Raw genomic sequence first — 571156 nt, 5'->3', positions numbered from 1 at the left:
TGTGCCTTCTGTTGTAGTCAATCTGAAAGACCCTGTGTCATGGTAATTATTGTCTTGCATCTATAACACAATATCACAAAAATAAAACAGAGAAACTCTGGATGGAGCGTAACCATGCAGATGGCAAACATGTAGGGAAACAACCTTTTCAGCCTCCAAGTAAGATTACAGAGTCTTAAGAGCACTTTCACACCTGCCCTGTGTTCTGCAGTTGAATTGAAACCAGGAGCATTTCCTACCCGTAGTTAGCTTTAATTTGGGGTGGTGAGAGAGCCACAAACAAACAAACAAAATCACCACAAACACTAAAAATCTGCTTCCCGGAGTGTCTCTCCACATCTTACCATGGAGGAGAACAAGCCGCAGTTTTAATGAAGCTTAGTAAACACTCAACTTCATGGTAAAGTTTGAACATCATCAGGCTGAAGTCTCAGAAATGCACATTACAGACATAGTCAATCACAGACAGAAAATCAAATTACAACTGCTGTATAATAACAGAATTCTATATTAGCCCCCCCATCAACAATCAGGTGAACTCCAGAACTGTCGAAAGGGTTTGAGTCTCTCACCAATCCTGCCTAGGTATTTCTCAGGTTTTTTCAGGTTTATATGACCAGAGTGGAAATGATAATACTCAATTAAATCACTCATCTGTTTAGGATTTTAAGCTTTATCCAATAACCGGCCTCCCTGCTTGGCCACATGACTTAGCTTATAAAGTATGGTTTGTTGGTTAATTGGTAATTGGAAACATAGCCTAACCAATAAAACCTGCAACAAAGTACTAATTTTACTCCTAATTCAGAGCAATTCAAATGAACCATGAGCGAGAAAATGACCTGAGGCAAATACCAATCGTCCTCTTTAGAAACTCACAGAGAGGAGCTCTGTTCATTTAATAACCCTCAAATTAAAGGAAAATGTATGATTCAATCATCTGGCCACAGAGTTAGATCATGCTCTATGACATCATTCTGGACTGCTTAATGCTGTTGACCTAATCCAGCTATGGCGGAAGTCAAATCAGTGTGTTAAACATCCCGGGAGTATCTCTGCATGCTGTAGTGATGCACTGACTGTAGCTAGTAAATGCAGTTTTTTGTAGTAGTAGTTGATATTACAACAGTAAAGACTTCAGAAAGGCTGAGTAGGCCTAGTACCTTCGGTTTTTTTTTCTAGGAAAATGCCACAATAACACCATGACTGTGCTCTACAGCAACACTGCTTAAGCTCACTTTGGGCCTCTGAAACTGAAATGCTTGAAGTGGAAACTATGGACCAACCTCAGGAGGACATCCATTAAAGTATAAAATATAAGCGGGCGGAAATAATGCTGCAGAATTTTACAAAACTATAACAGTACTTGTTTTTCACGTCAACATCAACAAACCTTTCTTTCCCTTTCCTTTCATTTATTGGTTTATTTTGCATGGAGTTGGTTTTACTGTTCATAATAACAGCCCACTTAGGACTTTTATGGGCCATGGTAAAGAAAAAGGTTAACCAAATGAGCCATTTCTAAGTAGAGGCTGTGTTTTTCTCTGCCACAAAGCATTTCAAAGCTCTTCCATCATTGGGCCTGCCCAAGAATACCAAACAACAGTTGGTTTTAGCAGTTGTTGTTGACTTGCAGAGCTATGCTGCAGTTGGTCAACTCCTGTTCTCTATGTCAAGGCATAACAACAGACAGACACCACATGTGCTGGCTATAAAGTTTGTAAAACACACCACTAAGCAAATGTGTCAAAATGTGGCTCAGCAGGGTCAGATGGGTGACGCAATCTGTGCAAATGCTGACAGGTGGGATGGCAAGCCGAATGGACTGGGAGTAACTGCAAAGAGATTTCAGAGACTTTCACCGCGCTGGGCTGGATTCTATGTCGTGTGTGACTCTCACTTTTTACCACTACGTATGCATATCACTTCTCTAAAGAGACATGAGGCAAGAGAACAATCTCGAAATGTTTATACGATATCAACTACTGGAATAACTAAATGTATTATAGACTAAGGCCAGGCTCAAGGTCTCATAGAGATATGTGTATGTAGGCCTCAGTATAATGTTATAATGTGTAGTATATCCCATATCATTATACAATATGCGGGTTGCATGGTATAGCTCAAAAACAAAACAATTACCTCAAATAACATCCTGTGTCCCAGACATAGGATCATTTAAATAAATGTATCCAAGCCACTTCCAGAAATTCCTTGGTCCACTTCCAGACAATAACATCATCTAGCTGCAATTGTGTAACAGAGTACAAGAAAGGACTGCTGAGTAGACGACTACAGTTCAGACGGTCAGAAGGAATTCAAGATTTTCATGTGCATCAAACAGGTCGAGTTAAGAACACAAGACTTTTGAAAACTGCATTTTTATTGAACAACATTACATTTAAAAGCAACAAACTAAAAAGCTCTGCATTATTTCACTTTTTGAGTGATGGTCCACCGTACCTACAATGAGCCACAACCTGTTTTTCAATGTGTGTCCTGTCTGTGGTCTGTAATCACCTATCGGAGCCCCGAGGAGCAGCCACGGGCAGCTGTCGTTTGGCCAGCCCCAGGCACAATCTCACCATTGTGCATGACGTGCAGCTGGCATGGTGTTGGAATGCCTACACACAATGAATCAATCAAAGCCCCTCCTAAGTGGACCAGACCTGGACAGTGATACTGGCAGATCCATGGCAACTAAAACATGCCCCCTCAGTGCCATAATCTCTTTACAAGGCTTTACTTTCACTAAAGCCCGAACCAAGCTGATCACACTAAACCCACCCCTTTGTAATTTAATGCTTTTAAAAATTCAAGCACAATCAAGCTGCATGATGTCATATTTACTGTCTAGACGTGTGAAACAGGGTGTTTAAGGGGTTCCAGTGACATTGACTATATGGGACAGGCTTCACATTCTACAAAATAGCTCGTTCCACCAGAGCTGTTAGCATTATCCTTTGTCCCATCACCCGGACCTTCATTACAGTCAGATTAGCTTGGTCATGCCAATATGAACCTCAGATGACGTCTATTTTGTTCTCCAAGCCAGGAAAGTTGCCCAAGAACACATTCTTATTTATTGACAGCATTGAGCTGGAAGTAGCACTTGCAAGATGGAGGACTTTTAATTATATTAAATACACATTCATATCTCAAAACCTCCCAATTTGACCACAGTCTTTCATTGGAATATGATGAGGTTATAAGGCTTAGTTAGTGGTTAAATACGTGGGCCTTACACCAGACAAACTGGGCTCCAGCCTGTAGCAGTGTGCTACTACCATGCTAAAGTGTTTTTTTTTTTTTTTACAATCTGACACTAACACACTAAGATCTCCAGGGATGCTGCTTGGAAACTGACTGGGCTCTACAACTCCTCATGAATGGCTGTCACACAAGCAGCCATAGGGGAGTATCCGTGAACAAGTGCACCTCAACCAGACCTAATGGATCATCTGGTCACATGTCTGACCAATAATGGTATGGCAGGGATCGTATTCTTGAAAGCATTTGAGCAGGAATTCATGTGTTGGGGTCTGTGATTGCATGCTGACCTCATCAGCGGTTCAAAGCGTGTGTGACAGCGCCATCTACTGCTACAACTGTGTTATTGTGAGTGTGACAGAAATAGTCATGTGGGTTGCTGCAACTGATAAAAGAGGAGACAGAGGTTTCATCATCTTTCTTCATCACCATAATGTGTTTAAACAGTGGTTCCCAACCTTTTAAAACCATGACCCCTGGATCAATATCGACTTGTGAATCCTCATCACAGATTAAGGCCCGATTATGAATGCGAGTTATAGCATTTTAACCAAACATTCATTTTTCTCAGATTTCTCAGATTATTTCATTTGAAGGATTTTTAGAGGCCTAGAAAGTACCAAGTATTTCACAAGAAATGACAGGAACAAGTCATCAAAAAACAAGTACAATGTGCAGGTGAAGTTTCTTCTTCTTTCTTCTTTTCCCTTTATATTGGGGGTTCATGGGGAGGTCCTGACCCAAAGGCTGGAAACCACTGTGGTAATTAACCTCCATATTTATATCTCACTGACGAACAGGTCCTGCCCCAAGGTTCACTTTGCATTCACTGTTTTTTTGCTGGAGGCAGCAGGTATGACTTCACATACAATGCACAGAAAAGTGGGAGGTGGGTATCAATAACCAACAAAGACCATTTCCCCAGCGCCCCCTTTCGAAAACACGAAAATTAATTGGAAAATAATCTCTCGCTGGAAAATTAGTCAAAACATGAATATCTCAGCTAACATACTGCGGGTAAAGTGTAGTTTTGGTAACAATTCGTTGTTAACATGAGTCCAGGATGAAAACAGCCGACAGGGGGTGCTGGCGGACACTTCTCCTCCCTACACGTCACGGGGAATCGGTAGGGTCCCCCGGTAGATACCGCTGCCTGTCCAAACAAACACCAGTTAACCACAACCGACTCGACCTGAAGGTAGCTACATTTTATTCCTCTCTTGGTATCACCGTATGTTCGCTCACCAGTTCGTAACTTTGTCAGGGTTGGAGGGAAACAGCTCTGTGTTGACTCTTGCCGGTCTGTTTTATTCAGTTCACGTTAGCTAGCTAACAGCTAGGTTAAGTGAGGTAGCTAGCTTCTACAGATTAGCTTTAGCCTTGGTTTCAACAGCTTCTCTTCCTGGTTATCAAACAGGTGGATACAGGGACGCTGTTACCGTTGCATGATTTTACTTTGAGTTGTGGTAGTGAGACAAGCGAGCCTAGTAGTTCGTCGCTGTTCCTCACGTGTCCTATTCCTGTCTGACAGCTATCATCTGCTAGCTAGTTAATGAGGCGTTGACTGCACTGTAGTAATGGTATGAAGAGCTCAATGTCACAGGGTCTAAATTATCTTTATCAATCAACGATATGTGCTTCCACAATATACATTTCCAACAGACCTGTGCGGTAAGTTAGTCTTCAGCGATTTTCTATATGTTTAACGAGTCACTTTAAGTTGTCAGTGCCGTGGCTAGTTATCTGATATCAAGAATATCCTGATCATGAGGGTGTAGAAACTGCGCTTTCACCCGGCTCGGCTCTCACAAATATGTCCCTGTTCACAAAATTTACGTGACAAAGACTCTGGATTAGAACTAAGTAAAGAGCTGTTTAGTGTAAACCGCTGGAAACCAACCGGTTTCCAGTAGTTGTAACTATATTTGCATTTTGTGGAGTCACTTTTCACCAGGTGTGAGTTTGCATGGCAGCTCTTAGAGCATGTCCCCAAACAATGACTACAATGGTAATGAGTCTAAGAAAGTTAAGACTCACGTTTGCCTGTTGCCTTAATCTGGCCTGTGTTACTCCTTGGAGATGTGTGGTCTTGAAATAGAAAGGTCCATGCAAAATGGTCTTCTGGGGGGTTATTTTTAAGAGCAAACAAAGGTTGGAGGTCAATGAGAAAGTGAGTCATTGAGACAGAATAAGAAGGGGCACACAGGGTTTACGGGGCAGATTCACTGATTCACAGACTTTTTTCTGCAAGACATACTGGAAGTGAGTGAACATTTACCTTGAATTTGGACTTTTGCAATTTGGAATTTTGTTTTTTAGAACTGGAAACTGTTTAGAAGTATTGTTGTTTGTATTGCTTGTTTGATATTTAATGTCTTTTTTTTTTTTTACTGATGCCCTCTATTTTTGCTCTCCACTTGCTGCTGTAATATCTGAAATTTCTCCACTGTGGGACTAATAAAGGTATATCTTATCTTATCTCTTGAATTACGAGCTGCCATTTACAGACTAGTTTTCATCAGACATTTTTGTTTTTCATGACTGTCCCATCATGCAAAGCCCAACTGTCACTGTATAACACCTCAGTCACTTCATAGGAGTCCATTATTGTTAAATGATTACTGAAGCGGTTTGTAATAATATGTAATATTGATGTAGAATTTTTGTTGATTTACTATTGCCTTTAAGGGGTGCATATTTATTTATATGATTCTATATTTACTATACTGTTATTGTGCAGTGGCAGGTTACAGGGATGAGACTGAACAGAAAGAAAGAGCAGTAGGTGTGGGTCTAATCACTTCTTAAAATACCCTCCCAGCTCAGATAATACAGGGGCTTGTGAGCCTGTCAGCAACAGCAAAGCTGAGCAACTCTTAGCCCAAGAGGTCAAACCGTTCCCCTTTGTGTTCTCCTCAATTGCCACTCCTGGTTTGCCTCACTGTGCTCATAAGCAGAGTGCTTCTCCTCTTGTTTTTGTGATCGCAGGTTTCAATGGTGTTGGCTTGATGGCACCCAGGCGGGCAGCAAAGTGATGGTCTAAGGACTCGCAGACAGTCACAGAGGTGCTTGCGCGTGGAATGTTGCGCTGGTCGGTGCACCTAGAAGGAGGGCCGCGGAGAGTCAACCATGCTGCTGTGGCAGTGGGGCACAAGGTGTACTCCTTTGGAGGCTACTGCTCTGGGGAGGACTACGAGACACTCCGTCAGATTGATGTGCATGTTTTCAACACAGGTGGGTGGTGAATATACATCTATATCGAGGGATCCCATTGGTTGAAGATTTTGTGGAAAGTGTTAGATTTTAGGCATGTCGATTTGATCTTATGATCAGAGAAACATCAGCAAATTGATGCCATGATATATAATTTTCTAAAATGGTTTAAGCTTATTCTTATCTATTGTGGGTTTCTGTTTGTACTCAAATTATTTCTGTTGTAGTAGTTGAAACGGCACTGCCCATATGTTTTATGTGTAACGAAGCAGGGAAATATTTGTTTTTCAAATGTCGGGTAAGGATAAGAGAGTGCCTCGGAGTTTGTTGAACCTTCACCATTTTAATGGTGCATCATTACAGCTGGTAATTTAAAACCCAAGCTTTCCACTGCGGTTTGTGAAATGTTTTTTTCCGTTGTTATCTCACAAACACAGGTGTTTTCATTAAATGTGCTGCTCTAGCAGCTCCCTTTTCTCCCTCATAACCCATTTTATATATGTTTTTGCTCTGTGTGGTCTGCCACCTGCTTTATGGTTTAACAACTTCTGAAAGTAGCTTGAACCTACCTGCTGTTGCTTTACCATGAAAGATCTGTGGAAGCAAACCTTGAGAAAGAGGCATTTGGCTGATTGAAATGGAAACGGGACCACCTTAGCCATTGTTTCAGTATTTCATCTTGTCACCTGTTTTGTGCTCCTTCTCTTTGATGTCTATTTTACAGCAGAGCCTGCTGCCTTTTTGAAGTCTTTTGACACGTCTCCCCTTTTGTTGTGAACCTCTCAAAGTGACCTTCCAAATAAGCGCTTTGGATTTCATCCAGATGTTTCACATCTTGTCATTGTGTAGCAGGAATGTCAGGCAGATGTAAGATCTTGGTGAAATGTTACTGCTGACCTTTATTTGGAGTTTGAAATTGGAATCTCTTTCATATGTATCTCATAAGTGTTTCACTGATTGTTGTTGCCGCTTTTTTTTTCATAACTTTTTTTAAACTTGATTTTCTGACTATTAGGGTGCCATTGTCTGTAGTACATCATGTAGTTTGATTTACTTTGGCATTGAGGCTTATCATAAGTACATATTGTCAGTAAATTTTCTTATAATTTCTTCTAACAATAACGAATTCCTGTGTTGGTAATGCCGTTAGTTATAAAACATATACAAACATAACAGAAGATGTAACAAACAAGTTACTTTTCAATGACGTACTGAATAAATTTACTGCTCTCGGCTGTTTTGTGCTTTAGTGTCTTTACGCTGGATGAAGTTGCCTCCAGTGAGGACGAGAGGAAATGAACGTGCCCGTGAAGTGCCATATATGCGTTATGGCCACACAGCTGTGCTGCTGGATGATGTTATCTACCTCTGGGGTGGGCGCAACGACACAGAGGGGGCCTGCAATGTGCTTTATGCCTTTGATATCAGTAAGTAGACAGTTTTTCCTTTGAGATGCACCTGTTGATGTCGATGTCGTGATAGCAAAATGGAGATGGTTTTCCACTGCATATGACTCGAGTGTTAAAGTGTTGTACAAGGAGAGGAGAGTCTCCCACAAGACAGTTAATATAAACTGTTACTGTTTCACAGACACCCACAGATGGTTCACACCCAAGATTTCAGGGACCGTCCCAGGGGCAAGGGATGGCCACTCGGCCTGCGTCCTGGTGAAGGCGATGTATATATTTGGAGGATATGAGCAGCTGGTGAGTCTTCATCACTCTTCACTGTGGGACTTCATCTCTAAACATTAAAATGTGATTTAATTAATCTCCTCTGCTGCTTTTTAGGCGGACTGCTTCTCTAATGACATCCACAAGCTGGACACCACCACCATGGTTTGGTCATTAATTAATGCCAGAGTGAGTTAAAACTACCAGTTGTTAATTGTTCAAAAATTACACATTTTCATTCTTCTTTTCTTTCAGTTCATCCTGTAGAGAGAATGTTTTGTGTTCAGTGTTCAAGTCCAAATAAAAGTGGACACAAAGCAGTCAACAAAACACAAAGATAGAATGGACTGGCAACATGCTCAGCTGCATTCAAAGCGCTCTTGGAAATCCACAAACCGTTGGTCATTACTGGGGTTGGCAGTGTTGCTGCACAAGTGCTCAGTGGTCAGATTGGCTGCATACAAAGGCACTGCAATGTAATGCAGCTCCCTGGTAGGTGGCCAAGTACAAAAAGCCTCACAGAGGATTATATACGCTCCCCTTTTGGGAAATGCCATTTGTGTTTGTATGCAGCCGACCTGCTCATGTGATAACCTCTTGTAAAGTATATTTTAGACATAGACACCAGTCCTGAGGGTCATGTAGGGACTGGTGGAGTAAGTTGCTTCACCACCAGTTCCTAGTTTTAGTTCCAAACTGATAACATTTTATCATCAAGGAGATTATAGTGTAGTGCTTACAGATTTAGTTTTGCATGTGACCAAATGTTCTCAGACTTGCATTCCTGTGCCTTTACTGCAGACCTGTTTTCTGTAAGGTTGACCTTATTTTAAATTGGGTTTGGTGTTGCACCTGTTTTGTTTTTCAGAAAGTCTCATATTCACACTTGTTTTTCCTTGATTCAGCACTAGAAAACAATGGTAGCACATTCTGGAAAGGAGGACATGTGTTTCCATGTCTATAGGCCAGCGAAATGCAACGAGGGCTGGGGCCTGTCTTTGGCAGAGTTTCATTCAGTGGAAACAAATCACATTGTAACTATTGTTTTTTATTTATGGGTCTCAGCGAACCTCAGACAATATTAGCTGCATTATTATTCAAAGACTGGTTTCCATGTAATGTCCATATTACAGTGTAATGGTTTGGATTCAGTCTGTCCTTGTTGCTTGGTAGCTTGGTCCACTAGATGGCAATGTTTACCTGAAGTTGCTGGTTCAGAACCCTCGTCTTTGCCAGTGTAAAGATGAAGTTGCACAGCCAGAGTTATGATGAGCACAGTAAGTTTTGGGAATGCAGGAGAGTTTTCGACTAAAGTTAGTAAATAACTAACTAAAGGTTGATTTCTGTCCTGAGTAGACAGCTTGAGTCTGCTGGTCTTGTCTTCACAGGGCACCCCAGCACGCTGGAGGGACTTCCACTCAGCCACCATCATTGGGACAAAGATGTTTGTGTTTGGAGGGCGAGCAGACCGCTTTGGTCCTTTCCACTCCACCAACGAGATCTACTGCAACAAGATCAGAGTGTTCGACACAGAGACCAACTGCTGGCTGAGCACCCCTTCAACACAGCCATCGCCAGAGGGACGCAGGAGTCATTCAGCCTGTAAGACACAGACACACACATAGGATCAATATGATGAGCATCTTTACTTTTAAATGCTTATGTTGTGTTTTAGTAGACCAGATCTCCTAGTATTCTCAAATATTAAATATTTAAACCATAATTAATTTAAAAATGAGAATTATGAGCTTAATATGAGAAGTCTGACACAGTAAGACTATACAGAGAAAAGGAAGTAAGTGACTATATTGTTCGTAGAGGGACAGCAGATGTTCACATTTTTCAATGAACTCTGGTGGTTGGGAAATTTCTTTGTTTGGCTAATTGTTATATGGTTATAACACATGCTTCTCATAGCTTGAGTAGTCTTAAATAATGTGTTTTTAAGAGGAAGAACTTGATTTTGTGGAATCATTTTCCACTTTTCATGCTGTGATGATTCATTAGTCGACAAACTGCAGTTGTTTTCCAGTGTGACTTTTCTCCGTTTCATTTTCAAGGATGGTTTATTTTTTATTGTTTGTGTAGCCGGAGTATAAACAATGTTTTACTTTCTGCATTTATAATCGCGTCTCTTTGCCCACACTGTCTGATTTTCTGCGCTTAGTTTCCTACAATGGGGAGCTCTATATATTTGGAGGATACAATGCCCACCTGGACCGACACTTCAACGACCTCTGGAAATTCAATCCAGGTGATTCATTACTTACATATCTCAGATTGGGAAAGCCTGTTATGTTGGTGTAAAGCAACTGCTGCTAATTATGTCTTTGTTGGGAGAATTTCTTTGCTTAGTGCATAGTAATTGTGTTTTCAATCTACCTGCATTGTTTACCTCTGTAGAGAGAATGCGGCACTGGCAGTGCTGGCTCGCGTTGACCCACTTTCCTCCCCATTCTTCTGTATGCAGCCATGTAGACGATCCTCTCCTCCCTTATTGCATCATTGTCAGTCTTGTGATAGTGGCTGCTCCCTGTTCACTATGCTGAGTGTGAAATGCCAGAAACGCACAGATGAAAAACAGACAATAATTCAGTCTCTGGAGGCTTTGTCTGCTCTTACAAATGGTGCCAGATTGATTCTCAAGTCAGTTTGTGTTTATTCATGTTTTCCAGAAGAGACTTTTGTGCTCTTGTTCCAAACAAAGCATTGTTGTCATAGGAGAAGCAACACACCAAGAGAATATATATTGTCAATACAGCGTCGTGTACGGTGTTGAAATAGCTTCATAACCTTCGTAGAATGACTACCTATGATTATGGAAGAAATGAAAGTTTTGAATGCAGCACCTGACAATAGTCCAGTGCATTAAATATTAAACGTAATCATAGTCTGTTTTCTCCAGCTTGTGCTTGTTCTTATGGTAGTGAGTTGGTTGCATCAGTATGAAAAATTGATGATAAATGTCAGAAAATATCACGGTATACAGTAGTACACTATTATTATTATTATTATGAGTAGTATTAATATTATTATCAGTAATAATGACCCTTAAAGGAATGACAGTAGAAGGGTATCTTTGGTTGAACAAACACTTTATTATAATTTCCTGAAACGCCATGTCCTGAATTTGTTTTTTTTTTATATACTAATACATTAGAATTCAATATTGTAGAAAAGAAAAGGTAAGGAAAGGCTTTCTGGTAGTGCTGGGCTGTATACCGGTTCACACTAAATACCGGTGTAAATTTTTGTCATGATGTGACTTTTTAATGTACTGCCACACTGGTGTATTTGATTACACATTGTTGGGAACGCTGCGTTGCGCGACACTGTTTCAGAGGGGACCCTTTTCAATGTTGCGCCTCTAAACACGCATGGTGCGAGGCGTGGTAATGGTAAACTGCAGTGCTCTGGTGTTACGTTACGGTGAAGATGGATGGGAGAGACATTAAAAGTTCTGAACCTGAAGCTGCAGAATTAGAAGAACATGATGACACAGAAAGAGGAGCCATGTCTGTTGTTTAGAGGTTTTTTGGTTTAAAAAAAAAAAAAAAAAAAAAAATAATAATAAGCAAGTGTTGTCGGGCTGAAGTTGTTGCCGGAGACGGCAGCACAAGCAATTTGCTCCACCATCTTAGCCGCAAGCTGTCCGTCTGCCTCCTCACTGTGTGACAAAAACTCGGTGAGCTAGTAGCCAAAGAGTAGCAGAAAAAAACTTTGCCAAATCATACAGTATGTCTTACCTTTGCTGTTTTGTGGTCAAAAATTATATTCCAGCTCAAAAAAATGCTGCTAATGTCTCCTCTTATGACTCTGTGTTAGTTTGAGACCAATCACGAAGGTCCTGGTTGTTTTCATAAAGAGGAGGGGGTTTCTAGAGTGGGGGGAGCGCTCTTCATGCGATAACCTATCTCTGGGGTTACTTCCCTCTGGATTGTCATTTGTGTTCCTATGGTGTGCTGTTCCTCGATTCTCTTGACTCTGACTGGTTGATAGAGGTGTCGAACATCAAAATTGACCAGTGGGTTGCTGAGATATTGACCGGTCTAACTGCGCTGTTAGTTTGAGCGCTCCGTCTCATCCGTCGAGGTGTTGACTGTTTTAACTGCATGACGTCACTTCATGAGAGATAAGAACAATAGCATGCAGAAAGAAGGCTGAAAAAGTGTTTTCAACAGAGGAGGTTCTCCGTGTGCTTGGACAAGATAACGGTACTCTGCCCAGATGCACCCAAGTGAGCGCCTGGACACACCTGTGTTAAAACATCTGTAAAACTGCTCAGGTTCATTTTTTAAGCATGCACTTTTGCAGTAACTCATCAGATATTACTTTACTAATACCTAGATGAATTTGGCTACTATCACATGATTCAAAGGTGGTTTTCACTCTAAATAATGTTTTTAAATTTTCTTCCAGATGAAGTTACTGTGACACAGTAACACATATCTTGATTCTGACACTTCTGTAATAATCTCGCAGGTCTTCACTTTCTTTTGAGACCGATTATTCATACAGCCCTTGTAGTTTCAGAGCATTGTAGCGTTCTGATTCCTCACTTCATAACAATCATGAGTGGCTCTTCTTTGTAAACAGCATCATTTTCTGTGGCCATGCAAACCTGTATTAATACTAGTGTGGAATTATTCTACAATATTCACTCATCATGACAGGAAAATAGAATCAGAGTCAGAATATCCCAAGTCAATCAACTGCAGCAATTCCTCTCTCAACCAGTAGAAAATGTTGTGAATACCCGATTATGCATGAAAAAGAATACTGTCATATACAGTGAAACTGTTATAATTTTGAAAAATACAGTGATATACATTTTTGGTCATACCGCCCAGCTCTACTTTCTGGTTTATCGCTCATCACCAGGTGTACTGTAGAAGTACTAGTTACAGCTGTGCTCAGCTGGAGAGGCTCATACTGAGTGAACCCACCATCTGCTGTGAATCATTGAAACTTGTGCTTTGCAGTCCACTAGGTGGCAGCACCTGATCTACAGTCCTAATTATCCAACAAAAGTCTGAATGGCCTGTTGCTATGGCGATGCCGTGACGCTGCTGGCTCCAAGAGTGTCAGACTACACAGTTCATCCATATATGGAACAGCTGAGAGTGCGTCAGCGTCATCACTCATGTTTCACCTCAGCTGAGCACAAGAGAGTGTTTGTGTCTATTTCTGAAATGTAAAAATTTGTGTTGAAATGAAGGTTAAACTTTTGTCTACTCCCTTTCATCACTTGTTTTAATTTCTTTTTCCCTGGGCCTTGTGTTTGCGGTTAAATATAGCATGAAGCTGAATGAACTGCAGGCATAATGTTTGTGTAGGTGCTGTGATGTAGTCCACTCAGATACAAATGTGCTGTGCTAAAGATCCCTCTGGTGAGCCATTTAAGGCAAGAATGTAATTATCTATGCAGAGTGTATAATGTAAGATTGACTGAGAGTCCTCCATGGTGATACAACTCAGCCGGTTGTATATGCACCCATTGTTTTCTCCTTTTTCCATCAATGTGTCTAAATGTTGCTGTCTGAGCTTAATTGTTGCCTTGTGTGTACACTGCAGAAGCCTTTTCGTGGAATAAGGTAGAGCCGAAGGGGAAAGGCCCGTGTCCGCGGAGACGTCAGTGCTGTTGTATGGTTGGAGATCGAATCATCCTCTTTGGGGGCACCAGGTGAGGCACAGCATATTAGTACTTGAACTGTAATGTTTCTCTGCACTGTGAATATACACATTTTATGCATACTTTATGTATCTGAATAATTTATTTGTTCATTTTTATTAATGATGCTCCCAATTATCCTTTCTGTTAGGTTTCCCCTTTGAGTACTCTGGTGGTAAATTTCTTCTTTTGAGATTAGTTCTTCAGTTTCCCATGAATTCATTAATTAGCTCTTTGTAAATATTACTGAGCCTTTGTTTTCATATAAGAAAATCGGTGCCACACAGCTAAATGATGAATGTGGCTGACACCATCCATTATGTATTTTCTGCTTTCAGCTTCTTAGTTTTTGTGGAGAGAATATTCAGATATTTTTGAAAGTCAAAAGTTTGGGTTGACTGAAAGATGACTCATGGTGTTTGTTATGTAAAACATGGTGAAAACAAGTGTTTAGACAGAGAGTGTGTTTGTTATGCTCTCCAGACACCACCAGTTTCCATCAATTTCAGTAGGATATGAAAAATACTTGCTAAAACTTGAAACTTGCTTTTGTCAGCTAACCTATCACACTTGACAGCAGGCTTTTTTTTTGTCAGAGGCATTATTACTTGGTATTACAGTTGAACACAGTATTGTATAATATGGTAGTGCACTGAAAACCTTTGCTTGTTGTTGTTCCCAAAGAATGTGACAGGTGGGAGTTGGTTTTTAGATCTCTTCAGGAGTGTGACAATAACATCCTGAATTAAATCACTGACACAATTGAATCGACACCAGGAACAAAAGTGAACTAAATATTGAAATATTAATTAACGTTATTGTTAAATATACTTAAATGTGTGACCCTTGGATGAATTGTTGGTTTGCAATAGATGGGAAATTTTACCAACTCTTTTCTTTACAAACATTTAAATTCTTAAACTCTTTTCATTGTTTGTTGTCATAAACTTGCTGAAGCAGAGGATCTCGACACAAACTGTGTTTTTGAACAGTTTGTTTGCGAAAATCTGTCCTCTTCTCAATATGCCAAATGGAGGGTCTGGCTCCTGTAGACAGCAGTCTGTGATGAGTCCCTTGTTGGCCGTTAGACAGTAGTGATTGCCGGGGCTTCGTAGCTGGAGAGGTGCCACTGGGCTGGTGACGGGTTTGTGATAGACTTGTAGCCAGCGAAGTAATGAGGTAGTTAACAGCGTTAGCATGGTCCAGAGTAGTCTGGGACCTGGCCTGCCCTTATCAGCAAGGCTGTGCTATCAGACAAACCCCACTGGGAAAACCTGATAGTGTGGATCAGGAGGCTGTGGATAAGAGTCCTCTCAGCCCCACTACGTCTACAGGCCCTCAAGTCCTGAGGTCCTCTGGCTGCTGCTGGATTTGTTTCCTGCTGCTCCAGTGGCCACCACATCATGGAGCAACACTCCCTAATACGCAAGTGTTGTCTTGATTCATCCATTGTGCTGCAGCACATTTAATTAATTATTCATCACTTAATTTTCCCAGCATGGGATGAGTAAAGTTTTATCTTATTAAAACAATTTCCATGTATTAACATATATGCACTGATATGTAGGCAAGAATGTAATGAAACAAAACATTTTAAGGGATCTCCTAAAGTGCAACATGTAGTTCATAAACACCAACCTGCACTCCAACACATATGTAGACAGTAGCAGTCAGAAGACAGGAAAGTCAGTTATTGGTATGAGAACTGAGGAAGAAGAATATAGTTGTTGAGATGATGTGCTTTAGGCAATGTATATTTTTGGAGATAGTTGTGCATTGTTTGGTTTCTCGCCAGGATTAGTCCAGGATGGGTTTTAAGGAGTCATGATTTCCTGTTGTGAGTAGGAAGGGTTGGGGCTAGAAAGGGAGTGTCAGTGGGGGCACTGGAATGATGGAGGGCGCTGGCTGAGCAGAGGAAGAAATCAAACACCACATAATATCTCCAGCATCCTGTTTAAAAGGTTCAGGGCAGGTTTTTTTCTTTTCTTTTTTGTAGGAAACTGGTAACAATTCAACTTTTCTTTCATGAGTGCACACCAAGTGTCTTTGTAAGGGGGGGTCTCTGCTGTTCTAAGTCTGCCAAGATGTCACTTCCCGTTACTGTACAAATTAGAGCATGATCCTTGCTGGCGTTAAGTAAGTTGGCCTCACAGGTTCTCTTGACCAGCGTTGAACATTGGTTGTTTACATGAGCACGCTTAAGCCTCTTACACACAGGAACTCCCATAAGCACGTGCACACACATACTAAGACACACAAACGAGCTCCAAGCGGCTTTTTTTCCACACAGTTGTTTGTTTTCTCTTCTTCACTAAGAGAATTTCCTTATTAAGGTTCACTCGGTGTTTTAATTTCTGTCATGATTTGCACTGATTAAGGTTAGACTGAGCGAGTTCTTCTCATTCTGCACCTCTAAATTTTGTGTTTATATTTAATTTAGCTCATTGCTGTTTCTCCTGTGTTTATTTTTGCACGACCTCACAACATGAGGGCAGTTAACAGGGGCAAAAAAGTTATTGGAGCCTGTCTTGATGCAGTTGACGAATGCTTGCGCAGACAGTCATGAATTATTTGCCAGACACCTTGCTTGTGTTTTTTTTCCAGGGCTCCTCGTTTTTGTTGGCTTGCCAAGGAAATTGTGTTCAAATTTATGGTCTTCATCTTGTTTTCCTCGGTTAGTTGTGCTTTCATATTGATCCAAAACAGAACCCTTCTCTTGATGCTTTTTCCCAGTTTCTAATTATTTTCCCTGCAGGAATTTGTTTGGGAATAATTTATTACTTTAGTGAAGGACAATAAAACTATTAAGTTCACGAGCCCTTTGCTTTCAAAGGGGTTACACTTTGGACTGGATATAACACTGAGGTGTTTTGACACAAAACACAGTTAGAAAACAACCATCAACAGCGTGACATAGACTCCATTGAATAAAAAGAGACCAGTGCAGAATATGATTGGATTTAGATTGAGTGAGTCTTGATATTTGCACTATTTTGATGTTGCCATTAAAAAGGGTTTAGAGCATGATATTGTTTGTTTTGTGAGTGGTTTTTTTTAGGTATATCCTTGCACTTCTTTTAGGGTAAATAAGCAGAGCGTGCTTGCGCGTGTGTGTGAATGACAGTCTATTGAGTGCCACTTACGTCAGTGTAAACAGGCGTGCTGAGCTGTGGAGAGGCGCGAAATTCTGCCCCATCCCTGATTTATGACCTTAGGGAGCATTCTTTCTCACGGAGTGCAATTTGATATACCCTCAGCGTCTCTGCTACAGTCATTTACTGAGACCTGCTCACTGCCCCACGAAGGACGACCCGTGCATGACTAACTCCACCTGCACTGACCTTCACCTACGCACACAAGCAACAAGCAGCGTAGCCTTTGCTACACCCTGCGCGTTTGTAACTTCACTCTCACCTTCTGAGGAATTGAACACTGCTGAAGTTGAGCTGCGCATGAAGTCAGTGCCACAAAGATTATGGATCTCCTGCTGAGATTATGTTGTCATTGTTGGCATTCATTGCACTCTGTGTATAATTGCTTACGACAAGCCCAGGTTGGGCTATATCGGGTAGCATTTTAAGCTTGGGAACAGGGCTTCCCATGAGGGGCAGGATGTGAACAAGGACATGACAGATTGGCATGCTGGGAGCAGACGGCTTGGAATCTGCGAAAGGGAATCTAGCACCGGCCCTTGCAACATGACGATGTTTATTTATTCCATCATTGCATTCAGGCAATGTATTTTTACCATGACAAGTATTTATACCTCCCTGATGACCATATGACTGATTCGAATCATCTCTTTGTGTTCAGTTTTTACTCTACGATGGAAGGCTTCCTTTTTAATTTGCTAAATGCAAAGATTGTAAACATCCCAGCCCCATGTAGAATTGAAATTTTGTGCTTTTTTAGCCCCTCAGCAGCTTTATGTGGACTGCTGATGTGGAGTGTTCTTCAAAAGGGGTTTTAATTGCCTTTCACTGTGAGAAGCAGGGACCAGTGGCTGCCAGTTTAGGTCTAACTGCCAAAGTGGCCTTAAGGGATGGATGAGTCTCTTTGATGTGATTGCTGTGCTGAGGCAGGCTCAGGTAAGGTCTGTGAGCCTTGTGTTATCATCTACATCCATATAAGCTCAGACAAAGAATGATAAGGGTAGTGGAAGCACAACCCAGATTCCAAAAAAGTTCGGACGCTGTGGTGTGTGTGTGTGTTGATGACAGCAACTCGTTTCACTGGGGGATGGGGGGGGCACTGGTGATTGGGCAGCACCTGAGGAGCTTATTATGCGTCTGCAGATGGTCGAGATGATGATGCTTTAGTTTACTTTTCATGCCCTGAGAGCACCAAGTGGCTGAAGGAGTTTTCGCACTCAGCGGCATATTGAGAAGTCACAGCAGGCTTTTGTTCTTGCAGAGTAGAAACATGCACATTGTTTCCTCTTTTCAGTTGCACTTGCCACAGCTTTAATTTCACTTCAGACATTTTCCCATTTGAAAGCAGTGAGCTAAGAAGCTGCTGGAGCTTGAGGTTCAGCCCTGAGAGGTTCTTGGTATTGTCCACCATGAGGGTCAAATCACACAGACAGTCGTTTTTCCTCATCTCCTTGAATTATTCCAGACAAACTGACATTTGGGAATAAATTTGCTTTTTCCCAGCTAACAGCTCCACAGCAGCAACAAGGCTTTCCCTCACAAATGCTCCTTCTGAATGAGGTTTGAGCTTCTTAGCTTATTATCCTGCTGCAGTGATCGTTATAGCTGCAATATTTTCTAAAATGAGAGGCAAGCCAGTCGAGTCGGTACCATGCAGTGGAAATACGGCGTTAATGTACCACTTGTTAGCTAAGTTGAGAAATAAAAGCTGAAAGTATTGTGTCATGCTAACATGAACTTGATGTTAAATGCTGTACAGTGGAGCTTGTGGCACCAAATATTATTTTGTCCTGATTTTGTAAATTGATCTGATTTTTAATAGCCTTTTTTAACATCTGTAACACAGGAAAAGCAGAAACTTGCAAACCCAGTTTTGACGTTGCTGGCGCTGTGGCTCCACAGTTGATGATGTTGACTGGCCTAGTTTTGGGTGCTTTTTATTAATGGTGCTTAATGTCCTTGTTTCATTTGATTTGAGTCACAGCTGCAGTCAACATCTAAATGACTGCTTTCCCTAATGTGTTTCCCAGTGCATTGCGTTTTGGGCACCTTTTCAAAAGAACAAACTATGTTAAATTTTTTAAAGCCTTAAAAGATCCCAGTGCCCGTAATTCCTTGTTCCAAGTTTCAGTGAAAGTAAAGAAGTCGCTGTAGGTCACTGCTGAGATTTCCTAGGCCAGAAGGATACTCATTCCTTCATTCTCTCTTTTCCGGTGCACTGTGCCATTTGTGTGTGTGTTTGTATGTGTCTGGTTGTGTTGTCATGACTTAATGACTCACAGCATCTCTTGTTGAGCTGACGTCAGAGTGGTGCACATGCTTGCTTCACTCTGCCAGCCTTAACGCATGTGTTCCATTTGGCAATGTGCACAGTTGCTTGGTACACTTAGTCGAGATGGAAAGCATGCTGACGCCAGTCCTCACATTAGATGGAGAAACATTATTGCTCCAATTATTGTGTCTTTTTTATGTTTCTGTCTGTCTGACTGATGAATACCCTGGTCGTATAGGAGGAAAATGCTAAATATAACAGGAGATAGACTGAAGTGATCCTGCCACCATTGAATTTTCAGGTAGGGGGGGTATGTGGCTGCCATATACTCTGAGCAAGAGGGAGACTACACAGCAGTTAATCTCACTGGTAGTCTAAACATCGCAGCCCAACCCTTCTTGTTTAATCCACCAGAATCTCACCATGATATTTAATCTGTGTGGAATTTCAGTGGTCAGAGCCGCAGAACTTCTGCAGGGTCCTGTGATTTTGTTTAATAGATCAGAGAGGTCAAAAGCCTGGTGCGTCAATATCACCTACAGGGACATTTTGCACCTTATCAATGGCTGAAAGGGCTGCTGTTACGATAATCCAGCTGGTTAGAGTGTGGCTTGTTATCACGGCCAACGTTAGACTAAACATAACATGCTACTGAGGCAGAACTAGTTTTAAAACACTTAGTTTTCTTGTCAGGTATTTTACTTTCTGTTTTGATTCATGTTAACTCTTGAATTTAAGTATCAATGTGGCTGCACTTCCTGCACCATATAATAAAGTCTGCCACAGTAGAACTTGGCTTCATGGAAACACGTCCATCAACATGCCATCGATTTTGATGCCACACACGTTATTGTTTGGCCTTCAGTGTCAGAGGGTAAGCTGCAGAAGTTTCCTTTATTAATTGTCTGTGTGCATGTGTGTGTACGCTTAGTATGCCTGAGATAAAACCTGTCAAACAGTGGAGGTGACCCCGACAGGATATAGGGCATCCTGCACGTGGCGGGACAGGACCTTGGGGCAGCACAGCAACACTGTGATTTACTCTTCAAAGACAAGCTCCTGATAGTATTTCATCTGCATGTTAACCCTCTTTATCCCACTAACAGACTGTATACATTAAGGTGTCATCGTGTTGAGTGTTACACAGCAGCTCAAATAAACAGCCTGTACAGACAACGCTTTGTGATGCCGTTGTCCACATAAATTCACATGTCTAAATAGTAGTAGTTTCACTTGTGATTTACTACTAGCAAAACACCTCTTGGTGGTTTTAGGTCCCATTTGTAGGACAATGCCATGCAATGTAGACTAAGTGGGGAAAAAAAGACAAGCTTAGCACACCAGCCTACAGAACATGATGCAATTTGTTCTCAGTCAACCAGTCGTATTTAAACGAACCTGCTTGGCAGTGAAATAGACTCTTTTGAAACAAGGCTTTTGTTCATGAAAGCCAGCTAACATGAGGGGAAATGCTTGTAGCAATATTTAAAGAGCAGAATATGAAGTGATAATCACTTTAAAAAGCAGCTACTTTACAAATAAGATATTCTGGTAAAGGCATGTGCCAAACCATACATGCACTGAAGCTTTGGTCTGTGGCCCTTTGTCACTGTTTTCTACTGTGAGTGTCTCCTGTTTGGTTGCTGACCTTGATGCCTTGATGCTCTTCAGACTGGAGCTATAGAGGAAGCAACTTGTTTTCTTAAAATGAATCCGCACATTTGACAAGCCTTTTAGATATCCCCCTGTATGTTAAGCAGCTGTGTTCAAGGTTCATTGCATGTCCTATTCCTCATTTTTATAGGCAAGCTAGGCTGATAACAACCTGTCCTGATAAAAGGGACGATATTTTGTATTTGGTAGAGATTTGTAAGGCCAGTTTTTCTTTCCAGTAACACCACCAAGTCCAACTACGTCGTCCACAGGGGTTGCAATTCTAGATGCATGCTTCACTAGTGGCTGGCATCTCCTCTGTCTAATCTGAAGCCAGGCGTCTCTCTCTGGGAGCCAGCTGCAGTCTGTGTATCGCCCTCTGCATGGGGCTTAGGTCTGGACAACTACAGGTCTTAATCCACTGTCCAGCCACTGCCCAGGAGGGGGCACAGATAGTTTGGTAAGACGAGGTGAGACAGTTGAGATTAAGGCAAATTAAAGGGATAGGAATCTATGCATCTGTGATAACCATGTCTGTTGGATTTGTTTAAGAAAGTTTAGCTGCCATGCTGGAGGCTTTGTCATTCAAGAAAGAAGATTTTTGCTTTAAAGTGGCAGTAAAAATAGAGGGCAAAAGAATTATTGTTATTACCAAATAACTGTGGCTACTTGCAGTAAACTACTCAATATTCTTTAACATCGTGTTTTCATGTACAGCTAAAACTCAGAGAGGAAGACAAGACCACGAGCACAGTCTTACTAGTCACAGTCATTCTTCAAATGCTTATTTGAATTGTAGTTTTTAAAACCATGTTGCTTTCTGTGTCTAATAAGCTTCTATCCATCTCATCATACAGTACTTGATGTGTTGCTTATTAATGTCTGTTTTTCTGTTTGTTGTGCTGTTACCACATGCACCCAGCATTGTCATGTTTTCACTCAAAAGTGGTGTGTAAATCGTTTGATGCATGTCTGGCCGTCCTGATAAGGTTCTTGGCAGGAAGTTATAGTGCGCGATGAGTTCCTGTGAGCTGGATGGTTCTGAAGGACCAAAGTTCAATAGGAAGTGGAGAAAGGAAAAGGATGCAGATCATATCACTCCAAGAATGAGGATAGGGCCAATGAAGCTTCTGAAAACATGCCTACGACTGGTTGGGTTCCAGCTGTATTGTTAACACCAGTGTTTAGAAAGCAGATGTGTTACTGATGGAGTTTGCTCCAGTACCCTTTCTTGTGTCTTGATTTGCATCGTTCCTGTCTGAAAGTCATTTGCAAATTCCTGGAAGCTTGAGACAAGTTAGAGTGTTCCCAGGCTCTGTGTTGTTCCCTCATTAGTTTTAGGACTGTAGTTCAGCTCTTTCTTCTACCGTTTTGAGACCTCAGTTTGGAAGATAATGAGGTGGATCAGGCAGTGCATTGCTAGAGAGGACTGGCAATTGGGTGATTAGACACCCTCGGTGAGTGTTGTTTGAAATAGCAACCAGTGTTTTTCTAGTGGGGGAGCGGCATCACTCAGGCCTCCTTCAGACTGGGAACTGCTGCTGCTGCTGCTGCTGCAGGGGGAGGAGCACTTTCACACATAGTGATACTTTGCTGATCGAGTAACAAAGTGAGCCATCAAACACCAGGATGCCACATAAAGTCGCGCACTGTGACTTTCCCGCTTCCCACCACTGCCAGTGTACCTTACCGCTGCTCTTACTACCTCTTTTCCCTTCCCCTGCCTCTACGATCCCCTTCAGCCTCTTTCTTTTTGCGATGACCAATAAAGCATTACCATTCCTTAATGTTCTGCTAAATTTCACACCCAGACTGATATTGTCCATGAATATGCGAGAAAGCTTTGTTCCAGGGGACGCAATCTTAATCTCTGTTGTTGATCCTGTTAAATTATCTTCTTATCTGCACCCTTTCACGCGTCATCATCCAAGGCCTGTACCTTCCCTCCATGTGAGTTTGCACAGTAGTTGACAGCTACTGCAATGTGCTTTAGACAGGGATGCTACTTTTTCATTACTTCTCTCATGGAGACAGACTGTTGATGTTAGCATCATTATCTAGTGCAACCGATAAACATTTAAAATTTTCCTTTTCGTTGTTGTTGTGTTCGTTGTTATAGTATTTTAGAATTTAAATGCTTGTTATAAAGTCCCTGTTAGTGCTCAGTCAGAATTGAAAACCACCATTTTAATCACCACACTGATGTCACAACCAGCAATGAACGGCAGGCCTTGAAGTAGATAGTCTAATGGTGGTTGAGGGTATTCTGATAAAGGCCCGCGATCACCTCCTGGGGGGGCAGGGTGCGTAATGACTTCTCCAGCTGCCCCCCTGGGACGACTGTGCTCGTGCTCTCCACCTCTCCTGGCCGCTTTAAGTCACTACTGTGTTTGTTTAGGGAAGATTAGCAACGTAAAACCCTAACAACATCCTGAACATGCAGCAAAGAGAGACACGATGGAAAGGACAGCAGGAAAGAGAAATAGAGACTGATGGGTGGAGAGACACTAGAGGAGAGAGTATATGAGCCAAAGACTGAAAAACCGAAAGACTGAAGGAAAAGGGAAATTTAATCAGTGTAATTCCAAGCAATGCAAAACAACATATTTCTGCAAGACTGCTTCAGCAGTACTGTGGTGGGGTCTAATGGTGTCTTTGGTTGGACACGTGCCAGTCACTGGCCAGTCCATGTGTAACAGAATGCATTTTGCAGAGCTTTGCTTAAGGACCAAACCTTGCTACCAAGTCCCTCAGCTCTCCTCCATGATAGATATTTATAGACTCTAAACTGCTTGGTAAATGCACCTGTTTGGCTGAAGCTGTCCTCTGGGTGGTGTAAAACTGGAAAGAGCATTTTTATCCACTAATCTGGACAGGTCTCTTGGTGCACGGTTGTTATTGATGTACAGCAATGATGTGCATCAAGTACATTTACAGGAATATACTTCCTGCCTTGTGGGAATAAATCTTCCTTTAAATGTTAGTTCCACTTCCACAGACTGTAGCTCTTACTTTCGGGTGGGTTTTTATACAGTATCCCTCCAAGGAGACATGCTTTACAGTTTTACTTATTGATTAATTGATGTGAAGATGGTGACTGAAGAGAGATGTGATACAGCTTTATAAGCCTCAGTGCACCAGGTGTGTCACAGGTGTGTGTGCTGAGCTGTGGCAGGAAACAGATGTGCAGTGATATCAATGGTTGCACAGGCCTGGAGGACTATCAGCATGGGCCAGCTTGCAGTCTCTCTGCAGCACTATACTTCCTGTGGGCTTAAATCATGCTAGCCTGTGATAAGGAGAGCAGAGCGCTGTGTTACCAGCCCTGCTCTTTTTAAAAATAATCTGTGACTCCCTGATTATGGACCTTAATGATTAAATAAGGTTGATGAAAGAGTGGATGAGAAGGCAAATAATTGGGAGCAAAGTACAGCAAATGCAACCTTCGCATCAGACCGAAGGTTATTGTTGTCCTCTGACAGGTTTGAAGCTTTTACCGCCTGTAAATTGTCAGTTTCAGCATATTTTTGTTGACAGCTCTAATCTATTGCTGTTTTCTTTGCAGCCCCTGTCCAGAGCAAGGGATGGGTGACGAATTTAACCTCATGGATCATTCAGACCTGTATATCTTAGACTTCAGTAAGTATCTTTTACATTATCATTATTGTGTGTACATTATTGTGTCTTTTGTCATCATAAGAAAGTGCGTAATGTTGCCGATGCGGGTATTCAGTCAGATGCATAAATCTCCATATGCCAGCCCGTGGTGCCACTGTAAATAAGAGTATTGAGTATTTTATATCCGGTAGTCTCCTCAATCCATTTTATAGAACCAGTTCCCACAGTGAGCAAGCAGCATCCATTCAAGTTGAATAATGACTCCATAAATTTTTTAGGCATATTTTTTCGGTCTTAAATTAAATTAGTTCAGGTCTTATGAAGGTTTTAAAAAGCAGAACTCGGCTTTAAAATTGTTTAAGAACCCTGTTACACCCCTGCTTCATTTCTCACCTGGCCTAGCATGGCTGGCCTTGGCCTGCTTTGTAGTATCACATGGGGCACTTCCGTCTCACCGACTACCAAATATAGCCATTTCCTGCCTGCACTGGGGTAGCCTGTAATGCGGTCAGGTCACAGTTTGGGTTTGTGTAGGTGGGCTTACACAGGGACACAGGGACCGTATGGGACTGGCAGTACCCAGTGGCATCCCCTGTGGCACACGCCTCCACGTGCCAGTCGCGTGTGCCTTCACACTGTTTATCAGCGAACATATGGTGGAACAACCATGACGGTGATAGTAATTGAGCGGAAGTTTGTAATTGGTATTAGTGAGGATGTTCTTAAAAAGCCGATTTAACACGAGCATCATAATGTTGTGCATGTCCTCATAGGTGAACAGAACAGTGATTTTCACACCGTGGAGAGGAAATCTAACCCCTTTCATCCACAGATTCTTCGAACCAATCTGCCTGGCTCAGTTTTGAATTCCCACAGCTGAAATAGATCTTCTTGGCCGATTATGATTAACGTCTATGACTCATTGACTTTTTCTCTTCTTTTCAGGCCCAAATTTGAAGACATTATGCAAAATAGCTGTTATTCAGTACAGTCTGGAGCAGTCAGGACTCCCACATGATATCAGGTCAGACAAGGATCCTCTTCTCAAACATTAGTGCTAATTGATCATAGAATTGACATATTGTTGTTCATGTTCTTTGTGTTATGCTCGTCATTGTTGCCACCACTCTCTCTCCCTCAATAATAAGGCTGTTTTTCAAAGAGGCAAATTATGACTCATTTTCCTTCATTTAGCTAGTGGCAAGTTTTACTCAGGCTTTTGTCTGACTTTACTTTGACTTGTTGTGATGTTGTAATCAGAGGGTAGGGGAAGCTATAATAACTGTATTAAAGGTAGAGGTTAAAACATGTAAAGGCAAACAAAAAAAAGCAGTTAGTGCCAACCTGCTTTAATTAGCTGCATATTAAAGTGAGCGTAACTGGTATTTTTTCATTGGTTAAGATATTTTTCTCAGTAATGTAAAACATAATATCTAGCTTCTTATAGAATAGCATTCACACAATCAATCCATCCATTTCAGGCATGTAATCATTTCTCCGATAACCGTAATGAGCAGACTTTGTCCAGCTCATGTAGCGCATTAGACAAGTGCATCTGAAATGGAGGAGTTGCACTTAAGTGACTTTTTTTTTTTTTTTTTTTTTGCATGGACCACATGTAACTTGATACTAATTACTCCTCTTAGCCTCGCATTTCTCTCACACTGTCACTGCCACCTTGCACACTCCCCACTCCGGTGTTTGCAGTTGTGTCTTTAACCCTTTGAGGGTTTTTCGGTGGGGTCACAAGACGCTGGTTAACTCCCTTAGCCCCTCACTGGCATCTCCAGCTCCAATGCCAATCTCTCCTCTTAAACACACACGCGCGCAACGAAAAAACGAACAAAGCAATTGAGAGGGGAGTGAGTGTGAAACCAGAGCCAGTGATAACAATCTGGAGCTCAACCTCTGACCTGTCAGCGGGTCAGACCCTGTTCCTGGTTCTCGTGTTACAGCGGGGCCTTCCCTCATCCTTGTCCATATCGTAAGCCCTTCACTTGGACAAGAGGGGGGCAGAGGGCGAGAGCAAATGTCACACAATTGCTCGATTGAGTGTCATTGCAGTAAATGTTCGCATCTTGGGTATTTTGAATGTTTCTGTATCAGAAAAAGTGGGTAAAAGGGTTAGGATTGTGAACGCTTCTGAATAATCTGAATAAGTGATGTATCGCCTCTATTTATGGAAGATTATTGAACCATGGAGTAACCATGATAACTCCTGCCCTGTCTATTTAAGTAGTTCTTATTACGACAGAATACAGACATTTCCTTTGTTTCTATCTGTTGACCATTATTTATATAATATGTTTATTAATTTCATTTATGAGGATTAATAATTGTTACAATCATTGGTAATGATGTATCATCTCTGGGACACCAGAGATGCACACAACACACGAGGCTCTCCAACGTGCTGCATGACTTACTGCCAGTCTCTGCCTCTTGATTTCTCCTCGTGTGTCCCGATGATGATGCAAGATGACAGTTGCTAAAACTAAATTTAACCTCATGCTTACAGCTCTTGGTTTGTCTTTAAAAGGCCAGTGTGAGCACAAACCAGACCAGAGCTAAAAGGCAACAATGCACCGTTTGTGAATGTGAAAGGTACCCTAAGATCCCGGCCTCTGACTCTTCCTGTTGTTCACTCCAGGTGGGAACTGGCCGCCATGACCACCAACAGCAACATCAGCAGGCCCATCTTCTCCTCCCATGGCTGACACGGCTGAATGTGAAGCAGAACCAGACCTCCATGCGCTGTTTCAGGACACAAGGCTTTTACCTTTCTAATCACCTGAGCCCCGGCGGACTGTTTTTGTAGAGTCTGGATCTGTATCAGATTTATTTTCCACATTCTTCAAGTGAAAACTTACTGACCAAAAGATCCTGCGTGTGACTTCCCGGGACACTGCGATCATTCTGTCTCGAAACGCTGGTTATGTGAGACAGAAACTGTTGACACCTATCCGTCTTCTTCTCTTTTCTAGCCTCTCTAGAAATCCAATCAGCCTATGATAATCATAGACTTCTAATCTTAAGCACAGGAGGAGACAAGAACTTGAGTCAAAGGTCTTGAGCGCGAACCTCTTTGTTGAGGACGTCATCGTGAAGTGACACTCAACACATCTCCCCTAAGAGACAAATGTGAACCCTCTGTTCCACATTCAAAGAGACTGACATGGTCATGAGTTTGTCTATCTTGCAGCGCTAGCTTGGTCATAAAACCTTGTAAAACCATTATGGCAAACTAAGTTGTGTACACAGTATACAGAGTGGAAGCTAACTTATCACTTTGGTGTTACATGCAAGGAGATGGTTTAATGGGTACAAGATTTTTAGGGGTGTTATGCTCGTGGAAGGTTCTGGTCGACTGGCTCTCAATGCTCACCTTTTTCCCTCACGTCATCATAACTTGGCACTCCATCGCTCTGAAGTGTCTCAGAGGTGATTTGCAAGGCGACTGATCCAAGCTGCCTGTCTGCCTTGTAAAATAATTCATCTACCTCCCTCAATAGCGTGTCTCATTGAGTTTTTAATAAGACTTCCCATATATTAGACAACTACTTTCCCCCCCAGAAAAAAAGCCTTTTCACAGGGAAGTTTGTATTTGTGGTCGTCTGTTGTATTCTTCCATGAAACGTCGTAGTGTCACTGGAAGAGTGTGACTCACCTGCCACCCCTGCAGTCTGTTTTTCAGTGCCAAATGTAGAGGGGAATCATGATGCAAATATATACCGTGTATGTGTGTAAACACATGGTCCCGTCTACACGTAATCCAAGCCCACCTGCTTCAGTTCTCCTGTTGTTGTTGTGGGGGAGATCAGCACTAATATGCATAATGTACTTGTTCCTCTTATAGACAATCCTACATGGTTCAGAGGCTCTTCCTCATGACAGTGCGGTGAGAAACCAGGAGAGTATGGATGCGTGTTTGCGTACGAGCAAAGCTACACCTGAGCAGATATTCTGAATGCATAAGGGCTGTTATTAGACTACACACTCACCACACAGCTTGAGGACTACTGGGAATAGCTCAAATTGTTTATTCAAGTTTATTCACGTTGTGCGTTTTAATTCTTGCTAATGACAAATTTTAGAACAAAACTTTGAAAACACACTAGTGGTGGTGGTCTGTTTTTAACCTTTTATCTCCATCTACTTCAGTTAAAGGATAAGGGCGGTGGTATTCTTTATTTTTGATGTTGTCAGCAAATCCCACAAAAAGATTACAACCTACAGAGTGTCAGTCCATCTCTCAGCACGTCCCTGCTCTGTCTGCAAGTCTCTGTCACTGTGTAACAGTTGCCACTCTGACAGGAGCAAATAGCGCGTTAGCTGTGGACGACTAAGTTGTGGATTTGGTGCATGTGTGAGCCCAGATGGCAGCAGGACAGTATATTTGGACTGAAAATGAACTAAAGTGGCCATGCAGTTTACTGATCATTTAATTATTACTTTCTCTTTTTATGGGATGTATTTACATAGTTAAAATAGAGAATATCACCAGACTCATCCTCTGAATCTTATGAATAGGAATAATAAGTAATACGGTATGACATTGAAATTAATTACTTGGTGAGGATGAATATACAGGCGGAGGAGTTTTATTTCTACTGCCTCTTTATTTTGATGTGAATAGGAACCAGACACTTGTGAGCTGCATCGATGCTTTTCAGTCCTGGTCTGTGGGACAAAGTGCGCTGTTGTTTTCTGTCCTGCCAGATAGTGAAACTTCATCTGTATCAGTCCCTGATTAGCTGGTTAGAACGACACCCTGCAGGGCTCCGGGTGCCCGACGTCAGGGCTGGATAATGCTTACCTACATCCTCAATGTTTACAAATCTGTGTATTTCACGTGAAGCAGTGTAAAACAATCTTAAATGCAGGACGACGTCATCAGGTATCTGCACTGAAGCCAAATGTGGCATGTCAGGCCTTACAGCGGGGAGACATGCTGATGCTGCTTTTTGCCTAAGCAGAGCTCCAGAGTTTGAGACGTCTGCCTGCCCAAACCTAGTGTGGGTTTTATTTACAGACCGGTGGTGCCAATGTGACGCAGTCTTATTCCCTCTGCTCTGCACACACACCCACATATCACACACTTGATTTTCCTCACTACCCCAGTTACTTGGACTGTGTAACAGCTCATCCAGTGAAACCCCAGGGAGGCTAATTGTATGTTCACACACACACACACACACACACACACACACACACACACACACACACACACACAAACCTACTGGTGATCAAATCGAACTGTTTATGTGACACCAAATGGCCGTCAGCTAAAATGATATTTGTTTATTTCTTATTTATAATGTGCGGTGTGGAAGTCATTTTTATTTCAGGATTTGGTCCTTTTGTCGTTGCGTGTGAAGATTATGGGTGATGGTATTTTCAGTCAAGGACTTTTCAGGATATGAAGTAAATATTGAGTAAATGACAATGTAGACACTATGGTGATATACTAAATAAAATGCCTGCACAACAAATTTCCTCAGTGATGGTCACTCTCTTACCTCCAGCTAATGACAAGTGTTAGTGATTCAGCCCAAACACACTGGCATCACACTCTCAATGGCAGTGATGTAAAACCACAGTTTCTGAGGCTCCGCTCTTATTTCTCATTTAACTTTGTGAGGTGTGAGCAAATAGTTGATCAGATTTCACACGGTGACTCTTGCTTTCCCAAAACAGCATTTGCCAACCTAGGAAAAAAAAAAACTGCTTCTGACAAGGAAAGTGCATCATTAGATTGTAGCGATGAAGAAGTTATTCAGTGAGCAGTTATTACTTGCCAAGCAGAAGTACGTGACCGAGCTGACTTCACACAGTGTATTCTGTCTCTAGGGCTTACAGTAGATGGTGGAGTAATTCATAAACAACAAACAATGCTGGAGAAAAAAAAACAAAAAACAACAAAAAAAAAACAGAACAAAGTATGGAGTGTATTTGGAATCATTCTACGACTGTGCGGGCTCCATGTGCTCACTGTTTTTATTTTATTTTGTATTTTACACGTTTTTCAGAGGGGACTCTGTATCTGTTGAGCTTGGTCAGGACTTCCTGTGCAATATACTTTATAACTGTATCAATAATAAATCTGATTTGAGTTGTTAACATTTTTATCCATTTTAACTGTGTCATACATTCATACATGCGTTCAGCTGATTCTAAGGCTGTATGGATCTGAGCTGACTGTCAGTCAGAGCTGCTGTCATGTGCCCCCTGATGTGCCACAGCTAAGGTTTCAAAGGCTAAAACATGCATGTTCTGCAAATAGACTGTCTGCGCCATGGGGTGGCAATCCACCAGCCCAGGGGCCAGATTTGGCCCCACAGATGATTAAATAAGGTCCACCTACGTTTTAAGAATTTGTGAATAACTTGGACTAGTTTAGTTTGAGTCAATTTTAGAGTAAGGCTTTGAAATCAGGGTGCTAGAATTGCTTATTATTAACACTTTAGTGAGAACCAACAGTGCTCTGATGTACTACAGCACACCTGAGACACAAATGTTCCTGCGTAAACCCAAATGGTTGGACTTGGTGTTCATTTGTTAATCTTTTGTGTAGTTCTCTGTGTTTGCACACTAAACATGCAAAGCAGTGTGAATGAGAGGAGACTGAAAGATGAGCTGCTCTGCCTGTTGGAGTGAATAAAGGAGAAATTTATTGTTGCAAACGAAATCTAAAAACCTAATCTAAAGTTTGACACCCCTGCTCTCCTCTGTGCACCATGTGTCTGCTGTAAAAGGAAAGCCCCTCTAAATAATAAGCCTTTGAGTAAATAAGAATAAGTAAGCATTGAGCATCACAAGGACTTGTGGAAGTCAAAATAAAATGGCACTAAAAACACGAAACTAAACTAAAACAAAAAAACTTGTCGTCCTTTCTCTGTGAGACTGTACAACTGTAGTTATTTCAGACCTCATTGAATTTGTTTATGTCTTATTTCTACCTCTTTATCTATGAAGTGTGGTCTCCTCTTGTAGCTACTGTACGATGCCTTCAATGGTTAGCAGGTCTTTGAACCCTGCAGTCCCCCAGTTTCTGCTTCCTGCTGACGTCCAGATAGCTGAATCTACCCCAGCCAGCCTGTCTGACAGCCCTCACCGTCTCCTTCAGTGGGTACTCTGAGGCCATGGTGCCACCCAAACCCCCCAACTGACTATCAGACTAGTTAATGGCACGTGTGCGGCTGCTTTGGGACGAGGGGGGTCCCATCATTAGGAAGTGTCTCACCCTGAACCCCAGCTCCAACCTTCGCCTCTGCTACCAGTAGCGGCCTGGCAGTTTGTTCCTGTCTGTCACCAGCCCCGTGCTATAAAGCCAGTGTTATCTGCAGTGTTAAGTGCAGGCCACAGACGGAGGGTCAGCTTAAAGTGAGGCAGCAGAGACACCCTGTCCCGCCTGGCCCCACTGCACACAGGAAGCAGGGCCGCACTGGGTCCCTCTGTCTGGCCCCGGAGCCTGCCTCGGCCAGCAAACGCAGGCGCTAATGCGAGGAGACACTCAGCCGAACGACTCTCTAATTTCCCTTCAGGACTCAGACGATCCCACTGGCCCTTGAGAATCAGACTGAGGATTTGTTCAGAGTGATTTGTTTTGTCTTGTCCCCCCTATCCCTGTGCAATTCCCTCACTCAAGTTCTAGGTCTCAGCTCCCAGCGTTGTTGAGGCCACTGAAGTGGGGATTTGAGAAAAGAGGCATTAAAGGAGCACGAGCCCGCAGAGGATAGAAGCTGTGTAACTTCAACTCAAAGTCACCATTTCATAGCAGTGAGAAACTTTACGCACAGGCTTCATGCTCAGCAGCAACTCCTCTGAGATGAGTGGCAGCTTTTTCGAAAATGCAGGGTTTAATATGCGCTGCGTATGTTTTGTGGTGCCCGTAATCTATTCATCTGCCGAAGGAAGTGATTTTGTGCGAGTGGCCGAGCCTCCCAGCCTCAGTGCGTCATGTTTGCAGACCTGTAGCTTAATTCCCTTCCAACTGGGGTTTAATTGAGTGACTAATACATGCGCCGTTAAAGCCCTGTGAAGATAAACTGCCATAGCTGACTGCCTCAGAAGTCTGTTCAGAAATTAAACAATGATGCATCAAGCTGGTTTCCTGCTGAAACTTGAATGATAATGACGCTGCAGTTTGAACTCCGAAGCTGTGCTCAGGATGCCGTGTTTAACTTTTAAGTTCCTCCTGAAAAACAACTGTTATATTCTTTCTGTTAAATATTCAAAAATAGAAGCTTTTATTTATTTATAAAGATTTTATTCGAATGTATTTTGTCACGTCACTTTTTCAGCTAAGCTGCAGTGGAATAAGTGAGATAACACTTTAATTACACCAAATCTGTAGAACTGCACAGTAAAATGCAGAGACAGGAATGATATTCGGCTGCTGTGATAATTGAATTTCCCAAGCATGGGATGAATAAAGTTTTATCTTAATCTAATCTAATCTAATCTAATCTAATCTAATCTAATCTAATCTAATCTAATCATACAGATGGTGAGTTCAAATGTTCTGTTTGGTGTCCTGACACTTCGTGACTTTTCTTTATTTTAGGGAGAATTGCTTAAAAGTGTGAGTTTGAGCTGTTTCAGACATGTTTCAGAAGTCTGCTGAAGAAAAGGACACATTACCTCTATTTGGGCTCTCACAGACCCCCGCTGTAAAACATGGTTATACCCAGTGGGTTTTCATTATGCTTTATCACTGTTAGTTATTTTGTTCATAACAGATCTAACTGACTCTTAATTCACTATTTAAACAACAAACCGTATTCTTTGCCTGTGAATGACTGTATGGCCAGCAAATGTAATACACATTTGTGCATAGCCTATACAGGATATAAAACATAACATAAATATCTCCTTATAATAGTAAAGCGTTGTGATAATTTCTGTGTTATGTCACATTCACCAAATATGCAAGCTCACTTTGTGGCAAAGCGAAGGGTTAACACTGCAGTACTTTTTTATATATTTGGCATTAATTTCCCAAATCGGGATCAATAAAGAAGCAGTCTAAAGTTTAACAGAAGAACATGTGCACATATACAGCAGCAGTGTTGGGTGCAACTCTCATGTGTCTGCAGTGTTATATTTAAGAACAATTTAAGGTATTTACCTGCAAAATTCAGTTTTATGTTACTTATACTTCTTCTCCACTACATTTCAGAGCATAACATACTTTTCACATCATTACATTTTTACATCTTTTGTTACTTTTCAGATTGAGGTGTTACATACAAACACAGGATGAGTGGATAAAATATAACATGTTAAAGATCCCTAACAAAGTGTGTGTATGGCCTCTTAAACCACGGCAAGTTTCAGGTGGCTCTTAGCACGTCCACCAAAGATAGATTTCCCCTCTAAACTTGTCACGTGGTGTCATTTAAATAACTGTTCAGATTATCAAATGAAGAAACAATTAAAGATTAAAGAAAACTCCCAAAAAATAAAAGCAGGTTTGTGAATCAGATTTAGTTTTTTCTTCTTTTCTCTCTCATCAATCATCTCATGACCCTTCTTTTTTTTTTTTTTTTATCTTGTGACCCTTAGAAGGGGCCCGACCCCAAGGTTGGGAGCCACTCATCTAAACAATCTAACTGTATAAAGTAGTTAATCTATCTCCACCTCACACAGCTACAAAATGCTGTGAACACACTGATGCATCAGTATTAATAATGTTATTTACTGCATTGGTCACAGGTGCCATTTTTATGCAAAACAAGTGCTATTACTCTACTTTTGATATTTAGCTGATAATGCGTCTGCATGAGCGGTAGAAGTTTTTCTTGTAGCAGAGTGTATTTACAATGTAGTATTTCAGGAAAGGATCTGTTCTCATCCTTCCTTCCTGTATCTGTGAGACCCGCAAAGCCAAAGTCAACAAAACACAAGGGCTTAAATGGCTTTGGGCTCTTCACCACTGCAAATCAAAAGAGTTTAGGGATGCTTTCAGTGTAAAAAAAAAAAATCCATTTTTATAGATGGGCTGAACTGGCCCCTCAGCTGTGTCAAGGTGTGTTTGTTGGCCAGTAACGTTAACGGGGGATTAATGAACATTAGTCCCAAAAATCTTGAAGCTTTCTCTTAATATGAATCTTAATATGAGTGCTTAGAAGAGCGTCTTTTTATAAACAACACCGTCTGATCACCACTGCAAGGTACTGCTGATTAGCCATAAAATCAATTCTTCTTGTCACGTGATTAACAATATTTGTACACATCACAGCCTATCTACGCACGTGAAACATCACATTTCTTCCACATTAATATCCTCTCACATTTAGCAACGAATCGGATCCCGCGTGCGATCTGACGGATTATTTTTAGGCTTGACTTCTCTAAATATAACCCTCCTCGATCATTTGTCATCGCGTCACAACAAGAAGTAACATTATGCCATTTTTTTTATTTTTTTTTTCTTCTTCCCCACCGGCGGAGTTGGATGAGCGGTGTCGGGTTTGGGGCTATAAAAGGAGGGACGCACACGGGGGCTTGACACTCATCACGCAGGCTGGAGCCAGCAAAGGTAGGAGATGAAAGGAGGGAGTTTCTCCTCACAGGGGAACTACTTTCACTTTTCTACCTCAGAATTATTTGATCAATTTGTACTCAGATTTTTTTTTTTTAAAGGAAAAATTAAACGTCAGGTTTTTTTTTGTTTGTTTGTTTGTTTGTTTTGTTTGTTTTTTACTCATTGCATTCCTGCTGAGTCACGTCTCCTGTTTTACCTTAGGTGGCTACATGAGCGTCAAAATGACTATTTGGTGCAACTCCTGCAAATGTCATGTCCGGGCTCCGTGCGCCTTTCACCATCTGCCTGAGGATCAGCGCAGCTCCTTGCTCAGGAGGTTCAGGTCAGTGACACCCCTCGTCCTCTCTGCTCCACGTCCTCTAGTGGCTGAATCGATACATTGCTGCTCAGAGGATTTTGACCCAACTCTGCCGCCTGCGGTGACCGCACCACAGGGAGCACTTAATCCCGTTTTCTCCAGGCTCCAGCCAAGTGCTGTATGTGATACATACTAATCTAACTGCAATGATGCTGTTACTGCATTAAAATGAAAGACGTCAAGCTGGGACAGACGAGCATCTATCGGGCTGCTTTGTTGCAGAATCAGCCTGGAAGAACATCACTGGCCAAGATAAATGACTTAATGAAATAACACCGCTGGGAATTTATAATGTGTCTGTGAATTTAAATTGGTATCATATTCCTGTCTTATTCACAGACACACTTAAAATCAGGATAGAGTATCTTTACAAAAATCTGACACACAGGCTATCACTCATAGAATTTAATGGATCTTTATTGTTGAGGCGCTGGCATACAGATTGATATCGTTCTCCATTTGAGGCACTTTGTGTGTCCTTGTGACGTGGGGCGCCCCGCTCCGAGGACACCCACTTTATAAGGCAATGAAGGGAGCAGCAGAAGCCCAGCCTCCCCTTTGTGTGCGACGCCCACGCTGAAGCCCTGGCAGCTATAAAAACTCCAGGCTCTCTGTGGATGGGCCAAGACAGATACTGATCACACAGACAAAGTCTACTGAGAGCCCTCATTTCTGCTGCAGAGACAACAGCCTCTCATATCAGCTGTTTCCATAGGAACCCTTGATATTCAAAGTCCGGGGAAGAGACTCCAGTCTGAATTGTGAAAAAGAGGCCAGATCAGTTCAGGCCAGTCACAGTTTTTGCCTTTATTTGATTTTTTCCCCCCACTTTTTCAACTTGGGAGAGGATGACTTCAGACAGATTTTTTGCAGTGTGGCAGTAGACAAAACTTCAGCTCCTCGGCTGTAGATTCTCCGATTTTCTTCCAACCTCTGACCACAGTGACCATGGTCTCTCACAGATCCACCAAAGGAGCATCCAAAGCCCGACGGGACCACATCAATCACGAGATCAGGAATATGCGCGCCCTGTTACCCATCACCCAGGAGGACCAGGAGCGGCTCTCCTACCTGCACTCGATGGCTGCCATCTGCACCTACATCAGGAAGTCTGTTCTCTTCCAGGGTAAGTCTCCACACTTCAGTTGCTGTCATTCTTTAATACCTTTGAACATCTACTCTACATTCAGCCCGCATCATCGTCAAACTAAATGGGACTAAGTTTGCTGTACCGCAGGGACTAAATCAAAGCTAAAGCTGAGGCAACCTGCTGAGATGCACGCAGTGTAACCAAAGCTGAACTCACTCTTTCCTCTCTAAGGACTCCCGGCTGGAGAGAGATCCCACTGCTCTCTGCCGTACGAGGCCTTTCTTCAAGCGCTGCACGGCTTCATCCTGGTCACCACCGCCCAGGGGAAGCTGGTCTATGTGTCGGAAAATGTGGCTGAATACCTTGGTCTCTCCATGGTGAGACAGTTGATTTGATACATCGTCTTTGATGCTTTCATATTTTGTTTACTGCACAGTGTAATCTGTTGTATCTAATAGTAAAAGCTCTGATTTTTCCAGATAGATGTGCTTCAAGGGGACACTTTCTATGACATGGTGGAGAGCTCTGACGTTCCTATCGTTAAATCAAACCTGGACATTGAAAACAAGTCCACGTCAGGTAACTTTAAAGACTTTCCCCTTTAAGATTGCTGTTGTGAAGCATTTTAAACTGTGTTCTGTTTAATTATCACCTCTTTCTACCCCCCCCCCCCAAAGTCTGACCAGTGATTCACAATTCAAAATGTGATGAAGAAGCTGTCTCACGACTGAAAGACTAAACTGACATGTTATCTTTCTTCAGAGAGGAGCTTTATATGTTGCATGCAGACCTCCAAGGCCTTCAAGCTGCAACACGGCAGCTGCTGTTCCATGATGGTCAGAGGGAGCTTCCAGTCTTTCCCACAGCCTCGCCTGTTCCCCTCCTCATCAGTCTGTCCCAACGACCAGCCTCTGTTTGTGGCCCTCTGCACCCCCACAGTCAACCGCCTGTGCAGCTCTGACTCTCGCCCCTGCAGCAGCTTCAACAGTGTCCACAGACTGGATATGACCTTTACTCAGCTGTCAGACAGGTGAATTCATCGACCCACCTTCTTTAAACAGAGCTAGTCAAAATGTTCTTGTCCTGGTTAATGACAAACATTTTTATGTGCTTCTTTTTCAGTGTTTTATATTTTTTGGGGTATTCAGCTGAAGAATTGACTGGCAGATCGTGGTACAGTCTTGTCCACCCTGAGGATCTTTCTTTGAGTGCAGATTCTCATAGAAGTTTAAGTAAGTGTACCATCCATTGCAGGGAAACTTGTTTTATACTGGTTGAATGCTTAGATAACAGTCTATGACAATGATAAACAAGTTGAAGTTCCAAACACAAAACCAAAAAAAATTCAATTTCATTGTGTGCATGTCATTGAGTTTGCACATGTGCATGATAATATAATATAATGACCATGAAAATGTCTTCCTGTCCCATCCAGTACAGGCAGATGAGGGCTTCCAGGTGGAGATGGTGCTAAGACTCCAGTGCAAGGATCTGACATGTGCCTGGATCTACATTCAAGCTAACAAGGACTCCAAGTGCCAGGGCATAAGCTGCACAAACTTCATCATCAGGTATGATGAACTCCTCCAGGAGACCCGAGCAGACAGTATGAGAAATGTTTCAATGTTTTTGAAGTTACAAACACAGACTTAACACACTGTGTCGTTCTTGTAGTGAAACAGAGGCCAGGTTTCTGCAGAAGAAAATCAACACCGATGCCTCCAGACTATCATCTCTGGAAAATTGCTGCAATTTTGCAGCTCAACAGGCGCCCCACACTCAGAGCTACAGCAGCACTAAATGTTTTAAAAGGCAGAGGACGTCTAACAGCCAAAGCGAGGAGCCGCCATGCGCCAGAGCAAGGAGGGAGTCCGAGCAAGACATATACTATGTGGCATGCGTCTCCTCCCAGGGTGATAGCTCACCTGTTCCCTTGGGTGACAGCCCTGCTCTCTTCACCGCTCCCTACAGCCCAGCCTCCTCCAGCTCCCCTCTGCAGAATGAGGAGCTCAGCCATGACCTCCTGATGGATGTGCATGGATACACAGATCAGCTGCTGTCCTCTCCTGAGGCCTCTCCCTCCTATTACTCCTACCCAGAGACTGGACTCACCTGTCACCAATCACCCTCCGACTCCCTCCCTGCAGCCGCTGAACAAACCTTCGACCAGGCAGCCTTCAGCGCGCTCAGTTCTCAGTCTCCACTCTCCTCCTCATCACCGACCTATGATTTCCAAGCTTGTACAGCTGATGCTCGATTAGTTCCAGACTGCCTGTCTGTGTCCGACATGTGTGAGAGCCCAGTGGACTGTGCTCTGCATCAAGACGACTTCAGCCTTCTCGAGCAGCCACAAGGGGGCAGTCTTGTCCAAGCACGTCATGTTCCCCACCATGTGTTGCCTGAACAATCCAGTCTTCTTACCTCCAACCAATCTAACCATTACGACGAGAGGGAGCAGGCAGAGATCAGTATTCTGGCTCAGCAGATCTCCTTCCTGGCCAGCAGCTTTGCCATGTATGACACCCTTAACCCGCTTCAAAATGTGCTCCAGCCTGCGACCTCTGACGCCCTGAACTCAGCCTGCGACTGGCCCCATCACCTCCCTCTCCACTCAGGCCTTCCTCCTAAGCGTGAGCTGGTCCTCGAGGATGGCGTGTTGGACAGCATCCTGAAAGACCTGGATATGGTCCCAAGGAAAAGCAGCTTGTCTGGCCTTGCTGTTGTACCATACAGCGAGCAGCAGGGCTTGTTGCACAGCCGGAGTGGGTCCCATCAGTTGGCGCAGGGGCCCCTTGGTCTCTCCCCGACCATCCCAGAGGACCTGCTGCCTGCAGAGCAGTTCACCGTCATGGATGCCTTCAGTTTGCAGTTTGGACGCCATGACCAAAACACTGGGTTGCATCAACTCAACCACTATGTGCAGAGTGGCCTTTAGTAAGGTAATATCTACCAAGCAACACAACCACTGATGGAATGATTTCCATTTGATATATCCACTGGAGATAGCAGACACTGGAGTTACATTTCATTGATATTATTGTCTGTCACCTCTCAGATGCTGAAGAAAACCTGAAATAAGTCTGTGACTTACTCTACTACCACTTGTATGACATATTGTCAGGACAATCTTCCACGGCTGGATTCAAAGAAGAATGTGAGCAAAGACATTGAAAGGACGTTTTTGCTCAAACACTGTTTCTGCAAATGACTTATTTCTGAATGTGGAAAAATAATCCAAAGTGGTTTAAGACCGCAGCTTTGTCTTCATTTCTCAACACTGCTGCCAACTGTTTTATGTTTTGCTGATGTCTCATATTTTATGAAAAGGGTACTTTTTGAAAATGCGTCTGACTGACAATGGAAGTCTATTTTTCTTGTAATGCTGAGTGACCATAGTTTACAATTGAGCACTTTATCAATGTCATTGTGTCAAGGGTTTTATGAATGAGAAAGCATGCTGATTTAAAGGAATGCTACCTACATTTCAGAGATCCCTGGATGAGCTTTAACACAAAAATCATTCCTTACAACAAAGAGCCATTTGTAAATATTTAATTTGAGGTGCCTTGAAAATGTGTAGGAAAGACTTACAGTCAGTTATTTGCTGTCAGTTTGCTAAAAAAAAAAAAAAAATAATAATAATATTTCCATTCCTTATTTGTTCCTAGTGTCTCTTTTTTCTCAGTGTGCCATTTTCATGCTGTCATGAATAAAGAAAACAAGACCAGTGAGTGAGAAGTTGATGAATGCTACTGAAACACCTACCTCAGTGGTGCATCTAAACACATTCCATGTCTCATCAATGAATTAAATTTATTTGAAATGTAGCCACTTCTTACTCTCACTTAATTATGTTAAAATGTCTTACTTCATTCCACATTTGTTTTTTTGCTTTTGCTTTCATGGTACTGGTACTGTACATTGTTCAATGTTATTCCTGCAATTTGCTTCAAATGTTGTAAATGTAAATAAAACTAATGAAAAATGCATTGGGTCTTGTTGATATAATGACAAAAGCATCAAAGACTCCAGCAGGATAATATAATTATATAATAATAATAATATAATCGTATAATATACTGTATTCCTCTGTTTCTTACTGCAGTAAACGCAGTGACCATGTTATTAGACCCAATAATACATTAAAACACAGTCAACCTGCATCTTAGGCATTATGTTAAATTAGGGTTGAGCAACATTTTCTACCAAAATTACTGTAAATGAATGAAATTGGAACTTGGGTTAATTGATTTTTTTGGTCACATTGGGGCAGTGCAACAAGTTGCAGACACACCACTAACATATAATAAGGTCATAATGGCAAACATGTTAGCAAACAGTAGCCTCTTCTGAGTCATATCTCTGTCCATCTGATGAATGTAAGCCCAATATTCACTGTCCTTTTAACTCTATTTTGGTCTCCACTAACTGTGTTGGCTATTTGGTGCTGAGCAGGTATTGCACGGTGGGTTTATGAGAGCTTCTTCGCTGGAAACAAGGCTGATGAGAGTGGTAATAGAGGACCAAAGCACTGTTAGTTCTTGCAGTAAAACCAATACAATGAGCTAAAAGATGCCAAGAACCTCCACAGAGGTGAGGAGAACTGTTGAGTTGGGTGATAATTGGGTGATACCTGTCACATTAAATTTGATAACTTCAGAAAGCTTTAATCTAAAAATACTGATTAATGCAGCTTTAAAGTACACCTTTTTATAGGAAGAGTTATTTATAACAAATGAGTCCACTGTGTATTTTTTATGTATTTTTTTATGTGCGGTCTCTCTGTATCTGATGGGACCATGGCCAGATAAACAGCCCCTCTACAACATCCACTGAGCTCTTCAGTGCTCCATTGATTTTTACATATTGTGGCTGGTTGGACCAATGAGAGCACATAAACTGTATACAGAGGAATCGATGACATGTTTGGGCAGATGCGCAGACTTAATGCATGAATGAATAGTTAGACGAAGAAGAGAATTGACTGGTCGCTGAGGTGACTGATGGATCACCGTGGTTAAACAGAGATGTAGCTCCAAAGAAGCACTCAGGCCATGTGTGAATGTGGAACAAAAAGCTCACAGGGGGCACTACAGTCACGCTGTTGGTGCAGTGTGTGCATTGCAGAGCCCCCATGTTTTTCTCATGCGAGTTAAAACAGCCACTAGATGGAGTGATAGCTCCAACAGCCTTCCAGTAACACAGATATCTGCATGCCATTAGTGTAATATAACTTAAACAAGCTTGAAATAAAGAGGAGGAGGAGGGCATGCATGTGCATGTGGCCATGAGGACACAAGAGGACATCATTCAGTCCGCTCATGAGCAGGCACTCCAGATGCCACGTCTTATCCATGGAGACCTAATTAAGAGTGATGTCTGTTGAAGGGTACAATGGCAAATAAAGTTCCTAACAACTCCCCACATCTGCTGCTCTCCAGTCTTCCTGCATCACTCAGCGTTACCTGGAACAATATGATTTCCCGGCGGTACGGTGACACCAGGCCCGTGGCATCCATGTGTTTGTCCACACCAAGGAGCCAGCAAGAATCCACCTCTTCACTGCGTCGACAGACACATGCTGCAGCTTATTTAACAACAAGGGAGGATACAAACATGTATATATAGAGATATATAAAAGCAGAAACACACACACACAAACACACTAATTTGTCTCTATAATGTGGGTTAATGTATCACTTAATTACACAGGCAGCTCTCGTGTCTGTCTGATATTAAATTAAGATGATGTGAGATTAAATTAACAAAATCCCTGCCTCACAGGAGCGGTGAGATGCTGTAGGAGTCTGCCAGAGGAAGTGAATGATGAAACACATTCAGGTGATGCTATGATTCATATCTGAGATCTGAGAGCGGCATTAGGGCTGAAGATGATACCACACGGTAGAACTGACAAAAGAGAAACACAGGTAAAACTGTCATCTGCCCTACTTCAGTAGCTTCTAAAGTGCTTTCTCAGGTGGATGGCTGGAGGGCGGATGCTGAGGGAAAAGCGCATCAGTTCAGTTAAACAGAGCAGCTCATGGATGGGATTCTTTTCAAAGCCGTGCCTCCCACAAGCAGCCAGGTTTTCATATCCCGCCTCTCAGGTGGCTTCTCACAAATGATTACCTCATTTACTCGCAAAGAAAAACTCCAAATTGAAACTCTCACTGATTTCAGACAACAGGGCCTCAGGTGGCGCTGCCGTGTCTTCGTTTATTTACCGGCTTTATGCTTTTATTGTCACTGCAACCAGGCTTGGGGGCTCCATTGAAAACTTATCTTAGGGCATACATTTTATTTAGAGATAGATGAAGATGTGGAAAGCCATCCAGCTAAGAATGTGATTTATCTATTTTGCTTCAGGAGCGTTTGGCAGATGGAAGCTGTGACACAGGCAATAGCCACCAAGGTCACAGAGAGGTGTCGAATGCTGTCATGAGGGAGAACTGAGCTGTTATTGCATGTTAACCTGAACCTCGCTTTTCATTCTCCACACTCCATGAGGAGATCCTGCTCACTGTGTAATTCACTTTCTCCTTGTTTCAACATATAAAACAGGCCGCCATTGTTTTGGCTGCATCACATTTCCATGTCTTCAACACTGTTGTCCCACTTTTCAAAGGAGGCACGTGACTGGTGCTGGTTCAGTCAGCATACACCGACACCGTAATTGGGTTAAACAGAAAGCCCCAAAATAGACTGCAGCCTGCTCCTTCAGGACCCCTCCTGTTCCTCCCGTGTTGCCATGCCTGAAACCACAGCTCTGATTCAACGCTGAATCCCAGTCATGCAGAGTCAACATTTCCTGTTCAGATTCGAGAGAGAGAGCCCAGCCAACCAGGGAGAGGAATACAAACGGCTGCTTACTTGCATATGAATGTTTGATTGATTTACTCTCTTTACTCTCTCAGGGAGGAGTTTTGCTGCTTAAGGCACAGCGTCCATCCACAGAAGAGACATAAGCACCCTGCTGTGGCGAGATTTGATAGCACAAAATTCTCATGTAAGAATTTTCGTCAGGGACTTTAGTATATGTGCCTGGATATAGTATTGTGCTTCACAGCAATCCCAAACATATTTTTATGGGTTTACACTAAGTTCTTTTTTCTGCAGAAGCATACAACTAGTTTTAGAAAGGTCTGTCAATATGTGGTGTATTTACCCTCCATAAGCTCAGCTGCATTCAGAAAGTCAATGTTCTGCCCTGGATTTCCACAGCAGCACATAGGTGGATTTCTGAAGACACAGTTTTTTTTCAAACGCTGCTGTTGTTCGTGTAGTAATGTGGGCACTTTAAAGTAATTGATGAAACTGGCAGTGATCGCTAGTGATTACCTGTATATGATTGGACAGCCAGAAGTGCATCATATGGAGTGCACATGTTAGGGGTATGCATCATAAACATCATAAACAGTTTTTTCTCTATTTCTGCACTTCCGCAGAGTCCCAGCGGACAGCACAAACATGAAGGACTGCATCTTATCGGAGGGCTAAGAGAAGCAGAGATGATTAGAAAGCAATTAATTAAGAGAGATTCAATTATGACTGCAAAATAAGTAAATGGATTCATCAAATAGAGTCACAATAAAAGCATTTAGAAATGGCAAAATAATTGATGCATAGCTAAATCAGAAATTAACATTAATGCCTCATTAAATGGTGGAATGTGTAAATCAATTTGATGACCCGCTTTTTAATGGCAAAAGAAACAGCTGAATTTACAGTACGTATGCATTTTACACAACATGACATTTCATGCATTCCTTTCAACAATTCGCCAAGCTGTGCTTCCCTTACTGCTGTCAGATTTCTGTTCTCACACATATGCAGCTTACAATAATAAGATTTATCACACAAAATGTTGAGTCATTTTTGAAACATTGGATCCATGATTTCAGACATGAAAGATAGAAAAAAAAAAGCAGCTCCTCATTTCAAGACGGCGACCGCCAATTTTTGATGGCTGAAATGACGATGATCCGCTGCAGCTAGCTAGCTAATCTAACTTAATCTGTCTGGCTGACTCTAATGTTTCCTGCTGAGTTAAACAAGAATCCTGTCAAAGTGGTCTTACTGGAATGCACTTGGCTGCAGACATGAGCTAAAAGACTGAGGCAAACCTACAGAGCATTTGAAGTTGAATCAGCTGCTCCCCCCAGTTACATGGAGCTTCATGTCAGGCTTCAGTACATCGGCTTGCTGGCTGGCATGCAACTTCAGTGTGTTGGTTCACTCCCACTTCTCTCAGTGTTGTTTTGCTGCTGCTGTTTTCAGTGAAACAGCTCTAAAAATCCACTGTAAGCTACCTGCTCAACAGCACAGCTAGCGACTAGCTGGTGAACATAGTGTACCATTTAGCGGCTGACGAGCCACATTTTTCCTCAGGAGTTGGTAGAGACCAAAAACAGAGCTAAAAGAGCACAAGTATTGGGCTTTAACTCATCAGGTGGCCAGACTCCATGTTAATGCAAATGTTTGCTTTGTAACTGGAGGTGTTTGCCATATTAATTTACAGACTGATGGTATGTGTTGTGTTCAACTCGTTTCTGCTACAGACCCATCCACATCCCTTTAGCATGCAGAGAATTCAAAAATTATGACAGGCAGGTGATCACTGGTTGGGGGAGGGGCTCAGGAAGCAGTTAATTAGTAACAATTTTGACATTTTATTATGGCAAAAGTGATACTCATTTTGCCAGTTTTGGCATCAATTTTGCCCACTTTGGGGTGCAGTGGATCATATGTCTCCACTGTGGAATATGACTCTTGTTTTTGTCCCTCATATTTGGCATTATTATATAGTCATTGTTACTGGACTTCATCCGACTTGATTGACAGGGATGTAAAGTTATCTTGCCTATTTTTCTTCTTCTGTGGGTCTGTGTCTCTCTGTGTGTGCGGGCGAGTGGATGTTCTTTAAAATTCATCTCAAATCATCAGACCCTTTCAACGCTCAGTTAGCTTGGGTTTAGCCCTCATTGATTATTCTGATGGTGCAACTCACTCAAAGGGCACAAGGCCTCAGCTCATGCATAACATAGACAATATTCAAGTCAAATGTTTCACTCCATTCTTCTTATTTTAAAAGGAAACTTTCAGCATCATTGTTGAAACACTCATTACCAAAGACTCGTCTCAGTCCTCTCTCTGGACTCACAGGAAAACATTTGATCTACATATTCAGATTTCCTGTGCTGCTGTATCGTCGTGCCTCACGACCATTCGCTGTAGAGTTTTGTTATTGCGGAAGTCGCAAGTAAAGAAGATTGCATTTCTGAATAATAAGTTCTCCACAGGATACTTGGACGTTCTTGGGATTAACATATGTGTTGTGTAGATATTAATATTTCTGAATAATATCATACTGTGCTGACGGAGTGGAATGACAGTTAACACAGCAGGGGCAGAAGTCTTTCCACTACAGAGGAAACTTCTCCCTGTGAGGTACTTCAAACCAGCCATGAGGAAAACTTTGGGGAACACTGGGGACAAGACAAAACTCTCGTGGTTTCACAGCTCTGTAAAATATACTGAGCCTGGCGGGGGTCAGTGCGTGGGTGATCTGAGACACTGTTTGAAGGATCAAGAAATAAAACGAACAACGTGGAGAGGATAAGCAGCAAGTGAGCGTCACTGCACACTTCAATGTCTTTCTTTTTTTGCACACGACTTTTGCATTCAAACAGCCGAGGAACATGTTGTAACTACTCTCCGCCAATACATTCATACATTCATACATTCATTTGTTTTCTTGAGGGATTTTAACTCTTGTTCGTTTGCAGAAAATGCATGCTGGGTAGTGGTGGATGACAGCCTCTAAGTGCCCTTGTAAATGTAAGTGTTCTGGATAAAAAGATCATTGTACTACAAGATTTACTCATGATGAGGTATTTCATCTTCATATTGCAGTCACCAGTGTTCCTGCATTTAAGCACAAAGACTATTGAAGAATATTACCATGGAAACGGTGCACAGACCAATATAGGTAATGGTAAATAGCCTGAACCTCAGCATCCTGGATTACATTATCATGCACTAGATAATTTGTGGTGTCATAGACAGAATGTGTTTATAGGAAACAAATGACCTAATACTTCATATAAACAACAGAAATAGAGATGTGCATGTGGGCATGCTCATTATGTGGAAATTGGCACACTACCTTGTTAAGAATAAAAGAAAGAAAAACCTCCCTGATTTTTTCGCTTCTGCACGATCAAGGTCATCTCTTGACTTTTTTAGTTAGTATGGAATTGTATGACTTATAGGGCACAGTGGTAAGAGGTTCTGCCACAGTAAAGTATCCTGGAGGCTGGGATATTTCTTTTGGATCTGTGAACCCTGCCTTGCTTTCAGTTTATTGGCACCTTGCATCCATCTTCTATCTTATACCATTACTCAATCATGTAACATGTAGAGCCCATTTTAAAAGAGGAGACAAGATCTATCCATTTTGCTGATCACTATTTAGCTCATTCCAGCACCCGCTAATGATGATAATTGAAGACAGTGCCGCCTGGGTGACAGTTTGGCATTACCCGCTCATTAATCTATTCATCTTACACTCAGATTAATGGGCTGACTGTGATCCTGATGACCTCTGGTCTGCAGGGACCTCCATCACGTGCTTGGGTCATGCACACCTCCTCCTCCCGCAGACACACTGCTGGAAGAACAAGTGTACAAGAATCTAGGCTATGTGGGGAAAAAAAACAGAATGACTGATAATGTAGCTCGGGCTGCCTGCCAAAAGGAAAATAAAGATGTAATTAGAAAGTAAAATGAACACAGATTTGCTACTGTACACATATTTTATCGTGCATTCCCAGAGCACACGCAGCCTCTCATACAGTACTCACACACACAAATGGCTTTGTGCTCCAACAAACAAAAATCAATAATGATTTCACACAGCTAATCAAACAGCATCTTTTTGGATTTTGGACAGAAAAGCAGTTGATTCGAGTTGAATAAACCCTATTCAGCGTTAAAGCAGTCGCTTTGCCCTCTCAGCAAGCCCAGTTTTATTGACTAGATCTGAGCTCCACAAGGGTACTTCAAAATACTCAGAGCCAGAGAAGCAGCGCCTATAACACGTTTTCTTTCTATGACACTTGCTTTTGGACTTCTCTATGAGTCTGCGAGTCCGTGTGTATTGTTGTTACATGACACTGTCCTGTGTCTTTTCCTAATCTGAGGTTTATGACTCAGTTTATGGGCTGTACAGGTTCGGGTGTCTAATGGAAGTTATGATAAAGAATGCTGAGGCACTGACACAAGGATGATTTATTGTACAGTAGTCACTGGAGGTGTGCACGGGCTGTGCCACCCAGGGAGATGCCTTCCATCACATCTCATTTGCATTCACTCGATTTTCTGCCAACGATGACTCACACCACTAATGAGGCACCCACAGGACAGGAGAGCGTTCAGCTCACAGCTACACTGGTGTTTTATCTTTCACTGCAAACATGTGTGCGGCTCCTCACCAAGGCCTGCACATGCATGGAAGCTGTGTTTGATCTGTCAGGGTACATAATGATTATTGCATGTTTGTTGTTACACAGGGTCACCTGGTTGTGACTGTGCACAGGTGTGTAAAAACTCTTCACCGTCACTTTGACTCAGATCATTTGAGGTATTATGACTGTGACATTACTTTCATATGAACTGACGCTTGACATAAATGCCTCAAAATGCCCAAATGTCATATTTTGATGTTCAATTTCACCACCTGTATACTACATGACACCACATACTGTTCCTTTACACATGTTTGTTTTCCTCAAAGGCACAATAACTTTCAATGTGCAGTGTATTACAATTCAACCCTGACACCTTTCAATTAATATGCATTAAAGTCCAGACTCCTGGTGGCTGGAAAAAGAGTCAGAGTTAGTTAAATTCATTACATGCACGAAACCCACAAAGGTCTGTTCCAATAAAAAACTGAAAACTGAATATGAATATTTACATTGCATTTATTGCACATGTGCATATGTTGGGTAGTGTGTAGATTGAGCAATCAGCGCACAAAGTACATGCACATTTTTCCAAATCAGCAAGTGTGATTTATGCCTCCAAAGCACTCCCTTCAAAGTTTATGTGAGATTAAGTAATTATAAAAAAGTACGTTTTCATCCCCTGTGAATGAACTTTAAGTCAGATCTGCATGTCTGAATCACCTGACGTGAATGGATTTGGTCGTACTTTAACGACCTAATAGGTCGATTGCCAGTGACTGCCAAAACAAGATACATCACTGCTGGGCCGGCTGGTACGATGAAGGTGACAGATCTTTGTCTTCACATTGTTAATTTTGTGAAATGGTTCCAGTATGCTTAGGTTTACGTGCCAAAACTACTTGATTAGGTTTGGGAAAAGGTCATGGGTTCAAATAAGTCTGTCACTGTTACACACATGATGCAGCTTAAAGTAGGTCATCATCATAACTATGGCCATTAGAGGTTACCAAGGTTACCAATGGCAATAAACCTGGATATGAGTCTTAATTACCTGCTTACACAGTCGACCGATACAGTGGTTTTTCTTCTGAGGACAGAAGTTTTTTCTAATGTCCTCTGGTGCATTAAGGTATGTTACACTCCTGTGCTGTGCAGTCAAGCACTTGGTTCATCTGGATTGTTTTATATCAGAAAAGCTGCCCATTCAATACTTGGAGTAGATTATGAAAACACTGTACTATCTGAGAGCTGGCAGTGCGCTGTGGGCATGACAGACAGAGAGATAAGCTAAAGACATGAAATGTAATATTGTCTCCACACCAGTAGTGGAGAAATCTCTATGCTGGCACCTTTTATTATGTTTTGACGCATGTGCAGTGTACTATGACACAAACTACTGTTGCAATGATTTAACAAAATACAGCAGAATAGAAAGATATACTGTAAATGGATGAGTTTCAGTCTATAAAAAGCAATTTTATGACATTAATGTAATAACATTTTAATTAAAAATCCTCTGCATTCATTTGTAAATCTTGTTTTCAGTTGTGTACTGCTGTGAAACACACCTTGGCCAGCACTCACAGACAGAGAAGCAGCTTGGGGTTTAATCATTCAAACCTACACTGTGGACCTTTTTCCCCTTTCAATCTTTCTCTCTGTCTAATAAATCCTGCCCTGATAATAAAGCAGCTCTGCAATGAAAAAACCTTTGCAAAGTCAAAATGAGCATGTAAATTGAAATTTACGAGTCTAATAACAATGCACAGTGTCATTTGAATAATTTCCTTCTCATATCCTCTTAAGTCATTCTTCACAGGGGGAATAATTGTTCTGTGGGTTTTCTCTTCGAACAATAAACACCAAAGGCAGGAACATACCCGGAAACTTTCTTGCTGAAGTGAAATATTGACCTTACTTAATCATATGTGTTAGGTCATAAAGTAATAAATCAATAAGTGTTAAGAAGTATTTAACTTTGAAAATACATGCCCATGTGAACTCCTAATTGAAATATAAAATGTCTTCCTCGAGGATGGTGAGTCAAAAGCGGCATTATTTTCAGTTTGTTCAATCAGATCATGTCGACATTCTGTGAAGGCAGCTCTTTGTACTGTACATGTAATTTTAGGCCGACTGTGATCCTAATTTAGACATCAAGTACTGTATCTAAACTGCGGTATGTGGCCTTTCAGTCTCAGTGCCATTACTGGAGGAGAGCAGGCAGTGACTGACAGGTTTAGTGGGTGGTAAAGATGTGTGTGTTCCCTGGAGCAGGAAGTGCAGCAGTCCTCACCACTCTGTGTCTTTTTCCCTCCTATTGATCAGAGGCAGTTAGACCATGTCTGTCCATATGAAAGGTCACAGGCTCTTTTTATATCTGCAGTGTCACCGTGGGGCGACACTAGTAGCCACTTATATACATTAAAGCCTGTGGGGAGCTCTGCATGTTCAACTACAGAACTTTATAAGCCACCTTACTGACTGGAAGGACTTTGAATGGCCTCCTATATTCCCACCAACAGTGACTTATAAAAAGCAAGTGGCTCTATTGAGGAAAGAAATACAGAGTTCATTTTATCCCTGCCTTATACAGAAGTTGATGAAATTACTCTGTCCCCTTCACTTGGCAGCAAGAATCAAGTATTAATTACAGTTAATCAAACTTTGCAGATTATAGAGGAATGTGAAAAGGGTCAGACATTGGACGAGTGCACTCTGAGTGCTTGCTGGCTTCATTCAAGGCATGTTGGTGCGTTTAAAGTGCTGAGCGGCCTTTTGCTGAGGTTGAATTTTCAGAGTATTAGCAAGTTATTAACTTCCCCTAATAGGAAAATCCTGCTCTAGGAATGCAAACGAGGTGAGAGAGCAGTTAGGTGACAATGAGAGCATCGCTCAGCCGCTCATGGGATAATAATGATGTGTTCATTCATGCACAGGGTGAAACGGCCTCTGTGTCCTCAAGTGCTGGTCTAACACGTGCATGTCAAAAGTCCATCCAGAGTTTTCTTTAAGTGTCCAGTCATGAAATTGAATGCCATGGATCATAAAGAATTGTTATTTATTGGAAAACCACCGGGGATTCCCGGTCATGCCTCTAATGCGAGGTTCTCTTGATGAAAATGGCCCTTTAATGATCATTGCTGGCTCATCAGGGTTGGGTCATCTTTATTCATGTATTTATTGATTTTGCAGGGATGATTTTGTAATTATGAAAACATGCAGCGTCAGGCACATGCATCACTTTCCTTAACACAGACAATGGCAACTTAACTATTATGGCTATATTAGCTTCTTGGAAAAGTCCTGTTCTTTTCATGGTTCTCAATATTTTATACAAAAATAAAAAGCAATTCATAACAAGAGGATTTTTTATTCTCTACAAGCAAATGACGGGGCTGAGTGAAGCGTTCATTTGAGCTTTTTGTGTCATTATGTCGTTATTTCATGTCAAAGTTTTGCTTTTTAGCCATCCAAGCAGCAAAATTGTAATTTGATTGAAAACAATATCTTCAAAACAAAAGTGCAAACAAGCTTCACACACTGTCTAACTTGCAATAATACATTTATTTGCAGTGTTTATGAGCTAGACCTTCATCAGGCAAATGGTTTGTGCCAATGACCAGCAATCTTAATGAGGAAGTGGCTGTAACTCTGCAGCCAGTCACATTCTCGATAGGAATCATAAATAAATCCCTAAATGAATAAATATCAATCAGCAAGTTACTAAATGACAGTCACCAATATTGTACATGGAGCTAGAAAAGCAAAACACTCCGTACAGTAACAATCAGAAATGTACCCACAAAATGCTCACATTAATGATGCTTTACTATCAAATAAATGCTTAAAGCCCCAAAAGCTGAACTGCATTCTCATTAAGATACATTCCCAAATATAGCAGGTTACATAAACCTGTAGAGATGCGTTTACATGGCAAGTGAACAATCAGCATCAACAAAGAAACACAACACTTCATAACAAATAAAACTCATGTACCAGCATATGTATCTGTTGCAAGTGGGGGATGTGATTAGCTGCAGACTTACAGCCAGTCCCTGTTTAAGATGGCTTCTCATCGTCACAAACCCGTTGCCTGATGATGGTCGAGTTCTGAAAAGTCATGCCCATCATTAGGCTATACTTGCTCAGCATGTTACCAGTGTCACTGTGGGCATGTTAGCATGGTGATGTTGGCATTTACAGATCCACCAGCATACATATAGATATGAACATTTAATGTGAATGACTTGACAAACACAGTACTTCAGTCTGGATAGGTCTAAAATGTTAAGTGTATTTATTCAGCCTTGCTGTCTACTACATGTCTGGTGTCCATGACAGAAAGAGATGTGAGTATGTGAACAGCATGTACAGAAATAAAGTCATGTAAGAGCTGATGACAAATGTGGAAGCACTGGATTAAAGTCCACTATCCAAAACAATGACCTTGTTATATTGAAACCAATCAAAAGATCCACGACGCTAAACTAAATCAATTAAGCAATTAAAACTGCAACTGCAATCTCACCAGATTTGGCTGCACAGCAGAGAACAGCAGAGACAGTAATTAACTGGAGTAAAACACATTGTTCAGACCTGATGATGTGTCAATAAGTGTCTCTTTTACATTCTGCGTCAAATGTTTGGGAAATGAGGTGTGTGACAAGAACAAAGTGAGAGAGGCGCAGAAAACACACACACACACACACACACACACACACACACACACACACACACACACACACACACACACACACACACACATACAGAAGGAGAGGGGGCCGACATCAATTAGCAGCCATGTTCCACTCTGCGTGTTGCCGTGTTTTTGCCGTGTGTGGTGGAGTGCTCTCCATGCATCGGTTGTCCCCATTACAGAACCTCTTAGAAATGTCATTAGAATCAGTGACCTTTCAAACAACAAGCAGCATGCAACACTTTAAATTCCATTCATATTACTTATATATTGTGAGCACGTTTTTCACGTCTTTTTTGTCGTAGCCACTGGGACCCTTTCTCTTGGGCAATGAGGAAGGAGTGGAGTGCGGAGGATGATATTTCTGATATATTGGAGGCTGTGTCAGAGGGTGGATGATCTTTTGACCCTTCATAGTGCCATTTTCCCATCTTAAAAGACATTTAATATCACACACTGTATGTTCTGTATACATTGTGGCACTGTGGTAAAACACCCAATGTTTAACCTGGAACATCACATCCTTGTGCCAACGGTTGTTAATCATTTCATTCACATTTTTCTCTGTTTCAGCCTAAAATTATGTGACATCTTCAAACATTTTAGATCTGCAATTGAATTTGAAATAACATTCTGTAGTTAGAGAATGGGGGACATATCTGTGGTTAATATTTTAAATGCAAGGTCAACTTACTGAGCTGTTTTTAGAGATTTTGACTGTATCCCACAGCCTTCAGCAAATTAAACTTACTCAGGCATCCTATGATAACAAGTGGTCATATACAGTATGGGGGGTGCAGGTTATAGCCCTGTCTCTGTTCAAGGATGGTCTTTGGCCATGTGATGAGACCTGACCTCAAAATGTCAATTTGTCCAGTTTTGGCTAAACACTTGAAAAAACTACTGATATTCCCAATAGCCTCTGCTGTACTTTGTGTCAGTGCTAATTAAGGAATATTAGCATGCTAACATTGCTAAACAAAGATGAGGACATGGCAAACATTATATACCTGTAAACATCAGCATGTTTGCATTGTTATTGTGAGCATGTTTGCATGACTGCTGACTTGAGCACTCAACTCAAAGCACTGCTGTGCATTAGTACAGCCTCACAGAGCTGCTAGCATGGCTGTAGTCTTGCTCCACCATTATCCACTCTTCCAGCACAACTGAAGCATGTGCCCACTTTGCACTCCCACCATGCACCTAGCTACCTCTTTGTGGTACAAAAAAAACAGATCTTTCTTCCCCAAAGAGCCTTTACCACTGAACATACTCCGACTGCAATGATGTTTTCCTCAACACTAACTTGGCAAATCAAACTTGTAGCCTATAACAATGGATTCTAGGAGACAGCGTTGCTCTATTATGTGGGTTTAAACTCCTCAGATGGATTGCACTTGCCAGTTTTAAATTAGCATGAGCAAGACACCGCTTCTCTACCAGCTCCAGGGATGCTGTTGTGTGAGTGACCTTGGCCTCTGACCACCATGTGGTAAAGATGCAAACAAAGAACAATTCATCTTCAAGGCACAGTGGTGTCCAAAGATTATTTCACATCTACAAGCCTTGGAATGAAATGAGAGGGTACACATGAAAAATTGTTATTCTACCCTGCTGGTAATTTTATTCCAGGTAATCCCACCTTGTGTTAATGCCAGCGTGAAGAATGAGAGCCAGCAGTCTGTGGGTGAGCACAGGGGACACTCCCAGACTTCCCACGTCCATATCAGTCATCTCTTTCCAAAGTTTCTCAGGTGGCACTAATCTCTTCAGGGGTTCCATCCACAGCAAACACGACTCCCTACTTAGCACCACTAGACATCCAGAATTACTTTCACTCGAGTAGCCCACAGCTGCTCAGCAAAGGCAGCTGGCAGTGTGTGTAGCTCCATGTTTGATTCTCCATCTTTGATATGACATTGTTACTTATTATTTGCCAAAAGTAGATAAAGAGATAATGATGATCTGTCCTGGTGTAATCAGCACTTTCCACCCATTGATCAGTTGATAGACTGACTCTTAATTTCCACTCTTTGCATGGGAAAGAAAGAGTGAAACAGAGGAAGGAGAGCATTCTAATTTGCTCCGACTGGCTCCCTCCGGTGGCTCAGACAGCACTGATGTGTCCCTAATTGATTTCCATGGCTTCCTCAGATGAGCTGCGAGAGAAGAGCAGGAAAAGCATGCAGTGGGTTTCACATTTCCAGGTTCCCACCAATAAAGGATATGACGATTAGGGACTGTACTTAAGCTGTCCTCTATTCTCCTTCACGTCTAATCAATCATACCAACCTAATGTAAAAGTCAGTACAAATGTTAATTAATGATAGCATTTATAAATGTTACCATTCTTCACATCAGCTTTGGCACAAGAGTGTGAAAATTGAGCTTCGATGGATTCTGAACTGAATAATGAGAGAGAATATAACCTTGTAATTTGCATGTCTTCAGGTTTTAAAACACGTTGAGGCTGACTGATTGCACTCAGCGTCCAAATCATCTTGCTTTCCTCTTCACCAATAACAGATAATAAGAGAAAAAGCCAGTCATAACTGATTAACCAGAGAGTTTATTTAAGATTAGGTTGACATATGCTTCCTGTATTAAAGTGTCAGGATCAAACTGTGTAGCATTTTTCAGTCTTGTTTGACAGACCACTTAACCACCCAACTCTTTTCTCCAGCCAGGGGACTAAAAAGCGAACCCCTGGGTGGATCTGAGTTGTCTTTTCCCCTTTAACTCTCAACAGTGTCATGCACACAGCATTTATCTTCATGTAGTGAACTGGACAGTAAAGGATTTAGGAGGGTTACTCTCAATCCGTCATAGTGCCAGGAGCTCTTTTTGAATATTAAAAAGGCTATCTCCTTGATCAAATAGCTTCGGCTTTGAAGCTTTGCCAATATGGAAGCACAGGATAGATATTGTGATGTACAATCATATTTCAGGTTGAGGGAAATGGGTGGACATATTATAAATATAGAGATATGGTTATGTGTAAGCTTGCAACATGTTTGGAGGTTTGTAAGTGGAGGAAAAAGAAGTGCCACCTTGTTTGTAATCAAAAGGAAGCAGGGATTAATTACTGACAGCTATTTTATCATCCGGTTATATCTAATCTTTATACCTGCTCTGGCGCATCAATAAACACATTAGTATGTTGTTGCCAATCGATGAGCGCAGACAGACAAACCCTTTGGCCACGGTTGTCGAATCAACAGGAGCCCGGAGAGTCTCGCTGCAAATTAAGCCTCTGAACTCCTCACCTGCATTCACCACTGACCCAACATTTATCAAACATTCATAGCTGCACAGCTATTTGCATCAGCACAACACTTACAATCAATTCTGGGCTGTGATAGAGGTTTACCAACTGGAGGGCTGTCAATAACTATTTAAGATTCACTGTAGATTTCCCATGCGTGAATCGACCTCCTGCAACCCAAGTCGGCTGCAGGATATGGTGGTAGTGATAGCTGATGATGTATTCCTCTGCTGTGGGTTCGCTTTGACTCGGAGTGTCTGTGGTCGCAGGCTTGTCTCAGTCTCACCCACAGCTGCTCATTTATTTACTGAATATTTTCCACCTATTCCACACCCACACTCCTCCTAGATGATAACAAAAGTCTCTTAATCTTAAGCCATTCAGTGCTGTCCCAATTCAGTATGTGTAATTAAGTGTAATTGTGGTGCCTTTGGGTGCAGCAGATTTATATTCTTAGTGTTTTCACAGCCCCTGTGCCATATTTATTATGATCACTGATTGATATATAAAACCACCTGCTGAGGTTGTATCAGTAGCTCTCAGTGGCTATTACAGATTAATGCAACCATTTTGCATTTAGGATTTTAGGATTTTGTTACTGCCTAAAAGTCACATTCCTGATGATGCACATTCCTCTGAGTGGTGCGCTTGATGGCAACAAAAAGCAGAGACAGAAGAGCGGGTGTGGTTTCATCTGCAAAACCATAGGAATCACTGAAGCAGTTGATATGAAAATGTTTGATACTGACTTAATATACGAAGCTATGCTGTACAATCATTCCAATGTGTCCATGCAGACAAGACAACGAGATCCTGGTGACTTCCGAGGAACACACCGTCGTCGAGCTAGCACACCAGACAGCATAAAGGGGAAAGATGAAATCAAACATGTTATTCAAACCAATCTCATAAATGGATCAAGAGTTCGCTTAACCTTCGGACACACTTGGGGAAAATCATCCCATACCCCCTCACCATGACCTAAAAGGACAAGTTCGGGAACTCAGATGTGTTATTAAAGGGTTCTCCGAGGGTTAAAGTTGTCCAACACCAGCCGTTAATGAAGTCAGAGACAATTATATTTCCCTCACGCTTATTGGTCATGCCGTGTAACCAGTACATGTACTGGAAGTGCTAGCTATAGTTGACAATTCAAATTAAGTCAGTTCATTAGAGATGGACCACTTTCAGCAAAATGACATTTCCAGTTTCATTGCTTGGAGGAAGAAGCCACAATTATTAGGACTAAAAGTCTGCAGCCAAGCTAACGGCTCTGTGAGGCTGTGCTTCGACACAATGATGGTGCCCTTAAGATAAATGTAAATACTAGTACAGCAAAAAGTACACATCTACAATGTTTACCATGTTCACGTCTTAGTTTGGCATGTTTGCATGCTACAACAGCTGAGGCTGATATGGGTGTTGTAAATTTTGTAGTTTTATAGATATTTGGTCAGAAATCAAGTTTAGTGGCCGGGATGGTGCAAGGGGTGGTGGAGATGCTGAGCCCTGAGATCTCTGAATGGGTCTGGGGTCAAGGGTGGATCAATAAATATTGTAATATAAGTAAGCTCTCTGCCACTTTTTGAGACAGTTCTATAATTTAATGCAATCTGAAGAGATTATTTCCCCTCATGTTTGGAAATGTGTTCAGTTCAGGCAAACTGTGAAGGACAGCATAGCATTATACTGAAGTGGTAAACTCCTCAGACATCCTTTCCACTGTCATGGGAAATAACCATGAGACTTTATGATCCTCACATTGAACAGTTATACACAGAGAGATCTACAGAACATATATAGGAGCAGCTGAAAGAATTATGCACACTCTTGGTAAGGTCAGGGTCAAGAAGAAGCTACAGTCTGATTTTCCCTCGGCTCATCATGTTAAATTCACGTCATCCATGTTAGATGTTGCCATCCAGCTCTAATGGAGGTCTTTCTGCACAGAGGAAAGGATAGAATCAACTCTTTTCAGTTTTGAACGTGCTGTGATGACAAATACTCTGCCTATTGACTGGTTGGAAGGTTTTTCTTGCGGGCTGATTTACTGTGATCTCAGTGAAAGATTTATTGCCAGTTAAATGCACCGTAAAATATCTTTTTGTTCTTGCAGAGCAGGTCACAGTTCTACACAGAAAATCTCTCAAGGATTGTTTCCCTTCTTTCCTTAGAGATCACGAGCCTAAATCAAAATTAACAAGGCCCATTCTTTTGAGCCCAACTTTTAATTAGCAGAGAGGGTCAGCCTGGCTGTCAAGAGTAACTCTCCCTATGATAAGCCCTCAACCAAGGTTGTATCATTATCCCGTGTGAAGTTCCTCCCTTCCTCTGCTGGAGAGCTGCCAACAGAAATGGAGCTGCTGCAGGTTTTGAGGGTTTCAGAGTTGTTCTGTTTATGGCTAGAGCAAATCTCTGGAGGCATGTGGCGTGTGTCTTCATGCAGATTCCATTTATTACATTTTCAGGGGGTCTGTTTGTGCGGCGCCTTTAAAATGGACACACCGTGAGTGAGTTTATGTATGAATGTGTTAAAGGTAGGTGGCTGAGGCTGGGACAGCAGAGAGGGATTTAGATGATATTTCCAGCCCGTGCTCTCTATTAATTTTATGCTACCTGTATTTGAGAAGCTCTATAAATATGCAGAACAGACAGATGATAAAATTCCCATCTCAGGAATTGCAAGGTAAGATGAACTATTGAGTCCACCTGAGATGAAGACAAACCCTGATGGCTTGCCTAATTGACCACAGGAGAATGGCTGGGAATCACCTCTGGTGTTTTAGCTCCAGCCAGAGGGAGCGAATGGGGGCTCTTAGCTTAACTGTGTTAGTGTTATACCAGATGACATGGACTGCCTTAATACCAGCATGACATTCTCATCCATCCCATTAGGTTGTCTGCAGTGTTTAAGATAGACAGGCCATGTTTCATACAAATGTTCCCTCTTTCAATAATCAGTGTGTGACACCCTCTGTAATGTCCCTTTGCTGTCGGAGAAGTCTGCAGAACAGCACTTAGATAAATATGCAGCATTCACTTCAGGTATAGTATCCTGTTCCATAAGGAGCAATAAACCATTACATGACATATTTTTCCTCTGAGAAGAGAAGAATATTTCTTGTAATATTGCAGCTCCACATCACCTTCTGTCAAATGACTTGCGTGAAAATCCTCATCCTCTGTGCAGACTATGACCAAAATTCTTGTATAACTGAACTCACTGAACTATAATTTAACCTCTTTTTCCCCAGAAAAATGTTTCATTCATGAGCTTTTCCGGAATAAAGAGGCATGCCACCTTTTGTTGTGGGAGATTATTCTTAGGGCTGTGTATTAAGTTTCTTTGGTCGTTTATGCATAAATTAATTAACACCAATGCTAATTTCAGCAGCATTGCAGTGAATCGTCCTAAGGCGGGCACCTCTCTTTCCATCTAGTCAGCGGAAAGCACATCAGAGTTGCTTCCCAGACTCAACTTCACAGCAATTTATGCAACAATGACTTCAGGAAATAAAGCCTACATATTCAAATCAAGCGGGACTCGCGTGAAAATGAGTCTTTCATTTTCTCTGAATGTCTCAAACCCTCAACAGTCATGAGGCTTCTCATGTCATCCACGCTCGTTTTTTCAGCACCCCCTGAGGACCACCCCTCTGTGGGCCGCTCAGCATTTCCTGCAGGGATTAATATAGAACCTAATATGATGATTGCAGCAGGGAATTGATACAAAGATGGCTCCATAAGCTTTCTAATACAAAGTGCAGGTATACTAATCTCTGGCATATGCTGTGCCATGAAGCCTGGTGATTTTTGAATTGGACTGTGTGAGTCACCCACAATTTCATGAACACTACACTTATGAAATTGTGGATTACACTCAAGAGGGTTGTGTAACATCTCTGCAGTCACTGTGTGAAGACATACATGGTTTAGTGTTCGTGCCTGAGCGCATATAGATGCTTATTATGGAGCTGTTGATTTTCATAAGAAGTTGCTTTTATGTGATGCTCTGTGAGTAATTAACTATCACTTCTAATTTAAATCCAATTTACCAGTACATTTGACTTGAACTTTACAGACTCATTGATGAGTTCTACAGCAATCTTTTGTTGCCGTAACAAAGTGCATGCACCCTTTTGAAGCATTAATTATTCTCACAATCCTCTGCGCAGTCTTTCCGTTGCAACATTTTTAATGAAACAGCATAATGCAGGAATTTCCAGTTAATAAAGCATAATGCAAGCTTCAGAAGTCCCTGTTTCAGTTGGCTGAAAACACAGAGGGCACAATGGTACCCAGAAAACTGCCTCATCGGTTCCTGCCTATTAGGAATGTGTTGCACTTCTGTTTCTGAATTTTATGTGGTTTCATAGAGAGGATGTGCATAAGAGCAAGGAAAGAAAGCATCTATTAAAAAAGGAATTCATAAGTCTATAATTTGCTGTTTCCTTCAAATGCAAATCAAATAGCACAGATATTAAACATAACACCATGGAGGCTTTTTAAGTGCACTCGTTTTTAGATATCTACAAGATGTGCGCTACTCACAATACATCACTACCATCACTCCACCTTCTGAGGTCAGAAACCCCTGCAGCAATGAGGAAATTTCCTTGTAAAGAAAAGTGGTGCTTATGAAGTATACTAGCACTCTCACAGTAAACCGGGGCAAATCTTACTTCTCTGAGCATTTTACTGTAGTTGAAGGTCTTCCTTCACTGCTGATGAATAATGCTCATTTGCAAATGGAGATCTCCTTATTGTACTGTATTCAGCTTACCATGTCTGACTCTGCTCTAATTGCTCATCACTGCATGCTCGGTCAAGGTCATCTGCTACAAGGAGAGGCAAGCCTGGGAATTCAGCTACACCCACCCTCTCTGATGGAAAAAAAGAAGAAAAAAAAAAAAAAAAAAGTCTATTGCCATGCAGAGCCTAAAGTGACAGCTTCATGGATTTTAATAGTATTGGCATATTAGGCCAATACAGTGAACATTGAGATTGCATATCAATTGAATTATTGCCAGCAATTTTTGCTGTCATTTTGCATTCCCTCAGTTACAGCACAGATGATAAAGATGAGACAGACTGTGTGCGTGCGTGCATGTGTGCGTGTGTGTGTGTGTGTGCGTGTGTGTGTGTGTGGGGGGGACACCACCGTTTCACAGTCATCTCATGTTTTAGCATGAGATGTGTGCATTTGCTTGATTTGACAGGCCTTTCATTATAAAATATCATTCTGCACACTGCCACTCTTCTGGATTTAAGAATGAAAGGACATTCAAGTCTTAAAGTGGCTAAAAAAAACCTTTATCACTATGCTTTGTTCATCGTTGACAAAAGCAAACAGATTTCACACTTAAAGATGATTTGAGAAGGCGGAGAGTCTATCTTGTCATCATGTTCAGCCTGCTAGATATTCTCCTTTTCTCTTACAGAAAATTCAGCTCTACACCAGCACTGTAAAAGTTAGGAGCAGGACACAGGACAAATTATGGGATGATTAGACAAAAATCCTGAATCGTTGACACCAAATGCCATTTAAATGAGAGTAAATGAAGAATTTAGGAAGTTAATTTCATGATTACCTCTATTTTTGTTGATTGCCTTTTGGACAAACTAATCAGCCCATGACCAGAAAAAATAAATAAATATTATTGATCATGTTATTATTGGTTCCCAAACCGGTCAGATAGCTGATTACCAGTATTTACTGTTGAGCAGCACTGTCCTACAATATGAGAACATAAGTGATATACATTAGGCACAATGGGATGTGGGCAAATCGATTCCACCAAGCTGGGATAGTCAGGCTGAGAGAATCAGACTGTATGTTTTTCTGTGTCTGTGAAGCGGTAATTGTATAAACCAAGTTATTTTAAAATAATCATGTGAAATCCTGACATTAATCTTGAAAATCGGTTACTGTAAAACATGCGAAAAAGTGTAAATAATTGCATGTGTATGGTAACTCATCAGATTCAGACTAAGTGCTGTCTACATGCTGCAAAGAACACCACCAAACCAATTACTTTTACACTGGAAGTTACACAGCAGACATCACAATACAACTAATAAGACTGGGCAGAGAGAGAGAGAGAGAGAGAGAGAGAGAGAGAGAGAGAGAGAGAGAGAGAGAGAGAGAATTCTTCTTCTTAATTACATTATTTCCATGTTGATCATAACGAAACGCTGCATCCTCCCTACAGTCCCCACATGTTAAATACACACGGGAATTCGCATTTACTCTTCAAACACGACGACCGTGCACACCAGTTTAAATCTGACATGGTTTTTCTCTTTATACCAAATATGCATGAAGACAGACTAATCCTTATCCTCTCAGAGGGTAATGAAGGAGAGACAAGAGACACAGACTGGAAACCATTAACCAGTGCAATCTAGTAGTTTAAGCTCCAGCAGCGGCCCTCGTGTACCCTAAGACATTTTGTTTTGACAAGTCACACATGGCCAAACAAGCAAATCCTGTGAACCTGCGAAGTTGCTGCTGCACGATACAGCAGCTAATTGGGAAAGTTTGGACCGTTAGAAACTGGGAGTTCAGAGTTATACGGTTGAAGTTTACCATGATCATTACTGTTGAAAAACACAGAAATGAGAAATTCCAATCATTTAACAGATTGCCACGAGAGCTAATTTGTGCAAACACGCTCTGTTTTCAGTTTTGATGCTTCTTTGCAGGCTGCATTCAGTGCACAGTCACAGAAAGATGAAACAGGTTTGTATATGCAAGGACACATTTTCCAAACAGATAAATATGACAGCTGCAATGAACTGTGCCTTACTCTTTTGCTGCCAGCTTTCTGCGATTTATGCTTGTAAGCTCTGAAAACCATTAATATTATTACAACTGATACCACAAGTGGAGACACACCTTAGAAAACGTGATGTGTTTAGTGATCAGACGAGTGAGGGAGCAGATGTTTCATCAATACTCAAGGGGCATCAACTCAGATTACTCTCAACAGATGAGATGTAATTAATTCTCCAGAGAAGAGGATCAATTAGTATCTTCAGTGCCCTCTGCCACTTAATGGCAGAGGGCACTGAAGGGCACTTTTTTTTTCTTTGAAGCGCATAACTAAGAGGATCAAAATAGATTTAAGTGCAGCCTCTCATACATGTAGCAAGAACTGTAGAAACAATACAATCGCACTCAGTGGCTGAAAGTTAGAAGATGTTATGTAATGTGTCTTTCATTTTCAGCACAGATTCAGGTGAGGTAACGGCTATACGTGCTGCAGATAGAGCTGAAACGGTGAATAACAACACCAGATCAGAGAGAAAATAATCCAGTCTGCTTCATTGATGTTATGATTGTGAGCGACGATGAATGAAGTCGTACAGCAGAAAAGTCTGCGTAGGAGCAGGTAGGATTGGTAAATTCTTGGTGAGGCTGGAGGTGGATTTCAGAAGACGACTCGTTCTGTCTTTCTGCCTTTTGCTCAACAAAAAGCCATTGTCTCTTGATTCACAGATAAAATTGGGTCTGTTGACTGTAACCAGGCAGCAGAGCAGTTATATCTGCAGCCTGTCTAGGGTTGGCTCATTAACAGAAGACACAAGCTGCTTTCTTGCCTGAGCAGAAATCTTTATCTTGGCTCGCTGGTTTCTTTGTTTGTTTGTTTGTTTACTTGTATTCATTGATTTAATCCTGAGAGTAGATAGCAGAGAGCCCGCGTGAATGTTCATGGCCTGGATTATTTTCCTGATTTGAACTCTCTAACATATTCATTGTTAGCATTTTGAACACTGCACAGAAAAGCAAACTCCTCAGAGGAAAGGCTGGGAATGAAAGACTCTCACTCTTCTTATCAGATGAATGGCAGTTTTAATCTCGTATGTGTTGCGGTGTCTATTAAGCAATCCCATAAAATCTTTATGAATTCTGCATACATGCTTTCATTGTTGCAGAGAGGGGCCTGATGCTGAACTATCACATCTCATTTAGAACAGCACCTTCATCCTGACAAACTGAACTGGTTTATTTCCTGTACGCCCACAGGTAGTGCTGTTATTACAGATTGCATCCAGATCAAAAACTATAGCTGCAACAAAAACATATCTGGAAATATGATGATAATAGCTTGAAAAGTTAGAGTATTGAATATTTTCTTATTTTTGTCATGTCCCAACCTTCAGATGATAAAAAAGAAAAGAACATTTTGATGTTCTCAAAATCTTTGCTCTTATTGCAGGCATCTACAGCCCTCATGACCTTTTCCACAAGCATCTGCTGAGCGCTGCTTTAAAGGGAAAGTTTGACATTTTGGGGAATGCACATTCCTGCCGAGAGTTAGATGAGAAGATTAATAGCTCCCGTTCTTATATGTGTGTGCCAGATATGAAACCAGCAGGTGGTCATCTCAGCTCAGCATGACATGTCATTTTGTTTATGTTTTACAGCTGATAAGACCAATTAGATATCATTCAATATGTTGCAGTAATTAGTAGAAGTGATGCTTGTAGGTAAACTTTTTTTAAAAAACCTGGCTGTCAGAGTCCCATGAGTGGATTGAAACCAGTCTAATATTTGTATGACAGCAGAAGCAAGTAGCCTGGCTGCCCAAAGTTAAAAAAAGACTACCAGCATCCAGTAAATCCTCCCAAAAAAGCTGTAATACATCCCTTATTCATGCCCTCTAAATGACCCGGAGAAGAGCTTTCTGACTTAACACCCTGGTGAGAAGGATGACATCATTTGTCTGGCCCTCCCAAAACTGTTGAACAATAAATCTGTTTAATGATGTGACAGCAAAATCCCCTCATGCCTCACATTGGCTTAGATGTAGCTCTACACCTTTGCCTTCATGTGCAGATCTAAGCTGTCCCCGCCTCTCTCTCCGTCCACCCCTCCTGCTGCTTCGACTCCAGTCACATTTAAGAACACCATATGGACAGTAAGGTTTGACACTTGATTTTCATTGGAGGGGGTCTTCAAGGTTAGTGGACCTTCATCATCATGGTTACGATAATAAACACATGGTTGAGGTTAAGTAACAATCGTGGTCATGCTTTAAAAAAAGAAATTCGACCATGAGTTGGAAATGATAAATGAACAGCTGTCTCCTGTTTTTCACCTCGCTATGATGTCCCCTGACTTTGTCACGTTTTGGGACACGCTCAGATGACTGATCGTTCTGCTCTGGAGGACTCAACTGTCAGAAAAAGACAGCGAATACACACATTTCTCAGAATATCAGAGTATGCCTTTACAACCTAAACCTCTACAGATCAGGAGCCCAATTTGTTCCCATGCTTCATCTTCAACCTTTTATTGAGATGTGACACGTCTTTTTACTCACTTCGTTTGGATTCATGCATGAATGCAAGAATTTTCCATGAATCCAGATTATGCTGTTGACTCTATACCTCATGATCAACAAGGACATGACACGTGTGCAGTCTGACATGTAGTGTTATTTGAAAATAAATACCGTGCTGGGCATCTGGTGGAAATAATATATGTAACTGTCAAGGTAAGAATTTAGTGGTGAATCTGAAGGGAGCTGATTCATGGTTACTCAAGGACAGAGTGGAGAACTGACATGAGAAACAACAGTGAGTAAATGGGGAAATGTCAGGTTGGTAATTTTAGTTTCAATTTTTAATAGCATCCTCTGTCTCTGTACAAATGAGAAGTGACAGGATGCCAGGCTTTTATTGACCAGTTGACATTTAAACCATTAGAGGATCCCCTGCCTTATCCAATCATCCTCTCTACAAACAAATGTTGCAGTGCAATTCTCAAAACAGACCGCTCCCACCCTCCCCTCGCTGTGTCAGCCCTACCAAATATAAAGCGTTACTGTTGGCGACATGCATGCACAGTCTATCAAGAGCAAGGACAAAAATTTGAATAAGGACACTTATTCAAACCCTGCACCCCAAATGCCGCAGGGCCTCAGGGGCATGCGACCCTGGGACACGATGCTTTGAAATACTGCGTGTAAAAACTTGTTTTTTGACAAGAGAGATGGATTGTTAGTTAAGTCGAAGAGCATACTGAATTTGCTGGTGATGAAACTGAACTTGGCCAGTTCAGACAGAGAAGGAAACGCAAGCCAAGTCTGTAATCAGTCCTTCTCCTGTTCTCCCAGTGATATATGCAGTATACATATAAGTTCTTTGATCTAACAACGTACAAAATGGTAATTACAAAAGGCTTCTGTGTGTTTACTTTCCTCCCTCATTAAATCCTAAACGGAGATCTCTTTAATTTCCAATCTGATCCTAACATCATGACAACAGAGAGACTAAATTATACAAGCAATTCACTGTCAAATTGACTGACAGACCTTTTCATACGAGGACTGTGTGCATCTGACAGCTAATCATACACTCTAAATATATGAACAGCTGTAAAGCCTTTCTGTCTGTTTAAATTTCTCCTCTGGACAAAAACATTTCTGCTGTATTAAATATCACTTAATAGGGGGAAAAAGCATTTTTGTCCCTCTAAACCAAAATGGCAAGAAAGAAAATAAAACTGGGGCTTTTAAGGTCATACAGAATATCGATTTCGAGGCTCCATCCATCCCAAATTGGCCCCCCTCTGGCAGCATTTTTGGGCAAACTGAAATGAACCCAGCAAACAGCCTGAACAGCCACCACTTTGTGGTTTGTTATATTATCCCCCCTCCCCCCAAAATATCCCTCTGAAAAGTACAGGCACCATCAGAGCAAAGTGCTGCGAAAGACCACATTCTCCAAATGAATGAATGAATAAATAAATGAAAATGTGATTCATAAATGAACCACATGAACTGTACACAGAGTGTGGAGAAATTAGATGTTGCATATGAATGCGCTAATAGCAATAAGAAGGCCAATAAATAATTCAACACTGAAATATGGGAGCCAACATTTATGCAAAATAAAGGTCAATCACTGAAAAAGATAATTAAACAAGATTTTATCAGTATAGAACGCACATATTTCATTAGTCATTTAACATCATGTCTCTGATTCAGGCCTGATGCAGTATGCATGGAACAACAATGAATATGATGAACGTTTATAAGCGCATGCACATACTGTAATGCTTAAACAACACCAGGCTTCGGGGTTTATGAATACACTTTAGAAAAGACCTAAAGTATTAATTTATATGTGTGGCTCCTTGCCATATAAACTCTAGCTGTCACATACTGTAAGCTTGGTGCATGTGAGATGCTGTTTTATACAGCTGCCAAAGCTCCCTTATTAGGCACTGTTGCCTCTTCTCTTCCCTCCAACTGCTTCCCAGAAAACTCTACCACATATGACTGAGGTATTTTGCCATATTCAATGGAGCACTTGGCAAAAGTGAAATTGCTGTGATGGTGTGTGCGTTAGGTTTGTGTGGAGCTGTTAAATGACTGGAGGAAGACAATGATAAATTTCAGTGGAAATTGACTGGTTAATTTTCTGGTTCTTGACAAAGCCCACGACTGAAAACACCTTTTTGTTGCTGCGGCTGCTTCTTATTAAGTGAGATAACTCCTTTTAAGTGAATACTAACCCACACAATGGCCTCTTGTTCTTGATGCAGAAAAAGCAATCTCACCTAGAATGATAAACTTCACAGTTGGTAAAGCTGCAGTTGTTCAGGCTTGTTAATGTTCTTTATTTAATGCCTTTATCATTTTAAAGAGGTGAACGCATATTTAAAGTTTCAATTCGGCAAATACTGTCCATTGTGCATCATTATTGGAGGTTTATTGTCGGATGTTTGTGAATTTTATCTTATAACATCACAAATTCAACAGACAATGATGCAGCAAACTTAATATTAAACCCAACAGCTTCACTACATCTGCGTCATACATTAGTTTGTATCTCTAGGCTATGTCCTGACAACCTGAAGGTGTTAGTTTGAGGTGCTGTTGTGAAGAAAACACACGCGCACATACAAAAACATGCAGGACTAAAGCTGTCAGTGGTGAAGCTAATTAGCCAAGAAACAATGTCTCTTGGACGTCTTTAACTCACCATGTTTTTTTTTTTTCTTTTATTCTTGCACAAATCATGCTCACCCATGCCAGAAGATGATGCTACAGTATGCCTCAGAACAATACCATACAGTGCTAACAGTTGAATGTTAAACCTGCATTAAAACGAGCGTAGATGAGAAGCATTTTTTGTTATATTTGATGAAATTCTCTTAACATCCTGACATCAATCAATGAATCAAATGCTCTGAGTTAAGATGATGAAAGAAGCCATAGCTAAGGGGAACTGCAGAGTCGGGTGATAATTCTGTGTGAGTTCATCACAAGTAATCCCTTTCACATACAAGCAGTCATTCAATCCACTGTTCATATAAAAATGTTGATTATAGCAGCTTTAAGTTAAATCTCCCATCCTTGCTACTGCTTTAGCTGTACCCTGAGAACAACCCATGCAATTGCTTATATTTTTCTTCACCAGCCAACTCATATATTTTATGGAAAAATACAGGGGAGTTTCCACCTCTCTTGTTCCCACTGGTTACAATAAGAAATGCCACTCTCAGGAACAGTGAAACGCAAATTAGGATCCTTTTCCTCAATTTGACGAATGTCTCTAGTGAGAGGAGAGCCAGTTAAAGCTGAAAATGCAACAGCATTCCTTCAGCCATTTAAACTGCACTCAAACTTCAGCAGAGCAGCTAATGATCCAGTGGCAATACTGAAATAAAATTGGGCCACTGTCTGTTGACATGTTCTGGCAGCTCCATTATGAAGCAGATGATCTGACTTTGTTGAGGGATTATACTGAATGTATCCTGCAGCAGCAAACACTGCGCAGTGAAGATATCAATAAAATGCAGCAGGCATCAAGTTGGACTTCATACACAGAAAAGTCTCTCTTATGCTCTTTAGAAAGTCATGAGTGCCTACTTCAGATCCAGTTGTTGCAGCGCAGCTGTCCTCTGAGTCACAGATAAAATCCTGCACTGATAAGAAATAGATGTATTTCATTAGATCAAACAGCTGTGTTGAATCTGGGCTCTGACATTTTCTGACCTGACGCTGCAATTGAGAAATAACCAGTCAGTGGGGCGCGTATCGGGGTCAGGCGGGGTGCCGACCGTTTCATTTTATTTATGATAATCCATCTCTCTAAAGTTGTTCTTCATCAATAACTCCATAGGCAAGTACTGCTTATTCTAGCTTTGAAGCTTCCGCAGGAAAGGCTGACAGGCTGTGTGAAATATCACGTCACAAGCCGTATAAAATATTGCCCTCTGATGAAATGTTGTCACCCTTTGAATCATTGTTTCTCCATGCATTCGTGATGTGACCTCTGCGCACAAGTTCGCCATGATTCACAGACTGAGGAGGGCAGAGTCTGCTGTCTGCAGCGAGGTCCTGGTGGCTTACTGTTCTGTATGTGACAGAATGGAGTATTGGACGTGCCTCAGCCTTCAAAAAACATTAGCAAGCAAGACCTTGCTTAGCTTGCGAAGTCTGTTGTTTTTGTCTGATCATTAATAATAAATTGATTAAAATGAGCTGCATTATACGGCTAAATGGCTGGTGAACAATTTGAGTGTAAACAGTGGTTCCTGCTCCATTTATCCATTTATGAGTCAAGCAATAAAACGCAAACATTACCCGCGAACACTCAGCTTAAAGAGTGCTGCTCTACAGTAATGTAAGCAAAAGCCAGTCCTGCTAGAAAGCAGCTTCCAAGGCCAACATATTACAAAAGACTTCTTCTTCTTTAGATGAGGATTTCATCTTGTTTTAATGTTCTTAAACACTAAAAACCCTGAGATGCAGCTCAGGCAGTATCACAATTAAGCTACAGTACATGCAGTGAATCATTCAGTAACTCAGCATTCTCCAGGAAAGTACACCAGAGTTTTGTCTCATTGTTTTGCACATGGAGATATTTTCACTGAAGGATCCACAGGTGTCTGTTTGTAATGTGCGTGTGGGTGGATGAGTGATGCTCAGGTCACAGCAGCACTTAAACTCTCTGATGTATGAAGCATCAGCAACATGAGTCAATTATTTGCAGCTCCATTTGAGAAGTGCAGGTGTTGACAGGAGCTTCGCCGACTTCACTGTGCTCCCAGACATATTCTGTGCGTCACTGTAAGATAAATATACAGAGTTTATTCTATTGGCACTGCAGAGTTTAGTGGCAACTGTTAGGTCTGCAAGGTGCTATTTAATCTCATCACTGCAGGATACGCTTGGAAAAGTAATCATTGTTTTTGTATTCTGTGCTTTTTTCCTAAGCAATTTGAAGTAATGATTTCAAGACAGCTCTCATGTCTGTGCAGTAAATATGTAGCTGTAACCAACAAATAGCTAGCTTATCTGAGCAAAAAGACTGGAGACAGTGGGGAAACAGAAAGCCTGGTCCAGACCAGAGGTGACAAGAAAATACAGTTACTTCCTGGGTGCCTGCCAGATTATGTTTCCAGTCTTTGTGCTAAGCTAAGCTAGGTGATTGCTGCAGGAGCTTCATCTGTAGGGTACAGACATGAGAGTGGTGTCACACTATTCCTTTTATGTATTTTCTTTATGAATTCGTTCATTCAGAACAATCAAGAATCTATGATTTTAGATAACAAGCTGCACAGTATGGGTAGCCCATAGCTATTGTAAAGCCTTTAGTGTGAGCTATAACTGCATGTAGTGCAGCTGTGTGTGGGTTTTCACATTAACATGATTTCAAAGGCTGTTTAATGGTCTCACAGCTCAACTTGTGTGTGGATGACTCATCAAACCTGTGCTGAGTCACAGGTTTGGACTCTGAACAGACAGGTGGTGATTCCGACCCACATTAAAAAAAAGTATTTGAATTGTTTTGGGGAAAGAAAAAGTGTTTGAGACAACCCTTGAGCTGGGTCATGTGACTCATTAAAACTCAGTGAACTACATTTTTTTGTCAGCCATTCCTGGCAACATGTCCCACTCCACTTCTGCTACCAGAAACACACTGATCCTCTCTGATAATTATGCCGCATAGATAATATGTAATTAGCAAACAGATGAATTGAATGTTCCGGCATCACCCAAGGCTTCACCCCACCTCCCGAGGATTTGCTGCAGCTCTTAGATATTCAGCGCCACATCACAAACTCACGCCTGAGTCTGTCAGACCATAAGCTGATGGAATGTGTGATTGAGTCCTAGAGGTAGTTTCTGCAGGAGCCAGCTCAGTGTGCGCATAAAGGTCACTGATAAATCTACCACAGAAACACAGTTCCTAATGGGTGACTGTGGATCCAGCTCTGTTGTCTGCTGGCTTTCAGTTCCAGCAGCAGTGCTGACAAGTATGGCAATCTCAGAACTAAACAACTCAAGACAGGCGAGGAGCTGCACTCTGAAACACCCCAGGCCTTGTGTTGAACATCCTCCCTCATCCTAACTGTCTTTGGTGCTGCAGGCTGTGAATAACAAGCCGAAAAGCTGAAGCTGAGTGCGCTGCTATAGCTTGGCCAGGCAGTTTGCCTCATGATGTATCACAAGATGTACTTCCTGCAGTTTTAAAGTTCCCAGTGTCCCCAGCATAATCCCAAAGCTGGTGCAGACAAGAATAATTTATCCAGGACTGTCAGAGAGCATTTAGACCTTTCAGGCAGCTGCAGCCTCCACTGTAAAGCAACAACTTCATTATTTTATGCTGCAGATCGGCAACTAGGAGTGAAAATGAAAACCTTTGCAGCGTTTGGGAGTCCATTATAAACTCTGCTGAAAAACTGTAAGTCACCATGAACAATATGATAAATAATTTCTACGGTGAAGCTGGTTGTTTACTTACTCATTTGATTTATATTGCTGGAATGTGTGAGATGTCACAGAAAGCGCAGCAGCAGCACAGAATGAAGGGCAGGACCACCCTGGTGTTCCAACAGTAAATGGATGGAGCACATGGACATACTGCCGATGTCTCAATTACATTTAAGATGAATTTTAGCCACCCAGCAGAGATGTGTCAGGTTAAACGTGTTTGTAGCAAGAGCTTTCCTCAGTATTTATCTCTCATCCTTATAAGAAATGCAGAGTTCAGATCCTTTCTGTTTCCCTTGTTATATTATATTGATATGTTTGACTGTTCATGATCATAGTCCAGAAATATGTATTGGGCCTCATATGCACTGAAAAAATGTAGGTAAAGGTAGTGTAAGCAGCAGATATTTTGACCAGCACAAAGCACAGGTGTTACCAATAACGAGCGAGCATGGGGAGAGAGAAGTCAGCACTGATGTCACACATGTGGGGGGTGGGTGACTCTGGTAATTAGCCACTGATGCAACACACCAGGGAGACATGTGGGACAATGATGGCAGAAGTCGAAGTGTGGTGTTGTGCCACACTGAGATGATCCTGCAGAGGTGAACTGTTTGATTTGCTATTTTGGACAGTGTAACAATTTGGGGCTTTCTCCATCCCTCCCTTACACATAAAATAAAACCTGAGCTGTCTACATCAAGACAAGAGTGGGCTGACCAAAGCCAGACGAGGCCTGCCAGCCAGCCAAACGGTTACTCTCTCCACCAGCCTCGTAGGAGGACATGTGCCTTCCCCATGGGAGATATTCTGAGAAGGAAAAGCACAGGTGTAAATAATACTTTTAAATATGGCTCAATTCCACTTAGCTGCACCAGTTTCAGGGTTCTGGTTGTGCATGCTGAATCACTGTACTCACAGCTTACAGGGACACTTGAATAGGATCGGGGTTTGGGTTAGATGTGGCCAAGAGAGCTCATCACACTGCAACTTAAGAAAACACATGCAAACAGAAAAAACACGAGGAAAAACACATGTGCTGCAATACCTGACAATACAACCATGTAGATAAACAAACACACTGCAAGTACACACAACACAACCAAATAGATAAATAAACTACAAATACACACAATACAACCAAACACAATACAAATACGCACAATACAACCAACAAACACAATACAAATACGCACAATACAACCAACAAACACAATACAAATACGCACAATACAACCAACAAACACAATACAAATTCGCACAATACAACCAACAAACACAATACAAATACACACAATACAACCAACAAACACAATACAAATACACACAATACAACCAACAAACACAATACAAATATGCACAATGCAACCAGACATGGTTTGTGTTTTTTTTAACTTGTTGGTTCTAAGTTATTGAAAAAATCGTATTTTAGTTACCACATTTCACAATGATGTTAAGACATATACATTTTAGCTCAATTTCCAGTGACAAGTAGCCAACTTCAGCAGCTTCGAAAGCCACAAACCATGGCAACAAGTGAGGTTCATCACATTTTGTGTCCTTTGTTACCATCATCCATTGTGCTCTGTATTCTGTGTTTTTCTGTCGTATTTGCAGCACGTGTTCTCAACTTAATTATATTTTCTTTATTTGCTTGTGATCTGTCTATCTGCATGTGTTTTCTTAATTTGCAGTACGTGGAGCTCTCTCCACCACCATCTAAATGTCATCAGTAACACCTGAGATTTTCCTGTTATGACTAGCTCAAATGTCAGGATTTGTTTACACTTTAAACACATGTATTCATCTCTGTTGGAAAGATCACAGGTCTGACTGCAATGCACTCCTGTGTTCCTCTACTGTCTGCACTTCAGCAGTTTCATTTACGAAAATGAACAGTTAGTAATGAGAGCTATATAGCGAACAACTGTCCATGAACTAATACAGACATATGGATGACTTGCATTTAAGGACTATGAGAGAGACAAAGGTCTTTGATGTAGAGTATACAGATCAATGCTCTCTTACCCGCACATATCACTCAGTCAAACTCAGTGTGCTCTCTGCATGATCGTGCATGTTGTATGTCTTCAGTTTCTCTGTATTTCAGTGTAAATTTAGCTGCTGTTACCACAGACAATGTAGGGCCAGACCCTGTCAACAGACTGCTTACTAAGAAAGTTACACTTTGGAGCAAAGAGTCAATATGCGGCCTGGAGAGACAGATGTATTTACACCTTTTCAACACCTTGTTCACGACTCACCACTAGCTTCTTTGTCACTGAATAGCTATCCAATCCAAAGACTCATGAAGTGATGTAAAAGTGAAATAAATGGGGTGAAACCTGTTCCTGACAGGCCAGGGGAACAAAATGCAATCGGAGGTGAGCAAACAGGACTGTCCTCTGGTCAAATTTACAACACAGCTCATAGGTTGTAGGCATATCAGGTGGAATGTAATAATCGCAATAGCCTAATGTTTTAGCATATACAGTATTCAAATTATTAGTTTATATGGAACACCACTTACTGTAGAGTCAGAAAATAGTACATATTTGGTAAGCAGTACTTGATATAAAGTGGCCCAGTAGTGATGGCATATGAGGTAAAGAGCATGTGGACTACGGTCCTAAAAGCAATCATAAAAAGATAAACAATACACATTGTGCAAACTGGCTAAATTACAGTGTTTTCAGAGCTGAACTGCTCTCTTCTGCACTATAAATGGTTTGTGTCATTACTGGATCATCACTGGAATTACTGCATCACATTACTTCACCAGATTAGTCGTATCTATGATTGAAAAAAAAACTGTGTTGGCTTATGTAAGACTTAATGGTCAATTTCTTCCCAAATATAATTGGAAAAGGCCTATAAATGACCACAGGCAGATTAACATAAAAGATAATTAAGACAAAAGCAATAATAACAGACCATTCAAGCCATTACTTTTCATACTGCGTGTGTGTGTGTCTGAGACTGAACTGACTGAACTGATGTGGTCCATAGGGTGGTCAGTTCAGCTCTTTATATAGCCAGACCTTGCAGTAAAAGTCTACAATAAAACAGCCGAGTGGAAACAATAGATTACATTATATAATTCATTCCTTTGATCTTAGCCTGCTCGGTGAAGATTTATGTTATTCAGAGCAGCCATGTTGAAACAAAAGCCCCATGACTCTGACCTTTCATGTTATTAACTATACCGCTGTGGAACCTTTCCTCACTATGATTTTCTGTATTGTGAGAAAGTTATTTCACATAAATGACGTGTGATACCTGTTTTAATGTGGATTTCTGTCACTGTAGCTCAAATCTGATACCGGTAACCACAATTGACATTTGTTTTCACATGATTTTAAGATGTTACATGAAAGACGAGTCAATATGAATCCAGATCTGAGCAGCTGTATCATATTGGTCTTGACTGGTTTGATTTTTTTCCTTCCTAGAGGCTTTGCTCTCTTGCTTTTATCCCTGATTTAGCAAACATGATGCAGAGCCCTTAACCTCAACAGGAAATAGAAAGCACAAGTACATGTATATAGAATCTGCCATAGAAACAGGAAGGCTACAAGGAAACAAGCGAATAATGGCTTGTTTCAGTGTTCATGCTAAATGGCTCAGGATGTACAGGACTAGGTGAACTTGAGGTTTTGTTTTTGCTTTTGTTGAACATTCAAAGAAAGCAGTAAAAAGGCATTTGAGTCTCCAGAAATTTAGTGAAATGAGCAGTGTCTTGAAATGCAAATGCATCGAGCACAAAAAGTAGACATTTTCCCAACACATGAAGGATTCACAAGTTAAAAAAGTTTGTTGTCTGACGCTGAAGTAATTTGGATGAAAGCAAAAACCAGTGCTGACGTCTTGCTGCACCCAAACACAAGCTCGCTATTTTAAAATAACGTCTGCATCAAAAAAGAGACGGTGAACACGATTAAGGCTGTAATGATGAATATGCAGCACATATTACAGGTATAATGTTTCAACTTTAAAGGGGCAGATCACTTTATTTTATTTGAATTCTCATCATTGAAAGTACTAAAGCAGAGTCTGAAAAAACTAAACCCTGGAGATGTCATCGTGGTTGGTCTCTTAAATACCCCTGGATAATCAGATTTTTCGGGGGCTCCATTTATCTCATTTGGTGCTTACAGATTTACCTGAAAAGGCGAGCAAACACAGATGCAAGTGTTATGATGAGCATTTTTCCATCTCTTCTATTCCCCCCATATGACATGAATATGGCATTAGAATAACAATAAAAAGCACCAACTAGAAGTAGAACAAAGCTAGCTAAATATCAAGTACACATGTGGAGTTAATGTCGGGCTTTCTGCATGTAGCCTTTCATCTCTGTGCAGATTACACTGTCAGACTCTGTTGTAATGAGATGCAGAGCCAGGAAGCTGTCAGATTTGAGGCAAAAATGCTGGATTCTTGTGGACTGGATGCGCACCTTTACCCCATGCACCAACCAGCCATATCCAGATTCACAAAATTAAATTTGACAGTAGTCAATACTTGCAGCCTCAGGTGCAAAGACGCAACAGTGTTAAGGAAGAGAAAGAGTGCAGTTTGTATTCATTGTCTGTCTCCAGGTGTTTCTTTGGTCTCCCTCTTGTAAAGTTAAATAAACTGGCTTCAGTGACTGAAGCTGTCTTCAGCCACGTCCTTTTTGTGCTTCTTAAGGATATACAATATTCATAGTGTTCTTTGGGACCGGAGACGTCTCGGCAGATGTGTTCAGATAGCAGAAGCATACAGGATGGACATTATCATGTAATGTGAAGCTCCGGCCTCGATTAAATGATTCATCCTCATCCACCTATCAGCTGTTGGCTGCTGTCACTCACTAAAATTGTCTACATGTACTGCTATTGATTTTTAGGTTGTCATGCCCTGTGGGGAGGAGATAACCCAATCAAATTCAGTCTTTGCCTCGAACACGAAAAACACAATTTTCTCTCTGCAGAATTTTCACACTGTGTTTGAAGCCCTCAGGTCAGTCTCTTTGAATTCCTTCAATTGTCTTCAGCTATTTTCCATTTGCATTTATAAGACGGCATCTCCCATTAACAGAGGAATTGATTGTCCTCAAATTTAGTGTTTACTTGCGGTGTCCTGAAAGACCTATGTCATGCCATTTCAGCCTCAGAAATTTTAAGCCTCTCTCTCTTGATGTTAAAATACCTCTGAGAGCTTTGTTTCTCCTCCCTGATATAATTCACTCTTACCAAATCGGATACTTGTGTTTACCACGTTAAAAAGGGAGGTGCACAGGGAAAAGTTAAAAAGCATCCCGATGCATTTAACCCATGTCATTCACATTCGTGCTCCACACATGATGAATCATAATGACTTTGGTGCACCCCTGACTTTTCATCTAGAGTGATGAGGCTGACTTGTGGTTTTTCCGTTACCCCTAAAGAACTGAGCAGCTAGAAAACCTTCTTTCATTTGCCAGACTTAAATGCTTCCATCAACACAGCAGTCATGTAATGTCCACTTACTAGTAGATTCTATGGCTCAGTTCAGCCTCCAGGATACAAACTGCATCAAAACACAGCTTCTCTGTACTCTAAGAAATCCGTGAATGTACAGATAGCTGCTGTCTCTGACCTTCAGTTACAATGACAGTAAAGTCAATAACAGGCATTTGCTGCTCCTCATTGTCCCTCACCCACCTACTTCAACATTTTTCTCATATTATAAAATCCATGTGTCTACACAGTTATTTCAAGCTGAAAAGCAGAACACAGAGGTAAATGTTGTTTTTTCAGCGTGACAGTAAAAATGATTGTTAGTTAATCTTTCAAGTACCACTGCTGTCATTTGCTATCTTTCATTGGTGACCATTATTGTATCAAAATTTAAAGAGGTGGTTTCTATACTACAATACACAAACATTTTTGTGAACTTTTTACTTGTAGCTCGATGGCAACAACATCTAACAGTTGGACTCCTCTTTTTTTGCCCTCTCTCCACTGGACAGTGTGACCTCCTCTGCATCTGTCTCACCGAGTGCTTGTTGTTTAGGGCTTTGTTGTTTGATGCTGCTGGTTCAAGCTGACCCTTTTCCTGGATGTGGAGATGCTCTGGTCTTTCCCTCTCACTCTCTTCCTGTTAGATTTTGCACAGATGAATGATGATGGGCAGGACAGAGAGACAGGAATGGAGGTTCAGCAGAGCTCATCTGCCCAGCTGCCTCCAGCTCGAGGATTTTATAGATGAGTGCCGACTTCCTCCTCCTCCCAGCTGTCCATCGGGTGTTTCTTTCTTAAAGCTAGTGTAGGTACTGTAGTGTATTTTAGAAGATTTATTTTTTTTTTGCTATATTTGTTGAAATTGTCTTTGCAACCCAAGAGCAATCAATAACTCAAATGCTCTGACAAAAGGAAAAGAAGAAATCTGGAGTCTGTGGTCGGTGCAGGCCTGTAATAATGGCCTACCTGCCTACCATACATGTGAATGAGATGTGAGGTAGTTGGACACGGTTAGCAATGACCATGATGCACTGCGCTCCAGAAGACATCCCCTGAGCTGACAGCCTCTCATTCAGCAGCTGGCACAGTAGCACTCCATATTGGAGTGGTTGAGTGGCATAAATTCAGCAAGAGTTTAAGCATTGTACACAGGCAATAAACCAAAGACTGCAACACAGCGCAACCCATCATGATGGCTGTTCATGAAATCCTCATGAAATTTAATGTACAGGATTCATGTGCGTGGGCACAAATCTTCCTTTTTTTCATGACACAGCACAATTTTCAAACGGAAAACTTGCTGTGCTCATCCACACAAATCCTAAAGATTAAATATGGTGCCTAGTTAAAGAAAATGTTTTTTTTATTAATATTTAACGTAGGTGCTCTTGTTGCCTAAACCTAACCACAGGCAGGACTTGGGATGGGAATTGAAAGGATGTTCAGTTTTAGTCAAGCTGGCCATAGCCTGAGAGCTACCTGTAGCAACAGCCTGTCTGTCATCATCTAAAATGTATGAAATGAGAGAATATTTGTACAGCTTTTGTTTCATTTAGATTTTAGAAAAATCTGCCGAGTTGTTATCTTTCTTCCTGAAACGAAGCCGTGCTTTGGAAAGTTTCTTCCTCTCCGTCATGACTTGTTGCCAGAAGTGTAGATGCATGAGTTAACTGTTGTGCAATGCACAGCTTCCCTCCCTGGACAGGACGTGAATCCCGGCTTCTGGTTACCTTGGCCCGCACTTTGCATGCATGCCATCCATCCTGATCGCCTCCCTGCAAGTCCAGTTCATAAATGTATTGTTTCAGTCATTCAAAGAAACATGATGCAGGCAGTTTTAAGACTATTTCATGAACTGCAGTGAAATGGTGCTGCACAGTAAAATTGGAGGCTGCATTTTCTATCAAAAGTTTGAATTTTGACGGGTTACATATTTAGTATTACACAACATCACAAGGTCGGCAACAAAATCCACAGTTAAAATGCAAACAAAACAAACATTAGAATGTAAGACAAGTAATCTAAACAGCAGTAATAAAATCCCAGCCTAGAAATGGCGTGGAAAACTAAAATACTGTGCAACAGAAAGGATGAGCATAGGCTGTCACATCCTGCCAAAATATGATCCAGTATGGGACGTTCTGTATTTTCAGCATTTCCTCTGTCACAATTTAAATCACTTTTTATAAACTTTCCGAAATCTGAAATGTTTTCTGCTCTGGCTCTCTGATTAACTCCTTTGCTTAATGTCCTCTCCATGATCTCTAAGAAAAGGACAGTTTATTTGACCCACAAAATATTCACCTTTTAACGTTGTTTTGATCAGTTTGTCCATTTCGTTTTGTGTGTGTGTGTGTGTGTGTGTGTGTGTGTGTGTGTGTGTGTGTGTGTGTGTGTGTGTGTGTGTGTGTATTTATGAATAAACTCTATTTTCATTTTTCATGAAAATCCAATTTCCTTTTTTTCACTGTGAATAAATGAAGTCCCTCAGCTGTCTATTATTCTGCGTTTGTGGTCCTGGCTGTAAACTAGTTAACATTTTTTCTGTGGCATTCCAAAAGGTCACTATAAACTCACAACAACAATGTGTTTTCAATGGAAATATGGAAAAGAATTAAGGAAAGGTCACATTCAGCAACACCACTGATTAATTTTTCTGATTAGCATGTGAAAAAGTTGTTTTTTTTGTTTTTTTTAATGTATCAAATTAAACTAAACAAGTGTGATTGAATAACTTGTCCACTACAATGTAGTTGTAGCAGAGGTCTAAACTCCACCTTGGGCAACACCTCCCTTCTTCCAGACAGCGGGCTGCTGCAGAGTCGCAGTTCCTTCACTTCTTGGCTCGCTCCTGAGGACTTCAGATGGTCACTCGTGTCAGATGCCATGTGGCTGCACACTGCTTCCTGCCACATCGGCCAGCGTCACAGTCAGACAGGAAGCAGCTGCTCAGTATGTGCACTGCTCCAGCCAGATGTGCACATCTGCCCTGCTGGAGCAACCACATATGTGCTGATTCATAATACCTTTACACATCTCTGTATAATCCACATGTATGAGCCAGTGGATATGATGAATTTCTCTGTGTATGCAACATGTCATCTGCATCTGTTTCTCCATGTTTGCATCTCCCAAGCACTGATGTTAACGTTAGATGTTAACATGATATCACACTAGAAATATCTTGCTTGACACTAACCCATGCTGTACATTTTGCCATTAAAGGAATTCATCTAGAATTCAAAAAAGCTCAGAACTGGCTTGAGGGAGATGAATTAAAGTGACGATCATCACTTTCAAATAAATCAAAACATTTCTAAATGATCTCAGATATCAATTATACATTACCGGCTTTAATCGGATGTGTGGTCATGTATTTTGAATCATAGATGATGTGCGCAGAGGGCATCGCCTGCAGATCCAGCTGCTGCTTCACACTACCGACTCTTGCAAACTATTACAATTTCCTTCATTAGAAATGAATTTGACCTATCTCACTCACCTAGAGGACAAGTCTGCTTAAATTATAATACGTTACGATCAGATCTGCATCGATCTTTTGGTTTTCCAGGAGGATCTGTTGCAAACAAAAACCAGGGGGATGGTGTGAATGTTCAACACAGCCGGCCCACCTACTAAATTTCCTTTGACAGCTCCCCTTGATTGGGTTTTTATCTAGAGTGTGAAATATGTACTTTCCAAATAGATTTTTCCAGCCTGGTTTGCGGAGAAATATGTAAAGAAAACTTGCCTGCTACAGAAGTTATTGGACTGTTGCGGCTCCTGATAATGTCAACATTATCTGAAACCGAGGATATTGTTGTTGAGTAAGCCCGAGGCCACAAATAGACAAAGGTAAAAAGAAAATACAAATGCGAAATGAAGCGAAACAGGGAGGCATGTGGAAGTATTTACATCAAACTGCAGCCCCCATGCCTCCAAAAAGCTAAATTTAATAATTTCATTTTAAAGACAAATTTTCATTTTCAAAGCCAAAATTAGGTGATTCTGTGCCTGAGGAAACAACTGTCCAGGAGTCTGAATGTGTTATCGAAACAGAAAACCTGAGGAGACAAACACAACAAATTAACCACCATTTTCATGCCACGGTGAGTCTGTTTAAACTGTCTCCTTACATGTTTGGAACACATGGTGAAAAAAAGTTTGCCCTGGTGTTGCAGAAAAAACAGTTAATGGCGCTGGTCTGCTTGGCGCATCTGGGCTCTCACCCTTCACCTGTAAACATCTAACCTCTCCCTAGAATACTCTAACAATGTTATGCATAATCAATTTATAATATTAAATGCGTCGCGGGAGTTATTTTGTGATAAGGTGTTGTAATTATTTCTTTTGATGAACCCCCTTTCTCTCAGCCTGCCTCGTTCATTTCAACTCAATCAGTATTTTTCTTTCCCAGCATGCCTCTGGAAAAACCACAGGGAATTGAAGCAAGCTAAACCATTTACATTTACAGTTACAGTGAACGTTGGTGGATTGTTAATGATTATGAAACAGAAATGTTAAACGTGCTGGCTACATCTGAACATTTGGCAGCTTTGTAACATAAAGATGATGGTGCATTCAAGGTCGAAGATGAATTATTTTTAATGTCAAACGTAAAAGAATCATTCAGTTTTCACTTGATAGTGAAGTTATGTCACCCACATAAATGGGAATCATAATTCCTTGTGATCTCTAACAAAATAAAATAATATAATAATAAAAAAAAGAATAAGGATCAAATCTAAAAAGACCTCAAATAATGACAAGAACAATTTCTGTGTCCACCTGTTCACATAACCTGCAGCTGCACACAGCGAGCTCCAGCTGTTCTCAGAGCAGTGAGAAATCCCTAATGAGTGGAAGCCAGGTTGAGATTTACCGAGTATATCTGCAAATTAAAGAACAAAAAAAAACTTAAGAATAAATGAAGTCCTTGAAACACTCCCTGATTAGGTGCAGCATGTGTACAGAGCTGGCCAAGTGTCCGAGTCTCACAGGACAGAATACAGCAGGACTCCTCACGCCACCTGCTGCAGTCCTCCCTGTTCTCTGCTGTCTTTCTCACAGCCGACATTCACTGTCCATGATGGCTTTTTTCCTCCAGCTGTCATTTCTGGAAGATTTTCCTGCTTTATTTCTGAAAGTTTAACTCAACTTGAGTCAACTTTTTCAGGCTCTGACCATCATTTCCATCAGTATTAATTGCCTGGCACTTACTAAGTGAGGAGTAAGTGCCAGGCAAGTGAGACCTGATAAGAGTGCATTACTCCTTACATTATTTCTGTTACTCAATACTCGTCAAACATCTTCTACAGTATATGTTATGAGACAATTTAACAAGCAGTCAGCCTATACAGAAAGTATTTACTGACCAACAATAGCTATCTTAGCCGTGAAGATCACACACACTCCAACTCTGAACAAAACCAGGTGGTTCCTGAATGTGCAGGCTTACAAGCAGCCAAACTAAATCTCCCACCAGTCTATCCACCTTATGCAGAGAGAGAAACAATTTGTCACCCTATCAAACTCCCAGTTAGATGGTAAACAAGCTGATCTCCCAAGTGTTCAAGTCATGGTGAGATACTTGAATTAGTCACTATCATGCGATTACTTTGAGGTTGTGTTAACGTCCAAAACGGGTCATCATACCCAAAAGTCAAATTGTGATAAACCAAACATGATCTATCAGCAGTGACGTGGTCTAACATCATGAGCTTCTACCTACAATAAACTTTGGCTGCAGAAAAAGAGCAGAATAATCGAGTATTCAATGGCTGAAATGGACAAGAACAAGAACAAATGGACTTTGGAAATTGGGGAGATTATCACCTGAGGCTTCCACACTCGCAGCATTGTTCACAGTTGAGTGATGAAATTGAAGTGAATGATTGTTTTGGAGTCGGAGCGTGTGAAAGCTTTCGTGAGGCCAACAAAGAGCTTCATATAACAGGGAGAGTGCGGTGGCTGAAGGTTTTATTTGCACTCCAGCAGGTCTTCTTCTGATATTGCAGAGCTGCAGACTAAAAGCAGAGACCATAACAGGGGATTTCAGTCAAATGAGGATTGAACAGAAGGTGATTCCGGTCCTCGGGCCCCACTGCCCTGCATGTTTTAGATGTTTCCTGCTCCAACACACCTGATTCAAATGAGCGGCTTGTTATCAGGCCACTGCAGAGCTTGATGACGAGCTGATAATTTGAATCAGGTGTGGTGGAGGAGGGAAACATCTAAAACATGCAGGGCAGTGGGGCCCGAGGACCGGAATTGAGAAACACTGCTTTAGACATATTTTCTAGTAGTGGTATTGGTTAAAATTGAATTTTAAATTAGGTGCTGAGCAGCTTTCATCCACTGTGATTAACCGCAAGGAATAACCCTCTGTACATGAGACTATGACTGATGGAATGAAAATATTAAAGACGATCTTATAATCCTTTACATTTATTAGCATAAGGTAGCTGAGAAAAAAGCCAGTTGGTTTAACATACGGACTGGAGACTAGCCTGCATTTGACCAAAGGAGCCTACCAGCTCCTCTGAAGCTCAATAATTAACACAAGTGTCTCATTTGTTTAATTTATACACAGACAACAATCTGAATTACATGCTGGAAGCATTTCTTAACGCAGTTTATCCATGACGAGACAAAAGGCTGTTCATCAAGAAACAGTTACAGTAGGCCTCCAGCACATAACTTCATCTAAAGTTATTGTTTTTACATTACTGTTTGTCTATGGGTTCAACAAATGAGATGCACTGCGTTAATAAGTGGGCTTTGTTTCTCCTGCTTCCAGCTCTAATGCTAAGATAACTGTTAATCTCGCTTCTCTAGCCCTATTTCACACACACTAAATGGTATCAATCTTCTTGTCTAACTCTCACAAGTGAGTACCAGAAAGCGTATCTCCCAGAATGCTGCACGATTTGTAGAAATAGCTATAAACTCCTGCTATAATTGCCTAAATGTTTATAGATTGTATTCTCAAGGTTGATTCTGCAGTTTAAAAGGTGATTACACGTCTTCTCGTCTACATCTCTGCTTGTGGTGCAGAAGTCGAATGAAAAAAAAAACTCTCAGGAAAAAAAAAGCATTTCATTTACAATAATAAATAGCAATTTAGAAGACCAGTGAACTCAACGCCATACAATGTGCTTTTGATTCGCTGTGTCTAACTCGTTTTGCACGGGCCGGACTCAATTTCTCAGAACCTCTTACGTCTTATCTTTCTCATTGGAGAAAGCTCGGATACTCTCCTTTTCGCTCTCTCTGTATCTCTTTTTCTTCCTTCGTGTCTCTGTCTCAGTGTGATTTTACATCCCTCTCCAAAGCCCCCTCCATGTCCCTCTCTCCATGCTCCACACATTGGCAAAATGGCTTCATTTTCTGGACCTCAGAAGCCAAAGGAAATCGATTGTGTGACTCAGAATCTCTTTCAGCTGCAACTCTCACGCACGACTTAAGGTCTTTAATTTAATCAAAAACGGACAGCGTGACTGCATTATGCGTGAAATGCTGTGGGTTATCTGCTCTGAGATATCTTACAGTGTGTGCTCTACTCATTGTGCTCTGAGCAGGGGTCATAAATAACCCATTTTCCTTTGTGTCTATATTCCTGAATGTTGCTATTTAGTGCATTCCCCAAGGAATTTCAGCTGTGACCTAAAGCCATATCTTGTCACTTTCTGAGTTGTTTCGGACAGGTTTCATCCGCTGTGAGGGCAGGGATACATTGTGAAAATGAGCTCAGGTGAGACCTACTCAAGGCCGTGCATAAATTATTTCCCCCCGCACTGTAAGATGTTGTTTAGTGTGTGTGGTGTCAATGGCTGAATGCAATTAAATGTGAAATATTGTCTGCTATACGGTCCAATTATCAATCACATTAGTCGTGGAGCTGCATCATTTAAGCACAAATAATTTAATTTGAGTTTGTCAGTCATGGATTTCATTCCAAAGTTAATCAGGGTCTGAGCTGTCACCTAGTGTCTCTGCAACTTGCCAGCATCCTCTGTGTTTAATCGGTTTAATGGACCTTGCAGTGCATGCTGATTTAAATATCAGTATGACTGTATGAAAGGAAATAAAATGAATTGTTAAGCTTTCCTCATCATCTTGAATTAGAGTTGCATCGCTCCATGTACTGACTGTGTTGAGGACTGTTTAGGAAAATAAATAAATTAGCTGATTACATCAACATCCCAAGGTGCTAATTTACCAGCATGCAAAATTTAAAAAATCAAATGATATGATCAGCACAGACTGAATAATTAAAACAAAACAAAATTAATTCTTAAAAATCCCTCCACATTGTGATACAGGTAAAGCGCAAAAGTGGAGCAGTAATGACCGTATATTAAGTTGTATGTCTGGCTGTGATGGGAATGTTATAAATGGTGCGCTGTTTAATTGAATGTTGCCTGCCAGCTCGGCTTTACGGTTCGATTAATAAATACCAATTTTGTAACCTTAATTTCTGATGTCTAAATAGCTACTGCATATTCTTGTCAGGTACGAGAACTTCAAATTGTCAAATGGGTTTCAGAAAAACAGTGTAATTACTAAGAGTTCAAAACTGGCATTTAAACCTCACAACACTTCAGAGAAGAGAGAAGCTTCCTCATGAAAAGATTAGATTCCAGAAATCTGCTGAAGGTCTGTGAAGGTGTATCTCACTGATGCAGTTTACCTGAATTGGTTTATCTGAAGCTTGTTGACTTTTCTTCCTTGGAGTTCTTTGTAAAGAACAGCCCTTATTTTATTAAAGGCTCAATATGTTATTGCTCTAGCTTTCCAGTGCCTCCAATAATAATGTTTTGCATCTAGGTGACAGTTTCTTGATTTTATTAAATGACTGTTTTCATCTCCAGGTGCAGATGTTAACTTGATTTTTGTGTGCGTTTTGCACAAACAGTCGCTGTCATGCTGTCATCGATCGCTGTCTGCGCTCGATGCGAGCAGCTTGAAAAATGTGCAGAGATGGCGTCCCTTTAAAAATCTACCTGTGTGTGTATTCCTGGGGAAACTGGACAACACATCCTCAGGGATAAGGGGCCGAAATGGCTCCACTTTTTTATGGAGAGCACAACATGCATGAGAAACATGCAGAGGGATAAACTATTCTTTTCCAGGAGAGCCGAGATTACGAAAAGGCGACCAATGCCGAAAATTGACTTTGAGCGATTGGTGCCATTGTAACTCAGCTGGGCCTCCAAATGGACCTCATAATGTCATACATCCCAGCAGGATACAATCATCTGGCAACACGTTGATTGATATCAGCAGGAGGCACTCCAGCGCATCAGCTGAAGCAGATTTATCCATCATTGGAATTTGGATTTGATAAACTGGTTGATATGAAAAAATACCATTAGAGTGGCAGGGGATGCAGCTGGGTGGGCCGCCAGGGGGAAGGCTCCAATGAGAGACAATGAGAAATCCAGAACGGGTTTATTAAGAATGGCTGATGTGGATGAATATCTAGTGGGAAATGGACAAATCCATAAGAGTACAGTGAAATGGACATGACGTCTGTAGAGGCTGATGATGCGTCGTCTGCATGGTGCAGTCCATTCTCTAGATTTTGCTTTTGTTGTACGTCTATAATATCTCAATCATATTCACCAGCTTCATTGCATAAGAAGAAGAAGAGGAGTGCTCACCGTGCAGAAATCTGCTGAGGTTTGTCTGCCTCCGAGGCTGTTTGCTGTGGAGGGTGACAACTTAAATGGCTGATATAAAACCTGACACAACTAATCTATCACAGATCCCCTGCCTGTCTGCTTGAAATTCCTCTTTTTAAAGGATGGTTTATCGTGCAGCCATAAGTCATGGTGTACAACATTGCTGGCTGCGGCCTTGTGTGTTTACAAGATTGCATATGTCGTCTGGATTTCAAATATCTGTAACATGGACATATCTGATCCTGTTTTGACATGCAATCTCAATGTTAAAGATTACCCTGCAGAAGAGGAAGTAGCATTGGTAGGTTTATTCATTTATGTGTCTCTCAATATGTGGAGCACATGAGCAGATTGAGAAGTAAAACATTAATGAAAATTTGAAAATCTACAAAGCAGAAAAAAATCATTTTCTCAGGTGGGTCAGTATGTCACTATCATGAAGCCTGATTGATTTTAAACACTATTTATTGTAAAAAGCATCTCTTAATTAGCTGTAAAGGCAATAGCGATCCGTTAACATCAATTAAGAAAAAAAGGGCAGCCACGTTCTGCTTAACAGCTAATTGGCAGGCTGAGCAAAGCAAGTGAAGCTTTGGAGAAAATCAGTGCAACAATATCAAAGGCAGCAGCACTTTATCTGTGAAAAAGCCCCAAAATTACTCTTTATTTAATGGGAGCACTAAAGTAAGTCACTCCCCACAACCCCAACGATACTTTAGTCTGGCTGTTTTCTTTGTTTTCCCCACAGCCTTCAAAAAACCTATTAAAACAGGTTAATCATCCGTTTTCATTACACAAAACATCAATTAATCATGTCCATCTCTACTGTTAACTCCTTTCGAGTCCCATTAAACTATATGTATATGAGTGTCTGTCATTAGAGCGCTTTCAGAGCAGCCGGCAGACTTCAGTAACAAACAGAAAAAGAGAGATGCTCATTTAAAATGAGTCTGGGTCATGATCCAGCTTGATAAATTAAGAGCAGCTAACTGCTCGGGTTACATAACTGTGCCAAATCCTCCAAACTGAACCACAACGCTTTCTTTATTGTGCTGCTGCTCTACTCCAATTTGAAATTATTGACTCAATTTGTGTTTAGCTCACTGATGCAGTGTTATACTTTATCACCCCCCCGATGAAACTCAGCGCTGCTGATCCGCTGGAACCACATAGAGCGCAGTACATACGCAGCATCGAATCATTACAGTAAATTGATAAATTCTAATCACACATCTGTTTTTCACTTTATGTGCCGTAGCATTTGCACTTCACAACATAAAATCTGTACTCCTGCTCAGTGTGCACGACACACACCCTTCCCTTCTAAAGATGTCAGGGTAGCCACCACCCGTCACCGTCACTGCCCTCAACACGACAGTCAGCAGAACATTGAAACCTCTCGTCTGCATAATGCAGCACCTCCTGCCCTGTCAAACACGACTAACCTTGGCAGGTAATGCGCATTACCATGGTTACAGTGGTTTAACACTGCCAATGTGCGTCTGGTCCATGAATGCAGTAGAGGGAGCCTTTGTTGTAACATCAATTAACATTTAAGACCTTCTATTCTCGACCTCTAATGAGTTCCTCTTGCCCAGTCTGTTTTGAAATCATACTTGTAGAAGTCAAACTTTCTCTAACATTGTAATAACAAACTGTTTTAGAATTCCTTCTCTTCTTGTCCGTGTAGGAAATGATACTTTTTTCAAGAGAAACACGTCATCACTGCAGCAATTGAATCCAACTCTACCATTGAAGTCAAACAGAAATTTGACTTCTCTTCACCTTTTGGGAAAGGAAATACTATCTTACTAATACTACTACTACTGTAACACTAATACCTACTGTATAACTTTTGTAAAGACATTGTGCTTTTTTTCATTTCCCAATACTTACTTACAGCATGCCTGTGGATGAGGGTGGGTGGGTGGGTGGGGGTTGCACCTCCCATGGCAGTGGCTGACTGACAGTTGAGAGCAGGTGGTGCACCCTCGCTGGTGTGTTTGTCCTACATTATACAAAGGATGGGATGTACCTAGTGTTACCCGTCTCTCTTTCCTGACTCCCCCAGACTGTCAAGTCACTGCAACAGGTGGTCCTGTGATTGCCATCGCCACACAGATTAACTATTGAACAGAGAAATGAGAGGAGTGCTCATAAGTCAGCTCACTAAAGCCCAATTCACATGCGACTAGTGTTACCAGGGGACCTCATGTTATTTAGAAAATTACACCACAACAACTGTGTTTCGTGCAGTGCAGGAAACACAGTCAGATGCAGGATTTACTGACGTCATCCCCCAGATATGCTATTAATATGTGTTATTGCCAACACAGCCTCCATAATTTTTGACCAGAAAAACTCTTGGCAGAAAGAAGAAGAAAAAAAAAACAACCCAAAATGATCAAGATGCAGATGTGCACAGGACTAACGCTCTGACACCTCCTCTGTGTTACTTATCAAAGTACAGACTTGGCAGATTTGCACAGGATTAAGATCACAGACGACATAATTATTAGAGGTCCGCAGGTAATATTAGTCCTGTGCAAAGAGGGCTGAAGTCAGCCCACCAGCTTTATAACTGCGGCCACTGGAATTGAACTGATATTAAAAAGTATTTTAGTACGAACCCGCACAGACAACCCACACTTCAATCAAATTCAGCTGGAAAAAATACATAAAATTCATCCTCTTTTAAAGTGTTCTACCTAATCTGTACACAAATCAAAACAAACACAGACAGGACCCAGATTGTGATCTCTGAGAAACGCATGATTTTCAGTTTGGGTTTGACTGAGAACTGCTTGGAGCAAATGATATCTGAAGAGTTCTGGATGAAATGTGTCGGGACAGCATCAATGTCTGCTGCAGCCGGGGCATGGCAGAGCATTTGATGAATCTCTGTAGCTCACAACAGACCCAAAGTAGAATTGCCAGCATGTGATCTTCTTCAATCTTTCACTACTCGGGTCAAATACGTCTCAGTTTCTCTCCGCTATCACTGTCCTGCGTTTCTCTCTGAATCTCGTATTTGTTCCATTTCCTATGGTGCCTGTTTTCTGTGTTTCTCAGGAGTGAAGCCATTACCTTTTCTCATCCTCACATGCCTTTTGTGCTGAAAGGAAATTTCATGCACACCTGAGAAACAGCGTCCGGACACCGAGTTATAATTAAAGATGTGATCTGTCTATTCAATGTATTGACACAGTGTCGTCATTTATTAAAGATTCATAACTACAACAGATCAGTATCCAGCTTGACTCGGATCTGCTCACTCCCGCAAAATCTGCCAGAAACTTGGGTGTCTTGATCGATGACCAGCTAACTTTTAAAGAGCATGTGACCTCTATTGCTCGGTCATGCCGATTTGCCCTGTGCAACATGAGGAAGATCAGACCCTCCCTGTCTGAGCATGCAACACAACTCCTAGTATAAGCGCTGGTACTCTCACGCCTCGACTATTGTAATTCCTTAATTCCTTAATTCCTTAATATATATATATATAAAAAGTATAAAAATATATATATATATAAAAACCTCTCGGTCGAGTCTATTCACTTTTTGCACTACTTCGTAGCATTGTCTCGTAGCACCTATGTCCAGTTGGACCAGAAAGTTGCATTAGGGCACTTATTCTTGTTGTTCTCTCCCGCCTAGAACCTGCTTTTGTTGCATGAAAATCTCATATGTACATCGCTTTGGATTTGCCAAATGAAAAATTGTAATTGTAATTGTAATTTGTTTTTTAGCAGCGTAACAAGAATAACATGAGTAAAAACAGATTTTTTACATCTATTACACGAATGAAAAAGTAATTTCTTTAAAGGAGCAAGATTAAGCACGGTGGTGCAGCAGGTAGTGCGCGTGCCTCACAGCAAGAAGGTCGCCGGTTCAATTCCTGGGTCGGGCCTTTCTGTGTGAAGTTTGCATGTTCTTCCCGTGCATGCGTGGGTTCTCTCCGGGTACTCCGGCTTCCTCCCACAGACCAAAAACAAGCTCATTAGGTTGATTGGTGACTCTAAAATTGCCCCTAGGTGTGAGTGTGAGTGTGAATGGTTGTCTGTCTTGTGTGTTTGTGCCCTGCGATCGACTGGTGACCGGTCCAGGGTGTACCCCGCCTCCTGCCCGCTGACAGCCGAGATAGGCTCCAGCCCCCCCCCGCGACCCCAAAAGGGATAAGCGGCATAGAAAATGGATGGATGGATGGATGGATGGATGGATGGATGGATGGATGGATGGATGGATGGATGGATGGATGGATGGATGGATGGAACAAGATTAAACCTGTATGAAATGCTGCCTTTTAATTAGGTCTTTAGGTGCAGTAAATAAGTAACTTTTACACTGAAGTTTATGTTTTGTAGTTTTTTGGCTTTACTTGAATTCACACTAAGAACCAGAATAAAACCAGGGCCTGGAAGCAAAATTCACATTTATCTTGGTTGGTTGACTTTTGGTAACCTGTCGTCCTGCCAGGTTAGAGGTCCTGGCACTGCGGAGGATTTAAACAAAATGTGTTGTGTGTGTCAGAAAGCCCACAGACAAAAATCAATATGAGCTTTGTTCTCGTTCATGGTTTTGGCCTTCATTCGTTAAGTTATGCTGTTGGCTTTCAAACAAGGCCTGAGGTAGAAATTGACCCACGGCATCTGAACTTTTAGAAAACACATAAGAGTTTTAGTATTAGCGAATCCTTTCACCATATAGGTCGTATTTGTAGAGTATCATTACCCACAGATCCGACCATCTTCCCGTCTCTGCAGAGGATCAGAGGGAAGACAGTTTCGACTAGTTGGACTCAGGCAGCTGAGGACTGGCTTTGTTTTCCCGAGCTGTGAGCTCCTGTTGGTATTTTTGCAGCTCTTCACAGTTCACAGCATCCTGCAGTAAATGCAGTTTGAGTCACATTCAGGGGGAATAGATTCAGCTCGCAAATCTGACACTTAAACCATAGAGATGGCATAAAACATGAAAAACAAAACGTCACCGTAATATGCAACATTTTTATAACCTGTGTCATTTCAGATATTTTTTCTGTTGATAGTGCTTTAGGCCTTTTGCTTCATGTATTATTAGCCAGCCTAATGTGTCTGAGTGTAATGTCTCCCGCAACGGCGGTCTGAATTTTACAGTATTTTTGCATAATGTCTGAATCCATTATGAAATGTATTTGTATCCATGTAAAGTTAGTTACTGTTAATAATTTAAATAAGCCTAAGTACTGCACAAAGTCACGACAGGCAGCACAAACACGAAAGCAGCCCAGAAGAAATGCATTAAGCACCAACGAACCCAGAAATAAAACAGAATCTCTCTCACTTTGACACACACACAGAATATTTACTGTCTGTTTGTCTTATAATTCTGTGCGCCCAACTCAAACAAATTGCCTCACTATTCCAAAGTATATTTGTGTCAGACGTACACATCTTAGGTCACCATTCACCTTTCACTGTCTTCTTTTGTAAGATATCTAGAAACTTTCTGACGTAAACCCCCTCATTAAACCCAGTGTCGGCCCATGCACTGCTTTAGTTCATGACTCTTTTTACAGAACATTACCTCAACATTATCATTACTAAGTTATTCTTACAACACTTTGGAGGCCTCCTAGCAAACTCTGAGAACTCGGAGTATAGAGATTGCTTAACCACAGTGTGAGTCATGGCCTCAGTTTGGCCAACAGCACTGATTCAAAACTTGGCACGAGACCTGTGCACAAACTTATCAATAATAGGCTGCAGATTGCCAGCTTGGAACTTTCTACCCCAGCTGAGTTTTTGTATCAATTATTCAGGTAAGACTTGCGATTTCCCTGAAACTCTGGCTGCTGAATTTAAGGAAAGGCCAAGCAGGGTAATGAGTAAGAAGCTACTTTGTTGTAGCTAACAACACAAGTTATTACTTATTCTGCCTTGACCGTGAGCTGCGAAGCTTCATTTTCTTTCCGAACTGACCGTGTTTTGTGAAATTGAAAAAGTTTGCCCACTTGGATGTTCATAGAAATGTGGGAGGATTAGTAATCCCATGCCTTCATACCAACACACACTTTAGCATTTTCTTTGTGCACCCCCTCCCCCTTTTAAGTGCAGTGTCTCTCAGGGACATGTAGCCCTGACAGACACAGAGGGGCAGACAGAAACCTCAGAGGACATGCCCTTTTATGTCGGAGAGAGCAGGAGCTGGAGCAGGAGGGAAGACATGGAGGGAAGTGCGGGGCGGGTTGCAGGGAGGTGGGGAGCCACGCTACGGCAAGCCAAGCTAAATCTCCACCCTGCTTTGTATGCATGCCTACGCTCGCCGGCTATGCATAGTGCAGGAGGAAGGCAGAATTTGTCACCCAGCTCAGGAAATTATTCAGAATTAGTCAGACATGTTTGATATCCTGGGATGCACCTGTCATTTATGCGATGTATTTACATAGTGGATTCAAAGAGAGAAAAATAGAAAAACACTCTTCATGCATTACAAAAATATGTGTCATCACTGTAATTCTATCAAATCTTTAAGACATGAAACATGCAGCTCTTTCTCCTCCCTTTGTGGCTGATTAGTGAACAGAAGTGTTTACAACTAACAAGTGAGATTAAAAAAGAGCAACAAAATAAAATATCATTCCTCAAAATGGTTGTGGTGATGAAGTGTTTTGCAACACTTGTTGCTTGTAATTCCAAATGTTATTGAGGCACCATAATTTATTTATAATGCCTGTAAATGATCCAAATTATTTGATGGGTATTCATGATACAGGAGCAATTTTTATGATTGCAATGTCAACATCCAGCCACCAGTTATGAATATTAATGAGGGTGTCAACAAATGCATAATTGTCAGGGTAACCTCATGGTCCAGGCTCGCATATGGACTGCGAGGAGCATCTTTGAATGCCAGACCTGGCTTCCTTTCAGAGGCTCAGTTCAAAGGTAACTGAAGGAGAGTTGCAGCGTATGTGGCTATAAATACCTGAAATGGGGGGTTAAGGTGCAGCTGGGGACCATTTTCATTTATTTATTGGTCAAAAACATCATATAATGAAAAAAGCACTTGTTATCAAAAAAGAGCAGAACATTAACCCCTGCAACCCCGCCGGCTGGATGAGACATGAGGGTAAAATGTGGGAAGAAGGGACCAATGCAGCCTATTAACCAGGTGCATAAGCGGTCTTTTCAGACCCTTTGTGAGAATACAGAGTTGTTTTTTTGCCTAATTCTCTCTCTCTTTTTTTTTTTTGAAGTGAAAATGCATCCCTCAGAACTCACATGATAGACCAATCCTCTTGGACAATAGAGCCCAGACCCGACAGTCCACAACGCCATCAAAGAGGACTTTCTGCCGCTCCTCAACAGATAATGGGGGGCCCAGGGCAGCACCCCGGGTGAATTTATGGTGATAACCACACATTTTCTGCTTCAGAGCTGTTATCGTTTCGAAGTTGAATACATTTGAATGGAAAAAACACATTTAATTCATAAAGTCAGGCTCCTTTCTCTGTCTTATTGGAGCTGCTGCATCTGTCACTTGATTACTGTACAAGACAGATTAGTGTTGTGTCCCTTAGATAAAGCAGAGAATCTGTTCATATTGTAATGGTTTGTATGGCAAAGCATTTGTTTGAAGTCTGTGTTGAAGTTTGTATTGTTAGCCACACTATTGGTATGCCTGTATGACTTTTCATTTAGCAGATGAGAATTTCTTCTACACAGTTTTATGAGCAAATCCATCCATTTAACAATAACTAAACCATTCCCACTCAACTGTACTTTAGCTCAATGCACAGCTGGGCCCAAAGCTTTGATCATACTTCAATACGGACATGGATATGCACTTGAAAACAAGATGGCAACCTCACATGCAAGGAGAAGAGCTCTTTTGTTGTATTCAGCTGAACAACAAGAAACAATCAAGAAAAACGTGTGTGACAGCTTGACAAGTGTAGGTCTAAGGATGACAAAAGCAGAACAGAGCAGACAAAACAAGAGTTTAGTTTGGGTGCTTGTAGTGAGTACAGTTCAAATTTTGGGCTGCACATCATGTTTTTACATGTTTAATGACAGCGTAGGTGACAAAAACAGGTTGCAGTTGTGGTCACAGCCAATTAATTTACTGAGGACACAAATTGAGACAACAGTGCAAACAGACACTTGTCCAAATCTTATCTCCTAAGAGACGACAGAGAAACAGACTTTTTGCAAACACAGCAACAGCCTAAATCCCTCTGCTCTACCTCTAAATCAATGAAACTAGCCAGAGTTTGCACTGAATAAATATCAGCCTGTAGCCTTGAATATGTGTTACTACAAATGAGCAAAAACCAACTTGGAAACCATTTTATTGAAAACTCCTCATAATTTTCTAAACATGCAAATGAAAAGTTACTTTTGAATTTACACTGGAGTTTATGCATCCAGTCCTGTTTTTTTAATGTCAGTTGGATTTTATAAACTACAAACATTAATGACCTACTGCAGCCGCAGCTCATGGCAACAGGCCTCTGAAGACTTATCTACACACCAAAGCCTCTGAAACCATGTTCATGTTAACCCCCTGAAACCCATCAAATTGTCATCTTAGTTTGTTTACCACACAAAAACAGAGAAAATCCAACTAATCCTTAGCAGGAGCAGTAACTGAGCTGACAACCACTGCCTTTTAAAGACCACTGTAAATCTATTAATGAGAGCTAGCGACTGATAAATATGCAAAAGATGCAGATGCTCTGGCCTTTTGCACAGTATACTTTCCATCAAATATGACAGTAAGTAAACGTGATTTAGTACATCGTAGTTACCTGATTTGCTCTCCTCTCTCTGCAGCTGATTATGGTCAAGACCAATAATTTGACTTGAAAGGTGACCTTGGAGCAAATCCATCTCAACTCAGTGTGGTGAAATAGTGCGCTCATGTGCTAATGCAAGTTTCTTGGCTGACATAAAAATCCACTGAGCAATAGAGTGATTATTTTTATACTGCACAGGTTTCCTGTGGTGAAATTGCCTCTCCTTACAGAACGTGCTGGAGACAGGTTTTTTTTTTTCAGCCAGTAGTGCAGACGTATCATCAGGATGATGTATTCCAGCACAGCAACTTACTTAAAATTGAATTTGTCACAGAGTTGATAAACATTATTACAAAACAGAGATATTTTTCTTGTAAAACTGTTGATTTATTAATTTCCCTCGGGAAACAACAGATAAGACTTTTTTTCCCTCTTAGTGCTTAAAGCCATGCTAGTTTTTCTTTTTCAATTAATCATTCCGGTCTGATGTTTCAGTGTCATTCCTGCTGTAGAGCTTTATGTTGCTAAATGAAGTTTCGTTACAAGCTGGGCTTTGCTTGATGCTTTTTAAACTGGCAACACAGGAGACATTTAGCTCTTGAACATGTGCTTATTACTGCTATTTTTCACACTTTAGGATCACCATTGCTGCTGTAGGTTATGATACATTACATATCTGTATCATATCAAGTCGAATCTGATTTTAAAACTATTTCCCCTCAATTACACTTTTATTGTGAGATACTGTTTTCATCCTCTCTATGGACAAGCAGACAAAGCAGGGGAAGCTAAATAAACACTTGTATACTCCTTTTTCATGTTTGGCACACAAACACACACGCACACACATGAATCTGCCCTCCCCTCTGCTTCCCCTTACCAAAAACTAACCCAGCATCGCCTCATGCATTTTCTTAATGCTCAATTTGGCTGCAAAGCTTCAACTATAATTACACAGGAAGCACTGACAATGTGTGACTGTGCCCTGTTGAATTGACCAGTGTTTACTTTGGTCTGACTCCTAAAATATTTACAGCCTATGAATATGAAAGCAGGCGATGTGTCCATCCGTCTTTCCCTGTGTTGTGGAGACATGCAGTAATGTAAAAGCGTATCACTGAGGGGAGAAAACATAGCAAGGCTTTGGTCAAATGTAAAGTGGTGCAGGGCGCTTAATGTCGGGACATTAGTCTCTGTCAGAGCTTGGTTAGAGGGAGTTGTGTGCAAGGCTGTGCTATCTGGAGAGGATCCAGCCATGTCAGCAGGGTGAGAACAGGCTCATTTACCTCCAGTCAGCTGCTGTCTTACATCACAGAGCTTCACTTAAAGCTCCGGAGGGCTGAGACTCTGTTGACTCTTCTTACGTCTGACCAATTAGCGGATTTTGACTGCAGACACAGTGGATTAGGCACACGCCGATACATAAACTTTTTTAACAATGTTATATTTCCATACAGAGCCAAGAAACAGTGGACAGTGAAGGGCAGCCATGGCAGAAGTTGTTTGTCTTTCACAGTATTGCTGGAGGATCTGGGAATGAAAGATTAGGACACCACCAAGAATTCCTTCATGTTGCATCACACGCTCAAGACAGATAATATGTCCTTTCAGATTTCTCAGAATTTATTTCTATCCACACATGGTGTTTTATTCATGATGTGGCTGTCACTTGTCAGCCAGAGTTCACCTCCTTCAGACAGATTTGTGTGCAACAGTGCTGGCATGTTGCTTGAAGGGATTCTACTATTCTCACCCAAAAATATGTTCTGGTGTCATGCAAATTTTCTGATTTACATCAACTGGAGGCCATAAAGTGATATACTCCTTAGTGTCAGGCTTGGTACCACAGGTGACGCTACAGCATTAATCACAATCAATTGTGCTGCGATTTATTTATTTATTTACAGTAATCTTAATTAAACCATGTGAACATCAAGTCAATATTAATATGTCTTGTTGAAGGAATACTTGGCCGAGAAGATGGCATCAGGACTAAAAAAGCAACATGGTGTGTTTAAACTGGGGGACATTAGTTTCATAATTAGTTACGTAATTAGTTATGCAATGAACAGTAATGTGTTTATCTCCCCAAACACTTGAAAAGCTTCAATATAGGACATGTCCCCTCCACGACATCTTCAAATTGAGTGTTTGTGTATGAAAGTTTAACTGCTCGCTCAAGGTAATTTTGCTTTCAGTTGTCGCTTCTTCTGTCCCCAATAACAGCATCACAACATGATAATTTGTCAGACGTATTCTGTAAAATGGAGATGACAGAGCCACTCAGAGTTGGTATGTTTATGCAGGACTCCGCCACACTATTATTCCAGCTTTAGCTTTGCAAAAATACCAGAGAACAATCTGTGAATGTCAACTCGCAGACTGATTGTGCAGTGGGTGAGCTTGTGCTTTAGAAAGTGCTTGAGAAGAGGGAAGCAAGTTAGCAAATTATTACAATTGCTGTGTGATAATGGTGGCTTTGTTCTTAAGTGGTCACAATCATATTCCCCTTGTGGCTGGCGGATTTGGCCTCGCCACCTCTTTGCTGTCTGTTTAGTATGTATGCAAATGAATAAAACATTATATTATAGCATTTCGCTGAAAATGGTGCTTGAACGTTTTTCTGCCAAACAGTACTGTTGCACTCTATTAATTAATGCTGTTGTTTTGGTGTTTGGTGAATAAATTAATTATGACAGAGCTCCTGGGAAACTGAGATTCCCTGTTTCCACTGGAACCATTCGGATGTAATGTTGGCTTTTTCCTGAGAAGAGCAGAGTCAAGTGCTGTGAAATCTGCATTTTAATAGCACATTATTACCCTTCACTGCACTTGGGGTTTTGTGAAGAGCACACTTATGTCACATAAGTCTCACACATTCAAAAGCAAAACAAGCTAAACTTCTCACTCAGGAGTGGGCATGTCAGCGTTGACACTAACGTTTTCAGGTGATGGTTGATTGTCTGAAGAAGTCATTGCATAAAGCGCATTTTTAAAATGAATAAACCAACACCAGCTTGATTGAAATTCCTCTGACTGACCAATTAAAAAAAACACAATTTAGAAAAAGTTAGAAAAAAATGTAGATATCCCATCAGTTCTTTTAACTCCGGTTTTTCCAGATTTAACTGTTTTGATCAAGTCTCACTGCTCTCCTGTTTCCAGCCACAGCCGGAAGCTGTTGTCACCAAGAAAGCTCTGGAAACGCAGTATATGCTAACAAGCCAGATATCTCCCTCAGGAGTTTCTTGAGACATAGCTAAGAGGTCCACATTGCTAAAATACGACAAATAGATGGTAACGCTGTTCTGAGTCTGCCTCATTTGTAAATAAGCAACTCATTTTTACAATATTTGGAGGGTTCATTCCATCACGTCCAGAAGAGGAACCCTACAGAAAATAGTCTTTACATCAGGGGTCCTCAACTACATTTGTCCAAGGGTCAGAAAGTAGACAGTGTGAGGGCCAGGCTTTCGAATAAAAAATGTAGTTTATTTAGGCTTAAATGGCCTATCATTGTTTGATATTTTCATACAAAATTCCTGTTATTTTAATTAGCCTATATCAGTGTGTGCAGACTACAAAAAAAAAAAGGAATATCCACAATGACAACTAGATATGTAACCAGAAGATGCTCTCAGACCTCCACCAAAGAGCCAGTCAGTGCTCAATACAAAACCCACAGTTCAGCTACTCAACAGAAAACTCTTCGGGATCTCAGGAAGCAATACAGTACATCAATACTTCAGTTGGCCAATGGAAATAACCCATGTGACTGCGTCTGATAGACAAGCTTAGTGATTCTCAATTGACTCTGCAGATACTGTACAGCCCATGCGCTGCTGCCAGCTCCAGGGAAAGGCCAGGTATGGGATCTGGAGAATAATCCTATTCTTTAGAACAGGTGAAGTATGAATTATGGACTTTTTGGCTCGTTGCCAGGGGTTTGCGAGCTAATCTACAATCACTGTCAGTACAGACTGAGCCTCTTTCACTCGTGAGTAACATTAGAAGCGACCATTTTCTGAATTCATTCATACTGAGCAGACTGAATGGCCCAGATGTCGCCCACAGAGCATGATGACTGCCTTATAGTATACATTATTTTGTTGAGCATGACAGATGACAGGTGTACGGTCATTCCTGAGTCTATAGCTGTGTTTTGTTAAAGCAGAAGGTGTGGCCTCTGTGGATCCAGCATAAGTTCAGCATATTTTCATCCAGAACCACGACAATATTGGGGAAATAACTGAACAATATAATTTCACAATTCTTTCATACTTACTGCCAGAAGTTGGCTACATAATCTCACTAAGTGATAATGAACTATTTCTTGCAATTCAATTTAATTTGCAAGAAAGCTGATGTGTTGACACTGTGTCATAGTGTGTCAGTGTCATAGTTGCTGACGTCTGACTGTTTGACATATGATCAGGTTGTTACACAGGAGCAGCAACTCAGCAGTTTTCTCAAAGGTCATTATACTGTCCTCGTCATTGGCACAGACCTTGCTAATGTATACTGCACTTAGGTTTGGCCATGTATGGGCATGTATGAGTGCCACTGAATGAAGAATGGCCTTGGATTGCTTCCAGGTGGCTGTGGTTTTGAATTTCTTTGCAGGGTCTAAAAGGACTCAGCTTACAGTTCTTATTAAAACTGAATCTACAGATGCATTGTTAATTCAATTTGTAATTGATTCTTTGACATGCCTGCGTGGATAATGACTGCTCTGCGTGGTGTTAATAGCTGTCTTGTTGCACAAGTCCTTTGTCAAAGCTTTTTTCAGATTGGGGTCATTACTTAACAAGGTTGCCTTGTTCAAATTCAGACTGTATTGTTAAAGAGGTGTACTGCTTCCATACACTCGATAACTCTGTTTTATTTTCAACATCCATTTAATTGCTTTATGTACTTGTTCCCCTGAAGTGCCTGTGATACCACAGATGGACATGATACTGTGATCTTACAGGAGTAAGAACCATCAGATCAGGCGCAGCTTAAGTGCCCCCCAAAACAATTTGGAAGACAAGCACAGAGCAATCCTAGCATCTCAGTGCAGATGATTTGCAGTGGCGTTGTAACTCCATCTCAGTCCCATCTGAATAAATCTATAACAGACCATTCATGAAAATGGGAAGCCCTCTATTAAAGCCATTTGACAAAGTGGATGCTTGCCTGAATTCATTAATGCCAGGGGCTGTTCCTTAAGAATACTGATGAACTCTGACTTGATGTTTGGACTTCGCTAGCAGCCACAGAAAACCACAGTTGTATGTTATGTTAGAATTATTAGAATTTATCACCAACAGGCTGCTGAAAATGTGTTTATTCATATGTACCTTTCCGCATTATTTGAATTATGTGTTTATTTTGTTTGTTGATAAACTGCAGTGAAACAGCTTTCAGAGTTGTGGAGGTTTATAACCAGTGGTGTGAGACAGAAGGGACATGAGGAGCTTTTAAAATACTACTAGTATTATTTTTTGAACCTGACACTGTTGGTATTGACCACAAACACTGCATGGCGGCTGTAGTGGAATTAATTGTTTCCAAGCATCTTTTATACCTCTGTGAGAGCTGTCAGAAGTGTGTGTGTGTGTGTGTGTGTGTGTGCGTGTGCGTGCGTGCGTGCGTGCGTGCGTGCGTGCGTGCGTGTGTGTGACTCCCTCGCTAGACCAGTGAATTAATGTGTTGGTGGTGAATCATCATGTTGTCGCTCACTGGCATTGGTTCACTCTAATATCTGGATCAACGTAGGTTGGCTTACAGCAAATGATATGTTAATTTTGTTCTTTTTTTAATTTTAGTATCAGTAACAATCCTTGACAGAGGGCTTCAAGCTTGCTTTTTTCCCTCAAATACATCTGTCCACATTCAGCATTCAGACACTCAGCAAAACATAATCTTCAATTTACAGTTTTGCTGAGTTTATGTTGCCAAAATGGCTTTCGTCCAATTTATAGTTAGCATTTTTCAAGCAATCAGCAAAAGTATTTAAGTAGTATTGAACTTCGGTCATTGCCCTTTACATTTTGGGGTGGCTCTCCAAGTAAAAACACAGCATCCACTAGGTTGGCAATTTTCCTTATTATTTTTTTTCAGTCTTCCCTTTTATATGTTTCCCAAATCCCTGCAATACTGGACAGACCCAGAAAATATGTGAATGGTGTAAGTCATCCCATATTTCCTCAAACATAAAGATAACAAGGAACCTTTATCAAGCATTGAAACTTTTAATGGAGCCCTGAAAAATCTCATCTATCTTAAAATTCTTTCCTCAGATGACCGTTGATACCTTTGTGGCGACTCATACAGATATCCTCCCCAGGCCTGTCCCCCAGTAATAATATTTCATTCGTACTCCCATTTCTCTTTCATCTGGAGGGATTTTTCTGCCATGTCAGCTGTTAGGCAATCTGTAGATGTGGGAAATATGGCTGTTAGTTGGTAAGTGTTTTTTCTATTATCATAATACAATGCAGTTCAACACTTGTTGGCTCTCTTTAAACCTTTTCCCACTGAGTGTGGCTTTTAATGTTGTGCCTTATTTGTAAGTATTGGAGTACTTTGTGGTAACGTAAACTGACTTTGGCGTTGAGCTAAAGATTTTACTTCACTTTCCTCGAATAGTTGATTTACTGTAATCAGGTCTGTCACTGCCCAACGTCTGAATCCACAATCCCACTCTGATGGAAGGAAATCTATATTTCTGACATGGCTCCTGACACAGAGAGTGCTCCTCCGAGTCCCTCTCTAACCATTGCCCATATCCCCAAAGTGTGCCTAATCCAATCATTCTTGGCCTTAAGTTTATTCCAGAACTTTTTAGTCAAGAAAGTCAAGACTGACAAACTAACTTGTATTTACTAACTTTGTATCCTGAGATTCGGCCATATATGGAGGGACCCACAATTTGGGCTATCTGATGCTGAATCCCTCCTTCATCCATTATACCATGTATCTGTAGATTCTGCCTGATGTCTTCTGCAAGGGCTCAAATCCGACTGCAAACAGAACAAGGAACACTGCGTCTCCCGGTCTTGTCCATCTTTTGAGCTTGAAAAATACTGAGTAATAGCCATTAACTTTGACTCTGGACTAAAATGGTTCAGTCCATCTAACAAATCTGTCTCCAAGGCCCATACTTATCAGTGTTTGCTGTAGATACACCCAGTCCACTCTATCAAATGCTTTTTCTGCTTCTAAGCTAAGAGGAAATATGCTAATTCAATACCCTTTTTCACACATCATAAATAACAGTCTCTTCCAAGCCTGGATTTGTGGAAACTTCTGTTTCTGTGAGATCGTTTCTTAGATTTTGTTAACATCTACCTCAAATACTGCTCCGCCATTTCTGCGATGGATGTGAAGGACAGTGTGACACCCTGCAAACACAACACCACAGATGACTAACCAAGCCCAACCTTAATGTTATCTGGCTAGACCAAACCATATTTTCAGTGTCTTTTATGATGGATGTCAGATTTATGCTCATCTACTTAATAAATGAAAGCATAAGAAAGAGAGTTGCGGAGGATGATTATTTTGGGGCGCCTTTATAGCTCTCCCCCTTCGCACTGCCTGCGTGGTGTGATTTGTAGAGAGATTGAAATGAGGCTGGCTGGTCGAGCAGAGACTCGCTCTTGATTTACACACACTGTTAAATCACACAGACAGCTGGCTGCTGGCGCTGCCCACCAACCCACCTCAGACACAGATCTATCTCCATGCAGGAGCTCTTCCAGATTCAGAACCTTACGGCAGCTATAACACACAGCTCGGCGCAGAGTCCCAACCCCGGCCTGCTGTTGACAATGTTGGATGTTGTGGAACAACTGCCAGTAAATGATTTGCAGCCCAGGACTGCTCGAGAGAATATTGGGCCAAACCTCAGAAAGAGGTTCAGAGAGAGGTTCAGAAGGACCTGCTGCTGAGGTTGCCATTGTTTGTGGTGGGGTGGATAAATATCCATGACTGAAAGCACAAAGACTGTCTGCAGTCCCGTCTCCCTGAGGAATATGGATGCTTTTCTTTCAAAACAGTTATTCGTTTGAATGAACCTGTTCTTTGTGTCTGTGTGTGCATGTGTGCGTTTGGATGGAGAATGCAGCCCGATCCCCATAGAAAACCTCAAAATGGCAGATTTTCATCTAAAATTATGAAGACAATCCCCTAACTAAATTCTCAGAGGTAAACTCACAGGTATCTGGCAGTGGTACCACACTGTGTGGGCACTGTTGAATCCACACAGATAGCTGTAACACAGACAGACATTTATTTATTCTGATGCAGATGGATGCAGATGAAGCACTGAAGACACCAACAAGAGACTTCAGTCACACTTTAAACAATCATGGCACTGCATGAGACAGTACTGTAGTAGTTAACAAGCACATCAATGTCAGTGATAATGACTTGTATACACAAAACACTCAGGGTGACTCAACTCATTAAATTGCAATTTGGCATAGAGTACACGACCCATTAATTCCACAGTGCACACCGCGAATGAACACAGGGTTAGCTTTTAAATTATTATTTTTAGTGCCAAAAAACTTTCTTGAGTCAAGAAACAGCATAAAATTAAGAAAGATTTCATTTCCCCTTTCCCTCATGAGATCAATAAAGTCTGTCTGTCTGTCTGTCTGTCTGTCTGTCTGTCTGATTTTCAGATCACGACCCTGGTCCTCTAAAATTTTCAAAAGTGTAGTTTAGCAGTTGCACTGAATGAAGACCCTTTTGGGCACATTAAATGGACCATTACAGTCACAATCATCACCAAGTCTTCGCTACAAAATTAAGTTGCATTAGCAAAATTTGCACAACATATAATCTAATTGCTTTACGATTTAGCCTTAATTATAGCAGCGTAATTATGGTCCTTAATCACCGTGCTCTCACTGTGAGTCTTGCATAGTTTTTAATGAGACACAAAGTGCTTGAATCTAAAATGGTATTGATAATCACATATTACAGTGTTCATCTTTCCCAGTTGTTGAATAATATTTAATACATTTCTTCTGTAATCACTATGCTGTAATTATTTTTCAACACAATTTGGCTTATTTGCGTCTGTATTATGCGATCATTTTGTTTTATGTAACGCAGTGAAATACAATGATTTTAAGCAAGTCCAACCATTTTGTCAGCCTTTAACATTTAATGCTGATTTCAGTATTAAAGTATGTTGTATGATCAGGTATTGCAGCGCAGGGAGAAGTAGGTCATCCATAGGGTAGCATTATACGCAGGAAAAGAGCACAACCTCCTATTGAAATTCTCAACACTAAACACATTTGTTTTCATGCCAGCATCGCTTACTGAGGCTGACATCACTGTAACAACAAAGCCTCCTTTCCACATTATACAGTCGTGAAAAAGCCCTTATTTACCAGATACTATACCAAGATCACTCAGAGCTCACTTTACAAACGTAATCAAGGACTGAGCACAGTACACTAAGCTGGAAATAACTTCCCACTCTAGATCCAGCCTTCACATCCAAACATAGCATTGCATTTCTTCTGCCAACATAATCATTCAGTACTTTATCCAAATTATTCTGGCCTTTGACATGCACTGAAACGTTATAATTGACATGAGTCTCAATCTGGACAATGATCTGTCACATCAAGGCCTATTTCTCATATCTGAAAGGGCTGCAGCCAAGCCTTTTTTAACACAGGCTTAGTGTCATGGTGGCTTATTACCTTATGTGCTGCATGGCTGGCATGAAGTACCTGCTGGCAGCTGAACTGAGGCTGCTGCTGGAGACTTTCCTGTGTTTAATCTTATTAGTGAAAAAGAACCCTTTTCTTGAGGCTACTATATGTTTCCTAAATAATTCCGTGTCATCCTTGAGTGACAGTGTGAGGCTTAATAGATTTTTCTTACAATGTGAGGAAGCTGCATATGTACAGCAAATGTCACACATACGATATTAATGTGTAAATCTTCATTAGGGTTACAGTAGGGGAAAATTTCTTTCAATACACCTTTCCCTTCTCGATTGGAGACTTCAAGGAATAGTTCAACATTCTGGGAAATGTGCTCGTTTCATATCGAGCAAAGGATCAGATTGATGCTACTCATGTTTATATGTCAAACCTGAAGTTGCTACCAGCAAGAAATACATATTTCGCAAAATGTTTAACTATTCCTTGAAACAGCTGCATGTATAACGACCTACATGCTGAGGGTGAGCATGTAAGTGCTGGCTTTCACATCATAAATCCATAATTAACCAACACCCCTCTGCCAGAATGACACACTTACACTGAGGAAGATCATTAACGGAAAATTCAGAAATCATCTGCCTAAAATCTCATCATTTATTTACAGTGCTCGTGTGTCTCTTCCTATTTACATGTCTGACCTTATCTCACGTCACATTATGTTCATCCCCCACCCTTCATCCACCCCTCTTCATCTTGATTTCCTGCTTGCTTTCCTGTCACTAATTAGGTTACATAAGTGTGGGTTCCTGAAGGAATTGTCAAAAGTAATGATTAAATCCAACAAGGTCATGTAGGTATCAGAGTTGGAGGTGAATGGTTTGTGGAGAAAAGTTAACGTTATACTGTATGCTAAGACCACCTACACAACCTGCTGCGATCTGGAATATATACATTGCTCATCAAAGCATGAGGTGCATGATTGTCTCCTTTCATCTACTCTGTTTTATCAGCATGGCAACTTGGCAGCTTAACATATGCCTCCAACTCATTGTCCAACACTGTTTCAGAATTTACGGTTTAATACGCTTATAAATAATCCCCCTTGTGTCCACAGATACAAAGAAGGTTAGAGAATGTCAGTACACGGCCATCGATACTGAGGCAGCTTTGGTGACGGCGGGCAAATGGCTCCTGCCCCCTCGCTATCTTGGCTAAACAATTTCCCTGGAGACCTTTCTGCGAGAGGGGTCATTCCTGTTCGGTGAGCTTGTGAGTCATCCTCCTTCTGTTGCTGCCATCCCGGTGGCCACAGTAAAGCTCAGCTCACTGCTTCCAACTATATAAGTTCTTTGGTCTGCCTTCTGTGAACACCAGCAACCCCCCGCTCCGCCCCCCCACATCCCTCACTGAGCTGCAAGCTGCTCCATCTTCCTCTATCTCTCCCCAAGCTTTCCCAGCTCTCTCCAGAGGGCACTTTATCTATACCACCCTGGCAGTCTGGCAGTATATATTATAGCCATTTACAACCGGCTGATACACCTTTGACCTTTCTCTTCACATTAATAAAGTTGCTCTAATGATCAGCAGCCAAACATCTCTTTAACGAGGGTCAAAAACGGTCTTCATCATCAAAAGGCCTTGTCCTCCGAGTCTGCTTAATGTTTACAGATGTTTGCACTACCATAAACAACTTTGCTGTCGACTCTGAGTGTGTGTATCTCTCTCTCTCTCTCTCTCTCTCTCTCTCTCTCTCTCTCGATAGATAGATAGATAGATTGTTGGTTTCTTTGTAGATAAAAGAGTTGGTCTGTACCAGCTCTATATGGAAAGTGTCCTGAGACAACTTCTGTTGTGATTTGGCGCTATACAAATAAAATTGAATTGAATTGAATTGAATTGAATTGAATTGAATAGATAGATAGATAGATAGATAGATAGATAGATAGATAGATAGATAGATAGATAGATAGATAGATAGATAGATAGATAGATAGATAGATAGATAGATAGATAGATTTAGTTGTATGAAATCAGCTTCAAGGGCTACTTGAGAGATATCAGCGTGTCTGGCTCTATAAGTCATTCTTACTCCTGTTGTGAAGTGTTTTTATTCTGTTGTGGTTTTTTTTCCCGTATTTTTATTTCTATTCCAAAAAACTCAAGAAAATTCTCTGTAACAAAACATCAGGAAAATGCTATTGTTAAGAATTTCATTGCTTATCATTTATCTTCCTGTACTCTGCAAGAAAAGAAAAGAATAGAGAGAAAATTCTGTCAGTCATATTCTGATTTTTCATGCATTGTCTTTTAAAATTCAGAAACAAATGAAATGATGTATGAATTAATGGGCAAATTAATGTGTATTGGGATTCACTTGTTATTTCTTACTGTTTGGATGACTGAATGGCTTTTCTCTTGCTGCTTATACTTATTGTTTGTCTTTTTTTATTTATTTTTTTTTAAATAACATAGCAATGGGGCACCGATGCAGTGCGATGCCTCTGCTGCAACATCCCCACATCTGTTATAATCAGCTGAAGCTGCTATACTGAGTACAAGTACCTGAGCCTGCATCGTGTTGCACATCTCTATCCTCTATCTCTATCTCTATCCTGCAAAAGTTAAAAACTACATATAAGTGTGTAAAAAAACAAGTACAATCACACCTCATTAAAATCAAATCAATGTGTATCCTGTAGCTGGTTAAAACTATCTATGTAATTAATTCAGAACCAGTATAGCCTGCACTTGCAAACCCAGCATAGCTAACTGCCTTATCACAGCAGGAGAGATGAAAATTTGTTGGAATGGAAGGTCGTCAGCCATGATTTTCAGGTCGGTGTCACTTTAAATCTCCTCAGAAAACACGACTGGCTCACAACCTATGCTGCAAAGACGTCTGTGTGGCATGTGCAAAACCCCACTCTGTGCCACCTACGTGATGCTTCATGTCCAAGTCCCATGTATTTCTGCCATAAGCCTATCCCGAAGCCCCTTGTGTCTCTGTCACAGGCTAGGGAAAAGGTGAAGAGAAAAGGTGTGAGACTGCAGTAATAAAAGTTGAATAATGGAACATGAATATTTTTTTCACATGACAAGAGTCATCAGAAGCTAGTTCGGTCAGATCATTCGTCAAACTGAGATTTCATTGCACGCAGGGTGAGTGATGCACTGCACCCCAAGCTTTGCAACTGCAGCGGCTAATATTTCATGAAGGAAACGTATCGGTAAACGTTTGAGTTACGAGACCGAGCTAAGATGCTGTTTCATTAAGTTTGCTATCGGCTAAAGTCCCAGCTGAAATCCGATCACAATTAGTTTTACTTTTTTGCTGTCAAAAATAATATTCATTATTTATGTAATTGGGCTTGTATCAGATGTGCATTTTTTCTCTCAAGCCTCTGAGTGGGCATATTGAGGCACAGAGACAAGAAAACAAACTTGTGCTTTAATTGTCTCTTAAAAGCCAAGGACTGAAGTGTTGTCTGCAGTGCTATTGAAGAATAAGGACCACCCGACTCAAATCTCTCTCTCAAATAAGAGCACATTGATTTACAGCAAATATTATGTATGCTGTAGCAGGAAAAAAAAACATGCTTATTAATTTCAAATGAACCATGTTTTTATAATGCTCATGAAACCTTTTGGCTAGCAGGTAGGATACTGAAAAACAGTTAACCTACTACTGATGCCGACATAGCGGCAAAGCAGATTGGACCCATTCACTTCTGGACAACAGTGAAGTGATGTGGTTATCCTGACTGTGGAGCAGCATCTGGACCTGCATATATGAACACAGTGAGTGAGTCAGTTCTTTCTGCTTTGGAAGAGGCTCTCTGTATTTGGGCTTTAAGTGAGTCTTAAATCTTTTCACACCAAATTCTACACTGAGACAAAAGGAATAAACACACTGAGTGCACAAGCAGCAAACTAATTCTCGCGGCGACTGCCTTGTTATAGGACCATTATGCTATACAAATTAATTTGAGAATGAAATATTTAAACACACACACACACAGGGGTTTTAACAACATTCGAAAATATAACCCTTTTCATTTGCTCTATGATTCCGAAAATCCCCTCCACAAATCACTGGCTCCTGGGTGGAAGAGCAATCACTGTATAATTGTGGATTAATTGGTGGGGAGGACTAGACCGGCGAGAGTTGGAAACCAGTTTTTAACAATTACTGGTTGAGAGGACGCACCAGGCTCAAACAGTCGGAATTACTGTTCCTCTATTGATCCTAGACTCATTTTCATCCTCTCTAATTCTTTCATTTTATATGGTTCACCAACCGTTTGGAAAAAAAAAGTCAAAATAAATAAATATAATCCTGCAGACTTTAAAAATGAGAAATGGTCTTTTCATACTTCCTATAGTGCAGTGGAAATTAAGGGCAAGGAGGTTGAGGTGAAGTCCAATATTCACTGACCTTTTAGATCTCTTTGGTCTTCACCGTGAGAAAAATATCTGGGTGTTTAGATGATGAACTTTTTCACCAGCCACCAGTTTGCTTCAGCTGTTTTTCAGAGGATGGTGAAGTAGTCTGTACCCGCCTTGTCTGAATGGTTTTCTGGAAACAGCTTCTACAATGTGATGAGAGCCTTGAGACTCAATCATAAAGTGCGGGATGTCAAATGACAAGAACAGTCTGTTATTGTCTCAAAGCTGCGTAGTGCTGCACAGTGGGTGGTTTCACAGCCAATGTGTAATCACACTGCTTTTGGCAGGAACTAGAAATGTACCTAATTACTTATTTTAATTAAATAATGCAATTACTGAAACTTACTTTGGCTTAAATTGGACAACTGCACAAGGTAGCAGACAAATGCATCCTACTCTCCGTTTTGTTCTGTTTATGATCTAATGTCACCCGATTCATGGTGGAGTAAGACAGTTCAGCCAAAAGTTAGCTTGCTTTTCATCATAATTTCCGATACAAGCTGAAGAAACTTTCATCAAATCTAATTATTTATTACCAAATCCTACTGTCAAACCAAGACAATATAAGACAGGTAGACCAACTCTAACTAACAGCGTGTCTGACCAGAGAGCGTTCCGGTCGCATTCTCACACACGTCTGACAAAACAGATCCGCTTGTGTTTTAATCAATCCAGCTGTCTACAAAGGTCACATAGTCTACATTTTACTTATGCTACAGGCCTACACGTGGAAACGCAACCCAAAGGTGCTGTTTTGTTTTTATGCTTTTTTTTTTTTTTACTTTACTTTTCAACTAGACTGATTACACTCAGTTTTGCACACTGAAGCTGCTGACGCTGCTCTGCTACCATGCTGCTCACATTACACCATTATGAAGATGTGTAAGCCATACCCCACTCATGGTGTTTAGCTTGTGAAGCTTTCCATTCTAGCGTGACACACATACAAGTTAAAATAACAACGGGACAGATTTACCTTGCAAAACACCTGACTTTAAAAAAAAAAAAAATGCTATTTGATTTCAGACAGAGGCAGATTAAAGCAGTCTTCTTGCCAATGGCTACAGAGTTTGCCTGCTGAAATGTCTTTGCTGAAAGTTAGGGAATGGCTGCTGAAATGATTTTATCAGCTCTTGCTTGTTAGCTAATAACGTTAGCTCCATGAGTTGGAAACACAGTGGCCACATTTAATCTATCATACTTGTATTTTAGTTAGAAAATGACAACAGTAAACATTTTAGAGACACGATCAATAGAAATGTTCTGTGTGATATTACATAGATGACATAGGCTTTTTTTTATTTCAGATGATTTGACTTGTGGTACAAAAAGCATGTGTTACTATGCACATTAAAAATGTCTCTGTTCTAAGTGTCCCAGTATGCTATGACAGTAAGCCATCATGCACGATAGCAGGACCCTGAAACTGAAGCAGCTACATGGAACTCAACCATTCTTCATTTTGTTATTCACCCCTGTGCTTTTCCTGCTGCAACATGTCAAAATCAGTAGGACATGAGATTGAGGAATGTGTTGCTGTTTATTATTAGACAAATTTTTAATGAAGTCAGTGATGTTTGTCTGAAGAAATGTTTACATCAGTAAAATTCCAATTCACAGCATGCTCATATTGAGACACAGCGATGGACTGTGCATTTGGAACGGCAAACATATCTGTCAGCAAAATATATGCTGACGTTTTTAAATGACAGCATGTTTATTAGATGGAGATCCATTCAGTGTGTTAACACATATAATTAGGTTTCTCTTCTGTCTTAAAGGAATAGTTCAGATGTTTGACATAAGGCTCTTTCTCACCACTAATATTCATGCATGAACATTAGCTCAGTCTACAGATCATGTGGAGGTTTGTTTCAGCAAGCTGACAGGCTGTCAAATGCAAGTAAACAACACTTTAAACCCAACATTTCTAAAACATTTACTTGGTTTTCAATGTACTGTATTTAATCTAGCTCCTTCCAAACAGGCATGCTGACTGAAATATCCAGCATCATAAGAAACTGACACCTTGAAGTTACTAAAACACCTTTCTTGGCTCAATGCTCAATGACTAACATTCCTAAAAATACCGCACAGCTTAACAGTAAAAGTTTAACTTTAACTGAGCACATTAACAGATATTTTAAACCAAATAATAACTATTGCACAACACTGTGTCACTTCTTTTACGCAGGATGCTCCAGCATTCATTGCAACGGATATCCCACCTCCTCTGTGAGGCTCCCTTTAATCTTCAGGACCCAGCTGAGAACCGCCCCCAACCAACAATGGATGTTTAGTTATAATTTTCTGGTTGTAACCACTGTCATGCCAACGGCATGCTGTGGAAAAATTATAATGCCAGATTTGTCTCATTAGAAAGAAAAATAGCACAGTCACTCCAACACCGGCCCCCACCTATACAAAAATAGTATTACAAACATGCTTTTCAATAAAATTCAGGACAATTTGGCTGTAAATCCATTTGCCGTGGGCTGGTTTGTGGGCATGTAGCAGAGGGAGGTCATAGCAACAATGGTGGACAGAGGTATGAAATCACTGCTGTTTCTCTTAAACTCTGCCTGTGCCCACCATCTGTTTCAGTAATGCCTGTGGTGACTTTTTTGATGGCAGTTCTCTCAGCCTTGAACTAGATGCTGTTTCATGGTGGACACCTCATCAAAATGAGTGACAGGTGTTGCGGAGTGGACCTGACCAGCTGCAGGGGGTAAAACTGACAATAAGCGTTCTGCCACAAGGTGAAATGTTTCATTGTGCAGCTTTAACAAAGAACCAAGTTAAAGATGGAAAGAAAAACTCTTCCCGTTAATCATCTTTTTATGCTGTACATTATTGCCTTTTAAGTGCAAGTGAATATCAAGTACTCTAGAAAACAAATGAAATCACAGTCACAGGCGTGCAGTGATCAATGTTTCCTTTAACAACAGGTGTTACAATGCAGAGCAAATGTTCTGTTAGGGTATTAGTCAAGTCCCTGAAGACCTAACATATAAAAGGGTGCTTGAGAAAAAGCCCTGTAAGCAACAGAGAGAATCATAAACCATCTGAATCTTTTATAGGTCAACAACGCCTGATAGAAAACTTGCAGAACTGCTTGTATTTAAATGCTACATCTCAAGAAACTGCCAGCAATTTTAAATATTAAAACACCTCTCCATAATTCACATTTACATTCAACACTTCACAGCGCTCAGAGCGACTGGCTCTCATCTCAGACACCTGGGTTCCCTGTTGGGTCGACAGAAAGTTGCTGGCAGTCCAACAGAGTGACCTGATTATTAGAAAGATCGTACTGTAGCTGCAAGTCACAGGCTTGATCCTCCGTCGAGTTCACACTTCACAGCTGTTGTTAATCCTTGCCAAACTGTGCATGAGCAAGATAGTGAGCCCTTCCCTGTTACGGGGGCACAGCGAATAGTAACTCTGCACACAGATCTCCTCTCATAAAATGCATACGTGCATGTCTAAGGGGTATATGTGAGGAAACAGTTTTGTAGTAACACCGGCTGTAATGTGGTGATTGAGTGCGCTTTTAAAAAAAAGATAAGTTGCACAACTGTTTTGACTCAGGAATAGATAATTGCGACTGTTCAGCAAAATTGTTCAAGGGTGTGAAATGTTGCCCAGAGCAAGTGTGCACGTCCTTGGAAAATGTGTGTACGTATAGTATGTTTAGCAGGAACTAGATGAGTCTCAGACTCTGCAGAATAACTTTCTGACCTTTCTATGCTCATGTGCACAGCATATAAATTTTAGATTAAAGCGTTCATTAGCATGTCAACTGACCGCTGCACTGTTTGAAATATGCACAGAGCTTTAAGTTGCAGCATTACAAAGAGGCTCTAAATACACTCAGTACAACAGCATCACAGGCTTTTCTGTGCGTCATCTAAAAAACAACGACGAAAAAAAAGCCTGTGTTTGTTTTCAGAGTGTAGCCTTTCTACATCTAAAATCAATTACCCTCCAGACAAAAGAATCAATACTTGATGAGCATTAATTTTCTGTACTGGTTTGTTCTCTTCGTGCTCTAACATGCCTTCCATGAAAAATACATTTGTTTGCCGGCTCTGTTGCCATCCAAGACTGCCGAAGGTCGAGCTGTGAATTTACTGCAGCCGTTTGTCTTGCTTGCTTGGCACAGGCTGCTTTGTCAGTGTTAATGTGGTTAAGTGTGGAGGTGCATCCAACAGCCTCCCCAGTTTATTAACATTCGAGAGTGCAAAGCAAAAAAACATGGTCATCTGGATGAATGCAACATTCATTCAGGATCTGGCAGTGTGGTAAGGGTGAGGCGCAGTGGGGTGGGAGGGTGCGTGGTAGATTGGGTTGGGTGACTGCCTAAAGGCATACTTGTAGCTTCCAGAGGAGTGGATCAACTTTTTGTTCTTCAAACCATTTGTACACGATGGACACACACTGATATGAATGCTAAGTGTACGCTCAAGCGAAGTGCTTTGTTGATACTGAAAGCAGATGTTGATTAAACAATGTTGATGAACAGTGATGACCTCTTATACAATTTGCCAGATATGTAAACATCAGATATAGTAATAGACGCAGAGCACTGCCTGATATTCTGCTTCTGTTTGATTTAACAGACTAAAGAATCTACATGCTGTACGCTGAAGAAAGGCTTTCAGATTCAGCCAAAATTAGTTCATTATGTCTTCTACAGTCAAATACAAATGAACCGTTTTGATTAGGCCTGTTTTATCAATGCAATTATGTAAAGTGCGTTACACGTCCAACATTCAAGGTGCACATTAGACTTGGAGCGAATGAGAATGTCATTTGTAGGGTGTCACAGAGGAAGAGGGAAGTGGGTTTTTTAGTCTCCATAATATGTTGCTCTTTCCCCATAGATGCTCTGTTTTCCTCAGAAAGATGCAGATCACATAGAGGCTGTTTGTTGGCTCTGCGGTGGACTGGTGACCTACCCAGGGTGTTCCTCTGCCCTCAATACAGTGCATGCTGGGGTAGATGTGAGCCCTTGAAAGGGAGTCTTTGCTTATGAATGTATTTTGAAATTAAGCAGCGACAGTCATGTTCCTCATATGCTGCTGTGGAAGTGAAATCATTACCTATCATTTCACTTGGGTCGATGTATTCTCTCATTCTATTCTCAGCGTCACAATGACTTGAATGAGGCAAGATGAAAAACACAAGTTCTGTGAAGGATGAATTCAGGATGAGAGGCCTAAGTCCTGTCTTTGTGCATGAGGGAATATGTGACTACATGATCATTGATTTAATTCATGTGTTCAGATCATGACTGTGGCAACTGGACAGATTTTAGGGTTATTAATATCAATAAGTCAATGAAGGTCAGTGCATGTACAGTACATGCATACCTCATGGCTCTTTGCCAACTGGTCAAATGTTAGTTAAGAAAAGAATAAAGTATTTTGTATAGAAAAAGACTATAAAATATTTCTTTTGGGATATTTGTTTATTTTGGGACAGCTGTCTGTGAAAGGATTTTCCCCATCTTATTTTTGTGTCTCCTTATTGTAGCTACAATAATAATAATAATAATCACATCTGTTTGACTTTCAAACATCAGTGCATTATCCATAGTGTATTTGAGTAGTGACGACAGTGCTGGTTGAATGGCATTTTGTTATCCACGTGTTCTGCTTTTATCAACAGCTCCAGTAAATAAACTCCACCGATATGGACATTATACTGTACAGTGCTGTGCTTGTCTCTGCTCTTTAAAGTGGAGCACATTTTCTTAACTTAAGAGAGAATAGCCTTGTGGGATGCCTGAAAGCCTCCACACAATTAATCTGTTATTATTCAATAATAATCTGTGTTATTTGTATTCACAGCATGTTTTAAGATGTGAAGACACATGAAGGGTTAAGATTGATCGATCTGTAGTTAAAGCTGTGACATGTTTTTCTTTGGATTTTTACCTTCAAGCTGCTCCTCAGCCTTTCCAGGTGAAACTTTTCCTCATTGTTTATTCTGTATAACTCTAAAGGATGGATTTTTTTTTTTCTTTCGCTGCTGTTAATGCTGTAAAAACAATACAATAGTATATTATAGTGTCTGAATTGCTGACATAGCAACTTTACAAGCCATCTGCACTGGCAAATAATGCTGGCCAAAGCAATCTTAATGTGAGAGCCTGGTTTGTGCCACAGAAAGTTGCCACCTTTGTGTAGTTGTGCCGCGCTCAGATAAAAATGTTGGAGCAGCTTCTGCACTCTCAGGCTTTTAACAAACATGGACGGCCAGTGTGCTTTAAATTATGTAAGGAGTCCCTGGTGATTTAGAGATTATGTAAAGAAAAGTAACCTGAGTACAAGAGAAGGAACCTGTTGTAAAAACGTAGCTCTTCTTTTGTCTGTGGCACGCATGCCAGGATTATTACTTCCTTTTTTGCACTGTCATGTCGTACTCATGTGACCTCATTGTTCAATTAGCCTTTGCATCTGCTTTGTTTGCAATACCCAGTATATTCCTCAGCTGCCTTTCTTCTGCTTTTGACATTTATTCTCTGTTTTTTAAGAGAAGATACTAAAATTTCTGTTACTGAAAAGCAAAAAAAGGTCCAGCTCCGACTCAACTGGTGGTGATGGAGTGAAAAAAGATTGCTCGAGACAGAAAGAGATTTGTCATATTAGAAGACGTGATGTTTTCTTGGCTGTTGTTTGGATTCACATCACTAGACCAAAGTATCCATTTTGTCCTTTTGTGTAAGGAACAAAATGACAGTGCTTACAAAGATCTGCCACTAAGCACAAGCACAGATAGTCGCCGGGCGCCTGAGGAGGATATTAAACAAGTTTGCTTATTTGGGAATCATTTGTCCATCTGCAGTGTTGCCCTTAGGCTGTGCATTCTGCCCTATGACTACAGCACCACGGTCACCTTTTTCAGTGATCTAGCTGCTCATAACCGCACAGAGAATTTATTTCAAATGTTCCTCTCCACATTCGAAATAAGCAGCCTCAAATGAAACGATCACACTCAAGATGAATGACATTGCAAAGGCACCACTTCAGCGATTAAGTAGTCTCTAATTGTAGATTGAACCAGAGCGGGGGTGGGGGGGTGGGGTGGGGGGGGATCATTGTCTAGTTTCTTTTGCAACCCAGGTTAATTAAATGACATTTGCTGAATTTTAATTAAAATGTGAAATATACTCAATTGGTCCAATAACTTTATGAAAGACCCGTTTACAGCCAGTGAAAGAGCAAGAAAGCCTTTATCTTGTACACAATACTTTATCAAAGAATCACATATAAAAACACACTTCTTCATGAGAAAGCTTTAACTGTTATTTTCATTCTCATTAAGTCAACTCGCTCATTGGTTGCTCCCTCTGATTCTGACGTGTTAAAGCCCTCGACGACTAAGAACATTCGAGCAACAGAAATACACACCACGGCACACAGACCCTTAAATTTAAGATTAGAATGCAACACACACAGTTCAAAAATATATCCTCTAATCTTGCAGTGATAGCCTTTTTTTCTGTTTTACAATTAGAAAAAATACACAGTTGACTGAATTCATTGGGGGAAATGCTTTACCAAAGTCACAAGTGAGACTGTATTTTGCACCATGACAGCTTTGGATACAGCACTGCTCTATCCTCGCTAAGCGTCTGCAGCGTCCTGTGTGCCATTAAGCATCAGTGGAGATCATGATCTCCTCTGTGTTCACGTCAGTATTCACATGCCCAAAAAGGTGTGGAACATTGTGCCCTGCCAGCGTCCTGAGGGTCATATCTATTCATATTGACTTTCCCAGGATTCACCTCACCGTTCTGTCATGTGTGTTCACACGTCGTCACTTCAGGGAGGGGCGTCTGGTCCTGCATGACCACTTGAGGCGGGGTGGGGGCAGGGCGAGCGTGGGCCACCGAGTTTTTTTGCAGCTCCACCCCAAAGCCAGGAGAAGCGTTCTGCAACTGTCTCCTGTACTGCACGAAGCTGCAGGTCTTTAGGATGATGGCCAGGATGTTCTTTCCTATCAGGATCCCGGATACCCTGGCGTCCCTGTAGAGAATCATATTCCCCCCACGGATGAAGAGGGTGATGATGTTGATGGTGACCAGGCTGAGGATGGGGTACAGGAGCATCTTGTGGGGAACGATGTTGATGCCCTGCATGCTGATCTCGCTCAAGGAAACGCAGGGCAGCACGAGCAGAAGGATGTAGCAGTAGAAGAACATGAGGCCCTCCGCCCACAAAGGAAGCCCCTTCTTTTGAGGCTCCCATAGGTTGGCCTGGATGTCTAGTATGTCCAGCAAGTCCACCACCACCCAGAAGAGACGATTACGGATCTCCTCGCGCTTCTTGAAGGCGCGAACGTACTCCATATGGTCAATTGCAACCAGCACCACAAACAGCACTGGGATGCAAATGGACAGCAGCAACGTCAATGCCTTCCTTGCGAGAGCATCCAGGCTCTTCCTATCCGCCTTGTAGTTTTGATACACAAAGTAGACCTTGATCTCCAACACAAAGATGTAAAGGAACCAGAGTATCATGGCGTAGCCTCGCTTAGCTGTGCGTACTTCAGCACCCACCCACACTGCCACGTAACGCAAGACGATTAGGAAGCAGATGTCTCCAACCATCACCATGATGCAGATGCCAATCTTGCGTGGTCCGTGGTTCTGCTCCACCAGGTAGGCATCAATCAGTGCCATGCTGCTCATGATCAGGATGGTGGAAAGGCACACGTGGGGCTTGTTGGTGGGAGGTGGAGGTACCATCCTTGCCTGGGCGGGAGGAGGAGGAGTGTTGTTGAAGAGGGAGTGCAGAGGGTGCTCAGTTTGTCCAGTGAGGAGGCAGATCAGATAGTGCTGCTAGACATCGGTGTTCCCCTCCAGTGCTTCTGCCTTGGCCAGGATCCAGGGTGCATTAATAGGATTCACACAGATCACTTCAATCAATCTCCGCTCGTGCCCAAGCCACCTGCCGGGTAGACAGTACCCCTCATTTAGTAAATTATGTTCATTGGCAAATGGTCTGCAAACATACAGCTTCACTATTGTAAAAATTAATAAATCTCAGGATGTGTCTCCTGTTTATACCCTGATAATCATTCATTAAACACAACACAGCAATTAAATCAGTGAGTTACATTTTCTGCTGAAAAAAAAATCTGCCGCGATGTGTCCTCATTTCAGACTCACTTCCGACACCCTTGTTTTCATACAAGCTTAAGCCTTCAGAGATAAAAATCCAGCTGAATACTCACTTGTGTCCCTCTTTGTACTTTATCCTAATGACTGGCAGTGAGCGATCATCCATGAGACTGCACTGGGAGATCACAAAGCCCATCTGTAATCCACAGGAGAAGAGAGGAGAAAACGCACGGGATCCTCTCCTTCTCTGACAGACGTAAATCCACCAGTCATAGATAAATTTCTCTCTCGTTTTTTTTTTTTTTTTAAGCGAAAGAGAAATCCCAAAATATTGCCGTCATAATCCACTTAGTGCTCAGACTGAATCAGGAGGAGGCATCTTAATGGTCCCAAAGACCGCTCTCAATTTCTGCAACTAAGAATAGAGGTTATTTTGTGTTGTGCTTGGATTGAGGCTTTAAACCTCAAACTCCCCCAAAAATATAAAGTTATTCTTAGAGGGGAAAAAATCTCTGCGGTAAGTCCTGCTTAAAAGAGAATTTCCTCCCCAGAAGTTTTCCTCTCCATCATCCACCATCCACGGACAAACATTCAGTATTTGTTTTCCTGCGTAAGTTTGTGTGTTTCACAAGACAAAGAAGGGTTGTATTTAATATTTTAAATGCAGCGAATGACTAAATGTCCTTCCCCACTCAGCTGTGCGCATGTGTGTGTGTCTACGTGTGTGTGTGTGCGCGCGTGCAAGCTTCAGCTGTCTCCACGCTTCGTTGTCGCTGTAAAATGCTGCCCCCCTGGCGAGATCCTGGCTGCTGCGCCGTTTTCTCTCTCCTGCTCCAGCAGCTTTTGCCAGGGACACCAGGATCAGCAGCACCAGTGGATTCCCCAGCCTCCACTCAGCACGCTCTGCCAGCACCACCAGCGCTGTGATACTCCAATGCCGCCTGCCTTCTGCCCGTCTGTCTCTGTGCACTTCTCAGCCCCCTCTGCGAAGTCAGAGAGATGCTCCTCTGCTGCGTTCACACTCACTCCTGGGATTTTTTTTTTCTTTCTCTCTCTCGCAGCTACCCTCCTCTTCCTTCTCCCTCTTCTGCTCAAGTAAAGGCACTTGCTGTGTGGAGGTGACGCTCAGCAGACCACAGCTGCAGAGCCAGGGAGAGAGAAAAGAGGTAGGGAGAGAGAGAGAGAGAGAGAGAGAGAGAGAGAACACTTTTCCAGGGGGTGGAGAAAGGCGGGGAGGTGAGGGGGGGAGGGAAGGCGAGCCAGCCTTTTGCAGCTTAGCTGAATGCACAACTTCTCTCTCTCACCCTGTTTTTTTCCCCTCACATCCCTCTCTTTCTTTCACATTGTGTCTTGTGCTGATATCCTATTTTCTCGGGCTGTTTCTTTTTCAGCTCCCAGAAAAAGCCCTGGTTTCCTTCTTCTTTGAGAAGCCCATTACCGGGCCATGCTTTTTTTTTTTTTTTTCTTTCCCTCTCCATCAGGTTCGAGGTGCAGAGATGAAAAGTGATCCAGAGAGGAGATGCTCTCCAGTGTGGGATGTAGAGAGCCAGCTTCCCAGCAGGCTGTGTGTCTGCAGTCAAGGGAGACGTGGAGGGGAGGTGGGAGAGGGGGGTGAGACAGTGGCTCCTCCTGACAGAGAGCCTTTCTATTGATCTAGTGACAGAGCGGTGAATCAGGAGCCTGAGATGGGGCCAGCGACCGAAAGAGATGAGGGGTAAGGGGAACTGGGGGGGTACAGATGTGGGGATAGCGAATGAGAAAGGTGAAAAAAAAGAAAAGGCAGTTGAGCGACATAATGAGAAGGAGATGTGTGGGGTGGGATTGAATGTCAGGGGAACATTTTCATCCTCTGAGATGTAATAATGCCTGGGCTAATAATACTTATGCAAAAATTTATAAAGGTAGGAAAAGGTTGGTGTGTTTGCTCTGCCATCAGTATGCTAACACCACTAGCTCTGTTTATCCAGCTGGGCCAATTATCACTAATCCTTCCTCTGAGGAACCAAACTGCTTTCATTACTACAGTATGAAGCCATTTAGTGCTCATGTCATGAATTGGCGTTATTGACGAGTCAAAAGTATTGGTTTTCTATGCAGTGTGGCTGCACTTTTCATTCAACTGCGTAACGACAAATAAGGATAATTGCAATCAATCATGCAAGTTTTTTGCAAGCGTGAATGCATATGGTTACAGATTCAGCAGCTGTGGATCGGCCGAGTGCGGTCATCATGGCTGTTTAGAACTTCTATCATGGAAGCATGTCTGAAAAAATTAAGCCAAGTCAAATAGCCGTTTGCTTTTCACCAAGCTGCTTTCTCATTGACTATTGCCTCTGGATTATCGACCGTAACTGAGTCATTACAAGTGGAGTGATGAATTATACCATCCTTTGCAAATTGTAAAGTTTTTGGTCCTTCCGCAACATTTTTAAAAAAATATCTAGATGCATATACATTTTGACAGTCGCAACAAAATACATGATAAGCTTCAATTTTATATACAACTGGTTCTCAAAAGCTACAGCAACACATTTAACAGGCTGTTAAAAATCACTGTGTAATGAAAGGTCACAGGTCTGATCCCCATGACAGACAGCGTGGGCATTAACCGCCACACGTCCTTGAGCCAAACACTAAAACTTCTACCTGCTCTCTCGTTTGCTCAAAGTCACGGTGGGTACCAGTGTCAGCTAAATGGCTGAATTGTAATTGTAAATGAGTGGATGGCTTGTCTGGTCCTCAAGGGAACAGCCCTGCCATCTTAATAGTTTAACTCCCCCTAAAATAAGTATGGGAGATTGATACAGCACCTTTATCATCCACTCTGACATTCCTCCCACATCTCATCCAGTGATCTATAATTTATATCTTCATTTACATGCCTTTTGTGATATACAATGATGTCCAAGACTATGTTAACCTCTCCGTTAAAAAGAACAGTTAGCCCGGGCTTTGAATCACATCTGCTGATAATCTTCATTTATACATGCTCAGCATTTCCGCTTTTGTCTTCCTTCACAGACCGTTTATAATTCATGAGTGTCAGGAAATAACATCACCGTCTCTTAAGGGTATTGTCTCTTTTAGCTGAAGCTGATTTACGCACATGTTTAGGGTTTTTTTTTTACATTTAGCTTGTGTCAAAATTCTTAGTCCTGATTAATGTAATTATAGTGATATGCCAACACAAGGCTATAGTCTATGATTTATGAGATTTCAGCTAACTGAAGAACATCCAGGAGGATCCATCCTTGTCTGTCCTCTTCTGCCCTCTCCCCTTCGTCCGTCAGGCTCTGCTCTGCCTCCTACAGAGGACTGTCCTTGGCTCCCGGACAGGGACACTGCTTCATCACCGTTCAGCTCCGGGCAGGCTAACACACAGCAGATAGCGGATGATAAAGAACACCAGCAGCATCCTCTATAAAATAAAGCATCGACAGAAAACAATCAGAAGACGAGAAGTGAGGAAGCCATGCAGCGGCTCCGCTCTCGCTCTCTCAATCCCGGCGTTTAGAGTTGGAATGAAACTGGTTCTGTGTCGAAAAATCAAAGGTTCAATTCAATCTCTTCGCCTTTAAATGTGGTATTTGCCTTTATGCAAATATTTGAGCATGCTTTCTCAGAGCACACTCCATTTTTCAGAAACGTTCCCTTGACAACCAAGTGCAGCAGCTTGAGAAACATGTTTTCTCATCTTGTCAGAAAGGATATCATGGGAGAAATTCAACAGAGCAAGCTGCACCTTGAACTCAGCTTAAATAAAGCAGAAAAATATGCTTTATAAACATGGCAGTGGGAGGAAAAACAGAGTACTTTATCATCACAGCAAGTGAATTTGGCTCTCAGTTTATCCTTCTGGCTGATTGCAATCACTGGTTCAATCAGTCGCTTATTCATATTCTTATTCTTTCCTCCTTTGTGCTTAGTGTTTATAGCACCTCTCTGACTGTCCATTTGTTCTTCTTTACAGTCAACAATCTTTTCTATTATCATCATATATTTGCAAGAACTCAAACATCTACGAGGCTTTTACCAGATGAATGTTACTAATACGGCATTGTAAACATATTCAATGACATTTTTCTTGTGCAACTTCATGCAAACAGTGGCTGATTGTGGCATCGATGTTCCTCTAAAGCGAAGCTGAGAGGAGATATTAATGTACACCTAAGTGCTGCAGGTAGTGGCATAATTACAAGGGTATGCATCACTGAGTGAATAGGCTGATTTGATTTCCTTTGTGTTTAGACTGCAGATGATTTACTTAATCGTCAAGAGTCAAGCATGATTAATCTCACTGTGCTGCGCCACGTGTAACCCAACTGGAAATACCTGCCAATTAGAATGATCCTGATATGTGTCACCATGCTTCGACAAGGAATGTAGGTGAAATGTTTCTATCTTTGTCTCTGCGTTTGTCGTCATTATACAGAGAGAGATGAGCGTGAAGCAAAGAGTCAAGTTTTGGTGCAACAATATTCAACATGTCATGATTTGCGGGGGTTGTTAGTGGGGGAAAAAAAAAAGAAGAAGAAGGCAGCGGACACAAACATGGATTAATTGCTCGGGTTTGGCAGCCGGGATTCAGTGTCAGCAAGTTGTGAAAAGATTGGGGAATTTACATCACCAAAGACAATTTGTACATGAAGCATAACAGTGGAAATAGGACACATAAATCACATTAGCTGTAACCCGGAGTCTGCCATCGATTACCTACAGGAAAACAAATGGGGGCGTTAAGGCTTCCCATCCTTAAACATCCCCATCAGGCTTCTAACCACCAAATGGGAAACATGAAGTGGATGGGCTAAGCTGCTCCCCATGGGCCTATTAGATTGGGGACGGAGGAGGGGGCTGCCCTCAGACTCCTCTGCATCCCCTCACCGCCCAGCAAACACCCAAGCTGGAAGAGGTGAAGGTCATCTCAGCCCCTGTAGCTATGATATTTAACTGTCAGTAACAAGGAGGGTAAAAAGGTGAATGCCGGTATAAGTTTGCTATATTTGACATGACATCAGGCCAAATGTGAGAAAGACTCGTCAACAGCTTTTACAGAGGATTGATGACTACAAAGCAGACCTGGATCTGAAAGTATTTGCATTTGATTGATCTTGTTCAGAGTCCCATGTGGGTGGGCTGTGCAACAAAGAGGAAGAGAATGATTGCCACATTATTACCACAGTCAGGAAACAGAGAGACATTTTAGTATACATTTATGCATTCAAAAACCTTATGACTTAGGAAAGACATCCACTTTACTGCCCCACACACACCAAAACAAGCCCCTTAAAAGCATCACACCCAACTTCAAGTGATGTTGTTGTATAATATAACGAGGTGGTTCTTAGGTCTCTCCAAATGCTACCTTACACTGAAAACACGGTGAGTGAGTGACAGAGCTTATGATCACTGCTCATGAGCCCAGATTTGGTTTTTTATAAGCCACCCCCAGTGTGAGAACAAGTGTGTGTGTGTGTGTGTGTGGGGGGGGGGGGGGGGGGGGGGGGGGGGGGCATCATCATTCAAGGCTCATAATACCTTTCAGTCTGACACACAGGTTTGAACACGTATAGATAATATTTCCCGCTGCAGCCTGTCCAGCACAAAGACCCTCAGACAAAGAATAGAGACATTCATTTGACATCATTGATGAATTAGACATTAAAGGATTTATGTCAGGTTCGCTTGATGAGTTTATTCCTGTCACAGTTTCTATCAGCAATCAGAGCACTTTTGATTAAAAGAGAAAATAATGAAAATCTTCCCGGGACTTTTGTGTAGGAAGAGTGTGGGTGCTTTATCTGGGCCAGTACTTAAGTATTTAGTAAAAACAAAATCTGCTGACAGTTACGACAGTAGCATTAAGTTTTATGCATCCCTGTTAATGACAAAGCTTATGGTGGCCTGTAAGTGGCACAATAATCAGTCACTCCTTCATAATATCGAAGACAATACAAGTGTGCTCATTTGAGGCGAGGCACAACGAAATTCTCAATGGAAAGGCTGATATGTTGTGATGCAAAACAATATTATTATAATGATTTTTGTGTTGAGAACAAACTGTTGTGTTGCCATAGCAGCATGATCAACTGCCGAGGTGCTGAAAATGGAAAAGGCAAATCAGGGGGATGAGAGAGTTTGGAAATCCTGACGGAGCGATGAGATTTGGTATGAAACCATGCTAGAAAATGGGTTTGAAAAGCCAGAATCCGTAGACGTCAGACCCAGAATATAACGTCGGCAGTGTGCATTTTAGCAAACCAAGGATACGTTAAGTTTGTAGGGTTCATATGCTAGGCGACACAACCGTCAAGCCGCAGACCACTGTTTGAGCTGAAATGATTGGTAGGGCTTATTACTTATTACCTGCAGCAGCCACAGATACCAGATTTATTAATTACTGTCAGGATGTAAAGAGATTGTCAACAAATATGACAAAAAAAATGCTGCTGAAATACATTAAAATACATTACCTGCAATACGTTTATTCACACGCCAAAACTTATTCTGCCACTCGAGTTAGAGTCCTGATGAACAACCCTTGACACGTACTGCAAATTCTGGTAAATATACATATTTTTATTGCATCTTTAATGTTGACACAACCTTCGTTAAAGCATGAATTACTATGGATATTTCTGGTGCTTCTTTTAAACCGAGGGCTCTCACTCTTCTCCCAGTGGCAATTTCCTTTATTTACAGAAAATACTCAGGTGATGGTGGCAGTGGAGTTAGTGTCACTCTGGGATGCTGTGTTTTGATGAACTAATTGAGCAGCCGAGTCGCCTAAAAGGCTTTTTGTTAACCTGTCTACTCTCCACCCATACATGGAATACATTTTGATTGACTCAGCCACACACAGAATGATGCAGAGAGACTAAAACAAAATAGATTGCAAGAACCAGAAAAACTGTGGCGGTTCTCGGTCAATATTAATGTCTGTGCCTCTTGATAAAATGAATGAAATGAAGGTTTCCTTTCAGAATTTTTATGTACTCATGGATCTTCTTTTTGAATGCAACATGGAGCTGAAACAAACATTTACTGTGTTATCAGAAATGTAAAGATAAACAACATACTGTAATCTAAAGGAGCTGTACTCTAATAGGCTCGCTGTAGGACAGTGATTTGTCTGCTGCTTTATTAGACTTGAAATTATTGATGAATTTTCTGTTTGCGCAGGCCTCTCTGTGGCTTACTCACTCGGATTAATTGAATACAGCGATGTGTGATGAGGCCATTTTCCCATAAAGAATGTTTGCATGCTCCCTTGAGGTTGCTTGTGTACACAAACGTATGGCATATTTTAAATTGCACAATCATAACTAAAGGAAATAAAAAAACTTCCATGTGCGTTGCTTCTTTGTCAAGGTCATTTCAAATTAAAGCCGTCCAGCTGTGCACGCAGCACAATTACTTATTGTTTTCATGTTGCTGCATCATGTCGGGGAAATTCTATTTTTAATGTGTGAGTTCTGAGATGGGGCTGCAAGGTGGCGCAGCAGGTAGTGCGCGTGCCTCACAGCAAGAAGATTGCAGGTTCGATTCCCGCCTTTCTGTGTGAAGTTTCTTCCCGTGCATGCGTGGGTTCTCTCCGGGTACTCCGGCTTCCTCCCACAGACCAAAAACATGCTCATTAGGTTGATTGGTGACTCTAAATTGCCCCTAGGTGTGAGTGTGAGTGTGAATGGTTGTGTGTATGTGTATGTAAGTGATCGGCTGGCGACCGGTCCAGGGTGTACCCGGCCTCCCGCCCATTGACAGCCGAGATAGGCTCCGGCCCCCTGCGACCCCGAAAGGGATAAGCGGCATAGAAAATGGATGGATGGATGGAGTTCTGAGATGACTGCTACCATTAGATACAGCATGAGCCATGTAGCTAAAAAAAAAGGGGGGGGGTACAAAGGATCAAGAACTTTAAGAATCGAGTATCACAAAACTAAACCCGCGACATCAGCTTCGTGCAAGCAAATAATGAGCACCATCTTGCATCATTATGCTCTAAGGGCGACTGTGGACAAGATGCTATTATAAAGTTACTGTCACTTAAAACAACACCACAGAACACTCAAGTTAGTTGCTTCTTACTTTTCAAGGCACTGAGCTGGGTTGCTTCTGGATCCACATGAACATTTTCTGTGGCATGTTTCCCAACTCTCCTCACAGGGGACCTGGCTAATTTGGGGAAGTAGTTTATAAATGGCAGAAAATGTACAGCCCCAGCTCACCTTTCTTCCCGAGGACGAGTGCTTAGCTAGCTTAATGAGGCAGCATTGTGTGTGTGTGCCAGCGCATGTGTTTGTTTCTTTGCTTGCTGAGAATAGAGGGGTTAAACTTGACGAGATAAACTTTGCTGAGTGCACTGGGGGAGCTTTATCTTGCATGTTTCAATTGTTGTGGGAGTATTATCAGCTGTCGTGGTATATTCTCCACGTCTGTGTAGTGTGTATACAATAACCATTTAAACAATTTCTGATATGGATGTTCTTGATAATAATTCACCTCATCTGGTGGCAAAACACGTTAGCAGTGCCATCCTGTCTCCAGAGCTCTTACCAGACGCAGCTCTTGGTAAATGGCTACACTAATGTTGCACCATGACTGACAGTGCCCATTAATCACTCAGTGTGTGGAGGATGGTTTTGTTTTATAATCATTACAGCTTTTACCATTGTACATGTATTTTAAAATCTATGCATAGTAGCAATGAGCTGAGGAACATTAGTGAGGTCGTAAATCAAGTCAGACTGACTGGAGCTACAGAAATCTTTATGGAGTTTAATTCTTTGTTGGGAACAGCCAAAAGAGGATCGCAAGAGGATTCAGCCATTTACTGTGCACTATATTGTGATCATGATTTAACTCTGCTGTAACCTACCAGTTTTTACCAGGAAGAGCAACTGACCGCATTGAGCCCTGCCGCATCATCGTTTTTCCAACCCCGTTTAGGTGAAACTGCATCCACCTCTGTATGACGAAAGCCACGACGGCTGCATTCCCATGGAAACTGCACTCACCTGGGTCACTCCTCTTCCAGAGCGATGATGGTAAATGTGTAATAGCAAGAATAATAATAATAATCTTTCTTTTTTATGTTTCCATATATACATACACATTATGTGTAGCTCTGGTTGTGGCTGTTTCTCCTGGAGTTGGTTTGTGTCTCAGCATTGATAGCGAGTTGTTGTTCCCTGCTAAACACACAGACCCCTTCGGCAGTCTCAGGCCCTCCTGCCCGGCCTGCTGCTGCTCTTCTCTGGGTCACACCTCCTCCGGAGTCACTCTCCGCTGCCAGACTGTCTCTGGGTTAGGCAGAGCGGCCAGGCTGGGTGTTCACAGGACCGGATGCCACCGGGCTGCCCTTCCACAAACACATCTCTGCCTCATTCTCCGGTGCTTTTTAGGATGCATACTATTAAGTATCCTGTTATTGCAACGTTATCAGGTCATCATGACCTTGTAAGAATTAGCAGGGCATGTTGTATTAACAAATTGTACCACAGTACCCACCAGCAGAGGCACCGGCTGGTCTGCTAGGCCGCTCAACAGACCCGCAGTCTCCATCTTCCTTGGTCTGCCACCAAAACCGAGTAACATCAGTCCTGCAGACACCTGGCCTGTCCGCTCTGCCTTGCCTGGAGACACAACTGGTATAGCTGAAGAGGTTAGTGTGTTTACTGCGGAAACTACAGCTCACAGTCCACACTGCTGCCAGCTGTTTGTTTTACAAAACAACTACAAGAAAACACAGACACAAACAGCATTCATCTTCCGCTGATGGTCCTATTTCTGGAGTTCAGAAGCAGTTGAACACAGTGCCCATTTCTCTTGTGGTTTTTGAAGGCTAAGGCCTTTACCATCTGTACGCAGATATTTTGTATTTTGTTTGGACCTCTCCTTCACATGCAAATGCTGTTCTAGGTCACTAAAAATGAGATTTTTTAACACCTAAAATGTAGATTTTTGAAAAGTCTGGCTTCTGTGAATTTGTGTTTACATATAAACTGGAGCATCTGTGAAATGATGGTTTCATCACATCAATTCGTGCATTGTTGCTTGCTGTAATGAGCATACATCTCAAACAACAACAATGGTGGACTACTGGTTTTGGCCGTCCCACCACCATTACAACTGTCCACATAGTCCTTACATTTAGACAAGGGTACACATAAAATCACCACCAGGCAACCACTTGCTTTAAAATATCAGAGCAACAAGGATTGGATTAACTAGTTTCTATAGTTAGATGGTCAGAATCAGATACCTGGTTGAAAGTGAACTGCTGTGAAAAGGGCGTATAAATTCAGCACTTATGTATGACTTGAAGGGTATGTACACATCTCTGACACATTATGACTCTGTTGTGATGGGAGAGATAGTGTAAACGCAGTCACGGGTGGAGCAGGTCTCTGTCTCTTGGGTGTGCTTATACTTGGCAGATTTGTTGCTTTTCCCTCCATGTGATCCATGTGGCATGCTTCACATGAAGGAGGGCTTTGACTGACAATGCTCTTCGTGAAGTACGGGGAAGCTTCCTCCCATTTGGTGAGATACTTAAACATTGTTGGCAGGTGTTCCATCCCTCTCATGCTCCTTCTCTTTGCTCTTGCTCTTGTTGTGGATCTTCATCTCTTCTTTTATCAGTAGGTGCTGATGTTTTACACACTGCACCTGCTTTACCAGAAGAGGATGTTGGAAACACATGAAAATTCCCAGATAATAGATAGATAATAACAGTTAGACCTCCCATCAACAGAACAGCATTAAAAAATATGGGAGATTTACAGGAAAGTACAGTGCTTTAGGCTTTTGAGTTAGAACCGCCAATAGAAAAGAAGCATACTTCACATGCTCAGAATGTTCTTCTCTGGTCACAAGAAGCATTTTTTCTTAAACAGAGGTGGAACATTACTTAACATACATACACCAAAGACACACTGTTTTGTGTGTACGTGTGGTCAACGGCAAAGCAGAAGAGACACCACCCTGCAAACCATTTCATGTAAGGAATATTGGTCTTACACAACGCTGAAACGTTCAGAGAAATCCAAAGGTTGACAGACCTGCCGTGCTCAGTAAGCTGCTAAGCTACATTAGGATAATCACTGTACAAGGAGTTCAGCAGTTTATTCAAACAGACTTCTGAATCACTTCTGAATCTTTTATGATCTACTGTATCTAATATTAAATGAGAACTACCAACCTTATTAGCAAACGTACATTGTCTCATACATTGTCTCTGAAGCTGAGATCAATGCACATCACCTGCTGGGATTCAGATATGAGAGGGTTCGCTGTTTGGAGATGAACCTCCATCATCCATCCTGACACTCAAATGTTCAATCCTGCTCCACCCCCACCCTCAACTCGATGCAACAAGAGTGCTTCACCCAAATTTAATTTAAAGGGGCAATAGGTCATCTTTGACTGTTATCAATATTGACTGGACCCTTAAAAACAGTGAAGTCATATTTTTCCAGTATAAAGTTAGCTAACCAGGGCAGGAAAGCGACAGAAATACAGCGAGGAGATAATGTATCACCATGCAAACTACTTAGAAATAGAAATAGAAATATTTCTCTTTCATGTCCTTTTTTGGCTCGAGAATGAAATGTGCTTGCTGGCTCCTACTGTAGCACCACCCTCCCATCGTTAAGCAGGAGAAGATGCAAGATGGTGGGGGCAGAGAGATTGGGAGTGCTTTGAAATTCCAATGGGCAGGGAGATTTGGTTCCAAAACAGAGTAGTCAGTGAGTTTTCAGAAAGCCAGAAATTTGTGTTGTGTAATTCCAGCGAGGGAGGAGGGAGAGAGGGAATAGGGGAGAAGGGGCTTGTTCCAAAATGGAGAACAGGCTGGGGAGTTAGATTTGAAAGCCTCTGCAGCTACAATCAGCAGGTCTCAGCAGCTGGACAGGTTAACACAGATACAGTGATTTTAATCAGCAATCTGTGCGCTGTAAAAGGTATGAAAATTGCATCTTCAAATGACAGCAAAATTCAAAATGAATCACTTTGAATTTGCTCCATCCAGCAGAACAGGATCACAATAAGATACAGCAAGCATGAGTACTGTCCCACTTGAGATTCACAAGAAAAACGTTTAATTTGGCAATGGGTTGCTCATGGTGCATGAATCACTTTCTCAGAGAAAATGTGCCACCGCGACTCAAAACAATGTATTTGGGTCAGTCAGTACTCGCAGTCCTGTGAGAGGCAGAGGGACGCCACCCAAAGGCACGAGCACTCTGAGGCATCTATAAACATAACCAGCGTGTTTTTTGGCTACGATGCAGCAGCAGCGAATATTTAAACAAATTGCAAATTAGATGGAAGCTGGGCCAATGCAGTGATTTCGACCACCCATCCCAATCTCCATTGTCTCCTGCCAGAGGCATTTGGTGCTGGCTAGATAAGGGAAAATGAGATAGATACCCATGTAACAAAAGAGAAGGACCAATTGGATTGTATGCTAGTCTGTAAGTAGAAACCTGCTTTGAGGAGGTGCATTTAAACTATACGTTGTGACTGACAAGAGAATTAGGAGAATTGTTCACCAATGCAATTTCAGCTTAAGCTGTTTGTTGCAAGAGAAGGGTGCTATTGTTTCAGCTTTGTTTGTGCGTGTGAGAGTTTTGCAAGAGGCATTTAACCCTGTCTCATATGGAGGCAGAGGAGACGCACAGGGGAAGCCAGTCATCAGAGCAGTGTTTAAGCAGCTCGTTTTAGCCCAAAAGATGCAGAAGGGAGGGAGGGTGGAATTGTAAAGGAGGTCTGCTCTGTATTTTTGAGTTTTCTAATGCTCGAAATGATGCCGAAGGGGAGCACAGGCTGGTCTGCCCTGCAGTTAATACAGAAACCATTTCCGTTTTTTCATGATGCCTCCAGCTCCAAAAAAAAAAATCTAATTTCAGTCTCATTTCATTGAGAAAAAAAAAAAAACACTTCAGGAGATAACTTGAGTTTGATTCACATATGATATATCATCAGTCCAAGTCTCCTCTGGACACTGTTACCCTCTCTGACACTTTGTAGTTTTTTTGTTTGTTTTTTTTGGCTGGAAGGAAAAGATCCTCCCTGTGTACGCTGCAGACGGCGGCTATTTGTCTGGCTGGGCTCCCCAGCTCTCAGATATTGTTTTCAATGACTGAGTTGTTGGAGAAAAGTCAGCAGCCCTCTCCTCTGCCACCACCCTGGCTCCGAGAAAGAGAGCATAGAGAGGTGTGTGTTTACCGCTCAGGCAGACAGGGAGAGCACTGAATTTATTCAGAGGTTTTGTTTCTCCATACAGAGAAGGAGTCAGAAATAGCTTTGAGACACTATATACTTTAGATTAAAGCGAGTGTTTCACTTATACATTTCACCTTCTAATCGAGAGGAATACATTTCCAGGTGTGCAGTTTGACATCCACTTTAGCACTTGTTTTATGAATTATGGAGAGAACTCCTTCTACCAATTACTCTGGCACTCGTGTCATATGAAGACCAACATCCTCGCGGTCCCTCGAGGGAGGAAGAGTGATAAAGTGCCTGAAATTTTGGAGTCAAAAACTCGAGAGGGGCCTTCTTGTTATGCATGTTCTATAATGGGCCCACCTCTGCTCTGAAGAACTCCTCTTGCCAAGTGTAAATGTGCATTAAGCGTATCTAAATCACACAACTTCAAAGTGGCTTTTAGCACTACCTCACCATCTGCTAATTCTCTAAGTGTTGGATGAGGGAACCAGCGCCATTAAAACAGGGCTTATTTAAAGTAATAACATTTTATTTCACACAATTTAACACCAAACTTATGACTCTAGATGTCCACTCATATCTTTTGATACTCTTGGGTTTTGTTTTGTGAATTGTTAAAAAGTGAGATGAGTTTTAAAAAGCTGAAAGTGTTGCTTCCTCGTCTGCCTCCAGCTGCCGTCTCAGTGTCATACATCTTCTCCTCAGTTCATTAAAACCTGCACAGGTGGAGTTCAACAAGCTCAGATTCTTTCTCTTCTTCAAATTAACATCCAAAGTTCTCTCCACAGCTCTTTGACCACCATGAGAGGAAATTATATGCTACCTGCATCGGGTTAAGAGCCATGGCCTGCAATCAGGATATCACAGAACTGACAAAATGGGGTCCTGCTGCTGTTTCGGTGGAGTGCAGCCAAAGATTAAAATAAGACATATTAAGATTTTAAAGACTAAAATCTTTTCTGAAACAACTTCTCTGTGACACGGTGTACCCACAGATACAGAAATATGATTTGGAGGGGCATTTTCTCACTCAGCAGATTACACCGACAATGATTTTATGTCAAACACTTCAGGACGCTGTTGCTCGCAAACGAACAGTGTTACATCGCTCTTAAAAATGAATGAGGTGTTCACATTTTATTAGCAGGTGTAGATGATGGGGGGGGGGGGGGGGGGGGGGCTTACAATATGGATGGAATAACCCTGAATAAGATTTTAGCTTTTCATAAAGTTTGGCAAAAGGAGCCTTCTATTCAAAAATGCATAGCAATGCAAGTTAACTGTGAAGTGGGGCCTGCAGCAAGCATAGCTTTGGACGTTGCAAGGCAATGACTTCTTGCTCTCGGTTCTAAAACTTTCCATCTAAAGACTTGTGTATTGTATGAACAGAAGAGGTCATCGTGACTTTCTGCTGTGATTGAAGCCAATCAATCAGCTGCTGAACAGATCTGGCTGTATAATCTTTTCAGGTACTAGATGACAGTCTTACTCATTAGATATGTGGCCTTTCCTGTCTGATGTAGCAGCTCTGTTATGTTTTATGAAAGTGTAATCATTTCTTCTAGCGCTGGCAGAGGAGCTGTCACACCACTACGGAAAAGCCCTGCATATTGAGCCCCTGTATCATGTATCATCAAAAATGCTTTCCTACTACTAATATTAATATTAATACTAATGCTAATGCTAATACTCATCGCTCTCATCACCCTTGATTCATTAAAATGTCTCCTTCAGTGTTTGGGAGATCTGACAGTGTGGTTAAGCCTGTGGTTCCCCCTCAGAGGTAAGACATGAAGCGTTTCAATGACAATAATTATGCAGCATTTATGTGAGTGACCTGCCAAAATTAATCCTCGCTCTTACAAGACTATAAATGCAGAGTCAGATTAAGGCCAGACAAATCTCTGCAGATGGGGGTGAAAATTGACTCTGTTCACTGACAATAAATGTAAGGAGGTAAGTAGTTCATGGGAGTTCATCCAATTTGGCGTTACTTGTGGGATACTGCAGCGTGCACATCTGAGGCGGCCCTTCTCCGCACACTGGCAACAAATAACGGAAAATTACTTCTCTTGATTAACACCACATAGATTACTGTTCAATGTGTCTCATTGAGTAGATTTTGCATTTAAGAAATATGGAAACAGTTTACTGCACATGTCTGATGCATGCATAAATTATTTCAAATTAGTTGAAAACATAAACATCAGCCATGCGTTTCAGTAAAGGGTAATTAATCAGGCAGTCATTCACATCAGCATGAGCCACATGCATATTGATAATTCTTTTTGAATATAAAAAATGGCACCTTTTAATACAGAGCTGTGAAGCGAGGTAAGACAATGAATAAAAATTCCACCTTAGATCACTGGGGTATAGCGGGAAGTGGAGATCAAATAAAGAGTACTCAGTCATTCCGTAATCCAAAGAGCACCCAGCGACTGCGCAGCGGGGTCCTGGAGGGCAGAGCGGGCGTCCCCCCAGTCTCAGCCTCCTTTACTCCATCTCTGTTTTTAGCATGGAGATGTCAGCCACTGTGGAATCAATTTCTCCACTGGCGGTTCAGGTCCATCTACATTTTTCAATTCATTTATACTCATTACCAGGAAATAGCCAGAGGCAGAAGCAATTTAGGCCCCTGTAATATAAAGCCCTCAAAATCATTTCTTGTCACACTATTTTGATTTTGAATTGATGTCATCAGCATTCAGGGGAAATGGAACATTTAAGATTGTTGTGGTCTCAAGCAAACATGGAATAGCGGCGAGTCATGAATTATAATACCATGTAATCCTTACTGTTATTCAGCAAATCCATGGACTTTCATTTTGAAAGGTGCAGTAATTAGAAATGTGTTCTTTACTTTTGAACATGATGGATATGAATATGAATAAATGATCAGGATTAGGATTGATATTGCAAGTACTGTGTGAAGGGGTAGCAGGAATCAGATTGCATGCAGTTTTATGAAAAGAAGGAATTGCTCTTCTCTGGAAAATCACTGGGAAAATAGTTGTAGACACCACTCGATATAGACTTAAATAAAGGTTCATTGTGATGCAGGTCATGATAATAGTGCAGTTAAAATTCCAGTTTGGGAATGTAAGTGTCTGTTGAGTCTGACAAAAGACTGAAGGATCTTAAAAGCAGAAAACAAGTCGACATTTGCAAAACAAACAGCAAATGTGCAGCTTGTTTTTCTCTGAGGATGGAAAGAAAAGACAGTTTGCGCATTGTGCTTGAATTCCTGTAGAGTTGCTGTCAGAAGTCCTTTACGGAGATGAAAGCGGTTGATAAAGTGGTCTTATCTTTGATCCAGGTCCAACACCCTCTAAGACTGCCTAATAGAAAGTTGCTGGAGTTAGCCTCAAGTAAGATGCAAGTGCAGCACAATAACTTGCTCACTGTCTTGTTCCTATAAGCTGTTGCTCAAAGACTTGTTGTTTTCAGGTTGAATGAATGAATGATGATGAAAAAATGTGACATGTTATTTTGAGAACAGTTCACAGTGAAAAAGTAGGCTAAAGCCTTAAAGCAAGTCTATGTAACTTTTGAAATTACATGTTTGCTTGTTTGTTTGTTCTTTAACAAAAAGATAAACTCATGAGAAATAGGATGCATTGTTCTCAGTTTATTACCCTCAGAGCTGTAGCTGCAGCAGCTTTGGTCTTGTATGACCAGTATCTTATGGTGGCTAATGTTAGCTAACGCTAGCAAACCTTAGATGGATAATTCTGTGTAACACTGAGCCAGTTGTCAAACTATGTTATATGATTTGCATTTATCCCATAATTGTCAATCGTGGCTACACTCTCTGTTAGCAAAGGTTACATAGTCTCAAATCATATTTTTATCTTCATGCTCAACAAAAATTGCAAAATTGAATGCCACCTAAACATTTAGATCCTTTATTTTCTCCTTTCTACTGATGAGAGGCAGCAGCCTTCACTGGAAAACTTCAAATGGGCTTGAGAGTTTTTTAAACGGCCCATTTTTAAGCTATTTCCAGGTAAAGACAGGTAAATCTTTAAGTACTCTGCATAAAATGAGACTAACTGCATGCCTCATGTAGCATTGACTGCAACAATTTCTCCCTTGGCTACAGATCTATTGAAAGTGTAAAACCGAGTGTGCCTTTCTGTTGTCTGAAATTCCTTTTTCCTTCCAGCCAAAAGCCAACTACTCCACCAGATAATAACCTGGACCTGGCTATTCAGACAGTGCTTGGGGAGAAGATAATGGCCACTGTCACGGTCTGTCAGCAAGAGCAGGTAATGCTGGTGTGTCACCTCATTGTCATACTGGTCAGCTGGGGCTGAAGCCATGCCAGGGCACGGCAGATGGGCTGCAAGAACGCCGAAACTGAAATGACCAACCTTTTTGTTCATACTGACAATGGCAATTACCAAGCAGTTCATCTGTTTAAAACATCTTGACCACATTGGCAAATATTTGTACTTGTCCTGTGAGTGCTACACTACTTCAGTTTTCTAAATAATATCGATGCTTTTTGATTAAAAAAAAAAGACTACAAGAACTCAAGGAATGACCCAGAAGAGCGAGTGACAGATGTCTTCTTCAGATGTCTTGTGTTGGTTTATCATTCTTGCATTTTCTGACACATACTGTAACACACCCTTATGCAAAAAAAAAAAAAGTGCTTTTCTTGCTCATCCTCCATTGCATTTTGTCCTGTTTATGTGCAACTTCATTTTAGGCTCTTTCTTCGTGATTTTTTTGAACCCACACACCAGAGACAAACTCCTCTATATCAAAAGATTTTTCTCTAGAGCGCGGATATCTCTCTCAGCTTGCACTCAGACTCTACAACGCACACAACTTCTACATTTCAATCCAACTCATTAAAGCTACTGTACCTCTGAGAAGGACTGCTGTGCACTGCTGTGCACTGTGTGATGCCTGCTGGCTGCTGCCTATAGTCATTGAATGTTGAGTGGAGAGAAATGTCAAGTCCTCTGTCCATCCAGTGTGCCCTTGCACTTCCTGTATCAGTGCCATGAGGATAAATCTCTGGTTCCTCGCTAATTCTGATTTTAAAATGAGAAATACCAATGCTTTTGTAGCCTATAAACCCCTCAATAACACGCACACACACAGTGTTATTTAGTCCTATATCTGTACATATTATGTGATGATAGCAGCTCTTAAGACTAAAATGTGTGAGATATACTGGATGCCTGGCTGCCAAATCAATATGAGTTTATATGATGTCCAGGCATCTCTTGCTCCATTCCTAACCCTTTAATTCAACTCATATGCTTCCCCAGCAACAAACCCTGTGGATCACTTAGGACTAAACATACTGTAAAATGAAAAGAAATTGGCCTTCAGGGACAGATTGGACAAGGTCACATTCTCAGAAAACGTACGGAAAAAGCTAATAAAGAAACTAAGCAAGTGTGGAGATATACAGTCGAGATGAGATGAGCACACTCACACAGAACAATACGAAGACGTGACAGATTGCACACTGGTCCAAATCCATGAGAATATGCTGCCTGAAAATGGTCTGTTGAACACATTTTGAACTACCAACTCTGCTTAAAATGCTTTAAATGGGCAGAGAGGGAGTGAACTGAATCTGGAACATAACTCTGTACCATCATGTACACACATCTTGGATACACAGTTTGTGTGTTAGGCGTGAGATAGATTTGCATATTTTGAAGCAGTTTTATTCTCTTGAGAGAGATTCACTAGCTGAGCCCGTAATCCCTGAGCCTGAATCCTTAACTTCCTGAGTAAACTCAGCATGTGGCTACACATTTATGACACCCAGCTTCCCATCAGCAAACCCTGGATCCTCTGCTTCTTGCTGCAGTTCATTTGAGGGACTGTGTCCAACTGGGCCACAGTTTAAAAGAAGAAGGCCACGTTTGTAAAATGTGTAAAAATGTGTGACTCATACTTAAAACCCTGCTTCTTGGCAACAATAACATTATTAATACTTAATTGGCTACTTAGTATTGTGTACCCAAAAACAACTGTGTATATTCTAATATGAAACTATTTCAATAAATAGCTGCTATCTGTAATTCAAAGGAGCCTGGAGCCACAGACAGATTATGAGACAATGGGCTCCTGGACACAGACATGTGTTTCTCCTCCACCATGATTAACTGGTATTGTAATCTCTACCAGAAGTCAACCCACTTTTACTTTGTATTATACAACAAAAGAGGGTAAATGTGTGTCTGGTATCATCCCATTAACATCCATCCATCCCTCCATTGTCTATTCCCGACCATCCCTTTCGGGGTTGCAGGGGGGCTGGAGCCTATCCCAGCTGTCATTGGGCGGAGGACAGGGTACACCCTGAACCGGTCGCCAGCCGATTGCAGGGCAACTGTATGTTGTATGTCTGTATGTCTCAAGACACACAACCATTCACGCTCACACTCACACCTAAGGACAATTGAGAGTCACCAATTAACCTAATGAGCATGTTTTTGGTCTGTGGGAGGAAGCCAGAGTGCCCGGAGAGAACCCACGCATGCACAGGAAGAACATGCAAACTTCACACAGAAAGGCCCGACCTGGGGATCGAACCGGTGACCTTCTTGCTGTGAGGCACGCGCACTACCTGCTGCACCACCGTGCCACCCATCCCATTAACATATAAGAGTAAAACAGGGGCACATGTTAAGGTTCAGCATCACTGCTCACCCTGTAAGTTTCATACAGCCTCTTTCATTCGCGTGTCTTCCAGCCACAGCGCAAAGCAAACAGGACACTCTCACTAACTGACCTGCTGTGCTGGTGTGTTTGCTGTTCGCTCTCAGCCCTGTCATTTTCTGACCTGTGTGAGTGAATCTGCCACCCAGCTTCCATAAGCTGTTCATAATTGATAATAGTTATTTCCTGCCATATTCACCCTCACATACAAAGACAATTTGTTCCAGGTTAGCAATTCATTTACGCTTGTTGACTCTCAGCTGCCGCAGCCGAGCTCTTAAACGACGAGGTGCGCTGCAGAACGCGTCCACCTCGGGACAGAAAGACTAACTTTGTATCCTGACAGGACATGTCTCCTTCCCGCAGTGGCTAAACGCGGGTGACAACTGAGCCACCGGCAGAGATTTATGGTGAAGTTAGCACATCATATTCTGCTCAAATAATCATAGATGCCCCCACACTTCAAACTTTTTCCCAATTGAGCCCAAGGCTTTCTGCTTTGGCACAATGTGCACTTTGCAACTTTCTCTTAGTGATGGATTTTTTTTCTCTCTCCAATCGATTTTCACTCTCCATGGCTGTTATTTTGTTCCTTTGAGGTTTGCCTCTGCCAAGAGCAAGGCCTGCATGACCCTGTTGTTCTTGCCCTACAACATCCTTCTATCTATTATCAGTTGTGCTCGCTGCGCTTTAAGAGCTCCATTCACTTCAAGAGTAGATCCACTACAGTCCTGACTTCTTGTTAGATTCAGTTAACATCCACTCTTGTCTTAGCCTGAAGTGTTTCATCACCTGTGTTCGGCTAGAAAACTCTGACTTCCCTCTTGCAGAGTGCTACACTGCAAAGACTGTAACACCTTGACACTCTTAAAGGCAAAAGCTGATCATTCCTGTGGGTGTCTCACATTATCTGTGGCAGCAACAACATCAGCCAATCTTAAGCTTGCTTTGTAACACAAGCCTCTTTATGCACTCTAAAGCTCTTATCACACCCAATCTTAAACCTCAAATCTGCTCTTCCTCTGTGCAGTTCATGTTCCACCTTTTTATTTTTTTGTCATTTTGTTTTTTTGTTTCTCTTTTGCAAAGAAAGAACATTTTCTTACTGTTTTAATTGGACATTTTCCCATGTTTTCAGCAGCTGGAAGTGGCTGGTGAAAAAAAATACACCTACCAGCACCTATGAAGCTCACTAATTAGCACATCGTAACTTGTTTGTTTAATCCGTACAGAAACTGGAGTGTAAAACCTACAGTTTTTTCATCACCTCAAGGTTGCCAGGCAAACAGTCACTGCACAGCGAAGAAATAGTCCAGCACATGCTCACTGGTACACTGTTTTGGGGTTTTTTTTTTACACTTTTTTTGTCTGGATTAAACAGATGAAACGTGCTAATTCATGAGCTTTAAAGCAGCTGTCACCTTTGGACAGAACTAGACGAGCTGTTTCCCCCTGCTTTCAGTCTTTGTGCTAAGCTAAGCTAACCAGCCTGTAGCTGTAACAGACAGCGTCTCTCTGACAGCAAATGAATGTTGAACTACAGTATTCTTTTAAAAAATGAACTAAAAAAGTACTAACATGAGCTAATAAAGTAAATAACCATTTTACAAGGTTTTTCTAAGCAGGGCACAGTCTTTGGTGACTCGCCTGTAGCCAGTTCTACTTTGCACATCACTGAAAATTCTCATGATTGCGTAACATTTTGCAGAAAGTGGGTGTTGAAGTAAGAGCTGATCACTCCATCACTTCAGTTTCAAATGATTTGCAAATCAATTTTAATCTATCTATGGGTGGATGTAGTCTGCACATAGAAGTTACATCATAACATGATGGATAGAAAACACTTTTCACTGGCTTTTTTAAGAGAACAGAACTGGAGCAGAGCTGACAGAGTGATCCCAAAAAGAAGTGTAACTTTAAAGATCACTGAGAAAATAGGTCTGAATGAAGAATGATCCCCTGTTTCTCTCTGACTGTCTCGTCCTCCCTCTGTGTGCTTCCAAACTCTTCTCGGGTTTGATACTTTATGCTGTTACACTCACCAGCTTCACACGGCAAACGGCCGGCGAACCTGAAACGAGCACTAAGCTTGTTTTTGTTTGTTTATAAATGCAGGCAAAAATGGAAATATGCGAAAAGACGTGCGATGAATATTGAGTAGTTTTAGGCTTTGAGCAACGTATGCCTCGTCTTGTGTTTAAATGCATAAATTAGTATGTAAATGCAGAGCACTTGTGCTTTATCTACTTATGTGTCAGTTATCTGGTTCATTACTGGTTGGTCAATAGCTTCATTATCACACTAAAGACATGACTTTCCTCCAAATTAAGGAAGCATCTTTCAGGTTGGACGGAGCATTGCTCATACCATGATCTATGAGGTATTATTCAAATTATTCTGAGCAACTCTCTGAAGCGTCTAGAAACTACATAGTATATACAAACAATGAAGGAGTGAATATTAAATGAAGGAACTCTGCACTAAGACAACAGACCGGCTTTGAAGCTTGATGTTGTCCTGGATATGGAAAAATAAGTTGACTGAAAAGAGTGTCCTTATTTATTGTCTTATTTTATTACTATTTATCATCTACACACTGTCTAAAGATGGCTTTGGATCTATGTATGCGGTGGATTAGGCCACTTTATTATGACACTTGCTTGTGGTAAGATTCCTTCATTTTCAGTGTTTCTGGATGTCACACCGAGTTATAAAAAGAGGAGGTGACCCAATTAGCGAGGTCTACATGGCTACCTGTCGGAGGAACACAGGTTGTGATGTTGGTTCAGGTGGGTGCAGTGAGGTGGGTGCACACCTCACTCCATGCTGCAGGAGCAACTGGCGAGCCTAAGGCTGTTTTATGTGTGTAAGTTTCTATGCTGTCAGGGTTGAATGTGTGTGGAATTTATTGTTTTCATGTATTTCAGACCTGTTTCCCTGCTTGGTTAAAGGTGGCTGGCAGTCAGTAGGAAAGTAAATCGATGTATCAGGTATTTTTAAGTTTTGTCAGGCAGTTTTTAAGATTTTATCAGTATATGTTTTAATGTTTTTGTAATAAAGTGTTCTTAAGAGTGTTGATATTTGTTTCCCTGCAGAGCATCTGTGATGCACTAGCTGCTCTTGCTGTGGGACTATTTTCGTTGTTTGCTTTGTTGTTTTTTGGGGCATTTTTTTCTGTCTAGTCCACACTGGCAAGCGAGCCGGTAGCAGGCAAAAAGATATGGGCATATGGGGTAGACTAGCTTTATTTATTTTTGTCTGTTTGTTTTCTGTCCCTGTTAACAATAGGTAGCGCCCTGAGTTCATTCACTACATTCCCTAGTTTGCTTCTGTTTACCCTTATTACTGTTTTTACGGTGTAATTACCAACAACTGTCAATTAAGTGTCTTACCTTATTTTGGTGTGTCACTACTTTGACTATTTTTACACCTAACAAAACACACAACAACTACGTCCTCAGCAATTAAGAAAATAACAATAATATCAGGAAATAAGGTTAGGTTCAACCCAAAATAAATTACAGCAAACCAAGAAAATGACTATCTACTGACCTTTCTGGGAAATAACCAAATTCACATCAACACAAATGAATTGTATTTAGGCTGCTTTAACCCATCTGTATTACCACGTTACTGACGTGAACATATTAATATCAACAAATACTTTTACTCTGAGGAAAACATGAATTTTGAGCTAAATGAATAGAAAACTAGTGTTAGTAAATAAACCTAGCAGTAATGATATATAAAGCAGATTAAATTGCCTGAGGGCGACATTGTCAATCTGCTTGCTTCCCACATCAATTATTAACTTTACTCAGGTCGAATCCCAGCGAGGGCAGGCTTCAGATATGTTGTGGTTGTAATTGTCTGCAGTGACAATAATCACATGTGTGAACTTTGGAATGTGTGAACTCATTTAATGTGCAAGGCGTATTAATTACACTGTGCACTGGTGTGCTCACGAGCCCGTGCCCTGGTAGTGATAGCTGGGAAATCAACTGTGAGAAGATCAAGGTGGGAGAGTCATTGTAGAGCTGGATTTCTGTGATTAAAAAAGCCATTCCTTATGCCAGTGACCTGCACATAAAGGTTTACAGTAGATGTTTTCACCACATCACTGCACAGGTGAATGTCAATGTGGAAGTCTGCATACAACCTTTATATTCAAACTCTGAAGACAAATTTACAGTAAACTGAATGAAATCAAAATTATTCATTTTTATTAATATGAAGCAGCTTGAATGTTGATTCAGGTTTTTCTTTGTCACTTGATATCATCCAGTCAATGACGTCTTACAATGCGTTTACAGCTAAAGGTCAGGTGTGTATTTCTTCTGAATGAGACATGGACAGATCTGCCTTTGTGCTGCACTCGTTTGTTCTGCCTTTCATCTGGTGTGAATCAATAATTTCAGTGAGTTTGGTCGCTTTAACTCCTGACAGGGAGATTCTGGGGACTTGTTAACTATTATCTAGTTCTATGTGACCTTGAAATAAGTTTGACAGATAATTACAGTTTCACATTAATGCTGTCAGTGGAGGAACTGTCATTGTTACCGACAGTCTGCACAGATGCATGAGTCAATAGATAAATGTTAAAAAAGGGCTTGTCTTTCTAACAGCAGCTCAATATCTACAGGCCTCAAATAGTCATCATCATATTCCAAACCAATAAAAACCTAATCCTCCCTAGTCGATGCCACAAAGAACCTAAATTAATTTACTGCCACGCTTCTCACCACAGATACTGATCAATATGCCCCAGGTTGTGCCACATAGCCGAGTACAGGATTTTCAGTGTATTGACTCTGGTGTAATGACAGCACTTAGAGCAGTTGAGAAGCTGGCTGTGCTGTGGAAAGGGAGGGAGATGAGGTCGACACACTTAGGTTTGAGAATGGCCGGGAATCCAGCAGCTTCAATTTGACAGGCTTGATTTGATTTGGTGTGTGCGAGGTAGTGGTCTCCACAAAACTGCTCTCAGATGCAATTCACAGAGACAACGCGGCCCAGCCCGTCTCCTTTATGTCAAAGTTCTGGGGAGAATATAGAAGTGCAAAAGCCTTTGTAAAGTCTCCTCTGATTCACAAGACATCCTTGGAAATTTTAGACTTTTAAAACTTTTCCTGTATCATCACTTGTGCCTGACAAACTTGGTAAGACATGAGTAATGATTGATCTGATGTATCTTAAAAGGCACCGTTTCTGCTTTGTTCTTTTTAAAAGGAGCATTATAAAGGCTTGAGCGCACACAACAACAGTTCTGGTCTCATTTCCTCGAGAAGGTGAAAAATGGCCTCTGACACAGCACTGCCAATCATAAATAGTCTGACGCTGTCCTGCTGAAAGCTTGAGAGAAGATTGCAGATAGTAGAGAGAAGAGATTGGAGGCCAGGGTGTGAACAACAGCATGTTTAGCTGCAAGAAGGGCCTGTGGGGTGTGTTTTATTTCTCTGCTAAGCTCTCACTTGCCACAACACTTGATGGTGAGCCAAGACACAAAGTTTTCTCCTGCCACAGTCCCTTCATGTACATTTGCAGCAGAGTCAGTTTCCAGGTGCCGCCTGGATGTGTTTGCATCTAAGAAGCAATAACACAGGGAACAAAACGTAAATGTGGATCCTGGACGAAAAGCTGCGTTTAAAAACCCCATTGATTGTACGTTTATTTGGTGTATGATTAGAAATATCCCTGCACCATGCTTCTGATGATATCGGCAGGCATTTCAGTCAAAGGTAAGCATGCGTGTGTGTACACAAGAGGACGCATACACGTCTACGTGCAATCCATTTCCACCTTTGCCTCTGCACTTTGTATTTGCTCAAGTAAATTACATTGAAGATTGCTCTCACTGAAATGCAATTTTTTGTTGCCAGTCAACAGTAAAGTATCAGTGATGGTGCAGAGAGAGCGAGATTTTTTCCTTTGTAGAAAATAACATTCAAATACCTGCCGTTTGTTTCATCCATTCTCTGTACGGTACTTATTTTCAAAAGTCTTCGCGCTTGTCTCACAGTTCAGCTTTACAGTTCTAATCTTAACTGAGTTTACTCTGATTAAAATTGTAGATTATGCAGCAAAAAAGTCCCTTCAGATATAATTGAAAGTATCCATCCAGGCAGCTTTTTGATTAAGAGCAAAACATGGAAAAGCTACTTTCAGACTAAAAGTGTCAGTGGGAGTGATTGGTGTTACTCCATTATATACCAATGAAAACACAAAATGATCCTCTTTGGGGCACAGTTGAAAAAAAGTCAGAGGTTTCCTGTCCATCACAATTAAAATGTCTCACCAGGCTGCAGATGGAGCAGCAGGCCAACACAAATTGATGCTGGGAGGTGTAGCTCTCATATTGTACATTTCATTCCAGGCCAACTGTCAATAAAAACTCAGGATTATTTAATGCAGAACAGTTAATGATAACTGAAAGAAAGGTCCTCCTGAATGCAGGAGTAGTTGCATCACAAGCTCAGAATGAATAGTGATGGTCTTTTAAACTGTAAGTGGAAGCCACTTGGGAGTCTTAACAACCGTAAAGCCTAGTGCTAATCAATGTCTGAGCGACATCCCATGGGTTTCCATCAAGATGCACGCGAAATAATGAACGCTAACACAGAGGCAAAATTGGATGAAATGTTTTTCTGTGGCACAGAGTAAATTATGTTTGCTACTCATTATACCCTGCTGATACACAGCAACACAATAATGTGACGTAAACCTGAGGCCATTTCCTGTCAGCTTTTATATTGTCTGCTCCAGTCTCACAGAGGTGTTTCCTGGAAAAATCCCTCAAGCACACAGGAAGTGATGCAACATTTCCAGCTTTATGGAAAGCCTGAAGCAAGGTCTTTGATTCCCCCAATAAAGTCTTGCCAACTTTATTTATTTAGCACCCATATTTCCTGTAACAGCACCATGTTAGAAGAGCCTCTCCTTTATTAACCTTATTATTGCCTGTGTGAAGAGACGTGGAAATGCCTTAACACCAGCTGAAATTTAATTCAGAGAGAGAGAGAAAGTAGTGCAGCGCAGAAGTCAAACTCAATTTCACATTCAAACTGCCAGTCATCATAGTATCATAGTGCTGAGCAGGCCGGCTGATTGAGGAGGATCCAACTCAGCACAAGAACACCACATCAAAGATTATTTTTCATTACTAGATTACTTTTGACCACTGATATCTACATACTGATTTCATGATGTAATTTCAAGTCTGTTCAAAAAGTTGTAGTTGCCTAAACTTCCTGTGACCTTCATCATGATGGGCATCAGATGAGACACTTGTTTTGTCTTGTAGGTATGAGGAAATCTTTCTGATGCTCTTACCAGTGGTAACATCATCATAGAAACTTTGGCAAGGCGGCCATGAACTGAGCCGCAGTCGACGTGAACTTACATCTCCTGAACCCTTAAAGCCAATCGAGGCAAAGTCATGTGAAAGTGTAGCTAAATAAGCCAAAATCCATCTGGAGTTGGCCTTAGTGGGAGCGAACATGCATCATGTTAAAGGGGAGACTATTCAAAAGTCTGGGGTTGTTTTTATAATCCACCAAGGTACGGATTCAACAGCTTGGAGGAAGTGTTTCTAAAAACAACTTTGAAAAACGAATGTGTGTGAAGTCAATTTAATCCAAGCATTGGAGGAACTTGTAAATTTCCGCGGTATCCCCAGCATGCAATCAATTTCCCCCGCAACTCTTCTTCATCCTTGATTCTTTATTATTCTTATCCCATACATGGCTCATCTGGCTTCCTCTTTGATGTCACTTTGCTGCTTTGTGGCTTTCATGCAATCAATCCCGAATCGAATCCGCTCAGATGTGTTTGCTGGTTGCTGTGAGAGAGAGTCCAGAGAAAGGACTGCCACCACTTCAGAGGAGACTTCAAATACGCTTCATTCCTCCCCACAACCAATATAGAAATAAATATTTAGATAGGAGAGCGTAACGTCTGACTTAAACTCATAACTTGTCGAAAAGCATGCAGCGAGGATGAGGATGAATGTGGCATGAGCTATAAAAGTAACCATAGGAGTGTGGCCTGCAAACACACTCAAACACAAACACTTCAGTGTGAATCTCCGGAGATATATTTCAGCAAATTGGTCTGTTTCATGAAATGCCAGCTCCTTTCTTCAGCCATTGTTTATCAATTTTTATGGCTCATTTTGGTGCTCTCTGGGCTTCTTTTATGCCGAAACAACCTCAATCAATTCTGTTTGTCAGCCCGACACCCTGCGAATGTAACCTTACAGCAGCAAATCCCCCCTTCCAGCAACACAAAACCACCTGACAGCTTGTATTACAGCGAAATTGTGCCAGCCACTTCTTGGACATGGCATTTGAAGGAATAAGCAGTTGATTATCACTTGTGAAAATGCTTTTCTTTCAGCTTTCTTATCAGTGTGAGGATGACCTTCAGAGCTGCGCGGAGGGAGGGGGAGCCATCAGAATAAATTACCGGCTGCTGCCCTTGTCAAAGAAGTCCTGCTGGTGCTTGTGACAGGGGTGTGTGTTATTCTCTTTTGATTTCTCTCACACTTAAACACACACTGCTTCTACTTCTCACGCTGAAGGCTACACTTATTACTGTATGCCAGGTCGGCACGTACTGGATGTAAATGAGGCAGAATAAAAAATTATAGGTATAGATTAACTCATAAAACAGCTGAATATATTACTCAGGAAAAGAGACCTGAATCTATGTTGTGATTTATCACCATAGAGGTGGAACAAAGGCAGAGTAAACAGGGGGAAAGAAAGTCGAAGTGATTACCCTGTCTGCTCCAACCCCCTGATATGCTGGGTCACAGTCATCATTGAATGAGTAGAGGAGTCAAGGCTCCCACAGTGCCCATCCTCTAAATCCCAAACCTTTCTGTCATAACTCACCCACATCTCACTCACTGTCTGTCACATCCACATCTCACAGTCGCATCGATTCTCTTTTTTTCTGTCCGCCTGTCTCAGGCTGCTCCTGATCCCTGGAGTAGATGACCACATTTTAAAGAGCAATAACTAAGATTTTTATTGTCCCCAGAGCACTAAATGACCACCATCCATCTGCGAGGGGGCTGACAGTGTTGTTGATCAATATCAATGACTAGGGGATCAGATCGCCAGGTGCTGACATTTCTCACTTTCTAAACGTTCTGCTTCATTTTGGAATCTAATCGCATTTTTCAGCTGCTCTGCGAGGTGAGCACGTTGCTGCAAGGGAGGAAATGGCAGGATGAAATGTTTGAGTTACCGAGGCTGAAAAGTGAAAGAAGCCCAGGGCTTTGACATTGACATCATGATTTATATCATTAGATATTTCTGTTGGATTTCGAAGAGGGAGCCTAAAAATCCAAGTCTGGGCTGTCGCTGGCATACAGCAGTCAAGCCCATGCAAAAAAGAGCTGATGGAGCAACACCTCAATCACACCTAGAACTGACAGCCTGACCACCTAGCCGTAGACTGTAGAAAGAAAATCCAAATTCGGGCAACAGGATGGAGCAATCTTTCCCTAACATAAGGCAAAATGCTTCTGTTGCTTAAACATGACCACACACTGGACTCAGGGTGAGGACCCTCTTTGCAACCTGAGTCTCTGGTGTCAAAGTCCTCCCTCCAGAAACGGAACACTTTCTTCGCTCGTGAAAATGTTTCCAGTCAACATAATTCAGGCTGCAATTACATTTCCCAGCACAACATAATTGCAAAACAAATTAGAAGTACATAAAAGTCATTTCTGCTAGACAGGGATGCAATATCTTTGACAGTACAACGTGTCGTCTGACCACGTCTGGAGGCAAAAGTGTTCATACCTCATCTGAATGGCTACACTTAAAGCTTGGGCAAAAAGCCTGCTGTTGTAAAAGGGGGTGAGATGCAATAATTGTTAAAGGTAAGGGCACGTTCTGGTGGTGTCTCCTCAAAGTCATCCGTGGTGTTGCAAAAAGTGACACAAGCTGACGCGTGATGGATGAAAACAGAAGGGCTCAAACTTTTTGAGGGTTATAAAACTTATGGGAAACATCAATTATCAGGTTGTTCCTCATTTCTTCCTTAACAACTACTCATAAATGTGTGTATACGGTATTGTAAAGTGTTACCCCAGTGTTAATATTACAGGCCAACCAAGTGATAAAAGAACCATCATCCAAACTCTCGGAAAGACTACAGCTTCTCTGGCAGTGCCAGAGAGCTGTCAGTGATGTAAAAACTCCAAAAAGTCTCAGTACCCCTTTTCAGTATGTGCAGCGGTAAAGTTACATATTCTTTATTGGAGACAATACAAGAAGTAATCTAAAAGTCTGAGCCAAAGTGCTGTGGAGATAGAGAGAGGAATAGAGAAACAGCACTTCTGATGTTTAATATTTTGCAATAAATGGCATCCACGCTCTTAACATATTCTGCAAACACGCAGCGAAGGAAAAACATCACTGAAATATAGACTATTTGTTATATCTCCATTCACAGAGACGGCACAAACCTTCTTGTATGACTACATCCAGGAAATTGAACAACCCTGCAGTGAAAGAAGTGGAGATGTCCCTGTGTGTCCTTATATGCTTGCAAAGGCAGACTACAATGACTGATTTATTGATTCTTGTCTTCTCCAACAAAGTTTTGATTAATTCCTGTCGAGGTAACTCGACCCCTGATCCACATTAATTCAAAACAGAGACGCTTGTCGACTGAGAAAGGAAAAGTGAGTGTTTTATCTCCATTTTAATCTGTGTTAATTAGTAATAAGGTAAGCCACAGCATTTTCATCCAGTCAGAAACAGATACATCATTAAAATAATGTAAGCAGTGTCAGTCTTTTCAATAACTTAATGTTCGTGGATATTTCCTGAGAACAACAACATCCAATAAACCTGGAGTGGTAGCCAATGGTCTTGACAGTAATTCAGCTTAGAACCAGGAAATCTACTGTAGTTTGTGAATCATTTATATATTTTTTCCAACTGAATCACAATGGTTGGATTTCCTCCAAACAGGGGATATAAGGCTAAGAATTCATTATTTTTTTATCAACAGTCAGTCATGTAATGTGAAATGGGCCGCTGAGCAGCTAGTGAAAACAGTGGAGCATTTAGCAGCTAAAAAAGCTGATATTTCTGTCAAGAGTTGGTGGAGACCAAAACAGAGCTGAAAGCAGAGTAAATATTGGACTGACATTCATCAAACATGGCTCCAAATGAATGGTAATGTTGCTCAGAGTCTGCTGGATGTGTGAAAAAGCAACTGTTTGCGAAAATGTTCGCGCTGCCAACTTAAGCTGATACTACGTCCATGTTGTGCTTTCAGTTTGGTCCGCTACCCTCAGGTGTCCAGAAAATCAGATAATACTGCTTTAAGATTTATTTAGTGTTGTTTCTTCAGTGTGATATTTTTTCCACAGCAGTCATCTGAAAAAGCGATGATTGACTGCTGGCTTGCCAACACATTGGAAAAAAGTAGGTTGTAGTGTTGGTGCGCTGGTGTGATCACAGGACAGAGATCCAGACTGTGCTTTTATTCCTAAGAGAGCATTATAGGGTTCTTTGCTTCATGTCAGTGGGTTTTCTACTGTTTCATGTGCTTTTTGAGCTGATGCACATGTCAAGTATGTCAAAATCTATATATGTGCCTATAATTCAGAGCTTCTATGAGGCTGTAAGCTCTTCCCTGCTGACAGCCATCCAGCAGTTTGAGTGATTTCCCTCCTTGTTTTTAAAGTTGAGTAGCATGAGAACTAATTACATAATTACTGTTTTAACAATTTAACATCAAGGGCCTCACTGCCATTTTCCCATGTTAAGTGATTTGTCTTTCCCAAGGAGGATCCACATCAACCAAGTCACAGTCTATTTCTTTAAGCTTAAATTAAAGGTATGGCTTTTTGCAGGAATAGGCTTTTTGAGGGAAAAACTGCGACATTGACTTTGACATAATGAGCCACTGTTAATTGGCTATAAATGCAGTTATGATTGATAGTCTTAAGGAGATGGAGACAAGCTCTTAAGCTTGTACTAACAGGCCTCCTGCTGCTTTATTGCAGCACATCAATAACCCTGCAGTATCTCCAGCGATCTGCACTCACACTGTTGCTCTGTCCCCTTTCTTTCAATAATCAGATAGGGGCCTCCCAGGGCTCCCTCCTTGAACAAGTTAACGCGTCTGTTTTGGGCTCCATCCTTTATGAACAGTTATCAATCTAGGCTGGCTTTTTCCAGCATACTTGTGATGAATGGACACAAAGAAAGTTTCAGAGAACACAGATTGCCTAATACAATATATCAAAGCTTTACAGGGGAAGAGACAGTCATGAATGGCTGCCGTAATTATTTGTCATTCCGAACATTTTCCCTTTGGAGCAGCCCAGTGCCGACTGTTGATCTTACGTGCCTCTTTCTGACAAAGAAATTCCATTCATTCTGCACACCAATAAAGCACAAATAAGCAATTTTGACAAACATGTGTTCCATGTTGTAGACACCTTTCCCAAGCAAACCACTGCAAACTCTGTGTATTCATGAATTTTAAATAATAAATGCTGAGCTGTTTATGTATGCTTGCCAGAGGGGCAAGAATCCAGTTCTTCGTTGGTCGCTAAAAGTTGTTTTCAAGGGTTTTTGTTGATCTGCGCATGTCTGACTTGCACTTTTGAATAATGAATAGAGATCTATTCTTGGATAGTTGCACCTTCTTTTCCGAGTGACAACTGACAACTCTGTGACCAAAACAATGAGAAACCAATGAGAAACATACAGTATGATGTGAAAAGGCAAACTTTTAACAATCTGCTGGGAAACTTTCTGCATTTTATGAGTGAAAATAATTCTGTATTCCAAGTGCCAAAGAGGTCAATTTGCGAACACATTCGCAAATCTCACAGCTTTCCAAGCATCAACAGATACAATTGACTGCAGACTTTCTGTAAGCACAGGTGCTTTCATAACCCTAAACCTCCTTCTGAGGGTGATCCACTGAGAAAACAATGCAACCTCCATCTTTATCTTTTCTGTATTCACCTGGAGCATGACAAGCATCTCAACACCTGAATTCAAGCCTTAAAGAATATTACGTTATGTGTCGGTGTGTATGTGGCAAAGGTAACTCAATGTGTGTGTGGGCCTACTAGAGTGAACGCTTGTTGTTTGTGTGTGTTTCCTTAAGCGTGAAAAAGTGCCTTAAAAATATCTAAGAAGATCTGAAAACAAATAGCTGCAAAGGTAGCAGGCAGGCCTAGCATGACAAGTATAGATAAGCGATTATGTGTTGGTTTCAGTGGAGCAGGTGATTCCTCAGCCCCGCAGGCAGGGGGTGAGACGTTTCAGCAGCGTGAAGAGACGGCACAAACATCAAAAACTCAGTGAGCTGGGAGCTCTGGCTACGCCTTGCAAGATCAATGATAGGGGTTACATCTACAGCTGTTCTCACAGGAGGTTTTGTTGCTAGAAGTGTGAAAAATGAATCACTCCACTGATCTGGTGTGTTCATTATGTCCACTTTTGATATGAAAAAAAATTGGTAAACATTGGTAAACATGAGACAAGAGCCTGGAGGAGATTAGAAGAGGTCATTGAAAAAGCAGGTAAACAAAAGTTTTGAAATGGAACAGCATATTAATTTCACTATGTCCCTTTTCATGGTTTGTGAATGGGAATGGTAATGTCAAAAATAATTAGAAAATCCATTCATTACCATGTGTCAGACAGCGTTTTTCTCCTTGCAGCAGTACCTTACCATGTCCTGTTGATGAAGATACAAACCTGCTGTCAGCATGACCCAACATCCTCCGTCCTCCCACTGCGACAAAACTTAAGGCTCACATGAATAATTTGTCCATCTGGGAGCTGTCTATTTAGCATAACTGACTCATCTATCTGAGCATGAGGCATGGGGATGGATTAAGATTGCCACCAACACACAATTCAACCTCTTGCAAATTTTCTGGGTGATTTTACACCAAATAGATTTACTGAGAGGTTATGTTTTCTCCAAGTTCACAATGACATCAAATTGTCTGTGAGGATGCCACCCCCTGATATATGAATAACTGATCCATCTCAGGATGAAAATAAGATGTATGGCACTCAGTTGGTTTCCATATGGCAGCATTGCTGGATAATTACTCCGTAATTACCTTGAATGTTTGCACTCTGGACCATTTGCCTCGCCAGCTGTCATTGCTGAGGCATCTGCTGGATTTCGCAGCGTGCAGTGGCTCACACCTTAGTCCCCCTTTGACCACCCAGAGCCACATGCTCATTAACTAACACATAAAAAGTACAGGCAGAAGTGCCTCTACCTCCCCTTCAAGCTTATTCGTTCCTTTACCCACCGGTCCTCTCAATAAATGCCATATCTTCATGACTTAATGGGATCTTCAGCCGCATCGCATCTCTGTGAGTTCATCCTTAATAAACAGAGGCGTCTGCTTCTTCGGCAGCAGGTTGAACTGAGGTCCCCCTGCCAATCAGCCAGGAATAGGAATGCCATAGTTGAACACTAATGGGTAAATTATTGAACAGTGATACACTGTCTCACCTTGTCTCACAAGGACGCTTACAGGAGATTTAAAGAAATGAAGAGAAATACACCATCCACACAAACCCTAATGTCACACATCTCGCCTTACATCCCAGACCAAAAAAAAAGATACAGTGAGGAAATAGAGAGCTAGCTAGCTAATTCTTCATCCTATTCACAGGACCCGTGAGTGTAGTTTTCATGGGAATACAGCCGATGAGGTTTTCATCATACAGAAGTGAATCTAGTGGCTAGCAGGATGATTCCAAGGGCCCTGGACTGACAGGGGGTCTGAAAATATTAATTATTGTCAGTTGCGAGCAAGCTACATTACAGTAATATCACTCTGGTGGTTTGATTTCATTCAACATAGGTCACCATTATTGCCCTTGTCATGCAGATGCACCTCCAGCAAACCCACCATCCATCTTCTCTAATCCTACCCAGCTCTCAGCTGAAGGAGAAGAAGGTGAGCTGTGTTGGTGGATGATGGAAAATACCCGTCTTCAGGGTAAAGTTAATCCCTCCTCTTCTTCCTCCTCTACCCAGAGCAGATATCACTCAAATAACTGATTATTATCATGAAATAATAATAATAATTATAATGATGATGATGATGATGTTTTGTGTAAGGTAGTGCTTTTAATTCTAACCCTAATCGGATAATCACATTTCTCTCTGATGCTATATTATCGTACACCTCACCAAAATCATAGTATTAGTATTCAAATGGCATGTGCAGACCTGTTCAGTGCTCTTAGTCAGCCATTAGAAAATGTTGAAATAATGATGTCGATACTATTATATGATACACTATATAATATACACATGTGTTCTACTAACCTACGTGGGTGACTAAGGGGATCCATATTCTTTAATGGGATCCAGAGTCTCTGGCGGTACCCCTGTCAAGGTCCCGCCTTAACGATTGTCGCTCATTTTGATGAGCTGTCTCATATGAATGCATCTAGCCTGAGGCTGAGGTAAGTGCCATCAATAAAGACACCACAAGCACTGTCGCTGAACACTGATGATCTGTGGTACGTGAAGCAATGCTGATATTCACGCTGGTATTGAGTTCAGATTCCCCAAAAGAAAACACCCCAAAAATGTCCCCAAACACCAAAGAAAATTAGATTCATGTTGCAACATACTCTATGTGCAATGTATCCATTGTTAGGTTTAAATTTGACATTTTAAAAGTTGCACATTGCGCCTGTAACATGTCCTTTTGAAAGAATGAATGTTTAGCTGTGTCAGAAGAGCATAAACTGCTTTCAGTGCTTTTGACTGTGTCGTGTGCTGCTGGATGATCTCAGAGGCATCGCCGGCTCATATCTGACAAGCATATCTGCTTCGCATTTTTAAGACAGTGCACTGGTCCAGGGACAGGTGTAATCTGTTTGGATTTCTTTGCTGTCAAGACTGTAGCTGCAGTTTCACCTAAGTCAGTTTTGCAGCTGTCAGATAAGCCATGCATTAATTTCTCTGAGCAATGCTGCTTCTGCTGTTTGTAATTTGCGAGTGAGGGATTGCCAATCTGACGGTTTTATCTTTGAAAAATCACATCAACCACTATAATCACTCACAAAGATGTGAGATGTGTCCTCCTTCTTTTCAAGCAATTATTTTGAGAAAAGCTAGTTAGCTAAATAATTTACTTGCTAGAGCGTTTTAGGAAAACACAAATGTATTTCATATAAAACATGCACAGCGAAATATCTTTAGTTTTATATTTCTGTTTTTCCTCTGATCAATAATTCATCCAAAGACAAAATTTTTACATGTTCAGAAACTTATGCCAGAGAAATGTAACGTTGTGCATCATCCCAGAAAATGATGCTAAATCATCTTCTGTTTCTGAATAATATTTCAGTCAATAGCTGCTTGAACCCCAGCTGTGCAGAAATGCTTGTCAATCTAGAGGTAACGTGCTTTTGGGCTGGAATCTTATCAAAGAATCAGTGGGAATCAAATGACACCCAGCCTTTTTGTGATGTTTGAGAGAGCTGACACACTGCAAACAACTTTAAGCAGAGGAAGGGTTTCTCATTTGTTCTATTGATTCTCAATTTGTGAGGCTTTACATATTTATACAGTCTGTGACTGCACACGGCTAATCGCTCAGGCTGGGAATCAGATTGCCAATCACATCACTTGTTATTATACCCTACACGTTGTTGCAGGAAATAGTCAATGTGTCACAGCATGGGCAGAGCGCTGCTGAAGAAATGCAGACAATCTCCTCACTGTGCTCCCGTTGAAGCAGAGGAGATGTGCAAAACAATATCGTTTGATTTCCCCACAGTGCAGCTCGCAGGCATGCCAGCCTGATTCTCCACAGTCTCTGAGGATCAACACTCCAGGGCTCCTCCAACCATCGGACTCCTTCTGAAGTTGCTATGCACCATTTTAAAACTTAAAAAGTTTAGAAAAAATCTTGGTACTTTCCAGTGTTATAGGTTGACTGAAACAGCTCAGCTTAAGGAGTTAATCAAATTCTTAGGAGTTAGATGAGACTGACACTACTCTCACGTCTGTATGCTAAATGTGAAGCCGGAATTAACAGCTGGTTAGCTTAGCATAAACTAAAAGCTGCCTCCGTCCAGAGTTCAAAGCTGCACCAAACCAGCATCTCTAATTTTTTACTAACTAACATGTTGTATCTCCTTTGTTCAAGCCGTGTGCTGAGAAGAAGATGCCAGGAAGTCAATGTAACAGATGAAGGAATTGTCCCAGCAGGAAAGTCCTCATAAAAGCATGGCTTGTTTTAAGATTTCTGTTGGTGCAGGCTAGCTGTTTCCCCTTTGCTCCCAGTCTTTATCCCAGGCAAGAGTTAGAGGTATCACTCTTCTCATCTAACTCTTAGCAATAGTGCAAATAATGATGGAAAAAGACCATTTCAAAATTGGACATTCTACAAAATGATCTGCAGAGGTAAGTCTATGCTGCACTGACTTTATCTGCTCATCTTATAACAGTTGGTTATGTGAGACAACCTCAAACTATTCTGAAGTATTTTTAGTTCTATATTATATTCGGAACATACCAGAACAATCGAGGTAGCTTCGTGCTCAAAGAGAATGCAAAAAAGGAATGAGTCAAGGTCACTGGTGCTGAAAGAAATCCTTTTGAAATGTTAGCATAAGGCTTCAGACGCTGATGTGTAAAAAAAAAAAAGAAAACTGGAAAAAAAAAATGAAAAGAAATGCTCTGAAAGACTATGTTTATCCAGTGACTGCAGTAAACATAGAAATGTATATGGTCTTAAAGAAAAAGTGTTGGATATTCATTTCACCAGCACTGTCTTTACTGTTCTGGGCTTCATACGTGGCCACACGCATGCTATCTGGCATCTTGGAGGATTAATGGTCGCGTGTATGAAACTGAAGGTTATGCTACAGAGCAGAGGTCAAAGTAAATTACAAATAGCATGCTGAAAGAAAGTGTGAGGGTTTAATGAAAGAAATTGTAAGCCATACCTGAACTGAGGCGATGAAAGTGGATGAAAGGTAATTACGGTTCATTAGAAAAAGTGCTTTTGGAGCAGAACTCTGATATTCCCTTTCAGGGAAATTAGATTTCAGGAGATCAGTGTGACCTGGTCTTCTTCTTTTCATGAGAAGCCACTGCCTCTTACCGTTCGTTTGATTCCCTCGTAAGTCTTGATTGGTTCTCAAACCCCTTCAGTTCTGCAGCAAGTAATGCTCCACTGAAACATTTTAGATGTTTGCCTCTCAACGGGAATTCATGTCCTGCTAAACACTGGAGCAATAATTTGAGAGAGAAACTGCACATCCTGCACTCTCTCTGAAAAGCATCAATACATATATAACTTTGGACCTAACAGGCAACAAAATAACCACTTCCCAGCAACTTAACCACGGGCGTGTAATTTAAATGCCCCATTCTGACTCCATTTAACCAGTGAAATTATCACAGGCAAATGCTGGAGTCAGACTACCACTCTCCCGCTGGCTGCTGAGGGTTCACTTATTCATTTGAATGCATTAAAACAAGATGTGTCACCTGACTATAAAACAGCACACACTGTTTTTCAGGCTGTGAGCTCTCATCCTTACCAAGATACATCCTACAGAGACATCCCTCAAAGGAAGAGATTTGTTTGGGATGTGACAAAAAATCAACCCATTTTAAAGAGTAACATTGAGCATATGGGAGATTCTTGGATAGCAGTCGAAACATAAACTAGTCTTTTATTTCTCCTCTTTGGAAGGCCTTTCTTGGAAGCTGCAGTATCAGCAAGAAACGGCACACTAAAAAAGGGACATAAAACAAATCCAAGTCTATTAAGTCAACCAGGAGCCTGCTGAAATAGAAAAAAATATCAAGTTGATGCAGTATTTAAATATTGGAAATCGTGCTGTAGAATCAGTAGGGACAACTTGTTTTTTAAGTATCAAACTCTTTAAAAACATGATGAAAGAAACATGATCAGAGAAAACAAGCAAACAAACAAGCTGACATCCTGGCGTCACGCCTGTCTGTAAACTCCTTGGACAATTATCATAACCTGATTTGCACTGTGCACATTGTGTTGCTTGGTGAGCATTACTCTCAGTGTACATCTCTGCATCGTTTTATATTCCACCTGCGTGCTTCGTACAAAACGCACCTCAAACAGAGCTTGTCAGTGACAACAACCCTCCACCATCAGCATCATTTTTGAGCACATAGTCGGTCCGTGCAGGGAATTATCTCTCCTATAGGTGCCATTTTCATGCACCGGGATCAAATCATTCAGCACTTACTGTATAAGGCTAATTCTTTAAAATCTATACAATGACAGACTTATAAGGCTGTTATAGAATAAGCTTCTCACATCCCATTTTCTGATGTGATTTTACTAGGAGCATTAATACTCATGATCCAGATTCTAAGCATGCTTTGCCCCGAGGACATGCACACAACCGCTGCTACTGTACAGGGTAATTACTAGTACTACTAATTACTAAGTACTACTACTAAGTTATCCTTTATTGAGCCACATTGGGAAATTCATTCTCTGCATCATCAAGTATTAGGAGCAGTGGGCGGCCACTGAGGTGCCAGCTCCAGTTCGAGGCCAGTGCCTTGGTCAATCCTCACTTAGCAACAGCGCTAACCACTGAGCCACCATGCAGCCCAGTGGAAGAAACATTCAGATCTTTTCCTTACAGCTGCGCTGATGAATAATTTTATATTAACAAGGCAGCAGTGTGTCTCACTGTCACTCTTCTGCGAATACTCGTTGCATATAGGACACACTATACAGTGTTAAATTGAGTATGTGTAGTACAGAGTTTAGAGAATTTTTCAGATCCAAGATGAAACTGACAGAAGGACTTAGAGTAAAAGGGTGCAGTTACAAACCCATCTGCTCCTTCAGTACCATGGACAGCTCCATGGATTTATCAATAGACAGGGCGGTTGGGCTGCTGGTATTTCAGAGCCATGGTCAGGGCCATAGATTGTAACTTGCACAAACCAGCTGACAGATAAAGAATCAATGAGTCAGGCAGACTAGATTCACATATTCAACTAAACAACCCCTCTGTGGGGAGGGAGAGGGTAGACTTTGGTCAATTTGCCTGTTTCAGAGTATATTATTATTAGACATGATAGATAGATAGATAGATAGATAGATAGATAGATAGATAGATAGATAGATAGATAGATAGATAGATAGATAGATAGATAGATAGATAGATAGATAGATAGTACACACACACACACACACACACACACACACACACACACACACACACACACACACACGCTGGAGTCTGTCATTGGTTCATTGCAGTTCCAAGAGATCTGCAGACATCTGAGCAAGTTTAAGAACTTGATTTTTAATGGAGGCGATCTTTAATCTGGTATTATATTGTATAAGCTTGTCAGATGTAATACTGTATAATCTCAAACTGCAAAGTAATTAATTGTCAATAAATGCAGCACAATGTGTCCCTCTGAATTGTCGTGGAGGAGAAGTACAAAGACACATAGGCATGTAAAGTACAAGTACATCAAAACCCTACTTGAGTACAGTCATTGAAAAATGTACTTTGTGAAGTCCCATCTGAAACATACAGGAGAATTGTGCTGCAGTTGCTGTGGAATAAGATTTTATATGCAATTTTTTTTTTTTTAAGCTTTTATATGCAATTTTTTTTAATCGTTATTTTACCAGGAGCATTTTTCATAGCCATAGTTCAAATTTCAGGCACGCTGTCTGGTCTCTGAGGCGCTCTTTTACCCCAAGGCCCTGCACACATCCCTTGCTAATTTCCTGAAGTGTTAATCAAGGTGAGAAACTCAGATGAAAAACCAACCAGCCACCAGGCAGAAAGATCCCAAACACCTTACAGTCATGGCGCTGCTTCTTTCTTTCCTTCCCCTCCACGCATTCGCTCTCCTCTCCGGCTTGTACCCCCTCCTCCAGTCCCTCCTTCATGTGAGAGGCTTGTTCCTCTGATCTCCTGCCTGCGATGCGAGGCCCTGGGCACACTTGGCCATATCAGTCCCATGAGGCCCCCATACTGTCAAGCTCTCGCGGGGCTGTCCTGCCTCTTATCCTCCTTCAAACCATCGCCACTCAACAATGCTCATTCGAAGGAAGTTCATTCCTTATGTAGGCTGGTTCTTAATTATTTATCCTCCGCTGAGCTTCCAATAACATGCAGGGAGCTCATCCGTTTCCACCGTGTTTGACAATGGTGATCCGTGTTTTTGCCACCTTAAATGCTAATAGTTGTCACTCTGTATGTAATGCAGCTCCCTGCAGACCAGATACAAGACTTACAATTCATGCCAAGCATTAAAGTTTTTCCCTTTCTTCTATACTCGCTGAGAAATTAGTGTATGAGTGCCAGTGTGTGTGTTTAAATGGGTTGAAGTGTGCGAACTTTAAGGGTATGGGCAGCTTGAATGAAGTTGGGAGCTGTGAGCCTTTGTGTAATAATCATTAACCCGTGTGTATTAATTACTTGTGTATTTGAAAAGCCTCAGTAGACTCCTAAACTGGCCACCCAGTTACAGTTGTTATCTGTCCAAGTCTGACTTCAAGGATTCAGCTCAGCAAGCCAATACACTGTTTATAGGACATGACCTTAGCTTTCTGTTTAGACTGCTGCCTGCTCTCATATTTTTTTGTGTCAGAGCGACTTGAGCCAGGAGATGTGGATGAGTGTTGGATTCCCTCCAAAAAGTGTCCTATTATTGATTTGAGTCTTTTATTGCACCATCAGTCGCCATTACGGTTTTTATATTTTTATTATACTTCTTCATTAAATGGCTGCATGCAAAGATGATGCAGTTAACCAGGATTGCTCAGCAGGCTTTAACGTTGAATCGAACTGATATTGTTTTCACATATCAGTGAGAATATCTTAATGGAGCATGTGTAATGTGGAGGATTGAGAAAGGTTCAGGAGGGGAGGGGGTTGTTTAGTGTATCGCAAAAATGTTGAAAAATGGGGAATTTTATAAATACCAGAGGGCTAAACTATAAAGTGTAGAGCAGACAGTTTGATGTTGCAGATTAAAGAAATGGTTGTAGTTGACTAAGAGAGAACTTTCGAGTAGTTGCCAAGTTTGTGCTTGTTTGTTTTCAGCTTCGGCTGAATGTGAATCTCGGGATAATGCCAATGTTTATTTCATCATTTTTCTGGCATTTTAATAAAGCGTTTTAATAAAGCACCATTTCTCTTGATTGACATGAGTTGTTAGTCTGCTGTTGCCTTTGTATAAACACCATTTTCTTACTTTTTCTGCACCTTTTTGTCACAAAGCAAACTGTTTTTCATTCATCGGTTGGCCTTTATTGTGATTTCTTTCTTTCATCACAAGGAGATCTCTCTTAGTCGCCTCTCATTCTGAGCCTTTGAACCCACGCGCCGGAGACGTTCGCATCTGAGAAATATGCAGCACCATCTTAACCCCAACACGTTTAAAAGTTACTGTGGTATGTGGGAAACTGCGACATTTACTTTGCATTTTAATCACAAGTCTTTTCTGTGACAGGAGAGAGGAAATGCTGCTCAGATCTATCAACAGGTACTCTTTGGAGAGATCAGGCTCAATGTCATTTAAACAAAGAGGCTGAACTGATTGAAGATGTACCTGTACGTGTGAGGCAATTAAGTACCGATAAAAAAGATTTTTTAAAAGCATTTATGCAGGAGCTTGAAGCTGCCAGCTTGGTTAATATCAGTGTTATGATTTATATGATGGGCATATCTTTATTGACAACCAGTGAGTCTTTTTGAGGTTACAAACGTATTTTGTGCTCATGATAATGGTTCGTTATTATATAAAACACAAGTTTCCAAGGATGCTGTAAATATATATATTTATTATTGCTTCAAAGATAGGCGTGATTCAGAGTCATGTTTCTTTTATTATTCTGTTTCGTGATGAAAAATCTTTGGGATTTCTGTCGTCGAGGAAATCTGCGAGCCCGTGCAGGGAGCTCGTCATCCCTGGTGTTTAAGCACAAAGGACAAAAGAGTCAGATGAAAAGCTATGAATGTGACTTGTGTCTCTTTGAAGTTCATAATGGAAAAGTTACGCTCTTCTGTGTAAAGAGATCAGGTCAATGGTACAGTACCTGAGCCAGAATGAATGCTACAGTGTCACGGGAGATCAAGCCCTTCTCTGTCAAGGCCTCTGGCCCAGAATACCACAGAGTGGGCCTGTCACAGGGTTACACGGCGTAGGCAGGAGGTGCTTTCGAATGCATACCCAGGGACCAGCACAGGTCAACACTTTGAGCTTCCAGCTCTACACTTTTAGGGGGGATCCAAAGAACCTTGAAGTGCTAAAAGCGAACACCAGCGTTTGCTTCCATGTCCTTGGCCAGGAGAAGCATCGGGATGACATATAGAGTCTGACGGCAGCTTTAAACTGTCTGTTGTTGCGGGACATCCTGCAGAGCACCAGAAACCACCTGGGGCCAAGGCAAAGACTTTGACATGTTGCTGCCCCTGCTGCAAAATTGATGCCCATTGCAATGTGTGAAAAGCCGCCCTGACCTGCCCACTCTAGTGAGTATAAGCAGGGCTGTCCTGCATCTTTTGTGGTGCCCTCACTGAGATATATTTTATGGGGCCCCTCTACATCATAACCAACTTAGAAAGGCCAGCTGGATCACCTGCAGTACCACTTTTATTGCATTGTATTGTAAACACATTTATGTGGACTCCATGAAGGGTAGTAGTTGTGTTTACAGTAAATAATTGTCATCTAAATTTACAATAAAGCCAGATGGCATCAGCTCAAACGGGAAGTGTTTTATTGACATTTTGCTGGCCCTGTGCACATGTGTGGGAGGCCACTGCTCCCAAAGGCTCGGAGCCATGCAAGGCTCAACAGTGAAGTTAGAAATGAGTTCTTTAACTGTCATGATGGGAAAATAGTTTTAGATCCCAAGAATAAAGACATAGCCATTTGTTTTAACAAAAGCACAATAGCGACATGAGTGTATAAATAAAATAATAGCAAAGACCTCTAGAGGCCCTAGGAATTATAAACCTAGTCCAGTATAAGAGTAAGTAGTGTGATGATGTTATAGAGCCACAAAACCTCTGTCTTAGGCCAGTGTTTGCTTCCTGTTTACTCCCAATACTCAAGGATGGTTTATTTTAAACATGACCGCAAGGTCTCCCGAACCTTAACCGAGTAGTTATTCGCACATAAACCGTGACTTTTCCCTCAGCTTTGTTAAATTTTTGGAAGGAAGTGGCAAATGATGTCCCACCGGTAGCGCTCCGAGATCGGAAAACAGTAATGAGAATATTGGACTGATGGATAAATGTGTCAGGAATGAAAGGAGCATGTCACTCCAGAGTAACAGACTTATTCATAGCCCTGGTAAAATATTTATGTACACGTTTAGCTTAGTAGTTATTGATCATACCATTTGAAAATATTTTAAAATGCACAACTTCATTTCTTCAGGGGAAAAGCACAAATCTTTTTTTTTTACCTGAATAATGTTCACTAAGAAGCAACTGATAGTGGCTGACAAAGGCAACAAAAATCAATATCCATTTCTTTTTAACTGGAGGTAATATGGAAAATAGAGAGCCTTGAGGAAGTTGTTAGTGCTATCAAAGCATCGAGTTAGCATCACCACAGACTCTTCAGGGGGTCAATGGGCCCCACTGCAACTGTTACACTGTCTGCCAGGGGTACTGGTTTCATCAAACAATCATCTGTGCGCCCTTTGTGCTGAGTTTCTGCGTGCAGCTGTGTATATGGGGCAGCGGCTAAAAGAAGGGACAACCTTGCACGGAAAACAGATGTCCTCAAAGCTGCCTCCATCATGTGAGGAAGACTTCTAAAAGCGTTGATTCCCCCAGTCGGCTCAGGCACTTAACCGCCGAGGTCACACCTTCATATCAGAACAAAGATGTCTGACAGACGGTGCCAAAGCTAAAATGGACCGTGAGGCCGAGCTTTGACTCAGCTTTGTCTATTATCACCCATGAGTGCCTTGAAGCCATGGGCCATCATCACAGGGGGAATGCAAACTTTCAGATGACAAGGATGGATTTGATATATAAGGGGAAGCACTGAATGTTAAATTTGAGGACCTGTCCCATCGATCAATTTAAGATAGGCATATGCGCTTTAATGATAGCACGTTGTTCCTTTCCTCCTTTATGAAATACACCTCCATTTTTTGATGTGTGTGAAATATATCTGGAGGTGACTTTTTGGTGCAGTGAATAGAAGGGGGAGGCTTTTTTTTTCTTTCTGAGAAAATTGGGCAGCAGTTAAGAAACTCTATGCCTTTGATATAAGCCCAAGATAGACAGCTCTGAAGTAAAGGAAGCTGCAAAGTATGGTAACTCTCACAAGCAGTCACAGAGAGCCAGAGAAAGAGAGGATTTTGTTGAGGTCATTGTTAAACCCTGTAGTATAGGCTTCACAACAATAGATTTAGCGGAGGGGAAAAAAAACACTTTATAGGTCCAACACTTACAAAATCTGAGCACACGGGGGAGAACTCTTGCTGTGCTTTAAAGTGCTAAAGAATTTGCAGAGCTGCATTTTCTGCCCTCATCACTGTGAACATTGTTGGGGCAGAATGTTGTAATAGTGTTGTAGTTTAAGGATATATGCAAAAAGAAAGTCTCCTGCATGTTATCTGTTCGTGTTTGAAAGGTGAAGTCTTAATCTACAGAGCCACACTGTTGCAGAGCGAGCCGCACGTTTGTTGGCAGCGACTTGGTGTCAGTCAGTGTGAAATCTGCTGACTTTGTTCTCCTGGTGGGCATCAGAGGAAGCAGGAGAGCAAGAAGATAGAGACCTGGTACGAGCAGCCAGCTGTACAAAATCTGAAAAGCATCCTGCAGGACCTTGAGGGAAGGCCCTGATAAGAATTTTGTCTTATCGTAAATCCCACAACTGAATTATTCATAGGCGGCAATTATATTCTATCTCTTTTTTGATTCACAGTAGAATGTGGGCGTGAAAGCAGTTCTTTGAAGTTTGGAAATGTTGGCCGTTGGCTCAGGAAACAAGTTAACAAAAACATTTTTGCATTAGCAGTGGATGCTAGTGTAGCCTGCTTTGATTACAAATGACAGCTCACTCTCATTGTCTCATAATCATTCAGGACAGAAGTGTTTTTCTTCTGAAACAAGCAGATAATACACAGTGACAGCCAGTTAGACAGAGATGTGATTTATCATTTATTTTACACTAAAGATCTTCTGCTATGCAAACGTTTTTAGACCATGTGATCACATTGAAAAGGTGCTCTGAAGTAAGCATAGCACAAATATCAGTGAGACTTATAGGATCGTGGTTAATGTTTGTATTGTGTGTAAATGCTCAGATTAAGAAAAATAAATAATAATCAGGATTCTTACAAACCTAAAGAGCATTTTTACCTCACAGAATAAATAAATATAAATAAATAATAATTTTTATTAAAATGATTTATTTATTCATTCTTTCCTAGAAACATCTGGTGGGGAAAATCACACCTAAAGGCGGGCCAACTTTGGTCCGCGGACCCCATTTTGGGGAGCTCTGCATGAGATAAAGAAGCAGCTCAGTCACACTGTTGTGTATTGGGTTTGAGCTTGTTGTTGTTCAGTATTGTAATCTTGTGTATTAGAAAGGATTATGTAGTCGGTGCCCCTGCAGTGTTTACGTACTTGATATCTGCCTTGTGGGGTTTCACAGTTCAGGCCTGTTAACACTGTCATTTGCATCCCATAGCATTCAGCTATTATTATCATTTGAAAGGTACAGTAAGATCCTGCCGTTATGAAACTGTCATACAGCACGAACACGCCAGGCTGAGCTGCTTCATCGTTCTTTCTCACCTCAAAGGTCTCCTTTATGAGCTTGACGGCATTCAAGATCAAGAAGATGACATAAGAAGAATTTCAGGTGAACTTTAGCAAAAGCCACAGTTGACATTAGACACGCTTTATTGTTCGGTAAAAATTGCCTTTCGTTACAGAAGTACGCCAAATTCAATTGATCAAGGAAGTGTGAGTCAATAATGTGATGGGAGAAATGAATTCCAGAGAGCCAAGCTCAGCCTTCTCTCTTCACTCGTCAAACTGCGTTTTCCATCTAGAAAAAAATGGAAGTGATGGTTTTAATACTGGCTATGCTTGTGACTTGAAAAAGGATGTCTTAATTGACAACATTACTACACAAAGTGTTCCACATTTACCACATTGCCACAACAATACTTCCTGAGTCTGCTGACAGGGGAGTGCGTTCCCCTTTCAATAACCCTCTTCTCTTTCCTTTGCAAAGCAGAATGTGTGCTGTGACACATAATACTCATAGCACCTATTATAATATGAGCTTTTATAGTCTGAGCCAGCATCTGTCCTAGTGACAGTCAGGCTATGAGTGTGTGCAGAGCCTACAATTGGACTCCTTAATATGCAGCACCAGTGCATTGAATTCCTGCGGGTGAGAAAACAAATGGAAACCCAAAGCACCTGCTTCACTGGGACAAGCAAAGATTCACAGAACAAATGCAAGATAACATCACATCTAGACGGCTGGATGCCAAATGCATCAAATCCGTATTTCCGTATCACAGGATCACATGTGCGCATTCAGCAGTGCTGAAGCGGTGGAAACAAAGCAGATTTTGTTTGTCTCTGAGCGGGAAGTTTCTATCTACAGCCTGAAGGTAGGAGCTCTGACTCTGCAGGAGGTCGTCACAGCAGTCCAATATGGCATCATGGACTGGAATGAGAAAAAGGTGGTGATTTCAGATCGATTACTGTGTTGTGTAGGGGGAGTTATCCAATTGCTGAAAACTCCCCAAACAACCTCCTCAAATCACATCTAATAACAGTCCATTTGTATCGATCCTGCTGTATATGGAGGTTTTGCCAGTGCTTTTGAAATTTGTGCACATCTGACTCCATGCTGACAACAAACATCCCCCAGAGAAAAAGGGGCTAGATAGCACGTGGCAAATTACACACTCTGTTATACATGCTAGGCCGCGTAAGAGGAAAAGATGAGCACGAGACCAAGCGAAGAGGGACAAGGATGAGATTGCTTTGGTAAGCCTGTTACTACGTCTCTGTGTGTGAGCGTGTGTGTGTGTGCTTGTGCATTCAGCAAGCCAATGCGCTGCACTGTCTGCTTATCTATTAGTTTTGCTCGGCTGAAACATTTAGAATTTTTAGCAACTTAGCACTGCCACCCAGCTTTTTTTTAAACACATGCAAATGGAGTCTCAGAAATATCAGAAGTATTAAAAAATACTGTCAGTGTGTACTAAAAATTACCAGGCACGTAAAAGGTTTGTCTGACCTGCGCTGTGAGGTCTTCATGTTTGTGGAGTGGAAAGACATTCTGAAAGTGAAGACAGCAGATTTTAGGTGAATCGATGTAAATATGGATTTCCAAAGGTCAGATGAAGCTGTCTACTCATGAATTTATGTATGTTTTACACAGCGCTGCAACTTTTTTGGATTTGGGGTTGTAAAGGCACAGTAAAAACTGATAGGTTCAACCAAACTTCAATGTGTTTTTAAGAACCAGACAAACCCTGTCATGGTTTTGGGTTTTAGTTTAGCAATTTCCTGTTTTATGTTGAAAAACATTCTCCTCATGTGTCAGTTTTGGTTTACTTCCTGCCTGTGCAGATGAGTTTCACTTGTCCCTTGTTCGTCCGTATGTTTTCCCTCTTTCAGTTGTCAGGTCATCTGCATCTGTCCCCTTGTCTTGTGTCTGTCCACTGTCTGTGTTTCTCGCTGTGTCCCAGCTTTGCTCCTATTGAACCTTGCTCATCCTTTGGATTTCTTTCACTGGGATTATTCATTGTTGGACTCCTGTTTTTATTTGGACTCTGCAGCTACCTTTTCGTTATTTTGTGTTGCCCTGCTTGCTTCTGTCACCACCTGCTTCTGCACTTTTTGTTTCTTCTTGTTTTGTGTTTCTGGAGTCAGCTTTTGTGCTATTAAGTGCTTGCTTTTAGTTTTGTCAACCTGCTGTCTGAGTGTCCTGCTGAACTACCTAAACTAAAAGCCCCTTACTCTCTTTCTGAGCATGGTGCTAACTTGATGAAAGGAGCACTCCAGGAGTTTAGTCTTGCACTTCCATAAAGTTGGGGGATTCACAAAAGACAGATAAAAAAAAAAAAAAGTGGTCAAATTGTGAGGAGCACAGGGTAAGATACCCTGACTTTTTGCCCCTGTTTGTTTCATTGAGACTTTAGAAAGCTCTAATGAATAAACTGGCCTTTATGTGAAAATCAGTGCGGTGCCCCTTTAAGCACAAGCTTAATTAGAAATATGCACCAAGTGAGCACAATATAAACTGAAATAATAATGGCTGTACCGCTACAAGTAAGAGCTTTGTGACATCAAACTACAAAACATGGCTACTAATGGCCTGGTGAATGGAGCCTTGAGGGGCCCCAGGATAGTTTCCCACTTTGCTTGGTTGGTAATCCAGTCTTGACTGCAGAGTTGTGAATGAATAATAATTCCTGCGGCTGATTCACCCATGCACACGTTTAACAAGTGCATCAAACATGGTGAAACTCTTTTGGAAATTCTTCCTGCTAAGTTTTTCTCAATGTGAGAACAAACTCAATGCACATTTTTTGCTGAAACTGAAACTTTTCAAGTTTTTAATGAGTAAAGTTTGAGATCAAATAGATACAAATGTAAACTCAGTGTCAGATATTTGGCCTCAAGCTCACACAACAGAGTTAAATGAGTCAGCAGCTGTTCTTCAGGTGTTAAGGTTGAGGTTTTCTCTTCAATAATAGATGACAGGAAGGCTTTGCTGGACGGAGTGTTGGGCAGTGGGATGGGCGGATGGGTGTGTACAGTGTGAGGATCAATAGGTGATGGTGCATCTGTCAGATCTTATGAACAGGACATGCTGTGTATTAGATCTCATCCGCTCACCTTCACAGGGGTCTCCAATGCAACACGGGTTTGCTGTATTGTTTTTTTTGTTTGTTTTGTTTTGTTTTGTTTTTTCAGAAAAGTTAGATAAAGTTGAGGTTTTCCGATAAATTTTTCCATCACTTGTACAGGTGCCAACTTTATATTATTTTGAACAGCAGATACACAGTGTGGAATAACTAAGTGTGATGTAAGGCTCCGACAAGCATCACACTGCACTATCTGTAAGCTGTAGTTAGTAAAAATCAATCTGCTGGGGTTTTTTCATCAGCAGGGCTCTTTTGTGTTTCTATATTTGGTTGGAACAAAAGGGCAGATTCTATCTGCAGCACTTCTGACATCTCTATTGCACAGCCATTGTATTGACAGAAGTGACACAGCTAACAGCTCCAAATGCAAGTCAAGCATGCAGTGACAAGCCATTGGCTTGACCGGATTTCTTTTCCATCCATTTGTTGGTTTCCTGCAATTTTTCTGGGACAGCTGAAGGAATGACACTGTCAGTCAGCCCATTGTTCCCGGACCGTTCTCACTTCCAAGGCGTCAATACTGTACCAATGCTTTATCGCACCCCTCACCGTCTCATACAGGCACTACTTTAAGGGTACCTGGGAATAGGAATGGGTCATCGTTCCTCGGCTTTGGTCCAGACTGAGATTGATATGAAATTTTCTTGACATTCGTGGCCCCCAGAGAATTAATCCAACTGACTTTGGTGTTCCCCTGACTTTTCCTCAAGCATCATCATCATCATGTCAGAATTTCAGTCTCTCCAATACTTTGCCTGTAGCTGAAAGGACAGCTCTGCCTCAGTAAAGCCTCATAGAGCTGCTGGCATGGCTGTAGACTCTCAGTCTTGTTTAAATCACAGTACCCATGTTGGCTGCAATCTTAGGGATATCCAGGACTTAATGTCTGCCGCATACAGGACTCACTTTTTCAGAAAGCTGCATGCTTTGGACTTTGCTGTGAGGTGATTATGTAACTAGAAATATGCTCTTTTGACATGATCCCACTTACATTTGTGCATGATAATGTGACAGCTCACATGGGCCCAGAGAATATATTTTAATCCTGGTTTATTGCCCTGCCGTTTGCTTGGTAGCCAGAGTAAGGACGGGCAAAGAAAGTCAACTTTTAGTTAGTTTAGTAATTAAACCGGTGGCTGTGATGAAGCTCATATTGATTAAGTGGATAATTTAATGTGATAATGGTTATGAATAGGCATAAAAATTCACTCATTTGTCACTATCTTGTTCAGCCTCCCTTAGATTTGCTTGTGTGGTGTGTCAGTGTGGTTAAATGCCCATTTGGGTGGATGTCCTGCCTCTTGGTTGATTGTCTTTGCAGATTTTTTGTTACATTTTGACATCTGATTGTATCCATTCTGTTGTTTGATGAAGTGCATCTGTCGAGCCATTCATAGTCTCCTTCAAAGTAGCTCAAGCCAAACAACCATTAACCATTTCTAATCCTCAAACTATGGCCAAATAAATTCCCCGTCTTCCCATCAGCTTTAGCACTGCAGTATGAAAGTTAATAAGCGGAAAGTCATAGCTGGAATTCAATGATATGTTTATGGTGATAAGGAGCTATTAAGATTGGTGTGAGAGGGTAAATGAGGTGACGGGAACTAAGCTGCTTTGTGACTATGCATCGGGATGAGGAGAAGGAGCGGAGTCATTGAGGTGACAGTGTGTGGACAAGATAATGAAAGCTTCAGTAATATCTAAGAGAGGAAGAAAATGACAATAAATCTGTAATCTGTGCCCCAAGATGTGATAACCCATTACCCATATAAAGATAACATCTGGTCCCCACACTCCTCCCTGGCATGAGATAACAGACCATTTTACATTTCAGTTTCTTATGCTTTTCTAATCCCTTGGCCCAGGCAGTGAGAGCCATCCTAGTAATCATTCGCACAGCCACATATAAACAAACTCTTAATCTTCTGGAACTCCAAACTTCAGAAAATTAACAAGGCTCATTTTGTGTGCGCGTTCACAGCTGTTTCCCATACAGGCTTGAAATGACCTGAATTTGCCGGTGAGCCAAGACTGTGTTCTAAATTGTCTTAGATTATTCACGTTTGTTTTTTTCCATATATTGCCAGCCATTAGATATAATGACCTCATGCCATATGCAATTGCTGCAACTATCTTGCGGCTGATCTTGAAAGTGAAATTCCACCTTAACATTGTGGCAGTTCTAGTTGTTTGATGGGGTGAAAGAAATTGTTTCATCTGGGTGTTTTGAAACAAATCTATCCTGTCATTTCTCTCTCCTTCCAAAAATCAAACAATGACAGTTCGACTAAATAATTTGAGAAGTCCATTTGGTGTTTTGTCAGACACTAAAATACCCCCCAAAATTCTTTCTTTCATAGATCACACCTCTCCATGCGCCTGTCTGTTTTATTTATACATTGCCATCAGCAAAAACTGCTGCTGAGGAAACATTTTAAGCAGCATTCTAGGAATGCAGTGGAAAAATACTGGCAAGGACAGAGAACAAACTAAAAAGACAAGCATTCATGAAGGTGAGTATCCAGAACGTTTTGTTTCCAAGAGCAAGCCTCAGTTTGTCAAAGCTAACCAAGTCCACATAAAATAAATCAGAAAAATGATTGTTACCCTCGATGGAAAGTGAATCCAGCCTCCAGCTGAAGAGGCAACAACCTTGCAGCTTCATTGTGCCATGTGATGGATTGTGTGGGTGCCTTGATGTAGAAATCTGTAACCTTGCAACATCGTTCTGATAAAGAGTTACTTCAGTTCAGCTATGGAGAATTAGTAGAATATGATTTAATAAATGTATGCTTTGGATCCATGCTTTGCACTGCCTGCAGCTTCGGATATTCTGTTCACATATCTGGGTCAAATATCCCACTGAGAAGCTACCTAAATTGTGTTTTCTAGAAGAAAAAGCGCTTTGATTTGTGTACTCGGATCCTTACCTTTCAGTTTTCTGTGATTGTCAACTATGTGTCATATTGAGTTACTGCATATGATTTTTGACCAGTTTACAACAAATCACAAAACACTCCAAAAGCCCTTGCATCGCACTAGCAGCCACACTGTGCCTATAATATACCTATAATGTAATCCCAATGGTGGTCTGTGCCTGAAGACTGGGGCCAGATTAATGTTCTGAAATAGCCTGAGATCTGCTGGAGTCCAACATGCCTTTAGTTCATGATGTGTGACTTTGTTTTTCCTTCACTTTATCACAGATTCCTTTAACTAAATGAATGTGAGAATGAAACAAATGAGAGATAATGTGCTTTTTTAGTGATTTTAAGAGATATCATTGGCAGATTTCAAAGGCAGAGTCAGATTACTGGCTGATGGCTGGAGCTTCATATTTAACAGTGAGATGTAAGAATGGTATCAATCTTTTCAACTAACTCTCAGCAAGAAAGCAAATAAGCATATTTTCCATCTGTTGACGTATTCCTTTAAAGGCCAAATTATATTATATTGCTTGAGTAGTGCATATCGAAATCAGTCGTAATCCAGCCTTCATGAAAAGTGAATGTTTCTCTTAAACAGTTCCCTCCCAGTACCACTGAAGCTACATTGCTTAAATTTTGATATTAACACTGATAATTACTGCATGTATGTGGGACATGCTGACTTGTGTGCAATGACATAACATGCCATCAGCTTCCTGTCATCTCCCGCTCACGCCTCTCACCCTCTGATGTCACACAGACAAACTGATTTTAAGCCTGTGGTGATTTTAATGAGCCAATAGACATGTGGGTGGCATACACTTCAAGAAATGCTATTGTAGTTAGTTTTGTGAAATAAAAGACATCTAGACAACAGTGATTATGAGTTGAATGTGTCTATTTAGCAGATCCAAAGTGTTAATCAAATGTTTTCTGTAATAATGGCCACCAATCAGGATGCAGCAACACATTTCAGACCTTCATTTAAGACCGTTTAAAGACATATATTGTGTCTTTAAAGCAATGCCGTGGTTGAATTGGCTGTTTCACTGTATCTGCTTTGACAGCCACAATAAATATTTGCAGTTTACTTCAAGCTTTATACACCATTAGCCCCAAAACATAAATCTTAGGTAAATATGTGCTGCTTGTATTTCTTGTCTAATGTCGAGGGTATACAGGTCACACACCGAAGCACATCCTCACTTTGACAGCGTTTAGTTTTGACAGGGGTCACGAAAGAAGCTCCTGACATTTAAAACTCACCGACAAGATAAAGTCAGTGCTGTTTTTCTGTTTTGGCCCTCAGGGCAGTGTTTGCAAAGTGATCCTTTCCCTGTCCCTGTTCTGCTCCGTCGGTAAAGTCAGATATGTCAGGTTCCCGCGCTGTCGTGCCGTGTCCATAGGCAGAGCAGTGAGAGACATCAGTGACAAGTTACAGTCAAAGGTGAGGTTAAAGCACGGCCTGTTGACTTTAAGGACGTGCTGCATGCCTCCTGTCACAGCTCAGTGCATGCTGAAGGGCGGTTTAAAGCAAGGACAGGCAGCAATATGATGAGCACTTTATCTGGCAACACGTTCCAGCATCTTCCGTTGGCTCTCAGGAAACAGCGATACAACTTTCGCTTTATTACTGGCAGCTTGGATAAATGAATCCTATCAACAGCACAGTGTGGGTGGTATTAGAAAACCAACAAGATCCTGTCAGACTTCATCACAGCTATGCTGTGTCCTTGAAATGCCCATCCATCCTTTTACCACAGTTTACTAAGTATGGACAGATGAGCTGGAGGGCCTGAAGCAAGTACACCCATTCACATATCACAGCAAATTAGTTCAGTACTTCATGGTCCAGTCATGCAGCTTTTCTGTTCAGGGTTTTTACAGCATAATAGTGAGTCACTGTTACCATGTTGAATTATTAATATTAGTTTTGTTAAAGCAGCTTCACCATCCTCATCATCCAAATAGCCAAAGCTACAGTCTTGGAGTGAGGAGGATGTGATCCCTAACCGGCTTCCCATCTACAGCCAAGGCAGAGGTATCACTGCAGGGACTGAAACAAGTCTCTGTGGTGTTAGGTGAGAATTGTGGTCCCATCCACCTGGCTGAGAAAACTTTGTGCAGACATGAAAAAATTAAAAGCTCCAGAAATCATCGAGCAATTGACTTTTCTCTAAAGCCAGAAAATGTCATATGATTTCAGGCCAGATGGAAATGCAAAGTTGTGGTGGTGCCTTTGCAGACACAGAGCTCGCTGTAGCCTACAACTATAATGCTTTAGTGATTATTCTTTTCAGAAGTATCAGATGTGGCATGGAACTAATTTGTAAGACATATCTTAAATAATTGCAGTTGAGATGCTGTCAGTGGAAACAAAAATGAAAACCCTGCTAGAAAAACAAATATTCTACTCTTCTGAGTTAGTGGCAATTCAAATATAATGATAATAATCTGTCTGTCATCACAGAAAATATGTCAGCTCGACAGAAGACTGCAAAGGATCTCGGAGTGGCCTTAATAGCTCTTGTCTTGTATTGCAGCGTACCTTGGCCTTGGATTGGTATGGTAAGCAGTTAACAGTGAGAAAGGACACATGCAGACTGCATGAACATGGCTGCATCATTTGCATGCCTGGCAGAGGGACCTGCAGATGTTGTTGCAGGCATATATGGCACCACAGCTCAAGGATGGCATTTGAGGACAAAGACGTGTGTCTCGTTAGGTGACTTCAGGGAATGCTGTGATAGACAGATACCTTTTCAATTTCATGGCGAAAACTAGCTGAAGTTTGGGTTGTCTGATTGCTGCGGAGTTCAAAGGATTGGGGAAGAGCAATCAAACATACCCCGGGGCTGCCATTTTGGATATCTGGGTTAATAGTGGAGAAAACATGTAACAGCAATCCAGCTACAACTCCAAAGCAGAAAATAATCAGCTAAGCTTAAAAGGACTCATTAGGAAGAGCTTTCTGTGCGAGAAACATGTCGCCAAGCTGGGAGTTTCCCCCGTGCCTCTTTTTATTCTGGGAAATCTAAATGCAAAATGATTCCTTTCAACAAAGGTTCCCATCTGAGCGCATTAAAGAGAGGGGCGGAAAGAGAGCGAGCTGGCAGGTGCATGTCCTGCTTCTACTTAAATGGGAATTTTAATGGCAGCAGAACATTTGCCCTGATGTTGGCTCTAGTCCAGAGGTGGCTTTTGTAAGGCTACCTGGCTGTGCAGTGAGACCTGGTCGGCCCTCACAGGAGATGCTGTAGCTCTTTAGGACTCCTGCAGGGCTTTTTTGTCTTGCCTGCTTGTCTCTGTTCTCTGCGGCTGACATTCTTGCTAATGGCAGCTCCATCGCTTTCGTCTTTCTAGACCGCATTGTCCAGAGTGGAAACACAATGAGTGTCAGGGGAATCTGCTCGTGCATTCTTCAGAGATCAGTGAAGCTGCACTGGCACCACGGACTGGATGAGAATTATGAATGTGCTTTATGCAGAGTTCATGTACTGTGAGATCAAGATGAGATTCGAAGCTTGCACGTGATGTCTCTCCTGATATGCATACTACATGTTCTAATAGGATTTCATCAACTTATTCCATCCCTTTTTCATTTCCCCTGGCTGTCTCTCTTCTTTTATCCTCTCTTCCTATTCTCCACTATCCGTCTTTCTTCAGTACACTGCTATTAGCACAAATCTGTAGATGTCTGAGAAAAGGAAAACAGAGGAGTGGTTTTATTCGACTCAAAATGTTAATGTGCTCTGCGTCAGGAGAGTTTCCATAAACAAGTGGCAAAAAAAAAACATGTTGGCTAGACTGAATGAGAATATCAATGTCATTCATGTGCAAATGTACATTAAATGAAGTAAGTTCTTGGAAACCAGGCGTATTCTTGCCATGCTTTCTTTGTAACATGATAAAGGGCTTGTGTTGGAGAATCTCTTCATAGCCTCCAAATGGGATTTTCACATCATTTCAGTGTTAGATGGTGAAATGGAATGAAATTTTGAATCCATCCATTTATGCTGTGTCTCAGCTTAGCCACAACTGAAATTAAAATGCAGATTTGGTTTTATAACATCATAAAGATCTGTTTAGTAAGTTAAATGACATAGCTATGTCCTCTTCTGAGGGAGGAAAAGACCAAACAAAGACTCTTATATTTCATATATTTGTCCCACCCACACTATCCATATACCAGTACTTGTGTCGCTGGATATCCATCTACATTGATAAATAACATATTTGCAACACAATTTAAACTGTTGTTGGATAAAGGGGTAGCTGCTGTGTGGGAGCAAAGAAGAGCCATAAGGGTTTAAATCATAGAAGCACTTGAACACCGTGTCATGAAATTAGACTGGCGAGACTCGGACATGAGGATTCAAGATGAAAAATTCAAAGTTGCGCATCCAGGCTGCAAAGCATAATCAGCCAATCAGATCCCTGTCCTATCAGCCACGTGGTCTAAGAAAGAGAGGCTTAAATGAGCAAGTGGAAAACATGAAAATTTAAATTTTATATCTGAGTTTGTGATCCCCACACTGGAAATGACCTTCTGCAGGAATTCAAAGCACATAAAGTCAGACAGATGGATGAACATCTCAGTGCTGTGAGCAAAGAGCAGACATTCGACCGCTGAATGAAACCTTGTGTCTACATTGTATCCGCTTAGACTACACTGGTCAAGATTGGTCATTTAGGTGCAGAACGGTGTGGTCCTGTTTCCTTCCAGTCAAATGGGACATTACCGTATTGTTCAATGTAATGAGCTTTGTAACTTGGGTTGAAACTTGCCATTTACACAACACACAGTGGGCGTCAGATTTCACCTTCCTTACATGATGTTGCTCTCCTTTGTATTAACAGTATTTAATCAGTATCCGAAGCCAAACCACACAAAGAAATGATGATAATACCTGAGATGAATCAAAATGCAGGAAATTGTGCATCGATTCTGCCGTAACCAAGGATATAATCCATGAAACATAATATCCTTAATTTGCTAGGCTTGCAAAAGCTTAATGACATCAGCAGCTTATCTGCAGCCCTTAGTGTTTTGAAGTGTGATTAGTAGTGAGAGGTGTATGGAGAGCTTATGAAGGAGAAAGAGATGTGCCTTGGATTGATCTGCTCTACTGTATCAGGCCATGTGGCAATCTTTCTCGCAGATTACAAACAGACAGGACCTTTAAATTGTGTCTGACTGCTCACCAGAGACCAATCCCTCTGAGCTGAGACTGAAGCCAGCTGTAATATGTGTGTGAAATGAGAAACATAATAGTAACGCTGTGCACAGTTTCCCTGATGAATGAGACCCCCCTTAAACTCATGTTATGTGGGTTGGCCTTGATAGACCGGAAAGTTAACCCTTTTTTCACCACAACTTGAGAGATCACGCCACCAGCGTCTCCTTGCAAACACTAACCACCTCAGTGAAACTGACGGTAGAATGTGCATTTTGATATGATTTTAATTAAAGTCAAAACTGAACAAAACTCCCCTAAAAATATGCATGAATGCAATTCAAATTGAAAAATAAAAAAGTCTTCATCTGTCTCTTTCAATCTTGTCCAGTCAACGTCCTTTTTGTTTCAAAGTAGGAAGTGAGTAGGAAGGCAGATGTTGACTGTGGCTCCAGAGGCACCAAGTCAGATAAACAGTGTCTGTGCTGCAGGTATCATACGACTCCCACGCACCGTATTCATACTTGTCTGCTGCACAACGCCACTAAGCTCCTCTGGGGTCAGCATATGGCTGCACATAATTTCTTCTGTGCCTCTCAACTGGCCCAAAACACTTCTTATTAATGTGCCAATTTAGTCCAGATTGTGCTGCATATAGGGACCGACTACATTTTAACAGTGAACACATTGACAATACTAATATGCTCTCTCTGCTAGAACAATAAGCACATTATCAGATTCAATTCATCAGTGCTGTGTTGCCAAATTGCAGTAAAAAAAATCCAGCAGAACCCCAACTCATTTCCTACTATGTCCCCATTCAGTGGTGGAAGCTGAAATATCTGGTGGCACTGACGATTCCTGGAGAGCGTTTCAAAGCAGGCCCTTTTGGTGGTGTTGCGCTGGTGTCCACTGGCATTCAGTGGATTCAGGCTGTCTGAAGGGCAGGGGTGACAATATGAATAAAAGAGGAAGCCAGCTGCATGCTGTGGAGCTCCAGCATTCAGAAAGTCGTGACGCATTAATGGTGAAACAGCTTCAAACCCTTTTCTGGCAAGCAAGGTACCCCACATATACGGCACTGCATCGTGTTTTCTCCACTTTATCATGTTTTCTCCACTGGAGGGCTACCCTTAGATGGCACTTCACCACATTTTCAACATAATGGGCCACCAAAGAGTGCACCTTTTTTTTTAATCATTTTTTATCGACCACAGGAGCATCCAAGAGCACCAGGGGAGGGAAAACCCATGCCCTCCCTTCCCCCAACTCCACCAGGGCTGTATATCACCCTCACTTTGCCAAGTGTTCACAAACATTAGAAAGCCCTGCTGCCCTTGAAGTTCTAAATTTAAACCAGAACATGCGTGACTGCAATCTTGAAGCCCTGTGCAGTGATTCAGAAAAGTGCTGTTTTTAGCTTGTAATCACAGGCTTGCTCATTAAAAATATCTGACTTTGATGGTGTGGAGGTGGCATGCAAAACAAGGCGAAAACAAAAACTCACACATTAAAAAGAAAGATCTGCTTGCAAATTTCCTTTGCTTCTCATCACTCTCGCATTAAGAAATAACAGTCAAAAGAATGAGACGTTACCAAATCAGATGACATGAGTAATTATTGTTTGGTGCCTATATGTTGAGGTAGGAGAGATGCATTGCAGTGCTCACTCTCCTGTCTTTGTCTGTCAGACAGACTCTCAGCTGCCTTTAATAACAGGAAATGCCCTGCAACCTTTCCAAAACATCAGCACTAGCAGTCTCCTCTTCACTCCAGACCTTTCTTCACTTGATATTAGGATGCGAGCAATTTCTTTGATTTTGTGGGAGGATGTCTGCCACTGAGCAGGTGTTCTGTGGCAAAGTGATGCTTGGGTATTTTATTCTCTTCTGCAGAATTCAATAAAGGTGAAAGGCTGACTTATGAAGTGTCAGACTGTTGTGTTGTGGAAACATCAATGGTGACACAGTGTCACAATATATGCACCACCCACTCACACTTATACGAAGGGGTTCAATCAGGAGGGTGGAGTGAGGAGGGGAGGCAAGGGGGGGAGAAGGAGAGAGGAAAGAGAGAGAGAGAGAGAGAGAGAGAGAGAGAGAGAGAGAGAGAGAGAGAGAGAGAGAGAGAGAGAGAGAGAGAGAGAGATCTTGTAATATCCTGTCAAATATGCAGACAGTCTGCCATCTATTGGATGAATCACAACATGCGCTCCATGTCCTACATTTTGTTGTAGTGCTGTTTTTAAACACTAGGTGGCGACGCACTCCAAGCTTCTTTGTTTAATCATTTTATCCATTGTCCAGCCATCCATTATCCATTTATTCATCCAATTTTGTGATGAAAATTACTGAGGTGAAAATGGTGATAAAATGATGAATAAAAGAAGGAGGCCAACATACACTGCAGATTTATGCTAAAAAAAAAAAAAAAAAAAACTCTCTGGTCTTCATATCCAGACACCTTAGTATAAAAAAAGAATTAAGAATACTTTAATTAATACAAATACATTATCTGATATCTAGCTGTCTTTCTCTCTTTTCAATTTAATGTAATTGAGTTTCCTTTATTTGTAAGAAGTGCTTTGTTTATTGAAATTACCTTACCTTACCTCACCTCGCTATAAATATACTACTGAATTCTACATGAGCCTAATATTGTTAAATGTATTGTTAGAGAAGGGAACAGTGAGCTAAGGGATGACAAATATTTACATTTTATTAGGATTGTCAGCATCATTACTAGCAACCACAGGGGATGTTGCCAGTGTTTCGGTCTGGAAGATTAAGTGCTGTCAGGTGCATGGAGTTGCCTAAGGATGACAGATTAGATTTCTTACATTCACAGCATGCTTTGCATTGCCAACAATATATTCCATGAGACTGTAACAAACTGCTTAGCTTATTTTTTAATAGCAGATTTCACACCCTGTGTGACTGTGTGAGCTGTGGTGTATGCCAATGGTTTACTTCTCTGTTGAAACAGTTGAAAAAGTCTATGACGCAATGGTGAACCTGCCAACTATGATGACTTGATATATAGGTCAGACGACTGATTGTGCAAAACACACATTTAATAAAATCAGGAGGTATTTTGTTCCAGTCAGTTTAAACAGGCTGTCACACACATTACCCAACCCTACTGAGCATGTCAAGTCAAGTCAGTTTTGTTTGAGGCCTTAGTCACAGTTACAGTCAATGGGTTTCACAACACGGGAACAATGCCTGAATCAAGGTGTCATTATGTGATCACAGACTGATGACAAATCATGAATAACATGGAGTTATTACCAAAGCCTGCCAACCTGAAGGATTACTGTGAAACCATTTTTACATTAACAGATTTTGTTAGGAATTATAATTGAATGGTTGCTAGGGCCACAACTATACACAAAACATGTGTTTATTGTGTACATGCATTATACCAATCATCCAATAAAAAAGTTTTGACTGAAACACAACTGTGGCAAACTTGTCCCTGATCACAATGACAAGTCTGAAGAGCCTCTACAGTTTATTTCCATTACAGTGTATGTAGGCTTATCTCTCCACAGCAGCTTACACCAGCCAGCAGTGAGCATTTAAGACTAGATACTAAAATAATGAGCAATGAAGAACAAAAGCAACTATAAAGCGCATCTGACCACAAATCCTCTCCATGTTGAATTGGTGCATTTTTATTTGTGTGCAAACTTTTTGTATGAAATCAGGGCATGATTTACTTAATATACGAAGCTGTGTACAAAATTATTTACGTGAGCAAGTCTGATGCCAAGCCAATTCCCCAGCTGATCATTTCCTGTAAAGTCACTGTCTATAATAGCTACTCAAAAATACCTTTCCTGTCATATGTGCATCCAGTATTTTTACAGGAACACATGTAAAACGAGTAGAGCGGTGCGCTGTGAGGCTTGGCTAGGAATCGGCTCACATAACCAGACCTGTTTCCACACTTACTGTTAGCGCTGAGGTGGTTAACAGCCAGGCTGAGGATGTCCCACCCTGGAAGCGGGGGCGTACTGCCCCCTATCAGCAGTGACATGCCCCGCCCCGCTTATCAGCATCTCCAGTCAGTGTAGAGGAGCAGCGAGTCTGGAGGAGCCGGAGCAGGCAGCACAGTTCAGCGGCTCCCGCGTTTGTCCGACACATAGCAAGAGCTGCTCCCCAGGCAGTGGAGGTGATGATGGCGGCGGCTGTAGAAAGAGGAGGCGTCCGGGCCGCTTTCCTGAACCCGAGCAGCGGTGGCGGCGGTGGACCTGCACCGACATCCCTCCCGACCGGAGCGTTAGCCGGGGCTGTGGTCCTGGGCTCCGGCAGCATGCCTGTACCCATGAACCTCTTTGCGACCTGGGAGATAGACCGATCATCCCCAAGCTGCGTTCCGAGGTAACGTTAACATTGTTGTGTTAGCGTCAAAATACCACAAACCACAATGTTGACAGATCACCGTGTGGCTTGATAAGCAGTAGACGAGCGTCGGACTAACAACGCCCTCGTTGACTGTAACGTTAAGCGGGAGAGACGAGCTGCCACACATTTCCAAAACAGTGTTGGGTCGCTTACTAGCAAGCTAACTAGCAAGGTGGCTAATGCTAAAGCTACCTAGCAAATAGCACTGATGGTCGAGTTCCTCTCATGTTTCGTGCTAAAAGCATTTTACCCAAAGTACATTTTTTTCCGAATAAACCTGCAGTTGGCTAAAATGGCCAATGCTTAATTGTATACTTTACACCAATATCTTAGACGTGGTCTGAAAGTGTGCAATTGTGCCGACCGTTATGATAACTAGCTAGCGTTAACAAAAGTTCAGCTAACTAGTTTAACGGTCAGAAGGGTTGCTGCTGCTCATCTTCTGCTTTGTGGTGAGGTTGTCAGAGCTTTTCAGATTTGCTTTTCCTTTGTCCATGCAGGCCTGTACTTGAACTGGTTTACAGAATGCATGCCTCCTAATAAAAACACAACTGTCTATAAATACAGTGACACGGATGCCTTTCGTCCTGTGGCTGCACTGTCACATTAGTTGTTCAGGCAAATGGGCAGTTCAGCAGCCGGCTGGCCATTTGAAGACCACATCATTTTCGTGATCATGTGTTGCAAGCTGTTCTCTATGCTCTATGATCAGATCTCGATGGTTAGCTGGTCTCACACAGCCACAAGACCAGCACAAACACAACCACTCGTGGTGTTGACACAGCAGCTGGCGCAAGGAGAGAGTCAACTGTTTTGATTGTCACTCTCTGTGTTTGCAAATTTACTCGCCGCCATCCGCACTGTCTTGGTGTTATTCTGATGATTCCGTTTAATGTCGAATATGGCAGCAATAGTCGGTAACACTCTGCATTAGTATTCATCGTCAGTGAGCAGGCATTGCTGCCACCTGACCAGAAACCTCCCGGGAGCTGTGGGCACATTAATCAGCTTTGACCTAGATCTGTTCCACTCATTGGGAGAGAAGTGGGCTTGCAAGGGGAGGGTTTCCTCCACAGTCGGTGTGTGTGTGTGTGTGTGTGTGTGTGTGTGTGTGTGTGTGTGTGTGTGTGTGTGTGTGTGTGTGTGTGTGTGTGTGTGTGTGTGTGTGTGTGTTTGTTTGCCTGCTGCCTCTTTGGTGCATGCATGAGGGTATGCAAGTGTCAATGGAGTCACAGCATGTGGAAAACATTGATAATTTACAGCAGTGGTGATCATTCCGATTCTGTTTTGTCTGAGGCAGCTGGGCTGATTTGAAGCCAACTAGTGTGAGAGTTCGAATGGCAGCATCGCTCCCTTATTCGACACCTCACTACCCATTTTATTCTAGTCCTGTTTACGACTGCCATTCCATTATTTTCATTTTAGCTCTTGAAAGGACGGTTACTTTCCGTGACCTTAAGCTCACACATTCCACGACCAAAACTACAGGACCGCTGATGTCTGTCTGCAGTGAAGTGTCTTAGGTCTACACGCTATAGAGCAAGTGTTGTTTTCTGACATAAGACTAAAGTGAGCATGTCTGATAACTGGATCTGTTAAGTTTTAAGAGCACTGGCTAGCAGTAAAAGCAAGAGTGTGCCATACATGGCACATTGGTTTCCCACATCTCTGCCTCCACACTATGTGCTTGCTCACTGTAGTGGATGACATACAAGGTTCTGTATTAAAGATGGATAAGGACGAGGATGATAATGGATTATTGATGAGGCATAGAGTAAAGGTTTACCAGTCGTTGTCTTTGTTGATGACTGGGAGCATTGCTTAGATGTGAAGTAGTAAAAGTCATGTAGATAATGATGTGCGACACAGTTGTTTATTTAGGCTAAGCATTCTTGTTGTGATTCTTGTTTGACGTGGTGCCTCGGAGTTGCAGTTCTCACAGCATTTTGCAGAGTAATTTGCCAAGCCCGTTCTCTGCCTCATGTCTGAAGTCCATCTCAGACTGGTGTGAAAGGGCTTGCATAGAGCCCAACCCGAGGACTGTTTTGGGGATTCTGCCTTGGCATTCTTTCAGGGGTTGGGCCATTCTTTGTGCAGCTGTTTGCTCCTCCACTAGCCTTTAGCAAATGTGGGTGTCCAGCTAAGTGGCACAGTTTCACATGAGGGCACGGGGCTGTTGGCTTTTTTATTGTTCTATTCAAAAACACCACACAGCTGTTGTTCATTAATAAGACCTGTATTTGAACAAATTGATCCTCCTAAGCCCTGCAGCCCTACTGAACGCCATGCTCAGGGCAAAATATTTAATTCACAATGGAAAATATGGTGTCAGCTCTTGTGCTGCCTCTCATCATGGGATTGTGGGTCCCTAACAACTCTTAAAAAACTAGAACATGCCTTTCTTTTTTAAGTACTCATTGATTGTTTCACAGGGTCTTTTATTTGGACAAGGAGCCCTTTGCTCTTCTCACTTATTGTCATCCATTGCTTATTATATCTAATTACAACCATAGGATAGCATGTTGCAAAATGCTGCTGTATGTGACACAGTATTTTTTACCTGTCAGACGAGTGCTGTGGCAGCCCCAGTTGGACTAGCATTGTATTTTTCCCAGCACTGCCTGCCATTCTGCCACCTTGTCAGTGTTTCTAATACCATGTGGTATTGGTGTCGCAGTTTATTTCTAATAAGCTGAGATTTTTGTTCTTGTGTTAACCACCTTCTAAAGTAATGAGAGTACAAAGGGCTTACCCCACCTTTTTCTCAATTTTACCATCAACAAATTACTGGCCAATGCTTGTGGTAATGTTGCTGAGTAACCTAAGACAGCTAAGATGCATGAGGTGGCTCCTGAAATACTTATTACGGGATTAATTCAATGATTTCTTTAAAAAAAAAAATAATAATAATAAGGCTTGTATGCATGTTGGTGTTTGGTTATCAACTGAAACTCTGCAGTCTGAGATTCTTCAGGCCTGAGAGATTTGAGGGGGATTAGTTTAGCTTTTGAGAATTACAAATGGCTGTTGGTCCAACAATAGCACAACATACTTATCAGCAGCAGTGTACTAGAGCATCTTGTTTAATGCTTAGTGATGTTGAAATGGGAGTTGTCACCAACCTCTCAAAAAATTCTTCATAGAGGTTGTCATGTCGACCATTCAAGTGCTTTGTTCCATTTGGTTTGTGATCACTTTTCGTTAGCACTGCTCTGCAGGATCATTGCTTGTATCCTCAGCCTCTCCTTGTTCATTTGCCTCAAATGCAAAGTATTTCCAAACTGCACTTCTGTTGTATTCTTTGTCAATCAAAACCAGTCACGGAGGCTCTGCTTCCATTCTTTAATCATCTGACACCCTAACAAAATCTGCAATATACCAAGGCCTGCTGTGAGCTATTGCTTAAAATTATTAGGCTATATTCAACTGCAGCGAATGAGACGAGAAGTGAGTGAGAGGAGGCGGAGCTGTGTGGGCAACTTGCTGTTAGAGACAGGAGAAAGATTCATATTTTTGACAGCATTGATTTGGTGGCTTTTATGACTTCTGTAGACTGTTTGCCTGATGCCTCCCTTCATCTATGACAAGGCAGGCGTTTGAGCAGGGAGCGATGTGGTATTTGCAGGAATGACACTAATGCAGAGGTCAACATGGTGCGATGTTTATCTACTAGCAATAAAGAATATGTAGCAGCATGAGAGGGTTGGCTTCTTACCAAGTTCAAAAATCTTTTACAACTTGGGGTCAAAAGTTATGACCTTTCCCCTCTTTGCTAATATGATTGGAGCAACTAAGCAATTTGGTCATGTTTGCCATAGAAGCCCTCCAGGGTCTGTTGTTACTAAAATGGTAGGGGGCTTGTTAGACACCTGTTACCAATTTACAGGTTTTATTTTGGCCACTGAAGGAAGAGCTGGAAATATTTTTACGTGACATTTTCAGTCCATAAATATTTTTACTTCAAATATGCATCTGTCTTTTAAAGTCACACTAGCAGGGTTCAGAGAGGTGAAGGTATCTGAAAGGTTTTCCCAAAAGCTGCAAAACAACATCTTTCCTCTTTTCCTGTGACGTTTATTTTGGTTGAGCAGAGCATCCCTTTCTCTGGCTGTTTGATTCATGTGCGTCCCAAGATGACCTCACTCTCTGGCGAGCAGCAGAGCCATGTCTCGGTAACTGAGTGCACTTTTAGGCTCTGGTCAGTTGTTTGTTTCTTCTGCCCCACCTCTGCATGGTGTATTGAATAGATGTGTGCCGCAAGAAGATAAACAGAAACAAACTCAGGCCTGGACTGCAGCAACATTATTGTTTCTTCTTTGTTCTAGGTCAGTGGAGATGAAGCTGTCAGCCCCAAGTCTTTATGTATCCCTTATGCTATGATTCACACAGCCATTTATTAAATCCTGAAGTTGGAATTGTTAGCATGCAATCTCTGGTATCCTCCCTGGCCTTAATCCCTTTGTTTAACATCTAATTCTCTGTCTACATTTTTAAACCTAAGATGAAACCCGGGGTTTTCCCCTTAAATTAAAGTTTAAGGAAGTCCACGGTTAAAGACGAGAGGCCTAAAGTTCAAGTAATGTGCCTTTCCAAAGTCAGTGAGTAATCATGTTAAATAATCGTGATCTTAATATATACTAAAATAATCGTGACTATTATCTTTGCTGTAATCAAGCGCCTGTAGCGTGGAGCAGGGGCCCTGGCCAATTACTGGCCTTTTTCCTGCTCCAAACTATTATTTCTTTAAAAATCCTCTGTCAGCCGACCTCTAGTGGAAACCCCGAAACCATTAAATGAGGACACAAATAAGGAGGGCCTGTTTGTCAGATAATATGAGCTTACTTTCCCCTTTCACCTCTTCGATAAACCCGCCATCTCAAGGCTTGGATATTGTTTCTCCTAGCAGGGGAGCTGCAGTAATCTGATTTCATAACAGGAAAAATAGAGCTGGTAATCTGATGCTGCACACAGACACTGTCTGCTTAATCCTCTGCTTCCTTTTGCAATCATAAACAAGGCTCACCAGCCATCTCCAGCATCCTTCAGGACTGTGACACAGCACTCCTTGTCCGGCTGCGTCATGTTTACAATCTCTGCTCAGCGACACTAACAGACATCTGATGCACACAAATGGCACTGTCACTGTGGTGTCAAAGTCAAACAGCTGCTCAGTCTCTGGGAGCATGGCACGTTTTCATTGTTCTGCTCTCTGTGGTCTTACTTGATGAACATTTTTAATGCTGAATTGCATATGTGAAAGAATAAATCATTCACTGTTCCTTAGTTCTTAGATCTTTTCATCTCTACTACCATTATAGAGGATTAAAATGTATGTTTTGGGGCTGTTTATTCATGTTGGTGGGTCCTTCTTAAAATACATTCATCGGTTTTGGAAACATTACTTGACGGCATGCTCCACCATGCTGTTCACACACTTGCTAGCAGTCGACCAATCAGCACCTTCACTCCCCTCTTTTTCATGCTCACTCCCACTGCCTGAAATGTGTCAAAATTCTCTTGGTTTCCTTCCATGTCTTCCTGGAGGAGGAGGAATTTCCTTGGGAAACGTTCCACATTCCTGGCAACTGGAGAGCTGCTGGTGCAGCTGAAGCCAGGCTGCTTTGCTCTGTCCTCAGCCCCCCTTTTGTATTCTGTTGTAGACCAACAACCTGTGCTCTTGGAGGGGAGGGGGTCAGGATTGGAGCCGTGGATAGCTCACCCCATTGAAAAGTTTTGCTGAACTGGCCCCGGAGCTTCACAGTAAACGGGCATGTGCTGAATGCTCATGTTGAATTCCTCACAAGGGGAAGATATGTTTGTTTCCCCCTGCCTGGACCTCAGAATGTGAGAAAGGCCAGATACTTGTGTGGGTGGATACTGGGGTCTCTGCTCATGAAGAGATCCAACTTCCCGATCCAACAAGTGAGACAAGGAAACTGTTCCCTGACACAGGGAGGATCCTGTCAAAATAAGCACATCGAGGACAATGTCTCTCAACTCATATTTCTCTTTTGTTTTTTCTCGACTTATTTCCCACCTCTCCCATTCAGGCATTTCCTGCCTTGTATGTGCCAGCAGCAGCACAGAGACCGTTAGTTCAGATTCAAAACACGGTGGCGTGGATGAATGAGCGCACATGACAGACCATTTGAAAACACGGAGCATTGTCATGATGGCAGCGAGAGGTCCTGTGCTGCGTTCTAGTGCAGTCTACTCTTGTAAACAAACACAAGCTATGTGTAGTTCTGTTTGTTCCACTGAGAATAGTTTTTAGTGACAAAATCTCATAATTACTTCCAGCCTCACTCATAGACCATTTCTTTAATGTTGTTGCTGTGCTCATGAACCTGATGGAAATGTCCTTCTCTGGGCTAAATCATATCCTGAGAGCAGAATCAACTTGCTGTCTAGTTGAAGACATAATAGTCCCTTGAGTGTCAACTCTCAAATAGCATTGAGCTGGATGCCCTGCCCACTTGTCTAATCACAGATTAAGGAGGCTGAACTGTCTGGAGTCATCTTTCTCTCCATGTGCATTTGCTCAATTAGCCCACACTGCATTTGTGCCACTCTTGTGGTCTTCTGTGCAAGAACTCTTAAGGGTTCATGGGCAGAATTTAGACTCAGTTCAAGGCTAAATTTAGACCCATAGAGTGTGTAAATAGTGGACCCAGGTGGTCTGAAAAGTGAAGCTAATGCAGGCTCGAGGCTTGATGTTCATTTTGTAAATTATGCTCCCATTTAGAGTAAAACGCACGATAAAGCTGGGTATGCTTTAGAGCGTGGCTGCCTTGTGATTGACAAGTCGCAACAATAAGATCCAATCAGGATAAAGATGTAGCAATGTGTGTCCTACCCAGCTCCACCCTTTTATCCAAATATGGTCAATTTTGGTTCCAAAAAGCTAAGATGGCGACGGTCATAATGCCAGACTCAAGCTCACCTGGTAGAACCTGTACGGCGTATCAAGGTTGAGGCCTTGCCGCAGTGACCCTGCTTACAAAAGAGTTACAGAAATGGTTGGACACAGACGGGGATCTAATCCAGAGTCGTGAATTTGTCAGGGGAGGGAGTTTCAGAAGCTGTCCACCATCCGACAAGTACTTTGGACAGAGCATAGTGGCCTCTTAATGCTTATCCAGAATTCCAGCCTCTAAAACTTTTGGGAAGACTGGAGTTCATTTTACCCCTTCATGTGTGTTTCAGTCTGCTATGCTACAAGAAAGCTGTCAATCTTTACAGCTCGTTCACTTTGTATTTTTCAAAGCGTGTTTGTTATGTGTCAATTATCAACTACTATTGCACAAATACTGAGAAAAGCAAGGTCTGCCCATATGTAGAAGCTCTAGAGGAACTGGAGGTTGGATACGTCAGCTACATTAGTCATTTGGACATGTTAAGCCAGGGGAGCGGACGTCAGGGGAGGAGCAGCAGTTAGGAAGCACTTTTGGGCTGCCATTGTTCATTTCAAGTAATACTGCCAAAACTATATAAATACACGCACCAGTTGTTTAATCAGCAGCATTGGTGGATATTACAACAGTACGTACATGCATTGCTTGTTTATTAAATTTCCCTCTTTCTGGTCAGCGTGAGCACTTTGCTGATGCAGGCGACTGTACATGTATTGATTGCACAATTCCCAGTTCATAGTGGCCCTTCATTTTTCTTTTTGGAAGTGTTGTCGACATTGCAGAAAATAGTTTTTTAGTCAAGAGTACAGTTGGGAAGGGCCTGTGTGTCAGCTGCAGTGCAGTTAGCATCATTAGCACTGAAAAGACACAACCATGCTCCATATTGCTTCTTAAAGCAATGCTTTCTAATCTGTATCCTCATTTAGGATACAGAAGTAACACAGCCAGTCTTTGTCTGTGTGCAGATGAGGCTGAGGGTGTCAGGTCTATTTTTTGTGGAATCTATCATCAATGATGAGAGCAGAAAAAGAGATATGATCACGGTGGTTACAAGAGTCAAACAACAGACTCGATCCTGTCTGATGCTAATCTGAGGCACCATATGGCAGTATGAAATATGTATAGAAAAACTCAATAGATCCTTTCGATGAAATGTCAGCACAGTGGGAGTTTAACGCAAAGGCGGCACCTTGTGTTAGGATCACACCATCTAACAAGCTGAATGGAATTAGTTATGGGCAATAAATACGTTTAAGTCTTTTCAACTACCTTTTAGCTGAGAGACGATTCTAAAATGGAAAAGCTCCCAGAGATCATGCATGTATTTTCATCCTGGTCCATCCAGCCCATTCATCAGGGCTAACATGAAATATCTTCAGTGATTTTTTTTTTTTTTTTTTTGAAAAGTCTTACATAAGCTCTGTCAGCTATAAATACCGGACTCTGATATGGTCCACTCATTTTAATTTATTCATGCTGTTTTGGAATTCCAAATATTTCCAAGTAAGCCGGCTGCACAACAACGGCTTGAATGATAATCAGTTACTCTGCTCGCTATTATTCATCCATCTGTGGCAGCAAAGCACATTTTAAATTGACAAGACAGTGCCTTCACGGTGTGTCTAGACTTTATAACCCAATAAATAAATAGCCATGTTATTTTTAAATACTTTTTCCGCAGCCATTGCTTTCTTGTTTCAGGTGAGTTTTCCTGATGGGTAGGCTAGACGGAGAGATTGTTTTAAACGAGCCTTTGCTCTTGAGCTTTTGATCCTACTAGTAGACTCCAGTCAAAGGAACGTTCCAGATCATCCACCTTAATAGGATTTTAAAGCTCAGTCGTAACCTTGTTAGAGGCCGTGACCCTCACAGGATTCACCTGTATCTGTTGAACTAGTTACTGTAGTTTGACTCACTTTGAAGTAATTGGATGCAGAAGGCATGAACTCGAACTTCCTTTATTAAGAGGATGTACTGCATAATGAACAATGTAATGTCATCATTATGGATGCTAGGGAGATATCGTCTTGCATATTACCTCTGTTATGACGCACTGTAGCTGATCTGGTTGGGATGTCTTACTTTGGCTCTGATTTTGGCTGTAAACATGTCATGTCTGGTCTGATCTTGTCTTATGTGGCCACTACAAACAAGGGTCTGCTGACCTCATCAGTTTGTGTTCAGGGCTGAACAATAGAGATGTTTAGCACAGCAAAAAACTGCAACAAAGGATGGCAGTCATGTACTGAGTCCCTGACAATGATTGTCAGTTCAGTGGGGTATGAATGCAGCACGGGGTTGTGTATTTGATTGGTATCAAAGAGGTTGAAGGGTTGAGAAAGAAGCAAAGGGTAGTCTGATGAAGCTCAGTGGGTGTTTGTAGGTCTAGAAGCATTTGTTTAATGTGATTGCTGACTCTATTCTGTCACAGGGTTGTGTTATCATGTGTGTCTTACATTTGAGAGAGCTTTGTCTGTTCATTTGGTTTGGTGGCAGTAAATCTGGGAGAAGCTATTTTACACAGCATGTGCTTGACTTGATGATAAAATATGGAGACAGGTTCACCACATTCTTGCGTTTCCTGGTGTTACCGAACAGCAAGCTTTGCAGTTTTCTGCATTACCTCAAACAAGGCTTTTTCGTCTGCCCCACATTTCTCAATAGAAAACATCCACAACTTGCTAGCATACCCTTCATTATCTGAGAAAATTCTTTGAAGGATTCTACCAAACCACCCACACAACAAGAGCACGCTGGTCAAACCGCTGATTCACACTTCACAGATAGAAATCTTTTTTCAAATGGGCATTCGGTGGAGAGCACTAGCTCAAATCACCAAACGGAAACAAAATCTGGCACTGAGCTCTAATGCCCCGGCCCTGTCTAGTATTACATAAAAAGTGCTGGTAATCCCGACAACAGTCAGATTCTACCACAGCTCTGGGAGCCTCATGACCACAGAGTTCACTAAGACCATATTACAGAGTATTATGACAGATATGAGTGCAGCTATTACGTCCTCCTCTCTCACATTCTTGGAAATAACCGGTTCATTTGCTCTCCATTCTATGTCTCTTTTCATAACATGTCCCTCAGGCTTTGTTTCATACCTGAGTGGTGACACCTGTCCTGCCTTCCTGCTGCACCAAATCGCTCCATTGCAGCTCACGTCTCCGCACCTGCTGATGCAACACAGCTAAAATCCGTCCTAGCAATGACTTAACACAAACTATATGTTGAATTAGGGATTAAAAAGATGGGCTGTTGTCAGGCCTCCACCATTCATTAAAAGAGTTTGCTTTTTCTTCCTGTGTCTGTGTGTTTTCAGGAAGGAAGTTGTGCATGTAGCCATTGCTTGCATAAAATATGGCTGTTGGAACACAGTGAGCATACAGATGGAGAGCGGAGGCTTTTCTAGTGCATGTAAGAACTTCCAATAAGAAATACCTCCCACCCTGTGGATTATGCTACAGGACAACATTGAGTCTCTTGCTTCGATATTTGGTAATTTCTAGCACCATTAAAAACTAAGCATCATCACAAACCATAGTAAGTAATATGACATGTGTTGACATGAGTAAGAAGTCAGAATAGATACACAACTTGTCCTTCAAGACCATGACCGTGGCTTTACAAACCTCTGTGGCACATCACAAGCAATCTTACAAAGTTAGCTTTCTCATCCAAAGGTTTGTCTGATTTCAGTCTCACTTTGTTGCTTCCAGCCTTCCAGTTCTGTTGCTATCGTAACCATTAGATTCTGTCTCAAGCATAAACAGTCCCAGAAATCAGTCTTTGCCAAATTAATGGCTTCCTCTTGTTCTCTTTGTGTACCCAGTCACAGCCTCTTCCTCCTCTTTTACTGTGGCCTTGAGAAGATTTCATTCAGGGAATTAAAGCCCGGCCAGCATATGGCCATCTGGCACACATAACCAGATATTTGGGGGCTAAAATAGCTTTTGCATGCAAGCCTAAGTGCAGGCTAAGCTGCTATGGCACATCTTACTGTGCAAACTTGTTAAAACTGATCAATCAGTCTTCTGGACTAGTCTTCATCACTTGTGATGTAGATTGGATTCAAAAGTTAATTTAGCTGCTTACAAATTATCCACCATTATTCTCCTTACTTCTTCTCTCTTCCCTCTCTCACCACAGTGCTTTGCAATTTCCATTGCTTCCCAGCCTTTGTCTAAAACCTGTCAATTTGAAACCAAATGTGTTAAAAAGGATTAATTTATTAAAGAACATTTACGTGGGCGGTGTGGGTATGGATTCGAGAATGTAGCTTTGTTTTCTGCCTTTGCTCTTTGTTTGCAATTTGACTGAATGTCTATAAATAAAATATAAAAGATAAAGAAAAGAACCCAGAGGGTATTGCTGTCTGAGCAAATCTCGCCAGTTCCATAGGCTAACCCTCACCCTGAATAGAGCAGATTTGCCGCTGTTTTTCTTGTAGGAGGATAAAATATTCAGAAGAAGTTGCTTTTAGACTGGTGTACCCTTTATTTGGACGAAATTGACATGAACAAATAATAGTGTTATGAACTAACAAAGTGCCTTGGCTTTCCTCAGGTAGTGCTTTGACTGGAGAGAAAGAGCTTTTCTGTCAGACCCTCACATTAAGCCAGCACCATACACCGCTTCCTTAAGTATTCCATGTGGAGCATTATGTTCAAGCATGCCTTATTAAAAGAATGCGACCGCATTCACATCTCAAACAGAGAATATGAGAAATAGTACAGTGAAAGCACTAAAAGCCTGACTTGAAATCTTTTTTTTCCTAGCTTGGAAGCCCCCCAGCACATACCAAACATAGACAGTCTCTTTTTCATTCAGCCTTCTGTTACATCACTCATCCTCCATCCTCCACTTCCCCCTGCTTTGTGCCTCTGACAATTGCTGTGCAGTGATCCGAGGGCATGGACCTGGCAAAACATCAACCAGAACGCTGACCAGGGGAAAAGAATTACAAAAGTGTGTTTTTGTTTAGGCAGCATATCGTTCAATTCAGAGGGTTCGTCGGCCTATCTCGCAACGCCTTGCACGTCCATTTGTGGGCTGTGACGACTGTTTTTGCCATGTCTGTATTCGCATGTTAAACTTTTTACAGCCCTGGAAATGTTGAGATGCTTTTGGGAATAGGAAGATATGAATAGTTTAATTTCAACTAATGCTTCAATCTTTCCAGCTGATACAAATGAGAACATAAGCAGTGAGAAAACATGACAGTTTGTGTAAGAAGCCATTTCTCAACAAAGGCCTTTTTTCATTCTCAGATCTATTGCCACGAGATATACTGTAGCTGCTGTCTCTTTGTAGGCTCTTAAACTTGAGGGTGTTTGAATCGCGTGTTATTTGAGATGCTGCTGTCACTAAAGTGGTCCAGAAATAGCGTAGCGATAGTAGCCACACGTACTCTTACACAACAGCACATCTTGGACTAATGGCTTTGAAAGATGTCGGTGTAGACAGGATTTGTGTTGTCTGCTGACACTGGTTCAGATGAGAAGCACTCTTCATTGATGTTGTGATACCCATGCCACGAGTGAAGCAGTATTTTTACCGTAGGAAGCAAGACACTTCGAAACAAGTCTTGCCCAAAGTATCATTGTCAACTGAATTGTAGTTCCACGACAAACATTAAAAATTTGTGGCTCTAAAAGATTTCCTTCTTAGAATTTTCTTTGTCATGGCTTTTCAAAAGCAAGGAATCAACAGAGGGAAAGCTCTGTTTTCTCAGCGTTCTCACCTTCAGCTTAAATGATTATTCCCTCATATGCTTCCAGTCACATCTTCTCAAATCTGATGCCCAAGACCAAGCGTCTGGGGGATTGGTTTCAGATTTAGAGTTTGCGTTTATTAATAGCTTTTGATGTGGATGTAATATAAACTATGTCTGCTGTCACATAGGCAGTCTCCAGACAAGGCATATCGCTTTCCCAAAGAGCCAAACTCAAAGCAGAGAGTGGCCGGAGTTCTTTTTGAGGCCTGACTCCAGAGTGTTAAAGAAAGCCAGCCTGACTCAAGGGAGGGTAAGGTCAGAGAGGGGCTAACAGAAAGGATTATTCACTGTGCAGAATGTGTGTGTCCTTGGACCTGCCTTCCTGACTTCCACCCTGCTGTCCACCTTTAATCCATCTCCCACAATTGATTTGGCTTCCTCTGATGTTCCAGCATCGCTTCAATACAGAGGGGTCAAGTTACTCTGCGCTGGAAGCGAGAGAGGCTTGGTCGAGACACGGCAACACGACTGATCCAGTTTGACACATACGGGGCCTCATAGGTTTCTGATGTGCGTGTGAGATATGTCGGTGATTTGGAGAAGTTGCACACTTGTGTCACACTTTTTCACATCCTTTCTTTGTCATTTGTGCTTCAGTCGGTCTAAAAAGCTTTATGTTTAATTAATGAAGTGTTAAACTTGTATGTCACTCAAACTGTGAAAGCTTGTAATGTCTGTTACTTTTTACGCCTGAATTCTTCACTGCTGTATAGAAAGCGGATGAAGCGGCTGAGATAAGATAATGCACCGTGCCATATAGCCCACAATCACAGGCCTTTTATCTAAAACCAAATATTTGACCACGGCTGTTTGACTTTACTGCCTGATAAGTTGTTTTGTTTGTCCAGCACAGATAAACGTGAAATGATTCGAGTGAAGCCACAGACAGACCATCGTTCATTACAGTGATTTCAACAGTAGCACTCAGTTCCTTTCCCATCAAATAACACCGAATAATGATGATTTGTGTGTGGTTTAAACCAGTGTGTCACATTAAAGCACAGCTTTTTATGCTGCCGCACATCTGCTGAATTAAAAGTCCTGGTGATTTTATTTTTGATTTGTAGGTGAAAAAAAAATGTTGTCATGGCTTTTTGCTTTTTGCTGCCAGTTGAGGAGATGTTCTTGTTTGCCAGTTCGACAAAACAGCTTTCAGTGTAGATTTATAGTCTGTTCTCTATAAATAAGGTTGCTTGTCGAAGCCTTTTTCTTCACACTTCACACTGAAAGAAGCATTTGTCACTTCCAGTGTTGATTTCCTGAGTAGTATGTGACTTGGAGCAGTCTGTGCTCATTTGGGGAGGTGGCAGCAAATGTATGTTGCATCTAAGGACAACTCCACAGAACATGTTAGTCTACTATTTAATGTTTTATCGCTGGAAAAAGTAAGTTTTTGTATTTATGAATTGCATTACAGCTTGGATCCAGTGGTGTTGAGGGCTATACGTGCCCCCCCCTACCCCTGCTGTATAATCTAAGAGAGGGAAATGGCCTCATAATCTAATGGCCTTCTTTACTTTAGAGGCTTGCAAAGGTCAACAGTTAGTGACGGCACAGTGAGTGACTTGGATGCACTAATGGGTTTAGATGGAGCAGCACCACTCATGCTGCTGTGAGGGACGCCATATAGGCTAAACCTATTGGCTGTAAAGTGCTCAGGCACCTACTGGTCACCGTTCATCAGAGCAGTCAATAACTGTTCATTTTGACAGTGCATTACACTGCTGTCAGTTATATGTTGATATCAGTAATGGAAGATGTCATCTAGAAAAAGATTTGCGCATTTACTGTCATTGACCTGCAGAAGGACATGATTCTGATTCCTGCATTGCCGCAGGGTTGGTTTGGCCTCTACCTGTGACGCAATGTGAACTTAACATTATCATTCCCTCACTGCGTTGAAGGTTGAAAGTGGGCTGAGTGAAGGACGGTTGAAAAACCATAGCTTGGTTCCAAATGTAAACAACAGTCAGTAGCTGAAATGATGGTAGATTGGTCGATCGACAGAAAATTAATGCAGAACAGTTGTGATAATGGATTGTTTGGTCAAGTCGTTTATCATCAAGCAGTCTCAATTGCGAGGATTTGCTGCCTCTATCTGGTTAATATCATTGTTATTGGAAAACGTTTTCTGTTCACTTCTGCACAAGTATCCTGTGTTTGTGGATGAAAACATATCAGAAAGACTTACCAATCAAACTTTAATAATGTTCTAATCATGAAAACAGGGATGCGATGTTTATTCTACATTCAAGTGCCAATTCATTGGATATATCTACTGTAGCTAAAATGAATGCTGACTGATGCAACAGCATTGCAATAAACTGTGCCCTCAAGACAGTTTAAATGTAAATTTTTTTATTGGAACAGTTTTAAAGAATTATTTTGGTAGTAGTTTCTCTACCCTCATCGACATGTCCAGACCTCTGAGTGTGATCAAAACCAGCAAAAGACTCCATAACCAGGATAGCAGTGTGCATGTGAGGATCAATAAACTCAGTCTACAGCGATGATGACCCAATCAGAAGAGCTTGGCAGGCGATTTGTTGACTTAACCAGCGCAAGCAGAGAAACTGAAAGAGGGATTTCCCCCATGGGCTCTTATCATCTGGGAAACAGACAGAAAATGTATCACTTATCATCGCTTTCCACCGCCAGTTCGCAGAAATGTTGAACTGGAGACTGCTATATAGATCCTCCACCCACCCGGTCTTCTCCGTGGATTGATAACACTGTTGTGCTTCAGTCCTGTTTGGCACAGTGAAACGTGCTGTGATCCCACCCCAGGCACTCTCAGGGAATGTGGGACCGACATGCCAAAAACGGAGGATTAATGCATCTTTTGAGGGGCTTCTGTAAGCCCTTATTTTGATCTTGAGTGTGTGCTAGCGTCTGCTGAGTGGAGGGGGAGACCATACCACAAATAACAGCCCCCACCCTCCCGTATTCCTGTTATCAAAGACGCACAGTATATCCAGTCCTCTCTGAAAGTTGTTGATCCCAGACCCAGGGTATGCATCTGCCACCTATTCTAGCACAATGATTAGTGCTGCTGTGCGACACCTGGTCTGTCGCTGTAGTCACTGATTGGGTGGCAAAGTGGACTGGCGCTGAGTAGGTACACAGGGACAGACTGGCACCAGGCCAGAACAGATGGCCACAAGTTTCACTTGCAACACAACACAGTGGCAGACAGGAGTGGAGATAACACCTCCGTCTAATAATAAAAAATCCCTGGTTCCCTAGGTGACCCCTTCAGCGCCTGCAGCCTTTTTAATTACATGTGAATCCCAGTCCACAGAGAGGCAGAGAGAGCTGTGACAGGATAGAGATGTTGTTAGACCATCAGCGCTGCTTTCTGTCGTCGTCGTCGCCCCCCCCCCCCCCCTCCCCCCTTGACAGGAAGCTGTGGCTGACTAGTGACTCATCCTCACCATAAGGCAAGCTGGGTCTATGGGCTCCCTATGAGGTTTAACATTTAATTACTCCAGCCTCAAATAGATCTACATTTGTTATTCTAACACACATGAAGAAACTTAGGTAATTGCGCAGCCAAGTGGATTGGCAATTTGCGCCCAAATGATTCCAGAAAATTGTCGTAGAATTATGTCTTCACCTATTTGGGCCAAAGGGAGATTCTGCACAGGAACACCAAGTTCCTGGCCCCTTCCTGTTGTTGAAAATTTTATATTGACATCATTAAAGATATATTCTGTTGGCTGCTTGGATAAACCTGGGATCTAATGACCTTTGGATAGCTTCCTTCCTTTTATGCTGTAAATTTTGTTAACGTTAACAATGAATACACATATTCATCACACTCATAGAAAATTTTCCTATACTGTACCTGCTCTTCCTCATTCCCCCTCGCCATTGCTGTCTTGAAAGTGAACATCATTCTGCACTCATTTACAATGATGTCTCACATTACGCTGTCAGATTGGTTATATTTGGTTGGAACAAGTGACTGATTGATCGTTTGTTAGTTAGGTCCTTCCCTGGCTGGGCCCTGTGAGCGGCTCATTTGTTCACCTCTCTGCCGTTAAATCAGCGTCACAAATCCCAGCATGCAGAGCTGCAAGATTTGAATATCTGAGGGAATGATTATGTTGAATGAAGCATACTGAATTTCTGAAAGATGTGTTCAAAAGCTGCCTTCCAAATCTTTTAATTTTTTGAAGACTTATCAAAATTCAGATTGCAAAGACCTTATCATCAACAGCGGAAAGACAGTCTGCCATACGACATCTGCACAGACCCTTTTGTCTTCTTTACGCCTGCAAGATTCATTTCCAAACAGACCACCACATTGATGTTGTCTCTAACACTACAGTTTCCTTTGTGCTTGAATGTGATGCATCTCTGTGAATCATGCTTGCCTAACAGGGAGTGTCTGAATGAAGTCAGTGAGAGTTGCTGAGTGGCTCCCAAGGAAAATGGGTGACTGGATAGCTATTTGTTTGCTTTGTCTTTCTTCCTCCCCTTTGACTCTGGCTCAGACTGATCACAATTTAATGCAGCAGGGCTTGGGAAAAGTGGGTCAGGAGGACGTTTTAGCAAACTTGGCTTGGGAGTTGACGACTTTTTGTGTTTTGCTGCAGAGGCATGGTTTGTGGGGTAGAAAGGGAAGGGGATTTTTAAAGGTTGTTGTGTATCCATGAAAGAGTTTGTGTCTGGTTTTAGCCTTCTTGCATTGCTTAGTTTTGTCTTTTAATGTGCCTCTGTGTGACCTGAGAGCTGCCCACATGAGGACCCTCTAACATAGATAGCCAGTGTTCCATTTGAAAACGTATTTACCTTCATTTAAAGGCATGTGTAGGTATATGCTTCTCTCTTGTTTTATTTGATAATGAGCAGATGGCAGTAAGTCACGTACGCCTCTGTGTTCAACATTTCAGTGTGCAGCAGCATGCTGAAACAGGGCTGACGGAAGGCATTTTACTGCACTGTAGCTTGTTAGAGCATCTGTGCTATGTCACCTTCCATCAAGAATTTGCCCATAAAGCTGACAATAGGAACCTGATTTACTCATACTTTGGTGCATCATCTATTCTCAAAAAGTCATAGGTTTTCCTTGATGAAGAGGAACACCAGGTTGAGTAGAATAGGGTTTGATTACCGAGTTGGCATCTCGATTGTTCACTCACTGTCTTGGCACTAAGTGATGTTTCCTGGATGTTGCCTGTAATTATTATCATACCTGCAGACTAAAGAAAGAACAAAGACACACAGAAATATAATATGGCAGCAGTGAGTGCTGTTTGTCGTCCATGCTTTTCATCCAGTGACGGCCGTACGTCATGAAGGTGTGCTCCCTTTCTCTTAGTCATGCCACTAATCTGTTTTTTTTTCTCTCTCTCTCTCTCCCTCTCTTGTTCTTTCTCTTCTTCACAGACTCTGCACCCTCACACTGAAGAAGCTGGTCGTCCTCAAAGAACTGGATAAAGAGCTGAATTCCCTGTCTATAGCTGTCAAAATACAGGTGGGTTAATCTCCCATGTGCGATGGGAGTATCGGGCTCAGTTGCAAAACATTTGATAGCAGCATGTCGCAGTCTGGTGTCTGTGGCTCACTGTTTCTTAATTCTTTGTCCTGGACTGTGCACTGTTGAACACAATCACAAAGCCTAGACGATGATAAGAAATGCTACTAATCCAGCTGATGGATAAAAAGCTCCTGAGCTGCACAGGAAGCTTTGGTGAGTTACATCCAGCCAGGTGCTTTAAATGGCAGACTAGCATCACCACTCAAAGCAGGAGCATTAGCACCGTAAGACGGATTGCACATCTTACATTGATTGCTAATGCATTTCTGTGATTAGGGGTGTGCAGTAACATGTGTTGCTTATTCTCAGGGTTGTTATTCAAAATGCATCTTGCACATTTCGTATGGCGGTCACACTGTGCGTGGTTTAAATGCCAAATTCAAAAGCACGCCCTACTTTGATGCAACCCATCGAATAAATAGAGCATTTATTTATTATTTTTAAGCTATTGCATTTTGAAATATCTTAACTCTGACATTTTAAGTCTTAACAACATTGCTATATGACTATGTGGAGATCATAGACTTGACTCATGTGGAGTGGCAGAATGCTGGAAACCTGCCTTTATACTGCAGACAGACCCCAGCTTTAATACCCAGTAAGCAGTGAGCCCAGTAGCAGTTGTAAAGGTGATGGTCCACTTCTTCTGAAACAGTTGATTCTGATGGAGAACCAAGACCATGAGAATACACCTTAAGTGTACACAGACACACATAGGAACACACTGCCCCGAGGTGACCATGTGGAAATAATTCTTAGAGGAAAAAGTCTTTTGGATTTTCTTGACTGCAGTTCCCCAGAAAATCCACACAGAGCAGATTCAGAGAATTAGAGTCACCTAAAAGCAAGAAGAGAGGAGGGAGCTGACTTTGTCTATAAGTTGTACTTAAAAGGAAACCTCAATGCCACATGAATAGAAATCTGAGCAATAGCTTGTATATTACCCGCACATCACAGAGAATCTAATATGAAGCCTCTGCTGTGTTTTGGAGATGCTTTAATAATATGCATCGCACCGCTCCTTCTGTGCTGCACAAATCCCAGGCTTATCTACCATGAAGTATGAACTATGTGCCCGGCATGTCTGATTTATCGACACGAGGAAGAGGAAATGTTTATACCGACAGTGGATATTATGAGTGTTTTTAAGGAATAAAACATGAAATCGGAAGAACAATGATGAGCATTTTTCTCCATACTGCCGTATATGATCTAAACTTTAGGTAAGGCCAGAATTTTAAATCTAATCATAATGGAGGAAAACACCAAATGAACAGGTATAGCTAAAAACCAAGTAGCCTAGCTTAACAGAGTAGCAGCTACTGCCATCTCTGCATACTCTAGTGGAACTCCTGTGATTGCATGTGGTTAGACTAGCTTTAAATCACATATTTCAATGTATTTAATTAAAGATGACTTTAATCATTCATTCAAATGGACCAAAGAGCTGAAGAGCAAACACATTTGGTTTGTAGTATCTTAAGTATCTACGGTAAATGTTCTTCATGTATGGTCTGTGTCAGTGATTGCTACTCAGCATAAAAAGGCATGAAATTAAGGTTTTACAACTTATATAGCTGTCATACAGTTTGGCTAAGAACCTTCAAACTTAACATACTTTTTTTTTTATCAGCTTCCCTGTTTCTGTAGTTACTGCTCTCTGCTTTCACGCCTCAGTAATTGACCATTTTTCTGTCCCACTCACAATATTGTCCCCCTCATTATGAAATGTAATTGAAATTTTATGCAATACTGGGGGATTCTATTTAAAGAGAAACAAATCATCGCCCCTTTACTGTCATCCTGAAGGAGAAAGTAACCAACCAAGTGTGGCTTTATCCATGAGCTACGTGGTCTCCAGAGCGTGAAATCTCTCCATTTCTGCTGAGCTGCCCTTAGGACAGCCGAGCAAAGCTCTGTTCACCGCAGCTCCGGAACTGGAGCATTAAATGCAATTTCCAGCAGGTTTGGTTAGGGAGAAAAGAGGCGCTGAGGGGATAAAGAGACAGTTGGAGAAGATGACAGAGGAATAAGAGGGTTTTGTTTTCAGACAGTGAATGACAAAGCCTCATTACTGCATGTCATCGGTTCTCTGTTCAGCATACAGTGGCCGTCTCATCAGGTTGAGTGGCCTGCACACACACACAGCCCTTGTAATGGCTAACCATTTGGATGGCCTCCCAAAGCCGCAGCAGTAGGAGCGATGAGATTGCCGTGTAGTCTCTAGGACGCTCTGTGTTCCCTTGGAGATGGTTGTCTGTCTCTCACCCCGGAGACTGCTGGGTCACTTCAAGAAGCTTAGACCTCCTCAGACAAACCTCTGCCACATTTTCTGCACATTGGCTTGCAATGTGGTGTGCTACTGCACGTGCGTTACATGATTCTGCATTCTGTGTCCTGTCTTTTCGGTGTGCGGTTGCCTGGGGTTGTAGCCAAACATTGATGTCAGCTGGATTATGATAGGAAAGGCGTGCAATCCTCATTTTAGCGCAAGCCGCTGTCCAAAGCACTTCCATTTGCAGTACGCTCAGATATGATCCAATTATGTGTGTGTGTGTGTGTGTGTGTGTGTGTGTGTGTGTGTGTGTGTGTGTGTGTGTGTGTGTGTGTGTGTGTGTGTGTGTGTGTGTGTGTGTGTGTGTGTGTGTGTGTGTGTATGAGGTGTGTGTTGGGTGAAAGCAGAAGCCTCAAAACACCTTTAAAACCTCTCTAATACAATTGCACATTGAGCTCTTGTCCTCAATCAAATCCTGTCGTTGCTGCAAAGGGAGAATTTAATATTTTTTTTAAAAAGTGACCTTTAGAAGATGTGTGAAGTCGAACTTATTTTCCCACAGGCTTGTGGAGCTTAGTGGAGCAGAGGGGCTGTAACGTCCCCCCATATGGCCCCAGAAAGACAGTGGAGAGGCTTGTAGCAGGGGAGAGAGGGCAAAAGAAGGGGGGGGGGGCAAAGGACATTCAGTACAAGCTTTCCTTGCCAAGGCTCTGTATTGTTAATGCATGTCAGGCAGTTTGAGAGTGCTCAACTTTTGTGCCTTGATTCATTGTACCCACCACTGAGCATGAGAAAAGAGTGCATACAAGGCCTCTTTGTGGAGCTCAAGTTAGTGACAAGGTCAGACTCAGACAGAGATTTGCTCTATTTTTTTCTTTATACGCAAAACAAGGGCTGCAGCTACTGTCAAGGTACTGTCAGCATGTCCTTCTCTGGAGTATATTGAGCCATTAGACTGGATAAAAAAAATGCTCATTGCGACAGAACACTTTGCAAGTGTCAGCAGAGCTAAATATTCTTTATTCCAGTGTTGTCTTTACTTCTTCAAAGCTTTGTTCCTGTTAGTATGAGTTTCATTTCGTGCATTTTAAACTGTTGACACTAAATGTTCTTTTAAAGTGTTCTTTTGCTTTGTGAGCTTAGTTAAAAGACAGCGTTGTGTGTAATCTTACATGCTTGTATAGACTGATTTCTGCAATTTTTCAACAAACAACAAACATTACCTGTTGAATATTTTTGACATAATACTCCTATAGGGATGAGAAAATGCCCAATATGACTGTGTATCTTAAATAAATGGTTATCACACACAGCCATTATGCTGGTTTATTGTGTAACACCAGCATTGCAAATCCCAACATCTATGTCCACGATCTAGAGCGCCTTTTACTTTCATTTGCTCACTCAGCACCAGTGCTGTCGGAAAAGAGGAAGTAGAGGTTGTACATTGGGACATCAGATGCAACACCGCTTGACTTTTTACAGAAACCGCATGATGCTGTAGCACAAAAACCTTTTTTTGACCTCATTTTATTTTGAAGAAGGAATTATTGTAGTCAAAACATTATGTACCAGAAGTACTGCATATTACAATTAGATAATTATTCATGTTACACTGGCTTATGCAAATATACTATTTTTACTTAATCTTAGGATAAATCTGTTCATGATCCTGGAAAGGCTGGTAGACTGTTCCAAATTGGAAATTGATCAGCCTGAGCCTTCAATTTTGACAGCACATTTTAACAGTAGCCTGCAGCTGCATTTTTGAGTCAGACGTGTCAAATTTTTGATCCATGCTATCCGCCATTGCTACGATTATTAAGCAGTTAGCTCAGTGTTTCCATTGGTAACATTTATCTGCAGTAAGTAACGTTTCACACAGTTGGTGGGGTTGATTCGGTCTAGGCAGGAGGAGGTTAAGTTTAGACATGGGAAGTGATAATTGGTTGGGATTAGGGTAAGAATACCAGGGTAAGCCGAGTTGGACGGGTCATCCCTTCACCATAGTAGGATTCGTACATTCACCTCCCGCAACCAGCCTTCACATTTGCGTCACATGTTGGGGTTCAGGTTACCCACAAGAGCACCTTCCTTAATGGGGGGCTGGTGGCTTTTCACAGACGAGAAAAATCAAGCTGATGGTGTAAAGAAGACTTCTGCCATCTAGCAAGTTGTCTTTTGGTTTTTACCAGTTTACTCCCAATTAACTGCTAAAATAAGTTGCTGTTACATTCTTTTCAATTTGACTGTGTGACCTTGATCTGTTGATCTTTACAGGTCAAGACTTAGCTGGGCCTTTGTTAGGCTATCATCAGTGCCGAAGAAGGAAAGCTCAGATTGAATCGAATCGTAGGTTTGGAGAATTGTGACAGCCCTAATCATAAGGATGACATATAGACGGACAAGTGACTTCATACGTAGAACATGCTTTAGAGTTGGCCCTGGTGGAGGAATCTGGAGCACCAAGAGGAAACCCTCAGCAGAGCTGAGTAGAGTGAACATGTAAATTCAGAATAAGAGGGACCAAGGATGAAACTCCCAGCCAGGGCCCCCTCTCTCTCTTTGAGACAGCAGTGCTAATGAGCTACTGAGCCTCCTGAAACTTTATCAGTTCTCTCAAACATTCTGAGGCTGTTTGCCAAAGATAAAATTGGAAGTTGGGAGAAAACCTTCACACCAGCTTAGTTGTCCAAGTGCTTTCATTTTCATTGCAGAGGAAAATGGATTTGCGTGCTGTCAGGTCTGTTTTACCATACTTATCAAGCTGAGTGCAACCTTCTGTTTGGTTTTCTTCTGTTCAGCTGTTAACACTGCTTGGTTGATTGGAGGGAGTTGATTACTTCAAGTGTGGGTATGTACTGTATGCCGTTTCTGTCGGCTGTGACAGACCCTCGTAATCCTCTTGCCTGCTGTGGCTCTCAAGGCGTTTGGGCTGGCCTTGGTTTCCTGACTGTGACTGTTTGTGTTTTTCCTGACCTGCCCTCTCTATCATCCTTCAGCTCTGAGTTGATACGACCAAAAACTATGTTTGGAAAAGAGTTGATGTTATGTTTATTTATTGTTTGCAACATGCATAGTCATTTTGGTGCAGTAAGTTATTTTAAATCACTCTTGCATGTGTTGAACCTACAGAGGCATTATTGCATTCTTGAATAAGGCTAAGACCTTCTGATAGCCTGTGATGATTCATCAGCACACACCCAAGCATTTCATTTGATATCTGTTGCATGATTTAGCAGCTCTGATGACATTAGGATCCAATGTCGGACTCGCTTCATTGGACTATTAAAGAGTTTCTCACCAGGGTATTAGGCCAGATACAGGATATCCTCACCTCTCCATGCTGCTCACCAGGTCTTAATTCTATTGTGGCAGGTTTAGCAGATACCTGAACTAAGCTTTGAGGACCTATGAAATTTTTACAGCAGCTGATGACTTGCCAAGTATATGACACAACAGATGCCTGTCTTCAGCACTCACAGCTTGAAGTAAAATCATGAACCAGAGGCTTGACAAGCTGTTTCTGTTCCCACGTTCACACTTTGATTCCCTGTTTCGAGATTGTAAGAGGTGGAAAAAGAAGCTTGGTTGGAGAATCGTAACTCGATGAGGAACATGATAGGCTTTAATCGGAGGCTCGTAAGACAAACACGCTAAAGCCTGAGTCAGGTCCTCTGAGGACACGCTGTGTGTCTGTGTCCTCAGTTTTGGAAGAGACTTTGACAACCCATGGCATTTAAATCCCTGTGCTGTTTGGACACACCAACTTTGTGCCAGGTCCCAGAATTAGCTTAGGCAATGAGGCTCTCTCAACCAGAATAGCAAGCATTAGATAATATAGTTGGTCGCTGTTCATTCTAATAGAGGTCCTTGGCAGCAACATAATAGCATCTATATAAACGTCTCTAACATAGAAACCTTTTCTTGTTGCAGCCATGGTTCCATCTGAACCGGGCATCCCTCTTAAGGTGTGAATCACAGCCAGTAACCCAGAGGCTGAAGCTTGTGGTTAGATTTTTGCTTCTGTTGAATCCTTATGTCATCCAGGAAATCTTTCTCAACTCCAGCTCCTTATATGTCCAAGGAGGGTGTCTGACCCCTACTTTAAATGTTCTAGTAGCACTGCTCTCTAGAAAGCAGTGAAGGAGTGGAGGACTGTTTGTACTGGGCTGCTTCAAGGTGTGATACTGCATAAAAGTGTGAATGTGAATCAGGCTGGTACAAGAATAAGGCTTGCACACTCCACCACTTTTGTCTAGATAGATCGAGTCTTAGGAAGCAACACAAGATGAGGGATTTTGGGGGATTTCCTTTTCTTCCAAAGAGAGCATATTGAATTTTGTAGTTTGCACCCTTGAAAACAATGTTTTCACTCTCATTCCAGAATAGATTTGTGGCAGTTTCCAGCTAACCACCAAAACAAACCTGAAAGTTTCTGAAATATAATTGTTTATATGTCATGTGCTTACAATGAAACTTTGCTTTGCTTTGTCTTCCAGGGTTCTAAGCGCCTTCTGAGATCAAATGAGTATGTCCTCCCACCCAGTGGACTAATGGAGACAGATCTGGAGCTTACATTCTCACTACAGGCAAGCGCTCTTCACATTATACTGTGACTTCTCACACTGATATGACAGTTTCTTGACAGACAAGACTGTTGCAGCCTTTCTCTACACTTTAACCCCCAGTTAAAGCGTTAAGCTGAAAATATCTGCAGGTGTTTAAATGTGTGTTTACAGTATTTGGTCTGGATTAAATCAGACTCCCCTAGTTAATATAAGCCTGTACCATCTTTCATGTTATTTTGTGGTCAGAGGAGGTGTTGTTGTATGGGGGCAGGGACTGCTGTTGTTTGTGCTGTTGAATACAGCAGTTTTCAAAGTGCAATCTTGTAGAAATTAATCATCACTGAAGTGACTGAAGCAGAAACATTTTACAGCCCTCCATGCATACTGACTGTTTGTGGAATGGAATAGATGGCTATAGAGGTGAACTATTCTGGGACAAGTGCGCAGACAACAGACATGAGCTGTGTAGATTAGATTTTACAGAAAAGTGCAAATTCTTTGCAGGGATCTGAAACAAAAAGGCCCAAATCACACTGCCTCTGAGTAAAGCTTGGAAAAAGTCAGGGCAGTCTTGGACGTGGATATTGCAGCAGTGAAACATCTTGTGAAACTTGGTCTTACAAGCTAATATTGTATGAATACTATAGACCAAGAAGGCAAGAAAAGTCAATGTGAAGATCAAGTTCTGGCATTTAGAGACAATTTGACTCCAGAGGAGGATAAAAAGAGCAAATGTAAGGATGACACCCAAAGTGAGTCTTGAATTTAGCCACAGTCCAGCAGACAGAATGCAGAATCTAACACCCACCATGTCTCTTCATTGCTGGCATCTGAGTATAGTGAGACTGACTGTACCTTTATACAGGCTTGTACCAGGTGTGTGTGGTTCTCTCTGCATCATCCATTCACACACCTCTTTCCATGTGATGAAGGAAGGAGCTGAATACCAAGATGAACAGATAGAAAATACATACAATCTTGTTTTATTATTTCAGTGGTATGATTGCAAAAAAAAACGTCATTTGCAAGAAATACAGACACTCTGTTCTTCTGCTGTTGCACATGACAGGTCAGCACTGAAGACATTGTTTTGTTATGGTTGAAATAAATCTGCATGTAGGTTTTCATTGTAAATACTGTGATCTGCATTATTTATCACGCTTTATTTTTTTCTGTTTTCAGTACCCCCATTTTCTGAAGAGGGATGCTAACAGACTGCAGATTATGCTGCAGAGGAGGAAGCGCTACAAGAATCGAACCATCCTGGGCTACAAAACCTTGGCTGTGGGAGTTATCAATATGGCCGAGGTACTGTGTAGTTCCTCAACTGGGGCATTGCTTTCGGTCGTTTCTTTTCACGTTTCACCATCAGCCGTTTAATTTCTCATGAGAAACATGTCATTTTTCTTGGAGTTTGTGATTGCGTGCTGTTCTTCTCTGACAGTGATTGACATGGCTATTACTGTCTGTGTACCGTGTCTTGATTGCCAGAGAGAGGGCCCTCCTGTGTTACACATCATTTCAGATGATTCATGCTCATCACACATACTGCTGTGTGAGATTATGGGCCATCTGGAGCTGGCTTCGTATGCACTTTTCAGAAGCGCGTTCAGCCATGCTATGCAGAAATCATGGACGAGGAGCTGATGAAGTCCCTTGTGTATGTTTGTTTCATGTAGATACATCCATGCAGCGGCAACTTTGCAGTTACGTCAGGCTGTATGTATGTTTGGCCACTGATATTTGTTTTGTTTTGTTTTTTGCCTCGTTTACTGATACCTCTTGTCAGTGTGGATGTCACACATTGATACTGGCTGCTGTTAATTTTGTCACTCTCTGGGTCATTGACTTCCAACACTGTGTAGAACCAGCGTGGACCGGTGTTTTAGCAGAGGACAGGGCTATTTCTGATAGCAGTAATGGAATGGATTACAGTAGACAAAGGGTTGGAAATTGGGCCTCATATAGCAGATACAGTTCGATTAAAATGCCTTGCTGAGGACATAATTAGACAAAGATTTGTGCGATGTTAAGCATCACACTTATTTGGAATAGAGAAACACAGGTAACATTTGCCCAATTCTGATTACAGCAGCTGATACACCCATTAATACTCAGCACAAGTGACTCTCCACCAACAGCCCCAGGACAGGAATGGAGTGGCATCTGAAAACAAGACTAATGCATTATTGCATTTTAAAACACCACTCAACTGCTGTGCTGTTTTGGTGCTTGCTGCAGTGAAACAACCCACAGACCTCCATGAATAAAGCTAGATTGGCCATTATTGGATCCTGTTGGTAATTATGTTGTCATCTGCTGTAGAGTAAACTCTCTCGTGCCCTAATTCTGAATCTACTGGGGCGTTATGTGGGAGGAAGTCACTTATTGGACTTTGCATGCAACGTTGAAGTGCACCCCTGCCAGTGTTTGTGCAAAATGAGCCTACTCCCTGCACAGCCATTCATCAAGTGAAATGCTGGAAGTACCCCCTGGATAGGGCTTAGAATGAAAGCTCATCCTTTCTCATCTGATTCAAAGCAGTTTATGCAAACTGTTACACTGTTTGATTGGATGATATGAGCAAACTGGCTGAGCTCGTTTCGACATTCAGAGTGGCAAAGCAGCATTGTGCTAATGAAGGATTTATTTAAAGATGGCATAGCTGTCAGCTTGTAATCAGTCTGTAAATCTCTGCGAGCATAAAGCAGCGTAACAGAAGCCAACTCAGTGTCTGTTGGATCAGTATTGGCTCAGTAAAGAGAGAGATGAAATTCCTCTATCCTGTCTGTCTGCTGAGGAAATATTATTTGTTCCATGCTGCTTCGACAGGGCTCTACAAAGTGATTGATAGACACAGGGATTGTGCAAGACATGAAGGCATCTCAGCTAAAGATAACTTGATGTTATGGTAGATGGAATCCATATATCAAGTCCTGTGTTACATTTAATCAAGACAAGGTTATATTATCAAGAACATTGCAGGGGAGGAATAAGATTAAACCAAAATGTCACGTATACATATTTTATTCGAGTGGATTCTTCCAATCAGTGTCCGGTCTCTTATGCTAATCTTCCTATGTCCAGGTGATGCAACACCCGACAGACGGGGGACAGATTCTGGGTCTCCATAGCAACGTGAAGGAGGCGCCAGTGCGTGTGGCGGAGATCAGCGTGTACTCTCTCTCCAGCCAGCCCATCGACCACGAGGATGGTAGCGGCCAGGCTGGCCGCAAGACCAAAACCTCAGGTGGGCACAGCCGTCTCCCGTCCCCCTACGTGGGTCTGTTAGACAGCGCTGTACCGATGCTGCCCGACCAAACCCTGTCTGTAATTTCAGCCTTCACGCAGCAGCCAGCCCTCCCTGCCCAGGCCTCTCTCCTCCCTCCGTCCACATGGCTCCTGTTTCCCAACCTGAGGACAGAATAAGCTCTATTAATCCCAAGTCAACCTATGGCCAAGGATATGTTATTCTCCCCAGCTATGGTTGTAATGTTGATTTGAGAGTTGAACAGATTTAGGGCCTATTACCTTACAGCATTCTAATTCTGGATGGGGAGAGATATTGGGCCCTGCCCGGACTCCACGCCTTCATCCTGCTATGCTGATCCCTTGCTGTTCTGGATGTTATTAAGGGGGCCGCTCAAACATAACAGATGAGCTCATGCACAAAGTATTAAACTAGTGTCACTCTGAGGGAAAGAAAGATGTTTATCATTCTCCTCTCTGCAGCCATCCTTAATAACATCCATCCCATCTAAGAACATAGAACAGGATGTTTCAAAGTCTGAATTAGCTGTTAAATAGAAAATCCTTCATTACCAGATCTGTCCTCAGCTGTCAAACACACAGTAAAATCTGCCTCCGGAGTGTGGCTGTTCAAACCACTAAAACATGCCATTAAACAAAAGAACGATAGTAAAATGTTCCACCCACGAACATGTCATTAAAACTTCAATCAGAATGTGAGACATGGATCACAGAACAGCTCGACAATCGAATTTGCATGTAATACGAGTTTCATTACATTTCAGCGAGCAAATTTAACATTTCATTGTGTGCATAGAAATGTTTTAGCATTACCATGTATTTTGTTCATTATTCTTGCCAAGTAGTCAAAACAGTTCATTACCGATGAAGTGTGCAGAAGAGGACAGTAAATTAAGCAATGTGATATTTCTGTGATGTTTTTGAAAAATCCACAATATATTATATGACTGATTTCATGCTGAACAGATTTCCTGCTATAGGAAATCTTTATTCAAAAAAAGCCAAATTGCTTTTTTGCTGATCTCCACGTCAGGGTCACCACATAAACACCATTTCTCTTAGTCCAGATGTGTCTGTGACAGCGGCAGCAGTCCCACAGTTAGTCCCCCGTGGTGCTCGTTAGATCATCTTGCTTTTTCAGACGAGAAACCAGTGTTTCATGTCACAGTGCCAGACGAATCTGTCCACTCAGTGGAGTGGGTGGATTCAAAGGCCTGGACCCAGGGAAGTAATGCTGCCAAATAGAATGGCAGACACGTTTCCCTCTGTTTTGATGTTTTTCTTTCTGTGTGTTTCTGTGCTTGCCTATCCTAGACCGCTCCCCAGACATGGATAACTATTCTGAGGAGGACGATGACAGCTACTCGTCAGAGCAAGAAGCCAGTGATGACGCAGTCCATGGCCAGGTCAGTGCCAGAAAATGCTGTGCTGCAGATAACGAGTGAAGTTTAACATATATAAAAAATTCAATTAATAAAAAACTCATATAGCTTAACAAAATTAAAGAGTCTAATTGTCATATTCAACATTACATATGCAGTTGCATGACAATGTTTGGGCACCCCTTGTCAAATTGGACTGATTTCCAAAAGTCATTAAGTTAAAGATGAAATATTCTCCTCAATTATAATTTTAGAGTGAAATTGTCAAGTGTGGGGTGGATTGATCATGCTTTGGGCATGTGTTGCAGCCAGCAGCACAAGGGAACATTTCACTGATAGAGGGAAGAGTGGATTCCATTAAATACCAGCAAAATCTGGAAACAAACATCACACCGTCTGCAAAAAAAAGCTGAAGATGAAAAGAGGAAGGCTTCTACAACAGGATAATGATCCTAAACACACCTCAAAAACCACAATGGACTTCTTCAAAAGGGCACGCTGAAGGTTTTGCCATGGCTGACCTAAACATTATCAGAAATCTTTGGATAGTCCTCAAAAGAGCAGTGCATGCGAGACAAGCCAAGAATCTCACAACTAGAGGCCTTTTGCAGGAAGAGTGGGCGAAAATCCCCCAAACAAGAACTGGGAAACCCTTAGCTGGCTACAAAAAGCCTTTACAAGCTGTGATACTTGTCAGAGGTAGTGTTACTAAACCCTTACTGCTCTGCCCAAACTTGTGCATCGCACCATTTTTGTTATTTTAAAATTGTAAAAAATGGAAATAAAAAAAGTAATCTCACTTGAAATATTAGCAATAACTTGATGCCATTTGGAAATCAGGTCATCTTTTACTTGCTTAGCTATGCATGGGAAAATAAATTTTGACCAGGGGTACTTTTGCATGCCACTGTAACAATAATGTGGTTGTGGCTCAGGAGGTAGAGCGGGTCGTTTGCTAATCAGAGGGTCAGTGGTTCCAACCCCTGGCTCCTCCAGTCTGCATGTACAAGTGTCCTTGGGAAGATACTGAACCCCAAATCTCTCCCAATGGAGCTCTCTCTCTCTCTCTCTCTCTCTCTCTCTCTCTCTCTCTCTCTCGCTCTCTTTCTTTTTCTCTGTCTCTGTGTGTGAGAGAGAGAATGGGCCATGTGTTGTAAAGGCCTTTGAGTGGCTGGTGGACTATAAAAGCGCTATATGAATGCAGTCCATTTCATGTTATGTAAGAAGATTTTCAGCCGCAGATTCAGCCAGAAGGAATTGTCCTTTCAGAATGATTTTCTTGGTATTATAATGTGTTTTCTACATTTAACTTAAACTTATGCAGACAGAATGTGTAGGCACTTTGATATTGAGGATTCAGATAATTTCATCCATCCTCTCTGTATTTCAGGATCTTTACGATGAAGACGACGAAGTCAGGAAGCCCAAGAAACCCCGGAGGAAAATGATTCGAACCACCTCCATGACCAGAGTCAGTTGCCTCTTTTTCCACCACATGGAGTTTTTTTGCTCGTCAATCATTGACCATAAGAATAGCTCAAGACCCGTGTTTGCTGCTGTACAAGCTTTTAAGGGAAAGCGCACACACCGTGTTCCATTTGTTCAAGCCATTAAGATGTTGTGGATGGGCATGGAAATGAACGCTGTGGGTTCACTGGACTGATTTTAATGGTCTTTACATAGAGTGGCTGTGAATGAGTAATCCAGTGGACAGTTACTGGGTGAACTGATAAGCCTGAGCCCAGCTGTCATGTATATTTAATCATGACTGGTATTTCCTTTGCAGTGGATTCTTTTTTCATAATTGCTTGTTTTTTTTGTTTTTGTTACAGCAACCTAACTTTAAGCAGAAGTTTGTCGCCTTGCTGAAGAGGTTCAAAGTAACGGATGAGGTGAGTGTGAAAAGAATAATTACCTTTTGTATTGATTGACACCCAGGAGAACGTCGTCAAAGCAGACAATGTGGTGACTGTTGCTCAGTCCTTTTGTTATGAAGCTTCAGTAAGTCAGCTGTGAAACATATCAGTTATCAGATTGCCCTTGGGGCAGTAGAAGATAATCTCAGCGCTGACTGTTTTAACAGTCTAATGCTGCATCGCTGCTAATGTGCCCCTGACCAGAGGAGAATCGCCTGCAAAGAAATCACTGCCACAGCAGAGGTACAAGCATCATTATGGTGCTGGGCTGCATTACCTCTGTGCTCATGGATGTATGATTCATACATTTCCATTAGCAGCGATTCGTATGCAGAATCCATTAAGGACCTTGTTCTCTACCTCTTAATCTAATGATAAATGTAGGCTCACAAGCTTGTCCTACTTAGGTTTGTGTTTTTCTTCTCTCAAGTCCGTTTGAATTTCTGTGGCTTCTACATAATAGCCTGTAATCTGGTCTTCAGCAGGATGTTGACCATTTGTGTGTAACAACCCCTAGCTGTCCATTAGTGCTTAATCTGTGTTAGGCCATTATAATGGTAATAATTACCAGTGAACTGTGAAATCCACGAGTAATTGACATATCATTGCATGTTTCTCCTCTTCCTCCTTCTTTCTGACGTCAAAAACAGTCCACAGATTACATCAACAGAAATCTATAAGAGATTAGGTTCTATTTTTAACTATGTAGGCTTTCTGACTGGATGAGGATTTGCTCTACCTTTTTTACTCATTCCTTTACTTTTATATGTAAATCCCAAAAAAAATTAAAATAAAATGAAAAAAAGGGGGACCCAGAGACTTGTGAGTGATCTGACCTGGTGGTGCTCACAAGAGCCTCTAGGGCATCTGAGTTGTGCTCTGCTGGATGGTTCAGGAAGCTCCAGGTGGCCTGATGATCTTTTATCACGTTCTCCGTCTCTAATCCCTTGCTTGTGGCTGGGCAGTGTACAGGGCTACAGCTCTATAAATACATAGCCAGGAGGAGGAGAGGGGACAGACTGTGTTTATCTGCTCCCTGCCAGCTTCTGCACTTACGGAGTGGCATTAATCACCTGATTAGTCCACAAGCCTGCCTGTGTGCAGTTCCTATGATATACATCCCCACTGTGCAGCTGGCAAATCAAGGCTCGGCACCTTAGCTCTCCTCTAGCACTCACTTACCTTCTAATTGGCCTGCTTAGGACCAAGGCAGGGATGTATTTATAGCATAGATTTTCTCATTTTACAGCTGTCAGTCTTCTGGTTCATTCTTTGAGCCCCATTAGCCCAGCTGTGAAAGTGATTAGCTAATGCGCCAGTCTGGTCACCAGTCACTCCCTAAACTAATTTAATCCATGGCCATAATTACAATTCCCTGATTACAGTGTACTGATGTGTCGATGATGTGTCTATCCTGTGTGGCAGGTCCTGGACTCTGACCCAGTCGACCAGACGCAAGAGGTGGAGGAGGATCTGGACTTACTCTACGACAGTCTGGAGGTGTACAACCAGAGCGACAGTGGGCCGGAGATGGAGGACAACGAGAGTGTCTTGAGCACGCCCAAGCCCAAACTCAAGTATGTCTGCATGTTTCTACAGATTGAATTATATATGTTCCCGAGTATATGGTGTGTGGTATATGGTTTACTTTCCAAGTTGTTAGTTTTCTCTCATGCAAATCTTTGTTTCTGTTTTCAGGCCGTTTTTTGAAGGCATGTCGCACTCCAGCTCCCAGACAGAAATTGGAAGCATACACAGCCAAAAAAGCCAGCAGAGAGAGCTGTCATGTCCTGTAAGTTGACCACCAGTCCCTGTTTTAACAAACCCATCTGATGTCTTTCAGCCCTGCTGTTTAACTTTCCTGCCTCTCATTTGCTGGAGAGGTTCTTTTTTGTAAACAGTGTTACGTAAAGGAATTGCCCCAGGACACTGTTTAAATGTCTGGCAGTCCGCCGCGCTTGTTGTGGTTCAGGGATTCCCAAAGACCATAATACTTGCAGGCGAGATATTCTGAGCATGAGTGCAATGCAGCCCACCAGCTTCCACCCCAGCAGAATGAGATGGGGGCCTGCAGTCCTTACCCTCTTCACCTCTACAACCCTGCAGTATTTATAGGGAGTGACACTGAATGACCTCTCCACCACCATCAACACACACACACACACACACACACACACACACACACACACACACACACACACACACACACACACACACACACACAGACACAAATATGCTCAGAGAGAAGATTGGATGGAGCAACTTCTGAACTCCTACTCAGAGATTTATGGCCCATTGGAAACAACAAGGGCAGAGAAAGAGAGGGAGACATGTTGAGTCTGATGGCGAGAGAGGGAGTGCTGTTTATAAATATCTGGGAATCCATTTCAGCCTGTAATAAAACAGCCTGGAGCATTTCAGACCGCCATAGCCCTCCATTTTGCTCAATAAATGTCTCCAGTCGAGCTTCATAAACACATCTCGCAGGCAAAATGGAAAGCCTTTGATCTAATATTGAAATGAATTGAACTCAATGTTGCAAGATGCACTTAAACACTTTTAGTCAAGCAAACTTGAGCACGTAAGTGTCCGTCTTTTGGGGTTTAGAAATCTGACGGCAGCTGTTGTGAAACATAGAAACTTTTAGAGATATTTATACTCGCCAGCTCTGCCGCTGTCTGCGGAGCCACCACTGTGAAATTGGTCATCCTAAAAGAGGTCAGTCTTGACTTGAGCATATGGAGCACAGCACTGTCCTTCGGAACTGTGGGATTTTGTCATTTATATTCTTTGGAGAACTGACCTCCATGGCTGAAGTGGTCTAACGTGTGTGCCTTTACCCTGCAGAGTGGAGACTTTCTAACTGTGGACAGATGTAAAGTACAAGGGGCCCGGTATCAAGATGACAGCATCACGGATACAGCCATTGGGGTATGTGTTTTTGAACAGCAGTAGCTGTACTTGGCTTTTTTATTCTCAGCGTCTCTTTGTCAGATTTTTCTTCTCCAACACCCGGCCCTCTCCACTTGACTGCCCCTTCTTTGCGTGGTTCTTCTGTTTTTTTCTGTTTTTTTTTTTTTTTCCCCAAGAAAAAGCAAAGAGGGAGCGTATGCAAGGGCAGACAAAGCAAACAGCACAGTCATCTGTTATGGATCAGTAGAGCAGACAAGGCAGCCTCATGCTGGATAGATCCTGACTAATGAGGATCGAAAGGGGTTGGTTCAGTCTAACCTTGTTCCTCTAACCCCCAGCTCCCCCTCTGAGCGCCGGGCTGTTGGCTCGGAGCCCCGCTCCACTAAACCAGTACTAAAGAAACATCTAAACTGCACCGGCTAAGACACCATGACTTTTTATCTTGTCTGTCATGGTGGGATCGCATCATTTTCTCCAACCTCAACAGTGAAGCTCAGTTCTTCACCAGAGCAGCACCTCTCTACCTCCCTCCTCACCTCGACTCTTTCAACTCTTGTTGCTAAAATGCCTGCTGCAGGTTCAGTGTAGCTGAAATGGCTGTAGTTTGATGGGACATGACAGTGCCTGTGTTGTATGAAAAACATCAGCATTGTCCTCTTCCAGCCCTCTTGGCTCATCTTTGCTCCCCCCTCTTTTTGGTTCAGGAGCCAGAGCCTGATGACAGCGGGCCGGGGCCGGGGGAGGTGAGCAGCTGGGATGTCAACACTGAACGGATGACCAGCACTGTTGGCAAGCTCTGCAAGACAGAGTCCCAAAACCACATGTCTCCCAGGTACACTGCAGATCACTACATCTGGAAACATGCACACAAGATAGGGTTATGTCATCATGTATGTACAGATGTTACTTTAGATTTTTGTCTGTCTTAATGTGTAATCTGGAGCAGGTGTTACCCCAGTAGTTTCTTACGAAATGTTTTGTTAACTTCTGAGTCTATTTGATTTCCTACCTTGCACTGTGTGTCATGTATTTTGAGCTCTTTGTGTTTCATCCCTTCCTCAGTAAAGTTGAGAACAGGCTGCAGAGGCGTCCTCGCAGCACCTCCATGAAAGACAGACAGAACTCCAAGGCCCAGAGCGACAGGACCAGCAGCATGGAGAGCGAATGCTCCCCGGACTCACGACTCATAGCACAGGTAGATGAATCACAGATGCAACATCAAGCTGCAGCTCTTTTCTTTCTACATGTTGTTGCTGGCTTGTGTCCGTCTCAGACTCTCTGCTTCTCGTGTGTCTCAAAGGTTCCCAGGAAGTCTGTGTACGACCAGCTTAACCAGATCCTCATCTCTGACGAACGCCTACCGGAGAGCATCATCCTCATCAACACCATGGAGTGGCAAGGACAGGTGTGTGTATATCTACACATAAACTTCAATCATATTTACCTTCATCGCTTCACATGTACAGTAGAAACACTTGGGTCATGCAGAGTAGGGCTTAGTTGCTAGCCAAGCCGCGAGCATTTCCTGACATCCCTGTGAAAAGACTGTGTTTTTCCTGCTTTATTTCCAAGCCTGCCTCTTGTGTATCCATGAACTCATCATGTCCCTCTCATGTGTGTTTCTGTGCAGTATGTAGCTGAGTTGCTCCATGAACAGGCCCAGCCCATTGTGTCCACCTGCTCTGCTGCTGACGTTCAGGCCGCCTTCAACACCATCGTCACTCGCATCCAGAGATTGTGAGTCGCATACATGCATACACACATCTCGGAGCCGTCCTCGCCGAACTGTGCATGTTTATGGTGCCTCGTTGCCAGAGAAGACGCCATCGCTCACGCTGCTGAAGTGCTCTCTGTCCGTGAACCCATTCTATCAGAATGTGTCTGTTTTCTCATGAAAATCTGAAGTTTCTCTCTGTCTTGGATCCATCTGCTCGTCTGCCATCTCCTCAGGAAGTCAAATCAGTGGGAGACGAGGCTGTCTCACTCTGCTCTGCTGCTTCTTTTAAACCTGTTTTCTCTTTAATCCAGCCGAACTGCAATTTTTCCTTTCTTTTCACACCTGCTCCACAGTCAGCCTGTGCACTCCACCTGGGGCCATGTCACGTCTGTGATGTTAACGTGCTCGCTCGGTGCTGTTGCTGCTTTAGTTGGCTACAGGGTTTTTTTTCTCAAATGCTGTCATTAAGAACATAAAGACATTTTAAACCCCACTTCTGTTAAAGTCCTGTTCTGATATTGGACATCTTAATTTGTGAGCCTTTGAAGAATTTAGCTCCAAAGTCCTTAAGTCAGTCCTTAAAACAGCCTCAAATATCTTACGGCACGTAATTACTCATAAGACATGAAACTTGAAGCATTTTCAGGGTTTAAAACGTGTTTAAAGAGAGCAATTAATCAACCGCGCTAAAGTGAGTGGAGTTTCAGTCTTGTCTTCTTGACATTTTCCAACTCATTTTAAAGATTATGTTTGTCATTGTAGGCTTAGGATCGAAAAGCTGTTGCAGTATTTGGTTTCATTTGAGAATGACTTGCAGATACTTGCAAGCACCTGGCATTGCAAATTATAACATATGACATAATCTGGCTCTCAAAACAAAGATGAGGCTGGTTTTAAACCAAGAAAAACCCTCTTGAGAGATGAATCGTTCTCTCAGACAGCCAGAAATTGCACACCCTCTCTGACCCACATCTTTTATGATTTGGAGCTCTCCCTTTCTCTTAATGATTCATTGCTTCTCTCCTTTTGCTAATCCTTGCAGCTGTAACTGTAACGCACAGACACCCCCGACGATGAAGGTGGCAGTGGCAGGCGACCAGAGTTACCTCAGCACCATCCTGAGGTTCTTTGTGGAGCAGCTGGCCAACAAGACACCCGACTGGCTCAGTTACATACGCTTCCTGGTGATCCCCATAGGTAAGTCATCCAAGATAAGTACAAACCAGCCTAACAGTCAGCATATTCATAGAGCTTTTTTCGACATGAAGTTTTTGTCTGCACTCCTGCACAGGTTCTCATCCCCTGGCAAAGTACGTGGCCTCGTTTGACAGCAGGTTCAACAGCATCTTTATGGACACTGCATGGAGGGAGCTGTTCTGCAGGACGGAACGGCCTGCCTCAGGTAGGATGCATGGCTCCAGTGTCTGGCTACAAAGCATGTCTGCGTGTCTAATGTTCAGCCGACTTGAAAGGGACGGAAATGAGGTCATTGCATGGGTCAGGGGCTGACGGATGGGAAGAAGGGATTTCACCCAATTGCAAAAGACAGCTACAGCCTGCTGCGGTGTAGCGAATGGCTGTACGTCACGGCGCCACTCTTCCCTGTAAACTGTCTGCTACACCTACGCAATACACAGAACTCTGACTCAGATATTTAGAAAAAGGTTGGGTTACAAAATTGATTGTAATATCGAAAGTCATTTCTTGTTCAAAAAGGATCACACGTCCTGTTTTTTTTCTGTGTATCTCATATGGCTTTAGCTTTAAAGCTTATTACCATTCGCCACAACCAGTAAAATATTAAAACATGGGATTAATCTAAGAGGCAGAAACATTTTCTATTATTAATCTGTTTATTTTAGGACTATTTGTAAAATGAAAGCTCTTTTTCGATGAGGTCTGCATTTATTTTTACACCCACTTGCAGTTTGTAAGTCGCACAATTGCGTTCACACGCACATCGGTGCTTAAGCTTCTATTCCCATCCCTTTCATCAATTCTCACTCGCTCTGCCCGAACAAGTCTGATAATCCTCACCCATCCCCACCTATTAATTCACTTAATTTACACCCCATAGGTGCAAGAGTTACAGTTCCACATGCCATGTTGAATCATCTCAGAAGGGGTTCCAAGCAAAAAATAAAAGATGTAAAAAAAGAAAAGAGTGCTCGGTCCTCCATCTTTTACCTCATTTCTTTCATCTTTGACGTTAGCTGTCATCACAACACAAAAGGCTGCGTTTGGAGAGGATCTGGCTGTGAGTGTTTCTTTCACAAGGACAGTTTAAGCTGCAAAGAGGCAATAGGTCAAAATAAAGTGGCATTAAAAATCAGCATGTTTCCTCGTTTTGAATTGCCAAAAATGAACGCTGGGCTGCATGTTGGCCACAGGCCGTCTGTTTGACACACAATTCATCTCTTATGTCATATGGCTGACTTCACCCACGTTTTTAATGACATTTTACACTCAGCACCCCCCCCCCATCTCCTTAATTCGGCAGAATGAAAATGATTAATGCACAGTCTTCCAGCGATCTGCTCTATGTGAAAATTGGGTTTGCCTCAGTTGTCTTGCAGCTTATTAGTCAGACGTGGAACAGGACAGGCATGTTGTTAACAACCTGTCTCTCTGCTCTCTGCAGATAACATAGATGTAGCGGGGCGAGTCGTTCAGTATCTGGCCGGTGCCAACGTATCCCACCAGTTCCCCATCTCAGAAGCCATGCTCACCTACAAACAGAAGAGGTAAAGTCACTTTGATCATTCAAGTTCAAGTGTGCTCACGTTCTGCATATATTTGTGTGTGTACGCATGTATGTTTTTGCGCTGTTTTTGAAGCACGCCTGTGTTGGAATGATGTCTCACTTCGAGTACCGAATGTTCAGTAAATGTAATTAGTCCCAGAACAAACATGGCTGATCATCACTCAAACTGCATGCGGAAGATGTTTGAATGCACACGCATGCAAGCAGGCGCATATATTCAGCACACATGCAAGTCGCTGTGATGATAATGATCCTCAGTTCAGCTGTTAGTGCAGTCGCATGTGTTTGTTCTGACATAAACAAGTCCAGGAGATGCAGGTTCTGGTCTGTTTGAAGTTCTTTTTGAGACAACATTTTGTGATTATTAGATTTGATCGAGCAAAGGGTTCTGTTTTCAGATCAGTGCAGGCCAGTCGTGTCATAAACACAGACATGCTGCATTTCTGTGTGCATTTGTTTGTTTCTGAGGTTTGACCAAACCCTTCCCATCTTTGTACGAGTGGCATCCTATTGGTCAGAAGGTACTAAATACAACACAGTTTTAACACTGTTGCATTCCTGTTTCCCCCTTTCCCCTTTGATTTGCATTCAAGGAAAAGGAGTTTGTATTTTGATTTTTACATCAGGTATCTAATTCAACTCTTGTTTTGTTTTGTCCTCCTTATTTTCTCTCCTCCATTTGGTTTGAGTTCCTTGCTGTGTCTTAACATTTCCCCGTTTCACACTCGATACTCACTGTAACCTCACTTTGCACTCTGTCCTGACGTGTGTCTTTGGTTTGGTGTGACTCTGACTCTTACTCTGTCCTCTCTGTTTTTGCTGTGAAGATTTGCCTAACAACCTTTAAAATAACCCTGGATATTGACAGTGTGAAATGGTTTTCTGGCTCCTGCACCCAGCAATATCAGTGCCGCAAGCGATGTTAAATGAACAGAAGTCATTTAGAATGACCCACCAAAGCAAACCAGTGAGACATTTGTTTCAGATTTTATGCAGATTGGGACGTTATCTCAGGACATGTATCGGTTTGCCCTTCAGAGTGCCTCTATAATGATGAACTTTCACTCAATACTATAGACTGTTTTGACTGCTGCAAGGCCAAAGACATTTTTTCAGCATCAGTCAAAAGAAGTAAGAATAACAATGGCGATGTTAATCTGATATTTCCCACACTCTCTTTCTGAACTGCATGGTTACTAACTCTGAACACTCAAATGTTTCCGCGTGTCTGCAAATAGAAATATAATAAATTCAAGTAATATCTACATTTACAAAGGATTGGCAGCTGAGTCACATATTGTGTGCCCCCGTGTCGTTGTTATTTCTGGACATCACAGCTTATGATGCTACATGTGACACGTAAACATTCTGTTAACACCATTGATTGCTTTTGATTGGACAGCGACGTAGTTGTTTCCTGCTGTGACTTTCTTAATGCATCTTAATTTGATTCAGTAAATGAATGTTTTGAGCTAGCTGGTTGTTACAACTTTAGAAGGACAAAAAAAGGACACAAAGTTAGTAAAGGATTTACGTACAGCTGGTGTTTTGTTCAGTCCTGTATCGGCGCTGGAATGGGAACCAGCAGCGTTGCTCGTCCTCTTTTGAGTTTGCTGTGGCTGGGATCTATTTTGCAGGCTGACAGAGACTCACTGGCTTGTTTAGGATCTGCAGTTTGGTTGCTGCATGTTAGAGGATATTTGCAGAAGGGTAAAACTCAGCTCTTCGCTCCCTGCCGCATCATTGGTTGCATTTCTTGTTTTGAATCTGTCCTTGTGGCCTTTGTGTGTTTAACTTATTTTGACACCGACTGCTACCCTGTTTTTTTAATCTTTGTATAGGTATGTATTGCACAGAGTAGTAGTGCAATTAGCACACGGTTAATACAGCTGGACCCAAAATCAGTTTTAGTCCCTTGTATGAAAATAGCTGTGTTATCCGAGCACCGGCTGATAAGACAGACTCTTCTCTTGGTTGTAAGGAGCGGTCCTCTCATTCATCTCATTGTTACGTGACCCCAAGATGACCCCATTCCACCCAAGCCAAGTCATGTGCCATTTCTGCTGCGATGGGACATGGTGCAGGCCGTGCCACCGCCATCTTCCTTCCAGGACCATTGAGTGTTCATGTGCACCTCTGGAGATTTGAAGTGTTGAAGGCCATCTGTGGTCATTCTCACAACTTCTGTCCTCTCTGTCTGTTTACAGCCCTGATGAGGACTCCTGTCAGAAATTTGTGCCATTTATTGGGGTAAGAATTGATTCTCCTTTGTGAAGCTGTTCGATAGAATTGTTCGTTCATTCTGTGTTTCAGTCCCACACTGAAACCTTTCTTATTCTTGCAGGTTGTGAAAGTTGGGATTGTGGAGCAAAGCCTCTCAACTTCAGGTAAGGAAGGGCTTTTTTTAAAGGTGTAGTCCTAATTTGTGAGGATAGTTAGTGTGTTGTACATTTTACTGTTATCCTATGTGCTGAGACAGAAATCTGATAAAACACAGATGTTCATTTACTCGATCGTGGCTGGAATTGATTTATTTCCATACAAGCAGTACACATTTTTTACAGTGTTCAGTTTTATGTTGACGCTTTGTGTATGAGACTGTTTTTTCCCCCGATTTGTAGTGGACTCAGATGATGCGATGGGGGGCAACACAAGCATCCTGTCCTCCCCAACACCCCCATCGGCTGGTCCGTATGGGAAGGAGATTGGGGGCACCCCCCCACAGTCTCCCTCTGTGTCCACTGCCCTTTCTGGAGCTGGGTACGAACAAGACACACATAACGATCAGGAACAAACCAGTGTTTTTTCTTTCTCACCATGAGCTGGGTTTTAGTGTCGAAGTGATATACAAAAGACAAATGCACACATTTCTCTGCAGTGTTTGTAACTGTGCATGTGGTCTTTGTAGTTCTCCATGTTCGGGCAGCGAAGTCATGGGGCTCCAGGTGGACTACTGGACGTGGCAAGGCCCAGAGAAGAAAAAAGAGGGGGAGAAGCGAGACGTGGGACTGAAGAACACCCTGAAGAGTAACTTCCGCTCACTGCAAGTCAGCCGCCTGCCTTGTGGAGGGGAACTCACCCCTCCACCCAGCATGGCCATGACTGTAGTAACCAAGGAGAAGAACAAGAAAGGTACGCTTTGGAAAGTGTGACTGACTCACATAGAAATCAAAGTTGAAAAAAAAAAAAAAAAAAAAGCAGCAAAATCGATGGAACACAACCAGAGATATTGTCTTTTTTTATCCTATACATTCTTCCTCCTGGTCTAAATCTGGTGCCTAAATTACCTACAATACATCTAACCACCAACAGCTCAGTCAAAGATTCAGGTGTTTCATGCTAGTGGATGCTAATGTAGCCTTAAGTTGTCAGCCTCAAGCACAGATGATTTTTTTCATGCACAAAAACCATATTTTTTTTATGCCTCAGCTCACTCCCTGTTTCCCTCTCCAGTGATTTTTCTCAGCAAGAAGCCCAAGGAGAAAGAGCTGGACTCTAAGAGCCAAGTGATCGATGGTATCAGCAGGTTGATCTGCACAGCCAAGCACCAGCACACCATGCTGAGAGGTAAGGAAGACGTGCAGACACAACCACGCAGCTGAAGCTGTGCTGCCACCTGGTGTTGATGTCGGGAATGTCCTCAGTATTAAAATGGGAATGGTGATGTAAACAAGGAAATGTGCTCTGTGACAGCTGCGGGTGCAAACTGTGAAGCAGCCGTTTCAACGTTTTTAATGTGTTAACGGTTGCCCTTTTTTCCGTCCCCAGTCACGATTGATGGCGTGGAGTGGAACGATGTGAAGTTTTTCCAGCTCGCTGCCCAGTGGCCAACACATGTCAAGCACTTCCCAGTGGGAATCTTTGGTTACACTAAGCCTGTGTGACCCTGGCCACCATCCACCCAACCACCACCGGACTCTCCGCTGCACCTGTCTCACCGAGAGGCTACAGAGAATTAGAGGAAACGCCAACGGGCCCCCGGCAGTAATAGTTTTCCTGTGGAAATCTGACTGACTCACAACCAAGTGTTCAACACACAAATTTCATGTTGTCGATTTGATGTTTTTGATGTTGTTGGGTGTTGTTGTTGTTTTTTACACACTACAAAAAGAACAAGTACTATTTTGTAAGATTTGTGCTACCGCCTCGGAGGTATTTTGAGGTTTTTGACAATTTGCCACATTTCGATAATGGCAGCTGTGTTTGCACTTTGTTTTTGTTAACATTTTATTATTTCTGTGAAATCCTACATTTATTGTTACTCTGTAGACAATGGAGGAGTGTGATGGTGATGTGCAGTGGCGTGTGTGAGATTGTTTGAGACCGTGTTTGTGTTTGTTGAAAGTTGGAATATTGCTGTGAATCTAGATGGAATCCTTCTCTTCTAACTCAGTGCTCCGTTTTCTTACTCGTCCCTTTACTTTCTCAAACAGGTAAATTTTTATAGAGAGGAACATGAGTTCTTTTTGCCTCGTTGCTTTTAAGCACACTGTGTATCGAAAGCAAATCACAAAAAAAAAAAAAAAAAAAAAACAACTCAAGCAAGGTATTTTTGAAGGTAGCTATAATGAATGTAGCTATGACACATTTGTAACATGTGAGCAGTTCATTGAACCAGTCTGCTTTTGTAAGTGCTGATTTTGTATCAGTGTTGGTGTACAGACTGTACAGTAACACCCACTTAGAAGCAGGGTAACATGACACATGAAATGACATATTTCAACTATCAACAGCTGAATGCCAAATCAAGTTGTGACTGTATGAACTGTCTTATTGTTTCAAGGCCCTTGTTGTTGTTGTTGTTTTCACCATTTCCCAGCTGCATTTTCCACCTGTGTTTTAATTGGGCCTTCTTTGGAGTCGTTTTAGGTTTTGACAGCATTCATTTGGTAAACATGGCCACCGCATGTTCAGCTTGATGTAATGGCTTACCTGAGAGGTCGTCTCGCAGACCTGCAGTAACTTAGAAAACGCTGGATTTCTCCAGATGTTCAGTGATGTGCCAAAGTCAAGTTTGTTTTACAGTCTACCCACCGGAGCTCTTGGCTTGGCCAAACTGAAAACTCAAATCGTACATTTAATGCATTCGTGGTCCCTGTGGAGATCAGTATTAATATTACTGAGTTGTTAATTACGTCAGATTTACCAGTTAGTGCGCCACATTTGGCCAAATGTAAACCTGTTAAGCATTTACAAGACGTGTGCACATTGTAACCAAGAAATTACCGATGTGTCCTTGAATACAGCTTCACCATGACTGGGCATGCAAGTTGTAGCTAACCTAGAACGCAGATAGGTTGGTCGTTTAGTGTTGTGCGGGACTCTGATGGAAGAAATGCAGATGAGTTGGTCTGACTTGAAACATGCCTTGACGATTGTGTCGAGCGCAATGCAAGTATTGAATTGCTTTTAAAATAGGATGAAAAGTGTATGGAGTCTTGAAAGATGTCCAAGTCACTGCCTGTGTGTGTCTGTGTAGGTGTGCTATATGTTCGATGGTACTCCCTGAATATTGTTACGTGAAACTTTTGCAATAGGAAACCTTTGGACAAAGGGCCTTCTGTATGAGTTTGTTGTTGCTTTTTATAAAGTGAAGACTTACAAGCTTTGATAGGCTGGCTTTTTTAGTATTGTATAGAAATATATACAAGATGTATTATTGTGAATTGCAAATCCCCCCCTGTACTAAATTGAAAGCACAAATAGCTTATCTTTATTTCTTGACATAAATGCCAAATGTATTTCCAGAGCTCATAATATGAAGTTGACTTGTACAAAGCAAACACTATTAGGTATGTGATTTCTCATACATTTCCCTCACTTTGTAATGCACTTTCATGTGGTTTTATACACATTTTAGCTCAAATTTGGACACACTTTGGTTTTGAGGTGAATTGATAGTGTTTAATTTGAAATTTTAACCACTACCTATAGTCAAGAGAGGGCCGTTCTTTTTTCTTTTTTTTACCCCCAGACATGACCCTTTTTCAGAGGGATGTTGTGTTTATGTTAATGGCTTAAAGGCAGAATGAGAAGGAGTCAAACCCCCCACCACCACCACCACAACCCCCCCAAAAAACCCTCTCAATCATCATTTATGACCTGGTAGGAGTGTGTGGCAGTGTCTGGATCTGCAGAGACCCTGACCTCTGCCTGTGTTTTCTTATTCTGCTATGTTCATGGCATTTCTGGCTGTCAACCTTTGGACGGTGGGTGTCGAGCCCCCAGCCAATAACAGCGTTCAGGGTGTGAAAGTGGGAGTCAGATCCTAAACACACATCCGAAAAGGATGCTTCTGGTGTCGCTGAGCCTTGGAGGGGCCAACTTCGAATGCTGCGTTTATTAACCAGAACCGAAAAATCCTCCTCATCCTGCCTTTAAAGCGCCCTGTGAGGTCTGAAAAACCATTGTGGCTGTCTGTTACTTAATGTTTTGCCACTTGATGTTGAAAGCTTATTTTGCAGCTACTACCATACGTGTCTGCCTGTGACGATACAGTCAAGTTTTCTTGTCTCCTGCTTTTTGAAGGGTTCACTATCTTCTCTTAGTCGGAGACCCTCGGGCTGTGAAGTGTTAGCCAAGGCAGAGTTGTTTGAGGGAATTGTCGCGTGAGTTAGCCTTTAAATGCTAAACGGGCATAACGACAAGTGTATTTCAATGTATTTGACCTCAAGTGGGTTTTTTTTTTTTTTTCCCTAAATCCAGAGGTAGCATGGGGGTGTTTTGCAAGACTGGATCAATGAGCAGGCATGCTCACTTTGGCACTGCAAAAAAAATTGTCACTCTTAACACCAGTGTTAATGTTTTTCATGAATGGTCAAACTATAGTTACAACATGCCATCTCATTGCTCCTGTTACTTGAAATGCCACCCAGTGTCTTTGCACAAACCCTATTTTAAATGACATGACAGTATTTTTAAATTTACCACTAAAAATATGGGTTACTCTGCATGTTTTACTATAGATGTAAATATGTTTTGGATTTTTATATTGTTTTGTTTCTTTCCATGCTCTCACAAGCAGTGTGTTTAATAAAATTTTTAATCTTCTGTACAAACAGCTCCTGTTTATTCACCTTTTCATTGTATAATAATAATAATAATAATAAGTGATAATAAGCAAGAAACAACAATCTCCAGTCCCAAACATGTTCAGACTCATGTGTTATTTAGCTGAGATTGCGGGCAGGTTGATGTAACTCTTCATCGGAGGCAGTGGTTTAATCTTGCGTCCTGCCCAGCCTCCCTTTCTCTGCCACAAGCCGCTCGAAGGGCGTCTGCCAAGCCAGCGATTGCGACCAGCTTTGCCAATGATCCGTTTGTTGTGGTCAATGTTGGACACTCGTCCCACCGTTACAATGCATGTCTCCAGTACCTGCGCATGTGTGGAGATGACAACACTCAGCTCAGAGCAGACTGTGGTTTGAACACGTCAGGTGGAACCTTAATGCAGGGAAACTCACCTGAACCTGCTGCTTGGACGGAAGCTGAACGATCGCTGTTCCGTTGACTTTACGAAGCAACACGCCACTTGTGCCTGCAAACCAAATGAACCACAACATTCAGTTTAGGAATTATGATTAGTTTGTTCCAAATGCACAAGGCATTGAAACAATCAGTCATCAAACTAAATGATAATGGACAAAGATCCCATTAATCAGCACTGAAAATGAACACATGTAAATAATGGATCACCTGCAGCACGAATGTACTCCGATCCCTTCCCTGGTTGTATCTCCAGGTTGTTCACCAGCGTCCCCACAGGGAGAGCTCCCAGTGGGTACGCATCACCCTCATTGGCTGAAACTGCAAAGTAAAACAAAAGGATAATTATCTTTGTGTTAAATTCAGATTGTCCAAAATCTGAATCTTTGCTTCCATCATCTCGAGGGACGCTTCATACCTGCCATGCGTCCAATAACTCCAGATGTTTTGATGATGTCGCCAGCCTGCATGTTCTCTGTGGCGATAATCCATCTTTTCCGGTTGCCTCCAGCTAACAGCGCAATGTCAGCAGACCTGTGTAGACAACACACATTATGACAACCAACTGTATATTCATAACCTCCAGCACACATTAACAGTGTCCTGTGTGGTGAAAGCCGATCTCACCTGCACGGGTCGTACCGCACTTCAACAACTTTCTCTTCAAAGGGCTGGCTCTCTTTGCCCGCCTCATAGCGCAAACGCTGGAAGTCTATACACCGGTATTTTTGTTTATGGCCACCACCAATGCCATGTGTGCGTATTCTTCCTGTGTGGCAGAAAGAAAGATGAGCTGCTCTTTTCACTCAAGTCGGAACGAGTATCACAACTGTTATGACAGCAAATGCATCACAAACCACTGGAAGGCCTCCACCCGAGGCTGCACTTCTGACTGATGAGTGAAGTGTCAGTGTCAGACCTCAACTGATTGTTGATTATTCTGCAATTTATTTTCTCAATTAGTCAATCATCCATCCATTTTCTATGCCGCTTATCCCTTTCGGGGTCACGGGGGGCCGGAGCATATCTCGGCTGTCAACGGGCGAGAGACGGGGTACACCCTGGACCGGCCGCCAGCCGATCGCAGGGCACATACACATACCATTCACACTCATACTCACACCTAGGGGCAATTTAGAGTCACCAATCAACCTAATGAGCATGTTTTTGGTCTGTGGGAGGAAGAACATGCAAACTTCACACAGAAAGGCCCGACCTGAGAATCGAACCTGCGACTTTCTTGCTGTGAGGCACACAGCTAGTCAATCATGACTTGGTCTATACAATGTCAGAAATTGTTGGAGAAATGAATAAATAAATATCTTAGATCAGGGACAAAGGGCCTTGTTCTGACTGAAAAAAAGACTGGTTTTAAACTCTGACATGTATTAGCTTTTAAAAACAAAGGGCAGATCTAGACCTGCACACCAGAGCCAGCTTCAAACTGGTCCAGTCATTTATCCTTTCTTTTCTCGTGACCACACTCCTCACCTGAGTGATCTCTGCCGCCTGTCTTTTTCATCCCCATGGGCTTGATGGTGTACTTGTCCATCTGCTTCCAATACTTCCTGTTCTGCTCCAGAGGGACTGTGGTGAGGAAGCCTCTGCACTGTCCCAACGAACAGGGCGCCTGAGCTCCCAGCTTAGTCTGTGCGACTGCCTGCCAACACAAAAAGCAATTCATCTTGTTTGCTCGATGTGATGATGATTCAGATCTCCAGATGTGACTGACAGGCGGTGGATGTTTACCTGTGAGGAGAGCAGAGCAGGCTGGGAGAGAGTCAGGGAGCGCAGAGCCCGAGTTAGACACGACACCGCCATCATGACAGCGTCCTCCTGTCAGAGCTGAGGAGCAGAGGAGAGGCACTTTGACACCTGCTAGTTTAAGATCAGCATTTTCCACGACCTGGTGCCACATGAACTTCTTACTTATCTCAGTCCAACTTTTAACTAAGCCTAAAGCAATCGAATCTCTAGCTGTCAACAGATACCTTCACCTGCGACGTATCAGGCAATCTGCTGTTTTACTTTAGTCTCCACCTCGCCTGTGCTGCCATCACTTTATTATGGCAAGTCAATGTGAGCTATCGCTAGCTTAGCCTGAACCTGCCAAGTGAGGTTAACGCAGCGCAATAACTGCACGCGCCTTTTCTTTTCAGTTTTAGTAAACTAATTCAACTTCGGCGTCTGTCTCTTGTCCAATTCGTCATATAATCCTGGGTAATAGTAACATTAAACCAACCTTTATATTTGATTTATTTCATTCAATCTTCTCGCCAGCGTCCTTCACGGGACTGCATGCTACGTCGCGCACTGATGACGTAAAACAACGCTTCCTGTTCTCCTTTATTCTCTTTTATTTTTATTCAGTTGGCTATTTATTATAAATCTATCTTCCCTCGTTAACGGCATGTATGATATGTATGTAACCTGTCATAATACATTCAGTAACATTATCTTAATTTAATGTAGATAAAATAGTCTGTTTCAATTTCGCCTCTAGGTGGCAGGATTGCTTTCTTTCATATTAATGGAACTGTGCGGACGTAGTCTGTAAACTTCTATTGCCAAGTATTCAGATCCTTTACTGAAGTAAAAGTAATCATATAACGCTAAAAAAAATACTTTGTTCCAAACACAAAAGAACTGCACTGAATATTTTACTGAAGTAAAAGTATATAATAAGTAAATAATAAATAAATAAAAAAATATGATGTATGTATGATGTAAGTGTATGTGACTGCCATACTGCTAATACACACACACACACACACACACACACACACACACACACACACACACACACACACACACACACACACACACACTACCTAAATTCTCCCACCTCTTCACGACGCCCATGTATTAAAACATTTTATCCTATTAATAATAGTCACTGTTTATGGTGTGCACTGTTAGTGTACAAAAGTTAACCACCAGATGTCACTATATGCTTTATGGTATTTTTTTCTGCAGTGGAATATATGATCTATCCATTTATTATAGCATGGTCCCTGAATGTTAGCAGTTAATCTTAGAGTCAAAGGCATCATCTTCTGACACGTGCGCAGAGCACTTTCTATGCATTTTCCAGGTAAAAATATGAGATTTCTTGTTTGTGGACAGCACTACGGATAGATAGATAAATGGATAGTCTGACAGATGATTTCCCAAAAGAAAAGCAGCGAAAACAAAACATGACGTCACTAACATCGACTCAGCCGCGGAGACTGCTGGGAGAATCTTACTGTGCTGGAGACATTTTGGATTTAAAGGGGCTGAGCTAGCCGTCAGTCCTAGCTCTCGGTAAGTGATAGTTGTATTTTCACTCACTGATATTTTAAGTGTACGAACCATGTACACGACCGTGTGTTCAAGTAGCACCAATTTAAGATTTTATATATAGAATTATTCAACTCGGCGCTTTGAACTGGGCAAACTCGTAACGACTAGGGAGTGGTGATGCTAGCTGATTAGCCGAAGCTAGCTAGCAGCTGACCGTAGCGCTTAATAAATCAGAAAGCAGGCTTGACTATGAGGTTAGCTAAATTTATTAGTAATCGTCCAGATGATATCACAGTGAATCCATTGAAGGAGAGAATGAGTGAAATCTGCCTTTATTGCGAACTAAGAAAAGGTTGATGGTGGTAGAAAGTCGGAGCCCCGTTGAACTGCGAAAGTCGGAACAAAATGAAATTATGAGTGTAACAATGAGCAGCGCTCACAACCAACGGTAGACCCCCTTGATCTGTTAGTTTATGTTTTGAAGTTTATTTGCAAATGTTCAGGAGACACATTCTTTGTGTTCCAAACACTATAGTGTTGCAGAGTCATTAACATGCAGTTATCGCGATATTTAATGTATAGCGTTGTTGTCAACACCCCTGACGTTCCATCAGTGTAGAACTGCGTGTTGAACTGTGGTATACACGTCTAAACTCGTAAAGTTTGGCAGATGCTCTACCTGGTAGCTGCTCCTGCATCATCAGCAGCAGCACTACCCAGGTCGACATTTTTCACACGGCTGAGTGGGAACACAACCCTCCCGCAGCTGGAGTGATGGATGACTACTGACAGCGTCAGTGGCACTTCCCTCCTGGTTGTCCCAGGCTCTGCCACACCCTCCTTGATGACTGGCTCTCCTTTGTGTCTGATAGTGATGCGGACAGTGTGCTGGATTGCTGTTTGTGCAGGAAACAGGGGAAGACAAAGTGATCTGTTGGTGTCAAACTTCATCAAGTAGACAGGATATTTGTCTCTGGGGAGATGGCCACTGGCTTGTTGATCCACCCACTGCAGTCTGCCTTTTTCCATTTCCTATGCTAGTATTTTATTGCTGTAATACCAGCAAGCACCACACCCTCCTACACATGGTCTGTTTCCATAGCTTGCGCTTGTAAAACAAACACTTTGTCAGTTTGCTTAAAACCAAATCCACACATTTTTAAAAGAGAAATTGTTGCTTCAGTGAGTTGTACAATTACTCTTGGCAGTAGCAAGTGCACACAGTTAAGGGTCATTTAGTTGATGCTCTTCTTGGAGATCAGTGTGCAAAAAAGCCCAATTGACTGTAGTGCTGTGATGGTGGGGAGGGCTTTGAAGAAGTGAGAAACGGAGTGATGGTGGTGTTTGCCAAAGGAAGATGTGATAATGTGAGCCTGGAGGCCTCTCCAGAGATGAAGACCAATGAGGAGTGGAGCTCTGGATAGGCAAACATGATGGGGAGATGGCCGGGTTTCCACTGCTCAGAAGGAAATAAACCAGCCAATACAGTGTCCAGCAAGTTGTTGTTTGTTTAAACACTGGACTGTCTTTCATAACACTGTTCTCTCCTCCTGGGTCTTTGTATTGACCTCTGGGCTAGGTGCACTATGATTGCTGTAATATTGTGCGACCTTTGCTCTCCCTGCATGGTTTAGTCATTGAGGTTGTCCATATAATTCCGGTCCCCAGCCACCTCATCAAAACAATGTCAGATTAAGACTTCTTTTTGTTTTAAGAAATGTGTTTTTATTGGTGAATAGGATTTTGATAATATAAAGGTTTGAATATTTATGTATTTATTTTGCTTCACAAATTGAAGATCCTACATAATGTAAAAGAAAAAAGCATTGCTTCAGTGGAGCACAGGTGATCTATTGACAGACATTTGGCTGGTGTTTGTGTCAGGAAAATCCAATTTAAGCATGTCACCAGAAACTAGATGGATTTCAGATCACTGCCGTATTATTCAGCCCTTGAAAACCATGGAAGAGATTGTCTGTATGTATGAATGAATCCACATTTCTGGAGGTGTATATTATTACTCACGTTGAGGGTCATGCTATAAGTGTTACGTGGGCTCCAAATGTTTTTATCACTTTGTGGCAATTTGTTGAACTGTACAAGTTAAATTGTTTGATTTTGGATTTTAAAATGAAACTGGCTCTGAAGTCAGACTGCAGGCCTGGGAGCTACATGTAAATCAGCGTCATATTTCCACATATGCCCTATGGTACCATGAGACATGAGGTTTTAACCTTGTAGTGAGTTGTGTGCCCTCAGCCTTGGTGGCATGTGAAACTCCCTTTGAGCCTGTAAATAGTGTCATTGTGTCTCATTAGGCCTATTCCTTTGTGTCTGATGAATGTAGAGGAGCAGAGTGTAGATCAGGACGGCTCCCTCCCCCATCCGACCCTGCTCCTCCACACTCCTCTGCTCTCCTCCCGCTGTGGGTGGGGCTGTCTCTTGATGTGCGCCCTGAGCTGATGTTGGTTGTTCCGACGAAGCAGTGGGAAGGTCATCATCATCCTGCAAGCAGCTCCCGTCTTCCTGTCCCAGCCATTGGCACTCATCACTCTCGTTCCTGTCCTGTTTCATTTTCATCTGTCTCACGCTGAAGGTTTCCTTTTTCATTTTAAGGAGGATCACTTTGGATTAGCTCAGCAGTTTTATGATGCACTTTGCTGGCGTGTAGCGCTTTTGCTGGAGGAGGAGTCATTATCTCATAAGCTTTTCTCCGTGCCAAACTATGAGGCTCTGATCTGCCACTGAAACCAAGGTTAGTTTTCTGGTCCGACAAGCTGTGGCAGCTGAGTGATGGATGGCTTAAGCCTTTAGCAGGCATTTAGTGGGTTTTGTAATAGCTATAAGGATTCTTTGAGAGTGTAATTTACCCCAATTTCATATTTTGTCAGTTGTTTCCCATTGTTTTTTCCTCATGAGCTATGACCACTTTCTTAGTTTCACTATAATGGTCCTATATATTATATAAGCATGCCACTCTTATGATTTTAGATTACAATGTGATTATAATGCTACATTTCATATAATCCTCCCTCTGTTGCAAAGTAGCACTGAGAGGCAGGAACATCTGTTCACGCACCGTGTCCTATCTATGTTGCGTACATATTAAAATGGTAGGTCGAGTAGCTGTGGGCTGAGGGGATTTGTTGTAATGGTTTCCTCGTGTGGCCGACCATGTTTACTTTATGCTTGCTTTAAGAGGTGAATATTTCTTCTTGCTGGCGACCTAACTCGCTGCTGCTGAACCTTGAGTAATACTTGATCCTGATCATGAGGGCATTTGGATAAAAGCCCAGATCAAGTGAATATGTGCCGCTGTATAGCGTGATGTGTAACATGTACATGTACAAGTACTATGATCCATTTCAGCAGTATGAGAAGTCGGATTCTGGGCCTCGTGAATTCGAGCTGGGACTCAGTGTGTATGCCATGTCATTTAGTCTGTTGTGTTTTAACGTTTGTGCATGTGATGTGTATGTAACACAAAAAGTAAATGTTAAAGATTAATTCAAGGGCAGTCTTCAGAAAGAAACCCAAACAACAAGCCTGTTGGACTTTATGTCACCTCTTTAAAGGTCTGGGAAATATTAACTTCAACCTTCTGAAGAAAGCAGAAGGCCTTGATGCAGGTGTGTGTGTATTTTATCAAAGCAAAGCTGCTTGTTTCTCCCCTGGCTGATATGAAAGCAGTTCTCCTCTGTGTTAGCTACCCAGCTTGCCAGGCCTTTCATCCACGCAGGCGTTAAACTGCTGGAACTCTGAGAAACTGTACAGGGTAATGAGCTGTCTGATATGTGAATATGCCTGATGTTTCAAAGAGATCATTTCATCTGTTGTTCAGAGCAGGTAAGAGCTTTGGTGCCAGGCATTATCAGGGAGAAATGTGTTGTAGGATCTAATTGGCAAAGCAAACTTCTCCTCATCTGTCTAACATGTCCTCATAAGAAGTTAGCGTTTTAAACTCCCCCCTCGACTTTAATTAGTGATCGCCCCTTTGTGAAGCATGTTTAACTCAAAACACAGACAGACACCTCTTTAACCATGCCTGTGAGACTCCAGCTTGATTTGATTGTAGCATTTGAATCAGCTTGTATATAAAGTTTAGAGTTAGTTTTCTTGTCAGGACAGAATTGCTTTCAGGTAGCTGTGCTTTGGTCTATTTTTCTTTCATTTAAATTCTCCCAAACGTGTTACTTCTTGCCTGCTGGCTGACTTTACCTGTAGTACATTTAACTGTGCTGCTCGCTTGCAACCGCTGACTGTAAACCCTCTGGTCATTTTGTTTTCTGCATACTGAATATATGCGTACCATGACTGCTGCGCAGCCTTTTTCGTAGTCAGTTTTGTACTGATGAAATCTTCCTGATCTGTTTTTTTTTTTATATCTGAGTATATGCTTGTTTGATTTTAGCACTTCTCAACTATGTTTTTTTTTTTTTCTATGAAAGATTTTTAAGCTAGCAAATACAAGGTCACACTTCCTATATATCCGATGATCACACAGAGAAGTGGTTTACAAAGAGTGCATGTTGTCGTGGATTGATCAGATTAGAAAGGGGTCATTTGATGTGTGATAAAAAGAATTCTTCATGATCTTGTCACCCTGCTCTTCTCTGCAGAGGTTGGCTGTCTCTGTGAATTAGCTTTTTACTGCTCTTCTCTTTCTTCCTGTAAGAAGAAAGTAAAGAGATCATCATAAAGTATAATAAAGTGCTAAATTGCAGATGAGAGATGCTCAGTGTCACCTCTGGGTAATATGTTCAATATTAATCACACAGCACTGCTTCAGTGTTTTTAATGCTTAAACAAGTCTTTGTCTGCTTTGATATCAGGCTTACTCCACTTTTCAGTGAGGCTTTAGGAATTTGATGCAAAATTTCCAAAATTGTTTTTTGTTGGAAAAGAGGAAAATCTGGTATATTTCCCTTTGGACACTGTGCTTTAAAAAAATAAAAAATAAAAAATTCTAAGTAGGAAAAGAAAAACAACATAATTTCAAGTTGAGCAGTTTTCAGCTGACAGCAGAGGCTCATATGTCTTTTCTGTATCTTCTCTATACACCCACAGTGTTAGCTTCCCTGACATTGATCACCGCTGCTCTCCTTCCCATCCAGAGCCTTCAGCTGGTGGTACGCAGGCTCCTGTGTCATCCTGACTCAAGCTCGTTTCCACAGGCTGACGTCCAGTCGGCCATTAGTTGACTGCAGTTTGCTGCCCCTCTGTGCTTGTCTCATGTCCATCATGGAATAGATTAGCATCCTATATCGTCAGAGCCTAGCTGTGATTACATGATGTGACATGCTTAGCACCACAGGAGGGATATAATTACTGGAGAATAGTAGCAGACTCCGGTGGACATGTTGTCTGTGTTCCTGCCAGTGGCAGCATGAAAGCTGAGCCACTGAGGTCCACTGAAAATACACAAGCAAAATAGATGTTCTGAAAGCAGAGATGTGATAACATTGAAGCTAACTAATTAAGATGGGCAGCCAATAGAGCTACAGCGATTAGTCGACCAACATCTCTTATCTGTTCTGTTGTAACATCTACAAAGCAAATAGCTATGTTGTGCAGCTGTTTGGGGCTTTTTGTTGGTCTTTTCTATTTTCTAAATGCTCTGCTTTACCATTGCTGAAATGCAAGCAGCAAAGCAGGGAGTGGCTCACTAATGGTGTCGTATATTTTTCTCTTGGCAGATGGCTCTCAGCTGGTGTTTATTATTGCAAGTCCCCACCGTCCTTTACCTCTTTTCCTCGCTGCTGCCAACACACAGAAAGCACTAGCTCAACATTGCCTGTACCCCAGTCGAAAGGGCAGGGCCGGGATTTTGCACTGACATTTGCACGATGTAGCCAACAGCGACGTGGCTCTGTGAGTCATAGGTTATCTTCAGACTGTTTGGGGAAAATAGCACATGTTCCAGGCACTCACCAAAGAGCGGACATTTTTTCAGAACACGTTATTATTGACACTGAGGCTTTTTTCCTGTGACTTACCGACTTACTTGCTGTAAATTACTGTGCCTCTTGTCATGTTATACTCTCCTTGACTCTTTGGCCAGTTGTGCAGCCATCCAGGCCCCTGTTTGGATAAAGTGCTGGCACCAGAAGGCACCCACACTGCAGCATCTGTGTGCCCTCTGTTAGACTGCAAGCTGCAGCCCTACTCCCAACTGGAGCTTATTATAGGTGCCAAATCCCAACAGTCTGTCCACCAGAGTAATATGTCCCTGCGGCTCTCAGCTGTACAGAAAGCAGGCATTCTACCCTTCTCTCTCTCTCTCTCTCTCTCTCTCTCTCTCTCTCTCTCTCTCTCTCGTGTTTAATTTGTCATTTGTATGTGGCTGCTCACTCAACAGTCGCAGAGGAGAAATACAGCCAGACTTGTCGTTGGAATGCAGTCATTTTAATTCATGTTTTATTCAAGTACCTTTCTTTCTTATCATATTTAACTGCACGCATTCTGTATTTGTCTCTGCTCTAAGAAATGCTGACCTATCTCGCTGTTGAAATTTGAATCCCTCATCTCCCCCGTGCTGATAAAACAAGAGTTCATTTCCTCTCTTATGGCTGTCATGGTGATGGTGCATCACACTACGATCTCATTGGCAGAGCACAGAGCTGACGTGGTGTCTGTCAGCGTTGAGGGCAGAGCCGTACACCGTCAAGCATTGATATCTTTAAACAGAATCTGTGGTTTGAAGTGTGAAAGTTCACTTGAAAGTGAAGAAGCTTACAGTTAAATAGAGGAAAAGCAACAAGAGGCACGTTGTGACGAGCTCTCAGGTTCTCTTTTGTGAATTTCAGAGTTAAACAAGCACAGCTGCAGCTCTATCTTTGGAGGAGCATTATGAAAATGTGCTTTATTGTGGCAGCTGTTCAAACGTTCCCAGTGTCCAATAGCTTTGCCTGTTGTAACAGCCGGCTCTCTCTTTTTTTCTCCAATCTGTGCAGGTTTCCCTGAGCTACATAGAAGATGTCCACCATGGTGTATCCACGGGAAGAGAAGCTCGAGAAGCTGTCTCAGGAGGAGATCATCTCCAACACAAAGCTGGTGATACAGGGTCTGGAGGCCCTGAAGAATGAGCACAACTCCATCCTCCACAGCCTCCTGGAGACCATCAAGTGCCTAAAGAAGGATGAAGAGGCCAACCTGGTGCATGAGAAGTCCAACCTGCTCCGCAAGTCAGTGGAGATGATTGAACTGGGCCTGGGAGAAGCACAGGTAAGACGGGGTGGCAGAGGTACGAGCAGAGCGAAATATTCTCTTCCTGAGTAAATGTAGTTTGGTCACTAGGAGCACATGCTCAAAAAATAAAGTGGATTACATTTTTTAATGTCAGAATTGGCAGAAAAGAACAGGATGGTTCACATTGTAATTAATGTGTTATGTGTTATTTAACTCATACTGCGTGTGTTACAGTGTTGATTATGTGTTTCTGCTTTCTCACAACTTCCTCATTCTATACTGAGCTCGTGTGGTGATCATGATTCACTCACAATCAGCCCCGGTTTGTACTCTTCCTGCCCGCCTTGCTGCTGGTGAACAGTTTGTCCTTGTTCAATATCATCGCTCTTCAATGCTGTCCTCATCCCAGGTGATGATGGCTCTGTCCAACCACCTGAACGCGGTGGAGTCGGAGAAGCAGAAGCTACGCGCGCAGGTGAGGAGGCTCTGCCAGGAAAACCAGTGGCTGCGGGACGAGCTGGCCAACACCCAGCAGAAGCTGCAGAAGAGTGAGCAGAGCGTGGCCCAGCTGGAGGAGGAGAAGAAGCACCTGGAGTTCATGAACCAGCTCAAAAAATACGATGAGGATGTCTCACCAACTGTAAGTACTGTACACTGACAGTCAGCTCGGCATCGAGACCGAAGCCCCACGCTTACAATTACCAATGCATCTACACTGATATAGTTTAGTGACATTGGGCTGTTACAATTAGAGGTGTTTCATTCCACCATTTTCTACGTGTTGTGGTTTGATTGTTCTTGTCGTAACAGGATTTTTTAAAATATATTGTTCCTTTAGAGCACCAGTAACTTGAATGCACCGAGATCAATTGACTGGATTCAGATTTCATTTATTATTTAGCCTATGCAGCGAAATGGAGATGACTTGTTGGTTATCATTAGCAAAATAAAACAAGTCGTCAGGAAATACTAATACAAATCCTGCTTTGAGAACCGACTTGGAGCAATTTGATTTTGAATATGGCAGAAAATGACTGATTGAACTCTGAAGAGCAGCAAACTGTCAATGATATCTGATACAGCAGAAAGAACACAGCTGTTTGTGACAGGAATAAGAAATTGCATGGTCTTCCAGGAATGACCCTTACTGGACAGGTCCTCATCGATCGGATGGGAAGGATGAATCGCTGCACATTCTGACCTTGTTCTTAGTCACAAAGAGAGGCTGTAATAGCTACAATATTCTGCAGGAACCCATCCGGATGGTAGCCTGAAGGATCCTTATTCTTATTCTGGGAGGAGAAACTTTTCCATTTTCCTGCTTTTGACTAGCTGCTGCGACATAGTCCAACTGCAGTTACATTCAGTCTTCCCTACTTTCAGTCTAAAATAATATCAGCATGTTCTTTATAAATATAAGTCAGTGTACCTGTCGAGAACAAGAGACAAACAAACTTGCGCTGAAGCTGCAAATCATGAGCAGGCAATGATTTGTTAGCAGTGAATTTTGAGAGTAAGGAACACAACAGCATGTAACCAAACTGCAGTGACATTTGCAGGTGTGTTTACATATTTAATGTGTTGCATCGGCCATCACTGTTCTCCAGTGACTGTTCTGTGGCTCGTTCAACAAGCTATGGTGCAGGACAGATCATGTGTTCATGTTTGAACTCAGATGTGAAGGAGACTACTGTCTGCCTCAGTGAGAGCGTCTGCTCTGCCTACAATAGATCACTGATGCTCGATTGGCTGTAATGAGATAAGGTCTCAATGTACATAGACGGATAGCAAACAGCATTCCTTTGATTTCATGCAGAACTCGGGGTCGCCATCATGAAACCACATACGTAGAATCTAATCTATGGTTTATGTTTTGTTTTTTGGAGAGCACAGGACATGTGATTCACAGAGCAGATATGTTTGCTCCAGTAAACAATCTCAGTTGTACTTTTAGTCTTTTGATAAATATGGGCGAGTCTTTGATTCCTGTTGTCTGCTGGAGGATCTGACTGTCAGATCTGTTTTTATCATCTCAGCAGGAGGAGAAGGACCGAGAGACACCGAAGGACTCCCTGGACGACCTCTTCCCCAATGATGAGGAGGAGCATGGCCAAGGAAGTAAGAGCAACTGTATTCAGCAATTCAGCATGACATTATGATTCCTGATGATGTAGCTTTTCTGTGTCAGCGAATAGTGAATGCTCAAAAGCGCAATTTAAGTATTTTTTCCTGATTAAAAAGCATGAGTCGTGTTAGCAAAACTTTACAGTCAGCACACATGCTTTGAAGAAGACTGGATGTTAAATCCAGGATACTGTGGGAGATAACGTTGTGTCTAAATACTAATTAAATTATCCCCTTAATCTCATTACTCCCTGAAACCACAGTGTTGTATGCATGCAAATGTAGTTAGTGATGTAATCAGCTCAGAGTTTTCTCCCTTTGCTGCCCAAGCTGACCTTTGTCCCGTGCATGTGACCCCACAGTGCAGCACCAACACAACAGTGCAGCCGTGGCTGCAGCCCAGCAGGGGGGCTATGAGATCCCAGCCCGTCTGAGAACCCTGCACAACCTGGTGATCCAGTATGCCTCCCAGGGCAGGTACGAGGTGGCTGTCCCCCTCTGCAAGCAGGCTTTGGAGGACCTGGAGAAGACCTCTGGACACGACCACCCAGATGTGGCCACCATGCTCAACATCCTGGCCTTGGTCTATAGGTCAGAAATGGCTTCATATCCAGTCCAGTTTTATCTTTGCCCTCCCCTCGCTATAGATTTTGTCTCATCACGTTGTCCTCATCTCTCCCTCTCACTCATGCAGGGATCAGAACAAGTACAAAGAGGCTGCCCATCTGCTCAACGATGCTCTGTCCATCCGGGAGAAAACCCTGGGCAAAGACCACCCTGCTGTAAGACTCAGCCGTCACCATGGCAGCAAGATCTTCATGTGGACACAATCATGTTTAGATAGATCAGATTAGTCATCAGGGCTCATAACCACACTGTCCTCTGTATTCACTGTTCCAGTCAGTCCGTATGGATTTTTTCCAATATCAAAGCTTGGGCTTTTGACCAGGTGCCCGCAGGCTCGACAGTAATCAATCACAACCGCTCAGTGTCTGCACATACATCCAGCATGAGCCAAATACATTGGAATACAGCATTAAAATATACTGTGTATTTCATCGCCTCTGTGAACAGATTGAAAGAATTGATTCACGCTGTGGCACCAGAACACCTTGCAAAGCTTAAAGGAAGCTATTAAAGCATGGTGCTGGTCCCTGCCACTCTGTGGGCTTTGCAGTTTGCCTCATATTGTTACTCCTGTCACTCAGACCAATCCTCAACACAGAATAATGAATCACAAAGGCAGGTCACTACCATCCTATGTAATCCAGGTGGCTTTAAGGCTTTTAAATGGGCTGCTTCATTGAGTAAATGCTTTTATGGCTGATACATCAACATTAGATTAGGTTCTGATATTACAAAGTTGGTGACCTTATTCAAGTTTTTCCTGGTTCTGTCTGTCCAGGTTGCTGCAACGCTGAACAACTTGGCTGTGCTGTACGGAAAGAGGGGGAAGTACAAGGAGGCTGAGCCTTTGTGCAAGAGGGCTCTGGAGATCAGAGAAAAGGTAGGCCATATCCCTGGATCGCACCGGTAGAGCTGGCCACAGCGCTGCTATCAAGGCCTCATCTCAAGGCTAAACCAGTGAACAATTAGCTCATTGTAGTAAACTAATTAACGGTGATGATATTTCCAAAATGTCAGTTGGAGCTACTGAAACATCAGCGACTATAAATAGAGAAAAGTGCAAATGATTTTCTTAATTTGTCTGTGAAGTTTCCGCAGGGTGTCCTTCTCCGTCGGGGGGGAATTAGAGAGTTTAATTGAGAGCACAGCTGAAAATGGATGGCAGGCATTGGGGAGAGAGGCAGGAGATAGATCGGAGACATGACAAAGCTACAGAGCTCACTCTAGTACATTGAGTCTCTCTTTGCCTGAAAGCTCTATTCTGTACCTTCTTTATTGATCAGCCAGCCTTTTATTAGATCTCCTGAGAGCCTGCAGCCAGATGTGAGAGCAGCAAAGGGTACAGAGGGGGGGAGACGCATGGAGAAAGCCAAAGGCACCAAGGCTGGGATGCACACTGAAATGTTAATTCAGAACATTTGCTTCTTGATTGCCGTCAGGTCCTGGGGAAGGACCACCCAGATGTGGCCAAGCAGCTGAACAACCTGGCCCTGCTTTGCCAGAACCAGGGCAAGTACGAGGAGGTGGAGTACTACTACTGCCGCGCCCTGGAGATCTACGAGTGCAGGCTGGGCCCAGATGATCCCAATGTGGCCAAAACTAAAAACAACCTGGTGAGAGACGAGTTACCTCCATCACAGCAGCTTTTATTCATCTTTTTTCCCCTTTGCCTTTCAAACCTTCCACAAGCACCACAGTCCCTATTGATTTCCCCATTGACTCTAAGGTAAACACAGATGGAGCATAGTTTTATTGAGAGCAGAGTCGCTCATTTGTTTTGCCAGCCTGAGCTTGGTCTCTGCAGGGGAGCGCAGCATTTAAACTCCAACTGTTTGCGCTTGAAATGTCCTTTAAAACTTGTGTTGGCTGATGTTTTTCAGGTTTTCAGTGTGCCTAACTTTACAAAATAGACCCTGTTGTTTCAACACAGGCTTCTAAAAACTACAAGTTGTGAAAGGCAGCTGAATGTAATGTAATTTTACTCTTCAGCACAAGTGTGTTCCTCTTCAGAGGTTTATACCACAACTATGTTTCAAATAGCAATGCTTGTAGGGTACCAAGCCGATCGTCCTTTGTCTGCTTCTGCGCTGTCTGACTGATGATGGAGAGAGGCTGTATGGAGGCAGCGAGGGGGGCCTCTGTGCTGCTGTATCATTTTTCATGAGTCACGGTGCACAGGAGGAATATGCAGACTGCTCCTGCCCTCTCAGCAAGCACAGTGCGAGTCAATAGGCCCATTTGATCCAGCACTAAAATGTGCTTTCACTTGTCCTTCTTCCTTCAGGCGTCCTGCTTTCTCAAACAGGGGAAATACAAGGAGGCTGAGGTTCTGTATAAAGAGATCCTGACCCGCGCTCACGAGAAAGAGTTTGGATCTGTTGACGGTAAGGCCTCGTGGTAGATGCTGCACAGTACACGACAGCACATGTGTAAAGGCTTATTTCTGTATATCTGTGGTGGAGATTCTTCTTTCATTCAGCCTAGAAACACAATAGATGCAAAGTTATCCCAAGAAAAATGGTGGTGGGTTAAACTGCTTCTCAGAATATAGAGATGAGATCTGTTGTTTGTTTCAGTGTTCCTCCACCGTTGTCTTATCTTCCATCTACTGTTTGTCTCACAGCAGCGAGCAGGGTCAGTGATGGACAGATGGTTAAAAAGTGGACGGTGTTCTAAGCAGGGTGCCCGCCTTCACCGCTCAGAGGACTCGAAATAGATTATTTGAGGAAAATAAAGAGTGTACTTGTCTAGCAGATGAACTCTTGCAATTTTCTTTTCTCTTAGTTTAAGCTAAGCTCTGTGTTGGCTTTCCTCCAGGGATTAGATCAACTGCTTTGAAAGAGGAATGAAAGAGACTCGACACAATGCACAGCGCTGACGCTTTCTGAGCGAAAGCAAGAAGCATCTCACATTTTTCTGGGAGGGTTATTTTTCATCTGTCACATAACTTGACATTGTTTTGTTTTTTAAAAACCTGTTGCTGAGTTGAAGGTTAAGGAGAAGCAGCACAGGAGTATAAGGCATCAACAGTTTGGTTTAGATTTTCAGCTGTTGCAAAAAGACTTAAATATCTGTAGATTTTGAGGAAGTATGAATTCTATTTGTGACAGTCTTATTCTTATTGTGGCTTTTTTCATGAATTTGTAGCATGAATGTTTAATAACGGTGACTTGTAAATGTTAAATTGTTCTCATCGTATGTGAAATTTTCGTGTGTGCTGATATAATGAGATGATCACACTGTATCTTCACTGTTTATATTTCATCACCAGCATCGCCTTCTTTCACGCTGAGGCTCTGTACAACAAAACAATTTAATGGTGTATTTATAGTGCTTTATGTATTAAGATCTTTGCACTTAGTTCTTGCTTAATTTGGGGAAGAATCTACGAAAGTATTTATGAAAAAATTAAATTTGAAACAAAGACGTGTTACTGTGTGTTACTGTACTGACAGTGTTGCTAAATAAGCCCAGGAACATATTTTTTTTATTCAATCTTTATAAACAGCTGTTTGAAAGATTTGACCAGCTTTTTAATATTTATACTTCAGATCAAAACAGACTGTGGTTCATTGTCATGTTCCATGCTGATGTTTCTAGACCAGATGCAGGTGTGTTTGACAGGCCAATGAACAGTCTGTGCCACGGGTTAAGCTGCTGTCACTATGCTAGTCAGTGGGTTAACATGGGAAGCTCAGCCTGCATCAGGAATAGTTCACGATGGATTCAATGAGCCATCCTGAGGTCAACCAGTCCTGCTGTACTTTGTGTAGACCACCTCTCCTGTCTGTCTGTCTGCAGCTGAAAACAAGCCCATCTGGATGCATGCAGAGGAAAGAGAGGAGATGAGCAAGGTGAGGGCCTTTGTGTAATCAACCTTGTGTCATTCTGAGCAAAAGCTACAAATGAAATGAATGAAACCTGCCAGGTTCAAGGTTATGACAGAGGAAAACAGGCCAGCTTATTTCACTTCCTGGAAAGTGAAATGCAGTTTTCCTGGTGCTGTTCTTCACACAGACTTTATAAGCCCCAGTAGGCAAATGATAGTTATGTGTAAACACAGGAAAAATGCTGCAGAACCAGTTCAAAGCACCACTCCTCTTCACACTCTTCCTCTTCTCCCTTATTTACTTCCAGGGCAAGCACAGAGACAACACTCCATACGGAGAGTACGGAGGCTGGTACAAGGCCTGCAAAGTCAACAGGTGAGGCAGAGCGTGATAAGCATGCTCTCAGAACTTGGTCAGAAGCCAAAAAGAAGAATCACTTTACACATATAGTATTTTAGAAAGGCGTGGACTCTTTTTGGTTTTTCTTCTTCATTTTTAGTGACTAACCACCTGTGTTTTTAGTATTATCTTGCAGTATATTACCTAACACATCAATTTGCTTGGACCAGGGTACATATCAGTGTGTGTGTCTCTCTGTGCAGCCCTACAGTGAACACCACCCTGAGGAACCTGGGGGCCCTGTACCGCCGACAGGGCAAGCTAGAGGCTGCCGAGACCCTGGAAGAGTGCGCCGTGAGGTCTCGCAAGCAGGTCAGCAGCATTTCCTGAACTGAACATGACCATTTCTGCATGCAGATAACTTACCAGTTCCTGTTTTTGTCAATTGATAAACATATTCCCCGTGTTAGGACAGCAAATCTCATGATATTTCTTTCCCTTTCTCTACATTGCTATGGATCCAGAGCAACACAGTAAGTGGTTTGTCTCTAACTGATAGCCCCCATAGAGCCTCCACGTCTCTCCCCTAACATCACTCCCATCACACAGTCATTTAAAAATGTTCCCTTGTTTCCTTGCCGGTGCTTTGAATGCATTCAACGAGACAAAGAACATAAAATCCCTTTAATACCTCCATCTAACTTTGCACCTTCACCCATATCAGAGAGCTAATATTTACCTGAGTGCCTGTTCTGATTATGATATGTTTGTTTGTTTGTTTGTGTGTCGTACCTCTGTGTTATTCCCATCAGGGCATCGACCCCATCCACCAGACACGTGTAGTGGAGATCCTGAAGGATACAGAGGGCGACAGGCGGAGGAGCAGGGACAGCCTGACCAGCGTTAAGTATGAGAGCGGCTCTGAGACCGGCGAGGAAGTGAGTATGGGCGTGGAGTGGAACGGGGTGAGTACAAATCCACTATAGTCAATTAACGCAGCCAGTGACCTCGCTGGAAGAACAAGGCCTTGTTGGAAAAGTCACAGGGAGCATGGACTGGTACAGAACAGCCTACAAATGAGTAGGATTTCAAAGAAAGGACAACGTGTTGCATCATTTGAGAGGTGAGATGAGAGGAAGCAGGCACTTACAGTTAGCAGGAATCTGACTCCTCTGATCCTGGACCTAAATGATCAGAGCCAGTCAGGAAGCTCCGCTAAACCATCGGCCTCACAGGAAGCTCAGGAAGGCCTTCTCTCCACTGTGGTCAAACTGCACGAAAATACAGATTAGTCCTTCCCGTGTGACCTCTTTTATGATGTCACTTAATATGAGTGACCTTTTCTAAAAACAAAACAAACAGTGGAGTGGCCGCTCGCTCCCTGTTCGTGCATCGGCTGCACTCAGTGAACCGTACCTGTACCAGTCCATCAGCTCCATGTAGATATACCTTGTTCCTCTCTCGAGGTGAACCGGGAAATCCCTTTTGTAAAGCTGATTGAGTGTCTTGGCATGCTGACCTGTTGTTTTTGACAGCACCTGAGTTTGCTTTGGACCTACATATTCATGTTTTTTTTGTTCATTGCTTGACAATGAAGTCCCAGTGTCTTGTTTTTAATCAGTGGTTGTTTTGCTGGCATTGCTTCTGCACAAGTGGAGCGGAGACAAAAAGGCACAAGCTCATCCTCTGGCACCCTGGCAACATGTTAAATATTTATTTGCCTCTGTGGCACACACAGAGATACAGCCTGTCTAAATCCCAATTAGATGTCTCCTGTTTCCACAATTAAACTCAATTGACAGGGTTCCCAAATATCCTGGGTGCTCGTCCCTCTGTCCAGGAAACTGGGTGGTTGATGTGTAATGCTTCGCCCTGCTGGGTTTACTGCCTCATTATAATATCCACCACGGCTGTGTTCCAACAATCGTTAGTGTCATTTCACCACAGGGCTTTTATTATCTGCACAGTGTGTCCCATTGGACTTATCTTCCCTCTCCTCACTCATTATTAAAGAGGTTGCTGCTGAAAACCCGATATTCATTGTAGCTGTGTATGCAGTTAAATATGCGCCGCTAGAGCTGTGTCCCAGCTCCAAGAAGCCCTCTGTTGAGGCTTACATAAGCCAGAGGGCAGGATTGTGCCAGCAGAGATGCCTCGCCTGAGCCTGTGCCTCTCCCCTCACTGAAGTGCAGCCACGCCCTTCACCGCACCAACCCACACCAAACATGCATGTAGCAATGCCAGCCTGCCGGGCTCACCCTTAACATGCACACTAATGGACCCATGCGTGTTCGCTGAGAAATGTCTGTTAACCTGATGTCTGCTGCTCTCCTGTCTCTGAGTAACATGAGGTAGAAAGGTAGGGTTTTGTCTGCTGGCTGTGCGACTGCTTCTCGACACACACGCATAGCACGGCTACTCCGAACCGCTTCAGAATGCACCGCTGACAAATGGGTTAGGGTTAGGCATGCGCATACACCCGAGTGAGCACCTGTTTGTCTTTGAAACATGTGGTGGCATGCAGAGAGCTGCTGGGTGTGTGCAGGCATTTCATTATCCAGGTCAAGCCCATCATGGTACAACTGAGATTCAGACACGGAAAATGCCCTCATGACATTCTCATGCTTTTTTTTCCCCGAAAGTTAATTTGTCACCAAACTCTTGAGCTTTTGACTAAAAGATTGTTTAACAAATTCCATCAATCCATTCATTTAAAAAGCTGCGAACTTAATGGATGTAACTACACCTCGGCTGTGTTGTGAGTTGGAGAACAGGCTTGGAAAGTAGTGTCTGCTTGTGTGTAGATACTTGCTGAGCGATGAGGCGCATCAGAAGTATGACTCACCTACTGTGTCGCTTCGCCTGAACTAGTCCTCACTCTGCTCTCACAGAGTCTGATATGTCACTGAGGCTGTAGGAGGGGTTTCCATACTCCTACAGCTGATCCTGACACTTCACTTCAACATTAGGTATTTGAATAAATACCTGATCTTCCATTATGGGACTAATGTAAGTAGCACTTCACCAGAGCTCATGTACTTAGTTTATGTAGAGCAAGTGGAGGGATACGAGGGAGGAACGCTGAAGAGGTGGCTTGTTAAAATGCATGATTTGACATACAAGTACGTATGTGTCCGCCATGTGCTTTGTGCTCTCGGCTAGACGCTTCAGTGTGCTGCCTGTTAGTCTGCATGTTTTCTACATTTCCTCCTTTGCCTTTTCTTTCCCTGTGTGCCACTAACCTACTTCCTTATTGATGACTCTTGCCGTGACAACCAATCAGCCTGTCAATCAAATTTCTTTTTCTCACTCAGTGGATTGTACTCTCCCTCTTCAACTTTCATTCCACACAATACGTTTGGGTGGGTTGGTATTAGTGTCATCAGAAATAGGCTAAGTAATTAGTCAGCTTTTCAGGCAATAGAGCACAGGGCAAGCCGAGACTCGTGCCAGATATTACGATGATGTTTCCATCTTTCATCAGATACAAATTTTTCCTTTAGGGAATTTTATTGTTATAGTTTATGCAGGGCGTCTGGACTCAAAGTGCTGTAGATGTAGATATCAGTCATACGTCAGTCCGTCTTGTCATCAGTGTAATGGCTACATTAGTGCACCAGTTTCAGTGCTGATGCTTGCAGATGTTCCACGTCTGCAGTGCGCAGTCACTGGCCGTGTGCAGAGTGCCAAGTCCAGACTTTCTGATACCCAGAGAGGGAAGAAAAACAGCTGAGTCACGGTGACTGCAACCACCAACCCCTGCTGCATCACCGACGCGCTCGCTGTGGTGCAGTTCCTGAGACAGCTGTAATTTTTCAGTAGCTCCTGTGCTGCTGGATGCCCTTTTTGTTTGTTTGGGATCCCTCAGCTGGGGTTTACATAACTATACAACAAGACCCCCAAGCTGCAGTTGACACAGTTAACCTGGTGCAGGGTAGTTAACGTCAGACGAGTGCAGTGAAGAGTAGAAACACGATGAAGCTCATGTAGGTGTCAGGCATAGGAAGCCCAACCCAAAGCTCTTAATCTTACAATGTGTGCCGTTTTTGTCTTTCTCTCTTTCTCTTTTATCAGGCCTAAGCCATCAAGATTATTCCTCCATCCTTCTCTCCTTCCCCAACACAATAGCAAAAGGACGTGCATTGTCGTTCCCTCTGGTCTTCTCTGTCCCAACAAACCAACAGCTCCTCTACCATTCCCGGTGCCCCCCCTCTGGCAGAGACTCAGAAAGCCCCCCCTCCTGGTTGTCACCTCTGTCCCCTGTTCATCTGACAGCTGCTGGGACGTTTGGTCTTCTCATCTCTGCTCTGTCCTTTCCTCTCACTAACCCTGCGTTGCCCACCGTTTCAGAAATTGTTCCCTCAAAACTCTTTCTCTCACTTCACATTAAAAAAAAAGGTCATTGTGTGTGAAATGTTCTCCCTGTGAGGAAAAGCCACTCGCACATTTTTCTTCTCTCCAGCGGCCATTTGTGGTTTTTCATAGGTGCATACTGGGTTTATTTTGCTGTGTAGAGGAGCAGGAAAGTAACAGTCACCGTAGATTCAGCATATTCCAGAATAAGTTCCGCAGCAGCTCTGCATTGGTCTTACTCTCAATTTGTTTGTTGCCTTGAGCACTCGCAGTCTGTTACTAGAACAAGCAAAAGCTGACCTCAAAGCTCGCTTCCATCCTGTTTAGCCATTACCGTGTCTTCTGTTTTGTTATTTTAGAGAGAGGTATTTTCTGCCATTATTCTAGTGTTGTGTTTTTAACTCGTGCGATAATGAGAACAGATGCCTAAACAGTTTGGAAATAAAGGCGTAGCTTCACAGGCAAATCAAAAAACGTCATTTCTTTTTAACTTCTGCGGCCTTGTTGGCGGGAAACGAGAAGGGAGCATCGCTATATTTGTTTTTTTTAGATGTATTTCTTTTTATAAGTTTGTTTACATTTTTTAAATGGTGATTATTTTGTGGCTGAACATTGAGGCAGCAGTTTGTCAGCGGCGCCATCGTGCCGCCTGTCGCAAAAGACCGCAAGGGCCAACGTCAAATAGGCCGAAGCTGACAGCAGATTGGTCAGATCGCAGCAAGCTCTTGTTGCCATGGGAATTCATTTAGAAGTTGCTCTCACTGACTTCAGTGTCCTTGGTTTGATGGAGTATTCGCTCAGGCTCTGCACTGGTACAATATGTGCGCAGCAGCTTGCATTTACAAAGGGAATCAGCAACATCGGCGGCTGCTGTGAAGCCAGTGTCACCGCGGAGACCAACCAGAGCATCGAGCACAGATAACTGGCCACACCCGAGATTGCTAAATGATAATAGATTTCAAAATAAAGGCCCTAAATGGCCAGAATTGCCTTTATTTGTTGGTGTAGGAGTAGAAGCTAGTGTCATACTTCAATGGAAGCCTGGATTCCACAGTAGTTCTAGCGTGTGTTTGTGTATGTTTTGGTGGTACAGTCACAGTGCCCACTCTGGTTATGGATACTGTATTTCGAACACAAAGCTTAATGGAGTGTGTTGCCTTTTTCCTACACAGTCGTTCGCAAGTAAACATTGTCACTTTGGTGAATCATGTTTTTAGACACTGAAAGTACAGTGCGAGTGTTTCCTCAAGATCAACATGTTGCTTCAGATGTTTAACTTACTGAATGTAAAATGACTCTAACATCTCGGGAGTGTAATCGTAGGCTGTGTTTATAGATTTGACAAGTGCATTCACTACACGGCTTTTCAGTATGCTACTTGCCTTGATTCTTCATTCCTTCCAACAAGTACTCCTATACTTCTAATGCAACTCTGAACAAAAGAATTGACTATGTACATCACATAATTATGACAATATTGTTGTGTTAGTGGAATGCTTATTTATTGAACTGTCTATTCTTGACATATATAGTGTGACTTCAGTTTCCTAAAGTGGAAGAACATAAATGGTAAGGTCTATAAGCACTATCTTAGTAAGTAGGACTGCATTATATTTACCATTCTGCATTGTGATGATTATTGCATCAACACTTGTTGGTATTCTCAAATAAAGTTTTTCATTTGTGAGCTTCTGTGTTTTCTCTGCGTCGGATGGAGACGTGTGCATCAGTGTGCTTCAGTGGAAACAGACTCTTTTACATTTCCGTGCCGCCTGCGGAGCCGCCCAGTGGAACAGAAATGTTCGTCTTTGGCAAACGCATGCAAATCCTCTCATTTATCCGCAGCGCCCCCTGCTGGTGATCCACCTGTATTGCATTGTGATGATCACAGCTCAAACACTAAGTAATAACAAAGCCAGAGGCATGTATAGGTGTACCAGGATAGCTGGTGTGTGACAAACAGTAGACTGACCTAAAAATTAATGAATGGATCGATGGATAAATTAGTGGAACTGTCAAAAAGCTCTGAGTTGGTTTCATTATCGGGCATCTTGTCAGCAAGTTGATCAATTTGGTCATAAATAGTGACAAATGTCTATCGCGCCAAGACACCTATTCACGTTGATTTGTGCAACCAGCAGACCAGAACCCAAGGATCACTGTTCACTGTCTCAGAAGACAAAGCAGCAAGTTCTCCCACTGAAATACTGAAACTAATTGATGTTTTGACAAACAGTCGAGTGTCAGAATAGTTGCTGATTCTGTTTCAAATCAAGTAAGCACCAGTTACGACATGAAAACACACAAAAACACACAACCTCTGGACCACGCCTGCAGTGACCACAGCTGATTCTAATGGTGTGAAAGAACATTTGCTTCATGGTTACAGGATGATCATGATGAGAATAAAATGACTCTCACACATGTAGAAATCTAAAGAAATATTTCACTGTCATGTGACATGACAGTGATACATGACGTGACTCATGTCATGTATCACCCTCTGTTTTATGAGACTCATGTTTGGCTGTAAGCAGCCATTCAGAACAGGACTGACTGACACAACAAACATGCAAAACACAGAGCTGCAACTGCAAATGTTAAGACGAAGAAGGGAATCCGTTCTGAGCTCTCGTGGCCACCTCCTCAGCGTGGAACGGACGGGTTGATCATTGTGTGTGTCTGCAGGACGGCAGCGGAGCCCTCCAGCGCAGCGGCTCTCTGGGGAGGCTCAGGGACGTTTTACGTCGCAGCAGTGAGCTGCTGGTGAAGAAGCTGCAGGGCAACGGACCGCCTGAACCCCGCAGCACCAAGTAAGAGCAGAAAGCATCCTCTGCTGCGATGGAGGAGACATTTAAAGCGAATTATAATTCATAATGAATCCACAGCTACAGGAGTAATCATTATTTTGAGCCTGTACGCTGATCTCGGACAGTGCACTCACATTATTTTCTTACTTTTCACTCAACAGCATGAAGCGAGCCGCTTCCTTGAATTACCTGAACAAATCCAGCGATGACTCGTTCCAGGTGAGGAAGAGTTTGTTCAAAGTCGAGCTGTTTTAAATCTGTGCAGTACTATCAGAAACGTTTTGATCCGTCCTCTCTTCTGCATCTGTTTGTGTGTCAGACACAGGGAGGCAGTAACTTCAGGGAGAGTCGGGGCCTGAGCTCCAGCACCGTGGACCTGTACACTGCAAACTGAGCCGCCGCGGGCAGGTAGCCGATCTGCTCTCCGACCCAAAGATGCTCCTTCCTTCGGCTCGTTCTCGGAGCCACAATGATCACCGACAACACTACCAGACAGCGTCAGCCCTCCCACACACCCCTTCTCTGCCTGTCAGCATGCGACCCAAAGACCCTTTTCCTCCAAAATTCAGACCCAAAGACGTTTTCAGTTATCCAAACATGAACAAACAGAACCGGTTTGTTTTTAAATTCGACTTATTGCTTTCTGGTGTTTGAGAGACAGATTCCTCCCCCATCAATAGTGGTGTCGCCTCAGTGCCTCCTAAATGTGGCCAATGAAACATACCTCACCCCCTCCCCTTATTAATGATCACTGTGACTCTGCACTTTCACTTCATCTGTTGCCATATTGTCACCTGTTCTCATTTATTTCTCCTTATGTTGTTTAGATTTGACATGTTTGTCTTCCTGTGCCATTCATTTTCTCCAAAAAGTAGAAATATAATAAATAGGTCTGTTGGGTTTGATGTAAAGTTGACCTGATTACACTGTTGAAAAGCTCATTTTTATGTTCATTTTAAATAGCGACACGTTTGCCTGTGGAGATTGACTTGCAATGCGAGGTGCTGGTTGAAGCTTTGGGAAACAGGGTGAAATATTTATCCTCCTGACATGACCTGCGTCATGTGACTCATTAGGGATGACTTTTGTTCATGCAAAGTTTTGGAAAACAAATTTAAATTCGCTGCTGCTTTAATCTCAACAGCTTTGAGATCCAAGTGTGTGTGTTTTTCTGCCTGCACCGATTTCTCTTCCATTAGAGAAAAACATTGTCATTTATGGCGTCAGTGAGCTGAAAAACGTTTTAAATTGTGTATATATGAAAAAAAGAAAAAAACAAGGCTGAACTGGGTTGCTTAATTCATCCTGGTCGTCCTGAATGATCTCTGGTGCCATGCGAGACCTGTGGTGGGTTTGAGCTGCCAGCTGTGAGCGCGTCTTCTCACAGTGTTGTTTACAGTGATTAGAATGTGTGTCTAGATTTCTACTATGTGATAATGATAGATTTTGCACAATTCTCAGATGGGTGTCTTCTGTCTTTGATTGCATTTTGTTTTGTTTTTTAGTGAAGCTACTCAAAAGAACTGGAATGTCTGAATTATTCTTGATTTTTTTTCCCCTTTATAATAAATGTATAAAATAGAAGCTGATCATAAGTTCACAAGTCATGCAGTTCATTCGGAGATTAGCGTGAGTAGAGTTGAGTTTCTTTAGGTTCATAATCAGTTATTAAGAGTTGAATGTGCATCTGTTTGGATCTGATTCTTAAACAATCCCTTATATCATAAATGCTGTTTGATAGTAAATCTCAGCCACTGTCCGATCTTGATTTAAAGAAATAAAACCAATAATTTTCTATTCATTGTTGTATTTTTGTCATTTATTCTTGAGAGACTCTTGAGATTCTTATTAATGAGATTATATGTGGCTGACTTGTGGATTTCCTGCTTTTTATTGAACTGAATATATCAGCCTGAAAACGCTTGCCCTGTGACTACACCTGCAGATTATAACGATGACTTCCACTGAGCAAGATCTTAAATGTCGCCGTCTTAAGAAAGTGTGGGAATGCCGTGAACACTGATTCCTTGCCAAGATGTGTCTCCCAGAGTTTCCCCTCCTCCTGGTCCAAGGCAGCCCTGCTAACTGGTAATCTCTCAGTATGTCAGGGCTGTAATGTGGAGCCTCGGCCCTTTGGGAACTCTGGGAGCTTTGAATGAACTGATCCAAGTATGGTTTACTTCTGCTAAGAGCTGTCAGGCTGCTTCTCTCCACTTTCTTTGAAGGCAAAGAAGCAAGTCAGGGTCGCAGAGTTCATAAGTGCATGAGAGCTGACACCATGCTGTCAGACACTGATGAAATAAGTGTGTGTTGAGGGTCCTTCTCCTGCTGCGGTGCTGCATTTCCCTCATAAATTTGGAATTTGTGGAAACTAAAGCAGGCTGGATTTTGTATTTCATATTTGAGTGTCCACACATTCACTGCAGCCCCTTCCTGTCATCAGGTAACACTGGTTTGACCCTTTAATCATTTAGGCTTGGTTGACTGCCTGTGTCTACCAGCCAACCAGGTGCCAGTTGGACCAGCAGCATGGCACCAGTACCACACAGGGCACTGCCAGTGGTGCTGCTGTAATTTTTTTATTTATTTATTTTTTTTACTATTTTCAAAAACTACTGTTTTAATCCCAATCAGAGATATTATATCAGTAAAATTAGGCTACTCCTCTCTACGTGTACAAAAGAAATATACAGGAATTTTAGAGCAAACGGAGATGGAGATGGAGATGTTATGCGTATACATAGAATTATAGTTTAGATAATAAGTACATTTTGACAGATGGTAATAGCACAAAATAGATAAAGTCAGAGTGAAATGACAATGGATTTTTTTTTTTTTTCTTAAGGTTTAAATCGGATAATTTTTCAAGTAATATGGCCGTTCTTATTCTTAATTCTACATCTGAGCGGTTGAAGGAAACAGTGTTCAGGTTGATCCAGGGGGTCGCAGTGTTGTATTCTTTATCCCAGGTCGGGAACGGGCACCGGAAGCTCCGCTGTGGGGAAAGTGGGAATCACGTAAAGCGACTAGAGGTGCACAGATTAAAACAGGATGTTTGATGTTTTGATTTCAAAATAAAATAATTTTGGTACCACGGAGTAGGTAAAACTGTTGACGGGCTGGAGCTTGTACTGCGTAACTGAAATGGCTCAGTTAAAAATTAAAATATAATCACTGAATATAAACTTATTTACTAGGGAAAGTCATGACATTACAACCCACAAATGTCCAAAATCAAGTGGGGCAAAAATGTCTGAATAATAGTAGGCATGTGCATAATGTGAAAATATCATAAATATATATTTAAAGGTAAATATATGGTTAAACAGGGTGGAGTTAACAATGTGTTTGGCTTTTTCCAGTACTGTCTTGTCACAGGATGAGAGCATGATTTAGCAAACTAAACAACGGTGAAAATAAATATAAATAAAGCTTTTTTCAGAAACTACTATTGCCTCAAATTTAAAGGAACATGGAAGAAACCACACGTTACAACATTTATTTTGAAAGTCTACACAGGAACTCACGTGTATTGTTTCGGCCCACTCGACGCTGGTGTTAAAAAAAAAAAAAAATCACACAGGCGAGTGGGAGGAAGCCAACTTGGAAACACGGCGGAGCGAAACTCGTCTTGTTGAAGGCTGAACTGGCCCGGTGGTCGGCGACTCCAGACGCAGGCAGGCAGCGGCTACGCAGACCGGACTGTGACGAACCACTGCGGCGTAAATTCACACCAGCCGTCCGTCCCGTAAAGTACCTGGAAGTTTAAACTTCTCTCCAAACTTTCCGCGGGGCTCCCCAGCCTGAACTCGTTTGTCTCGCTGGCCTGTGGACCGACGCGTTCGTCCCCACATGTCTCTCCCTTGTTCCTGCTAGTTCTCAAAGCACCCAGGTGAGCAGGCCGTGTGGCTTCCCCGGGGGACCTGCGCAGGTAACGGAGTTCGTTTACCTGTACGCACTCGGTGACGCACGAAGTCTTCGCCGCTCCCCTTTCGCCCCACGGCTCTCCTGCAGCAGCCGGAGAACAGCACCGGGGAGCCGCCGAGCACCAGGACGGTCATGGATGTACCAGGAGGGAGCGAGAGCCGGCGGAGGGAAGGCGGCAGAGCCCCCGCGGTGACGAAGAGGAGGAAAGCAGCGGTGGACACCGTGTACGCCGTCGGTATTATCTGCCTCCAAGGTTAGTAACAAGCTACTGTACTGCTCAAACAACACAGAGCGCGTCCATTGCTGTGTATTTCTCCTCAATTGGGTGCTTTAAAACGAGAAAAGGCGTAAAGAATCAGACTCTCATTGATGCAGACCCCGGCATTGACCTCCATGCTTCTCCTGGGGGTCTGCTGCTCCTGTTCAAGGCGCTTCATCGCGCTGACTGCGACCATAACTTCCCACTGAGAGTCAAAGTCATGGTTACAGCTGCTTTCCCCATCCCCTGCTGCAGAGGAGCGCTTTCTATTTAGTTAAAATCCAAAGAGTTTGAACTCCATGTTTGTTTGGGGGTCAATGGAGGAAGGGGTGCACCCCTCCCCCTCCCCCACCGGTCCCCTTTTTGGGGAAAAAAAACAACAATTTTCCAAGTAAATCCAAGCTTCTGCAAGCTTCACAATGGCCAGACAGGAGGATGATTTCAATGCATTGGCAGATTTTGAGTGGGAAAATACTCTCTTTAAAAAAAATTGCTGTGTTTTATTCAAGACAAACAACATGGCTGTTTGCTCATCACTCTGGTTACACAGTAATTAAATTTCTCATGTGGAGCAGGGGAACGGGAGGATCACGCTAGGTTTTCCAGCTATCAGCGGAGGCAGCCTTACCATGTCATTATGTATTCCCAGGAGAATACTTCCCTCCTCACACAACACACTGGATGTGCCATGTCTGATTATCATATTCATAACTCTGTTTGCATGTTTGAACTGCCTCCCTGAGCCCCAGCATGGCGTGCTTTCATGGGTGCCATTCATATGCACGGATAGAGAGCAGCGCTCCTGCCTGACTGTCATCCAAAAAGGGGGAGAGCTGGAAAAATAAAAACTAACATGACGCAACGCCCTCCCACACCGACAAAGCCCCGAAGTTCATAACCTCGTCTGCAGAGTGAGAAGAAAGCCGCGAACGGATCCTTCCTAGGCTGAGCAAGGAATGCTGTTATCCTGCCAAGGCTCGGGCTCATTAACTCACCGCTCATCATGTCAAAACGGAGTCAGTTTTATCTGATCTCCACATGTAGACGACACACGGGTTGTGTTTGCCTGCGCCTTCAACACAGCCCTGATAGTCAGAGTGGCTGAAAAATTCCTTTAAGTTGAAGTGTGTCCCCCCCCCCCCGCCACCCCCACCCCCAGTCCTCCTCATGGTGCCCACTTTCAGATGAATGTGTGCTCTGTGTGCAGGCAGCAGGGGAGACGGAGGCTGCTTTGGGTTTGTGTTTGTAAGATTCATGAATAGAGCCAAGGCAGGTACTGTCTTGACAGCCCCGCGTTGGAAATATCCAGCCTTTAAAAGGACTGTCCGAATGTGTCGGAGCGCTGCAGAGGCCAGAGGTGACGGCGAACGAGCCGTTTTCATTGTGGCTTTATTCCCACATGAAGCTCCTCACAACACACCCACCGTGTTTCTGCGGGGTGTCTGATCTGCAGGATCTGGCCGCTGTGCTCAAATATTTGCCCAGGAGGTGTTTTTTTTTTTTTATATTTAGTTTACAGCAATCGCTCTGTTTTGCTGATGCCCTCTGAGCTTTTCTGTATCTGGATGTGGTTTCTATTTGTAGCTGACCAGCAGCAGCTCCTGACGCAGCTCTCAGTCGATGAAAGCCACTTATGGAGTTAATGTCCATAATGTTTACGCAGCATCCCTCCTCCTATCGGCCTACCCATCGCTCCCACCCTTCCCCCCTTGTCTTCTCGTGGTGTGTTTTTCATTCCCTCTTCTGCTCCACCAAGGCAGTCTCCTTCCTGAAGTATGGATGTGAAAAAGTGACTGGGCTTGTTGCCGAGGAGCTCTGATAGATGTGTAATTTTCAAGCAACATCCTCACACACTCATCTCCTCACAGACCCTCCTCTTTGATCTCGCTCCCTCGTGGCGCAGCTGGAGAAGATCTGCATTTCAGCTCTCCTGGAGCATTAATAATTTGGATGCCTGAGCGAAAAATAATTTTCACCTCCTGGTTTAGAGGTGTGCAATCAAATTACTTGAAGGAGATCACCAGCAAGCCCAGACTTTATTGGCTTTGTGCGTCTGCTCTCCGTCTTCCATAACCTGCTGTAAAACACGATGATGCAAACCAGTTAATCTGTCGGGTTTGTGTAATAGGTTTGTTTTTCGGTCACCTATCGCATGATGATGTTTTGCCCAGAAGGATAATGGACACAGGAAGTCAGTATTGTGCTAAAGCTCTCCTGTAATCAGGAATCGACCAGTGTTTTACTGAGTGGTGGTCCGCTGCTTTTCTTAAGACGATCCGTGAAGCTAATCTGCAGCATTTGTTCTGTTTCATGTCAGTCAGGGTCTGCAGAGGGGCTCTGAGCAGATCCCGTGTGGGCTTTTTTTTTTTTTTTTACATTTTGTCGGCGTACCCACCTGCGCTGCTCTATTTTAAAACCCGTACGCTTGGCTCTTATTAACCCAACCGTGCCCGTAGGCTGTTTGGCTGCACACTGGGCCCGATTCCCTGAATACTCTGATTCAGACAGGATGAAAGGATGATGCCTAAATAAACACAGGGATATGTTATGTGGACTAGAATTTGTCTGTTTACTATCAGGCACATACAGCGGTTTACCATCCTGTGGCAGCCATCAATCAAAGTGAAATTGTTCTGCTGGAATTTATTTAAACCCATCTGAGTGGATTACAATATTGAGCTCAGCGTGAGATTGGTATCTTTCATGCACAGCTGTTGATGCAGTGAACCGCTGTAACCAAATTCACATTGTGTGGGTTCAACATATTTTAAGAAAACGTTTTTTCTTAACATGTAACTCTCAGTATTTTTGATCTGGGGCATGTTGTCCTGTTTTTTTTTCCCACCAATTGATTCTGATATTTTCATTGTTATTTACTGACAGAGCTCCAGGGGTTGTGTATGAACATGTGTGCAATCAACAGCCCTGCAGCACGTTAATCCCGCTTTGTTAAGCTTCCACTGTTTAGTTCTTGTTCAGACTCAGTTAACGGCAGTAATATGTGGTTTTAGTATTTTTCAGCTACGGTTTGTGTAAGTGCTGCTGGGTCAGAAGTCAATAGCTGGGAATATTATAAGTCATAATGTGATATGATCTTATTAGGTTGTCGTTTGATGAGTTTCTTCAGAGATCTTTACTGTATGTGAGGCATTTTCCAGGTCTGTTTCAAGGTCAGCCAAAGCTAGCTGAGCCTAACAACGACCCAAAGCTTGGAGCAGAGGAATAGACTGGGAGGATAAGATCTGGTTCCCAGTGTGTTTGTGCACATCAGAGAGTTTGACTGGTTGCACGACTTGCGAGACTGGGGGAGGACTTCTGAAGGTCTTCCACGGCTCTTGTTTCTGGTCATTTATCAGGCAATGTTTATCCAGGTTTAGGTGAAGCCTTTTGAACCTGAGAGTCCTCTTTTTTTCCGCCTGGTCAGTATGTGCAGTTTACTCTCTCCATTATGGAGGGCTCTCCCCCCCCAGGGGAGGATCCTCTTACCCTCTCTCAGAAATAACAATCATGGCTACTCAATATCTCTGATTTTGGGGTCCTTGTCAGTTCTAAATCGATGTGCCCGTCTCCGCCTGGTTCTGTGTCCTCCAGACCATGACCTCAAATTGATACAGGTCTGCCATCTTTAAAGACGTTGAAGCTGGTGAGGTTACTTTGATACCTTCACCCACACCTCGTCTTTTCCTTGGTGACCAAAAATGTAGTTTTTGAAGCTTAGTAGAAATGCAACGAAGAAAGCACCCATTCTTTCTCACTGCGCTTATTTTTCTTATGACTCAAATAAACTGGAAGAGCGGGGTTGTAATGCTTCATCTTATTTTTAGTTTCGTGCCGGCTCTTCAGAAATGTGTTGATTGGAGTCATTTTAAAGTTATGGATCAATGGTTGCCAAAACAACATCCCATCATGCTAATATTTTCCAAGCTGTGACATTAAATGTTTGGTGTGCATTTGCAGGAAGCGTACCTGCTACGACCAAATCTCCCCGATGTTCTTTGGTGGGACTGAAAAATGGCCAGTTCATAACGGCCACTGCTCTCTGTGGCCCCTGTTGGCTCCACGTCATCAATAAAGCCAAATAAACAAAGTGCAGCGCAGGCCGAGCTACTCGCTTTAAATGATGATCGCTGCACCTAACGACCCGTGCGCTTGGGCTGCTGTGTGTATCTGTGTGTGTGATGGAGTGCTTGTGCGTTGGCTCGTGTGTTTGTGGCTTTGCTGGCTCGCTGTTGGAGCCCGCGGTTGTGGTCGGAGTCTGGCCTTGTAGATCTTTTTGCTTCTTTCCTGTCGTAGTTGGTCTGTTGCCCCTCACGGTTGCCAGTCTAGTCTGGAGGGATCCCTGTTGTTTATTGACGCGGTGCCTGCCTGCACAGCTCTGTCTCTTGTCTGGGCTGGAGAAGCGGTTAGCCTTCACCTCCACTCACCGCTGCTGCTGGCGTTGTTGTGTTACACTCAGCAAAGTGTTTTTTTTTCTGTTCAATGTGTTTCCAATAACTTGCTGCTGTACTTTAGAGGGATAGTGTGCTAGAGAAGCTTTGTAATTTAACACGGCTTAAATCCTGAATTTCACTTTCTGAGTATTTCAAAGCACAATCCCAACCTTAACATTTATTTTTTAAATGAATGTCCTAAGACGCTCAATAATTCAACCGGCACACAGTGATGTGACATTATTGTTCTCACACGAGATGCAGTTTGACATTTAACTTCAGCCCCGTTGAATCTGCTGTTGCTGGATCACTTATTTGCTTTTAGTGATAACCCGTGGTGTCACGTTCACTTTTAAAATGACAAATACAGATGTTTTTACTGGTTCAACACTGCAGATATCACCCACACCGACAGTTGTAAATCCTGAGGACAACCCTCTCCCTGCAGGGCAGGTGTGAGGCCCTGGTGAGGGAAGCTCGCTTCAGAGCGAGACAAAATCCCCGATTTGTTCCCGCGTCGGTGCCAAAGCATTCAAATTCATCTGATCGAAACGTGCAGGAATGCCTAATTTGGCTTCAGTCTGTTTGAAGGGGAGGGGTGGGGGGAGAAAGGAGGGCAGGAGAGGAGAAAGGCGTCTGGCATGCCATTGCATAATCCCAGCAGCCATTAACTCTTTGTGTCCCGAGGCTGAATGAACTCATCATAGCAACAAGCCACAAGCAGAGTGACATCAGGCAGGTCTCAATCAGCCCTCAGCTCCTCCCCACCACACCAGCGCATTTAAACAGGCTGAAAAGGCCGCTGGTGTTTAATGGAAATGGCCTTCAACTGTGTTTGATCTTCTAATGAATGGGGTCGGCTGCCTACGACTGACCCCGCAGAGGGCCCAGCTGATGTTTGGAGAGAATATATTTGCCTCCAGTGGGTCTCTGCTGATTTACCGTATCATCCAGCTCGCTTGTTCTCTGTTGTGTTTGGTGCTCGTCACGATGCTGTGTTTTGTCTTTCCGCCGTAGCTTGCAGCACAGCTCAAAGGGCACAGGGAGGGTCAGATGTGCCTCCATGGCAGCCTGTGCAGTGTTAACCTCCTGGTGCTGGTACCTGACTAAACCCGTGCAGCTGGGATCCTCTCTATGATGGAGCGTGACTTAAGCTGGTGACTTTTGCTCTTGGCTTCATCTGCTGTTGTGAATGTTGCAGAGCTTCCCTTTTCCATCCACGTTTTGGATGTGAACCAAGAAGAACCACACTAATACTACTTCTGACATTCTCCCACACTTTGAAGTAGCACAGTCGAGTCTTTTCTTTTCACTTATCAAAGAGTATTTCTTAAAAGGGAAAAATTGTCCCTGAAAGATATGTGGAGATGAAGGAGACGATGCTTCAGAGGAAAACACTGCAGCAATTCAAAAAACAAAACCAATTTCTTGTCATATTGTTCAATGCTCTTTCAGACAAGAAGTACAGACAAGGCCACTGCAATAGAAAAAAATGACGGTAGATGAATGGACACTGGAGATGCAGCCGTGCACTGAGAATAAAAGGGAAACATAACTAATAAATATCTAATCACATATTGCTCAGGTTTCCAAAGGATTTACGTTAGACTACAGAGCTTCACTGCCTTAAAAGTTCAGGTTCATTCTTAAGAAGAAGAGTCGAGTTGAAGTCCAGCATATTTACAGTAAATCTCTCCAATCATAAGGTCCGGTGAAAACACTACCAGAGGTAGATGAATTAAAAATTAAGATATGTTCCATCTCCACGCTATTTTCCTCTGCTGCTTCTTGCAACCAAACCAGAGTTGTTGATGATTGGTGGGTCTTACTCTTGAACGAAAAGGTCTGTCTCTGTCGGGATCCTTTCTTTAATTCTGTCAGACACTTATTAAAACAACGCGAGCCTCTCTGCAGCAAAGACAAACACTGTGAGTGGACGCACATTGATTACAGCACGGTCTGCTTCACACCTGCTGGCTGCAGCGCTCTCACCCCGTGTCGGACCGGTTTCAGCTTGGTTTGTCTCATGGGTGTTGGTTTGCCCTTTTTATGGACGACATAATGTGCAGAAATAGATATTTGAATGGTTCAAACCTATGTGGTCTTTTTCTTTTTTTTTAAGAGGAAATGCCAAAAACAACACACAGCGTTGTTTTTGGCATATTGTGACAGCCCTTGTGTGCGCTGGCCTTGGTAAATTCTTCGCCCTCGCCGCTGCGGTGCCATCCGCAGTGGGTCTGAATGATCCCGTTGGCTCGTGTGGCCTTGTGGAAAAGCTTCTTTCTCAATCAGGTCGTTGTCTTTGTTTACATCGTCAGCCTCTAACCAGCGCTGCGGCTAAGCACAGTTTCATGTGTTGTGGTTTGGGTTTGCCGGCTGACACTCCATCTCCTTTTTTCTTATTTGTTTCTCTTTTCATTCAGCCAGATTCTTCTTGTAAATTCTTATATTGCATTTTGATGGCAGCAGTCATTCTCTGAGCTCAGCTCCCTTTCTGTGGACTCTTTCATTTTGTGCCATGCTAACATGAACTATAAACAAATCATAACAAAGCAGCAGTGAGAAGGGTGCACAAAATGGCACTGCATTTAATGGGGTAGTTAGCTTTGACATTGACGTTGGTGGTCATATGCTAAGTAACTAAAAGACGACTTCTTCTGTTTGTCAGTGAAGCCGGTCATTCAGTAGATTTATGCACTGGCTGCATAATCACCTAGTGAAACCTCTGCTGACCCAGGATCTGTTACCCAGCCATGTTTGTCGATTATAGATCTCGTCTCCTGCAGCCTGTGCGCCCGGCAGCATAAGCACATTAAGGCCAGCAGTGTTCTGTATTAGTAGACAGTAATTAAAACAGCAGAGAGGGAAGCCCATTACACTGCCAGCATCGTTATTTTCTGTGGTTTTAATTAAGTTAAACAACCTCACCGGCCTCTCCAGCTTCACCCTGTTCCCTCTCTGTCGCTGCTGTGCTCGCACTCAGTTTCACCTTCCTCTGCTCCTTTTCACTTTATTCGTTCTAGTTTCACAGACTATGCCAACTCCTGACTCCCTTTAAACCCCCCGTCCTCCTTTCTCCTGTCCTCCATCTGAACCTCCCCCCCGAGTCTGCATTAAGCTACACTTCAGTGTTTTCTTTAATCAGCTCTGACAGAGGGATGGCACAGCAGAGGCAGGCTGAGGAGGTTTTGGTTAAACTGCGACTCTTTGCTCGGCGTTTGAGGAGTGATGGGAAGGGTGCTGAAATGATGAACAGTTGTGTTAAATTCTGCTGTGGGGGGAGCAGTTTTGGACTCTTTCAAGTCTGTACTGACACAAACTATTTATCACATCAGGGGAAAGCCTGATGATTTGTTTGGTGAGTTGTTTTCACCAGTATGACGAGGTCACAGGTTAGTCCAGGAACATCTGCTGCAGGAAGGCGCTTCCTGTTTGTCATTATTCCCTCCATCCTTCCACCCTGTCAGGAGACTGATGTGAAGCACCGGGCCTCTCTCGGTGTAATTCAAACTTATTTCATCATGTGTGCTGTGCAGTGTATTTGCCTGAACTAGCATGGCTGCTAAAAGCCTTACAATTGCTTATTCTGGGTTTCCATGGAGAATTTTAATGCTGCATGGTCTAAAAGCTGTTTTTAAAGGATTTTCCACTCTGCCAAGAATAAAAGTCTTGAGGGGCAAACTTGATTGTTGTATTTTTAAGGATTTCTTCTACTTGAAAATGGCTCGGTATAAATGCACTGAATATCTGCACAGGCTGGAAAACATCAAGCAGAGAACACTAAATGTGGATAAGGGTCTTCTATAAATAACCTGTGATGTTAGGCTACTGATTATTCTTTGAGTCACTGCAGAGTATTTGGCATTTTGCTATAAAAATTGCTGAAATGATCGCGTGATAATCAAAATAGTTGCAGGTCAGTCAGCTGAAGTGGCACCAAAAACATGCACGGTGGCAAATTCCTTGGATTCATGTGCGCTGATTGTTGTGGCCTGTGTAAACAATTCCTGGCAGGTGTTACATGAGTTTATCAGTCGTCTGTGGGTGAAATGAAAAGTTCATTCCTGTCATTGTTATCAGTATCAGCTATTACTAGCCTCAGTCAACAGTAACAGTATTTACCTTCAAAAGCCGTACATAGGCTGATCCCCACAGAGCACACACACACACACACACACACACACACACACACACACACACACACACACACACACACACACACCAGCAAATACAGAAATAATACACACGACGACAATAGGCTGCTCTGTGCAGGTGCAGACAGCCAACAGCAGCCTTGTTGATTGGGGAGCACAGGACAGTGTTTCCTGTCCTTATCTGCCGAGGTGACGACGGACAGAAATGCCCGTGTTGTGTCTGACAATTGACAATGGTCCCCGGCTCCCCCTCCTGTGCCAGAGAGCAGAGGAAGTAGATGTTTTGTGGTGGTTGTTTCATCCTGGCGTTGCGTCAGAGCGGATGATGGTCTCCGCAGCGTCCTCCCTGTTCCACCCTACAGCTTTCACCGGGGCTTTGTGTCCTCATCCAGGTTAGGACCCAGGCCGAGGGCCGCGGTCCCATCTTTCCTTGCTCTGAACCATGTGGCCGGGCGTCTCGGCGCTCTGTGCGTGTGTGGTCAGGATGGAGGGCAAAGGCTGCGGTCTCCCTGAGGGTCTGGACAACAGCCGTGGCAGGAGAAGGCCAGCGGCTGTTTGGCTGTTGACTTCCTGTGGTGCAGATGGGGGCCCCCCGTGCCGATGAACACACGGGGCTTTCACTGCTTGTGGAATTTAAAAAAATATGTAAACGCAGACTGACGCCATGGAGGAAAGGCTACTTTGTGAATGTGCATGTTAGTGTGGCATACATATCTGTCTGCATTGTTTTTAGTGAGATTTGTCCTGGTGTGTGTCCTTATTGATGGGCTCCAGGTGTGCACTGTTTTGGCTAACTAGCCAGCAGCTACCCCCTCTGTATTTTTGGTTGCTCGCTTAATCCCTATTTTCAAATATTGCGTCTGTTCAGAGGAGAATGGAGAAGTTTAACGTTCGAAAAGTGCTGGATGGTTGGATCCTCCTGGGGAACACGATGCCAGTATTTTCAGCTTTGCTAGGTGGGTTTCTGCTAACAGTAGCTAACATTTACAGACTGTTTTTGCACACTGACAGATGACAGCAGTGTGGCCACACATTGGCAGTTCTTCGCAACGCTGCGAAATATGTTGGCAAGTTGACTCTCTTCCACTTGTCAGTACTGTTGTTTCAATTCAAAGATAATGGAAGTAAATCCATCTGTTTGTTTTAATTATGCATCATAAAAGTAGCCAGTGATGGCACAGTGACAGAAAAAATAAATCAATAGAAATCAAAAATTTGAAGCTTCAAGATGCATCGAGAACTGTTTCCTAATCTCATCTGAATCAGAGTCAAATGAGCTTCCTACAGATTCCCACCTCCACGCATGACCGGTGATGCTTCACCTTCATCGCTGCTGCACGAGAAAATGCACAGCCTGTGATTGTGTCTGTAGCAGAGGAGAAGATTAGAAGAAATTCACTGCACTTTGTCTGAAATGATACACATTCAAGTAATCTTTGAGACGCACTTTGCAGACAGCTCCGTCTTTTGGGAAAACGGACTCTGCCTTTATTCAGAGACGGAGTCTTGTATTTCACCCCGTTGCGTTTTTGCCCCATGACTTCACCGGGCCTCTTTCATCTCCGTGCTCATGGTTTCCAGGCAGACGTCTTGCTCTGCCTTTGTGCGTGCCCTCCCGTCCTGTCATTTTGGAGGAAGCAAAGAAAAGGGTTGCAGTGAAAACTACACCCCTGCCTCCCCTGCAACCTCACACGTCCATCTTAAAATGAGGTCAGATGACACACAAGCCCCGGGTGCACCTCTGTCTCGCTCTGGCTTCCTCGCACTCCTTTTCTACTCCTGCTCCTCTATCAGCGGTGGCTAGCTTTGAAAGGGAGAAAACTGCTCTGACTCATATTCAGCAACCGCCCTCACACTGTGATGTAAAAAGGGTTCGAGAAACCCTTCCATCTGCTTTCAAAAAAGCCCGTCATGTTTGAACCGTGTGTGCGTCGAGTGACGATCTAATGCTCCATACTGCATTCCTCACCCACACATGTCAAACGGGAAAGAAATGTCAAATTGTAGCTGTCGTGCTTCCTTGTCATGTGCTGCATTTTGGATATTGATCTAGTAAAAATGTCACCATAGCTCATTGACAGTGATTGATAGTCGGCCTTGAGGTGAAGCTGCTGCACCCTGTCGCTTCAGTAATGTAGTTTGTAAGGCTGCTTTACTTCGACTTGATTCCTTTTGAATTGCAAAAAGCGACAACGTCACCGCATCTTGATAAAAACAGCAGTCGTCCTCGCGTCAGAGCCGCTTATTGGGAAAGCAAGTTTCCAGATTTTCAGCCGGCCGCGGCCAAACTCGGCAGCACCTCGCAGAGAAGAGGCTAGTCATGAATTAAACAAGCACTACTATTCATAGACACCCGCACAAGTGTTTCTCATCTCGTACAAGAGAAAGAGCTGGATGTCCTGCAGCTTTTCCTTCACCCCTCCCTCTTTGTTTGATCTTTTTTTTTTCTGGCACTGTAACTCTTTCTAAAACTCTGTGGCTGTTCAAAAGGCATTAAACATGAGTGAGTTCCCCAGTGCACGGAAATGGTGAGAGACGCTCTCAGAATATGCTGAGCGTATTAAGCCATACAGCAGGGCCCCAGCCTCCCAGAGCTGTTGGCCCCTGCACCCCGTTTCCCTCTGTAAACATTCACAATTCACACATTAGTGTTTTTTATTTCTATTTTTTTTTTGAATGTGTTACATTGAGGTTGCCTATTGGGATTCCTCAAGTCATTGCTATGTACCGTATTTCTGGTAAATGCTTGGTTTACTTTGGAAATTTGGCTATATTACATAAATGTTTGTGGAAGGAAGGAAAAGTGTACTAGGGCTTTGTTTTTACACTCAGTGAGACCACATTTGGCTCGCTGCGAACAGCTATAAAAAGCCAGAGGCAGCATTGTTGTAAAACCTAAGATTCATGTCTTAATTATGTTCCTTTGATGTTAGCTCCAAAATATTGGGAAGCAGATAAAGGAACAAACATTATCTTGAAGACACGAGTCTTGCTTTTCACATTGAACATCTTTTTTTTTATATTCCCCAAATTGACTACAAAGCGTAGCAGTCATGAATTTCCATCTATAAGTCAGACATGCGTCGCCCCCCCCTTTTTCGTGTCACAGCTGGAAATCAGAAGTGAAAGGTTTGGCTGCAGACTGCATGTCAAAGCAGCTTTTACGACACTGATGGTGGGACAGCGGTTTGCTGTGCTTCTAAAAATGTCCTAATGAAGACTTTAAATTCAAGCAGGAGTATGATGATTGGACAGCTGGAGGACATCAGGACGTCAGACCAAGAGGGAGGGAGGTTAAGGGTTCAGAGAGAAGCTGAGGTCACCCCCCCCCCCCCCCCACCCCCCAAAAGACCTGCTCAGGTTTCCACGCAGATGGACTCTAACAAGCATTAACCTGATTCAAAGTGAGGAAGAGACGCAGGTTTTAAGCCAGTGCAGATGGAAGTGTGAGCTCCCAAGCGGAACCCCGTCAGCGTTAAATGTGTAAGGAATGATTAAAGGTCGGGGGCAGACCAAGGGTCTGTTTGCTCCAGATACTTTTTTTTTGTTTGTTTCAGATGGCTTAAAGGTCACATTTTTGACAACAGGTATGTGAATAGACACTCTGCAGATTTTCTGCACAGGAAATTCAATGCAACAACTCGCTGTGAAGTGATGAACGAAGGGCGGTTCAGATCCAGCACTTTTCAGTCAGAACAGGATTGTCCTTGAGCAAAACACAGAGCACTCCTCCCTGACAAAAATGTGTGTGTGTGTGTGTGTGTGTGTGTGTGTGTGTGTGTGTGTGTGTGTGTGTGTGTGTGTGTGTGTGTGTGTGTGTGTGTGTGTGTGTGTGTGTGTGTGTGTGTGTTTGTTTGAGGAGAGACTGACAAAGATCTCTCCCTGTCACAGTGACGGGATCTTGATCCTCTCATTTCCTCTAGACGTGGTCTTTCTGGCAGTCGTCAACTTGATCCTGTGATTCTGATCTGATCTGATCTGATTGTCTCTGCGGGTCAGGCGATGCCGCAGAGACAGGACCTGTCCTACCAAGCTCCCACATGAATTTATTAGACACTGCTGCGGTATCCGCCACACATCAGCCTTTGATGCATCTGATTCCCAACAAATCAAAGCTTTATAAGACACTATAGTTAAAAAAAAAAGATTATGCAGTTAAATATCATAGCAGCATTTAAAGCGATACTTTAGTTCCTGTAACCAGTTTTTACTAAGCCTGCTTAAAACTTACATAAGTCACCGTTCATATAGAAATTGCGTGCAGAGTCCTGCTAATGCTGCTTTGGTTTTGGAGTATTAGCCTGAGGGTTGTGTGTTTCAGAGTGTGTGAGGAAAAATGGGTTAAAGATTAGATGAAATCAGTTACATGTCTGGGATTAGTCCTGCCTTTCAGATTTCTCAGTGAGATTACTGTAATAATTGCAAACTGACGCTCACACCTGTTGTTTATAGTTTGTTGACAGTTAAATAAGCGGTGACACGTTGCCGTTTCTGCAGTTTTATGAGCCGAATATGATTAACTGCCCTCGTAGTGACTCACTCTTCAACATCTCTTTTTCTGTATATATGCCTGCAAGGAAAACACTGTACAGGATCTTGTGGTGTATCTGATGTCCCCTTTAAGGTCTGTTTTTATGAATGAGGGCTGCTTTTAGGTGGCTAGTTCCTGAGGTCACCCCGAGCCGTGCGGCGAGATGATTCCTCCAGAGCTTGTGCAGCGGTGAACAAGTGGTTCTTGTTAAATGTGAGCCGGAGAGAAAATAGCTGCAATTGAATGTGAAACCATATGCTTCTTATTTGGTGAAAATGCTTTTTTTTTGTTTCAGATCTTGTTAAATGTAGTGTTGCCAGACTGCTCAATACATGCCATAAACAATGGCCCATTTTCAGCATTTTATGATGGAATATTACTGTATGACGGAGGCCAGTTCCCAAAGAAGCTTCAAGCGATTTCATGAGAGGCTTTCATTGATTTTTCCAGTTTGTAAATTAAACCTCTGTTTTTTTTTTTCTTCGAAGCGTGTTCGTGTCTTTGTCTTGGGTTCAGTGAGAGTCGTCCTACATGGACGTTGTGTTGAAATGATGAATGAATGAATCCTGAGGGGAAATTCTGCGCTAATAATTTTCATGTGGTTTTAGGCCCACAGCACATGGTCGTATCAGACCCCGCTGTTCTGCAGTTTAACACTGTTACCCTCCTTTGAGGAGCACAGGAGCATCTTTGATAGTTCGTCATTTGTTAGCCCTGTAAACTACGGTACATTGCAAGTAATGCAATTTCCTTTTAACTCTGTTAACATACATGGCGATGAGCAGGTGGCTGCATAAATCTGAAATATAGGTTGACTGGAGGTATTTGGGGAGCTAAACTGTTCTGTTTCTTTTGGCTGCGCTCCAGCAGGACTTCGCTACTCCAAATGAAGTAACGGCTTGCTCAGCAAAATAAACAAAAAACTACTTTAACCTTTTTTCAGCCAACCTGCAGATTTTTCCCCCTCTTATATTTAATGTTTGCTTTAGCTTCTAAGTTGTTGGTTGAGTGAAATGGTTAGATTTATTTGAAATGTCTGCACACTTTTACACACTTGTGGCAAAAGAGTACATTTGCTACTGCAGACAGCACAGTATGAAGTTGCAGTGCTCTGATATTTTTCTTCATTTAAGCCGTAAGTGGCAGACTTGTCAGAAAGGTATTTTCATGGGTTCATAGCAGTGCAGGGAAGCTGGGTGTGCCTTCAGACTTTCAAGAGTGAAGCTCAGTTGCTGGGATCAGTGGCTCTTTGTTAACGCATGTTAGAAAACGGTTATTCTGACCCGCTGTTGTAAGCCGCAGTGTCTGTAGTTAAGCCTGACCCTGGGTGTCAAACATGTTGGACAGAGCTGGAGCTTTATGATCAAAGGTCAAGACATGTGTTTTAACCCCAGGTTCTGAAACACTGGGACTTCTGTATAACATGACCCCTCACCTTTTAAACAAGGTAAATCTGCTCCTTACAGGGTCATTATCTGATTATCCCCACTGTGTAATTTCACACAGGAAACGCCATCTTAACCAGCGGCGGCCATGTTCTGTATTTAACAAGGTTTTAAATCCTGACAAATTGTCACTTTTCTCTAAACAGCCTCAGCTGCTCTGCATCGTCTGTTCTCTCAAACAAAGCTGGACTGTTGCAATGTTGATAACTCTCACGATGTAAATTCTTGTGTTCTTTGTGCTGCGAGGCCAAAGCCTCGAAAGAAAATACAGTTTATCCAAACTTTAGTAAACTAACACTGTGTGACGCAATGGCTATCAATGGCTCCTCGACCTCTCTCTTTCGGTTTGTGTGAAACTCAAACAAAGTCCGTGTCACCTTGCATACCTTTGCATAGTGTAAGAGATAGTTTTTGTCCACACTGTCAACAAAATGCATCACTCTCGTGGCAAAGCGGGACAGAGCAGAGGTAATTTAGGTGGCATGCACTCATTGTGCGACCGTGCACAGAAACAGTAATGCTCTGACGGCCTTCATTCCTGACGTTAGTCCGTTAGTCTCTCCCTGTCGAAAAAGAAACTTCGCTGGGCAGCTTGTCAGTGCAGAGGTGTGAGACGGGGAGCAGGCAGAAAAACAGGTTCTTGGTGATAAATAGCAGGCCTGCTTTGGAAAGTGTCTCCTTTCTGACAGAGGATCAGGCTTTGTCTTGAAATGTGAGCTGCCTCTCTGCAGCCACTGCCAGCTTCTCAGGGACTCTGACTTTCAACAGGACAGAGAGAGGAGCAGAGGGGAGAGGGGAAGCTTTATGTTACAGGGGGATGCCTCGAGGTGACATGGAGGGATAAAAAGATTGGAGTAGCTGTTGTTGTCTGTTAAAGGGGATTACCATTTAATTAGAGCTATAGTCAAGGATATTGCAATCAATGTATTATAACATGAAGAGCTGTCTAAGAGGGTCCGGTGCTCAAACAGATGAGAGTATCAAGAGGCAATGAATCACAAACTGTTTTTCCTATACACATGTTGCTTAAGTTGTGAAACCATCTTCAGGATCAGCATGTAGAGTTGATTTACTTACTCTAAGCTCATGTTTTAAACTGTTTAATTGGTCTGTCGCTCAAATAAAACAGCTGTTGAGCTTGAAAAGAGCAGCTTTCGCTTGAATCTCATTTCCTTTGATATCTATAAAACACTGAAGCTATTTTGTGTGGCAAAAGTCCCCTTTGGAAATAAGATTATAAGACTAATCAAAAGATATGACAGATTAAAGAGCATGAAACACTCCCCTTTCTTCTTTCAGTCAGTGACTGTGTGTGATGAGAAACTGGGAATTCTCAGGGCCTAAGAGCCTCATATTTCAGCCCCCTCTGAAGACCTAATGTTCGGGACCCATGTAGTCCTACATAATATAAATGATGGAGACCCCTCTGCTGTGGGTCTGTCTGTGTTCTTGTTTAAATAAATTGTGCTCACAGGGAAACATTGACCTTGCATGTCCTTGGATCTGGGTTTAACCTCACCCTCTTTTGGCTCATCTCTTTCTACACCTTGTTCCTGGTGTCCTCAGGTGGGAAATGGGGGGGATTTGCCCACAGCAGGAGTTTAGGTACCCAATGTCATTCTTTCATGGGTCACAGATTTCACCTCAGTGCATCCCTCTGGCACACTAGTACAATCCCTGCTGTGCCCACAGCTGCCCTCTGTACTAAAACACCCCCTTCCAAATTGACAAAAACACTTGCATGTACACACAGTAATATGGACTAGAGTGCTCCAGATCTTGTTTCCTTGGAAGAAAGCCTGCAGGAGTAGTGTGTAATGTCAGGTGATGGATGCAGTCCATCTAATCTGCTCCCTGTCTGTCACTGATGGATGAGCATGACCGCTGAGGAGCTTATGTAGGCTCATTACCGTCGCTCTGAGTGTCATAGTGTCCTGGACTCTTGCCTTAGTGATCCCTGCATGCATGTACATGCATGCATAGAGTAGCCCTTGTTTGGTTTCTCTGTGACCCTGCATACACTAAATGCATGACGGATAAGTGTTGTCAAGCCATTCAGTGGAAGTGCATGTCAGCTTGGCAAGGGCGAGTATGACTCACAGGATTCAATGACTTCATTTTAATGCCTTTTCCGAAAAACCTTGACCGGATTTTTTGTCATACTTAGGAGCACTCTAAATGTTTACCCCCCTGCATCTCAGCTAAACACAGACAGAATGAAACACTTAACCTGTGGCTGATACAGCTGGGAGATCTGGGAGAGCTGTGTGAGATTCAGACAATGTGTGTCAGGCATTCCTGCCGGTGGGAGTGTGGTTTCCTGGGCTTGTTAACATTAGCCATGAGGTCAGAAGAATACACAGTCTGATCTCTCAGTCGTAGAAGGCTTTGATCAGCCAATGAGACCAACAGGGAGTCAGCAGGAGTCCTCAAGCTCTGCAGTGGACCTTGACTCACCTGGGCTTTTAGTTGATGAATCTTCTGGGCAGCAACAGAATGAGATCTCAAAGGACTAAATACACATTTAGAAGGGGATCATCACTGCAGGAGGGGTGCATTATGAAATTTTTACTGTGTTGAGCCATTCATGCACATGCATTGTCTTCCCCTTAGGGAGAAGAATGGGAGTATTGCTAATTAAATGCTAATGTGCTCACAACAACAATACTAACATGCTGATGTTTAGCTGGTATAATCTTGAACTTGCTCACTCATCTGTTTTGGCATGTGAGCATGCTAACATTTGCTAATTAGCACCAAAAACAAAAACAGCAGCTGTGGCTGCTTTCAGGCATTTGCTTACAAGCCAGTTTGGGCAAATAGGTATTTTGACCTGATGATGGCAATAGATGGAAAGTAAAGCTATCACCGAAGTCATCCTGAGTGGAATATGAATGTATTTTATGGCAATCCATCCAATAGATGTCAAGACATTTCACTCAAAACCACAAATGATAAGCTCAGGGTGGCCCAAGATGATCACAAACCATGATCACCACGCACCAAAGTCATTGGCATTCACACATATCTGATATATCCATCTGCACCAAAGTGATCAACTGAACACCCAACATGGTCATCATAATGGCTTGAATATACTCCCAAACAGACATGTCCATGGACAGCTCTGGACACTGTGGACGTGTAGTAGTTCTGTTTATACTGCTTTCTGGAGTCACTTACAGAGCGCATTCGCCAGCGTGCAAATGTCTTACATAGCTTGTTGTAGCGTAGCGGTACGACAAAATGGAAGCAGTGTGGCTGTCAGAGCCTATAAGTGTGGAATCAAGATAGGATGGTACTTAAAATAATGCCTGCTCACACATTAGCCGGAAATGTTTCACAATCTGTTCTATGTTGCAGAATGTCCTCATACATAAATCGATATGCTGTTCCACTCAATCTTGTCTTGCTAATCCTCAGTGATCAGTACTGGTAATGAATAGACTTGATCTGATTATATGATCACAACTACTAGCTTAATGCATTCAAGTGATTTTATGTCTGTAGTTGGGAACATGATGGCGGTTGCTGGAGTGCAGCTGTTTTAATTGAACCATTACATTAGCGCTTGCCAATCCCTTTTTCGCCGTGGTGTTTTGTCCATGCCATGTGTGTTGCCCATCCCGCCCTGAGCGAGCTGTTACCCATACTAATGCAGAGCAGGGTTTTAGCAGAGCCACTGTAGAGAGCTCATTCAAGGGCTTTAAAGGGGGGCTGGGTTTAGCAGGGCTGTCACTCTCTCATTGAGGAGCAGAGGAGCGCGCCTCAACACATCTTACTCCGATACAAAGAGAGGCTGTGATGTACATACAAATGAGCCCATAATAGGTGGTTTTGTCACTCCATTCCTTCTTAGTTTAATCTGACTAACAAACCCTCAGTGTGCATGTGTCATTCCTGCATCCAAGTGTGCGTATGTGCACGTTTTTCCACATTCATGCTTGCACCTTATTAAAGGCTCTCACTGAAATCTTTCCAGATCCTACAGCCATGCTTGTGTTTTTGAATCTGGTAAGCAGAAAACCAACTGAGCCCCCCCAGCCTCTTCTTCCTCAACCCCCTCACTCCTGCCCCATTCCCCCCCTCAGCCCAAATCCTGGGAAAAGCAAAACATTGTTCGTTCTCGGTGTGCATGACCTGCAGGAGATGGTGTGTAAAACAGGAAGTAATTAGAGCTGATTATTCTGCTTTAATCATCAAAAAAACCCTCCACGGCTGCTGCCTCACCACTGTAGTTGGCTAACCAGCGTTCTCACCATATAATTATTGTTCATAGTGGCTCGTTGTTCACAGTGAGACAAAGAAGCAAAGGCACACGATGCCTCTGGTTTACAGCCACTGTGAGTCATCTGAATGTGTGTCAAAAATCTCAGATAAATTTGCTGGTATCAGACGGCGAACACGTTATACTTCTCTCTTTAAGCCTTCCTTGAAACACTTTCTCTTTCCATATTTGCACCAGGTAAGTTGTGATATTCTCTTAGGAAAGTTGTCTCACTTATTTCCAGTCAATCTGGGTCAGATGAAGATTGTCCCTGGAGTCGTCAGTGAATTTCTTGTCTGTGCTCCCTGCGCAGTACTGCTGTCTGTACCCTCTGTTCACAGTTCAAAGCTAGATTCCCTGATATTATTCAACAATGTGCAGTCACCGCTTGGTGACATGGTCATAGATTTTGGGCTGCAAGACTCATACGTTTGGGCAGATCACAAGATTTAACTTGAGGCTATGCTGACACAGAAAGTATAATTTGTGCCTTGCACCACCTGGTTGTTATTAGTGTAAAATCTGTACATGTTGCAAAAGTGGATGTCTGCTGTTTGGAAATCAGCACCAATCTTTACACGGTAACGTTGTAATCCAGATATATGACATTTTTGGAAAGAATCTCTGTAGCTGGTCCAGTAGTTTTTTAGGATTTTTATTCTTTTCCTTCAGTAGTAAAGTCTGCTCTGATGAGGGCCTGTTAGCAGAAACGTGAGCCTGGTGACACATCAACAAGAGTAAAGTGGGCCACAGAATCCCTCAAAGTTTTGAGAGTCCTGTTTTAATTGATGTGGATCGATGATGACTTGGCATTATCGTTAATTAAATCTTAAGTGGAATCACATTTTGATAATAACTTATCCTGCTATTCTTTTACAAAACAGTGTCCAAATGAATGATTGTGAATACATTTTGATTAACCGAAGGAGCTACTGAAGTTTTCTGTGAGTCAGCTCGTAACTGGAACACATCACTTTTGCTTATTTTACATTTTTTGTATATATTATTACATGCATTTTCCTAGTTGTGATGGTAGTTAGCAGTATTTCAGTATCAGCTTGGCGAGGTCTGCAAAGGTGTCTTTGTGAAAATATCTGCATTTCTTCCTTCTTGTTACTTACTCTTTAGTGACGGCACCCAGGAACCAATCTATCATATCCTCCACGCTCTATACACAACTAACAGATGACAGGTGGAATCTGGTCTTCATGCCACATCTCAGTCACACGAGTGTCGACCCCACGGCTTGTTCACGAGTGCTTGGGGGGAAGTGAGCCCTAATTGCCAGGGGAAATGGGACGGCCTTACAGGGAGGTTTCTATTGTAGCCAAGGCAATTAACTTGGCTTCTTTCATCTGAGCGTCTCCTTTGAAAAGAGACATTGTACTTAGCTGCTCAGTGAGCACCGAGATGGTCTGGACTGTTCACGGCTGCATTCCGCTGCCGTGCCAAAAAGAGGTGTGTGTGTGTGTGTGTGTGTGTGTGTGTGTGTGTGTGTGTGTGTGTGTGTGTGTGTGTGTGTGTGTGTGTGTGTGTGTGTGTGTGTGTGTGTGTGTGTGTGTGTGTGTCTGGGATTGTTGTTGGGACGCCACAGACGTGCTGTCCCTGATTGCCTGACCGTGTCGCGTCCCCAATGCTTGCTCAGTGAAAGAGACTTCCTTTTCTTCAGTGCTGTCAAGATCAATAAGCTTTTTGATCCCTGTGCTTCTGCAGTTAAATTACAGCTGAATCTGTCTTGGCCTTGAACTGTATGTGTTTACTCTGCAGTATGTCACCTCCGAGCGCTTCCTCAGAGCAGTTAGCACAGAGCCTGAACTTACTTTATAGCCCAGTTGTTGCAGTGAGCTGCTTGATCTTCTGCTTGACTTCTTATTGCTCTTTCTGAAGCCAGAGAGCTGTTGGGTGATTGGATATATGCCTTTAGGGACTTGGCTTACTGTAACCAACCCTGGACCACTGGACCACAATCTGCCCAGCTATTTACTTCTCTGAAAGAGGTGGATGATGTGTGCCGGACCAGGATTGAGCCAATATTGGTGGGGAGTTGTGACACATCATGCCAGACACTAAAACCAGGTTAAGGGGACAATGGGAGACCTGAAGAGGAGGAGATCAGACGCTGGTCTGTGAAGTTCTGCAGCCAAGCATTTACGATAGTCCTCTGCATGTCTGCTTCCCAGTTAAGTGGAAAGGGGGTCATAACAGGCTGAGGACAGCCAAGCTGTGCTGGGCCAAGGCATGTGGAGGAAGAGGTGGGATCCAGGGAATGGTGGGGGCAGACACCCCCCACCCCCTGAACACCACACTGTGAAAGAGAAACTGACAGCCTCAAATTAATTCAACATTTCAGTGAATCAGCTCTTCATTTGGTCGCAGTAATGCACCGCTCCCCTCTTTCTTTCCTTTACTCCCTCTTCCATCCTCCTCCCTCTGTGCCCACGCAACCCTTTTTACCCCCTTCCAACCATACAAACTCTTAAAACTCCAGGATGTCTGGAAAGAAAATTTCAGCTGTGCTGCATATCTTTCCCTTCCTCCCACTCATCTACATTTAATTAAAACATCAGAGATAACAGACACAAGTGTTTGGAAGTGTGAAACAGTACTGATCTTTGGGGAGCATGTGGCAGTTTATTTCTATGACCCACTTTTACATTAAACAGTGTACCCTGCAGGAATTTTGCATTACTTTTGGATAGATACTGCAGGCAGAAAACTGATTAAGCTGTTTGAAGTGAATCTGGAGTTCAGGTTGGGACAGTGCTTTATTCTTGGAGGCATTGTGTGAACAATTTGACATCAAAGCAGCAGCTCTTTAATCAGAATTTTAAAACAGTGGAGCATGCATTGAAGAGTATGCACAGTACAAGAGGCTACAGTGTAAAAATGACAAATGGTGCTCAAAGGTTTGAAAGGTTAATAGTTTTGTTTTTTTGAGATCGAAGCAGTTAGATTGTGAAAAGAAAGACAGCTGTGTAAATCAGAGATTATCATGCATCGAGAATTGTTTTATAATCCAATCTTGCAGCAGAAATCAAATCAAATTGTGATGTACTGTACCTAGATCCTCCCAGTCATGATGTAAAATAGATTAGCTTGTTCATTTTCAGTCCTGTAATGTTGTTATGCAGTCATCATGTCCACTGTAATCTCACCTCCTCACCCTTACTTTTCACGAACAGTAAACCGTTAGTTGGCTGCCGGGTGACTCTCTGGTGGAGAGCTAAAGAAATACGGAGAATTTCCATGTGGCAAATCACTGGAGGCAAATAACCGCAGACACCACCTTAAAGAAACATACATCCTGGTTTTATTACCTCACAGTGGGTTGTGCCCGTGTGGGTACACTGTGCCAATATGTACGCCTGAAGCTTGTCTCTACTGAGTGCTCATGGTGGCTAAAGTGGCTAAAGCAGTACTGATGCTTTAGATCCCTCATCCTGCAGCCTGAGCCGTCCCTCTGCCCTTATGCTGCTCACTCAAGGAGAGGAACTTGACAGTCCAGTGGCTCTCCCTGTGAATACCTATCATTGTCCCTCTGGTTTGAGAGAACTCTAGAGGCTGGCGTAGGACACGCTGGCTGCGGTTCAGGAACTCTGCAGGGCCAGAGATTAGCAAGGCATGGCAGGATCCCTGATAACTGACACCCTCCACGCAGGCATCTGAGCCGCTCTCCCATCCCGCTAAAGACTACAGCCACAAAGACGCCTTTCAGCACTGGGCACGGTGGCGCTAATCCCCTTAGCACAAAGACCTGAGCCACCGATAGCATCTAAATAACTCTTCACTAAATGTCATTTGCCTGAATTAGCTGTATAGTATCTCCCGATGCCGTGGATTGCATTGTTGGTTGTACAGAAATATTTGTCCCTGTTGTGATTTCGCGTGATGTGCTGTTGAGTGGGACCGTTTAATAAGCCATGGGGACAGGTCACCCGCTCAGCTGGTCCGCCATTGGTTGCTTGGCCCGGGGGTTTAGGTCAGTTTAGTGCTACAGCTTTGTTAAAGCATCCTTAACATTCATGTGGCATCGAACCATCTTACTGTTGGCCCTCACTGACACGATAGCCTTTTAACCCTTGGAGTGGAGCGTCTGAAGCAGGCAGGGCTGGCAGGGTGAACACTTAACATTAATACAGTTGATATTGTCATAGATTTCTCTTATGTGCAATAGCCTCCAGGGCATCGTCTCGACATCAGGCATATTCAGGTCACCAAATGTTAGATTGAGGTTAGATTGTCCTTGCAGTGCTGTTGTCACAAAAAGGGTAAAGGCGCATCGATGCCCCCTAGGAGATTGAGGGCAAACACCGTATGAAAACAGCCCCATTTCACTGTGGCTGAACCAATATTGCTTTTTGGAAAATAGAAAAAAACAAAATGCTGCTGTGCACAGATCTGACAGAAATGTGACAAATCCTCACCAAAGCTAAATTTTTAAGTCCGTTCAGCGCAAAGAATGCAGCAGCCAAAGGGATCTGTCACTGGTGGATGAATAACTGTCCTGCCTTTCAAGCAAAAGCACACAGGGAGGATGGCTGCTTGAAGATTCGAGGATCATCGCTTCTCTCAGCAAAAATAAATTACCCTTAATTGACCTTTGACCACTGGTGAGGCTCCTTTCTCCCTGGAGGACCACTGTCCTGCCTCAGTTGCTGTGGAAACGCCTGTTGGAAGATGCAGTCTGGACAGAAAGCGATGGATGAGGGATGCTCTGGATGACTGAGATTGCCCCAACCTACCTTTCGTTCTGTTGCACACAGACCACCACCTCCCTCAAAATGCAGACCATTACCATTACATAGATTTATTACTTCTCATCTGTACTAGCAGAATCTAATTACATTTATTCAGCAATTGATGACCTGTAGTCTTCTCCAATAACCCAAGGAGAATTCTTCCCATTTGTTTATAATGCAGCTCACAATCCCACCTTGTGTAAGCCCATCAGCCCATTACGAGGGCATGTCTGGGTCCTTCCTTTGACAAGACCTTGAGCTGCACAGAGCTGTGGATCAATACATCCTGCTGAAATGGAGAATGGAAACAAACAGCCTGTGCGTGGATGTCTACAAGACGTGAACCATCCCTAGCCCTCCCTTGCTCTGCTCCCAGCTCTCCCACTGGTCCTAGGCGAGTTTCAGAGTTTGAAACGGGGGGGGGGGTTATTCTCTACAGTCCCTCCCAGCTTCAATTCAATAGGACTGACACCTGAGAACTGGACCAAGGCTGTATTAGCCCTATAGCCTGGCTTCTGGGTTGAGGCCAGATGGAAAGATAGATCAGACTGTTAGTGGACGCCTGAGAGGGGTGGGGCAGGGGCCGAAATTAGACATGCAGATACTCCTGTTTTTACTGTGTAACACAATCTGTTATTGTTTGGCATTTGCCGGTATAGCATCACTGTTTTTCAGTCGGGAAAGAGATCTTTTCGGTAGCAGCAGTAATTTAAAAGTCAATGGAAGGATCTGTTACTGAGGCTCGTCCAGCCTCTGAGGCCTGAGAAAAATCATTAAATCACTAGGTCTGGAGGCAGCGGCCACCATTGATGTGAAGGGAGGCAGAGCTGCTCTTTGTGCTACTGATACTCGGGTGGGGGCGAGACAGTTATGCTTAACAGTGAGGGGCTCCTTTACACATGAGAGATTTAGTTGACTATCTTTTGAGGATGTTCAAAGATGAACTTAAGGCAGTGGGACTCAGGTGGGTTAGGCTGTCTCCTGTAAGGGAGGACAGGGGGTTTATCAAGAGCAATTATCTGGAGCCTGTTCAGATGTCTCCAACCATTTCAGGCAATCACATGAGCTCAGCATTGTTATCTCTCCACAGTCTACAATTATTACAAACTGCGTGCTGTAAGATGGCTGACGAGTCAGTGTGTAACGCTAACAGCGGCTGTCGCCTCAAGCAGAACCAGCAGTACGGACTTTTGTGCAGTTTTTAGCCAGGGAGCTGTCCTGGATAGCTCCCTCCATCTCGGCCTCTGCAGTATTCAGAGATTAATTTGAGAGTGGACAGTGGGTGAATGACGGAGTGAGAGGAGAGAGCAACAAAAGTCTCCGGTCAGAGTCGAACTGGGGACGTTTTGCTTCATGGTTAGTCCTTTTAACCCATTGGCCACAAGGGCGCCTAAGTTGAACTTGACCCAAAAAATTTATTTTCACCTCCACAAACAAATCCACTGGTGGTCACGATTCCATTTAAATTAATTAACTTTGCTATAAATTTCCACTGTAGGTGCTGGTGTGATTGGGTCTTTACTCTTGATAATGCTCTCCTCAGGTATACAGCATGAGTGTATGTTTGAGCTGACATCATAGAGGAAACACACATGCCTCCTGACCACATGGTGTCCTGGAAACGTTCACCTTGGACAGGCTCTGCATTGAGCCGCACATCTCGTCAGGTTCCATATATATGTGCTGTATTGTCCTTGTAATGGGTCCTCCCCCTCAGGCTGGGAGTGCTGGCAGAGACAGAACACCCTCCTGCTGTCTGTCTTTCTTTACTTAATCCTCTTATAAATAGGCCAGTGTGTCTATTTTACAGGCAATAAAGCAATGTGTTCTCAGCATGTCAGTAAGGTTCAGGGGGTGAGCAGGAGGGCAAGGGGTCTCCAATGGAGGCAAAGGTCTGGTGTTTGAGACGGTGCAAAATGAATATCGACCTCGCTCTTACTTCTCAATGTTCTGTCTGCTGTTAAGCTTTTCCTCGTCTCGCTCTTCCTTCCTGTGGTGTTCAGACTGAGCCGAGATGAGCTCAAAACAGTGGGAAGATAAATGGGGACAGGGAGCCAGTGAAGAGAAAAAATAGATGTTGCACTGCTCATGGGGGCTTTTTCGAAAATGTGTTTGTTGCACCTTTTCATAGATCGTTCCTTTGAGGCAGAGAGAAAGCAAGAGAGGAAGATGTGTTGACCTGAACTGCTCTCTCCTGGATGAAAGCATTACCCAAAAGCCCTTTGTTTTGGCCCGCAAGACTACTTCTGCTGTTGCCGGCGAGGTTTATACTGCCAGCAGTGATGAACTGTAAATCCTTCATGGCCATATAGTTTTGAGGAAATGTAAGACGGCTGAATAGATAGATTCACGTTTCCAGCTGGATTGATTTATTGTTCTGCGCTCACATTCACATGCACAGCGGTGTAGCAGCCAGGAGGCGTCTTACTATTACTGCAGTGATGCATTGTGTGAGAAGAACATTACAGAAACACCAAAGATACAAACGTCCATGTTGCCTGAGGGTCATACTAAAAAAAAAAAAAAAAACAAATAAAGAAGATAGAAGTGATGCTGGCAGAAAGAAACCATCTCCTGTTTGTCTTGTTTTGTCTGTGTTGATGTTGAGCCCATGGCTAACATTTTGCTTTCTTTCCTTCTCTCCTCATGTCCACTTCAACGTGACTGCGGCCATTTCCATCAAAGGTAAGCTTCAGTACATTTCCACTGCCACAGTTTGTGCAAACACATTTACTTTGAGACCATGGGAAATGTGCAGCTTGCTGCTTCACGGTAACTGCTGCATTGATCAGTAGGATCCTAATGCTGTGGAAGGGAAGTGCTGGCTTACTCATACACATATACATATAACTCAGAAGTATCCGTTCACAGTCTTCAGTCATATTATTCAAACAGGACAATGTGAAAAATGTGAGCTCTTGAGTTTATTTTTAGACCATGATGAGGAGACCTTACTAAAATCTGAGTAGCTACATGCGATTTTTGGCAATGTCCTTGGAGAGCATTCACCACTAAGCTCACTTTCTACAAGCTCTGGTATCTATCAAGGGAAATTCATTTTTCAAGGGGGGCTTATATGGAGGAAAAAGTCCCAATCATAACCATGAACATACAACACTGTGAAACAAATTGATGTACACTGCTGCAAATTACCGAACCAGATGGGTTCATATAACGAAACAGTGTCAACTGGAAAGATAACACATGAAAAGTCACTTGTCGATGCAAAACAAAGCAATTACAGACACAAGAGGCAACATCATTTCATGTGCAAATGAAGCAATCCAAATGTAGTGAGGATGAATGAGTCCCTGGTTTGATTTGAGGCTTTCTATAGACACAGTTTCTGTTAGGTTCTGCTCCTAGTGTTGTTTCTGAAGGCCAAGGCTTCTGTCTTTGCACTGAACTTGTTGAGGGCTAATTCAACAATTGACACCTCCACTAACAAGTTTTGTGGGGGAAATTCCTGCATATTAGTCTAACTTAATGAATGTGAATGATTGTTTTTTTCCCCCTACATGAACGTAGCTATTATTTTTTTTGTGTGTCTTATGATGTCTTATCAGCCTTAAAAAGAGCTCCTGACTCCACTCAGCATTGAGTGGAGTTTAAAAAGCTGATCATACGTAGAAATCCTTGGCTTTATAAAGGAAGGACCGACTGCAGGGTTGCAGTATTGGAAGTCTTTATGTAGTAAAGATAAATCAAGCTGGCAGACAGACTTTAGCTTGCAATCTTGTGTTATGCATGAAGTAGCTGCTTGCCCTTGGGCAGACCACCTCTTCACTTCTATGACGTCACACTGTCTTTAAGAGCCTCTACCAGTGTTAAAATAGGTCAGAATATACTCAGCCGTCCATTAATATCTGGGCGCATCGCCCAGCACAGCCTATACATTTGGGAACATGAAATCCCTTTGTAGAGCAAGCTGTGTCTTCTCTGCAGTAGGAAATGTTAAGTCACTGAAGGGCAGAGGGAGCAAAAGTATCTGAATGGGCACCAGTTAGAGCACTGATGTGGTCTGTGTGGGCTGGGTTAAAGATGGCAACGATTATGGGATAGCAGCCATACTGTGGTTTCTCAGGCAAGCAGGGGAACCCAGACAGGAAACAGCATTGTCCAATCGCGCTTTAAGACAAGACAGGCTCTGACAGAAAGACTGGGAGGGCTCCAGCTTCGCACACAGGTAATTGGCTGTCGGCATGGGGGACAACACAGCGTGAGACCAGATTCTTTATTCCAAACACACACACACACACACACACACACACACACACACACACACACACACACACACACACACACACACACACACACACACACACTCCCTCTTCCTCTTTCTCTTCTCCTCCCCTCTTCACCTTTGAGACAACTGCCTTTAACAACAGCTGCTGCCCTGCACGCAGTTAGTATTCACACACAGCCAAGCAAGCCAATTAGTGGCCTTAGAGCGTATAATTGTGAGTCTGTGATTCTCTCTCTCTCTCCATTCATGTGTGTGTGAAGGTGTCATTTCGTTAAGTCTCGGGGGGTCGCGCCACCTCCTGCAGTGAGGTGTCTCTCTCCAGAGTGTGAGTGACAGTGTACTTGGAGGGAGGCCATTCAGCCAGTCAGGCCTCACTGGTTTCCAATGCTGTTTACATTTAAGGGGAGACGAAACCAGTAAGTTGTCGTCTGTGTGTGTGTGTGTGTGTGTGTGTGTGTGTGTGTGTGTGTGTGTGTGTGTGTGTGTGTGTGTGTGTGTGTGTGTGTGTGTGTGTGTGTGTGTGTGTGTGTGTGTGTGTGTGTGTGTGTGTAACCCTCACATTCCATAAATGGTGGGAAAATAATTTTGGAACGTTAAGACTTAAAATTCATCTTTCAACAGTTTGGTCCAGTTTATGGACTTCTTACTTAAAGGACAGATTTTCCCCAAAAAGTGCCAAATGATCATCTCTCGTACAGTGCATGATGGATTTAAGACTCTTGAGTTTTATCTAGGTCTGTTTTTGGGTCAGTTTTCACTGATATTTTTCCATTTTATTTACTGTGCATGGTGGACTTGTGACTGCCAGAGCAAACTCACTCTCCTTACAATTCAGGAAGCGCTACAAGTGCTTCCTGTACTTAAGATGAAAAGCATCTGTCCATTATGAGAGGAGAGAGAGTGAGCTGTGCATTAAATGCAGACATCAGGGCTTCCCACACATCATGGGATATTCTTGCTTTATCAAAGTGACTGCATTAAAAAAACATTAGACATCTAATGGGCTCGTAGGCTCGTACAAAGTAGGGCTCTCCAAATTGGCCAAAAGTGACTTTCAGTTATTCCTTCTAAAATAAACACACAAGTTTGACCCATTAAAATATCTATTTTTATGCATTTTGTCCATAAGAGGGCAAACAAATACACAGAAACACTGCTTGTATCGTTATATTTATTTCAACAGAGACATATGTTTTAAATGATTTACACACCTACACATACCTACAACGCATACGATAATGTCCGATACCGACATTTAATTTTTAATCAATGAAAGCGTCGTGTGCAGGAGTTTGATGTTGGTCCACGTTTCCTGGAAGCTTCAACGCCCTCGACAAATAGGAGAAATTCCGGCCAAATAGTATCTTTTTTTTTACAATTACTTATGTATTGAAATTTATAATATTCATTGACAGCCCGAGTGCAGCTCCTTCAAACAGCCTTAAAAACAGCCTGTAATGCTCGCATAAAGTTGAAGAGCCCTCAAACATGTGATGGCCATTTCACAGCTTTTATTTTGCATCCAACACTGCCTTCGCTTTCTGTAAATTCATCAGCTTGAAAAACAAGTCTGCTAACCCTGGACTGCTTTGTTAAGTCAGATATCAAGAGTAGAAAACATGAACCACGATACGTTTTTCCATTTTTTATTTCTCTCTCTGTATTTGTTGTTCAAGTCTTCAGAGTTTTGTGTATATTTTGCACAAATGTAAGTAGATTTTCCCCCATATCGCTCAGATTATTCAGTGAAAGAAGGAGCTCTCTACACCCAATTTCCAATTACATATTCATGTCACTGGCAGAATTGGTCTTGTATTGAAGTGCTGAAATTTCTCTTTGCATCTGAAAGAGAAGTGCTGTTGAAGACTGAGTGTTTGCATGTCTGTTCATCCTGGTCATCACCATTGTTTAGGTCAATAGCTACTTCACATCTATGCACGTTTGTCTATTCCAATGTGTGGATGCTTCACTCTGTGCTTGGACTGATTCCCAGAAGCAGTGCTGAACATCCTTTTACACTACAAATAGTCAGCAGATAGTAATATCTTATTACCCTTAGCCCAAAAAAGTTGGCATGCCGTGTACAACATAAATAAATCAGAATGTGACCATTTGCTCATCCTTTTTGACATAAACTCAATTTAAAACAGTACAGAGATGATATATTTAATATTTTACCTCATCATCTTCGGCGATATTTGTAAATATATGCTTATTCTGAATTTGAGGAACCATGAATCTCCACTAAGCCCGCAGCATAGAGGGGGGAGGGAGCTTGAGCCGGCTGGTTGGGATCACCACTGGTGTGGTCGTGGTCTGTATCTCTACGCACTGGCATCCTCATTAGACCAGAGCCCTGAGCAAAAACAGACCATTCAGACGAGAGCATGCCGTCCACTGGATCCCCAGGATACTCAAAGGCAAAAACACAGAAATATCAGCATACATCAAACACGATCATCATCTCGTCTCTCTTTCTCCTTAAATATCCGTCTTAAGCTTTATCTCCCTTTTCCTGTCTCAGTTCCTCTATTTCAATGGCAGTACACACATTCAACATGGACATTTGTCGAACAGATGTAGAAACTGATGCCAGCTGCAGTTCTGTGAATTATCTGTACCCCCCCACATTGATCCATTCCATCAGGGTTTGGTTATGAAATTAGGACAAAATTGTAATCAAGACAGTTTTCCATAGAATATGATAATTATTTTTAAGGTATTCTTTCACCAGACAGACAGACAGAGACCTTCCTATTGTTTAACTTGGACCGTAGGTCCTTGAGGTTGTTATGTGAAGGTGAAAGCCTGCTGATAGCTCGGAGCCTTTAGGTTGTTTGAGCAGGAAGGTCGTACGCTGGTCCAGTAGCCACCGTCTTAAACCCCTTTGTGTTGGCATTTATCGGTCACACTTATCCCTTAGGAAGTCTGTCTTCCTGTCCTATCTCAGCTCCTGGTTCGTACCATGTTAGTGTCTAGATGCCTATCAGCAGGTGCAGTACCTGGACAAACACTCCACACAGCCACGACATCGAGAGACCAAACATTTAATTTCCTGTCCAGAGACCCCTAATCTACAGCGCATACGAGGCGGCGATCCTACAGTAATCTGGTTTCAGTTGATAGAGCCAGTGCTGCCTAGTTCGTTCATGCTTGCAGTGTGAACACAAAGTGCTTTTCTCATCAAGCATGTGTGAAGGATGAGCGCCGAGCTGTTGAATTGTTCATAGAAACAACATAATCACCTTGACCGTGTTCAGCTCAACCTGAGTGGGTGGAAGCACGACAAGTGGCATGTGTTGCCAAGTAACGCAGCCAGTAAGTAATTGTGTGATCTTCTCTAATAATGGTGGTTGTGAAGCTGGCAAGTATAGTAAAAATTTGGCAGACACTCACCATGTCCAGAAATTAATTAGATTTTAAAGCTGGAGTCATTTTTTCAAGGCTGGGGACTGTTACTCTGATGCAAACGGTGCGAGATCTGATTGTTTGAGAGATTATGCGTAGCTGTTATCCCTTATTTTGATTCATCTGTGCTCTGCTCAGTACTCGTTCATTATCCTTCATCAGTATGTATATGTATCCCTGTGCTACAGCCAGCACCCACCTGATAGTCTGTTAATGATTTACAGGTAATGGAACAGAGAGTATACAAGAGACCACTAAGCAGATATTCATTCCACAGGTCTGGCAGTAAAAAAAAGGAGACATTAGATGTTTATGAGAGATTTGTTTGTCTTTTCTTCTTCTCTCTTCAGCACTGAGGTTCAAAGTAGATGCTGTGCAGTGCTCTCTATGCTAATGCTACACTGCTTTCAAAGCTAAATGCTGAGCCTCACTGGGGGTCTGCAGCATCCTGCCCACTCCACTGTTATTCAAATATTCAGAGGCGCTGCAAATGTCACGAGCCCCCTGCAGCCCACACAAAGTTATCCCTTGAGATTTGAAAGTGGCACTTAAGCTGCAGTGTCCTTTTGAAATGCTACGCTATGTGAGAAATGTAAATACAAACTGAGAATCGATGCATTTAAAGCCCAAAGACCAATATCTCCTTATGGTTTTTTCCACCGCTCTCTGCATTAAGAGATTAATATTAGACAAAGTCTAAGTTAACATTAGACAAAATGAATGATCTTAAACTGATATCTTTGCAGGTGTGCATACATAACCACAGTTGTTTGTCCGTAAGAGCGTTTGATTGATGCTGGGCAGTCTCAAGGTCAACACATAGTACTAAAGTAAATCATGAATGACTCAGTCACAGATGGACAGGTCTCATAGAGAGTGGACAAGCTGCTGGCTTGCAAACATGACAGCACAGAGTGCCTTCCTTAATTAACAGATAATGTAACCTAATTACAGCTGTTGGGGTTATAGATGCATGAAAAACATCAGGAACAGTGCTGGAACAACACGTTCACTGGCCCTTTAACTCTCACAATGGGATGCTTTTAATGTCAGATTTTATTTAGATGACACACATTCTCATTAAGTGCACAATTTGTTCCTCGTGTGTCCTGTCTGCTCCGAGCTAGATTTTTTTTTCTTGCTGGTATTTGGCCCTGCATGTGTGTTTTGAATTAGGGAGGCTGAGGTATATTTGTTCGTCGCTGCTTTAGCGTTGCCTCTGTCATGTGAGGTTGGTCTTAATGCGGCGTGTTGTCATGGGATACTGTGTCTAAATTATGCAGCAATGATTAAAAAAAGATGGGAAGATCTGCATATTTCCTTTTTAGCTTTGGTCTAAAGTGTTGATATGCAGATGGGTTGTTTGCCTTCTGGGTCCAAATATTTCCAGCTGTGATAAAGTTAGAATCCCAGTCCAATAAGTATGAAGAAGTAGTAGGAGCTGTAATCCAGTGAGCAGATACTTGGGACAGAACTTTTTGTTACTGTTCATTTAAATAAAAAGCATCTACTGACACATCCAGCCATCACTGTACAAAATATAGCAAAAGCATCTTAAGACTGTGTGTTTGCTGTGTTGGAGACTCAGTGGATTCATCAACACACACACTCACACCTCTGTGGTCCACAGTCACAGGGGCCTCTCTGACAGCTGGAGAGACTCCAGCGACTGCAGTTACAGTAGACGTCTGTCCAGAAAGGTTGTGGCTAATTAAACTGTGGTGACTACACTGAGCTTACCCTGCAGAGCTGGCCAAGCTCTGCTAGGAAAACCTACACCACAGAGCCGACCGGTCCTGGAAACAACCTGGTTGCCAGGTTTGTTTGATTCCCTCCTGCCAGCATCAACATCTGTGTGTTTTCGAGTGTAGGAGGAAGGGGGGGAGAGGTAGATACAGAGAGACCAGGGGGCCACCCATGTTTCACATCCATTTCTAAATGAAATGAGGAAAGTAACTGCACACTGCCTTCTTTCCTTGCTTTCATGAACGTGCATGTCAAAGGTCTGGTGTGTTTGTGTCCTTTGTCAGCTTCAGTCAGGGACATGGCTGCAGGGTGTGTTCACTAGTGCAAAAAGAACAGTTTCACTGTTGTGTAGATGCAGATACTGCGGATTGCTTGTACCAGAGGGATTCAGGAAGCTTTTAAAAACACACTTTTGAAGGCCAATGGCAGAGGGAATGTTATAGTGTGATGAAGAGAGACAGGAAGACAGAATGAGAGGGTTTAATGGAGTCCTCATTGTACTCTGGAGCCCCATTGAATGACTGAAAGAATTTCACTCTTAAGAATGGGCACGTCCATCCATCCATCCATCATTAAATATTCCCTCTTGTCGCCTTTGTAATCTGTCTCATTAGATCATGAAATTGAGACTTGCCCTGACACAGGAATCAAATTTCAAACCTCTTTTTTAATTATACTTCTTAAATAAATGAGCAGTTGGATGTTGCAGCAGAAACGTAGCATTGAATTGACCTAGAATGAAATTGTAACACTCTGTGGGTTTGTCTCCCACGCAAGCTCCTGTCCTCCTCAGTGTGACATGGTGACTGAGTAATGACAGAAGCAGACTCTTCCACAGACCTTATGAAGCCAAATGTCCCACTGGCTCTGGGCACAATACAGGCTGTCATCAGAATCACCGAAACAAGCGTTCAGGCCTCTTCTCCTTTTTTCTGCCCTTTTATTCTGAAAGTCTTCCCTTCCTCCGTCCCCCTTATCTCGGCTCACTTCCCTTCATGCTGGGTTGTTTGCCAGGGGGATTGTAGAGTGCCACCACATTCCTGGTTGGCACTCATGTCTGGACATAGCTGAGGTGCAGGCATTAGCCAGAGCCGCCTGCAGAGACGAGACTGGCACTGGCAGCCAAGGACTCAGCGCCCATCTGCTGCCAGAGCCAGCGAGGGAACCATCATTTATTACCTCCACTGATGCGAAAAGCAGCTCCTGTCACTCCGGAGACATATTGTCCCATGATTGCTGTAAGATTTTTTGCCACAAGTCTGCATGTTTGGCTTCGGGTTGTGCAGCGGAGGTATTTTCCCCCTTCTTTCTGTTTAATCCATCGAACTTGTTCGTCTTCACGGATCGTATTTCAGAAGGCAAGACACTTGGAAACAGCATCCCACTTCTTCCCTCTGCTTTATCTCATATCTGTCATATTACTCCGTCGAGGCGTCTAGGGGCCTGCAGAGGAAGATTGAACCATGCAGCCAGCCTCAGTTCTCTAACTCCCACTTTGAAAGCAGACTCTGTAGTCTGAAACATCTATCAGACTTGTATGTTTAGCCTGGCTGCAAACTGCTGAGCTCCTCTGTTCCACTGTGACTTAATCCTCCATCTTTGGCTCAAAATGTTGGAAAAATATTGCAGAGTGTGACCCCAGATGTTTGACGTTACTGTTCCTTTATATTGAGTTTGATACTGAATCCTCTGTTAATTTTTGCTCACGGCCTTTGCCGGCTAGTTACAGCACTGACTTGTGTAAACAGTTTGCGTTAGGCTTTCATGTGAGCTTTGTGCGTGGTCTTTGTTGCATACGTGGAAAAAGAAACATACATGCAAGAACATACCTGCCTTTATTCTCCACTGCTGCACTTTGCAGTTTTCCCTCGAAAAGTGGTATCATTACTGGATTAGTGCCCATTTTTCCGAGACCAAAGAGAAAGGAACGACCCAACCTGCCTTACCTGAGCGAAGCCTAATCCGTCTTAATCTAATAATTGCTCCCATATTCACTCTGTCTCGTAAGAGCACAGCTGCAGGGGACGGCTGTGGCTCCAGATTACTGTGCACCATGGGTAATAATACCCACGGTCCCCTTTCATGGCCAGGATCAGGTCTGTAGATGCCGCAACGGTTTTTCATCGTCATCGTTTGGGCGTTCCAGACAAATTGTATAACGTCTTCTCAGGGCTTCTTTCTTTCCTTTATTCTTCTTTCTTTTCTTTTTTCCTTATTGGCTCACGTTCTGTCCTCAGCGTGCATGGGTTACACAGAGACACATTAGGCTGCCTGTGTTTCAACAGTCAGCCTTTTATGAGTGGGTGTTGAAAATGGGTGCGAGCCGGCCGAGCTCAGATGTCTCTATTTTAGATCGAGCATGACAGTTGCGAAGCCTGTGCAGAGGGACAGAGCAGCGGAGGGTGATGAGAGATGTGGCTCATATCTTCTCTGAAAGGCTTCTTCATGTTCTGAAGCTCCACCTGTCATAAAGCCAACAGATGACGCTCCACGAGCTGCCATTTGTACATCACACCATAAAATCTAACAGCATGACATCGTGATGGTAATGCTTTGCGTTAAGGAGAAATAACCTCAGCAGTGAGATAAAAGACGAGAGTCAACCCTTTCATGCAAAGACATGATGTAACTTTAGTCAGGTGTACGAAATGTGCACAGAATCTATCAGAAAGTAGATTTTTGTGAATTTGTTTTTGTTGAACCTTTTTATTGGGTTTTGCAGGATTGTACAACATTTGTATGAAACAGAATGTTCTTATTTGCTAATCCTTATTGACATTGAAAACAAAGACAGTATATTAAAGGTTTTATCTCATCAGCTTCATTTATTTATTTTTTTTTAAATATGTCCTTTTTCTGGATTTGATGCAGCAACATGTTTCAAACAAGTTGGGACAGGAGCAACTAAAGACTGTAAAAGTTGTGGGATGCTCCAAAAACACCTGTTTGGAACATTCCACAGGTAAACAGGTTCATTGGTAACAGGTGATAGTGTCGTGATTGGGTATGAAAGGGGCATCCTGAGGCAAAGGATGGAACACTTTCACTTACCTGACGCAGATTGTTCAGTCAGGTATGTTTTTCCTGCTTAAACTAGGAGCCATGATTATGAATCTTATGTCGACTGCCTGTGTAATGGAGATCGCTCCTTGTGTTCCTTGGGAGGCAAACTAGTCCCAGTCCTAGTATGACTAATAATGAGGCGGTAATGGCCAAGGATGGGTGGCCTATTAAAATGTAGTCGAAGGAGCTTATGGTTGGGGCCTAGCCAACACTTTGATGCTGTTGACCGCCTCCCGGTGCGCTTATTAAGAGATTTATGACTGATGCCTGTTCCCCCCCTCCTGCTCTCACTGTTGCATGAGTGTTTTTATTATTTTTCCTGTCATGGAGACCATACGCCGCACTTCTTCATTTCAAAGGCAGAGGTGTGCTGGCAAGCAGCAGCTCGTTAGGAAGGACGAGGGGGCATTTCATAACAGCATAGGAGAGGTGACATACTTCTGTCAAAATGCCACATCAAGTAGTTTTCTGTGGGAAATGAGTTTCTGTGATCCGAAAAAACTTAGCTACAATGCCATCGGTGTCATGTTTCTGAGGTGAAAGCTAATTTTAAGAGTTGTCAAAATGGGGACTCAAGCTTGAAACTCCACTGAGGCGGCATGGATGATTGTTTGAGGGCGGAGTGAAGCAAAGCGTGGATCACTCTGGTCTACCTGGAGAGGTTGCATGCTGGTTGCCATGCCAATGCTGCCGGATAATAAGCTGGGGACGGGGGTCTTTGTCTAGCTGGTGCAGAGCTCGTTCCCCGCTGTCAGCGGTAAGATGGAGAGAAACGGGCATAAACTGATAGTGATCTCAGTGAGGTTTGATATAATGAGCCCGGCCCGCTCTTTGCACATGAGCAAGTGTACTTTGCAGAGTGAGACCCCTCTGCAGTGCAATTACCTGGCACAATAAGAGTACCTATTGAATTAAGGAAGGTGGGCGTACATGGCAGTGTTCATGGTGAAAAGGCAGCCTGGCTCTGCAGCTTTGAACGTGGTTTTCAATTAGAAGCAGAGGAATGAACACAGAGATGTGCTGTGCTGATGTCTGCGTCATGCAGAATAAAATACTACCTGGGGTCAGTTCTTTGGCTGTAACGGAAAGAGACGGCAGGGACTCATTCTTCTGTATTACTTTGATCCATTTCAGCTTGATAGAGTGGGGGGTGTCTCTGTGAAGGCTGAAGCTGAACATTGACTATTTGTCTACACCTGGAAGTTACTTTGCATGAGGTCCTGATGTCATTTATTAAATCTCTGAGAGGAGACGCCACATCGCTCACTGTAAGATTTCATGGACTTTATGAGCGCTTCAACTATTTAGCATCATTCTGTTGATCAACACAGAATTAATCATCATAATTAAAGGTTGTTTAATCCTGTAAAGGAATAGCTCAATATTTTGGTAAAATTAACTTTTTGTCTGCCGCGGAGGAAGAACTTTCCAGGATGGGCAAATGTGGAGAAATAATTTCACTAAGCATGGCGTGTGTGCAGTCTCCCTCCTGTAACGTGTGCTGTGATTAATAAAGTAAAAATCTTAAATCTTATCTCTTAATCTCTCTTTAGAGGTGCTGGTAGATGGATTTTGTTGCCTTTGGACAGAGCCAGGCTAGCTGCTTCCCCCTGTTTCCAGTACTTAAGCTAAGCTAACCATCTGCTAGCTCTAGCTTCATTGTCAGCATACAAAGACAGTGCTATCAGTCTTCTCATCTAACCTTTGGCAAGAAAGCAATTAAGTGTCCTTCACAATTTGACAAACTATTTCTTTAAGTCAGACATCAAGCTGAAGTACCAATCGATGGGTTCCATCCATCCATCCATCCATTATCTTCCGCTTATCCGGGGCCGGGTTGCGGGGGGAGCAGTCTGAGCAGGGACGCCCAGACTTCCCTCTCCCCGGACACTTCCTCCAACTCTTCCGGGGGGATCCCGAGGCGTTCCCAGGCCAGCCGAGTGACGTAGTCACCCCAGCGTGTCCTGGGTCTTCCCCGGGGCCTCCTCCCGGTGGGACATGCCTGGAACACCTCCCTAGGGAGGCGTCCAGGGGGCATCCGATAGAGATGCCCGAGCCACCTCAGCTGACTCCTCTCGATGCGGAGGAGCAGCGACTCTACTCTGAGCTCCTCCCGGGTGACAGAGCTCCTCACCCTATCTCTAAGGGAGCGCTCCGCCACCCTGCGGAGGAAACTCATTTCAGCCGCTTGTATCCGGGACCTCGTTCTTTCGGTCATGACCCAAAGTTCATGACCATAGGTGAGGGTAGGAACGTAGATTGACCGGTAAATCGAGAGCTTCGCCTTTCGGCTCAGCTCCTTCTTTACCACGACAGACCGATACAACGACCGCATTACTGCAGCCGCTGCACCGATCCGCCTGTCAATCTCACGTTCCATCCTTCCCTCACTCGTGAACAGGATCCCAAGATACTTAAACTCCTCCACTTGAGGCAGGAACTCTCCTCCAACCTGAAGGGAGCAAGCCACCTTTTTCCGGTCGAGAACCATGGCCTCGGACTTGGAGGTGCTAACTCTCATCCCAGCTGCTTCACACTCGGCTGCGAACCGCCCCAGCGCATGCTGAAGGTCCTGGCTCGAGGAAGCCAACAAGACAACATCATCCGCGAAAAGCAGAGACGAAATCTGCCGGCCCCCGAACCGAACCCCCTCCGGCCCCTGGCTGCGCCTAGAAATCCTGTCCATAAAAATGATGAACAGAACCGGTGACATAGGGCAGCCCTGCCGGAGTCCAACATGCACTGGGAACAGGTCCGACTTACTGCCGGCAATGCGGACCAAGCTCCTGCTCCGGTTGTACAGGGACTGTACAGCCCTCAACAGAGGGCCTCCAACCCCATACTCCTGGAGCACCTCCCACAGAATGACGCGAGGGACACGGTCGAATGCCTTCTCCAAGTCCACGAAGCACATGTGGACTGTTTGGGCAAACTCCCATGAACCCTCAAGCACCCTGTGGAGGGTATAGAGCTGGTCCAGTGTTCCACGGCCAGGACGAAAACCGCATTGTTCCTCTTGAATCCGGGGTTCGACTATCGGCCGGATTCTCCTCTCCAGTACCCTGGAATAGACTTTACCAGGGAGGCTGAGGAGTGTGATCCCCCGATAGTTGGAACACACCCTCCGGTCCCCCTTTTTAAAAAGAGGGACCACCACCCCAGTCTGCCAGTCCAGAGGCACTGTCCCCGTCTGCCACGCGATGCTGCAGAGGCGTGTCAACCAAGACAGTCCTACAACATCCAGAGACTTGAGGTACTCAGGGCGGATCTCATCCACCCCCGGCGCTTTGCCACCGAGGAGCTTGCGAACTGCCTCAGTGACTTCAGCCCCGGTGATGAATGAATCGACCTCCAAGTCCCCAGTCTCTGCTTCCTCTACGGAAGACATGACAGAGGGATTGAGGAGATCCTCGAAGTATTCCTTCCACCGCCCGACAATATCCCCAGTCGAGGTCAACAGCTCCCCACCTCCACTGTAAACAGTGTTGACAGAAAGCTGCTTCCCCCTCCTGAGGCGCCGAACGGTTTGCCAGAATTTCCTCGAGGCCAACCGGTAGTCCTCCTCCATGGCCTCCCCGAACTCCTCCCAGACCCGAGTTTTTGCTTCTACAACCGCCCGAGCTGCCGCACGCTTGGTCTGCTGGTACCCATCAGCTGCCTCAGGAGTCCTATGAGCCAACCAGGCCCGATAGGACTCCTTCTTCAGCTTGACGGCATCCCTTACTTCCGGTGTCCACCACCGGGTTCGGGGGTTGCCGCCACGACAGGCACCGCCGACTTTACGGCCACAGCTATGGACGGCTGCATCAACAATGGAAGTGGAGAACATGGTCCATTCGGACTCAATGTCTCCAACCTCCCTCGGGATCTGGTTGAAGCTCTCCCGGAGGTGGGAGTTGAAAACTTCCCTGACAGCGGGTTCCGCCAGACGTTCCCAACAGACCCTCACGGTACGTTTGGGTCTGCCAAGTCTGTCCCGCTTCTTCCCCTGCCAGCGAATCCAACTCACCACCAGGTGGTGATCAGTTGACAGCTCAGCCCCTCTCTTTACCCGAGTGTCCAAGACATACCGCCGAAGGTCAGATGATACGACTACAAAGTCGATCATTGACCTCCGGCCTAGGGCGTCCTGGTGCCACGTGCACTGATGGACACCCTTATGCTCGAACATGGTGTTCGTTATGGACAAACTGTGACTAGCACAGAAATCCAATAACAGAACACCACTCGGGTTCAGATCGGGGAGGCCGTTCCTCCCAATCACTCCCCTCCAGGTGTCACTGTCGCTGCCCACGTGAGCATTGAAGTCTCCCAGCAGAACAATGGAGTCCCCGGTTGGAGCACTTTCCAGTACCCCTCCCAGGGACTCCAAGAAGGCCGGGTACTCTACGCTACTGTTCGGCCCGTAGGCCGAAACAATAGTGAGAGACCTATCCCCAACCCGAAGGCGCAGGGAAGCGACCCTCTCGCTCAGCGGGGAGAACTCCAACACATGGCGGCTGAGCTGGGGGGCTATAAGCAAGCCCACACCAGCTCGCCGCCTCTCACCGCGGGCAACTCCAGAGTAGAAGAGAGTCCAGCCTCTCTCAAGGAGTTGGGTTCCCGAGCCCAGACTGTGCGTGGAGGTGAGCCCGACTATCTCTAGCCGGTACCGCTCAACCTCCCGCACTAGCTCAGGCTCTTTCCCCCACAGTGAGGTGACATTCCATGTCCCCATAGCCAGAGTCGTTGTCCAGGATTTGGGTCGTCGGGGCCCCCGCCCACGACTGCTACCCATTCCACATAGCACCGGCCCCTTCTGATCCTTCCTGCGGGTGGTGGGCCTACGGGAAGGCGGGCCCACGTCGCTCCTTCGGGCTGTGCCCGGCCGGGTCCCGTGGGCAAAGACCCGGCCACCAGGCGCTCGCCTGCGAGCCCCAACCCCAGGCCTGGCTCCAGGGCGGGGCCCCGGTGACGCCAATCCGGGCGACGTACGCTTCCTTGCTTTAATTTCTTTCATAAGGGGCTTCTTGAACTGCTCTTAGTCTGACCCGTCACCTAGAACCTGTTTGCCTTGGGAGACCCTACCAGGGGCATTAAGCCCCGGACAACATAGCCTCTAGGATCATTCGGGTACTCAAACTCCTCCACCACGATAAGGTGGCAGTTCAAGGAGGAGTCGATGGGTTCCAGCTTATCAAATGTGAGAATTTGTTTTTTATAACTCTGAATTAAATGCTTTGGAGTTTAACCTTTCAGTAAATGAGAAATCATTGAATCCAATAATCGACTTGACTAACCAATAATAAAAATAATTGTTAGCTGCAGCGCTCAACTATTGAAGCCGACAAAAGCCGATGGAGGTCAATAATGAGGCCAGTCTGCGGTGATCCAGGCTGTCAGGCCTGTTTCAGTGGGCTGACAGAGACATTGTACCTGGTCTGACTCTGTCCTGTTAAATCTCTCTGCTGTCAGGTTGAATAAGGCAACCCGACCTCTTTGTTTTGGCGGCATTTCAGCTTCATGCACTGGTGATTTCTCTGTGTAATTCATGTTGGAAATCACAAACTATTGCTGACACACAGCATTGTTAAAAATACTGACCAAGAGATCACTGAAGCATGAAAATGCTCTACTAGCAAAATAAACCAATTTGACATCAGCGTCTGAGATTAGCTTCTACTTTCCTGTTAATAGTGCTTGTTTATAAATGTAATTATCTCTGTATTGCTTTTAAATTGTGATTTTTTTTTTAATATTATAAAATCAGAATGCAGTTTATCATGCAGCCATTCCTGTTTTATGCTCTTTGGGGTTTTTTTTTCATTATATTTATGAGGCCATGGATGCTGTCAGTTTTAAAGAAGATCTCCTGCCAACCAGTTTTCAAGGAGGCAGCCATGGAGGGAATTCAGTCAGTGGGAAACTGAAGCGTGCACACACACATCTGGTAATTTGTTGACAGGTAATGACAGCTCTGTCAGCGGGCCTCAGTGCTTCCCATGACTTTGCCCTTCATTCCCACTCCAATTTATCTTGGTCCACAAACACAGCTGAGGGCGAGGCTATCATAATTTCTGATCTGAGGGTTTTTTTTTTCAGCTTTTAAAGACACATTTACTTACTCTGTGACAGACAGTTATTGGCATCTCTCAGCAAATGTCAACATGGCACTCACCTGAGCAATCACCTCAGAGATTTCATCAACGTATTGTTCATGACAGCCTCATCGGTCAGTAACATTCAAGGCATTTGGCTGTTACTACTAGTTAATGATAATAGGCACATGGGAAAGAGAGATAACTACAGTAGAAATTCATTGCACTGCTGTTCACGATGAAAATAGTGATCACGAAATTAACTCCTACCTGTGTATGTCGGTGATTGTGTTCTCCTGATTGGCACATCTCCACCTACAGCTAAGTAAGGCCTGGCATTGATTTCATTTTGGCATCATGATTGACAGCTGATTCCTGTTCGCGACTCAAACAGTGGGTGGGACCTCGATACTGCGATCACTACTCCACAGACTCTGGCTCCAGATGATGTTACCAGTGCAAGATGGCACTGCCAGTATCCAGGAAGTTTTGACTTCTTGACATTTTTGGTTTGGTCCTGTAGGTTAAAACTGATTCAAAAGCATCTTCTCCTTCGCTCTGTTTGACATCCACTCCAGTAGGAATGTAAATCTTGTTAGCTTGTCCTTCCAGCTCAGCAACAGGAATCTGCAGTGACTGCTGATTAGCTGGAAATACAAATATGATCCACATTTCTTTTTCTCCCCACCTGCTGGCGTGCCTGACTCGTTTAATGGAGTGCTGCTCAGGTGACCTCATTACCTGACCCTGAGGATGAAGAGGAAGAGCCGCTTTTTGAATCTTAACTTATTCCTTAAAAAGGTGACCAGAGGGCAGCAGACCCGTGTCTCCCGCCACGTTCAGCCGTGTGAACATTCAAACCTGTGATCGTGGCAGAGCTGATGGCACAGCAGCTGTTCAAACAGAAGCTTTTAAACAGCAGTTTGCGTCAGTGTTCCCTCTCTGCCTCCATCCTTTGCATGCTGAAAAATTGATGACATGTTTTTCCAGCCTGTGCTCATCGTGTTGCCTCTCGTCTAACCTCCCGATTGCCGTTATCTAAATAAGATGTTCCATTCTCCCTCCAAATCGTGCTAAGCTCTCTTTCAGATCTTATGTGAACTGCTGGTGTTGTTAATAATTGATCCGATCAGAGGCGCTCTAATCGCGTCTGTGCCGTTTCCTGTTGGTACTCTTTTGAAGTCGCACTGTTTGTTGTCTGTGCCTGCAGTTTGAGGAAAGAGGGCTGATCTTATGTGGAGTCTCGCTGCTCTTATCCTTAATTGGGTTATGTAGATTTCGTGGCTGGGGAGTGGGAATGATGAAAATGGAGTGATCACGAACGGTAGTGGTGTCTTCATTAAGGATGGCAGAGGAGACAGAGGTGACTCGGGATAGATTACGCACTTAAAACTGTGGAGCGGACGTTTCTTGAGTGTTTGACAATGTGCAGTCTTCAGCAGTTTCGTGCGAGATTCTGGGAATTGTGCGCCACTAAGGCCGAGGTGTCACTGAGATACACATCTGATGGCAGCCACGTTCATTCGCCCTGTCACGCCCCGTCAACATTCTCACTCCTGCGACTCCTCGCTCTGCTGTCCCGTGGCTCTCAAACATTTCAGAGCAGCTGTCTCGCTTCGACACAGTCCACTGAGAGGCTGTGAAAACACACACATGCAGGCTATTTGAGCTCCCACCATGGGGGTGCCTGGTGCCAAGTATTTGTGGGTGCTGCTGTTCACGTGCATGTGGCGGCATCTCCCCCTTTAAGCTCTTGCAGCCTCAGTCCTGCGTGTCAGACCTGGTTGCCGTCACCCCGCAGCAGCTTCAGAGATAACATTGTTGTGTGTGTGATGGCCTGCTGGAGACGCACAATCCTGATAACAGGATCTTTACTGATAACGACATCTTTGATGTCACAGGGTATCTTATCTTAAACCTTTTTTAAATTGTAGTTGCAACTTTTAAAGCAGCACAATGAAAGCTAGTGTGTAGTCTGTATTAACCTCAAATAGTTTGTCTTATCTGGATATTGATTTGCTTGTTCATGTCCATAGATTATGCACCCACATTCCCTCTGTCTTTGACTCCATGCTGATTTGGTAGTACAGTGTAGCTTGCCCTGGAATACACTGTAATTCAGCTCGGCCACCTCTGCCTGTCTGAGCCAATGTTGAGAGAGAGAGAATGGAGGCACGGGCTGCTGATGAGCCCATTATGGTGGGTTCTGGCTGTCAGGCCGACTTACAGGCGACTTCCACCTGACAGCCCTGACAGCCCTGACAGCCGAGCCGGGCTTAATGGGGTCGGCAGTGCAGTCAAGAGAGAGAGGAGAAGAGATGTGTGCAGATATTTTACCCCTCTCAGCAGTTTCCCCCTCCATCTTTAACCTACTTTCTTTCTTTTCCAGCTTCTTTCCAGACACCTTGATCGAAATCCAGGGAAACTCCAAACTATTTTGAAAACGAAGAACTATTAATATTTCATGACGATCGCTGCTCATCCGGGTGCATTAGCGTATCCATCGTAAGCTCTTCCCAGCAAGTGCATATTGATTAGTATCGAAGCCATAGTTCTTCTTCTGTGTCTTCTGTTATTTTTTTTTCTTTTTCGTCTGTGAAGAGTTGGAGGTTCCCTGGAGAAAAAGTGCTTATGCCGAGCGCAGTTTTCTACAGATTTGATTTATTAAGACGTCATATTCCTTTCCTGCAATGAAGCTTTCTGGCTTTAAAAAAACAACTACATTTTAATTGAACTGAATAGTCAGTTAAACTGAACTATTAATCCTAAAAACAATCTACTAATGAATCAAATTTAAGCTTTAGTTTCAAAACTTAAAGGTGCTCTGTGGAGTTTCCTTTAAATCGAAAAAGTTGTTTACATTCAGTGTTTCTCACCAAACCTCATTCATGTGTATCCTCGAGGTCGAGCAAACATGGTGAAACATGTATTTCCGTCCTCATAAAACATTTGCAAAGCTGATAATTATTTTTTTTAAACCCTGCATCGTTTAAAAAACACTCATTAAAGAAATTCATCCATAGAGCTATTAGTGGCTCCTTTAATGACTGATTCTACTTCACTGTTTGTCTTTGTTGTAGAGTTAGTTTCATTGTGGACAGGATTTTCTTTTGGTTTGTTTAACATTCACCTCTTTCATTGCCACAGTCTGAGCGCTGAAGAGAGAAAGTTTCCATCCCGTGTTCCTCGTTGTTTGTTTCCCCTTCATCCATAACTCTCCCCTTCAACCACTCGCACTTTGAAGGTTTGGATAGCGTCTGCCGTGCGTATCTCTTTGAAATGTGCATCACCTTTCCCTCAGCCCGTGTGTGACTCAGTGAAAAACATGACCTAAATTAACCGCATTGATTTGGACAGACACGCATGTCTTTAGGAGTATTTAAGTTGCAGCATGCCTGCGTCATGGTAGTAGAGGGGAATGGGGGGGGGGGTGGAGCATTGTGTGCGCTTTATATGTGTGTGTTAGAGGCAGGGCTGCGATGCGTTGGAGGGATTTAGGTCACGGTGGCTTCCCTGTTTGAACGGTACAGTAAACTTGGCAGATTCCCCAGACGTTATAGACTCTCTCTCTCTCTCTCTCTCTCTCTCTCTCTCTCTCTCTCTCTCTCTCTCTCTCTCTCTCTCTCTCTCTCTCTCTCTCTCACATGTCTGTCTCCCTGTCGTCCTGTGGTATGTGAAAACACCTTATCTGTATGTGCTGTCTCTGCTGGGACTTTTTCCAGAACTCATTCACAACCTAAACACACACACACACACACACACACACACACACACACACACACACACACACACACACACACACACTGTATGTCAACTAGCATCTCAAATGAAACCATCAGCTGCACGGTCCTTCCACCAAAGCTTGTGACATCACCGCACGCAGAGGAGGCTCACTGAGATGCGAGTTGGTGTGCTGCCTCGCTCACACCCCGGCTGTTAGCTTGGCGTGGAGGCAGTGCACTTGTCTGTGAGCATTACTTGATAGATTGTTTGAGGTGGATGTTGGGGATGACCTGCGGGGGTTTCCAACCCATCTGCTGCCTTTTAGCCCAGTTGTACACAGATGGGAGAAATTCACGGCCTCTTTGGAGTGTTGTTAGAGTCCACTTGCTTACAGTAGAGAAGCTGGATCAAACCTGCAATAAACCATGTGAATTTGTGGTGAAGCTCATTTCAGATGGTGGATGAATTATTCATGAACTGTTAGGTCCATAATCAATAAATCTCTAGATGATTTTTTCCACTATGAATAGATACATTTTTTGGTCCATGAAATGTCAGCTATTGGTGAAATATGTTGGTTAAAACTTCTCAGAGCCCAGTGTGAGACTTCTTACTATTCATTCCCATGTGGAGACAGAGCATGAAAGAAAAATGAGAATAAGATATGATACGGCATGTTAGATGTAACATCTATGTATGGAAATGATGTGAGATGGTTGGCGCTTCAGTCAAGGTGGCACCAATTGAGGTGAAGAGATGAAGCTTCATCTGAAGTGAGACATTTTGCCCAATATGGTAAAGTAAAAGCCAATCATGTGGCAGCGGGTGTCTCCACTGGAGCCTGTAAATTTCTCTCCATATTGTATTTACAGCGGAAAGAAAGATCAATTCCCGATCCAACTGGATGCCAGACCTGGTGTGGCAGTGTGTTTTAATGCAGTGACCTTGTCCGTCTGAACATGTTTGTAGGGTTCACCTGTGCTAATCTTCACCTGTGCATCACTGGAGATGTCTGCGTCCTTGAACAAAAGAGTAGCCGCTAATGTTGTAGCTACTTTCTTTTCAGTACTGCTGAGTACGTGCTGGGTAAGGAGGCATTCACTGGTGGTTTTCGGCTTTAACACAAGATTGCTGACAGTTTTATCTGTGTGGGAGGTGTTTAGTTAACAGATACTGTATCGCTCTACTTAAGCGTCAGTATGTGAATCTATGAAGCATATCTCCAACCGTTCCTGGTGGTCTAAGGCTCAGTTTGAGCCACTTACCTTGCATGTGACATAGATGGTATCTCTGTATTTTATCTTCAGCCACCCAAATGATACTTTTTTGGTTCTCTACCTGTGATTTCCTCCTGTAACATAAGGCAAGGGGGCATTTAAGGCAAACCCAGCCTTTCCACAGCCTCACCTTTGATCGGCCTTTTCCGCCTCGCTGCTTCTTTTTCTGCCTCCTGTCTGTCGGCTCAAGCCACCTGCAGCTGAGACAAAGGTGAGCCTGATGAGGAGATGGACAGGCAGGAGGAGGGCAAGAGCCGGGGTGAGGAAGGTCAAAGATGGAGGAATTACCTTGGCTCATCTTCAACAGGCTCCTGATTTAACATTATTGAAAGATCCCCTTTTTACTTGGCTGCAGTCCTGCAAGAGGCTATGAAGACCTTGACACACACACACACACACACACACACACACACACACACACACACGCACACACACACACACACACACACACACACGCACGCCCCATTACACAGGTGTAGGTATGCTTAATCGACTCTAGCGGTGGACCGCACCTTACGATAACAAACCCTGACATGAGGTATGATAACATTGTGTAACACAGGACACATGAGGGCCTTCTTTGCTGGATCAGTGACATCTTTCAAATCACAAATCTTTTTAAAGAAGGCTTTCATTCATTCTAGTATAGCATTTTATTGCCAACGCACCTTCTGTGTCATCTGCTTTATTTTTTTTGTTTGTCTTTATTGTCGGTGGTTTTATTCCATTTTATTTCTGTAGTAGTCTGATTTTATAGGCCTCAGTCCTGAAACGTTTTAATCCTGGTTCAATCCATGTGAAGCTCTTAGTAACATTGTTTTGAAAAGTGCTGCATAAATCAAGTTTATTTTTATTCCTACCTTGACGTGCTTTGGAGAGGGTTACTGATGGGTCGTTCATTTTGGTAGTTCAAACAAGATGACAGTGTGCAGCTGGAGTAGACTCCCTCCCATGTCTCAAGACTTTTCTAAATGCATCATGAGTGCATATTTTTTGTTTTCGGTCAAAAATCATAAAATATAAAGATGCATTGGTCAGCAGATGGATGTCGCTGACGTGCTCTTTCAGGTTATGGTTGTTCGGTTGTACTCAAATGTGAGAACGTTTCTTGTGGCGCTGTGGTTTCTCAGCTTGTGACTGTAGCGTGTCAACGTGAGCGTGACTGTGAAGTATTCTGACAGCTGTAGTCCAAGTCACACTCTTCTCATTTTCTCCGCCGACATGTGGGGAAGTAGAGCAGAAAACATGCGTCTCGCACAAAGCCTGTACACAGCGTCGTGAGGGGAAATGAAAGATTTAAGTGTGTGTGAGGATGTGTGTGCAACACATCGTGTCCTGTTCGAGAGACCCGTCTCCCCCCCGAGCTGATGCCACATGACCGCGAGGCACATCACCCTCTCTCTGAAAGTATGTTCTCTGTGTCGGGTCTGATAATTTTACGACAAAATAATTCACGGCTAGCCAGCATTGTCTAAACATCGCATTCCTCCGCAAGGCTAAGTGGTCTCTATGGCATACACTTAATGAACGGAAAAAGCAGTAAAATGTTAACAGCAGCCCCATTCTCTCTCTCTCTCTCTCTCTCTCTCTCTCTCTCTTGCTTGCTTTCTCTCCAGTTCTCTCCATCCAGGCTGCTGCCATCCAGTTCACCAAGGAGCCCACGTCCCAGGATGCCTTGCACGGCCGCAGCGCCATGCTGCGCTGCGAGGTCAGCGACCCGGCCGACATCAGTTACGGCTGGCTCCACAACGGCCAACGCCTGGAAAACAGCGATAGGCGCTTCCAGGAGGGCAGCAACCTCAAGTTCGCCGCCGTGGACCGGCGGCTGGACGCAGGGAACTTTGAGTGCGTCGCACAAAACACGGCCACGGGAGAGGTTCGCCACTCCACCAATGCCTCCTTCAATATCAAGTGTGAGTGTTTGATTTCGAGCCGTTCTCACCGTCCATTCTCGAGCTGACAGGGTTTCATAATGACACCGAGGGTGCACATCCAGTTTCTGGATCAAAAAAGCAATACAAAAGTCACAGGATAAGATGACAGGTAGTATGAGCCGAAGGAATGTTTCCACCTTGTTGCCTTGTTCTTTGAGGCTTCCTTTCCCTTTCTCCAAAGGAAACTGGATACGTGTGCCACCGAGCATGTGTTTCTTGTTGCTCGTATCTTTTTTTCCCCTTCTCTTTTCTGTTGTGTAACACTCTCTTTTCCCATATGCTTTCAAAAGGCTTTTGTTTGGAAATTACCGAGCAGTGTAATTTACTTTCGAGCTATATAATTATTTAGGTTTAGATTAACACTGCCCTCCTTGCTCCAGCTTTTTATTCATGTCAGGCCTTTCCCTCCATCGCACTCTAAACTTTTTCTCCCATTAAGGGGGAGGCACACTAGTGTCTTAATGTTCCTGTCTAGCCCAATAAGCAAACCTCAATGACCCTCTTAAGTTTCAGTGGAAGCCATGGGAATTCTGCACAGCCCTGTTTGGGATAAATAAAAACCTTGTTCACGTATTGTGGAAGGCCCTCAGGTACCAGTTGTTACTGAATAGCCTTTGTGTTGTACAAACACCGAGTTTGTACCGACGGCAGTAGAAAACACAAAGCGAAGCAGAGTGAAAAATGGCTCCATCTGGAATATGTTGTCCTCTCTGGCTACGTTCAGCCAGGAGGTTTTTCTTTGCGGTGATGTTAATTGTTCAAAGGCTGATTACAAGAGCAGATGAGTGTCCAGACCTCCAAGTAGCCAGACTGAGAGGGACAGACGGAGGGAGAGTGCAGAACTTTAACCCCTGCTCTGTGATGTCTCTCCCCCAGTGGATATTTGCGGTCTGTAATGTTGAGCACCGGCTCTAAATGATTAAAAGTTTTAGCCAGATAGACCAAAAGAAGCACATCATTTTTCCAAACCATGTCTCATCTGAAGGGAACTGCTTTTATGTGTTGCAATTAAATGTGATCTAGTGTGTCAATAAAGCTCAGCTGACACACTCCCACAGATTAGAAAGGGAAGAGAAAACAAGTCAGACATGAAGCACCAGTTCTTAAGAGCTGCCATCGTGACCCAGAATAAACTGCGTTATCTGCCAGGTCGTTAATGTTACCACACGTTTGGAAAAGAGAGGCTTATTTGTATTGGAAGGAAGGTGCTATAATAATTTTTCAGGAATAACTTTTTTTCATGCTGAACTCATTTAGTCGTGGAAATAATGAGCACTTGTTTACACAAGAGTGGTAATACATTTTTTGCTCTGTCTAGATGTGCGTTTCTCTCACACAAACAGAAATTTAGAGGCACGGTACAGTGGTCTAAATATAAAATGTACAATACACAATCACACGAACATCCAGCTTCTCTTTGGCCATTTGTAGAAATTGTTTGAGATGTTAAATCTTCAATAGCTCTTAGTGGTAATCATTAACTCTGCAGCCCCTATCAGCTATGGAGCTTTGCGGCATCTCTCAGCTCATTTCTTGGTTTTCAGGCACACAGCTTAACTGCTTTGGTGCACTCTTACAGCTGTCATTGGCATCATATGGAGATGCAGCAGTCAGCCATGTTCAGCAAACAGCACAACATGGAGCAATGAGTCAGATATTTACTGGAGAGCAAATGAGTGTTAATGTCGCTCCATATCTGCCATGTGCCATATCAATGAGTGATTATACATCATTGTTGGCCTTTGAAATGTGAAATTGGCTGGTTTCAGAGGCTTTTAGCAAAACCGCTATGAGGACAGAGTTATGACACTGAGTACACTTTTCTCCTTTTCAGATGGAACAGTGCTGCAGACGTGGTGCATAAAGCTGATATGAGCAGCAGATACACAGCTGAGAGGCAGATATTAATGGATGCAGTGTTATCAGTGCACCACACATTAACATCCTGCTGGAAACCGTAAGATCGATAGCTTTGTATGAGAGTAATAAGAATACAGTAACATGAGTGGACTCCTCCTCAGGCGCGACTTCAGATAAGTAACCGCCTACAGCAAATTTGTGTCCTCTGTTAAAGGAGGATCAAGATCTTTTATAGCATTTATTTTGTCTCTTTGTTATGGCGTGCAGGTTAGCTGTCCATCGCTGGATCACTTTCAGTTGATCAGACCATGTTATGACAGATGTTCTCGTATTTCCCCAACATACATTTAACGGGCGATAAAGCTGCACGCAGCTTTAAAGTAAAGACCCCCTCTGGCATTAATCCTGCATGTGCGTTCGCTCATGTGTATGCTAGTTTGCGTGCGTAGTAGTAAATGTGGGTTGTAAGGGGGGTTGGGGTCTGGGTTATTCCATACGTACTGTACATAGACTGTACCGGAGTGGATTGTCCCCCCTCCTCCTCCCACCCTCTGCAGAGAGAGTTAATTTATCTTGCTCTCAATGGTGGGTGGGCAAATCCTGCCAGTTGAGAGTTATTCAGAGTAATTATCCCCCCTCTGTTTTCACTCATAGAGGTTTTAGCCCCCCCTCATCCCTTTGTCCCGGCCGGTCACTGGGTCTCCATGGCGAGACCGCGTCCAGCAGAGGCGTCGGGCTCAGGCATCACCATTGTCAGCATGTTTGTTGGTCCTGGAGGCAACGCTTGGCTTGACTCTTGGTAACAAGCTGCAGACTGACAGTGTTTAGGAAATCAGTGACATAGCGCGCAGGAAGATGGAGAGCAAGGGGTAGAAACACAAGGAGCGTGTTCTTCCTTTTTAATCTTTGAAATCACAGAGCCACACGCGCACACAAGCACCATCTTGGTTTAATCACACAGCATGTCTCCTTAACCAACATGAGAGCAGCAGATGCATTTTAGAGCGTCCTTGAGCCATCGCCAGTACAGCTCCACTCGCTCACATATTGTTAGAATTCCTACAGTTTTGTATTTCCTTGTCTGTTGTGAGCTGAAGGAGTGGAGCTCTTCATGCTTAACGACCCAGACAGGCTCCATCCGTCAGCCTCTTTCCCGCAGAGTGTCTTTGCTCCGGTGTCAGAGTGTCTTTTCCCCCCTTCCTTCTTCCTCTCTCTGCCCTGTCGCAGCAGCAGCAGCAGCAGCAGCAGCAGCAGCAGCAGCAGCAGCAGCAGCATCTCTGTGAGTCACCATAGTTTGCAGCCTGGCTTCTTGACCTCTGTCAGCTTCAGCTGATAGAATCTGACACCTCATCTAAAACAGCAAGCCGAGTCTGTCGCGCTTTACCCCGGGCTGCGCTAGGGCACTTTTTCCTTTTTTTGTTCTAACAAAGTCGACTATATGATGCCGCCCTGCCACATGTTTTAGTTATTTCCATACCCATATGTTGCTGTCTGTCAAATCACATCCCCAGCACTGCCCAGGATAACACAATCCACCCTGCCTGTCTGTTGAAAAACCCCTCTCCATGGCAACAAATCAGCTCATCGAGTGAAACACACAAACACACACGTCCAGCTGCCTTTTGGCACAGTCAGGGACGAAGGGTCCAAGCATCTGCCTTGACAATATCCTCACAATTCATCTGTTATCGTCCCCGTGTTGATAGAGCTTCCTGTTCTGCCTCCAACATAATAATTATACGCCCCTAATTATGGCGTTAGCTGCCAGGCCTGCTCCAACACTTAGTCATGCATTCTGAGAGGGATTACGGGGAAGTATTTGCCACTAATAGCTTATGAAAGAGCGCCTTCTGTTTGTCGAGTGGACAGCTGGAGAAACCTGAACTGTGAATGGAGCTGCGAGCAGTGTGAAAGGTTAGAATGTGTGGCGGTCACAAAATCCAGGTCAATTTGGAAATGAAATGATACCAATAATAATAATAATAATATGCACAGCTGCATGTAAACAGGAATGTTAGTGGGATATTTATTTTCATTAGGCATTTAAACAGCTTGGCAGGAACATATTTATCTATTTTTATTTTTTTATATATATATGTGGGTATTTATTTGTCTCATCTCTTCTTCCTTTTATTCCAGACTCATGCTGTTGGAATGTACAAGCATTAAAAGGTGTCAGAGGGCTTTTCTCAGGAAAGACATACCAGACACAGAGAGGTTAAAGTCTGTAGGTTGAAAGCTTTTTTTCCATTGGCAGTAGATGGGGAAAAAACATGGGCTCTTATAAAAGTAGCACAGAAAATGGCTTCAAAATGCAGCTGTGTCTGCTGACAGGTTGACACCCACCTGTTACTCCAGGCAGGTTAAAACACATTCTTTGATTTCGTTTTGTGAATGTCAGTCATGCCGAAGATGATACTTGTTGTTGCATCAAACTTTTTCTTACTCTCTCCTCCTCAATGACTCACCGCTTCCCCTTCTGCTTCTGTCAGCCCCTTCATGCTTCCAGTGTACTAATAACAGGTCTGTCTGAGTGTCTGGCCTCAGGTTCCCATTGCTGGGATGGCCTTCATCACCTTCTCCTCCTCCTCCTCACTGAGACACTAGTGCTGCTGACTGGCAAGACCTTGACTGAGACCTACAATCAGCATCCTCTGCTGATATATGAGTACATTCACACTCACTGGGGCACAGCATCATCAACTGTGTTCCACATCTCACCGCCGTACGTACACAAACACTTGTCTCTAACAGACACATAATCGCACACATTTGTTCCACCGTGCTCACACGCTCACAGTTGTTGGAGCATCTGTGTAAGGAGGAAGCTAATGAGCGCTGCCTGGCACAGATGGGAATATAAGCAAGAGGGATGGAAGCCCTGTTACTGTGGAGATGGCTTCCCCATGATCCCCAGAGCACTGCCAGTTTCCTGTTTAATTCATTGTGACAGGTCTTCTTCTTGCACCCCCTGTGACCTCATGGAGGTGCTGCGTCCTCCCTCTCTCCACCACTCTCTCAGGTGGAGGCTCATGCCGTGCATATTTCATAGGTGATCCAAACAGCAGCAGAACTGCAACCACAATATTCAGCCACAGGCCATATGAATGGAGCTCAGCATGATGGAATGTCTTACACTAATACACACACAGACACACACACATAAAAGCCCCATGGACTCATGCATAACCCAGTGCAACCCAAACAAACACACTCTCTCAGTGAATGGATGTATGCATCGAGTATCCACGGCGGGAGTATGGTTACTGTAAGTCATACAAGCACGTCTCATATATCATCACATAAATAACAATTAGCCCTGATCTCACTCAGTGTAAACATCAAGTATTTGTGTAGTCAACACACAGCAAGGGAGGGGGAATTCCAGCAAGGTAACGCGAAGGCTGCAACGACCAAATCTAAGGTGTTTCCCACCAGTGGAGACAGCTTTGACTGTGAAAAATGCATTCAGGCGAGACACCACAGGTGAATCAGATATCACCATGAAACTTCCCCAGTTCATTACTTACAATAAGACAGTTATTTTTTATATTATATAAGTTTTCTGAACATTTATGTTTAAGTAGGTAAATGATACATTATCTCTTATCTTACGTTATCTTATTTATCTATTAAATATGCTCTAATGTGCATTAATTTCCAGAACAGAAATCTGAACATTTGATAAAGCCTGGCTCCAAATTCTTGTTTTCTTTTTGTTGACAGATTACAGTCAAAGGTTTTTGCAAAGGGAATTTTGGGTGTCACTTTTTATCACTCCATGAGTCAGAAAATACTGTAAAGAGACATAAAAAAAATGCATTTTCACCATGTTTTCAGGATTAATTGGAATACATGTCATGCTACTGAAGCAAAATTGACTAATGCAAGAGAGAAAAAATTCTGATTTGCCTGTCGGCTCTGGCCTTTGTTCATCCAGTCGACTTCAGTGTGCTTGTAGTTCAGGAGCAGGCAGCGATTTTTGTCAACAGAGCTGTTTCCATCAGATCAAACACAGCGCTTTTAAGGCTGACACTGAATTTCGGGCTGCACCAAAGAGGAGCCACCATGGCCCGTCTTATTGAAAGAGGGATGAAATGCCTCAAGAGATTCGTATATCCACTAGTCTGCCTTTGACATTTGAAAGAATCGTGCCCTGAAAAAGGATCACAGGCTGCTCTTCTTTTAGCAACAGTGATTTCCTGTGTACATATATATACATATATATACACACACACACACACACACACACACACACAGTACAGTATATATCTCAGTGCACTGGGCCAAACCCTTAATGGTAAAACCACTCTGATGTGTTCAGGGGACGACTGGATCAATTTTCCACCATCTGCTTTCTTCATTTGTTCTCTGGCTCGTGTGTCGCTCTGGAACAATCGATCAGGTTTCATGTTCCTTGTGTGAGGGATGGCTCTCATCACTCTGTTGTGGCATCTGCTGCTCCCACGGTGCAATAATGTAGACACACCTGATCAGGTTTGAAGATATTTTCCAGCATTTTCAAAATGATAACTGTGCTGAGGCCAAAAGTCAAAACATGTTCACTGTTGCCTGAGTTTTATGGGCTGCTCTGACAGCGCAGCAGCCCTTTTAACAGAGTAAGCCAATGAGCTGTCCATTAAATGTCCATAAAAAGCACTGTAAAGGCCCAGCTTGCTCTTGTGAGTGCAGGACAGTGGTATGCCGGAGCTGAGCCATTGATGCAGAGGCTCTCTGCTCTGTCTCTGCTCCTGAGTCACGCCGCCGTCTCACTCTGACTCTGCCCTCATCCCTGCTGCGCCCATTAGCATTGCCGTGCGTCCCACAAGGACAGACAACAGGACGACCACTTAACTCAATTTTTCCTCCCGTCCCTCTCCTCCATTATTCCTCCCGTCCTCCTGTGCTTCCTCCCTCCTCCCGCTTACAGTCTCCTCTGTTCTTCTTCCTCTCCAGGGTTAGAAAGCGGTGGAGTGACTTTGAAGGAGCCCGCTTCAGAAGGGGAGATCGAGAGCTCTGCGCCGGTCACGTTGCGCTGTCATATTGATGGACACCCGCGGTGAGTCTCCTCCCCTGCCACCTCAAGTTCAGAGCTCAGAGGGTTAAGGATCATGTTGAGGACTGTACTGTAAAGCTGTTCTTCTGTCCTCGTTGGCCTCTCTCATGCCCTTATGTTCTTCTTTTCCTATTCTTCCTCTCCCCTCTGCTCACCTTTGTGCCTCTTCTTTTTTGTCTTCATCTATCACGCGCCTCCACCCCAATTTCTATTCTGCCCCTAAACCTCTCTCCTGCCTATCCTCTTAAATCCTCCTCGCTGTCTCAGGCCAACGTGCCAGTGGTTCAAGGATGGGGTGAAGCTGACAGAGAAGAGCCATCAGATCAACAACAAGGAAAGGACGCTCACCTTCAAGAGCGCCAGCCCGGACGACAACGGCCTGTATTACTGCTGTGCCAAGAATGCAGCCGGGCACGTCTGCAGCAACAGCAACTTCACTCTCAACATTATAGGTGTGTGTGTGCGTGTGGCGTGCTGTGACTGCTGCGACATATAAGTCATCTTTGGTTTCTCAGTTGTTTTCTTCTGCCGCTCTTAGTGTGACTCAGCCTATTATGCTGAATTATCCTGACTACGTTTGAGCTTCTCACAATTTCAAAAAGCCCAAGGGGACATCTTGAAATTGCTTGTTTTGTCTAACGAATCTCAAAGATATTTGTTTTTACTGATTTTCATATGAGAGAAAATATGCAAATCCCCACATTAGAGAAGCTGCCAGTGATTGTTTGGCACGTTAGCTTGAAAATGACGTGATAATTTGCTCATTGCTTTTCTGCCGTTTAACTAATCGATTAATCAACTCCTTTTGGCCTCAGTTGCCTGTAATTAATAATCAGATATTTCCAGCTTTCAGTGAATTTTCCCACCTTTCCACATCTGCCAGGAAGTGCATTGAAGAGGAGGAGGAGGAGGGGTGTATAGACCTGCAGTGGTGAGAGAGAGCAGGCATTCCCAATGTGATTACCTGAGAGTGTGTTAGCACCTTCCTCCTCTGCCACCCACGCAGACAGAGACAACATCATCATAAACATCTACTGAACAAACAGTAACATCAGCTCCCTCAGCAGCAGCAGTGTTGTACTGCTGATCTGAATGTGAAACTGCAGCGTGCTGTTGTATAGGGTGATTATTTGTATCTCTACAGGCTCACAACATGACTGTGTCCATGTATTACTCATGTTGAGGGGACAAGAATCTGTTTACACAGGCACATGTGTGGGCAAAATACAGGTCCCCACAATTTAAATCATTACATTTCAGGGTGACGACTGAGGATAGGGTTACGGGTTAGGTTAGGTAAGGTTAGGGTAGGTTTAGGGTTAGGAATAGGCAAATAGTGGTTAGGGTTAGGGTTAGGATTAGGGTAAGTCTCCAGGAAATGAATGTAAGTCTGTAGTGTGTGTGTGTGTGTGTGTGTGTGTATTATCCTTTCTGTTCACCGCAGAGCTTGTACTGTACATAGAGCAGCACATCTGTGTGAGAAACCTGATGCTCTAATTAGCCACCTGTAACACAGGCACACAGACCAGGTTAGCACCTGGCTGGAGGAAGAATGGATAATTGTTGAGTTTCCAGTTACCATGGTGCCACCCTCTGCTCCTCTTTTGGGCTTCACCTTAAGGAAACGTTGACAGATTTAGACAGGTTTTCAATGCACGGTCACAGCTCTTTAAGATGAGGACTTCCTGGGTGGCCAGGTGTGCTCCAAGCACACGCCTTCCTTTTTCTTCACGCCAAAACGGCTGCTGGCATTAGCTGTTCAGAATTGAAATACTCACGCACTTAAACCTGGATTAGAGGCATTTCCATGTTCGCATTTCTTTATTGAGCTCAACGCCCTTTCAGCTTTGTATTTGGAGTATAACAATGTCCCAAAATCTGTGTGGTAATTACCCCTTCTACTCAAGGTTGTACACTGCTAAATCTGTGGTTTTGGCAGATCTGAGCAGCCTAATGTTAGCCAAAGCTAACACTGGATGCCTGACAGGATGGAGGGGGTCAAATATTACACAATTAAAGCATTTTTGAGTGATGTGAAATCGACAGCAAATATGCTCCATTGCTAAAAATATGAAATGACCAGTCTTTTTAAATTATATATTAAATTGACATGGTATGGATTTTTCCTGTCTCCAGAGTAGTTGACCCTACTTGAATCCCTCTAACTCCAATGTCTTGGAAAAGCGTGACTTTCGATCATCAGAGAAGAGAAAAATGATCTCTTGTGTGTGACTCTACGATCCACGAGGTAAAGAAACAGGAGGAGACGATGGTCCAGATAAGCTGCGGGTCTGTTCACTGACCTCATTAAGTCTCCCCGGGGCCTCCCTGAGGTGTTGACACACACCGCCACCTGAAGGCCACTTGTTCACCAGCCTCACGCTGCTGTTGGCAGCTTCTAATAAAGCCCGGAGCAGATTGGTGCGATGCACAGGCATCCACTCAGATGGAACTTGATGGTCCAATGCCTGCGGATGTAATCGTGCAGATGTTTGTCTGTCTCTCCAACAGATAAGAGTTTTCCACGGCCAGTGGTCACTCCTGAGGACCAGGTGGTGCTGAGAAATGAAGAGGCCGCTCTCCACTGCCAGTTTACTGCCGTGCCGGCCCCCACGTTGGAGTGGTACCACGAAACCGAGCTGCTGGCAAACAAGTCTCGGTATGTTGAGAGCTAAATCCTCCCCTCTGCATCGCCCTTTTCTTTCTCATCATACATCACATACTCCCCTCTCCCACCCACATCCTGCCCCCACTTCATTCCCTTCCCTTACTTACCGTTATATAAGCTCCAGCTTTGGGTATTCCTTTGAACCCAATGAGGTGGAACTCTTGCACCGGGCTCCCAGCTCTCTGTGTGCCGTTACCACTCAGTCTTAAGATGGATTGCACATTAAGGAATATTATTACTGGAAAAGAGAACAGTGAAGTTTCTCTGCAGTCTACATCAACTGAATGCAGTCTTTCTCTCCGGCCTATCGCAGAGGACTTCCAGCTCTCCACTGATCATGCACTGAGCAGAAAAAAGCATGTCCCCTTTAAACACATAAGCACTGTATAATAACCAATTTCTATACCAAGTGCCAAGCATACCCTCAGGGTTTGTAGCACCTCATGTTTATACATAGTCACATTGGAGGCACCGTGCTCCACATGGGTTTCTGTAGCCTGGATTTCGATTTTAAAGTGATTATTATGTTCAGTGAGTGAGGGAGGGAGGTGAAGGGCTCCAATATCAATAGTTAGTCACTTGTGTAATGAGCTTGTCAGAGGCGGGTTTGGTCACTAAGCAGTGATGACTCAGCACCAGGATTACAGAGGGACGGGTAATAAGCGTGAATATAAAAGCACACACACAGACTGTATTCCAAGTTGTGTTTATTGATCTGGGCTGATGTAATCCCAGAGGATTGCAGCTGCTCAGCAGGGGATATCATCTGTTTTGTACACTCTTTACAGATTATGTGAATGTTTGATGGAGTTTGCTTTTCATAAGTGTGAAACGAAGGGAAAACATAGCAGCGAAGGCTCATCACTGTTTTTGCAGACAGAAAAAATTCTGCCCCTTGGGTCAAACCAACTGTCGAGGCAAAAAATGTGAAACCACGCCAGTTCTGTCAGAGTTGGATCACATATAGCTGTGGAGATGATTGCCTTTGTTCATTTTGTTTTGTGGTTATTTTAGACGGTTTCCTCCGAGTGAAGTAATGTTCCACAGACTCGTTCTCTATCTCTTGGGTGGAAACACACACAAGCTCCCAAAGCTCATTTCCCTCCTCCTATTGAACGCAGAAGAAGAGAAGACACAGAAATATCAGCCCTCCTGAGGGAATCCGGTGCAGAACCAGATAGTCCTGGATGAAGCGTGTTTTTTGGAAATCTCTGCTCAGGAATTCCACAGCATCCTCAATGCATCCAGCAGCGCCTTCACTCCTCCCTGTCTTACATATTCACTTTTCCCATGAGTTTTGTAATGACTTTGTTGTGTAGTTGTGAGGAGCTGTTGAGTTGGTCTGCGGAGCAGATTTCTGTGCTGTGTGGGATGTGCAGCTTCTAATCTGTCATCCCTGAAGCTGGCTTAAGGTCAGCCTTTAATTACTTCTCGTACCGTCCATCACTGGCACTGATACTCCCTTCAGCCCGCCAGAGGCCAGGGGCCAGTCATCAGGAAAAGCACAAGACTTTTTGAAATGAACTCTGTATGTAGGTCACTTTTCTTTGTATTCTGTGGACAAATCAGCATTTACTTTAACCTATTTGGAGCAGCAGATGGCTCGGGTTTTACTGAATCAGGGCAATTCCGATAGTCCGCTAACATGCCAAGCACAAAAAAGTAGTCCCATGTTCAGGTTTTCTGGCACTCATTCAATTGTCTCCATCTGGTGCTCCAAGCAGACCAAAACAAGTACTCAATTGTTTTCAGATGCCACCTGAGGAAGATCTGGTGGAGGCTTTCATGCACAAATAACGCATGACGTTAGGCCGTATGAACGAGCCGAGCTGAACTGTCTGATCTGTTTCTTCTCCACAGTGTGGTCCTGCTCTCCAACGGCACGCTGCTCATCACTCAGGTCAAGCCCAGGAACACGGGGACCTATAAGTGTGTGGGTCGTGGCCTCAGAGGGTCCCAGGTCACACTGGAGGCCTCCCTCCACATAGCAGGTACTCACTCACTCACACACACACACACACACACACACACACACACACACACACACACACACACACACACACACACACACACACACACACACACACACACACACACACACATATTTGCAGTTGTTGAGCTGGTGAGAGATAAACACCTGTGATTCTGTAATCTGAGAGTGAGGGGAGGCATTTGGGTAGCATATTTATCCTGCCCTCCACCTCATTCTGCCCTCCCCTCCCTTCTTCTTCTGGCTCTTTCACATAGAGCCAGATCTCTCCGATGAAAATCACATTCCCATATTGACATCCGGCCCAGCTGTGTCCACTACACATGCCGCACCGGAGCGTTTTCCTGCTTCTCCTTCTTATTATTTCCTCCAACAGTCCAGCTCTGCGCCAAGCTTGTTTAGCTCAACAAGCTTTCTCCAAAGTGCAACACCTGGCTGAGAAAACATCTAACATTAAAGAGCTTACAAGTACCACTCAAAGTGGCTAACAAGAGGGCTAATTATGAGGTTGTGAAATGCTTACTGTCATTAGACCTGCCCCCGGTGATATTCATCTAATTTCAGTAGAATCCGACTTGTCAGAGATGACTGCTGCCAAGCAGGCAGGTGTGCTGAATCAAATGAAAACATCACAACTATAACAACTCCGACTTTGTGGTTGTGCATATAGGTTAGATTGTGATGCACACAGGGAAAACAATGTAATATACACGCCCAGACACATCAGAGTTTTTGATATTGCGCCTGCTCTTTTTCTGTCCAACTGTGACTCCAAGAGGACTCCTTTAAACGGCTGCTTGAGCTCAAAGCAGGAGCAAGCTGTAGTATCTTCTCATCTTACTAATCAGCCAGCATTTTGAAATGCAAGTGCATGCAAGTCAAATATTTTGAATGAGCTTAGGGCAGGAATTTCTCCGCGTTTCAGGGTCCCAAGTACTTTTTTCCTCTCGAGCAGCCCCCTTTTCCCCAAGGGTCTTGGATTAAGGAGCTTCGGCTGTATCTGCAGTTTTAACCCAGTGAACCGCAGCTCCATTTAAATACCTTAATTCACTTAATCTGATGGTAATCCCTGCAGGCATTATAGAGGATTGTGTCACAGTAGAATTCAGTATTTAGGGGACAAGTTTAAACAGTCACTCATAGCTCCACCTCATTCATTTCGCTGCCCCCCCCCCATCCCCCCCCAGCTCCACTTCTCTTTCATCTGCTAAGAAATGTGTGTTTTCTTCTGTTCCCATTAATTGATTTAGATCTTAGACTCATAGAAGTTCACAGCCACTGACCAGCTTTCAGAGCGTTGTCGGCCAATAAAGTATTAATGACTTCCATTTGGGACACACACACAGTATTAAACCACACAGTAGTGGAGGTCTTGTGAGTCTTTGTACTGCAGATCACATTCCAGTTTCTGTATAGGGGCTGCCAGTTTTGATATGACCCACCTCACACAGGCCTTCTTTAATTCCCGTACAACTTATATACTCAGTTCGCCTACTGTGCGCTTTGTTCTGTAATTACTGCGGCCTGCACTACAAATCAGAGGACTTTTACTAACAAGGCAGGAAATCCGTTAACAGAACTGTGAGTTGGAATGAAGCGTGCTCGGGGCTCCTCATGAAATTCAAAATCAGTAATGCTTCGGTGGCTTTGAAGACAGATTGATGATTATCAGGGGCCTCGTGGAAATGGAAATCAATTCCAGCACTCAAATTGCTCCTTTGCGCTGAAAATTCTCTCGCTCTCCCCGCTCTCCGCCACAGAGTTAGACGACATGGTGGCCAAGATGTCAAAGGTTTTCACAGCGGACACTGTGCAGCGGGTGCCCTGCCGCCCCCCACGTGGCAGACCTGAGCCAGAGGTGTGGTGGGAGAGAGGAGGTCAGCGAGTGCCCACAGAGGGCCGAGTGTACCAGGATGGCTTGGACCTGGTCTTCAGTCCCACCGAGGAGGGGGATTCTGGCGCCTACACCTGTGTGGCCCAGAACAAGGCGGGACGCAGGACGCAGGAGGTCACCTTCACCGTGGCCAGTAAGTCACATGCTGACTGCTTTAAAGGGACGCTTCAGCAGTTTTGTACATTAAGTGTGCAGCTCCGGTGAGAACAGACTGCTTAAATGTGATTAAATGACTTAAAGAATGGCTTGTGGTCATTTTTCACTGTCAAAAAAAACATCAAAACATAGGAGATATATTCAGTGCAGGGCACCAGGGGAACAGGATGAATTATCCTGTTATCATCACATATGAATGTAGCATAATAGATTTAAGTGTCGTACTTTGTTGTGTTTTAGTTTAGCTTCCTTTCATATTACAGGAAGTCATATTTAATGTCAGGAGCATGGTGAGAACACTGCAACCAGATACACTAGGATTATTAATGGTGTCTGTGTTTAGTCTGGCCAGTGGGACAAGCTCGCTAACGCTCTGTGTATTCCTCCAAAGAGAAGGACCGAAGGGCTGTGATGTATATGCTGTATGGGTATGTGTTAAATGTCTGCACTGATACTATAATGCCTTTCTGCATGTCTCCAAAGCTGCACCAGTGTGGGTGATGAGGCCTCAGGACAGCCACTTAGAGGAGGGCAAACCAGGCTACCTTCACTGCCAGGCTCAGGCCAACCCTGAACCTGAGGTCACCTGGCTCCGCAACAACATCATGATCACTCCAGAGGTCGGATATGACACACAATAACACACACAAACACACACTTAAATCATTGTCTTTGTCTGACATGCATTGTTTCTTTTGTTTCCAGGATTCTCGTTTTAAGCTGTTCCCTAACGGCACCCTGAGGATCAACAACGTGGAGGTGTACGACGGACAGATGTACGGCTGTGAAACCAAGACTGCTGGCGGCCGACTGTCTGGCCAAGCTAGAGTAACTGTGCTCGGTAAGCTGCGAGGGAAGTGCTGCGTTTGATCAATACACACAGTAGATTACATTATTCCTACTGAGCATGTTCTTAGAGTTATTTGACCACACTGACCGAAAAATAATGTGTAACAAGTGAACTCACGTCCAGGGCATAATGACTAACACGGCGCTGAGGGAAAATATAGAACACGTGTGGTCGTGCCTGTGGGCTTGTGAGTGCGAATATGTGTTTCCTAAAATAGGAGGAGCATGTCTATGTTGTGTCTCTGGGCATCCTGCAGGACACCCACAGAGGTGTAAAATATGACTCATGCACGGCAGCTTTGTTCCAGCCTCCATTTTCACACATTATCTCCATGATAAATTCCTCTCAGCGTAGCTCTGCTGCTGCAGGATTATGACTGCATGTCGCTGTTTGGATGATCTCAGCCTCTGATAGGCCTCACTTTTTATACTCAGATCTGTGTGTACATGTGCGCATGTAGCCACATTTCCCTGAATGTGTCTGAACATGATTTGCATCAGCTTTGTGTTATTTCATCTGCGGTGCAGTCGCACAAAAGAGGCTTTCGCATGTGCAGCACCCCTCTGACCCCCCATCAGTGGTTACCACGTGACTAATGTGTGTGTGGTGTTTTGACTGTTTCAGAGAAGCTGAAGTTCACCCCGACCCCCCAGCCTTCTCAGTGCCTGGAGCTGGATAACCAGATCATCATCCAGTGCTCAGCTAAAGGCAGAGAGAGCCCCACCATCCGCTGGACCAAAGCAGGTGTGCATGCCGCTGGCTTAACTTTAGTGCACAATAGGTTAAATTGGATAAAGAACGGCTGTTTAACACTCTTTGGAGGATATATCTCATCCATTGTGCAGTGGGACCCTTCATTCCTTTCATGCTAATGATGATGAAGCTGTTTCCACAAGAATATGTAGAAACACGCACAGATTCTGCAGTAAACAGAGTGTGCGGAAGATTCAACATCATGCATCATTTTCCCTTCTTCAGCTGCGTTTGCCATGACAGAGTCATTTAACTTGAATTCCACTGGCAGCACCAGCCTCCTAACCCCCCGTGTCTCTCTGTCTCCCCCTGCAGACGGAGGAGAGCTGCCAGCTCGCGTGGTGCAGAGGAACGGCCAGCTCCACTTCACCAAAGTCACCCGCAGCGATGCTGGAAACTACACGTGCATCGCCTCCAACAGCCTCCAGGGGGAGATCAGAGCCCTGGTGACCCTCACTGTGGCCGGTAAACCGCTCAGTCGTCATCCCGGAGGCAGGGAATTATGAGAGAAACGATCACGCTACTGAATTAGTCATCAGTCCCACATCCAAAGAACTTGTGGTTTCAGTGCATCTGAGGGTGGTTTTATGAGGAGACAGTCATTGATCATTCTCATCAAGTGGCAAATCCAGCAGCATTTATTGTGTGCTTGGTGGCCTTTTTATAGCCCAGTAATGAATTGCTTTTGGGTTGTATAGTGAGAGGATGTTAGCCACAGTCACCACAGTCTGTAAAGGAAATGTTACGGCCCAATCGTGGCTTTCTATTAATGAATGTGTGTATGTGTGTGTTTGTATATGTATAGTGTACATTCGCTTTAAGGTTGAGCCAGAGAACACGACGGTGTACCAAGGTCACACAGCCATCCTGCACTGTCAGGCCACCGGCGACCCCGAGCCTCACATCCACTGGATGGTCAAAGACAAGACGCTGGACATCAGCAAGAACAGGAGGTAAATGAGAGACACATTGCACCCATTTAATCTGTCTTTTAGACATCCTAACTATCGTGGATTAGGATTACAGGTTGTGATTACAACCTTCTTGTTTAACGTGTTATTCTAGATTTCAGGAGAGTTCCTGGAAAACTATTTTAACATTTCAGAATGATTGAAAGTTCGTTTGTTACATGGAGCCACTCTGGCTCTTCTTTCCGGCCTCCTTCTCTGTTTCCCTCTTGGTCATTCGGGACCTCCACCTTCATCTGTCCCGTCCCCTCTTTCCTCCAGGTTCCAGAAGATGCCCAATGGCTCCTTGGTGATTATAGATGTCACTACGGATGACACTGGCAGATACACGTGTGTGGCTGGAAACAGCTGCAGCATCAAAGACAGCGTGGCTCAGCTGTATGTAGTGGGTGAGTTTAACGCCCACAAGGGCTCACAAACATTTACACAGGCTTCCTTTATCAGGAACAACAGGGCACAGTACGCAGCGATCACAAGTAAAGGATGACGGCGTTCATTAAACCTTCAGCCTCTGCCTGTCATCCCTCTCGACAGGTTAATAACCACAGCCACGTCTCTCACGCCACAGCTGTCACTGCGATGACGGGATTGGACAGACATTAGATCTAATAACGCCTCGCTCTTTGAGGCTCCTTGTGTGCTGACTCGAGCTGAAAATTAAAGTCACACACTTGCACTAGTGTCCCATATCAACTCATTTTCTTCCAAAGGAGAAGGATTGTATTCCGGATTAGGGGGCAATTGAATTTGGTTGTTTGTTGTAGCTCGTCACAGTCAGCGTGACAGATCTGTTTATTAAAACCAGAGGAGTAACTCTGTGAACCGGGCGACTCCGAAAAATGACTTGTTGAATGAAGTGTGTGTTTTGAAACAGAACTGTGGTTTTATCTGTGAACACAGCTGTGTGACAGCTTTGCAACAGTTGTTTCATGGGTACTTTAACTTTGCAAATTGTGACTGTGGTGGGTTTGTTACCAGTAAACTACATCTGATTCAAAGTGATTTGCACTTATGCATCGCATATTTGGGTTTTCACTCTTACAGCTCTTATTTCGAAAGCCTTTTCTTGGATGTGATTAAATCTGCCAAGCATTTGTTGCTAAAACTGTTGCTGGAACAACAAAATGTGTATAAATATAATGTGCAATGCTGATTTAAGACTTGGATGAGTTTAAGATGACACATCCTTTAGTTGATCATAACTGCTGCCTGTGTCCAACAGATAAACCAGTGCATCCCATCGATGAAGACGGGGACAAGGCTCCTTACAAGATGATCCAAACCATCGGCCTGTCCGTGGGGGCAGCTGTGGCGTATATCATTGTAGTGTTGGGACTCATGTTTTACTGCAAAAAGAGGCGCAACGCCAAAAGACTGCAGAAAGGCCAGGACGGAGAGGAGCCTGAGATGGAGTGCCTCAATGGTAAGAATGTTTGATGGAGGAGATTGTTCTTGGTTTGTGGTCAGGCAGTCGTAAAATCAGCCAAGAGGCCATGCTTACGTTCCCTCAACTTCATGGTTGTCAAAGCGTTGCTGAAAAGTTTAGGATGTTTGCTGCCACCTTGTGTTCATCTCGGGTACTGCATTTAAAATGTGACACCTCAGGTTCAGATAAAATTTGAGACATTAGCTTTGTCCTAATTCCACACAAAGAAACTAACTGAGCAGATATTGGGGGGTTTTGGAGTGTCTGGAAATAATGAAAACTAATTGTGAATGATGGTGGAACCGTTCTAGGAACACTTCAAAACACATTTGTTCAAAACAGATTTATGTAAAAATGTTTTGCATTGTCTTAGTTACTTCACAGTTGCAGTGGACTCTTATACCCACTGACATTTGCACTTTGTCCATGACCTCTGACCCTGTGGGATGTGTGTTGTGTTCATCAGGAGGGGCCGTTCAACAAAATGGCCACACCACCACTGAGATCCAGGAAGAGGTGGCACTCACCAACATGGGTACCTTGGCAACAACCGAGAAACGCCACAGCCATGTCAACAATGATAAGCTCCACTTCCCCCGAGCAAACCTCCAAACCATCACTACTTTAGGTACGCGTTGACAGAGTGACTGTCCTCGTCATCTAATCGTCTCAAAGCTGTAACACGATGCTGTATTCACCCAATCAAACAATGAATGTGAATGTGTGTTCAGGTAAAGGTGAGTTTGGTGAGGTGCTGCTATGCAAAGCTAAAGGTATGGAGGAGAGCGAGGAGGAGATGGTGGTGTTGGTGAAGAGCCTGCAGACCAGAGATGAACAGCTGCAGCTCGACTTCCGCCGTGAGGCTGAAATGTTCGCCAAGCTGAGCCACCCCAACATCGTCCGCCTGTTGGGCCTGTGTAGGGAAGCAGACCCTCACTACATGATCCTGGAGTACTATGACCTGGTAATAGCACAGAAATGGAAGCACACGCATGCATTTAAAAGTAATGAAGAAATATCTATGTGGGTTTTTTTTACCTGGTCTAATGCTGATGTTTTGCTTTCGTCATTCCAGGGAGACCTGAAGCAGTTCCTACGAATTTCCAAAAGCAAAGATGACAAGGTCAAATCTCAGCCAATCAGCACCAAGACCAAAGTAAGTTCCACAAGTTCCTCTCTCATGTCTGTACGCTAAATATGAAGTCACAGCTAAGAGACGGTTAGCATAGCTTAGCATAAAGGTTAAACATGGGGAAACAACTAGCCTGTCTCTTTCCAAGCTTACAGATTAACATTGTGTCATCTTTGTTTAATCCACACAAAAAATGTAGACATTAGAAGTCACCTGCGTTTCCTCAACAACCAGAGGAGACTGCGTTTCCCAAAATGACAACTGAAGCAAACCAAGGAAAACCCTGATAATCATATTGTTACATCAAAGTCACTTTACCTTGACAGTTTTTTTTAATTCTATATTTTTCTCTTTTCCTTCAGGTTTCCATCTGTGCCCAGGTGGCTCATGGGATGGAGCATCTGTCCAATCACCGTTTCGTTCACAAAGACCTGGCCGCCCGAAACTGCCTGATCAACAGTCAGAGGCGCGTGAAGGTGTCGTCGCTCAGCCTCAGCAAGGACGTCTACAACAGGTGTGCTAGAAAAGGAGCTTGATATAATAATAATCACCTGCTTTGTTCAGCAAATGCAAATCATGTCTCACTCATCTGGATAATTTGAGTTGTTTCCACCTCCCTGTCATCTCTCTTGTGTACGTAGTGAGTACTATCACTACAGACAGGCATGGATCCCGCTGCGCTGGCTCCCTTCAGAGTCTGTGTTTGAAGACGACTTCTCCACCAAGTCTGACGTGTGGGCCTTTGGAGTGTTGATGTGGGAAGTGTTCAGTCACGGGGAAATGCCGTACAGCAAACTCAGCGACGATGAGACGCTGGAAGGTCAGTGTGACGCTTAGCGGCTCGTTTTTAGTCCACGTTCTGATTCATTTTAGATGAAAGAGATCCCGATTGATCATTAAATATGTTTGAATGTAAATTAATGTAATCAGTTCTCCAGGGAAGTCAGAATATCCATTAAATGTTGCAGTCAAACGACCACGTGTCCATGTTTCTGATTTGGTGTAACCTTCCTCTCTCTCTGCTGCTCTTCCGCCCCTCCAGCCCTGCAGACAGGGAAGCTGAAGCTGCCCGTTCCAGATGGATGTCCCTCCAAAATCTACAAGCTCATGGCCCGCTGCTGGGCGCTAAGCCTCAAAGAGCGCCCCTCCTTCACTGAAATCGTGCACACCCTGGGAGACCTGCCCTCTGACAGCAAAGTCTGAGAGGTCCATGGCCCCACATCAGAGGGGAACTTTGACCCATCCCCTTCCCCCAAAATAAAGACAGGAATGCTGGATTATTAGTCTCACACATTTCAGGGAAGAGGGTTGAGGAGAAAACACTTTTTTTAAAATATGCATTTCAAACCGTGTGTGTGGATGAGACTTCTTTGCTCTATCAGTGGAAACGCGCTCACGTTTGTGTGAATGGCTTCTTGTGAGCAGTGCCAGGAGTTTACGTTTGCCTTAACCGCAGCATGGACGACCCCTGACCCCCCCTTCGAGTCTCAGTCTGTGGTTCCACTGTGACCCTGCCTGCCTGCCTGTCTGCGGCCGCTCTGTCCCAGACACTTTGTTTCACGGAGCCTCACGACCTCAGTGCCTCTACCCCTCCGCACACACACTCACCCAGACCTCCACCTGCTTTGTAGGGATGCTCGATACAGTGCTTTCACCGGCACAGATCAATACAGATTATTGGTCGGAAGTTTAGGAAAAAAAAAACCCTGAAACTCTTTCATGTCCTCAAGTTTTCTCATTAATCTACAAAGAATATTGAAGGAAAAGCGGGAAGTAATGCGTCTTCTGTGGAGCATATCCCATCAACCACTTTGGAGTGTGTTCAGCTGCATCCTGAGTCCCTAATCATGAAGGACACACCTCACGACTCTGTCCACCAAGGACCCAACACCATCCTCCAAAGTGTGTGTGTGCCACTGAACTGTTCCCATGCTCCAGTGTACGTTCAAAGAAGAAGCAGAGACTTGTGGAAAAAGTAATCCGTGTTACAGTAACTCTTCAGGAAAATTTAAAAAAAAAGATCAAATTTATAGCCAAGGAATATATTGAATCATTGAGATTGTGCCAGTGTGGCTGTTTTTTTATGAGTGTGTTCTGTTCTTGTATTAACTTTGAGGTGCTTATTGGTCACTACCTATGGGTAAGAATATCCATTATACCACGTTAATATTATGTTTTCTCCGTTGTGGGGATGCAGCCTATCACTGCATTTAACCTGCATCATTATTTCTTCAGAGGTCCAATCACAGTTTCCCTCCCGGTCCAGTTGTTTTGTGCAATGCTGCAAAGTGGACCATCACACCAGGCAATGTGTACATAATGTAGAAGCCATGCACTAACTTCACTTAAAAGAATATCCCTCGTTATCTCTATCATGTTGTGTAGTAGGACATGCAGGTGCCTGTTTATTTATGATGAAGGTCCTGTTTTTTAACTATGTTTATAATAGGAAGGTACTTCGCTGATGTAATCATTCTCACGGTCCATCTCAATGTGCATTCAGTCTGGTTCAGATGAATCCACTAAGTACAAAGGAGTTCAGAAGAGTGACTGCTAGTCATCAGTACTCATTTAAGTGCCTGGTAAATGAAGGATTATCTTAACTGTTTCCCTCTTTTTTTTCTTTTTTTTTTACATTATCTAATCAAATGCAATGGCCTTTGTTTATGAACTTGTTTTTATACGTTGTTTTAGTGTAATGTTTTTATGAATGCTAGGCACTCACACCGGTGTCTTTTTTTAATCTGCTTCAGCAAATGTTCACAATAATCAGATATATACAAAAGTATACATGCTGCTGTCAATAAAGGTTCACAGTGTTTTTACCCAATGTGTTGTGATTAATACTAACACGCATTAGTAATGGTTACCAAAATATTCAGTTCTGCTCCTGCCTGCAGCTGCAGTACCACACAATATAATATTCAGTAAAAATAATAAAGGTGATGAAATGTTCTGAGGTGGATTGACCTTCCTGAAGCAAGTCTTTGCGTGTTGATTTTCAGACTGTGTAAATAACAGGTGCATTCTCAAAGTAAACACTAGAGGGAGGTGCTTATCTTCTGTAGGTATCTTTAAATGCGACCAGAAAACATGCACAATAGGTTTTCCATGTAATTATGTTTATAATAGAACATACTAACATGGCATCTCATAGCCCATAAGAGGAAGAGTCCATGTTAAGATGTCACTGTAGATATCTGAGTTCATCCTGAGCCATCATGGTTTCATCTACCTGATTTTAACTATGAAAGTGTTGCTGACATTGTAGCCTATGTGATAGCTCGGTGGTCTTCTGCACATGCATACTGATGGATGAAGGAGCTCAAATTTTGCGATTTACTGTCTGCTGTTATATTTTGCTTACTTATTTGACAAACTGAGGAATCATGAACTGCCAGCTGATTCAATAGTCGTGATAGTAACTTTTTGTCCAAGTGCATTTACATCTCAAGAGGCTCCCATGGTTGTAAAAGCAGATACACTTAAATAAAAATCCCCCTGCATCTTGCCAACAAATCTTGGATTGGAAACCATTTTCAAATACCATAATATGATGCATTTGTTTTAACCTGCCTGGAGTACCAGATGGGTGGTGTTTACTGCATCATTTCACTGGCAGATAAGTACACCAAGCAGCCCTCTGACAGATTTCACTGTAATAGTCCTTTTCTGCAGAAGACATGTCACAACAGGAAAAGCACATGTGTAAGTAATACAGTTAAAAATGGCGGAATTCAATTTAGCTGCTTCAGTTTCAGGGTTCATTCTGCCTCACTGTCACGCCTGACTGGGACACTTGAATAGACTGTTAATGTTTCTTTAAAAATAGTGTTACAAATACTGGGATACAGGTCAAGTCTTCACAATAATTTGTGTTTTTAGAGGAAAACTATAACTATACCATACACCCACAAAATAAAATAAGAGCCTATAAATGTGATGTTGTTGTTGGAATAACTTGGTACCTGAATTTATCCAAACTTTTCCACCCAGAGTAATGCAGCTCGGCACAACATCCCATCTGAACTCAAAAAGTGATTCTCTGACAATAATTACTAGTCCCTCAGCCAACACAGATCAATAAAGACACATTTAGGCATGAAAACCGTGGGAAAACGTGGTTCGTGGCATTACCATGCAACCTGTAGGGAATAAGAAGTTGGATGTTCTGTTATTTTGGTGCCTCTGCCCGTCCACGGTGACGTTGTTGGTAGCGCAACCATTTTGGTATTTATTCCAATGAGCCTGCCGTATCGACCAATGACAGCGCTACTCAGATAATCCTCGGCCAATCGATAGGCGACGCTGTGACTCACCAAATAAGGAGAGACAACACCATATAAGGAAACATTGTATCTCTTTATAAGGAGGGAAGTAGTTCCTGGGTTATAATATCACTCCGCTGGCGTAAACGCTGCTTTAAAATTAGATGTTTTTATGCTTCCTTGAACCGTGAGGAGATACATATTGCGCTACTGATGGAGGAAAAATAAGCGTATGGGCGCCAAAAGCTAGACATTTGCGTTATTTTGCGCTCACGGTGCAGACTACGTGACATGGCGGAGCGACATCGAGAGCGCTCTTCGCGTTTTCCTTTTTGAGAAAGTGCTCAGAGTTTTGGTAATAGAGGAGGAGGGTGAACCAAAGTGGTCCGGGATTGAAGGGTCTTGGGGGCAGCATCACTTTCGAAAGTTTGTCTCGGTTATTTCCTGGAGTCTCCAAACCACCAACTGGCCTGGTTTGTTTACATTTTGTGGCCCAGGCGTGTATGCATTATATCAATCGTTTATCCAGACAACGCGACAAGACTCCAGCTTGTTTGGCTGGTGTTTAGACACTCGGTCCAGTAAATAGAATGTTACCGAGCCGGGTTGGATCGGCACCATCTGGAAACGGGTCAGCTTCAGGCAGAGGTACCACAGGACACGGCTCGGGGGTTGTCGGCGGCGGGATCCGTCCCGTTTTGATCAGAGCAGGGCAAGCTTTACCGGGGGTCAGCGAGAGCGCCGGTGCTGCCGGGCGACAAGGGGAAAGAGACGCCGTCGGGATGCTGGGGGCTAATGGTCCAGGCGGTCCGAGAGGTGCGAGACCGGGGAACGGGACTGGCGTGACCCCTCTACAGACCGCCGTCCAGGGCAACATGGTGGGGTTAAACACCGGAGTTGTGTTGCCTCACGGAGCCAGGTTCGACCCGGACAGAGATAGCGCTCCTCTGTGCAGCGGCTCGGATAATGACTCGGACTCCGCGGATGATGATGACCCGGTGGGTTCACTCGGGGACAGCAGGAGAGGAGTGAAGCGGGAGAGGGAGATGGAAGCTGCGGTGACAGGGCAGGAGGTGGGAGTACCTCCCGGAGGTTACGGCATGGTGGCCGGAGGGGTCGCCGGGGCAAAGCCGGGGAAGAAGACACGTGGGCGCGTAAAGATAAAGATGGAGTTTATTGACAACAAGTTGAGACGTTACACCACGTTCAGCAAGAGGAAGACGGGCATCATGAAAAAGGTGAGTCACGTGGTTGTTTGCTTCCCAGGATCATTGCATTGAGCTTCTCTTGGCCTAGATGTACTGCGGTGCAACACATGGTGCTGTGTCTTCATTCATTCATGGGACGAGCCATGAGGTTGAGTTTACACCTTAATAATCTGTACAATCAAGACACGAGTGCGAAAGGCCTGCGTGGTAATTCTAACATAAGCAGTAGAGACATGAGATTGTCTGATTAGTGGGTCTGCATTATATTTAGAAACTACTGACTTGCAGAACATCTAAATAATTTCTTGTAAAAGACAAACAGGCTCACAGGATGTCAGGAAGTCAGAACATTCATGATAGGCAGCGTGCTTTAAATAGAACTGAGCAAATGACAGATTCTATTTATGACCATGCCCACCCCAACTATCACACACACACACACACACACACACACACACACACACACACACACACACACACACACACACACACACACACACAGCCTGACCCATGAACACACACAGAGTTCCAGATCATTCATGCACACACACCTCGCGCACCCTTACATGCAGGCGTGCAGGCGTAGATCTGATGGAGGGTGTCTTCTCCATCAGTGGCCCTTGGTGCACAGGCTGTCCCCTCTGTCACTGAGAGGCAGGGCTTTGCTTGCAGGCGGCGGCCATGCGGTGGCGAGCAGCAGCGGGCCCGTAAGTTCCAACAGCTGACTGAACCCCAGGGGAACGGACCAGAAGACAGTCAGAGATGCAGTGAAACAGAAGAGCTGGACACTGACTGTGCAGAGGGGCGGCCAGCCTCATCCAGCCAGTGATGACTTGGTTTCAGATGTGTTCACAAGCAGGTGACAGAAAAGATGACAGGACTCGCTCCATGTTAGTCTGAACTGCCTCCATTACTGTCTGCTGAGTTTAACACCAAGCAAAGCACGGGGCTGCTCTCGTGATAAAGTAGCTCTATGTGGCATTTGGCATCTGAAGTTGGTTACTTGGAGTCGAGGTCAGCTGGTCACCAGAGATGGCCATTTTTCATCATGACTGTAAATAAACACTTGTAAGCCACGCTTTATTGTAGCGCAATGGTTTTCATTTGTCCTTGTGTTACTTTAAAGCGCCTGTACCCTGGCGCTTTAAAGTAACACTGCCTGTGCAGTATTTCTTTTCTTTTTCTTTCTGTCTTTTTTTTTTTTTTTTTTTTTACGTATCCCAGACTGTTGTCGTGGAAACTGAGGTGTCTTTATGTAGGCTCTTGGCAACATGAGCACTATTTGACACAGCGTGCGGATGGTGGTTTTTGAAAACGTTGCCCACACTATGTCAGCCATCACAAAATTGACAAGTGGGTGGAGTGGGAAGATTCATAGTAGACTGGGCTCAAGCTGGTTTCTAGGATGAGCCCAGTTTCATACTGAAGGATGTGATGTGGTGAGCGAAGCACAGGCCTGTTTGTTCTGTGATTTAGCTTACGTGCATGTAAACACTTGCACAATACAAACTGTTCAATTTGTGGTGCAGGATTACTCAATTAATGCTCGTGGTTCCTTTTTTTTTTTGGTTTCATTATTTGTTCAGAAAAGGACATGTTTTCATTTATGCTCATTCTGTCACTCTGCTGCTCAATAAGGCTGTTTTCATTTTGACTTGTCAGTGAAGGTGTTATTATCCATAACATACGTTCTGGTTCTGTTCCATTTAGTTAAGCCATGCAAGCCAGCCAGCACAATACCAGGGCTCTGAAACTAACTGGAATGCTGCCATCATCAGTGTTATTATGTACATCTGATCTGACCTGCTATGATGTTAGTGCTGAAACCATTAAGACAATTAATTGTGAATTTTTGGTGAAACATTCACTGCCTCTTTATATGAAGACGTGTTGCTCTTTATTATTTTTTATATTGTTTTAAATGAAGTATTTTTTGGAGTTTTGAATAGTCAGACAAAAAAAACTGTGTAATCACAAGGGTGCATTTTGGACTAGTGTTTTTGCTACCAGCAGAGAAAATGAGATAAAAGCTGAAAAATAAGCCACAAAATGTATTTTTTTATGATTTCATGATGGGAATGATTTTGTACTTATCTCCCTTTTTGCACCCTGGAGTGTTTCATATGCTCCTTCTTTATTTGATATATAGGCTGAAGTGGGATGCTTTGTGTGACAGAGGAACCAATTACAGCCAGAGTTGACCCTGCCGTCATGAATATTTATGAGAAAATCAGCAGAGCAAGGAAACTTATTAAAGCATTGTGTAGGTCTGGTATGCGCTGCCACCGAGCTTACTTAAGTTGACAAATGAGTCGTTCTCGGCGTTGGATGTTGGCCAAACATCAGGCCCCGTCGTTAGAGACCCCTCTGCAGCTGCTGCAGGGCTAATCAAGGGAGACAGGAGTGGAAGGCTGGAGCTGTGCACTTCATTACCTGCTTCTGTAATGCTGCATTAGCAGTAGGTGAACTGAATTGTACAACCGGATAGATTCATTTTTAAAGACTGTTCTTCAGTGCGCGCACACACACACACACACCAAGAACCGGGACATGATTGAGGTAGCTCAGGTGAAACAAGCGCGGCGGTCATCATTAGCCTGTCTGTGCTCTGCTGTCCTGTTATTCCACAAAAGACAATTCCGTGATCAGCTTCAGCGTGCGCCCACAGATATGAAGGACTGGGCTGATACGGCCCATAATGAGCACAGTGTTAGGGCACGGTGGAGTAGACCAGCATGCATCGCTTTATAACAGCTCAATAAAATCCTTAAATTTGAATGTGATTCGTCCGTCTTGCTCTGGCTGACGGAGCGTTGCTCTCCAGCTTACAATGGCTCATTTATCAGCTAGCTGCGGCTGTGCTGTGCTCACCAAGGTGATGGTAATGGCATTGTACCAGAAGCATCCTCCACATAACTTATGACTCATTTAGATAAAAAGGCTTTCTCAGGAGTTCACTCCGAGTGCAGCCCTGGTGTGTGTGTTTGTGTGTGTGTGTTGGATGGAGTTGAATCTCATTGTGCTGTCTTTACACTGGGCTGTTCGGATGTGAGTGTTAATGAAGGACAAGGCGGCAGGCTGTGATGGTGGCCTCACGTGCCACCTCTGCGTGTTAAGAGCGATTGCTCCATCCAGACTTGAGTTACTACCAGCCGCCCCCCCCCCCCCCCCCCCCTTGCTGCAATCAGTCTCTAAGCTATATCACTCTCTGTATTCTGGGAGACTTATCTCATGTTATTTTAGCTTCATTTGTAGTATACGTCAGAGTTCACTACGGGGGTATTTTTAGATTTTAGTGTTTTCTTGGCGAGGTTGTTTCTTTCCAGAGGTTCACTTTTGGAATCTCTTCTATTCCCTTCCCAGTAGAGATTACTTTGTCTGTGAGATGAAGGTAATCCAAGCCCCAATTTGGAGAACAATATCTTTGCGATGTTTGAATTCTTGGCCCATTCTCTCTGTCAGATACTTGAATCTTCTTCTTTCTCTTTCCCAGGCCTACGAGCTCTCCACCCTGACGGGAACCCAGGTTCTACTGCTCGTGGCCAGCGAAACGGGCCACGTCTACACTTTCGCCACCCGCAAACTCCAACCCATGATCACAAGCGAAACGGGCAAAGCCCTGATCCAAACATGCCTCAACTCGCCGGACTCGCCACCGCGCTCGGACCCCTCCATGGACCAGCGCATGAGCGCCACGGGCTTTGAGGAGACGGACCTCACCTACCAGGTGTCTGAGTCGGAGAGCATGGGCGACACAAAGGTGAGAGCCAAAAACAGGAAAGGTTGGCTGTTGCAGACCGATGAAGACAAAAAAAATTAAGAATCCACTCGTAGCTATGAATCCCCAAAATGAAAGCAGTCATTTCTCTGCTGGTCCCCACAGCACTGGCACTCGAGTCGAAGTCTTTATGACTCACTGACTGTCTGCTTTCTCATGCACACATGCATCGCAGTGTGAAATTAGTACAAAAAAAAATAAAAAAATCTGATAAAGCACCACAGAATCTCTAATGGATATAGTTGGAAATCTCTCCAAAAAAGGCCAGAGCAGCACAGGAGGAGAGCAAATGTATCAAACCCCGCAAGCAGTTGTGGAAAATAATCTTTGTCCTATTGTAAACACAGGGTTGAACTTTTGCCTGTAATATGTGAGGCCTGTGTTGTGGGCTTGCGGTTTGGTTCTGAGCACCAGGTCATTTTTTTAATTAAAAGTCCGTCAAAGCGCTGCACAGTGCAGTGAGAGCCGGATCAAATGTAGGGTGTTATCCCACTTACTGAAGCGAGCTGTCTGCACTTTACCTCTCTGACCTCTCGTCCAGGAAAGCCTCGTAACGCCCTCACAGATAAATCACAGCAGGTCTGGGTTGTGTTAGGATGAGAAACGTGCAGCCGGCTGAATGGAGGACTTTGGTGTTTATCTTTGGTTTTGGGATGGAGCTGACTTGTGTCGCTGGATGAAACACCGAGATAGTTAAACGGAACTTTTATTTCAGAAGCATGATATTTTGTACAGGTTTCAAGCTTGTTAAACATCTGAAAATCAGCATGGCAGGAATAAGTTGAACGTAGGATGTGATGTTGAAAACAGATCCTCATTGCTGATACTATTTGCTTGTGTGACCTCTCCTCATTCCTCTTGAAAAGCTGCAATGTGCGTCCCTGTATTGTATCCCACGTATTTCCCGCTTCAAGTGGTCTTAAACCTCGTGTAAGTTTGTGATTTTCGAAGCGAAACAATAAATTCATCAGCGGACGCACTCAGCTGTCTGCACCTTCGTGCCATCGTGCGCCGGGAAGCCGAGATTCCCTCCACTGTTTACACGGCTTAAGTACGCCCCTTTGAAGACGGGCACTTCCAGTCCTGTTTGCCTGTGCGCTGTTTTTCCAAGGCACTAACTAACACGTACCATACACCGTCAGGGATGGGAGATCAACCTTTGCATGTTAAGCCACTCTCATGCCCGCTCTGCTCATTGATAAAAATTACATTCTGCCTCTGTTGCCATATATGGTATGGTTTCCCTGCCTGCTCTCTTGGCTGAGGCCCCTCACATTCCTTATAAGCTGCAGCTGTCTTTGGAGTCCTGTGATCCCCCCCCCTCCCCACCCCCCCACTCATTTAGTGATATGGAGCAGAGGTATGGATGTAGATATGAGCAGGTGGAATGGAAACATTTGAGCAACACTGTGTTTCACATACTGTCTGTGTAGGCGGCTAGCAGGGACGCCGTGACCTCTGCCCCCGCTGCCGTTCTGACTGTGGGAGACCAGCATGGGCCCCCGGGAAACTAGAAATTGTCCCTGTGTGATCTATGTCAGGATCAGCGCCGGTGGACTAGGAGGCCTCGATTTCGAGCGATCGTTTCTGTGCTGTAGGTCTGACGAATGGCCGCTGCGTGCATCTCTGCAGTGTCTGCACACGATTCATCAGGAGAGCAGTATGTCATACATACAGTCCAGGCTAGTCTAAACAGTTGAGGGTTTGCAATGGCTGGTACAGGAAGTGGAGGACATTTTTTTTTTTGGAGAAGCAAGAAAGAGGCTCAGGAGATAAGTGAAGCAGACATGATTCAGTGCTGTGAGCAGTGCTCGGAAAATCATGTGACAGTAGAAACTGTGGTGCTTTAAGTTTGGTTCCTATATTTCTCTCGCTGGACTGAGAGAGCGAGAGAAATAGAGGAATTTTGAATATCAACAGCAATTGGTGATGTAACTGCCTCCATTTGTTATTTTTAGTTGTCTTTTTTTTCTCATGGCTAATGGGCTCAAGCACTGGTAGAGTGGAGTTTGATGGAGTGGTTTCACTGGTTCCACCGATCTGACATTTTCTGTCCCGGTGCTGATGATACTCAGGATGTCTGTCCATACAGAGTCCTGCACCTAGCATGTAGTCACAAATAATTTAATATTACGTCTTATGTGTGGCTGCTGAGTCAGAAGCCCATCGTGACTGAATGTATTTAAATGATGGAGAAAACACATTTTTCAAATTGTTTTTTAACAACGCCAAAAAAGAAATGGTTTTTAATCTGGATTGTCTGATATCTGACCCGCTGAATAGTGTCAGTGTAAGCATCGACACCACTCTGAGTTGGATCTGTTTATATTAAACTTCATGAATGATGTGCACTGGTTTCTTTCTCGAAACATCATCCGGAATCTTCTTTCAACACAGGCAAGAACCAGCGAATTGTTCCACTGAGACTGACACATTAAAGAGGTCACATGATGCTCATGTTCACATTCATGCTTTTATTTGGGGGGTCAACCAGAATGCTTTAAAGAATACTTAGACTGTACACTGCTGCAGCACCTCTCTTCACCCTCTGTCTGAAACGCTGCACTTTAGCTCCTCTCTGTTTGAGGTCCCCCTCCTGAAAAGCCCAGTCTGATCTGATTGGATCAGCTCCCACAGGCCTGAGCAGGCACCGCCCACCGTGTTTCCACATCAGCTCTGAGTTTTTCTAACCAGGGAATCACTGTAACAGAGTCTGGCTGCACTTCTACTCAGAATCTCACCACGGTACCTGCTTCTAAACCAAAAACTTCACCGCCGCACATTTGAGCATGAATGTGATCCGCTGTAGCCTCGGCCTCACTGCCCAGCAGTTGGACCGCTAATGCTAATGTTAATTTACATAGAGCAGCAACACACGCACACATACTGGCGAGGATCTGTGAGCAGAACGGACTTCCACATAACAAAGCTAATGCTAGCTGTGCTAGCGCGGCAGTGGAAAGTTCCACAAAAAGCAAGTTGAAAAAGAGTTACCGGCAACCGACCTATTTATTTGATTGGCATCAAATGAGACTTAACGTTACAGTTTCTCTTGGCTGTCCCTCAACATTATATTAGTCCAACATCAAATTAGTCTGTGGGAGTAATAGACGCTAGCTGCTTCGCCGTGCAACATGCTAAAGCCGAGTTCAACAGGCTAATCTTCAAAATAAACAGCAAAACAACATAAAACATGGCAAAACTGGCATCAGCCCATGTTGAGAAGGTGTCAAGACCGCTGGGTCTTAATGTCCTCAGATGGTGGGAGTAGATTAAGACTTTTTTGTTGGTTCTTGGAACATAGAAATTGGCATGTTTTGCTTGTATTCCAGGCTCATTATTATTATTATTATTATTATTATTATTATTATTATTATTATTATTATTATTATTATTATTATGAGTTGTGTAAAACTCTTCCTGGCCTCCGCGATAGCTAGCTTTGTTTGAGGACGTGCTAAACAATCCACTCAGTGAGCATTAAGCTAATGTGTTAGTGATGTCGACAAGTAACATAATTAAAGTCTGGACTACAAACGAGGTGTTTCAGGCACTTCAGGAGAACCAAAAAGCTAAATAAGAAGGTAAACCAAACAAAGCATATCATGACCTCTTTAAGGTGATAAAACATTCAATTCAAGGTGTGTGACTCACTTTGCCTGGAAAGCCTTCTCTCAACACACATTAAGGTCATAAAACCAACAGCTGAAGGCAACGGGTTCAAGACTGTAGAAAAGCATTTTGGGAACACTAATGTCTGACCTAGAGGTGAGTGAGGTGGCTCGAGTGAAAAGCGGCACTGATCCTTCGTGAAGAGGGCACGGGTGTCATTATTGTGGCATCCCTCAGCAGGATTGTTGAAGGCTTCCGTGGCTGCGTCTTAGCATTACATGTGCCCACAGAACAGATGTTTTTATGCTTTTTGGGTTATTTTTGGAAGAGGATGGCAAATCCCACAACTGATGTTTGCTTAGAGGATCTGGCTTGGGATAGAAATCTCTGTATGAGTGTCCTCTGTCCCCCCCCCCCCCTTGCTGCTCTTGCTGTTGTAATCCCAGTGAAGTTTATTTGTTGTTCTCCTCATTAGCACAGATCACACTGTCTTTGCCTCTGAAACTGTCCAGACTGAGGCCCCTGTTTGTTTTCTCTGTGTTGTGGCTCTTTCGATGTCCCACGATCAGCTTCACAGCGTCTTTATTCCACATATTGCATCCATATACGTTTGGGAATTTGAATTGCTCTCTCTAGGGAAGTTAAAGTGGTGTGATAATCAATTCACTGTCTTAAAGGTTAATTCTGCTCTTGATATCTGATGTAAGGACAAGTTGTGTAATTGGTGAATTGGTGTCTCTCACCAAAGCCACCAGACTCCTTTTGACAAAAATGCCAACTTTTCCTCACAGAACTTGGGAATCGCTGGTCTGCTGCAGCCTCGTCGGTTAGTTTGTTTGTGTTATTGTGTGACTTTGGTGTTTTAACACGTTAGTTCGGATCTAAACCAACAAGCACTTTCAGTGGATGTGCCTCGACTGGCGGTGTTTTCCCATAACGATTACTTTGCCACCATTGCAACCTTCTGACTGATGGACAAAATTCCAAAACTTTTTTTACATATCAATCAGTTAGACCCCAAAATACGCATAAATACTGGAATTAGTCTTCAGATGAAAAGATAAGGTGTGTGTCTTTTTGACAGTTTTCTGCCGTGAGGACAGAGCAGTGGCTGAAGTGCGTGACGAGAGAATCACTGAGATAATGGAAAGTTAATTTACTCAGATATGTGCTCTTATCACACGGCTGCTCCTAAACAGACTGCGTGAACAGAGAGCTGCTGGTGGTGTCAGAGGGAGAGCAGTATGTTGGCTGTGCGAGAAGGGAGAAAAGCAACGTTATGTCACCCCCCCCACCCCCCCACCCCACCCCCTTATTTTACTGCAAGCAACTGGACAGGTCAGCCGCCATTGGCTGCACCTCCTCCACTTGGGCTGCCTTGCCTTTTTTAGCAGTCCCAAATGGAGCTGCAAATTCCATGTTGCTGGCAGGGTGACAGACTGGGAGATGGGAGCCAGCAAATGGGAGATTAGACGAGGACCAGGCACCAGTAAACTGCACAATGGGCTCTCCAACCAGCACTGGACTAGCCTGCCAGTTGTCACCTTCAGTTTGGAATGATTAATCCCTCATGAATAGGGAATCACTTGTGTCCGTCTCTTCTTAATTACTGTCTCATTTCCTCATGCTTTCTAAAACGGGGTATTTCGTACGATGTCTGGGAAGACATCTTTTCTTATATCCAACGCTAGAACACAACATTTTGAGGGGGCTGAACGTATGATTCTTGAGATCTCTCTGTTGTAAAATGGATCATTTGGACAGCACCATAACATGCTGAGTGCAGAGGATCCATCGCTTATTCCAGACCACTCAGCCCTCCTTTGCACCACTATAAATTGTGGCTTCATTTGCTACCTTCTGGTACCTCATTATACTAAGTGGTGTGTTTCCCCAGGTCACACCCTGGCTGTTTTTTGGTGTTTTTTCCAGGAGAGCAGCAGTCGTGAGGTTGATTTGAATGCGCGTCGTAAAAAGGGAAACTTTGTATTTGTGAAAGAAAATCACTCATCAGCTCCTCTCAGGGTTGTACAAATATTTCATCATAATTCAGAGTATCCAACTGAACCCATATCCTCAAGTAGAAAGTAATAGATAACATTGTCATGTATGTTGTAGGGCTGCAACTAACGATCATGTTCACGATCTAAGAATGTTATTTTCTCGACGTCTTCAAATGGCTCAAAGCTGTTTGACACTTTTTTAAAAATGACTATCAAACTACATTCAAATTAGGAATCTCTGATTAAATATCTAATTGTTTCAGCTTTATACAACCTCATCAGACTCCACTGAGTGCATTCCAATGTGACATGTTTCCAGGTGGAGATGGTCTGATATGGCGGTGTGCATGGGAGCTCAGAAGGAAGTGAGCTGAAGCTCTGGCCGCATCAGAGATGATTCTCCACTCACACTTGTGCTCTGAAGGAATGCGCGACACCTCTGTGGCCTATGTTTACTGTGCACTGCCTTGACTCTGAACCAAAAGCCAGCGCTGTTTATAGACCGGCCAGTTGAACAGGAGACACATGGAGATGGTCAAACAAAGCAGTGGGTCAGTGGAAGCTCGCTATGTAGGTCACAGAGATATTGGCACTTTGAGTGGACCCTTAGATTACCCCATAGGGGTAACCTGGGTGATCAGTCGGCGTGCTGCGTGCTCATTTATTCCTCTCAGTGTAATATGGAAACGCTGGAACACAGTGACCTTGTGCCTTTAGAGAGCCATGCTTTCCTTTTTAAACAATATTACAAAGTGAAGCCGTCACGGGAATTCAGTCGTTCTTGTGTGTCAGTCAGTCAGTGGTGTGAACTCTCAGAGTCAGATGGCGTCTGCCTTAACACGTGCCCCCCCTGCCGCCTCAGCTGGCCCGGAAAGGGTTAATTCCCCCTCAGAGGTGCTCAGGTTTCCCGCCAGCTGTCTGTACCCTCAGCTTTTTGTACTCTCTATCACTCCCCAAGCCTGTCCCCTGTCCTAACCACACACAGATCTGACCGTGTTTTGCCTGCCACACACAGACACAGACACACACAGACACACACACACACACACACACACACACACACACACACACACACACACACACACACACACTGCTGCTCCCTGTGGCTAAAGAGTGCTACTTGCTAGCACATGGCCTCTGCATGGACTTTATCTCCAGAGTCAAGTAGAAGTGTTTTGCTCTGCTTTGTGACTGCTGTCCTCTTCTGTTCCCGTCTCTGAGGTTTATTTTTCACCTGTTGTCGTGACGTGCAGTAATCTACGCCGACGTTTTGTTCAGTTTCAGTAAACATTAATGAAGCGACTTCAACTTAAACCAAAATTGGAAAGTGTCCTGGGAGAGCGAAGGTGTGTTGACAGCTGTGTCACGGTCTGACTGTCAGTAATCACTCTGTGCTGATTGACAGGCCTAATAGTCGGACAGAAGATGAATGATGGATCGTCGTTGGGTGAATTTATGCAGTTTTCCTTTTTGGTCGAAAGGGCAGAACTGTGAGTCCTCAGCCTGGCCCTCCCCCTTTGACTTTCCAGCTGCTGTTTAACTAAAAGAGGTGAACGACCTTGGACTGTCAGAGCCCCTCAGCAGAGCCAGGATCTGAGCTGCAGACCAACTAACTAACTGCTCAGCGCTGTGCGGCTTTGGTTTTGTGCACTCTTGGATTCAGAGCAGCTTGTATAAGACGCCACCTGCTTAGCCATCTGCACGTCGTGAGGCCTAGAAGACTCAGTTAACTGCAACGCCCTTGTTTATTTGAGTTTTTTAACTCGTCAAACTGAAAGAAAACCACATTGGTTTAGTCATTGCAGTGAGCCACGCTCGCAGACTGTCTCTATTGAGATGTGAGCAGACTGAAGCCCTGACAGTAGCTGCATTTACATGTTTGCATGTTCGTGTGTGGTTGGAAGGCCTTATCAGTGGAGTCCATGCAGGATCCTCCACCTCTCACCCATGTAATCAGTCACATATAAAAACCAATAGTGCTTTGCTAAGACAGGTTGGCCCAGCCTGCCTCTGTCCTACCTCTCTGTTCTTCATAATGAATGTGCCTTTTCAGAACGACAAGCAAACGCACCTCATTCACGTGCTTGCTCCGTGTGTGTTGTGACATGTGGCTGTATTTCCAGACATTATTCACTCACCTCATGTGTTCTGCTGCTGCACTGTGTGAAGTGATTTGTGTCTATGTCACAATAGCTTTGTCCCAGTTCTGAGGCTGGGTTCTCCACAGGACAAGGTCTGCAAAGGTACGCACTGAGGTCGAGCCTGAGTCTGCAGCCTCTCACCAAATGATCTGACCTAGCCTCAGAGTGAAAAAACACCAACGCTTTTCAGCTTGTAACGTCTAATATTTGCGAGCTTGTCAACAGGAAGTTGCCCAAAAATAGGTGACTAAGAGTAAATAACACTGGGAAACTGGGTTCCCCAGCCCAGGACCATGACTGAGCCGGTGAACTGGGACACAGTATGCGTGTCCTTGTCGAGCTCGCAGCTCCCATTCGTAAGCCAATGGGGAATATTGGGCCTCTATAGATATGTCTCAGCGACGTCTCTGTGTCTGTTTAATCAAACCCTCAAAGAACGTTGAAGCCACAGGACAATGCTAACACATACATACCTTCTCATGTGGAGGCTTTTTCCCAGTCTGCTTTACCGATCATTAGCATCAAGTGAGAAGTGTTTGTGTAAGTGCGTAGAAGGTTTAGATGTGCTTTATGGTCCCGGCCTAACGCCTACCCTGCTCTTATCCTGCAGCCCACTCACCAACACATCCTGCTCCGCTCTTCAATGGGTGTTCACATTAGCGTGTGGCGTGATGCTGCGTCTCCCCTCCTTTGATCTGAAGTTTATGTGAGCATCTCATCTGCCTGATTTCCACACCTTTCACCGGCGTGTCATGTCGGTTATGGTCAGTTAGTTGCCATAGTAACACAACAAAATATGAGCACAGTGAAATGATGACGAATTGATGCTTTTGGGACTCTTGAACTGAGGTGGATGGACTTAAATCACAGGATAAGCAGGTGGAGATGATGAACGGATGAAGGTGTGTGTCGCAGTGCAGTCATGTTCATACACACCTGGTCTGACTTACACGTCTCTTTTCTCTTGGACATCATGTATTACAGAGTGGCATTTCAATAGGATTCGATATGTTTCCATATTAACATTTATTTCCCTCAACTTTATTCAACCTGATGCTCTTTTTACACTAAAGCAGCATATGGCTCAGTGAGACGCTCCCAGCGCTGATTATTATTTTACATATGGATGCGATTAGAGGGGTCCCAGGCTGTTTCCCTACCTTGTTTATGTCCATTGCCCTGAGTCTATTAAAACCCACTCTGGTTTCTGTCACCCATCCATTGATCCTTGAAAATACTGCAAGTATTAAAGCCTCCGACCGCGCTTTCAGCTGCTTAAAGGGGAAAAGCCCCATTAATGTTGTTGTTTTAGGTGTCCTCATATGAAACTCCTCTGATGTTTCCTTTGCAGTCACTGGAATAAATCGGTTGTAGCAGAATAGAGCAAGCACTAGAAAATCAGTTCAAAATACGAGCAACTTCCAAGTAGTCAAAAATAGTGTCTTAAAGGGGCTAGTAATCAGTTTACTGGTCAAGACCCTGGTGATGTCATTGGGGTTATCTTGAATTTGCCTTCAGAATATTGTTAACAGAAAAAGCTGAGTTATAAACTGTAGACTTTTACCAGTCACCAAAGACAAAAGACACAATATTGAGCATTATGAGAAATGTAGGAGCCAGTGTTTTAGGAGCTTGACCCACAATACCAACAAATAACCTGGATCTCTCAGCTGCTGTTTTGATTTTCACCATTCTCATCTTTTCCAAGTTCTTCAAGTTGATGGTAGTGTGGAATTAAATGGCGAGAGGACTTCTTCAGCTCAGTCTTCTCCCACGCCAGAACCCAGTTCTTGTTTAATTTCATTAAAATCTTCCCGCCTTCCTACTCACAGCGTTTGGTTTCTCCCACAGGATACACTGAAGCCGACGTTCACGGTGGCCAGCCTACCAGGCACCACCAGCAGCGCCCAGTCCACAGTCCCCACCACCTCCACCACCATGCAGGTGAGCAGCGGACCGTCGTTTCCCATCACCAACTACCTGGCGCCCGTCTCGGCCGGCAGCAACGTCAGCGCCAACGGTACCGTCCTCAAGACCGCCGGCGCCTCCACGGGGGTCATGCAGCTGCCCAGCGGCTTCACTTTCATGCCCGGTATGTAGGAAAGCTAAACCTTGAGACTTTACCTCAACATCCAGAGCTTGGTTACAATTCTTAATTCTCTTCTTCATGGTTTGTTTGTCTGAACCTCATCCTTAAGAAATGACACTTCCGCGGGCCTTCATGTTTTGTTAATGTCACGCCGTTGTCTAGCTTATTAGCTGATTAGAATTTGAATGGCGCCGCTCCGTGACCTCAGCCATCTTCTCAAGGTGGTCGTGCCTCTCTCCCTTCGAGCTGTTTACATCACACAACAACTCTTCACAGCCAGTCCGCAACACTCAGTGCCCTCGGGTTTTACAAAGCCCCCAGTGTGCAGGGAAGCCACGTCTATTGGCCACTGGCCCTGCCTTTGATTGTCACTCGGGGACAGGAATAATTAGGTGAGAGGGACACAATAGACCTGGCAATGAGTGCTGCCGAACACGGCCCATAATTAGTCATGAATATTCAATGAGGGATCGGTGGCTTGTGCTGAAATTATAATTGAGGCGTATTTTGTGGAGCCGGGGCTGAACGAGACATGACCCTTTATTAAAGGGGACTTCATAGACTCACTGTGGAACACGAGGGATCTCTACCAACTCCACCGTCTCAGTAGGGACGTGGGGGCAGCAGCCTCTGATTTGGTGGTCCCTGAAGTGTGTCTAAATTGGTTTTCCCCACTAATTATTTACTACACTTCCTCTTCATGGTGTGCTCGGGCTACGTCTATGGGTCTCTGAGTCGGGCCTGGGGATGCCAAGAGGTCGCAACTCCTCCAAAGACACGAGCAATACTTGAATTTTTTAAAATTGAATTTGATATTTTCTGTACTAAAAGCTCAGTGGAACCTTCATTGGGACTGTCCACCGCAGGAACGATCTGACCGGTGCAGTCTCTTCCGCAGTGTGTGCTGTTATCACGTAGATGGAGTCTGTGTTGCGCCCGCCCAGCGCTCGTCAGTCTGCTGTTTTCTAGGTAGAGGCAGTGATGTCAGCAGCTAGTCGTCGTGGTGTGTTGGTCGTCTGTGCTCTGCCACAGCTGAATGACAGACACATGATGCCTGCTAATGGGTCCTGTATGTTAGTTTGACTGACAGCTGAAGGACAGCCAGGCCGTGTCTCTGTCCCACCCACCGCTCTTTTTTTTTTTTTTTTTCAGCTTTCTCTTCCTTCTACAACCGTCTCACTCACCCTCCTCTCTTTTCACCCTCTCCCCCCTCCATTACTCTCTCCCTCTCTCCTCATCTCCACCTGTCTGGCACATAGCAGCAGTGCCAGGTGGAACAACACACCCTCCCACACTTAAACCTCCTCAGCTGACAGCTTGACAGGGCCTGCCCACCCCCCCTGCAGCAACTGTCTATGGAGCATATGACCAAATGTGAGGGTGTAACTCCATACTCACGAGATCCGTCTGATGTTTCTTAAAAAAAGAAGAAAAAGGTCACACTTTCTGAAAGTAAACATATCCTTCTTTCTGTTAGCCAGCACATTTTAAACCATGCACCTCCACATCCTTCCTTATGACCAATAAGCAGTAATTAGGAGGTTATTGAGGGAAATCTCTTACATGCAGCATAAGGCTTTAGTAACTGCTCTATAATGACTAATAAAAAGCCAATATGCTACTAATATGCATGCTAGTGTGCAATTAGTTGATGGTGAATATGTGTACTTTTAATATAAAGTGTTACCAAAACAGCATTTCAAAAGAATTTGGGATTTACAAAATGACACAGTCTTTACTGTTTGAGTGTTTGAATGTGACATTTCGTACAACAGATGTGTTGATTAATTCTGATTAGAATAAAATGTCAGTGTGCTAGTCAGCCCCTTGATACAGTCATACGGCATGTGTCACTTGACTTAGCAGCCATTAGCTGTCATTAATTTTAATTTACGATGTAACCCCAGTGGAGAGGTACTCTGGAGGTTTTGACCACGAGAAGCACGATGAAGCGATGTTTTCACATCTAGGCTCCTTTTGTTTGCATTGCTGATCTGAAGGACATTTGCTGTTGGTAACAGCAACAAAGCAACAGAAGAACATGTGGATGAGTGTTGCTGTGTGTACACAGTGCACGATTTCAAATATTTTTAAAGGTTTTTATTGTTTTTTGGAGGGGAAAAACTCCTTTAACCTCCATCATTTAACAGTTCAAATCACTCATATTGCTGCTCGCCTTGTGCAGCAGTCATGTTGTCTAGCCAAAGTTCTGGAACTTGCTCGATAAATGATTTTGCGCTTTTGATGAAAATGTCAGTAAATGTGGAGAATACTTGAACCTTGCATCCCTGGCTAACCGGGCACATCTGCTCCATTTTCTCGAAGAGCTCGGGCAGCTGAAGGTGGTTTATTTCTCAGACAGCGAGTCGTCGACTTATGAGCACCTTTTCAAACTGTACTATCCTTTTGCATTTATAGTCTTACTCCCCCCCCCCCCCCCCGTGTGTGAATGTGTTTGTGTCCGTGTGTGTGTGCGTGCGTGCCCCTCCAGCAGGCACTCCTCTCCCCCCTGGCACCCCCACCATTCCTCTGAGCCAGCTGCAGCAGCACTCCCTGGCCCTCCAGGGGCAGCATGGTCAGGCCCTGGCCGCCGCCCCGCAGTCACAGCAGGGACAGCAGGCTGTCTTCCGCTTCCCTGCTGCTGTCTCCCTCACAGGTGACCTGCTCTGCATGCTGCCACGACTGTGCCTGCTTATACTAATCATAATCACACCATCATAAAGCTGCTGCTGCTGCTAGTACTAACGCTACCTCTTCTGCCATGACTAATAGTCATGCACTTAATGCTGGATTACTAATGCTACTTGTGCGGCGACTTCTTCTCCCTCAGCTAATATTACTGCCAACGCTTCTGCTGCCAGAGCTACCATATGCCACCCCCACTGCTGCACTCCCCACACTCCTACTGCAACTACTGCTATTCCTTGTGTGGGGGATGTTGATGACTTACTGTAGTGGTGCTCTGCCCTTTGTGTGTCTCCAGGAGCGGGGGTTCCCCAGCAGCTCCAGGCTATCCAGGTCCACCCCAACACCCAGTCCACCTCCAACAATGACAGCAGCCCAGAGATCTCCCACACCTCCACAAACTCCACCGGTAGGTCAAATCCCTGCAGTCTCCTGGTCTGATTACAACTCCTCAACACCTCCCTGGATGTTGGAGAGGTTCAGTTTCAGATGGTGGAAAGAGGTTATCAGGAGATTCGTGTGATCTACTGATAATACATAGTAGCTTGTCTTCCACTCTGTTGTTTGGAATGAGTTACTGTGCCACCGCCTGGGTTGGAGTGAACAGTTGAACTTAGATGGCCATCTGCTGGCCAACATGTGTACACGCACCGCTTGTCCTCGGCGTGACTTGTGCTTTCTCTCCCTCCTTCCAGCGACGATGAGTCTCCCAGCAACCATCGTCACCTCGTCAGTGCCAACATCCGTGGCGGGTCACATGATGTACCCCAGCCCCCACACAGTGATGTACGCCTCCACGCCGGCGCTCGCCGATGGGGGGCTGGCTGTGCTCAACGCCTTCTCCCAGGGCACATCAGCCATGCAGGTGTCCCACGCACAGGCCCAGGACACAGGTGAGACACAGAGCAACACGGCCTGAACACGTTTGGTGACAAATGGAGATTCATTTGTCATCTGTAAGTAATTTCATGTAAATGTACTGCTTACAAACGGACATCCGTGTTTCCCATCCCGCCCAGGTGCTGTCCCTCAGGTGTTCCTCACAGCACCTCCAGGCACGGTGCAGATCCCCGTCTCAGCGGTGCAGCTACACCCAGTACGGCAAGATCTGCATTTTACAAGTGAAACTCTCATATTCCCTATGCAACCAGCATGCCACGTGACCGCACTAATGCATCCTTAACAGAGCACTGGCACCCTGAGGCCGCAGGGTCGTCACCTGTCGCCTCTCTGTATGAATGTGAATGATCAGCTGGCAGTTTGTCTTACCTGTGATTCGCAGCAGAGTACACATGAAGTAGACTTAACAAAACACCACTGTAGCAGTGCATGGAAATTAAAGTGTGTTTTATTTGTATATAAAGTCCACTCTTATGGAGAAATAATGGGGAATTCGTTTATGTACGTTTGTTTAAAATATACAGGTATTTTAATGATATGCAACACAGATAAATCTGGAAAAATCCTGTAGAATTTCAGGCTATATGTGGTTTTCTCTTACATCTATACTAATGGTCTAAATTGCACTCTACAGAATATGATTTCATATCTATGACAGCTCTACACCACACCACGATACAGAGCATGTAGTGGAGCAGGATTTCCATCTGTGCTGGGTGTTGCGTGATATGGTGGCTTGTGATTGGCTGTCTGATAGGCCCTGCACCGTTTCCTAATGTGGCTGTGTTGTGTTCTAGATGGTGATTGGCCAGCAGTCGAGCGGCAGCAGCAGTAACCTGACGGAGCTCCAGGTGGTCAACCTGGATGCCACACAGAGCTCGAAGGGTGACTGACAAGACGGCTGGAGCTGTTGAACACGGCAGATCCAGGGACACAGACAGACAGACAGACAGACTGACTGACCGACATCTCTATTTATTGATGCCTTCCTACAGTTTCCCATTACACTTCTGAATGTGACTTTAAAGTACATATATACACACAATCAAGGGCATACAGTATGTGTGGCTGACCCTTATACAGTAAACAGTATGTTTTGGTATATAAATATATATATATATATATATTCGCAATTGCATAGGAATATATCACTACATCCATCATCGGAAGCTATTTTCTATGCCGTTAGATGGTGTTATTTTTTTGTGTGTGCGCGTGTGTTTTTTGAAAACGTGTAATAACATGTACACACACACACTGCGAGGTGGCACAGCTTCACACCAGCCAAAGAGACATTTGTTTGTCTGAATGTTCCAGTGTGAGCAACGAGTGCACAAGCGCGTGTGTGTCTGTGTGTGCACGCATATCTGGGGTTTGTAAATGGGCGGGGGAGACGCTTATTATGACTTTAAAAAAAAGAGGAGACATTTGGAAATGTACATATTTTTTTTTTCTTTCTTTTTTTTTTTAAATTGATAACCTGTATTTTTAGCCTGGTTTAGTTTGTGCAACGGCATGTAGTTGTTTTTTACGTAGTGGTTTTGTATGTACATGAAAATGATTTGCATAAAGAGAATGAATTATTTACATGTACTGTATATGTAAATTAATTTAATATACCATCCTATGTTGATATACTGTCATGCTGTTGGGAGTTTTCACTACGAGATGGAGAAAGAACGCTGGATGTTTTTTTTTTTTTTTTTTACATTTGTTTGTGACATTTGAAGGACCGTCCTTCAAACAGAATCAAGTAGCTGGGTCACAAAATGTAAAACAAGATATTTATGATTTCCTGATGTGAACATATTCTGTACTTTAGCTGGGAAGGCTTCAGTGCGGCAGCTGATGTAATGACATCAGCTTTGCATGTGAGGCTTCCTGATGAAGTCCTGAACTGGCACTTTCATGAGTGTTCAAACTATGACAATCCAATGGAAATACTTTCATGTTTCTCAACATTTTAGCGTAATGTTGTCTATACTTTCATGTGTTCACACGCAGTAATGAGTGACCTTTTTTAGAAGTGTGACACATTCAATGTCGTTCATGTGATACTAAAATTGTTCACTTATTTTGAAACGCCACAGTCGCCGACATGATGCTTCTGTGGGTGACAAACCTGAGAGTGCCAAACAGGTTTCATGACATCGGTTAAATGAACTTTATGTTGTCCGCCTTGTTTAAATTGTAAACCTGTTGCTCTGATTTGCCTCCACTAGACTGCAGAACTTTAATTACGTGATGCTACTGCTGACATGAGTCAGGGCATTGACACAAATCTCCTGTTTAATGAGACACTGTACAGACTTGGCAAATCCAGTTCAGTACTGCAATCAAAGCTTTGGTGTTTCCTTGTATGGAAGCACTGGATGTTATTCAGCGCAGCGTCAGTGCTGCACTTTTACAGCAGTAATAGTATGAATATTTTTGTAAGAACAAGGATTGCATAATTTGGAAAAGTGATTTCAGGTGCTTTAAAATATTAATATACTCCTTTATTGAGAACTGTAAGACCCTAGCTGACTGCAATCTCAGTATGTACCTCAGCAATCATTAAGAGTGAGACTGAGAGCCTTCTTTCTGCACCATAGTGCCTCTTTTCCATGGCTGATTTCTAAATCACTGCAAGGCGAGGGAAATGTAGGATTTGCTTCTTTCCAGACCACTTCACATGACTCTGGACCTTGTCATTACAATCCTCTGCTCTGGCCGGGGAGTGAGATTTCTGACTCGTTTCTACAGAATTAGCTGGATGACTGAGCGTGGCTGGCTGGAAGCCAAAGAGAAGTTGAGGATAAAGTACCCATGCTGACTGCTGTTCAGTTATTCACTGGTGAGAGAGGTCATTTTCACGCTCTGGTCTGTTCCTGTGCATGATGTCATGTCATCTGCAGGGCTGTCTGCATAGGAAAATTACAGGTTAAAGACTTTCAAGTCCCCCATGTGACCTGGTGGTTTAAAAGAAGGTACTTTAAAAGGGGATTACTGAATAGAATTTGTGGTTTTCACCTTGTTGTTGAAAGAAATGGTTATTTTGTGTATTTTTCTTTTGTTGTACAGACATTTTGTAATAAAAAGATGAAACACAATGAACTGTTCAAAGAATGACCACATCTCCTACTGAACTTTTTTTTTTAATTGGGACGGAGAATGTTAAACAAAACCACGTTGTCCTGAATGAAACACAGTGTTGAAATGAAGACAGCTGATGAGGAATAAATGAGCCAAACATTTATGAGAGACTGCAGTGATGACTTCCATTTACTCTGTGAGGCGGGAGGGGTGAGCATGCACCTTACCGTAATGTTTCAATTATGCATTGCACAATCACAAAAATCAAGCCGGCCATGAGATAGAGGAAGCGTGACGAGTCTCATCCCATTTCACACCAGAGGGAAGCAGCGACGAACGTGAAAGAAATGCACCAACATCATACAGTGATTGGTCTAAGCTGACACAGGAAAATTCAGTTGGCATCAGATCTTCGAGTCCTGTACATCACAAACCAAAGTCTATGTAACACAAGCGAGAGGCAGAATAAGATCACGATAAACTGCAGTGAGGCAGAAACCCCCCCACACATTGATTCCAGGAGTCCTCAGAGATCCACAGTGTGAAGTAAGGCATATCTCCCTGTCAGTGTCTTCAAAGAGCAAAGTGCTGACAGCTAAGAAATCATCACAGATGGCCTGGACCGCCTTTCTTCCTTCCTTTCAACGATGAAAAAAGTATGTATAAGCATGCATTTACGGCAGGTAGTATATCTCTATTGCTATTGTACATATACAATATACAAATGTACAGAACAAGTTGGAAAGATTAAAAAATGTGCATGATTGATAATTTAAAAAAAGTTTCCCATTAAAATAGAAATGTTACTCCTGGGTACATCCTAGAGTTTCTTTTCTTTTCTTTTTTTGGTTTATGAAACAAAACATTTTTGGAAAAACAAAAGAAAAAGAAAAAAAAGCTTTTTGTTGTGGATATTTACATTATGAACAAGGATGAAGAAAGACAATGTGCAAATCTGATTCCATGCAAGCAGTTGCATAATGTGGTTTAGGTGCATGAGGGATGGGTTTGAGAGAGGGGGGGGGGGGGGGGGGGGGGGAACAAGGCTCAAGACCAGGGACTCATGGCTTCAATGAACAACTCCACCGCAATAATAAATCACTTACACTCGCTCATAAACAAACATCATCCAACACGCTTACCAATCAAGGAAACACTCACTCTGGGAACATAACACAACAACCAGTTACATTAAAAAGCATCTTGATCTAGACTAATTCAAACCTCAGCTAACGAATCCCTGACCTGTAAGGTGAGACTTCACCCTCCCCAGATATCCAGGAAATAAAGAACCAAACAACCCGTTCCACCAACGCACAGCAAGCATTTCCCCACCATTCAAGATCAGGATGCAAAGGTAATACTGCTCGGACATGCAACACTTCAGGTGGAGCGACGATCACCTGTGGAGGAACTCAGAGGTCTTATGGGACACTGACAGCCAGCGGTTTGCAAACTGGGCCCATCCAGAGGGTCTTGAGATAAATGTAAGGGCCTCTCGGCTTTGTGCTGCACAAAAATATTTCCTTTTCAGACTTGATCACTTCAAATAAAAGCCAATCTGAGAAGCTGGAATCACATGTTGTTTGAGCTTGCAAACAAGAAGACGTAGCTTTGGGAACCACTGCTGGAAGCTAGAGTACGTCCTAAGTTAAAGATGTTTTCTTTAGACACTGGTCAATAAGCTGGAGAGGTTTGCCACTCTGCACCCCTCCCATCAATAGCATTAACAAATGATTGAGAGTTATCGACGGTGTAAAAACACAAACACTTGGATAAAGCAAACACTGGTGCGTGAGAAATGCAACACTGGGTCTGGAGAACAACATTTCAGAACTACTGGGATCAAACCAACAGGTCTCCTCCAACAAATGCCAACTTGACATTTCCTAAAAGCCAGAGCAAGCACAGAAGAACATGAATAATGTAACAAGTGCGACGCAATGAGATCCGCGTGTGTGCAAATTCACATCTGAACGTGATGGGTGGTGACATCTTTGGGTGATTACAGACGAGCTTGGAGAGCACTTCAAGTCAAACTGAGGAAAGACGAGGACGACAAATAAAAGTAAATAGCATCTGCTCAGTCAGTCCTTACTTAAAAAGGCAACGTGAAAGCAAATAAATATGAGGACTTGGCATATAAAATATGAGCGCAGTATCATAAATACTGCAGATCAATATGTATGTAACTACAGGTACATATAGGGGTTGAAGGTAGTGGGCATTTTCTCTACAGCCTCTTGTCTTCAAACAGACAACACGTAAGGAGTCGAGTTAAAAATGTTTCAAAAGGAAACAATCATCTGTAACTGAAAGGTGTGATTCCACACTAAGGCAATGACGTTTACAAATGGGTGATAAAGGGACAGGAAATAAATACACAAACATCTTTTCTCCGTGCCGGGATAATTACAGGGCTGTCATCTTTTGGCTGGTGAGGAAGAAGATGGCTGGGGAGGGAGAAAATGCAGAGGCTGAAAAGAGTCCAGTGACCCCCTCCTTGCACCTCCACATCTGTCCCTCCTTCCTCTAATTCCTCTGCTGGCGGGGCAGTGTCTGCTCTCTGACCTGCTCGAAAACAAGACCAAAGACTTTTGGTGGAGGAGCCCGAGAGGCCAGAAGAGGAGGAGCGATGAGACCCGCCCGTGCGGGCTTTTAACAGTCTTGCAGGGATGAGCGGTTAGTGGTAATGTTTTGCCGACCCTGTGCCACCGGTACCAGCACACCCCAAAGGCCCAGTTTAATCTTGACCCCTCTGCCTGGCCGAGGCAGATGGATGAACAGCAGGAAGATTACGGCGAGGAGGAGGAAGCTGCGTGGTATTTGACGAAGGCGATGGCTGCCAGCTCTTTGCAGAACTCCTCCAGCACGATCACCCCCTCCAGCAGAGTCATGTGGTCGATACTGCAGGAGGACACAGACAGGAAGATTGAGAGATGCATTCCAACAGTCAACTCAGAAGATAAGAGCACAGAACCACGTGGAAGTACATACGTGATGCCCTCCGGCTCTAGACCTAATAGCCTCTTCCTCACAAGCAGCAGCTTGGGTGTGAAGTCTGGGATACGCTGAATCCTCAACATGAGATCTCCCACCACCTAAAGCACGCAAGAACACACAATTACCAAAGCACAACAGCGCTGCTTTCATCCCTGGGCAAAGGTGCAACACTAGTAAATCATTACTACACTCGTTGGAGACATCGCTGCAATTATCATAAACAAACAAGACCATCAACAAGAAAATGAGCTGCTTCCACCAGCCTCTTAACAGCCGTTCACACTGCTGCTGCTGGAATAGATTTCAAAGAAAAGCAGTTGGACTGAGTCACGGACGAAAAAAGAGGTTCAGACGTGCAGCTCTTCCAGTAAGAAGCACATCAAGAGTTCAAGACTCACAGAAACATCTGCACCATTAATACCGCTGGCACGAGATGAAGCCCAACCAACGTCTCAAACATGATTATTTGTTGCGCCAAATATTTTCAAGCGCAGCATCCAACATTTCAAAATACTACATAGATCAAACCTGTCAAGACAAAAGCACTCAATCAGCGGTGATTGTAAAAGTTGGGCACGGCAGCGTCTGCTATCAGTGATGGATGAGATAAGCAGTGTCGGAGCTAAAGAGGATTCTTACCCTGACGATGACAGAGAACAGAGACCTGCAGCCAGGGGCCAGGTTGATGTAAGGGTCCAGCAGGTACTCATGCAAGTGGGGGTGTGGTAACAAAGACAGCTTGGACAGCACTGCGGTCACCTGCAGGTTGACGTCGTAGGGCTGGAGGACAGAGAGGGCATCAGATGTGAAACCGCACAGGCAATTAAACAGAGATTAGAGCGAACCAATGACACCTGACATTTCTGTTTGTGTAGAAGAACTGCTGCGAGCAAATAACACGAAGCGTCAGAGCCATTTACTGACAGACTCTTCGATTCATACAGCACTCCTCATTTAGATGTGAGTTCTTTAACACTACAAGACGCCCCTGAGCTGCCAAAAAGTGCATTTCACCTCTGAATCTCTATTAGTCATCTTCACAATTCCTGCCTAGCATCATTTGTCAAATGAGTTTATGGCCAGAGCTCATTGTTTTTGTTTTTCACTTTTCAAAAAATGAAACACGTCCGCAGAATCAGCAGCTCATTTGCATTTTCTCCCCATTTTTTTCCTCCACTTTCCATTAGCGGGGCTCATTTACCTTCAACTGCAGTGCACAATGTTCTCTTTCAGCAAGACAAAACAACTTCTGGGTGCGTGAGAACATTCAGTCTGATTGAAAATTGGGTTAAACTGATCTGCTCCTTTAAAAAAAAATCAACGAAAACAGAAATGATGATTTGGTCTAACCTCAAATAAAACTTTGTGCTGATTTGCATGCAGAAAACTTAATTTATTTAATTTGGTTGTGCATGTCAGGCTAAATTAACCCGTTTAGGACTCCTTGCCATTTGAGATTATCTTTCAATTCATTAGCTGCTCCATTTGCTGCAGGAATTTGATTACAAACAACGCTGCATTCGTGATTTCCAAAGGGCACGTTCACTGTGGGCGTCCCGCTATTCAGATTCATGGAGTCGTGGAACTGAAACAATGCAACACACATTTCAGCACTAAAGCATGCAGCTTTACTACAGATGTTTACTATAGGGCATATGAAACTGACCTGATCTAGGATGCGACCCATCCTGTCAAAGAGAACCTTTAGGAAGTGGCCCTCGAAGAATGGGATGTCCAAGTTACACTTCTCAAAAGGCTTTGGATTCCCCCTCCAGTCCCACCGCTGGCAGACCCCGCAATAGTCCTTGAACTGTGGGGAACAATTCACCTACACTTAGTGCCGATTCTGCAAGAAGGCTGATGAGCAACAGTAGACTGAGGACTTTCCTCAGCGAATAGTTTAAACACTGAACCAGAAGCATCACCTTGCTGCTGTAGCCTTAAACGCACAGCAGAATGAGGCTCACCTGTCTGTGTGCGTCTCTGAGGTAGGTGTCATAGCCTGTGCCTTCAACGTGATACGATGACTTCGCCTCATCGGGCACCAAACAGAGGAAACTGCAAAAGAATGTAACAGTTAAACTAAAAGTTTAAAAAAAAAAAAAAGGGAAAAAGAAGGGAGTATGCTGAGCACGCTGCGTACCTGTTGACAATCTTGTGCACCTCCGTCTTCCCGTCACACTTTGAGTGGTCAGGACTCTGCGGTGGAGAGGAGCTGAGCCAATCAGAACCAGACAGCCTGCTGTCAGGAGAGACGTCGTCACCAAACAGCGGATCCTCCTCGAGGTCTCTGCAGGAAGAACACATTCATTAAAAACTATATTCGTGAGAACATCATCTGAATATTATCAGTGCTACTGTCAGAGGATTTGTGCACGTCTCAACACGACGCCTCACTAAGAGCAAAGAGAGCCACTGGTGAAATGAAAGTGTATAACTTCTATTCTCCAGTCTGGTATTACAAAATCTGACGGCCTCTCTGACAGTATTCCTGTGTGTAGTTGGTGGTCTCTTCCAGGATGATAGCATTTCATGGCTCTTTGGGCTCACATGGGCCCTACTGGTTCTTTTGTGTAATGAACAAAAGTCTTCATAGAGAGTAGATGAATGTTAAAATAGACGCATTTACTAAATCTGCAAGTATGTTTACTATATGGCTGTCGATTGTGCAGCCCCGATATCATCCCAGGTGTAAACCCAGTATTACAGTGTTGCATTTTGGTCACTTAATTCATTTGCATAAAAACTAATGAGCCCTATAAAACAACATCAAGAAATAAGCAAGCCATTGCTCATTGTGCATCGATTTCCATGCATGCACTAACCATGGTTTGAAAAGATCCCCACCAACTGAAACACACAATGAGGAACAGTACGGCTGAACTGGTGTCACATCTGAAAAACCACAGCTAGTTGATGCATTCATTTTATTTCCACCAGTGCGTTTGTGCAGATGATTTTCCAGACAGCATTTTAAGGCGGCACAGGGAGGTCAAAGGTCAGAGGCAGGTCCTTACACAGCATCGTGAGGCTGCCCATTCTCAAGGGGCTCCCGCTCCTCCTGTGGTTTGTTCTCCAAGTAGTTCCTCTCTTCCAGGCTGCGCAGCACCAAGCTGTGCAGGATGTGCTGGTTGGGCTTCTGGATGAGCTGCTCAAACAGCCGCAGCGTCATGATGCTGATCTGAGGACACAGAGGGAGGAATGAGGCTCAGCCCCCTCCATAAACCCAGAGCAACATGCCAAGCATTCCCTCGCTCACAAGAACAGGAGTCTGCGGCTGTTTCAAGCATCAAAGAAATGATTCATCTCCTCTTTTGTGTGATGAAAATGCATTCAATGGCTCTGTCACATACTAATTAAAATTCATCTTCTTTTGGTTAATCATATGATTCACTAGAACTAAGAATCCTTGAAGGGCAGGTGGCAATTTGTTCTTTTGAATGTCAAAACAAGGAAAAGAAGAAATTATGGAGGATTTTCATTGTTGAAAGCATTAGTGTGAGCACAAAGAAGACATACATTCATGATGTCAAAGGTGCTTTCATTAGCAGGACCGGGCACGTCCTGAATAATAACAATTATCTGATAAGAACCTCGTCTGACAGGTGGTCACAGTGCTCGATGAGTCTGTGTCTGAGTGGATTCTGAGCGATAGCAGCTGAAGTCTCTGGCTCTCTCTCCTCTCCCAGCAGGAAGTAAACCATCTCCTGGAGCAGAGCCTCTGATGTCACCTGCCTGATGATCCTGTTCAGCAGGGCTGTGGAGGTCAGGATGCCCACCTCGGACCTGTGTGCACCCACACGTGTGTTACTGAGCAGTCACGACACACGAGACAAGACAAAGAATGTCAACGGAAGGATGACTGATTGATGATTCAAAGCGAGGCTTACGTCTGCATCAGCTGCGGCTCCATGACAGACACAAAGAATCTTCCTCTCACTGCTTTTGCCATCACTGCCGCTGCTGACTGGAAGACAGTGAAGAAAAAGAAAAAATGTAGTCCAGCCTTCTGTGGCTTTCAGATGCAAAAACAACTGCTTTGGAGAGGAGTTCTTTTATTCTGGTGATTCTGACTAAAATATGACACATCGAAACACAGTGAATCAGCGTTGGTTAAGGACCTTATGAGCCTCCTTGATGAGCTGGTCACAGTAATCTAGCCAGGACAGGAAGGAGATGAGAGCCCTCTTCCCTGTGAAGACAGCAGCATCCTCCTTCAGGTTATATACATCCAGACTGAAAGAAAGAGGGGGGGGGGGGGCAGTAAAGGTTTGATGTAGTTCTTCCACTTTACTAAAATAACATTTGACAGAGGATGCTATTTATGGGCTACCTGCAAACTAAATCAAGTAAATATGTGGTTTTAGACAGCAAACACTAGAAAGAAGTTTACCCCCAGTTGACTGACTCCACTGTCTCAATGTCCAAGGGGTCCATGGACTGTGGCAGGGCTTTATAGAAGGAGACCAGCCTGTCAGTCAGAAGCTCACAGAGCTCAGTGTTTTCAGTTAAACACTTGGCAGCAGCAGGCTCTGGTAAACTGACCAGCAGCATCAGACCCTCACATGCCTTCACCACTATCCTGCCATCCTGAGGAGGGGAAGAATCCGTACAACTCATGAAGACGAATTTTCAACTCTAATCAAAACAAGGTAACTTGAAGTAAAGCACCAAAACTTCCTTGCGTGGGGATTACTCACAGGGCTCTTTGTGAGGTTGAGCAGGGAGGAGACGAGATTGTAATTGTTGCTGCTGCTGTTGTTGTTGTTAGTGGTTGGACTGGAGGTGGAGGCGGCAGCCGCAGCCTGGGGCTCCTCTGCCTGTTCCTCTGCCGTGGACTGACCAGTGTCCGGAGCCAACACATTCTCCTTCACCGAATCTGTCCCTTCAGGACTCTTTGTCTCAGGTCTCTTTAACTTGTTCTGGAAACAATATTGCAAATAAGAGATATTCTCTGGACTGTATGCTAGGGCAGGGCAACGAGACAAAAAACAGGAGGCTGTTTTGTCACCCAGCCCTACCGTGTGCTTTAAAATCCTGTCAGGCACTTACTTTTGCCAGTAAATATCCAGATGAATATTTATGAATGTGCCGCTCAAAGTTCCCCCCCTCCCCACGGGTCACAGCATCTCACCTCAAGGAAGAAGTTGACAAGGTACGGGTCCTGCTTCAGTTTGGCACAGACTATACAAAGGAACTGAATCTCCTCATTTTCTGTGGGAGCAGCCAACACCTCGCCACACAGACGGATCAGTTTCTGACAGAGGAATGTCACAGCCACAGAAGAAAGACAGTTACAAATACACTGCACAACCTGCTGTTTGACGGCCCGTTTGAGGAAAAGGACGGTAAAAAATATACCGAAACATAGAGTGTGTTACTGCTCACCTGCACAGGTCTATGGACATTGATGTGTGGCAGGAGAGGCTGACGAATGTGTGCTAACAGCTTTGTGTAAAAGGTAAGCACCTGCTGCTTCATCCCTGGAGGGCACTGAAGGGAAATCATGCAGACAGAAAGAATATGTTAGCATATATTCGAGTGAGCCCAACTTGCACGGAAATGCAGCTCACAAGGTAGATCTATTGAAAAGTTTACTGTGGTACTGCAGTGTTGTACTGTGTCCAACCTACCATCACTAATTCTCAACTTTGACTTTCACTGGATTTCATCCAATTTGACATGTACATATATAGCCACCATATCGTGACATGTATATTTGCAGTTAGAACACATGGCTTACATCTGCCTTGCCCAGGGTGTATAGAGTCTCCAGGATCTTATGGTGTAGGAGATACTCCATGCAGGGTCCTGTCTCTCCAGACTCCCTTTCCCCCTCCTCCTGGGTCAGGATGTCCAGCATCTGTTCCAGGTGAGATGGGATGTTGGTGTCTGTAACTGGAGCTTTGTCATCTAACAAGGGAAAATACAAGAGCATGTCAGAACCTCTGCATGTCCAAAAGATATGAACAGTTGGAAGAAGGGAAAAAGTCTTCTTCATTTTCACCTGTTTTTATTTGCCTACATTTTTACCCTTCTGCTCAAAAACAAAAGGACAGCTGTTAACACTTCATAGCTCTTATGTCCCATTTTCTTCCAACCAGTTGTGAAAAATTCATTGTGATTTGTTCGATGTAATGTAGTCCATGTTGTTTTCTGATCCACTAATGTTTTTGTGCATTGCAAAAGTAAAAATATAATCTATTTTACTGAAGCAAAACTTTTCTAAGGTGGCTACACAGTGAAATGAAATATTTCAAATTTAATATGCTTTCTCTTTTCAACAAAATAAATATTTAAAGCAGTCAAAACTGAAAGCCAGAGGGTGAGATAATGCTGTGTTAAGAGTGGCCCAAGTATACATCCTTGTTTGTCACCAATTATGCACTAGTGGCTCATTTAATTCAGTAACAAGGTAGGATACACACATGTATGTCATGCTGAATGTTAACACACAAAGTGCCAAAAAATATGGCCAGTAATGACAGTTTATGAAATGAAGATTAGCTTCTAAGTTAAATCACAACAACAGCTTTCATCAAAACGATGAAATCATTCCTTAAATTTGTAATTATGTAGAGTGATGAAGGTCGAGCTGCTTAAAAATGATTATTTGAGTCACAAGTCTGCTAAACCCTGGAAACAAGCTCAGTTACATAGTAGTCACAGTGCAAATAATCTCCCATCAGCAGTTCAGAGAAAAATTTGTTAAACTGGCCTAACTGGGAGAACTGCTGCAAAGAAGCTGTTTGTTCAGCATAAAGAATGAGAGAAGGAGTCTTTCTTGGCCTAAAAAATACAGAGACTAGACATCAGTAGTTTGAGCAGAGGTTTGACATGACCGGGTTTAACCAAGCACATCTTAGATGTAACCTGACACAGACGATGAGCACATGAGCACTACTTGCACAGATCCCACAGTCAAACATGAAGGAAGCACTCTCGTAGTCTGGAGCTGCTTTTGTTGAAGTCTGCTGCAAACTCAACCAGCATAGCATTCCCAGCATACTTCACACGTGTGTCTTTACATTTGGATTTTCTTCATAGACATCTCTCTGCACCGCCTGTGTTCATTTTGTGTACAGCAGTGATACACAAGCAGTTGATTAATAAACAGAATATTTGCCACTTTTTTGGATCTGGTAAATTGTAATCTGTGCTTATCTTTTAAAATACTCAATAATGACAATATATATGGAAGTGTAACTTATGACTTTAGACTGCTGTCATCAGTACAAAAGACATCATTAACTTTCATAAAAGTCTGCCAAACACCTGTATACATCTGGGGATACCGTGACCACAGTGTGACCAAAATGTTCCTTCTTTCTTACCAGAAGTCTCAATGTAATAATGTGTGATGGCCTTCCAGTGATAGACAAAGTCCTCCTGCAAGGGTAGCGACGGGGCAAGCTAAAAAAGAAGAATTGCAAACATATAAGCATTTAATATGTTTATAGTGGTGGCCCAGGGGGAGGTATTAATTATCATGACAACATGTTTCAGTCTCTTTCAAACAGAGTTCACAGACGTCTGGGCTGGTCTGCTCTCGTTTTCAATAAAATCCTCTCAGAGCCTCAATGATTGTAATGTGCGACTACAGCATGCCTTTGATCATTGTGTTGTGATCAAAGAAACATCCCAGCAGCGTTCAAAGTGTTTAATTATAGAGCAAAACTTTCACTTGCAAGTGGCATGAAACGTGTACACTTGTCGTGTATTGTATGCTCATACACACTGATATATAAACGTTTCGTCGTTAACTCACATCTACACCTGATGTCACCTACCAAGCGTCTGACTGAACACTTAACATCAATTAGCTTCACAACAGGATCCGGGCAAGTTACTACAGGTTTCAAGCTAAGTAACGGTAGCTGGTTGGCTAACGTGTAACATTAAGCTTTTCGAAATTGCTGTGCGAGATAACCCACAGACTATCCCTTTAATATTAACAGTTAGACGTTTGCGCAACATCAAACAAGGCTGTCCTAACATTTCGACACAACTCGTCACGATAAGACTGCTATTTGAAACGAAAGAGCCAGCTACGGCATTAGCTTCTTGAGGCTACTTTCAGCTAACACTAGCGGCTAACTCACTCAGCTTGCCAAAATACCCTCAATACAAATGCCTTACTGGAATAAAGAACATGACAATAGTGAGTTAGTTGGTAACTTAAACGAACAGTCACATAGGCACACCCACAGGTTGAATTTTATGTTGCCAACAAGAACAAATTGACGGCACAAACACAAAACGCTAACGTTAGCTTAGGCTAATTAGTTAGCTCGATGGTTAGCAACGTATCCCTAATGCTGACGTTATGATGTGTGATGTCTGGGCGACCAGAGGCCCCTTTCAGCCAAGACAGACAATACATAAAAGCAAGCCAATGGATAAACACATGATTTTGGTTAAAGAAAAAAACAACTCACCGCTTCCACAGCATGCTGAAGAATGGACGTAAATTTGGAGAACATTTTGTTCTTCGACTGGACTAGTTTCTCCCGAGAAGACCTAGAGAATTCCTCTATCTTCTTCTTCCTGTTGTTACCGCCTCGATCCAGATTGGAGGTTTCATATAATGACCCTTGTAACGAGAGAATAGGTGTAAGCAATAAAAGCGTTAACGCTTACTGACCGCAGGACCTCACAGGCCTGGCACAACCACTGTAAACAAGACGTCTACAGGCTCAAATAACGTATGCTCACTTTGGACACGGTGGCACTTCCCTCGCCAAACGCTACCTTTTCAATCCACCAGGGGGCGCAGGAGCACAACACACAGGATTGTAATTGCTGCGAACGATCGATGCATACAAATGCAGACTAACCAATATGTCCAATGAGGGGCGATGATCAATATTTTCGGAGTGGAAATAAGTCCATAGGCCCGCTTCAAATACAAAAGAAATGATCGGATTCCGATAAGCAGGCATTATAGGCTATATGGAAAAGCCGTACAATCAATTGATTGTGCTCCAACATGATGCACTGATGTGGGCTATTTCTCTGGAACTGCAGTGGGGCTGAGGTTACGCTTACATAAAGTGTCTCGTCTTTTAGGATAAAGTTGAGGAGTCCACGTGATAAGAATATTGCCAAATATTTCTCTTAAAGTAGCCGGATTCAAAGGAGGTAAAAAAAAAAAAAAAAAGGAAAAGCAACACCCATTGCTTCAGAGTAGCCTGTCAACTTTATGATTTAACCCAAGTACCACGTCCAGAACAGCACCGTCATCCCAGACAAAAAGTACGCTCGCCGGCTTCACGTCTCGGTGATCTGACAGCGTCTTGGCGGCGAGGAAACTCAAGAATGACTGAATTTATCGCTCCGTATTTCTGTGCTATAATGTTCAAATATGGACATAAACTTGTTGGAAAATAAGAAGGATGCTGTCTGGTCCAGGACACGCCCTGTCGCTGGAAAGTGCTCTCTCCATCGCGCAGTCTAGTCTAGTCTACCAAATCGCGGACTGTATGTTTCCCTGCGTTTAATCCCACTAAATGACAGCCAAAAACTTCACGTACAGATAATATCAGGCTGTCAACCGGTCTTTCCCCCTCATCCAAAGCTGCACCGGGGCATCTCCTCCTGCTAATCTCGGCAAAGAAAGAGAGGCTCTACCTACCGGGCATGTCTGCTAGAGGTGAGTGTCTTTTGCCGCAGAAGCCTTCATAACAGTAAACATAGAGGGAAAAAAGTCTCCTAATTTTGGGGGCGGAGGGGGGTCTTGGTTCAAGGATAGATGCAGTGGAGCAGAGAGCCCATTTGCGTCGTCTTTCGGGAGGATCAGGCTGTGGTAATGACACTGTTATTGTAAGTAGGTTACACCGGTGCATCGCTGAACTACAGCCTCCACTGCTGCAGCCCTTTGTAGACAGCCTTCAACTTATTTTGTTCACCTATAAATAGATCACATTGTTGTTGCTGTTAAATCCCAGCTGTGATAATGAATCTCCTCTGATGGCGCTTTCTTTGACATTTTACGTTATCTTTAATCAGGGATTTTGCATGTCATTAGAGAAAGGCTGCACACACCCTAATGTTGCCTAAATGAAACATGTTGATAGGCGACTTGTGGCACTTGGTGCACATGCATCCTTAATTGACTGACTTGTGATAGAGTGCAGTAGTGAAATCTGAGGAGCATCGTACCTGTTTGGCTGGTGAGGTGACTAAAAGTGCACTGTTGTTGAGCTTAAAACAACCGATACCTGCGAACAGTGCCCGCTGAGCGTGTTTGCTGCCATCAGGTGGGCCTTTCTGCCTTCCTGGATTTGTATCAGGTGACTGTGTCCTCTGGCAGAGCAGGTAAAAGCCTCCTGCTGTTCCTGCTATAGGTTGTCATCAGATGACCTGACTCAGTGGATAGAAGCAGGGAAGTTGCAATATTAACCTCATTTTATTGACCTCAAGGTTATTATTATTATTATTAAATCTGGAGTTGGCTCATCATGATGGGTCTGATCCTGCAGCCTAACCGGGTTGGATCCTGTAATTGGGTAAAGCATCAATCTTTTCTAAAGAAGGTCAAGCTGTACATTATGTCACCCCCCTTCAGGCTCGGTATAGCTGAGCCTGTGTAGCAAGATAGCTTTGAACTCCCTCCCCATCACCAATGTGGCCTACTGTATCTGTCCTCCACAGCTGCTGGTGATCGATGGAGCTCAGAGCCCACCGCTTGACAGCCCCCCTGTGGTACATGGATCTGATTAGCACACTTAAGCCCCCTGCAAACAGCCAATCATTATTCATGAGGAGTAACTACCCTGCACTATAGGCTGTAGGAAAGTGCCAATTATGTCTGTGTTGGTTGCTCGGATGTGAGGCTATTAATTCATTATCACGGATGAATAAGGCACAAACACGAGTCTTGGTAACAAAATGTCAGGCCAAATATTTTTGCTATGGGCCAGGCTGAGACGATGCCTTTTCAGTTGCAGTAACTAGTACTCGAAAACCTGATTTCCACCATGTTTCATAATGTTTAATGAGTGCTTTTACACAGATAGTATTTCAGAATATTTTTAGAATTGTGTAAATATATTGTTTTCTTACTTTGCAGGCAGAAAGCATTTTGAAGGATTTTTGCCGTGTTTTCCAATCGATTAGTCAATAGACAGAAAATCAACTATGTTGATGATCGATTAATCGTCATGCATTTTTCAAGTAAGGTGACAAACATTTTCCATTTCCACCAGAGTTTTCTCGGTCATGTGTGATAGTTAATCCAACAAATTTAACATCTGCAGGTTGTGGACTGTTGGTTGGCCAAAAAATAATAATAATAATAAAAAAATACATGCCATGGGCTTTAGAAATCGATGGCTTTCTGACATTTTATCGAGGAATTATCAATTGAGAAAATGCAAATAATTGTTTGTTGCAGCTCTAATGTGGATTAGTGGAATTATCCCTGATCCCTCCTTATGTTATCAATATATAGATGCAGGCTCAGCCTACAGAAAATGTCTCAGATTACTCCAGTCCCCCCCCCCCCCCCCCCCAAGCGTGCATTTATGATTACCAGCCCCTCCCTCGGTTGTCCACTGCACTTGCCATTACTATGCTCTCAGTCTTACACTCGCCCACCCCCCACCCTCTTATCAGCACAAGGCCATCGGCTTTTACCTTGGTAGTGATGCCCTTCCATTAGTCACCCCACCTTCCTACACACCCTTGCAGGCAGACTGCTCTATATGGGCCTTTCAGTGTCACCATGTTTCCTGTGCTGCTGTCTTTTGTGTAGATTTCTTTTTTTCTTTTTTTTTTAAATAATACCATTATTTGTTTATTCTTTATGAAACCATTATCCTGGAGATGTACACAGAGCACAAACTGTACAGACTTTCAGCTGGTGTTTTCACGTTCAGTCCAAGCTGTGAGCTGCTCAACCGTAGATGGCCACTGAGCAGTAAGCAGTGCAACAGGGGCTTTAAGTTCAGTATTCAAGGTCACCCCAGTAGTGGCGTTTGAGGGATGGCGGGGTGTTTCTTATCATTTTCCTCCATCTGCACTACATTCTCCCTCTTGGTCTGGGAAATCGCCTTTAAACCCACCACAGTTATGCCATTTAGCATAACCTCCCCATTTATTTTCATAGTTTGCTGTTCTGCTACCATTGGTTCTCTACTGTTTAGGTTGGCTGTTCATATGTGGGAGAATTTATTGTTCATCTTGGTCCCGTCGAGCCATTTACCTCAGCTCCACGGCAGAATCTTAAAACAACACGTTAGGCGGCAGAGCTTGTACTTGTGTTGGCCAATGTTGTGCATTCAGTTTTCTGCTACTCGTGAGCCGCTACATAAGTTTGCATGTCACATTTTATATCTGAAGGGATCCTTTTGAAGGCATTGTAGAAAAGTGGTACTGAACTAATAACATTTTCAACTAAATCTCAGCAACATGAATCAGTTTACAATGTTTCAATGTTAAAGGTTTTGATGTTGTCACAATAAATGTGCAAAACTGTTTTATTTTCTGGGAAATGCAATTTTATTAAACTCTAACTTATTTTCCTGCACTCTTGCAAATCAGAACTAGATCTTATTAGAAACTGTAGCATGAATCCAAGTCATAAAGAGTTATGTCAGCCTAAAGAAAGGATCTGTTTTGTGGGCCATTCCAGCCCTCTTTTATCTCCATCTTCAATAGACTAGACTGCTTTTCTCCAGTAATCATATCTGAAAGTAATCCTTCCATTTGGATGTCTGGATAGCTTTAAGTGACTGGCAGAAAAGAAAGTCCTCCCCCTGATACCCTCTGCATCTCCAGTATTGCCCTGCTCTAAACTCCTTCTCCTCCCCTCCCTCTCCCTGAGCAGCTTTAGCACATCCTGCACACTGTACCTGTTACACTGCAGTGTAATCTGGGTGATCAGTGGTGGATGAAAAAGGAGGCAAGCCTCCATACTGCAGTAAACTAATCTGATGCCTCCTCCTTATCCGACCACTGGAGAGGGCTGCTCATGCTCCAGCAGCACGACCCTCTGCATCAGCACTTTTCTGTGTGTGTGTGTGTGTGTATACAGACTTGTCTGTATGTGCGAGTATGGGGGTTGGTGTGCGCGCGCATGCATGTGTCCTGGCAAAAGCCTGAATAATTGATGAGCAGGGGAAGGAGTAAAAGCGCTGCCGGACGGGACGGTGTGTGTGGGAGTGTGTAGAGATGGGGGAGAGGGATACAGTGTGTCAGGAGCCTGGCTACGATGGTCTTTGCAACTACGCCCAAAAAATCACCTCCTGCTTCGGACTGCATGGTAAGACAGGGGGGAAACAGATGAAGAGGAGGGATGTGTGTTTCTTCCACTGTGGAGCAGGATGCAGAAATGGCAGGGGCTGTGAAAATGCTTGGGATGTATTTTGTGCGTGGTGCTGATTTCTGTGTGCGCAGGGATAGCAGTCTTGTTTTCTCAGCATGTATGTGTTGGTTTGCAAGTGTGCGGGTAGTTGTGGCAAAGCTACCACAGAGTGGATGACAATTGGAGGGCAGTGCCTCACTGCAGCAGAATAGCATGTCCTTAGTTACTCTCAGGTCCATGTGTCTGCATGTGTGGGTGTAAGCGTGCACGTCTTCTCGCTGATACCTCAGCATGACACTTTATCTGTTCTCTGGAGGGAGGCTCTGGCTTTCTAAATGGGAGAGAGAAGGTGTGCTTCTAAGCGGAACCTGAACGAAGTCAAATTAGTTGAATACCGTATTAATGTAAATAGTGGTTAACTCAGCCAACCAAGCTCCAGCCATCCTGTTTCTGTGCACCCTCTCAGACAAAGAGGAGAATCATTAAATTTGAAGTGCAGGCCAAGCCCGGCATCTCCAGACTAAGAGGATATTTTGTGCTTTGTCATTGTCTGCTGTGCTTTTCATCATGCCTATGTAACTCAATGATTAATTTCATTTGGCGGGGGAGAGTAGATAGCTGTGATTAGTCTTATCTGTTTGATGGATGCGAGATATCATGGAAGGTTTTTCTGTTTTAGTTATCAATCTGCAAGTGTATGTAAGAAACAGACCTGTTTTTCATGCTTTGAAAAAAACATATTTTCAGTTGGAGTAGATGTGTCTGAGCGCTGTGGGGTTATTTTGTTTTTGTGGAGTTTGCTTAGGTTCTCCCTAGGACTTGTCAGTGACTCAAAATTTATCTCATGCCCCACTCACGTTCCCAAGGACGCTGAACGCATGTTTGACTCAAGAAAGAGTGCCTGTAAAAATTCAATCGCTTGATGTTTGTTATATTGATTTGGCTTGTTCAGAAAATGTTCTGCAAGTCTTAACAGAAGCAATTTCGGCCCAGCATTGGATAGTTTGAAGATTATAAACTTGGAACATGCCTTCTTACGAAGTTACGTCTTCCAAAATCCTGTACCCGACAGTTTCACCGGATAATGGAAAGCCACTGCTGGCGTTTCCGCTTCAGTGCGGATGTGTTCACACTGTCTTTCATTGTGAAGGACCCTGCTGATGGTTAACAGTGGGTTTGTGCATTGTTGGCTGCTGGACTGACCTTGCTGGTTGCTGACCTTGTAAAGGACTGGCAGACTCCCAAGGCAATCTACCCTGAAAGTATGTGTTGGATCTCTGTGATGCAGCGCACTGATACGCATCCCTTTGGTCTTACTGTACATGAACCCACCTTAATGCAAAGCAATTCACACAAAAACACACTTTGTGAACATAATTGAATCTGAATGCATTTAAATTGCTTTCTCAGAGGGAATCTAATTTAATAACTTTTTTTGACCTAAAATCTCTGGGGAAAAAAAAAGCGTTTTTGAAAGGTCTGACAAAACCTCAGCTCTTTATTGGACAGATACGAGCGAGCAGAGCAGTGATTGGGATGCACATGAATCACATCAGGTATAGAGACTCCCACCGCACACTGGGCCGACCTGATGTAGAGCTACCTAACCCCACCCAGAAGATAATCATAGGCTCGACGTCAGCCCTAAGCTGCTTAAGGCACCAGGCTGGTTTGGGCTGAAGACACTCATAGTGTAAGCTTCTTTCACTGTTTCTCACTCTGCTCTACCTGCAGCAGACTGCTTTGTCATACCTGCTGCCTGTTGTTTGGCATCTCCACCTCAAGGTGGACATCAGCACTCCACTTGTTACAGCCACTGCAGATCCGAAGTGACAGGAGGAGTTTCCACTGGAGGCCTCACTGGATATTGCTATGATTTTATGATGAGCTGCTGTGAGGTTGCCCATCAAGCTCTGGCTCCTTTGTTTCCGTTTTGTGCCTCTACGATCACCCCGCATTCTTGATGTCCAAAGGATTGTAGAGCGGGTCTGAGCCTGACCCTGGCCGACGTCTACCTGCAGTGCTTCACCCTTCTCTGTGGGACAGTTGAAGGGGAGCAGGGCACCATGCCCACCCTGCCCAATCTCAACAGCCTGGGCAAGCTGTGCAGCTCCAGCCGCAGCCACAATGTCGACCGCGTCCGGGTGAAACGCAAGAGCTCGGTCAAGCGCATGTCCATCATCGAGGATGGGCATGTAGCAGAGGTCCTGTACCTGATTCCTAAACAATACATGGAGCAGGTGCCCTACCTCAACCCGAATGACTATTATCTAAGTGAGAGGCTGAACGATGTCGCTACAGGTAAGACAGGAGAAAGGATGCATCTGATCTGTTTGAAACATTTATTCACCCACCTCCCTTTACAGCCATCCAGCTCAGCTGTGCCAGATGATTCCTTAATCAACAAGTAGTAACTGACCATTTGCATGGATTTAATGCAAGTACATTGTTTAGACGCTTTTAATTGAAGTTGCATTTCATTTTTGTTATTTCTTTCCCCATTCCCTTTCCTACTCCTCTGCTCTCCCCCTTCAACAGTTGTTCCGATGAGGGGCTGTTGTTTTTGTCCTGTTTTGCAGTTTGGCCGCTCTGTCTTTGTATTTTGCTTGCAAGTAGGTGTCCGAAAGTGAATTGATTAGTTGTTGCTCAGAGATTACTTCATTTTAATTGGATGGCAGTGAGTGATTACACCTCTTGAGGCTTTTCACATCTGACCTGTGCGTATGTGTGAGCACTCCTGTGCACGAGTTACGCAACCGAAACTCCCCGACGCCAAAAAGCGTCAGTGCAAATGTTGAAAAAGTCAGGAAATTAATCACCGTCCTCTCCATAGTTATATAATGCAAACCCATATGCAAGGGCAGACCTGCTACATTTTGCCAAGCAACAGTACATGAGGGAACGACATGGTGGCTTACATCAGGATTACAACATGGGCATGAGGACAAATTTCCAGATTCCAGGATTTCCAGACCTTATGTATTATCTGACTTCATGCCAGGCTCAGTAGTAAAATCATCATTGCTTGGCACTTAGTTGTTTGCAAATGCCACAGACAGCAGCAGCTCCTTCTATTTTGGGACTGAAGTTTGATTTTGACTAAGGAAAGTTTGTCTCTGCGAACTGACCCGAGATCAAAGATCACAGAGGTCAGCGCTTATTTCAGCCTTTTCCTTTCTTCAGAGACAGCTAAAGTCAATCAAGCAGTGACAGTGACAGTCAATAGCTGCTTATCATTTTCTTTTTGGGAGTGGTAGAATTCCTCCATTGCTTTTCTGAGACCCAATATCAAAAACAAAAACATTGTTGCAAAACTCTTAATTTATTCACCCTTAACCTTTTCTCAAACCTCTTTATTGTTGAACCGTCAACCCAACAAAGCTGAAACATTGTGTTCATTGTGTTCCACACTGTAAACAACGCTGCATTATTTCACCAGCTGAGTGCTTTTGAATAGGAGTGCCACTGATTCTGCTCCCCGAGTGATGTTATCCAGAGGTCACTAAGTGAATGATGATACTTCAAAGAAACATGAAAACAAGTCAGCTACCCAAAGTTCCTGTGGTTTGAAAAATGTGTGTGTGGGGGGGGGGTTTGTTGGGAAAATGTTGAAATACTTGCAAAAAGAAAGAAATGTTGAACGAATGTTGTAGTTAAAACTTACTTCTGCGTAATCAAGGTACAACACAGGAATGTTAATGTGACACGGATGAAACACACTTTGAAAAAGCGAACCTGGTTGCACAGGATTGCTGTTCAAAAGGTTCTCAGTGTTGTAACTCTTTTTAAAATAGAAGCAAGCAGGTGAAGTGCTTATCATCATCCAGAGACTGAGAGGCAGGTCTGTCTATGCTCCACAAGAGCTGAGGGCTTCATCCTGGATATCTGTGTCTGTTGCATTTGCGGAAATCTGCAAAGCTTCATCCAGTGGAAAGATTGCAGATAAGAGTGCCAACATGTTTATGTGTGTGTGTGTGTGTGTGTGTGTGTGTGTGTGTGTGTGTGTGTGTGTGTGTGTGTGTGTGTATGTGTGCTTTTACTTGACTATTTTTGGAGAGTGAGGACATTTTGGTTAGCTTCAAAGTGCTGTTTGAAAGTTCAGACTTGGTTTTATGGTCAGGTTAGAATTAGATTTAGGTTAAACATTTAGTGTTGGTGGTTAAGGCTCACAAGGATAGAAGTACAAGTTTTGTGTGTGTGTGTGTGTGTGTGTGTGTGTGTGTGTGTGTGTGTGTGTGTGTGTGTGCAGTTGCCTGCCATCCCACAATCCTAATTTTAATCCCACGGATAACTGTGCAGTATATCCACACAAACCACTGTTGTTTACCGTAAATGTGACCTCTTGCATTATAATGTCAGTCTGGCTTTAGAAGGCAATGGTCTATGACTGTAAATCAAATGCATTCATTACTGTCAATGAAATGCACATGCTGTACGATAACAGTGCTTAATCTGCACTAAAATGAGGGTTGTGTGGGGTATAGATCCATGGCCAGGTTAGGGTTAGGGTTATTAATGGACGTTTGGACATGGATCATCCAAAGGTGAGCCAAATACAGGAGAAACCTTTCATCCATGGATAATAGGCTTTGCTACTCAGGAATTGCTCTTGGCAAGCCTTGTGTAGCATGAATGTCCAGCAGCTCCAACAGAGATTATTAAAGGAGGGAGGATGATAATAGGTCCATTACAGTATTATTGTATTATGAGAAGACAAAATAACAGGACTTCCATATATGGAAAGCGTCAGTATATCCCTTGAAAGGTGCAAAGAAAGAGAAGTTATTAGTATTATTATCATCTTTGTGTTGCATTCAGAAGTTAATGGCCACACTGTAAACCTGTCATTTTCTGAAGGAGATGGTTTCCCACCAGTCAGCATTTGGAAAACAGGTCTTATTAAAAAGCCACTCAAATCTTTGGTCATCATGAACTCGTTACTCATGTCTCTCCTTTCATAATAAAAAAGGGTGGAGTGCTAGAGAAATGTCCACTAACTATTTTTATCGTTTGCCTCACTGGCATGCCTCCATTGCCCGACGAGAAGAAAACGCCCCTGTGCAAAGCGATGCACGTTACTGGGTATCCAGCAGGTGGCACAGTTGACACTGCAGTGAGTGAATGCTCTCTGAATGCATAATGGGCTGCCTGCATCAGCAATTACGGAGGTGGTGCTGATGCAAAACTATTCCTTCCCCTCAGCCACACAGAGGCACAGTGAGGCTCCGGCATGGGGCGGATAGATCAGCGGCCGTGTGGTCCCTGCTGGCTGCTGCTGTGACGTGGCAGAGTCGCTCCTGAAATCAGACTGTCTTTAGCTCACACATTGAAGTGTCTACAAACATTGGATTGGTCCCCTGCTATGTCTCAGCTGGGTCTCAGTGGATCTTATTTCCTCGCCAGGAGGCAAATAAGAAAGTTTATTAACACATTTTATTGTGGAGCACTGCACTAGTTAGTTAGTCAGGCTTGAGTGAAATGGTATCCATAAATAATTGAAGAAATTTTGTGTATTTGGGGAGTGGATGGATAAGATTTAGCATCTGGTTATAGTGATGCAAAGGTTGTCCGTCATGTTATACTACACTAAAATGCAGATTACGACTCTTGCAAATGGGATTTTTCTTACTTTGCAACATTTTTTATTAATTTCCTAAATTAGGGCTGACAAGAAATGTCAGTCCTTCATGTATGGCCGTTTTTCAGCAGCACATATGAAAAGAGCTGGTGTGTTCGCCATGACTCAACCGAGAACATGCTATCTCGTGCTTGCTGTAATTGGATTTCAGAGGATCCACTAAAGATATTAATACAGAGCCCATGCAAGAGTTCACGGTAAGTCGGACTTTTGACCTGAAATGTCCCCTCTCGCCCTCGCATGACCTGCAGGAAAGGGTGCGAGCATGAACAACTTATGGCATCACTTCAAGGTGGACCTGGCCTCACTGCGTATGACCGGGTCGACGGCGTTGATTGGATCTGATTAGATAACCCCATCATTCTTAATTCTGTAGATAATATTCTCAAAAAGCACTTATTATTTAGTCACCATTTTTAATGGTGCATAAAATATTCAATACATCTTTTATTTAATTTTAATTATTCATTTTTGGTGCATCCACCTCTAGTTACTGTCACGAAAGACCAAAAGAAGTCAGTCTGTTACCCGTCACTTTATTTTTTATGATTTAAGGCTTTTATGTCCACATTTTAATATTTGTCAAATACAGTAATTTTTGTTCGACTGAACCAATTTTTCAGCGCTGCAGGCTAATTACTGCACTGAAAAGAGTAATTGATCGCCACCTGCTGCCCTCCAGCACTGATACAAAGGGTTTCTTGACGTGTGTGTTATGCACCACAGTGATGTGAAATTCAGTTTGTTGAACTTTTTATTCGTGGAATATAGTTTATAATCATTTTTAGGCTGTCATGAATTCACGTCATGCCACACAGTTTACAATGGAAGTCAAACTGATGTGCTGTGAATGTTGTAAGAGGAAAGTCTGATGTAACACACACATATATGCACACATATATGCCTTGACAGTCAGTATCCCAGTTTATCTTTACATGCATGTGTGTTTTCAGTAGCATGTGACGTGTGTGTTCCTGACTGTATGTGTATGTGTGTACTGTCAGGGGTCTCATTTGGGGATCTGACCACATCAAATAACCGTTTTTTGGTCACACAGAGGCAGCAGCAGCCACCTGGTTGCTGCAATGAGGAGGCGGCTGACACAACAGAGGGGCTGATAGAGGGAGCAGGAGGGGAAGGGGGTGGGCAGAAGAGGAGGAGGAGGAGGAGGAGGAGGAGGGGGAGAGGGATGGGAGGAAAACAGGCAGTCGGCAGGCAAACCCCATGCTGTAGCGGTGTTTTTGGGAGGAGAGCTTAGAGGCGCCTACACCTCTCTCTCTCTCTCTCCCGCTCTCTCGCTCTCTCTCTCTCTCTGCTCTCTTTTCTGCTCTCCAGTCTTGACTAAAAAAAGGAACTTGCAGCTGCTGTGTTACTGGTGATTGATACCCGGAGCCTTTTCTGGTGCAGATTTACCTGGATTCCAATGGTCATGGTCAAAGAAAAAGGTATTCCAGCGGCTGTGGTCAGAGTGTGTGTGTGTGTGTGTGTGTGTGTGTGTGTGTGTGTGTGTGTGTGTGTGTGTGTGGGGTGAGCGTGTTTCTGTGGGATTTGTTTTGCTTGTCGTGCTGTTGACTGTCTGCAGTGTGTGTAGATGTGCAGCGTGTCCTGTTGGATTTGCACTGCTGTGTCTGGCTGTTTGAATTAGATTTAGTTTGACTGAATTTTTTGTCTCTGATTTGGCTATTTTTAGATTGTGTGAACACGCTAATACGGACATGGGCTTCTTTATGTGGGTGTGTGTTGCTTGCAAAGAGCATGACTAATGACACAGTATGAATGTGCATCTTCAACAGATCGACAAATTCTCTTGAGTTAAAGACTTGAACGTGCTACGCCCTTCTCGATACTCTCTGGCAGCTGATGCTTGGACTGGAGTCTGCTTAATTTGGCAGCGTCAGTCTTTATGTAAATGTATACTGGAGCAAAGCATCTGGCTTATTGTATAGGAGCTTGACACCAAATGTAAAACATTTAGGGTGCTAATATGCAGCCAGGTCTGGGTTAAAACACAGTCTATTCATGCAGGCTGATGGAAAAGCTAACATGAAGAGAGGAAAAGTGGAGCACCAGTGTAGGGATCCACACTGCGCAGAGCTATGGACCTGCACTCTCTCTCTCTCTCTCTCTCTCTCTCTCTCTCTCTCTCTCTCTCTCTCTCTCTCTCTCTCTCTCTCTCTGTCTGCAGCCGTTGCCATGGTGACCATCTAAAAGGTACACTCCATTGTTGTCAGCTGTGGCCTCATTCATAGTGTCCTGTTAAAAGAAAAAAGATGATTGTTTCCACCCATAACTGAGCTCGCCCAGCTGTGTGGGATGAATTAGGTGAAGTCAGGCGGCGTGCTCCACAGATATTAACATTCCCGGCAATTTGCAGGGGCATGTGGTCGTGAGGTTGACCATTGTTTGTCAGCATGACTCACTCAGTGCTACATAGGCGCAATTTTCTATATTAAAAATCTCCTGTTTAAATTCAGAAGCAACGGCGACAATTCTCTGCCTCTTCACTATTGTAACCACTTGGAAGAATAAAGGACAAATGTTTAATTGATATGCCTGTAACTTGCATATTCTGAATCCATGAATATTACCAAAAGCAAACTATTACATCACCTTTTTCCACATTAAGGTCAACCGGACTGGAACTGAGTGTGGAAGTAAAACGTCATTATACGTCACCATTAAGTCCCTTAATAGCGTCTTAAGTCAACCTGCTTGATATATTACTCTGTTTCAGTGGAGGCTGTATGAGTTCATCTTCCAGCTTGTGTAGACAGGCAGAGCTCGTGTTCTGTGTGTGGGCAAGTGATATTTTTATGTTTTGTCTGAAAATATTTCCATCACCGAAAAAACATGTTTACAGATTTTTTTGACAGATAGGAGTGTGTAGGTTTGTTTATGTATCTGACAGCACACTGGTGGCTGGAGGCGGCGTCCGGCTCTGGAGCTGTTCTCTTGATGTGGATTCAACCGGCCACGAAGAAAAGGCCTTTGCCATCGAGTCCCCGCGCTGGCAGAGCACCCATAACCTCTGGCTGCCACATGTTCCATCTCCCACAATCCCTCTGAAAGTTTTCCGTGGCCTTAACCCACTACCTCACTGTGCCGACTCCCGCCGGGATTTGCTGGTGGCAGGAGGCTTGTCTGGGTTTATCGTCCGCATTTAGAGGCCTGGAGTTTTTCATTCCTCTAAACATGCAGCTATGGGAATGCTTTTGTGACCTAAGATTTCATTGTGTCCCGCTTGGATCTCATCCTGCAATCTGTCAGGGGCCAGGTGGGCTCCGTACCATCAGGACGCACAGCTGACCAAATACTGAATTATGCCGTGTGCTCAGAATGATGAATCATAATAAAAGGATTGCAGTGTCAGCGTTTTGTCTGCTAGCAGGCAGTTGTCCTATTTTCAAAGCCAAGAATATCCTTGAAATAGTTTGTAATTTATTGGGGCCATGTGCATCCAAGGCAGTCTCATCTTTTTTTACCTTGATTCACACGTGCTTCTGAGACTTGTGCAAATTGTCCAACTAGTTGAATAATTTATGCTCCTTCTCGCGTTCTCTGCATTAAATTGCGTAAGAAGCCCTGCTGACTCCGTGAGATGAGACGATGGTCATCGCGTGTACGTCACCTGCCTCGTGCAAAGACCCACCAACTCCCTGAACTCTCTGCTCTCACAATCTGAGCACTTTCTTTTGACATGGAAGTCGAATGTCATGTGCCTCTTTAGCTGCCTCTTGTGATTTCGCAGAGTGCTGCAGACAACTGCAGTGGTGCCTCAGCTTTGAAGCTTGCCAGTGTCTACTCCCTGAAAGAGGAGCTAAACCCTTTCACAGACATCAATGCAACACACAGTCTCATAGATGCACACTGTTTGTACAGCTGGCACACAGGACCAGAATATACAGATGAGATAAGTGGTCGGCCGGGGGGAGACAGTCAAAATATACAGGCTAAAACAACACGAGCGACATGAGAATCACATGAAAGAAACACAGACTGTAGCCATACATTGTGCCAATCAGCAAACATCCTCCCTGTCTGGCATCACTCGGTTTGATTATCACAGGAAATGCGACACAGGAGCGTGGGCTTCATAATGGGCTGTCATTCAGAGGCGAAAAGCCAAGGCCTTCATCAGCTCCACTGGTACAAACACAATGGCTTCTGCAGTTCATCAAGCCACCATTGTCTCCTCTCAGATAAGTGGCTGGACTGGAAGTCCCTCTCTGTTCATCAGCCGAGTGTTTTTATTATGTACCTACCCAACAACAAACGCTCCGCACTGTGGCGTTCAACCGTTCAGACCAGATCATTATTCCAAACCCAGGTCTCTGAGGATTAGTTATTCAAGGCTGGGGGGCCTGGTGGAGGCCGATAGGGTTCCCCCCTCCAATTTGTGCCCGTGTTTGAAGTGCTTTGTCTGGGATGCTGGTGGTGGGGCAGAGGGGCGGGGAGGCAGTGAATACAGACATACATATTCATGGAGGGGAGGGTTAAGGGCTTCTTGTTATGTCTGGATGATGAAGAGCTCCGCACACCCTCCCCCAAACACACACCCACATGCACATACACACACTCGTCCGATCACGCATTGGGATTTCATGGTGGGCATATTTGGCGCCGTTTGATATTCATTACAGGTCAGACCCCCTTGGAATAATGCATCCCAAACTGGTTGGATTGGATGGATATTGGAATGAAAAATGTATTTCCGTGTGTGTGTGTGTGTGTTTGTGTGTTTGTGTGTGTGTGTGTGTTTCGTTGTCTGTGAAGCAGACGCACCAGGGGCCAGAAGTATTGTCATTGATGCCAAGAGTGGAGATGCCTGCTTTTGCCACTCTCTCTCTTCATCTGTCCCTCTGCCTCTCTTTATAACACACACACACACACACACACACACACACACACACACACACACACACACACACACACACACACACACACACACACTCTCCTTTGGGGCTGCTATCTGTCTGTACTGAAAACTCTTCTGTCTGTGACTCTTACAGTAACAAAGGGGTGAGCCACTGAATATTTTATTAGATCTTTTCATCTCTCATCAATTGTTTAATTGAATTCCCCTTTTCCCCGTGCTTTTCCAAGCCGCTACTATGGCTTTGCATTCCTCAGGGTTCATGGTAGGAAATGAATGCACCAAAGTCTGAAGCTTCCTCAGCAAATCCCGCGCTCTCTGTCAATAACCCCACTCTATTGTTACTTACCAGCGAGGCCGGGGCACGTGTTACGGTAAAATCTGTCCTCGGGGGATTCAAGATGCCCTTCTTCGCTTCCCCCAGAGTAACATCTGCAGCCTTTATTATTGCCAACGCAGCTAGGCTCTGTTTAAATGGGTGGGGGGTAGTTGGGATGTAGGGGTGGAGAGAGCAGCCCCCTTTCCTCTGTGCCTGGCTTTGGGATGCTCTGCTGGTTATTGTTCCCTCGGCACCATGGTTGTGTGTGTGTGTGTGTGTGTGTGTGTGTGTGTGTGTGTGTGTGTGCGTGTGTGTGTGTGTGTGTGTGTGTGTGTGTGTGTTCATTGTGTGTTTAGGCTCATATCAGTCACTTTATCCCCTGGTGATGAGGCAGGACAGATCACTCTGTCAGCACAGCCAACACATCCTGCCCAGAATGAGGAATGTGAGCAGCAGTTGGAAAAATTGTACAACTGTATATTTCACAGTAAGTTGCTCTGTGCTGAGGTTGCCTCATGTACCGCATGCTTACTTATTTATAGCATTATATAACATACATTCTAGCAAATCAAGCGCCATTTTGCTGCTGTCACAAGAACCCCTAAAGACTCACTAATGGATTTAGTTTCAATCCATGTTATTGAAGTAAAATCATACTTTTGTAGACATAAGAGAGGAGGCCTGCGAAACATTTCAAAGAGATCTTACTAAGGCATTTTATGTCCAAACAAATCTTGTAAATGGTTCAATCTGAATCCTTTCAGCAAATTTAACAGCCCGTTTTATGTTGGCTTCTTTAATTTTCATGAAACACCATGTATAGTACCCATCTCAGCTTGCCGCAGCCTCTCTCCCTCCGTGCAGCGGGGGGAGAGAGCAGTCCACAGTGGAAGAGGTGGGGTTAAGCTGGAAAAACACACAGCGCTCATAGATTCCCATCCAAAACTCATTTTTTAGATCCTCTGTGCTTGGGATTCAAACATCTGTCTTGGATTTTTGTCAACCTGTTATGACGTCAGCAGCACTGACTTTTCCATGCTGGGTTGTCCCCCCTCGCTCCAACAACCAAACACTCTATGAAATGTTAAAAATAGCAAGTCGGCAATACAAGCAGGCTCAAAGAGAGACCGTTGACATCACAATAATGAAACATCTATGATTTGACTTTTTAGTGTCTTTTAACACATTGTTTTGGCCTGCAGCTGTTGTGGTTCACTCTAAAAGCCCTCCTTATGGTATCAGCCCTGCGACTAGCTGCTGAACATAGTCGAGCATTTAGCAGCTAAAGAGAGTTATTTACCTCAGGAGCCAGTGGAGACCAAACAAAAGCTAAAGGGAGGATGGATATTGGAAGTTTGTTGTCCAGGTTGCCAGAAACACAAGTCCAAACCCAGTGTTGATTTTCTCAACATGTTACAGTAATGTGTTTACTTTTAAACCAACAAGTATTATAAAGGATTACAATTTGAAATCCAGTAATTTCGTAAATTACTAATCCCAGAGACTTAGTTTAGTGCAGGGCCATGGGTGCACCGGCATTCAGGACCAAGATTTGATTTTATTTAGAGATGAAGGGGCTGGAAAAAAAGGCATAAAACTGCAGTTCCTTGAATAGCCACTTGAGGCTGGCTCCAAAAGCAAGTCAATCCCCATAGACCCCTATACTAAAATGCTCAGCTTTACAGCAGAAGTAAACATGTACCAAAGCCAGAGGTCTCTAATGCTAATTCCCCCATTCATGGCAACTGTACATGAGGTAAATTTTTATATAACTCACTCATTTAAATTATATTAAGGCTTAAAGTTAGGCATAATTATGAGCATGGATGCTTTGAGTGACAGCTAGCTGACACCACATTTGGCTCCACCCACACTCCACCTCTTTGCCTATTTTTGGATTAGCTGGGAGTTTGGTGGAGTCAGGCACCGCCAAGACGGTGATGGCCGGAGCCACTGTTACTGATTTTCACAAACTTATCTTAAAGAGAAAATGTAAAGGAATGGTAAAATTACAACCCGAACTGCCTGTTGTTAACATACTTCAACTCCTGGTTCAGCTTTGACTGAACAGCTGGTATGAGTATTTGACCACTTGTATGTCTTTGTTGTAGTGATGTCTTTGTTTCCAGATTTTAGAATTACTGTAATACAGAGGGCTATCATTCAAAGGGCAAAACAAGCAAAACAAAACAAAAAAAATAGAACCAAGCTGTAAAAAAACTGGCCCTTTTTTTTATGAATAGTGTGTACGAAGCTTAAATAAGATCAGTTCAGTTACCCAGATGGCCTGTGTTTTTCTGTGGAGGTGTGATGTCACACACAGAGCTGCTGAGTCTCAGTTCACTGTCACAGTAGTGTGGTTCACCCAGAGATGACTCATTGTCCTGCTGAGTGTAATCACATCAGAGACACCAGGGAGACAGATCCTCCACCGTCCAACCCCTCGTACCCACATTCTTTCCATCCTCCTACCTTCTCCCATCTTCTTCCTCCCCTGTTTTTCACGACTTCTCTCAGTTCTCTTTCAAACCAAATTATGAATAGACTGGTGCTCTGTAAATTGTACCCCTAAGAATTGGCATAAGGCTTTTTAGACTGCCCTTAGAGGATGAATCAAAGACTGATGAAGTGTCTCATGAAGAAAATAATGTTTTGAAGACTGGCCTCTCTTGGTGATTATTTGATTTTACTGCAATTAAACTGTCTCTCAGTATCAGACAGTTGCCGCAAATGTAGATGTGGGATCCAAGGTAGGCCAAGTCATCAATAATCCAGAGTAATGTCTGTCTTTGGTAGACCATCGATTGGTCATGATGCTATTTCTGTGCCTTTGGTGGTGTCTTATTTAAGCCTTGCAGACTAATGATTCATTGCAGAGCAGAAAGAGTAAAGATCCTTTCATGTGTATTCACAGTGTGTGTGTGCATATTTGTGTGTGTGCGTCTTTGTTTGGAAAAGAGAGAAATGAGAGGATGAAAGAAAGAGGCTGTCTTGCTAGTTAGTGCTCCTGAATGTGAAATAATCTGCTGGTTTCAGAATAGCTGATAAGCTGTGTGCAGTGCGGCACTGCAGCAGTATTTACATCCTGTACAGTAGTGCGGGATTAATGTCTGTCTATGTCAGCGACGCCCAAACTTTTTACGGAGGAGGGCCACAGGCTGACATATCGTGGATCTGAAAACAACACTGGATAGGGCTTGTAGAGATAAAGCAAGCTGATAATAGCGTCGTTGTCTTATGTAATTATGGTGGCTGTCACAATACATCACATTATGAAAGTAATGTCTAAATCTTTGCTCACATTAAGATAAATACACACAAACAGAGTAACCTCAGAATTTTGCCACCAAAAGTAGGATATTTCAATCATCATGCTTGTGGCACCCGTGTGGTTTTAGGAACAGAAATGTTGGTCTGTCCGTCCACAGTCCAGACTGAAATATCTCAACAACTGTTTGATGGATTACCACCAAATTATGTACCGGCATTTGTGTCCCCCACTGACCTCGATGATCCTCTGGCTTTGCCTCTAGCACCATCAAGGTTAAAGTTTTTATGCATTTAGTGGAACATTTCAGCAACTTCCGAATGGATTGTCCCAAAACTTGTTACTGACTTTTATGGTTCCCACACGATGGACTTCATTGGATCCCTTGGTTTTTTCTCCAGCACCACCATGAGGTTGACATTTGTGTCTTTGCATGGATTGTCTGCACAACATCCTCCCCTCAGGATGATAATGATGCATAATCATTAGGTCAAAGTTTGAATTTGTCCATTTGGTTTCAGACTACCATAGTAATGATAATACATTATACTTAAATAGCGCTTTTCATGACACTCAAAGACGCTTCACAAAGAGAAGAAAGATTGATAACACAGTAAACACTGCACCTGCTGAACATCAGCATGTTAACATTGTCCCTGTGAGCATGTTAGCTTGCTGACGTTAGCCTTTAGGTCAAAGCACAGCTGTGCAGCGTCACAAAGCTGCTTGTGCAGCTGTGACTTGTCCACAGTTGCACTTTTACTTCACTTACCTTAAATTTGTTTTCCCTGCATCTGCGCACAGCCAGTAGTTGGAAATATGAGGGCAGTTTTTTCTGCGTTGACTAGAAGATTTATGACAGCAGCTGTTTTTTTCCACTCATTTGCAACTTCCACAGAGTGAGATAATCCGCCTATTCTGACTTAATGTCACCTGAGCTTCACTTCCTTGTTTTATTTATTTGTTAGCATGAGAAAGAAGTTACTCTCAAACTGTTTGTCACTAAAACTTAACTTTTAAATGTTGCAGAAAGAAGCCATATACACTACACAATGATTACTGGAAACATAAACCAGACATAGACATCAAATGGTCCATGATATTTTCCTTGGAGGGTGAAACTTGATAGCCAAACTGATTTTATCAATACGCTTTCAGTGTGCCATTTACCAAGCCCTGCTCCTCTCACCATTTTGACTCTCCATCCTCAACTGATCAAGACAGACTATATTTAGGTTGTTGCTCTCTAGAGAGCCTATCTGGGCCATGAACCCCAAGTTGTGCTGTCCTGCCCAGTGTTGTTCTTTTTTTACCCTGACCGGCTCTCAGCAGTGGGTCTTTATCTCTGGTGTTTGTGTGATGTTGCAGACTCAGATCCTTGTGCAGACTGTGTCCTCAGACGAAGTCTAACAGCAATGGTTTAAAAACTGCACTGAATACTACATCCAGCGGCCACGATGACTCACCAACGATACAGTTCAATCCTAATGTTAATGTCTCGTCTCTTGCAGTGGCTCATGCGCAGAACACACACCACCACTCCACAGAGAAGCCCCTGATTCAGTGCTACAAGTGTGGGGAGCCATGTAAAGGCGAGGTGCTGCGGGTGCAGAACAAGCACTTCCACCTCAAGTGCTTCACCTGTAAAGGTAAAGTAACTCACGGCTGATGAATAAAAGTATTCATTAACTTTTCAAGAATTTTAGTCAAGACTCAATTTGGAGATCCGGCGTTTTGTTTAATAAAATATCAGGTGCTGAAAGGGTTTCTCTAGTATTTACTCCATGTGATTTGGCTCAGCCTTTCTCCGTGTGAGACAACCCTAATATTATCATCAAATAGACCAGTCTTTGGTAAATAAGTTATTTGTTTACAATTCAAAAAGGAGACCTCAGACAGCTTAGATGACTGTTTTGTTTCTGAATAGGACAAGAAGAATGTGGGGGTTGTGTGAAAACTGGCGGCTAAGGTGTGAAGTTTTAAAATTCATAGCTAATTCGATGTTGTCGCAATAGTAGGACATTTGCTTCCTTTCATTCAGTACATGCTGCTTAATGTTGCCTATACTGAATACAGTTGTGCTTTGTAAAATATAACGATAGTTCACAGGTGTAGATGAGTCATATGTCTGACTTTTGTCTGCACTTTAGCTAAAAAGACAAAAGTGCAACTGAACAAATTGTGCTTTTTCCATGACTGTTGCCTGAAGTATCCAAATCACCCAAGGCTGTATAGGAGCAATACAAGTCCCTAAAGGCCACACCGTCCTTTCCATCCTCCACTAATGAGGAGAATACATGGTGGCATGAAGCATACACTTCTCAGACTTGCATACTTGTATTAAAGTACCATCTAGATTGTTATGACTGCAAATCCTTCTGCATTCAGCCTTATTACTGTTGGATTTCTGGCGTGATTACGGTGTAGCCTTCCCTGGCCAACCAAGCAGTCTCACATTTGTAGGCTGAACCTTCCCCGCTGAAACCCTTGCAGTTAATCTGTGACTGGAGCACTGTTATAGAGTTAGCTTAGTTCACCAAAGGCCCAGAATAACACAAGCAAACACTGAGATTAGTACCTAATTCTGTCCGTTACAAGTGGATGTACATGCCTTTAGACAGACGATAGTACTAAAAGTGTCTGCGTGTGTCTGTATCTGTGTATGTGTGTACGCACGAGTTAACGCTTGTCAAAGAAGACACGAGGGCAGCTTTGATAGCCAAAAGACACGCTGTCCTAATCCTTGCTTTAGATCTATGTGCGCTGTCAGTCTGCAACCTGTAGCAGGACTTAATAAAAAACCCAGTCATGGCAGGTTGACTGAGCTTATTGACACTCAAAGATTAACAGATACTATTCCTTGGCAGCCGCTATTTGCATGTTTTCATCTCATTCCATGAAATACACCAAAGCAAAACCATTCAGATTCTCTGAATTCATTTTCATTTCCATTCCACTAATTGACCCTCTGAAGTTTCCAAAAAGGCATTTTATGTAATGGCATGCATCTGTTGAAAATCTGAGTTAGGTGGACAGTCAAAGGCCATCAAATCTCCATGGCTGGTTTTCTCTCAACTCAGATTACGAGCTAATCTCATCACCCCTGAGCCTTAATGCAATTAAATGTGATTCTCTCCCTCACTCGCTCCCATTCATCCCCAGGATTTAGCGTGGCTCATTGCATAAGAATGATTAGGTGCAGTCATCTCAAACATCAAAATATTTTCCCTTTTAGCTGCGGCATTTCCAAAAGGCTATTACGGTCCCAGGCTTCCCAGGCCTTAGGTCTGAATTGGGATCAAACCATATGTGAACTTTATGCAATATACTCTTCAAATATTGGACGATTAGATGGATTTAGGTGGATTGCCATGAAATCCTATACAGATATTCATGATCCCCAGAAGATGAATCCACGTGACTTTGATGATCCCGTCACTTTTCTTGTAGCGCTGCCATGAGGTTGACATTTTTGGCCTTTAGAGAAACGTCTTTAAGTTTATGGATGACACCACCGTCATTGGCTGGATCTCAAACAGCGATGAGAGTGGTGCACAGAGAACAAACCACTGCTCAGCGTCAGCAAAATTGTTTCTTAAGGAAACTTAAAAGGACAAAATTCCCATGATAAGTTCTTCTCAACTTCACAGAGGATGGAAGGAAAGCATCCTTTGATCCTTGAATCTTGATTGTCAGGAAATTTGCTAATGATATTCTTGGTGCCTAGATGGTGAATCTTAATAACTTTTTTTATCCCCTGACTTTTCCTCTAGCGCCACCATGAGGTTGATGTTCGTACCTGACACGTCTTGACTATTACTCCCTTTGTCACTACTATTAGGTCCAGATTTTAATTTGTCCAGTACTTTGTTTTATGGCCAAATACAAAATGACATTCAGCCTCAGCTGTACTTTATGTTTACTGCTAATTAGCAAATGTTCATGCATGCTAACATGCTAAACCACACTGGTGAACATGGTAAACATTAGACCTGCTGAACATCAACCTGTTAGCGTTGTCATTGTGAGCTTGTTAGCATGCTGGCATTAACATTTAGCTCAAAGCATTGCTGTGCCTTAATACAGCCACAAAGAGCTGCTAACATTGCTTTAAATTTCACTCTGCGTCAGCCAGAAAGTGAAAGACACTAATCTTTAGCCACCCTGAGATATCACAGCAATGAAAGCCATTGTAGTATTCCACATTCCAATTTTGGAGAATCATATTTCATCTGATACAGTCAGTCTTTCATATGATCAGCAGTAAAACTCAGTAAAACAACATCACGCCAACATTGAGATGTCACAAGCTCTCAGTAGTATTTCTTTGCCAGTCTTTCATGTTTGTGTAGATGACAAGGTTATGTTTGACCAGTTATCTTCAGGAACCGATCAAGGTCATTTCCTGAGCTAGACAATTGTAGAATTGTTGTTGCATTGAATAGTCTACCTCCCCACTGACAATGAAAAGACCTTGCAGTAGTAGTGCTGATTAATTCACATGAGCCCTCAATGTTTCTCCAAAGGGAGAAGGTTCAGGGCTTTTTTCTTGTGACTGTGAACACCGCTGATGAAAGGATTTTACGTTACGCTTCACATTGTACCGCACAGAGCTGTTAAATCTATTTTTCACTGATTTTGTAGTCAGCATCCATTTCATGCAGTCAGTCAGCCTCTCAGGATTACACAGACATAGCAAGTCCCAACAAAGCCAATGATGCGTGGAGGAGTTGGGCGGCTTGATGATTGGATGCTTTATGTGTTATATGGGCAGAGCACTAAATGACCTGACTCGCAGAGTGCCAATGTGTGTGTCCTGTATAGTGTGTGGCTGTGACCTCGCCCAGGGGGGCTTCTTCATGAAGAATGGAGAGTATCTCTGTACGCTGGACTACCAACGCATGCACGGCACCCGCTGCAATGGTTGTGGGGACTTTGTGGAGGGGGAAGTGGTCACTGCCCTGGGCAAGACCTATCACCCTGCCTGTTTCGTCTGCACCATCTGCAAGTAAGACACACAGACACCTTTTACATCAGCAGATCAGCCAAGAGATCTGTGGTTGAATTGTAGAAATGCTATGATTACATTGCAGAATAGGCCTTAAATGAGAGAAAACATGGACATTCTTATTTAAAGAGGTCTGGAAAGTGCCACATGTCAACAATAATAACAACAACAAGAACAATAATTTAATAGGAAGCAGGACATGAAAGCATCTCAGTCTTCCTTATTGAATTTGTGTTTAAAAAGTATCTCTGGCTGAACTTGACCCAGATGTTCTCATTGGTTTTCATTATATCAGTTGATTCTGACCAGAATCTCCACAGATGCTCCTCCGTGGAGTTACGTAGATCTTACTTTCTTGCATTTCTTGCAGGATCATGGGAATAATACTAATATAATAGTTATATAATTATATAATATAATAGTATAATAGAGTCCAAGATGGCCTTAATTCCAGTAGAACGTGTACAGTACACTGTTGTGTATCATGTCTGCCTCTTCTGACTAAATGGCCTCCTCAGGCACAGAGTGTTGACACATCCACATCATCAGGTCCTGTCATCTTAAGCCCCTTCAGACAGTCTGGAAGCCACAGCTAATAAACTCTTACAATTACCTCGGGGCCACAGCTCATGTCGTGTTGACCGATTGTTGATGTCACCCCGCTTCCAGACGGCCGTTCCCTGCTGGGGACAGGGTGACCTTTAACGGGAAGGACTGCCTGTGTCAGTACTGTGTCGAGCCCATGTCTCCAGGGCCGAAGGACATCCTGGGCTCCAGCAGTAAGTAGCCATCGTCTGTTAAACACACACACACACGTTTAATGCACAGGAAGGCATTCGCCTTCACATGATACTACTTTGGCTTCCACACAGAATTGGGAAGTTTGCTGTATGACTCAATGTGCAAGTGGATTACTTGAAGAGATAAAAAAAAAAGTTTTAGAAAAGCAAGAGAATGGAGAAAGAGCTTCCAGGTATGATTCATGCAGGATATTTAATGTAGCTGTGATATTTGTGCTGTGAAGGTCTACATCAGTCATCTTGCCATTTATTGGCGTAAATGTAACTGAACACTGTTTAAAATGTTGAAATCAAACTTTTATGAATCTGTAAATGTATAAAACAGTTTGTAGATGGTAGTACTCAACAGTTTCACATAACAGTGAAGTGTAGCAGAAGACACTGTTAGAGGACCTTTTCTGAATGATGTCCTTCCATTCAGGGAGCTGCTCCACCTCTTTCCCCTCTTCTCTGTAGATGCAGCAGTGTTCGACCAGCCATGCTCCTTTATGAATAACACCAAGACAGGCCTTGCTAAATAATGCATGGCCATGCATTTCCTTTGCTCTGGAGCAGGGAATGTGCAGCCCTCAGACCCCTCCTCTTCCAGCCCCCCCCCCCCCCCCCCCCCCACACACTGGTCTCTGTGTTGGCGTTTGAAGAGCTTTTAGACAAGGTCACCTATAAATAAGGCATGCTGAGTCTCCTCACGTCATCATCGCAACCTCGTTATGCCTTACGTAGTTATCATCCCCTGTGGTTGCAGTGGGCTCTGTGTTGCTTTCATCCTCTATTCATTAAAGACGAGATGACAAGATGATTGTTCTTTAGACCCCAACCTCTTCCACTTTTAGAGCCTCAGGATCCTACTTGGATATGGATGGAGCTTTTAGAGCCATAGCAAGAGAGAAATGCATGATAGAAAGAGGCAGCTGTCAGAACGTTGTTGGTTACCCTCTATCACCATCTAGTGTTTTGGGTCATAACTGACAAGCTGTCTCGCTCTGCATGCAACCCCCCCGGTTAATACTGTGAGCCCTTTGAAGGCTATATTTTCACAGGAAACCAACCCTCAAGCTTTAATTCACTCTACAGGTATTTCCTTGCTCTTTTTTGTAGTGTGAACATGTTTTTTTCAAGCCATGCCATTTGTGATGTTTGCAGATTGTGCAGGATGTGGTCGAGACATAAAGAATGGACAGGCTCTGCTAGCGTTGGACAGACAGTGGCATCTGGGCTGCTTTAAGTGTAAGGCCTGCAGCAAAGTGCTGACTGGGGAGTACATCAGCAAGTAAGCAGCTCAAATCTGCTGTAATTTGGAGGCTACTTGGTCAAGGATCACAATATGATATTTCACTATTTGGTGTTTAGAGTTGTCTCTTTCCTCACAGGGATGGCGCCCCCTACTGTGAGAAGGACTACCAGATCCATTTTGGAGTTCAGTGTGAAGCGTGTCATCAGTTCATTACAGGGAAGGTGCTAGAGGTAAGACACACCTCACATCACATTCTTCAGCTTTAACATCCCCCTGATTGGTCCCCCAGCACAGGCCCATGTCTCTCTGTGCGACCAGCTGTCCGATGTAGAATTTATGATATGCGTCTGTAAACAGACAATTAACATTGGACCTGGATTTCATATGAATCCTGCTTAAGGTAAGTTTGAAAGATTTCTAAAGGATGGAATGCTTTCTCTTGAATTTGAGTCCTTAAGCTTCATTCGTTACAGTTGATACATTTGTTAAGCATATCAAAGGTTCAAATTAATGTTTCCATTACATGGCTTTAAATATTGTGTGTAGAAATAAGTTCACAGACGTGGATGTTTTGAGAGTTGGTTTGGACTGTAATTGTGAAATGTAGTTTGATAATCTCCAGTGTAATCTCTTCATCACGGAGCCAAATAGACTCTTGACATGACTGTAGTCAACTAAAAGATTAATTCTTAGCAGATTTTAAGGTCTTTCCAACTCTGCCTAAATACACATGCTTGCACACACTCATACAAGCTTGCTTTGCTGCAAATTCTATAAATATTACATAAAACATCCAATGTGATTTGACATTTACGAAGTGATCATTATTCATTTATGCTGTACACCATGCAGCTGTTATGAAACGCTTGTTTAAATGTTATTAACTTTGTCTGAGCTGAGTTTATGTAAAACATTACCAACACATCTGTCCTTGACGCTGTCTCTGTTCACTGGCCCCTTGAATACGCGCTAGCCTGTCTGTTCTGCAGACTGTGATCCAATCAGACACTGAGTTATGTGTCATTTAATGGTATGAAAATGTCACTGCTAGCCAGCCAGCCAGGCTTACAGTAATCCAGCACTAAGGCAGGCCTTTATAACAATAGGAAAAGGCCTTGGCATCTCACCCCTGAGCTGCTGCCAATGGATCAGTGGGGCCAAAGCCATAGCAGCCTGTCTGATAGTCTGATCACTGACCCAAGACCCAGGTCAAATACAATGCAGCCATTGGTGGGTTTGCATATTGTCTGCTCCTCTGGGAGTGCAGTGTGAATGACTTATTAAAGCAGGGGTAATTAATGCAGCTATTTAAAGCCGAGAGAAATCAGGTGAGTATTTGATGGCATACTACACGTATAGCATAAGTGCCTTTATTATCCCTGAGAGAGATATTCAGTTTTACAGAGGACGTGAGGAGAGTATTGGGTAGGAGGTGTTATGAAGTATCTGCTATAATCATTCTGTAGACTTTTTGATACAGTAAAATGTGAAATGCAAATATTAGTCAGTGGCTCCATATCTCTGAGTGGCCACTTGCCAGGTAGAATGTTACTGAGGGTTGCTACAGAGCAGAGTTTCATTTGGGTATTTATCACCCCCGGTCAAAGTCACACAGGCTTTAAAATGGCGCACTCTGCATACAAAGTGCCACATCAGTGTAGATGGAAATTCAGGTGCTCCAGCCGTCAGCTCGTTTTATTGAATTGCATCGTGCAGGTTATCACATAGAGGAACACTCAGATGTCTGAAGGCAGGTTGACTGTGTCAAACAGGCAGATGTCATGGTGGTCCTATTCTATATGGACACAACAACTTTACATTCTTCTAGGTTCTTATTGAAAGAGAAGATGACTGGAGTACATAAAGTTATTTTCATGTTCCTGCACGATGCCGAGAAACACTTTATATACAGAAAACCTGCATGTTTCTGGGGAACATGTCACTCACAGTTTCATCAATTGCTGTTCTCGAAGGGAAAGAGGGTGGTTACCAGTACACAGGATCAGATGAAGCTATCCTTGCACTGGGGGGGTGTGGGTGCCAGAGTAAGGGAAGTAGTCGGGAACAGGTAGAGCACTGGGTTTTATTTCCTGGAAGTTGCAGCTCCGCTTCACTCGCATTTCTGCAGGCTTCATTGATCTTCATTTTCCTGTGATGTCAAGTCTGTTTTGTGCGCTCTGTGTTTTCCAGGCAGGAGATAAGCACTACCACCCCAGCTGTGCGAGATGCAGCAGGTGCAATCAGATGTTCACAGAGGGAGAAGAGATGTATCTGCAAGGTGAGCGGTCCTAAACTTTGTGACACAACTTTTCATTCATTTTAAGCTGAAAGCGAAGAATTGCAGGATGCACTGAATATGCACAAGCCTTTATTAGTAAAGCTATGTGTGTCAGAACATGTCACAGACGCTTATGGAAGACGTTTGATCACATATGCAAATAAACCAAACATTTCATAAGTATGAATATGCCTGATTTCTGTATGTTGTTCTGAATACATTTCCTCTGTGCTCCTCCTCAGGATCGACAGTCTGGCATCCTGGCTGCAAGAACACCACGAGAACAGAGGAGAGGCACAGGGAGCGGGTAGGAATTCGGGCGTCACTGAATCCATTGTCCATTACTTTGTCTTGACTGAAAGCACCTTTCTGTCCACGTCTCATGACAATGTTTTAGTGGGAAAGATAGAAATTCGGAATACGTTACAAGCGACTCTCCATAGGCTGTTACCACCCCCTCGCTGAATTGTTAAACCTTAACCTACTGCGGTTTAAATCATTTGCCTACTGAGGCGTTGTTGCTTGTGTGTGTGCCTTTGCATGTGGGTGTGTGTTTAAATATTTGTTCATGTGCATATTTACATATTGACATGTTCGCCTTGATGTATGTGTGAACTGTGAGTCGGGCTGGAGAGGCACAACCCCTGTGTGATGTCCTGTGAACCCCCCCTCTCCCTTCCTCCACAGCTATTGCCTCCGTCCCTCTTATTCCTCCAAAAAACAGAAAGGCAGGTACTGTATTCGCTATTGGCTATGAGATGGCATCATCCTGTGTTCCACCATATACATAGGACACGTTGCACTGTATGTTGCCATCTGCTGGAGACAGCCTGCAGTGCCCTCTCTGTGTGTCACATGGAGCCATTCAGTCTTGTCTTTTAACACATTAGACTACGCTCATACCAAAGGTGCATGAGAAGAAGATGCACACACATTTGGAGGAGCAGACACAGTATCAGAAATTTGTCTTCTCTAAATCCCCATTTACCCATGAGGTGAAAAGCTCATTTAATTACATTCAGACCTGCTGCTGCCATCCAAACTGTTCATTTCCCATAAACAGGCATGAGGTTCTTAAGAACATAAAATCACAGCGCTAAAGCACTCATTCACTTTGCAAATTTGCAAATGAATGACCTAATCATGAGATGACATGTTAGTATTTCAAAGTACTTCATGTAATTAATGAAACGTAAGTACAGGGTTTGCAGTTCCCTCTCATCGCTCATACAGTATAAAAGCCAAACGGTGTAATGTTGGAGTGTTTTGGGTAAAAATCTCAGATGGCGGGGGGGCTGTGTATCATGGGAGACTTGACTGCCTGACACACATGACTAACAGCTGCTTGTGTGTTTTCTTCTCACAGCCTACGAGGTCGTCGTCCGAGAGTATTTGTTCCAGACCTGGTTCAAGCATACCTGGCTCACCGGGTCACACGATCTATGTAAGTGTTATGGAGTCATATGTCAAAATGGATTGTTTTGATACAGACAGCTCGTCTCTCTAGACAGAAATTCCCTTTTTGCGTTCAGTAATAGAATTTTTTACAGTAGTAATCTCCATTTACCCTTGTGTGTGTATGCATGTTTGTCTTTATTTGTCTCCCTAGGCAAAAGTAGACAATGAGATCCTTGATTACAGAGACCTAGCTGCCATTCCAAAAGTCAAAGCCATTTATGACATTGAGCGCCCTGATCTTATTACCTATGAACCTTTGTACACCACCTCCCTGGATGAGAGAGAGGAGAGACGAGAGAGTGTGGGAGAGGTAAACACACAGATCGCATGCACCTTTTCCTGCATGCACGCCATCTTTATGCGCATTCAGCATTGTGCATTAAGAGAAAATTTCCTCAGTTGATCCTCTGTTTTTCTGAGTTTTCCTCGAGTTGTACTTTTCCTCATGAAAAAAAAGAGAAAAGAAGCATCAGTGCACACAAAGGAGACTTTACTGGTAGCGTGACATTTTTCATGCTGTGTTAAAAGCTTTTCTGCGGTACTGAACTTCTGCGTCCCTCACAGCTCCACACTGCCAGGAGGGAGCGTTCCCCTTTACCTGATGACAAGGTAAGCTAGGCCACCGTGTGCTGCTGATGATGATAAATGGTCCTAAGTGACAAAGAAAAGGAGAGAGGTGTGCATCACATAAAAATGAGAGCGTGTGTGTTCAGCTTGCAAAAATGGGGAAGATCAGCAGATAGTTTATTCTCAGCGCTGGGACAGAGAGGTGTTATTTAAAGCCTGTTAACACCATATACTCTGCTGTGCTGGAGCGGTGTAATATTATTCAGATGAAATGTCTGGTTTTCAAAGAAAGTCTTAAAAATGAAGTTATAATTTGGGTTTTTTTGGTTCCTCCTAGTCCTCAAGAAACATGTCGCCAACCCCACCTGGTGAGGTGAGCATATCATTTCACCTTTACTGTCCCCTGTGTGCGATGTAAATGATGTTTATAATGTATTCTCATATGTTGTCTAATAACCAGTGTGTGTGTGTGTGTGTGTGTGTGTGTGTCAGGGCTCTTATGACAGAAGGGAACGCATCCTCCAAAGGTCCACCAGTCAGGGCTCCATAGGTTCACCAGTTTATAATCGCCATGGTTACACCCCCACGTTGTCACGGTCACCGCAGCATTTTCACAGGCCAGGTGAGTACTTAAAAAGACCGTTTTGTGTGTATATGCACAGGTGTTAGGGCGTCTGTATAGTTGCATCGTTTGTGAGTGAATCAGTGATATCAGGGCTTTTATGAGGTGGATCGATGAGGTCTCCTCTGGTCAGGTAGAGGCAGTTGTTAAAACACTGTGGATGAGTTCACTTCCCTTCTTCTGATCTATTTACCACTTTAAAGGAGAAGAACCAAAATCGACTTTGGGTTGTTATGTTATTGATTTTTTCTTGTAATGCTTTGGTTTGACGTCATGGACAATCCCTCCTCTTGCAGAATAACAACCTTAAAGTCAATTTTGCGCCTTTAATGACACAATTTCTCCTGAGGTTGCTATTCTTCTCATTAAAAGGGTTTGCTTTTAAAGTGCTATACTTTTCCTTGTTTCTGACTGTTCATCTGGAATACCTCTCACTTTGGGTGTCTTTTATTTCCCCTTTTCGACATATGATTCCTGTATATCTTCCTTTTCTTTTGTCCCTCACCTTTCACCTTCTATCTCCTCCCAAAATTGTCCACACCTGCTGCCTGGTCCTGGGGTTTTGTCCCCTGTCTCACACCCTCCCTCCCTGCAGAGGCTCTGACAGGCATGCAGAAGCTCTGCTCCTCCCTGTGCAGTAACAGTGTGGGCTCCAGAAATAGTGACTCCCGCCCCACCTCCCCTTTCAGACACCACTTCCTCCCCCATAGCCAAGGTAAGGGCCCCACTCCACTCTTCTTCGCTGCCCCCTAAAGGCAACACATCATCTCCATCATCACCTGGGATGCCACCTCCCATCAATGCCCCATCTGTCATTCTGGATCCATGACCATCTCACATTACAGTATAACTGCCATCCTGAATGGTCAAGCCCATGCCTTGGTCAAACCCATGCAGCCACAAACCAGCATGTCTAACACGGCCTCTGCCACTGTAGCTGACAGGCTCTTTGTGTTTGTACCTTTGTATGCACTTGCAGAGATACTAGTAATCCAATGCCCAATATCCGACCGACAGTACCCTGAATGTTGGCTGATGGATGACTTTTTTCCTTGTCAGAATGAGTCTCCAGATTCTAGTAAACTGTAAGGCTGAGATAAAAAGAGAGGTTTGTAATAGAAGTCTGCATGCTGGGAGGTATTAATTTCTTAATCGTGAACTCTTATTGAACCTTGAAGTCATATTATACAACAGACTAACCGACATTATACTTCATGACTCATAAGACATCTCTCAAGCATTAAATCTCACTTTTGTATCTTCATCTGTTACGTGCGGCTTCATTAACTGCATCTACCAAAACCAACCAGAATGTCTCCCATTCGCTCAAAGGGACCTCAGCTGGTCCCGTTGGTCCCTGTGTGTTGCACCGTTCAGACTGTGGTTCCCCCTTTAGTGTCCCTGCTTATGTTCTGTTCTCGGTTCTTCTCACTGGAGGCACTGACCCGCCGAGTGGCCGGAGCTCCCCCCTCCCGCTCAGGCCTGACAGCCGGCCGGTCACCCCGCCTCTCTCTCAGACCCCTAAACATTTCCACCTCCCAGGTAGGAGCTGGAGCGCACCCTGTCACTGCTCGTCCCAGCTTTCTTTCTTTCTTTCTTTCTTTCTTTCTTTCTTTCTTTCTTTCTTTCTTTCTTTCTTTCTTTCTTTCTTTCTTTCTTTCTTTCTTTCTTTCTTTCTTTCCCTGTCTCTCCCTCTTTCTCTCTCTCTCTATCATTATACTCCATTTGAGATCAGCTTTTACTTTTTCTCGTCTTCTTTCACAACTGTACAGATGTATCACAGGAAAAAGGGTGAAATTCAGTGTAATGCCTCTTCGTCATTGCTTGGTGTTGAGACTCATATTTATAGCAGAGGCACTGTATACAGTACTCTGTAAACGTTTTTTTATGTCTGAATGTTTTCAGATCAGGGGAGCAACATCTACAGGAAACCACCCATCTACAAACAACACGGTACCTTTCCTCTGATAGTTTAACCTCTTTCACTATAAGAAAACAAGTGAACAATGTGTGCTAATTCAGAGTAAATGAGTGATTCCCAACCAGGGATAGCTGTCAGGGTAACTGGAAAGCTGTTGAAATAGTTAGTTAAACGTAAATAAATGGTTAAAATGGTAAGCTAAGAGTAATGAATCAATGCTTAATATACTTCGCCAAAAGTGAAGGATAAAGAGTTGAAATAGTTAGATATAAGTAAAAACAGGTGGTTAGATTTGTTAGCTTAAAGTAAAGATTAACGGTTAGAACATCCAGCTTCACTCTGAGCGGAAGTAGTGCGACTGCTGACCAAACACACCTAAATACTGACTGTTCAACTGTATGAAAAAACGTCACTGCAACAATATGAGTTTTTGTATAATCAGTAGTGTTAAACATTTGGAACATGATGGTGGGAATTAATCTGATAGGGCTTTTGGGGTGAAGACCAAAAAGGTTGGGAATCACTGCACTTGGTAATTATATTATCGATAGAGTCTTTACTGAAAGTGCTTCTGTGAATCAACTGAAACTGTTTTTTCATCTAACCATGTAGTCACCCCCAGTGTCAGTGTACGAGCACTGTTTGAAGTCTGTCTCCAATCCTCTTCTGTCTGTCCTGTAGCTTGTTTTATGCTGCACTTTGTCCATCTTAACAAGTCACAGTAGTAATGTTACAGCCAGCCTTTCCTTAAAGCGAGACTGTGTAACTTTTACAGCTGCTACAGTTACAGGATAATGACACTTTCCAAGACTTATGTGCATTAACGGCAACCTGACTGAAGAGAAGGAAGTAGGGTCTGTGACTAGGATGTAATGTAACAGTAGCACAAGTAGAGGAGAGAGATAAAGCCAGCAAACTAGGTACGGTAAGTCTCTGAAGTTTGCTAACATCAGCCAGCATAGTGGCCATACCACACCGAGTAAGGCTGTAGTGCCTAATGGCTGAGCGTATCAAGGGTGCGTTTTGTAAGATGAAGAACGATGTATTTCTTTTTTTTAAAGTTACATAGTCTCGCTTTAGAGATTCCTTAAAAACATCCTTAAAACCACACTGACTCCTACCCACTGTCAGTTCTTCACCATTTATGTCAGATTAGATTCAAGGCTCTATCCAGTATTCAGTGACTTGTTAGGAAAGAGTGTCTTTGCATTGCAGACGGCATATATTTTAAACCTGGATGACCCAGGATTAAATGATCCTTAAGCCGGACGATCAGACTGTGCTAAGATGTTTACCTGTGGTTCAGACTGTCACCCAGACACTGATAGATCAGTTCCCATGGTTACCAACCTAGATACAGCTGCCATAGCACGCCAAAGCAAGTCTGCTGATGACATCATCAGATCCGCCACCTTCCCCGCTGCCCATGCTCCCTCTCCGGATGACAGCTCACGGAGTGAGGGCGACCGTTGGCCCTACTCTCTCGCTGTATTAGGTACAGTAGGCTCCTGATGGGCATGCTTGCACTGCTACCTTCTAGCAGTACAATAGACACCCTACCACAACCTAACTGTTCTTACTTCTCCCTCCTAGCTGCCCCAAAAGCTTAACTGCATCCCTGCTTCACTCCGAGCTCACGCTGTTATTCAGGCGTTACAGTATTTGCCTTTAAGTTTTGCTTGCGCAAAGTAGAAGCGTTCTTTGGTTTCTGTTGCTGCCATATTATTTCCTGCTTGAGGTAGCATCAGTGTCACCGTTTTGCATTCACTTACTGCAAATGATGAGTGTACTGGCTATACACAATAGTGGCACAAATGACTTGGACAGAGATAACTGAGACTGACTTCAAACTGACTTTTGTCTTGTCTGTCTTCCATCGTGCTGTTCTGTGCATTTAACATCCAGTAAAATCTTGACATGAATGATGAAGTGTTAACATCCATCATGTCAGTGTAGCCAAATATTCCAATAAGTCCCCTGTTTGTCTGTCTCGTCAACTCTGTCTCACATTTGTGTTCTTCTGTCCACGTATTGCTCATTTACTCTGTGTTCCTCACTGCCCTACAGCCAAACGAAGCAGCCATATTTTTCTGTCTTTCTCAAAAACTGAACTGTGGATGAAGCATTTCATCTAGTTGTACGACACAAGTACACATGAAGCATGGTTGCCTCCAGAAAGATATGCGTGTGTGTGTCTTTGTGGGTGCGTATATTTATGCTTTATGTAACCCGTACCCGTAGGATCAGAAGGGAGGAGACGATCCAGGGAGGAGGAGGAGGAAGAGGCCTTGAAAAGAAAGCAGCTCCAGGAGGAACATCTCAGCAAGGTCTCCATTAATCACAAACCTGAAGGCCATACATGCACGCTGTATCCTTAATAGTTGATGTTTATCTGTGGATAGACTGCTAATTAATTGTGTGTATGTGTGTGTGTAGATTCAGTCTGGTTTGGGAAAGCTCATTCTGAAAGAGGAGATGGAAAAAGAGCAGATCCGGGAGCGACACGCACGCAGCCTCTCTGCTCAGCGCTACGACCCCAAACAGACCAACTGTGACGCAGGTACAGAGCAGCTTCATCAGCTAATACGCGCCTGAGTTGTCAGCAATGTACTGGAACACACACTGCGCTACATATCACATGTGCATTTTTGCTTTTGGTTTACTTTAACTTGTCTAGATTATGAAATTTGTGAATCCTGATGTTCCTGATTTTGGGTCAACTTCTTTTAAAGCCTACAATCAAATATCATTTTGAACAATATCTATGTTTCAGATCCAACTTCTCCAACAAAAACGAACTCTCTGCCTGGCTACGGGAGGAATGGGCTGCATCGGGTGAGAGCTCACTCATACTAACAAAAATCTAATCACCAAGAAGCATAAATTGCATGTTAAAAACTTTGTATCTTGGCACCAATGCCAGAAACACTAATTTTGCACATATCCTGGTCCTGAAATGCCCACATGTTAATGCTCATGTACTGTTGTCTGTGTTCCCGCAGCCCCAGTCTACAGATTTCACACAGTACAACAGCTATGGTGACATGTGTGGAGGAGGCAGAGGTGAGAGCTGCAGCCACAATGTGGCCACCAAGCAAATCTCTTGGCAATTTCACCAGAGCTATTCAGCATCAGTATTCCAAAATGGCCCGCTACGTGTACATAAATGGACGTGCATTTTGAAATATTTGCATAATGATTCGCACAATGTGTCGTCAGGGACAGCAGTGTTGTAGTTAGTAGCCTGGCAGGGGAATCTGACAGCAGAACCATTAACTGTGAGTCTCATTTTCTGTCCCATGTTGTCCTGCAGAGTTTCAGGTATGTCTCTCATCTGCTTTTTCACATGGCATGCTTCCTCACCTTGCATCATATATTTGCTTGCTCATGGGTTGCAAGAGACACCCTGAATGCACACCGCCCACTCCTGCTACATGCTTGCATCATTGTTGGATTAATGTCAACTACAGGGCATGTGGTGCAGTGGTTTCAAATGCCCAAACATGCACTGCCCAGTAGCTGAACCAGTGTCCTATAAGTGCAATGTACAATCATCGCCTCATGTCTTGTTTTGTGTGTCGTTTACCAATGTTATGACTCAAGCTAAATGTCACATTTAAATACATTCACCATAGAAGAAAAAACCTGCAGCGACATTCAGAGAACATGTAAACTACTGCCCATCTTGAATACTAATGAAGATACTCAAACGTATCCAAGCTACTTGCTCCATCCAGTGAAAACTGTGCCCACTGTCATTAGTGGACATATCCATTGCCATTAACCCTGCAGTCCCCTTCCACTATATTACATTTGTGTATGTTCTATTCTTTAGCACATTAAGGATGGCCGTGCAGCACTTGCAAGGATGGACAGGGGAGTATCTATGCCTAATATGTTGGAACCAAAAGCAAGTATCTTCTTCTTTTTGTACTGATGACAGCATTGTAATCTACACTGAAATATGTTACGAAATTTCTACACTGTTCACTTATTTAAGTGCATTTTAACATGTAAACCAGGAGACTTTTAGCAACTTATTCAGAGATAGTCCACCCAACTAAGACAAAAGAGACCAGCCCAAAAGAGGAGGATGAAATGAAGTCATTTACCCTCTTAGTGTGGGGACATTGGTGGAAGAAATAGGGAACTAAAAGAGATTTTTACTGGAGGTGAAAGACTCACATTAGCTGGGTTCCTGATTTAGCATGCCGCTTCAGGAGCTGCCGAGTCACTCTGGCGCTTAGCATGCTGGCTTCTCCATGCTCATCTGCACATAGCTTTGACTTAAAGTGGCTGGATACTGTATGCGGCATACAGTGGAGAATCCAACGCCCAGACTTGTCATCCAAACAACTCATATCACTATATACTGCGTAGTATATAAGAGATTGTACGTTATTGTGTGGATATGAGTTGGTCAGAGGCTTCAAAGAACTTCTAGTTGCTTATTACTGAGCATTTCAGCTAAATTAACAATTATCATTTGCCAGTCTCTTCTTGTAGATGTGATTTAGAAAAGTAGAAGCACCTCAGTTTTCCAGGACAATCAAACCCATGTGGATTTACTGGCCCACATTACTGGTGTTAGTTCTTTTTTTAGTTTGCATTAAATTTCTCTAAAAATACAGCCTGTTACATAACTCTGTTTTCATGTTTTTGCCCTTACCTAATGTACTGCACGTTTATACACCAAAAGAAGAAAAAAAAAGTGTGCACACCATAGCACCCTGCATTTCCCCAATAACCTCAATAACAGCTCTCACTCCCAGTCGGCCTCCTGTCACATACCTGTTCTCCCACCCAGTGTTCCCTCTGTCACAGTCAGAACTACAAAAAATATCCAAATTTGATAGTTTTGTTTGATGAAAAGTTTGTTTGCAAGTTTTTGAAGCTTAACTCCAGCTTGTGGGTTTGACCTGTTCACTGATGAGTGTCTCCTTCTGAAGGTGTATCCCTATGAAATGCTCATGATAACCAGTAGAGGGAGAGCTAAACTGCCCAGGGATGTGGACAGAACCAGACTGGAGGTATCAGTTTTCCACCTGCCTGTCCACAGTTGATACTGGATTTCTCTACTTTGTGTAAATAACATGTTACACAAATACAACTGTAGCGAGGAATGTGCAGTATCCATTGCTTCTTGTCATTTTTGCAGTGACCCCTTTTATGGCTTTGGTGCTAACCACGAACACCCCCCCCTCCCCTCCTACCCTCCCCTCCTTTGTTTTCTCCACCTTTGTTCTCAATTCTAGCGCCACTTAGCACCTGAAACGTTCTTTGACATCTTTGGAATGGAGATCCAGGAGTTTGACAGGCTTCCCCTGTGGAAACGCAACGACATGAAAAAGAAGGCCAAGCTCTTCTAGCACTCAGAGCAGCATGCGCATACTGTACATTCATCCAGATAGCACACGACAACTGTAATCTAGATGTAGGTTTTTGGTTTATTTCCTTTTCTTCTGGTTTTTTGTTTCATCCTGACATAATCAAGGAAGCCGTGAAATGGACTCTTTTTGCTCTGATGCTTCCTCAGACTGTGAGCTGAATGATTTGTCCAGTTAGACTTGCACAGGAAACAAGGAATGAAATCTCTTCCATGTTCAAAAATGACAAAGAATGAGGATGGATGATAAATAGGGTCATGTTATTTGGTTTGACTGCGCTTGTTTTACTTCTTGCTTTGCTTTGAGTGGAACTGCTTTTCTTTCTTTCTTGCTTGTTTCTTCCTACTATTTGTTGCTGTTGATTCCTGTGGAACTTTGTAAGTACAGTAGAACCTCATGGCGCCATTACGAAATGTCCATGCTCGTAGCTTGAACATGTGTCAGCTTTCCTCCGCTTGGGCTGAAACAGTTTTAGTCCAAAGTTTGCAAGAATCGGCTCAGTGAGTCTTTGAATAAAAAAAAAGAAAAAAAAAAAGCCACTGGGAAAGCAGTCAGCTGACCCATCAACTGTTTTACTGGATCTACATGGAAATGAATCATCCAAGCACCTACACATCATCAGTATCCCTCCCCCGCCTACTGCACATGCCAAACATTCATCTGACCCTGACAAAAAGAAAATGTCTCTCTTCTCAGGCTCTCATAAACATGGCCAGACACTTTCCCTTTACATGTATTGGAAGTACAAATCTTAATATATTTTAATGCCGTATCCAACATACAGTAAACAACAAATAGATAAAACACCTAATGTGAGGAACAACTGTATTTGAAAGAACTGTTTTATAAATGAAAACCCACACTGCCATTTGTTGTATTGAAATCTAAGCCAATAAAGCTTTAAATCACCATGAACCATATGATCCTCGGCTATACCAAAGGTACCCACCGCCTCTTTTCTCTCTTTTCTCTGTTTCCTTCTTTGCATTTCACCAATAAACACACGGGCTCAGTGATGTTACACAGGGTTTGCTTTTATGGGAACATTTAGACGGTGGAGTCTATTGATCGTCTTCGCAAACACATTAGTTGGGGCCCCTGTCTGGAAACATCTTTTTTAGGTCTTGGCCGATGCTGATACAAGCACTCACAGTATTTATCTGCATCTTGAGGTTTTGTGTGGCGACATATATTCCTCTGATGTCACCAAACTAGTGAACAACGACCACCAACTTGAGATTTAATCATTACTCTCGTAGCATTGATATAATTGAAACTTGATTGCAGATTGTGCCTTGAAAGACCATCACTCATACATTATGTAGTACATTTAGTGTCCATTCTCCAAAGCATACCACTGTTTTTTTTCTTTTTTTATAATAATAAGGTTTTGTTTTTTCATTCCAAGCAGCTATTTGTGTTAATCCACATTGGTATGATTTAGAAACAACTTTGCAAATATTTGAATCTTGCTTGACAAAGATAATGCATCACTGTGAACATTAAACACCATTCTGTTGTGTTGGTTATCTTTGTGTGTTAATGCAATTGCGAACAATCACTATTCAAACACCTCTTCCAGATCGATGCGTTCAAGTGCAATTGGGAAGGCAAGATATCTGAGACTTGGCAGCTGCAGCAACCTCCTCAATGCAAGACACTGCCAAATGAATCTGATCCTGTTCAGAATATTTTTCCATTGTCTATCCAGCAACATGGCAACTCAGTATAAATGTAAAGCAGTGCTGTAAAGCAGCCAACTCGTATTACATATCACATGTCAGAGCCTTAGCTGAACATTACTGTAAAGCATTGCCTTGAAGGCTTCACAAAACAACGCTTGATATTAATGAATTAATTAACCCAGAGTGATAATGCAACTGACAAAAAAAGAGAGAAAACTAATTTCCAGTTGAGTGGATAATTTACCCCGACCATGTTTCTCTTCAATTTCAATTTCCATTGCGAACTGAAATGAACTGAACTGTGGCTCCCTGGACGGCAGGAGAAACACAGTCAGATCCCCTCCTGACTTATTTATATATGAGTATAGACATACAAAGCACTCAGCTTGGAATAAAAATTTGTGTCTGATTTGGTTTTTTCCCCACAAAAAAAGTTCAATAAACCAATTAAAAATTTGTAAAATTGCATCTGCTCTTGCTCCCTCACTGAAAAATCCAATTTCTGAATATGCAAATATTATTAATTTGAAAAGATCTGCGAAAAGACAGAAGCTGTGTTACTGAACCATCCATTCCCAGTGTGTGCGTTCTGGAGGTTTCAAACTTTCATATCACACTGGATTATGATTGGCTCCAAAGCAGTTGTGATGTCACAAACTCCTGCTCATTCATGCGCATCTTAAACTGAGATTTAAAGCTGCTGTAGGGAACAACTGAACATCTCTCTGCTGCCTCGAGTCACTTTACTAAGCCCCTCCCCTCAAACACACAGGTTTGATTGGCAGCAGAAGGAGTCAGTTGCTTGGAGGGCCTGTTCTCCATGGTGTGAGCCTCGCCAAGGCCCCGGTCCCTCTCGCTGGGACTTGTCTTCTCAAAGACATCCCTCCACCCCAGAGCAGAGCAGAGCAGCCCAGGCGTCAGAAGCAGTTTTGACGCTCTCTAACAGAAAGATGAGAGGCTAGTGCTCCACACACCAAAATACATCACCCTCCCCAATGACTGTCATCATGCCTTTCTGACACTCTTCAGTCCGAGTGCCTTGGCATTGGACGTAATGAGCCCAGAGCTCCGTGTGGAGCTGGGGAATGTTTACACACTTGTTTTGTACTATATGTCATTGAAGGCAATGGAGATTTCTCAAGTTGGACAAGTCTGCATTAAATCAGGCTTTCCCTTTCTACAATGCTGACGCATCAAAGTATGCAATTAGGTCTGGTAAAACTTAGATTAGATTAGGCTATCACCATGTCATGAAGTCATGAAGTGACCTGTGATTGGCCAAAGTCCTGGCATGAGCTACATTTTCTAAAGCCTGAAAACAGAGCAAAACGCAGGTGCAGAAGTCTAGATTTCTTTCAGACCACTTGAATTCCAATACACTGAAAGGTGATTGTGGTTTTGTCCAAATATGCTGAAAATAAACTGCCTACTGCAGCTTTAAGGTGTAATGTGTACTACCTTAATTTGATGTTGCATTCGTTGATAAAATGTCGGGGCACCACCTTCCTCAGCTAAGAAGGACTGCAGAAATTAACTGCTATAACGCTGATAAAATACTAACGAATGGACTAGCAGTAAACCGGTCTGATAACCTGAAGTGTAAATTCTGGATACAGGGATCGTAGATATTCAGTTCAAAAGGACACCGTCTAACCAGGACTTAAATCAAAATATCATTTATTAAGCAGAATTGTGGATAATGGGTAATGTACCATGAATAATACGACAGAAGATGTGAGGTGATATGACAGAACACACAAGAAACTTATGGCAACACAAGGGTAAATAAATTGCCGATAGTGAGAGGCAGTCTAAAAAGGAATAATGGGGACGCGAACGCAGAGTTAAGGGAAAGACGATTAATGGAGAGAATTTGGACGAATTGACCATCTCTTAACCTCACGGACCAACTCTTATTCAAACCCGCTTAGCATGCCTACTTGATTGCTGGCGTCCCGTTGTGCTCTGCTCCGAACTGACTCGAAGACGTTCCAGATGTTCGTCCGTGGCTCGATCTGCTTGGTAGTCTGGTGGAAGGCCCAGGCACCAAGGTGACGAGCTGATGTGGAACGGGGGCGTCTCTGGAACTGGTTCTGCGGTGTCGGTTACAGATGCAGGACGGCTCCAGATGGTTGTTAGCCGGACCAAGGATCAACAGCTGGCCACAGGGTTTGGTTCGGTTGAGTCCGTGACGGATTATTTTAGACTGATAGTACAAATTAAGAGTCTCTTCGATGGCCGGTCGAAGAAGGCTACAAAATTAGTATTACTTGCCTAAATTTACTGATGTTAAAAACAAAACGTTTGGCTAAATAGAAAGTTAACTTGAAAGCTTACGGCAAATTATAAGAATACGTCTTCTGAAGATAACTTACGCTACTCGGAATGGCTTTGAGTAGCTTGAAGACGAAAAACTTAAAAAGCAAAACGACTGTGCAAAACTTAAAACAAAGAAGTAAGAAAAAGAACTCAGCTGAGAGTAACTAGACGTGGAAAGAAGAAAAATAAAAACAGAACAAAAACTAACTAACTACACGCAGTTTTTAAAGGTCGCTCCGGGGCGTGTCAAAAGGGCAGGCCATCGAATCACGTGAGACGGTTTGTGACGCGCGATGTAATCTCGCCTCATGGAGCTGAACTAATCAATGATTCATACGAGGGGCTCATCTGCTTCTCACTATGGTCAATCACATATAATTTCAATGACAAATTTTCAATGACATTTCAACATTGTTCACAGCAGGCATTAGACACTTTCTATGGTTGGGTGACATAGAAAATGATAATCATGGTACAGTTTTATCCCAACAGGTATAATGACTCAATATATAACTAATACAAAAATAAAGATAAAGGAATAAAGAGAGGCAGACTATATTTGCCAAAAATGTTTATCACGATTACGGTTACTTATCGATAAATGTGCCAAGTCAAGCATATTCAATCTGACGGTTAGGAACCTCTGGATGGCAGTATGGTTTTGTGGTGACAATTCAAACTTTTATAAAACTGTTAAAATCACAACTTGGTCATACTTCAGGTCAGAGATACTGGGAAAATATCAATATTATGCGTACAACGAGTCCTGTAAGTTGAAAATATAAAAAGTTAAGTTTAACATAAAATCTGGTTATCTTGGAGTGTTGAGGAAAAGACACACAAACATGTGTCACCAGTTGCTTCAATGGATGTCCAGTTTACCACCCATCAGCATTTGCTGATGTTTGTGGATTCCTCTGAGGCATGCCATTTGTCTCTTCAGACAGCTTTCTTGTATTGAGTCCTTGGGGCTATTGGGGGAGTAATTAGCATTGAGTGGGACATACTGGGTAGAAGATAGGTGTTGACCTTTTGGCTCTCTTTCTTCAGTGTGCGAGAAGAGTAGTTTACAGAGCCAGACATCCTGTTTCTCTTCGAAATCAGATTGCATTATAGGTAAACCAGATGGTCTATAATTCAATCAGTTGGCGGGTTTACACCTCCATTTCCCTTGAGTATCACCAGAAAAGGAGGGAAAGAAGGGGTCAGTTAAAGGCCGGTTCTGCTACAAAGGTGAGCACAGATGAATGTTAAAACAGCTCTCCAGTGCCAGACTCCACCCATACATCACTCTGCACAGTGAAGCATCTCAAAGAGGGAACAATAAGTAAAATGTATATAAAATGTATATATGTATAATAATAAACTTTGTTTGAATAGCAACAAAGAAATCACATGCACCAACCGCATCACATAAAAAAAAATAATGTAAGATAAGATGGAGAACAACCCACTTGATAGTGATAGTAAAAATAAGGTTAACACAAAGATAAAAATAAAATACGAGAATACACAGCGAGATGGGAAATAAAACCCAGGCAGTGTTGGTGTGTTCCACAGCTTTGGGTCCTAAAGGCGACCTCCCTGATTTTCTTTGGCCTTTTACTGGGAACCTCCAATAAACCAGCAGACAATCTAGAAATAAAAAAAATATCTAGAAAACCACATTGTGCAATTTGGAACAAAAACTGCACAAACATGCCAGTATGGTCCTTAAAATGTCATGAGAAAAATATGCTCCTTTGACCGTGCTATGAACTGCACGAGTCAAATAGTGTCACTCTTAAGCATCAGGTAATGCATCACTTGTACAGTGAATGCTTATGAGAGCTGCAGTGTGGCCTCATTCAGTCACAGGGGGAATTACAGCGGGACAATCTTAAATGATTGTGGACACAACAGTCATAATTTCCCCTCCTGGAGAAGGCAGCACTGACAACCACTGACACTTTAAATATGGAAGACAGACACCTGCATCTGGGGTGACAGCACTGCAGTGTGTCAGTCATGTAACCATACCATTTTAAAATACAGATGGTTGCTAAGTTGACACTTTACTGTCAGTCAGTCTGCTTTCTTGCTACCTCCATCAAATCCATCATAAGTGCTTCTGCTTCTGCAGCTGCACTGCACACAAAGAATTTGGCTGAGTGGAGTTGAATTGAGCTGTGCTGAATGTGTGTGCAACCCTTTCTGCAGGATACATTAGAAAAGCACCAAGAGTGTCTGAAGAAGCAAAGGGAAGCAGTGAAATATAGACTGAAAAAACTGGCAGCACGGCAGTCAGAAATCGCAGTAAGTTGCCTTCACACCAGTCCGTGCTTACATTTTGCCGCAACATGAAATCTCTCTGTCTTTGTTGTGACATTAGATTTGAAGAAATGCAAACACTCTAATTCCACCTGTGATGATAAACTGATAAATGCTTATGCCTGACCCAGAAAAAGTCCTCAGTGATAAGGGAGAGCATCATACGGAAATATCAGGAAATCCAGGCCATCCTGGATGAGGACCTGAGGATTACCCTGTCCCACCTGGAGATGGAGGAGCGGGCTGCTATCTCTGCCCTGGATGGGCTGATGGAAAAGAACTGTTCTTTAATCCAGGAGATAGAGCAGGACCTGGCCAGACTCACTGTGACACTGGACCAGACCGACACAGAGCCTGATACAATGGTGATTAAACTTGATGTGGCAAGGTCCAGTGGGCCAAATCTGATTTGAAATTTCATGCAATATTTATCTTCTCACTTGTGTATGGGAACTGAAAATGTGAAATTAAAAAATATGCATTCAAAGATCATTTAATCTTGCTTTTTCTGCTTTTCTTCAGTCTTTCTTTTCGTTCCCTGAGCAGCAAGACATTGAGACCATGGACAGGTATGGAATCGAATCATAATTAATGATAATTAAAAAAGCTTCAGTCTGCAGCAGTGGAGCAGCAGTTGATGTTTCTCACTATGGTCTGCCTCCAGAGTGGTGGATCTGCTAAACAGGACAGACCCAATCAGTGTGAGCCTGGACGAAGTTAAAGCTGACCAGATCCTCAGCCTCACCAACAACATGCTTCTCCTGATCTGCTCACAGACCCCGATAATCAAGAACCTCATCAAGAGCTGTCAGCTCACACAGTATTTCCATAGTGTTTATCGGCACGATTTGGCCTCTTTGACGTAGATTTTTCTGTGTAAAATGTGTTAAATATGTGTTTCCAGATTCTAGTGAGGTGTGTCTGGATCCAGAGACGGCCCACCCAAAGCTGATCATCTCCCCCAAAGGTGACAGCGCCACCTACACAGACACCTGGCAGCAACTCCCTGACCTCCCTGGACGCTTTGACACCACCCTCAATGTCATCAGCTTGCAAGGCTACAGCTTTGGTCGCCATTACTGGGAGATTGATGTGACTGGCAAGACTTACTGGGAGCTGGGTGTCACCTATCCCACCATTTCCCGTAAGGGCACCACTGAGGATTGCTGGCTGGGCCGGGGGGACGAGTCCTGGTGTGTGGAGTTCTTTGATGGGGAGTATACAGCTTGGCATGGAGGGGTGCCCCATCAGCTGCCTTTCACAAGACGCTTCTGTCAGATTGGCGTGCTGTGTAATTTCCCTGCAGGATTGGTGACATTTTTTGAGGCGGACAAAATGACGCCGCTGTTCTCCTTCTGTGCAGGAACCTTCACAGACTGCCTCCACCTGGCCCTGTGTCCTGGTCATGATCACAATGGCACCAATTCTAAGCCCATCGTAATCTGTAATGCTCAATCTCGGACCAGCGATTTTGGATTAGTAGCTCCACAGAAAAGCATTTAGTGATTACTTACTAGGGCACTACTTTCTCATAATGCTCTGCTTGTAAAGGTTTATAAATTTAAATCAATGGCTTTATTAATAATTAAACAACAAGACTAAGAGTTTACATCCATGTTAACAGCAATTTGAGGCTATATGCACAGTGCTGCTTTCAGCTAAATGCTAACATCGGCAAGCTAACATGCTCACAGTGACAAAGCTAACATGATGTTACCGATCACAGTCAGGAGATTAGCATGTTAGCATGCTACTTTTGCTAATTAGCATTAAACACAAAATATGGCTGAGGCTGATTGGAATGTCATTCATTTTCCAGGTGTTTGGTTAGACCAGAATTTTGATGATGCCATGAACCGTGAACGTCAAAATTTGCTGTCAGTCCATCCAGCAGATGTTGAGATATTTCTCAAATTTTGTGACAAGTTGTCAGTTTGTCAAATATCTGTCTGGCTGGTGTTCAGTTCCACTGAATAAATGCTGATGGTTTTCTCACTTTCTAATAATGGACCCAGTCTACAGTCCACTTAGTCTGTTAATAAATGAAAGAGGGTAAATGGGATAAAAGTCCAGCATTGTTTCCGGTCCAGGACAGCCGTCCTAACACATGAACGAGTTCTCAAAAACATAAAGCAACTTTCATGCAGGAGGAGGAAAAACATGATCCATAAAGCATTACCATATTATTTATTAGCCATTAGTAAAGTCATTATTTATAACCAATAAATGCTTTACAAAGATAATTGCCTTATAGAAAGTGGCGCCCTTGCTGATGCTGGAATTGCATCTCTTTGAAATAGTGGAATGCAATTCAGAATATATAAAGGCCCAATGTGATGAAAGTTTTTGTAGGAAGGAAGACAGTTCCACACAAGGAATCATGTTAAAGGAGAGCACTACATGGCTTTCAGTGCCTGTAGATGTGTATTGAACTTTCAGATGAATGTACACAAATATTAGAAGCAGTGTGGCCCAACTCTAAACCAAGAACAATTACCATGAAAATAGTGTTTTATGCATATTGAGTTTACATATTCTCTCTATTTGACAAAGTCTCGTTTAAAAAAGGTTTCAGTTTTACTTGGAAGTCATAAAAGCTACCGATACTGTCACACAAGTTACTGGCATACTTGATTGAGCATCCAATCACGCTGTACTGTAAGTATTATACTTTATTGATATTTTAAATGTATAAAGAAATCTAAAAAGCACATGCTAATATATCCTGATAAGCGCCCAGTGTCTGTGGATCCAAAGTCTACATTCAGACAAACATCTAACAGCTTTGCAAATATGCTCTCTGACCCTCTGTGTTGCATCTGAGTGCACACATTTCGATTTGATTGAAATTTATTTAATGATTGTCAATATGAAAAAAGCTTCATGGGTTGCAGAGATGGTGAATGTGAATTTGCACCATTCATTTGTTCATTGTAAGTGTTTGGTAACATGAGCAGTGTTCTGCATGTTATTCTTAAAAAAAATATAAAAAATCTAAGAACACAGTTAAAATCAATAAAACTGACTCAGCACCAGGGATGGATGCCAAACACCCCCAGTGAATCAAAGGTTAGTGTACTTATACAAATGTTTGGAAATGTGTGAGTGATCTGCCAGACAGCGCACTCTCATTTTACTCTCCTGGATGTCTTCTGCTCCACTGCCATCATGAACCTAAAGCTCCTCTTCTTTTGCCTCTTCTTAGCGGTGCTCCTCATACCTGCTGAAGTATGTATTCACTATATACTGTACAGTACATATTATACAGCAATTGTGTCGCAATAAGCAAATGTCTCCGCTCTTATTTACATTGTTGCAGTGTTTGACAATGCAATTTGTTGGGAATAAAATGCAGTAGAGCCTGTCCATGTTTGTGTTTAAAAAGATGAATTCACTGCATCTTGTCATGATAATTTTGAACTGTCAGAAATATCAACAAAATTCTAGCAACTGCACATTATTTCTTATTATTGTTCCTCTCCTGTGGTGCTGTTAAATTGCTATTCAGCTGAAACATAAAAAGCATAGGAAACATCATCACCACCACCACCACGGTCCAGACGATCAGGGACCTGCACGTAAACACGGCAAAAAGAAAGGAAGCTTTAAGGATATAACTGAAGGTAAGTGCTTCTCTGAATTCCTTTCATATCATTTTATGTAGAGAGTAATATTTAACATTTAACATCCTGTAAGTCTCACAGTCCATATCTTCCTACTAAACCTGAAATACATGCAAGTTTTATAAAGTAAGAAAGAGATTAAAACAATAAAGCTTTATGTCTAATAAAGGAAAAATATTGTTTTAGACCTCTTCTTTGAGATCTTAGATGGAGTTTTTGGTGGTGGTGATGATGAGGATGATGATGACCAAAGCAATACAGATTGGCTATTTGAACTTCAAGCACCAGAGGGTAAGAGAGTCAAAACTCCATAATCAGCTGCATTACACTGGAAAGCTCTAATTTAAATCTTATGTTCTCCTCATAACTTTTCTCATTTCTCAGGCCAATGCAACCCAAACCCTTGCCTCAACAATGGCGAGTGTGAGCTGAAAGGCAAGAGGAAATTCAAATGTGATTGCCCTAGACCTTTCAAGGGAAGGAGATGCGAGAAAGGTTTGAAAAGAATTGCCTTTTTGCATGCTTGTTGGACTGCAAACTGGTCATATGTGCACAGCATATAATGAGCAAACATGAAATCAAAATGCTGTGTTATGGTCTCAGGTCCAAAACGTTGTAAGAGAGGTATATGTGGGCGTGGTGAATGTGTGCTGACTTCAACACCCCCGTTCTATGAGTGCAAATGCAAAGAGCCCTTCCAGCCTCCACACTGCAGAAGCTGTAAGGAGTATTTCTTTGTCCTTTTAAGACAGAATGCCTCTTTTTCACGTTTTTGCAATTTTGCTTCAAGCCAGCTTTCCCTGTTCACTGTTTGTTTTTCTCCAAAGTTTCACTGTGTGAGCCTAATCCATGTAAGAATGGTGGAACTTGCATCAAGGAGGGTAATGACTTTGACTGCCAGTGCCCTCCAGGGTACAGAGGCCGTTTCTGCCATGTTGGTAAATACTATGCCCTGCATCACTGTTTTCCTTTTCCATTTCCAACATGTGCACCATCATCACTCACTGAGTGTGGTATATTTCTTAGGCCCAGATGACTGCTTTGTGGGTGATGGAGAGTTGTACCGTGGTAATGTGAGTGAGACAGATGATGGCGATGAATGTCTCTACTGGAACTCTCACTTCATCCTGGAGAAAGGTGCAAATCCCTTCGACTCCTACGAGAATGAAGACGGACTCGGCCCGCACAACTTCTGCAGGTCAGGAGAAAACAAAAAAGTGCGTTCAAATAGCAGAGGACGTCTCCAAGAAGACGCTCACTCACACCTTTTGTATGGCACAGAAACCCAGATGGAGACGGGGTGCCCTGGTGTTTCTTCAGAAGAGGTCGCAAGTTGTTGTGGGATTATTGTGATGTTACAGAGTGTCCTGAACCGACAGGTCAGCACTTACGCTTCAGAAAACTTTCTGATTATCAGTGCTGTCAACAAAAAATCTTATCTTCTTTTATCTTCTTCTATGTGTTTTCAGGTGTGACTCCAACTGAGAATGTCCCTCCAGACACCGATTCCAAGCCCGAACCTGTAACATCAAAACCTACAACAGTCCCCAAGCCTACATCTGGGCAGGTCGGTCTTCCTACCACTGGACCCACTCATGCTGCTGTCCACCCTAATGTCACCGCTCCACTGCCACAGTTCTCAACCTGTGGGAAGGCTCAGCCAAAGAAGGCCATTACCCGAATCTATGGGGGTCTGAAGGTCCCTCCTGGGGCTGTACCCTGGCAGGTGTCCTTGCAAGTGAGACCAAAGAACTCCAACCAGAAATTCAGACACGTGTGTGGAGGAGTTCTCATCGAGAGCTGCTGGGTGCTGACAGCTGGACACTGCATGTGAGCACAAATCATAATGACAGCAAATATGAAAAAACACCAAACACTGGCTGGTTATGGAAGAGCTTCCACATGTGGACTTCATCTTTACTGAAATGCGTGTTGCTTGTGTTTGAACAGAGAACAAAACAAAGACATGCAGGTGCTTATGGGAGTTCTGTCACTGGACACGGAGGAAACCACAGAGCAAACCCTAAATGTTGAAGAGGCCATTGTACATGAGAACTACAGGGAGACTCCAGCAGCTGTTTACAATGACATAGGTGATCCACGTCTCTCTCATTTTATACAAAATAAGCTCTGATAGAACCAACAACAATAGAAAGTAATATCTAAATCAAAGATATCACTGACACCTCTATAGCTTGTTCCTTTTTAGTTAACTAAAAATGGGATGTGAGAGGGTCACCAATTAGGGAGACAGTCAAATAGTAACATCTGTAATAATGTGATTCATGAAATATATGGTATTAATGGTTAAAGGAGAACTCAGGGCAGAGTAAAAGTAATGCGATTGAGATGCAAATGAAATGAAATACTTAACATTTCAATTGCTTTTCTAAAGCCTTGCTGAGGCTGAGCGGAAAGGATGGAGTTTGTGCCAATGAGACTCAGTTTGTGAAGACAGCATGTCTGCCTGATGCCGAACTGCCTGATGGGATGGAGTGTAAAATTTCTGGATGGGGTGCCACTGAGGAATGTAAGGCCACTTTTGCAAATTTGGCTATCATTTTTATTTGCTTTGTTTTAGAGGCACTTTTTAGCGTTAGTGTGTAAACCTTGAATCTTTATTCAGACCCACCACTGAAATTAGAGAGATCTTTGATCATTACAACTTTGCTGCATTTGTTGTGATATTTGCTAAACTCATCTCTGCAGCTGACTATGGTTCCAACCACCTGCTGGAAGCCAATGTGCTGCTGATCAACCAGGGAAAGTGCTCTGAATCTGCTATTTATGGCAAAGTCCTGGATGATTCGATGTTCTGTGCTGGCCACCTGCAGGGAGGGGTGGATTCCTGCCAGGTAAGTACAACAAACTTCTGAGTTAAGTGCATGCTATCATTCAAAATATGTGCATAATGACTCGTCTGAGGTAAGTTCTTAAAATAGCTGCATGCAGCAGTGCATTTGCTATCTGGTCAGCTGGTTGTTCTTGTTTCAGGGTGACTCTGGAGGACCACTGACTTGTAACCAGAACAGTACCAGCGTTATTTATGGTCTGGTGAGTTGGGGCGACCAGTGTGGAAGGAAGAACAAACCTGGGGTGTACACACAGGTAACTCACTTCCTGGACTGGATCAAATCAAAGACTCAAGCAGCATCTGCATGAGGAACGTCTGATAGTGTCACCAAGGACTTAAGGTTATGTATGGGGCAAATCTTACTCATTGCTGCTGTACCTGGTATTGTGCCTCTCAGGTCTACAACATAATTTTAAATCCCAGTGCTACTTAATCCAACCCAAAAAACAGACAAAGCATTTTGTCATATTGTGCTGTCTGTCTAAATATCATATTTCCCTGAAGCTCTACTCTTACTCAGGCCCAGGGCCATCTATTAAAAATGATGCATGTGTGGGAAAGGAAAAAAAAAAACAGACAATAAATTTAAGAATACTTCCTTTTACTGCTTACTTCTTAAGTGTCTCTTTACGCTGTTCTGTGCATCATGTTTTTACTGTATGTTCTTTGCATTAGCTGTCTGCCATCCTGGTTTTTATGAATAAACCTTTTAATAAAGCAGTACACAAAATGAATGCTCAAGATCAAACAGGGTTGCATTTTCTCATTTTGTCACAACTTTCTGAAAGCTGATTATGTCTCACATGGTTCTGTTGATGGGCCACAAAATGTACAGTACTCTGCCTTTAAAGTCTATGAAAATGTCTGGTACGGTACCTCCAAGGGACTAACTCCAAGGCTCCAGAAAAGGAGCAGACAGGTGGATGTGGATTTTCAAACTCTACTCTCTTAGGAAATTAGGTATTTCTTACACAGAGGAATACTGTACAAATAATAGTCTTAAAAACAGAGCTAAGGCTCCTGTGCTTTTTCAGTGCTTTCAGTTATTTGGTGTCAGTGGATATTTTGTTCGCCGCAGGGCAGTAAACTCTGCTGGACCACTGACATGTGAGAATGAAGGAGTGCATGTCCTCCATGGTCTGGTGAGCTGAAGGGACAGTTGTACAAAGAACAAGCCAGTAGTTTACACACGGGTCATTTACTTCCTGAACAACATCAAGCCAAACATGAGAGCTACTAAGCTGCTGACCACATAGATGGACTTTACCACAGGACAAAAGTGCTGTTTGAAGATGCACCCTATACCACTCATGAAATATTTAATGTACATGACAACTGCAGACAGTGAAGACGTAGTATAGGAGCAACTATGTGATCTGTTACCATGGAGTAAATGCTAAAACATCGCTTTTCAGCTATATTTCTTCCTTATCTGCTTCTTATAAAACATCAGCATAATACAATCATATTATAATATTAGAAGACCATAATACAGTATTTTAAGCCTTGCTCGCTCTCCCATTGCTGCTGGTAATGAGAAATGCATGCTGATCATGTTGAGCTTCTTTTAAATAGAGAGGTAGTTAATTTCCTGGATCATGGCTTAAATTTACCTGGGACAGATCCAGCAGGGAAACTGGTGATGCTCACGTGTCTTTGAAACCCACACGTCTTTTACAGCATGCAAAATGGCAGTAAACACGGAAAAATGTTTGTGAAGACAAAGGTTGACAGTGATCAGTCAATTCAAGGTTGTCCTCTACCTTCACACTTTCCCCTGATGTGTGTTTACATGCCAGTCCCAGGAGTCCTTAATCCAAAACAAGGTAAGTGGCTGCCTATTCAGTCCATTCGCATCAATGCATGGGTTCAACATGGGGTAGAGAGGCTCTGTACACTGCACACAGAAAGAGTGAAGCAAGGTCATAGAATCAGCATCGTAGAATGAGAGCTCCCCCTTCTGGAGGTTTGCCATTATGCCCAGCTTTCTGACTCTCTTTGCCACTGACAGCTGCTTCTCCTGGGTGTCATGACATGCCAGGTACTGTCCATCTCCGTGGTAGATGCACCAGGATGTGCTGTTCACACCCAGGCTGGAGGGACTCTGACCAGTTTTTTTATTGACTGACCCAGTTGTCACACCTATTAGCCAGTAAGGTTTCTCCTGGACTATGACCTCCCAGTAGTGTCGGCCAGTAGTAAAACTCTCCTGAGTCAGGACACTGTACTGGGAGTCATATGGCTGAGCGCTCAGGGCTTCACTAACAGGTTGCTGTCTCCAGAACACCTGTTTCTTGTCCTGACATATTTCCAGTTTTGGGTGGGCTGAGTTGGAGTCGAGAGCAGGAGAACTTAGATCTGCAAATAAAAATCTACATTTAGTACACAACTTCAGAGATAGTGGGTTTGATTTTTGTTTGCAAAACATTGGCTTCTCTACTAACATGACCACATTCGTGGAAAGTGTTGGGACAGAGCCACCGACAGGTCATCCACCAGCCTCTCTACTGTTCTCAGCTTCTCAGGGTCACACAGACCTCGGTCTAATTCCTGGATTGGTGCTAAATCCAAAGGCTCACTATAATACAAATTGAAAACCATTAGAGGGCACAAATCATACCAAAGGATGACAGAATAGAAAAAAGCAGTGTGATGATAAACTCACCAAAGATTCTGTGCTGTGATTTGCTGTTGAAAACAAACAGGCCATGTACTACTGTACGTAGAAAATATTTTAGCTGCATTTGTACAAAACTTTCCCATGACCACAATAACACACTGTCAGTACTAGGTACCATTAACGTACCTGTAGGAAGCACAGATCATTTGTCTCTTGGAGGAGTGATTTGCTCGAGGCTCTGAGACTGTCTATCTCTTTGATCTGAGCCTCCATGATGCCCCTCCGGGCCTCCAGCCACTCTGTCATGTATGTCTCCTCTGCATCTATAATCTGCATCATCAGACGCTCATCACCGTCCAGCACAACACGGATCCTGCTGTATTTGTCTGAGACTCTCTCTCTGAAATCTGCAGCAGACTTCTAGGAGGCAAAAAAATATGTAAATACATATGAAGAGGGATTCTGTGAATGAAAAATAAATGATTAAAAAGGGGTATTTCATTTCGACTGTACCACTGTTTGTGTATACAGTGACTCCAAGTCCTTGATGGCATGTTCTGCTTCACTTCTCCTCTTCAGCAGCTGGTTCATAGTGGTCTCTAACATGCTCTAAAGAAAGAAATACAACAGGCCTATAGAAAATAGATACCCTGACAGAAAAATAAGGGAAAAAAATCCGGATATTCACAGAAAAATAAGAAAATGCATTAGCATATTATGAGCAACATTCACCTTGAAGTCTGTGCAGGCTTCATGGAGTTGCGATACTTTGTGGTTCTTGTGGATGCCGATCAGGACACACAAACAGCACACAGGGACCCTTTCCTCCATGCAGAAGAATTTGAGCTCATCACGGTGCTCCCTGCACTTCAGAGACAGCAGATCCCCTGTCACCTCCACAACTGTGTGCTCCCTCAGAGCAGACCTCTGCTGGTGCAGCAGGGCGTGAGCCTGGCACAGTGAGGCATCACAGGTTAGGCAGGTCCGTATGGCCACCGACGGCGTGTCTATGCAGTGGTCACAGTGGATAGTTGAAGATGATTTGGTTGCGTTGCTTGATGTCGTTGTCCTTGGCTCAGCTGTTGATGTCCTGTTAGTGGTGAAGTCCTTTACCTTGGTCTGAAGGCTGGTGTTTATCTCCAGAGTGAGGTCAGAGGGGAGGAACACCTGACACTCTGGACAGAAGACAGGGCCTTTATCAGACTCATCAGTTTCCCACACAGCCTGGATACAGGTGAGACAGAAGTCATGCCCACATGGCAGCGTCACAGGATCTGTGAAGAAGTCCTGGCAGACGGGACACTTTAAAGTTTCCTCAACAGTCCCCATAGCTCCGCTCGCACCTGTTATGGCAGCTCAGAGTGCGTTGTGCTCCTGGCCTTCCTGCTCATGAATGTTTCACGCGCCACTCGTGCGCCTCAGTATCACATTACTAAAGATGAGTTGACATCCTCCAGTAGCTGTTTCAAGCCATTGACTCCCAGCAGATCACACACAATTGAATGGCACATTTCCAACAAAAAGGATTAGCTAAAGTACCATTTAGTTGTCCTAAACGCAGTAGCATTTGGAACTGAATCAATTTTAAAGAATTCATATTAGTGTGCAAATTTATTCTATGCACTGTAAACAGCGGTCAAAAGAATCCATTTTAGTGAATAAATGTGTCACAGCGAATTTCAATAATCAATACTGAATCAATATTTTCATTATAAAACATTCATCTCATGTAATGCAATAATTAATCATTTGTATACGATGAGCTGTCTGCAGTCATGTTTATTTAATTATCTACAATTATTGTTGCAGTTGCTTTCTTAACATAAATAAAAGCTGAAACTAATTTGAGATATGACCAACCAGCAGCGGATATTTTTACCCGCTGTCCCTGTGCTTGTACTTGCCACCGCTACAGGCGTACCCACCCATCAAAAGTACTATTTCTGCGTACGTAAAGCCTGATTTGCTCATGTCCATACTACGTGAACATACCAGATATCCTACGTACACATTGTTCGTGCATAGCTCTAGTACGGCACTTCCCTCCCAACGTGGGCTGTGGATGTGGCAGCAGAGCACCGCCAGTCCGGCTGACTACGTGTCTTCAGCAGTGCACTCACAAGTGTAGCCGTGGTTGCTTTTCGAGGGCTTCAAGTATCAGGTAAAGATTCATTTTGGACAAAATCTCCTCTTGTGGAAAACAGCCGCTAAGCTCGGCAGTGAGGTAGCTCACAGGAGCTAATGCTAGCTAACGTCAGCTAGCCGCAGGTACTTTGTGACAGCAGTAACGCTGCACACAAAGCTAATGTGTTAGCCTCATAAACTTATCGAACTTGCAAACTTCAGTGGCTTCACATATGTTAGAGTTTATTTGTGTGAACAGCACCCAAGTTTAACCCTGGATTTCTTTTGCCAGCAAATAGTTTGAATCTCGCGTTAACAAATCCAAACATCAAACTCTTTACTGGGTCAGTATGTCAAGTTCAAGTACCAACACAGTGCAGATAGTCTCATGACACGATGCAGAGCTTTACAGTGAGACTAAAACAATGTTCAATTGAATCACATTCATTGATTTTATTTTGACATTTTATCTTATTTACATTTTCAGCCTTGGTGTTGATAGCCAGTCGTGCAGCCCGTCTGTCATATCCAAAAGCTGCTTATCTCAGATGAGGGTATTGCATTGATAGAGCTACCTGACATACGTTTGTGTGTTCATCACAGCTGTCCTGAAGTGTCAGTGCCATGTTTGCCAGGCTGGCCAGAATCCGGCAGTCAAATGTCTGTCCGGTGTCCATCAGAGCGTTTTCCCAGGCTAAATGTAAGTAACCAGCCCACTTTTCTCATCTGTTCTTTTTTAGTATGCTGCAACACATATACAGTACTATAATGTGTGGTTCATGCAGTTTTGTAATGAAATGTGACTTTGTTATGTCCCGCAGTCTCGCTCCCACGTCCCCATGGGAAGTCTTTTGTCCACCGCAGCGAGTTAAAGCAGGCCAAACGCATTGTGGTGAAGCTGGGAAGTGCTGTAGTGACACGGGATGAGTGTGGTCTGGCACTGGGACGACTGGCCTCAATAGTGGAGCAGGTAACGGCACATTATTAAAGTCTGTTGATGATGGCTGTGTAGGTGTGAGCTGGACGTGGTCAGAGAACTTGAACTAACCTCTGCGTGTCCTGTCAGGTGGCCATGCTGCAGAATGAAGGCAGGGAGATGATGATTGTGACCAGTGGTGCTGTGGCTTTTGGGAAGCAGAGACTGAGACATGAAATCCTGCTGTCTCAGAGTGTCAGACAAGCCTTGCATTCTGGACAGAACCAACTAAAAGACATGGTGAATAATCCTGAACGCTGTCAATTTTAACCAAATCCTTGACAAATGCTTAACTGTGAGATAAAAAATTGTTGAATTTTCATTGTTGTAAACTTAAGTGAAATTGCTCTGTTTTTCAGTCAGTTCCAGTTTTGGAGGCAAGGGCGTGTGCGGCTGCTGGACAGAGCGGTCTGATGGCGTTGTATGAAGCTATGTTCACCCAGTACAGCACCTGCACTGCACAGGTATGTAATTTGACTTTTCTCACAGAATAAAGTGCTGTCAGCAGATTCATTAAATGTCTTCATTTTTGTCTACTTCTGTAGATTTTGGTCACCAACCTGGATTTTCACGATGAGCAGAAGCGCCGCAACCTGAACAGCACGCTCCATGAACTGCTGCGGATGAACATAGTTCCCATCATCAACACCAATGATGCTGTTGTTCCGCCCCCTGTTCCCAACAGTGACCTGCAGGGGGTAAATGTGGGTACTGTGTGAAGGGCATGCTGGGAATGCTAAATGTTGTCCAGAATTGTGATGGTGGATTGCTTAAATTGTCCGTAAAGTCAAGATGTATGTTTATTTTCTCTCACATTTCTGTCCTTACTAACGTGTAACCTCTTGTGCATGTGGTTTTAGTGTCGCTGCTTTAAATGGTTTCTAGTAACTGAAAGTATGCTGGTCTTATGATTGTTTTATAAATCTGCTTGTGTTATCTCCCTTTGGAAAGAGTTGAACATATGTTGTTTGTTCTGCGTCCTAATGGAACTGGGAGGCTTTGGCTGCATGCTAGCATCAGATAAGCTATTATCCTACAGTGCAATGTTCGATACAGTGTTTTTCCTTTTGGCTTAATGAAATTTCTGTTTGCATTTCAGGTAATCAGTATCAAAGATAATGACAGCTTGGCTGCACGGCTGGCTGTTGAAATGAAAGCAGACCTCCTTATTGCCCTGTCTGATGTTGAAGGTAGAAAAATAACCACTAATTTGATGATAGATGATGATTTACTTTGCCTATATCCATCAAAAATAGCTCTTCAAATGTTGTTCACAAATACCCATCTTACCATATCTTACCATTTCAGCAGTACTAGCCTGTCATTGCATCGATCTTATTCACAAACATCTTAATTCAGCGAGTTATGTGCTAATAGAAAGTTTATGTATCTCTTAGTCAGTCAGTACACAGATCTTAGTAAGGAAATCTAAATTCTATTCCACAGGCTTATACGACAGTCCCCCAGGAACGGATGATGCCAAGCTCATTGATATATTCTATCCTGGAGACCAGCAGTCAATCACGTACGGCACCAAGTCCAGAGTCGGCCTCGGTGGCATGGAAGCCAAGGTGAGCATGACATGTATTTTATCTCAAAGTGTAAACATGACTGAGCTGGTTGAATGATGAAAGAGCTGCCTTATACTGTGTCATGTCGTCTGAATCAGGTGAAAGCAGCCCTTTGGGCACTACAGGGAGGGACTTCTGTCGTCATTGCCAATGGCACACATCCTAAAGTGACAGGCCACGTCATCACAGACATTGTAGAAGGGAAGAAAGTTGGCACCTTCTTCTCTGAAGTAAAACCTGCAGGTACTGGGTACAACCATCTGGAATCAGCATTTCACCTACTTGTTGTGTTTATGTTTTCATATTTGATGTGTGTTTTATTAACACAACCAGGTCCAACTGTGGAGCAGCAGACAGAGATGGCTCGACATGCAGGCAGGGCTATGGCCTCCCTGAAACCTGAACAGGTGAGTTTCTTGCTCCCTCAGTGTGGTCCGGCTAACTGATGTCAGGTTTTGTGTTAGGCTTGATTGCAGTAGAGTCAGATATCTCCTCACTGACACAATGGAATCAGGTTTATCGCAATTTATTTTTCACAGGTTAAATTTCCTAAATCGAGTGTATTGACCTCTATATATCATTCCTAAATTAATTTAAATGACAAGATTACAGCAGGGAGAAAGCATCTGTTTAGCAATGAGTAAACATGGCAAATTAAAAACCTGTCAACACTAAAATGGGAAAGAAAAGTGAAAATCATTTTCACAACAGGGTTCAAGGGATTGACACACTGTAATTGCTCTTGATTTTGGTGTTCATATCGGGCGGTGTGTGTGTGTGTGTGTGTGTGTGTGTGTGTGTGTGTGTGTGTGTGTGTGTGTGTGTGTGTGTGTGTGTGTGTGTGTGTGTGTGTGTGTGTGTGTGTGTGTGTGTGTGTGTGTGTGTGTGTGTGTGTGTGTGTGTGTGTGTGTGTGTGTGTGTTTCTTTATCCAGAGAGGGGAGATCATCTGCTGTCTTGCTGAGTTACTTACAGAGAAGAAAGATGAGATTCTCAGTGCCAACAAGAGAGACATGGAGTTAGCAACAGCATCAGGTACAGAGGCACAGAAAAGAAGCAATGGCTCAAATGCTATGCTCTGCCAGTGGTTGTCACTCATCTCTAGCACTTCACTCAGAGGAAAGTGGCATATGAAGGTTTGGATCATCTGTTTGTCAGCTTTCAGCTGTGCATCAGCCGTGGTGTCAGTAAGAGCCTTATGAACGCATAGCACTTGAAAATGTGTAACTTTGGTATTCTGTTCCTGTGTTGCAGGACAGCCCATAGCACAGAGGAAGCAACACTACAGTATAGAGTTCTGCATTGATTTCATTCATTGTTTTTCCTCATAGGTCGCTTGTCCCAGGCTATGATCAACCGCCTGAGTCTGTCAACTGCTAAGCTGAACAGCCTTGCCATCGGCCTCCGTCAGCTTGCTGTGTCCTCCAGGGACAGTGTGGGTCGGGTGCTGAGGAGGACCAGGGTGGCCAACAACCTAGAGCTGGAACAGATCACTGTCCCCATTGGTGTCCTGTTGGTCATCTTTGAATCACGTCCTGATTGTCTCCCACAGGTCAGTCAACCCCAACACTCAGCCTGCTGGTCTGGGAGACTTTTTCACGTGTGTCATTGAAAATTAAACACATTTTCATGTATTCAATGTTGTGTTTCAGGTGTCCGCTCTGGCTATTGCCAGTGGAAATGCTCTGCTTCTGAAGGGGGGTAAAGAAGCTTCCCACACCAATAAAATTCTACATCAACTCACTCAGGAAGCACTTTCCATTCATGGAGTGGCCGATGCCATTCAGCTGGTAAAAACCGAAAGCATTGCATACATAATGCACAGTGTGTTTTTACATGATTACAGTATTAACTCAGATGTCCTGAGACATGCTAAAATTAACCTTTACCTTGTGTAGGTGAGCACACGTGAAGAAGTTGAGGATCTGTGCAGACTAGACAAGTTGATTGACCTGATCATCCCGAGAGGCTCGTCCCAGCTGGTCCGGGACATCCAGAGAGCAGCTAAGGGTATTCCTGTACTGGGCCACAGCGAGGGCGTCTGTCATGTCTACATAGACAACGATGCCAGCATAGACAAAGCTATTGATGTTGGTATGTGGTTCCTGTGTGAAGTTGTTTCTGCTATGGTTTGTTTTCATATTTTATTTGAGTGCAGCCCAGAGCTGCTGAATGAATATGCATGTACTAACTTTTGTTCCATTCTAGTCAGAGACTCCAAATGTGACTACCCTGCAGCCTGTAATGCCATGGAGACCCTCCTTATTCACAGAGATTTGCTGCGAACTCCTATGTTTGACCAGATCATTGACATGCTGAGAACAGAACAGGTAAGAAACAGACACTCCATGATTTTGGGTACAAGTATTTCACATAGCATTACAGTGCATGGTTAAGTGGTTTTTACGTTTGATAAAGTTTTGACCTCCAGAAACTGAACTCTGGAGAGTTTGACAATTTAGGTCAAGAAAGACAAACAGTTTTTGTTCATATTTGACTGATTGTTTCATCATCCTGTTGATAAATCATTGTGCCATTGCTTTCTCTCAGGTGAAGATCCATGCAGGCCCGCGCTTTGCATCCTATTTGACTTTCAGCCCATCCGAGGTGAAGTCTCTGAGGACAGAGTATGGGGAGCTGGAGTGCTGCATTGAGGTGGTCGACAGCATGCAGGAGGCTGTGGACCACATCCACAAATACGGCAGCTCCCACACTGATGTCATTGTTACAGAAAATGAAGAGACAGCAGAACAGTTTCTGCAGCAGGTGGACAGTGCTTGTGTCTTCTGGAACTCTAGCTCTCGCTTTGCAGATGGCTACCGCTTTGGTCTAGGTATGTACAGTATCAGGCTTGGTTTTACTTAATTCATCCTACTGTAAATGGATCTAACCTATCACTGTCTTGAAAATGGGGTGGAAGAATTAATTAGACTTCCTTTGCAGGAGCTGAAGTTGGTATCAGTACAGCACGGATACATGCCAGAGGCCCAGTGGGATTGGAGGGGCTTCTTACCACCAAATGGGTCCTTCGTGGGGAAGGGCACACTGTAGCTGAATTCTCTGAGCAAGGCAGTATGAAATACCTTCATGAAAACATCCCCATCCCCCAGGGGAACTTTAATTAGATGCCCAACCAAAGAGCCATCAACAGGAGTCAAGATTCTGATGTCAGACAGAGTTTATCTAAAGGTTTGTGTCTGCCAGGAGCACTTCAGCTTTTTAGCTGCTGCTTTATTCCCTGTGTAAATCCACTGTGTTGGTGCAGGAAGCTCACATGCAGAACAGAGGCTACTTTCACTGGACAACCAAGTTCCTGGTTTTGTGACCTGTGCATCAACCTGTGAATCAGTTTTTTAGATGAATGCCAATCTCCTGAGAAAACAACTTGTTTTTTCATGACTGATGAGAGTGGAAAAGTATTATGGTAAAAAGGAAAAGGCAACTAATTTTGTTATCTATAACGGGTGAAACAGTACACAGACAAAGCTCATTTCCTCTGTAAGGCCATTTTTGTGGCACTCTCAGTTGCCCAGCTGTGATTTTCTAACTTATTTTTCTACATACAAACTCTCCCTCATTCTTTTTGTAATTTACTGTAAGTGTCGTTTGTGCGGGATCTTGGTCGAGGTTTATTTTGCTATCCTTCCTCTTAGCACAGATGATTTAATAAATATGCTGTACAGTTCTTTACTCATGATTTTGTGTTTTATCTGTCACAAACTTAATTCTGAAAAATCTGCATCATAATGTCTCTGATTAATAAATACATTTAGTGTATAGGCTGATTTTTGTTATGACATTTAATCAATCTAAATTTTTTAAATTTAAATCTATCGTTTCAGTGATGCGCAATAATTGGAGAAAAGTGAACAATACAGTGGTTCGTTTCGCTCTTGAAGATAATGTGGCCTGAACAAACAGCTTCAACACGTAGCTTTCTAGACATGAGAGGGCTGGGTGCCCAACGCAGCGCCAGTGACGTCATGGGGATGGGCGGAGTTTGGCATCCAGCAGGACTTGCCCGGACACCGTGCAAACTCCGCTGTCATCTGTCGGTCTATTTTAAAGATGGCAGGGAACACGTCTTACACTATAGTGGAATATTTCGGCGGGGATGACGGTTACCGCTGTGGTTACTGTAAGAATGAGACGGGAAACTTTTCTCATGGTAAGTGTCTAATGAAGTAGCGAAGAAACATAGCTAGTCAGTGTCGCTGAACTGGCTTATGCTAACGACCTAGCTAGCTCCGTCTACTTGCTGGAATAGTCACCGGTATTGAAAGACTGCTAGCTAATGTTGGTACTGTAGCAGGACCCTAATGCAGTAATGTGGAGTGAGTTATGTCTGCCATAATTACACTGCAAGATCAATACATTCAGTTCAGTGGACAAACTAGTCAGCGTTCACCTAACATGACTTGGACAGTATGTGGGTTGTAACTCAGTTTATATCCATTAGCATCTTATAGCCCAACTCTTTCATCATGGGAAACTAACCAAAGACTGTTGTAAAATAAAGTGAGTCAAAATAATAAGTGAACTTTGGGCTAGTGTGACTGAATTGCCATTTAGTAGGGGAACATTGTTTAAAGACTAACCTTGTAGCATTAGCAGCTTAGCACTGGAGTCGTTAACATCTCTACTAGCGCCAAGCTAGCCAACGGTCAGGCTAACCTTATGAGACAGGGAACCAGGGCTGGTGCCCTCAGAGGCGAGAGTACAGCTGTCTCCCTTCTCCTTTGGTCAGTCAGCGCCGTGACGCTGGGGCTGTAGGCCTGTGCAGATCAAGTAAAAACAGATGCGGAACTGCTGTCGTTCATTTACATATATTTGTGGGGCGAGCTCAGGTCTGATGGCCAGTAAGAGCACAGATGTTTTATTGAATTTAGGGTTGAATAAATCAGAATGCTGTGAGTCTGTGAATATGATCCGTCTATTTAGCATCTTGTGAATGGTACATTATCTATTGTACTTCTTCATATTGTAGTGTTGGAAGTAGGTTTTTTTAGGTGTAACAGGCAGTGCGGATTACAGTGTGAATTGAGTCAAACATGAGACTCAATATAAGACAGAGATTTCACAACACAACCTTATTGAAACAGAAGACCACCTGTTTACTTCATGTGCTGTACTGACTGACTGTGGCAGTGTCATCTGAGATAAAACCACAGTGGTATGATTAATGACTCATTCTTCTTCTTCTTCTTTTTTTTTTATTACCCATATTTTGTCGTTAAAAGTGAAGGCTGGAGAGTTTTTAGTCTTTGTTCTGTTGAAGGAGATGAGAAACTACTTTCCCTCCCTCTCCCCCTGAACCAGTTGTTGGGGGGGCTAAGGTCGACTTCCAAGTGAACCCAGATTTGGTTTGTTTAAAAATGATAATGAAACAAGGACACAATAACAGTCAGTGGATCGAGCATTTTATGGTGCCAGTTTGTGTTGATATTTTCTCTTAATTTTACAAGATTCTTATTTTCCTCTGTCATGCCACCACTTCTTACTTAGCATCACACTTCAGATGAATCACAAATGAAGTGTAAACAGCAAAATTGTTAGTTTCCGCATCTGTTTTTCAAGACCTTTTTGAAATGTTGGACTTGCACAGCTACATAATTATAAAAAAGGTCAATTTCTCATATGGGAATAGGTGAGAAACTTGTAAATATCAGTGAAAGCTCTAAGGCTGTATGTGTGAGTCTTCAAAGTCTTGGACAGCTACAAACAGGAAGGAGCCTTTCCACCCGCTGCTTGCTGTACAACTGTATACTCAATGGGAAGTAAGGGAAGCTTGTTATATTAGGTTAATTCTTGGGAGTTTCATTAGCCCATAAGAAACCTGCAGTGCCAGGAACACTCCTGCCTTGAATCCATTCACAGGATAATTGACATGTGTAGGTTTATAAATGTCCTGAAAGTGAAAGTAGACAGTTGAGCAGAGGTCAAAGGTCCTGCTCTCTATGTTGTATTTCAAGGCAACCAACATTCATTCAATTTTACATTTTTACAAATTCGGACTTTGATACAGAGGTATAAAAAAAGCTGTATAAGAGGAAGGGATTTTCTGTGTCAGACAGAATGGTGTCATTCAGTGGAGGTGAGCAGGGCCGAGACAGGTTGACTCTAATTAGGGTTCAGGCAGTTCCTGGTGTGACTGGGCTCGGAGCCCGCAGACTAGAGCTGCAGTCTAAAGTAAGATAAGAGTGGTAATCTGGATATGTTACATCATGTGGCCACGGCGGTTTCTGGGGAGGAAGGAAGACTCCCTGTGTAATTCTTGTAAGTGATTAATAGTATTAAAAGGTTATAGATTCCTCGTGTGGATACAGGTTAAATGAAAGTGCTGTAGACTTACAAGTATAGAAATGAGCCCATTATTTCAGGCCACTGAGGTGAAGTTGATTATTCTTAGGCTTCAGCAAAAAAGCCAAAGCACTTCCCTAATTTACACGTTGCTCTTCCTGTGTTATTTGTCATAATATGTTCTTACTGTTTTGCCTTTATTTTCCTGGAAAAACATCGCACAGTCTATAGATCAACACAGTGATTATTGTATTGTAAACTTTTGCAAGCAGGTGCTCAATAAGGTTGTTTTCCTCTGTGATTTGGTGCAGTGATGCTATCAGCTGTGTTTTTACACGCAGACCAAATGTGACCCCACACTACATAGTACAACATCTGCCGTCCTCTGTGTTACTGTGTTTGTCATGCCTCAGCGGAGGCAAATGGATCAGGTGTGAACGATGGGAAGGCACTCCTGTTGTGTCCTGATGTCAGCAGCTGCTGCACTCACATCCATCTCACATGGCATGATTCCTCTGTACTCTAGAACTGTTACCTTTTTAAACTTCTGGCTAACCCTAACGAGTTATCAGGCTTTTTAGCCAGCAGGCATTTGGCTTCTTAATTGGCCCTGGCCTGTCGATCCCCACATTTACTTGCTCTTGAAAGTTTTCTGGAAGGCATCACTTGATATTCAAGTTTTTAATATATCATACTTTCTTTATCATCCATTTGGATCCTGCTTAATGCTTCATTTGTGCTCTGTTGAGGTCAAGAGTTCTTTGGGACATTAAAACAGGGTCCTTGGGCAGAAATCCATGCGTGATTTCTTTTTAAACGTATGATGAGGCCATGAATTTGTGGTATTGAAATATAACTTACCAAGGATCTTAGATTATAGATGTATGCTGTGTATTTTCTTGGGTTGATTTGTATTACTTAAAAATACAACAGGAGCTCCTGCAGTTCTATTATTCTCTGTTCTGTAATGTCCTGGTGTATAAGTATCCATTTTTAATACACATAGCATAACAGCTGCTTTTTTTGGACCCGTCTCATTATTACAAGCCCCTTAGCTGGTGGTCCGGTAACGATAATATATGTCCCTCACAGAATCCCAGTTTTTTCTTGTTGCTTTATCTGCAGGCCTCAGAACTAACCCCACTCATTTACTGCTTCAGTGCTGTAGCGTTGGTCTGTTGTCCCTTTGTCTCTGTGGACTCTGGCTAAAACCAATCTCCTGGGACATTAGAGATCATGCTCAGTTGCAAACTTAGTGTGTGTTGTGTGAACTGGTGTGCAGTGAACTCCATTTGTTGTTTTAGATGGAAACTGTAAGTAGTCTTCGTTGCTAGTCGCAGAGGAGAAGGTCAGGAGTTGAAATGGGGAGGTCCGACCTCAGCTCTGGGAAGTAGGATCCAAGCTGCTGTGGATACAAATAATAAATTAGGATGCTACCATTGGGATCTTAAAGCGCCGTGGGACTGTTCTTTGGGGGACACTTTGATTTAAGCGGAAACAAAGATGTGTGAATCTCCCATCAGAGTCTGTGAGCAGCTTTTTGACAAACCACTCCTTATTCAAATTTTAGGCAAAAAATGCACATGTATAATTGTCTCTTTTCTGCTTTAATTGTGCTTCATGTAATTCAGTTGAATGAGCTGTGCTAATTCAGCCTGTTTCCACCATGATTTCCGTCAAGTTTTGTTTTAAAGTTACGATATTCTGTTTGTTTTCTACAGGGATGTGGTCTCACACCATGACCGTGCAAGACTACCAAGATCTCATAGACCGAGGATGGAGAAGGTGCGTAACTGTCTCCACCTTCACATAATCTTTGCTTACTTATATATGGACCTTTTGAATTTACTAATATAGTTCAAATAAATGTCATTTTGGATATTTCATGTATTGTTAATGTACTTTAGTGAAGGCTATTCAATCTTTCCTTTTCAGAAGTGGAAAGTATGTGTATAAGCCCATAATGAAAAAGACATGCTGTCCACAGTATACCATCAGGTAATGATATTTCACCCACCCATCTGTTAACTTCAGAACTGACAAGACAGGAAACACAGAACAGAAATAAACACAGATGTATATATGCATATATATGCTGTTTTAACCAAACTTTACTGTTGTGCTCTGTCAAGATGTCATGCACTGAAATTCCAGCCTTCCAAATCCCACAAGAAAGTCCTGAAGAAGATCAGCAAATTCATTTCCAAAGGGGAGTTACCAAAAGAACAGACTGATGGTAAGATTATATTTATTTGTACAGCAACAAGTCCAGAAAGGCTTGGACGCTGTGTAAAAAGTGAATAACAACAGAATGCAGTCATTGGCAAACAAAATGTGCTTACCGGCAACGTTTTACAAAGTGTTCCTGGGCCCATGCAGTAATAGCCTTTATTCAATCATGTGTTCACAAAGTGGTGAACCTCTGTCCTCGCTTGTGAACGACTGAGCCTTTCAAGGACGCCCCTCTCATACCCAATCATGGTACTATCACCTGTTACCAATGAACCTGTTTATCTGTGGAATGTTCCAAACAGGTGTTTTTGGAGCAATGTCATGAATTCACACATTCATGACATTTGATTTATGTTTTACACAGTTACACAGTGTTCAACCTTTTCTTTGGAATCAGAGTTGCATAATAATGATTGATACTTAATGTATGTAAATTGTCTGTTCCATTTATCTGTGTGACGGTATGGAGTATATGCATGGAAAAAAGCAGCTGTCTGCAGTCAGCACTGTCGGACTATTGAACTGCATTTGCATCGAGTGCATCGTTGAAAGTACAGTTAGAGATTGGCACAGACTCAAAACAATGTTTGTACTGTGGCCTTGTAGTGCACTTTTCCTGGTCTAAGCAATATTGATTTTGTGCCATGTAGGGGAGCCAATGGACTCGGTGTGTGAAGAAGCAAGTCCACGGGAACCAAGTAAAGTCTGCCACTCAGAAGTAAAGTGCGCTGCTATCACGGACATTCAGAGGGAAGTAGCAGAGTGTCCCGCTATCACAGAAGTACAGAAGGGGGTGGCGGCTGCTGCACCTGAAACATCAGGAAAGGATCCAGTGTCTGTTCCAGATGGGAGAACAGTAGCCACAGCTCCTAAACCAGGTAAGAAATCTGATTCTCTTTCTAATGGCTGGTTATACCCCTCAAAATCACTGCTGAAAAATGAGTAATAATAACAATAAAGTAATAAAATACAAGTTACTTGTTAGTAATGTGAGTGCTACTCACTATTATGTAACACATCACCTATTACTGTTGTTTTCCTTTATCAGGACAGCTTCATGTGCTGTTGGTTAGTTAACCAACAACTTCATAAAGAACATGAACCATGACTCGTTAGACGGTTAGTTGATCCATCAATCGATTAAAACAAAAACCAGCAAGTATTTTGATAATCACCAATTGATCGATAATGGAAATAATCATCAGTTGTACCCTTATCCATGAACTTGGATAGCTCATGGTAAATGTATGCTGCTTTGTGCAGCCTTAGTGTGAAAGTGACATTATAGCAGCTGCATACATCAGTCAGCTAATGAGTTTTTCGGGCACAGAGAATGGCTGCAAGAACGTAATGTCAGACTGAATAATGAGGCGTCGACTAAATCATCATTCAGTCTTAATATTATTCTAGAAACTGCTTCTGCTGATGATCATGAGTGTCATTAAATCTGCAGTCGCATTATATTAGGGCTCAGAGTTCTAGCCTGGCACTCTTGGCATGAGTCACTGTATGTATTTCTTCTTTTACTTATTGTCTTAGAACACTAAGATGCTTCAACAACTACAGCTGTGTAGTCTTACTCCCTCCAATCATGTCGATAAAATTGTGTACTTAAGTCTTTCATAGGAGCATGGACAAAGAATGTACTTTATTTGAATGGGTTAATGAATAGTGACTTAAACTCCTGTTTTCTGTGTCATTGTTTATTTTAAAAGTCTTGTATTCTTTGAGACAACAGTAGAATGTCTTTAAAAGAAGTGACAGCGGCTTCAATGACCGTTCACTACAACCTACAAACTGCGACTGTGGTTTTCACACAGTAGGTGAAGCACCATCGCCTGCCAGAGGGTGTCACTGTTCACCTTGTGAAAGAATCCATGGAGCAGAGCAGCAGCTTGGTGAATGAAGCTGTTGTTTCTTCTGTCGTGTTCTCCACTTTGTTCTCCAGTGTACAGGATATCCTCACAGCCAACTCACAGTAATGCAGTAATAACACTCACACTGGAGAGATAATAAACTCCCGTTAGACACAGGAATTAGCACTTCTAACCACTGTTCATGTTCCAGGTCTTGACCACTTTTTTCCCCTCTGAAACATCTAATGAGAACAGGCCCCCGGGCTTATTAATCAAAAGGCAAGGACGTACATTGGAGCAGGAAAGCTTGGTATTGGCACAGGTCAATCCAGGTGCAGACATGCACATACAGGAAAAGGCTTTCAGCTGTGGCAGCGCTGTGCTCTTCTGCTCTTACACCTGTGTCAGCACCTCGCTCTTCCCCTTCAGACAGAAGTAACAAGCCTTTTCTGGAGGCTAGCAAACAGGAAGCAAAGATGTTTTACTATGTTGAGCCGGTCGTTCTCTACTCCCCCCTCGTTCACCTCCAACACAAAACACCTGGCCGTATCTTTCCTCTAGCTTTATGACTGGAGCGCTTTATAGCTTTGGGCAGGTTCCAGCTCTGGTTTGAGAGTACATGGCTCCTCATCTGCCAGATAGCATATGCAAAGCCAGAGGTAAACAGATACAGACGTACATATGGAATGTTGTGTTTCGCAAAGCTGTGCAAGGCTCTGTTTTGTAGGGAATCACAAAGAGTGAAGCTTTTTATCAATTCAGAAGACAGTGTTACACTGAAGTCCAGGGAGCTCGTTGTCAGTACTGAAATGCACGCTGAAACCACTTTGATTGCTTGAAAGGGATTCACATCATCTCTGTCAAAGTCGAATTTTCATCACTGTGCTCCAGAGCGCACCTTGCCAAAACTTTGGTGATGCGATGCTGAGCCAATGTAGTTTGTCTTCTTGGTTTAGAGCTCACAATAGCTGATGAGCTCTCCTTGTGGGATTGCTGGCTCTCCTCATATTTAACCAGGTTCTTCTGCTTGAGATGATGAAATAAGTTTGCTGTATTGGCCCCTTTTGTTGTTGCAGTCTTCTTGCACTTCTTGCACATTACCCGTTTGTTGTACATCTCATCTTTTGTAACCACATGACTGAAGTCGCTCCACTATTTGGAACTAATTCCTGCACCGTGGAGCTGCTAGAAATGTTACCTTCACTTACAGACATACTTGTTGTTGCTGTGTGCTATGACATGATTTCATTACAGTAACAAGTTGGAATCTTGTCATTATCCTGATATGATTTTTTTTATCATATTTAAAACGATATCACTAGCGTGAACAGTATGACAGAGGGCCAAAGTTTGTATGAAGCAGGGAAAAGCATATTGAACGTAGCAGTATAGTGTCTTTGAAGTAGGCGAAGTTAACTGTGGTACACAGTACAGTTTCTCAGACTGTGCTTCCTGTGAAATGACACCGCATACCCCCATGTTAATATTTTACTGTGGGAGCAGCATCCTCCTCCCACAGTGAATAAATTTTGTGTCTCCGTGTGTTTACATGCAAGAAAGCAGCATGTCACAATTGTAAACAGTTTAGGCTGATTTTCAGAGTCGTATATGTGTTGAGGGAAGCAGGGAGGGAGTGTGTCATAGCTTTTATGAAGTGCTAACTGTTGGAGTGGGAGCATCTGTCTTCCACAGGAACTGATCTGTCAGACTTTATCTCCTCCACGGCTGCATACGCTGTCCTCTGGAGTACCTTTGTGTGTGTGTGTGTAGTGAGAGTTTAATCAGAGGGAAGAGAGGCATGTGGACAGAGTGATCGTGAATAAGGGTGATTGCGATTGTGGTTGAGTCAGTGTGTTGAACACAGTTCAGATCCTGATTCCTGTTGTCCGTGTGACCAGTCGATCTCGACCTTGCTGTGTTTATTCTGATGGGGAAAACCATTTGGCCGCCCTGTAACTCTCAGGGTTGTAGTTTTATATCGGACGGTTTGCTCAGAAATACTTTCCTCATTTAGTGCCTGCAGTCATTTACCTTTAAAGATCAATACGTCAAACAGAGACATTGAGAAGATACAAGGGTCAGTTCATTTTCCATAAAGTAGCAAACAAGATTCATGTGATAATGTGAAACAAATTGTTTACAGGAGTTACATCAGTTATTGACACAAAGCTTAAAGACCCCCTCAATGAAAATCAACATTAATGTGTCCATATGGTGTTTTTTATATGCTTCGAGACATATGAGCAAAAAAAAGGCAATCAACCTCACAGCGGAACATTTCCACATTGGAGCTGCAGCAAAGTAAACACAGATTCAGACAACCATGGTTTCATATGTCACATACCTCAGGAACCAGTACCAGCGACTGTGGGGCTATGGTGAACTGAGGGCTATCAGAGGTGAAGCCAGGTGTAGCTGCGTATCGGTATTTTGAGCGAAGTTTCACTGTTTTCAAAGAGATGTTTGCAAAGCTGCAAAAGGAAAAATGGTAAGCCTTGAGAAAAAACTTCTAAATATGTATGATGGACAGAGATGAGTTTTTGGTGCATTAATCAGTGCCTTGAAATCAGGATGAAAGTTAGTTATGATATACGTTCTTGTAAGGCTTTTACTTCACCTTGTACATTGGAAGTTAAAAGTCATGTTTTTAAGATAAATCGTGAACAATAAGCCACAAGCTGGGGTCCCTTTTTACCATTCACAGGACAGAAGCTGTACCTTGCAGCAGAAGAAGTAGCTTGAGTCAGCTGAAGCTGAACGCTGCCAGTGAACCTTGGCCAGCGACAGAATTTCTCTCTCTCCTTGTCAGGCCCAGGCATCGCTCTCCTCCTCGTGTTGTTAAAGGAGGGGAAAGTTAGTGACTGAGCTGATGGTGGCGGCTTGCAATTGGAAAAGCAGGAAATGGCTCTCGTTTCCTTATTGCTCCAAACAGGATGTGGGCGTGTAAACTGTTGACATGGGATGCCCGGAGAGCTGGAGGGCTTGGCAAGAGCCCAGGAAGTGGTGGTGGAGGAGGAGGAGGACGAGAAGGGGAACAGAGAGAGGGAAACGGGGAGAGATTCAGTTGCTTCAGAGAATGTTCATGTTAGTCTTGTTGAGAGAGAAAAACGGAGAAAGTGTATGAGTGTGTGTTCTGTTAGTAACAACCTGACAACCTTATCTTTGTCATTGCCTTTGTTAGAAGAAAATAAACACCCTTGGGTTCATTCTGTCTTCTGTTTCTTCTGTTCCTTTATAAATACACTCTAGCTAGCTACTAACCACTTGGCCTTCACTAACACAGACCATATTGTTTTATAGCCTCCTAAGCAAGGATGTAATGTAAAGGCTACTGGCTTCTGAGGCAGACATGGCAGCCCAGAGGGGCAGGGAAGAATCTGCTGGGAACATGGTCTAATGCGCACAATGCCTGCCCCAAATTTGAGACTCCTGAAAATGCTTTGAACGTGTGATAATAGATTATAAATGGTGTTCCAACCTAACCAGCACCTCTGGAAAGCTTTGACGAGTCTCCCCCTCTTCTCTCTCTTCTCTGGGGCGCAGGAGTGGGAGCTGATGCTAGCCGGCCGCCATGTCGGAAGGCCAAAGACTTGAGGAAGGAGCGACGTCTTCAGAAAGAGCAGATGAGGCATGACACTGATGGGATCTCTTCCATTGTCTCTCCTACCCCACCTACCCCCACCCAGACCAACCAACCCAAACCCCTGGAAGATTTCATCAGTGAATCATTGCCTGACAACGCTTCTCATGGCCTTGAGGTGAGCTGAATTATAGAGTAGGTACTTTATTTTTCCTCGGAGTAAACGTTAGCCTGTTGTCATGATTCCATCGTTACGGAGTAGTGTTTTTGGTTGAGCTTTCTGTCTCTGTAACGTTTGGATTCAGTTAGCTTAAAACTTTGTTTCATAGAGCCCTCTTCCCTAACTCCAGTGACTTCACCATGTGTTTATGTGTGCGGAAAGGATATCTGGCCAGAGTAGAGTGGAAAAACCACCTCTTCCCAGTTAGAATTCAGCAAATGACAGGCACACCACACAAACTGGGTCGCGTTACCCTAATGTTGACATTAAAACCACAGCTCCCAGCTCAGCCGGTATGAGACAACATGGAAATGAACTTTTGGCAGGGGGCAGAATGATGTAGAAAGATCCCTGGCGAAGGCCTCAAGCTGAGGTTGGTAGAGTAACGTCATTCTTGGTCTTGACCAAGATTTGAGCCAGATGCAGTGATGAACCAGGCAGTGCCTGTCTCTTGTCTATTTACCCCCTGAGACTAGACCAACAAGACCTTCTCCCAGCCAGCTCTTTTCTATGCCATTCATTTGTTTGCCTGCAATTATCATTCAATTTCCCAAAGTGGACATGAACACAGGGCCATTCTATGCAAAGGAAGGATAATTGTATGTATTATAAGTCAAATAATTGAGTGATGCCTCTATTTAGCTGTTTGTTACATGGAGCAAGGCTGCATCAGATTTGTGGCCAAAAGGCAACATGTTGATAAGCAGTTTAGTGAATCAGTGTGATTCTCGGGCTTCTGTACTGTTCACTGAGCTGCAGACTTAGACAGGTTTTCACACCAGTGCCAAAACATAGATGTTAACATTAAATGCAGTCCAGCTCATTCTCATCAAACACATCTGTTAAAGATATCAACCTGCCTGAAAGGAAATGGAAACAGAAATTTAGTGACAAATGTGGTGACTCTTGGCTTTGGTATTGTAATAAGCTCACTGTTGCTTCCAGTGAAACTGCTCAGGTGACATTTCGCTCTGGCATCTGTGACCTTATAGGAGCTGATTATTTTGTTGAAATAATTTAAATGCATAGCAAAAGGCTAAGTCTCAATAAGAGGGAGGACAAGCTCAGATGTGCCATTTTTACAGTCTGTCCTGTCCTGGCTGTGGTTCCATTAACCACCACCAGGGGTCAGTGTGAGAACGTGCTTCAGAGCCCCTCAGGTGCCTCAGGAAAGTGTGGAACTGTTCACCAGCTAATCCCCTCTTGAGTACTGTCTACTGTCTCCACACTTCTCATATTTTCATAGCCTTTCTTCTCAATCCCCTCTTGCTAACACACAGTCTCTAGTCTCCTCGATTATATTACTTTGTAATCGTGTACTGAATGTTCTTAATGTTCCAGGTTCAGAGCAGCATCTCTTTCAGTGAAAGCTTTGAGAAACTATGATCTTCCATTTTTAATTTAAGTTAAACAAAAGCCACTGGTATTATGAGGCTTTATTTGAACATTCTTGAAGAGGTCAAGTATCAGACAGTTGGTGTCAAATTTCGAGGCTGTTATGAGAATTGTTAAAATTTCATTTCCATGCTGTCCGCTATCTGCCTCAGCGTTAGTTCACCAAAAGGATTTAAGCCTATCAAAATATATCTCTAGATTCTGAGCAAAATTAAAAAGGCCCAACTTCAGCGTTGTCCTTTCAGCAAAGAGGCCCACAATGTCTCTGTTTGACTAAAGGATGTAGATGCCAAATGGTCATATGAGAGAAGCCCACTGAGGTCCAACTCAAACAAACCCCAGGTTCAATTCCTCTCTCCTGTCTGTCCAGGGGATTCATATGGCACAGCCTCTGTGGCCAACAAAAGCTTCCAAACGAAGAGACGCTTAATTAAATGGGGGCGAAGGATATGGAAGCTGAATCCTTCTTTTAGTTTGGGTGACATTAGCAACACTCGGACAGTTTTTCTCTCCGCAAGTCTTATTATCGCAGGTTTCCTCTGATTCAACCTGTTCAGATTGATTTATAGCAACATTGCCTTATTACGTGTGCATCTCTCATGTATGTCTATGGATTAATCACTTTATTTATGCTCTTTTACTTACTTTGTCTTGTTTCAGTGTGTGTCCTGCTCTGTTAGTGCTCTCTGGGAGACAAACTTTGTAACTGTGACAGTTTCTGAACGCAAACCTAGTCTGGCATTTCTGAGCTGAGTGTTGTGTTACCTGTTGGCCCACGATGCACAATACACCAACACTGATATATTTGCCATAAGCTAATATCAACACATAAATTGGCCACAAACACAGACACAAGTCATCAAAAGGTAACACAAGAACTGTAAAAGAATATTGAAGAGCAAAAAAACAAGGCTAAAAATGCTGAATCGCTTAATCTGAAACTCTAGTTCATTCACGCGTGACAAAACGCCTCTGCACACACTGACCTCTGTTGGGTGTGATCAGGATCAAGAGTTAAACTTTGCTTTCATATAAAAAGGTGAAGCACTGGAAATGGATTCATATACAGTATGAACAGTAAATGCAAAGTAAATAATAATTTCTTCTTTTTGAGAACATCTTCGAGCACTTACAAGCTCTCACAGCAAATGCTTTACACGTTCTTGGTTATGTTGAACAACACCTGCCTTTTCTGTGTCACGATGAACCTCACACATCCTCTCTAGTTCTTGTTTTCCCATCAAGCTGCAGCTTTGGTGAGCAGCAGCTGCTGCAGAAAACGAGGGAGTTTACTAAAGAAGAATAAAAGTTAAAACTGGAAGATTTTCCTGTTTTATTTGTATGATGGTTCAGAATATTAACAGATGGGCCACTCAGCCTGGATGGGATGTGTTTGGGTCAGTTGTGTCTCCTTTCACACTCTTTTCAAATGTTTTCTCTCTTTGATTTGTGATGATACTTTCCTTTTTAAGGATTTTAATCTCCACTTATCCTCTTTTCAGTCCTTTTTTTTTTCCATTTTGATGTTAACCTTTGTCTGCCCGTATTCTTTTTGAAGGTGAGGCTAGTGCGCTCCAATCCCCCTAGCCCGCAGTTCAAAGCCTCTTTCGACGCCTCCTACCAGGTGTACAAACTCTACCAGATGGCCATTCACAAGGACCCTCCTGACAAACCCACCGAGAGCCAGGTCAGAGGGTGGGGGGCGTAGGTCAACCTGCTCTAGGGGAGGGAGGGAGGGGGGGAGGGAGGGAAAGGGATGGCAAGTTTGGGTACCTACAGAGGCATCAGAAGGGTTTCATCGAGCTCTAATCTCTTCTGAGTCATCTTGGTCCTTTGTATCATATAATGGGCTAAAATTGATCATTGCTTCAATAAGGGAATTATTGGAATTGCTGGTTGTGATTTTATATTTTAAAGCAATTGCAACACAGGTAGTAGTTTTTATACAATGTCTCTGTTTATAAGGAAGTATTATTTTAGAATTGAGTAACTCTAAATCATTATCAGCTTTGTACTTTAAGTATGTAATGGCTATTAATTAGCTTTTTTTTAATTTTTGAGATTGAAGTTAGGTTTAAATCATACTGAACAAAAACGGTTGTAATTAAATAATTTGTGCTTCAGTTTTCTGTCGCTGGAAATAAACCCAAATGTCTGTATGAATCAAAAAGTGAATTAATGCGTTAGTGTTAAAGCAAGTGTATGTGTAGAAGAGTGAGAGTCAAAGGGAGAGGAAATGGAGGGGAAAGTGTTTCCATACGCCACGGTTGAGAGCAGTGTTTCTCCAGGTGTCTGAGTTGGCCTTCGGTCGGCCGACCTGGTCGTTAGTCTTGAGCTGTCTCACGTTTGGGGGGGCAGTTCGTCAGCTGAACCCTCTCGACCACCACACATTTACCTCGTCTGTACCTCCCCATCACCCTGCCCTAACGACGGCCCCCCATGTCTGAACTGAGAGGAGACTTGAATTGACTTTGTACGTGCAGTCTGTTCAGCCTGGTTTGTTTTCTTGAGAGGAGTCGTTGGAAGAGTCTGACTGTGTCTCGCTGCGATGATCCATTCATGCACAGTTCTGGACTCCTGCTGTTCTGGACGTTACGCACCGACATGGTGTGAATCTTGAATTGCCAGCGCTCTCCGTGCGATCTGTGGTGAAAGCTGGGCAGTGCACTAGCCTCATCTTCAAGTTTCCTGACATCTTATTATTTGAAAAACACAGTCTCCTAGAATCCCATTGTTTTCTTGCATTCATGTGTCCTTTTTGCGCAACAATCTGATAAACTCACTAAAAACTCAAAACAGACCTGCTGTGTTACCAGCGTGCCTCGAGACCTAGGAGACTGATGTAAACCCTAAAATGCCAAAGCACTTGTATAACGCTGTTTAAAACCTCTGTTGTTGAATCCTGCTCGGTGCGCTCTTCCAAAGCACCCGTGCTTCCTCGTTTTGTTTTATTCTTTATTCAGCTTCTAACTACTCACCATCCTTGTATTCATTGTCAACCCTTACATTACCTCCCTCCACCTTATTGCTCCTTCCCCTCCGCACCCTGTGCTTGAAGGTGAGGCTAGTGCCAGTCAACTTTGAGGACCCTCAGTTCACAGCATCCTATCAGCAGTCAGTGGCGCTGTACGCCCGCTACCAGATGGCCATTCATGGTGATGACCCCAGCGAATGTAATGAGAGCGAGGTACTGCATGATTATTATTCCGCACCTACTGTAGGGGACTGTTGCACACACTTCTTGCTGCTTTTCTCTATTTTATGTAGCTTTTGTGTATTTTCTTTGTGTTTTGATCAAGCGCTGTACAGACATCAGCTTGGTCACTGTTTTTGGGTATGGACTAAAGGAATAATTCAGTAATTGTTAAAATAATTGCCAGATTCATTGATGATAAAAATAATCACAGGTTGTGGCCCAACGAGAGAATGGATTTCTGAGTTTACGGTAATGAATTACAGTAAACCCTGTAAAGGAAAGAGAACGTTCAGTAGTTTATGGAGTGAATGAGATGCATTGTCCAGTCACAAGTGGGAATGGGAAACAGAAACGGTCACATAATTCATAAAGTTTAAAAATGAATTTACAATACACAGTGAATTATAGTATAAAAAATATACCCACACCTCTGTTTCAAGAGGAGAAAATAAAGTCTAGTCAGGATGCAGAACTGCTGGACATTCTCACTAACCTGAGAGGGCCTTTTGTCCCTCAGGACTGGAAAAACAACCTCCTCCTCCACCCTCCTGCCAGCAGGCCTCAGTAAATTACTGAATTCTCCAGCTTGTAAAAGTAAGGTAATTAATAAATAATAAAAGCTGTCAGATTGGGCAGACTGTGGCAGATTCTTTCCTAGTGCCATAACACTCGCTCTGTTAAAGGGAACGTGTGTTTTATGTGTGCTTGTGTGCACAGCTTCAGCTCAGGTTTATAACTGCACTGGGCTCGGATGGGTTCAACAACTAGAGGACTTACATCTAAAAAAACTGAAAAAATTAAGAGGTGTGGAGCTCTGCTGTCTTATGGGCCGCCAGAAAATGAAGTTCTTTTTTTATTGATGAACTTTCCACGTTGGATTCTGCCTGAATGCAGTTTAGTGTACAAGCACGGAGTGAATTAAGGTTGCGTTGATTACTCTTAAAGGCGAGTCTGTTCATTGTAATTGACCTTGACGTCTGTACCTTAGGGAGTGCTTTAGAGAAATGATTAGACTCTAGATTGTAACAACACTGTATATTCATTTTGACAGGGTCTATTTAAGATGATAATATGTACAATTTATGCTGCAGCATTGTCTGTGCCTCTTCTGGGTTTGTCTCATCCCACTGCAGTTCATTTATTCACAGTCATCTCTAATTGTTCCTACTCAGACAAATAGAACTTTATTACAGCCCCCTTTGTGGGACTCAAGACTGTGACAGCCGCTCCCGAGCCCACTGTACTAAACTCTGCTGATTTTATTTTCTTGCCCGTCAAGCTCCTGGTTAACTAGCCCATTAGCTTCCCAGAAGCTCCGTGCCCCCCATTGTCCTGTGGAATTTACAAAGAAATGGGAAACATATTGTTGATGTGGTGATGGCACATTCTGGTGCCGTGCCATTCTTTGCCTGCTGCTGCCTAGGAAGTTGGGTCATTTAGTATTTGTGGAGGTATTTATTGATCCATTAAAGTATTACCCAGGGACAGAATGTGGAATACCATCAGCCTGGCCAGGAGCCAGGCGATCGGAGAGATTGTATGCGTGTGCGAGTTGAATTACCCGGCCAAAATTGTACTGCCATTAGACAGGACGATGTCCTAGAGGGGAACGGCTTTGTTTGTTTAAGGATGTATGCATTTGCTGTCGTACCATGACTGGAAGGGAGCTAGACGTTATTCCTTCCACATCCAATCATGGTTTCCTGACAGAGTTGAAGCACATACATGCAATTATTTGGACAGACACACACACACACACACACACACACACACACACACACACACACACACACACACACACACACACACACACACACACACACACACACACACACACACACACACACACTCACACTTACTGTTCTTAACTGTTGTGCTGAGCCGTGACTCTGAGTTCCTGCACATGTGGCATTCATTTTCAGGAAAACAAATCCTGTTAAATCTGTATTTACTCTTCTTGATGGCCTTAACCAAGACACATGCAAAAAGGGATAAAACAAACTGAGAAATGGCAATAAAAGCTATCATGAAGAATGGAAGAAATGAAGAAGGAAAATAACTGTTGGCTCTGATTAGCTTAAAACTATTTGCAATACAGTTATGCACAATAATGAGAGAGTGAAGGAAACCGTCCATGAGCAGCGTGTTTAACACTGTAGATCCACTTACTCTACTGTCAGAGCGCAACATTTTTTATTTTAACCCACTGATCTGTGGAGTGCAGCTAGCTCCTCCTCTGCACGCTCTGAACAACGATCTAGTCAGCAAAAGTTTAGTGATCATTTGGGCTTTTATTTATTTATTTTTTTATGTGAGAGAGTGAATACAGCCACCTTGTCCCTCAAATAAGTACAGCAATTTGAGCGAGTCAAGCGCACAATGACGAGAGGTCTAAGTAGCAATTAGACTTAAGCAGATGTGTGTGTTTATGTGTACTGTATGTGTGTGAGTGTGTGTGTGAGACGGCTGCTTGCCCTCCTAATCGTACACAGATGAGTGTTTACTATAGGAAAGGGAGAGTTAGAGAGGAAGTGATGGACTCCATGTGTTGTGGATGAGAGCGTTCCAGAAGGTACTCTGGACAGGGCTGCGTTCACAGACATGCGTTGTTGTATTAGAGATGGAGAGAGGGAGGAAGCTCAGATTGTATTCACATGTTTGTTCCCTTGCTGTCGTCACGCCTGAGTGACTGAACCCACATATTAGCCTGTCTACCTCCTGCAGAGTGTGTGTCTGTGAACGACTTTGTCTGTCTGTTTGTTTACTTGTGTCAGCCTGGCGGGGTCTTGTGGTCTGTTGCTTGTCAGTGGCGAGAGAGGGGTCAAACCCCGCCAGGCTCCAGGAGAGCGGCCTCACCCTGCCAAGCAGGGTTGATACAGCATTTTAAAGCTGCTGTGCGCCTCTGCTCATTCCTCTTGGTGTGATTACCCAGCAGCCCCCCTGACGAGTAGCCAGTAAAGGTTGAAGAGGAGGGACTGAGGAAGGGATGCAGTCACAGCTAATCATGATGCAAGTGTGCATTTGCATACATTATCAGGATCCAATCCATGAAAGGTTCACACACTCACTTGTCTAATACAATATGCTACTGCAAGGTCAATTGGAGATTCTCAGTTCCACACACACACACACACACACACACACACACACACACACACACACACACACACACACACACACACACACACACACACACACACACACACACACAGCAGCCAGTGTCGTAGCACAGCCTCTATAAATGATGTCATCTAATAACTGCAGCTGTTCTGTTGCTAAACCATTTGGGTTTTTTCGTGAGTTTTAAACAAAAGTTTCATTTGTGCCCTTCAGCAATATCGCACATTGGGAGGCTTTGCTGTGTGTAATTTGTTGACTGGCAGAGCAGTAGTCACTGCAGAGTTAGGAGTGGAAAATTACATTGTACTGGCATGGTTACACAGGTGGGGAACTTGATAAGCATTTTGTTTTTTGCTGTTTTTTTTTTTTGCATGAGCAAAGATCATTATCGACAAAACAGATGTAGCCACTGCAATTTCCAGAATCAAATTTGTGTGAAATGCTCCTGTTTAGCAGCTGTATAGAATTTCAATACATTGACAGTCAGTTGAAGAAAATGTATGACTGTAATTACAAGCAGTGAGTTTCCATTATTTTACTGCTGCTAAAGGTTTGATGGATTCTTCTGGGATAGATCCACTATTGGATCTGGGAATATTGCAGTGCTTGCATGTTGAGGGTTTGTGAGTAGAGTTGATGTCTAATGGCCTTGAGCAGGAGAACTTAAACTGGCATTAAAGCAGTCGTAGGAATTGAACCGTCATTGATAGTTGTTCTGAGTCTGAGCACTTGTCCATCCCCTCTCCCCCTCTGCTCCTCTCCATCCTGATGTGAGGTTGAGTGGAGGGTAAAGGCGTCGTGCTGCATCTTGTTGGCGTATTCAGCACAGCAGTGAGCACAGTTTGAGCCTTTTTATAGCTCTCCGCAAGAGCTGCATGCATTGTTTTTTTAGTTTTCTTGTTATGTACACGAGCTGTATCCTTGCTTGATTCTAATATTTTATAGATTCCCTTATTTTTCTGACTGCAACTTAACTAATATTTTGTGGATTTAGTCATTTTTATGACCAGCATCCAACTCAAGTGGGCGAGTTTGATAGGTAGTGAAAACAGTTTGCTTCAGGCGAAAGTAAAATGGAAATGACAGGCGACGGTGCATCATTCTTAGCCCCCCTCTGCCAAAACATCCCCCAAGTTGGAGAGCACTGCATTACTGCCACCAACACACACACACACACACACACACACACACACACACACACACACACACACACACACACACACACACACACACACACACACACACACACACACACTTCAGCTGTGGCAGACAAATGGAGAAACACACTCTCTTTTTTTGGATGAGTTCAGGCTACTGGCGGGATTTTGAGTTGCACCTAAGCCAGGACAGTCCCGCCCAGTGAACCATGCCGTCAGCAGTCATCACTAATGCTAGCTGTACTGCTGTGCACGGACACACATGCACAGAGGATGTTGGTGTGCTTGTGGGAATTTCCAGTGCTAAAGCAAAATGGCTTTAATGAGGCGAGACAGTATGGGGCTGTACAGTATGCACAAGATAACTTGGATTCATCCATTTATTGACTCCAGCATTCATGACAGACTATTCATTCACACATGGCAGAGAAGCTAGTGAGCCTACTGACTCAGTTTATCCTTACATTGTTTAGGAGGTAATTCAAAGAGTCGGATTAGATTGATACGTTGTCTTGCCAGTATGCTGGACCTTTCAACACAACTCTGTTAATGAGCCTGTTAATTATATGCTGCCAATGACAACAGCGCCAGTTGTGTCACTGTGTGGAAGTGCAGGTAAATCTCCCTCACCTCCTGCTAACCCACCTTCCAGCTGAAGAAGAAGAAGAAGAAGAAGAAGAAGAAGAAGAAGAAGAAGAAGAAGAAGAAGAAGAAGAAGAAGAAGAAGAAGAAGAAGAAGAAGAAGAAGAAGAAGAAGAAGAAGAAGAAGAAGAAGAAGAAGAAGAAGAAGAAGAAGTCCTTTATTAGTCACATCTTTAACACACAGCATGCAAAGGTAGGCGGACCAGGAGTGGTGGGCTGCCAGCCGACTGGCACCCGGGGACCAGTTCCATTGTTGTCACCATTGGTCAGGTGGTGATCTTCTTGCATGTTTTTAGTGGGGGGTATTTTTATGGGGGATACCCCAGGTGAGCACAGGGAGAACATGCAAACTCCACACAGAAAGGCCCCTTTTATCCTCGAGCAGCAGGCACTGAAGGCATGGTGGAGGACACGCCACCAGCACCCACAGCGGGATTCAAACCGGGACATTACCACCTGTTCCACCGTGCCACCTATAAATGGGAAATAATCCCTCTGAATCGGTTTTATCCAGTATATTGCCATTAAGAAGCCCATATAAGTCAAGCCTCAGTTTGAGTCGTGGTTTAAGTGAGGGGAAAGCAAGCCCACATTATACTGGCAGCCATGGGTTAATAAGGAGTGTCATTATGTAACCTCCTATTTTATGAGCCGTTTTACATAATTCATATTGCCTCCTTGTTTATGCAGTTCTGTCTGGATCCTCTCTATCCCATGTTTACAATACCTTGGTGCTATTCTAGACCCGTGTTCTGCTCACCAGACAGTGGAAGCAAAGTTGAACATATCTGCAAATGAGCCACACAGCTGGATTGTAGCGTTTCCTTGTGAAATATGAACCCGCAACTGTGGTGTGGTGCGTGAGGGTGAGACAGACTGAGTAAACCAAAAGCTGTCCATCACTCCTCCGCTGTGGCTGTGCCGGTACTCATTATAGAATGGTTTTGGCCCGAAACATGGAAGCGTGCTACGTTTGTCCTCCCGTCCCGCAGGTCGGCTCGTCTGTAAACACTCTGCTCTCAACCCTGGCCCTGAAAGAGAAGGAGCACAGGAAATAGTAGGGAGAATGGAAGAAAGATTTCATGTTTCCATGGACATAAAGTCCCCCAGTAATTGATATCTGCTGTGCAGTTTAAAGTGTGCTCAGAGATGGGCTATTTTGACATCAGCAGTCCTGATTATTTAAGCTGTCACTCTGTCCTCCCTGGACTGTGAGCTTCAGTTAATAGGCTAAATGTTTTCATTTGTGTAAATACAGTCTTTCCTTTTTATGCCCCTTTGTGAATTGGGGTGGGGGTGGGGCGGTGGGGGGGGCGCTTCATTTGATATGTGACACCTGAGTGAGGAGAAAACAGGGAGGGATAAACTTTATAGGATAGCAATGGAGACAAGTATGGTTTTCATTTAGGCTTTTTCAGAAGAGTTGGTGACCCAGAGAACTAACTGTTTTTCCCTCTCTCCCCCCTCTCCCTCCCTCCCCCCCTCCCTCCCTCCACAGTTCCGGAGATTTCTCTGTGATTCACCACTAGAGGTATGTATTTCTTTTGGCCTGTTGACAGTTTAATAAAACCCCTTTTAAATGTCTCTATTCATCCATATGTGTTACCTGTAATGACTTGCCCCGGCCCAGAGAAGGTCTTCCTCCTCAAATCAGTCTTGGAGATGAAGATAATGACTTGAAAAATGTCCAAGGTTTTATTTAGTTCTTCATCAAACACACTCAAAAGGGGGATAAATGTACACCAGTTCCACTCGTCCAGCACATACCTACCCTACCTTCAAAAGCCCTCCAGCTGGATTTTTGGGGGGGTTAAGGGATTCAGAGAGGGGGTTTTGTTTCATATTGGAGGGGTTTTAATTTAGCCCCGTCTAAGTGAAAGGGGGTGTTGACGGGGGAACACGGTGAAATGTGGTGTCCAGATTGCGTTGAACACACAGACCAGTGCTTTCTGGCCTTGACACAATGGGACATAGCGCTGCTCTTCACTTTGTGCGGCGTGGTAAAGACTGCAGGCGGAGCTGTGGGCATCAATTTGGGACCGAACAGATGGCTATCGGTCTACTTAGCAGAAAGAAGTAATTATGGCCATCATGGATGGAAATTTGATATCAGCTCCTGGTGCATTCATTAATACAATCCTGCTGCTAATCCATGAAATGATTACATTTTTAGATGGTTATAACAAGAAGGATATTGATAGCATCTGGAAGAGGACTCTCCGTGGTCACTGGGTGAGATGGCAGCAGCCGGGCATCACTAAGCACTTAGCAGGCCTGGTGAGCTGCAGCCTTCAGAAACACCAGTGGACCTGTTGGGTCAGGAGAATTACACCAGCAATTAGACCCAGGATGGGCACTTATTACAGCCACTTTAATAGGATTGAGGTCCAGGAGCGCACACGAACTGACTGACACAGAGACACACAAACACAGCCACTCTGTGTTGCCCCGTGGGCCCCCTCAGGTCTTCACTAATGAACATCATTAGTGTTTATAGGAAACAAGCTTTTATCACCTCGTCAAGGCTGGCGGCCAGGCACACTGAATTACACACCTACACACACATGCACACACACACACCGTGGCACACTGCCTCACATGTCTTCCTGCTTTCACTGTCCCCTCCTCTGAGACAGGTTTAGGGGGCCATCTCCGTGCGTCCGCCCAACTTGTTTTTATTTCTTTCTCTGATCTCCCTCCCTGTCTTCCCCTGTCTCTCTCCAAACGCTCTCCATTTCAGAGTTATTATGCATGGCTTTGTGCGCTACCTCTGCGTGTTGGTCTCCATCTGTCTCCAATCAGGGTGCTATTAAAATACACACACAGACACTCACCACATGGACCTGCATTCTGTGTGGTTCATCAGCTCACATGTTAGCCCGCATTTATACAAATGTATGCAAACGGCATACTCACAAATCCAACTGCAGCTAATTAGGACCCAGGTTGTCTGACTTGTTTGTTGCTGTGTTCCATTTCACCAAAATTGCAGAGGATTCGTGCTGAAATTCAGAGATAATTAACATCAGCTGTCATTCTGTTTTTTTTTAAATACATTTCTGCAAACAAACAGACACGCGAACATGTTTGTGCTTTCTGATGAGCAGTGGCGCATCAGTACCAGCAAACATGGTGGGCAGCAGCCATGCAGGTGTTTGTCACTGTACTTGACCTTGGTGAGGTCTGTGTGGCTGGTGCGGGAGAAACTCTAGGTTTTATGGGCTGGGGTGGGGTTCATGCACTCTTTCTGTTTCTATTTATTTTTCTTTACAGCCTCCTAATGTGTCTAACCAAGGGGCAAACAGTCATTAACAGGGGTGTTGGCCAATTAGTCACTAAGTTTTTTATGACCACACCTCTCAGACTTTCTGTGTCTGTCCTTCTGTGATTTGGTTTCTCTTTTTTTCCTCTTTCTCTCCCAGAGAGGAAGAGTTTCTTTTATGTAAAGAAACAGATACACATCAGCTGAGAATGCACCAGCTGACATGCCACAACAGTGAACACACAGAGCCCACTCTACATGCTTCAGCTCTAAGCCAGACAGGGCTACCAGCTGTATCTACTGTAAAACAGCAGAGCAGTTCTATAAATGAGCTCAGTAGTAAAGCGTATTTCACGTTGCCCTTTACAGCGTGGGAGAAATTAGTATTTGCTTACTGACATGGTGTGAGATTTGCTACACCTGCATTCTGCTTGCAGGACTTATTCTGTGCTTTGTGGTTGTGTGTGGATGCGCATACGAGTACAAGAAGGAGAGAGAGAGAGTTTAAGATGTGTTCAACATCTGTTGTTGGTCAGTGCCAGAATCATAACAACATCATTGGCACAGTAGGTCTAACAGCTCAGTACTGCAGATTTGCACAGAGTTGAGTTAAGGCAGAGAAAACAAGAGGTAACATGGGAAACTAAACACTCATTTGATTTCCACTCAAAGGCAATTAATAACAACCCAGCAATTAATTGACTGAATGTGCTATTTATTCACAGCAGTTAAAAGTAGAATATACTGAATGTCCAGCACAGTTGAAATAAGAAAGCACACATGTTTCAGTATTACTTCATCGTTCTCATCCCAGATATACAATATTGTGTAATTCACTGATTGGTGTGAAGAAGTGGAATGACCTCAAAGCTATTTCCAAAATCTGTCCTTCAGCTAATATCTTTCACATTTCAGCTCTCTCAGTACAAGCCAAGCCTTTGTCCGTTCTGTTAGTGGAGAACAATGTGCCCGAACGGCTGCTTTGATCTCATGCTTCATGGAGTTTCAGAACATTCAATTTCCAAATTGGGACTTTTGATCGATGAGTTGGCACATAAAACATGACAACAAGTGCCTAACAGGAATCGGCGCACTGCAGAGTGTAATATGTGCATGTACAGCTAATATCCATGTAGCAGAATCCACAGGCTGGTCTGCTGACTTATCAGCAGCATACAAAGATGCCCTTTGAAATGTTTATGGATGATATTATAGGGAAAAACACCATCATCAGCGGTGAAGGACATTTTCATTTCACACATGAGAGAAGTAAAAGCACTGAAGTAATTTCTAAAAATTGGAATCAATTTGTCGGGCTGTCTGTTTATTGTGTGGAGATGTCAGTATCATTACATCACATGAAAACGTGGCACCCTTTATGATTAAATTATCAGAACAGCATCATGTTAGTGTGGTTAGTGTTAAAACTTAAAAGAGGGAGACTAGTAGCATTAATACAGAGTGAACTGTGCTTTACATGTACTGCAATGTCTGTTCCTCTCTCTCCATCTCAGACCATCATTAGAGCCATATCAGGCTTATTATATATGTTAAGGTGGGATTTGCTAGAATAAGCAAACAATCGGCAAAAGTGTTTGAAAGTCAATGTTGTATACTAAGTCTCTCTTTCTGAAAACAATAAAAGTCTACCCAAGTGTCTCTGTAAGCAGGTTGAAACAAACATGCTGCGCACCACTCCTCACACGGCCCTGTATTTAGGCCATATGAGAGCGATTTGGGGCTGCAGGGGAAGCTCTGGGGTGGTTTGAAGTGTTCCAGAGAATGTTTAGATTGTTGTCACAGTGGCAAGGACACAACCATTAAGCTGTCGTTTGAGGTGACGCACAGGTTAGTCAGACAAGATCGGCCTTGGACATGGCATTAACCTGTAAACAAACGCGGGTAGCCGTTGCCTCCAGTGCGCTGGAATTCACATTCATATAGTAGAGTAATACTTGTCTTCTCAAGCTGGGATAAGAAAAATGTCCCTCTCACACACTCTGATCACCTCGCGCTCTTTCTTTTTGCTCACATCTTTAAAATGATACACAGGGGCCTCTGACAAAGCCTCCAGTGTTTCTGGGGGAACTGGTGCCAAGAAATAACAGGCTAACAGTTCCACACACACACACATGCACACACAGCCAGATAGAGTGCAGTGCTTGCTCCAGATGTGGTCCCTGTCAACCTTCAACGCTCCCAGCTCCAAATAACTGTTTTCGGGGTTTTTTTTTCTTGATTCTTTTGTCCTGTTTTTGCCTGCCTGCCAGTCACTCCTTGCTAATGTGTCGTAAACCCCCGTCATCTCTGTCTCATATCATATATCCTCTGATGTGGAGCAGCAGTCAAACAATTTAATCATCCCTTCCCACCCGGCTACCCACTCATGCACAAAAAGATAAATGGACTCTGGTATACGTGTGTCAGACAGGTATGCAGACCTGAATGTCCAAGTGTCTGAGCTAGAGGGATATAATTTTATTTTTACTACCAGCTCTACTTGAGAAAACCTTACATGGTGAGGAATGTGGCACACAGTCACCCCATTGGTGATGTTCAGCCCTCTGGGGTCACAGAACAGCAGGGTGTGTGTATGTGTGTGTGTGTATGTGTGTGTTTTGTTTCTCTTTGGTCAGGTTTAATTTGGCCAGAGTGTGGGTTCAGTGGCACAATGGATTAGCAAGCTAGCTCTCTCAGTGTTGTGATAACTAGCAGCGCCTGCGCTACTTAACTGGGTCCAGATGAATGTTGGTGAAGGAGAAGGATCCTGTTACTCATGCACTGAGGAAAGGCACACAAAAACACACACACACACACACACACACACACACACACACACACACACACACACACACACACACACACACACACACACACACACACACACACACACACATAAACCAATGCCCTGGCTTAATCTGACTTTTAACCCTAACCCCACGCCTCTAGTCTTAAGCCTCTGTGAGAAAAGCAGTCAAGTAAGTTGATTGAAAAACCCAGCATGTGGATCCCGATGAGAGGCGCGATGTGTGTCAAACACTTAACTGTTTTATTAATGGGGTAGACTCCAGCATGCGGGTGCACATCTACACCCACATTCTTTCAGACCACATGGAGAGAGCAGACACAGACGTATAGGAGAAAGCTTGGCAGCGCTCCACCACCGCCTGGTGAAATGGATTTTGCTCACGCAGGGTCTTTTATTAAAAAGTCCTCTCCTGGAGCGTTTCTGTGGGCAAGGTCCCCACCCCCCCCAACTCTGAGCTCCTGCTCTCGCTCCACATTTGGGAGCTATTAGCGGGCCGAACGTGAGGCTACTGTACACCCCCACATAATGCGTGAGGCCTGGCAGGGAAAAGGCTGCCTTATAGTACACCATCATACAGGTGTGTGTGTGTGTGTGTGTGTGTGTGTGTGTAAGACAGAGAAAGTAGATGTCGGCAAGAAGTAAAAAGTCCTGTTAAATACCACCTTCTCATTCCACTGTGATTTATATATTTTTCATGCAAACTATACTGCGCACCAGAGTCTTACCATTGTTTTGACCCGTGATCACTGTCTCTCTGTTTCTCTCTCTGTCTCCCTCCCCAGGCTGAATATTCTCCAGATGGGCCTGAGATGGGCTACGGCTCCTTCCACCAACAATACTGGCTGGATGGGCGTATCGTGGCAGTCGGGGTGATCGATATCCTGCCTACCTGTGTGTCCTCTGTCTACCTGTACTACCACCCAGACTTTGCCTCGCTGTCTCTGGGCTCGTACTCTGCTCTCAGGTCAGTTGACAGGACTTGGACCAGTTGCGTCATCCCTTTTCTGTTGCTTTGAAAGCCAGTTTATAATAGTTGTAAACATATTGGGTGATGGTGGGGATCATTGGTAGCCCCCATGGGGTAGCAGGGACAGTGTCAGCGCTGATGTTTCATACAATCTGGACCATATTTTTGTTGCTTACTTTCACAAAGAGGATGCTGCAATTCACTCTGATTGCTATTAAGCAAGAATTCAGTTGTAACCCAGTGGTACACAATGCAAATTGTGATGCAGAGGGCAGTAAAGCAATATCCAGATTACACACAGATTGCTGCATGCCCTAAAGTGAATAGTAATGATTTGTCAAATGCAACATGTAGCTCCTTTCAAGAGAGGAATTGCCTTGCCTCTCATCGCTGACCTTTCTCTTCTTTGTTCTTTGTTTCCTGACTCTTGATCTTTTCGGCTCCCCTCTTATTTTTGTCTCTCCTTAGAAATGTATACTCTGAGTGCCATAATTCTACAGGTTTGGAAAAATACCTCTTTCTTTAGATTTGATTGGTTGAGGCAGCTCTCCGTTTGTGTTTCAGCTGAAGACAGTTCTCTCTTCCAAGATGAAATAAGAGAACACACACACATACACTACAGGCACACATATCTGGAGTTTCCTGTAAAGTGTAACCCAATAATGTGAGAAAGGCTTTTTAAAATATTTCTTCACAGATGTGGGAGACTGGGTGATCTGGGCTTCAGCGTTGGTGTGTACAGGTGTTAGTGTATGAGCGTTCATTCATGTGTGTATGTTTAATCACACACTTAGTCAGACAGCCCGGCAGTTAGGACAGACAGACTCCTATAGAGGCGAACACCCTGGTCATCATAAGCACACAGTTTCCCATCTCTTATTATTTTAAGAGTCTGACTCCAAGAGTAACACAGAGTGCTCGCTGTGTGGAGGAGGCCTTGGAGAAGGGAGCCAGCAGGACTAAAATCCTCCTGCTTGTTTACAGACACCAGAGCCCAGGCTTTGATCAGGTCTGGACACTCCCAAGTCTGCTTGGCCTGGCTGACTTTGTCCAAAACTTACTGTACAGCATGCATGTGCACACACACCCACCCACACACACTTAAAAACGTTAAAATATCACAGCGGATTTACATGTGAAGTATGAAGCAGAGCTTTGCTTTTTCCTAGTCACAAAAAGTCATGGAAAGGTTATGGAAAGACTGTGGAAAGTTTGGGAATTTTACACAAGTGGGAACCATGATTTGCTGGAAATGTTTGCCTGGTCATCATCTGGGTGAACAGACAGGGAGCTGGGATTAAAGTTGTGGTTAAATGTGCATGTTGTGCATTAAAAAGGTACAAAAAGAAGTACGGCACTGTGTGTATTTTGGTCTTCTGTACGTGTGTGTGTGTGTGTGTGTGTGTGTGTGTGTGTGTGTGTGTGTGTGTGTGTGTGTGTGTGTGTGTGTGTGTGTGTGTGTGTGTGTGTGTGTGTGTGTGTGTGTGTGTGTGTGTGTCTGTGTGTGTGTCTGTACTGTACGTGTGATTCAGCAGTAGAAACAGGAGAGGGGGATGTTGAGGAATTTCTTGCAGAAGTGCAGCTCATTCTGCTACGGGCCCTGAGGGCAAAAGGAGGAGGAGGAGAAGTAAAGAGGCACATAATGAGGTGCCTGAGGCGCTGTGTGTAGGAAACACAGCTGGCGTCCAACCTGGATCACTTTCTTACGGGGATGTCCTGATTCTGTTGTGTTGTCCCTGAGCCTGATCCAAGTCCTAAAATATGCATTGTTTACTGATTCGCCACCCAATGCGATGTTTTACTGATGTACATTTTGTACCTACATAATAAAGTGCAGAATACACATATCAACAATAAGTCTACATGAAGGTACAGCAATTAGAATATTTAAATTTTGGATAGCTTCTAAAATAAATTTAACTTGCATAATTGCTTTTTCTGATATTTTGTATCATGTCCTACTGAAAAGGCTGAGTATTCCTGCACAGTGCTGCATGCTCCAGGCTGCTGCTTGTTTATTTTGCCTGCACTTCAGTTGACTATAACTCGCTCACAACTTTGTATAGTTCCAGTTTTTGAGGGATCCCGATGAAGTGCTTTGACAGCTGCTGTGCCGAAGCAAATAAATGAGGGATTGGAAATGGATTGGGCTTGACGTCGATAATACTGATCCATCAAAAAAGGCCTGGACTGGCTCAGTTCTTCATTCTGCACACCGCTTTGGGACAATCCTATTTTTTTCCCAGCCCCGATTCCAAAAACATTAGGACAGTGTGGAAAACGTAAATAAAAACAAAATGCAGTCATATGCAAAAGAACTGTGTCTAGCGATGGTGACTGTGCACATTGTTCCCAAGCGCATGGAGTTGATCATGTGTTGCCATCCTCGCTGGTGAGCGACTGAGCCTTTCCAGGATGCCCCTTTCATACCCAGTCATGATACTATCACCTGTTACCAATCAACCTGTTTACCTGTGGAATGTTCCAAACAGGTGTTTTTGGAGCATTCCACCAGTTTCCCAGCTTTCCTAACTTGTTTGTAATGTGTCATCTAATTCAGAATAATCATATATTTACAAAAACCAATGAAGATGATGAGGTAAAACATTAAATATATTGTCTCTGCACTGATTTAATTGAGTGTATGTCGAAAAGGGTTAAAAAATGATCATGTTCTGTTTGACACAGTGTCCCAGCTCATTTGATTTCAGCTGAAATTCCTCACTTAGAGGCGTGCAGAAGCGTATCTATCACTAATAGCTCACTCTGCATTTTTCATCTGGCTAATCAGCCCCAGTCCTGTAATGTTCTATGATGAAATTTCCGTATGTTTCCCTATGCATGCGAGGCTACAGTCAGCACCTCATGGTATGCACTATTATGGACCCTTTGTGTGTGTGTGTGTGTGTGTGTGTGTGTGTGTGTGTGTGTGTGTGTGTGTGTGTGTATGCACATGCATATGCACATGCACATGCACATGCACATCAGTATGAGGGAAGCTGTGCAGGAGCAGAGGGCTTGATAATTGGCTTGTGCTGGAGTGTCAGATGGCTGAAGAGGGGATAATGGCGGACTCAAGCTGCTGCTGGGGGGGTGGAGGTGGCGGGGTAGGTGAAGGCTTCAAGTGAAGGGGGGGGCGAAGAGCTTTTTGTGAATGGGCCCCTCGCCTCTCTTGACCCCCCTCCCCCAATTCAGGCCTGCCGGGTGCTTTTGTGGAGAGGGGATGGGAACCCAGGAACCTGGCAGCAAGTGGGTGACCTTCTAGCACCTCGCTCTGGTTGCCTCTCATCTCCCACCCTTTCTCTTTCTTGACCCTCCTCTTTTATATTCTCCTCCTGCTCTCTCTCCCTGTCTCCCCCCTCTCCCTGGCTTGGCCCGCTTTGTCCCATGTCTTATTTTTCAGTGCATCTATTTTATTTTAAGGCCTCTTTCTCTCTCTCTTAAGTATTGTAAGAAAGGGAATTCTCTCCCTCCATTTAAGCGGGTGAAACACAGAGGGTGGAAGGAAGAGAGAAACAAAAAGGGTGAAGAAAGAGGAGCTGGAATTTAGTTATGGAATCGTGAAAGAAACGGGAGAGGGAAAGGGGAAAATAGGCTTTTAGAAAAAGGATGCAATTAAGGAAGAAACTATTGGGAAAAAATAAAGCAGGCAAGACATTTACTGTATTTGAAGAAGCCGTATAAATCTTCCAAGTTCTAAATCTTTATTTTACACGCTCGCTCCTTCTTTTTTCACCACCTTCTTTTCTGCCCGTGGGCTCAATGCCGACAGAGGGAAGGCAGTTGTTTTTGTATAATGAAATGAGACTAAGAAAAGCTGCCTTTTTGAGTGTGGGTGTTTACTTCCTCAGCTAAAGCACTGCTCTCGTCAGAGCCGCTAGGACCAAATTTATTTCTTAATGCTCTCATTTATATGCTGTTGATATACTAACCTCTGAGAAAAACACATTTTAAGGTAGTTCGTTTACACTTGCACTCTGCTTTTTTAGGTATTATAATATTAATTAATGTACTCTAAATTACTCACTAAATCAGTTTTGTGGTGTCATTTGTTTTGCTCTGTTTTTGTGGACTTCAGTCAAACTACATGCACTTACATTTATAGCCAAGACACAGTTCAAACTGTGACATTTTTTTGACATTTTTTCAGCTGTTATCAATTTTTTTTTCTTTAATCCTTATCATATTTACTTCTCTTTTTATTGTTTGAGTCAACTTTGAGTTGATAAAAAGTCTTTTGGCATTTGAGTCGAGTTGTAATCGATTAAAACTGACATTTTAGTCTTTTAGTCATCGAATCATATTTAACATTTCAGCCAATACCATTCATTTTTTTGGCCATTTTAGTCAAACTTATTACACTTCAGATTTTATCTTATTATCTGATGAAAAACAGGTGGAATAACAAGCAGCTTAGTGTCTGATTTAGTGGTGTGATGGGATCAATATAAGGAATAAATCCACATTAATTCTGATGCCAAATCACATCACCATCAAGTAACCAAATGCATCAAAGTTAGCTGCTCAGGCGCACACTGCAGTGCGGCATCTGAGAGAGTGGAGCCATCACTGTAAGAAGCAAACTGCATGCGTGTGTGCTGTTTCTAACTGCATGAAGTCTGAGCGTTTTCTTGCTTCCTTCTCTGAAAAGGTGTGTCTGTGTGTTTACTGCTACAGGGAGATCGCTTTCACCAGGCAGCTGCACAAACAGTCCCCCAAGCTGTCCTTCTACTACCTGGGCTTTTACATCCATTCCTGTCCCAAGATGCGGTATAAGGTATGTGTTGTCTCACGCTGACGTGTACAACATGTTTCTCATGTATTTCTCCTTCATATATACAGAATCTCCACATGAATAACTCACACAACTTCAATGTTGTCACTACAACCAAATGGTAGTATTACATTTCATATTTAAGGTGTTTGACAACAGTGAGATAGAAGACGGTTGCCTCACTGGACTTAAATTCCTGACAGTAAATGCAATATTACATCCACCATTTAAACTTCAGCTCTGATGTAATACACTCTGCCCTCGCCTCTCCCTCTGCTCTGCTGTCTGGCAGCAACACTGCTAAAACTGTGTTCCTCCTCTGTCTTAAACGTCTAATTGTGTTAAAGACAAGCACTTTCAACGGTTGTACAACATTAAGCTCAACGAAGTGTGTAATATTATACTTAAAGTGTGAATATTTTACCCAGCTCCCCAAAATGCCGCAGTGATGCAACATATGACGAACATTTTGATGTGCGAGTCCATTTCCCACGAAACAAATGTCCCTGCTCTGTCTGTTTGCTGTTTTAACGTTTCACGCTGAGCCTCGCTCCCACAGCATCTCTCTGTACATGAGAGATGGTCACAGAGTCTTTTCTTGTACTTCACTGCTGTTATCATGTATGCCGATCAAGCAGTTAAGTTCAGCTGTTTCGTGGGATCATCAGGATGATGTGGCAGTGTTCATTTCAAGAAATGTGTTGATCCCTCTCTCACACTGTTTACCTCTCTCTCTCTTGTTGCTCCTCGCCTCTCAGGCAAGTGACCAAAGTGGTTTGTTCCTCTGATTACTTTTGCATAAAGTAGGTTTCTATCTTCCCAAGAGGCTCCAAATGTCCCGACTGCCTGCTCATAAAGAAAGAAGACCAGCCCCCCTCTTTTTTCTCCCTCATCTTTTGTTATTATAGGTGCAGGGGGCTCAACATGGGGCTACCAATGTACTTTTCTCTCATTTCCACATGAATCCTGACACCTGCTTTAATTTTTCATGTAATACAGTTTGGAATTTCGTGGTCCACAAGTCTCTCCAGCTTTGTGATGGATATCAAGGGTGCTTTTTGGAGGAAATAGTTGATTAACTGGTTCAGCAGTGTGTTAACGATTACATTATTACATTATTACACCTAAACAGTTGATTCATACACAGTAAACCTCAAGGTAGGAGGCATCGAACCAAGGAGGACTAAATTTGTAAGTAAATGTGATGGAGAGTGTGAGAGAGAAAAAAGGGATTGAGGGGAGGTGCAGGCAAAGAAGAGAGGACGAGGCTGCTGAAGACATTAAAGGTTGAGAGAAAGGTCACGCTGGTGATGGCAACTGTAACTCAGCAGCAAGAAGTGTGCAACACACACACACTCACACAGACATATGCATATTTTTAGTGTGCTTGATGTGGAAACTTTTCCAGAAATGCATAATGTTTATGCATGCACATGCCCACAGGAGCCACTGCTCACAAATATGCTCACATTCACATCAAACGCCACTTTGAGGTCTATAGCTTCAGGAGGACGGTGAAAGAAAGCAGCCTTTCCAAGTCTGTTAGTTTCGCCAAGGTTTACCATTCACCCCTCCTCTCCCTCATTCATCTACTAATTCCTCTATTTCTCCGTCATTTCATTCACATGTTCCCAGAACTTGTTCTTGTCCATGGGACACTGATGTCTTGTTGGGGATTATGGCAAACTGCCACATCTTTTTATCCATTTACATCTTGTTTTGTGGTTTGCGTAGTGCTTTGCCTGGTTTCTCAGTTTGGGAGTCTGTGTATGGAATGCATGTGTGCGTGTTTGCTCTGTTTATGTGTCTGTGTGTTGAATCCTGATCAACTGTTTGTCTGAGAATGCGGTTACCACAGCAGCAACCCCCCCCTGCAGTGCTATTTGCTCCCCCAACCCCCATATCTCTTCTTGTGTGTTTGCTATAGCAGCATCTTGTTCGCTACCTCCCCACTTCTTCCTATTTTACTCTTGGGGAGGAACACAGAACAAGGGTGACAAGGTTGCCCAGTTCCCACCTTTAGGCTCTCACACTCCCACAGAAGCACAGCCACACTCACACACACTCTCAGCATATGCACAGTGTCTCCCTCCATTGTCTGATTTGCATATGAGCCCAAGTAGTTCATTAATGCACAGACATACTGTGGAATTGTTCAAGTTGGTAAGATGGGGAGCCCCTAAACCCCACTGTTATTGTGTTGGAGGTTTACGGGTTTTGGGATCTCAGTCCTGCTGCTTGCCTCTTTAAGGACCAAAACACCAGCACTTGAACCCTGCTGGACACCACTCAAACCCCTTCAACACCACTCCCTTTCTCCATTTTACCCTCGTGCTCCCCTCCTCTCCGCATGCCGATTCTTCATGGAACTCTCTGTGCCCATCACTTTCTCAGACCACGTTCACACTAATGTGGATAGCTTTAAAAATACATTCCTGCCCCTGTCGGTGCACACGAAGATGGTGCTTTTCTCACCCTGAATCTGAGCTATTTGGAATGCAGGGTGAATATAAAAGTACTTAAATAATATAAAGAAAGTATCAAAAGGGATGATCTGTGATTGTCAGCTTGTAAGCCCCTCACCTGAAACACAATGTATTTAGTGTTTCTGTTGTCAGCAGCTGCTGGACTATTAAATAATGACTTGATTAGCGGGCTCAGTGTTTCAGTCTGTAGCATTTATGACTCTCAGTCACATCTGGACTTAACACTCGTGTGGTCAGTGAGAGTGTTCACTCTCCAGCCATGCTTTTCAAATTTCAAGTAAATGAGGAAAAAAGAAAAAAAAATTGCATATTTCTTATTTGGCAATTATAATTTGGACAGCAGAGTTTTAGAGAACAATGTGAAATCTGAACGCTGCGATTGCGAGACAGACTTTCAGCTGGAGAGCAGTGATTCTGATTATCTGCGTTAATGTGGCAGACATGGGCTGAATTTCGTTGGAAGCTTAGATTGCCTGACTCAACTCAGGATGCAGAGAGGAATACTAAAACCACTTTCCTCTTTGTGGATTTTCACATGATGGTCCATACAGTAGTCTCCTTCCCTGAGGAGCAATAGAATTGCATTGTTTATGTAACTGACTCCAGCAGCATTGTGAAAGGCTTTTTATGGTGACTCCATATTGTGTGTTCATAGACAGAAGCTTTTAAAACTAGTATGACGGTAACTGTTTCTTAAGCCTCTACCTGAGCTGTTCTTTTGTCTGTGTGTCACCTCATATCCTCCTCCTGTGCTCAGGTTTTGGCTGTGCTAGGCTGCAGCCTGAGACTGGACTGGTCTTATCTGTGTTTTCATTTTCTAGTATTCCTGAGCTCTGAGTTGGGAGGAAAGTCCTTTCTGCCAGGTCACATCTCTACATGCCCAGTGGAACTGCTCCATGTGTGATGGGTTTAAAAACCTCTTGGCAGTGCCAAACCATAGACATAGTCCTGTAGAGCAGCCTTAAAGGGTCCTAGAAGACTTGGAGTCCAGCCAGGAACAGGGGGATGGCTGGCCAGTGTCAGACCCTCTCCTTTGTTCTCAAAGCTGGGACGAAGCGTCCCACAGAGCCTTGCTGTTTTGGCCGGTGGGTTAAGGGTTAGACGTGACATCCTGCCCCTGGCTTCTATCCCTAGTCCTTTGGCCCTCCCTGGCCCTCCCCGGCGCTCTGATGTTGAGCTGTAGAGAGCAGAAGGTGAAGCTGTTGGAGGCTAAATGAGACCAAAGGTCTTGGTCCTCCTGCCATTTTCCTTTTTTCACATTGCCTCTCATGTGTCGCTAAAAGCAATGTGAATTAACGGCTCTCGTGACAGAGTAACTGAGACTGGCTTAGAGAGCTAAATTCTCTAGCTTGTTGATGTCAGCCTGGAATGTCATACTGCATATTTGCAGCTTGTGTAGATATTGGTCAAATGTGAACAAACACTGGAAGCGTACATCTGAGTGCTGCAGCCTTCAGAGTACTCCCGGTGACACAGTATGCTCACATTTCTCGGAGCTTCCCTTCCAAAAAAGCCTGTCACTGCACGCTCAGTAAAATCCTGGCACCATAAAGACACGATGCAGATGCAGAAATAGTCTAAGCATTCTCAAAGTACCTCTGGTTGGGTGCAACTCTTGACATGATCTGCGTTAGCATGTTTTGTCTCTGCCTCCCCCTGCACCTCATACATTTTTCTCACCATATTTTATTCCCTTGTCCTCCAGTAACTCCACCATCCAGCTTCAGCAGCACGCAAAATGTACTCAGAGTTTCATTAGCTTTCATTTGGTGAATTTCCACTTTTTATTTTGGACAGAACAAGGAGTAAAAAAATCTGTGCCATGCAGTGATTTTCCATTTCTTTACAGATGTGCGTGTCTATGTGAGAGCACTTGTCCGTGCCACTTATTCTGAATAAGCAGACTTTGATGATAACAAACGAGGCAGTCACCCGCTCGGCTTCACCAATCTGCAGTACCTGGTCTTAAACAGATCAAACACTTTTCAAGTGTGTCATACATGCACAGACATCTACACACACTAGCAGAGTCGACGCACGGACAGAATACACAGTCGTACCCGGTTGGTGAGGGAGCGAGAGAGTTACATGAAGTGGCTCTTGCTCTTGTTATTATTGTTCACTGTGAAAGAATGTCTTACTCTGAGCCCAGGAAACCATTAAATTTTCCACAGAGGGGAAGAAAGAAGGAGTGAGCAAAATGAATGAAAGGAGGAGGAAGAGGACAGATGGAGAGAAAAAAAAAAAGGAGTGACAAAATGTGTGCCAAATGAGAAAAGGAGGCAAGATGAAAAGGATTATTCGTTTCCCGGCGGTACTTCACTGACTTTTAAAGAGCCCTTTCGCGGCAGCTGCACCTCCGTTCCCTTTCAACACAACTCCTCCTCACCCACAAACAACAAACACCGTCAGAGAGTCGGTCAGGTCTCAAGCAGCGGCCAGCAGTTTTCCACATGGCCGAAGCTTTTGAATTCAGAGGACCTGAAATGAATCCGTCCAGGTGTCAGCCGCTGTGTGGAAGAGTGTGTTAGGATTCAACTGACCAAAGAATTTGATGTTGGTTTCAGTCACTTGCTGCTATTCTAATGTTTCCCATAATCACCGTGTGCCTGCAGGCCTTTCTGTCACCTGCTGCACAAGCTGAGCTCTCATGACATCAATTAGACATGACAAAGTGCCTCCCAGCTCAGGCATGTAGATCAGACCTCATTTGTTCAGGGTGCACAGATACACACCTGTACTGAGATGTTTCTAAAGTTGAATAGTCGTCAATACTAATGGTCTCTCATTCCTTTTCAACGATTTCCTTTCATTTCAATCAAATCCATCCTGAAAAGGAAAACCAGCACTCCTCTTTCTGGGTCACCAATAACCAGCAGTGTATATTAATGTAAGGAAAGTCTCCCTCAAACAGGTACGCAGTTGCAGGTTATGACATGCCAAAGGCCTCCAAGCGCCAGCTATCAGGACTCTGCATGCATGTTATTCTCACTCGGGGGGCCCACTCAGACAGTATGCTCTGTGTATACGTGTGACCTCACATTCTGCGTGTCACTTGTTGTACATCTGGGCAGATTAAGAGTGACACTGAGTGAGTTTGAGGCATCTAGAGGTGGGTGTTTCCCACAGAGGCCCCCATCCCCGCGCACCATGCTACAGTACACAGCTTTTTTTTTAATCATTCGATTTGTTCTTGACATAAACTTTACAACCCTTTGACAGTTTTTCATGAGCTGTATTGAAAGGCGTTACAGTGAGCAGTGGTGTTTGTGTTAAGGCACAGGTCCAGACACAGTGCAGCCTGTTTTCTCTCCCCGTCCCTCTTTTGGTTCCCGCTCTTCTTTCAGCAACTGTTTTCAGAAAGCATCCACCATGCTGGTTGGGATGAAAGATTGATAGAGAGAGAAGGGATCGGACTGAACAAACTTTCAACTGATTTCATTCTCAGATCATTTGGTCTGATGTTATCGTAGGGATTTTTTACAGCGGTGGGGATCCTGTTGCTCCAATTGTCATATCTGCGTGCTCAGATGCACTAAGTCATGACGGCTCAAATAGAGGGTGGTGTAAAGTTACTGTGGTGAGTGCCGTGCTCCATCTTGAAACTGATGGGCTTTCCAATGTGTTCACCATAATAGATTTATTTCTTTAGTCCTCTCTCTCTCTTTTTTTTTGTTCTTTTCCCCAGATGAAGCGATATTCAGTTGGTTTTTAGAAGGTATTTTTCCCCTGTGCCAGCAGCACAACCTTCCAGCAAGCCTCATGTTACAAAACCTGCGCCCATCAAAATAAGATCAAACCAAACCGGGCCCATTTTCACCCTCTCTGTGAAATTTATAAGCTAAAGCATACCCCTTTTGTTGCCTTCCAGCTCTCTCCCCTCCCCCTGTCTTAAATTGGAGCCTTTCTGACAGAAACAGTTTTGTTTGATTTAGCTCGACAGGAGACCACCAACAGTGCACCTCTCAGCAGAAACATTTGTTTAAAGTTTTTGATAATTTCTCTTTATGCCTCATCATCTCTTTTTTTTCCCCCCCGTGTCATTGCACGGTTGTGTTTTTAACAAATCATTAACAGGCTGCAGCACAGTCTGGGGGCAGCCACTGCTTGGCACCCCCAAGGAGGAGCGCTGACAGGGTGAGGGTACGAGGGAGCAGAGTTCAAGGGATCAGGTCAGACGATTCAGTCTTACTGTGAGTGGAGGGATGGGTGGGGGTAGTGGGTGGCAGGAGAATAAGAGCGAGGGGAAGGTGTGAAGGTCACAAGGGCGAAAATGAGAGTTTGGAGATGGTGTCACACTGAGCAGATCCAGAGCCCTCTAGCTGCCAGCCTGAGGTGTTTGCCTTGCCATTAACTTTACTGTTATTTATTTTCAAACGTGCTGCAGCTGCGCCACTTTGTCTGAAATGCCCCGTTTCTTTTTGGCAAGGGAATTTATTCAGATCTTTGATAAGCACCACCGGACAGAGGGCGCTTGTTTCATAAGTGTACTTGGACATTTATTCAGAATGTGGGTGCAGGGCCGAGTGGTTGGTCTCCTGTTAGAAGTTTGAGGTGGGGTTTTAAGACCAAGATTAGAGGCTGTGGCTCTGACTGCAAGTCAGTAAGCTGTGGTCTGTGTCGGACAGGCGTAACAGCTCGCCTGCCCATAAAGACCAGAGTAGATAAAGAGATAAAAGTGCCCAGTCTGTGAGCTGATGCCCATAAAAGCGCTGCCATTGGTTCTCAGGGCTCCGTCGAAATGCGATCCTGTAAAAATATTTTCTCCTCATTAACCTGTCATCCGTGGAGCCGTGACGCATAGCCAGGCGAGGGAGTGCTGGGACAGAGTGGGGTGGGTGGAGGGGGATTGTGGGGCTTGTCTAGGGGCCCAAGGGGGAGACTTAACCAGCCTGGATGCTTTATTTGAAGGTCGTCTTGTGGTAATGTGTTGAGTAGGGTGAAAAGGCCTCGGTGGGCCCCGAGTGTTTAAAAAGCAGCAGTTAGCGTAAATCTCCCCTAACGCAGACCCCAGACATGTTCGGGGCACTCACACACAGACCTCAACACACACACACACACACACACGTATATGTACATATTGTCACAGACTGTGATGAAAGTGCGTCTGTGTGGGCCACTGTTCTGAGACGCAGCTTGTTTGGACATGTCTTTCATTTGTGCTTTCCCTCGGTCTCGCCCTGCTTGATTTTTGGTTTTATTTGTCTAGCTGCTTGTGTGTTTGTGTGAGCTCGCTGTTTACATGTGTCCATCAGCAGCTAGAGGCCCCCCTGCGGCCATGCCACCTTGTCTGGGCAGAATGTATGTGTTTCAGCAGGGCGGGAACGTATTGTGAGAGCTGTATGTTTGAGAGAGAGTGCAGATGTAGGGATCAGGGCCTGTGTTTATTGCTTTTTGACTGAAGATCAGCTGAATGTGACCCCGGGTCAGAGTGCTGGCCTGGGCCGGCTTAGATTAGGCCTGCTTGGCTCTTGGTCACACTAGGCCTCTTTGTATACTCTCCGAGTTCAGGCTTGTCCTGGGCGACAACTCGCTGAATTACACACTGCAACGAGACCACAAACGTGACATGGCGACCGTATTTGTCTGTTTGGGTCAAATGTCCATGTTCTGCTGAGAGTGCTTGACAAATACGTAATCCTGGCATAATATCCCATTCACTATTGTGTTCGTGCTCAGCCTCCTATGTTACAAAACAGCCTCCTTTTTGTATTGCATGTTATTTTTGGATAATATATCTTTTGCCAGAGACAAACAGAGCAAGGTCTTACCAGTGACCTCATCTGCTCTACGACCAGCCTTACATCACACTCTTGGAGCCACTCTGTCTCACGCTGAAGTAGGTGTTCAGTTGACCAGCAGATTACTGTATAACTTAATGCTCTTCCTGTAGAGATTTGAGCTGCACTGATACTGTTATCAAGAATAGACTCATTGAGACTGAGAAATTCTGCACAGTGCCTGACTTGTGCACACACACATAAAGGGACACCTCAGCTACGCGTAGGGTGGGTGAAAACTCGACTGAAGGAAATCAGCAGCAGCTGTGGTGTAAAGTAATGCAGATGGACGCAGGGGAACCCTCGTACTGGGACACCAAGTCCACCTCCTGGTCTTTCCTGCACCAAGCCTGAAAGAGGAGCACTTTGAACCATGACACTGCTGTGCAACTGCAAAACAGTGATCTCATCCTTAGAGCGTCTCTCTCTGATGCAAGATGTGATATCTGACATCTCCCTTATATTAGCAAATTGGTGTGTTTTATAATATTGAGGGTAATAAAAATCAGTGTCGTAAAAAGTCATAGAAAGTGAGGGAAAACACAAATTGCCTTTCTGGTATGACTTCAATGAATTATCAGAATAGCTGCCGATTAGTTTTCAGATTAATCATTTAAATGCTTTGCATGAAAGCATGCACTATGCCATGGATTTGTACCATTAGCCATGGAGCTAACTACAGAGTTCTTCCTCAGTTTTAGCTCCGCACAAACCCATTTTGCTGTTGCCTTGAAGCACATTACATATGGTCAAGAGTCTATTATTAGAGCTGGCAGTGTTACTGTGGTAGGAAGCTGTATCAGAAATTGAACTGGATATGAGTTGGTGTTTTCGTCTGTCCACCAGTTTGGACAAGCGGTAGACGTGAAAGACGCTTTTGTCTCGACTCCACACATATTAACATCATAGTCAGGCAGGGAGGAAGAAAAGGAGCAGAAGGCAGAAGAGGTGTCGGTTTTCATGAGGATTCCTTGGCTGCAGCGAAGCCCTCGATTTATGTGTCTGATTAATTGCTTTTCATATAAATCATAGGTATGGGCCCGGGGCATCGCTCCCTATCGCGAGGTGTGTGAGAAAACAAGACAGAAATGGTGCACGGTGAAGGAGAGGAACATGGTGACAGTTGTGTGTTTGAGTTGGCAATAAAGCTCACTCTGACAGCAGGGCCCCTGCTATCTGTATGTGTGTGAAGCCTGTGTGGCCTGAAAAGAATGAGTGATGCCGTGTCACCGAGGGGCTCCCAGTGATAATGGATCTGCAGAGCATTGTGTAACTGATGTCGAGCCCTGTAGAGATATGTGTTTATTTACTTCTAATGATTGAGCTTGTGTAGTTGTTTACACTGGGGCAGCTTGTTATTCAAATGAGTAATCTTCCCTTCTGTCTTGTTAAAGTTCAGTTCATTGGGAAACCTGCACTGTAGAAGATTGCTTTCCTATAAACGGGGACCTCTGCACATTAATTAACAAACGGGCAGCAAAAAACAATAGATTGAAATATCTGAGCGCGTCCTTTCGTTTAGAAATGTTTCAATTTTGTTAAGTTTCTCTCCCTCCTACTATTGATCACAGCTCTTAATTTGTCCTCTGATCTGTTTTTTCTCTCCTTATCCATCTCACCCTCTGTCTACTTTGCTCTACCCCCATTTCTGTCCCTTCCCCTGCTCTCCCTCTTCTTCCCCAACTTCCAACATCCTCTTTTGGTGCTGGGCCCCTCCGTCCTGGCATTCAGAATGCTCCTATCACTTCCATCAGCTTGCCTCAGCCCATGTCTCAGTGATGTTAAATACCATCCCTTTATTCATCTGCACCTAATTTTCTTTCGCCCCTCCCCGTCTCCCTCCTATCTCCCCCTCATTTCTCACACCGCTGATGGCAGCCAAGTCTGTCCGCTGAAGTTGGTGCTTGCTTCCTTTCTCATTTTTTTTCCTCCCCTGCCCTGCTTTCCGTCTCTCTAAACGCGCCTTTCAGAGGTTGTCAGTCATCGGCGTCACCTCCACATCCGTCTGAACATGCGAGCACTGAAAGGAGGGAGGATGGAGGGATGGTGACGGATTGGTTTGTGCGGGAGGCGTCGAGCATTTGAAAGAGGAGGACCAGAGCAAAAAGATGGAAAGCCTCATCCTGGTTATCTGTTGGGTAGCCCTGTGTGTGGACACATTAAATAAAATAAACCCATCATGTGGCTTTCTGGCTATTCACATGTCATATTGCCATCACTCCCCAGGGCCATTCAGGACCATAGATTTGCAGGAATCGACCGTTTCACTTTCAGCTGTCATGTCGACTATTGCACTCCGCACACCATCTCCTCTGTCAAGGATCTAAGTTTCAGGAAACCATAGCTGCCTTCTCTGTTGGTAGAAGTAAATGTTAGATAAAGAGATGGATATTGTGAGCAGAAGACACTGTGCTGAAGAAGAGCCAAGGAAGCTGCAGGGGTAGCTGTGAATTACAGGGCCTTCAAGCCAACCTGGGGAAGGCAAAAAAAATAAAGAGGGAAGATAAAGAAAGTCAGTGGTGAGCTCAGTGTTCACTTTCAGTCCAATAAAGAAGAGAAGCTGACGGATAGGTTGTGGCAAACCAAGCTTTTCTTTTCCCTCTTCTTTCTTCTCTTCTCTCTCCTCTGTCCAGACCACTAATAGCTGTGTCCTCTCATACTCCTCCGTCCTTCTCATCATCCTCTTTTCAGGGGGAGAATTGAGGAATTGTGCCTGTGCCATGACCAGACTGTGTCTCTCATTTTGGTTCGATAGGCCTCTCACTCTGTTATAATCTTACAGTAAAGGACTGGATATATCATTTCAGACTGTAGACACAAAACCAAGGCCTTCAGAAATCAGGAATTCACCGTATTTCTTTCACGAATGCACAAAAATGAACTCCTTTTCTTCATGGAACAATACTTCTCTCTTCCTCACTTGTTCTCTTGAAAGGCTGCCCACTCCATTCACACCTCTGTCTCTGCCACCTCTGTCATTCCTCCCTCAATGCATCAGGTTGAGTCGAGACACGACGTCCGGCCTGTAGTGGGAAGTGTGTGTCTCGCTATGTCTCTATTACTGCGCAGGTGTGTGTGCATGCTCTACATATAGAGGTGTGTCCCGCTGCGGTGTTGAAGGAGGCTATAGAGGTGAGGTAGAGTGTGAGAGTGTCATGCAGACTGTGCTGACAGTTGTAGAAAGCTGTAGGTTGTTGGGACACGGAGAGCATCCGATCAGCGTGTGTGTCCACTGCTGCTGCAGATGCGTAGCATTCCGCCTCCATCCATCTGTTAGCAGAAGCACTTAAAGCATGTTAGTGTCTTTTGCTTCCCTCTGAATTGCTTTTCCCCCCTCACAGCCTGCACCTCAGTCTTGGCCTGTACACTTTGCATGACTTTATGAATTTAATGATACATTTCTCCTCTGCCACTTTGCCTAATTGTGGGGCAGAGCGAAAGCGTGGCTGCAGATGAGGAGCGCGCCTCAAGGGGAAAGCTGGCCTATGAGTGTGTCCCCCAAATTCCACTGTTTTTCATTTTTCAAAGCAGCCCAATTCATTCTCGTGGCATCCGATCCCACATGTAAAAACAGGCAGCATATTTTCCATATAGGCCCGCTGACAGATGGGCCGTTGTCAGAACATTTGTTAAGCAACAGCATATTCCAGAGATGGTATTTCCTTTGTCTTGCTTATTTAGAGTTCAGAATGCCATCTGTGTTTTCTTTCTTGTTGTAAGTTTGAAGCATCCAGCTCCTTTTGACCTTGGCTGTGTATAACGCTCGTGTTCATGAAATGCTGGAGTCTTTGTCCTGCAGTTTAATGTCTCAAAAACTCTAAATATTATTGTGTGTGTTGAGACGGTGCAGCGGGCCTGTTGCAGGCGCCTGCTTGTTTACAGAACTATCTCGACAGTTTGCATTTGTTTGGAGTCATGTGATAGAACACAGGTCACTGATAATGGAGTTTCCTCCTTTCTGTTCCTTCAAGCCTTTACCATTTTGCCCCGCAGCTGTTTTTGTTCAGCTTGGTTTACTTTCCATCCAAAATGTTAGGTTATACACAGACTTGTACCCATTTCACAGGCGCACATTACAATATGCTGGTGTGTTTACGTTTCCTGCTCAACGTTGCCGTCAACATACCACTCCTGAGACAGGGAAACATGGCTCAAACAAAGAACTTTAAGAGAGCTAGAGCTTGATCCAGGAGTCAACTCTGATCCTGACCCCGAGGTCAGTTTACATCTTATCGAACCTTTAACCCCAAAGGGTCACTGGTGTGGTGTGAAAATAGCATACTTAGGCTGCGAGAAATAATTATTTTCATCACTGATTTATCTATCAGCCATGTTTGTAGATTAGCTAGTCTCTGAAATGTCAGCAAATAATTAATACAGCTCAGAAACCAACGTGATGTCTTCAAACTGCTTGATGTGTCTGATGAACAGTAAAAACCATCATGCTCATTCAAGATTTTCTGTTGGTTCACCAAACATTGATAAACACTGAATTGTTTCAGCACGAGGTGTAACCTCTCTGTCCTTGTTTCTTTCCCCAGGGACAGTACCGGCCTTCAGAACTCCTATGCCCAGAAACCTTTGTCTGGGTACCAATAGAGCGATGCGTACCCCTGCTAGAGAACTCCCGCTATGCTCGTTTCAACCAGGATCCTGATGCAGGTAAAAATATGCAACACTCTATATTGTTATATATTGTTACTATATTTATCCAGGAAACTGTGCTCGTCTGCATTTATCCCATACAGTTGCATACATTTTGAACATAGATGACACGCTGACCTACCACTGCCAGGTTGCTCTCAGGTCCTCCAGTTCTTTGTACATGCTGTGTTAAATGAACCCATGAACTCTGTGTTAACATCTGATCCATTCACTGTGATGATGTATTGAAAACTGCGGTCTTAGTCCAAGTCCCCCACCCCCCCCACCCCCTTTCCTTCAGCATGATCAGAGCACAGCCAGCACTGTCATTATGGAGGGACCATATTGCCATTAGATGAATAGTGATATCAGCAAAAATAAACCACATGCGGAAGGTAGACTGGCGGACGCCCATTGCTTGGACTGGCAGGGTGAGAGATGGGGGCCGGGGAGAGTGTTTAATAGAGTGTATGTGACTTCAGAAGTTTTGAAAGGAGAGTCTGCGTAGGTGCATAACCAGAGAGACCCAGTGAATCTCTCTCTGCTTGTTCTCCTCTGTTGATTCAGCATTTTGGTGCTCAAGGTGGTTTTAGGTGAATATGCAGTCAAATTCCTCCGACTCCCACACGCAAACCAAACTGAAGTTGTTTCCATCATATGGCCCTGTATACTGAGGAGAAAGTCCCACACGTCAGGTGGACTGACACAGTCCAGTGGGTACGACTCCGCTCAGCTTCAGAATGAAAAGGTTTACTGTACAGATCCTGTAGGAGTTATTAGAGGAGATGACTGCACGTTGTTGGTGTGGTATGAGCCTTGTGAATGAGTTTAATTGTGTACATACACATGCTGTGGCTATTGCAAGTGGTTGTAACCTGAGTGGTTGAGTGTACAGGGCCCAGTCATGTCCTGTTTGCTCTCCCCCATTAATCTGCATCACCCAATGGGCACCAAACAGGAAAGAACCACTGATAGACATTAATAGGAGATGTGAGAGGACAAGAATGTGATTGCCAAGCAAACTGGGACTGATAGATGGAGAGTAAGAGAGGGAGTAATAGAAGAATAGATGGGGAGGGGGTTATGTGATAAAAATGATTTTATAGAGAATGGAAGAGAGAGGGAGCGAGGCTGGTGTCTGTATGCTGGTGCTCGAAGTAGAATAGTAGAAGAATATATGAATGTGGAGAGACAGCTTAAGAGTTTGTTGTAGTGAGGTCATACTTGGACTTAGTGCCCTGCAGAGAGGCAAAACACTTCACTTCAAAACGTTCTCTGGCACAGACGCCCCTTTCCCATCCTCTTTTTCTGGGGTCAGATTGTGTGATGAGGTAAGGTTTCTGGGCATTTGAAAAAAAATTTCACAGATGGCTCGGGTAAATAAGGATTCTACACATTTTTTTGATTTCCTGGCTAGCTTTTGTTGTTGACTCAAGTGTTGGTGAAAGCACCACACCCAGGAGAAATGAGGGCATTTAAAAGACCATTAGTGAGCTGGTCATTTACAACATTGCCATTAACAGCTTAGCGAGCGGTAGGTCTGACCTTTCCTTGTCAATCATACCACTAATCCCTGAGTAGGCACAAATTAATGAGGACAAAGTGGCGGTCTCAGAGTCAGAGATTCTCACTGTGGCCGGGGTATGTTGCTGCAGTGCCTCCGTTCCTGTGTGGACCGTTGATTCTCAATGGTTCCGGACATTCTCTCAGGCCTATCTGTCCAAACGCAGTGTCATTACGTTTCAGTGCTAGCTGTCTTGATGGTTAGCAGTCAGGTCTGTTGCCAAGCTGTGGGATGCCAGACGAGCAGCAGTGTGGACTTTTCTGCCCTCTCCAGAAAAACAGCCAGTGGTTAATCAGTCACCAGGTCAGCCTGTCCTGTGTCATCGTCAGGTTGGCAGCATGGCACGCTGTTAAGGCCTGTGGCACAGTCCTAATTGGCAGTTTGTCTTTGTGTGGCTTGTTCTTGGCCTAAATAACGGCATGTTGCAAACTGTTTTTAAGTCGAGGGGAAGTCCTGACTACATGTAATGGCAGGGTTTTCCCTGCTTATCTAACTCAGCAGCTTCGAAAATTCCAACAAAAATGCCAAGCCTTTTTTTTTTTTGTCTTGACTGTCATGCCGTTTATTACCTGTCATTCTTGTTGTCTTCACTTTTTCCATCAGGCTCTCTGTCCTTTGTTTGATCATGAAAAATAGACCCAGGACAGTGAAATGTGCACATGAAGATTGCTCAATCTGCACCGTTTTTATGTTAATTCCTGTCATTTGTTGCAATCGTTGTTTTTCATCTTTTTTTTCCATTCAGGTACAAAATTTAAATCCCTGCGGGTGCTTTTGTCTGTCAAATCGTGATTTTTTTTTTGTCCAAGACACTTAAGGTGCGTGCAGCCAATCACAGACTGTCTGTGGCATGCATGTTCTCCAGCCTTTGTCACCTTTCTCTCAAAAAAAGGGGAAACCTTGAATCTCCTGCTTATGTTCTCTCTCTTATCGTTGCTTCTATGAAAAAGAGTGATACACTATTTTGTTTGTCTACTCGAGCCATCTGTCAGGATATTCGATGTGCCGAACTGACTGTGAACAACATTGGTTCAACACTAACATGATATATCATTTATATCATCTGCCTTTATGTTGGCTGTCAAGTACTGCTCCTGACAGTTTTATCAATAACTCTATCAACAGCTTAGTTATTGGTACATAAAATAAATGGGTTAAAGTCAGATACGTATATGTATAGAAATTAGCCTTAGTTTGAAATATATACATATTAAGTTATTTACATTATAGGAAATAAAAGCTTTTAAAACAATTCATTAGCATTGTCATTGTCATTAGCATGTGAAGGTTATCCTTGGAGAGTCAGCAGTGAACCATCAATCCCAAAAAAACAATTATTTCTGGTCAGAATTGGGGTGCTGGTTGTGCGTTCAGATTGTGAGGGTGACCGGAGTTACACAGCTGTCCTAATGAGGTGTGTAAAGACAGCTAATCTAGAGTTTACACAACTCTGTCCAAAGCAGGCTTACATTGATTACATGCCTGTTGCTGACACGTCGAGGGCCCGAGGGCCTCGTTGTGGCCTCTCACAAGCACATATACAGTATATACACACACTAACACACAAAGACATGCGTATTCTACACGGCTCATATGTTCTGTTTCTCACACGCTCATAATCATTGTTTGCTTGACAGAGAAAGAAGTGGGGTCATTGTCCGCTCAGCAGGATAAACACTTGCGAAAATGTGTGACACAAGTAGTCACCGCCCAGACGTTAAGTGCGTCTAGCAGGCGCCAGCCCTTATACGCAAGATTCCATGTTACATACACACACTACACTAAGTTGCATGTAGTAAAATATCTAAAGTTGGTAACAGAGTATTCTCTCTTTCATGTCTCATCACATGTATACGCACATTCATTTCCCATTAAGCTGATTGAACTCTGCAGCGTCTGTGCTTTCAGCCACGCCAAGTGAAGCCAAAGCATTAGGTGGAGGAGACAGCGCTCGGGTGACAGCACCAAGCCATTACCCACAAGCCCTCTGCTATCTCCACCATATTTCTAGCTCTTACAGTACACACTTTCATATCTTGTCTCACTGTCAGAGCCACTTTGCTCTGCTCTTCACTCGGCTTTCTGCTACTCAACCTGACTTCCACTAATGTTCCCAGTGAGAGTGGAGGGGAGATGGATATCACTCCTCTCTCAATTTCTTGTGTGTTATAACTGCTGTGGAAGAACGTTTCCCTCATTTTAGTAACAACAATAATGCTAATATTCTTTAGAATCCTGAGGTATGCTCCTATTGCTTTCTTTACTGTGGGGGTCAAAATTCATGGTCAGCTACAGAGAATCAGGGTCTCGCTTTCAGTTCAGTGGATTCTTGCTAACACAGGGGCTTGAACCCAGGTCTTCCGGTCAAAGAGCAGTCTTCTTACTACACCGCCGTTGTGGCCTTTTTCTTTTCAAACATAAGCCCTGTTTTGGATTTGTAACATTGGGTCATAGGAAGTGGTCATAACCCGATGGCCTGCCTTTGACCAGCGTCCGGTGTTCAGCAAGTGTTTTGAAAGTTTGAGATGGATGGGAAGAGAGAGAGGAGCGTGGCGAGGTGTCAAGGCCCCTAGCCCCAGCTCTGACCCTCTCACTCCCAACCCGACCCTCACCACTCCTCTTCCCCCCGACCCCTGAACCCTGACCCCGAGGAGCTGTGACCTCAGAGTGGCGTGTCACTGAACGTCCGGTGGGCCTGGCGCGAGCAGGGTCTGGAGCTACTCAAACTGAGGAGGGGGGCATTGATGGAGGACGGGGTGAGTGAGGAAGAAATGAAAGTTGTTTATGTAAGGAGCGGATGTTTGGATTGTCTCGAGTAAGACAGAGAGATTGAGTCTCTGCTCAGTATTAGTGTTGAGCTTAATAGACCATCTTAAAGCTGCATGCTGCTATGCTTTTTGACCTGTAGCATGTTCACTACTTAATGTCTTCACAAGGGGACAGTGGTGCTTCAGACCAGTGTCGCACATTTGAGTGGACAAGTATAACTTTGCCTGTCTCTCGTGTAAGTGGGCCGTTGCACTGATAAAGAACACGAGAGGGAGAAGGCAGCTCGAGTTATTAAGGAAGCATCGAACATTTAAATATTTTCACTTTCATCCCATTAGGACACATTAATTCTTTATGGACCAAAATGATGGCCCTGTGGAAGTTACATAACATGTTTACGTCTTTTAAAACCCATTCCCCCCTATGTGGTGAGACCTAACGTGCCGCTGATTTTCTTCGTTTAAAAGTTTGCGTCAAGCATTCTTCAATTATGTGACTCAGCAGTTTTTAGAGAAGGGGGAAGACATAGTGGTTAGGGCATTACTGAGCAGGGAAATGAGGCTAATGAATAAAACATGAATGCACAGTGCGGTTTGCAAATTAAAAAAAAAAAGTTGAAATATGAAAACATCTTTATGGGGACGGGGGTGTGTGAGAGCTGCAGAGCCTCTGGGCTTTATGTGTATACCCAGCTCTCTTCTTTCCTCTGGCTTGCTGAGTCTGTGCAACTCATGAAGTGGTGCATGAATAGTTGGGACGGCCACTTGCTGTATGTGTACCTGAAGCCATGTGACTATTTGAATTGCCAGCGTTTCCTTTGCTGCTGCTGTCCCGATTCACTCATTGTTTGTTTTAATGTTTAGGCCTGTAACATTTTAACCAATCACAGTAGCAGTGTGAGTTGCTGACTCATTGTTTTCACCGAGATTTTAATCACATCCAGCCCACAAATAGTCAAGGTCCAGTCAAAGCACTTGTGAGTGTGCTGTAGTGGGGATCCCTTTTAACATCTGGTACGAGAGAAAATACCTTTGTTGATGCTGTTACATACAGTCTTGCAGTTTTTCTCTCTATTGTCTTGTTTTCCCAGTTGATTAGGTGGGATTTGGCAGTGCTGCAGCAAATATTTTAGGAATTAGGCAGAAATGTGTGCGCTCACATCACTCGTACCACCTGGGTGCTCAGCTGTGAGCCACATGGGTGTTGTCGGAGGAGCGGTAGTGGCGAATGGGAGGCCTGGAGCTCTATTAATACCAAATCTTACTTGCTCCTGTTTGACTGATGTGTCGCCACGGGCCTGGCAAGCTAGTCCACTCCAGACTTTCATCTGCTTCCTCTCAGTTCGGCCAGACCAAGACTGCTCCACACAGGACAAGGCCGATGGATGGAAATATTGTGTGCGCAGCGTGCAGGGGATGTCTATGTCAGACATCATGATGGAAATTTCAGATTTTAGTGAAACCGCAGAATGCAAGGAGAAAACAAGCTAAGGGGTTTAGCTCAGAGCTGAGGCAGCTAGAGTAAGCAGAACAGGGATGTCATTCATCAGGGAGAGGACGACATGATATGCTTATTGAAGTTACAGTGAATGACAGCAAATCAGGGACTGCTCAGTTCTCACTGAAGATGATTAGAGCTTGCGATGGTTTTTGAGACCCACTTGCATTCACACATCATGTGCAGTATTCTTGGGTTAGATTGGCTCCGTTGATACTCCCTGCAGTGCTACCCCTTGCAGGTCCTCTTGGCGCCAGCTGTGGGCGGCTTGGCTGAACCTCTCACTCCTGGAGGCAGCGGTTTTAGCGTCAGAGCGAGGGTCATCCTTTTTCATTTTCTTTTCTTTCTTCCTTTTTTTTTATACCATTTTTTCCATCCGACTCTCTAGAGGACCGTTGTTAGTTGCTGAACATGCACACTTTTGAGATTTGCAGTGTTTTCACTGGTCTAATGGGAGCTGGCAGTGTATGACACAGGACCTGATGAAATGCTGAGTTTGGCAAACGGCAAGGGAGCAGGGCCCCGTAAACAAGGCCAACTAACTAGCCTGCTCACGCACCACTGTGACTCCAGGTTTAGGGCATAGGGGAATTGATGCTGTGGGGGGAAAAAATGCTTTCAGCTCCTCCAACAGCTTCTCGGAATAATGGCGTATCCTTGCCAAGTCACTCAGAGGTTAACTCTTAAGAATGAGGGAAAATAAGGACAATGTTTATTGTGCTTGATGTGTCTACACTGGTCCTTATTAAGTTCTCATGTGCGCTTGTTTGTGTCCAGGAGATGCTCGGGTGCTGAAGGATGTGGGAAGAGCTCTGGTGCTATACAGACGGACCATCATGCCGTATGCAGCCTACTCCCGCAAACGCAAAGGCTCCAGCGACGAGGCGGAGGTGCAGCAGTACGCCGGCTTGGTTGGCCAGGACTGTGCTGAAAGGATCTTGCTCTACCGCAACTAAACACACAGCCACTGCACCTTTTTGATATGCGTAAACACACACTTCCCAGCAATGTATGTCTGTTTATTTATTTGTGTCTGTATGTCTCCTCGCTGTCAATGAAAGTGCTTTCTGCCGCTTCTCCAAGTAGTCTCTCCATGCGTAGCTGGAACAATGCAGTAGCCGCTCACTGTCTAATGTATGTACTGTATGTGTATCACCCATTGGCCTCATTCACATATTTTAGTTCAATTTTATTCACCCTTGAATCCTGCAGCATCCATTCTCAGTTTAGTTCTGGTGCATCTCTTTCTTTGATTTGACTCTGTGCAGAGACCAGTCCCTTGAATGTTATTTGATATGATGTGTTCATCACTTTGATTACTTAATCATTGCGCCATCCTCAATCCTGTATGCTTAAATAATGATGTTGTAAAAGAGCGTCTAGCCACACACAGGTGACAGCTCTCCTCTCAACTGGCACAGGTTTGGACTTCTGTCAGCATCACCTCCTTTGAATGCTCAGTGATTCTGAAGGTGGTTTTCAGTTGCTTACATTATATCCCAAAACATCAAACCGACTTGTACGACACCACAACATTGTAAAGATTTTTATCGCTGGGTTTATGTGACGCAAAGAACTCACTGTCTTCAGTGTTTTTGTCTGTTATATTTATAGCTTTATTTGCTTTTCTTTGAAAATCAACACTTACTTTTGGTTAAACTGAATAAAGGGGTTGTATATTCCCTGCTTTGACTTTGTGACTTCCCTTCGCATGATGATTACTCAACACAGCCCTGAATCCACTGGCAGCGGGAGCAGTGGTGCATTAATCGTCCATACAGTTAGTGAGTTTATGTCTCCCAAAACACATGCACATCAGACATAAGTGCTTCAGTTGGACTTGTTAAATTGAGCCAAGCAACAGGTGTTCGATATATGAGCTGATCACAAATGTGACAAAGTGTCAACAGCAGTCCAGCTCTCAGTGAGGGCAGGGCTTGGCTGAGCTGCGGTCAGCAGTCAGGCTTCAGGTCTGAAAGCACAGATGTAGATGCTAGCCATACGAGCTACGGTGGTCCTGGCAGCGGCTCAAGATCTTAATGCTACTTGTCCATTCGGTGGTCACGGTACATTCTGGTTGTTTCAACATGCATTAGAGGATTTCTGCAAACTGTAATTGGAAAAAGTACCAGACAGTGGAGGTGTCGATGCCATCAGAGATGTCTACATGTAACTGTCTACATGTAACTAGCTTAACTATGTGACAGATATCCTTGTAATACTGTTGGCTTCTCTTCTTCTTCTCAGAGCGAAAACTCAGTTAAAACCAAACACACAGACATCATCAAACACAAACACAGTGTGACTCACTCTTTCCAGGTTTTCTCAGATGAATGATGTCAATCGCTGATAAATCCTTTTAGAAATCTTCTAAAAGATTGTCCTTGGAACTTCACCTTGCCTTGCTAGTGCTCAAATTAATTTGTTTTATATTATTAAAAGAAGTCAAGTTGTTGTCTGAACATCCAGCACAAACCTACAACACAGTTTAGACACTTACATTATACACTTTTATTATGATATAGCAAATCTGCAAAATCAATCAGGAAAATGTTTGACAATAGCACCTTTGTCAACTTCAAATGATGTCCTACATCACCGCAGTTCTGCATGTCCTCAGAAATGCATGCAAAGGCTGCAGCAAGATGCAGAGCAGCCCATGAACAGTGGAGGCAGGATATCAAGTTGTGGAGGAGGGTCAGCAGCAGAAACTAAACACACATGATCTCAACATTTAAACGGCTTAGTAAATATACTCCTGCACACATAATGTACAGTAAATGCATTTCTGAGCCCAGCTGTGTGTGTGACATGTCTCTCTCTAACCCAGCGGGCTGAGAATCATATTCCTCTGCATGCTCACCTCAAGCCACACAATCGTGCAACTAACTGAGCGGAAAGTCTAACCACAGAGTGTCAGTGTCAGCCTGACCCTGGACTGGACTTGTATTTGCGCAGCGCCTCTGCTCTCCAGTGTGGCCTGGCCTGCTGCGCATTCTGCCAGGCTGCCTGCACCCAGTCCTGAGAAAACAGTGGAGAGAGTCAGTCTCTCCAGTTTAAACTCAACCCGGGTTTAAGAGCAGCCTGTGTCCTTGGGAATTAGGACGGATTGACAGGCTAATTCTCCAAGAAGGGAACACTGACGCTGGCTAGTGGCCATGTTGGATTCACTGTTTCTCTCCCACATTAGGCATGCTTCCCCTCGGACTTAATGTGCACTCACACAGACTCACAGACACACACACACACACACACTCCTGGCACTGTCACAAGTAGTTAGTCTTGGTGGACGCCACACATGAGGACATGTGCCAGTGCTGTGGTGGACCTCTTTCTGTCAAAACAAGTGGCCTGGACCGGTCGACTATTTTATAATGAGTCCAGAGTGCTGCAAGACGCAGCATGGCAGGGTTTGGACATTACGCTGATATATAATTATGTCACTGCTCATAATTCTTATTAACTATGAGGTCTATACTGACCATGCATTGCTGCTGAAACAACGTTCAGCCAAAGGTCAGCATTCAGAGAATAAAGAGGCCTGTAGTGAAGGCTTTATCTTCACATCAGACCTGAGTCACAGATAGTTTAAATACTCTGTATGGTTTATTTTAGGCCATGTCGGTGCAAAACGGGTGGGGTTTGTCACACTGGAAAATAAAGATTAAAATAAAGAGACTGGGAAAGGAGGGTTTGACCCTGTAGTGAGATAACATGTAGGACGAGATCAAGCTACATTCTCTGATTCTGTTTTTTTTTTGTATGCAGCATGTTGTATGTGAGCACTTAAAGAAGTTGAAGTGTCAGTTAACGTCGAAGCAGTGAACGTAACTTAAGAGTCAGTTGGAATTAGAGAAAGCATTTGGAAATTTAGTCTCAAGTTCAAGCCCTGCACGCAGTTGAATGTATTCAGCACTGAAAGCAGTTGAAGAGTCAGCAGAAGAGTAAGAGATGAAAGCAGAGGAAATGTCAGTCACTGCATAAACCAAGAAAGCAGCTGAGGTTTTATTTAAAGAGTAAAGGACGAAAGAAGTTTGGAAGATGTGAAAGTAAAAGCAATTTCAGTTGACGTTGTAATACCAGAATTAGCCGAAGTGTGTGCACTGCTAATAGTTGAAGTGTCAGTTGTTATGTAGTCCTTTGAAATCAGTTTAAGCTCAAGAAAAGAATGACTTATTTCATGTATCTCTATTAAACCTCCTCTTCCGTTTGCGGCTGCTGGCTGTATCTCATACACAGATGTAGTACTTTGCCAGATTAAAATGCCTGGGGACTCACAGCGAAGAGGACATGTCAGCGTGAAACAGAATGGGAAGGACAAGCAAATCTGAAAATGAGGAAAAGGAAACACAGAGCCCGGCGCTCTCCAAACCTCTAATCCAAACTCGCGTGTGGAATCGTGTCAGAGAAACATGGAATAATATCCCTCAGCTGTTTACGTACATGTCTCTACATCCTACCTTATTATTGAGTATCGCTTGCTTTTGAGGTAAATAAGAGGGAAAACTGTGTTTAGGAAAAGAACAGATTTCATCTTTTTGTTGAATATTCATTTTTCCTTGAGTCTAATGCGTCATCCACCCCGATCACATCTACTGTATGTGAGAGTAAACGGGGACTCCGCGTAGCATCTGAGGAGGCCATTACATGACGCCATCTTCCTGTTTGTAAATATGAAACTATCTGTAGGCTGAAAGCGGTTTGATCTCTCTTGTTTCTGTCCTTCACCGAGCTAATCTCTCTGCAGTACACACAAGCTTTTTTCATCGTGCTCGGGGGCAGAATGTAAACACTGTCTCTGCCCACATTATGTTTTGTGTGTGTGTGTGTGTGTGTGTGTGTGTGTGTGTGTGTGTGTATGTGTGTCTTGCTGGCCGTGTGCGTGGGCTGCGTGTTTGGATTGGCTCCCCATGAGGACAGCGTGAATTTACAAGTTTTTTTTTTTATTATTATTCTCCCATGCTCACTCCTCTGTCCAGCACGTATATATGTGTATATATATATGTGTGTGTGTGTGTGTGTGTCTATATGTCTGTTGTTTGTTCCGTTGTAATGTGGACGTGTATTATTGGCGCATGTTTGTACTGGCACCCACGCCAGGCCCCCCGGACTAACGGAAGCTCCCAGGCCAGAGGAAGTCCCGGGTTCCTTTGTGAATAAGGCCCCCTCGGATTAAGCGTATCGCACGCTAAATGCGGGCCCTTTCTCCTGGGGATTATCTAAGGGACAGGGGGGCGCCCACTCCCACTGGGCCCCTGTCACCCAAATTCAACACACCGTCACCAGACCGCTCCCTAGCCCCCTTGCTAGGATACAGCCCATGAGGGGAGTCATTGTGCCCTTAGAGACAATGCTAAAGTGATTAGCCTGAGTTATTAAGGGACCATAGAAAATGCATTTTGACATGGGGCTTCAAGTTGATCCAACTCGCTGCTGGACATGGTGAAAATATTCACAAGCATCAGGTTGTTGTGTCCATATGTTTAGCCAGTCTGAGTTGTGCTGCTGCAGGCATGTAAACAAGAGGAAGCTATTTAAGCTCAGTTGATTTGCAAAATAGTTGAAAGCCATTGCGTGTGTGATGCTACTGTAAAAGTGATGCACATTTCCCAAGGAAATCACAGTGACTTTAAAGAAAAGAGAGGCATAAATCAACTCCTCTTAGTTATTGTAGTTCTATTGATTGTTGCTTGCCTTGTGATGATCAATAACTGAAGTGTACACACTTGCTGCTACATGCTGGACAGTAAATAAGCTGTTTTCTGTGCAGTCTTAACATAGCATTTGCATTTTTCTCGCCCTTTCAAGCAGTGGTGGATTGTAACTAAGTTAATTTACTCAATTATTTTACATAAGAACAGTTTTGAGGTAGTTGTACTTTACTTTACTGGAGTATTTTCATTTCATGCTACCTCATAAGATGTACAATTCCTAGGGAAATGCTGGACTTGTTTGCTACAACCTCTACATTTATTTGTGACTTTTCAGATGATCATAAAAACATATATTATGTTAATACTTTGTTCAATACTTGGTCTGTTGTCTCCACCTGTCTGACATGAAACTCGCTCACAGGAAAGCAGTGTCTGGTTGGGCCTTGTTATGTTTCAGATGTCTATGAGTAGTTAGCAGTTATTTCAAAGAGACACTCCCCTCTCAGATGGTTTCATTTAAATGACTGTTGGAGGCCCACAGAGGAAAAACTCCCTAATATTTAACAAAAAATCAAAGAGTAAGGGAATATTCCAAAAGATGAATAAAAGATTTATGTCACAGAAATTAGTTTTTTCTTCTTTCCATTAATTATCTCATGACCCTCAGATTTATCTTGTGATCCTTTGAAGGGCCCAACCCCTAAACTGGATCCCACTTGCAATGCAGATTTTGGGACCCAGTGGGACCCAATGTAATCCTGCATTAAACCCACATGGACAACTGGCATGGGGCCAAGATGGAACCCATGCACAAACCCATATACAACCCGTATTTCATGTAGGACCCATATAGAACTTAAATCTGGGGCTGAGGTGGGTTTTGCGCATGTTGCCGAGCTGGGGCCCACCTAAAACCAAGTGTAATCCGGCATGAAATCCATGCTGGCAGATGACATGGGGCCATTATGGAACCAGTGGACAGTCCCATATAAGGCCCATTTTTTCAGCCCATTTTACTACCCACATGGGCCCCACATACAAATGTTAGCTTGGATATACTGTACAGCAGTTAAAGCTAACCCCACGTCAACCAGCTACTACAGAGAAAGAAACACTGATGCATCAGTATTAACAGTTTAATAATGTCAGATATAACACCACTATATAGTCACGGGGGGCAGGGAGTACTGCCACGCTGTACTACTGGTACTTTTACTCAAGTAAAGGATGTGAAGACGTGAGATTAAACTAAAACATGTTTTGTAGAACTGTATTACAATTAATCATCAATTCATTGTCTGGCTATCGAGGTGAACCAGGGCGCGCAGGCCTGAGAAGAGAGCCCGTCTGGTCGGAAAGTGCTGCTGTGTAGGCATGGAAACCCAGAAAATGACTGCATGAAGATAAATGTTGTCATTATTTAAAACCTCCTCTCTCTCTGTGTGTGCCTCTCTCCTCTCTCTCCTGACAGGTCTTTACAACATTAATGTCTCTCTTGTCGCTCTCCTTCCTCCGTCTTTTCTCCTGCCCCTCTGGCGCAGGCCTGTGCATCTCTTACTCTCCGAGGCGGTCATACATATTCCCGCTGGCATTAGAATGCTAATGTGTCAGTGTGAAAAGAGTAAAGCTTTGGGGCAGCGGTGGGAGTCGACCCACCTCTCAATATGTGTGCTGTCTCTTGTGAGAAAGCTAAATCTTCTTTTGCTTGCTCTCTCCCTGCTGCTTCTTTAGCCTCGATCTCATTTAGTTCCACATGGAAACTTCCCTCTCCCTGTCTCCCGTCCTCTCTCCTTTCTGTTGGATGTGGGAAATATATTTTCCAGAGGTTTAGAACAGGTAGAGGTGAGAGTCACAACCAGCACCAACCCCCTCCTACACTTCTTTCCCTCCCCTGCTCGGCCCACAAAGGGCAGCGCAGCCAATATTTGCAGAGCTCTAAATCTTCGCCTGTTGAATGCTGCTGTTGTTGTGGAGGGGAGTGCCTGGCATCATTACAGCAACCTGCTGGGTCTGAGGGGGAGCTGGCCTGTGGAGGAGAACAGAAAAATGTCTGTATAATTAAGATTATAAAAACGCTGATATTTACGGTCTACACAACTCCAGCGGGGCGAGAGAAGTCGTAGCAGCAAAACTCAATCCTTTTGACACTGTTTTTCCTCATCATGTCGTTAATGGTGTTTTTCTTGACGGGGGTGTAGTAGACAGTGCAGGGTGTCGTTTTTTTCATGTATCTCACACTGAAGGATTTCCATGCATTTGCTGTGGAACTATATCATTTTCACTGTAAAGGGAACAAGTATTCAGTATTGTTGAGTTCAGTTAATGTGCATAAGAACACCTCACCTTCACCATCTCACTTTCCTCCTTCACCCACACCTCATGTCATGCTCCAAATGCAGCTGGCCCTCAAATCTAACCAATAAAGAATACAACCTTTACTCTTAATGGCCTATAATATCTTAATAAGCTATTTTGTCCAGTAGTAACAATTGTTTTAATGATTAGGTTTCAACTAAGTGCTTATAATGTAGGTTCTTAATTGTTGAAGTGGCTAAAAATGGGTTCGTTATACTGTATCACCAGAAATAACACACAGAGTATGTGGATTTACGTTCTCACAGCATGCATGCTAATATTTTCATAAAATTATATTGACGTGAACCGCCTATAAAGCTATAAAGATATAGAAATCACTTGTAAATCATCTGCAGAACTGTATGTTCTACCCGAAAAGTGTTATACAGCTGCATGGCATCACCTCGCCCTTTTTCTCCCCCAGTTAGAGAGTCCTCCAAACATGAGCAGCCATTCCTGATTAGCCACACATTTGTGAAATGTCAGAAATGTTTCATGCGCCTTGTCTCAGCTGAACTGGTGCAGTCAGACGTCCGTACAGGACTGATAAAGGCTATAATGGTTCAGAGGGGACACGCTGCATGCCATGGGGCCACTATTTTTTTAGAGGATGAACCCTCGGCTAGCTTCTCCTAACCTTGATGTATCCACAACTTATGTGTATAAGGAGAAAGTGAGAAATCAGATGACGGAGCTGATCAGCCCATCATTCAGGACCGGACCACCTGAACTCTAGTTGCCCAACGGCCCATGAGACCGTTAAGCCATTTGCAGAAACACTTAACCGAACAAATATTTTTATTTCTGGCAAAAAGCGGGCACAGGCCGTCAAACTGCCTGGCTCGGGACAACGGCGGGAGAGGGTGCGGCTGCTGGTGGAGCTGCCATGTGTGGATGGATGAGGGAAGGGGGATGGATGGGGTGGTGGAGCACAATGCATTTCTCAAACGGAGTCTGGAAAAGACTTCAGCTGGAGAAAAGGTGTAGCAGCATTTACAGGACTGCATTTGCAGTTTGATGATCGTTATTATGATGTTATTTAGTGTAAGTGGTGGTGTGGTCATCGTTGCCACAGTTAGGATGTAAATACTCTGCAAAGGGAGTATGACCCCGCCATTGTGAATAGATTTTATTAGCATTTTAAGTTTCTGCAAAATACATACAATAAATTATTTTGCAGCTCTAAGAGAAGCCTCGGAGGCTCGCTGGAGAATGATGTGAAACTATGCAAATCTTTTTAAAATGTCAAGTGCTGTGAGTTCAGGTAACAGCCAGAGCATCAATATAAACCACAATTGTATTAAATGCTGGGGTTGATGTGGTTTGCTTGGACAACATGCAGAGACAGAATTCATGTCTGGGTTTTGACTTTGCGGTGGCTACATGGCGCCCGTAAATCGAACCAAATAAGGACCGTAGCCAGAAATCATGCTCACTCCGAAAGCCAGAGTCTCCGAGCCTTACGGAGATAGAAGGAGAGATTCACTGATCCCAGAAATCCCCCGTGGCATGCAGCCTGGCCTGCTCTCATCCAGCCACTGTGGCCGCTGGATCGGGGCCCGTCAGTGGCTCGCGGAGCTGATCAGTCTCACAGAACACAAACTGTTCCACACTGCTGGGGTTGCTGAATGTGCGTGAGTGTGCAGGCTTAAAGTGCTCTCTGCAGGTTTATTGCTGACTTTGCTGATGCCTGATCGGGGATTCATTGACCATTCCTTCATACCAGCACTCATCCAAATCAAAATACAGCAACATTAAATGGAAATATTTCACTGCTCTTTTCTTTGACATTTTCAAACCAACTTAGTCATCCATGTCCAGGTCTGGGTCACTGCTAAACAAAGGCAGCATGGACCAAAGTCTCTTTCAGCAGTGATTCAAAAAGCGTTTGCTCAGGTCAGCATATGAGGTCGCAACGAAGAAAGTTGTTGGCAGAGAGGATTTCTCAGAAAATATCCCCTCTGGTTAGCAAGCCACAAATCCCTGCTTTGGCCAGAGCACTCTGCTGAATGTGCAAGAAAAAACAGGGGGTAGCAGATGAGAAAAAGGGAAGAAAACAGTGGGCTGCCATACAAATGAAATGCAGATTCTGTATATATGATTTTTATGTCACAAATGAAAAAAGGAAAAGATGAAAAATGGAGAGAAATAAACATCATCGGGCTGGCTGGGCCTCTTGTTTCATTTGGCGAATTGAGGCTCAGTACCATCACAGCCCAGTCATTATCCAGGAATCCAGAGTTAGGGAAAAGAAAACCAGGCCTTTCCTTCCTCTTTTCTCCTCTCTGCAACTCTTCCACTCACTTTCTCTCACCCTCTACATCCCACATTCTCTTTGCTCTTTCTGCTTCTCATTGTCTCCTCTCCTGGTTTGTTCCCTCTACTGTCTGTTCCCCCGAGGATATTTTCAAGGCAGCTCTAATTCACTTACACAAGCCCCTAAAAGACCCCAAAAGGCTGCATAGAGCGACTAATTCAGCCTGTTACAATAAATTATACTGTTGGTGTGAGTTTGGACTAAGGAAGATTCTGAAGCGCACCACTTTGAAAAAGCACTGGATGATTTTGGGTTTGTATTTATGAGGCACTCAGGCGACCAGTGCTGAAATATGAAGAATAATATAACAAAAACCTGATCTGCAGTGCTGCAGGAAAGGAAGTGTTTTGTGCTATGGTCACATTATTAGTATTATTCTTTAAGAAATGGCTTCCTATCTGGTGGGAATGAGAAGCCTCAGACTGAGCCCACGTCGGTCTGTGGCCTCTGGGTTTTACTGTTCAGTAAACAGAGCGGGGAAGAAGATGGTCTACGCCACACATGTAGGGAAACCAAGAAACTTCAGCACTTGAATCAAAAACGTCTGTGCAGGAAAGCTCTCAAAGCCTGGTGCCAGCTTCACCACACAGGATACAGCAGCTAGAACCGAGGAGAGGAGCGTCGGGCTGGGTGCATGGGCGAACTACAAGGACTGAGGTTGATGAAGGAAAACAGATCTCTTACATGTCCTGCACTTAGAAAAAAAACAAACAAAAAAACAAAGAAGCAAAAAAAAGGCAGCAGAAAGTGAAGTGAGAAAGATTTTGTGTTTTAAATGTTTTGTGTGCTGTTTTTTTTGTCAACACAAAATGATAATAGTAATTGGTGTCATTGGATAGACAGACAGATGGAGTGAGATACACAGAGACAAAGACGGACACAGTCATGCATGACCTGCATTATCCCCAGTCGCCACACTGGAACCAGGTTTTCTTCTCTGTGGAAATTACCATCACACACAAGACACTGAAACTCGCTCTCATTCACACAGAAAGACATATTCATTACCTTTTTAAGATAACACACCATGAGGCTCTTCCAAAATACATTTTTCTTGCTTTGGTTTTTCCACTGCATTAACCTGTGTGTGTGTGTGTGTGTGTGTGTGTGTGTGTGTGTGTGTGTGTGTGTGTGTGTGTGTGTGTGTGTGTGTGTGTGTGTGTGTGTCCGAGGCTGCCCCTTCAGATTATCTCATCTTCTGACAGAAAGCCTCCTCTCTCCCTCCCGTAAGCTTCCTCGTAATTCTCCTTCCCTGGCTTTAGACGGGGTGAGCTGAGTTCCTGGCCTGCTAAGGTGACTTTCCATCACACTGATGTGTGTCTGGAGACAGAAAAGGCCTCTTCTGGCTGGGATACCCACCCCCAGCTCTCAGTGTAGGGTGAGATATGGGGTTGTGGTCAAGTACCTGCATGAATGTAGCCTGCAAACCTGGACAGATGGAGAGATAGTAACTGTATTGTCTTGGGACTAAGGAAGATTTAAATATAAGCAGTCACACACAAAAAAACACACTCTTCCTTAGACCTGGAAATTATAATAGGCAAACCAAACCATAACATAAACAAAAAAATGTTGGCATTGCACAGTTAAACTGTAAATGCATCTTGGAACTGTGTGCTGCAGCTGTCACATGGTTTTTGTCTTTACAGGAAACATTTCCAGTTCAGTCACACACAACATTGAGAGCAACACTTTTTATTATGTGGACGACAATAGTAAAGAGTACTTTATAGTCTTGTGATTAGATTATTTGTAGAAAACCAGAGTCAACTAATATCCACAGTTAAATAAACATTTTATATGAGAAACATTTGAATTACTGTGAATAGCAGCATTTACACAGTGTCATCAATGCAGTGATCTCAACTGACAAACCCCAGAAAATAGAAGTGATTTCTTTTTCTTTGCCAAAACTGTTCCCAAAACTTATCAGATATTCCACAATGAAACCTGTGGCATCGATTTGTTACACCCTCCTTTCCTGGTAACCACCCCTGTAAAACCTATCACCTTAAGTCTCTAACACAGTTTTGCTTTTGTGAATTTCTCCAACATTGAGCTGGGATACTCCTGATGATATCACTTGGCTTTCTTACTAAGACTGATCAAACCCTCCAGAGCCACAGAGGACATTATACAATTATTTTCACATGGTGAGTAGTACACCTCATGATGAGTAAAATGACATTTCTGCAAGCTTAAAGTTTCCATTTAAACTAGTTTCATTGTTAGGATGTCCTACACTGTGCTCAGTCGCATAGAACCGAGTTGCATGAAAAGGTTCAATGCATAGCACAGCTCTATTCGCCCCCTCCTGCTTTTTTTATCAGCTCTTGCTGATGCTGTGAGGCTGCAGATACCCAGAGGCTGGCCTGGAAGATATGATTGCTATGGAATCTAATGCAGATGGAATACAGATACAGTGGCTTTCAGACAAAGATGTTCCTGTTTCAAAATGTAGATAGGAAAGGAAAAAGACAGATCTGGGCATTTAAATTAAGTAAATAGCTAAATTACTGAACTGACGTCGCAGCAAATCACCAAAATCCTCCAGAAGAAATTGATCAAGAGCACACGCTCCCTGGTGTAATCTTCAATCTCCCCCTTGAGTCATTACTGAAAATGAGAGCACTTTTTCCTCCAACTTCTGTTGCTTAATAGCAACTGAAAAGTAGAAAAGCACATCCAAGCCTTATACTCAGCAGCCAAGTTGCTACCAAACACTAAATATCTTCTGATGCTGTAGGACACGGGGCTGTGCTCCTCGCCTCCTGCCAGGAGCATCTGTGTCATTGTGCCAGAGGGAGGGTGGCATCAGTGTCAGTCTCTTCACACCGCCCGCCATCCCTTGTGTGCAGATTTAACATGGTGCATTCTTCCTTTTTAAGAGTCTCGAGGGTCAGAGGAAGAAACAGAAAGAGACCCTGTTCGTGACTGGACGAGGTGGAGTCACTGGGCACTGTGCCCACACTCGCTCCTCCCCTCATCCCCCACTAGTGGACTGACAAGGAGTGAGAGTATGAGGCTGGAGCTTTTGTCATATTAATGAGTGACAGACCAGACTGAATGATTTTTAATGTGTGTGGGATGTTTTGTGGTGGTGGTGGTGGTGTGTGTGTGGGGGGGATGGGGGGGGGTGGATGTAGTTGGAGTGGGTGTGAGTGTCAGGGTGTGGGGGTGACAGGGCTTGTCAGTCAGATGGGCTGACAGACAGGCGGGCTGTGGGAACGGGTGACAGAGGCCATTCGGGGCCTCCATGGGCTAACATGGGGGCCTTTTATGGGTTTATCAAACCACTGACCCCCCATCACCCCGTGCACAGGAAACGCTCCAGCAGATGAATGGAGAGATCATGCCAATGGGGAGGATGGGGCCCAGGACAAGAGGCGGGGTGGGGGTGAGTCACGTGGAGGGAGGAAGATGAGCGAGGGGGAATTGTGGGTGAACTTGGGTTTGGATGGACATTCAGAGACGACGGAGCACATCCCCCATCCATCTCATGTTAACCTCTAAAATGTCAACATTCATTCACTGAGTGTTCGGCTTTTCGGTTTAAAGATTCTGCTGACTTTGCTCCCTTTTTTCAAAGCTTAGTGTTTGCATTAATGTTAAAATGCACTTCAGTATGTACATCTGTGACATGCACATCACAGCCCGACGTTCTGCACTGACTCTGACTGACTTCAGGTCAGATTTCTGTTCTGTGTGTTGCTTGTTCAAGCTTCAACCTTCGATTCAGTACATAAGTTTGTCTATATAGGCACTCTTGATAAGATGAAGAGCTTGGAAGTAGTCTACTATTATTAGGCATTACTGGAACTGGCATTAGGAACAGCAGTTGTCACAGATTAAACACTGGTTTAAGATTTGTACATGTGTTGAACTTTGTTTTGTTCCCTTTGGACAGAGCCAGACGAGCTGCTTCCTCAGACATGAAACTGGTGATCCTCTTATCTAGCTCATAGCAACAAGCAGATTTCCCAACATGTCAAACTATTCTTTCAAAACCTCTCTTGTAGATTAAATGGCTCAAATCAACGTGCTCCTTGTGTGTCCAAATGTTCCTTCTCATGACACCATCGAGTCACCTTCGTGCCGCAGTCGGACTCTGAGCTTGAGGTTAACTGTGTGAGCAGTTTCTCATCCCCTTAAAACAGTCTTTAGTTGTTTCTCTCCCTCTGCCCAGCAGCTAGTACTGTATTGGTAAACAGATCATGTAGCATTGCAGCAGTGAAGCGAGCAGTCGCAGACAGATCTGCTCGATGATAGAGAGGGACGGCAGAAGTTTGCAAGGGGGAGGGTGTTGACAAGAGAATAAGAGCATTTTGAGTCTCAGAGAAGTATATGGTACTTGTGGTATGATTTAAGAGAAATGATGATGTTTCATGAAATGCAGAGTCAAGTGTGGGGCCAATAGATGTCAGATTAAAACATTTAGAGTATGGGGCGAAGATCTTATCTGCCTTTGTGGGCTGCAGATCTATATATTGTAAATCCACTATTTACACAACGCTCTTCTTTTTATCAACCTTCCATGTGGGAGTTACACAAAACATATATCACCCTGAGACAGATATGTGGAAGAATAATATAAGAAGTCCCTGTAGAGCTGAACATCAATCTCTCTTTCAGATCCTATGGAGCTGAATACATTTATATGAAGCTGACCTGTGACCTCTATAACTGAGTTTAAGGGCAGTGAAAGTGAGCCGTCCTGGTTCTCTCTCTGTGTGTGTTTGTCTGGCTAGCTTTGGTCCATGCTGGGCTGTCTGGATTTAAGGCCAGGGCCCCTGTACTCTGCGTCTGTGTGTCTGGGTTTGCGAGTCCTCCTCAATCCAGGCCGGGTTTATTTACGACCTGAGCCGGGCCTGGTCCAACAGCCAGAGACAGACAGGAGTGGAGAGGAGGGATCGAGCGCCACATCACCCCGGCACATTCCTACGCACGCAAGACCTGACTTGACACACATTCGCATAAAAACACACGCAGAGACACTACAGATAAGGAGATGGAAATATCTCCCATGATCTCATATCAGAAAGTGTGAGTGCTAGACTGCAGACTGAGCCACTTTCCCTCCTCTGCTTCTCTTCTCACCCCCACCATCTCTCTTTCATTGTCATGTGATCAGTGTAGGCATCTGTTTCAGGGTCACGGCTCTGTGCTCCAGGCCCAGGATTTACCTTAAATGACGGCCGTTGTCTGAATGCTGTTTGTAAAGTGATTTCTCACAAATGCCTTCTCTAGGTATTTGATTCTGCAACAGGAATATCACTTAAAGGTTTCAACTCATCTGCAAACACCACATAAGGACTTTTAACCAGATGCACCGTTTCAATCGTGCACGCACTGCTACTGTTTTCTGCCCCATTTCAGTTGACCTTTGAGGTGTTCAGATGGAGCATTTGGGCCCTACTGCTTTATGTCATGAGAACAAATAGACTGTAGATGCTGATGATACACAGATTTTCAGTTTGGATTTGAGAGGATGCAGATCAGAAGCTGTGCATCGACATAAAGACCCTCGCTGCTCTTAAACTTTTTTTTTTCTTCAATGCTGTCTTTTCACCTTTTCCCCCACATGTAAAACCTCGGCCCTATCTTACATCACTGCTCAATCATTTCTGTATATGGTTGGACATGGAGACAGGCGCGCAAAAACATCACCGCTGACTTTATGTGGTGGACATGCAAAAGAGAAGGGATGGGCAAGAGAGGCCTTCACTACACCTCGCTTGGGTTTTTTTTTTTTTTTTTCAAATTCGCTCTTCCTTTTTTGTGGTTAAATGCCGCGGAAAATTGGACGGCCTGGCAAAGCAGAGGTGGATGTTTTCCCCGACGCAGAGTGCGGATGGAGCACATTCCAGGGGAAAGCTGTGTAAATCCCTCCATTGATTTGGTGCGAAACCCTCCTGACCTCTGGAATACATTAGCAGATTAGCCATGGAGGCCGTGTGCACACAGCTCTCTTAGCTCAGCCGCCGGCCTATTCAGACTCCACACAAGCAGCAGTCTGCCCATGCATGGGCCCCCAAACACAGAGCCCGGATACCCGGCGCAGATGGGCTCACACTCGCTCTTATACTCTCAAAACCCAATTATGTCTCTGTGTGTAGATTCACTTGTGGTTAGGTGCATATTGTTCGCTTCATATATGCATGCTGTTGGTGGGATTTTAAGGTTTAAAGCTTTTTTTTTAGGAACTTCAAATACTCCTTAAACTTCACCTTCTGGTGTTAGATCTCCTCATTTTATATTTCAGAAATTTAAAGACAAGCTGTAAACAGCCACTTCATGTATGATGTAAAAAGTTGTTCTTTATACTAAAATACAGTCCTATTAAGCTGGTGCCTACATGTTTGAGTTGCTGCAGTGTGTACTGTGTGTTTGTGTGTGGGATGGGAGGTCTCTGTTGTGTTTTGAGGTTGTCTTTGGTAGAGCCTTATAGCTTACAGTAGTTTTAACATAGACTCTTAAAACTCCTCCAAATAAGGTGGTTATTTACCAGTTTACTAAAGCATGTTCAGTGGTTGAACAGTATATTGGCATTGCCAGACCCTGTGTGTGAATCTGGTCACCAGCTTTTCCATTGTATCGCAACCTTTGGACATGTGCACATAAAAGCTAACAGAGTGTTAATGGATTGAGCAAGTGGTCATTGACCTGGTATTGTGCATCTGTGTGTTTGGATGCGTGCGTCTTGTTTGGGGTGAGGGGTGCTGCTCTGGGTCAGAGGGAACAGGCATCATGGTCACAGGCCACAAGGCCCACCAGGACCCCTGTGCCCCCCTCAGAGGGGACACATGGCCCGACACCCCCCGACAGACCCCTACACCATAGGCAGACAGTCCAGCACCAGCCAAGCAGCCTGACACCCAGATGGTGGCAGCTTGCTCGGTGTCCATCTTCTAGCGTGAGGCAGAAGAAATTAGATCAACTCATCTGTCACTGGTGTGTTTCCACTGAAGACTGAGTGATCCACTGACATCTGGGAGCAATACATACACGGCCCGTTCTGCTCTACTCTACTCTAGTCTAACCCACCCTCCCATACTTATACTGTCCTGCACTGTACTCTGTTTCCCTCCCATGCAATCCCCTCAGTTTCATCAGAAATCTATTTTGCAGCATTCATGCTCTCCTGTCAGCTGTGCACACTGTGGACACATACAAACTGGCACGCTTAAGCAAAGTACATATCTAGTGTTCCTCGTAACAATAGCAATAACCACAAAGCTAAACATCCTCTGTGTTCAATATCACTGTGGGCAGCTGACAGTCACTACCGACCTCAGAAAAATGCTACAGAGAATTTGCTTGTGTGCGTCTCTGTGCTGTTGCAGTGGAGTAAACAAGTTCCCTGTCAGGACTGGCTGGGGGCCACGCTGGTAGAGCACAGAGGGCATACAATCAAATACATATGGCACACATGCCACCATTCAGAGCATAATGAGGAGGACGTTTACCGCTGACTGAGTTATCACTACTAAACATCATTTCCTTTTTAGTGCATTAACATTTTGTCATTTACGAGACAATCTTGACAAACCATGGAGCTTTAGAAACTTGTTTCTCTTAGAAAGAGTGAAAAACTGAGTTCATGCCGTTTTTATTAAAACATGTTTGAATCAAGGAAGAATAAATGAGCTAGAATAAAGAAAAACACATTTGATTCAATTAAAATGTTGAATTATTGCAGCCTCAAGAATATTCATCATGTTCATGATATTTGTTTAAGCAACAAAGTTTTTAAGTAAATGATGAAGTCAAACTTCTCAAATAGATACAGTATGTGTTGCGAGCCATTGCGTTCACAGAGTCTGTGCTGATACAGGCTGGATGACCGAAAACATGCCGCACACCTTGTAAATATTTGGTCAGCTCCTCACATTCTGTGGGAACGTCCATTCAAACCGATGGAAAGGTGAAGGACTTTCTCCAGCTGCCCTGTTTATCATGCTGTGTGTGAATGAATTCCTTCTTTTTCCCTGAAAGAGTTTCCCGCCCTCCGGCTCTCTGCTCCCTGGTTAATGTTTACACAGTGATTGATTTGGCTCTTCTGAGTAATGCAGGATAAACAACAACTGATCAGTACCATTAGCACATCAAGCCTCAGAAGTGGCTGCTCTCTGCAAGGGAACAATTTGGCTCCTCAGCTGGAAAACAAAACAGAGAGCCCAAAGGTGCCGTGTTTTCACGCCATCTTTGATTTACGCCTCGTCTTCGGGCCGATCCTTGGGTCATGTTCCTTGTTCTCTTTCTCTCTCTCTTTTCTCCCCGCCTTCCCTCCTCCCTCCTATTTCCATTTCATTCCTATTTCTCCACTTATTGGTATTCTTCCCTTTGCTCTCATTTCCCTCCATTTCCCTCCCTGACTTTTTTTGTCTGCTTTTTAAGTACTTAAGGTCTCTCAGGGAAAGAAAATGCTCTTCACACTTCGTACAAAACCTTGAACTAAGCGTTGCATTTGAGAAGGGGTGTGAAACAGAAACTGCCCCCTTCTCTCTCCACCTCTGTCTTTTTCTTTGCTTTGGGGGTCAGAGGTCACCAGCCTACTATTTCTCACCCTATCAGCCCCTCTGACAGGACCATATTGATTGTCAGCTTCATTGTGACCTTTTGGAATAACAAACCATATAGTAAAATATTAGATGTGTTTTTTCTGTTGCAGCAATGCAGCACGACGTCATCATGGAAGGAAATATCAGACTGGCTTTTGAACAGATATGACAGATAGTGGGTTCATATACATGACAATACCTGTCCCTCCCCTTTGGCCCTTTCCTTCTAGTCTTTCTACCCTCTTTCTCTTCTCTCTGCCCCAGTCTAAATTTCCCCATCTGCCCCCTCTCTTCTTCCAACTCCCCCACCTCCTCAGTTTTCTGTGAGTGTAGAGTGTAGCATGGCCAGTTGTTTGTTGTCACTGTGAATTACGGTGACATACCTAAAGAGTGACAGCTCGTGCTGGGTAGCACAGGCGGGGGAGAGAGAGAGAGAGAGAGAGAGGCCGGGCTGGGGTTGATGGGCGTTAGTGTGTGTTTGGAGCGGGGGAGCTTTCTCCTGCAACTTTACCCGAGCTTAGCTGAGCAGCCGCGGGAAGAGACAGGGGAGTGGCGTTCAGTGTGAACATCAGGATTCTCAGGGATCAGTTTACAAGGTGTGTCTCCTTGACTTTCACTGTTACAGTAATTACAAGCTGAGGTTTTCCCACACTGCTGCACTGCACTGGTTGTACATTTAATTACAGCAAACACTCTGATTCCACAGGATGATGGATTATTTGTGGCTTTTCCAGGCTCACAAGGCATATCATCTTGTTACAAGAATACATCCTTTCTGTTACACCTTGTTTATATTGACAGTTTACATTATCAACTGTATGCATAGGGAGGCAGCGTGCATACTTAATGTATGTGTATGTGTGTGTGCTATTGCAGTGAGTAAAACCCTAACTAATGAGTCATACTTTATTTACAGTGTTCTCTATATAAAATGTTAAGAAAATATAACTAATGTTTTTTATTATTTACTAAAAATAGTTTGATAGTGGTTTGCATGTCAGTAATAAGTTGTAAAGAATCCATTTGGCTGATGTGTGGCATCATCCTGCACAACTAGCTGTGTGAAGGTGTATTTAATCACTTACTTTCTGCACTCTTATTTATTAACAAATGAACCGCAGACTTGATGAGTTATTAGAATCTGAGATCCTTTATTACACACGGACTCACATTTATAAATGCAGAACTGATGGACTATTAGAAAGTGAGGTAGTCATTAGTAAAGTATAGTCTGCACTTGCAAACTATAACTTATAAAGTTTTAAGTTCATATAAATTAAGTAAGTAATTAAGTCTCTTTCAGAGGCCCAGTGGATAAATGGTCCGTTGGGAGGGCTCTTTCTTTGTAACTAAAGACAAGTGAAATTCTGACGGAAGAGCATATACAACACCTAAAGGTTTGTTTTTTACAACCTCACAACCCAAATGCCTTATTACTAAACTATAGGTCATTCATAAATTATATATAAACCATCAATAAAGTCATTAGTTCCAACTTGGAAACCCCCTTATAAGCAAACCTCATTAGAAAGTCGCACAAATGAAACTAAACTAAACTAATCTGAACTAAACCAGAACAGACCATAATCATTAAATGACGTCTCAACTCACAGATGTACTTCTTTGCTGCTCTAACCATAGTGCGCTTTTCAGCACAAACCACATTTACAATTCCATCGTTCTTTGCTAAAATGCTGCTCTGTTGGAGCAGTTCTGCATGTTGGCCTCGTCCCATGTTTCCAGAGTGATTTGATCATGATTGATGGAATATGCATAACGGGGCACCCAAACTGCTAAGTGCTTTGAGAGGAAGTGTAGCGCTCAGCCTGATTAATTTATTTGGATGGTGCAGTTTTTCACTGACAATGAGCCGAGTATACATTAGTTGCCACATGTACGGGCATAAACGTCTGTTTACATGAAGAAAGAATTGTGAAGACTTTTCCTGGCACGTTTCCAAGTTTGGTGTAAGCATAATCTTTTCTATAAATGAATTAGTCAATAGGTCTTTTGTCTTGAGGTGCATTCAGCTCTGCGGAGGAGTCTATCCAGGTGCCTTCATAAGTTATTTTATAGGCCCAGTAGGAGTTTTTAATCTGCCCTGCTTTGCACAGCTCAGGGTTTCTGCCATCGCCGTGGGCAAGTGGGTGGGAGAATTAGAAACTGGTAGACGCTGAGAGATGGGTTTTTCAGGGGATGCCATTGCTCAACAGCGTGATTAGGACTTGCAAGTGCAGAACAGTGTTGTAGACAACAATGTAAATCTGTCAGTCTGTGCTCTGGAGGTGGGCATGCTGCAACCTGAAGCCTGGAGTCTAACCAGCTAACTCGCAGTCGCCCCTCCATTGCTGAGTACGGGAAGCCATGTAAACAGTGGGGGAAAAAGTATACAGATGCACATGGAGAAAAAATAGTGGAAGTCTAAGCTTGTACTTTTTTATCTTATTTTTGAGAGTTGTGTTGCTGTCATGTGGGTTATTTGCCAAGGTGCAGGGTGTAGAGATGTTTAATAAGACACATATCTCTGTCACTTTCCTTCTCTTCCTCTATCTCTCTCTCTGGATGGAGTGCAGAAGCAGCCTGAGGGGGTCAAAGGTCAGGGCCCTGGCGAGGGGGTGACTTCTCATGAGACCGCTCAGCTCAAATTAGGCCTCAGATTGGCATTCACGGTCAAAATAGTTAACCTCAGCTCACCTCATCGTCCCTTAAGAAAACATATGCTTTAACTCAATGCCTCGGTCCCGTTTTAACAAACTCTGTCAACCTCACAAGGGCAAACATGCTTCGCCACGAAGGACCACTGACACATGTCCAAGCATCTCCTGGACAAACAGTTGCTTTCAAATACCCACATTAGCAGAACCAGTCATGCCAGAGACTTGTTTTCAGAATAATTAGGAACTCTACGAAGGCTACAGTTGTCAGATGTAACTAACAGGACCAAATAAAACATGTTGGAGCAATACTGTTTACTGCTCCCATAACTTATTATTTCATGTGCTCCTGCCACTGGACAGAGGAGTAAGTGGGGGCATAGAGAAACAATAAACAGAGTTAAATGTGGGAGCGGGGAATGGAAAACAGCACCAAGCCAAGGTCAAGTCTATAACTGCTGCTCTATTGAGTGATTTAGGTGCTGTGGCCAGAGGTTTGTCCAATAGCAGCTCAGCAGTGTGAGTTAGGGTGGGATGGCAGAGGTGTTGAGAGCTTTGGCAGTAATGACTTGCTGATGACATCAGGACATAGAGCAGAGTCTTTTCTCGGGCCCGGGGTTAAAAGTCAGACAGCCCATTCACTGACCTTGTGATTTATTTCCTGGGCCTCCCTCAATCTATAGTCACAATGAAAGCTCTGCGTATGCTGGGAATGCATGACTCTCTCTGAGGTGGGCACTCCAGATAGACTCTTAATACTCTGGGTTTGGTCTTCAGCTCCCTTTAGTCCTTACTTTACCACAGTGTGCTACAATGAATGATTTCTAAAGATCAGCCAGATGACAGGCGGTGCTCATCTTCAAATGGCATAAAGTCTCACAAAAGGAAACACCTGCCTTCAAAATGCAGTGAAAGTCTTTCAGACGCCCCTCTGCCTTTAAAGAGAGTCCATGAGGACATTCTCAAAGATAGCATCAGTTCTCTTCGTAGCAGCGGATAGTGCTGCTGGTAAGAGCAGTGGATTATATGTACTACAAAGCACACATCCTGTGAGTTGTCACTCAGAGCTGCTGCTGGTTCTGAGGAACAGTTCTGCTCTGTACACCATGTAATATTTAACCTGACTTCCTGCTGCTCCGGTCAGAGGAACTGCAGGGATCACTGCAGGCAGTGCTAATGTCTAACTACCTCTGGCAACAGGGAACCAGAACAGGTTGCAGATTTGATACATTTAAGTACATAAACACTGAGCATTGAAGTTTTATTTTTCATACAGTAAAACAAGGGAATTAAAATCGTTTTAAAGTGTGACCTGCATTTTAAAGGAATAATTCAACATTTTGCGAAATATGCTTATTGACACAGCCCCTGGTAAAATGGCTAATTGTCATTTTTACACCTTGATTTTAGTTAATGAGCTTTAATGATGCAAGTAGGCAGGTTTTTATTCCATTGGAAAGAGACATTCTAGCTGTTTACCTCTGCTTCCAGTCTTTATGCTAAGCTAAGCTAACTGGTTGCGGGCTATAGCTTCATATAAACATAAGAGCAGTACCAGTCTTCTCACCTAACTCTGAAAAATGACAAACTTTTGCTTCATAAGAAAAATGACAGTGAACTAATCCTTCTCCGGCTTTGCAATGACGTAAGTCTTACAACTCACACTCAGGATGTGCAGGTTTACTAAAGAGGAATAGTGAGTTGTTGTAGTTAACTCTTAAAGGACTGTAATCTTGAGGAGAAAACCAAACATCAACACTGTCAGCACAGGCTGAAGTCCTGACTTGCAAAGCATGAGTCATACCCACGATAACTAAAGTGACCTGTTCTCTGAACCAAATGAGCTGTGTAGTGTGTTTGTATGTATGTGTGTGCATGTGCACAATGCTTATGTGTTGTGTGAGCACTGAACCAATGAAAAGAGAGATAAAGGGAGGGTGAAATAAGAAAAGACATAGACAAAGAAAGAAATCCTTGTCACTGTTAAAATGCCAGGAAAAAGCTCCATTCATTCTTCATTTTATATAGAGGTATAAAGTTGTCAGTTCCACTCAGCATTTCTCTGCGTTTCTCTCTGGAAGAAAGTCCTGCGTTATTTTTATTAGGAGTAATGGTGCCAGTCAGGTGGGAGGGAAAGCAGACATTTTGATCAGGAGTTGTACTGCAACACCGCAGCGCGCACGATGTTTCTGCTTCATATGCTCCCATTTGCTGATTTTCATTGCAGCTTGAGGGAGGTGAAACTCCAAAACTCCCCAGTTTGAAGCTGGAAACGTCGACTTCCCCTCCTTCTCCTTGTGCTCCCCTTTCAGCCGAGCTGCACTGCAAGCTCAATCTGCAGGCATCCCAGTTATTTCAAACACTCTGGTGTACTGAGGTGGAAACATGTGAGGAATCTGGATGATTGACCCTCCACTCCCCCTCCATCCACTCCCACTATCCCTGCTCTCTGTTACCTGCTGAGGGGGAGGAGAGGACAGCGGAGGCCTGGGTGTTTGGACGAGGTTATTACGGCGTATCTGTGACAGTGAGGAGGAAGACCCGCTGACTTCAGGGGTGATGCTTCCCGAGCTAAAAGCAGAGGGACTGCGCTGTGTGAGACTGCTCATGCTGGGCAAAGTGGGAGGGTTCGGCAGTGAGAGCTGGCCTCGTGGATGGAGGAGATGTCCAGAGAGCCCACATGACGAGAACAAGAGGCTTCTCTCAGAATACTTTGCCATTTTCAAACACATTACCGCTGCTACCGACTCCTGCCCCTCTCTCTCCAACTCAACACCTGAACTTTCCTCTCACACAGGGGTTTCATACATTGCCACATGGCTGCATAGAAGCTATCCTATATGGTTCAAATTAGACCTGAGGCTTGTGTCTACGTCTTACTTCTCTCCCCCATCCCCCACCACACACAGCTCCATGCATTTGTTTCATATTTTGCACAGGATGTGACTCACCCACGTTTGTTGTTTTAATTATACAGTGTCAGTGATATATTGAGAGAAAAAGGAGCAGTGTCTCAAGGATTTGGCATAGTGAAGTTATAATAACATATCACTGCCATTCATGATTAACGGCAGCACCCTCAAGGAAGAAGAAAAAATGATCTTCCAAAGGAGAACAAGCCCGTTTTGTGCTCTGATTCTCGACAGTGAATATCTCCGTTAGACTTGTCTAGCATTCAGAGAGGCAGAGGGAGGGATTTTGCTGCTCTGGCCCAGTTCACTCTAAGAGTGGATTGTCTATGTGCTACTGCAGTAAAGAAGCACTGTATAATGGTTAATTGACTCCAACAGAGGCGTTCCCCACAACCGCTGCCCACGTTATCACAAATATAACACCACTGGGATTTGAGATGATGTGTTGTGATGACATAGAAATAGACTTGTCTGAGACGTGACCCTGCATGAACTGCTACTGAAAAGTCAGAAACACCTTCATAACAGCAGCGTAGAGAAAAATAGGGCTAAGACCACCAAAGATTCATCCTTATGTCTGAGGAGGTGCAAGTTACTGGCACCAAGTTAAACAGTATCACTTCCAAGTGATGAGCTTTACAGCTGAAGACTGGTTAAAGATCCCCTCCAGATGTGTTTTAAGACATATAAGAATACTCGGAATAATAATTTGTGTCATTTTTATATTTTGACGATGACAATTTTCTTTTTCAAACGTCTTTAAAAAACATTGGAAAATCCTAAACCTATGAATATGCAGATATTTTGATATCTGCTACTTTACTGAAACAGCCATTCTCTGTGTACGATCTCTGGAGCTTCAAGTCTCCACATCACACTTGTATAAGCTGCATACTAGAGCGCAATTGGCTTCTACGTCACAAAATCAAGTCAGTACGTGTCTTGAAAGTGAACACAGAGAAACATTCCCTCTTCTGCAGATGAACATGACAACAGCCTATAATGTCAAACTCTGCATGTGCATCATTCTGCACAGTGATGGTCAAACAACCAAGTGAAGTCACAATAAGCAAAACACATTTCGGGGTGTAGGGGGACTTTAATGTGAACCAATTAGCCGGACCATGGACAAAGGAAAGTAACGCCTGGTTGTTGATTAGCTCACTTCAACAGCATCTAAAATTTGCATAGCAGCAGGGGACATGCTGAATGACTGGTGAGAGGCTCAGCCTCAATTGTCACTCACAGCTTCAATCTTCACAGCAATAAGAGGTTTTCTCACCGCTAACGCACAGTTATTTTAGAACCTCTCCAATACCCTCATGATGATTTCTGTCAACAATGACAAGTAATCAATATGTTCATCTAAGATGCTGATGGCAGGCTATTAGCTTGTCACTTTCTTTTCCTCTCACTCCGTCCCCTAATTCCTAACAGTGTGGCTGCCGGCGTAGGAGGGATTAAGGAAGAAAGAGGACTGAAGAAAAGATTGGAGATGAAGAGGGACAATGACAGGTTGACAGATACCACAGCGCAAGGGCATTGAGTCCATCTAGTTCTCTGTCAAAGGCCCATGAGACTCTGCTTGATGAGGTTTCTTTCAAATGTGAGATGCCTGAGCAGTAGAAAATAAATTGGCGATTGTAAATAGACTTATGTACTGGGAGGAAAGAGACACACAGAGAGGGAGAAACAGCGGGGGGTATTTTGTGCCACTCTTGAAAAATGAGTCAAACGCTCCTTCCTCACCTCTTGCTCCCTCTTTATTTCTAGCCAACCTGTCAGCTCCACTGTTATCTGATGGCTTTACTGGTGGAGGCAGAGATGGGAGAGGAGAGAAAAACAGATGCAGAGCTCTCCATTCACAGGCCAAACCTTTACCTCAGGAAAAAAAAAAAAAACCTTGTTAGTGCCTCTTTTCAAATTGAATGGAAGAGTTTTCCCTCCCTTGTTTAAGAAAGAGGGCTTCAGCGGTGGAAGTGAGACAAAAATAAAAAGTCTGTGGAGATTAGAGTCTTCCACCCTCCCCTGTGTCTCTTTCAGAGCACTTGAACGCCTGAACCAATGCAGGAGACAGCTCGAGGCAGCGGGGGACGAGCTGCAGGGGGCCAGCCTTCAGTCTCTCTCTCTGCAGCTCTCAACAGATCTGTTCATTTGTAGAAAAGTTATGAACTTCAGTTCAGTTACTCTAATGCACCATATCATAGAATAAAATCCCTCTATCTCTCTCTAACCTCAGTTCTTTTCTTTACTCTTTGCTTTCATGTTATCAGTCTGTTATTACAGGCACTCTGCTTTGTAATGCTGGATGCTTAGAATATGTTTGTGATGTGATATTTAATGAATATTTACTGTTGAGCTCATTGTGTAAGCAGAAGTGGAAGAAGTTCCACACTTAAGTAACAACACCGTGTTGTACAAATTCTCCATTGCTAGCAAAAGCCCTACATTCAAAACTTTATTCAACAGTGTGAAAGTTTAACCAACAAACTATGAACATTAAAGGCATTCACTGTGCAGAGGGACCTCTTCCAGTGTTACATTGTGCCTTATGATTGTATTATATTATTATATCATTATTACTAATGCAGTAAGCAGCATTTCAAGGGTGAAACTGGTCGAGGTGGAGCTAATTTCTACTATTTAACCCACTTTTTGGCACTTTAATCTATAACAATGTCACATCTACTACTATAAGATGATCATTTAATGCTGTGTATAAAATTAACTTGCAGAAGACCTGTTAAAGCAAAGTAGCATCAAACCAAAACACCTAAATAAAGTACAAGTACCTCCACATTTTACTTAAGCCCAGTACTTTCCACCACTGTGTGTAAGTCACTCTTTGTCCACATGTGTACTGTACATTCCCTATAATGCAAAATCATTATTCCACATTAAATTGAAACAATAAAGGTTGTGTTGTTGACATGTGTTGAATTGAAAGAGCACATTTCACTCAGCATCTGCACTGTTTGTAAAAGTGTTGTGACAGATGACATCATAGCTGAGTAGTTGATGGCCCTGCTGAAGTGTCCCTGAGCAACACATAAACCCGCCTTGCTGTCATGGTGCTACACAAGCTGGCTAGCTGTGATTGTACTGGCTGACATCTCAACCCGTCATGCATCATCTCATTGGTGGAAAGTAATTAAGTATTTACTCAAGTACTCTATCTAAAATCAATTTTGAGGTACTTCACTTGAGTATTTCCATTTTATGCTACTTCATACTTCAACTCAATCTCACTATATTTCAGAGGGAAATATTGTACTTTTACTCCACAGCATTTAAAGCTACAGTCACTGGTTACATGGCAGATAAAGTATTATTAAAAGTAGATGCAATGCAATACGACCACATTCATTATATTTCTGTATGTGTTCATCTTGTTGTATTACTATTGATGCTGTTAACTACTTTGTTGGCTAGTTTGTTCTATAAGGTACTTTATTTCACAAGATGATATATTTTCTACTCAAAAACATTCAGTTCAATTTGCTGATAATACCTCAGCACTTTCACAATTTTAAATGCAGACTTCTTTCTAGAAATAAGTGATGTCTTATATTGTGATATTTCTAGTTTTATTTTCCAAAAATGATATCATTACTTCTACCACCACTGCAGCACCTAAATAAACTGAAACACACTGACAGGCTGCATTGTGCGTCTCTGCGTGTGTCGGTAATGTGCGTCTCCTCCCGCAGATGTCATGCCTTGGCCACTGAGGGGCGTTGTTACGGCGATCTGACAACTCCAGAGCCGAGCAGGGGCCCTCGCACTGGAGCCAGTGTTGAGCAAGTTGAGCGCAGGGCAGGCAGGCAGGCAGGCAGGCAGGCAGCGCTGCAGTTTGATGGGCGGGGGAAGGCAGGGCCCAAAGGCACTACGGCCAGGAAGCGGCTCGAATTACACTGGGGGTGCATGGGGTGGGGGTAATGACACCCACTGGAGTGAAGGAGGAGGGCAGTGTGTGGAGACGTAAGGAGGAGAAAAAAGCTAGTAAACCTGACAAAGCGTCTGAGATACAGTGCGAGGACTGTCGGCGGAACAGGGGAAAGAGACGCGAAAGACGCGCTTTTCAGCAGGGGAACGCGCACTGATGGATTTTATGCCATTTTGCATCGGACAGCTGTCCTCTTGTAGCTTTTAAACCCCGTTCCACCTCCTCAGTAGCTGCAAACTTTCTATTTAGTTGACAAGTGCGCTGCTCGGGAACACTGGGCATGTTCTGCGCCCTGGAAGAAACTTGGTGACGGGGAGGAAAGTTTCGGGGGACAGCGTTGGTTTTCCGAGCTGTTTTTGGAGGATAACGTGTGTAAACTCGGATTTCCTCGCATGGCATTGGACTACGCTGCCAGTCGGGTTTGGAATATATCCTCTGATCTGAGTTGATGCCGGCTGATTGTGGAATAGTAAACTGACGAAAGGCAGCGCCTCGCAGATTTTTTTTTCTTTTTTTGGTGCATTGTGGAGTTGGAGACATTCCTCCCTCTGAATTCAGCTCATGCTCTCTCCTCCCTTATCTGTGCATGCCAAAACAGAGATCTCCACGATTTTATTCCTCCCTGGTAAGTATTTTCTGTTTACGTCCAACGCTGCCACAGAATCTCATCTGTCAGGGTTTCGGCTGTCACGACAAACAGGCTACGTGATAGTGGAAATGCTTTGCGCTCCTTTCCTTGGTATGTGCTGTTTTTTCCCCTCACCGCTGCAGGATGAAATGAGAACTATTTTATTCCTTAAAGTCGAATTTACTCAGTTTTCTAACCAAGAATTCCCTTTTGAGACTTTGAGAAGTCTAAAAAATGCAAAGTTCCTCTTAAAGTTCATTTGAGATTTTCTTGAATTGACACCCAACAAAACAACGCATATTTAATTTTCTACTTATGATCATTCATTTGAGTTAATTCAGTGAAATCTGCCCTTGATTATTTTTTCAAGGTAAGAAACCATACAGCACCTTGCATCGTCACTTCAGGGCGCATTAACAAGTGTCCCTGGTTATTTATTACTTTGCTTCATTTTCTACATTGCATTTATGGTGCCAATTATCCCGTGACCGCAGTTGTTTTTTCACTGCTTGGTGCCGGAGTCCTAAATCACTGAGCAGCTCCAAATGAGCCCCCATTGTGGAAAAGCCAACTGATTTGAATTTCAATGGGGATTCAATCAGTGCCAAGAAATTTCATTCAAAGCCCGGTTTAAATGAAGGCTGCGCTCATGTATGGAGCAAAGTCCCTCATGTGTCCAAATGTCATGTCGTCAGCCACATGCAAAAAGAACAGTTTTTAATAGAGCTCGCATTACATCGTCTCGTTAAACATTTTCTCTGCTTAGTTTTGTCTGTTTTTAGATTTTAGTTTTAATCTTCATCCGTATTCTTGGTACATTTTCGGTTATTTAAGCGTGGCCACATTTGATAGTTGCAGAAGAATTCAGTGTTTTTTTTTATTGTGCTCTAGACAGTACACACATATTTAAATGAGGTAAAACGAATGGCCTTTTCTGGGTAATTCTGGTCTCTTCGTCCTGCTCAAGTTTTTAGACAGGTAAGCCCGATGTTTGTTTGGTGCAATGACTGGTTTACAATTCATTAATAAGCCACACGTCTGGGCTGTATCTGTGCAGAATCACTGCCCTTAATTGCTGGAATCAAACCGGCGCATTTCTGTAAAATAAAGTTAGGATATATTCATGGATTCACCCCGACAGCCTGTGCGCGTCCACCGTGCAGCCTCTGAGGGGTGAATTAAAGACCAAATCAGGTTGCACGTTTTCAGATTGGCTCTCTAAAAGTCGAACTACATGTGTCTTTGCGGGTGAAACCAATCGATATGTCCAGCTGGAGCAGAAAGAGCGCAGGGAAGCGTGACTTCACTAAACCTCCAGAGACACTTCAGCACGGTTGAACCGCAGATGTCTGGCTAAACAGACTGTTGTGTGTGTGTGTGTGTGTGTGTGTGTGTGTGTGTGTGTGTGTGTGTGTGTGTGTGTGTGTGTGTGTGTGTGATAGAGAGAAAGAGAGTCTCAATATTGCAATATTGCTTTTCAATTAAAGCCTCGCGGGTTTCATAATCAAGTCACGGAGATGCAATAAGAGCCCCCTTACGAATACAATTAACACAGATGCAGCAGCGCGGGCAACAGGTTTGGCGCATCTGTTGCGCACGAGAATAAACGATGTACAAGTAAACGAAACTGGTGCCACCCTGGCTGATATGTTGTCTATGCTGTGCCAGGGATATTTTCAAAACACATTATGACTCATAAATAAAGAGAAGCGTCTATGTCTTTATAAAAAACGATAGAAACAGCTTAAAATGACGCAGGAGGTTATGTTTGAGATTAAACAATTATCCCACAATTATTTATGTGAAATGATCTCTTCATAAACTTAGTCTTAGTCTGATCTCTGAGCTGTATTGCAGTTGTGTGACTGACTCAGGCAGTCATGAAACTAATTAGGCTGTGAATACTAAGACATACAGAGCTACAGTGTCTCTTAATTGGTTTCTGTAAAACACATTTCAAGGCATATAATTATAGATGAGAAGCAGAGGTAGATGCAGGCTGGTTGTGTGTCGACTGCTGGTGCCTCACAGCTTCGGTATGTCTGTGGCACGGCTTGTTTGACAGCATTTTGAAACACCGTGTCTCTGCTGCTTTCTCTCGCATCAGTTTTCTGTCTCACTTGGTCAAAAATCAGGCGAGTGGTAAAATGGTGCATAAAGAAGTTCTTTGACATGAGAGTAATTATTCTGCGCTAACAGATTTCTTTTTGTCTCTCTCTCTCTACACTTGTCTTCCTCTTCAATCATCCCTCGGCCACCACCTTCCCTTCCTCCTCCTCCTCTCTCTGTCTTCTTCACCTCTCAGCCCAGGTGATTGGGTGAATTCCACTGAGTGACAGGCCGACCCGGCAGCAGTTGATGGTTGGGCGGACCCCCTCAGATGGGATCAGTGTCCAGGGGGAGGTGGAGAAGGGGGGTATGGGGAGCGCTGGCCCCCACTAACGGGATGGCCTCGTGGGCCTGGCTGCTGGCCGCCGTCCTGCTGTCCCTGCTGACCGTCAGCGTGGCCCGGCCGCCCCTCACCGCCACCAAGGAGGAGGAGGCCACTCTGGAACCTGAAGGTAAGCAGCGGAGCACGGGAAGGCCTGGGAGGTGGAGCAGGGCGACAAACCATTTGTTTGGTTTGTTTTTAGAGAGCAGGTGTAGGTCTCTCAAGTTTGTCTCCCCCCTTAAATCCCACTTTGGTTAACTTTTGCATCCTTCCTTGGAATTCTTGTCTGTATTGCACATAAAACATCAATGGATAAAAACCCGCGATGGGCCTCCAGCAAAATGAGTATTTAGATTTCTACTGTTCTGCTTGAGGATGGAACAGAAAATGAATTTTCAGATCCGAAGTTTCACTGTTTCCACTGTTGCTTGTACACTTAGACGTTAATGTTTGAAATTTCTTGCAGCCCTTCTATTTAAACTTCACCAAAAATCTAATAAGTAGGACGAATGTAAGATTCTTGGAGGCTTAAAATAAACAAACAGAAGGGAAACAACTAGCCTCAGCATGGCGAGCCTCTTGTCGTCCTCACTGTGAGGCGTGTGATTCACACGGCCTTGTTTTATTTCTCCTGCTGATGTCTGTGGTACACCTGAGTGTTAAAGGCAAGTTTGTGACCCCACGTGGGAGGACAAGGGAGAGCTGTGAAGCAGGGTGGGACGGTGCTTATGCTGGCGTTTCTCTTATGCCCTGCTCGCCTGGAAAGAAGCACAAAGAGGGAGGGACAGGGAGTGCGTGGATAAAAAATATCAAGCCATATTTTTATTGGCAAAACACAAACTTTTGAGAAACCTTTTGTGAAAGGCAGCTTTCTGTAGTGCAGACAGCTTTTTTTTTTCTTTTCTTTTGAGGCTTCTCTATTTTTTTGTCTCCAGTCTGGTCAGAGACTAGCTAATTAGAGTTGTTGTGATGGATGGTAACTCACATACCAAAGCCTTTTGTTCCCGGGCTTTCATCAGCATGCTAATTGTAAGTTAGGCCAACAACACAGCATCACTTTTTTAAGCCAATTCCCCCTAATCTCTCTCTCCACACACACACACACACACACACACACACACACACACACACACACACACACACACACACACACGCACACACACGCACACACACGCACACACACGCACACACACAACACTCTGTACCTTGTGTTGCCCTTTGCCCCAGAGGTCAGGTATCATTCTTAGCTACCTTGATGAGAGGCTGCTGAGCTCTCCTCTCCTGTTGTTGCTTTTGTTGTTGCATCGCAGACTTTTTGACTCCAAGCCACTGAGTTCAGAGCCCCACATGGCCCGGGATGCTATGCTACATGGCTACAGAGAGGACAGAGGGAGAGAGACAGAGAGAGTTACACAATCCTCCAGGAAAGGTCTAAGAGGATTTGTGCATATTTGACTTCTCCTTTAGATAGAGAGATTACAGAGCGCTGGGCAGCAGTGAAGTCATGTGACTGAAGATTAAGTGGCTAGACCTGGGAGGGGGGGTCACATGATGAGGGATCAATGGGGCACAGAGAACCTGGCCTGCTATCTGCTATCCGATCCCGAATCATTTTCCATGCTGCACATGGCAACTAAAGATTTGTCCACAGCTGTGTGTGATTGAATCAGCGTGTCCGCAGCTCCAGTTTGTTGTGGTCTCCTTCTGTTCACTGCTTCTGATGGGCTGCACCGGTGTCACCTGTAGGCCATACATAGATGTTAGAGAGACAGCTTGGCTGGCCCTGCCTTCTCTGTCCTAATAACACCCCCCTGCTGAGATGTTTAGGATTTCCACCACCCCCTCCGCCCTTCTCTGCCCTGCAGCCTCGGTCACACCGCTGCCTGTGTGTGTGGGAGCCGTAATTGCTGTAGATTCATCAGATTGCATATCAATGTTGTCTCCATAGAGCCCACGCCTGCACCCCTGGTGGCCCTGCTAGTTTGTTTACCTGTGGCTGCTGTAACAGTAGAAGTAGAGCGAGCGAGCATGCTGGTTAAGGTCTCCACAACAGGCCTATTGTTGTCCCTGTTGCCACTTAAGTATCTATGTGAGTGTTTACCTTGTCCAGGCACTCTCCGTTTGCACAGTGATTAAAATACTCTGAGCTGAATAACAAAGGTACCAAACACAGAAGGTGTGTGTGTGTGTGTGTGTGTGTGTGTGTGTGTGTGTGTGTGTGTGTGTGTGTGTGTGTGTGTGTGTCTTTAACATTGGTATTCTCTGCTCTGTGGTCTGTTCAGGCCCCTCTTTGCATATAATGTGGAATAAGTGTGGCACCAGGCACATTGGAACGCAGGCAGAATGTGAGCGCAGCAGACAAAAGTCAGCTCATGGTTTGGCTGTACTTTCAAGTGCACCCTGCCAAGGTCTGTTCTTCAAAAAAAATGCTCTGATCAGCATGGAGGCAAACACTTCAAAACAGTTGAGTGGTTATATAAATAAAGGCTACATTTTGTGTCAAGGATGAGTCTTTCATGCGTGACCCAAGAAATGGATGGATGCTTGTCAACAAAAGACAAGTTTATTTCTTGAAGAGTTTCTGGGCTCTGCAGCAACATAATTGCTATCTTGGCACATTTATATATTTATTTTCAGCATGATTTCTACTCTTAATCAAGTTTCCACCTGTATGCTGTACTTTATTTAATGAGCCACATAGTCAGCGTGTGTTACCAGAGTAGCAATTGCCTTTATTTCATTAACAGCACGCTGATTATGGGTTGCTGTTGGTAGTTGTGTGTGTCAGTGTGTGTTTCTGTGTGTGTAGATGGGAATGTCAAGGAGCTGCAGGCTTATTACCTATCTGTAATACTGTGCTATCTGCACAGTAGGAGTGCGGTTGTAAAAGTATAAAAGTGTCAGCTGGCCGGCTAATGACATGGTGTGTGTGTCTTTGTGTGTGTGACTGTGACTGTGGCGATGGCAATGGAACTGAACTCTAAACAAACGCAGAGTGCGGCCGGTGGTGTGAACGGGGGCAGTTGGGCTGAATATACGGCCGTTACACAATGAATTTTATTAGCCTGCTGTTGGCCGGTGTTAATCTTGAAGGTCTGAGTGTGTAGGTGGTTGTGTGTGTGTGTGTGTGTGTGTGTGTGTGTGTGTGTGTGTGTGTGTGTGTGTGTGTGTGTGTGTGTGCACTGTTATTTGCCTTGGCTGATGTGCCAGAAAATACCTTGTCACTCCACCATCTCACACCTGTCTGATAAGAGGCTGGGAAGATCCACTACCTGTGCCAGCTTGTGCCTGACTGTCTAGCTAAGGTGGGATTTGAATGTGAAAGGACACCGACATCAGAAAAGAGGGAGAGACAAAAAAGGGGAGAGAAGTCCTGGGATTTGACTGTGTGAGGAGGATAAAGAGGAAAGAGGAGAGGAAAAAAGGAGGGATAAAAAGGGCAGCAGCGATAATGTGATTTGGTGTGTGTGTGTGTGTGTGTGTGTGTTTGTGTGTGTTCTCCTGTGTTGGTCTGCGTGCATGCTGAGCGTGTGCCTCTGAGATGACAGTCATTACATTTAGTCCACCTATCCCGTCGTGCTGGACTCGACAGGGAGGACATCGGAGAGTGGACTTGCAGCCAAATGTGTAAATTCATAAGATCATTCACGTCAGAAAACAGCAGACTCCGCCCTCGCCACTTTGCCGTCATGCTGCTTGGCTCTCACCGCCTCGAAGGACAGACGGGCGAGCAGACGTCATGGGGACATTGGTGAGAATTGCTCGCCGCATTTTGCCGCAGACGCTCAGACTGTGAGACTAATTATTGCCAGCCAAGGCGGCGTGAATGAGGACCAAGAGATAGCGTGGAGCAGACAGCCCGAATCTATCACACCTGATAGACATTTGTACTAGCTGTCAGAGAAAGAGAGAGATGGGTTTTGAAATGGAGATGTGCTTCAGGAGAAGAGAGGCAAAATGATAGTGATGATGGAAGGAGGGAGGAGGAGAACTCTGTTTGGTTGAAATCGAGCAAAAGTGTGAGAGTGTGTGCGTGCGTGTGCGTGTGTGTGTGTGTGTGTGTGTGTGTGTGTGTGTGTGTGTGTGTGAGAGAGAGAGAGATAGATAGATAGAGAGGCTCCCGCCCCCTCCTGTGGTGCAGAGGGGGATGAAACTTTGCAGAGATGAAAAATCTGCAGTGAAGTGTTTCAGCTCTTCAACTCAGCATGCACCCCCGGACTCTTGTAAACTCTCTTCAAGTGGAGCACGGTGTGTGTGAGCGTGTGTCTGGGCCTCTATCTCCTGGTGTCTGATACGTGCATTTATTAAGTGGACCTCTATATTCTGTTTTCTGTGTGCAAGGCTTCTACCGTGTGTGCGTTTGTGTGTACATGACACCGGTTCCCATGAACAATCGGGCATGTGGGAGGTGTCAACAGGTTTGGGAAGGGTCAGGTTTAGGTCAGCGGGGTCAGTGGGGTGGGAGCGGGGGTGGAGATGTGTGGGAAGGGGGAAGGAGAGGGCAAAGCTGAAGCGAAGGTGAAAGAGCGAAACGAAGGAGCAGCGACAGGAGGAGGGGGAGTTGATGGAGGGGGACAGATGGGCACAGCAGAGATAAGAGAATGATGAAGGCAGAGCTAACATGTTTGTGCTTTCTTTAATCAGAGGCACCATTTGGAGAGATTCCTCTCCTCTCCTTTCCTTTCCTCTGAACTTATTTTCCCTCCTTCCATCTCTCCTTCTCTGCCTGACCTCCCCTTGCAGCGCAACACACTTGCACACACATCCATGTGTCTGAGTGTCATCTTTCCATGAAGCACCTCAGCGCCCTGCCTTCCTCTTCACTGTGCTGTGTGTGTCTGTGTGTGTGTGAGTGTTCCAGGTGTTGCTTTGCTACGTCAGCCTCACTGAGGGGCCCATCACCTTGAAGTTGTCCATACCTGCTCGCCTCCCAGCGGATACCTCCTGTACTTTGTGTCCTGGTCGTTATAACATGTCTAAATCACTAAAATTAAACAATAAAGGAAAAGCTGAAGGCAGTAATAATGTCAAAGCAAACACAGTAGCCTCCGGTGTGGAAAAGCATGTGGTAAAAAGCAGCGGAGACAGCTCCCATCAATCAGCACAGGAGCTCCACCTCTTATCAGACCACACACTCGGTCCTGGGGGGCGAAGGAGGGGTTAATTATTTCCGGATCGAAGGAAAGAGGGAGAGAAAAAAAGACAATACAAGAACTGTACCTGTGTGTGTCTGCTTGCCCAAGGGGAACGTTTAGAGGCTTGCACACATGCCTCGACTGCTGGGTTGTGGCGGAATGACTTTCCCTTCCTGTCGAGGCGAGTGTGTGCGTACACTTCACATTTACCACAGGGGTAGGACGCATAATGGGGCTGGAATGTTGTTGAAAAGGTATATTGAGGTACAGGAAAGGCTGGGAGTGCCACGATCTCTTTAATTACACCTATCAGCCTTCAGTCAAACACTACATATACCTGCATCACTGGCTTTCTTGTATGCTTTTCCATTGTCACCACTTTCCCCCCTCTCAAATCTGTTTAATACCTCTTTTGTTTGCCCCTTTCCTTCATTTCCCTCTGAAGAAAACACATACACACACACACGGACACACGCATAGTTTTGGACATTTTTGTGCTGCAATAATAAGAACTTTCCAGTGTTTTCTCACTGTGGATGGTGGCAAAGAGAGTCAAGATGCATCTCCGTCTGGGCAGAGTGAATAGACACATTTGTGCATGAATGTGTGTGTTTGTGTGTGTGTGTGTGTGTGTGTGTGTTCATGGCTGCAAGAGCCTCAGGGTGACTGGAATTGGCTTTGGTATATATGGCAGAAGCCAGCTTGTATTTCAGGCAGGTTTTCCCCCTTTTTGCTCAACATTCAGTCACAGTCTAGAGTTTGCATGGATGATGTAGAAGTGCAGTCTCAGACGCTCCGAATTCCCTTTTCATATACTGGGGATTCACCTCATTCTCTCCGTGCAGTTGTACAAGTCAGAGGACATGGTGTACACACATGCACTCACAGGCGGACTTGGATTTTCTCCCAGAAGTGAAAGTTTTATGCACTTTGGAGTCGTGCAGAGTTTCTTACTCTCTGTCTTGGCCGGCAGATCCTGTGCAGGAGTTGTAGATCCTCCATGGCCGTGTTATGAAAGACAACCAAGAATGGAGAGATGGAAAACAGAAGAGTCAGGCTACAGCCAGGTCAAGGTTTTCAAAGCTTAGGTATACAGTCAAAGCCAGAGAAAAGGCAAAAAAGAGAGCCCCCCCTCCACCCCACCCCCCCTCTCCCTTCCCCTCCCTGACAACTGCTTCCGTCCTAGAGCTTCTTCTGGCTGCTTTCCTTTCTGATGGGCAGACGTGCTGGAGTTTTATTACCTTTTTTTAGCCTGCAGAGATCTGTCTGTACTGCTCTTACTCACCCACACACACTGGCTGCTTGGCATCTATGCTAAAAGGGATGGATGGTTGTCGGGGGGCGGGGGAGGGAGCTGTCTGTCAACACAGTGATGTCCAATTCTCACCTGCTCGTATTGATTGTTTATTTTTTTCCTCTACACAAGCTGCTCTGGCCGTAACTGCATGCTCTGAATCTATACACAACGATCACGCTGCACACTTAATAACAGAATAGTGGTATTTTCTAAGGGATCCGTTTCAAAGGACTGACTGGGAGTTTGTGGCAATGATAAGTTGGTGTGATGGTTTGAAAAAATGGGCCTCCTCTTTTCTGTATTGCTCCTCCTGCATAAGTTGATTTAAGTGCATCCATTGGGGGTTATGTGGTGTTTTTGTTTCTTAAACTATGGCTTGTTTCTTCCTCTCCCACCTCTCTTTCCTCTTTCTTGTGCACCCTCTTCCTCCTCCAATCTGTCCTTTTGCCCCCCTCTTCACCCCTCCAACTTCCTCCCCCTGCTCCACCCATTCGCTCTGCAGACGCATCGAACAAATACCAAATTTCTAAGCCTACGATATGCTCAGTGCACCCGGGGGAGGTGCTGAAGCTGAGCTGCCCTCTGCCGCCGACGGGGACCATCACTTGGACCAAAGACGGCAGCTCTCTGGGCACCAACAACCGCACGCTGATAGAGCAGGAGGTGCTGCAGATCCGTGATGCCACGGCCAAGGATTCAGGCCTGTACACCTGCACCAGTGTGGACAAAGACACGGTCTGCTTCATAGTGAATGTCACAGGTGAGTCAGGGATAAGACAGGTCAGGATGGGACAGGGACTTTGGAGATTTAGAACTGGACTGAGCTTGGTTGAGTCGTGGTTGGCCATGGAGCAGATGTGGTCAGAGACGAACAGCCTGAATTTTGTTCTTCCTGAGCGACTCTGGGGCCTAGTGAGTGTGTGTGTGTACAACTACGGTAGCATATGAGCCCATTGATCAGAAAAGGGCCTCACTCTGGCATTTTCTCAACAAATTTGTGTGTGCAAATTTGTTAAGAAACTAACTGCATGTGCATTCCTGCATGCAAGAGTGTATGTGTGTATGCGGACTGCGAAAGGGTGGCAGTAATCGTGGTTACTCTGTGCAGATGCCATCTCGTCGGGGGATGATGAGGACGATACAGAGCGGTCGGAGGATGCTGGGGCAGACGGAGAGCAGATAAGTGAGTATGGGAGGAGTGTAAGGAGGTGATGAAGGAGTTAATGATGCGCTACCCTTCCTCACCACCTCACATAGATTAGGCGCCCTTGAGCCAAAGCACATCAAGTGGATGGTAGAAGCTTGTCGGTGCACTGATCTGATCCTGTCTTCTCTCCACAATCACTTTCTCTGCTCTGACAACGAGAAAATACCCACATCTCACTTCCTGCAGTAGCATTTGACCGATATTTGGAAATAGCTTAAAGCTTAAAAAGCTTTAGATATGCTAAATCTAGCATACCTAATTTGTTTGAAGCTCTGCTCTGGTCTACAAAAGTGATGAGCAGTCACTTTGACATACAGTATGTCAAAACCTATGTCTGGGATGCTGATTGTGATAGTCAAACACTTACAAAGGCCTAATCCCTAAGTGAAATAATCTACTTAGCTTTGTCAGTGCTTATTAGCACAGTTCAGACAGCGTGATTTTGATTTAGGAGAGAAAGCGGATGGGCTCTTTTCTTTCGGGATCGGAAGAAGACAACTGTTAGCAATGCCAAAACTCATGTCAGCTCTGCCCTGCACCCACATCTCTGCTATTCTATACCTTAGCATTCCTGTCTAGGCCCATACCATGAGACTGGAGTGTGTAGTGTATAGTATGTGTGTGTGTGTGTCTCTCCAGGGAATATGGAGATTCCTGACATTCCTTAAACTAGTATCCCTCAGGTAGTCAGGCCTCATGGAGCCAGCCAGCCAGCCAGCCAGTCAGCCAGTCAGCTAGTCAGTCAGTCAGCTGGGCTCATCCATTATGAAAGACACCCATCTGGACCCAGTTACCCACCTGATGGGCCTGTGTGTGCGTGTGTTTGTGTGCATGTGTATGTGTGCTTGTGTATGCGTGTGTATGTGCATGTGAGACAGAGAAATTTTTACCAAAGCTTGTCTATGCTCTGGTGAGTATCTGGGCTAGTAATGTGCTCATGTAGCCACGTGCACACATGCATGTGTTCACATACACACACTCTCACTGAAGTAAAGATGAGGGCTTCCACATCTTGTTAAAATTCTCCACACGCATTGCGTCTCACCGTGAGTCCTCCTCCTCCACTTTTGGGCTGACTGTAATTGCCTGAAATCCATTAAATATGGGGGGGAGAGAGGAACTCAGCAAGAGGAAAAAATGGGGGAGAGGGAAAAGATCCAGCCATTCTGGTGGTAATAAGCTGTTTGAAAACAAAGGGAAAGCTGTTCTGGCAGTACAGTCGCATTTTCTCGCCGTGTGTGTTTCTGAAAATTCAAACCCGAGATTATTATTAAAAGAAAGGGGGAAGAGGAGAGGGAAAAGAGGCAGCGGGAGGAGGAGGGGGGTTTGTTGGACCAGCACCAGCACTTCTCTGAGCATGGCGTGGAGCCTTGGCCTCAGGCCGAGGACTGGAGCGAGGGAGGAGGGTGCATGTAGGCGTGGGAGGGAATGAGAGCGGAGAGTGCGGGTGTAGCTATATATTTGTGTCTTTTTTTTTTTCTTGTGGAGCGCTCAGAATGGGTTGGGCATCAGGCCACCGCAAAACAGAGCATTTTGATTTGACTTTGTATAGAAGTTTGAACAACATGAGCCGGGGAAAGAAGCTGAAAGGGGAGAGAGTCCAGAGTGTTTGTCTGTCATCAGCAGTGGGTGGTGTTATTGGAGGAGACATGGAAGAGCCTCTACAGGGATCTGTGAGGGAGACTGTGTTTAGGGGAAGGGTGAGGGCGTGGGGGCAGGGGAGGGGGTAGCACTGATGTCATGATGAAGTTAAAGAGCCACGTGGAGCTTTGCGTTCCGCGTTCAGTCCTGTGGACGACTTGGCTCATTGTTTACATCATTGTCACCGTGCCTCTCCTTGAATTAACACTGCTTATGTCAGGATATTCATGGAAGAACAGTTCTGTCTGACCAACATAATTAAATTCACGACTAAAAGTTAAGACTGAGACGTGAAGCACTCGTGCAAAGCCCAGAGAACAACACATTATGGATATATTTTTCATATTTTGGAAATAAAAAACATATTTTTTTATTCTCGTATGAGGATGAGGTCATAACATCTAGGAAAAAGGTCAAAATTTTATGGAAATAAAGCCATATGATTGCAAGAAGAAAAAGTCATGATGTTATGAGAAAAGTTGTGACAACGATGTTTTAAAAGCTGTTCACTCAGTCAGCGTCGTACAGTGGTAATAGGGTTCTACATGAACTTTTCTGCCAAAGTTTGAACAGTTCTCAGTATTTTGTCTGAGCTCAGCTCGCTTGTTTGAAGTGGGTGGCACTCAGTTGGAAAATGTTGATGTCACATATTTCTGTAAATCAATCAGGATTTAGCAACACTACATAAATCATTGAAAAACATTTTGGCTTAGCCAAAAAACGCATTGCTACAAAGTTGAAAACAGGGTGTTTCTCTTAACTTATGAAAAGTTTTTGGAAATACATGGCTTTCATACAACCAAAGCTCTTGAAACTGCATTCTCCAAAATCTCACATTTCCCAACAGTGGCTGTATTAATCCAGTGTACAAAGTTGCTTTGTTCAGACAACAAGAAATAATTTCAGCGTTGTAATACTGCTTTGAGTCACTGACGGATTTGGGTCTCTGGAGGAACTTGCAGAGGAAAAAAAAGTCTGGACTCGCAAGGGTTAGATAACCTCAGCTCACCCCAGGCCAGCTTAGGATAAACAGCCGTGAGTGGGGATCCGGATGCACGGGGCTTTGGGGGAGGCGGGGGATCCTGGAGTCCGCAGCAGTTGGGCCAGTGAGAGTTTGGCTTCATCTGGAGAGAGGTCTGGGGGTCGTCTCGTTTGAAGTGCTGCCCCTCCGGACGGAGAGCATGGGAAACAGCACCGCTCACCTTTCATGTCCCAACCTCATCCTCCGACCCGGCTGCCACTCTGGGGTCAGAGGTCTTTTCGGAGAGACAGCCTCGCAATGGGCCAGTCTCCACCTAATCTGTCTTCTTCTGAACGGACCGAGTGGTGACAGGGAGAGTGAATGGAAAGACTTGGAGGGGTGAAGATGCAGGAAGCCAAACACAGATAGTGAGAGTGAGAAGGAAGAAGAAGAAAGGGGAATGACTAATTATAGTTTGAGTACTTACCGTATGCATCCATTCAGGAAGGAAGAGCACTGTTTACTGACTTTACTATCCAAGTATGTGCGACTTGTCCGGCTGTGCGTGCCAGAGAAAATGATGGGAGGTGTCTGATAGTATGCAGATTGGACAAAGAGAGTGGAGGGAGGGCACTGGGAGCAAATATTCTCCTGGGGTGTTAGCTTATGTATGAGGCTCATACTAAAGTCAGCAATGGTCTTATCTGTGGGTATTCCCGCTGTTGCTCGTGCTTCTGCTATTTGGAGAGGAAGTGATGGTGTGGAAGACCGTTTGGGTTGTTGTTGGACTTTGAGTTTCTCCTTCCCTCTGAGCCCCATCTGCTTAGGCAATCACGCTCCCAGGTGCAGAGAGAAAGGGCGGGTGTGGGCTCGGAGGAAAATCCAGCTGAATGAGAGACAGAAATTGGGAGAAAAGAGGGAACGAGGGAATGGACGAAACACAAGGAAGGCGACAGATTTCAGTAGGAGAAACGGTAACGGTTTGACGTTGATAAAATCTGGAAAAAAGCGCGTTGAGAACTCTGAAATCCTTCGTTAAACGTGACATTCATTTTCTCCCCTGAGGGCACATAATGATTTTCCATGGGTGATAAGCATCCCTGGCCCTGCAGTCCATATCTAGCCAAGTGACAGGCAGATAAACAAGGGAGCAAGGGTAATTGGAGGAAGTGGAGGGAGAAAAAAAGCTGCTAAGTGGAATGAGATGAAATTGAATGTGATGGTCTAGTTACCCTCTTGGCAACGCCCAGGCACATTCTCCCCTCTGAGCTGATGTTTTTTCCCCCTCTGCAACACCCCGCCGAGCCTACAGGGAAAGTGTGTGTTTTTATTTAACTGTGTGAATGTGGAGCTCTGGGTTGTGTTATGCAGACGGCGAGTCAGTCAGTGTTGCCAAAGGCGTGTGTGTGTATGTGTGCGTGTGTGTGTGGGGGGGGGTCTCTGGGAGTGTTAGAAATGGTTCAGGTTTGGCTTCTCTGCAGTCACGCTTCTATGTATATCTGCCTTAGCCAGTCCAAGGCCCTGAAGCCAAACTGTTAATGCTGAGGACATGATGAGGAAATCTCACCCCGACTGAACACCAACTGTTCTCTGGTTGTAGGCGCTCCGTATTGGACCTCATCAGCAAAGATGGAGAAGAAGCTGCACGCGGTGCCAGCTGCCAACACAGTCAAGTTCCGCTGTGCTGCAGGAGGCAACCCCCGGCCCAAGCTGCGCTGGCTTAAAAACAGCAGGCCTTTCCGCCAAGAGGACCGCATGGGAGGGTATAAGGTATGGTAAACAGTAATACATCATGCTTTTTTATTACAAATGTCAACTCTTGCTTTTTACTGCTTTCTGTGCCACAGCACTTCTGGTCATTTTGTGAATGTCTTTACAAGACGTTAAAGCTTCTTCCAATCATTCCCCGGCCGTCCTTTCACCCCTTTTCCACCCTTCACTGGAGAGACGGGAGGAGAGCAGACAGGAAACGAGGGCAGGGTTTCTGGTGTGAAATTGGAATTGCTCATCCGTGCGCCTCCTCTCACCAGGATACTTTACAGAGCCCCTCACTGTAACTCGAAATGGTTCTTTACCACCAACAATTAGAAACTTAAGCCCAGGACTTAAGGGTTAAATGCCCCCAGACAGTAACGTATAGAGAAAGTAGGTAGCGTCAGGGTTGAAATGAGTTGAGAATGCTGAGGTAACTCAATCAGGGAGAACAGGTCCCACTGGCTTTGGTCGGAGACCAGTATGTGATTCTGGCATGTGATTCTATTGTTATGAAATGTGATTCACAAACACTATTGCAGAGCTGGTTGAAGTTTAAACTGAGGGAGCTTGATGTGCTGTGCAGCTTTCTGACTCTCCGTTTATAACACGCTGCAGAAAGAAAAGCAAACTGACTCAAAGGTAAAACTCAATGTGTTTCCTAATTCTTGGAAGGCAGACCAAAATAATAATAATTTCAGTGGTCATCGTTTCAATCCCAGGTCAATAGCAGATTTAAATGAGTACGGCTTTCTATAATTCCAACAGAAGAGCTTTGTTTAACTGGTGAAAATGTCTCTCACCCTTGTCCCGTTTTGGGAAGTAAACAGTCTGAGTTGATTTATATGTGCGGAAAATACCTGATTCTGTATGTCATGGGAAAGTAAAGCTAGTATGCTTGTGTTTTATTTCCTCTTATAAAAAAGCCTGAAAAGAGCATCAACTAGTCTTAATATGAGGAATTCCTGCACTGTGACGGAGTCTATTTAGATTATACTTTAGTAATGTTTGCTCCTAAATTCCTCTCTTTGTCTCTCAAAACAAGCAGCATTTACTGAATGTGCTCGAGCCGTGCTGATAGAGCGGAATAACAGCTTAAACAGACAGTCGTGAAATTAATTTATGAAAGGATCCAGTGATGCTGAACAAGTCCGAGGCTCCCGGTTAATGATTGACGGTTCATGAGGAAACACGTCCCAGTGCCAGGAAAGTTTAGGAGCAGATCATGTTGATGTAGCTGCTAATGTCGCTTCCTTTTCAGCTTTCAGCAGGCTCATTACAGCGCAGACCAAAAACAGCTCCGGCGTGACGGAAGTGATACAGTCAGGCTGTCAGATACACCGTGGGCAGCTTGTTTCTCTCTTTTTGTCAACAAATGTCAGACAAAAGCTGTACCTGAGCCCAGCCCTGTGGCATAATCTCTCCATTGTGTGAAATGTAGGCCTGTGCAAGCAGTGGCTACAGTCTCTCCTCGGTGTGCAGACGGAAACGCTATTGTCAGCTCACACCTGTGGATTCCACACGGGGGTGAAGCTATTTTCGCAAATAATTATGAAAAACGACATGTTTGAAAGCGCTTACAATGGAGAGGTGGGGTTTACTACCCACGATAACAGTGACTGACAGAAGAATTACGTGTTGCTCAATTTATATTTACCTTCGTAAATCCAAATCCATTATATCTCAGGATGAAAACCAACAATGCAATTGGGATATTTGTTCCAACAGTTGATGTCATTTGCAGGAATAAAGAAAATATTCTAATGTTGTGGAGTCATTCTGGTGGAATTAGCCTGTCATCAGCCTCAATATTGTTTTCCAGCACACTGCATCAGCTGTCGTCTTTCAATCTTCCACCCAAATCCCCTCTTTCATCTTTCTCATTTATGTCTCTTATAGTCACCTGCATTTCTCCGTATGTGTGTGTTTGTTGGCGTGTGTTACATCTGTGTTTCCGTCCTCTCATAACAAGAAACCCCTGCCTCTCGTCCACAGGTGCGTAGCCAGCACTGGACCCTGATCATGGAGAGCGTGGTGCCGTCAGACAAGGGCAACTACACCTGTCTGGTGGAGAATGAGTTTGGATCCATCAACCACACGTACACCCTGGACGTAGTGGGTCAGTACCACGCATAAAACACTCAGTGTACACCTGTGAGGCCAACAAAGACAGAGTGCAGGGGTGGAGGAGGGAAGAGGTGGAGGAGGGGGAGGCGAGCGAAGGAGTTCTCACAGCGAGAATAGTGTGTGTGTATGTGTGTGTGTGTGATGTTTGATCACCCAGGTGCACTCTGGATGCAGGTGCAGGTCAAGGAGTGCTGCCAAGTGTGTGGAGGCTAAAGATGCACATGTTACAGTTTTAATGTAGTCTTTATTTATTTCTGTGTTTTATTCATTTAGGTAAATCCTGCTTTAATGCTGGTATTATGTGTTTATGATGTCCAATTATACAGTACCTATGAGGTAGTCTTATGATAAATTGAGTTCTTTTAACCCATTTGAAGCAGCAGCTTGGTGGTTTTGTCCTTCATGCTAATCACCCGTCTAAACTCCGGCAGGCTGAAACTTACTCAGTTAATTATTTTTAAATGTCTGTTTAAAGGTTAGTTCACCCTAATCCCACATCATTCTTTTTTAACTGGAACCGCTTTTTATTGAAGAAATATTTCCTCTGAAATATTGCTGACAATGAAGTCTGTGGAATATCCTGAGTAACGGGACACTGTTTCTGGAAGAAAAAAACATGCACACACACACATTGTTGTCCAGCTTTTCAAGCGCAATTTTCCATGATTTGAGCACCACAGCCTTGGCTAGTAAAACAGAAACTTTCTGCATGGCTCAGTACCACAAGAGGTAAGTGGAAAGATGTGTTTTTTGTGTGAGCTGAGTGAACTGACCCTGTAAGGTTGGCAGAGGTATGATATGGACTTAAACCGGTAGCAGATGATGGTTTAGTGTCACTCTCTGTGGACACAGAGTGCTGTCCTCAGCACTGTTACGGCGAGCTCAGACCCAACTCACTCAACCCCTCACGTTGACCTTTGGAGCGCAGAAAGCAAAGAGTGTTTTTCTGCCCAGTTTGCAGAATCGATAGAGAGCGGGGACAACAAGGGGAGAGGGATGAAGACGGTGGATCAATGCGTGCATGTGTGTTTGTGTGCGAGAGCGTAACTTTGCCCTTGATTTGCTGAGGACCTGAATCACTGTCCAAGCAATCAGTACACATCGAAGTTTATCTTCCACGGTTCTTATTTTAAAGGCTGGTCAATAATCCACAGATAACCTGGACAGACATGCAGCTGCAGCAGTTTGATTCAGAGAGGAGGTCACTCCAGAGTCATTACTCTGTATGTACAGTTATTCTCCTACTGACTCCATTGTTCTAAGCAGACCTACTGTAATTGCATACTTCTGTTTTGATTAGCGTCTCCATGGTAATAAGGAGTATTATTTTCACTGTATCAGATGGAGATTGAATACCTGAGGGCTTTTGCACAATGAGTGTATAAGAACATGCACATTAACACATGAAGGTCCGCACACGCACACTCCCCAACTCTGGCCCCCTGCTCTGCTCCCCTCTGGAGTTGCTAAAGCTCTCCTTCAGACTGCATATTTCTGTTTTTTGTTCTGTTTTATTGCAGTGCAGTAAACCCCCTCCATGTCTGGCTCCGCAACCACTGCCCCCCGCAACCTCTTGCTTCATTTTCCGCCATTATAGTGGGGTGGACAGAGGGAGGAGAGGGGGAGAAAGAGAAAAGGAGGGGAAACAGAGACAGAAAAGGCTGTTCTTATCAGTCTTTTTTTTTCCACCACATGACCTGCAGGATCAGCTATTGAAACCAAGAGGAACCAGCCTTTTCTGGTTCAAACTGGCCTCTGGAGAAAGGGCCACAGTGGGACATCCACGAGCAGGCACACAGGACAAGTAGACACAAATGAGGAGTCAAAACAGACATCGGCTCTTTCAATCAGAACTGTGGCACCCAGTGGCCGTGCGGCACTTTGTTGGTAGCCCCATGCCATCCTGCGCCATGCCGTGCTCTTCCTCTGCCTCTACCCCTCCCTGACCCTTAGGCCCCTGTGTGCCAAGCCGCCAGGTTACCCAGAGTTCACCAGTCTCGCTTGGTACACCATGGAATGCCCCTGGTCCATCTCCTCATGCTTCTTTCTGCTTCTGTCCCACCACCGCTGCCATCAAATTTCTCCACTAATGACTTAATTGATAAATGGATTCAGTTTGAAATGGGTCACTCACTGCCACTCACAGCAGAACATAAAAAGACACCGCAGGATCGGCTGTTTCGTTTGATCTCATTCAAAATCTTACTTAAGTAAAGTTCAGGTATCAGCAGCAAAATATATACTAATGTTAACTATGGAGTATCAAAGTAACAAACGTCCCTGTGAGTGAAGCATTATTTTATGTCTTTGCTTTTTACTGTTCTAGTCTTCACTACTTTTAACTGCTACTGCTTAGACAACGAGGCAGGCCCAGAGGGTCACAGCATAAATCTGAGGGGTCCTGAGATGATTACTGGGAGACAAAAGAAGAAAAAGCAAACTTCTGAAGTACAGATTTGATTCCAGTTCCATAATTTTATAGAAATTGACCTATTTGAGCATTAAAGTCATCGAAACAATCTGAGAAGTTTTTTTTTTTTTACTACTGCACTTTTTAAAGTGTCACAAACTAAAAAAACTGTGAACCACTTGTTTAATATAGAAAAATCCAATAGAATTGAAAAGCCAATATGTAACATCTTAATCTAAAAATGAACTAGGAGCTCTAACTGTCACATGAATGGAGTAGAGTTTAAGTTTAAGTAGCATAAAATGGAGACACTTAAGTAAAGTGTAAGTTTCTTAAAGCACTTGAGTAAATGTACTCTGTCATGTTCCACCACCCGTTAGCTTTTTCTGTGGCTGTTCCCTCATTTCATGCTGCAGACGGAGAAGACAACATGGCTTCACGCACTATTTTTTTCCCTCTTTAAGTGTAGTTTTCTTGTGTGAGGTCGAAGGGCCATAAAGGAGCTTCTCTGCACTTGTCCATGTCCACACACACACACACACACACACACACACACACACACACACACACACACACACACACACACACACACACACACACACACTCCTTTATCTAATTTAAGTGAGAAATGCTCCACAAACTTTTATTGTTTTGGGGTTTCTCCATAATCATGATGTGGCCTATTTTCTCCCACTGCTCACTCATTCTGTCATTTGGTCTGAGTTGTCGGCTGTGCAGTTCTATAAACGCTCCAGCTAACATTTGGATCAGCCATAATGAAGGTTAGAATGAATTTCTAAAATATGGCAGCTCCAAATGTTCCTCGTCTTGCCAGAGTGCTTTTTTCCTTTTGCCTGTTTTAGTAAATATATATCATGGCAGACAGCATTCTGTGTGGTGGGTTTTAAAAAAGAAAGCGTTTGGCGACCGATTCAAATCAATCACCTCTCTCTGGTGGAGAAAGATGGTGATGATGGGAAGGTCTGTGAAAGATGGAGGAGGACAGAAAATGAAGTGCAGGGGGAGAGAGAGACAATAAACAAGGCAAACCCTAGGAATGCACAGGAAGGAGGAGGGAGATGGGGAGAGAGGAAGGAGGGGTGGGAATCATCTGATCTGACAGATTTCAGAAAGATGGAGCAGGAAGACAGGCGGGCAGACAGACTGATGGAAGAAGTCTCTGCCTCAGAGTTTCTGCACTCCCCATCTGTTCGTGGCTTTTCTTCCCTTCGCTCACCCTGCTAATGCTTTATCCCTGCCTCAGTCCTCCTTCTTACACCAAGCCTCCACCCCTCATCACAAACCTCACCCTCTGACCATCCCCCCGAGCCACCCCCGACCTTTCTCACACACACACACACACACACACACACACACACACACACACACACACACACACACACACACACACACACACACACACACACACACACCTACCTTAAGGCTTTGTTTTGGATAGGCATTGCAGCGCCCCAGGCTAAGTGATGTCATTTTTGTGTGTGTGTGTGTGTGTGTGTGTGTGTGTGTGTGTGGTGGCAGCGGGTGGTTGCTGTCAGTGTGGGGGTTGGTGGGCTCCTCGGTATGGTTGTGAAGGCCGGGTAGTGTTTGAAAGGGGCCATTGTTCAACAGGTCTCGCTCTGTTTGGATTTGCAGGCCAAATGTTTGCTTGTAAAGGAATGCAGATATCTGCTGATGTCGGGGTGCGATGAAGGTGTTTCACTTTCCAAGACTGGCACATAGTTATGCTTAACCCCCTACTCACATGCAATATATACATCCTACTTTAAGCAAGTCCTCCTCCACCCGAGCCCCTTATCTTTTAGTGATAAATGCCTCCATCTCTTTGTTTTGTGTGAAGCCTCTAAATGCCTCTGAGATAAGAAAGAGGCAGCGCAGTCATGATTCTGCCTGTCAGGGCTGCTGGGAAATATTCACGCTCACTGCTTTTGCAAAGATAAGCATTTCACATCCTAAAATTTCAGATTGTCCTAAAAGGAAATAGCAGGTTTTTGAGACTCTCCCCTGTTTAAGTCATGAACAATTCACTCCGTCTCAACAGAACGGTCCCCTCACCGGCCCATTCTCCAGGCTGGTCTCCCAGCCAACACCACTGTACACGTTGGGGAGGACGCCCGCTTCGTCTGCAAGGTCTACAGCGACGCCCAACCTCACATCCAGTGGCTGAAGCACATCACTCAGAACGGCAGTCGATACGGCCCAGACGGACACCCCTACGTCCGGGTGTTAAAGGTAAATTCCTGCACTTCCTCTTTCAGTCTTGATTAGAGGCAAATCTTCCAATTTTTTCCTCATGTTCGCCAGTGGTTGCAGGTGTCCACATAAGGAGCTAATCATTGCATTCCCTCCTTAATGAGCCGGTAGGTCTTTCCCGGGCTGGCTACTGGTGGAGACCCCTGTTCTCTCCTCCCTCCTGCAGATCCAAATGCAGTCGCTGCAGTCATGATGTTTGCATGTCGGTCTGATTCATTCTACTTTTTTGCCTGGTTATACACGTTATGTCTGATATGTGTATGTGTGGATTGCAGCGTTCAGGCATTAACAGCTCGGACGTGGAGATGCTCACCCTCACCAACGTGACGGAGGACGATGCTGGAGAGTATATCTGTAAAGTCTCCAATTATATAGGCGAGGCCAACCAGTCCGGCTGGCTGACTGTCATCCCAGGTAACCATTGAGACCTGACCCCACCTACTCTCCCTCCCCCTGGTGTGGCTTCCTGGGCTTCGTCCCTGACCTGCTGTGCTGTGGTGGTCCTGCTGGTGGTCTCTTGGTGGTCCTGGGGTTCACAGGCCTTCTCTCCCCTAATGTCAGACCCTTGTGTTTCAGCTGCTCCCTCCACTGCGACTAGTGCAGCCATGGAAGCACTGGTTGGACCTGCATACCTAGACCCTGAAATTGTCACAGCCTGCATCTCACTTTGCTTCCCCTCACTTTATCTCTCGTGCAAGCTGTGTCAGGATGGTGTTTGGTGTTGCAGTGCCGTGCTCTCCATGCTCTCTGGGGTTGTGCATGCGTCCGGTCTAATATGTGGATTAGACTGGCCTCTTTTAGCAGGTTCTGTTGGTGATGGGAACCTTTTGGGTTTTTATTTTTGGTGTATTTCCTCATGTTTTGGTGGCACACTGGGCTCTCTCTGTGTCTTTGTTTATGATGCTTCCTCCTCCCCCTCACCCATGGAAACTCCCAACATCCTTTGCTCTAGACAGGACCTCAACGATGGATGCCATCCAGCTCCTCTTATTTCTCTCTTGGTGTTGTGGGTCTCATTTTTTTCTCTCTCCCTCTCCCCCGTCTTTCTCTGTGACTTGTCCTCCCTGTTTCTGCCTTCCGTCCCCCCCTCTGCTCTTATCCTTGACCCTCTCTTTCTTCTTTTCCACCTTCCCCCTCTCCTCTTCCTCCTCTTCTTCTTCTCCCCAGACTGCAGGTGTTAACACCACAGATAAGGAAATAGAAGTTCTCTACTTGCCCAATGTAACATTTCAAGATGCTGGGGAGTATACGTGCTTGGCGGGTAATTCTATTGGGATCTCCTATCACACTGCTTGGTTGACGGTGCTTCCAGGTATATACACTCGTATCCTGTCCTCTCTTTTCCTTTTCTCTAAGTTTTTCTAAAACAGGATTATGTCATTTCAATGACCTCTGTGGAAGGCAAGTCCTCCCTCTGGAGTCCGAGGCGCACAGCTCACATATTAGGTTACTGTGATGAATCAGCACGGTCAACATCCAAGACAATGTAACATAAGAGCAGAGAGCATATTGTATATTCTACAATATTATCTGGATTGGCGAGCCGTTGAAAGCTCAGAGCAGATAACGGGGTAGTTTGCAGACGACTTATTATAACTCTGAGACGGAAGTGGAGCTCCAAGAGCAGCTCGAGTGTCTCCAGACTCCAGGAGGAGGGGAGGGTTTGTCGCCCGCCTCCTCTTTTCCTTCTGTTACATCTCTCTCCTGCTCCTTGGGGAAACCCTTTCTGTGCCACATTTTAGTCTGCATGTAAAATAAATCTGTTTTCCCCCACATGTTCTCAAAATCTTCTCCACCTCTTTCCTGGCTCTGATAATTGCGTTATTTCTCTATAAAATAAAGGTTGAAAGGTAAAGCTCAACACTTGCTTTAAGTTGGCTTGACTTTCTCAATTATCAGGGCCAAACTTCTCCGCCTCCACACAGTGAATTGCATGTGAATGTTTGTGTATTTATGTGTTCTCATTTATCAACTTGTTTTATCCTATTTTTGTCCGTCGCTGTATGTCTGGCCTGTAATTACGCATACCAAAGGATCAAATACATAAAACTTACTGTCAGTATCCGAGTTCACTCCAGGCTAAACAGTTGAGTGTTTCTGCTTAAGTTCCAGCTGAAAGTATGGTGGGCATTAAATGAGATCGATGAGAGTAGTTGACTGTCTGCAGCCCTCAGCGGACCATCATTATCAATCCTCCCTTAATTTCGTAACCAGAGGATAGTTTTGTTTTTGTCTGTATACAATACAGCATAATGATCACAGACGAGCCATTTCCTCTGGGAGTAATATGTAATATTTATTACTCTTGATGTGCTCTATCTGCACCGATGGCGCCTTCGAGACTGTGGCTTCTGTGTGAGCGCTGTGGTTTTTGGACCAGCAGATACAAGACAGACAGGAGAAAGGTTCTGTGCTGCACACGGGCCTTGTTTGTGGTCTGGAGGGCTATGCATTATGGAACAGTCCATTTCTATAGCACACACACACACACACACACACACACACACACACACACACACACACACAAACTCAGCCCATTTCCTCGACAGGAAGCTCAGGCCATATACAACTAAGAAGGACACCGCTCTCCCTTGTTTGTGATCTGAAGTGAAGCGTATTGTTCCGCTGTCCGTGGGTGTGTGTTTGCGCTCGCGTGTCTCCAACATTAGAACAGACTGCAGACATATGCAGGCCTGGCTGGACTGGCTGAATCAAGATTCGCCTTGTACAGGTCTGTTACATAAAAAAAAAGAAAAAAAAGGCAGGCGTGCTGGTACCCTGAGAAGAAGAGAGAGAGGAGGATGCTATGAAATAATTTCTGTTTAGTTTGCCTGCCGTTGGTGATTACATTTACGCATGAGTCATCTCCAGAGCATCTGTCTCTCTGTTTGCCTGCCTGATACCCATGTGTGTCTATTCAAATGGTGAATGTGCCTGTGTGTCACCCATATGTGTGTGAGCGATCGGTGAGAGTCTTCCTCTCACTTTCTTCATCTGACCTTTGACTCACTGCTCACCCTTTATTTCCCTCAGCCCTCGAGAAATCCCCAGGGCCCCTTTCCCCAGACTATGTGGAGATCGCAATATACTGCGCGGGCGTCTTCCTCATCGCCTGCATGGTGGGCATCGTGGTGGTGTGCCGCATGAGGAACACTGCGAAGAAACCTGACTTTGGGGGCCAGCCGGCGGTCCACAAACTCAGCAAGCAGATCCCTCTGCGCCGCCAGGTAACAGAAAGTAGATAAAGAGTTCTAATGGCATCTAACACCTCTAGAGGAGAACAAACACACACTGCAGACACGCTGCAGAAGTAACATCAGATAACAAATGAAAAATAAACATAGGAGGCTAATGCTAGAAAATATAATAAAATTGTGGGATTGATACATTATTATTACTACTCGGATTTTGTATAGAAAAAAGACATTCCAAACACCATAGTGTATACTGTTGTTTAAACCCCCAGCCTCAGTCTGAAGGCGTGCATTTCTGAGCAAGTTAGCACTGCTGCCTGAACCTGCAGCCAGATTTTTTTTTCTCTGTGTGAGCCATGCTTTCCCCTTGAGGGAAACCAAAAGGTACGCTGCAAAAGGTACAAAGAGTGTTGGATTACATTCTGCGGAGAGCCTGATTCCTGTGTCAAGGTAAGGTTAGGGTGGAGAGGAGAGATGAGCCCCGGGGACAGTGGCGATGCTAAATGATTACATACAGTCTTCAAAATTACTGTTGTTGCTCACTTCTTAATGATCACTAATGTCTGGCCTCGAGACAGACTCTGCCATAATGTTATGCATTAATCATGGACATAAAGGATACATTCATATTAATGTGCCATACAACATTGCTGGTAATTTCAATAGTAGTACCACAGTCAATCACACACATTTACTCCTCTAGTGATGCCTTGGAGCTTTATCTGACCTATGAACCCAGACTGTGGTGATCAGCCAATCTTTTCCCTCCTGTAGGTGTCTGCAGACTCAAGCTCTTCCATGAACTCTAGCACGCCGCTGGTACGCATTACAACACGGCGGAGCTCTGCACACGATGAGCCAATCCCTGAGTATGACCTCCCAGAGGATCCACGGTGGGAGTTTGCCCGAGACAGGTGAGGGCTGTCTGTTTCTTATGTACATGACCATAAGGAAATATAATGGAGTGATTCTGCTGGTTTCAGTGACTAGTGAGGACTAGTTCTAATAGCAAGTCTGTTTCAAAATACATAATTATGTAAATCTGATTCGGCTCCTGCATAAAGGATAAAAAAGCTTTGAAATGCTGATCTTCTATGCAGTGCCACTTTCATCTGAAAGGGGTATTCATAATAACACGCTCAGGATTCAAGGCCCGCACGCAGTACCTGCCTGACAGTATGCATGACAACTTTCAGAGCCACACCGTTTGCTCTTGTCCTCAGTGCCAGTGCAACTATCTGTGGCTAACAGGGCGCATTACAGTAGAAGATTGCACCGAGAGTACTACACAATGAGCATATGTCTGATTGTATCTCTGCTGCAGAATGATCAGATAAGTATTGTTGTAGGTGAAGAGTGCCATTAGCACTGATGGACAGCAGGCAATGATGACTAACTGGTGTATAATGGTTGCGGTGGCTGAGATAAAGGCTACTGATTCATCTGTTGGCACAGTAGTAAAGTGACCTGAACTTGGCTTCATGCCTCATCGTGACAACTGCGGCTACATCACACTCTCACTCACACACACATGCTTCTGGTGGTAAGGAATGAAGCTGTGCTAATTACTGGTTAGCAGCTTTCATCTGCATGTTTGGCCTAGTAGTGTTTGCTCGGTTTCATACCAGAGGAATTAGCACCACTGAGGTTTCAGTTAGTCACAGTTGCAGAGGCCAGTGATAAGCTTTAGGGTGGATTTAATGAGACAGCAAAGGTTACAATAGTTTAATATCCTCTCGAGGCCTCTGATTTTCAAAGAAAAGGGGGGAAATCCCAATCCATAAACATGAAGGCCTGTCTTTTGTTAAAAATGTTGTAAAAAGAGCCTGAATCATAAATTTTGCCATCACTCATCAGTGAAAAAACTATTTCTGATGTAATGTTAGACTCTTGTGTGTGCATGCAAAGTGGCATTCTGGTGAAAAGTCTTGATTTTAATTGATGAACACACCAAACGGGATGTTTTGTCTGGCATGAATAAATGTCTGTGTGTCTCTCTGTTTGGGTCTTTATTCCCTGCCTGTCATTGCAGCGCCAGGGGGATCATGTTGGATTGGAGAATGTTGAGGAATGCTAACGTTTGCGGTTTGCGTGCAGGAAAAATAACATTGATTATATGTGGCTGGATGGACAGAATGGCTGCCATTGAGCGTGGAGAGTGCGTGTGGACAGATAGGGGATTGTGTTACTACAGCAGGGCGCCGGCCTCAGGCCCTCGGCTTTGTGGCGCGCAGTGTGAGTGTTTACATAGCCAGGATGCTGAGCCTCGGGGGCGGGGCCTGTACCTGTCAATCAAAAGAAAAAGCACTAAGGTACACTGCTAGGTTAGGGGTCAGATGGGTGCTGTGGCTCTGATGGATAGCTGTGAAAGAGCATGTGTGTGAGTATAAGTTCTTCACTATATCAATCAGTGTAGTTTGGACATAAAGTTTAACACACCAGCTACTGTGACATGGCTTACAATGAAATAACACTTAAATTCCCATCTCTTCAGACCCACCTGTATGGCAACACAAAGCCAGCGTTCCATCTGTCACAGGCTAATGTGCCAGGGCTAAGCTAAGCCCTGTGTAATGACTTGTAAAGAGTGTATATTGGAACATGCCAAGGCAGGGTAAACAGTTTAGAAATGTGTGCCTCTCCCTGGCTTTATCAGGTGATTATCGCTGCCACGTCTGCCTTCTTACCTACTGCCCTGGCACAGGCTACAGTCACCGCGCCAATAAAGCACTCACACAGACACAATCTGATTGAAACAGAGAGAGCGATCTAGAAAAAAAAAAGAAAAAAAAAACACAGGGTGAGGTTGAGAAGCTGGCCTGGTGCCTGGTCTCATTCCCTTTCTCGCTCTCACACTTTTTCCTTATTTTCTGCACACGGAGTGAATCGATGCCACAGTCAGATCAGGTCGACGGGTTTTAGTCTGTGTTTCAGCAGCTTTACAGCTTCCTGTCTGTTCTCTTTTTTCCCCCCTCTGCAGGTTGACCCTGGGCAAGCCCCTAGGTGAAGGTTGCTTCGGCCAGGTGGTAATGGCAGAGGCACTGGGCATCGATAAGGACAAACCCAAGGAGGCTGTTACTGTCGCTGTCAAGATGCTGAAAGGTAAGTGTGTCCCACTGTTGCGCAAGCGATGTTGAAATGTAAACATCTGACAAACATCTGGGATTTGATGTACACTGCTTCATTATGTTTTGTGGGCAGCCTGAGAACATTTAATACGTGATTTATGCTCCAGTGAGAGTTCAGCAAAGGTGCAAGGCAAAGCCTGGGGCTGTCATTATTATTCGTTATTGGTGGCTGCTGAGTGACGGCTATTGGTAGACAGGTTCAGTAGGTAAGGGTTAGGGGCGGTCACATACCTGACCCCAGAGCAGCAGCTGGCTGCAGCTCAGTCAGCACCCACACAAAGAGGCAAGTCACACTAGCAACGCTGCTGTGATTAATGAAAGCAGCAGGAGGGGGCACTGGGTTGGTGTAGGGTTGTGGGGGCGGTTAGATCAGGTACAGCAGCAGCAGGGTAGTGGACCAACCTTGACAATGGAAATCTGCTCTTTAGAATGACTCCAGTTAAGGTAATGGTGCAGAGGAATGCAGGCAATGCTGTTCAAACTGTCTGGATAGCTGCGCTGGCTCAATCAGTCCCATGAAAAAAGAGCCTGTGCAGCAGATAATGAATCCAGATTGAACGTCTTTAATTCCTCCTCCTCCGTACTCCTGCACTGAATGGATGCCTCTGTAGTCTGTGTGAGGAGCCTCCTTCGCTGGCGAAATTTTAGCCCCCATTGTCTGTCAGCCGCACTTAATCAGAAGCACTTACAAAACAAAATGTTGTCTCACGGGCAGCTGCGGAGTCTGGAGTCAGGGGTTAAAGGGAAACTGTGCTGGAGTGTGTTTGCATTTGCTGAAATTTCTGAGCAACCTTCAATCCACATCTTCTGTTTTTAGATGACGCCACTGAGAAAGACCTGTCTGACCTGGTGTCAGAGATGGAAATGATGAAGATGATCGGCAAGCATAAGAACATCATTAATCTTTTGGGCGCCTGTACACAAGACGGTAAGTAGGACGGGACACACCATCATGAAGTAAGAGAGGAATCAAAATACACAGATAATTTTTTGCAAGTAATACACTAGAAAGATTGCATCATTTGTAGGTATAGTATTCAGGGTTATATTGTGTTTTTAAGGTGCTACTGAAGCAGCTTGATCTGCCTTGTAAAGCTGTACTAAAGGTTGCTGCACACTTCAAACAAATTCATAAGATGTGTCATCAGACTACATCAGACAGGTGGTGTAGGACAAGGTGTTCTACCTTTTTGGACGTAGCTAGAAGCCATTTGTGTGTCATATGGAGAGGTTGGATTTTAGTCGGACATGAAGAGAGGATAAAGCTGAGCACTCTAAGAATTTTTATTTCCTCAAAGTGACTCATGAAAATCAGTGGAGCCATGGTTGTGACAAGTGAAAAGAAATAATGTGCAGACCACTTGGAAATTATGCCCCTTTTCACAGCTTAGCACTCCTTTTCAGCCCCTGTGGAAAATGATTAGGAGGTTTGCTGGGATGCAGCAGTGGTCAGTCTGACCATTTGGAAGGCGTTTCTTCCCGGACAGACTTCCTCATGTTTTTCAACAGAATTTTTCTTGAAGCAAGAGTAAAATTTAAAGCCCTAACGTTCAAGCGAGAGGTGCCTCTTCTGTCTGTGCTGCATTCCATTAAAAATTCCCTCTGATTTTTGTTCAGTGTCACTTTCTCTCAAAGGGAATCATTTATGACCATGTTCAAGAGGTAATGTGGGTCTTTTCTCCGCTGCAGGCCCCCTCTATGTGATAGTGGAGTACGCCTCCAAAGGCAACCTTCGGGAGTACCTCCGAGCCCGCCGGCCGCCTGGCATGGAATACTCCTATGACATCGCCCGTGTCTCAGATGAACAGCTTACTTTCAAAGATCTGGTCTCCTGCACTTACCAGGTGGCGCGGGGCATGGAGTACCTAGCATCACAGAAGGTAAGAGGAGGACGCACAAACACACAAAACTGTTCTCACATCAGCCCCCACCTGCTGGCTGCCTAGACGGCTCTCTGTGCCAGCACACAGAACTTTTGATGTGCCGTATCCAGGAAGGTTTTTACGGAGGAAGGCTTGCTTGTGCGTCACTGTGGGAATATTGTCTTCTAAAAACACTTCTCTGACCCCCTGCCCAATCCCTGCATTGTCTCCCAGTCCACAACAAAAGCCCCTCTGTGTAGAAGAATGATGAGGATTTCACAATGGGGGTACAGCCACGTTGGCCAAAAGCAGCCTCACGCTCGCTCTCACTGTTGGAATGTGACAGAGCGTACTGCCTCACACGCACGAACACACAAAAACACACACACACATGTACATGCTTGCACATGCGCGCTGATGCCCAGTAACAGCTCCTGCCGTATATGTGGCAAAGTATGTGAGGAATCTTTACTTATCCAGACATGTTCATGCAGCCTGTGCAGTCACGGTGGCGTCATGGCATGCAGTCAAGTGCTACCTCTGCACAGGAGATTTCTGGATGATTACATGCACCACAAACATTTTAACACCATTCCAAATTAAGTGTACACCTGTTTCAGAGTTGATTTATTTATGCAGTGAGGTAACTGTCTTATTGTTCTCTGGCCCTCACTTTTTCCACCCTGTCGCCTCCCCTCTTTTCCCTCCCCACCTCTTTTCTCACTCTCCATCTCAGTGCATACACAGAGACCTGGCAGCCAGGAACGTCCTGGTCACAGAGAGCAACGTCATGAAGATCGCTGACTTTGGCCTGGCCAGGGACGTCCATAACATCGACTACTATAAAAAGACGACCAATGTGAGTCCTCAACCTGCACGCCGCACATTGAAGGATGCGTTTTTTGAAGGAGTGGAATGCTTTTGAGAGCCGCAGTGTGAGATTAGTCTCTCTCCTTTCTCTAATTCCCTCCCTTCCCTCATCTTTCTATCGCACTCTTTCCCTCGGCTGGTGTCTTGGCAGAAGCGGCAGGTTCCCAGGCAGCCTGTGAATGTAGTGCTTCTGGAGACTCTGCCTTGTTTATCCCGCCGTCTCTTTTTCCTTTAGCTCCATAGACATTATACAATTAGCCAGAAAGAGAGACAGAGTGAGAGCGAGAGGGGAGCAGCTTAAACATAATTGACATCTCCATAGTGGCCCAGTGGTGTCTTTCTTTCCCACCGCAGAGCAGCATTGCCTGCACATCCTCATTTAGTATGCATGGGTGGCTTTTCATCGCATGCACAATCACGCTGAGAACTAGCTGACAACAACAACAACAATATGCGGCGATGTTGACAGTAATGATGATCAGGACAATGACAGCAGCAACAATGATGATCACTTATGTTAAACCCATCCAGACAGAGCTGTCATTGTAGTGCTACATTTGTTTTATTTCTCTCTGTGTTTTTTCTTTAGCCTGATAAGAGCAGAACAATTTACAGAGGCCTTGTTCTTGTTAAATAATCATATTACCCAGTCGGTGTATTGTAGGTGCACAATAGAGAGTCTTAATCTAACAAATGAATTTTTTACTTATATATCTGATTTTGGAAGAAAGCTTGTTGCCCATTAGTACTTGAAAAATCTGTTTTGAAAGACTTAGTGTTATCCCTCCATTTAGAAATGTCTGATCAGATTATTGTTGCTGTTCCTCTTGCACGCAGATATTGACCAAGGTCGCCGTCAGCTGTGTTTAGCTTCCTTGCCAGTGTTTTAATAGCACATAGAGATAAACTCTCTCCTTTATCTGTGACCCTGTTTATCAGCTCTATTGCTTTAACATTGTAAATGCTCCTCTGGGAGATCTTCCTCCCAGACAGTCACTCCTGTGGCTTATTCCCCAGACTGCTTTCACATGTCAGCCTTTACACGAGTAATAAGATCTGTCAGCACTGGATGCATACAAACCTGCTTCTCAGGCCAGGAATGAAGAGATCCAGGTGTGGGTTGTGCATAGATTTTGTTTTGACCGCTCATCTGTGTGTGTCCTCAGGGTCGTCTCCCGGTGAAGTGGATGGCTCCAGAGGCGCTGTTCGACCGGGTCTATACTCACCAGAGTGATGTGTAAGTACATCACAAACTGTTTCTGTCCCACAAGCACAAGTACACGATAGAAAATCCATTTACACACACCAGTGGTGCACAGAAACCTTCTCACACTGTAAAACACACTATCACGGCTATTTTTAAGATTTCATTTTGAGCCCAGCTGTCAGATTCAGAGGGTTGTTTATCAGGAGTATAGGAGCAGGGAGTGGGTGAGGTGTTTTGGTGCAGTGCTGGTGAGTGTTAGGTGGTGGTGGGGTGGGGGGCTGCCTATAGGGGTCCGGCACTGGCTGGTCTGTGGCAAAAGTGAGGATTTCACGCTAGACTTGTAGCCAATGCCGTGTTACTAATCTGACCGGCTTCAAAGGGCCCTGGAAGGAGCCCGGAGCCCACCAGCACCTCCTCCCCCACTGACTCACCCCTCCGGCTCGGCTCGGAAGTCTCCCCTCCTTTTGGGCCTCCACACATGTCTGAATGCAACAATGCTGCGGCCCTCCAGCGCGGGCCTCATCCTCCTTCAGCCTCCTCCTCGTCACTCTTCTCATTCAACAACACTTTGAACATGTGGCTCATCGTTTTAGAGCCGTTCCATGATCAATATAATCCCCCCCCCCCCTCCTCCTCCTCCTTTCCCCCTCCATTCTTATTTTCATTCATCTGGTATGTGAATTGCTGACCCGTCTCTGTCTCTTTCTTTTTTTAAGTTCCAGAGTACTCATTCTAAAAACAGAACAAAGGAAGAGCGTCCCTCTGTTTTTGGTGTTTGAGTCTTATGTGTTCTGACAGTGTTGTTTGAAGTTTCTGCTCCAGACACTGGCGGCAGAAAGCGTATGTGGCAATTAGATAAATGCCTTGCATGCTGACCGCTGGGAAAGGAGATTTTGTGTGTCTATGAGTCATACACCAGTAGCGCACTAAACATAGCGCTCATCCAGTTAAGCACTTGGATGGAGAATCTCTCTACTGTCCGTGTTTGTGTGTGTGTGTGCACACATAAATAATATGTGTTCGTATACATGATGCCCTTCATGTTGCATAGCGCAGCACCAGTCAATAACCTGGGGAAGTACAGGGGGGTGAATGGGGGGTTCGAGCATGAAGTGGCTGCTGCAGTCCTTTCTATCAGCCCCCTGCTAATTACGTTTCATCACTCACTTTTAGTAATTGGCTTTTTCACGTCGCGTATGAAGGGAAAAGGAAGATGTGGAGAGGTGTTGGGGAGGTGGAGGATGCTGGGCGCTCATTCAAACATCACCATAAGCGCAGGCGATCCATACATGACATCAGATTAAATGAATACATGAATTCCAATGAAACTCGCCCCTCGCTGTTTTGACAAATGGGCTCAGGGGAGTCAGCTCTGGCGGGCTTAGGTGAGGGTAAAGAGTGGTGGCTAAAGCCCAGATACACAGCATCGTGGCCAGGCTTGGTGGAGGCAATGTGGGGGGTCTGATCCCCTCCCTCACCAAAGAAAAACAAATAAATTCCTTTAGCTCTAGCTCCTGTACTGGGTTCCAGAGGCTCGAATCTTCAGATTTTGATCAGATGCACCGATGCATGTACACATATTGACCAGTTTCCCGACATTCATATTCATGTTTCTTTCAGTCGATATCATGAACTTCAGCAGCAGAGAATGTACAACCTAACTGCTTGTGATATGAATGTAATGAGATATGAATACAACTCCAGAATATGAACTAAGTTAATACAGAGTCACTTTTATACTGACTGGTTGAGTGGTTAGTGTATAGGTTATGCGTCTAGTTGGGTGAAATACCTCAGTACACTCCAGTCAGGCCCAGTGGCAGGTCAGGTAGAGTGACCCAGAGCATGTTAGTTTGCGTGTTTATTTGGTAAGTCAAGCTTGGTTGCAGGTGGACGCGAACCTGCACAGAGCAGCGGCATGACAAGCACCGAGGGATGGTTACAAAGCAGCGCAGAAAGCGGAGATGAGTGTGTCAACAAATGAAGAGATACGACACAATGATAGAGGAGAGAACAAACCCAGGGCTGGTTGAGTAAACAGATGGAGGGACTGATAAAGGTCCAACCTGCCTGACCCTGCCTACTTGCCTCGTCAGACCACTAACACGGCCTGTGGCTGCCTGAATGCCTACACACACATGAGTCTATAATGCAGCCTTTGTGCAGACGTGAATTGAGCATGCTGTCAGTGCAAGAATCACTCATTTGAGACATTGTGGATGAACAGTCTCTAATATAAACACGCAGCGCGACAGCGATGGAAATCAGCAGCATGAAATCACTGATACTTAATGACCGGACGCTGACAAGAGGAAGTAGTTAATAGTTAATAGTCACTAGCCATCTCTGGACTTCTCCCTGCTCTTTTGTCTGCTGTGGGTGGTCCGCTGTTTGTTTTGGTGTGGTGTGACAGGACAATGCCAGGCAGTGTGACCGGCCAGCCAGGCACAAAAGCCATCATTGAGATCAGGGCCAGAGTGGCACAGGGAGCGGGTTCGCACCACAAGCCACCGGACGGCAGAAAGAGGGCATTGACACCACTGCAGTCACACTGTTGAAGTTGTTTCCAAACTTTGGCCAAGTGACTAAATGTAAATTACCTGTGGGATAAAGGAAAGTGAGCCCCATTGGGCCTCATGTTAATTACCAGGACTGGGAGCTCTTGAACACTGTTGACAGATGGAAGCTACTGTTGATGACTGATTGCCATCCTTGACTATATTTGTAATGTATATGTGTGTTTTTCTGTCTTATCAGCTGGTCATTTGGGGTGCTGATGTGGGAGATCTTCACCCTCGGGGGCTCCCCCTACCCCGGCATTCCTGTTGAAGAGCTCTTCAAGTTGCTCAAAGAGGGACATCGCATGGACAAGCCTGGCAACTGCACCAACGAGCTGTAAGAGTCTTAATTTAGCTTTTCTCTCTCAGACTTGCGTCGTTCGTAGCCACACTGTCCCCCAATTACACACTGGCTCTTACAGCCAGACTAATGCCATCCCAGTCTCATCAGATCCATGACTCCAGGGCTCTGTGTCCACTCTGTCGGCCCTCTGCACAGCTGTGACTGGCTGCTATCAGTGTCCTCATTCACAATGATTCCTCTGCTATTCAGTAGACAATGGCACAGCTCTGCTGCGGTGCCACACTGAGAGGGCTGATGGACAACAAAGTAGAGACAGACACAACGGCCGTGCAGGACACACACGTTATAGTATTTAAGAAATCCAAAACACTGGGAGGCATATTTGTGATTAGAAGCAGGCCATACTCTCTGTTATTGACTGCAGACTGACATAAATTTCAAGAGGAGATGGTGTCAGAGAACACCTGCTGTTTGATTGATCCATTGATATGGAGACCTGATGCATAAATCATTTCACATGGCAAATTTTAACCTTGAAGACAAGGTAGATGAGGAGTGGCAGAGCCTGGACGGACTAAACAAAGCTGACAGTTCCCTGAATTATTCTCTTCCGTCTCTTTTAATCCACTCTTCTCTTTGAGTAAACAGATTCTGGTTTATTTTCTGTCAGGTACATGATGATGAAAGACTGCTGGCATGCCATCTCATCCCAGAGACCCACCTTCAAGCAGCTCGTTGAGGATCTGGATCGCATCCTCACCCTTAGCACCAACGAGGTGAGTGCAGCTCTTCCTCTCTTCTTCACACACATTCTTATTCCATAAAGTTCCTGGATTCAGGGTGGTCAGAATTCGTGCTACACTAACCCTGTAATATCCTGGCAAATAGGAGTCCGACATTTCAGAACAATAAAACAGAATAATATGGTACATTCCAACACACAGTAACATGTCTCTCAATCCAAACTAAATCACACTCTTGCCAGTGCATGCGAAGTTCAGCAGAATGCTGCTGAAAGCTTTAGGAGCATTAGCAGCCACGTTGCTGACACAAGGCCTAAATAGTGACCAAAAAAATGGCCGGATGATTTGATCCAGGCCCAACATGGCCGCTACGGCCCAGTGAAGTTGCCCAATCATCACATCCATGCCTCGCTCCCTATAATATCCCGCGTTTCTTTCCATTCCCCTTCCTGTCTTGTGTGATATCCGCGGGCCGACCTGAAAAGAGTCCATCAATGGAAAGCTGTCAAGACTCGTCTGCTCAGGAGCTGGAACTTCATGAATTTATGCCAAAAAACCCGACTTTGAGTTTGAACTTTTGAAATGTAATAAAGCGCCTTTTTCTTGCCTTTTCTTCCCTCCCCCTTTCCCTCTGCCCCAAACCGCTGGCAGATGTGGAGGTCTTTAGTAATGTGAGCCTTCTCGTGTTGAGCTGGGAAAATGGAAGCCAGCACTCATTTTCTAGAAAAACCCCAAGAACTCTTCCTCCTTGCAACTAGTCCCAATAAAGGGTGCCTCACTCGACATGAAGAGACCAAAACAACTTTGGACTGAGCAAAAAATGAATAACAGGATTTCTTTGGGTTTTCATCTTCCTTCATCTTCATTTTGATTGGAGAGGGGGCGCGCTTTGTGTTTTGCCAGCTTCTTTATTTTTTCCAGCCATCTTATAGTGTTAATGTTGGCTGTTGCGGTGTCAGTTGTCAGACTTGTTTGGAATGAACTTGAAAGTGATGTGAAGGGATGCTGTAAAGGCCGGGCTGCCTCATCTCTACACCAGTTCTCTGCTGTAAAAGCATCCTCTTTTCCCCAACTTCCCAACCACATCAAAACATTTTGTAGCGGACAAAAAACTAGAGCGGTGTTTCAAACCAAAAGTATCCAAAACGTTTTGTTTCAGGAAGTGTTTTCAAGGAACCTTTTAGTTCCTTGAAAAGAATGAAAAGGCTCTTTCAGCCAGCTGTTGTCTGTGTTTCCACTGCGGTTTTAAGTTAGACAAAGTCGTCCAGTGACATGTGAAAAAGCGACGTCTGTTTTTGCATGTCATTTTTGCACACGACTGCACAACATCTCACATCAGTGCATCTGTCGTGTTGAAGCACAGTGAACAAAATACAAACTGGTGTCCAGGTGAAGATTTTTAACAATGACAGCTGAAATAAAATGCTGCACTTGACCAGTCAGAAGTGCTCAGAACTGAATTTAGACCCTGGTCCCTGTGGTGGAAAGGCGCTGAGTTCCTCCAAAGGTTTCCTGGGGAAAGTTCCAGTGTTGCAGATGCAGCTCAGGTCAACCCTGCTATCTTCAAGCTCTGCTGGATCAGCTAGCAGTCCTCTGTTCACTTTATAATCTGTTATTTCTGCAAACATTTTCCTCTGGTATTCAGTTGAAGATTATTTTTTCTGCTCTGTTTCATAAATCCTTCCAGGGTGATTTGGTACGGTTTAGATCAATATCATAATGAATGTGATACTCTCTCACCCTCCTCTGGAAAGTCCCTGTTCTTGCTGACTGGCTTTCAGCGCTGTATATATGTTCTCCTGTTTGCTCAAACTGTTTCGCCTCTCACTCCTTCGAAGTGTCTTTCTGTCTTGTAACATATGAGTCTGTTTGAGTGTAAATCATCTCACCTGACCCTCTTTTTCCTTTGTCTGTCTGCAGGAGTATCTGGACCTGTGCGCCCCAGCTGAGCAGTATTCCCCCAGCTTCCCCGACACTCGCAGCTCCTGCTCCTCCGGTGACGACTCTGTGTTTTCCCACGACCCCTTACCAGACGAACCCTGCCTCCCCAAGTACCAGCACATCAATGGAAACGTCAAAACATGAGCCCCCACCCAGCCTCTGTACCCCAGCTTGACCTGCCCCAGTCTTACCCCTCAACATCCCCAAAACACACACACAGCACAGACACCCTCTCCGAAATCCTCCCCTCCTGCCCCCCCATCACCCCTCTGGCTCCCAGTGGACTAATGGACCCAGATGGGACTGGGCTGGTGGCAGCGCTGCTGTCACACACTCACACTGCCATGCGCACACACTACATACACTACATTCTTACATGAGGTCTTAAAGGAGAGGACCAGACAGAAGCTGTTTTTTACTGACTGAATAAATTGACGTTCCCTGGGGACCCTCCTCCTCCTCTTCCTCCTCTTCTCCCTTCATACAAACACACAGACTTTTCATTTCGGTTCCCATGTTTGCACCCAGAGGGTTTTTTTTCCCCTACAATCGACAACGTTACTCGTTTGGTGATCCCATTCCAGTGGCTGGCATTCCAAGACTGTTATTTGCTCCTGGAGGAATGTATGGACCGATGTGAACTTAAAAAACAAGGGACAAGAAGAGGATGATAAATAGGAAAAGGACTGAGAGACAGAGTTTCAACTAACAAAACAGAGGAATAGAAGGAGAGCACATATAGAAACAGCTCCCCTGTTTATTTTGTAATATTGATGCATTTCTTTTTCAGTTGTCTTGATAAACCTTCCCAATTATTCTGGAGAAAAAATACACAGTATAATGTATAGTGCTGGGTATATTTGTAAATATATTCAAATATGTATAAATATATATTATATATTTACAATGAATTATTTTTTGTATGGACTCCGAAATAACCCCAACCCTTCCTACCCTACTTTGAGTCTGAGGCAGGTATGCTAACAGGTTATGTGTCCTATATTTCTCTTCACACACAAACTCACACACGCAGACATGGATAAACACTTCAGTGTACACACACACACACACACACACACACACACACACACACACACACACACACACACACACGTCTTACACTCACTCAGTAACACAGTTGAGTATTGGCTTTCAGGGACTGAGGTAGCATGTTAATTTATTGACTTATGTTTTTTTTTTTTTTTTGAGATGAATCAAAAAAGGGTTGGAAAAAGAACAAAAACAATATGGCAGAAATGATGACATTAATGATGCTGATAATACATAAATAATCCATTAAATTTATGGTAATTTAAAATGATCTTTCAGCAGTAACAGAAAAAAAAGCTATTTTTAGTGGGTTTGAAAGATCGAGGTTTTGTAAGTTTTATATATGAATGTGAATATTAAGTTAAATTTTAAAAACTGTACATTTTATAGTCAGCTAATCCCTTTCTTATGTAGATGTTGATGCCATTTCTATCCAGTCATTTTACTCTTTCTTAGCTTTGCTTTAGGAAACGAGATTTATTTCTGGATATTTATATATGATTGAAAGAAAAAGATTCTGGAAATACTTACTAGCAATCCGCTCCCTCATTTAGACTAAATATAGACTCCAAATTTACTTGACAGAATTGAAAGCTGAAAAACAAAGTATTAAATCATTCAAGTGTTTTTTGTCTTTTTCTACTGGACCAACTTTAAGATGTTCTTTTGCAAGTGTTCATGTCACATTTGCGAAATAAATGATGGAAAAATACATTCTTGTCCTAATCTTTGATTTTGTCGGGTGTTAAAGTTAAAGTTTTTTTTTTTTTTTTTTTTACGTTGGAAGAATGTGTTATCATTAAACTGCACATTGTTAAATTTCTTTTTGTACTCTCTGGGGCAGAAATGGTTTCTCTGTCATTACTAAGTATTAAGTGTTTTGCTTGTATGCTTTGAATCTTTACTTACTTTGCAAGGAGATGGATTTTCTCTTTTAAATTATTTCTGAGAAACCAGAGAAAACTCAGGGGTTCAGTAAGCGGGGGAGGTCTTTTCTGTATTTCAGACAGATTATTCTGATTGGAGTGGATCACTTTTTTCTCCAGTTTCTTCCTGATAAACCAAAGCTTTATGCAAAGCTGCTCAGCTCAGCACACACAAAGAGTCAATGTGATCAAATTAGATTGTGAATTTATGCCAGTGGTCAAAGCAATTTTGTTAATGAACAGGGAACTCATCATTGTCATGATGGTGTGGTCTGTGTCTCATTCTGTCTGACTCTGATCAGACAGAGCCTTTGTTAGCCCGCTGGAACACTAATAGGTGCTCTGATTAGTTGATTGATTTCCCTTTTTTTCTTATCAGAGCAGACTTAATTTAACTGTGAGTGAGTAGTTGATTTATCTGATTCAATGTAAGTTAATCAAAATTGATCTATTAGTGAATGTGACTGATAGTGGCAGCCGTGGATGTGGTCGTGTTTAGTAATGATGGTTGCTTGGTGGAGCCACCCAATAGGTCATGCCATTAGGCAGAGCTCCTGAAGCAACACTTGTATTGATATAATCCACATTAGCATCCATTACAAACATTTCTCTGTTGCAGCTTCATGTAATAAGAGGCTTAGAATTATCAAGTGGATAGTCGTGCTGGCAGTGATGTGAGGCTGCAGCAACACTACAGCTATGAGCTAAATGTTAATGTGAGCGTGCTAACATGCACATAAGACAAGGCTAACATGGTGATGTTAAGCAGGTAAAGGTTACCATATTCACCATCTTAGTTTAGTGTGTTGACATGTTAACATTTGCTCATTAGCACTAAACACAAATACAGGGGTCCATGGGAATGTCATCAGTCTTAAAGGTATTTGGGTGGACATAAAATGCTGTGCACAAATTTTAATTTTGACCTGATAGCTAGTCTATGGCTGTCTGTTTCCAGTGTCATGGCAAAGCATCAGATAATTGTGAAAACATCTCAGGGAAAACTACAATTGTCATTACAATGTCCACAAACCATGATGTGACAGTCCAGTTAGATTATGAGATAAGTGTGACCTGGGGTGGCACAAGATAAAGAGTTAAGGGATAACCAAAGTAAGCAGGGTTTGCGTTCAGGGCACCGTGAATGTCTCTACAATCCATCTTGTTGAAATGTCTGGACCAAAGTAGTGGACAAACTCACACAATGACTGATATTGCTACCGATACACAGTAAACACTCAAACCAACAAAATTAGAGCAACAATATGGGCTCTTGGAAAGTTTACTCGCCTTGTTAAGTAAATAAAAATTGTCCTTTAACATAAATCTAGATCCCCTCTATTACCCCTCTATCATCAGGTTTGAACTTGTCCTGAATTCACACAGACGCACACACATACACCAGTTCCAAGTATTCCTCTATTCGACGTGTCCCCTCATGTCTCCGGAAGCTGAAAAGAGATCGGAGGGAACAGTCAGAAAACATTCCTCTTTTTCCATAGAATAAGGGGGAAGAAAGCAGCTACAGGCCTGGAGGATTGGAGGGGGATTGGAGAGAAAGAGTGGCAGGATAAACCACAGCGCCATACACCCTCATTAAAGGGGGGATTGGACAGAAAGGCAGCCGGATATCCACACTGGCTATTGCACACTTTTATCAGAAAGGCTGTCTATTGTGCTGCAGGCTGATGGCACACACAGACATGGAGCAGGGAGGGGTGAACTCCAGGGAGACCAAATAGAGGATTAGTTTGTTCCATCTTGACAAGATGCCCTCTGAGCTGCCCTTGCATTTATGTGAGACAAATACCTTATCTGATGTCAGCAGTGCCGCAGCGGAGCCTAACTAAAAGCTAGCTCTTTCAAAAGACATTGAGTCAGTTCTGTTTACATATTGATAATGATGCAATGGGTAAATAAATAGATGGGTTACCTATGACCTCAGTCATCATTCAGTGATCATTGGAGGGCAAACAGCAACTGATTTAAAACAGACAACTTTCAGTCAAGCCTTCATTTTTGCTACAGAACACAACATATTATTACATGAATAATGATGGGATTTATAGCATGCATCATAAACATTACATCATAAACAGGTAAACCACCCTGTAAAGGTGATTATACTGTATTGCACATGCAATGAATCTTTGTGTGCTGTCCAGTTTCCTCATCCATTGAAACTAAAATTTTGAATATATGGTGCACATTGTCATAGTTTTGCATAAAGCTAAATAAAAGCTAATATTGCTATTTTACAGCACAGGTTTCCTATTATATATTTAGTGAAATGTGAATGCGTTATGTCCCCCCCCCAAAAAAACCCACAAATGCCCCAAGGGCTCATGGAGCAGGGATACTTTCTGGCCCTCTACTGATAAACATGACCCACCGCGCTCAGTTAAAGCCCCAAATGAGTTTTTCATTTGGAGGGCTTTTTACTCCACGGTTTCCTAATGCCCTCAAGATTAACCCAGTGACCCTCAAATATTAGCTTTGAATGACTTTCAGGAGACAGAGCAGTAGCTGGAGGACACACGAAGAACACCTTTTGTTCAGTCGTGTATGCACTGAATTGAATGTGAGGGGCAAATATCAGCTTTTTGCTCAAGAGGCATTGCACAGATAGTCAGAAGGTGGAACCTGAAGCCACCAGCGTGACAGACTGATGAACTTGGTCAGCCTGACATTTTGGTAGTAAAAGTGATTTTCATTCTGATCCCGCTGTTTCTTCCTGTCCTTCCAAGTCCTCCTCTGCGTCCTTCGTCCCAGCTCTGTCCTCCCTTGCCCAGCCATCTGGTGGGGCCTGGTGTGTTTGCACAAGGCTCGGTCCTCTGGAATGTCAACATGAGGCTTTGTGTGAAGCCAGAGGAGCCCACATTCACTGAAGATAAGACCCCACCAACCCCAGGAGAGGAGGAGGGGTCAGAGGGTGGGTAGCTGGTGGGCGTTGTTGGAGGGTGACTTAGAGTTTAACAAAGCTGCCAAGTGACCGCCGTACCCACGGCTTAATCCTGAACATAACACTGTCTGCTGACCAAATCTCATTTCTGGGTTGAAGACTATTGGGGTAGCCCACTACCATCACCCAACGCCCCCACCCACCCACCACCTTGCTAGTCTTATTCTTCAGTTTTCTGCGTTTGAAGCAGATATTTCTCTAAACTCCACTGACCAGTGGTGTCAGAGTTTGTGTCCGTCAAGTCTGCGCTCCTCAACCTACCATTTGCATCGAGTAGCAGATAATGAATGGTTCATTGCTAGGTCAGTGCTTATGAGAGGGAGGGGTCTACTTGTGTTTGATTAAGGGCTTGCAAGGCACCGTGTCTGGTTCTGCATGGAAGGATAAACAAGTCGAGTGTGTGTTTGTGTGTGGGACTGCTGTGCATGTGCGAGCGAGGATGTGTGTGGTTTGTTGCCCTGTGGGATCTTCTAAACATTTACTAATGGCACAATTGTGTCTGAGCAATTGTAATTCACAGAATCCACTTCCAGTTAGTTTATATGCTGACTTTGCTATGTCTGAAGGTCTGAGGTAACGGCTCTTAGAGCGTAATCAGTGGAAAAAAGAAGAGCCGAAGCTAAATTGTTTAGAGGAGGATAACAGGGAGAATTGCCAGAACTGAAGAACTAACATCTTTGAGCAGAGTTTAGACTGCTGTGGTTTGTTGACTAAGCAGGAGAGAGGGGAATAATGTGTCCCATTTAACAGTGTTTAGTCAGATTTAAGTAGGTTAAATATTGCACACATTAGGAAATAGTGCAGTGTTGATGTGTACTAACAGAATTTCACATTGCAAAATTGTTTCAGTCTGAACTGGTGAGGTTCGTTACACTGGCATGTTTCACAGCTCTGGGTGTGTTCTATAAATGAGCTTAGTCATTACGTTCCCTGCCCGGTGATGCCAATCACAACACTCACCCCATCGGTCAGCCTTATTCCCTCATGTCTTGTCTTGCAGCGATGATGTCATTAATGACATCAAAGCCATAAACCCTGACGCATGCTAATGATGTCTTGCCAAGGTGTCAAACATGGGTTTTCCAATGGCAAGATTTTTTATTCTCTGCACAAACAAATCGTGCCTCATGTAGCCAGGGTTTATTTGGCCTCATGACCTTGTGTGTGACTAAGGCAAAGTTGTGTTTTATAAGAAACTGAGCTTAAAAGGGCACACCAGCAATTTCACTTTCATGAAGTGAGAGAATGGTCAAAATGAATGCAGCAGAGGCCGTGGCATCCTGACCTCTAATGTGAGTTAAACCCCCAAAACACCGCTGTCTTTTAAACCTTCCCCACTTTGTAACACAGGCTCTCCATCATAAATTTGCAGTCACCACAAGACTGAGATACACAGGTGGTCACTTGAAACTGCAACTAACAATGGTGCAAAAGCATTTGGCAGCAAAACGTTTGAGGTGTGGCGTGCCAGATATGGAGAAATGGTACACTGGGGTGCTGAATGATGTGTGGTTGGTGGAGAAAAATTGCACATAATCAGCAGCTTAAAGAGAGAATTGATTTTAATTGAACTTTAATTGAACAAATGTTTGTGGTTTTAGCGTGAGTCCATTTCATTATGCCTTAAATGTAGATGTTTACTTCATGACACCACTTCTTGACACAGTTTATACTCACATACGGTGGACTTTACTTCATGGTAGAGATTATTTAGTCATTTGTTGTGACTTATCTGTTTGTCTCATGCTCGGCTGACAGCTGTGTTTGCAGCAGAGGGTCTCTGCGCTTTATTTACATCATTATGTTCCTTGGTGTTACTGTACTTAGGAATCACATATCAAATGCATCCGAAAAAAAAAAAAAGTAAATTAAATCAGAGGCCAAGTTTAAAAGCAAACTGCAGTACTCTCCTCACACAAGTTCAGCTGAACTGAAAGTGCAGTATATTACTGACAGGAGGACAGAAAGGTGGCTGTTAGTGCGTCGTTGACAGTAAAGAGTCTGCTGCCTCCTCTGGCCTCCGTGTCAGGAGACAGACTGGATGAAGATATATGGCTATGCACACTGAGGACAGCTAACCACTCCAGCACTGTTACTGTCATGAGTAAACACAGGCCCAAACCAATAAAAAAACGCCTGTAAAAAAAAAAAAAAAAAGTGCCCATAAATGATGTTTAATTGAAACTGTGCAGGAGGGCAGATCGGCAGAGCTATGGCTCCCAGGAGTCCACACACACGTATACACACACACTGTTGCTGGGGGAAGTGCAGCAGGAGGAGGTAGAAGAGGAGGGGGAGGAACAGCAGGAAGTTGAAGAAGGGAGGTTAGGATTGATTGAACAGGGAGGTTAGGATTGTTTTGGTCTCCATAAGTGAGAGAAGAAGAGAGAATTGTCAGATGCGTGATACAGAGCCAAAATTGCTTCCTTAGGAGGCATTAAAATTTTAATATTTAACCTCTAGTCGTTCTGAATAAGATGAATACCTTCCTGGATACATACCATAACGCAATGTTCTCCCAACATTTCTTGTCTAACTTTATATGCACTGAATAAAATTTCCCACCAGAGTTCAGGAGCTACATTTGTGCATACTCAGCTGCAAATGTTGGCGCCTACCTTTGTCAGGTGGACTGTTTTCACAATCTAAATGACGAATGATCACCCTGACAATGCCATGGTGACAGACAGGGGATATAAATCACATGGGAAATAAATCACCACGAGACCCTCCTCCCCTTTTCACCTGCATCACTCTTTCCAGCTAACAAGAAGTCCACTGTTTCTCTGAATGCCAACGCAGCTCATTTCCCTTCACCCCCCCTCTACTCAATTTGTCAATTTCAAATATGCTTTCAAGGTTTTGTTGGTTCTTTCTCCGCCTATGTTTGTCTCCCTATTCCTCACCCCCTTTTTTTCCCCCCTGGTCAATCACACCTCCCTCCCCCTTACCCCTCGTCTTGAATGGCCTGAGAGATTGTGTGCTGCTGAAAGTTTAGGGGCAGGTATAAGGGAAACCTCTCTCTCTCTTTCTCATTCTCTACAGTACAGGAGGTCATTAAATAAAAGTGTGCAGTGAGTGACGTGCCTCTATACCTGCCTGTCTGCTCAGAAACAACAAGAGCCCGCTCTGTCCTGCCCAGGCAAGACGGGATAATTATAGCTCCCGACTTAATCACTTACCTCAAAGCCCTTTAGTTCCACAGCTTCTTGCCTCTGTGCCTCTCTTTCTCTTTTCAGGTTTGCCGCCACCTGCCAATATTGAAGTGTTGCAACATTAGGGATAGTTACTTTTTCATTCAGAGACAATGATGGGTGTGGGCAGAGTGTTGCGCTTGAGGTAGTTCATACATGCAGCGAACGGGGCAAACAGTTCAAGGTGTGCTGGAGGCTTAAACTCAGACACACCGTGAGTTTTGGGTTCACTCGCAGGTTAGCATCCATCTCCTCTAGGCCCGACACATTTGTCCATTTCTCACATTTTCCAGGAAAGAGTTTGGGTTCTCCAGTGAGTTAAAGCTGCTGCAGTGAGTCTCACTCTGTGTCCTGGATCAATATGATGCTGATCGATAATACATTGCTTCTACCTCCTGCATACCAGGCTTGCCTATATTATGAGATTATGTATACATGGTGCATAAACTGGTTAAAGTCTCTCTGATGTTCTCCATGTGTCCCAGCTGGGAACATATGAATCCGTAGGTTGAACCTCAGCCCATTTCTGCTCTGAATACACTCACTCCCAGCCTCCATGAGGTGGCTGGCCCCTGGCTGAGCACAGAGGCAGGGGGGAGCAAAGGAGAGGGGGCCCCTGAAAAGGTGCTTTGTGCTGGTGTAGAAGGGCCCGGGGCTTTAGCCTGTCAGAGGTTGTGGTTCTAGGCCAGCAGCCAGGCCTTCAGACCCTCTCGCTGGCAAGGACTGAACTACCATCTGGAGTGACGGGCCCTTCCTGAGCTGCTCCGTGAGCCACACAGAGCCAGTCTGGACTGAGTTGGTTAGGCTAGGCCGAGACACAGCACAGAAAGCTGCAAAAATAAACTCTGAACCCTCTGAAGATCATTCCCATGGGAGAGCAGCAGAGTGGCCTCACACCGGGCAGCGAGTACAGGACCAAACTACTTCAGAAACCTCACCGCACGAACAAATCCATGAATGTGATCTGGCTTGTTGATGAGCGTGTTGCATAATTGTAATTACGATAATGATTCAGAAATTTACTCAGGTTGCATTTGGCTGCCGGTGTGGAATGAATTGACAATTGATGAAAAGAAAGAAAAAAAGAATAAATGGTGTGAGATGAGTTGCTATCACCCAAAGTAATTTGTTATGTTGATGGAAGTCTGTGCCCTGGCTGTCGTCATCAGAGGTGAGTGGGAACGATCAGCACACTGTGGTGCTGCAAACACAATTAAGTAACGAGGCAGGCTCCTGACTCACTCCTGCTTTCATTGGGTTTGTTTACTTTCTGGATTTGGATCTATATAGTGCAGGAGAAGTAGGTCTGAAGGAGTGAGAAGTGTAGACTGGCAGGGTGAGGGGCCTCAGCAGTCATACAGCAGTCAGCACTCATACAGGCTTAGTCTGTAGGGTGCACATACTGGAGAGCTTAATGCTGCATTTCAGCCGCACTGCTACACATGAGATGAAATCAAAGTTTTCCCTTTCGACTGGAAAGCGAGATAATTCATGGTACATTTAGCAAGAGGGAGACAAATGTGAACCATAGTGTGGTGGGTGTTGAGAGGCAGGTTTCTGTTCTTCCCCATCCCCCAACTCCTGCAACAGAATAAAATTCCTCAGCTCCTCTGGAGCTGGCCCAAGCCAAGCAAATTATGGACCAAAATCTTTTTATATGAACCTCTGTCACGCAAGAACATCACTAAGCCCCATCTCTAGCTCTCCTTCTCCTGGAACAGGCCCTATTTTATCCCATTTCTCCGAGCAGGGCCATTATGTTGAATCCTTGAGGCCTCCCTAATCGAAAGGGAGAGAAAACAAACAAAAGCGCAAAAGCCCAGGCCCTGCAGAGACCACTTCAGAGAGTTTGATGCAAAACAAAAAACAAGCAAGTCACATCAATCGGCCTGGACAATGTAGCCCAATGATTGATCAATATATCATAAAACCATCAGAGTCTCTGAGGCTTTGGAGTTGAGTCACAAGCCTCCCAGCAATCCCAGCTGGAGCCATCATGGGGTCCAAAAAATGTATTTTCTCATCCTTTGGAGGCTGACACAGACTCTTATTAAAAGACAATTCTATTTTCTTTTTAAAACGTGGGCGTTGTTCTTCTTGTTATGGCCATCATTACCATAAATATGAATGATATACAATGTAACAATAAGTCACTGGTAATATGGCAACATCGCTAAAAAGAGGTCTGATGGGGCGAGACACAGAAAATCAGACAGCTTTCAGATGAACTCCATTGTTAGCCAAACAACCTCAACATGAGGGACACGATACCGACTGAGATTCCAGAGCTAGCACCACTGTTTGCGAGCTAAACCTCTGGCAGTCACGTCATCCTCACCTTGCAAGCCTTAAAGGCCCCTCGAGGGTCTCTCATCACAGTTTATGGACCGACTCCTTGGTTCATCTTTGACCTACTGTACTTTCCATAGTTTTGCAGTGCTGTTGAGGGATTTCAGCAACATTTCAGAAGTACTCACCTGTGGTTTGCCTCATCATCTGACCAGTTGCGTTTGCTGCAATGAACATTTTTGTTATTGAAGTCCTTGTTTTTCCAAATCTCAGCAATTACTTTGCTGTGCACAATATTAAAAACACAAAGAAATAGAGAGAGGATACACATCCTCCTCAGCACCCCTGCCCCTGTATTTATCAGCAATATTCATAAGAGCACCACGAGCCTCTGTATGCAGTCAGATGGTGTCCCCCAGCTTTCACCTCTAAAGTTCAGCTTGGTGTGAACCACTCAAATGGCCCTGTTGTTTACAGTAGTGTTAAGTGCGTGCCCCTCCAGGATCAGTCAGAGCCATAATCCCCTCTTCATTCCCACTGAGGCCCAGAGTGTGTGTAAGTGGACATGGGTGATGGCAGACAAGGAACGGCTCACCAGCCCACCCATTCAACCAGCCACGCAGCTTCAAACACACACGGAAAACACACATATTCATTTTCACACACACACACACACGCACAATGAGAAAGCACTAGCGCAAACAATAGAGAAAGAAGGAGAGCAAACGAGAAAGGTTTTCGTCTTTTCCTGGATATTACCCCCTTCTTTCTCTGTTCTCCCTGCGTTTTTATGTCATGTCACCTTGTAAAAAGGCTTTATGGTCTTTCCAGGCCTCATGGCTATGAGTGTGGTGAGGTGGATTGTGGGAGCTTTAGAACTCCTCCAGGACCAGCACTTAGTGCGAGTGACAAGAGAGCATCTCCAGAGCTTTAGCTTGCAAACTGGGAAACTCTTTAATCTGACTTCCTCTCCTATTCCTGATTTTTTTTCTTCACTTTTTTTCCTCTTTCTTTGAGTATAGGCTTACAGAACGGCAAAGTCAAAGAATTTCAGTGGCAGTTTACCAAAAATGCAAAGTGGAGCTATTGGAGCAAGGGCAAAAAGATACACAAAAGGTATGCAAAAGATGTATTACACACCTCATATTTTGCATTTATCTGATACTAAATTTGACAAGAAATACATGCTAAAAGTGACTCTGCACCTCTAGTTTCAATTATAATGACTCTCTCTCTGACCGGTGACCTTCCAAAAAATAAAGACTACCTTGAGGTTTTTGTTATAGTCGTACACTTGCCAGGTCAGACCAGAGGGAAGGCAACAGTCTTATTAGTTTTACACCATATAGATGAGAGTGAATTCACCTGTGGCTCTGAATTGATTTCAACTTGCTCCGCAGGTCACACAACACGGGACATCATGTGCTACTGAAGTCATTTATATGACGTGCAATATAATATAACTGTTAAAAGAAACCGTCATGAGAGACTAAATGGAAAATCCACATGGCAGAAAGGAGAAAAAGGAAAGCAGGGGCGTATGTTAATCTAATCAGGTAGGTGTTACCCATTAGCACTGGTCTCATATCAGCAACTGTAACTTTTTTTATATCCCTGCCTTCACCTCTTCCTCCCCCCACCTCCCACTTTCTGACTTCCGGTCTCTGTGCAGGTCTGCCTGTATAATGTCCACACAAACCCAATGTGGGGCCTCTCTGAGGCGTTCAACAGCTATGCTTTAAATCATGCAATTAGTGCTCAGCTGGGGGATTTATATTTTCTGGCAAAAGCACTTCTGTAGTTTATATACGGCCGTGGGGAGATGACCCTAAAAGGAATGCAACAATAAAAACAACCTGAAAATACGGTTTCATAAAACATTACTCAAATAATTCAGTATATATTGGATGTATTTGCATGCATACTTCTGTACTTTGTAGCTGCAATATGAATACCTTTTACATCCAATTTTCATCAATTTAATGTTTAAACTTGAAGGATGCCATGTTGCTCTTTAGGAGAACATTACCCAGTCTTTCACAAAGCCCCTGGATAATCTCAAAATTGCAGGCAAGCTTAAAACAAGGCTGCTTTTTCAAGGTCCTTAAAAGTTTAGGAGATACAATGTTTTAATGTAACAGCAGTAAATAAGGGAATATGGGTTGTAAGTATAGTTTATGTGTAGTTAGTGTCGTGTATGTGTTTTGACTATCCCTCTCTATGTGTCTTGTCTCAGGCGTCAGTCTGAGCAGTTTTATGTCTTTTCCTGGGACAAATAAACAAGCTAAAATGAGCATAATGAACAGCAAAGAATGACTCCACTGCTGAAACTGCCTTTCCCGACATGAATGTCGTCACAAAAGAAAATAGTGTGTTTCTAAGCTTTGGATGGAAATCCAATTTTTTCCCCTACCTCTCGCATTTTAATCATGGACATCTACATACACACTCAGAAAAACCAAATAAACACTGGACAACAAAAACACACGCTGCCCTGGCTCCTCACCAGTGCCGTGGTGTGAGAACGCTCTCAAAACTTGTATGGGTAACAAAAGCGCTGACCACAAATTCCCGAGAGTGTCCAGTCGTCGGTCACTGCCTCGGGTCCAAAACCAAAACCACGAAACATGCAAAACCACAGAAAATGCAGCAAAGGAATCCATTTCCTTCACGGCTGACACACACCACACGATACTGATACTGCGCACATGTACACACTACCTAACCTGACCTGCCAGATGGTTTGTTACATAGAACCATCTGGGAAGTTGTCCATGGAAACTGTTTGGAAAAGGGCTGAAACTTAGAAAAAAATACCTGGCAGGTGATTTGATGAACTCTATCACCGTCTATCGCAGGGAAACTTCAACCGCTCAGATCCACAAATCATACGACATAGCAGGAGAGTTAAAGTCTTGCTGATGCCAGTCAGGTGCATAACTTTAACTTGGCTTATGATCTTGTGTGATCTGACAATCCAGCTGCCTCGCACAGTAACACACTACTGTTCTACAATAAAAACGAATAACTTCCCCTCTGTGTCTTCATCCACACATACACACACCAAAATTGACAGTGCAGAGACAAGGAAGGAAGAGACAGAGATCCTTTGTGAAGACAAAGACTGCCATCACATGAACACATTTAGACCAAATTTAATCATTATAATGATCTTCATCAATCACAGTTGAGGTAAATATGAGTTTGTGTTGGGGATGAATCACGACTGATAAATTGAATCCATTTAATTGGGCAGGCGTCCTGAAGATGAGCAATGAGCTGAAGACGTTCCCCAGATTTGATTTCCCATTAGTGAAGAGGGGCAAGTCACAGACACCACGCCATCCCCTGTGATTGATATGATGTTTATTCATACGAGGAGCAATAGGCTCAAATGCTTTATTTGTTTGGGAAAAAGAAATAAGGTGAGGAAATCGAATGAGTTTGTTCTAAACAACTTTTAAAACGACCAGGTCGTGATTGGAATCCTTTTAATGGGGTATGTGTTAAAATGGTAAACATCCTCTGTTGAAATGAAATCTTCATTTGCTATTTGCTCTTGTGATATATGAAGTTCTCACTGCACCCCCCCATCCCCGTGTGTGTGTGTGTGCGCGAGTATGGTTTCCTGTGTGGCATAGTCTCCAGGTTGTGCTCTGGGAGAAAATTTACGACGGAGGATGTTTGGTCTTCCTCTAGCTCCAGGGCAGGAAAAGTTGTGAAATATGTGTATGCAATAAAAGAGACCAGCATGTTGTGTTTAAACAGCACAAACAGAAACATACGCACGCTCTGTAGGCACACACACACACACACACACACACACACACACACACACACACACACACACACACACACACACACACACACACACACACATGCCTGTGCGAGTCTGAGTTGTGAACCACAACCTTGAGGACAAAGACTGATTGACTCAGATGTGTGATGAGGGAGAGAGAGGAAACTATACAGAGAGAGAGGCACTGGGAGATTGAATCTGTGTAATTCTTGGCGCTGTATTCGCACCCTGTTACATTCCTTCCATGAAAGAATGCACAGAGTATAAAAGTCATTAACTGTAGAGGTTGTCCAACAACAGCCTAGCCCATTTACTATGGTATAATTTACTGCCTTTTTAATTATCTAGCTGCATTAAAATACACCATTTTGACCAAAATTGGGACTGGTGTGTTTGAGTGTGGTTTTTAGCTATGTCTGAAAGTATTACAGAGCAAAATAGCTTTTTTTCCATTGGTCAGAAACACATGCCTCTTTTAGGTGTGAGGTTTGGGGTTCTTTTTCTTGCCATCTGTGTTTTGCCAGATTGACGAACAGTTGGAGAAAGAAATTGCTGAGTAACACTGACAAGATATGACGAAATGGCAGTTTTGTGAGCGTGTGCGCAAACCGGCATGTGTGCTTGTGTATTTTCACTTGTGAGTGTGAATTCACCGGTTTTAATGTGGCCCGATGTGTGAAAGTGAGAAAAGTATATGTGTGCGCTAACATTTATCACCCTGCTGCCCAAACTTTGACGAGGCAATGCTTAAACACTGGACGCATTGTTTCTTTCCGTAATAAGCCAACTGGACGAGCTCCAGTGAAAACAGCATAAAGGACACGATGGTAATCTATTTACCCATTTTCACATTCTTGAAGCAGGAGGGCTGACTTCAGTGTACTGCTGTGGGGGAAGCCATTAAAAACTTTCTCCAAGCTGATGGCAAAACCACATTTTCAATTTAAGAGCTGCAGTTCTTAGGGTGCTACTTTCTAACAGTTATTGATCAAACTGCTGATCGTACTGAAGAACGCTGACCTGCACTGAAACACAACATTTGTGGGTGAATGGACGAAAATGTGAGCCCAGGAAAGCTGGTGAAATCCTTTAATGGGACTTTTGGAACCACTATTAAATCCCTGTTCACCCCACCTCCCTCTCCCCACATGGCTGATATCTCCACACTGTGGCATACAGTAAAATTATGGCCTAATTAAGTCGGGGGGTGAGGGGGGTTGCTGGTGGTTAGGTTTCAGGTCCTAACTGCTGCTGCTGCTCTTGGCATGATGCTATCTGCTCAGGCTCAGGGGAACATAGGGGACCAACATCTAACCTTCACCCCCACCCTCTTAGAAGCTATGAGTGCAGACAGTTTGGTGCCACGAGGTCCGGAACCAGTAATGGACCGAGTGGTGGTTAATGAGCTCCCTAACGCACAAGTGGGAGCATGTGGTGTGGGCCACATCCCCCTGCCTCTTCTGCAGAGCTCATTGAGGTATACTTATTCACACAGGGGGTTTGGACAGCCATTGAAGATCAGCTTGGGTTCATTTTCAGTTGTTGAAGGACTTGGTGCTCAAACTTGCCAAGATGTGCAATCACTTTTTGGAAAAAGCAGCAGTATATTTGTTGCAACATTATAATTTCAGCTATATTTTTTACTGCATGACATGAAGAGGATGTGGGAACTGTGGCTCAGGGGTCATAGAGGGAGGGTCATCCACTGATTGTAGGGTTGGCATTTCAATTCCAACCTCCTCCTGTCCATTGTGTCAAAGTGTCCTCCGCCAAATACCCTGAAACCCAAACTGGTCTTGATGGTCAGGCCAGCACCCTCTGTGATGGTTTGCTGCTATTGGTGTGTGAATGAGTGGTAAATATCTTGTAAATATATGAAGATAAAGAAATGTAGCCACGGACCATTTAAGATTATCTATCAAACAGTGTAGCTAGTACTATGATATCTTCTTGCTTGGACTTTCTCTTTTTCTTTTCTTGTCATTGCTGCTGGAAAAAAAAAAAAAAAAAAAAAAAATCACATCTTACTCACCAGCCACTCACCATGTTCTTAGCAAATTGGATAATATCAAACTTTCATGAAAAGGATATAGCTGGGCTACATAAATTGATCCTACAGTTGCAATGAAAATGTTGTGCATCATTAGAGGAGAGAAATAATTGGCCTGCCAAAAGTGAAGGAAAAAGTCCAGCATCCTCTGCTCCTCTGCACCTCTCAGGTCTGTGGTTTTTAGTGCAAACATAAGCTCAGTTACAAAGGGATGTGGACGTCACGTAAGCGTGTGAGCCATTTGTTGTATCACTGACACCCACAACAAACCTATTCCTTCATCAACTCCCCTCCTCAGTGGATGTTTTCCACAACCCCAAACACATCAGTTCATCTCTGACATAGTCATGAGGAATTACAAACCGTTCCTGTGTTTGGGGTTTCGCTGGGCCGCGTTGGTGGGAACACCACATGCAGTGTGTTTGGAGATGAAGGGCTGATGAGAGCCAAGCTGCTGTCAGAAACAGACTGCACGCACAACTAACAATGCAGCCACCATTGGCCATATGGTGGCACTTTGTTGAACTCTTTGTCAGCATTACATTGTTTAATTTAATATATGCCTGCTTAAGAAAGGAACATATTTATGTTTACTCCCCTAATGGAATTTGGATTTGTGCAATGGATAAATATTTACAGGCCAGATGAGAAGACATTCATCAGGTTTATGATGGCTTCTCAGGATGAGGAGGGTTGCATCAGAATAGTTAGTGCCATTTCTTAAACAGAATAGTTTATGAAATAGAGTTTATCTAGAAGAAGTTGTCAGTGTTTCTTCTTCACTGTTTATTATCAGGTGACGTCATTGTGTCTTCATTGCTTTGGCGGGATGATCACCCAAAGTGCTGCCATACACTATATACTGACACACTTCTGGACATGCACCAATGCAATTCAAATGGAATGCACATCTCATTTTATTCGACAATGAACCTAATACACTTTGCACGGATGCTGTCTGAAACAGGAACACGCCATCAGGTGGAGGTCCATTAAACCTGAAGCAGCAATATAGTATTAGGTAAGTTTTAGGTTACCAGGTGGATGATTGTCTGCTCAGCTAACAGAGAGCTGATTCATTGAAAGGGTAAAAGGTGATCAATGGTCCATTGCATCAGATAAGCACCTGACTGGGTGGCTGGATGGATCTCATCTCAGGAGCTGAGGGTAAACAATGCAGTCCTAGAGTCACCCAAAAGCACATGAAAATTAAGGGACAATCAGAGCTTTTCAGAGCAGGCAGCGTGGTGAGTGGGCAGGTTGGTCGGGGGCGAGGAGGGCAGCAGAGGCAATAAAGACTCTGTGATTAACATGAAAATAACTTGGTTGATGGATTTGGTGACAGTCATGGAGTCAATGTGTGTGTTTCTGTGTATGTGCAGTGAGGATGTCGGAGCAGTAGTAGTGCTAGGTTTGCGTTACACAGGGAAACAGACACTGTTTGGCGTTATTGTTGATGGATGATGCTTTAATGGATAGAAGATGGGTTAGAGATAGAAGTCCAGATGGAGAAAGCGAGGGATGAAGGATGAGGAGGAGGAGTATGGAAGACACCATCTTCCCTGCTCAAAGCTGTAATGTCTCTCTCTCAAACCATGATCTCACGAGCGTGAGCAGGAACACCTGTTTAGAGCTGGCATATTGATATGTAGCTCCAGAAAGAGAAGACAAGAAGAGTTGGCCTGAACATGTGCTAAGCTAGATGCTGCTCAACAATAAAGCTCAGCGGTGTAAAATCACATTAAAATGGCATGAATTAAACACGTGAATGTGACTGAGCTGACACAAGAATTAAGAACGTGCAATAAAATCAAATGAACATGTTTGGGTCAAAGAGTAAACTGAAAGAAAGAGAAGGGAAGAGAAAAGCTGTCTTCTGTCACAGGAATCACTTCTGTGTATTGAAGTGTAACCCTTCCACCATAGGCTCGTGATATGAGGAACACTTTATGCAGTACTCAATTTCAAACCCCTTTAAACTTCAATATGACCTCATAAACAGCACAAATAAGACTGTTGGGGAGATCCAGGTTTTTTGTCCTGCAGCTGTGGCTGACTGACACTGGGAGCAGGTGAAGGTGAGCTGATATTGAAGTAAACGTCCAATCCAGACACACACACAGAGACAAAGACAAGGAGAGACTGACAAGACACAGAGGGATAGGGGAACACAGGGAAAACACAGGGAAAGGGAAGACACAGCAGTACCTCCTTGTGTGAAAACAGCTTCTACTGCGTCTTCCTCCACATGCAGCAGATAGCATCCCCGGTGATCAGGATGACCGCTGAGCTCCATTCCACTGTCCACTCCTGCGCATCGTGACTGACGTCACCAAATCCATGCCATTTCAATGTGACTTTAAATAAAAGCTCAGTTCACAGCAACCCAAATATTATGAATACATTTTTTAAGCACTGGATAAGCCTTGAAATATCTTGGAAGGACAAACAGATTAGCTGTCAATTATCTAACACACATTAACATCAACTGAGTTATGCATCATATCAGTAACTGTCAATGACCAAAAGAAAAATGCAAAATAGCTGTTGTAAATCAGGTTCTTACCAAAGGAATATGAATGTATACTTTCACTATGAAATACTCACCACCAGTAGGCTTCTAAGGTAGCTCTACAGGGTTTGTGGCTACTGGGGACATCCTGATGGCTGCATGATTAAGGCAAATACCACATAACTGCAGGCCAGTGACCTGTGTTGCATGTTAGGAGTGTCATTATCTGTATCTGTATCTGTTCTACCAACAAAATTATCTCTCTGAATCTGTGTTTGGACAGAAGACCAGAAGCATGGTTCATTATGGAGGTCACATTAAATCGGACAAATGTATGTTTTCTAACTAAATGTTCATTGGCAATGCAACTGCTGTGCCTTCAAAGCGTCATGTTAATTAGCATAATATTAGCATATAACTAATTCTGAAATATATTTCCACTTTTCCCCATACATTACTTAATTCTTAAATGAAAAATCAACAGCCTTCTTCTGTATATCCTCACTACAATTGAGAAAAGAGGACAAAACAAATAAACACAACACAACAATAAATAAAAAGAGCTGCAGACACTGGGTGCAGCAAGCAACATCAGGCGACAGAAATGAGAAAAGTGCCACTAGAAGTCCTTGGGAGTGGGGAGCAGGGGGAACAGTTACAGTTAGGAAGCGATATTTTTACCTTGTGGTCATCCAGAATGAGATGAATCGATTCGAGGAATAGAGGAATGTCAATCATGGAGCTGACTATTGCATGTTGTACACCTCTGTCTTTCCTTGTTTCCTGTCTACCAATATGTCCCATCCAATAAATAAAAAATGAAGTTGGCATGTAGGTAGCTTCGATTCACAGAAATGCTGTGCCAGCTGCTCTGAGGCTGAACTTCTTGATGCTTTGAGCTTAAGACGAACATCAGCATACTAACATGCTCCCAATGACACAGATCATAGTTTGGCTTAAAATAAGTACATCAGTTATGTACATATCTTACCTTACGTTACTTCACTTAAAAAGGAACCCTCATTTTTCATTTTACACAGGAGACAAACCCCAGTCTCCTGTGTGAAGGTCCTGTGCTCGATCATCCAACCACCCCGCCTTCCTCCACATGTGGACTTTTCTTGCTCTTTTGACGTAATTGAAGACATTGGGAGAGAGAATGGGTAAAGTTAAGTTACAGCAATTGGTCCTAAGGGGGACAAAGGTGCCTGTCCAAGATTTCATGTCAATCCATCCAATAGTTTTGACTAAAAAACTATGTCAATGTCAATATCACTAGAGGACATGTCATGAACCACCAAAGTCAAAATGTATTACTCATCTGGAGACCAAAAATGGCTGTACAGAATTATACACGTGGCAAAACATCCATGAAATCTTCCCAAAATACCCCTGCAGCATTATCTGCAATGCTGATTCTTACACTTAGAAATAAATCCCTAAATATGCTATTTCAGGGGTGCTATGAGGAGACAATGGCACAACATTAAAGCAGTTTAGCTGTGTTGTGGAGAAACAATTTAACATTCAGCATATTTTTAGAAAGATTTTTCCTTTAAACATACGATCTTCTGTCATTTATCTTTATAAGTGCACGTAAAGAAATCTGTGCCGTGTTTAAGTGTCTGGATTTGCAGTGTTCGCATTTATATTGTATATAAATATACAATATAACTTGTATATGTCTGTGGTAAAGTGATGTATGTGCTAAATTTTCATAGTTATGCACTTACTCCACTTTTTGTGTTTTCATTTCAGCTTTGACCTCTCCGTGCCCATTACCTCATGCTGTGAGATCACACACATGTCACACAAAGTCTGTATTTAAAGTGTCTGCCCCTAAAATGCTAACACCTGCGCTGCAGCCATTGCCACCCATCTTCTGTATGAAATTAGCCCTTGTCTTATGCATAATAAGGATGAGTTCATGATTTAAAAAAAATTGTGCCCAGTTCCTGTTGTATTTGGATCGGCCAAGAGCTCCGTCACCAGTTTCATTGCAAGGTGTTGGCAGGGTGTTTGTATGCACACCGCCCTGGGCTGGCCAGAAGACAGTAGTGTGTGTCATGGTGTGGCCTCACTTTGCATTCCTTTGTATTATGTCCTTTTGGGCCTAAGGCAACATCACTGCGCTCAGTGACACACAAAAGCACAACAACACGTTTCAGAGTGTCCCAGCTTGTGTTTTTCAGGGGAACTTGAAATTGTGTGGCCTAATGCGAGAATAAAATCACTGAAACTAGGCTGTTGGCCATGTGGGAGGAGTGAGAAGTGCAATAAGTTCTTAGGTAGATGAAGATGAAGAGGTCTAGCTGCCTGTGAACACGGAAACCTGATCTTTAATCTTGATAAAGGGGTGACGGCTGGATTGAGTTAAGTTAAACCAACAATGGCCTGATTGGAGGAAAGGTTTGTTCACTTCACAGCTTCACCGCCTTCAGATGTTCCTGTAAAACCTGCATATATCCCTCCCGTGCAGCTTCAACAAATGCCCTTTCACTCTCAGTAATGTTTTTGTTTTGTCTCCTAGAAGGAAGCGTCTCCGTGCCTCTTGTAGCGTTGACCAGAGCCCTGATGTTTCCAGTTAACCCACACTGGAAGTCTCTCATTTTACAAACAGCAGTTTTTCCCCAGGAGCTTTGGTATACCAAGAAGAGAGCCTATCCACATGAAGGCTGATGCTGGCAAACGAAACTTTTACTGATCCCACAAAACACACGCGCTCTCTCCCACATACAGGACTTATGTGATTTACGCCCGCCTGCGTTGTCAAGATGCTGCAAACCAGCTGCACTAATTGATAACAGTGAAGTTTATGAGTGTGGATCATCACTCATACTTCTGCGAGTGGTTTAGCAACTCTCAACAGGGTTGTGTGCTTGAACACACTGCTCTGCATGTTTTCTCATTATTTGATATTATTGGATTTTGTTTTCTCTCATTTTGGAATCCTCTGACTTCAAGGCCTCTTCTCTGAAGTCAGAAAGTCCCTTCCCAGCGCTGTGCAACTTAAAATTTATAGTATATCTATAACTCACCAAATCCTGTGACAACCGATATGTGAAAATAGTTGATCCTGTCAGGATACCGTTGTGTGATCACAGAGCAGGTGATGCAAGTAGCTCATGAAGCCAACAAGGCCAACAAGAGGAAAATGGAGCTTAGAGAAGATGGGCCATTAGTTAGGTCTGTGCCTTTACAGCACAGTGATGGATGTGCTGTGAAATGGTTAGTCTCAGCTGTGCTGCAGTGTCCTGGACTGCACCGGTAGATATCACTATTTGAGCAGTATAGTCTTGTTGATATGCAACTGCTATAGCATGTGACAGAAAGTAGCAGAATTAATCTTGAACATGCTAGGCAGACAGAATGCCTGCAGAGCAGCAGCCAAAAGGTGCTTATGTGTCCACAACCGCACACTTCTGACACCGGACATCAGGACACAATGCACTGCATTCAACAGTCACGCTTCTGCCAAGTGCTCTTGATGAAAGGCGTGCCCCTCTGCATGAGTCAAAGGTACCTGGCTGATGATAATAACAGACAAGAGGAGGTGGAGAGAGATGGGAAGGGAGAAAAGTAGAGAGCTAGAGGGACAGAAAAACATTTTTACTAGCCTGCACAGTAGATCACTCTCACCCGGGGGTGCAGTCAGGAAAGGTTGGGCTGCTTTATTGACTGCTTGGCAGCTGGCTGTGAGGGGAGGGGGGGGGCTGGAAGATCAGATCGTCCTTTCACCTGAAACAGTTATAATCCAGCAAGAATTACTGCCCCTGTCGGCCTTGTAAGCACAAGTGGCAGGTGAATTTCAACCAGAGTGATTACTGTGACTCAGAGATTGGACGTTGCAGAACTAGGTCATTCATGTAAGCACGCTATGTAAATCCACTTGTTGAAACATCAAACTGGTTTGAAAAAGAGAATCCTTCACAGTAAATATACTGTTGCCTTTATTGTCTTTTTCATGGTTGCGTTACAAGTGTTGAAGAAAACTTCTGTTGCTTGCTTGTACAATATTTTAGAGTTCATGGTTTAAGGTTTTCAACAAGCTATCGTGGTCATGCGACTGTCTGAAGGCGCAGTTGTTGCATATTTTGTCTGTCCGTCTAACATCTGTCATAATGTTAACACTGAGATAAGCCGTCACTGAAAAGCAGAGTTCAATGCACTTTTACCCTGTGCAGCCTGCTGTCAATGTCATTTCATAAGAGCTGCATTTGCTAAACTTACAAGAACACTTACTTTAATGCCATTTTATTGCTTTTTCCTCTCAGATCACGTCACAGCTTTCATATTGTTTCTCAACAAGCGGGCACATGATGGCTTGCTCCTCATCAGTAACAGCAGTACTAATAAAAAACAAGCATATTCTTTATTTTAAATGCTGGAAAACTAATAAAAGGGGGAACCTATAGCCTAGTTTTGATGAATCGGGACATTTTTACAGCTGCAGCTCAAAGATGAAGGTGTTTCGAAACTAGAGCATTTATTTGCGACAGCGAAGTAGCTTCTTCAGCCCCTGGGTAGAGACGAGGATTAGACGAGTCAGTGTGAAGCGTTCAACTCCACACCTGCTCTCTGCTGCATCTGGAGGGAAACTGTTACTCAACTCCTCAGAACAACCCTTGTTAACACAGAGAGAGAGAGAGAGAGAGAGAGAGGGAGAGAGAGAGCAGACTGAGGTGTTCCAACTTGTTGGTGGACAAACAGAAAAGATTAACACTGAATAGTTGCTGCACACATCCACTGCAGGCTGGGATAATAACCCTGCCAGGCTGGGACACTGCTAAAAAAAGAACAACTTGAGTGAAGCTCCTCCAAGTGGTTTATTTATTGTCTTTAATTCTGCCCTGCAGCGAGTGTGTCTTCCTGGGAGTGGAGCCCTGTCTCTCTCTCTCTGTCTCTCTCTGCTGTTTGGGACCTGCCAAAAAGTCCTAGAGCAGAGACAATCTGAAAAGCCCGCCAGGCTCACCAGCACCCAGGCATAATGACAACACCCAGTGATGGCATGAAGTCATCCTGCAAGACTCCACATGCAGCCTCACCAGCAAACACTCACCGAGAGAAGAGCAATACTTTCTCTTTCCCACTGATTAAAAGTGCTGGAGGGGAAGAGAGACACTCCATGGAAGACTTGTCATTGTGTTGAATTGTCACTGAAGCGTTTGCTATTTTAAAGGGACCCTTCAGACAAATCCTGAAAACATATTTTCCCACTTACTGTCAGTATTTTCTTACCCAACATTTTAAATTCAGTTATCAAAACAGTAAAAAGAGTTACATGAGAGGATTGATACCACTCTCATGCAGCAGCTGGTTAGCTAAGCTTAGCATAAAGACTGGAAACGGGTGGAAACAGTTAGCCTGGCCCTGTCCAAAGGTAATAAGCCTATTACCACCAGTCTGTGCAGCACTCTACCAATCCATGCAAATACCCAAATGTGTTTATGCTGAGCTAAGCTAACCTTTGGCTGCTTCATATTTAGCCTACAAACATGAGTTTGGCATCATTCCTCTCATCTAACACTTGGAAATTAACTTTATATGCTCAATGTTTACAATATTCAATACCAGTTTATCTTACAAGAAACAGTCTAGTTATCCAGGATAACACAAAGCTAAAAGTCTTTAACATTTTATCAAAAATTTTGCCCTGGTCAGTTGTAATTAGTTTAATAGTTTTTAAATAGATATATTTAAATTGCTGTACTTTTCAGCAATGACTTATGACCTATGTGGCATTCCAATCAGATTAAAGCAAATACAAACGTTTTATTTTCAAATGCGATTTCACCCACAGTGTTGTTCATATGTACATATGTACATACACGTAGCATACATTTATCCACTCTATTGGGCTTTGGACATGGCCAAGTTGCTTTAGTAATTTGCAGATAATGGTGTGTCAGAAGGCTGCCATTGTGCTTCTCGCAAGCTAACTTGCCATTATATCAAACACACCACAGAACGCTCTGCAATGCTCCATCAAAAAACACAACATGTCATAACTACCTGCAGAGCTATTACTGTACCACTTCAAAGAAAGATTTTTTTCATCTCTCTCTTCACACACTTCCTGTTGTTGTCACGAGAGGAGACAAATGATTGATGAGGAGAAGAAACTGACAATTATTAATGGGAAATTTTCCGCTATCAGGAGAATGCAATTGCTGTTGCAACCACAGCCGATGGCAAGTTCCCAGATTTACAGGGGCTAATAATGTGGCAAACCTTAAAAGCAATTTGATTCTGTATGTTTACTAAAATAAAGAAGGAGACAATCTTGAGGAAATAGGGTGTGACGCCAGTGTGTGTGACAGTGTGTTGATCTGCATGGACGGATTACCTCTGTGGTTCTGTTTGGGTCACATGGGCCAACCGGTGATTGCTTTACAGCCAGGTGATGACAGTTATTCTGGTCTGTGGAGTCACAGAGGGAAAATACCACATAAAACACAAGCCTGCACACACATTGAGAAACCCTGTAAGTTCACAAGCATCCGCATTGACAAAAAGTTTCCACTCAAAGAAACACATTTCACACCAATCTAGCACCCTGAGATTGTGAGAGACAGATACAAGGAGTCTGAGGCAGAGGGTGAGAGGTAGAGAGGACGGAGAACGGGTGAAAAACAGAGACAGAGACAGAAACTTTGATTTTCAATGTCCTTTAATTAACGAGGTCACAAACATAAACTGCACTCAGGCTTGCACACACACTTCCATTACACCAACCCAACTGCAGCCCCGCACTGCAATAACAGAAGAGAGAAACCTCAGCAGGCCCAGTCTGCAGACATAACAGTAACAGTATATCAATACATAAACATGACAATATACTGGACCCACCAGTGAAAGTCTGATTCAGCTGAAGCTCCACACCAGTGGCTGGGTGGAGATTTGAGCCCATTTCCTTTGTGGTGCGAAGATGTTCCTCTGCAGTCAGGGCTGAAAATCTTGATCCAAAAATGCAATAAATAAACAAATATTGACAACGATCATGCATCATGTGAAGTTTCTTTGGCATGAAAAAAGTTGCTGTCCTGCATTGTTGAACAAACCAAAGGTGAGACTGCAAGCAAACGATGTGGAGGCGTCCTGAAATCAGTGTAACGTTAAACTTACTGGAATGCTTTTCAATGTCTGGCGATGATTCATTTTTTATGGCTTAAAACATGCAAAAGCACCAACAATTTATATACAATCAAAGATTTAAATGCAACCTGTAATAATAAGCATTTTCATTACAACACCAGAAAACCATGTACAGACCACTAACACTAATACTGAGGTTACATTAATCACACACACGATCACCAGTCTCAGTTAATTCACAGCTGACCACACATTTGAGTCCACTTTAGGTAGAAAAATGTCTGTTGCCCTGCACTGATCTTTTGGGTGGAGACAGCTTATAGAAAAACTGAGACAGTGACAGAAAGGAAGGGAGATGGACTAATGGCATGTCTGGCATGTATAATGTTTCTGTGGACTGCTCCAGCCAAATCAGCGATGAGAAATCTCCCTCTGCTCAGCCACAAAGGGAGCTAAAGTTACCCTGTGACTAATGCACTGTCCCTCATGTTTCCTACACCTTTCCCAACCTTCTTCACTTCCTCTCATCTCATCTGTTTTCCTGCTCATTTAATCTTCCCTTTGCTTGGATCCTCGCCTCCTCCAATCTTCTATCTCTGTCTTGTGGAACTCTCTTCCTTATCTCTGTCCACCTTCTGGCTGGATTCAAGTCGACACGAAACTTTTGCGTCATGGCCACAACGCAGCACACTTGCAGATGGAAGTAAGCGGAGCTTTGCACCTGGTTGGCAACGGGCGACTGTCAGGCTCTCAGGAGTCACAGAGGGGGGCGTTTTGGAGTTCAAAGGTGAATGAGATCTAGGCGCTGTGGGACAGAGTGATGAGGTGAATGGGAGTGCTGAAACAGACTCCAGACAGAATCAAGTATCAGTCCAAATCCCTGCGTGTTCAGATCCATCAACTCAAGAGTGTCTGGAGATGGCCAAAGCATTTAGAAATAGTAAATCTTGCTGATGTTCAGCAATCTCTCTTTTTCCTCTCTCTTGAATTTTGTCTATTTGAAGCACATATGCCCACAAACACATTCCCAACATAACTGTAAACTAACCTTTAGCACAAGACTTTAAGGATGTTGCAGAATCCTGTTATACACATGACAAAAAGAACATTATTTGTGAATTAAACCACAGCCGTCGCTGGCATCGCTTTACAGAAACATCCCCATCCTGAAGCTTTTTAAGCTGAAACTGTTTCTGATCAGCACAGTAGCATGGGAACATACTGTACACACATGCACACTCGCTTTAGTTGAATACGGCCCAGCACACAGATATCAGGAGAAATTTGATTCATCACACTGTCCTCGAGTTTTAATGTCAGTTCAGACTGCTAGTAAATCAGCTCCTTTGGACGCAATGTGTAGGACTTTGAAACAAATCCCCTCATCTTCTTTAAACTGGTCCACATGGTGGGGTATCTGGACTGTAATACCCCTGATCCCTCTCCTTCTATTGGCGTGTTTTGCCAGTTGTATCCATTTTCACAAATGGAACCATTTTCTTCAAATACTAAAAATGAAATATTGATTGTACATTTTAAATTAACATGCATGTACTCATAATCCCCCACCTCTACATATTGGACTCACTGCCTCTGTCTACACTTATTACCAGAAAACTCCAAATTAACAAGTGATTCTGAGTCCAGACATCTTGTGATCTTGAATCAAGGTAAAACTCTGCTATTAGACTGAGATTTAATTCTCATGCAAACTTGTTTTAAGAGGTTTACCTTCCTGAGAATGAAAGGCAGCTCCAAAGCAGCAGCAGCTTGGCTGACAGCACACAGTTTCACATGGACACCTTTGAATGCACTGCTTTCATACGCCAAAAGTGTGCAGCTAATGTCTCATAATTGTTAGCATGTGTATGAATGTATTCAACGGATGGGGTTGTTCTAGCAGCTCAAACACCATTTTATAAGCAGGACATTTGTGTAATCACTTTCAAGTCTACTTGAGACTGTGAAGTTCAACAGCTGAGGGACCTGAACCAAGGGAGCCCCTCACTGGCTAAGAAAGCAAGTTGCATGAACAACCAGAGGAAGTTAAGATAACCAAACCAGTGTCATCTTTTGAGTCACTTCACTTAATTTTGGAGATAACCTTATCTGCTTTGTGTCGCTGAGAGACAACGCTCATGCCTGTCCGTTAAATATGGAGCTGCAGCCAACCAGAACATCCAAAGCTCATGTCATTTTGTTTAATCTGTGTAAGAACCAAAGTGTGGAAACATCAGTTTATGATTTTACGGGGGAGAAGCTTGAGGTTGTTTTTTTCAGTATTTTAGCTAAGCTAACCTATCCATCTCCCGGCCTTAGCTTCGTAATTAATGGACAAATGTGAGAGTGGTATCAATCTGCTCATCTAATTCTCAGCGAGAAAGTAAATTTCCAAAATTCTTTCCAAGGTGTTCAACTATTCCTATTTTATGCTTCCTGTTTACTACCCTACTTCCATCACTCCATCATCCAGAGAAGCACTTCAAAAAATTCTTATAAGAGAGAAGAAATTTCCACAGAAGTGTCACTGTCACATATCCTTTTATGTTTCAAGGCATCCCAACAAATCTAGAGAAAAAAAAGAAAAATTATTTTTTGTCAAGGCTAGAATAATAGAATAATAAAATTGAAATAGAAAAATAGAACAATGTCATATAAATTCTGTCCAGAAAACAGTTGATCATTGACCTAAAATGTCCTCAGACCCTCCACAGCGACACATTTCTTTTCTTTTATTGTTTTCATTTCTGTACGTGTCTGTTTCTACAGCCAGAGTGAGCAGTAAATCCTGGCTGGCAGAGACTCTGTCAGTTCAGCTAGTGTGGATCTGCTGATAATTATCTGTGTCTGTGCATAAGGAAGACGTCTCGGAGCTGCGAAGAACTGAGGTGATACAGGCCAAAACAGACAGACCAACCTAATAAAATCCCTCATAACATTATGTTTATAATGTGTGAAGGGTACAAATCCACTTTTCCTCCCAGCCCTGATGTTAAACCAATAAAGGTGAGTGGAAGGCTCAGAGCTTGAATGGACATGTTGACCGTCAGCTGCCAAGAATAATGATGTTAAACATTTTCCAGGTTGATGTGATGAAATGCAGCACTTCTTGTATCAAATGGGATGTGGCATACCACAGCCACCAGGTGAAAAGGCCACATACCGAGCTAATTGTCAAGAAGCACAGTGTCTGAGTGCGCACGTCTCTGTTTGTGCGTTCCCATATAGGTGTGTGGTGGTGCGGCTGTTTGCAGAAACCAGTGGTGTAACTTGATAATGAGTGTATGTGTGAGGTGTGTAGTGTTGGGTTGCCCTGTTGTCTTGGGAAAGCGTCGGGTTTCAATCTTCTCCAGGAATCCGAGAGTTCAGCTCAGTGAGCATGTGGACAGTGAGCCGGGAGGGAAAGCCTGCGATTGGCTTGGAGAGTGAAAAGCAGCTCCGCAGCAGCAGCTTGGGTGACAGTGTACAGTTCTCACTTGACACAGTTGAATACACTGCTTCTATGCACTGACAGTGTATTGTTAATGTCTCATAATTGTTAGCATGTGTATGCATGTATTCAAGAGTGGGGTTTTCCAGTTGTTACAGTATCTTAAACACCAATTTACAAGCAGTGTGAAGGCAGGTGTTTCGTGAATGTGTCTTTGCTTGTGTTTATGAACACGTATCTGTGCATCTGGGTCTATGTATGTCATTGTAACCTCCTCCGTGCGACTGGAGTAGGATTAAGCTGCCATGCTGGTCCTTAGGTGAGCCACCGAGGCAGTATGGGTAAGGTGATCCACCTGAGAACTGCCCAGGGAATTGTGGGCCATTGTTCTGAGGAGAAAGGCAGGGCCCTCCAGCGTGTGTCCGCTGAATAAGAGCCACTTGTGCCATTTTACACAACATACAATAACACCACCACAAGACGAACCAATCGAATCAACAGGCTATTCTTTTCCCCCCCGTGCTGTGACCTTGTGTGCAAAACCTGCAATTATCACTTCCCAACCCACCTAAATCCCACTGCTAAACAATACCAAGACAGCAAATGAACACCACATACCATTGTTCCTCTCCACAAAAACATGCAGCCTTGAAAAGCGGTGCTCTAGTCAGTGTGTGTTCTGTGAGGCGAAGTAACCGATGCTTCTTTTTTTTTCTAACAAACACAATAGATTCTTGTGCGTCTCTCAAAATAGAGAGCAAAAGAAAAGGCGCTGCTACCTTAGATTATGATAAAGAACCTAAGAGAGACGCAATTAAGTTGTTTTCTTCAATTTACTTCTTTACCATAGAGACTACTTTTAATTTGTCTCATTTTCAGCTTTGCAAACTTAATGACCTTGCTGTGGGTGGCCCAGTTTAGTCCTCACAATGGCTTTAATTAAACTAATGTTTACCCACACGCAGAGACAAAAGACAACAATGTGAGATTAAGTGGGAGAATGAGAGACGTATTGCTAAAGGTAGAAAATTTCTGTGTAACTACAGCTGCTTCTCTTTGGGACGTACAATTGAGAGAAGCAGGCCACAGGCAAGCACATTCTCTGCTATTGAATTTCACATGTTTCCATTTCACATTCATGCATACTCAAAAGTGCCACAGATACATTTTTGGGCCGTCTTGTCGAGGCGCTTTCAAGTGTCAGGAGGAATGCTTGCTGTGATGATTTACAGCCAGCTTATAACTGACAGGTAGGATCTATGAGGGGCTTGGGGAAGAGTGGAGGGGCGTGGAACGTGTGTGTGTGTGTGGGGGGGTCTGACGGCAAGACCAGACAGATGTGGGTAAAGGGGGGATTGAGTCTTTGTAAAATACATCTTTGTGTAGGTGCCAAACACCCCATTGACGCTACATCACACTCCTCATGATGCTCTTGACATCCTCTCTGCTCTGTCCTGCCTGCCTCTGCAGATACAGGGTAGAGTTGGTGGAGGGTGCACGCCTTCTGCATATAGACTGACCTTTGATTTGCGCTCCTATCTGCACAAAGTGCCTGACGCTCACATAAACACACAGCAGAAAGCGAAAGATGGAAGGAGAAGGGGGGGGGGCGCTGTTAATACCTGCTGTCAATCTCCCCTCTGACCT

At 43.4% G+C, this 571156-nt stretch overlaps 16 protein-coding genes across 45 annotated transcripts; 12 read left to right on the top strand and 4 right to left on the bottom strand.

Moving 5' to 3' along the window:
* Positions 1–4378: 4378 nt before the first annotated feature.
* On the top strand, positions 4379–30014 carry klhdc3 (kelch domain containing 3). The gene is made up of 11 exons (XM_070978112.1): positions 4379–4468; positions 6259–6504; positions 7734–7910; positions 8074–8189; positions 8274–8345; positions 9545–9758; positions 10324–10410; positions 13731–13839; positions 24470–24543; positions 25468–25546; positions 27173–30014. The coding sequence occupies exons 2-11, from the start codon at positions 6351–6353 to the stop codon at positions 27237–27239; spliced, it is 1149 nt and encodes a 382-aa protein (XP_070834213.1). The 5' UTR covers positions 4379–4468; positions 6259–6350; the 3' UTR covers positions 27240–30014.
* Positions 30015–34821: 4807 nt separating this feature from the next.
* On the top strand, positions 34822–40500 carry npas4l (neuronal PAS domain protein 4 like). Of its 2 annotated transcripts, XM_070977642.1 has the most exons (10): positions 35015–35065; positions 35273–35393; positions 36392–36555; positions 36751–36896; positions 36999–37098; positions 37282–37549; positions 37642–37751; positions 37955–38090; positions 38194–39458; positions 39575–40499. In XM_070977642.1, exons 2-9 carry the CDS (start codon positions 35281–35283, stop codon positions 39452–39454), a joined length of 2298 nt encoding a protein of 765 aa, XP_070833743.1. In that variant the 5' UTR covers positions 35015–35065; positions 35273–35280; the 3' UTR covers positions 39455–39458; positions 39575–40499. The 2 variants fall into 2 exon arrangements, with proteins under 2 accessions (XP_070833742.1, XP_070833743.1); XM_070977641.1 differs by having other exon boundaries at positions 34822–35065; positions 38194–40500.
* A 76507-nt stretch (positions 40501–117007) lies between these two features.
* On the bottom strand, positions 117008–120501 carry LOC139341321 (transmembrane protein 121). The gene is made up of 2 exons (XM_070977798.1): positions 119015–120501; positions 117008–118728 (listed from the first exon to the last, which is right to left on the bottom strand). Exon 2 carries the CDS (start codon positions 118524–118526, stop codon positions 117576–117578), a length of 951 nt encoding a protein of 316 aa, XP_070833899.1. The 5' UTR covers positions 118527–118728; positions 119015–120501; the 3' UTR covers positions 117008–117575.
* A 60302-nt stretch (positions 120502–180803) lies between these two features.
* On the top strand, positions 180804–224857 carry LOC139340890 (phosphofurin acidic cluster sorting protein 2). Of its 2 annotated transcripts, XM_070976999.1 has the most exons (25): positions 180961–181272; positions 199387–199474; positions 206315–206404; positions 207566–207691; positions 209471–209633; positions 210968–211059; positions 212426–212506; positions 212868–212927; positions 214377–214528; positions 214650–214743; positions 215799–215882; positions 216569–216696; positions 216927–217059; positions 217165–217269; positions 217495–217601; positions 218624–218778; positions 218873–218983; positions 220223–220325; positions 220939–220971; positions 222553–222595; positions 222690–222732; positions 222967–223105; positions 223254–223477; positions 223799–223912; positions 224114–224851. In XM_070976999.1, exons 1-25 carry the CDS (start codon positions 181067–181069, stop codon positions 224227–224229), a joined length of 2790 nt encoding a protein of 929 aa, XP_070833100.1. In that variant the 5' UTR covers positions 180961–181066; the 3' UTR covers positions 224230–224851. The 2 variants fall into 2 exon arrangements, with proteins under 2 accessions (XP_070833101.1, XP_070833100.1); XM_070977000.1 differs by lacking the exon at positions 220939–220971 and having other exon boundaries at positions 180804–181272; positions 224114–224857.
* Positions 224858–226037: 1180 nt separating this feature from the next.
* Positions 226038–230157, bottom strand: mrpl2 (mitochondrial ribosomal protein L2). Its single transcript, XM_070977001.1, has 8 exons — positions 230073–230157; positions 229580–229675; positions 229322–229490; positions 228458–228599; positions 228249–228364; positions 228041–228151; positions 227809–227882; positions 226038–227720 (listed from the first exon to the last, which is right to left on the bottom strand). The coding sequence occupies exons 2-8, from the start codon at positions 229652–229654 to the stop codon at positions 227511–227513; spliced, it is 897 nt and encodes a 298-aa protein (XP_070833102.1). The 5' UTR covers positions 229655–229675; positions 230073–230157; the 3' UTR covers positions 226038–227510.
* Positions 230158–231033: 876 nt separating this feature from the next.
* LOC139340952 (kinesin light chain 1-like) lies at positions 231034–252908 on the top strand. 6 transcript variants are annotated; one of them, XM_070977109.1, is made up of 17 exons: positions 231034–231136; positions 238069–238339; positions 238713–238943; positions 240340–240421; positions 240790–241018; positions 241122–241209; positions 241833–241934; positions 242494–242667; positions 243339–243438; positions 244856–244908; positions 245192–245259; positions 245487–245595; positions 245748–245756; positions 246036–246188; positions 252265–252389; positions 252548–252605; positions 252706–252908. In XM_070977109.1, exons 2-17 carry the CDS (start codon positions 238091–238093, stop codon positions 252778–252780), a joined length of 1905 nt encoding a protein of 634 aa, XP_070833210.1. In that variant the 5' UTR covers positions 231034–231136; positions 238069–238090; the 3' UTR covers positions 252781–252908. The 6 variants fall into 6 exon arrangements, with proteins under 6 accessions (XP_070833210.1, XP_070833213.1, XP_070833212.1 ...); XM_070977110.1 differs by lacking the exon at positions 231034–231136 and adding an exon at positions 233741–233870; XM_070977112.1 differs by lacking the exon at positions 245748–245756 and having other exon boundaries at positions 240343–240421.
* Positions 252909–255967: 3059 nt separating this feature from the next.
* On the top strand, positions 255968–327193 carry ptk7b (protein tyrosine kinase 7b). The gene is made up of 20 exons (XM_070977105.1): positions 255968–256566; positions 305295–305591; positions 312429–312531; positions 312796–312980; positions 315040–315187; positions 317057–317187; positions 318947–319213; positions 319720–319856; positions 319942–320077; positions 320711–320830; positions 321155–321304; positions 321645–321792; positions 322069–322196; positions 323030–323230; positions 323700–323861; positions 323965–324197; positions 324309–324389; positions 324728–324879; positions 325007–325185; positions 325408–327193. The coding sequence occupies exons 1-20, from the start codon at positions 256446–256448 to the stop codon at positions 325566–325568; spliced, it is 3240 nt and encodes a 1079-aa protein (XP_070833206.1). The 5' UTR covers positions 255968–256445; the 3' UTR covers positions 325569–327193.
* Positions 327194–328967: 1774 nt separating this feature from the next.
* On the top strand, positions 328968–350290 carry srfb (serum response factor b). Of its 3 annotated transcripts, none has more exons than XM_070977115.1 (8): positions 328968–329871; positions 333335–333601; positions 343227–343467; positions 345956–346120; positions 346448–346558; positions 346845–347042; positions 347169–347245; positions 347847–350290. In XM_070977115.1, the coding sequence occupies exons 1-8, from the start codon at positions 329224–329226 to the stop codon at positions 347940–347942; spliced, it is 1803 nt and encodes a 600-aa protein (XP_070833216.1). In that variant the 5' UTR covers positions 328968–329223; the 3' UTR covers positions 347943–350290. The 3 variants fall into 3 exon arrangements, with proteins under 3 accessions (XP_070833216.1, XP_070833217.1, XP_070833218.1); XM_070977116.1 differs by having other exon boundaries at positions 347169–347270; positions 347847–348016; XM_070977117.1 differs by lacking the exon at positions 345956–346120 and having other exon boundaries at positions 347847–348076.
* fhip2a (FHF complex subunit HOOK interacting protein 2) lies at positions 350169–361864 on the bottom strand. The gene is made up of 17 exons (XM_070977108.1): positions 361566–361864; positions 360462–360540; positions 358871–359040; positions 358516–358620; positions 358262–358384; positions 357828–358049; positions 357521–357717; positions 357249–357363; positions 357018–357094; positions 356721–356913; positions 356145–356308; positions 355271–355417; positions 355095–355185; positions 354794–354937; positions 353767–353907; positions 353122–353225; positions 350169–353031 (listed from the first exon to the last, which is right to left on the bottom strand). Exons 1-17 carry the CDS (start codon positions 361608–361610, stop codon positions 352920–352922), a joined length of 2229 nt encoding a protein of 742 aa, XP_070833209.1. The 5' UTR covers positions 361611–361864; the 3' UTR covers positions 350169–352919.
* A 522-nt stretch (positions 361865–362386) lies between these two features.
* Positions 362387–400729, top strand: ablim1a (actin binding LIM protein 1a). Of its 16 annotated transcripts, XM_070977107.1 has the most exons (26): positions 366212–366391; positions 382043–382180; positions 385356–385539; positions 386209–386318; positions 387483–387609; positions 387710–387803; positions 389764–389851; positions 390094–390158; positions 390539–390583; positions 391218–391295; positions 391461–391619; positions 391874–391918; positions 392214–392249; positions 392369–392498; positions 393094–393213; positions 393936–394040; positions 394404–394451; positions 395774–395914; positions 396661–396746; positions 396856–396979; positions 397193–397254; positions 397422–397482; positions 397733–397740; positions 398255–398329; positions 399369–399449; positions 399675–400729. In XM_070977107.1, the coding sequence occupies exons 1-26, from the start codon at positions 366301–366303 to the stop codon at positions 399786–399788; spliced, it is 2415 nt and encodes an 804-aa protein (XP_070833208.1). In that variant the 5' UTR covers positions 366212–366300; the 3' UTR covers positions 399789–400729. The 16 variants fall into 16 exon arrangements, 1 of the variants encoding a protein (XP_070833208.1); XR_011602977.1 differs by lacking the exons at positions 366212–366391; positions 395774–395914 and adding an exon at positions 362649–362779 and having other exon boundaries at positions 397733–398329; positions 399675–400341; XR_011602974.1 differs by lacking the exon at positions 395774–395914 and having other exon boundaries at positions 366213–366391; positions 397733–398329; positions 399675–400341.
* A 4779-nt stretch (positions 400730–405508) lies between these two features.
* LOC139341508 (probable E3 ubiquitin-protein ligase TRIML1) lies at positions 405509–407623 on the top strand. The gene is made up of 5 exons (XM_070978063.1): positions 405509–405514; positions 406010–406105; positions 406252–406508; positions 406785–406927; positions 407025–407623. Exons 1-5 carry the CDS (start codon positions 405509–405511, stop codon positions 407621–407623), a joined length of 1101 nt encoding a protein of 366 aa, XP_070834164.1.
* A 1665-nt stretch (positions 407624–409288) lies between these two features.
* LOC139341507 (hyaluronan-binding protein 2-like) lies at positions 409289–412905 on the top strand. The gene is made up of 13 exons (XM_070978062.1): positions 409289–409348; positions 409629–409743; positions 409930–410034; positions 410128–410238; positions 410347–410463; positions 410571–410681; positions 410770–410941; positions 411025–411122; positions 411213–411573; positions 411694–411836; positions 412139–412273; positions 412453–412598; positions 412738–412905. The coding sequence occupies exons 1-13, from the start codon at positions 409289–409291 to the stop codon at positions 412903–412905; spliced, it is 1842 nt and encodes a 613-aa protein (XP_070834163.1).
* Positions 412906–414466: 1561 nt separating this feature from the next.
* Positions 414467–416546, bottom strand: LOC139341506 (E3 ubiquitin/ISG15 ligase TRIM25-like). Its single transcript, XM_070978060.1, has 4 exons — positions 415950–416546; positions 415463–415637; positions 414607–414955; positions 414467–414494 (listed from the first exon to the last, which is right to left on the bottom strand). Exons 1-4 carry the CDS (start codon positions 416544–416546, stop codon positions 414467–414469), a joined length of 1149 nt encoding a protein of 382 aa, XP_070834161.1.
* Positions 416547–417238: 692 nt separating this feature from the next.
* On the top strand, positions 417239–423576 carry LOC139341607 (delta-1-pyrroline-5-carboxylate synthase). Of its 2 annotated transcripts, XM_070978184.1 has the most exons (17): positions 417239–417378; positions 417945–418041; positions 418163–418311; positions 418408–418557; positions 418677–418781; positions 418863–419021; positions 419417–419507; positions 419764–419888; positions 419987–420131; positions 420222–420295; positions 420822–420921; positions 421218–421438; positions 421539–421676; positions 421785–421980; positions 422095–422216; positions 422437–422719; positions 422830–423576. In XM_070978184.1, exons 2-17 carry the CDS (start codon positions 417966–417968, stop codon positions 423009–423011), a joined length of 2316 nt encoding a protein of 771 aa, XP_070834285.1. In that variant the 5' UTR covers positions 417239–417378; positions 417945–417965; the 3' UTR covers positions 423012–423576. The 2 variants fall into 2 exon arrangements, with proteins under 2 accessions (XP_070834285.1, XP_070834286.1); XM_070978185.1 differs by lacking the exon at positions 417239–417378 and having other exon boundaries at positions 417987–418041; positions 418863–419015.
* A 325-nt stretch (positions 423577–423901) lies between these two features.
* LOC139341686 (arginyl-tRNA--protein transferase 1) lies at positions 423902–475827 on the top strand. 3 transcript variants are annotated; one of them, XM_070978317.1, is made up of 13 exons: positions 423903–424054; positions 427908–427971; positions 428122–428184; positions 428319–428422; positions 429069–429296; positions 433818–434032; positions 437028–437156; positions 438528–438656; positions 445083–445115; positions 450438–450619; positions 455300–455399; positions 468204–468324; positions 474914–475825. In XM_070978317.1, exons 1-13 carry the CDS (start codon positions 423955–423957, stop codon positions 475090–475092), a joined length of 1647 nt encoding a protein of 548 aa, XP_070834418.1. In that variant the 5' UTR covers positions 423903–423954; the 3' UTR covers positions 475093–475825. The 3 variants fall into 3 exon arrangements, with proteins under 3 accessions (XP_070834416.1, XP_070834417.1, XP_070834418.1); XM_070978315.1 differs by lacking the exon at positions 438528–438656 and having other exon boundaries at positions 423902–424054; positions 474914–475827; XM_070978316.1 differs by lacking the exon at positions 437028–437156 and having other exon boundaries at positions 423902–424054.
* A 26677-nt stretch (positions 475828–502504) lies between these two features.
* Positions 502505–541964, top strand: fgfr2 (fibroblast growth factor receptor 2). Of its 3 annotated transcripts, none has more exons than XM_070976989.1 (18): positions 502505–503160; positions 505469–505724; positions 512529–512786; positions 513135–513209; positions 517436–517605; positions 519583–519706; positions 524184–524374; positions 524671–524809; positions 527429–527622; positions 528364–528503; positions 530570–530691; positions 531535–531645; positions 532407–532597; positions 533316–533438; positions 534616–534686; positions 537414–537551; positions 538189–538294; positions 540182–541964. In XM_070976989.1, the coding sequence occupies exons 2-18, from the start codon at positions 505544–505546 to the stop codon at positions 540344–540346; spliced, it is 2499 nt and encodes an 832-aa protein (XP_070833090.1). In that variant the 5' UTR covers positions 502505–503160; positions 505469–505543; the 3' UTR covers positions 540347–541964. The 3 variants fall into 3 exon arrangements, with proteins under 3 accessions (XP_070833090.1, XP_070833091.1, XP_070833089.1); XM_070976988.1 differs by lacking the exon at positions 524671–524809 and adding an exon at positions 525563–525707 and having other exon boundaries at positions 502506–503160; XM_070976990.1 differs by lacking the exons at positions 512529–512786; positions 524671–524809 and adding an exon at positions 525563–525707.
* Positions 541965–571156: the final 29192 nt, after the last annotated feature.

Source organism: Chaetodon trifascialis, chromosome 13 (assembly GCF_039877785.1).
Source record: "Chaetodon trifascialis isolate fChaTrf1 chromosome 13, fChaTrf1.hap1, whole genome shotgun sequence".
Classification (NCBI taxonomy): Eukaryota; Metazoa; Chordata; class Actinopteri; order Chaetodontiformes; family Chaetodontidae; genus Chaetodon; species Chaetodon trifascialis.
Note: the sequence above shows the minus strand (reverse complement) of the source record. Positions and strands in the feature narration are given on the sequence as shown.

Coding starts and splice junctions, on each gene's coding strand:
- fhip2a (XM_070977108.1), bottom strand. CDS start 361,610: ATGTTCTCCAAATTTACGTCCATTCTTCAGCATGCTGTGGAAGCG. Junction 357,718..357,827: donor TCAACCTCACAAAGAGCCCT/GTGAGTAATCCC, acceptor TCCCCTCCTCAG/GATGGCAGGATAGTGGTGAA. Junction 355,418..356,144: donor GGGCAGCCTCACGATGCTGT/GTAAGGACCTGC, acceptor TTCTTCCTGCAG/AGACCTCGAGGAGGATCCGC.
- srfb (XM_070977115.1), top strand. CDS start 329,224: ATGTTACCGAGCCGGGTTGGATCGGCACCATCTGGAAACGGGTCAGCT. Junction 333,602..343,226: donor AGAGCATGGGCGACACAAAG/GTGAGAGCCAAA, acceptor TTTCTCCCACAG/GATACACTGAAGCCGACGTT. Junction 347,043..347,168: donor CGCACAGGCCCAGGACACAG/GTGAGACACAGA, acceptor CATCCCGCCCAG/GTGCTGTCCCTCAGGTGTTC.
- LOC139341508 (XM_070978063.1), top strand. Junction 406,106..406,251: donor CACGGCAGTCAGAAATCGCA/GTAAGTTGCCTT, acceptor TGCCTGACCCAG/AAAAAGTCCTCAGTGATAAG. Junction 406,928..407,024: donor CAAGAACCTCATCAAGAGCT/GTCAGCTCACAC, acceptor ATGTGTTTCCAG/ATTCTAGTGAGGTGTGTCTG.
- LOC139340890 (XM_070976999.1), top strand. CDS start 181,067: ATGATGGCGGCGGCTGTAGAAAGAGGAGGCGTCCGGGCCGCTTTCCTG. Junction 217,602..218,623: donor GTCACTCGCATCCAGAGATT/GTGAGTCGCATA, acceptor TAATCCTTGCAG/CTGTAACTGTAACGCACAGA. Junction 223,478..223,798: donor CAAGGAGAAGAACAAGAAAG/GTACGCTTTGGA, acceptor TTCCCTCTCCAG/TGATTTTTCTCAGCAAGAAG.
- ablim1a (XM_070977107.1), top strand. CDS start 366,301: ATGGGGGAGAGGGATACAGTGTGTCAGGAGCCTGGCTACGATGGTCTT. Junction 397,255..397,421: donor GGAGGAATGGGCTGCATCGG/GTGAGAGCTCAC, acceptor GTGTTCCCGCAG/CCCCAGTCTACAGATTTCAC. Junction 398,330..399,368: donor CTAATATGTTGGAACCAAAA/GCAAGTATCTTC, acceptor CTCCTTCTGAAG/GTGTATCCCTATGAAATGCT.
- LOC139341607 (XM_070978184.1), top strand. CDS start 417,966: ATGTTTGCCAGGCTGGCCAGAATCCGGCAGTCAAATGTCTGTCCGGTG. Junction 419,022..419,416: donor GTGACCTGCAGGGGGTAAAT/GTGGGTACTGTG, acceptor TTTGCATTTCAG/GTAATCAGTATCAAAGATAA. Junction 419,508..419,763: donor TGCCCTGTCTGATGTTGAAG/GTAGAAAAATAA, acceptor TCTATTCCACAG/GCTTATACGACAGTCCCCCA.
- LOC139341321 (XM_070977798.1), bottom strand. CDS start 118,526: ATGGTACCTCCACCTCCCACCAACAAGCCCCACGTGTGCCTTTCCACC.
- klhdc3 (XM_070978112.1), top strand. CDS start 6,351: ATGTTGCGCTGGTCGGTGCACCTAGAAGGAGGGCCGCGGAGAGTCAAC. Junction 9,759..10,323: donor ACGCAGGAGTCATTCAGCCT/GTAAGACACAGA, acceptor TTCTGCGCTTAG/TTTCCTACAATGGGGAGCTC. Junction 13,840..24,469: donor ATCCTCTTTGGGGGCACCAG/GTGAGGCACAGC, acceptor TTTTCTTTGCAG/CCCCTGTCCAGAGCAAGGGA.
- LOC139341506 (XM_070978060.1), bottom strand. CDS start 416,546: ATGGGGACTGTTGAGGAAACTTTAAAGTGTCCCGTCTGCCAGGACTTC. Junction 415,638..415,949: donor AAGCCTGCACAGACTTCAAG/GTGAATGTTGCT, acceptor TTTGCCTCCTAG/AAGTCTGCTGCAGATTTCAG. Junction 414,956..415,462: donor TCAGATCAAAGAGATAGACA/GTCTCAGAGCCT, acceptor TTTTATTTGCAG/ATCTAAGTTCTCCTGCTCTC.
- LOC139340952 (XM_070977109.1), top strand. CDS start 238,091: ATGTCCACCATGGTGTATCCACGGGAAGAGAAGCTCGAGAAGCTGTCT. Junction 241,210..241,832: donor TGGGCAAAGACCACCCTGCT/GTAAGACTCAGC, acceptor CTGTCTGTCCAG/GTTGCTGCAACGCTGAACAA. Junction 246,189..252,264: donor TGGGCGTGGAGTGGAACGGG/GTGAGTACAAAT, acceptor GTGTGTCTGCAG/GACGGCAGCGGAGCCCTCCA.
- npas4l (XM_070977641.1), top strand. CDS start 34,933: ATGCCATTTTTTTTATTTTTTTTTTCTTCTTCCCCACCGGCGGAGTTG. Junction 35,066..35,272: donor GCAGGCTGGAGCCAGCAAAG/GTAGGAGATGAA, acceptor GTTTTACCTTAG/GTGGCTACATGAGCGTCAAA. Junction 37,099..37,281: donor TGAAAACAAGTCCACGTCAG/GTAACTTTAAAG, acceptor ATCTTTCTTCAG/AGAGGAGCTTTATATGTTGC.
- mrpl2 (XM_070977001.1), bottom strand. CDS start 229,654: ATGATGGCGGTGTCGTGTCTAACTCGGGCTCTGCGCTCCCTGACTCTC. Junction 228,152..228,248: donor AGTTATTGGACGCATGGCAG/GTATGAAGCGTC, acceptor TTTACTTTGCAG/TTTCAGCCAATGAGGGTGAT. Junction 227,721..227,808: donor CGTCCAAGCAGCAGGTTCAG/GTGAGTTTCCCT, acceptor ACACATGCGCAG/GTACTGGAGACATGCATTGT.
- ptk7b (XM_070977105.1), top strand. CDS start 256,446: ATGGATGTACCAGGAGGGAGCGAGAGCCGGCGGAGGGAAGGCGGCAGA. Junction 315,188..317,056: donor CTGCTGGCAAACAAGTCTCG/GTATGTTGAGAG, acceptor TCTTCTCCACAG/TGTGGTCCTGCTCTCCAACG. Junction 320,831..321,154: donor CATCCGCTGGACCAAAGCAG/GTGTGCATGCCG, acceptor CTCCCCCTGCAG/ACGGAGGAGAGCTGCCAGCT.
- LOC139341507 (XM_070978062.1), top strand. CDS start 409,289: ATGAACCTAAAGCTCCTCTTCTTTTGCCTCTTCTTAGCGGTGCTCCTC. Junction 411,574..411,693: donor CTGACAGCTGGACACTGCAT/GTGAGCACAAAT, acceptor GTGTTTGAACAG/AGAACAAAACAAAGACATGC. Junction 412,599..412,737: donor GAGGGGTGGATTCCTGCCAG/GTAAGTACAACA, acceptor TTCTTGTTTCAG/GGTGACTCTGGAGGACCACT.
- fgfr2 (XM_070976988.1), top strand. CDS start 505,544: ATGGGATCAGTGTCCAGGGGGAGGTGGAGAAGGGGGGTATGGGGAGCG. Junction 517,606..519,582: donor ACCGCATGGGAGGGTATAAG/GTATGGTAAACA, acceptor TCTCGTCCACAG/GTGCGTAGCCAGCACTGGAC. Junction 532,598..533,315: donor AGTACCTAGCATCACAGAAG/GTAAGAGGAGGA, acceptor TCTCCATCTCAG/TGCATACACAGAGACCTGGC.
- LOC139341686 (XM_070978317.1), top strand. CDS start 423,955: ATGGCAGGGAACACGTCTTACACTATAGTGGAATATTTCGGCGGGGAT. Junction 429,297..433,817: donor AGCCACAGCTCCTAAACCAG/GTAAGAAATCTG, acceptor TCTGGGGCGCAG/GAGTGGGAGCTGATGCTAGC. Junction 434,033..437,027: donor ACGCTTCTCATGGCCTTGAG/GTGAGCTGAATT, acceptor TTCTTTTTGAAG/GTGAGGCTAGTGCGCTCCAA.